At 36.5% G+C, this 576,716-nt stretch overlaps 5 protein-coding genes and 3 pseudogenes across 13 annotated transcripts in view; 6 read left to right on the top strand and 2 right to left on the bottom strand.

The window, feature by feature from the left end:
• SOBP (sine oculis binding protein homolog) overlaps positions 1–8,304 on the bottom strand; it is a 232,902-nt gene extending 224,598 nt beyond the window's left edge. For all 3 annotated transcript variants that reach the window (XR_012468508.1, XM_074187282.1, XM_074187283.1), the window contains exon 1: positions 7,882–8,304. Coding sequence is in view for 2 of the 3 variants with exons in the window: in XM_074187282.1 (XP_074043383.1) it covers positions 7,882–7,977 (96 nt within the window). In the remaining variant the exon portion in view is untranslated. The remainder of the gene's footprint in view (positions 1–7,881) is intronic.
• Positions 8,305–50,635: 42,331 nt separating this feature from the next.
• On the top strand, positions 50,636–51,092 carry LOC141489834 (H/ACA ribonucleoprotein complex subunit 2 pseudogene; annotated as a pseudogene).
• A 40,081-nt stretch (positions 51,093–91,173) lies between these two features.
• PDSS2 (decaprenyl diphosphate synthase subunit 2) lies at positions 91,174–378,365 on the top strand. The gene is made up of 8 exons (XM_074187281.1): positions 91,174–91,559; positions 206,485–206,619; positions 273,707–273,905; positions 303,133–303,207; positions 325,895–326,068; positions 327,488–327,619; positions 343,381–343,413; positions 370,124–378,365. Exons 1-8 carry the CDS (start codon positions 91,297–91,299, stop codon positions 370,280–370,282), a joined length of 1,170 nt encoding a protein of 389 aa, XP_074043382.1. The 5' UTR covers positions 91,174–91,296; the 3' UTR covers positions 370,283–378,365.
• Positions 378,366–420,141: 41,776 nt separating this feature from the next.
• On the top strand, positions 420,142–495,630 carry BEND3 (BEN domain containing 3). Of its 3 annotated transcripts, none has more exons than XM_074187276.1 (4): positions 420,142–420,244; positions 440,490–440,537; positions 441,850–442,061; positions 481,101–495,630. In XM_074187276.1, exons 2-4 carry the CDS (start codon positions 440,501–440,503, stop codon positions 483,357–483,359), a joined length of 2,508 nt encoding a protein of 835 aa, XP_074043377.1. In that variant the 5' UTR covers positions 420,142–420,244; positions 440,490–440,500; the 3' UTR covers positions 483,360–495,630. The 3 variants fall into 3 exon arrangements, with proteins under 3 accessions (XP_074043377.1, XP_074043376.1, XP_074043378.1); XM_074187275.1 differs by lacking the exon at positions 420,142–420,244 and adding an exon at positions 420,555–420,679; XM_074187277.1 differs by lacking the exon at positions 420,142–420,244 and adding an exon at positions 420,736–421,159.
• On the top strand, positions 443,626–444,689 carry LOC141487833 (coiled-coil domain-containing protein 138-like; annotated as a pseudogene).
• Positions 444,679–461,659, top strand: LOC141487758 (coiled-coil domain-containing protein 138-like; annotated as a pseudogene).
• A 1,065-nt stretch (positions 495,631–496,695) lies between the features above and the next one.
• MTRES1 (mitochondrial transcription rescue factor 1) lies at positions 496,696–507,225 on the bottom strand. 5 transcript variants are annotated; one of them, XR_012468506.1, is made up of 6 exons: positions 507,051–507,225; positions 503,404–503,873; positions 501,620–501,692; positions 500,735–500,851; positions 500,487–500,589; positions 497,188–497,269 (listed from the first exon to the last, which is right to left on the bottom strand). XR_012468506.1 is itself a non-coding variant. In XM_074187279.1 (5 exons), the coding sequence occupies exons 3-5, from the start codon at positions 503,868–503,870 to the stop codon at positions 497,090–497,092; spliced, it is 720 nt and encodes a 239-aa protein (XP_074043380.1). In that variant the 5' UTR covers positions 503,871–503,873; positions 505,155–505,286; positions 507,051–507,220; the 3' UTR covers positions 496,696–497,089. The 5 variants fall into 5 exon arrangements, 3 of the variants coding, with proteins under 3 accessions (XP_074043380.1, XP_074043379.1, XP_074043381.1); XM_074187279.1 differs by lacking the exons at positions 500,487–500,589; positions 500,735–500,851 and adding an exon at positions 505,155–505,286 and having other exon boundaries at positions 496,696–497,269; positions 507,051–507,220; XR_012468507.1 differs by lacking the exon at positions 500,487–500,589 and having other exon boundaries at positions 497,189–497,269.
• A 59,635-nt stretch (positions 507,226–566,860) lies between these two features.
• On the top strand, positions 566,861–573,344 carry CD24 (CD24 molecule). Its single transcript, XM_074190030.1, has 3 exons — positions 566,861–566,935; positions 567,135–567,323; positions 571,518–573,344. The coding sequence occupies exons 1-3, from the start codon at positions 566,861–566,863 to the stop codon at positions 571,701–571,703; spliced, it is 450 nt and encodes a 149-aa protein (XP_074046131.1). The 3' UTR covers positions 571,704–573,344.
• The last annotated feature ends 3,372 nt before the right edge of the window (positions 573,345–576,716 follow it).

Raw genomic sequence — 576,716 nt, 5'->3', positions numbered from 1 at the left:
ATCTGTCTCTTAGTGACTCCATTTGGGGTTTTCTTGGCAAAGTTAGGAGTGGTTCACCACTTCCTTCTACAACTCATTTTACAGATAAGGATGCTGAGACAAATGGGGTTAAGTGACTTGCCCAGGGTATTTGGTACCATGAATCTTCCTGTTTCCATGCCAGGTGTACTATCTGCTGTTCCACCTATATTAGTACTCCTTTTTAAAAGATTCAAAGAAATTGAAAGTTTGTGCTACATCCATTATCACACAGCTAGCTGACTTAAAAATTAAGCTGGTAAGTGTCTAAAAGGTGTTTCAAATCCAGAACTCTACTATCCATTATAAAGTCTCATTTGAAAATCATATGTCTCCTCTTCAGCCTCTATTTCTAAGGACTGACACTGATGACAGTTTTCTGTCAGGTACTATTTGACCTACTATTAGAGGTGAAGTAACTGAATATGCAAAAGGGATTAAAAAGCTTGACTAAAGTTTCAGAGTGAATTAGTAATTGAACTAGATTAGAATAGTTTCTGACTGTGTACTCAGGGATAGGCCTGGTCTCCAGCCTATATTAACCCTCTCAAATCTGGCTCAGGGTTCTACTCATTTATATTTGATAATGCTGCTGTCCAAGATGAGAATGTGTCATTAGAAACTTTTAAACAGTGAAAAATAAATCAGTTGGGGTTTCATTTTGCTTCATGTTTCAGTGTTCCTTTACTAGATAGACAGTGAAATTTCTAACAAAACTGACCAGAGCCTGTTCTGAGGAAAAATAAGTCAAGAAAGGGATAGTTTCTCCATAGAAATGCTAACTTGAAACAATGCCCTTGTTGCTTTTGCCTTGAATGTAACTTTTCAATGAGAAGTCCTTTGAGAGGGCAGCAAAATGGTACAGTGGATTGAACATCAATTCTGAAGTAAGGAGGACCTAAATTCAAATCCAATCTCAGATACTTACTTACTGTGTGACCTTGGGCAAGTCAATTAACCTCGATTATCTCCCAAAAGAGAGAGAGAGAGAGAGAGAGAGAGAGAGAGAGAGAAGTCCTTTGAGTGCCAGAAACTTTCCTAATATGATCATTGATATCTTATTTATCTTTATTGGAATGATTGTTATAACAAATATGACAATGATAAAAATGGAACTAGGTTGATATTGAAAATGTACATACATTGTCATGCTAATAAAAAACAACTAGGGTCTGAACTGAGCTCGTTCTTGCTCTCTCTAGTATATGGTTTGAAGGAGTTTGATATTAGAAATCTGAAATCTTAATCATGCTTACCGAGAATAAGGTCTCCTTTATCCAAGGTCTTAAATTAATAGGTAAAAGGTAAAAATGGATCTTTTAACACCAAGGTCATTCTGTACAACACCCTCACTTTACAGATAAGAAAGCTAACCAAGATGAAATAATTTGCCCAAAGATTCAATAAACACTAGATGCTTAATAAATGTCAATTGAATAAAGAATGAATGAATGAAAGATTTACTACATCTCCAAATATTTTGTTGTGACACGTAGCAGGCAATTATCTCTCTCCTAAGCTTTGACCTGCTCTCTGTGCATCCAAGTGTCCTGAAAGGGTCAAATATATTCTATGAAACTGAAAGCAGGGCCTCTTGGTAATTCTGTAACCGGAATGGCAGGTGTGCAGCTGTGTACAGCTGTGAGTTCTATCACACACAGCTGCTGGACTGTACTCAAAATCACAAAGATTTGCTACATTATTCTCCTGTCCTTGCCAGAAACCCTTGGACTTAAAGCGGTGCAGAATTCCACAGACCAAAGGGTTATGTAAGAGACATTAATACCCATCCATCTTCAGAGCCTAAAATATATGTTCAGGATATCTTTCTGACCTCCTTTGGGTCCCCTTCTCATTTATTTCTATTTTCCTAGATATTGCTTATTTAGCATTTCAAATTAGTACAATTATTTTTCCTCATATTACCTTAAATATCTCATTTCATTCAGCAAATGAACTTCAATACTCATTAGATTGAAATTGCTGTGTAACTAGTTTGTCATTCTGCAGTGGAAAGGTTTAAACTTTGTATTTTTATAATCTACTTTTGTGTATTAATACTACTGCTGATATTAGGCAGCTGAAGAAAAATATTTCCATCAAATGACAAAGGCTCTCCAGTAAAGGATACATTTCATTAGACCACAGGAAAAGTCTGACCTTTCTAATAAGATAGGATTTTCCTCTGTGCCCCCTTCCATTTAAACACTCTCTGGTACTCACTGACTTGTATGTCTTTTTTCAGGGTTTCTCTCTCTCTCCTCTCTCTCTCTCTCTCTCTCTCTCTCTCTCTCTCTCTCTCTCTCTCTCTCTCTCTCTCTCTCTCTCTCCCTCCCTCCCTCCCTCTTTTTTTTGCAGAAGGAAAAAAATCTATGCTACCTCCTCTTTTCTATGAGCCTTTCACACAAGGGGAGCAGGACTTGGCTCCTCAGAGCAATGCTTGGCAAACTCCAAGGCAGGAAACGCAGAAAGGAACGAGTCTGTCAGACTCATTTTCTTTTAGTTCAAATGTTTATTTCAGATTCTGGAGGAAGTAAAGTGGTTCCTTTCCATTTCCTTGTCTCTAGGACCCATGAGTTGGATGAAGCTTAGACATCCACACCACACCTCAGAATGTGCCCTTCATTACACTTAGACAGGAGCGGAAACTTGTCTGAGGATCCCCAATATGAATGGAGCCAAATACATACATACATATATATATATATGTATATATATACATATATATATATATATATATATATGCTTCACTATATGCTTCCAACTAAAATTATGCATTTTCCCAGTTTTGCCACCTTTGGCTGATACATATCTGGTAGAATTTAAGCACCTTTTTTGTCTTTGAACACCTCCCCATCTCTCACATCCTAGAAGCACAATATCTAGTTCACAGTAGGTACTAGATAAATGCTTGTTGAATGAGATTGGAAGTGAACTGAATTGAGCCCTCATGTGATATGATTGTGATTTATCAAAAGCATAATGGGGATTTATAAATGATTTTATTGCATTGTACTAAAACCCAGACTTGAGGCCTAGGAGATAACTTCACTTTGGCTTCTTCTATGTATCATATGATTATATACTCATGGCTACTGCTCTTTTGAAGGAAGATGGATAAAAGGTGTCTGCCACTTTTGAAATTTTGGATTAAGCCATCTCAGAATTCATTTAACTTCTCAAGCACTAACCAACTGAGTCTGATACCAGGATGGCAATACTTTTAATATGTTCCTTTATTTTTATTAGTAATAGGCTTTTAAACTTATAGTCACTAATTTTGCCACTCTCCCTTTTTTCCTTTTAAAAGACACAAATCAACCAAAGGCACTCTGCGGCCAAGCCATGGTGTCTTTATCAAGGCTTTTACATCCTGACACTGCTCCGTCTTACAATACCAAATTCAAAATGTTAGAATCCAAACTGGAGAACCTTCTGATAAATTTACAACTAAACCCTAACAGATGGACCTGTCTTAAGCTGTAGGCATCAGGAATGAAGCCCAATTTTAGATACAAATTACTTACTAAGAATATTTATAGACAGCAAACTCTTTGGGCACAAGAGTCTGTCCTCTGAAATTTTCATGCAGATTAATCTGTAGTTTTACAATTGATAAAGAAGTCAAACATTGCAAATGTATTAATTAATTCTGAGTAGGAGAGTTTACAGGGCAAAGTGTTTCATCTGTTCATTTTTAGCTTTTTTTTCCCCCAGGATGAAAATCTGACCCAATCAACCTAATCATCTGTTGATTAGTTTGAGTCATATCGGTTTTTAACAATCATGGTTCACAGATATATGGGTGTATGTACACACACACACATACATCTACATGTGTATACATGCATATGTATAAATAAATGTACATATGCACTGACATTTTTTGAAGAAGGTAGTTTCACTATATATATATACATATATACTGTACAGAATAAGCTACTAAAATCTAATCAGTCTTTAAATGTCAGAAATCACTACAAATAAATATCCCAAATTTTACAATATATAAGATCATTTATAATATGCTAATAAGAAGCAATGTTTGATGTGATCCTATTGTTTAGGAACAAGAAGAAGTAGCCAAGGGTGAGGTAGCAAAAGGTAGCATGAACTCAGTGGAAGAGCATCAGATTTGGATTAGGAAAATTCTGGGTAAATTGGCATCCCTGCTTTTCCATGGCCACTTCTCTGAGTCTCAGTTTCTCCATTTGGAAAAGTGCTTGACAAACTTATTCTACAAGTGAATATGAGGTAAAATGCCCAAATTGTCCTTTTTTTTAAAAAAAAAATTTCCTCTCTTCTTGGAAACATTTAAATAATGTATACCAGTAATAGGCTATAAGAAAGTAATCTGGATTCATTTTTTAAAATAATGAGCATAAAAATTTAAGAAGTAGGATGAAAGGAAGAAGACTCCAATCCTAAGATAAAGAATGAAACATTGTAACAGTCACAGTGAAATAAACATTTCTGTTTGAATACATTTCTATCCAAGTACAGTCGAAACTGCAGTCATGGGCTTTTTGTGTGCAAAATTGTATTGTATCAAATTTAAATTTGTTACAACTGTCATGTACATTAGTCTAGTGATAAGGAAAATGTAACTTAATATCTGATATAATGAAACAGCGACCACCATTAGCTTCCAGCTATATTAAAACCAGGCTGTTAGTGTCATTGCTGGTGTCATGTGAAAACCTCAGATTCTGTTTGTCTTCTCTAGCCATCCTCAAGCAAATATATGATTATATCAAACAGAAGATCTTGAAGGAAGTCTCTGTGATGAGGTAATTTCGTTGCTCATTCACAGCGCCTTGCATTTGCTGTACTTAAAATAGACACTTGTACCAATAGTCTTTTTATTACCCGAAGGGGGGAAAAAAATCACATACACACCAGTCCTTTTTCTTTCTGCCCGCAAAGGGAAGGAACTCGATCCAGCAAGGGTTGAAACCTGAGTAGGTCACTGTACACCACGATAAAATTCCCTAATCCCTGAGCCAAATTTCCCTAAGGGGGCCCTCCTCCTGATCCTTCACTTTCCAAGCTGACTTTTCCATTCCCTCTCTCGTCTTTCCCTCTTTCATTTCCCCTACCTTAAAGCCTTGATATCTGATCCACTGTGGGTACTCGGGTTACAGTTTTTACAGCTTAGGCTGTCTACTGCTGTATACATTCCTTTCTTTCTGCTCTGCCGTGATTACTTACCAGAGCTTATTTTACACTGGTCCAGATGAAAGCAGTTCAGATGAAGGGAAACACAGTCAGGCAGCTTGAGTATTACAGATATGCAACTCCACAAGGGCACATTGTGTTCTCCGTGACATTTTGTTGCACATATTTATACAGTATAACCAATTTGTTATGTTACTCCAGTCTTCTTTAGGTTTATGGGGGGGGGCTCTAAAAAAAAGCCTCCCTGTGGGTTTTTATTAAAAAGCAGTATTATATTAGAGAGGACAAATAACACTTCTACCCTCTGTAAGGTTAACTTGTTATATTGGAGGGGTAAGTATTAAACAATCGTGTTAGAAATGAGATTTCATGGCTAACTGATATTACTGACACAAAGGGAGTATACAAACTTCACCCAGAGCTCATCTATATTATTCCAAATCAAAGAGAAAAATACAGATCTCAAAGGCAATCAAATTATTATAACCAATGACTTTCTATCAATTTACTTCTCTAGATTGAAATCTTGAGGTTTGTAACTTCAGCTAGCAATGATTTTTTAAAAAAGGAAATTCTGTGTACCAAGGTTAATTCCAATGCTTAGTCCTAAAGCATTAGCTAAAAATTGTGTAATTTTCCCCCTTCACACAATGTTGTTTTTGTTTCTTCCTCACTAGTTCAGACAAACATCTGTTATACTGTAGAAGAACAACTATCTCCCAAACCGCTGAGTGTGCCTGTAGCCAAAGTAAACAAAACAAATCCAGAGGATCCAGCACAGTCAGCCTTTATATCCAGCCAGGATAACATTTCACATGTTTTGATTAAAATTAGCTAATTTGTAATTCTAGAACCTATGAAACTTAAAAGCTGCAATCTATATAGATCACATTGAAAAATGTTTTAAAGGGGCAGGGCATAGTGTGATCTATGTCTGCAGAGCTCTTCATCTCTCACTCTATCCCCAATATAATATGAAATGGAAAAAGAAATCTGGAAATTAGGGTGAGAGGAGATATGGAAGGAATTAGAATGGCAGTCTTATTTATTATGGGGTATCTGGCTTCTGAAAGCTCCATCAAAAAAAAAAGCACAAACTTCTGGTCTTTCAAAGAAACAATTGTCCATTCTTAACATCATTGCTGATTTCCATAAAAAGCTATCAATTTTTTCCAACGCTGTTCCCCCTTATGATGTCAGAACCACAGCCTTATTCATCCATCCATCATACATCCATTTCTCACCTTTTTAGACACTACATCCTTCATCCACAGATGAAGAAAATCCTAGTATCAACATCCAGATATGCACTGACATTATAGATAGGAAAGAAAAGGGAGAAAGACATCATGCAAACAATAAGCACATGTGTATGTAATATTTATTATATACATACATACAACCAGGTGCTCACTTCTGCTTGAGCAGCAAGGAAAATGTGATAAAATGTAGGGTTTTTTTCTGGATTAAGAAAAAATAAAATACTCAAAGTCTTGTCATAATGGACAAGTTGAGTTGGGTCTTTCAAATGTATACTTAAACGTCTAGTTCAATAAGGTGAATTAAAGGATTTTTTTTAAGTGACCAAATGGGCCATTTTAAGGTATTCTATGTCAGCAATGTCCTAACAGATTAAAAAGACTGGAAACTAAGTTCTCTAATACTTATTACCTGCTTGTGATTCAGAAGGAAAAAAAAATCGACCAAGGGGGTGGGGGGGGGGGGGAGCAACACCAGAACAGCCGTGTAAAGTCAACACAGAAAAAAAAGTCATCTAGCCAAAAGCTGCAACCTCATGGAAAAAAAAATGTCCTGAGCTGTGTTCTTGTGCAACCGCTAGAATCTGAACATCTGGAGTGCCAACCTCCTGCACAACCTCTGGAACACAGCTGTACTGGCAGGTCTTTATATCAGATAAGACACCGGGGCTACCCCCCTCTGAACAATAAATACACTGCTGTCAAAAACAGCCCCTTCAGACAGCTTTCTTTCAACAGGACTTACTCGGGTTTGATTAACTGTGAAGTGAAGCATGGATGGGGGGGGAGCAAAAAAAAAAAAAGGAGGTGGGGGTAGAAAGGGAGTGAAAGAAAAGGGGGAGATGGGGGTAGAGAGAAAGAGCAGGGAAAGGGGGGGAAGCACAAAAATTATGTGCAGTTCAGTCCATAACATTTCACTTAGACAATTTAATTATACCGTTGCAGCCGGCTATTTTAAAAAGGGGGTGGGGGAGAAAAGGAGGAAAAGAAGGCAGGCGCTTTTCCGGAGGTGCCTGCCCCATCGAGGCAGCTCCCTAACTTTGGAGGGCTTACAGGGTTTGTATCAGAGGGAACTGCACAAACCATTAGTCGAGCTTTCTTTATGCCCCACCCGTCCCTACTCCCCTCCTCCTTTCCAGGATGCCTCGGTAACTCCCGGCTTTTATGAGACTAAGTAGGGTGCGCGGGGGTTCCCTGTGCCCTCTCCCCTTCCCCTCTCCGTCCGTCGGGCAGCGGGTCCGCAGGGCTGGAGCGGGGGCTCGGCCCCGGACCCCCGGGAGGCGGGGCTGGGGCGTTCAGCGCATCCCACACAAATTGACAAGCGAGCCCGAAAAAAAAAAAAAATCCATGCCGCTGCACGGGGGGGCGGGGGAGGGGAGAGAGCGGAGGAAAAAGCGAGCTTCCCCAGCCAGGGGCTCGTCCGTACCTTCATCTCCTCATTGATCTCCCTTTTCACAGGGTGAGCCGGCTTCCTGCTCCTTTTATTTTCGGGAGGTCTCCCTTCTTTCTCCATTTCTGCCATGTTTTTGTGTCTGGTTTCTGGGGTGATGAAATGGCTGCTCCCGCCGCCGCCGCCTGCCTGGGTGCCTCGGCCGCGGCGGCCGCCGGGGCTGCCGGTGGCGATGAGGGAAGAGGAGGAGGAGGAGGAGGAGGAGAGGAGGAGGAGGAGGAGGAGGAGGAGGAGGAGGCAGAGGTGTCGGAGGCAGGGAAGGGGATCTCGAGCCGGGGAGCGGGAACTCTTCTAGCGGCCACAGCCGTCAGTGACTGTCAGCGGGAGAGGGAGCTCTGGGAGTCGGAGGGATGCCGAAGATGCAGCCGCCGCCGCCGCCGGTGCCGCCGCCGCCGCCGCCGCCGGTGCCGCCGCCGCCGCCGCCGCCGCCGCCGCCGCTGCCCCTGCCGCCGCCGCCGCCACCGCCGCCGCCGCCGCCGCCGCCGCCGCCCGGCCGCATCCTCGAAGCGCCGTGCACCCGTCAGCCATGTTCCGTGTCTCCGTCCGTCTGCATGGGAGAAGGGGGAACGGAGGCCGGGCAGGGAGACCGGGAGCGCCGGAGCCAGCCGCTGTGTGTGCGTGGATGTGGGGATGCGCGGGTGCGCGCGCCCGTGCGCGCCCGCGTGAGTGTGCGCCCGCGGGGGCCGCGCCGGCCCGAGCCCCGCGCCTCCGGGGGGCGGGGGGCGGGGGCAGCGGAGGGAGGGAGCGGAGGTGGGGGCGCTAGGCCGGCCCCCCGGCGGAGCGGCGGAGCGGCGGAGCGGCGGGCGGGGCTTCCGCCGCCGCGGCGGCCGCCGAGGCCGCCCCGCCCCCGCCGCGGCGTCCCAGGGAGCCGGGGCAGCTGTGCTGGGGGGCCGGAGCCCCCGGACCCCGCCGGCGGGGGCGAGGCCGCGGGCGGGGCGGAGCGAGGGGGCCCCCGCCCGCTGCCGGGCCGGAGAGAGGGGGCCCCCCGCCCGCTGCCGGGCCGGAGAGAGGGGGCCCCCCGCCCGCTGCCGGGCCGGAGAGAGGGGGCCCCCCGCCCGCTGCCGGGCCGGAGAGAGGGGGCCCCCCGCCCGCTGCCGGGCCGGAGAGAGGGGGCCCCCCCGCCCGCTGCCGGGCCGGAGAGAGGGGGCCCCCCGCCCGCTGCCGGGCCGGAGAGAGGGGGCCCCCCCGCCCGCTGCCGGGCCGGAGAGAGGGGGCCCCCCGCCCGCTGCCGGGCCGGAGAGAGGGGGCCCCCCGCCCGCTGCCGGGCCGGAGAGAGGGGGCCCCCAGCCCGCTGCCGGGCCGGAGAGAGGGGGCCCCCCGCCCGCTGCCGGGCCGGGAGGGCTGAGCCGCGGAGAAGGGCCGGGGCCGGGGCCGGGGCCGCGGGGCGCCCCTCGCCTTACCCCGCCGCAGACGCCTCCCGGCGCTCGGCCCTCCGCTGGCCTTTCTGGGTCGCGGCCCCCCCGGCCGCCCCCCTGAGGAAGCGGAGGCCCCCGCCCGCGCCCCTTCCTCTCCTTTTAAAGGGCGACCATGACTCCATCACCTCGGCCCCCACGAGAAGTTCCCCCGCCGCGCCTCGAGGCCCCGCTCCCCCCGCTCCCCCTCCGCGGCTCCCGGGTTGCCCAGGTTCCGTGCCAACTCGTTTGGACCCGCGCCTTCTCGGAGCCCAGGCCACGGGGAGACGCCTAGGGCAAGGGAGAGGGCCAGAAGCCGGCTCCGGCAACGCCGGGGCGGCCGCGCCCGGGCCACGCCCGCCCGGCCCGCCCCGCCCCGCCCGGCCCGCCCGGCCCGCCCGCACCCCTGGCTCCGCTCCTCAGGACTTCAAAACTCTTCTCCCTCCAAGAACCAGTCTCTCTCCATCTCTCTCTCTCTCTCTCTTGCTCTCTCCATCTCTCTCTCCATCCCTCTCTCTTCTCTCTCTCTCTCCATCCCTCTCTTCTCTCTCTCTTTCTCCATCTCTCTATCTCTCCATCCCTCTCTCCTCTCTCTCTCTCTCTCTCTCTCTCTCTCTCTCTCTCTCTCTCTCCCTCTCTCCCTCCCTCTCTCCTCTCTCTCTCTCTCCATCTCTCTCTCTCTCCCTCCCTCCCTCCATCCATCCCTCCCTCCATCCCTCTCTCCTCTCTCTCTCTCTCTCTCCATCTCTCTCTCTCTTGCTCTCTCCATCTATCTCTCCATCCCTCTCTCCTCTCTCTCTCTATCTCTCCATCTCTCACTATCTATCTCTACATCCCTCTCTCCTCTCTCTCTATCTCTCCATCTCTCACTATTTATCTCTCCATCCCTCTCTCCTCTCTCTCTCTCTCCATCTCTCTCCATCCCTCTCTCCCCTCTCTCTATCTCTCCATCCCTCTCTCCTCTCTCTCTTTCTCTCTCCATCTCTCTATCTATCTCTCCATCTCTCTCTCTCTCTCTCTCTCTCTTATTTCTCTCTCTCTCCTCCCTCTCCCTTCCTATCTCTGTCTCTTCCCTTCTCCCTCTCCCTATCTCTCTTTCTGTCTGTCTCTGCCTCTCCCTCCGACCCTCCTTCTCCACCTTCTCTTTCTCATTCTGCCTCTCCACTGAGTTACGAGGATGAATGGTTCCATAGCAGTTAGTACTAAATTACGATGCTATGCACACTGACTAAAGGGATCCATGTATTATTCCTGGGCCCCGAACTTTCACATTCCGTGGCAGTTCATAATTACCTGATACAATACAATATGGGGGTGTCCATTGTTCCATTAGTCAAAATTGTAATTGTGAAGCATTTTTCATTATGACTGGTAGAGCTTTAAATTACACTTTCTTTTTATACTTGAAAGATAAAATGTATTTTGTGTGGATATGAGTAGGCTCTCAATAAAAAATGTCTGTTTAGTCTGTCAAAGCTAAGTTCATTCTGCACTTTGCAATGTGCATGTTATAATATATATATATATATTATATATATTTATATATATAATATTGTTTTCTGAGGCTAAAAATCACCAGTATATAGGGGTACAACCTGGGATGACTGAATGGGCCAATCTTTTGTCACTCCTTTCTTTTATCCTTCCTAAGCTCTGACTGGAATAGTAGGAGAGCCAAAAGGGAGAGGAAAACCTCTCAGAGCCTGGCAGATCTCTCCAAGTTGCCCCCCAATCACTTCAAAAATCAAATTGTAAAAAAGAGACATAGAAACTCTGGAACGATGCTTAATATCCATTGAAATGGGTCAATAGTAAACTTTTGCCCTGCTGAAAAGTTGGAGAGCAATCAGGGGCTCGGTCTGTTCAGCAAAAGAAAAACAAAAATCAAAAAACAAAGGGAAAAGGGAAGATTTCCTGCTCCAAGTTCTCTCTCCAAGTCTCTCTCTCATGTGTGAGTTAGGAGATCCAGATTCAATAAAAAATTTTATTAGAGCTTTTTATAACTGAGTTCTCCAAACTTTCTGTGTAATTGCTGGGTAGGGGGTCACTAGATCTATATAAAGTATTACCTCCTTTTCATTGAAGGCTCAACTTCTTAGCCACCGAAGCAAGAGCTCACTCCCATAACTTAATAGCGAATGAAATGTGCATTTCTGCACAACCTTTAGTACAATCCTATTGGGAGTGAAGGAGATGTTAATATTTTGCTGAAGCAACAAAAGACATTCACTTAAAATTGTTTTTAAAATCTGAATTACAACCAAGACATCTGACAAATAATATGTTGGTTGAAGTTTCACCTTTTGAGCTGTTGATGTGATCTTGTATGTGCATATGGGAATTGGGGGTGGGATGAGTGAATCTTTTGTGGCTGCCACTGACTTGGAGAAGTGGAAACCAGTTTCTTAAAGTACTTTTCAATATTCTAAACCATTGTAAACTGTCCCCAAATGTAGTTTTTCTCTCCTGGAAATATGATTAAGGCTTCTCTGTTTTCTTTGGTGCCAGAACCATTAAAATTGATTCACTGTTTTTTCAGTGCATATCTATTATATAACAAGCTATATACATATATATATATATAGTACAAATTTTCAGATACAGTTTCACAACTTATGAATAATAAACAAAAATGTGAAATATAGTCCAAAGTTATGTTTGAATATAAATGATAAAACTTTTTTAAATGAGTCCGCATTAAATAATAATAATATTCATATTCATAAATAATAATAATACCCATACATTACATGTTCCTTTACAGGAAAAATAGGAAGGAGAAGAGGGGGAAGACATGTTAGAAATCAGGTTTCAATGCTTTTGGTGCTGACTCTTAACTCTTAGTGAAATGTATTCAAAGACTCCTCATTGTGAAGGATAAATTTAAGCACCAAGAACTGAAGAATCTTGTTAGTGAATACAAAATAAAATCCAGTGGGAGTCAAAAAGGAAGACTTTCTATCTGCATATCTAAAAAATGTCAGTAAAAATATCCCTTCTAGTATGCCCCAGAAAACAATAATAGATTATCTAGATCAGAAATTCTTAACCTTTCTTGGTGTCCTGGTCTCACTGCCAGTCTGGTGAAGTCCATGAACCTTTTCTCAGAATAAGTTCTTAAGTGCATGAAACAACTCTATACAATTAAAAAGAAAGAAAATTATGTTGAAGCACATTTATTAAAATTCCTTTCATTTAATTCATTGATCTCAGTAGATCCTGATTAGAAAATAGGAACCTGGGCTTGCATTTAAGAGGATCTTTAGGTACTTGCCAGCCATTTAACTCTAAGCAAGTTGCTCAACCTTTTGTACTGTAGTTTCCTCATATGTAAAATAATGATGTTTTATTCAATGACATTTAAGGACCTTTCAGCTTTTATCTGTGCTCCTACATTGCCTGCTCCTTCTCTGAATCTGTGGATACAACAAATAAAACTGATGATTCTGGGTTGTTACCTGCTTTCTTCCATACCTCCTAACCCTATCTTTCTCAAACAGTTGAAGGAACTAAGAAGTCATCCAGGGATGCAACTAGTGAGGAAAAATGCATGCATGACCTTAAAAAAAAAAACTGAGGTTTATTCATGCAGTCAAAATCCTTTCCCCTTATTATAAATGTTATGTGATTTTTAAGTCTATTCTGCTTTCTACATTCTTGCCCATCCAGTTTATTTTATATCTCCTTTAACTTAATTTCACTAATATAAAGTGTTGGTTTATTGAGATCACACAGTGTATGAAGTATTAAACTCCCAGAGATACCCTTGGGCTCCAAAAAACCCTAGGGATTATACTGATTCACTGTACCTTATAGTGAATTACACAAAGATATAAAGTAATTGTTTAATTAATTACTTTTTCAGTTAACCATATGCACTGATTTTTAGTGTCTCTATTAGATGAGCTGTCAATAATTAAGATATAAAGTCTGTGAGAAAGAGGTTAGTTGTATAATGCTTAAATTTTATGACCTGATAGTCTCTCAAGGAGCATGAAAATATTCAGAGGGGTGTGTGTATATGTGTGTGTGTGTGTGTGTGTGTATGTCAAAGATGACTCCAAGATTGCAAACAACTTTGCCTAAGAGAATGGTAGTATTATAATAATAATAATAATAATGATGATGATGATGATGGATTCCAACCACCAAAAATAAAATTTCAGAACTCATTCTACCAAGTGACCTATAACAAGATTACTGTTGTACAACTATGACATTGAAGTTATAGATCAAACCAAAACATTGGCATGACTTGCTTTTGAAAAGTATGCTATGCTAAAAAATCTAAACTTCTAAGATGAATAAATTAGGAGATTATTATTAGAACCACAAAAAAAGATCTTTTCATATAAAAAAAGATCTCATAACAGGGCTCTTTTAAATAAGTTCCTATTAAGGGGATTCCCATCAATTGGAGAATGGCTGATCAAATTGTGATATATATGTATGTAATGGAACACTATTGTTCTATAAGAAATCATAAGGGATGGGATTTCAGAAAAGCCTGGAAAGACTTGCAAGAATTGATGCTGAGTAAAATGAGCAGAACCAGAAAAACATTAACCACACTAACAACAACAAGGGGTAATGATCACTTGTGATGGACTTGTTCATTTCATCAGTACAATAATCAAAGACAATTTTAAAAGAATTGTTTGGGAAAATACTAACCATATCCAGAGAAGGAACTGTGGAATTTATGAAGGCCAAACTTATCTTCAATTTTTAAAAATTGTTTTATGTATTATATCATTTTTTCTTGCTAATATTTTCTTTCCTCTGTTTGGATCTAATTCTTCTCTCAAAACATGATCAATATAGATCTATGTTTAGCATGTTATAAATGTAGAGTCAATATCATATTGCTTTGTATCAGGAGGAGGGAAGAGGGAAGGAAGGGAGGGAGGGAGAAAAATGTAAAACTCAAAACCTTGCAAAAAAAAGATTGGTAAAAACTATTGCTGCATGTAGTTAGAAAAACAAATAAATAAAGCATTTAAATAATGAGTTCCTGTACTACAGGTAAGATAAGGTTAAATTTATTTCTGGAACATCAGATTTTTCTGTAAGTTCAATAATAGTCCTTTACAAATATAACTCAGATCTTATACATCCAGGGCAAGTATTCTTAATCTATTTTGTGTTTTAGACTTCTTTGGAATTGTGATGAAAATTATAGATCCTTTTCTCAGAATATTTTAAATCAATAAAATATTTGAATTAATTATTAACTAATTATATTGAAATTGTTGGCAAAATGTTTTTTTTTTTAATTTTGTGAATCCCAGGTTAAGAATCATTATGGGAAGAGGTCAATTCCAATATTCAGTCAAAACATACATATCAGCTCTAAGCTAAATAGGAAAAATCTGATCTAGAGTCTCCTAGTTCCTAAGACTGGATTTATGGAAGAGGTCAGTGACTAGGGTATCATTTAGGATAGATACTAAATGGTACCCCAATGCCCAATACCTAAAAGAGAGAAGGTCACTTCCAAATATTCAACCTTGGATCTTAATTTATAAATGGCAAGAAATTAACACTGGAGAAAACTAAGTTTATTAAATAGATAAAAAAATGTAGGAATAGTCAGAACAATTAAATGATGTATTCTCTCTCTCTCCCCCACTTCTGTCCTCTTCTCCCTCCTCTCCCCCCTCTCCCCTTTCTTCTTCCCCTCCCTCCTTCTCTCTCTTCCTCTCCTCTTCTTTTTTCTTTCTTCTTTCTCTTCTCTCTCACACATGTTCATGTTTCGTTTTTTGTTATATTCCCAATAGAATTTTAATAATATGAAACCATTTTAAATAGTTTACTTATTTGTGGTTGATAGAGATAGCCAAACCAGGTAATTCAAGCAAAAAAAAATTATCTCAAAGTCTGATTTGTCTTCTTTCATTGTTGCTTTTGATCAAGTTACACTTCATTTGGTACTATGTAGATGTCTTAGTCTTAGTCTTAGTACTTTAGATGTTACTAGCCAAGTGACTTAGAAATTATTAAATCTATGACAACTCAATTCTCTTAGACCTGGGGAAATAAAATGACACATTACTTCTTTTTTAAAAAAATGCATTGAAGCATTTTGTTTTGACATAACAAACACTTGCCAGCAAAACTCCAAACAAATATATCTTCAAAGCACAGTCCCCCAAAACAGTCAAGAAAAAAAACACTCAGATAATATGCATCACCTTCCATTCTTATTATTTTAGATTATTAACGAAAAGGAAGGATGTGTCCTTTGATTTGTTACTGTTAGTCACTTACTCTCCATTTTATTTGATCTGTGTCTTTGTGACTCTCGGCAGCATATTTCTTCTAGAGGATTTTGATACAAAGAGACATTAGAAAGGTTAAAACTTAATTATTCCTCCTCTTTCTTCATCTTCATTCATCTTCTTCCTTTTCCTCCCCTCCTTCCTCTTCTTTACACCACATCCAGACAATGTAAAAATACCAGTCACAAACACCAATATCTTTAAATGCAACATTCCACATTTTCATTCCCCCAAACTATGCACAGTATTCAATAAATAATTACATGAAATTGATATCTATGTTTTGACCCACCTCCTCTGAGAAACATTAAGCACTATGAGACATTTTTCAATCACAGAAAATTTGTCTTCAATACGCTGTTGGGGCATAAGTTGTCTCTTTATTATGTCCCAGAGGGAGGACATTGAGTGGAAAAGATTCTGCAGTTTAACTATGGAAAGACATTATACATTTCAGCCAAAGAATAAAAGCTATGTACATAAATTAAGGTTTCCATAATAGATGTTCGGACAAATTGTGTGCCTTTGTGCTGGTTTAAAAAAAAATCCCACTGAAACTATTAAATCTGTGGTCCAGATGCCTGAGAGGATATCCTGAATGAACAAAAGTCATTCATTTTAATGTGTAAAGTCAATGGGATTTTTGTTTACTATGGACTTTTCATTAGTATGAATGTTCTGCTTTAGGGAATGTTGATATATCATATAGTGATTTTATTCTGATCTGACTTCAGAATTTGAACAATCATTTATATAACATGTCATATTTGGAGAGTAGCTATAAGTATAGTAGAATTATTTCAAAAGATCAGGAAATTTTGATTCGTACAGGTATTAAAAAATCATGCAGTTAAAATCCATATTGACCATAAATTAATACTGATGGACTTAGCTGTAGCATCCAAATAGATATATGTACACACACACACACACACACACATACACACACACACGCACATGTACCTTTATAAGCAATTTAAATGATTATCCAGAATGTTTCAAGAATAGAGACTCAGAATTCCCTAAGAACAATTTTTTAAATCTCCATAATATTTCAACCTTTATTAAAAATAATTTTAGAATGTAATGCTACCCTCATGCTAGGAGAATGTCTACCAGTTCCAAAAGCCCACTTTGCATTCTAGGATAGCATTTCGTAACAACTAGTCAATGATAAGCACTGTCTATATCAAATTTCACTTAAGATACAAAATACTAAGATACCAAAGATCTTTCCTACTAATAACCAATAAAGATATTTTCATTCTTTTTCTATTGAGTCCAGCTTCTCCTACTGCTGATCACAACTTCCTTTCTTGCTAGTTCCAGGTCCCTACTCCTTGAACCACTAGAGCAGGTAAAATGAGGCTGCAGAAGTGAGAATAATCTTTGTATAGAGTACTTAGTACTTTCTCTGATCCATAGTATAGTTTGAGTTGGCAAACACTGTTCTTGGGATTTATCTCACTCCTATTGACTTAAGCCCCCATATAGAAAATCAGGAATATCTCTGCACTGGTCAGAGAACAGAGTTTCTAACAGTTTCATACTTAGCCCACAGGTCACAATATATTCATCTCAAAAAAGAATTAAATATATGTATAGATATATATGTATATAAATATGAAAAATGAAAGAAATTGTTTATGATAACACCACACTCTAAAATGAATATTTCTCAGGCTCATTTATACTTGTATCATGAACTCAGGAACTCCTTAATACCTCCTAGTGTGTAAGATGATGGCACAAATAAAGCTTGAGCCTCCAGCCAGGACATTATCTACCAATGGATGGGGAAGAAATTCTATATTATATTCCTCCTCTGGCTAGTAAATCCTCTGAGGCCAGGGACTGATTCACTTTTAACTTCAGATCTTCAAAATTTGGCACAGGGTCTGGTACTTGGTAGGTGTTTAATAAATACTGATTGATTGATTACTTGGAACAGAATAGCCAAATAAATAGTAGGAAAAAATCAAACAATAGCATCACACTTAGCAGATATCTTATACAAAAATAGACTTTCACAGATTTCTCACACAGGTTGAGGAGAAGAGATCACTTGCACTGTGAAGTACTTAAGTATCTTTCCTCCTACAAACAGCTGCTCTGCACTGATCTCTCAGCATGATTCTGTAGTCCCTTTTATTGATACCATTCCATTCTACTTCAGCAGTCATCATTATCCACTATAGTACTGTCTTAACATTTTTCTCCTCTTCCCCAACTGCTTTTTTGTTGTTTCACTGTCAAATTCCTGCCATCTTTACAATTGTCATCATCTCTTTTATGTTTTATTCTTCCAAGAGGAAGTATTATTATCTCTCTATGGTGAAACTAGGTTGGGCCAACATGTTAGGGACCAATCAACATATTTTCCATTCATCGATTGATTACTACACCTGTTAGTTATACAAAAAATGACACTGACAGCCACTGACAGCTATTAAAACCTTTTTTTTAAATCTCATCTCTATATTACCTCCCCTTTCCCTAAACAGAAAGTCTGTCTAACATCATTCACATTAGACTTAGAACACGCAAATTCCTTGGCAATTCCTAATATAACTAGTGGCTAGAACACAAGTGATGAAAATTTCCTTAAAGCTATGATGACCCTCAATTTAGAAACAATTGGGGTGGAAGGAGTGAAGAGAAGAGGCAGAGCTGGAAACATTTACCTTGCATTCTACCACTATGATAAAAGTACCTGTCTCCTTTATACATACAAAAATAAATAATAATATAAGGTGGCACAGTCCTATTATGAAATCTTCTCATACTAGGAACCAAAGAAAATTTCTATTAAGTGTAGCACCTAAGGTAATATTGTCTCCATAGTTACCTCTAATGCAGCTGCCCACCAAGAAGATGGGAGGGACTATACTATCCCTATGCTCTTTCCATCTGTAGTCTACAGGCGTTTTATTTGCTTGATCAATCAAGATAAATTTCCATTACTCTGATGTAGCTCTCTATTTCTTTGATCTTCCCTGACTTCAGTGGCTAGGTGAATGCTTAGATTTTGACTGTAATTTTGTTTCCACTTCCTCTGGATCAAGTTTGATATTTATATTAATAAGTAAAGCCGGGACATGAATTCAGACTTCTGACTCAAAAAATGATTTTTCTCTCTATTCCTCAACATTTCTATATTAGAATTACACATACAGAGAATAACTTAATCTTTAATAATTTACTATCTTGAAGAGTGTCACAGTCATCCTCTTGCACTAAAATTGTATTGTGATTGTATGTGTATTGAGGGTTAGATTAGACCAAATTCCATGAAGAATGCTTTGGGATGGATCTAAAAGACCCACTATAAAAAAAATTGAAAATGAGGGGAAGCCTATAACAGAAATGACTGCTGAATAGGTTGAGGTATTTGAATGTAACAGAATATTATTGTGCAATAAGAAATGATGAGGAGATTTCAGAAAAACTTGGAAAGACTTATATGGACTAATGCAAGGTAAAATGAACAGAACCAGTAAAACATTGTTCACAGCAACTTGATCAGCTATGAACAACTTATCGCTTCTTCACATTACAAGGATCCAAGACAATTTCAAAGAACCCGTGATGGGAAATGCTATTCATATCCAGTTAAAGAACTGCAAATCAAAGGAGACTATTTTCACTTTATTTTTTTCAAGTTTTTTTCTTTTTGTCAGTTTCTTCTTTCACAACTGTGGCTAATGTGGAAATATGTTTTACATGATTGCACATGTACAACCTCTATCAAACTGTTTATCATTTTAGGAAAAGAGAAGGGAGGAAGGGAGAGAGAAAAATTCAGATTTCAAAAGCTTGTAAAAATAAATGCTAAAAATTACCTTTATGGATAATTGAAAAAATAAAATACTATTTTAAAAATAAAGGGGCCACACACAGCGAGAATAAAGGGACCACATACAGCAAACTGCGTGGCCAAGGCAGTCCAGATCCAGGAAACAGAAGCAGGTGGAGCTGGTAAGCAGGAGCCCCCAGGGCATGAGCCCATTAAACCTAGGGAGGGGAGTGAAGAGAAACTGCCAAGCTCTGTCCTCTGCCCCTGGAACAGGACACTGGGGTTCTGACCACATTCAGATCCTGATCACAGTCTAGGCCCCCCCCAATAGAACAACAGGGCCCCCGACCTCAGCCCCATGGCAGAGGGGGGCACTTATGGTCATTCACAGACCAGGAGGGAGGATAGAGCCTCACACACTGAGATCCTTGTGGGAGTGTCCCAAAAGCTCAGGAAGCACCCCAAATCAGGCTCAGGCTGGGAAAATGAGCAAACAGAGGGAAAAAAAAGAAATTGAGAAATATTTTGCCTGTGAACCCAAGAAGGATCAAAACACTCAGTCTGGAGATGAGGAAGCACAAGCTCCTGCATCTAAAGACTCCAAGAAAAACATAAATTGGGCTCAAGCTATGACAGAGCTCAAAAAAGACTTTGAAAATCAAATGAGGGAGTTAGAAGAAAAATTGGAAAAAGAAATGAGAGAGAGGCAGGAAAAACATGAAAATGAAGTCAGCAGCTTAGTCAAGGAAATCCAAAAAAATTCTGAAGAAAATGACATGTTAAAAACCAGCATAGGTCAAATGGATAAAACAGTTCTAAAAGTTATTGAGGAGAAGAATGCTTTAAAAAGCAAAATTGGCCAGATGGAAAAAGAGATAAGCAAGCTCTCTGAGGAAAACAAATCCTTCAGACAAAGAATAGAACTGAGGGAGATTGATGAATTTACGAGAAATCAGGACTCAATACTTCAAAACCAAAAGAATGAAAAATTAGAAGAAAATGTGAAACATCTCATTGAAAAAACAGCTGATATGGAAAACAGATTTAGGAAAGATAATTTAAAAATTAGTGGAAAAACTGAAAGTCATGATCAGGAAAAGAGCCTTGACATCATTTTCAAAGAATTACTACAGGAAAATTACCCCGATATCCTAGAAACAGATGGAAAAATAGAAATGGAGAGAATTCACCTATCCCCCCGAGAAAGAGAGCCCAAAAAACCAACCCCCAGGAATATTATAGCCAAGTTCCAGAACTCCCAAGTCAAAGAGAAAATATTACAAGCAGCCCGAAGGACACAATTCAAATACCATGGAGCTGCAATCAGGATCTCACAGGACTTAGCAGAAACTACATTAAAAGCGCGTAGGGCTTGGAATATAATATACCGCAAGGCAAAAGAGCTTAGAATGCAACCAAGAATCAACTACCCAGCAAAACTGAATGTCCTCTTCCAGAGAAAAAGATGAACTTTCAATGAACCAGGGAAATTTCAAATGTTCCTGTTGGCATGGCCAGAGCTGAACAGAAGGTTTGATCTTCAAATACAGGACTCAGGTGAAGCATAGAGATTGCAGGAGAAGGGGAAAATATGAGGTACTTGATGATGATGAACTGCATGTATTCCTGTATAGAAAAATGACACTGATAATACTCATATGAACCTTCTCAATAAACAGAGCAGGTAGAAGGAGATTCTATAGATGCAGCACAAGAGAAAGCTGAATTTGAAGATAAAATATGGTATAAAAATGGAGTCAATAGAGAAAGGGGAAATGTAATGGGAGAAAGAAAAAGGAGAGGGGGGAATAGGCCAAGATATTTCATATAATAACATTTTTCTTTATTACAATGAGCTATTGAAATGATATGGAAGGGGGGGGAAGGCAAGGGGAAATGAGGGAATCTTCACTCTCATCAGAGGTGGCTAGGAGAGGAAACAGAATATATATACTCAATAGGGTATAGATATCTGGAGTAAGAAGGAGAGGGGAGGGACAGGGGGAAGGGGTGGGGATGTGAATGATGAAGGAGAGGATGGACCATGGAGGGAGAGTGGTCAGATATTAACACATTTTCTTTTTTACTTCTTGCAGGGGGCTGGGATTGGATGGCCTGTCCAGGACCATAGGGCCATGTGGATGCTGGGTCTAAGGGATGGTATGGGGGCTCAGGGCTTCTTGACCCCAGGGCAGGGATCTGTCTACTGCACCACTCAGGTACCCTACAGCAGAGTCAGAGTGAAAGGAGAGAGAAAATATAGTACATGATAGTGGAGAAATACGAAAGAAGGGAGGTGCGATCAGCAATGGCAAAGGTGGAAAAATATGGAAGTAACTTTTGTGATGGACTTATCACAAAGAATGTGATCCACCCACGACAGAGTTGTTGGTGTTGAAACAAAGACTGAAGCACATTTTTTATTTTTATTATTTTGGGGTGGGTGCAGGGTAAATGAGGCTGGGTGGCCTGCCTGGGGCCGCATAGCAGGGTGATTGTTGGGTATTTGAGGCCAGATTTGGACTCAGGTGCTCCTGGCTCAAGGGCCAGTGCTCTGTCTGCCAACCAGCCACCCCTACTATTATTACTATTTTATTTTATTTAGTTTTTTTTTCTTTTTTTTGGTTTTTGCTGGGCAGTGGGGTTGGGGTGGCTTGAATGTCACACAGCTGGGTGATTGTTGGGTGTCCAAGGCTGGATATGGGCTTGGGTGCTCCTGGCTCCAGGGCTGGTGCTACGTCCACTGTGCCACCTGGCCATACCTACAATTATTACTATTATTTTTTTAATTTTAATTTTTTTCTCTCCCCTTTACTTTATCGCTCAAGTGAGTCTATTTTTGAGGGGAGGGGTATTTGGGGTTTACTCCTAAACAAGAATATTTTATTAATGTATAAAAACCATTATTAAATTAAAAAACTGAAAAAAAATAAAGGGGCCACAACAAGAAGTATCCATCGAGCTAATTTGACTTAGCCCTGAAAGCTCTGAATTTTGGGATAATGGATCAATGCCCTTCTTTAGCCCTGGATCCAGGGAATGTGTTGGGGGGGGGGGGGCAGGGGGGAAGGATGTGAATTGATTATGAGCCTCTTAGAATAGCCTGTTCAGTAACCTTAAAAAGTGTGCCTCTACCTTCCTGTTTTCTGTCTCTTCCTGGGTTCCTCATTCAGAGCTGATTGGCAGGAGCGTCTTTTACAACTTCACTTCTTAGAAAAGATAATCACCAATCAGAAGAAGAGCCCATGTCATGCACCTGTCAGAAGATTTGGATTTTGAAGTTGTTTAGAAATCCAGAGCCAAGATGCGACTGAAACAACTATTTTGTAATCTTACTAAAAAAAATTCTTGTTTTTAGTATCAGCCTACTAGCAAAGTGTAATAGGAGTTAAAGGTTACCATGCAATTTTAAGTCATTATAAGTGCATACTTATATTATAAATTACATCTTTTATATTTTAAGTGTGGCATCCCCTTTAGCCTCATTCTCCTATCTCCTATTTGCATTAGTGAGTCAGTTACCTATAGAAGAGTAAACTACTTCTCTCTCAGGGTTCTATTTTTGAATAATTCAAAGGATGGGGGGGTTCCTAAAACTATTATTGATAGTTCTCATCTGGTATAACTACTCCAAAATTGACTAGTTGACATCATTTCACTTTTATAAGAAAGAATTTACGGAGGTATAACATGAATATTAATTACAAAACAACCTTCCATCTCCTCCATCTCACCCTGACTGCCAGACTGAGTAGCTTTCATTCTCTTTGCACTCATGCACAAGGACTCTGGAAAGAGTGGGTTTAAACTGAAAGAATCATGTTAGTAGGTATATGTAGAGAACATGGGTAATGGAGGAATACTCTGTGACTTCTGGTATGGGAATTCTTTTGTCCCTTCTAGGAAGCAACATCAAGTTCTCTTCAGAGAATGGCATCATTGATGGAAAAGGTACTCCATTAATCTGAGTTGGCTGCTCCTTCCAAGAAATGATCTTAGTTGATGAGTCAATTCATGACTGGATTAGGTCTAGCAGGTCATTGAACTGCTGTGCTGGCCCTTCACCAAAACTTAGCATCTGCTAACATTTGCTTCAAGACTCTGACTGTCAATGAGACCTTGTATAGTTTTGATGTATCTCCTTAATCTCCCTGCTTGCTTGTATTCTTTCCTCTCCAGATACTCATTCACCTAAGAATGAAGTGGGGGGATGGGGAAATAAACACACAAAAAAATAAATAGGACCAATGTGCTCAGGATCAAATGGCGACTGGCTAGAGATCAAGGTAGCTGTTGCTTCTCCTAACCAGAGAATCACAGCAGTCCTCACTGAAAAGCCAAAAGCCACTGAGGAAGATGTACAGTAGGGCCAAGGGATGGGTATCGATCCTTTTGTTTGTAAATGACTCCAACTCCTTGGCCAGTTAGAAGACTATTCTTCAACACATAATGTAAATGTCACATTAATAATGGATGACAGGGAGGAGAGGTTATCCATGCCATTTCTGAAGTACAAAAAGCAGACTTACCTGAAGCTTCCAAACACTTGACAGGAACCCTGGAATAATAACTGAGTATGCTTGGGAATAAGGTGGAGGGTGAAAAAAATAATCATTTTCTGTGTGAGTGGAAAAAATGAATATTTTATCTATCATCTCCTTTAGGGATTAGCTTGAGCCTAGTGGGACAGCTAGGTGATTCAATGCCCTGGGTCTGGAGTCAGGAACATCCCAGTTTAAATATATCTCAGACATTTATTAACTGCGTGACCCTGGTCAAGTCACTTAACTTCTTTTTGCCTTAATCCACTATAAAAAGAGATGGCAAACCACTTCAGTGTCTTTTACAAGAAAAGCCTATGGACAGTATGATCCACAGGATCATGAAGTGTTGAGTACAACTGAACAAGATTTCAGTCAAAACTCAGCCTGGAGTGATTGTTTACCTCTGGAGAAGAGACATAAAGAACTAGCAATGAGAAAGGGTCTGATCCTTTTCTTCAGAGTCCAAAGTTTGCCCAGAATTTAAGCTGGTCAGTGGAAGCCCAGTGTTGGATCCTCCTGTGGAGAGGCCACAGGATCCAGTGGTTCTATTGTTAGACATAATGCCATGGATACAGAAGCAGAGAGTATAAGAGATGATACAAAATGTGTGTGGATCATACACTATACTGACATGAGTTTATCTCCTTTTCATTTTATAATTTTCTCATAATAATGAAAAAAAGAATACTCATTTCTGTTAATGGGCATCCCCTCATTTTCAATTTTTTTTTATAATGGCTCTTTTAGATCCATCCCAAAATAGAGCAGGAAGGTAGAGTCACACTTTTTAAGGTTACTGAATAGGTTATTCTAAGAAGCTCATGATCAATTCTCATCCTCCCCCCCCACCCCCACCCCCAACATATTCCCTGGATCCAGGGCTAAAGAAGGGCATTGATCCATTATCCCAAAATTCAGTGAAACCTCTTAAATTTTAATCATAATGTTGTTTATCCTAGAGCGTATTATTATTTATTTTAAACCACATATCTTTGCACAAGCAAAAAATATGACAAAGTATGTAAAAAGATTTGTAATCAAAGGACTTGTTTTGAAGTTCTGACATTGTGTGGCCATAAATACATCATTTAGTTTCTCTGCACCTCAGTTTTCTCACATATAAAATGGGATGATGCCTACTCAACCTACCTCAAAGGTTTGCAAGGAAAACACCTTGTGCATTGTAGAGTACTGCAGAAATTGAACTATGATTACTCATCAAATAATAATGGAATAATAATTCATCAATAAATAACAGAAACAGAAAAGAAAGTAAAAAGTTGGATCTAATAATATTCATTAATAAACTCAACACTACTACTTCTAGGGTTTTTTTTCATGATTCATTTATCACTAGTGACTAGTCTTTGGGTAGAAATGTAACCTTGCTATGATTCAACATTGCCACCTGAAAAATTAAGTGGTTATATACTGTGTAATCTTAAAGACATTTGGAAGATGAATAAGGCAAAGACTATAAATATCTATAACTTCCTCCACTAGAGAAACTTCAGAAACATCAATGTAATTTTATGTTTTAAAGCATATGAGAAAGTAGGAAAAGAAACAAGAAAAACACTCAATGGATTTTGCTTCTTATTCTCTGAAAACCAACTATGGGATATAAAAAGGCTTTCATGAAAAGTTATGTACCTAGAAATCAAATTCTTATTCCAAGATGTACTTACAAATACTATAAATTATATACTATGCTAGAGGAAATGGAAAAGCATAGAAGCACAATAAAAATGCTTACTATCTGCCCAACATTGTGTAAGTATTGGGATAAAAACTGAAAATTAAGACATTTTTGTTTAAACTTCATTCTTAACTATGAATGACAACCTATAGAGGAGGACTCAAGTTCAATTTATCTCATGCCAAATGGGAAAGCCAGGTAGTGGGTAGGAGGGGTGATTAGTAAAATAGATGTAAAAATGCAGATTTTATGTAGTGCACAACACCCCCCTTAAAAGAATAGCATATTCAAGGATTAGAATGGAGTGGGATTCTAGGATATATTGAGGAGGAATCTGAAGGTTGGCATCTAGCAAAGGATTATTGTTATTATATTTTAAGTATCATTATTATTATACATTCAAAGATCCAAAATTTGGCTCACTTGGAAATTTCTTTGAAATGCAGTCACCAAGTTTTGATTTGGAGGACTGATACCAAAACATACTTTCCTCCTCTTAGGCAAGATGTGGTATAGTATGGCTATAGAATATTGAATATCCTATCAGAGGTAGTTTTTATGTTGGTTTTACTTAACAATTTTTCTTTGTGCTCTACCCTAGAGAGCTCTCCATTTTTCTACAGTATTTTGGTGCCTTGTATTCTCTCTACTATGTGATAGTCTTTGTATTATTCCATGTCTCAGAAGGTGCTGGACTTTGCGTTCCAGAATGCTATTCATTGGTTTAACAATACACAAGTTTTGAAAAGGAAAAACTGCAAAAAAAATCTCCAGAAAAACTTTGATGAAAAGCAGGAAAATCAGAGCATGGGAAAAATGGAAAACTGGGAGCAAGAAAAACATGGATGAAGAACTGCGAGGCTGCTGCATAGCTGCGCATATCTCCTGACAATCTTTTAACAGACTGATGTAACAATGCTTTGGAAACATGAGGCTTTACTACTCTAGCATAAGGAAAACAATAGTTTTTAGACCATGAGACTTCAGGAATGTAAACTATGGTGCTAGGCATTGCATCATCAACATTCATCTACACATAGTCTGGGGAGAGAAAAGGGGTCAGATCCTTCCAGTGCAACAAGTGTTATTTTGGAAAATGGGTGATAAATCAAGCTTTCTTCTTGATGTAACCATTTGTTGTTGTTTTTTGCATCTATCTTAACTAAAGATCCTTCTGCCTTAATATAGCCTTATGTGACTATATTACAATCAGTTACAAGAAAAGTCAGAGGAAAATGGGGGTTCATGAATAGTAGTTTAATAGAAGATATATATACAGATTCTAAGAATCTGAATGAGACTAGTGACATTTTAGATGTGGGACTTCATCCAGGATCTGTTTTATTTTTTGCTTTTTCTCTTAGTCCTAATTCTACTACCAGTTGACATAGGTACTTTGACCTTCTTTGTTTCCTACATAAACTGGTTCTCCTCCTTAGCTAGCCTGGTGGCCAGCCTCACTCCCCAATCCCACATGTTCATCATATTGGAGCCAGTCTTAGTGTGGATATTCAATTACCTTTAGCCCCACTGCAGCTCAGAACTCCCAAACTTAAGAGTTCCATCAGTCTAAGCATCCTTGGTAGCAGGGTTTTCACCATATATTATGATTTGAGGTTTTTTTTTAGGTTTTTGCAAGGCAATGGGGGTTAAGTGGCTTGCCTAAGGCCACACAGCCAGGTAATTATTAAGTGCCTGAGGTCAGATTTGAACTCAGGTACTCCTGACTCCAGGGCCCGTGCTCTATCCACTGTGCCACCTAGCTGCCCCAGCAATGTTATTTTCAATATTGGGTCAACCTGAAATAATATAAGGATTTTCAGATATTCTCTTTTTTCCCCCTTGGGCCATAATCAACACTCAAAGGTTTAGTTTTTTTTTTTAAATCCCTACTGAAACACTTACTGATTAGATCAAAGGTTTTATTATAACTATTATACTGTTGTGTGCCAATATGCTATTGAAATTTTTAGTATAATTGAAGTGGCAATACTGACCTAACATTGGAAGATTAGTGCTCCTTCTTGGGACTTGACCTGCACCAAAGGACTATTGGTTTGGGGAACACCTACTGACTGTGATAATGATGTTATTTTATAGACATTATGCAATACCAAGGACACTTTGCAGAGATGCAAAGCATAGGCCAATAGATAAAGAAGAAATACTAGTTGTATTATATAAATGAAACAGTAGAATTCAGCATTCCCAAAAAGATTCCTGTTAATGAGATTATAGTATTTGAGGTATATTTAGTGAACTCACTACAGTTGACTGGGATATTAAATATGTTTGGGGCCTTCCTGATAGGAGAAAAGGGAAAGGGAAGGAAATGAGCATTTATTAAGTGATGACATTCGTCCTTTATTCTCAAATAACACTATGACATCAGGGAGGTGATGCTATGACAAGTAACTGAACTGGATCGAAGTGAAGGGATGCTGTGCTAAGTAATTAGCCTCACTTTCTCCTGCCATCTGAGTCATTTGGGTCCAGTGGTCAGATATGAATCAGGACGACTGGAAATGGCTTGTGACTTGCCTTGTCCAAGGTCAAGTGTCTGAATAAGTGCCAAGTGTCTACAGCTGTATTTGAACTCAAGTCCTCCTGCCTCCAGGGATAGTGCTTTATCCACTGCACTACCTAGGAGTTTTGGTGGTGGGACATGACCACTGAAGGGACTGGGCAGTGGCCTCTGTGGCCCTCTCCAGTAAGCCCATGTGTTTCTTCTTCCTCATCCCACTTGCTTTCTGCTTTTTTGTGATCAATTCAATTATTAACTATCTGTTAAGTGTCAGTCACTACATTAAGAAAACTAATAGGAAGAATGTCACTTGCAGCATCTTTTTGTTCATGATACAATGCTGACATCTTTGGTATTGAGGATGTAGTTGTGATAATTAGGAATGAGTACAGAGAGTTAGTTGTGAATTCAAATGAAAGGACTCAGGGTGGCTAGGTAGAACAATGGATAGGGCCCTGGAATCAAGAGTACCTAAGTTCAAATCTGGCCTCAGACAATAATTACCTAGCTGTGTGGCCTTGGGCAAGCCACTTAACCCCATTTGCCTTGCAAAAGCCTAAAAAAAAATAAAGAAAGGACTCAAAAGTGCTTCTTGGGAGGTGGGGGAGGAGAGGAAATAATCTTAGCCACCAAATGAAGAACCTTTGAGTTCTGGCTAGGATATATATTCAAGAAGAGGCTAGCAGATAGGAATAAAAGTCAGCAAAACACAAGACTGTCTTCAGGACTCCTTAAATATGAGCCACCTGAGTATGAAGGAGACACTATTTCAGATCAACTTGGTTCCATTGCAGAAGTTCAGTCTACTAGGAGATGGCACAAATGGCAGAATAACTCCTCCTGGAGGAACAAAAGAGCTTAGAACTAAGAATCAAAGAAGTTCAATTCAGAAATGGTGCCAAGAGAATGTTCCAAAGAGGCAGATTGGTACTGTTAAATCTGTGGTTTAGATGAATAGGTTTATAAATGTGAGTGCATTCAAGTACACAAGAAAGGATGCAGAATCAATTAGACAGAAGCTTAATGGGTATAAGAAAGGGAGATGGGGACAGCTAGATGGCATAGGTGAATACAGCACCAGTCCTATAGTCAGGAGGACCTGAGTTCAAATACAGTCTCAGACACTTAGTAATTATCTAGCTGTGTGACCTTGGGTAAGTCACTCAAGCCCTGTTGCCTTGCAAAAATGAAAAGAAAAAGAAAGGGAGATGGAATGAGGGACAGAGTGTCTTTAGTTTCCAAGAACCTTATCCTTGACTCTAACATTTTCAGGGTCCATTGTAACCCAAAGAAATTGGTTTTGTAAGATCCCAATAGCCTTATACTAAACCCACCAACATTTTTTTAGGGCTCATTCTAAATGGAATCATTAAATCCTGGGCAGCAGTGACAGGTTTGAAGATGAAGACTGACAAATATAGATAATAAAGTAAGAAGAAGCAGGAAATTTCCAGCACTCTCCCACAACCACCCCATCAAAGATTGCATAAGAGTTCTAGACCATGCAGTGATCAGAAAGCCAAGGAAAACTTACAAAGGAGAATTTTTCCAGCCTGGGTCAGCACAGAAAGAATCTGAAAAACTATCAAATTTCACCCTAAAATATATTATTTAAGACCTGAAAGCCATGAGCAAAAAAAAAAAAAAAAATTAAGAAAACTGTCCAGACTTCATAGAACCTGAGAGTAAAGTGAAAATAGGAAAAAATCTATGGGTCACCTACTCAAACAACAAAATAAAAATTCCCAAAATTCATAGACAAAAGCCCTTCAAGGATCAAGAAAGAATGATTTGGTGGGGGACTTCCAGCCAAGATGGCAGAGAGAAGTGAAGCCCTGTGCTAAGATCTCCTGATCTTCCCTCATAAACAATATGGAACAAACCTCTTAATGGAAGTCCTATGAACAAACCCAGAAAGAGAAGCTAGAAAAACAACTCATACCTCAAGGTCTGTCTTAGGGGGATCAGGGGTGTGGTGAGTGCAGAGTGCCAACAGCCAGTGGGGGAGGAGTGAGAGCCAGACCAAGCTAAGATGAGCCCCGGGAGCTTTTGCTGTGGGAAACAACCAGAGAGTGGAGGTGTGGCAGAGGGACTGACAGTCTGGGACTTATCAGAAGGGTGGCACGGTAGGTTCCAGCCTCTATCATACCCTACTGGCTGGGAGGAGATATTATATACAGTGAGAAAAGCCTCCAACACACCCTACTGGCCAGCTGGAGATACTACACTCAGTGAATAAAGCCTCTAGGGATCTCAACACCAAACCTCTGTGAACCAGCCCCTCCCCAGCTCAAGAACTTAGGAAAATGAAGAAAGGTCAGTGGAAAAGAGAGTCCATAGAAAAATTCCTAGAAGAAAAAGACCCTAATTCAGAGAGATGTAGAACCCCTAAGGAGTATATGATTTGGTCTCCATTCCTTGAAGAAATCAAGAAGAAGTTTAAAAATCAATTGGAAAATTTGAGAAAAGAAACCCAAGAGAAAATTAACACCTTGCAACAAGAAAACAAATCATTGGAAAATACAATTGGACAAATGCAAAAAGAAAATTATTTTCTCAAAACCTCAAATGACCAAAGGGAAAATTCTTTTTTTTTTCAAAGGGAAAATTCTTACAAAAATAGAATTGACCAATTGGAAAAGGAGTTGAAAAAGGTAAACAAAGAAAATTCTTCCCTAAACAAAAAGAATGGAGTCTATGGAAACCAATGACTTCATGAGACAACAAGAATTTGTTAAACAAAACCAAAAAATTAAAAAAAAAATAGAAGAAAAACCACTGACCTCAAGAATAGATCAAGAAAAGACAACCTAAAATTATTGGTTCTCCAGAAAACATTGAAGAGAATAAAAGCCTTGACTCAAGATTACAGGATTTAGTGATGGGAAAACTGTCCTGATATCATGGAACCAGGGGGCAAAATAGTTATTGAAAAAATCCATCAATCCCCTCTGGAAAGGGATCTCAAAATTAAAACACCAAGGAATATTGTAACCAAATTCCAGAACTATCAGATAAAAGAGAAAATCCTGCAAGCAGCTAGAAAAAAAAACAATTTAAATACCAAGGAACCACAGAAAAGATTACACAGGACCTGGCAGCATTAACATTAAGGGATCGAAGGACCTGGAATGCAATATTCCAAAAAGCACGGGAGCTTGGAATGCAGCCAAGAATCCATTATCCAGCAAAGCTGAGCCTTCTTTTTCAGGGCAAAAGATGGACATTTAATAAAATAGAAGACTTCCAACTTCTCCTGATGAAAAGACCAGAGCTTAATAGAAAATTTGGACTTCAAGCAGGAGACTAAAGAGACACATGAAAAAGGTAAAATTAAAAATAAAAAAAGAGATGGAGGGGGGGGGAATCTGTTATCAAATAAGATGAAACTGACAATATCCCTACCAGGAAGAAAAACTTTAACAACTCTTGAGAATTGTAACTCTATTAGAGAGAATTTAGCTATCAAGAAGAGATGAATACTGTTATCCAATAAGATGAAACTGGAAATATTCTTACCTGGGTGAAACACTCTAATAACTCTCAATAATTATAATTCTAGTAGAGATAATAGCCAGAAGTGATGGACACTCATGACCTTTTTGTGACTCAGATAGAATGATTTAAAAAACAATACCTCCTTAAAAATGAGGACAGTAAAGCAATGGGAGGATGGAGGAGACTGAATGGGGTAAATCTCATTACATTAAGAAGTACAAAGGACTTATTGCAATAGAGGGGAAGAAGGGAGGACGTGAGAACCACCTGAATCTTCTCTCATCAGATTGGCTTAAAGTTAACATACACACACACAGTTAAGTTAAGAAACTTATCTTTAAAGTGTTGAAAGGGGCAAAGGGGAGGGGGGAGGAAAGGGGCAATCAATAGAAGGAAGGGAAGGAAGACGGGGCAAAGGGAAAGGGGAAAAATGGGGAGGGGTTGGATATAGGAGGGCAAACAAACTGAAGGTGGTGGTATTCGGAAACAAAACACTGGGGAATATGAATAAAGGGGAAAAGGGGGGAAAATACACACAGAGGGAAGATAACATGGAAGGCAATAAAGAGTTAGTAATTATAACTTTGAATGTGAATGGGATGAACTCTCCCTTAAAATGTAAGCAAATAGCACAGTGGATTAAAAAACAGAATCCTACAATATACTGCTTACCAGAAACTCATTTGAAGCAGAGAGATACATATAGAGTAAAGGTAAAAGGTTGGAAAAAAATATATTCTGCTTCAGCTGAAGGGAAAAAAAAGTAGGGGTAGCAATCCTTATCTTGGACAAAGCAGCTACAAAAATAGATAGCATTAAAAGAGATAAGGAAGGAAACTGTAACCTTATAAAAGGTACTATAGACAATAAAGTAATTTCAATACTAAGCATGTATGCACCCAATGGTATAGCATCCAAATTCCTAGAGGAGAAGTTGAAGGAGTTACAGGAAGACATAGACAGCAAAACTCTACTAATGGGAGACCTCAACCTCCTGCTCTCAGATTTAGATAAATCTAACTATAAAATAAACAAGAAGGAAATCAAGGAGGTAAATAGATTGTTAGAAAATCTAGACATGATAGACTTATGGAGGAAATTGAATGGGGATAGAAAGGAATATGCTTTCTTTTCTGCAGTACATGGCACTTTCACAAAAATTGACAATGTACTAGGGCATAAAAAAACCTAATAATCAATTGCAGAAAGGAAGAAATAGTGAATACATCTTTCTCAGATCATAATGCAGTAAAAATCATATGCAATATTGGACCAGGGAGATATAGACCCAGAACTAATTGGAAACTAAAAACAATCTCATTTTAAAGAATGAGGGGATCAAACAACAAATTATAGAAAGGATGAATTATTTTATCCTAGATAATGACAATAATGAAACAACATACCAAAACCTATGGGATACACTCAAAGCGGCTGTCCAGGGATATATTATAGCTTTAAATGCTTATATGAATAAATTAGAGAAAGAGGAAATCAATGAACCAAATATGCAACTAAAAAAATTAGAGGAAAGAACAAATTTTAAAACCCCAGTAAAATACCAAATTAGAAATTCTAAAAGTTAAAGGAGAAATTAATAAAATCGAAAGCAAGAAAACTACTGAACTAATAAATAAAACCAAGAGTTGGCTTTATGAAAAAATCAATAAAATTGATCAACCTCTCATTAATTTGATTAATAAAAAGAAAGAAGAAAAAATTGCTAGTATCATAAATGAAAAAAGGTGAACTCACCATCAATGAGGAGGAAATTAAAGTAATAATTCAGAATTATTTTGCCCAACTCTATGCCAATAAATTTGATAATTTAAATGAAATGGATGAATATTTACAAAAATATAAGTTGCTCAGGTTAAATGAAGAGAAAATTAAATACCTAAATAACCCTATCTCAGAAAAAAGAAATTCAACAAACCATTATTGAACTCCCTAAGAAAAAAACCTCCAGGGCCAGATGGATTCACAAGTGAATTCTATCAAACATTTAAGGAACAACTGGTTCCAATTGTATATAAACTCTTCCAGAAAATAGATGAAGATGGAACTCTTCCTAACTCTTTCTATGACACCAATATAGGGCTGATACCTAAACCAAGAAGAGTTAAAACCCATCTCCCTGATGAATATATATGCTAAAATCTTAAATAAAAACTACAACAAACTATCACTAGGATAATACCTTATGAACAAGTAGAATTTATCCCAGGAATGCAGGGTTGGTTCAATATTAGGAAAACTGTCAGTATAATTAATTATATCAATAACAAACCTATCAGAAATAATATAATTATATCAATAGATGCTGAAAAAAGCTTTAACAAAATATAGCACACATTCCTACTAAAAACACTAGAGAGCATAGGAATAAATGGAATGTTCCTTAGAATAAGAAGCAGTCTCTATCTGAAACCATCAACAAGCATTATATGCAATGGGGATAGGCTAGAGGCATTCCCAATAAGATCAGGGGTGAAACAAGGATGCCCACTATCACTACTACTATTCAATATCGTTTTAGAAATGTTAGCTTCAGCAATAAGAGAAGAAAAAGAAATGGAAGGAATTAGAATAGGGAAGAAGAGACAAAACTCTTACTCTTTGCAGATGACATGAGAATCCCAAAGGTCTCAGGAGGAAGATAAACTCTCATAAATCTTCAACATTTCTATATATGACTAGAAAGATGCAGCAGAAAGAGCTAGAAAGAGAAATCTCATTAAAGTAACTTCAGACAATATAAAATATCTAGGAGTCTACCTGTCAATGCAGACTCAGAAATTTTGAAAACAATTACAAAACACTTCTCACATGAATAAAATGAAACTTAAATAACTGTGCAAATTTCAACTGCTCATGGATAGGCCAAGCAAATATAATAAAAAGGACAATTCTACCAAAATTAAACTACTTGTTTAGTGTCCTACCAATCAAAATTCCAAAAAATTAATTAATGAGTTAGAAAAAATTGTAAGTAAATTCATATACAGAAATAAAAAGTGGAGAATCTCCAGGTATTTAATGAAAAAAAAGTGCAAAAGAAGATGGCTTAGCCCTACCAGATCTAAAATTGTATTATAAAGCATCAGTCATCAAAACTGTCTGGTACTGACTAAGAAATAGAGTGGTGGAGGGGCAGCTAGGTGGCACAGTGGATAGAGCACCAGCCCTGGAGTCAAGAGTACCTAAGTTCATATCCAGCCTCAAACATTTAATAATTACCTTGCTGTGTGGACTTCAGCAAGCCACTTAATCCCATTGCCTTGCAAAAACTAAAAAAAAAAAAAATAGTGGTAGAATAGACTAGGTGCCATAGCAGGAAATGATTATAGTAATCTACTGTTTGATAAACCCAAAGAGTCCAGCTATTGGGATAAAAACTCTCTCTTCAATAAAAACTTTGGGAAAATTGAAAGTTAGTATGGCAGAAATTTGGATTAGACCAACACCTCACACCCTATACCAAGATAAGATCAAAATGGATATAGGATCTAGACATATAAAACAATATTATAACCAAGCTAGAAGATCAAGGAATAGTTTACCTGTCAGATCTATGAAAAGGGAAGCAATTTATGACCAAGGAAGAGATGAAGAACTTCAGTAAAAACAAACTAGATAATTTTGATTACATTAAATTAAAAAGCTATTGCACAGACAAAACTAGTGTAAATGTAGTAAATTGGGGAGCAATTTTTACAGCTGGTGTTTCTGACAAAGGACTCATCTCTAAAATGTAAGCTGAGTCAAAATTTTTTAAAAAGACAAGTCATTCCCCAATAGAAAAAATGGTCAAAGGATATGCAAAGGCAATTTGCAGATCAAGAAATCAAAGCAATCCACAATCATATGAAAATTTTCTCTAAATCACTAATCATTAGAGAATTTAAAACATCTCTGAGGTACCACCTCACACCTCTCAAACTGTCCAATATGACCAGGAAAGGACAATGATCAATGTTGGAAGCTGGTGGAGCTGTGAACGCATCCAACCTTTCTGGAGAGCAATTTAGAATTACGCTCAAAAGGCAATAAAAATGTGTATACCCTTTGATCCAGCAATACTACTACTGGGTCTATACCCTGAAGAGATTATGAAAAAGGGTAAAAACGTCACCTGTACAAAAATGTTCATAGCAGCTCTGTTTGCGGTGGTGAAGAAATGGAAACTGAGGAAATGTCCATCAATTGGGGAATAACTTAACAAACTATAGTATATGTATGTGATGGAACACTATTGTTCTATTAGAACCCAGGAGGGATTGGAATTCAGGGAAATCTGGAAGGATTTGCATGAACTGATGCTGAATGAGATGAGCAGAACCAGAACATTGTATACCCTTATAGCAACATGGGAGTGATGATCAACCTTAATGGATTTGCTCATACCAACAGGACATCAATCAGGCACAATTTTGAGGTATCTGTGACAGAGAATGCCATCTGTATCTTGAGAAAAAAAATTGTGGATTTTGAACAAAGATCAAGGACTATTACCTTTAATTTTAAAAAATGTTGTCTTATTATGTAATTCGGCTATATCTCATACTATATGTTTCTTCCTTAAGAATATGATTTCTCTCTCATCACATTCAACTTAAATCAGTGCATACTTTGGGAATGATGTCAAGACTAGCAAACTGCTTTCTGTGGGTGGGGTGGGGGAGGGAAGCAAGACGGGGGTGGGGGAAATTTGTAAAACTCAAAATAAAACCTTTCTAAAATTAAAAAAACGAATGATTTTTAGGGACCCACAAAGAGGATCACACAAGATGTGGTTGCTATCATCTTAAAAAAAAGAGGAAATTGGAACATTGTACTCCAAAAGGCAAAAGCTAAAGATTTATATCTAATGATAAATTATTCAACCAAACTGAATATAATCCAGTAGGGGAAACCATGATCCTTTAATCAAAGGATTTCTAAGTATTCCTGTTGAAAAGATCAGAATTGGATAAAAACTGAAATGTCAATACAAGAGTCAAGAGAATTAAAGAGGGGGCAGCTAGGTGGTGCAGTGGATAGAGCACCAGCCCTTAGAGTCAGGAGTACCCGAGTTCAAATCTGACCTCAGACACTTAATAATTACCTAGCTGTGTGGCCTTGGGTAAGTCACTTAACCCCATTGCCTAAAATTTTAAAAAAAGTTAAAAAAATTTTAAAAAGAGAGAAATAAAGCAAGGTCCCTTTTCCCACTCAACTCTCTATTCCTTAAAAAACAGAGAAAAGAAAAAACAACCCTTTTAAAGAAATGCATAACACATAAAGAAGTATGTTCCTTCAGAACATAAAGAAGTATATGCATAGCATGGTTCACCATTGATACTCTGGAATCCTGTTTGCTCAGTAAATTGGTCAGAGTTCTTAAGTCTTTCAAAGTTATGTTGCTGTTGTATAAATTATTTTATTTATATTAATTTATTTTCCAAGGTACTTTAAAGCATAATGTGTTTTTACCTGTTTGTCTCTTTTAATGAAAATTGGTTTTGCTTTTGCCTTGATTGCTATCCTTAGTTTTCTAAGTTAAGCTGAAGCATAATATATTTTGTTCTAGTCCCTTATTTTAGGGATAGGGTCTCCCTTTGTTAAAAAAAAAAAAAAAAAACAATAAGAAAAGAACAGAAGGAAAACCAGAAGGAATCACAGACAAGCAGGACAACTTTGATAGTTAGATGCTGAATTTATTATATAATCTAAAAATAAAAGCAAGTTCTGCATAATAGATTCCCAGTTTAAACTACCATTCCCTTCTGTTCTATAATGTATATAGAAATGCTCATTTTAGTTGATGGTTGTTAAATTCAGAATTTTTTTAAATTAAAGGATTGAAAATTCCAAGTGTCCCACAATGCTAAAGGGAAGATTCAAACAATTTTATTCTAGTCATTTTAGAGAAGATATTCACAACATAAACTGCTACAGCCTGCACAAGGTAAAACTAGGCCTTTGTGAACTGAGTGAGAAGGACTAGAAAACTGAACTTGAAGGTAAGAAAACCTAAATTCAAATTCTGAAACAGATTTTTTTCAGCATTGTGGTCACAGGAAAGTTGCTCAATCTCTCTCAGCTTCAATTTCTGCATTTGTAAGAGGCAAACAATAATAGAATTTATCATAACTGGTTGTAAATTTCAAATGAGATAATACTAAAATGCTTTGTAAATCCTAAAATACTTTTTTAAATGCTATTTACTGTTATTACTGCAGCCTATTTAAAGTATTCTATGGCATAATATTTAGTGAGTTGACCTGAAGTCATGAAAACCTAGTTTCAAGGCCTGCATCTAAAATATGCTGTCTATATGGCAACTTTCTAAGAGTATAAGTTGCAGATAAAGTGCTGATCTGCACTAGTGGTAATAATAATAAAAATGACAACAATAATAATTTGGAACTATAAAGTGCTTGATAGATGTAAGTGGTTGATATAATGCTTTCCTCATCTGAGAATTCTTTACATCAGTGAAATCACAGGTCTAGTCTCTATCCCTATTCAAAGTACTGGCAGACCATTGCAGATAGAAGATTGGGTCTGAATATCTCAACAATCTAAAAATCCATTTCTCCCATGGGAAAGTGTATATAAAAAAAGATAGAGGCTATTGATAGCAAAAAAAAGCATGAAAGGTATACTGTACCCACCACTTTCTGTGGGAGGAATTTAACCTCAATGACTGTCCACTGTCTGATGAATGAAGGATCATTTGAGAAAGAAACTGTTCAAAAATGACTATGTGGGATCTGAGATAGGCTCAAGAAATCTCAACAACTGAACTTTTCTTGATTGGTCTTCAAAAAAATTCCCCTCTTTGAGAAGGAAAACCAATGAGATTTACATTAGTCAACAGTAATTAGTATGAAGCCCCAAAATCTATATCCCTCACTAATAGTAGTAGTAGTATAGAAGAAGACTGGAAAGATTCCTGTGTGTATGAGTTATTGAAATTAAATAAGGGAACTAAACAGATTAGTAAAATTAATCAACAAGCATTTATAAATAAAATCAATGGACTAGACACACACTAAACACTAAGAATACAAAATCAAAAGTAAAAGAGTATCTGATCTTAAGGAGTTTGCATTCCATTAAGGGAGATAATACACGTATACATACAATACTTATGTGCATAGTATACCAAGTCATGAGTTTGAGTTACCCTGATCTAGCTGCTGAGAGCAGCAATTTTTAATGTTAGGCTTAATCTTATATGGATACTCTTATATGGCAGAAGACATGGAGAAAAGAGGGTTCCTCTAATCAATTATTTTTCCAGTTTAAGTGCAAGTCCTAAGGGATTTCTGGGAACCCATCACTTTGCAATGGTTCACAGAGAAGGTGGCTATTGATATAAATTACTTTGAGACAGTTCCTTTCTCAAATGATCCTTTCATTCTTTAGACAGTTGAATAGGCAATAAGGTTTTGAACTCTTCCCACAGCAAGTGATGGATGATGCTTTTGATGGGTTTTTTTGACATCAGTAGCCTCTTTTTTTATATACACTTCCCTTTGAGAGGCATGGATTTTAGACTGTTGAGATATTCAAACCCAATTTGCTATCTGTAATAGTCTGCCAGTATTTTGAATAGAGATAGAAATTGAATTTGTGATTTCACTGATGTAAGGAATTCTACATGAGATACTACCACTACCAAGAAGAATATAATTACAAATTATTATTGTTGTAGTTATTGTTATTTTATTACTTTATTACTTTAAAAGATTTCCTGGAACCAATCACTTTCCAATGGTTCACAAAGAAAATGGCTATTGATATGAATCATTTTGAGCCCCAACACTGACTGGGTCTACTAGAAATTTATATTACATAATATAATGAATAATATAATATAATGAATAATATAATATAATGAATAAAAGGTGGTTGGGGAAGGGGTATCCGAGCAGCTGGGTTGGGGAAGAACAAGAAAAGATACCATGAGGAAAGACATGTACTGAATCTTGAAAGAAACTGGGAATTCTAAGAGGTCTAAGTGAGGAGGAAGTATATTCCAGGGATGAAGGACAACCAATAAAAAGATGGAAAGACATCATATGTGTATATCATATGTGAAGAAAAGCAAGTGTTCTAGTATAGTTGGAATATAGTATACAAGGAAAGAAAAAAAGACTGGCAAGGTAAGAAGGGGACAGATTGAGAAGCACTTCAATTACAAATCGAGGAATTTTTTTTATCCCTATGCTAAAGTTTGTTGAGTGACATGGACAGGTCTAAGCTTTAGGAAAAGTACTATGATGATTGAGATGGATTGGAATGGGAAGAGATTTGAGTTGGGGAAAATCAATTAGAAGTCTTGAAATAAAAGACTGCAGTTCAAGATGAAAGTTGATAAGGACTTAACTAAGGTGGCTGTTATTAGTGGAGGAACAGTATGAATGGAGGAAAAAAATGACAAAATTTGACAACTGATAGGATATGTGGAGTAAACAAGAAAAATAAAGGATTACACCAAGATTGCAATCTTACCTGACTGGAAGGATACCCCAACAGGTATCTATGTATATGTGTACAAATATATAGATAGATATTTCATATATATGTATATGTATGCAAATAAGTATATATGTGTATATTATATATATATGTATTATATGAATCTATAAATTTGTCTATATGAATATATACATCTGTGTGCAAGCAAATACATATATAGGGGAATTTGAGGAGAAAAATTATGAGCTCTGTTTTGTATATGTTGAGTTTGAGAGGTTTCAGGTATAACCAATTTGAAATATTCAATAAGAATCAGGTAATAGAAGCATGAAGCTCAGATGAGAGACTAGAGTGGATATATATAGATCTGGGGAACATTTTGATCATTGAACCCATAGAAACTGACAAGGTCATTGAGAGGTAGTTTATAAAGGGAAAAAAAAGAAGACCCATGATAGTCTTCATCTGTGATCATGACAATGATGGTAAGTCATAAGATTTCAGTATGAAGAGTCATTTGACAAGCACCAATTCTGAGTATTTTCTGCCAACTACTTGAACCACATAACATCTAAATAAAAAGTGGTTCTGACCTTGAGAGGAAAGAAGCACTCCTTGACTGACAAGTCCAAAGAAATTTTAAAATCATAAAAAAGGGTTCTAGGATTTGATGGATACTATCAAAAATTGATGGAGAAGGGTGGCTAGGTAGATAGAGCACTGGCCCTGGAGTCAGGAGTATCTGAGTTCAAATTAGGCCTCAGACACTTAATAATTACCTAGCTGTGTGGCCTTGGGCAAGTCACTTAACTCCACTGCCTTGGAAAAAAAAATTGATGGAGAAATTTATCTTCTTTACTAAACCACTCAGTTATATCTCTGGGGGTATATGTTTGAAAAAAAAAACAGAAATAGATGAGCACCAAGTGACACTCTGGCCTGAACTCTTTCATACAATTTAGTGATTGTTAGGATGAGAAATTTGAGCAGTCCTTCAAGAACTTGGTAAAGTGCCTCTCGCCCAACCAGTTATTGGCTTATGCAGATTCACTCAAGCTCTTTGTGTAGCATATGGATGACAGAAAGAGTTTTTACAGCAGGACAGCAATGACCACTGGAAATCTATTGTATCTACAAGTAAAGAACTCCACTACAAGGAGATTATTATCCCCCTGCACAAATTGGAGTTTGGGACTTTGAAGTGTGCTGTCATATATGGAAGTTAATTTTAAGTATGGAAAGATTACAACCCATTCATATATTTTAGTTAACACTAAGTTGTATGATATTTGTCATAGAAGAGTCAAAGCACTAGCAAACTTTGAATTCAACAGGGTAGGTTTAATCAACAAACATGAAAATCTCTCATCACCCATATGTCCTAAGTCATGGTAAAAACCCATAGAAGTAATTTATATGAAGATTTTTTTTATATCTAGAAGGAAATAGAAAAAATATGAATTATATCCTAGTGATAACAGAACATTTCACCATTTATTTGTATCAGAAAACTTCTATAAGTTCCAAAGTATCATGGGAGCAGTATCTCTATGTATGATTGATTGTCTGTCAGGATCCACTCTTACCAAAATTGAGACTTTGAGAAGAAGCTATTTAAGGAGATGCTGGCAGAAACCAAGAAATCTAGAAATGCACCATGCCATGGTTAAGAAGAGCTAGAGTCCAACATTTTAACTGCACATTACTGAGAATGCTAAGAACTATGAAACCTGAAAAGAAGTTCAACTGACTCAGTGAAATCAATATAAGATTTGATTAGTAAATGTAACAATGTAGTCTTTGAAAGTCATCCTCCCAACCCCACTCACAATAGCGGGTCAAGTCCCCAGAGCTTGGTTAAAGTTACATTCTCCCCTCCTTCAAGTTTCAACGAGTAGTAATGGGGGCTTAAGGATAGATATCATTCTAGTACTATAACTCATGAACTCTCACCAGTAGACTGGTATATTCCCCCTTATAATTATTGGTGGATATTCAAAAGTCAGTTTGACTGTATTGGCTTTTAGTTAGTATTATTTACTAGTGGCAATCAGAAAAGCATGCTGGTCAGTCATGAAGTGAGAAAATGATACAGCTAATGGGCAGACTAGAATAACTAAAGGAAGCTATCCAATATGCAGGATAGAATCTCTATGAAATTCAGGGTCTGCCAAAGGTCTTAGCATAGCTAGTTTTAAGCTACTAAAGCTTAGAATGGAGTGTAACTCTTAACTCACAAAATCATCACCTTAATTGGTCCCTAAAAACAACTACATTTGTTTGATTCAACCTATATTTACAGATTAACCCATGAAAGCTTAAAACTTCATGAAGACTTCTGGACACTTTTTCTTTGGGGGGGGAGAAAAATGTGACTAAGACTTACAAAAGATGTCAAGGATTGGATGGGGTTGAGTATCATAGTTCTAAGCACATGATGCACATGATTCAATAAATATTTGTTGATTTGACTTTATACTCAGAATCATTTATCCATTTATAAAACATACTGACATTAAAATTATTTTATTTAGTGACAGTATCTTTTGTAAATTCTCATTTTATTTTATTTTCTAACAAGAGCCTTGGAACTAATTATCTTGTTCCTCCCACCACCCCCTAAAACCTCCCCTTCTCTAGAAAATTCCCTATTTTTCTTCCACCATCCCCCTAATTGTTCAGATTCATAACCTCAAAGACATATCTACTTCTACATTCTCAGTCTTTACACACAGTTGTAAAATCTTAGTAATCATAACTCAAAAACATCTCTCCCTTCATTCTCTTATCTCCACACACATATGACCATTAATCCAGTTCAGGTCCTCATCATCTCTCTCCAGGATTCCTGTAATTGTGTACATTTTGATCTACTTGATTCCAGTCTCTCTTATTTCCAATGTGACTTTCAGACAACTGCCAAAATAATCTTCCTAAAGTCATTACAGCCCTGGGAAAATGGTATAAAATAATCCACTATGGCAGCTAAATGCAAAGAATACTTGGGGGATAGCAAATAAGACACTGTGTAGAGCTGTGTAGAGATTTCCTGTATTAGAGTAGTTGTGAATCAGAAAAATAGGTTGGTATCAAAATATGCAGGTTGTTAAATCTCAGGCTAAAGAGATTGGAATTTGTTCAAGACAATAGGGACATGTTAAGGCTTCTGAACAGGAGAGGGACACAATTTTTTTTAAAAGGGATATGTTGTAGCAGTGGGGGAAAAAAAGTGAAATGGAAGAGATAAGGCCAAATTAGGCTATTTTAGTCCATCAATAATTATCTAGAAAAAACCTACTGTGTGCTTGGAACTATTCTAAGCCACAGGCACTTTTCAATGCATGAAGTAACAGGGACCTCAACACTTGGAAATTACACTAAATCTCCTCTGACATTTCAATCAAATTTTTTTCATGCTTATATCTTCCAGAATGATGCACATTCCTTTACTCAGTTAATAACAACAGCATTAGTCACACAAAGTACTGTCTACAAATGACCTAACTTTCTGTGAAGAGCCAATCACAACAAATTTCTTGGGCATTTGTACCTGAAAACAGTATTAAAATGCAGTCTTCACAAGTCAGATCACAGATGGCATTTAAAGAAAAAAAGGTAGAAGCAGTGAAGCTTTTAAGATAGAAAATAGATTGTGGTGTTGAGAGGCAAGCAGGGTGGAAGATTAGAACTATTTATGCTAATCAGTGAAGTTAATTTTCTCATTATCTACCTCAGTTCCAGTGTTGTTAAGAAGGGACTACTATTGCATAAATTCATATCAGGTTATGATCTTGGTGGGGTTTTTTTAATCCAAGGATAGAGTTAACACTCAGATGTATGTAACACACAAATATGTCCATGTTTGAACTATTTAAATACTATGGATGAAGTATCTTTGTTTATTAGGCATTATAAGTTTTCCTATCTTGAAAAGCAAAAAGCATTTATTCTGACAAATATTAATGTCAGCTTAATTTTACAAAGTGTCTCTCTGTTAAGGCTCCTGGGAAATCGTACAGGCATTCATAACCATCTTAAAAATACCATAATAACCCAATAAAAACACAACAGTAAAGCCATATGGGAGATAAAAGCAGCCCTGGGGAGAAAAAAGAAATTGAGGCTAGGTCCTAAAACATGAGAATGAGAGCCCAAGTGTTAAAAACAATCCCTCTGAAAATAAATTTTATGTGTCTTTTAAGGAAGGAAGAAAAGATAAATTGAGAAAGATGAGATTCAGAAGGGAGTTCTGTACCTAGGGGACTCCCAAAGATTGAAATGTTGACTAGATTCACTGTAGCTTCCGTGCCTGCTGATATGCTATTTTTGAACTCCCCATGCTTCCTACCCCACAAGTACATTAGAGGGATTGTTTTTCTTGTTTCTGCAGCAGCAGAAGTATGCAGTGTCATAAAAAAGGCTATGCTACATAAGACCTCTAGGTCACTGCACACCGATCCATATAAAACAAAATCGGCCCTGGAAGACTCTCTCTCTCTCTCTCTCTCTCTCTCTCTCTCTCTCTCTCTCTCTCTCTCTCTCTCTCTCTCTCCCCATCTCTCTCTCTCTTTTCTCTCTCTGTCTCTTCTCTTTCATCGCTCTGTCTCTCTGTCTCTTTCTTCTTTGTCATGTTATAATTATGATTTAACTTAAGAATTTTCTTTAAGGATTAAGGACAGGATAGTCAATGTGCTCAAAAATTGTGGAAAACTAAAATGCGACAATTAAAACTATGTGACATTGAGGTGTTGGAAAGGACACTCGACAATCCAGAAGTGCTGGATTTGAAGACTGTCCAGGACTACTTATGTGATCTGGGGCAAGTCATCATTAATTTGGGCTTTCTCATTTATAAAAAGAGGGGTACAGGGGGAGTGGACTAGAAAACTAGGAAGATATCTTCCTGCTCTAAAAGTAGAAGCTATAATAAATGTGTATTTTTTTTGTTGTTAGCGTTCATACAACTGTTAACAATTGTATGGAGTTACTCTTCATAACTCTGTGCTCCATAGTATGGAAGTCTCTTTTATCCTCCACTATCTCCTGAAATCTATCCAAGTTCATGTTCCTTGTTTCCATGAAACTATCTATCCATCTCATTCTTTGTCATCCCCACTCCTCCTTTTGACTTCAATCTCTCCAGGCATCAGGGTCTTTTCCAATGAGTCCTGTCATCTCATTATGTAGCCAAAGTAAGCTTCAGCTTCAGTATTTGTTCTTCCAGTGAAAAGCTTGAATGAATTCCTCTAAATATTGAATTGATCTCTATGCTGTCCAAGGGACTCTCAGAAGTCTTCTTGAGCATTACAATTTGAAATCATCATTTCTGCATTCAGCTTTCCCTACAGTCCAACTCTCACAGGCAAGCATTGTATACCTTTAATACATGTGAATTTATATATTTTGTATATTAAATATGTAATGTGTTGTGTGCTATATATACTATAATACTTAACATTTGTTTATATGTCTATATATGTATGATAATATATATTATAGAAAATAGGAAATATATTATATACATTTGTGTATATACTAAAACACACATATAATATAACATGCATATTGTCTGTACATTTGTGTGTATACATATGTATTACATATACTCATAAATATAATTTACATGTGTATATTTGTAAACATATACACAAGCAGCTATAATTTCATTTATGTAGAGAACTCCCCATGTGGACATTTCCTGAATCAATTTTGCTAATTCATCTGTAACTTAGAGTCTTAGTATCAAAATCCCTGAGAGGTTCTGTGACTATCCCATGATTCCACAGTTAGTAAGTATTAGATGCAAGATACCTGCATCATAGTGGTACTATCAGAGAAGCCTAATTGGAAAGCTTTCTTATACTATGCCCTGGAGATTAGTAGACTTAATCTAAGATGAAATTCTAAATTTTAAGATACAGAACCAGAGAGACCCCTTAGGCAATCTTATCATAATACTCATAGGAGACATTTCAACTCTGTCTTGTATGAGAAAGTGAACATGTATGTCTTTAAATGAGCATGCTGCATGAATAAATTGGAATATTTATCCTAGAAATTAAAAAAAATGACATTCCTAAGAGAGTAGAAAGCAAAAGCGTGTGTCTTTTTTAGTGTAAAACTTCTTTGATTCAGACCTGATTTGGGGGATTCTCCCAATGAGGAAACACCCTCAATTAGTTCAGACCTGCAGGAAACTGAGAAACTGAGTGGTCAAGTGACCCATGCATCTATCAAGAAGATACTGGGAAACTTGAATCCAGGTCTTCCTGACTCTGAGGCTGGCGTGCTTTCCGCCATATGCCATGCTATTTCTCACTTCTCTAAAACTTTGAAAATAAAACACATGTCATTTGCATTGATATAAGCATATTGCTTTTTACTTGTCACATATTTAAAACATATTACCCTTTGCTCCTTCAAACTGCTCTCTATCTTGTTCACACATTTTTATTGATTTTCAACTTGTGATCAAAAAAAATTTAAGTCAAAACATCAATATGATATATACTGATTGATTTAAACCAGAAATTGAGACTCCAGTTTTGACATGGCAGGAGTTGACAATGACACATCTCTTGTGTAGAAGCCAGCTTCTTATTGGAAGTGGTTTACATGATAAACCCTGATCACCTGATCTTCTCAGATCATCTTTCAGAAATTCTTCACAGCCCAGCATGTTGACATCACTGTTTCTCTATCACCAAAGTTAAGAATCTTTTTTGGAAAGCCTTTTATTATCCCTCAGTTTAGTCCCGCTTCTGGGGATATTTAATTTGAATGAGAAAGAAGAATACTGATTATATCTTCAAGTTGGGTAAAGAAGAAGAATTTTCTTTGCAAATGTGGAAGGAAATACAATTATTTTAGGGATATCTTTCAATTTATAAAAATAACAACTAGAATTTCGATAGATTTACAAAAAAAGGTTGCAAAACATTATACATGTTATCTCATTTGATCCTCACAACCACCCAGGCAGTAGGTACTATTATTATGCCCATATTACAAATGAAAAAATTGAGGCAGACAAAAGTTAACTGATTTGCCTGGGTCACACAGTTAATAAAAATCTAAAAATTTAAGTGTTTCTGATGCTAGGTCTAGGTTTCTATTTACTATACCATGTAAATGTCTCATATTAGGAGTAATTGTTTTCATATTTCTTATGATTTTAAATGATTTTTAAAAATATTGTTGTTCAATCATGTCCAATTCTTTGTGACAATATTTGGCAAAGATATTGGAGTTATTTGCCATTTCCTTCTCCAGCCCATTTTTCAGATAGGAAAACTGAGGCAGAGTTAGGTGACTTGCCCAGGGCTATACAGCTAGTAAGTAAATTTCTGAGGCCATTCATGAACTTAGGAAGATGGGTCTTCCTGACTTCAGGTCTGGTTCTCTATTCACTGTACCACCTAGTTGCCCAAGATAAAAATTAGATGTGGGTTACTCAAAAGATTGTTTAGAACTAAACATTCAATATAATAAAAATAACTGAATTTCACTGAATTAATTAGAAGTTTCATTAATTTAACTGAACAGACCAGTTTTAGTCTCAAATAGAGATAGCCTTCAGCCGATAGTCTTTCTAATTTTAGAAGAAAACATCAGGTTGAAGCAAGATGGTTATTCATATAATTTATGCTCATTCCAAAGGGATGAACTACTTTGAAAAATACATCAACGGTCCAATATATCTGTGATCTCAACAATGTGGGTATTTTCAACATTGGAGAAGATCACAACCCATTCATTATTCATGTCTTATAAATCTATGATGGAGGGTATACTCAACATATTGGGGATCCTTCCTTCAGGGCTTTAACATTATATGCTTCATACAATGTAACAATCAAGTTATGCTGTCCTTGTCACTATTTGACTATCTTAACTCCTTTTCCAGGCATACATCTTTTAGTATCTTTTCTATTATTTTGTGTGTAAGCAATCATTAATATTCTGCACATTTATACTCATCATACATCTCATTTTGCTGTAAGAGTAACCTGTAATTTTTATTCCTCAGAGATTTTAGTATTCTATGATTCATTGAAATAGAGCCTTACCAAAAGACTATTAATGTTCAAAAGATGTGTCTTTAGTATGTCAATAAAAATGATTGGGTTTATAAGACTCCAAAATAATAAACAAAGTAACACAGTATTTGATAAAAACCAATGATTCCAACTACTTGAGTAATACTTCTATTCAACAAAAAAAGTTGTTGGGCAGAAATTAGGATTAGATCAGTATCTCATACTATATACACAATAATCTCTAAATAGGTATAAAACCTACATATAAAAAAGCCATATCATAAATACATTAGAGTAGTAGGGAAGGAGGTTTTTTCCAGAACTGTGGACCTAGGAAGAGTTCTTGATCAAACAAGAGATAGAGAAGATCAAAAGAGGAAAAAAATATACAATTTTGATTCTATAAAATTGAAGTATTTCTGAATAAACAGAATAAAAGCAGCTAAAATTAAAAGGTACACAATTAGCTAGGAAAATATTTACAACAGGAGCAGCTAGGTGGCACAGTGGATAAAGCACTGGCCCTGGAGTCAGGAATACCTGGGTTCAATCCCAGTCTCAGACACTTATAATCACCTAGCTGCGTGGCCTTGGGCAAGCCACTTAACCCCTTGCAAAAACCTAAAAAAAAAAAAAAATGTTTACAGCAGATTTCTCTGATGAAGATCTGATATCCAACAAGATACATAAGGAATTGATTCAAATACATAAGAAGAGTCATTCCCTAAATGGTTAAAGGATATGTAAGAACAGCAAATTTTCTATAAGAAATCCTGGCTCTGCCACTTCTTTTTTTTTTTTTTTTTTTTTTTAGGTTTTTGCAAGGTAAATGGGGTTAAGTGGCTTGCCCAAGGCTACGCAGCTAGGTGGTTATTAAGTGTCTAAGATAAGATTTGAACCCAGGTCCTCCTGACTCCAGGGCAGGTGCTTTATCCACTGCGCCACCTAGCCACCCCTCAGCAGCTTCTAGTGCTGAGCATATGCCCCCAGAAGTATCAAGAGAAAAGTCAGTTCCAAACATACTCCAGGGATAAGCTCTATCTTCAAATGGAAGCACATTTTTGCTTTTGTTTTTGTTTCCCTAGAAATATTGGGAATCCTACTTCTACAATCTAGAACCATTTCCAGACTTTTCCCTTTAGAAAAGTGGGAAGAACTAAGGCCATCCTCTGAAATGGAGTAAGGATAATCAATTTATCTCATGTGTAGATAAAGTGATTGCCTCCTGAGCACCTGGATTGGTGAGTTTTAGGACCCCCACCTATGTACTGCAGCTGTCCTCTTGAAATTCAAGGTTAAGCTATTGATAAAAGAAAGAAGTTCTTTTCAATCTTTAAAGGGAATTAGAATGCTGACTTCAAACTGTCTTTTCATATTTGGTATTTTCCTTGGTCAAGATTCCTATAAATCTTACTTAAAATCTTTGTGGGGCAAAGTCAAGTTGGAAATCATGGAGGACTAACTATGTTAATTTGGATCTCCTCTTTCCAACCTTGATACATATACATATGTGTGTGTGTGTGTGTATATATATATATATATGTATATAATTATTTCTGGCCTAAAGCACAGGGTAAAGTATTAATTTTAATTCCTTTTCTTAGACACCCATTATATACAAATTGAACCCTCGCATGTTAAATCAGGAGGGGAGAACCTTTTTTCTGTAAGAGCAGTTTGGATATTTATGACATTATTTGTGAGTTATATTTGGTCAAACATTTAATCAATTCACCTCTTAAAAAGCTCCTAGATTTATTGAATTTCAAGGTGTGCCTATGATTGCCTTGGCAACTACAGATCAATATTGCTAAATATCTGTTCCCCACCTTGTGTTAAATAAATAATAGGGTCCAAGGATAATGGAGTTTCTATGTAGCATTTATTGGAAGTGGGGTTGAATGGAAAAGCAGAATGCTTGCTGGAAGAATACTTAGTTTGTGATTAGCCATGATAAACATAAGCAAACTGACACATGCTAAAATGGCAGCAGAAACCCCCAACCACCTGAGCAAAGCTAAGAAACAGCTTCCCACTGTAGTAACTCCAATACTAAAAGAATTTCCCAGGGCTTAACCTGAAAACTCTGAGCTAAGTATCCTTAGCCTAGGGGATATAATCATGACTTATGTTTATATATTCTTCTACATGTGGGAATAAAATAAGCTATCTCCCAACTCTTCCTCCTATGACTACCTTCCCCTTCCTCCCACCCAGGCATAAAAATGAAAATGTGTCCTGTTTCTTTCAAAGATCTAGAGTTGGAAGGAAACTTAGAGAATGTCTAGACTGACACTTATATTTTATAGCTGAGGTGGACCCAGAGAAATTAGTTGGTTTGTAATGTAATATAGGAGGATAAGTTCCAGATATGACTATTCTGGGTCTGATTATAGACTTCTCTACTTAAAAATTTTGTGGGTGCCTCGCTCATGCTTTGGTAAGATCAGAAACCTACAGACTTGGTAACTGTCAGGGCTATTGATATGACCAAAGTTAAAAGGGAAGTGGAGGATTCTGAGGCAGCACCAGAGAGTTCTGGGGCTCCTGAGTGCACTTTCGGAGAGATGTCGTCGAACCCATTGCTCAGCCTCTGGCCTCCCGTGGCCTAGCTAGGAAGCTGTAAAAGTGCATCAAGAATGCCGTGAAGCAGAAGCAGATCCAGCCAGGCATGAAGGAAGTTCAGAAATTCCTTAACAAAGGAGAAAAGGGGATTATGGTTTTGGCTGGAGACACACTACCCATTGAGGTATACTGCCATCTCCCTATTATGTGGGAGGATCTGAGTGTGCCTTATGTTTATGTTCCCTCAAAAACGGATCTGGGAGCAGCTGCTAGCTCTAAGAGATCAACTTGTGTGATCATGATTAAGCCACATGAGGACTACCAAGCTACATATACAACTGCCTAGAGGAAGCAGAGTCTCTTCTGGTACCCTTGTAAAGAAAAGTGGTGTGATGTTCACGATTATTTAGGAGACCTTTCTTCAACTGCAAAAAGACAGTGGTACAAGCAAACACTTCACTGTGCCTCCAAGAGGCAGGTGGCCCTCCATCATCTTCCCCCCGAGTTTGTTTTTTAATGTTAACTCAAACAGTAATTTCCCAAAACTATAGCCAATAATATCATAGTTGCTACTAAGCAGTGAAATAAAGTTTTAAAAAATAAAAAAAATTACAAAAAGCTTTGTGACATTAAGGAAGTCACTTAACTAATCTGGGACTTCATCATGGGAGAAATAATGTTTCTATTATTAACTTCAGATTTTTTTATGCTTTTTAAATCTTTTTTTTTAGTAGATAAATATGTGGAATTATTTCTATTTCCCCAAGATAACATAGCTAGTTAATGGCTAAGCCAGGACTAGAACCCATGTCTCTTTGACTTCTAGTCCATTGTCTTTTAAAATCTTCTTTGTTGAAAAATTCACTTCCCCACTTTCAAAGACTCCTGGACAGAACCAGGAAATACTTAGCTATCAGAAAATAAAAGGTCTAGGCTCTTTTCTGGCGAGCTAACCCTAGTGTGGAGTTAACCATCATCCCCACCTAGTCAATTTCACACAATTGCACTATGGGGAAAGAAAAGGTAGAAAAAGGTTCACCGTGTCTTGGACCGTTTCCTCCCTAGCTACAGGTGCTCTCTTCTCATGCAGATCAAGAACAATAACTGTGAGGAATGAGATCTAGGGAGTGGATGGGGGGTAGAATAGAAGAATGCACTAGCAGCAGTTAGGAACCACATGAGGTTAAATTATAAACACCCTTCCTAATTTTATAGACTTTTATCATACCTCCATCTTCAGGCTTCAAAGGCTAAAACTTGATAATTTTTCTATTCTTTCCTCTTATAGCAAGAACTCTGTTCCCTTCATTTTCTTTAAATGCTGAACCTTCTTCACTTTCTTGTCTTTCCTGATGCAGAACAAGCAGAACCCTAAGTACAGACAGATCTGCAATTGTTACTTTATATAAGGGTTGTGTTATATTTTATATTTTATTTTAGTGTTCCAATTTCAGTTAGTCATTGATATTATTCCCATTTTAAAACAATTTCAGTTGCAAAAACATTATTTGGTCAATAATGACTGGTTGAGGGGCAGATAGGTGGCACAGTGGATAGAGCACCGGCCCTGGAGTCAGGAGTTACCTGAGTTCAAATCCAGCCTCAGACACTTAATAATTACCTAGCTGTGTGACATTGGGCAAGCCACTTAACCCCATTGCCTTGCAAAAACCTTAAAAAAAATAATGACTGATTGACTAAAAATTTATGCTACTTAATCTCACCTGGGCTCTTACTACAAGACAATTCTTTTATAATTCTTTAATTGGTCCACTAGTCCATTCATCACAATGGTTTTTTTCTAAACCATATCATCTCTTAAGACTCCTGACTTCCTTCTACATCCCCCATCAGCTGAGAACCTTGCCTTATATTTCACTTTTTAAAAAAATTAAGGTCACTTTCTGAGAGCTCCCACCTCTCCCCTCCTTCTCATCTCACATCACATCACATCTCACATCACAGACATCTTCCCCCACCATCATCACTCTTGCTCCTAACTCTGATGAGATGAAGGCCCATCTCCTCTCCAAGGCAAACCCCTAAACATGCACCCTTGATACTATTCCCTCCAACATATTGCCTTTTCTATCATCCCCACTCTCTAATCATCATTCTTTCCCTATCTACTAATTCCTTATATGAAATCTACAAACATGCCTATGCTCTCTGAATTTTAAAAAACCTTCCTTGATCTAACTATCCTCACTAGTTAGCATACTATATCTCTCTTCCACTTCTCAACTAAACTCTTTGACAAATTCAGGTGATAACTATCTACCTACATTAGGTAGAATAACTTTTTGTTCTTGTTCAGTCATTTCAGTTGAGTCAGATCCTTTGTGACTCCATTTTGGGGCTTCTCTTGGTAAAGATAATAGAGTGGTTCATCATTTCCTTCTACAGCTTATTTTACAGATGAGGAAACTAAGGCAAACAGTGTCTTAACTTACACACAGGGTCAAACAGTTAGCAAATGCCTGAAACCAGATTTGAAATCAAGAACATAACTTCTTGACTTCAGGTCCAACACTTTATCCACTGCATCATCTAACTGCCTTCATTTTCCCTTACTGACTTCTAAAACTGCAACCTGCCTTCCAATCTCAACACTCAAATACACTCTTCAAAATTATCAATGAGATATTAATTGCTAAATCTAATGATCTTTTATTAATTTAATCCTTCTTGACCCATCTCTAGCCTTTTATACAATCATGCTCACTTCCTAGATTCTCACAGGTTTTTGTGACCCTGCCACCCTCTGGTTCTCCATATAACTATTCTTTCTATAAATGTCCTTTTTAGATCATAATCCAATTCAAATCCACATACTAGGGATGTCCCCCAAGACTAGTCCTGGACCTTTTTTTCTTCTCCCCATTTGATTATTTCATCAGTTGCCATGTGCTCAATTATCTCTAAACAAATGATTCTAATTTATGTATCCAGTCCTAAACTCTCTCCTGAACTCTAATCCCACTTCCCCAACTGCCTACTGTGCATCTTAAATCAGATGTCTCATAGACATCTTAAACTCAATATGTCCAAAACAGAATTCATTTTTCCCCAAATCCTCCCCCTTCTCAACTTTTCTATTATAAGTCAACCAATCTCTCCACGTCAACAGATTCACAGTTTCTGTTATCCTTGACTCCTCTTACCCATACATACCCCACATATCCAATGTGTTGTAAAGACTTGTTATTTTCACACTTATACTATTTCTTCTATATTTCCTCTTTTCTCCATTCATCATGTTACACCCAGATTATTGCAAAAGTTTTTTGGTTGGTGTCTCTTTTAAAAATCTCTACCTTCTTTAAATCTATCTTCAATTCAACTGCAAAAGTAAACTTCCTAAAATGACCATCTGTCCATGTCACTCCCTCAACTCTCCTATGGCTCCCCATTACCTTTAGGATTATATATACAATATTCAGTTTGACATTTAAAGCCTTTTACCAATTAACCCCTTGCTACCTTTCCATTCTTCTGGCCTTTTATCTGTTCTACATACTCCACAATCCAGTGATAACATTTGAAAACTCCATTTTCGAAGTCCATACCTTTTCATTGGATGTCCCCTATATCTGGAATGTTGACTTCCTCCTCCAGGATTTTCTAGCCTTATTCAAGATTCAATTTAAACTCTATGTTCTGTTAAAAAGCCTTTCCCCACACCATTTCCCTATGCTTCCACCTTACCCCATATTCCCCTTCCTGAATACATTCTCTTTAATATTATCTTCCATTTATCTTGTATATATGTTGTATGTACATAATTATTTACTAGTTGTTCCCCCCCCCCCAGAAGATTAGCTTCTTGGGACAGCTAGGTGGTGCAGTGGATAGAGCATGGGCCCTGGAGAGTCAGGAGTACCTGAGTTCAAATTTGGCCTCAGACACTTAATAATTACCTAGCTGTGTGGCCTTGGGCAAGCCACTTAACTCCATTGTCTTGCAAAAACTGAAAAAAATAACAAAAGATGAGCTTAGAGCAGGGATCAGCAGTATCCAGGTAAAAAATTTAACTGACTTCTCAGGGGGAAAAAAATTACGTGTACACATTTTTAAGTTTAATCTGCATTATTTAAGATTTTCTTCATTATTTTCTTAAATATAGACAATTTTAAAAATAAATAAATCATGCCCTTATTTAAAGCATCTGTGGATTTCTACAGTGTAAAAGTTTAATAATTGCCCCTGTGAATGGCTGAACAAATTCTACGTTATGGAAAACTACTGTTATATTAAAAACCAGGAAGGATAGGAATTCAGAGAAGCCTGGAAAGATTTGAATGAACTGATGCTGAGCAAGATGAGCAGAATCAGAAGAACACTGTATACTATAACAGTAACATGAGGTTGATGATCAACCTTAATAGACTTGCTATTTCATAAGCGCATAATCAGGGACAGTTTTAGGGTATCTGTGATTATCTGTGACGGAGAATACACCTGTATCCAAAGAAAGAATTGCGAGGTTTAAACAAAGACCAAAGACTATTAACTTTAATTTTTAAAAAATTATCTTATATATTATGTAATTTTGCTATCTCATTTTATTTTCTCAAGAATATGATTTTTCTCTCAACTCATTCAATTTTGATCAATGTATAACATGGAAACAATGTAAAGACTGACTTCTGTAGGAGGCAGGGGGGTGGGAAGCAAAGTTGGGGGTAAAAATTGTAAAATTCAAAAAAGTAAAAAAAGAATTAGCCCCTGCAAATCAATTAAAACTTTCTATAGCGCACCCTTGACTGGGACAATTTTTCCAGGGTTTTTCCAGGGTAAGAAGGTCACAGGGATAGTTGGATGCTCCTAAAAGAGAAAACTCTTGTTACCGAGCATAACATAGCAGTTAAGGAAGGGTTTTGAAGTCCAGAAAGATTAGGAGCAGAGCCAGGAGAGTAATGAATGTCTCTCCATAAAAGGAAAGCCCAGGGAAGAACTCATTAATGGGTAAAAGGGGATCCCTGGCAAAGCCATATCAGAGTCAGAGGACCACAGAAGTGATTGAATGTTCCAGGGCAAGGAGGTTCCAGAAGTTTAGGGAAGCTCCAAAATAAGATAGCAGTTGAGGCCTGGTTTTGAAGTCAAGAATAGAGCTAGGTGGGAAATCAGAGGTTCTGGAAAGCCATGCTAGTCCCCTAAAGAGTCACTGATAACTCCAAGATAGTGTCACCCCTTATACTTTATGAGATTAATTTTTGTAACAATAATTATTATTTAGAAGATTAAAGAGTAAGTACAATGTTATCCCTCTTCTAAAACTAATCATTGCAAGGTAAAATACAGGTTAAACTCAACATTTTAATTTTAAGTATAGAGGAAAGTGCTGATTATCCAAGGTAAATGGGACCAGGAGTCCCATGAATAATCAAAAACTTGGTTAATAGGGTATGACCAGAGTATAATGCTTTTGGCTTCCGTGGAGAGATTAAGGTACATGCTGTGAATTGGTATTAAGGAAATTGCACAAAAAGTTAGTCTTAAGGTACCATGATTCTGAAGAATCAGCCTCAGGTGCATAATATATCACATTCAGCTTTTTCTCTTGTCTTTTTCCATGACTTTTTTCACCTTGGAGAACAAAGAAGTTCACCTAAACTTTGGAACTTCTTAAATCTGTGAGATAATTTTCTATTTATAATATTTTAGATTGACTTGAATATTTTTTACTTTCAAGAAATTGATATATGTTGTGGTAATCATTTTCAAATTTTGGCCGACATAAATAAACTTGTATTATAAGTTCTTTGAAAGCAGGGTATGTTTCTATGAAAGCAAAGTTTCTTAATCTTTTATGTCATAGATCCCCTAGAATTTCTGGTAAAGTCTTTGGACATTTTTCAATAACTTTTTTTAAAAATTCATTATTGTAGGAAATGATAAATTTCAATTAAGGGTTAGTAAAAATAAAAATGATTTTTTTCCCATCCCAAGTTTATTGGTCCCTGAAATCTATCTCTTCTTGGGAGCAATGGACACCAGATTAAAAACCCACTTTCAAATATTCCTCATTCCATGTAATAACTAGGACACAGAAATTGTGGTTAAATCAAATGTGCATAAATGCAATTATATTGTAAATCTGAAAAGGAATTTGCTATTTTTGACTCTTATAACTAATTTTTTCATGAAGCAAAATATTCTTTTAGAAAATATATAATCACTCCTTACTTTGTTTCTGAAATCTAGATTTTTCATATACTGTATGAAATACTTCTCAAAATAACAGGGATTACATGAGAGACTGGTATAAATCTAGAAATCTTTTAAATCTTTAAATCTTTTAAATCTAGTTTAAAATCCAACTAGAGACTAATTGTGTGTTTGTTGTTAGCAAGCATTGTTAATATTTTCTCTGCAAGATGGTAAGATGAGCAAGATTGTAACCAAACTTGAACAGGAGTTGAAGTTACTGGATATTAGCCACCTTACCACCTTTCTGTCAAATCTGAAGAGAGAAGATGGTTATTTAATGGCTCAAAGAAAAATAGAATTTAATTCTAAGCAATTAATCAATCACTACAGACCTGGCGTCGAAATGAAGAACAAATGCTTTGCAGAAGAAATTGAAACCAAGTGTCACATAGAAAATAAATGACAGAAAGAGGATTTGGACTTAGGTCCTTTGAAATCATATCCAGGACTTTCCCCTGTCCCATATAATTTTCAACTTCACAAATTCAGGGCTAAGTCACATTTCTGGCAAGTAGCACTAAGCAATCACAATCTTTGATAAGGAGAAGCTACCTCAAAGATCATCTAGTCCAATGGTTTCAAACATTTTTTTGTGCATCTATATCAATATGACATTTTAGTATGTGCCTCTAGTGTATGTGTGTGTGTATAATAATAATTATGCATATATTAAAATATATGGAAAAATAAATTTTAAAGAATTAGATAAAGATGACACTTGTTATTCTAGAGTCAAGTACTAGAGATTATGAGAAGATTGATATAGCCAGATGTGTACTTTAGGAAAAATCACTTTGGCAACTGTATGAAGATTGTACTGAAGAGGAGAAAGACTTGAGTCAAGGGGGTTTTTGCAATAATCCACAGTAGAGATGATGACTGACCCAGAATGGTGGTTATGCAAGGGGAGAAGGGAATAGATTTGAAAAGTATTAGGAAGGTATAATGGCAATAATAATGGATAAAAGCAAAATTACAAACCTGAGTAACAGAATGAATGATAATTCTGAGAGAAATTGTTATTTCTCTCTTATATTGATAATCAATTATTGAATTAGGATCAGGATTTTTTTTCAGAAGCCTGTAGCTTGTTCTTTCACTGAAGGGTATTGTTGATGGATGAGATTATCCAAATCCTAGGGATGTATATACCTTCCAATCCTGAATGGGACCTTACAAAGAATTTAATCTAATTGGGTTGAAATTTGGCCCATTGTGTTCTATTCAGATTAGTCTAAATGATCAGTCACATCCCTCAGTCCCTCATTAAAATAGATCCTCTTTTCATTATGATATTCATTCTTTTCTTACTTGTTAACCAATCAGAGTCAATTGTCACCCTCAGGAACACCCACTTTTCCAAAGGCATATAACTGTCAAGTGAGTTCCAAAAGGGGTCTTTGATGTTCAAGAGTGTCACTATCCTTTCTATTAATTATTGCTAGCATGATTATTAAAATGATTAATTACCTAGAAACTGTCTCTTGAATTTTTTACACATCACGCAACCCTCCACAGAAATATGAAGTTTAAAAGAGGAGTGGGTATGAAAGAGAAAAATAATATAACTCATGAATACCTGCTCATCCCATGCTATTCACACTTACCCACTGGGGAAAAAAAAGAGGTGGGAAGTAGGGTTTACTTACTGGACACTGTCCAGGAGTTTAGAATCTTTGATTAAAGATTGCCTGTTGCTGAAGATTGCCAGTTATAATATACAAAGTGATGGTAGAGGAGATATCTCACTGGTGGTGGAGTGCTCAGGAGAATTCAGTAGAATTTTTTTTACATTTTAGTCTTCCTTTTAGTCCCTGTTACTTGATTCTTAGATTTTAATCATGGTTTTTTTTATCATAAATACTAGTTTTGATTAGTGTTTTCCAACGAAAAACATTAGGGCCAGACCTGTGCTTTAGGAAAATCACTTTAGCAGCTATATGAAAACTGGACTGAGGAGGAGAGATTTGAGTCAAGGAAACCAATTGGAAGGTTGATGCAATAGTCCACAAAAGAGAAGATAACTGACCTAGAATGGTGGTTATGTGAATGGAGAAGAGAATAGATCTGAGAGGTATTAGGAAGGTATAATGACAAGAGAAAAGGATAACAGCAAAGTTAAAAACCTAGGTAATAAAATGAATGATGGTTCTGTGAGAAATTATTATTTCTCTCTTAGATTGATAATCAATTATTGAATTAGGACTAGGAATTTTTCAGAAGACTATAGGTTGTTCTTTCTCTGAATAGCATTGCTGATGAATGAGACTGTGAATTTCTAGTAATTTTTTTACTAGAATGGAAGGCTAGAAATGGGAAGGGGACAGAATAGGGTAGTGTTTAAGGGAAGGAGTGATGAATTTGTGTTACAGAAAGCCCATGAAGCTGTGGTTCCCTTGGGTTTTCCTCTCAATCTTGTAAAAACTTCTCTGAAACAGAAATCTTTTTGCCAATATCCTTAATAAGTGGTCATTTAGGTTGGAAACTAGAAAGTGAACTTACTCCTTCGTGGGACAGCTGATTATTATGATTGGTTGGTTGGTTCTTGTCCTTTGTCATTGAAGAAGACTAAAACAACATCACTATGTTTGAGACCAAATTATAGTGTGTCTGACTGTGGCTGATTAGACCAATATAAGCTCAGAATGCTCCACCACAGGTCTAGCACAAATAGTCCATGTGAACACCTGGAGTGGGTACTCTAAATTTATGGATGTCACATTTCCTTTGAGCTGCTTCAATTCTGCCTTCCTGAGAGAGCACAGCACCCTCACTTATGAGGGCATGCCATGCTGGGAAGTCCTGTACCAAGGTCTCCCATGCTGTATAATCAATTCTAAAGTTCATCAATGAGACCTTCAGGATGTCATTGTATTACTTCTCCTGACCCCTTTGTGAGTGCTTGCCTTGTGTGGGTTCTCCATAAAATAGGTTTTTTTGGCAAGCATACATCTGGCATTCTAATGTGATGAGCCCATTGTAGTTGCACTCTCTTTAGTAATGTTGAAATGCTAGTAGTTTGGCTCAAGAAAGGACCTCAGTATGGCTTCTTGTCCTGCCAGGTGATCTTCAGAATCTTCCTGAGACAATTTAAATGGAAGCAATTCAGTTTCCTGAAATGGTGCTGGTCGACTGTCCAAGTCGACTGTCCAGGCATATAGCAATGAGGTCAGCACAACAGCTCTGTAGACTTTCAGTTTGGTAGCCAACTACTACCTCTTCTCTCCCACACTTTTTTCAGTTTCCCCAACACTGAGCTAGCTCTGGCAAAGTGGGTGGCAGCCTCATTATCAATGTGTACTTCCTTGGAAAGGACACTGCCAAGGTAAGTGAACTTGTCCACAGTACTCAAAATTTCTCCATTTGCTGTAATTGATGGTTCTATATATGGATGGTGTGGTTCTGGCTGATGGAGTATCTGTGTTTTCTTGTGTTGTTAGACCAAAGTGATCACAAGCAGCAAAGAATCAATCCATAATTTGTTGCATCTCAGCTTCAGAGGCTGCATTGAGTGCACAGTCATCTGCAAAAAGAAGATCATGCATCAACACTCCCTCCACTTTGGTCTTGGCTTGTAACCTGTTCAAGTTGAATTTCCCATCAGTGCAGTAGCTGATCTTGAGACCATGTTCATCCTCAGTGAAGGTATTTGATAACATGACTGAAAACATCATGCTAAAAAGTATGGGACCAAGGACACATCCTTGTTTCACTCCATTGGTGACTGGGAAATCTTGAGAGCATCATCCACTATCCAGGGCATGCAAACCATTATGAAACAGATGTACAATACTGATGAACTTTTCTGTACAACCAAATTTGACATAATTTTTCATAAGCCTTAATGACCGCTAGTATCAAAGGCCATTGTCAGATCTACAAATATTGTATACAGACCTCTATTCTGTTCCTGGCATTCTTCCTGGAGCTGTCAGACAGGAAACACCATGTTGGCTGGTCTTCTGCCCTTTCTGAAACCACACTAGCTCTCGGGGAGGTGACCATCTTCCAGGTGAAGGATCAACCTATTGAGAAGGACTCTGGCAAGAATCTTACCAGTAATAACTATCAGAGGAAAATCAATTTTCTTTACCTCTATAAAGATGGACAATGGGGGCATCCTTGAATTCTTGGGGGGGAGGGGTAACCTCTTCATGCCATATAACCTGGAAAATTTCAGTCATCTTTTTATAGCATTTAAAGTTTTAAAAATCCTAATCTTATGAATTAATCCATCAAGAAGTATGTGCTAGGGGGCAGAGCCAAGATGGCGACAAGAGAGAATTGTCTCTTAGGCGCTCTCTCATAAAACTTACAAGCTAAGGACTCTAACTAAATTTTCGAGAGACAGAACCCACAGAGGAACCCAGTAAGGCAGTTCTCCTACTCAAGGTAACCTGGAAAAGAGCAGAAAGGCTCTGCTCCCCAGGGTTGGAAGGGCAACCTGCCAGAGGGTGGCCCACCAGAGTGAAAGAACTTCAGCCTCGGGGAGGCAGCCCCAGGGTACTGGAAGCCCTGGCTCACAGCAGCAGGGGAGTTTCTTGATCTATGCCCAGGGAGCACCAGGCACAACTTGGGGGAACAGTGGGGGACCTTTGACAGAGTGAGCACATGAAGCCCAGCCCTCAGGGCACACAAAGAGCAAAGTGGTCAGGGCAGTCCAGATCCAAGACAGAAATCAGGCTGAGCAGGTAAGCAGGAGCCCCCAGGGCATGAGCCATTGAACCTAGGGAGGGGAGAGAAGAGAGACTGTCAAGTACTGTCCTCTGTCCCTGGAACAAGACAATGGGGTTCTGACCACATTCAGATCCTGACTGCAGTCTAGGCCCCCCCATAGAACAGCAGGCCCCCCCGACCTGAGCTCCATGGCAGAGGGGGGGGGGCACATATGGTCATTCACATACCAGGAGGGAAGACAGAGCCTCACACACTGAGATCCTTGTGGGAGTATCCCAAAAGCTCAGGAAGCACCTGAAAAATAGGCTTAGGCTGGGAAAATGAGCAAGCAGAGAAACAAGAGGAGCACCACTGAGAAATATTTTGCCTGTGAGCCCTAGAAGGATCAAAACTCTCAGTCTGAAGATGAGGAAGCACAAGCTCCTGCATCTAAAGACTCCAAGAAAAATAGAAATTGGGCTCAGGCTATGACAGAGCTCAAAAAAGACTTTGAAAATCAAATGAGGGAGTTAGAAGAAAAACTGGGAAAAGAAAGGAGAGAGATCCAGGAAAAACAAGAAAATGAAGTCAGCAGCTTAGTCAAGGAAATCCAAAAAAATGCTGAAGAAAATAGCATGCTAAAAACCAGCTTAGGTCAAATGGATAAAACAGTTCAAAAAGTTATTGAGGAGAAGAATGCTTTAAAAAGCAGAATTAGCCAGATGGAAAAAGAGATAAGAAAACTCTCTGAGGAAAACAAATCTTTCAGACAAAGAATAGAACTGAGGGAGATTGATGAATTTATGAGAAATCAGGACTCAATACTTCAAAACCAAAAGAATGAAAAATTAGAAGAAAATGTGAAACGTCTCATTGAAAAAACAGCTAATATGGAAAACAGATTTAGGAAAGATAATTTAAAAATTAGTGGAAAAACTGAAAGTCATGATCAGGAAAAGAGCCTTGACATCGTTTTCAAAGAATTACTGCAGGAAAATTGCCCTGATATCCTAGAAGCAGATGGCAAAATAGAAATGGAGAGAATCCACCGATCCCCCCAAGAAAGAGAGCCCAAAAAACCAACCCCCAGGAATATTATAGCCAAGTTCCAGAACTCCCAAGTCAAAGAGAAAATATTACAAGCAGCCCGGACACAATTCAAATACCGTGAAGCTGCAATCAGGATCTCACAGGACTTAGCAGAAACTACATTAAAAGCTCATAGGGCTTGGAATATAATATACCGCAAGGCAAAAGAGCTTAGAATGCAACCAAGAATCAACTACCCAGCAAAACTGAATGTCCTCTTCCAGAGAAAAAGATGAACTTTCAGTAAACCAGGGAAATTTCAAATGTTCCTGTTGGCATGGCCAGAGCTGAACAGAAGGTTTGATCTTCAAATACAGGACTCAGGTGAAGCATAGAGATTGCAGGAGAAGGGGAAAATAGGAGGGACTTGATGATGATGAACTGCATGTATTCCTGTATAGAAAAATGACACTGATAATACTCATGTGAACCTTCTCAATTAATAGAGCAGGTAGAAGGAGATTCTATAGATGAAGCACAGGAGAAAGCTGAATTTGAAGATAAAATATAGTGTAAAAATGGAGTCAATAGAAAAAAGGGAAATGTAATGGGAGAAAGAAAAAGGAGAGGGAGAATAGGCCAAGATATTTCATATAATAAGATTTTTCTTTATTACAATGAGCTATTTCAATGATATGGAAGGGGGAAGGCAAGGGGGAATGAGGGAATCTTTGCTCTCATCAGAGGTGGCTAGGAGAGGAAACAGTATTTATATACTCAATGGGGTATAGACATCTGGAATAAGAAAGGGCGGGGATAGGGAAGAGATGGGGTTGTAAATGAAGGAGGAGAGGTTGGACCATGGGGGGAGAGTGGTCAGATATAACACATTTTCTTTTTTTACTTCTTGCAAGGGGCTGGGATTGGATGGCCTGTCCAGGACCATAGGGCCAGGTGGGTGCTGGGTCTAAGGGGTGGTATGGGGGCTTGGGACCTCTTGGCCCCAGGGCCAGGGATCTGTCTGCTGTGCCACTCAGCTACCCTACAGCAGAGTCAGAGTAAAAGGAGAGAGAAAATATAGTATATGGTAGTGGAGAAATACAAGATGAGGGAGTTGCGATCAGCAATGGCAACAGTGGAAAAATATGGAAGTAACTTTTGTGATGGACTTATCATAAAGAATGTGATCCATCTGCGACAGAGTTGGTGGTGTTGAAACACAGACTGAAGCACATTTATTATTATTATTATTATTATTATTATTATTATTATTAGGGGAGAGTGCAGGGCAAATGGGGCTGGGTGGCCTGCCTGGGGCTGCATAGCAGGGTGACTGTTGGGTTTCTGAGGCCGGATTTGGATCCGGGTGCTCCTGGCTCAAGAGCTGGTGCTCTGTCCGCCACCCAGCCGCCCCTACTATTATTACTATTTTATTTTATTTTGGGTCGTTGTTTTTCTCTTTTTTGATTTTTGCAGGACAGTGGGGTTGGGTGGCTTGCATGTCACACAGCTGGGTGATTGTTTGGTATATGGGGCTGAATATGGGCTCAGGTGCTCCTGGCTCCAGGGCTGGTGCTCCATCTACTGTGCCAACTGGCCATACCTATAATTATTACTATTTTTTTAATTTTAATTATAATTTTTTTCTCTCCCCTTTACTTTATCACTCAAGCGAGTCTATATTGTTTGAGGGGTGGGGGTATTTTGTTTACTCTTAAATATTTTATTAATGTATAAATATTTTATTAATGTATAAAAAACATTATTTGTACAAAATGAAAATAAATATTAAATTAACATAAAAAAATAAGTATGTGCTAAATGTTGACCAAATGCAAGATATGTTGGGAATTACAAGAGAAATATAAATCATGATCCATGCTCCGAGGAGCCTATCCTAGTTGAGGAATTGTTGGACCTAAGACGGAAGTAAAAAATAAAATTCTGGTAATCTGATTTCTAGTCAACTATGGATTTATCTCCCATAATTGTGCTTTTGTATAGCTGTTTCCTAAGCTTGAAATATTCCTCATCTTCATATCTATTTCTTGAAATGACTTGTGTCATTCATGAATTAGCTTGCAGGAAGGAAGGAGGGAAGGAAGGAAGGAAGGAAGGAAGGAAGGAAGGAAGGAAGGAAGGAAGGAAGGAAGGAAGGAAGGAAGAAAGAAAGAAAGAAAGAAAGAAAGAAAGAAAGAAAGAAAGAAAGAAAGAAAGAAAGAAAGAAAGAAAGAAAGGAAGAAAGGAAGGAAGAAAGTAAGAAAGCATTAGTTTGTGTTATCTTTCCTGGACTTCCTAGCCCCTTTGTATTCCCATCCAAGATTACCATATATCTGCCTTCCCATTAGAACACTCCTGAAGATTCAGCAGACTCTGGGAGGTAGGTGCTATTATGATCCACATTTTTAACTGGGGTATGGGGGCCCTAAACATGGTTCTAAGGCACAAAACAGTGCTTGTGATCACTCACAGACCAGAGCACGAGTCAAGAGAGCTGGTCATAACACCTCTCCTTGGATAATGCTACCTTGGAAGAATTGAGGGCTTTCAGATCTCCCCCCAGAACTAGCTCTGAAAAGCATCAGTATGGAAAGTCTTTGAAGGCAAGTTTTTGTTTGTTTTTGCCTTTGCATTTCTAGCATTTAAGATTTTGTTTGGTATATAGTAAGTATTTAAGAAATGCTTGCTAAAATTTGTAATTATGCCCAAAGGGCAATAAAAATGTGCCTACTCTTTGATCCAGGATTACCACTATTCGGTCTATACCCTGAAGAGATCATGAAAAAGGGTAAAAACATCACTTGCACAAAAATATTTATAGCAGCTCTGTTTGTGGTAGCAAAGAATTGGAAGTCAAGTGAATGTCCATTAATTGGGGAATGACTGAACAAATTGTGGTATATGTATGTGATGGAACACTTTTGTTCTATTAGAAACCAGGAGGGTTGAGATTTCAGAGAAACCTGGGAAGATTTGCAGGAACTGATGTTGAGTGAGCTGATTGTACACCATAACAGCAATGTACACTGTAACAGTGATGATCAACCTTAAAGGACTTGCTCACTCCATGAGTACAATAATCAGAGACAATTTTAGGGTATCTGCAATGGAGAATGCCATCTGTATCCAGAGAAAGAACTGTGAAATTTAAACAAAGACCAAAGACTATCACCTTCAATTTAAAAAAAGTTGTCTTATGTACTACATAATTTTACTCTAATATTTTATTTTTTCCTCAAGGATATGATTTTTCTCTCAACACATTCAATTTTTTTTTGCAAGGCAATGGAGTTAAGTGGCTTGCCCAAGGCTACCCAACTAGGTAATTATTAAGTGTCTGAGGCTGAATTTGAACTCAGGTACTCCTGACTCCAGGGCCGGTGCTCTATCCACTGCACCACCTAGCCGCCCCAACACATTCAATTTTGATCAATGTATAGCATGGAAACAATGTAGAGATTATCAGACTGCCTTCTGGTGGGGGTGAGGGGGAGAGAAGGGAGGTTGGGAGAAAAAAAATAAAAAAAATTTAAAAAGAAATATTTACTGATCTTGTCTCTAAGGAAGTAGAGAGAGAAAGAGAGAGAGAGAGAGAGAGAGAGAGAGAGAGAGAGAGAGAATTTCTTACCCCACTTCTCTGCAGATTGGGGTGGTGATAAGTGAGGATTTGGTGGTTCCACAGATGTGGAACATAGCATAAAATATTTGTATTTTCAATATATTGATCAGTTTTTGCAGTGGATAGAGCACCAGCACTGGAGTCAGGAGGACATGAGTTCAAATCCGACCTCAGACACTTAATAATTGCCTAGATGTGTTAGCTTGGGCAAGTTACTCTTAACCCCATTGTCTTGAATAAATGAAATTTTAAAAAAATATATATTGATCAGTTTTGCTATGTTTCTTCTCATTCCTTCATTTATTTTAGTGCTTAGTATAATGCCTGATAATAGTAGGCACTTAATAAATGTTTATCAATTGATTGATTTTATTTGTTTTCTAAAAATATTCTGTCACACAAATAGCATATTTACACAGGTAAATCTATTTGTTGTGTCAATAAAGTTTATTAAAATAAACACTAACTTTTCTGATCCTGTCACCAGCAAGATATCCTGTCATCTTGTCAACAAAATATATCATCAGCTAGATATTTTCTTTGATCTTACCAACGCTCTTAAACTTCTTCAAAATAGAAATTATACACCAAAAATAAGGCAACTTTAACTATCTTCATTATCTAAAATATTTAGAATCTAAAGGTTAAAATTTTTTTAAAAATTTAAAAACCATTAGCTGATATCTACCCTGCTACTCCCACTACTAGTTTATAAGCAACGAGACTCCACTAATAGACCCAAGGACCTAACTCATGGGCTTACAACAAAACCCAACCCTACACCTTTGTTCTCCCCTCCACTTGTCTTATAGAATTTTGCTGAGGCCTCAGTGGCCGGTGCTACTGGCCTATAAAGGATCTCTGCAGGAGAGCAAAGGAACAGAGGGAAGCAGCAAGACACCTGTCTGGACTTGCAATAGAGTCCAATCCCAAACCTAACACCCCTCCTCCCAGAGTCTCAGAGACTCAAATCTCCAAATGACAGAAATCACCCCAGCTACAGTGGGGTCATCACCCTACACACTACAACACTAGTGTGGCAGTGCTCTGAATTGCCAGGCCAGGGAACAAAGTACCTGGAGGAATGGGACAGGATATCATTGAAGGAGGAGAGGAAGAGGCAAGGTTAGTATTTTGGAAAGATTTACCTAGGATCTCCAGATCTCCTAGGGTTCCACAGACCAGAATTTGAGAACTGTTACTCTAGAACAGAGTCAATTTTTATAAAGGTACCATACACAGATGAAGATAGATAGATAGATAGATAGATAGATAGATAGATAGATAGATAGATAGGTAGATAGATAGATACACACACACTCCTTTCTGTTCCCATTCAGCAATCATTAGCAACTCATCGTGTCTAACTTAAAAAATTGTATTGAAGTTATTAAGCTTTGTCTAGGTCTGAGAAGAGTACATCAAGATCTCAAACTATTATAGTTTTTACTATCTATTTCTTATAAACAAATTACTTTTGGCTTTTAGTATATAGATATTATATCATTTGATGATTATAGATACATATAAGATTTTGATATTAATTCATTGTTTATAGTTTCTTTAAGTATAATGTAGTTTCTCTGTCTGTAGCTTTTAAAATAAAATGTATTAGTTCTATTTCCTTGCCTGAGATCAGGATTGATACCTAGTTTGTTAGTTTGTTGTTGCAGTTGTTATTGTTCACCTGAAGTATAATTGATTTTATTTCTACCACTTATTCTAATTTTGTGTGAATATTTCTACTGTGTGTTTCTTATAAACACAGTTTGAATTTTGATGTTAGATTCTGTTTTCTCATGTATCGTTATCCTCCTCCGTTCTGTGGGCAAATTGTTTATATATTTCCCTCCCCTAAAATATTCCTTTGTTTGACCTCCTTAGTATCCTTTATAGAGGAAAAAAAAGATTGATAAAATAGGAGTGTACTCAACATTAGCAATTTATACTTAATGCAATCTTTTCCCATTCCACTGTTCCTCTTCTTCTTGTCTAGTCCCAGATTATAAAATCTTTCCTTTTCTTTCATTTACTCCTTAATGAGCCACCCTCCAAAGTTTGAGTTTGTTTTGATTATGATAAATCCTTTCTTGAATGAACCCTACCACTTTATAGTCACCTTTCTTCTCCCTGTTCCTGAATAATTCTCTATTGAGTTTATCATATTTTTAAACCAAACTCTGTGTATATTCAAAAATTAATTTCCTGTATAATCTGATCCCCCCTTCCATGTTTATATAATCTTCTTCCCATATTCCCTTTGAGTCTCAACCCTGCCACTCTGCCATCTGTCAATGCCCCACCATTATATTTCCTGCTTGTAATAGCAAGCAGCCTGGTACAGCACATCAACATGTCCTATTTTGAACCCCAGTTCCAAGAACTAGCTTAACCACAATATTCTGGGTTCATTAGACAAATATGTATGATTTAAGATTTGCCCCAGAGCCCTAGAAATTGCTCTGTTAACAATCAGCACTAGTCAATCTATTCTTCTTGATCACCTCAAACCCAATATAAGCACTGCTCACTCCCCAAATAGAGTGACACTACATGAAGAGAACTATTTTATCTAGTTACCTGGTTATTCCTATCATCAACACCCACAATTTTGTGAGATCACTAAATTCCATCCCTTTCCTCTTCCTTTCTTCCCTAATTTGATCATTTGTTCTTTCCTTTTCTTTTTTATCTTAAGAAAATTAAAATATAGCAAAACTACTTCCAGGGTTTTCCATCTTTTTTATTCCCACTTTGATGAAAAATTAAGGTTTGGGGTGGCTAGGTGGCACACTGGATAGAACACGGGGCCCTAGAGTCAGGAGTACCTGAGTTCAAATCTGACCTCAGACACTTAATAATTACTTAGTTGTATGGCCCTGGCCAAGCCACTTAACCCCATTGCCTTGCAAAAGTCTAAAAAAAAAATAAATTAAGGTTCTGAGAAGACACTTGTTTCTTCTCCCCTTATTATTAGAATATAAATACTTCATTCCCTCTTCATTGCTCAAATATATATATTTCCTTTTTAATGTTTTTTTTATCTGTGCTTGCATTTCAAAGTATCTACTTAGCTTTGTCCTTTTCATTAGGAATACTTAAAAATTCTCATTTTTTCCTAAGGCTTATTTTTCCCCCCTAAGTAAGATTATCCTTGGTTTTGGGAGGTAATTTTTTTTCCTTGGAAGTAAGTCTTTTGCCTTCTGGAAAATATATTCCAAACTTTACATGAACATGATTTTGACTTCATGGTACCCGAACTTTTTCTTTGTGAGTGCAGTATTTTTTCTTTAATCTGGATGCTCTTGCCTTAATCAGGTTTAAATAAGACCTAGTTGCCATCATCATAAAGGAGGAAAGAGCTTGGGATATGTTATTTCAAAAGGCAAAAGATGTGACATTCCTGGAAGTTTTCATTTTGGGGTTTCCTTCAGGCAGTGGATAGTAGATTTTTTCCCTGTGCTCCAGGATTCCAACAGATCTGGAAAATTTTCCTTCATTGTTTCTTAAGATATTTTACCTAGGCTTTTTATGATTGACTTTTTCAGGCAGTCTGTAGATTGTGAGTCAGATTTTCCCTCCTTTATCTGTTTTTGAGAGTAGACTGGTTGTTGTTGTTTTTTTAGTTTAATTTATTTAAGGTAATGGGATTAAGTGCCTTGCCCAAGGTCAAACAGGCAATTATTAAGTATCTGAGGAAGCATTTGAACTCAGGTCCTCCTGACCCCAGGGCCGATGATCTATCCACTGCACCACCTCGCTACCCCCCCATGTATTTTTTAAATAGGAAATATCTTAAATTTGTTTTCTTTTTTTCAGGTTTTCAATTTTTTTCCTAATATTATTTGTATTACAGAGTGATTGATTTCTGTCTGGTCTAATTTAATTTTAAGGAATTTGTTACTTGACTTGGTAATGTTTCTTCTTCCAATCTGTTCCTCTACAGCTTTCATTTAATATATGTGATCGTTTTTTAAAAATTCACTTTTTTATTGTAGGAATTCTAGCATATCATGTGGAAAATCTGTGATTTTTCTTTGAAGCTCTTCTAGTAGCTGATAAGGAGTTCACTTATTCTAAATTTGTGACTTAGGCATCCCTGACTCCATATTTTTTACTGCTGATGCCTTCTTCTATTTAATGATTTTTTTCAGCTTTTCTTACTAAGTTGGGGTCAGGTTCTATATACTTCTGGAAGGAATGGTGAAGCTTTGTTTGGTACCGACATGCATTATATGGACAATGAGTTCTTCAAAGACTTCAAGAGTACCTGACTGAGGTAGCTGTTATCTAGACTTAAGGGCCTACTACCTGGGCACAGGATGGGAGTTGGGACTGTGGAATCCCAATTTATATCCTGATTAGATTCTAAACTGTAGTGGAAAAATTATCAATTAGACAGCTAGGGCCTTGACTTGCTGACTGGTTAAGCCATGCAAACAAATCTATTGATTGGAGAAAGAGGAGTTTGTGGTAAATTGAATCTATCAAGTTGCTGCCCAAAGATAAATGCCAATAGGTAAGTAGTAAAAGACATCAGAATGTTGACATGTCCCCTTCACAAACCTGGAAAATAGGAGGGTTTTTCATGTTTCTGATAATGAGGAAGTAAAAATCTTGATAGAAGAAAAAGTCAGTTATGTCAATAACAAGAATTGTGATTCAAGAAAAAAAAATCACTAACAAGGTGTGGAACCCCAAATTCTTATTATAAAAGAAAAGGGGGAACTTGTTGGGTATTTGGGTTCTGCAAGAATGTGAAGGGAGGTTTGTTAGTTTACATTACAAAGACTGGGCTCTGCCTATATTGTTGCCTTATGTACAGGTGGCCTCAATATGATCAAAAACTGATGAGATTGCCATACATATTTTTAAATTAACCTAGTCCTTTGCACATACTCAAGAAGATCTAGCTGTTCTTGGTCACTAATATAATAAGCAGGACAGAACAAATGTATGGGAGCCAATGAATCACTTAGACTGTGACTCCAGCTTAGAGTTGGCATGAGAGGGTAGGAACAAAACCTTTCAAAATGCATAAAAGACCTTGTATTTGGGGATTTTCTCACCTCTCTCCCACCATGAGAGGTGTGCCATTTTGTTAGGATATCTTAATTAAAAAAAAATTTAATAAAATTTTAAGAATTTAATCACTCCAGAAAAAAAAAAAGAGCGCCTAACTGGAGGTAGTATGGATGTACTCTGGTTTGTTTAGGGTTTATGATCTTCCTCTCCCAATTCCAGCAGCTATTGAGGCCTGGTTCTGGATCAGAGTGACATATCTGCAGGATCTAGGAGTCTCTGCAGACCCTATTTCTCTCCCACCATCCCCCAAGACTACAACTTCAGGTTCCAGGTTTTACCTTGATTCTTGCTGAAAAGCTTCAATGAACTGTGCTCCCAGGAAAGGCTTCTCTATCTAGACCTTTCTTCTTTTGCACCCCCAAATTTATAACTATCTCTTGTTTGGACTGGGCTTACAAAATGCATTAATGCATTTTCTGTAGTTTCTTCTTAGATTTCTTCATCATCAATCAGTTTGGTTCTTTTATCTATGATAGAGTAGTTATGAGAGAACTGGGCTATTCTGCTTCAGTTCCCTCTTCCATCTTGAGAAGAGTTGTCAGGGCAACTAAGTGACACAGTGGACAGAGCAACAGCCCTAGAGTCAGCAGTACCTGAGTTCAAATCAGGCCTCAGACACTTAATAATTACCTAGCTGTGTGGCCTTGGGCAAGCCAGTTAACCCTGTTTGGCCTTGGGCAAGCCAGTTAACCCTGTTTGCCTTGCAAAAACCGAGAGAGAGAGAGAGAGAGAGAAGTTGTCACCACATTTTATCACACAGTAGAACAATTGCACTTGGAATTGTAACATTGCTGTCATGAATAGAATTAAAGATGAGAGAGAAATGACATTGAAGAGAACAAAGACAGGAAAAGTAGCTGGATTAGACCAAGTATATGCATTATAGAGAAATGAGTTAATCAACACAATTGTGAGGGCATTGAGTGAGTGATTCACAGGATATCTGAAGGAAAAGGAAATACAAACGTTGGGGTGGGGGGTAATTTTCAGACCTTCTATTTGAAAGTAAGCAACCTAGAAACTTTAACAACTACCAACCTATATGCCTATTTTTCTATCTATATAAAAACCTTTATGAGAATGTTAAGCATCTCTTGAGATCATTCTTAATAAGGGTATTAATAGCAAATAGACAGTGATAGCCTATGGTAAACCACATGCAACTACAGGGAAATGAGTAGAGAGGCTAAGAGTCAGAGTATATGTAGTGATGGGGGTCTGGAGGTCAGTATTGTAGGAAGTTTTGGGGATTTGGCTCCACATGACATCTGATCTTGCTGGATCTTCCAGTGACTAGATGGGATCAAGTCAATTAAGAATGTCTATTGTCCAGATTATCATATTCAGTTAGACAGAAAAGCTAAAGCAAGGGTTAGCACACTACAGTACAAAGGAAAAATCCAGCCTGCCCTTCTCTTTGTATAAGCCTGTGAGCTAAGAATTTCTTAATATATTTTTAAGTACAACAAAATTTTATTTAAAAATGTAAAAGTAATTCTTAGTTCACTGGTACAAAAACAGGTGAAAGGCTGGCCACTTTAGCTATAGCTTGCCAACCTCTAATCGAGAGAGCTTGTTCATCAATGTATATATGTACATATGTGTGTATGTATACATGCATACATATATGTATATTGTTCAACTGAATGGTGCAAATGAAAAGTGCATTGGATGATTTAAATAAGAGGCTAGAAGGAGTTAGGTTGCTTTTGGGAAACTGCAATGCACTTTTAAAAACCTGAATTTTTTTAAAACAGGTTAATTTAAAAAAATATTTCCTGACATTATATATGCCTGTAACACATAGCTATAGTCCCCAAATTATTAAAAAAATAACTTGTATCACTCAAAGAACCAATGGGAAGGCACATACTCTGAGTGTTAACATATAACAAATAAGGAACTATAAAGAACTATTGTAAAATATATAAAGTGAAAGATAATAAATAGCAGTATTTTTATTGGAAATGCTTTGGAAAACTTGTGGGAGGAATGTGATCAAGAGTCATAGGAAGGGGCAGCTGGGTGGTGCAGTGGATAGAGCACTGGTCCTGGAGTCAAGAGGACCTGAGTTCAAATACAGCCTCAGACATGTAATAATTACCTAGCTGTGTCACCTTGGTCACTTAACCCCACTGCCTTGCAAAACAAAACAAAACAAAACAAAACAAAAAAAAGAGTTATAGGAAATAAGAAGACATTAGTGGGGGCGGCTAGGTGGAGTAGTGGATAAAGCACCGGCCCTGGAGTCAGGAGTTACCTGGGTTCAAATCCAGTCTCACACTGTGGCCTTGGGCAAGCCACTTAACCCCGTTTGCCTTGCAAAAAAAAAAAAAAACCTAAGAAGACATTAGTGGATCATGATCTGCATCGGGGCAGGGGGTGCAGCAAGTATACACATCAATGAGATCACAGATCCATATAAACCTAATTTGCTTTTTCTGGTTTGAACCCCCACCTAGTTCCCTAGGAACTTCTCATGGTTATCTAAATTTAGCTTGCACCTTACTAACAGGCCAAGCCAGTATCATATATTGAAACAATAAAATATTTCATGAGTAAAGAATTATAATGCAAAGCAATAGAAAGAAATATCTCAACAACTATTTTCAGATCCATGTAGCCTTAAAACTGATGTCTCCCTGAACAGCCTATATTATAGTTAACTTATACTTCTAAAATAGGGAAAACATGTCACAGACTATGATGAATCTGCATGGAAAGTTAGCCACACTTAGATTGTTAGCTGATCTTGGCAACAGTTCAAATGATTTGGCCATGGATGTTGGAGAGAACTTGGATTCAACTTTTGGCTCTTCTATTTGCTACCTATGTAATCTTGGGCAAGTCATTTAAACTCTCTGATCCTCAGTTTGATTTTCAGTCTATCACCCCTGTTCTGACTTCACTTTACTGTCTTCAAAATACTGACTTTCTCTATCCCTAAACTGCCAAAGGCTTCAAGAGGAAGGCACACAACCATGTCAATGGAATCCATTACTCATTCATGAATATCTAATGTTAACTAAGTCCTTGAAGCTACAGGGCAAGCCTTTTACTCTTCCCTGATGGATTGTCAAATCCCCACAATTCTGAAGCAAGCTTTCTCTTTCTCGATGCTATGGATGGATAAAATATAGGTAAGTGTAGAACTGGGATACAAGGGCTGACTTTATTGCTTCAACTGCCTTCATGTCTTTTAGAACAAATTTTTCACATCTACCTATTCTGCCAGAAGTCTCCATATGCCTTTAACTGACTGATAGATTTGAGGTTTGTTAGTTATCCTCAACCTGGTTTAGCTCTTCTGTCATAATGGTTTACTGGGGTGTAGCCATGCCCATGTTACAGTTTCTTGGAGTCACAGATAAGAACTGAGTGAAAGGTGGACACCAAAGGTGGAGGATGAGCCCAGAGATGCTAGTCTTTCTGGAACATCCCATATATTCACTTTTTTGGTAGTAACCATATTGGAAACAAAGTTCATTTTGGGAGGAATGATCAAAAAATTGTGATAGTGCTATGTTTTAAGAAATGTCAAATGGAATATAACAAATACCTAGAAGGATGGACACATCTATCTGGGCTGATTCAGAGTGCAGTAGACAGAACCAAGAAAACACTATACTGGAAACCCTACAACAAAATAAATTAAAAGAACAACAAAACAAAATGAAAAGCAAATGTTGCAAAATTATAAAGAATAAGCACTGAAAAGAAGTGAGAATATAATCCTACCACATTTCTTTGCAGAAGCAGGTCTAAGAATATTGCACAATGCAGTTATTTTCAGACTTTTTCTGCACTGATCAGTTATACAGATTTTTCCTTTTTTTTCAGTTCTCAGGGTGTTGAAATCTCAAGGTTGCTTTGATCTGTATTTCTCTTATTATTGATATGGAAAATTCAGGTGGTCAATAGTTTGCAATTCTTTTTAAGAAGTGTTATATCCTTTGACTACTTATTTAATATAAAGGAGTTTCTCTTGTCTATTAATTGTATATATATATATATAAACATATAAATATTATATTATATATAGGATGTCTTTTATCAAACTTTTCTTAAAACATTTGATTCAAAGATTTTTTTTCCCATTCAACACTTCTTTTCATATTCTAGTACATTACTTTTGTTTATGCAGGAGACTTTCATTTTCATATAATCAAAATTATTTTATCTTGTGCAAATGCCTCTATCCCTGTTTGATAAAGAATACATCTCTTGGGGCAGTTAGGTGGCATAGTGGATAGAGCACTGGTCAGGAGGACCTGAGTTCAATCTGGCCTCAGACACTTATTAATTACCTAGCTGTGTGGCCTTGGGTAAGTCACTTAACCCCATTGCCTTAAAAAATAAAAAAATACTAAAAAAAGGTTAATCTCTAAAATAAATATATGCCATACAAAACCTTTAAAAATACATCTCTTCTTTAACCCCACTGCCTTGCAAAAACTAAAAAAAAAAAATAAATCTCTTCTCCCATAGCTGTGAAAGATATATGAGAGCTACTTCTTTTCTGATTTTTGAATATGATCTTTAATATTAAAAATCACATATGCAATCAAAATGTATGATGAAATGAAGGAAAGGAAGAAAATAAGGACTTATTTAATGCCTGTTATGGGCTAGACACTATAGTGTTTTTAAAATATTACTTTATGACTTTTGACCAAGATGATGGAGAAAAACCAGGCCCTGTGCTAAGGTCTCCTGATCTTCACTCATTTACAATATGAAACAAACCTCTTAAAAAACCTATAATCGACAAAACCCAGGAAGAGAAGCTAGGAGAAGATCACTTGCCTCAAGGTCTAACTTCAGGGATCATGGGTGAGCAAGACACAGAGAGCAGACAGCCAGTGGAGGAGGGGTGAGAGCCAGACTAACCTAAGATCAGCTGGGGAGGCTTTTGCTGTGGGAACCACTGCACTCCGAGAAACAACTAGAAAGTGGAGACATTGGCAGTGGGACTGATGGTCGGGGGCTAGGTTAAATGCCCAGGTTAAATGAAGAGGAAATTAAATACTTAAATAACCCTATCTCAGAAAAAAGAAATTCAACAAGCAATTATTGAACTACCTAAGTAAAAATCTCCAGGGCTAGATAGATTCACAAATGAATTCTATCAAACATTTAAGGGACAACTGGTTCCAATTCTATATAAACTCTTTGGGGAAAAAAGAAATAGAAAATTTGCACTTCAAATGGACTCAAAAGACACATTAAAAAAGGAAAGGGAAGGGGAAAAAAAACTGTTATCAAATAAGATGAAAGTGGCAATATCCCTACCAGGAAGAAAGACTTTAACAACTCTCAAGAATTGTAACTCTATTAGAGAGAATTTAACTGACCATAAGAGACAGATATGCATGACTTATTTGAAAAACTGTTATCTGATAAGATGAAACTAGAAATATCCTTACCTGGAAGAATTCTGCCTAACTCTTTCTATGACACTAACATGCTGCTGATACTTAACCAGGAAGAGTTAAAACAGAGAAAGAAAATTATAAACCCATCTCCCTGATGAATATAGATACAAAAATCTTAAATAAAATCTTAGCAAAACAACTACAACAAGGATTTATCCCAGGAATGCAGGGTTGGTTCAATATTAGGAAAACTGTCAGTATAATTAGTTATATCAATAACAAGCCTATCAGAAATCATGTGATTATATCAATAGATGCTGAAAAAGCTTTTAACAAAATACAGCACCCAATCCTACTAAAAACACTAGAGAGCAAAGGAATAAATGGAATGTTCCTTAGAATAATAAGCAGTCCCTATCTGAAACCATCAACAAGCATTATATGCAATGGGGATAGTCTAGAGGCATTTCCAGTAAGATTAAGGATGAAACAAGGATGCCTGTTATCACCACTACTAGTCAATATCATATTAGAAATGTTAACTTCAACAATAAGAGAAGAAAAAGAAATGGAAGGAATTAAAATAGGGAAGGAAGAGACAAAACTCTCACTCTTTGCAGATGACATGATGATATACCTAGAAAATTCCAAAAAAAAAATCATCTAAAAAATATTAGAAATAATTAGCAACTTTAGCAAGGTCACAGGATATAAAATAAATTGTCATAAATCCTCAACATTTCTATATATGACTAGCAAGATACAGCAGAAAGAAAGAGAAATCCCATTCAAAGTAATTTCAGACAATATAAAATACCTGGGAGTCTCAGAAACTTTTTGAAAACAATTACAAAACACTTCTCACACAAATAAAATCAGATTTAAATAACTGGGCAAATATCAACTGCTCATGGATAGGTCGAGCAAATATAATAAAAATGACAGTTCTACCAAAATTAAACTACTTGTTTAGTGCCCTACCAATTAAAATTCCAAAAAATTATTTTAATGAGTTAGAAAAAATTCTAACTAAATTCATATGGAGAAATAAAAAGTTGAGAATCTCCAGGGATTTAATGAAAAAAGTGCAAAAAGAAGGTGGCTTAGCACTACCAGATCTAAAATTATATTATAAAGCATCAATCATCAAAAACTGTCTGGTATTGGCCAAGTGGTGGATCAGTGAAATAGGCTAGGTGCAAAAGCAGGAATTGATTATTGTAATCTGCTGTTTGATAACCCAAAGAGTCCAAGTATTGGGCTAAACTCTCTCTTTGATAAAAACTGTGGGGAAAATTGGAAGTTAGTATGGCAGAAACTTGGATTAGACCACCTCACACCCTATACCAATATAAGATCAAAATGGATATAGGATCTAGACATAAAAACAATATTATAAGCAAACTATGAGATCAAGAATTAGTTTACCTGTCAGATCTATGGAAAGGGAAGCAGTTTATGACCAAGGAAGAAATAGAGAACATCATTAAAAACAAACTAGACAATTTTTATTACATTTAATTAAAAGACTTTTGCACAGACAAAACCACTGTAACCAAGATCAAAAGAAATGAAGTAAATTGGGAAACAATTTTTATGACTAGTATTTCTGAAAAAGGACTCATTTTAAAATATACAGAGAACTGAGTCAAATTCTTTAAAAAGGACAAGCCATTCCCCAATTGACAAATGGTCAAAGGATATGCAAAGGCAATTTACAGATGAGGAAATCAAAGTGATCCACAGTCAGATGAAAAATTGCTCTAAATCACTAATTATTAGAGAAATGCAAATTAAAACATCTCTGAGGTACCACCTCACACCTCTCAAACTGGCCAATATGACCAGAAAGGACAATGATCAATGTTGGAAGAGATGTGGGAAATCTGGGACATTGTTGGTGGAGCTGTGAACTTATCCAACCTTTCTGAAGAGCAATTTGGAACTATGTCCCAAAGGCAACAAAAATGTGCATACCCTTTGATCTAGTAATACCACTATTGGGGCTACACCTTGATAAGATTATGAAAAAGAGTAAAAACATCACTTGCGCAAAAATATTTATAGCAGCTCTGTTTGTTGTGGCAAAGAAATGGAATTTGAGTGAATGTCTATCAACTGGGGAATGGCTTAATAAACTGTGGTATATGTATGTGATGGAACACTATTATTCTATTAGAAACCAGGAGGGATGGGAATTCAGGGAAGCCTGGAAGGATTTGCATGAACTGATGCTGAGATGCCCAGAACCAGAAGAACAATGCACACCCTAACAGCAACATGGGAGTGATGCTCAATCTTTATGGACTTGCTCGTTCCAACAGGGCAACAGTCAGACACAATTTTTGAGGTATCTGCGACAGAAAATGTCATCTGTATCCTGAGAGTTTGACAAAGACCAAGGACTATTGCCTTTAATTTTTTTTTAAAAAAAGTTATCTCATTATAGAATTTTGCTATATCTCATACTTTGTTTCTTCCTTAAGGATATGATTTCTCACTCATCACATTCAACTTAGATCAATGCATACCATTGAAATAATGTAAAGACTAACAGACTGCCTTCTGTGGGGGGGGGGGGGGGGAGGAAAGCAAGATTAGGGGGGAAATTGTAAAATTCAAAATAAATATTTCTAAAACTTCAAAAGAAATTAGTTCATTTGATATTCACAACAATCCTGGGAGGTAAGTGATATTACATTTTACAGTTGAGGAAATTGAGGCAGGCAGCAATTAAGTGACATGCCCAGGGTCACATAACTGGTAAATGTCTAAAGTTGAATCTGAACTCAAGTCTTCCTGACTCTAGACCTATTCTACACTGTGCCACCTAGCTGCCTTGATAATGGCACATTCTTCCAGAATATGCATTAATGTATTAGTTTAAGCCTAATTTCTACTGCACTTCTTTCCAGCTTTCCCAGAAGTTTTTATCAAAGTAATTTTATAAGTAATTTGTGTTTTCTAGTTCATTTAATGCTGAGTTGACTAACTTTCATTGTTTCTGATTATCCTTTGTGAAGTTTCTTTTACTGGTTCCTTTATTTTTTAATGATATTGCTTTAAAATATAGTTTAAGATCTAGGGAATAGTCTTTTCATGATTTCCCTTCATTTACTAGATACTTAATTTTTCCAGATGAATTTTGTTACCCTCTATAAGGTATCCTTTTGATAATTTGATTGGTATAGCTTTAAAAGCATAAACTAACTTTGGTAGTATAGCTATTTTATTTTGACATAGTCCAGTCATGAACACTGAATATTTTTTCAGTTAAGTTATTTTTTCTTTCTTTTTTTTTTTTTGCAAGGCAAATGGGGTTAAGTGGCTTGCCCAAGGCCATATAGCTAGGTAATTACTAAGTGTCTGAGGTAGGATTTGAACTCAGGTACTCCTAACTCCAAGGCCAATGCTCTATCCACTGTGCCACCTAGCTGCCCCTCTTTATTTCTTTTAGGAATATGTTGTCATTAAATTTATTTGAGTCTTTTTGGTGCTTTGGTAGATATTTTATATATTTTATATTTATTGGAATGAGAATTCCATTTTTATTATTTCCTCTTATTTTCTATTAAGGAATGCAGTGGGTGTTTGAGGCTTTATTTTAAAGCCTGCAACTTTGCTTAAGTTATTAATTGTATTGATTAGTTTTTCTAACCCCCAAGATTTTCTAAGTAATTAATCAAAATAATCAGCATAAGTTTTATTTCATCTTTATCTATCTTTATGCCTTTAATTTCTTTCTCTAGTGTCATTGTTATTGCTCTTATTTCCAGAAATATAGCAAATAACAGTTGAGAGAGAAGATATCCTTGCCTTTTTGTTCCTTCGTCACTTCAATAACATTCCACTTTTCATGATCCCATTTTGGGGTTCTCTTGGCAAAGAAACTGAAGTGATTTTCCACTTCCTTCTCCAGATTTTCTTTAAAGATAAGGAAATAAGGTAAACAAGGTTAAATGACTTGTCCAGGGCCACATAGCTAGTTAAGTATTTGAGGTTGGATTTGAAGTCCAAGATGAAGCTTCCTGATTTCAAGCCCAGTGCTTCCACCTAGTTACTTTACTTCCATATTTAATGGAAAAGATTTTAGTGTATCTCTTTTGCATTATGATGCCTGGTTTTGGTTTTAGGTAAATGCATTTTATGACATTAAAAAGGTCCCCCCATGACTATATTCTATTAGGTTTTTGAATATAAATTAGCATTATACATTGTGATAGCCTTTTCTTCCTCTTATTGGGATAATCATGTAGTTTGTTTTTGTTTTTAAGATGAATAATTATGTTGGTTATTTTCCAATGTTGAACTATCCTAGCAAGTCTGGTATACATCTAAATAACAAATTATTTCTTGAATTAATCACTATAGTCCGACAGGATTTTATTTTAAAATATTAAATTGATATTTATTAATGTCCTTGGTCTATAATTTTCCATCTGTACTTTTCTGGTTGAGGTATTAAGACCAAATTTGCCTCATAAAATGAATCTGGAAGGGTGCTTTCTTTTTCAATTTTTGAGACAAATTTGTGTAGTATTAGTATTACTTATTTAAAAGGTTGACAGAATTCTGCCCTCAATCTATCAGGTTCAGGGATATTTTTTCTTTGGTAGTTCCTTTCTATCTAGTATAGTTAACTTGTGAGTTTGCATATTTTATATTTTTTTAAATCATTCCTCTGTTTCTTTTGTGTTCTCAGTTTTTCTAGCATATACACGCTAGCATGTATAATACTTTCTGATTATTCTTTTTCTTTCAGTTTTGTTGTGATTTTACTTGCTTATTTGCTATTGTGTTGATTTGATTTTTAGGTCCTTTTAAAATAGAGTGGCAAAAAGGTTAACAGTTATATTAGCCTTTTCAAATATCAGCTTTTAGTGTTATTTTTATAGGTTTTAGTGTTATTTTTATAGGTTTTTTAAGTTTCCAGTTAGTCTCTTTTGGTTTTGCTTTTAAATATCTCCTCTTTTGTACTTAGTTCAGTTTTTTTGCTGGCTTATTTTTAAAAATGCATATTCATATTTCCTCTTATTTTCTATTAAGGAATGCAGTGGGTGTTTGAGGCTTTATTTTAAAGCCTGCAACTTTGCTTAAGTTATTAATTGCATTGATTAGTTTTTCTAACCCCCAAGATTTTCTAAGTAATTAATCAAAATAATCAGCATAAGTTTTATTTCATCTTTATCTATCTTTATGCCTTTAATTTCTTTCTCTAGTCTCATTGTTATTGCTCTTATTTCCAGAAATATAGCAAATAACAGTTGAGAGAGAAGATATCCTTGCCTTTTTGTTCCTTCGTCACTTCAATCACATTCCACTTTTCATGATCCCATTTTGGGGTTTTCTTGGCAAAGAAAACTTTTTCCCCCTGTTTTGTTGATGAATGAATGTAGGGTTATGATTTTCTCCCCAAAGAATACTTTACCTGAATACTAGAAATTTTGGTATGTTGTTCCATCATTATCCTTTTCTTTCACATAATTATTTCTATGATTTGTCCTTTGACTCACTTTTTATTTAGAATTTCATTGTTGTCTTTACTGAGTCTGTGTCTTTTATTTTTGGTGTCTCAATTGAATACTATTTTTACTAATTATGGCCTATAAAGGGTATATTTCTTATTTCTGCCTTTTTACATTTGTTTGTGATATCTCTGTGCTGATGTATGATCAATTTTTATTTAAAGTTTCAAAATCTTCTGAGAAATATATATATATATATCCTTTGCCAGCCCCATTTAGACAATGCCACAAGGTTTTTAGCCCTAGAGCTTGAAGAATCTGTTCAGTTCTATATTTTGCCTTATGTGTTTCTTTCTTAAATTTATCCAGCACTGAGGGACATTGAAATCTCCTGCCTCTATTGTGTTATTCTACATCTTCTTCTGGTTAAATTAATGTGTCCTTTGTGATTTTAGATGTTAAGGCATTTGGAGAATATTAGTTTCATACTGATGTTGGTTTGTTGTGAATTCAGCATAATGCAATTTCCTCATTTATTCCTTTTTATGTTTTGAATGTTTTTGCTTTGTCTGATGGAATAATTGTAGTTCTTGTTTTTTTGGACTAATCTAATACATTACTAATTTTTTCAACAGCTTCTCATTTTTATTCTTTTTATATCTTTGGGGTTTTTTGGTTTTATTTGTTTCTTATAAGCAACAGGTTCTAGAATTTTGAGTTCTGAACCAATCTGTATTTCATTTTATTGGATTATTTAATCCATTCACATTTAAAATTATGTTATATTTGTCTTTCTCCATTTGTTTCAAATATTTTTTGTTCCTAAATTAGGATTCCCCTCTCCTCTTTTTCTCTAAATGCACATTATGTCTATTTAGTTATTTTACATTTATCTATTTAAGCTAATCCTATTCCTACCAGCTCACTTTTTGTTGTTTCCCCGGTTTGGGTTGTTTGCTTATTAGTTTATTTTGTCTAGTATTTTAATTCTTTCCCTTTTTTTCTCTTTCAGTTAGATAATCAAGCAAAACTTTTCTTCCTCTCTTTTCCCTTCAACTTTGTTGGTTTCAGCTTCTCTTTATTGTGCCTTTTTCTAAAAAAAAAAACCAAAAACTATTCTTTCCTTCAATCTCTTCATTATGTATCTTCCCTTTCTCTATTACAGACTTTCATGCTTTTATTCATGACCTGTATACATTTTTTGTCCTTTTTTTCAGTCTCTGTATTCTTTATAGAATTAAAATTTCTAAGATAACTATTATTCTGAGTACCTTCTAAGCAGTTTCTACATAATTACCTTGAGATCTTGTCCTTCAGCCCCCTCACACTTGTTTTCTGTTTTGACTCCAGGAAACATTGTTACATGCGATAAAGATATTGCTGCATGGTAGGATTTTTTCCTATATTCCTGATTGTTCAGTTTATTATTGATTTTTTTCTCTCTCCATTGTCATTATCCCCCCCCCCCCCCACTTGTTTTGAAATCTTCCTAGGTTCATGCCTTCTCACTCATAGATTTCAGTTGCCTCCAGGTGCTCTGATTCCCTTTCTCTTGTAGCAGAATGAATGGTTTAAATACCCAATCCCTACAAATTGTTAAAGCCACTGTAAGCTACTGATTTCCCTTTATAGATTTTATTTCCATTTCTCATGTTAGCATTCACCAATGGTACCCCACACCCCACTATTTCTTTCCTCCTGTTTCAATTCTATCCTTAACATCTTTGCCCACTCTCCTATAGGATCTTTCTCCTGAGAGATTAAAAGTTATTTTCGCTAGTCTTTGACTTAATTAGGGTATGTGACATATTTATTCTCTCTTTTTTTTCTCCCTCCTTTTATGTGCCCTCCCATTCTGTAATTTAGTTGTGCAAAAATCAATAACTGACTTGTACATAGGAAGGAGGGGATGATAAGAGGTGGGGACAGTTAGATTTAGTCCATGATGTATCAATTTTCTTTTTTTCTCCACTATAATTTCTATATGACTTTGACTTTCATTCTTATTGCTTTGTGTGTATTTAAAAAGAAATTTCTCCAGTATTTCTGTTTTTATTTTGTTAATTTGTCCTTGGTTGCAGTATTTCTTGTATTTCTGTTGTTTGGAGTACTTAAAAAACAAATAGTTTATTCAGGCTTGATTTTCTATCTAGGAATGTTTCAAATGCCTCATTTTATTTAACATCCATGATTCCTCCTTAATGGTTAGGCTCAGATTTGTAGGATAGGTCACCTTGGGTTGCATGTTGAACTTCTTTACCCTTTAGGATAAGTTATTCTACATCTTACGTTTCTGGTGAGTGTTACATAGTATTGTGTTCATTCCATTTCCTTTTCCTTTATATTTGAGGATCTTTGCTCTGATTACTAGTAGAATTTCTTGTCATTGGAATTGTTCAATCTAACCATTATGTGTGTACCTACATCTAGTGCAGTATCCACTAGACTACAGGGGTGGTAATTTATATTCATGATAGTTCCATCTACTCACACCTTTGAGGATGGAGCATAATAGATACACAAGACTCAAAAGCAACTGAATATGGCGGCACAGGGTTCAATAACCAACTGCTGGAATAAGGTTTCACTCACTATTCCACACAAACATCTGGGAAAACTGAAAAAAAAAAGTCTGGTAGAAATTAGGTTTGGACCAACAGTTCACAGCATATATATATATATATATACATATATATATATGTATATATATATATGTATATGTATGTATATATATACATATATATGTATATAGATGTATATACATATATATATATATATATTCCAAATGAATATTTGAGCTATATAAAGGGTCATACCATTAAACAAATTATAGGAGCAGAAAAAGAGATACTTTTCAAACTAAAGATAGAAGAGTTCATGAACAGTAACAGGCTATACATAATAGATTATACATATATATATATATATACATAATACATATACATAATAGACAAATAATGTTCTTTTCTTCTTTTCCCATGAAAATGTTCAGATATTGATATTTATGAAGTTTTTAGTAATATACAATTTAATTTAAAAAGAGAAAGGGTCAAAACGATAGCAATGTTAGGACAATGAGAAGGGGTAAGTGTTCATTTGAATAGGAAGACACTGACAATTTATGTTTTCAACTGCCAAGTCAATCTCCTAGTTCAACTCTCTTCCAGAAAGAGAAGTCTACCAGATGGAGATAGGAGTTAACTGGCAATTGAGGGGAAACCATTCCTCAGACTGTTTTATACTCTTACCATGTACCAGTCCATGGTGGGAGAAAGATGGCGCTTAGATTCTGATTCCCACTGCCTACAATTTGAGAGTTCATTGGTTCTCAAAGAGGCAGGAAAACCTCACCAAGAGATCACGAACCTGTCTTCCTCCTATCTTGGTTCCTGACTTCCTTCTCCCAAAAGCCTCTAAAAACACTTCTAGAAGTCCATCTTCCAGATATGTTACCTAATGGTAAACCCTAAGATAATATCAATTGAGTCTTTTGTCTCCCCAGCAAAGACTCCATGCATTTTTTTTTTTTGCCTTTAAGTCTTTATGAATGGTAAGCTTGTGAAACTAGGGTTACATTTACATGACATCAAACTGATATCTAGTATTGATGCAGAGAAACATGGGAGTGATGAGATCAGTTGAAGACAAACTTTGTATATCTTTTGTTTACATTGTTTTTTTATTTTTATTTTTTTAGATTTTTGCAAGGCAAACGGGGTTAAGTGGCTTGCCCAAGACCACACAGCTAGGTAATTATTAAGTGTCTGGGATCAGATTTGAACCCAGGTACTCCTGACTCCAGGGCCGGTGCTTTATCCACTATGCCACCTAGCCACCCCTTATTTGCATTGTTAAAGGAATCTTCCTCCTTCCTTTATCATCTAATTTAGGCCACACCTGAGGGCCTTATTTTCAACCTGATTTAGATTCCATGGTCTGCTGGGGCAGCCAGGGAGTACAGGCCCTGGAAACACCCAAGACTGCTACTCAAAAGGCAAAATCTCCAATGTAGGACTTGGGTCACTCCCAGGTCACCACTCCTCCCATGGACTGGGGGGCTGGGGAGAATTTAAGGAGATTGAGGAAGGGGCTTGCTCCTTTTACTTTCCAGCCTCCTGCTGAACCCTGGTTAACTGGCCTGGCCAATTCAATCAGCAATGCACATGGTCTTCTCTTTAAACTCTTTTTTACTTTTCTATTAATTTCTTAATATGTTGTAACTTTTTTAAAATAAATCTCTATCTTCTTTCCAAAACCTATATTCCCGAGTCTGAGTTGTGAGAACCAAACCCAAGAAACAAGTCACCAACAACAGTATGGTTAGACCAAATCATAACTCAATCAGCATTATTTAGTGACTTTTGTCTTTTCATAGTTGAACCTTTGACTATTTTCATTTTTTTAAAAAAATCTATTTGGGCAGCCAGGTGGCACAGGAGGTAGAGTTATTGGGCCTGTGGTCAGGAAGACCCATCCTCCTGAATTCAAATCTAGCCTCAGATACCTTTTTAGCAGCAGGGGCCTGGGTAAGTCACTAAACCTGTTTGCCTCAGTTTCCTCATCTATAAAATGAGCTGGAGAAGGAAATGGCAAACCATTCCATATCTTTGCCAAGAAAACCTGAAATGAGGTTATGAAGAGTCAGGCACAACTGAAATAACTGAACAAGAACAAATGTCAATTTGCTGGATATGGTAGCATCAAAAGGCTTGCTCAGCAATAGTGTACTCAGTACATTCAAAACAGAATTCATAATTACCTAGCTGTGTGGCCTTGGGCAAGCCACTTAACCCCATTGCCTTGCAAAAAAAAGAAAAGAAAGAAAAAAAAAAGAAAACAATTCATTTTTCTATTCCCCTAAATTTAACCCCTATCTGAACTTCCTTACTATAGTTAAGGACATCACAATCTTTCCAATCCTCCTCAGGCATTCTCTACTCCACACTCTCTTTTATCCCATTCATATATCTTGACATCTTGTAATATCTTGCCATTTTTACCCCTACATTCTTGATTTGAACTACTTGGGCTAATATGGATTCTCTGAACCCCACCTGTGGTGATGCCTTCCCAAGCTGTATTGATCTAATCAGTCACATTTTGATTCTCTTCAAGAAAGGACAACGTGGGGCAGGCGGGCAGCTAGGTGGCATAGTGGATAAAGCACTGGCCTTGGAGTCAGGAGTGCTCGAGTTCAAATCCAGTCTCAGACACTTAATAATTACCTAGCTGTGTGGCCTTGGGCAAGCCACTTAACTCCACTTGCCTTGCAAAAAACCTTTAAAAAAAAAAAAGGAGAAAGAAAGGACAACTACCACCACTTAGGTTCCATTCTCTCCACCCACATAGGCACCACCCTAGTTCAAGCCTCATCACTCCTCTACTGAACTACTGAAAAAGACTTTTAACTCATCTCCCTACCTTAGGTCTCTCCCAACTCCAATCTATCCTCTACAAATATGTCAAAGGGATTTTTCTTAAGTGCATATTTGAACAGGTTGAACCTTATTCAACAAACATCAGGAGTTCCCTATGTCTTTTAGGAATAAATATAAACTTCTCTCTGATATGTACAGTCCTTTACAACTTAGTCATAACCTACCTTTCTTTCATGCCTTATTACATATCACTTCTTCAAACAGTGCATAGTTCAGTCAATCTGACTTTTTTATTGTATCTCAGGCATGGTATTCAATTGTCTACTTCCATGCCTTTTCTCAAGATCATTTCTTTAAAAGTTCCTTCAAGACTCATCTCCAAAGCCACCTTCAGGACAGTTTTCTAATGCAACCACATCCTAGTGTCCTTTCACTCAAATCACCTTGAAGCTATTTCAAAACTATTTTTAATTTACATTGATATAGGTACATGTAGTTTCCTTGGAAAGAACGTAAGTTCCTTGAGGGCAAGAATTTCACCTTTGTCTTTGAAACAAAGCACCTGACATTTGGCACAAATAAATGTTCAGTGATTGATTTTTATGCTCACTCCTGGTCACACAGATCTATTATTTTCCTCAACATGCATTCACTCTCTGTCTACTTATCTTTAATACAAAAGTTTCTCCTTCCACATAAATCCTTGAGTACCTTTACTAATCAGAGACAAATAAAAAAGAATGCTTCACCTTCAAGGTCAATCAATTGACAAATAGTTATTGAATGAAAAATATTTCATTAAGCCTTCACTATAAGCAAAAAACTCAATTTCAAGGACTTTATATTCTAATAAGGAGAGACACCCCATATAGAAGGTTTCAGCTATAAGTTTGTTGGAAAGGCCCAATATTTAAGGTGCAACAGTTTCTTTAATGTAATTTTCGATGAAAAAAAATTCCATTTCTCATGCTGAACCATCTACCATGGTCAAAGATTTTCTTTTTTCCAGATCTTTAGTAGCTCTCTTTGCTATGGAGGGAAGGGATGCTGTGCCTTGTCAGCAGCCAGGTCACAAATCTAAAACAGGGCTGCTTCCCTGAAAGATGGCTGCAGGAGTCTGTCTGGAAATAGGGCCAGCGCTATTCTTGGGGCTCTTGGGCATACCTTTTAATTAGTTTCAACAACAATCAGGAGTTCCCTATGTCTTTTAGGATTAAATATAAACTTCTCTCTGATGGGTGAAAGGGCACTAAGAGGTGATTGCATTAGGAAAAGTCATGAAGGTGGCTTTGGAGATGAGAATTCAAGGAAATTTCTAAGAAATGATCTTGAGAAAGACTATGTTCTAAAGGCACGAAAGCAAGACACTGGGATACCATGCCTGAGATACAATAAAAAGGTCAGATTGAACAAACTATGCAGTATTTGAAGAAGTGATATGTAATAAGGCAGCTGCCAGTAGCAGACTGTAATTTCCCCAAGAGTTGCTGCCTTCTGATATGATTGGAGCTGGAAGTAGATGGTGGTGTATGAGGTGCTGCTATGGGACTCAAAACCTGTTATCTCCACAGATGTTGGGGGGGGGTTGGTACAAACTGCCTGGTTATACCAGCTCCTGTCTTACCCTCAGTATTCCTTACTGCTTAGAGTCTATTATTTTCTAGACATTTAGCTAGGTACAAGGAATATCAACATAAAATTAGAAAGCTCTGGACAACTACTAGAGGGATTCAAGTTACATCGTGGTGGCCAAGGGAGTTTTGGTTTAGGTTGAGGCGGTCGGATCATCACCCACATTGTCTCCTGCAGCTTCCACTGATTATCACTAAACCATGACTAAAGAGTTCTGGTGATACCATTATTCCATGCCTGGACCCATAAGCAGTGTTGACACAGTTGAAAGAGGAGCAAGGTATGCTGACTACATTTAAGGGCTTTTTAGGTGGACTCCGTGTGTGAAACAAGTTGCATATATTAACATCTTCTGTTTCCCTTTCCAAGTTCTTTCTGAGGTTACTCCATGAATATCAGTCTTTGTCTCCTTTCTTCCCTCCCTTTTGGACCTGATCCAGATTTAATTTCATGATTTCACCGAGGCTTCTGGCCTGATTCCCTTGGCTCTGATGTCCCGGCATTGTTTGTTCTTCTGAATTGCTTCTTATTACAATCTTGTTCTTCTTCTCCATATTATCTCCCTTTAAGATTACAAGTTACTCCTAATAACTAGAATGGGGGCAGCTAGGTGATACGTGGATAGAGTGCCAGGCCAGGAGTCAAGAAGACTAGGGTTCCGCTCCAGTCACAGACACCTACTGTGTGATCCTGTGTATATTCTTTAACCTCTGTCTGCCTCAATTTCCTCATCTGTAAAATGGGCATAATAATGGCACTCCCCGGGTGGTTGTGAAATTTCAATAAGATAAAAATTTTAAAGTCCTGTTCTACTCATTATGACCCCTTTGGGGGTTTTCTTGGCAAAGATACTGGAGAGGTTTGTCATTTCCTTCTTCAGTTCATAAATGAGCAAACTAAGGCAAAGAGGGTTGAACAATTTGCCCAGGGTCACAGTGTCCAAGGTCATATTTGAACTTGGGTCTTCTGATTCTATGCTGCCTAGCTGCCCTTTGTAAACATAAAGCTATAATAATAATTATATATTTTATATATAAATATTATGTAAAAATATATGCATATTAAATAAAATAAGTATTTATTATTTTACTTAATATACAAAGTATTCTATAAAATCTATGTATATATTTTATTTAATATACATAGATTTTATATGTAATTAATGATTATTATTATTAATAGCACCTAACCTGGTTTGCTGTGAAAACTGGATCAGATAACTGCAAAGTGTTTGGTACATGGTAAGTGCTATATAAATATTAGCTATTATTGTTATTATTATTAGTGTGATCCTGGACAAGTCACTTTAGCTCTGTTTGCCTAGGGATATTGTGAGGCTTCAATAAGATGATAATTGGAAAGCTTAGTACTATATAATTGTAATTTAATTGTAATTATTGTAAATTGTTGTTGGATAATTTAAAATTATTGTTATTATTATTATTGAACTGTGATTCTTACTTTTTTTTAGTTTTAGTTTTTGCGTGGCAAACGGGGTTAAGTGGCTTGCCCAAGGCCACACAGCTGGGTCATTACGAAGTGTCTAAGGCTGGTGCTCTATCCACTGCTCCACCTAGCCACCCCTGGTGATTCAACGTCCTCACACGTAAAAAACACGAGGGGTGAGTTCTAGCTCTCAGAATCTGCAATCTAGAAGGATCTGAGACACTGTTCTTGGAAATCTATTATTTGGACTTACAGTATTGGGGGTAAAAATGCTGTTTTTCCTACTTACCATTTGTGTGACCCTGGACAAGTCGCTTAACTAACCTCTCTGGGTCTTAATTTTTTAAAAAAAAATTTTAAAAAAAATTTTAAATTTTTTTTAAAAAAAAGTTGATTTTAATAACAAACCGAAGCGCCCTGCCTCCTTCCCGGGGCCTCCAGCAGGCCCCGGCCCCCCCCCCCCCCCCCCCCCCGCCCCGCAGGCTGCGGAGGGCGGGGAGGCGGGGCCCGGGCCGGCTCCGCCCCCTTTTACGACAGGCCGGACGGCGGCGCCCAACATGGCAGCGCCCAGGGCGCCGGCGGCTGTCCCCGCCGATCCTGCCCCGGCGCGGAGGCGGAGGCGCTGAGCCGCCCGCCCGAGCCCCCTCCTCCCTGCCTGCCCTCGGCCCTGCCGGCGCCGGAGCCATGAGCCTTCGGGAGCTGCTGCGCCTGCCCCGCCGCCCCGGGGCCCCGAGCGCCCTGTGGAGGACGCTGGAGCGGCCCCGCCGCGGCCTCTTCTCGGGATCCGCGGCCCACTGGAGCCAGGTGGTGTCGGAGGCGGAGAAGATCGTGGGCTACCCGACCTCCTTCCTGAGCCTCCGCTGCCTGCTGAGCGACGAGCTCAGCAACGTGGCCATGCAGGTGCGCAAGCTGGTCGGGACGCGGCATCCGCTGCTCAGCACGGCCAGGTGAGCCCGCGCCTCCTCCCCGCCCCCGGCCGCGCGCGCCCGCGCCTCCTCCCCGCCCCCCCCGGCCGCGCGCTCCCGGGCCGCCCCTCCCCCACGGGCTCCTCCAGAGCGGGGGCCGCGCTTTGCCGCCCTCCTTGCGCCGGGGCTGCGCTCCGTCGGCGGCTCCTTCTCCAGCCCATTTTACAGATGGGGAAACCGAGGCAAGCAGGGTTAAGGGACGTGCCCAGGGCACCCAGCTAGCGCCCGGGGTCGGATTGCAACTTGTCTTGGGGACGTCACCTGAGTCACCTGCCTTCAGGGACCCTCCCAGCCACCCCAACACCTGCAGGAACGCTTCCTCCCGAGCCCTCTCTGCTTCCTCGTGTCCTACTCGTCTGTGCATTTTATACCTTCCAGCCCGGGCTGTCTGGGAAGAAGGGTGGTCCGAAAGCTTGGGAAGGGAGCTGGCTCTAGTTGGCATATGGGCTAGAATCCACTTAGTTACTGCTGCTACTACTACCCATTTATTTACTACTACTACTACCCATTTATTTACTACTATTACTACTAGTACCCATTTGTTTACTACTACTACTACTACTGCCCATTTATTTACTACTGTTACTACTAGTACCCATTTATTTACTACTATTACTACTAGTACCCATTTATTTACTACTAGTACCCATTTATTTATTACTGTTACTACTAGTACCTATTTATTTACTACTACTACCCATTTATTTACTACTATTACTACTACCCATTTGTTTACTACTATTACTACTAGTACCCATTTATTTACTACTACTACTACCCATTTATTTACTACTATTACTACTAGTACCCATTTGTTTACTACTACTACTACTACTGCCCATTTATTTACTACTGTTACTACTAGTACCCATTTATTTACTACTATTACTACTAGTACCCATTTATTTACTACTAGTACCCATTTATTTATTACTGTTACTACTAGTACCTATTTATTTACTACTACTACCCATTTATTTACTACTATTACTACTACCCATTTGTTTACTACTATTACTACTAGTACCCATTTATTTACTACTACTACTACCCATTTATTTACTACTATTACTACTAGTACCCATTTGTTTACTACTACTACTGCCCATTTATTTACTGCTATTACTACTAGTACCCATTTGTTTACTACTACTACTGCCCATTTATTTACTACTATTACTACTAGTACCCATTTATTTACTACTACTACTGCCCATTTATTTACTACTATTACTACTAGTACCCATTTGTTTACTACTACTACTGCCCATTTATTTACTGCTATTACTACTAGTACCCATTTGTTTACTACTACTACTGCCCATTTATTTACTACTGTTACTACTAGTACCCATTTATTTACTACTATTACTACTAGTACCCATTTATTTACTACTACTAGTACCCATTTATTTATTACTGTTACTACTAGTACCTATTTATTTACTACTACTACCCATTTATTTACTACTATTACTACTACCCATTTGTTTACTACTATTACTACTAGTACCCATTTATTTACTACTACTACTACCCATTTATTTACTACTACTACTACCCATTTATTTACTACTACTACTACTACTACCCATTTATTTACTACTATTACTACTAGTACCCATTTGTTTACTACTACTACTGCCCATTTATTTACTACTATTACTACTAGTACCCATTTGTTTACTACTACTACTGCCCATTTATTTACTATTATTACTACTAGTACCCATTTATTTACTACTATTACTACTAGTACCCATTTGTTTACTACTACTACTGCCCATTTATTTACTATTATTACTACTAGTACCCATTTATTTACTACTATTACTACTAGTACCCATTTGTTTACTACTACTACTGCCCATTTATTTACTACTATTACTACTAGTACCCATTTGTTTACTACTACTACTGCCCATTTATTTACTACTATTACTACTAGTACCCATTTGTTTACTACTACTACTACTGCCCATTTATTTACTACTGTTACTACTAGTACCCATTTATTTACTACTATTACTACTAGTACCCATTTATTTACTACTACTAGTACCCATTTATTTATTACTGTTACTACTAGTACCTATTTATTTACTACTACTACCCATTTATTTACTACTATTACTACTACCCATTTGTTTACTACTATTACTACTAGTACCCATTTATTTACTACTACTACTACTACCCATTTATTTACTACTACTACTACTACTACCCATTTATTTACTACTATTACTACTAGTACCCATTTGTTTACTACTACTACTGCCCATTTATTTACTACTATTACTACTAGTACCCATTTGTTTACTACTACTACTGCCCATTTATTTACTATTATTACTACTAGTACCCATTTATTTACTACTATTACTACTAGTACCCATTTGTTTACTACTACTGCCCATTTATTTACTACTATTACTACTAGTACCCATTTGTTTACTACTACTACTACTACTGCCCATTTATTTACTACTGTTACTACTAGTACCCATTTATTTACTACTATTACTACTAGTACCCATTTATTTACTACTACTAGTACCCATTTATTTATTACTGTTACTACTAGTACCTATTTATTTACTACTACTACCCATTTATTTACTACTATTACTACTACCCATTTGTTTACTACTATTACTACTAGTACCCATTTATTTACTACTACTACTACCCATTTATTTACTACTACTACTACCCATTTATTTACTACTACTACTACTACTACTACTACCCATTTATTTACTACTATTACTACTAGTACCCATTTGTTTACTACTACTACTGCCCATTTATTTACTACTATTACTACTAGTACCCATTTGTTTACTACTACTACTGCCCGTTTATTTACTATTATTACTACTAGTACCCATTTGTTTACTACTATTACTACTAGTACCCATTTGTTTACTACTACTACTGCCCATTTATTTACTACTATTACTACTAGTACCCATTTGTTTACTACTACTACTACTACTGCCCATTTATTTACTACTGTTACTACTAGTACCCATTTATTTACTATTACTACTAGTACCCATTTATTTACTACTACTAGTACCCATTTATTTATTACTGTTACTACTAGTACCTATTTATTTACTACTACTACCCATTTATTTACTACTATTACTACTACCCATTTGTTTACTACTATTACTACTAGTACCCATTTATTTACTACTACTACTACCCATTTGTTTACTACTATTACTACTAGTACCCATTTATTTACTACTACTACTGCTCATTTATTTACTACTGTTACTACTAGTACCTATTTATTTACTACTACTACCCATTTATTTACTACTATTACTACTACCCATTTATTTACTACTACTAGTACCCATTTATTTACTACTATTACTACTAGTACCCATTTATTTACTACTTTTACTACTACTACCCACTTATTTACTACTACTACCCATTTATTTACTACTTTTACTACTACTACCCATTTATTTACTACTACCCATTTATTTACTACTATTACTACTAGTACCCATTTATTTACTACTATTACTACTAGTACCCATTTATTTACTACTACTACTGCCCATTTATTTACTACTGTTACTACTAGTACCTATTTATTTACTACTAGTACCCATTTATTTACTACTATTACTACTACCCATTTATTTACTACTACTACTACCCATTTATTTACTACTATTACTACTAGTACCCATTTGTTTACTACTACTACTGCCCATTTATTTACTACTATTACTACTAGTACCCATTTGTTTACTACTACTACTGCCCGTTTATTTACTATTATTACTACTAGTACCCATTTATTTACTACTATTACTACTAGTACCCATTTGTTTACTACTACTACTGCCCATTTATTTACTACTATTACTACTAGTACCCATTTGTTTACTACTACTACTACTACTGCCCATTTATTTACTACTGTTACTACTAGTACCCATTTATTTACTATTACTACTAGTACCCATTTATTTACTACTACTAGTACCCATTTATTTATTACTGTTACTACTAGTACCTATTTATTTACTACTACTACCCATTTATTTACTACTATTACTACTACCCATTTGTTTACTACTATTACTACTAGTACCCATTTATTTACTACTACTACTACCCATTTGTTTACTACTATTACTACTAGTACCCATTTATTTACTACTACTACTGCTCATTTATTTACTACTGTTACTACTAGTACCTATTTATTTACTACTACTACCCATTTATTTACTACTATTACTACTACCCATTTATTTACTACTACTAGTACCCATTTATTTACTACTATTACTACTAGTACCCATTTATTTACTACTTTTACTACTACTACCCACTTATTTACTACTACTACCCATTTATTTACTACTTTTACTACTACTACCCATTTATTTACTACTACCCATTTATTTACTACTATTACTACTAGTACCCATTTATTTACTACTATTACTACTAGTACCCATTTATTTACTACTACTACTGCCCATTTATTTACTACTGTTACTACTAGTACCTATTTATTTACTACTAGTACCCATTTATTTACTACTATTACTACTACCCATTTATTTACTACTACTAGTACCCATTTATTTACTACTAGTACCCATTTATTTACTACTACTACTACTACCCATTTATTTACTACTTTTACTACTACTACCCATTTATTACTACTACCCATTTATTTACTACTTTTACTACTACTACCCATTTATTTACTACTATTACTACTAGTACCCATTTATTTACTACTACTACCCATTTATTTACTACTATTACTACTAGTACCCATTTATTTACTACTACTACTACCCATTTATTTACTACTATTACTACTAGTACCCATTTATTTACTACTACTACTACTGCTGCTGCTGCTGCTATTACTACTACTATTACTACTACTATTACTACTACTACTACTACTACTATAACATTTACAAAGCACTTTGCTTTTGTTGTCTCTCAATCCTCACTACAACCCAAGTGCCATTATTATCATTTTCATTTTCTTGATGAGGAAACTGAGGCACAGTGAGTTTACCTGACTTGTTTCAAGTCTGAGGTTGAATTTGAACTTAACTCCCTTTTTGTCTTTTATTAAAGATTTTGAGGGGTGGCTAGGTGACACAGTGGATAAAGCACCGGCCCTAGAGTCAGGAGTACCTGGGTTCAAATCCGGTCTCAGACACTTACCTAGCTGTGTGGCCTTGGGCAAGCCACTTAACCCCGTTTGCCTTGCAGAAAAAAAAAGATTTTGAGTTTTACAATTTTTCCCCTAATCTTACTTTCCCTCCCCCCACCCCCCCTACAGAAAGCAATTTGTCAGTATACATTTATCCAAATTGAGTGTCTTGAGAGAGAAATCATATCCTTAAGGAAGAAACATAAAGTATAAGAGATCAGACAATGTATCAGGTTTTTTTTTTCTAAATTAAAGGGAATAGTCTTTGAACTTGGTTCAAACTCCACGGCTCTTTATCTGGATAAAGTTGGTATTCTCTATTGCAGACAGCCCAAAATTGTCCCTGGTTGTTGCACCGATGGAATGAGCAAGTCCAACTTAACTCTTCTTGATACAAAGCTCTATGTATTATCATCACCACCTAGCTCCCTAGGTGCCTATGACATCAAGAGGCCTTGAAGTAAAAATATATGTTAAAGGGAGTAAGGTACATCAGAAATAGATGTAGGGTTTGTATAGGGTTGAGGTTTGCTCAATCGGCTTGCTGGAAGAGGTTCTCTTTTTTATCCTGGGCCTTTTTGAAACATCTTCTCTGGATCTAACTTGGGTTGAGGGGAAAGTTTTGTTCAAGGCCCGACAGGGTGAATTCTTCAAGCTTGAAGAAGAGGACTAGCAGTAGTCTTTCTGATCTGTTTTCCTGGATGTTTCTTGTTCATTTGAAACCAGACAGTCAGATTGTGTGTCAAACCCTTAGGTTTTATGCCCATCTTCATTTAAAAAAGGTCTGTAATTTGATTTAAATAATTATTGAAGAGATCTCTCATAATTTGATTTTCTTTATTGTTTTTGTTTTTAAATCAATCATTTCAGGCACTTTTTAATTTTTTTGTTTCTAAATCAGTCATTTCAGTCACAACTTTTTATTTTATTTTTTTGGTTCTGTTTTTAAGTCAATAATTTGATTTTCTTGTCAGTCCCAATATTATAAGTTCTTTGAAGATAGCAGGCAGAATAAGAGTAACAATTCTATTACTACAACTGTTAGTTTTGCCCATTAATTTATCATTTTACAGTTAGTAATTCACATACAAATGGGTATGGATCCTTTAATCAAATGCTTTTAGCTCAGAGTTCTACCTCAGCCACTTTTGTTGAAGGTGGGACAATTTTAATCTCCACATTGATTTACTTATGTTTTAGAACAGAAAATCCTGGAAAGGTAGCTAGGATAGTATTATTATTATTGTTCTTCAAAAGAGAAAATGAAGGCTCAGGAAAATTCCCCGTGTTATTTTCATCCTGTCTTGTATGGTTAATGTGTGCCACGACAAGAACTCAGTTCTCCCCCTGCTCTTTTCTCCATGCCAATCTGTTTCTCTCATTTTTGTACTTCTCTGTGTTTCCAGCACAATATAGACATTTAATAGTGCTAGAGGCAGTGCAGTGTAATAGAGAACTGTACTAGAAGCTAGTAAGACTTGGAGTCATGGCCCACTACTGACAAAGCTGTGACCCTTTACAGCTCATTTAATCTCCCAATGCTCATGACAACTCTCTAAGACTATAATAAGTTGCATAGAAGGTGCCAACCTGTACTCATAGGGGGAGTTTGTTCTTCTGGGAGTTCTCTCCTCCAATGAAATCATTTAAAAAGTTGCATTCCCTATCATTTATAAATATCACAGATTAAAAATTAGAAGGAAATTTAGCGATCACTGAGCCAATACTGTCATGGGAAAACAGGTCATGGAGGGTAGATGCTTAGTAAGAACATACAGGTTTAATAAGATATAGCCCATGTTCAGACTCAGGCCAAACCTTGACTCCACATATTGAAGTTTGTAGTTAACTCCAAAGCTAGCACTCTTTTTGTTTTACCATGCAGTTTCTTGCATATCAAGATCACTTTTAGGAATATTATCTTAATAGTGAAAAGGTCTATAATTTCACTTGTTCTCATATCTCTTTCTTTTTTTTAAAGGTTTTTACAAGGCAAATGGGGTTAAGTGGCTTGCTCAAGGCCACACAGCTAGGTAATTATTAAGTGTCTTTGAACCCAGGTACTCCTGACTCCAGGACGGGTGCTTTATCCACTGCGCCACCTAGCCTCCCCTTCATATCTCTTTTAACAGTGGAAATGAAAACCGAGTTGCTATGGTCCAGAAAGTTATCATTGGGTTTTCTATCAAGCTTCTTAGTGTTGAGCCTCCTTGACCATTGAAGACCACTGGTCTTTGGACTTATACTCTGTGGCTGACTTGTATTTAAAACCTCTCCAGCTTGGTGTAGGATCTGTCTGCCACAGTGTATTCTTCACTGGCATTGTCTTTTTTCTTTTCTTTTTTTTTTTTTTTGACATAGTCTTTAAGAAAGTTGCTGTAATGCCATGGTAAAGCATCCAAATAGAACTTTGTGGAGAAATCTCCCTTTGATTCTCTGGAGTCAATAATTTTACTCATTGATGAGAAAGTTGATTTAATGAGTGAGGACCTTTACTCAAATTCTAATTAGTATCAATCAATCTGACATGATTCTAAGCTCTGTATATTGGATCCCAAAACTATGAACTGCATGCAGATGGTAAGATTACTTGTACAATCACAGGAGGCCTTCCACCCTTGTTTTGTCTTGATGCTCACACCCCAAGAAACCAAGCAGAGGTGATTCAACTACATGGAAAATCTCAATTTACTTTTGTCTTTCTGGATCAAGCAAGTCACTATTTTATGACCACCTGTCTCCTCTTGCCAAACCTAAGACATAGCCTATCCATCTTATGACTATCTTATGACCACTTAGTGGAGTTACCTAATGCTTTACCCCATCTATGATCCTCCTGCTACCATGTCATTTTTGGCTCCTAAGAGCAAAAGTCTAGCAACTAATGAGTTTTGTATTTTACCATGATTCTTTTGCATATTTGGGTATCAAACCATATAAAAATAAAGCCCTATAAGAAGGGGGCATCTTGGATTGTGAGGAAGATCTGAGGTTCACTTCATTAGAGGGGATCATGAACTCTTTAATCATTAAGTTCTTTTAGCTCAGAGCTCTGCCTCAGTCTCTTGTTGAAGGTGGGACAATTTTAATCCCCATATTGATTTACTTACCATTGAGAATTAGATTCTTGAGAAAGTGTCAAGATGAAAGACAAGAGAAACTTAACCAAGAAGTTATTTTAAATTAATTTTTTTAACTAACAAGTTTATTTTCTTTCTCACTCATTCCCCACTCCTTTGGATATGTGGGGGAACATTCCCTGTAGGAGAAAAGTATACCAAGCAAAACAAATTACCTCATTGCCATGTTCAATATATATATATATATATATATATATATATATATATATATATATATATATATATATATATCCTGTCTTACACTCTGAATCTGTTAGGTTCTGCCAGGAGGTGAGCATAATTCTTCATCACTGGTGCCCTAGAATCACTGATGGTCACTATTCAGCTCAGAGTTCTTAGAGCTTTTAAAATTACTGCCTTTTTACAGTGTTATTGGTTGCATATAAAATATTCTGGCTCTACTCATTTCATTCTTTATCATTTTCTACAAGTCTTCAAAATTGTCTATTTTCATAATTTATGTATAAATTCTTCTGATTCTGCTAGCTTTAGTTCATACAAGTCTAATCAAGGAGTTAAATGGTTCAAATATGATTTGTATAGTTATCACTTCCATATCACACCTCTCTCCATTGTTGTTTCAATATTTCATTTTGGCATAAGAAATTAAATAGGAATTTTGGAGGGAGTTTTGTGGAAACTACAGACAACAGAAAAGTTTTAGAAACTCAGAAATGCATAAAATATATGGTAGTGTTACAAAATATCAACATATTTTATCTTTTAATACCATAATAATTCAGACTTCTCTGGTGTAAAGGAAAGGCCAAAAAATTTCACATGGATTTTCAAGATCACCTGGGGTGAAGGGGTGGTGGGATTGGGGGTGGGGAGAATAGAAACTTTAACCCATGTGACATGGAAGGGATAACTGTGACTAGGCTTTTTATGCTTTGGCTAATAAGAATCTTTCTTGAACACCTAATAGGAAATCAAAAATGTTTTACCATTTTTGAGTTTTATATTTAGAGAGTAGGAAAATCTGCCGTTGGGTCAACTTAGAAACACTGTCCTTAGGGACTGAGGAGGTGATAGGGGTAGTGGTGAAATGATGAATGAAGTAAGCAGGAGAGAAGTGGAGCTATAGTGGAAGGGGTAGACCCTTTCATGTCAGTTCCCTGCTATGGGCATGTCCTATACTCATCTCTTCCTCCTGGGTTCTGCCAGTTTTTCCATTGGAAAGTGGTAGTAGTGAGATAGTGAAATTTGCATTAGCTTGAGTGGTTTCCTTTGTGTGACTTTCCCACAGAACTAGTCAGAAGTGGGTTTTGCCAACTAGAGAAAAGAAATAGAGCAGCTCAAAATTGATAATTTTAACATTAATATTTAGAATGGCATAAAAATTAGGGCAAATTGTTTTGAGAACAGTCAGCTTGGTTTTTTTGGGGATTTTTTTTTTTTAGGTTTTTTGCAAGGCAAATGGGGTAAAGTGGTTTGCCCAAGGCCACAGAGCTAGGTAATTATTAAGTGTCTGAGACCGGATTTGAACCCAGATACTCCTGACTCCAGGGCTGGTGCTCTATCTACTAAGCCACCTAGCCGCCCCCAGCTTTTTTTTTTTTTTTTTTGCAAGGCAATGGGGTTAAGTGGCTTGCCCAAGGCCACACAGCTAGGTAATTATTAAGTGTCTGAGGCCGTATTTGAACTCAGGTATTCCTCGTACCTGAGGTACACCAGGGCTCCCAGCTTGTTTTTTAAAAACATAAATAGTGGTTTGTTTAGTAGAAAACACATTAGATGAGGAATCAGCAGGCCTTGATTCTAGTCCTGGCTCCGATACTGTTTTATTGAGTGATTTTTGGCAAGTCTCTTTTACCTCTGAGTGCATTAGTTTCTTTATCTGAGAAATCAAGTGAATCAAATGAAGGTTAGTCTAGCTTATCTCTCACTTTATTCCATTGGTAAACTTTCATCTTCATGTATTATTATCTACCCTCCAGACCCAAAGGGAAATTCTTTCATAATATCTGAAACAACCTCATATCAAGTTTCATTAGACTATTTTCTGTAGTATTTAAAGACAGTTATACCATGAAGCATGAATACCAGAATGTTTCAGCTTTAGCACAGGTTCACTTTCATCAGAAGGATTTTATGATTTGCAGCTCTTTCCATATATGAAAGTGTAATAGAATAACTCATAATCAGGTCAGAAAGACACTAATAATTGTTGAACAAGAGATGATGTATAGTTCAGAGTAAAACATTACTGTCATGTTAAAAATTACTCAAGTCACATACTCTCATAGAATAGGGACCATCAGAGAAAATCCTGTGAGACAAGATCAGCATATCATGAAATTAGACTAGTGTGTGTATTTTAGATTAGAAAGCAATGTATATGGGGCGGCTAGGTGGCGCAGTGGATAGAGCAACGGCCCTGGAGTCAGGAGTACCAGGGTTCAAATCCGGTCTCAGACACTTAATAATTACCTAGCTGTGTGGCCTTGGGCAAGCCACTTAACCCTGTTTGACTTGCAAAAACCTAAAAAAAAAAAAAAAGAAAGCAATTTATTCCTCTAAATTTTCATCAGTGCTATCTTTAGTGCTAGGACTTTCCTAGTATAGATCAGTATCTCATCTAGATGTATTTAGACAAGGTTGACAGGATGAAAATCTCATACTCATCAAATTTAGATAACACAGAAGATCGTTTTAATTATTTTTAAAGAGAAGTTTGGGGAACTCAGGAAAAACAACATTTATTAAACTAAACTAGTGTTTTTTACTGAAATCAATTAAGCATTATAGTAGAAATAAGGTTTAACTTTCAAATGATTATACTAAGCAATAAGTCTATAATGTAACTGGAAAAAATCGTGTTGGCAAATCTAACTGTAAGAATCAAATAGAGGCAGAAGTTTCATTTTAAGTACTCTAGTTTTTAATAATTGCCAGTAATTTAATTTAGCTAACATTTTACCATTTTGTTCTTGTAAAACATCACAGGCTTTTTCTTTATTTAGTACAGCTTTGCAGTGTGACTTTAAAAAATCTTTTTAAGGCATTTTCAAAATGAACAGATTTATTCTTTAATTGTTACCTTGTAAATGCCTACTATTAAAAATAATAGTAGATTCCTGAAGGTCTATATATTATATTATAGTTAACATTTTACTGATTTTGCTATAGGATACTATCCATAAATTTTGAAACATTTATATTTACTCCATTTCTGAAATGAATAAAATTGTATTGATTCCATCCCTATAAATTAACCAAATTATAAACATTTAAATAATTTAATCATGCCATACTAAATTCATAATTCTTTGTAGTATTGTTTTTTAAATTTTTCAAATTTGTATAATAATATTTGGAAATGCTTTTCAATCTCTTAACACAGTTTACTCTGAAATTTTGCTGCCCAGTATGCATGAAGAACTTGGTTACATTATGAATGCTTCTGATTTTCACAATCAGAAATCAGACCTATATTTTGTGGGAGGGAAAATCTATATATCAGATAGTCACATGTAAACTGATTCTGTAAAATTGCAAAATCATGAAGATAAATCTGTTTTGTAAGAATACTGGATTTTTTGATCACCAGTGTCAATTCTTCTACTGACATCTTGGCAAGCTTAATCGAGGGAAGAAACACCTCCAGGAAAGCCACTGCTTACCTCTTGCTTTATTCTACCTACTTGTCTATTCAGGAAACTTTTTTCTCATCCACCAAAGCCTTTCTATGAAGAAAAGGAAAAACGACACATATTTCAGTTGGTAACAATTCCCAGATCTTTCTTGGTTGGATGATAATTATGCCATTTTTAACAATGTGTAGTAATTAACTGATTGTTTTCCCTTGTTCTTTTAGGTGTTAATCAATCACATGTTTGAATCCTTGATATAACAAAGTACTTTTCAATTCAGGAGGTGGTATATCCCTAGTTAGGGAATCAGCAAAGGTGTCCTGGAGGAGGTCTGGGCGTCAGTCTATACAAAGAGAAGAGATGGAAATTCAGTGACAGAAATGGAGAGCAGCAAGCAGACTATGTAGCTGCAATCTAGAGTGACTGACTGAGAGGGAACATGTATAAATAGCCTGGAAAAATAGGACTTTGAACTACCAAACCAAGAAGTCTATATATTATCCTAGAGATGCTAGGGAGCCATTGAAGTCTCTTGAGCCAGGAGTGATGTAGGCAAATTTGTTTTATGGAATCTTGTTTTCTTTTTTGGCTGTGTGAAGTATGGATTGGAGAGAGCAGACACTAGAGGGCAGAAAAAAAACTAGAGGGCAGAAAATCCAATTAAGAAATTGTCATAGTGGTCCAGGTGACAGGTGATAAGGGCCTGAACTGGAGGGAATGTCAGAAGAGTATGAATTTGAGAGTTGTAATGTTAATAAACAGTCAATAAATATTAAGTGCCTTCTATGTCTCAGACATTAGACTGTTTTGGGGATACAAAAAAGAGGCAAAAGACAGCCCTTGACCTTAAGGAACTTTTAGTCTACTGGGGGAAACATGAAAACAAATATATACAAAAAAAGTTATTATTCAGAATAAATAGGAAATAATTAATGGAGGAAAGGCACTAGAATATGAATTTAGGAAGGTAGGATTTTAGTTGATATTTAAGGGGATCCAGGGAGGTCAGTAATTGAATCGGAGGGCGGAGAGAATTCCAGGCACAGGAACAATCAGAGCAGAGTTATACAGTGTCTTGTTTGAGGATCAGGAGACCAGGGTTACTGGATTGTAAGAACACTGGAGAGGTAGAAAGGAGCTAGCTAGGTTATAAAGGATTTTGAATGCCAAATAGTGAGTTTTGTATTTAATCTTGGAGGCAAAAGGGAGTGACTGGAGTTTATTGAGTTGGGGGGGGGGGGGCTGACATGATTGGATCTTTATTTAGGAATATCACTTTGGTGGATAAGTGGAGAATGGATAGGAGTAGGGGAGAGACTTGTGGCAGGTCAACCCCATCAGGCTATTGCGGTAGCTCAGGTGATGTGTTGAGAGCCTGCAGTATCAGAGGAGAGAAAGGAGCATATTTGCAGATACTGCAAAGGTGAAATCTGCAAGTCTTGGGAGCAAATTGGTCATGGGGCAGAAGGGATAGTGAGAAGGTCACTATAACTCCTACCTAGATGGTGAGCCTAAGTAGACATGAAGATGATGTTGTGCTCCATGGCAATAAGGAATGTAGGAGAGAAGGAGAGTTTAGGGGGAAAGGTAATCAGTTCTGTTTTAGACATAATGAGTTTAAAGATATCTACAAGCCATCCAGTTCAAGATGTCTGAAAGACAGATGGAGATACAAGTTTGGAGATCAGCAGAGAGTCAAGGGCATGTTAGGTAAATTTGACAATCATCAGTTAATTAAATATATAGGAGCTCATGAAATCAAGTATATTTGTTTAGAGGAAGAATAGAAGAGGGCCCAGGACAGAACCCTTAGGGCATCTATGGTTAAAGGGCCATCTTTCCAGATCCATCAAATAAGAGAGAAAAGGAGTGATCTGACAGGTAGCAGAGAACCAAGAGAGAGTGGGGTCCCAAAAACCTAAAGAGCAGAGAATTTCAGGAAGGAGAGTGATCAGCAGTATCAGAGGAAATCATGGAGATGAAAACTGAGAAAAGGCCATTCGATTTGGTAACTAAAAAATCATTAGTAACTTTGGAGAGAATAGTTTCAGTGTAATGACAAAGTCAGAAAATTCTATTTACAAAAAAGAAAATAAGTGAAATAATTAATAAAACTTGGTGATTACTTGGGATTAATAAAGGTAGTAAGAAGGGCAGCTAGGTGGTATAGTGGATAGAGGACCTGCCCTGGAGTCAGGAGTACCTGAGTTCAAATCCGGCCTCAGACACTTAATAATTACCTAGCCGTGTGACCTTGGGCAAGTCACTTAACCCCATTGACTAGCAAAAACCTAAAAAAAATAAATAAAGGTAGTAAGAGTAGAAGATGGGGAAATCTCTGTATTTGGGTGAGACTTTAGGTATGATTTAAAAGATAATAGTAATTAGATAGGAAGAAAAGGAACAATATTCTGAAAAGTGGGAATGGCATTAACAAAGGTGTATCTATATGGGTCAATAAGTAGATCAGAATGGATAAAATATACTAGATTTGTAAAGGGGAATATTGTAAAAGAAAGAAGCCAAATTGTGTAGAATTTTAAATGCCACATTCTTACCCTTTTGAGGTTGGCTTTATCTTGTAAGCACAGAGGAACCTTTGAAGCATTTTGAGCAAAGGAGTGATGTATTGAAAAAGATAAAAAAAAACAAACCAGAGGTTGGAGCCTCATATATAATTAGTTGAAGATCTCTTATATATTCAAGTAATACATGTTGCCAAATTTGTTCCAAAAAACCACAGGAGATCTTTATTTACTAATAGAGAGGGTGCAGCGGATATAGAGCCAAGCCTAGAGTCAGAAGACTTCATCTTCCTGAGTTCCTCTGGTCCCAGACGCTTAACCAGCTAGGTGACTGTGGGCAAATTACTTAACTCTGTCTCAGTTCCTCATTTGTAAAATGATCAGGAAAAGGAAGTGGCAGACCACTCCATTATCTTTGCCAAGACAATCCAAATGGGGTCACAAAGGTACTACAAAAAAATGATTAAACAACAACTTCCAAAAATTCAGGTAAAATTTGAATTTTTGCCACCATGGTAGTATTTTTTCTGAATAAATTTATCACCTTAAATTAGTAATAGCAAAATAATAAAACCTTTGTGGAATTACATTAAGAGTCCATGGAAATGATTTTGTTTGAACTAGGCCTCGAAGAAGGGATAGGATTCCAAATGGTGGCTCTAGAAAAACAGTATATAGGAAATATTGTAAAGGGCTCAGAGGAAATGAGGTATAAGATGGGTTTAGAAAATGTCTAGTATACATACCTCATCTAGGTCATTAGATTCAGTTTATCCTTTAGGTAATTATGATCCATTGGAAGGTTGTTGGGTTTGTTTGTATTTTTAAATAGAGGAGTGAATTTTGAATATAAAACAAATTACAATTTATACATATATATTTATATATAATGATATATAATTTTTATATTTTTATATGTATAATTTTAAGTAATAACCAGTTATTAAAAGTTGTAAGTAGCCAACCTTAAAAATGTAACTATCAACCTCCCACTTGAGTGAGTTGGGTTTAGGAATCCTAAGCCAAAGTGATCCAGTGATTTGTAGCCAATGACCCAGAAAATAGAGAAACAGAAACAACTGAGATTATGGATACCAGGTGATTGAAGGTCAACGAAGGTTTGCAGGTTGCTCGGCAGTAGGGTGGAGGAAGGTAAGGAAGCTGCTCTGAGATCTCCCTGACCATTATTTACTTATTAAAAGAGAGGATTAGGTGATATTGGAGTTACTTAAAAATGTCAAGTCTGGATTTTGAATAACCCAGGATTGCATTCCATTCCCTTTTTTAACTGTCAGTTAATAGTTCCCCTTGCTTCAAAATATCATCTGATTGCTTGAAGTTCACTAGTTAACTACTCAATCTGAAAGGCTACCATTTAGGGATCAGTTGGTGTTTAATAAACTACTTTTAAAAATGCAGAGATCCTTTGGAAAGTTAATATATCCTTTGGAGATTTGATTCTCATTTTTTTTGTGAATTTCTTTGAGAATCTAAATACCTAAGAGAATTGTTGATATCTTAGAGAAGCTAAGTGGTAATGTTGATAGAATGCCAGCCCTGGAGTCAGGAAGACTCATCTTTCTGAATTCAAGTCTGGCCTTAGATTCTAGTGGATAAGCAGAGGACCCAAGGTACCAGAGAAGGAGACAAAAAAGACAGGGCAGTGAAAGAGCATCCAGAACAAACTTCACCTCCTTTAAGATTCTATTCAATTTTAGTCCTCTTCTTCCTCCCAGAGACAAGGTGGTAAATAGAGCCTTTCCCTGGAAAAAGAAACCAAGGAAGAAAAGAGAGTCAGGGTCTGTACTGGGGATAGGGGCAGAACCAGGCAAAGAGATTCTCAGCAATTTTCTAGTAATGAGTCCTAAGAGGAGAAGAGAGTTCTTCCTTTCTCTCCCTAGCCTTTCCCCAAGAAGTACTTTAATACCTTCTGATGGTGGAGAACTGGCTCCAGCAAGCAGACGGGAGTCTGGGGAGCCGATTCTCATAAGAAAGTGGTCCATTGTTAGCTTTATATGAAAAAAGAGAAGTGGAGTTCATTTGAAATAATATGATTCAATTGTAGATATTGCTGGAAGTCTTGTACCTTGCAAATTCTATAAATGGATGCCCTTAGGTTTTACAGGCATGTAACTCAGTGGCCTGATGGCTCAGTGACCCAGAGTGCCAGACCTGGGGTCAGGAAGACTTCTCTTCCTGAGTTCTAATTTGGCCTCACTAGCTGTATGATCCTGGAGTCAGGAAGATTTATTTTCCAGAATTCAAATTTTGCTAGCTGTATGATCCTGGGCAAATCACTTAAACCCTGTCCACTTCAGTTTCTTCATCAGTAAAATGAGTTGGAGAAGGAAGTGGCAAACTTCTCCAGTGTCTTTGCTGGAGTCTCAAAGAGTTAGGCATGACTGAAACAACTGAACAAAATGCCATCAGGTTTAATTTGTCAATTTTTTACATCTGAAATGCTGTAAAGCAGGTATACTTATAGTGAGGCATACCTGAGAGGCAGCATGCTAGTATATAGATGGAAGAGTTGTGACTTGGGTTTGGGTTCTCTTTTTACCATTTAGGAGCAGAATAATGTTTCTAAATATCCCCACATCTGGATGTGTTCTTTCCCTTCTGAGAACTGTCATGGTATTTTGTTTAGATTCTACCTTGTGTATAAATACTCCACTTTGTATTATAGTTACTTGTAAATTCATCTTATTTCGTTACTAAATTCAACAATTCAGCAAGCTTTATGAAGTGCCTTCTAGATGTAAGGCACTTTTAGACTCTGGTAATATAGAGAAAAATAAAAAATGATGCATTCTTTGTCATCAGAGAATTTATAATCTAAAAGAACAATAAGTTGTTTATACAAATGCTGTTACAAGGTAGAATGTGATTGGGGTAAAAGAAAGATAGCCATGTATTGTAAAAAAAAATTGAGGAGGTGCCATTCAGCAGAGAGATGGTAGCAAGAGGTACAAAATGAGTCATGCATTTTCAGACATGGCTAATGTGTTTGCTTAACTGTACTTATTACCTTGGAGGGCTTCTTGAAGGGATGGAAGCCCATTGGGAAGTGGCAGTGATATAAACCCCGGATTATTCCCACCATCTACTTTCTTGCTGTTGGACAGAGCTAAGGGAGATCACTGGACCATGCTGATTGGGTTCCCTACAAATATACCTTTTCTAAGCTCAACTGGGATTTCACTACAGCAAGACAATCCCTCTCCTCCTTCCCTATTAATTCTTGTCCTACTCTCCGGCACCTGTTTCAAACCTTCTCATCTCCCTCATGCCTGAAATACATTCACTCCTCTCTACCTCCTCAGTCTTCCCTGGCTTCCTTCAAGGCTTATTGCAATTCTGTGTTTTTCAGTCCCCCCTAGCTTTTAGTGTCTTCCCCTGAGATTACTTTCCATCCTCTCATACATACATATATAGTGCATGTACCTTACTTTTTTACATGTTGACTCTTCCATTAGAATGTCAACTTATTGAGGGCAGGGAGCGTTTTTGTCTTTTTTTTTATATACTGCCAACAATAATCATAGCTGGCTTTTAATAAAAGCCTTGACTGAATAAAAGAATAGCAATAAAAGTTTTCTTTTTTAAGAAAATTTGAGAAGTTGATGCCTTGAACTTAGAATGATCAGGAAAGACTTCTTGGAGGAGCTAGCACCTTAGTTAAATTTAAAAGGAAGAGAAGGATCTCAGGAGATAGATGAGAAGGGATGGGGGAGCAACCTCTACAAAAGTTCAGTCGGGAAATGCAGAAGAAGGTGAATTTAATGTAATAAAATATGTGAAAAAGGAGCAGGGATAACTAAGATGGGAAGGATAGGTGAAGATCAGGAGGGCATTAAATGCCAGTTTAAGGAGTTTATATTTTGTCTCATTGGGAACCACTGAAGGTTTTTGAATAGAGGTCAAACCTGTGTATTTTGGTAGTTTTGAGAAGGATGAATTGAAGAAGGGGTAAATTGGATGTAGGAAAATCAATTAGGAGGTTATTACAATTGTCCAAACAAGAGGTGATGAGGTTCTAAATATAGGGATAAATTTGTGAATGGTAAAGGAGGGCTTAATCCAAGAAATAGTAAATAGGCTTGTTCCTTTGTTAGTCAGCTATAACACATTTATTATGTGCCCACAATGTGTCAAGTGCTTTTCTAAGAGAAGAGAATATCAATAAAGGTAAAGGATGGTACCTACTTACTTTGAAGGAACTTAGTCTAATTGGGGGAGACAACACACAAGCAACTTCATACCAACCAGAAAATCCAAATATCTCTAAGAGGAAAGTATTTAGGAGATAAGGAAATGCTTTCCATAGAAGGTGGGATTTGAGCTGGGACTTGAAGGAAGTGGGGGATGCCAGGAGGTGAAGATGCAGAGGGAGAGCATTCCATGATGGGGGACAACCAGAGAAAATGTCTGGAATCAAGAAATGCTGTCTTGTTCAAAGAACAGAAAAGAATTGAAAACTAATTGGATTTTGCAGGAGGGTGTTTGGGGGAGAAAAGAAATAAAGGTGACTGAGATTTTGAGTTTAGGTGAGTGCTCCTCAAAAAATAGAGAATTTGGAAGGAGGAATAAATGAATGGAAAAAAAGGCTTCATTAAGTATTATTCTGTACAAAGCACTGTTAATTGCTGGGGATAGAAAATGAAAAGTAAGACTGTCTTGCAGGAACTCCTATTCTAATTGGAATGACAACACATATGGAAGTTTTCAATTACAAGTCAGATGGAAAGGTCCCCTGGTCTTTATGGTACAGCCGTAAAGCAGATGGTAATGCTTTTTCTTTAGTGTCATTTTCACTGATAAAATTATATTAGCTTCTTATGTTAAAACATTTGAAAATGCCAAGGACTTTGGTGCCAAAAATTTCCTATTCTGGATCTTTTGGAGTTGTGGCTATGTAGCACCTGCAGGTACAGTTGTCAGGCTGCTTCTCCACAGAGCTTGCTTCTAGGATGATGGCTGAGATCCTGGGCTCTGAGATTGAGAGTCTTGGACTGTCTGCATTAGGGTCAGATGGAAGATAGTGGTGATGGTTTTACTTGCTTGATACATGCTATCTCTCTCTTAGGATATGGGATTTGGGGTCCTTTAAGGAGGAAGGGAGATCACAAATTCAGTTTTGAATGTTAAATTAGACATGTCAGTGGAGATGTAGGTTACCTAGTAAGCTGATGGAGATGTGAGGTTGGATTTTAGTATGGGATATTGGGCCTGGAACTGTCTGTGTATATCTATCTATCTATCTATCTGTCACACACTTATATATATATTTGAGAGTTATCCATGTAAGAGGAGCAGCACAGTATAATGGAAAGAGTGATAATTATAGAATTAGAGGACTGGCTCTGTCACTACATTTGAGGCTTTGGGCAAATCACCTAATTTTGACCTCACTTTCCTTATCTGTAAAATGAAGTTAGATGTCATTCAGCCTTATCTGAGATCTTTGAATTTGCTTTTAAAATATTTTCTTAGATCTTTTTTTAATTAAATTGTTTTGAGTTTTACAATTTTACCCCTAATCTTACTTCCTTCCCCTCACCCCCCACAGAAGTCAATTTGTCAGTCTTTACATTGTTTCCATGGAATACATTGATCCAAATTGAGTGTGATGAGAGAGAAATCATATCCTTAAGAAAGAAACATAAAGTATAAGAGATAGCAAGATCAGACAATAAGATAACAGTTTTTTTTTTCCTAAATTTAAGGTAATAGTCCTTGATCTTTGTTCAAACTCCATAGTTGTTTCTCTGGATACAGATGGTATTCTCCATTGCAGAGAGCCCCAAATTGTCCCTGATTGTTGCACTGATAGAATAGTGAGTCCATCAAGGTCGATCATCACCCCCATGTTGCTGTTAGGGTGTGAATGTTTTTCTGGTTCTGCTCATCTCAGCATCAGTTCATGCAAATCCGTGCTTCCCTGAATTCCCATCCCTCCTGGTTTCTAATAGAACAAGTGTTCCATGACATCCATATACCACAGTTTTGCTAAGCCATTCCCCAATTGAAGGACATTTACTTAATTTCCAATTCTTTGCCACCACAAACAGGGCTGCTATGAATATTTTTGCACAAGTGTTTTTACCCTTTTTCATCGTCATCTCCTCAGGGTATAGACCCAGTAGTGGTATTGCTGGATCAAAGGGGTATGCACATCTTTGTTGCCATTTGGGCAGCAAGTTCCAAATTTCTCTCCAGAAAGGTTGGATGAGTTCACAGCTCCACCAAGAATGTAATAGTCTCCCAGATTTCCCACAACCCTTCCATTTTGTTAGATCTTTAAACAAAATTGATGTTCTTTATAATCCTACATTTTATTTTATACATTTTAAAACATTCTGAGAAGGGTTACTTAGACTTCACTAGCCTAATTCATGACACCAAAAAAAAAAAAGGTTAAGAATCTCTGGACATATCTGATATTTCAAATTTCTATCAGTTTTAAATATATAACTTTATGGAAGAAGATAAGATTACTAAAGGAGAGAAAGAGAACCCAGGATAGAATATTGGGAAATGTACATAATGGTGAAGATAAACCAGTAAATGTGGCTAAGAAGTTTTTTTTTCATTGTTCAATTGTTTTAGTCTTGTTTGAACCTTTTGTGACCCCATTTGAGATTTTCTTGGCAAAGATACTGAAGTCATTTGCCATTTCCTTCTCCAGCTCATTTTACAGATGAAGAAGGGAGGGTACATAGCTGGCCCAGGCTTATGCAACTAGTAGGTGTCTGAGGAAGAGGAGTCTTCCTGATCCCTATCCTGATCACTATCTACTGTGCTGCCTAAGTCTGGACTAAGAAGTGGCCAACAGGAATGAAGACAATTGTGTAAACATAATAAATTTAGCACTAAATAAATATGGACCATATTGGACCAGGAAAGAGATGTGTCATGGAAACCAAGGGAAAAGAGGTTGTCAAGAAAGAATAGTGAATGATGTCATATGGTATAGGAAATTCAAGAATTGTAAGAATAGATCTGTTTTGTCTTCATATTTTGTTCAGTGCTGTACATGTGGTAGATACCTAATAATTATCAGTTGCATTGTTGACTTGAGACAAATCATTTTTACCTCCTTAGATTTCTTTCCTCATTAACAAATTAAGGAATTAAATTCAGTTTTCTTTAATATTCTTTCCTTATATAATTATGTGTTAACTACTTCTGACTTGTGGGTAAGAATGATTTATATTTGTTGAACATCTACTTTTTCTTTTTTGGTTTTTGCAAGGCAATGTGTTTTAAGTGACTTTCCCATGGTCACACAGCTAAGTAAGTATCAAATGTCTGAGGTAGTATTTGAACTCAGGTCCTCTTGACTCCAGGGCTGGTGCTCTACCCACTGTACCAACTAACAGCTTCTACTTTTATGCTGGACACTGGTCTGTACCCTTTAGGTATTCAAAGAAATTTGAGTTGTAGAGACCTGGGAGAAATTCGTCTGGGTTGGACAGGTTTTTAAAGCTTTCTCTAACCATCACAGCCGTTACTTTTTGCATAGATTAAAGGGAAGTTGGGATGGGGCTAGGGGAGATTAAAACCATTTACTCACCACAGTATTCCTCAGCTCCTTTTCTAGTTGAGTTAGTTGACTTTTGAGTATTTCTGTAACTAGGGAATATGATAATAACTTGGGTATTTGTCCATAAAGTGGACAGCATTTGGTCTGAGAGCTTCAGGAAAATGTTCAAAGAAGGAATAAATTGTCAAAAAGAAAACAGAAGATTTCTTAGAATTAGAATAATTCAAAGAGCAGATGTGATCTTAGCCTAGATCTTTGTTCCCTTCTAATATAACCTGGCTAAGTGGAATATCAGTCTTAGTAATGAGAGGAAGATGGGAGGAAGGAAGATAATAAGGTAAGAAGTCCTAGAAGTCTTGCCTTAGCCAAGAACTATAAAATCAGTAAGAGCCTGAAAAAGCTCTAGCTGCCCCTGAAGAGAACTATTAAGTTATGAATTCCCCAGTGCTAGTGGAAATGACTGAGAGACCCAAAGATCTGGAATGTCGCACAGGGTTCTGGTGACTGAAATAAGCTGCATAGTTGAAAACTAGCTGATACAGAGATGTGAGGCTGGAGAGAGCAAATGAAATATCTGCCAGTTGGCCTGATGATATTTCTTCTTCATTCTCAAAGAAATTCATGACATCAGAGAGGTGATACTTTGACAAGCATCAAGGTGAATTGGATTTGAGGGGAGGGGTTGCTGTGCTAAGTTCCCTAGCTTTGCTTTCTCCTCCAGAACCATCTAGGTCCAGTGATCAGATATGAACCAGGACGATTGGAGATGGCCCTGAATGTGAGGTAATCAGGGTGAAGTCACTTTCCCACAGTCACACAACTACTAAGTGTCAAGCATCTAAGGCTAGATTTGAACTCTCATCCTCCTGACTCCAAGGCCAGTGCCTTTATCTACTGTGCCTCCTAACTACCTGATTGCATCTTGAAGGCAGTAACTGGATGATATGACAAAAAAAAATACCTAAGAATTTGGACTAGCTAATGAGAAGAGACCAGGCGCTATATTGGGGGGCTTCTCTGGGATTTTAACAGAATTTTCAGGTATAAGGATATGAGACTTAGCCTCAAAGAGGGTAGCACTGATTGTTTATCCCTCTACCCCCCCCCAAAAAAAACAAAAGCCCTAAATCAGAATTTTTAAGGAAGGGGGGAAAAAAAGCTGAAAAAATTCCCTTTCATGTTCACCCAACAGCATTATGTGTGTCTACATAGTCATTAGGGAGAAAGGAATAGTGGAAAAATCAATGAATTTGGAGTCAGAGGACCTAAATTAAAAGCCTATCTTTTCTGCTTATTACATGTCATTTCACCTCTGTGTTTTGGCTCTCAGATGTAAAGTAGGAAGACTAATTTAGATTACTACTCCTTTCCAACTTTGAGGCAAGCCATTTGGCTCAGGTTGGAATATGAATTTTCCTTAATCACAGTGATCCAGATAAGGCCCAAATTTGGAGATTCACTTGGTGAGGACTGTATAATCAAGGCCGGACAAATAGTCCTTTTTTAGTCCTGGAAGTGGTTACTATTATGTAAGTTGTTTTTACTTGATAATACTTATGTAGGTCTCAGATTTGGCATGATAAAGGCCCCTATAAATGTCCAGGCTAGAGGGCTGACCATGAGGACAGTTAGCTTGTAGCATGGAGAGGGCAATGGCGGATATGGGGAATGGATTGGGCAAGGGGAAGAAATGGACTAGGAACTTAGGGAACTGATAAGCAAACTTGGGCAATGCAGGTAGATTTATATGACCCAGCAGCCTCTCGCCACCAAGGCTATACAATAAAATGGTATAAATCTCTCCAAGCTCCTCAGCATTCCTTTGGTCTCTCTGAATAAAGAATCTGAAGCAATGAGGATGGATTTGTTTGAAACATCCTGCTCCCCTTGACTAGATAAGAATTTAAAATTGACTCTACTTGACAAGCTAAGTCATCTCAGACTAGGAGAGGAGCTCCTGACTTAGAATTTGCCTTACATTATAAGGATCTGCCCTACAATCTTCTGTTTGTATTGTATAGCATTTTACATACCAGATAGACACTTCACTTGAACTTTATAGGAGTCCCATAAGAGTAGGTTTGGTAGGTTTCATTAGTCCTATTTTACAGATAAGGAAAATGTATGAGACAAGTTGGTGCCAGAACTTTAAGCTAAATTTTAGGATCATGAATTTGGAGTGAGAAGGGGAAACATTAACGGTGATAGTCCAACCATCACATTCTAATGATGAAGAATCTTATATGGGGGTTAGATGATTTGTCCAGGTTCATGAAGCTGGTATCAGGGAAATGATTCAACTTAGGATCTTTGATGCAAAGAAACCTTATATTGACTAGATTTTTTTGTCCAACTATACTCAAAGCTCCTTTACACCAGCATTTCTTTCTTGAAGTCTTCAGAAAAAGCTGAATGATCATTTACCTGTTATGTTGCAGAGTGAATCTCTTTGCACCTAAGGACTGGACTATTGGATCAATGAATTCCCTCCAAATCATTGATTCTCTCAAAGCCAAAGAAAGGCTGACTTGCTCTCCAGGATAATGCAGAGACTATTTCTGTGAAAGTCTAGGTTGGATTGAATGACTTCATAGGTTCCTTCCATTTCTGAAATTCTGTAATTCTGAGGTATTTGAATGATGCAGAAGACATTAAAAGATACTGTTCTAAGTTCTTGATCAAGGAAGTTAGCTTTCTTATGCTTGCATTATGGAAAGATTAGCCCAACCCTGATGATTGGAGGAAGAAGAAACTGGAGGTAAGGATGCTGTTGAAAATCTCAAGGGCAATCCTTCCCAGTTCTCAAAAAAAAAATCTGTCTTCTATAGAGATTACATCCAACTAAATGCAAAACAACAGTCCTGTTGTTTTCATTTAACATAATATTAAATTCTTTTTTATTAAATAGTAAATTCATCTTATTATAGCATCTTGAATATTTCTGTTTAGAACAGAAGAGCCAAATTTTTTAGTAGAGGACCACATGATCAAAAATCCATATGTGTGTGGGCTACATGAATTTAATCATATAATTAATTGCATTCAACTTCAATTATAATTACTAATTGCTCCAAGCCTGCTAGCAAGACACCTGGCAGCAGTCAGTTACACAACAGCAGTTGGCAGGTGATTAGGTCCTTCTAGTTCCTGTGTGCTAGCTAATTAGGTAAAAAAAATTTTATTGCTTACAATCTCAGGTGGGTTTCGTCCTTCTCCAACTCGGGTGGGCAGCTTTTGGCCTGAGGCCACATGTTGATCATCAGTGGAAAGAGGTGATCACTGTTTAGACTTTTTTAAATCCTTTCTTAAATGATTCATACAGATTCAACCAACTATCCAACTTAAGTGGTAAAGTGCTTAAGTACTTCTGACAATGGTAATTCCATTTGTCATTTTTATCAGTATGGAATTATTTTTGTTTTGTTTTAAACTTGAGCAACCTCAATTTATTTTGATACATCACTGGTATCTTAGCATAGTTAACTCTTGGGATTAATATTTGTCTAAATATTCTGAATCTTGTCTTTGTTTTCAACACTTTGATCTTTTTCAACACTTAGTTCTTTTTTTACATTTAGAAAGATAGAGTGACTTCCTGTTATTAGAAGCTGACATTTTTATTTTTTAGTTTCTTCAAGGGTATTGGTTACTTTTGACAAAGACTTGTTCCTAAGTTCCCATTCAATAATTTTTACATACTTAAAAAATGTCCTGTCTAGAGGTCTTTCATTTTGATGTTGGATCATCTTTAATATCAGTATATTTCTTTAATTTTTTTTAAAGAAAGAATCTGGGTTTCTATTTTAGAAATTTCTGACTGAAAAACTATGTTTTTGGTAAGGACCATATTCTCAAATATTAAGATTAAAAGTGTGAAAAGTTGTAGACTTCTGAAGTAATCTTAAAATGCCAAGTCTCTTTCTTGAAAAAGTTTTTTAATGCCTTTTGGTTTTGTATTACAGACATTTTAGGATTTCAAAACTTTCCCTCTTCCAAAATAAAAAATTGAAACTTTCCTTTTAACAAAGAAAAAACTGAGCAAAAAATTCAGTTCTTTTAGGTTAGTGAGAGGAAGGCAGAATGTTTCTTTATCTGTTCTATAGGATCAAAATTGGTTATTACAATTACTGAGAAGTTAGCTTCTTTTTAGTGTTCTTCCCAAAATATCATTGCAGTCATATATATCATTTCTCTGATTCTGCTTACTTAACCCTCAGTTGTTCAAGTAAAGCTATATACAGACATGGGGGGGGGGCAGGAATGGGTGTCCCTTAAACTTCATTATTTTCCTGAAGTAATCAGAAGAAATCAGAACACTTCTTCCTGCCACATACATGCACACAGACAAACAAAGAAGTTGGTGTAGAAAGTCATTTAATTTAAATGGGCTGCATTATAGGTATAAGAAGTTGGGAAGAGGGATTTGTCATAAGCAAAAACCCTTAACCTTGGAACGGAGATAATGAAAACATTACATAAGGTAAAAGAAAGGATAACTTTTTTTTTCAAGGCAGTGGGGTTAAATGAATTGCCCAAGGCCACACAGCTAGGTAATTATTAAGTGTCTGAAGTCACATTTGAACTCAGGTACTCCTGACTCCAGGGCCAGTGCTAACCACTGTGCCACTTAGCTGCCCCAGGAAAGGATAACTTGAAATAAGCAGGAAGAAATGAATATAGAGATATAGAATGAATATAGAGAATATAGAGAAGAAAAAGTAAGTAAATTGTAAAGTAAAAGTAAATTGAGTAAAATGGACAGAAATGAACAATTAGCTATCATAACTGTGAATGAGATGAACTCACCCATAAAATGGAAAGTATTTGTAGAATGAATTAGAAATCAAAATCTAACTAGATACTGTTTACAGCAAACCCACTTTAAACATTAAAACAGTTAAATTAAGGGATTGGAGCAATAGCATGCCTAATATGAATATTAAAAAGCAGGGGCAAGTCAGACAAAATACCAACAAAACCAGATTTGTTTAAAAGAGAGGGAAACTATTTTGTTGAAAGATAACATAGACAATGAATTTTTTTTCAGTACTTGTATTTACTCAGTGGGATAGCCTATAAATACTTAAAGGAAAAGCTAAATGAGTTTTAAGGAGAAATAAATAATAAAAACTATAATTAATGGATAATCTCAATTTGTTCTTATCATCTACAGATAAATTTAACCAAAAGGTAAAAAAAGAAAGATGTTAATAGTCTTGAATAGAATTTTATAAAAAATTAATATGATAAACCTGTTACTGAATTGAAATAGCAAAGAATATACATATTTCTCAACTGACTTATAACTTTACAAAAATTTTCATGTCTAACAAATTCAGAAAATTGCTGATCTCAGTGAAATAAAATTATATTAAAACCCCATTGGAAAAAGTATTTTAAGAAACGAGAGACTAAATATTATATCTTAAAGAATTCTTAGTCAAAGAACAAATTATAACAAAGATAGGTAATCTCACTAAACTTAATGACAACAAATGAGACATTTCAAAATTTGGAGGGAGTGTAAATTTTGTATCTCTAAACTTTTGTTAATAAAAAAGAGAAAACAGATCAATGAACTGAAAGTATAATTAAAAATAATAGAAAGCCATCAGTAAGTAATTAAATTTTAAAAATTAATAATTCTTAAAGTGAAAGAAGTAAACAAAATTCAAAACATTGAATTACTAAATAAAACTGGGCTTTTTTGAGCACTAAACACTAAAAAATAATAAATCATTAGCTAATTTGATCAGAAGGAAGAAAAACAACTTAATTATCAAAAAATGAAAAAAGGAAAATTCACAACAAATGAAGACATAAAGGACTTTAGTAGAGATCATTTTTTTCTGAACTATGTGTCAAGAACTTAAATGAAATAAAACAATTTTTAGAAAAATATAAAATACACAAATTAACAGAATAGGGAATCTAAACAACCCAATTTCAGAGGACGAAATTGAACAAGCCACACAAAAATTAATTTCCTAAAGGATGAAAAAAAGTCCAGGATCAGAGAGATTCACAGGTGAATTTTCTCAGATATTTAAAGAATAATCAATTTCAGTGTTGTATAGATTGTAAAAATAGTAAAATAGAGGGGAGGGGCCTGCAAATTTTTTATATGACTATCTTAATCTAAAGAAAATTAAAATAGAAGAAAACTATAAAACAATCTCCCTAATGAACATAGTTGTAAAAAAATTTTAAATAAATATAAGTCAAAAAACTAAAATAGTACCATGAAATTTATATATTATGACCAGATTTGATTTATAGCAGAAATTCAGGGTTTAATAGTGGAAAACTAAAAACTTAATCATATTAATGACAAAAATCTCCAAAATATGTATTATATTAAAAGATGCAGAAAACTTTTGACAGTTATAAACATCTATTTCTGTTAAAAACATTAGAAAACACAGAAACAAATGAACCTTTTCTTAAATGATAAATGGCATTTATGTAAAATAAAATCATAATTGTAAAAGAGATAAAACTAAAATCCTTTTCAGTAAATTTAGAGGTAAAACAAGAAAATCTTTTTTCACCACTTCTCAATGACTTCACAATAGCCTATAAAAAGATAATCAGCAAAGATAAAGCATTCGTTGAATTGCTCAGTTTTCTTTACATCCACAGTGATCTTAGTTTGCAGTATATTCTTACAATTTTCCTTCAAGATCCAAATCCTGTCTCTTACCAAATATAAGTTTCATTCATTCAATTCATTCAGTTCTAGAAGCTTTTCCTTCTCCCTTCCTACCCTCCCTGGTTGTTAAGGCACTTATCCTCCCACCACCGAAATTTTTATATTTACAGAGTACATGTTTTGTTTTTATCTTCATATCCCCAGTGCTATTACATGGTGTATACTTATAACATGCTTTTTGAAAGAGTGAATGATTTCATCTGAGCCTTATACAAATGACTCTGAGGAAGATACCATAGCCATTATTATCCCATTTTACAGAGAAGGAAACTTAGATTCAGAGGCCAAATGACCTAACCATGATCACAGATAATATCTGTCAATATATTATTTGAAGTTAAAAACTTGAGATAAATTCCTGTTTCCACATTTTGCTAGTTGTGACTTCACGGTCACCCTAAAATTTTTAAGCTGCAGATTCTTCAATAGGATTAATGTTACTTGCACCACTAACTTCACAACATTGCTGCAATGACCAAATCAGATAATTCATATCAGACACTTTGTAATTACTTTATAAATGTCAGCTCAAGTTCTTATATAAAGAACCTAAATGTTAAACTTCAGGTAGAACTGATGTTTTAAATATTCAGGAAATACATTTCATGTACTGAGATAATTTTTACTTAATATAATACAAGGATCATAGATCCAGAGCTGGGAAGAAACTTAGAGGTCAGTTAATTCAACCCATATCTTTCAGATGAGAAAACTGAAGCCCCACCTCAGGTCCTGTGATTCCAAGTTCAGTGCTTTTCCCCACTGTGATCCCTTAGGTATTATCTTTTTTTTAGGAACCTGCAATTATTTCTGTGTTAGTAAATAAAATAATTAAGAATATTTTTATTACTCCTTATGTGTAGTACCTAAGGAGCATTTAATCTTTAGAATATTCCTATGTTGTAGGGCAAATTTGTCTTACAATGAAGGAAATTGTGATCTTTAATTTTAAGAGAACTCTCACAATTTTATAAGAAAGGCAGGGGAAGACCAATTTGTAAAGATAATCATAGACTAGAGTAATGTTCATCTATGATATTTCAATGGCCAGGACAAAAGGAGTATATAGAGAACATTCCAGTCTTGGTGGTAGTCCCAAAAGGTTGAGAGGTCATCTGGTCCATCCCTCTGCCTACTACCACCTCTCATGGTATTTTCAGTGGAATACACATATATTTTAATCAACTTAATTCTGTCAATAGTAAAGTATTCTAGAAAAGCAGTATTCAAGAGATAAGTATTCTAACTCTGAGAGTGTGGACAAGTTATTTATAGGTCCCTGTGTCTCAATATCTTTGAAGCATTATTGTGAAAGGCAGCTGAATAATGTAGATGAGTATGTTTTGAACTGCATAAGGCACTATCAGGGACAATAATCATTTCATCATAATAAAAGCATCAGAAATTCCATAATAAAAGCATCAGAAACTATTGGTGAAGAGAGTTAAAAATTTATGATAATTTTTATTAAGACTTAGATTATGCTTATTCTGTTTATTGGTTAAAAAAGAAATAGATAAGTATTTCTCAGTGGATATGGTAAAAGAACAGGAATAAAAAGTTCTTGAATAACAATTGCAAACTGTTAATAACAGAAAAACTATTTCATATCATTAATACTAAGAGAACTACAAATAAAGACAATGCTGTGTTTTTCTATGCACCAGTAAATCAGCAAAAATGACAAAAGATGAGAATAGTCAATGTTGGAGGGACTGAAAAGCCAGAGTCACTAATACCAAGCACTCTCTGATAGAATTGGTCTGTTTTGGAAAGCAATTTGAAATTATGTAAGAAAATTATTAAAGTGTCAATATTTTCATCCAACTTTAAATAAGATAATATGCAACTTTTCTATTTTTCCCCAGAAGACAAAAGAGAAAATGTGCTAAACTTTCAGTAAGAGAAATGGATTCAGGTTAGATATAGGGATGATCTCCCCAACTTTAATTTTTAAGAATAGCATTTCTTTATATAGGAGTGTCCATCCTGTTGGAGAGTTCAATTTGTAAACAATGATTTTTTTTTTCTTGAGAGTAGAGATAAATCACATGATTTCTGAAGTCCCTTACAATTTCTTACAAGAATTTAGACCACCAGTATATAGTAGAAATTTGTTGCAGATGGTTATGATTGTGTCTAATAATATTAAACATGACAAATATTTAAACTAGCTTTAGGACTGTGCAGCTTTAGACAGCATTTAAGAATGAATCCAAATCAGCAGGTGTTTAACTTCCACAAAAATATGGCTTGTTTTTTTTTTGAAAGAATTTGTCATTCCATAATTTGCTCCTCTATCAGAAACAGCTGTATCTAAATATTGCTTCATATTGTTGGCAAATTCACTTCAAACGCAGGAAGAAACTCGTGATTCATGTTTTTGATTTGTCTAAATAGTTGAGATGTTCAAACTATCCACAAACCATTTTCACTGTCTTACTATCTAAATATTATCATTTAAATTTTTCTTTGAATTTAATTTTACAGAAAAATACATGTGACATTTTAAAGTTTTGCACTACCTCTTTTCTCTCTGCTCTCCTTTCCCTCCCTGGAAAAAATTTCCAGAAAGGACTCAGGAAGATTTTGTTCAGGTCCTGGATCTTCCACTAACTTGTTACGTAATAAAAGGCAATTCACTTAACTGTTTAGGGCTCAGTTTCCACATCTATAAAATTAAGAGTTGAACTAGATGATTTCCGAGGTCTCTTTCAGCTCTTTGTTTTCTTACAGCATGTTTTAAGTGAATCTTTGCCAGAGGGGAGAAGGAACTGAATTGAGGAACATGCACTTTTCTGGATCTCTATCAATTTCTTTTCTATTAAGTGTAGGATGTGGGGGTGGTAAGCAAGAGATAGTAGTATTGAATTTGACCATTGCTGGAAAATATTAGAGTCACTTGCTTAAGGAATCCTCTACTCAAGTCCAGTTCTGTTGCCTCATTATGATATGGAAATTACTCTAAATTTTTGAAGACCATGCTAGTGGAGTGCATATTGTCTGGCACTACAGACCAAAATTAGATGACTCAAGGAAGGATGTCTTTTGCCCAAGGATAACTTAACTAAATTCAGAGATGTTCAGTTCATCACCTGAAAAAATTTTCTGTCGTAACATTAGCTACTCCATTTATATAGAGATAACTGATTTTGTAGTATTTACACTTATAAAATCATAGATCTTTAAAATAATAAGCACCAAAATATTCTTAAGTAATAACTTTGAAAGGCTTTAATGATGAAAATATTTAGTATTTTGTGAGGTCAAATTTCTATGATAAATAGCTACTGTGGTTGATACAAAAATTAAAGACATGAACCCTACCCTCTAAAGAAATTTCAGCTTTGTTGGAAAAACAATGTAGTATCAAGGAGTATTAGAGCTATAGAACTATAAATATCTAGTTTTGACCTTGCTCTATAGATGAAAAAAGTATAAGACCCAGAGAGATGCCTAGGTTGGGCAATGGATCTGGGGTAGGGAGACCTGAGCTCCTTTCCTTCCTTAGACATTTAACTCCTACTTGTCTTAGTTTCCTCAACTGTAAAATGGGAATAATAGCATCCATCACCCACATTTTTTGTGGGAATCAAATGAAATCATATTTGTAAAGTGCTAAACTATGTCTGACATGTAGAAAGTACTGTATAAATATTTAGTCTACTCTTTCCTCTTCATTGACTTGGTTAAGGTCAGCAATTCCATTCAACATTTAGTGAGCCTTATTTCACACTCTTGTAGGCTGGAAAGTGACACAGACAAATAAGACAGTGCCCATCCTTTCAGAGAGAGAGAGAGAGAGAGCGCCAAGTCGAGTTAGAAGACAACTTCCAGAATTCAAATCTTACTTCCTAGCTTTGTGACCCTGGACAAGTCATTTAACCTGGTTTGCCTCAGTTTCCTCATCTAATAAATTAGCTAGAGAAGGAAATGGCAAGCTACTCCAATGTCTTTGCTAAGAAAACCTGAAATAGAATCACAAAAAGTCTAACATGACTGAAACGACTAAACAATCATCTTTTCAAGGGTTTGAACTGGTACATGTTAACCAATAATATAAAAAAGAATTGTGAGAGTGATGCAAGAAAGCAAGTTCAAGGGATGATGGGACCTAAATTTTTAGTGAAATGAGAGTGATGCAAGAAAGAAAATAAGTTCAAGGGATGGTGGGACCTGAATTTTTAGTGAAGATAATCGGGGAAGTTATTTGGGAAGTTAAATCTTTTTTTTTTTTTTTTTTTTTTTTTTTTAGGTTTTTGCAAGGCAAATGGGATTAAGTGGCTTGCCCAAGGCACACAGCTAGGTAATTATTAAGTGTCTGAGACCGGATTTGAACCCAGGTACCCCTGACTCCAGGGCTGGTGCTTTATTCATTGCACCACTCAGCCGCCCTGCAAGTTAGATCTTAGAGCACAAATTGGAATGTAGTTTTTTGCAGCATTGTCAGCTTCCTAATGGGTGGTATCATTTAAGCAGCTGAATTAAAAAAGTGAGGTTGATTTGACCAAACTTAAGTTAGTAATTGGAAATAACAAATACAAGAACTAAAGGATAGTATTATAATATGTAATTAATTCACAAAGTAAAAGTTTAGACAAACGTAACAAAACTTAGGAATGGGAATCAAAACATCTGGGAAGACTTCATGGAAGAGGGAGGAATTTGAACTAGGTCTAGAAATGGGTAGGATTTAGACAGATGGAAATCAGATGTGTAGGGGAGGGATTGCCCCCTAAAATGGGTGTAATGAGCAAAAATGTAGAGAAAGCAAAGGACTAAATTTTAAATCAAGACACTCTTACAAGACTAATACAGTTCATTTGGCTACAGTTATGACTATGAATATTGTGCAGGTATAACATAAAAGAAGTGAAAACTTCCTGGTATTTCTCATATATTATAAGTGCTTTTTTCTCTCCTCCCTGAAACTCTCCAATTTCTGGGCTTCATCTTAGCATGGAGGTGACTGTGTACTGTTGATGACTATGTCAGCCAAGTACAAGGCTATGGCATGTTCTACAAGAGGAAGAGTATTTCAAGTAAAAGATCTAGCCACCAGCTTATTTGTCTATTGTCCGAGGACCAGACGGTTCAAATTTAGAAGGTTTTATCACCAGGTATCCACAGTGTTATTAATTTTTGTTTTATTATAGAATAAATTCAAAGATTAGAATGAACTTGACATGATGGAGAAGTGAATAGATTAAAACTGGAATAGAATTTATTAGTAGGCTCATATACAGGAAATTAATATAGAAAAAAGTAAATTCTAAAAGCAGTTAAAGAAAGGACTTTGAACAAACTTGGAATAAGAAAACATGAATTCCTTAGAAACCTCAAGTTAAATGTAACTGTTTTAGAAATCACCAGAAGGCTGAACTATTAAAACTGAAACATGACATATAAAATATCCTGGAATTGCTGTGAACAGAAAGAGTAGATACATATGAGATATTTTATGGAGGTAGTATAGTCAAACTGATTGGATTGGAAACTATACTCATGTATAGTACTGTGTATTGAGATGACCTAAATGTCTTAAGAAAAGATGTTTCTTATTATTTTTGAGTGCGCAATAAAGCCACTTCCACTTATTCATCTTTGCCAGGCTGAAACTGTGTGACCTATTCTACCAGTTAACTGTAACTTCCTTTTATCTTTTGGTATTTATTTTTTGCAAGAATGCTAGTATTGGTGTTAGTTCTTCCAAAAGTAAATTAAATTCATTGAAACCAACAGTTAACATCTATAGATTGTCTAAAAATTTTTTATGATTTTTTTCACTCTCTATCTACTTCACCAATCTACCATTCTCCTAGTAGAATCAAAGAAGTCTGACTGCATAGAACTTTTTCTCTTTTCTCTGCTTCATGGATTGCCATGGCTGGAGAATTTCTTACCCAAACCAATTTCATGGTGCTGAGTCTCAGACCTATTAAGGCAACAGTACTTAACAGTCTTGATCCTCAAACAATTGATGATCTATCTCCAGGACCAGAATCTGCCAGAGTTCATCTTCTGCTGGCATAATTATTGATAACCCAGTCTCTGTACTGTCAAGAAGTTTTCTAAAAGAATGATAGAAACTTATATTTATATAGCATTTTATAGTTGCAAAGTACTTTCCTCACAAAAACCTTGTGAGGTATAGTGCAAATTATGATCATTCCCATTGAGGCCAAAGAACTTATTCAAATTCTTGACTCCAGAATGCAAAATTAGAAGAGATGGAAGTTTTAGACAAATTTAGGCTTAAAAGTCAAAAAAAGCTTCCCAATATTGCTCAAAAGTGGGCTGGATTGTTCCTTCACTGGGGAATCTTTAACCAAGGCTGGATGATCATTTATTGTGTTTTAGAGTGAATTCTTGTTCTTATGAAGGTGGAATTATGTCTCTGAAGTCCTTTCTAATGCTGAGATCTTTGATTCCATGACTTGTCCGTGATCTTAGTTTCCCAAAGTGTATTCATTCAGCCCTCTGCCCACTGTATCACATCACTTTTCATGTATCACATTCACTTTTCAGTAGCTATTTCATATTTTTAAATTTTATTTTAAAATGCATTTTCCCAATTATGTGTTAAAAAAACAGTTTTTAACATTTGGGTTTATTTGATTTTTATTGTTTTTTAAGTGAGGTTCATTGGTTTAGAAGACCAAGATTTGAAGACCAGAACTGGGCTGGTTAACAGGGAGAAGTCTAGGAAAACCACAGATGTCATAGAACTTGAGAGCTGGAAGGGACCTCAGAGAGTATAGTCCCTTCATTTTACAGTTGAGAATATTAAAACCTTTTGAGTTTAAATAACTTACCTAAGATCACTCCACTAATTGTAATAAAGTTCTAACTACAGCCCTTGTCTGCTTTACCCCAGTAAAATGCATTTGCTGCTACCTCAGTTGTCTTTTTTTTTTCTAATCCCATCTCTTAGTTCTTACCTTGTCCGATTATGAGATGAGGGATAGGCATTCTCCAACTCCAATAATTTACATGGCCTGTGATCTCTTGAGTGTTACCATTTATGCCTTCTTATTTTGTTGATCTTGTCCAAGTCATTACATAAATCTTCTGTAAAAGATCAATTAAGGGTCAGCTAGTTGACACAGTGAATAATAAAGCACCTGCCCTAGAGTCAGAAGGACCTGAGTTCAAATACAGCCTCAGATACATAATACTTACTTGGCAGTGTGACCTTGGACAAGTCACTTAACCTCACTGACTTGCAAAAACAAAGAGAAAGAGAGAGAGATCAATTAATCAACAAGTGTTTCTTGAGCACTTGCTGTAGGCCAAGTTGTTCCATATTTCCTAAAATATAGGCTTAATATGTGAAGGATGAAGAGAAAAGAAATTTGTGGCAGGGAGATCAACTAAACTCTACTCAATATGCTTGGAGACCTTCCTCTGAGTCTTTTAATATTTCAGCAATATCAGTGCAGCCTTCCAGGGGTCCATCTGTTATCACTCACTCTAAATACATATGTGACTCTCATTCTTCAAGTACAACAATGACATCCCAACTTCATCACAGCCATAAAGACTAAAAAGACTCCCAAATTCCACCCCATTCCCTAGATAGAAATCATGAATGGGGCTTGGACCTATGACTTAATTGATCTAAGGAACTTCTAGAAAGAACTTTTTCTACCAATGTAGGTAGTCATTTTTTCTACAATCTATAGACTGAGAATAGTCAAAAGTCAAAATGTTAAGTGTTTTGCCAGGGTTTACACAGCCACTATATGTCAGAGTTAGGACTTGAACCCAGACCTTCCTGGGTTCCAGGAAGACCTCAGAAACATTCTCTATCCCCTAAACCGTATTGCTTCTCTAGAAGAAAATGATTTTTTTTTAATTTAAGGACAGAAATTAAGATTCTTTCCCTCTCATCTCTGAGAAGACAGTAGTAAAAAGATTACTGGTCCCAGAATCAGGTGAAACCTGGATTGAAATCCTACTTTAGGTACATATTAGATGTGTTGCCATGTGGTTACTTAATCTTTTGGAGCCTCAGTTTCTCCATCTATAAAATAGGTATTAATTTTGTAATTTTTGTATAGTGCTTTGCAACCTTAATTGACTTTGGCAAGGCCTCCCCACTAGGTCCTGGTAAAGACCTGCCTTTTTGAACAATTTGGCTGTCCTTTGCCTAAGGAAAGACTTTGATTAAAGAAAATTGTATTGTTTGTGGTCAATAATTGATCCCTATTACTGCTAAGAATAGAATGGCATGAATAATAAGTTTTAATTCTGAATGGGAAGATTTTTAGTTTTACTTTTAGTAGGTAGTTTGAAAAATCTTCAAAATGAGGAGTTATGTGATAATACTTGTAAAATAAACTTATACAAAGGAAATTAGGTGTATAATGATGAATCTTTGCTTGGAAAGAGGGGAATGAACTAGATAATACTTCAAAGAATCTTCTCTCCTAGGACTGCTATTGGTGTTTTCATTATACCTGCTGTAATCAAGGGAATTGAGTTTGTGTTTCTACAGCAACTATAGCATAGATCACATAATACCAAATAATATGTGTGCATGTGGTGTTCACGCTGATGCTATGTGTGTGGCAGTTACAGTTGCTATGGAGACGTAAATCTATGGACACGTTTTGGTTGATAATGATGTCTTTTTAAATGTGACTTTTGTTGCTGTGGAATCTGAGGTGATATTTAGGCTTGATCAAAATAATGAAATCAGTAATTTATTTTAAAAGTTGTGGTATTTCTAAATACAAAATCAACAACAAAAAACCAACTTTTCAGTGGCAGACAATTTTTGTAATAATATATGAAGTTTTTTAAAAATCAGGATTAATTTGAAAATGAGAAGGAAAAAAGTTTCCTTTGTTAGACTCTTCTTCATAAGAGGTTTACTTAATTTCTAATATAGTCTATTTAAAAGGTCAGAAATTACACATCTCTTGTAATTTTGCCACTCTTAAAATAGAATTAATTTTCAGCAGCAATGATTTAAAGAAATTGCCATTTATGAATCGAGATCCTCAGAGGTGAGAGTTAATAAGAACATCCCCATGGAGCAAAAATTTGCATTTTTGAAAGCTTGGAAACTTTAAGAAATGTGTTAAGTTTGCATTGCCTCTGAAATGTCAGAGGTTAAGATATGTTTTAATTTGAAGCCTAAATTTATAGCAGAGAACAATTTTGGAACACTTACGTGAAGGTACATTTGTTTCCCTTCCCTCAGTGAAATCACCACCTTATATAGTTTTAATCTTTTAGGTCAATAAGATTCCTCTCAGGTTTGGGTTTAGGATCACTTTCTTGGTATGGATTGTAACACAAGAGTATATTAAGTCTAGGTTCAGAAAGCTTTATCGAGATGAAATTAAAACCTTTGGGATTTTGTGAGTCCAGATCTGCATGTATAAAGAATGAATGCATAATGAACCAAAGCCAAGTGTCAGTCAACTGTGACTAGAAACTGCACGAGTGACAGCCACTGTCTCTTTTAGTTTCACCTGGTCTAGTTGTTTTGAAACAAATTGAAGGCCTTTGTGGGTAAGAATAGATTTGAAAGCTCATCCCAGTAGTTTGTTTTGTTCAAATTAGAAATGAGCTGGGAAAAAAAGGCGAGATAGGAAGATTAAAGAATAAATTTAACAAGTCTCATTATATTCTAAGATGTTATTTTTTTAGAGAAGTATATCAAACTTAAAATAAGGAAGACCTGGATTCAGATCTTGTTTCTGATATAGAAACAAAAGATAACAATGCATTTTTTAAAAATGTCATCTATTTCCTAATATACCCACCCTTCTTTCTTCCAGCCAGCCTCCTTGGTAATAAATATTTAAAATAAAAACAAAAGCAGTACCAGCTTAACAAATCATCCCCCAAAATATATTTGTGAAAAAATACTTTCATTTATTTTCCTTCAGTTCACCACTGTACAGACTGAATTTTCCTCCTTTACTCATTTTGACCCCCTCTCAGAGTTAGAGTTTTCTTGTCTGTAAAATGAGTTTTTATGAGGCTCAGATGAGAGGATGGATGTAAAACACTTTTACACTTTACCACCCTTAAAATGCTTTGAAAATAATGATTGTTGTGTGAACATGTAGAAAATTTGAATTATGGTAAACTATAGATTCTAAGGTTAAATTCTGTAATTTTTACTCTAATTTATTTTATAATAAAAGTACCTCTATAGCAAATCATCAGTAATTTGTTGAATAGCTTTTATACTTAAATAAATATTTGGTTTGATGTCAGTGAAAAACATGAATGGTGCACTTTCAAGCACTTTTATTACTCAGAATGTCTTTGTGAATGTGATCTTGCTATTTCTTAACTCCACGTTCCTTGCACCCATATTCTGAATTCTATGAGTTTATTATATGTTGTACTTTAAAATTCCTTTATTGAAAATGAGCCCTTGATATAGCTCTTGATATAGTCTTCCTTTTGTAACTGAGGACAGGATAAAACTGCTTCCAAAAAATCAAACCATTATATGTTAAATTAGCACGAGTCTAATCTTTTCTAGTTCTTATAAATGACTTTCATCACAAGGGTACCTGCTAGACTCTGTAACATCCTCTATAACATCTCACTTGTTCTATGAGATAGATCTTTGAAAATGAAATTGTAATAAGAGTCAGCACCTGTTCTTTTGCTTGAGAATATCTTCTCTAAGCTAATACAGAGTAGTAGAATTTTCTAAAGTGAATTCAATTCTCTGATGTTCTGTCTGGCCTTTTCTCGTACCTATTTTCTGCTTCTTAGTGTTGAGTAGAATATACAGTGTTTGGCATGTGTCATTGAATCCTTGTGAAAATGATTGTTGGTAACCTGCCTATTAAATTGACAATATTTATTGAGCCATTTACTGTGCATTACACTGTGGTAGGCACTATGGGGAATTATACAAAGAAATAGAAAACAGTTGAGTTACAATTTCAGTGAGGAATTGTCATTGATCAATAGTCCCAATTTTTTTTTTTTGCTCTGTGAAACCTTTTCAACAAGAACAACAAAAACTATTGTGAATCTCCAGGTAATTTAATATAGTACCTATAATGTCTTTTATTATATTCATTAAGTGCTTAAAATAACTGTAATAACTTTTGCCCCCAAAGTTCCAGATTAAATTTATATTATATCATAATTATAAAACATAAAATTTTATTATAGTTATAATTTTTAAAATTAAATTTAAAATCAGTAAATTCTAATTACAAAAATTACAAATACTTTATATGGAACATTTTATAAGAATTAAAATTAGTAATTCAATGTTGACCTCTTAGTTTCTTGTAAAAATTCATATTCGGTTTCTTTTTTTATAAATTCCTTTTAATATAAGTAGCATTAATTAAATAAGTTAAGCTTGGGAGGTATTCCATATAATATAGTAGTTGTGTATCATCACATTATTATATATTATTTACCTACTTTCTTAACTATAGATCAAGATTACATGATAATCATGAGGCAGCCAGGTAGTGCTGTTGGTAGAGTACTGGACTTGGGATCAGGAAGGCCTGAGTTTAAATTCTATCTCAAATATTTAGTATCTCTGAGACCTTGGATAAGTTACATAACTTCTATCTGCCTCAGTCTCCTCAATTGTAAAATGAGGATAATTATAATCCCAATGCCCCAGGTTTGTTGTGAGGATCCAGTGAGATTATATTTGTAAATTACTTACTACTGTGCCAAGTATATTTTAGGAGCTTAAGAAATGGCTTGTTCCCTTCCCTCCCCTTCCTTTCATATAGTAATTTAATTTCAATGTTGGACTTTTTTTATTTGAACAAAGGTTTGTTTTTGGCTCAACACCAGACAAACACAGTTTTAAATCAGGTTCCACATTCAGTTTATTTTGGTATTTGATTTAAAATGAGAATAAAGTGAAAATATTTCCTCACATAAATATCTAGTGGAAAAGGGTAAGAAAATGTTGTAGGCTCTCTTGCTTGTTATGGTATAAAATATTAACTTTTGATGTGATATAAAGTATATTTCATTAGGACATACATAAAATATTTACTTTTCTACTAGCTAGTGACAAACACTGAATTAAATGATGCATACCTAAAGTTCAGTTGCATGTATTGTTTTATTTTAAACAGTCTTTATGTATAAGCTAACCTTTGTAAGGAAAGACTCTTTTTCAGGTGTGATTTTCTTCTCTCTGGCACACTGGCTGAACTCTCATGGGATTCTGCTGAATCACTGACCCAGGGTTACTAATTAGTGTGTTTGAAAATCCACCAGGTAAAAGGAGAGTAACATAAAAGGAAAACAGCCTCAATATTTGCCACAAGAGGCCATGTAAGGTTTGTTTTTGCAGAACATTTGTGACCATCCCTAATGATTTTAAGATGATTTGTAATGCATATGCTGTATGGTCATAGTTTTCAGACACCCTGACATTTGTGCTGCAAGGACACATATGTTCATAACTTCTTGATCATGTGGTTTTGCAGCTGACGAGGGTAACAAAAGGGAATGAGGGAGCCACTCTGGTGCAGTGTCAGGTTGTCTGGAAAAATTCTAGAATTCAGACATATTGCTTTCTAGTTCAGTAGTTTTTAGGTAGTTGTTTTTAGAGGTGAGAATGGAAATGGAAAATGGACTTCCATTTTTGTTTTTTAATTAACAGGACAAACATAAGCATACAAATGATACTTACAGAAAAAAAAAAAGGTTCAACCCAGACTTTGTTTTCTCACTTTTTGGTGATACTTCTTTATGCCTGTGAATCCTCCAATATGGGGAAAGAGACCCAGTACATGTCTTAAGGATCTTGCAGGTACTGGACTATTGATTTGAGGATGTAGTTCCACTGTAGGATGGGCCCATTTCAGTTCAGTTTTTGTGTTAGACTAGCAAACTTCTTCAAACTTTGGGTTTATATCTGCTTTTAGCTGGCTCCCACTTTTGTGGAGAAGGGCAACACAGGTTGGGTGAAGCTATGATGAAGATGATATTTGACCTAAGCATCTTTTCTCACTTTCTGTACCACTTTCCTCCAAGGTCCTCTTAAAATATACATATGTGTGTGTGTGTGTGTGTGTGTGTGTGTGTGTGTGTGTGTGTGTATACATATACATATACATATACATATACATATACATATACACATACATATACACATACATATACTTTGCTGCACATGTTATACTGGGCTCTGATCAGGTACCTGCCTAATCTTATCCTCCCTTAAAAAACACCTATATTCCATATTTACTTCCATAGTTACTTTGTACCTTTCTCAGACTCCCAAGGCTTTCAATTGTCTTCCTTGATGAATATTAATTAAGATGATAAACTAATTCTTGCAAATCACAAAGTAGAGGTAGAGTATCACAGTGGGAATATTGCTGAGAGTCAGAGAACTTGTGTTTAAATTGTCTTTGTGAATCTCTAAACCTCAGTTGGTACATATATAAAGCTAGGAGGCTGTGTTGGATAGTCTCTAAGGACCTTTCCAACTTTAATGAGCTCTAAATCCATGGTCCAATGACCCACCCCCTCTAGAATTTTCCCTCTCCTTTCAGGTATTATGAATTTTCACAGTGGTCTTTAAAAGGCAGTGCTTTGCCTTTTGGGATCTTTTAGGAATTTTAAGCCCAATAGAAGAGAATGACACTGGTAGGCTAATAGAAGAGAAATTTTTGGATAAATGAAACTTTGTGGTGTTTCTCACTTCATACTTATACAGACAACTCAGTATGGATCAGGCCTGTGACTGTATAGACTGGCCAAGAATTGAATTAGTTTAAAAGGGCATCATAACCTTAAAAGAACAGCTGTGGCCATCTGTTTATGTTTGACTACTTTTCTTGTTTCTAGTTCTTATTTACTTTAATCTAGTTAGTAATTTAGGGAATTATATTGGAACATTATTTCATGGTTCCCTTTCATGTACCCCCCCCCATAACTTTTTCTGGGGTATATTTAGATCCTGTTTTGCAGAGCAAACTTAAATAATAGATATAGTTCAGTACTTTACTTACAGACTTGAAGTTATTTCTCAGTGTTGGTACTATTCTTCCTGTAAATAGAATCGACCTTTCACCCTAGAGAAAATTGCTCTTTTGGCAAAATCATCTCTCTCTTCTCCCATATTAAATTGTAAACTCCTTGAGGCTAGAGACTTAAAGGTAGATTGGATTTCATGACATCAGACCACAAAGGTCATGGAATCCAATCCCCTCAGTTGAGAAATGAGGCACTGATACCCAAAGGAGTTGAGTGATTTGCCCAAAGCCATACAGCAATAGGACCCCAAAAGAATTTCGATGAGGTCTTACAATTCCTGATTACTAACTCAATCCACTACATCTTGCCCAATTCTGTGTACAATTTTTTATCTTTCACAGTGGCTGGCACAGTAGGGTGACTCACTAAATATTTGTTGAATGAATGAATGAATATTTAAGTTTCTAAAATTATGGTCATGATTGCTTATGATTGATTAGAGATTTTTGAACCAAGCTTGGAAAGGGTGATTGCTGAGACTAAAGGGGAAATATTTATTGTAGATAAAAGATAAACTCCATAGGCTAAACTTTATGTAGGAACTTCAGTTCTCTGTGAACAGAGGAAAAGTTGGACTATATTCCATTAGTAGAATATCTGAGGAGAAGAAGAAAATAAGACATAAGTCCATTCCATATTTTTCCACTGTTGCCATAGCTGATTGCAACTCCCTCCATTCATACCTCTCCACTACCATATACTATATTTTCTCTCTCCTCTCACTCTGTCCCTTTTCTAAAATGTACTGTAGGGTAGCTGAGTGATGGAGTGGACCAATCACTAGCCCTGGGGCCAAGAGGCTCTATACCACTCCTAAGGCCCAGCAACCACCTGACCCTGTTGTCCTGGACAGGCCACCCGATCCCAGTCCCTTGCAAGAAGTAAAAAAAAAAAATGTGTTATATCTGACCACTCCCCCATGATCCACCCTCTCCTCCATCACTCACATCCCCACCCTTCCCTGTCTCCCTTTTCTCCATTTTACTCTAGATGTTTATACCCCATTGAGTGTATATGCTGTTTCCTCTCTTGAGTCACCTCTGATGAGAGTGAAGGTTCCCTCATTCCCCCTCACCTTCCCCCCTTCTATATCATTGCAATAGCTCACTGCAATAAAAAAATCTTATTGTATGAACTATCTTAGCCTATTCCACCTCTCCTTTCTCTTACTCCCATTACATTTCCCTTTTGGCCATTGACTCCATTTTTACAATATATTATTTCAAATTCAGCTCTCTCCTGTGCTTTGTCTGTAAAAGCTCCTTCTACCTGCTCTATTAAATGAGAAGTTTTATATGCATGTTATCAGCATCATATTTTCTATGCAGGAATACATGCAGTTCATCATCATTAAGTCTCTAATATTTTACCTTTCTCCTCCACTCTCTATGCTTCACCTTAGTCCTGTATTTGAAGGTCAAACTTTCTGTTCAGCTCTGGTTGCTTCAACTGGAACAATTGAAATTCCCCTGGTTCGCTGAAAGTCCATCTTTTCTCCTGGAAGAGGATGTTCCGTTTTTCTGGGTAGTTGAATTCTCAGTTGCATGCCAACCTCTTTTGCCTTGTGGAATATTATATTCCAAGCCCTATGAGTCCTTAATGTAGTTGCTGCTAAGTCCTGTGTGATCCTGACTGCAGCTCCATGATATTTGAATTGTGTCCTTCTGGCTGCTTGTAATATTTTCTCTTTGACTTGGGAGTTCTGGAACTTGGCTATAATATTCCTGGGGGTTGTTTTTTAGATCTCTTTCCAGGGGAGATCAGTAGATTCTCTCAATTTCTATTTTGCCCTCTGCTTCTAGGATATCAGGGCAGTTTTCATGTAGGACTTCCTTAAAAATGATATTAAGGCTCTTTTCCTGATCATGACTTTCAGGTATCCCAATAATTTTTAAATTATCTTTCCTGATTCTGTTTTCCAGATCAGTTGTTTTTTTCAATGAGATGTTTCATATTTTCTTTTAATTTTTCATTCTTTTGGTGTTGAAGTATTGTCTTGACTTCTTGTAAAGTTATCAGCTTCCTTTAGCTCCATTCTACATCTGAAGGATTTTTTTTTCCCTCAGAGACCTTTCTTATCTCTTTTTCCATCTGGCCAATTCTGATTTTTAAAGCATTCTTCTCCTCAGTTAACTTTTTAAACTGTTTTATCTATTTGACCTATGCTGGTTTTTGGCATGTTATTTTCTTCAGCATTTTTTTTTTTTTGGATCTCCTTGACTAAGCTGCTGACTTAATTTTCATGTTTTTCCTGCATCTCTCTCATTTCTTTTCCCAATTTTCCATCTATCTCCTTTACTTGATTTTCAAAAATCTTTTTTTTAACTCTATCATAGCCAGAACCCAATATCCATTTTTTTCTTGGAGTCTTTAGATGCAGGAGGTTGTACTTTTTCATCTTCAGATTGAGTGTTTTGATCCTTCTTGGGATCATAGACAATGTATTTCTCAATGGTGTTCCTCTTTTCTCTGTTTACTCATTTCTCCAGACTGTACCTGGTTTTGGGGTGCTTCCTGAGCTTTTGAGTATTATTGGGACACCCCCCCCCCCAAGGATCTATCTCAGTGTGTGAAGCTCTGACTTCCCTCCTGGTCTGTGAGGGAGGGGTGAAGTACCTGAGGTGAGGGGTGGGGGTACTGTTCTATGGGGGGGCCTAGACTGTGATTAGGATCTGAATGTGATCAGAGCCCCAGAGTTCTATTCCTGGTACAGAGGACAGACCTCAGAAGTCTCTCTCCACTCCCCTACCTTTGGTGGGCTGAGCACTCAAGCCACCGTTGCCTGGGGGCACCTGCTTACCGACTCTGCTCCTGTTTACTGGCTCCATGCCTCTCCTTAATTTTTTCATCAAATAGTAGGCAACTTTTAAATAGATTTTTCAGTTGGAAAGTTGGAAATGAATACATTCAATAACCAAAATGTATTTGTGATAACAGCTAAGGTTGTAAAAATCAGACTTACTCTATAATTATGTGATCTAGAATGATGACGGAGAACAAAATGTATCATGACAACAGGAGTAGAGGTGGTGGTGAATTGTTGGTGTTATTTCCTCTATCATGTGATTTGTGTTAGTGTAGTTGTAGAGCTGATGTCACATTAGTCTGCTCTTATTCTTCACACCAGTTGCAAAGTCAGTTATTTTAATGCATATTTTGTGCTAGATTTTTCCTTTTTAAACACTCTTCAAGTAAGTATTAAAGAAATTATGTCTTTATTCTGAAATGAAGTGTTGACTATAGCTTTTATAGAATAGGGAAGATTATTATTTTTAGGACTTCTTCAATCCAGTGTCAATTATATACAAGTGAATAAAGAAGAGTTTAAAAGTAGTTTTCGGGGCAGCTAGGTGGTGCAGTGGTTAATGCACCAACCCTGGAATCAAGAGGACCTGAGTTCAAATGCTATTTCAGACACTTAATAATTATCTTGCTGTGTGACCTTGGGCTAGTCACTTAACCCCATTGCCTTGCAAAAAACCAAAAACAACAAAAGAAGTAGTTTTCTTTATAGGTAACATATTGAAGGTAGGAAAGGCTTAAAGTTTGTTGTCTGCTCAAATGATTGAGCTTAACTGCTGTGTAGTATTCAATTTTTCTAGATTCTTCAGTTTCTAAAGCATCTAAACTGTCTTGGAGTGGCTAATAGATGAAATGATCATATCTTGCAATCCTTGGTCTGTTCCTTTGCTGCCACTGACAATAAATGTGATGGGATTTAATGTCGACATCTGCTCTAGAAATGGAATTGACATCACTATTTCATCTTAATATAGTTCACTAAATAAGATTCAGATAAAGATGATTGTTGTATTCACAGAAGTGATTGTTCATACATGTTCTCATTTCCGGATTTGTCTGCATGTCAGTCAGTCTGTATACATTTATTAAGCTCCTATTAGGCACCATACACTTGAGATACAAAGAAAAGCAAAGGATCATCCCTATCTTCAAGGAGCTCATAGTCTCATGGGATAGACAGCATGCAAACTGCTGTGTAACAGACTATATGCAAGATAAATAGGAAGTAATCAGTGATGGAAGGTATTGGAATTAAGAGGGATTTGAAGGTAGAATTTTCACTAGGACAAGAAGGAAGCTAGGGAAGACCATAGGCAGAGATGAAGAGAGAGAGTTCCGGTCAGGAAGGTCAGTCACAGGTGAAGCAAAGAGAGGGTTGACAGGAAAGGCAAATTATGAGGTATTTAATGATGTTGAACTGCTTGTATTCTTGCATGGGAAGGTGATACTAACAACTCATATGAATCTTTTCATTTATTAGAGCATTTAGAAGTAGCATATATAGGAGCAGCTAGGTGGCACAGTGGATAGAGCACCAGCCCTGGAATCAGGAGTACCTGAGTTCAAATCCGGCCTCAGGCACTTAATAATTACTAAGTTGGGCAAGCCACTTAACCCCATTGCCTTGCAAAAACCTAAAAAATAAAAAGTTGCATATATAGACAAAGCACAGTAGGGAACTGAATATAAAGGTATAATATATTATAAAGATGGAGTTAATAGGTGAGAAAGGGAAAGAAGAGATAGGATGAGCTAAGATTTCTTTAAAAGAGGTAAGAAAAAACTTTTGTAATGGAGTGGAAGGGGAGAACATGAGGAGGAATGAGTAAGCCTTCATTCCCATCAGAAATGGCTCAGAAAGGAAATAATATACACACTCAATGGGGTATAAAAATTTACCTTACACTGGAAGAAAAATGAGGAAGGGGACAGAGGAGGGGAGTGGGGATGTAGGTGATAGGAAAGAGGGAAGATGTGGGAGAGGGTAGTTAGATACAACACACTATTGAAGAGGGAGAAAGAAGAGAGAGTAGAATAAATGGGGGTGGAGAGGAATAGAATGGAGGGAAATACAATAGCAACTGTAGAAAAAAAAATATTGAAGCAACTTCTCTAATGGACTCATGTTAAAGAATGTGTTCCATCCCAGAGACTGAGCTGATGGTATATGAACACAAACTGAAGTACACTTTCCCCCTTCTCAATTTAAAAAATAAATAAATGTTTGTTGAACTGAACAGAAAAATTTTAAAAAATGCTTGGAGTCTGAAAATGGAGTATCTTCTGAATGCAGAACAGCAAAGAAATCAGTTTCACTGGACGGAAGAAAATGGAGTGAAGGACTGGGGATGAGGAGGGGTAGGTGAAGATGGCTGGAAAATAGCGGGGCAAGTTTTGAAGGGCTCTGAATGTCAGAGGATTTTTTTTTCTTAAATTCTGGAAGTAATAGGGAACCATTGGAGTATATTGTATAGGAGGAGGTGATATGGTTAGACCTGGGCTTTAGGAATACCTCCATGTGTGTGCATACACATACATATTAACATACATACCTTGTGTGGAAATGTCCACATCTATCATTCAGTCATGCATTCTCACCTGCCAGTATGGATGAGTTGGGATTTGTTTATTACATGTTATTACATCAACCTTTTTCTCAGCCCAGTTCATTGTTACAATAAGATAGAAAGGTCATGTTTATATTCTTAATTACTAGCTAGAGCTAGCCTGATACATCTGCCTTTTGATTCTTATTATCACACTATCTTCATGGGACCATGAAGATTATCTTGAGATCATTTCAGGTTCTGCACAGAATTGAAGGAAGTGAATAACCTGATTAGTTTCTAGTTGGATAATGAGATATGGGTATAGCTTTAGACATTTAAAAAAGGAAGAGGAAAGACATCTAATCATGTCTTCCTGAGCTGTTCAGTTGAATAACTTGTTAAACATTTTAGAAATAATGGTATTTATTAAAAGTTCTTTTTTAATTGTTTATAAACAGTGAAAAAAGTCACAGATTCTTATTCTTTCCTTCTGGAAGATAAAATAGAAACCAGCAGTTGCTTTTTCTGCTTTTCATATAGGCTTTTGAAAATGTTATAAATGCACATCTTTGAGGGGGGAGGAGACATTTTAACCCAGGCTTCTATATTTTTGTAAAATTAGAGATTCATAAGTTTAAACCTATTGTACATTTTCCTAAATTTAAAAAATGTGCATAGAATGAAATTGGGCTAAAGACTATAGTTCTTTTGTCATTTTTTTAAAAGAAAAAAGGTCAACACTGATTTAATTATAATATTGTCAAACAGATTGAACTATTCTTTAGTTTCCCTGGGTGAAGTTAACACTTAATTTTGCTGTTAAAGTTGACAGTGTAAACATTGTTTTTATGATCTGGAGATCAACTGTGAAATTTATAGCTCAGATTCTAGAAGAATCAAGTATATTTTTGATAAATACTATACTGTGTATTCTGTTTGTATTTGTAGATGATGTAGATAAATACATATAACATTTCTCAGTGAAAAGTTTACTATCTTTTTTGAAAAAAGAAATCTTATTCCTTTTAGCTTTTGTTTAACCCATATCTTTTTGGTTAGAGGAGGAATATCAAGAGAGAGAAGTAGACAGAACCAAAGGGAGGCATGACTTACTAGGAATTTATAAATATCTTAAAGAACCAGACAGGAATTTATTTAAGTGAGAATATAATGTGCCCTTTCAGGATTGAGGATGTCTTGGTGATTTCTGCAGCACAAATTTCTAATGATAAGCCTTGGCTCGCCTGAGGCTAATGGTCTGAATACTTTCAGTACTGATTTCTTCGTGCTGATCAAAGCCTTGGAAGGGGAGGTGTGTCATCCTACAATTATAATTATTAATAACAAATATTTTTAAATTGTCTATTATTATTACATGATCTCTATAACTTTATTTAACAAATGTTATATGTAGAAAAATTACTTTTTAGCATATAAAGAGAATAACTTGAGAAAATATTTAATTCTTATGTGACATTCACTTATTAGTGATACCCAGATGTCACATTTTTGGCTTGAAAATTGTAGTTATCCATAAACCCAAACTTTTCTTTTGTTACCTTTAGAAATCTGGAAGTCAGACTAAGTGATAAGAAAGGAAAATCTTGTTAGAACATAAGTTCAAATTTGTGAGAGGCATTTTTTTTCTTTAAAGATATTTAAGGGGCAGCTAGGTGGTGCAGTGGAGAGAACACTAACCCTGAGTCAGGAGGACCTGAGTTCAAATCCAACCTCAGACATTTAATAATTACCTAGTTATGTGTTCTTAGTCAAGTCACTTAAATCCCTTTGTCTTGCAAAAAAACCAAAACAAAACAAAAAGGAAAGGAAAAAAGATATTTAATGAATTTTTTGGGAAAGAATAGGGGAGATAGCCAGTCAGTGCCTTTTTCTTTTTTCAAAGCTGGGTTGCAAACTTAAGTCTTATAGTAAGCCTTTCATAAACAATTCTGAATTCTACGGCTACTTCACAATGCATGTGTAATATTAAATCATTTTCTTGCACTTAGTAGATATTGCATTTTTTAATTAATTGAAGATTTGTGACAACCCTGTATCAAGCAAGTCTTATTGGAACCATTTTTTCAATAGCATATCCTCTCATCATGGCTTTGTCACATATTAGCAATTCTCCCAACATTTCAAATTTTTCATTTTTATTATTATATGTTATGGTGATCCATGATCATTTGTTTTTTTTAATTTGTTTTAGTTTTGCAAGGCAGTGGGGTTAAGTGACTTGCCCAAAGTCACACAGCCAGGTAATTATTAAATGTCTGTTGTCAATTTTGAACTCAGGTCCTCCTGATTGCAGGGCTGGTGTTCTATCCACTGCACCACCTAGCTGCCCCATTATCATTTATTTTTAATGTTATTACAATTGTTTTGTAGCTCTAAAATCTGCTCACATAAGACAACATCCTTAATTGATTAATGTTGAGTATGTTTTGACTGCACCACTGACCAGCCGTTCTTGGCTCTCCTCTCCTTGGGCCTCCCCATTCCCTGAGACACAACAATACTGAAATTAGATCAGTTAATAACCCTACAATGGCCTCTAAGTGTTTTAGAAAAAGGAAGAATCAAGGGATACTGCAAAATTTATTGTTAAATTATTTTAAGAAATTGCCACAACCACCCCAACTTTCAGCTACCAAAACCCCTAATCAGTCATTAGCCAACAGTGTTAAGGCATGACCTTCCACCAGTAAAAAAAGATTGATTTGCTGAAGGCTCAAGTGACGGTTATCATTTTTGAGCAATAAAGGATTTCTTAATTAAGGTATGTATATTTTTTAGACATAATACTGTTGTATCCTTATTAGAATGCAATATGCTATAAACATAACTTTTATATGCAATGGAAAACCAAACATTCTGTGTGACTCACTTTATTGTAATAATCACTTTATTGCTGTTATCTGGAACCAGGCTCATAATATTTCTGAAGTGTGTCTGTGTTTTCATTTGTGTTTCTTGCTACTTCAATTAAATTGCAAGATGCTTAAAGGTAGAGATCAAGATTTATTTTTTGGTATCTCCCCTTTAGCATGCAATGTAATTTTTCCAACTCTCCTTCAAACCTTTCCACCTTCATTCCTTTCCAGTGAGTGGTTTTTTAAAAAGAGTGATTAATTGTCAGGCTTGTTCTAGATGGATTTCATAATTCATGTCGAGGTTAGAGTATATAATCAGATCTGTGACAACTCTGAGAGCCTGTACTTTTGTAATATAGCCTTCAGGGTCTATAGAGAGCTCTATGCAGGTCTACATGGTGTAAAATCATTCATTACAGAATCTGGTATGTACCTTAATTATTTGATTAGTTGATGGAGAAATGATATTTTGGGAGTTACATTTTTTCTAAACATATGATATTGTAAATGGAAGAAATGGTACTTTAGGGTTGCATTTTTCTAATATATATAGTGTTGTAAATGGGTATTTAAATATAATTTCAGTGGCATGTTGTAAATTTATGGTCATCTCTCTGGTTATAATATGTTAATGACACTGTTGTAATATTGATTGCTGCAATCTTAGGTGGGTTATCTCTCAGCAAATTGACTACTATGCTTTTTAGTATTTTTGTTTTCTTACAAGATTTTGGCAGAGTTCTCCCTTAATGTTTGCTCTCATTTCTGACTTTTATCAATAATGTACTCTCAACCCTTTCCTATTTGCTACTTTTACTTTACTATGGGTACAGAAATCAGACAGCTCAACTTATTATAATTTTGCTTGTATAATAGGTTCTGAGTGAAGAGCTGAGAGGTTCTATAAGAAAATGAGTTTAATAATACTTGTACTGTTTTCTTTATGGGGTGATCATGTGCTTCAAAAGGAAAGTACTATATTAATGGTAATTATGATTATTATATTACCTCAACATTGTGGCCCCTTTAATTAGATATAGATCATAGGATTTAGAGCCCAAGGTGGTCTTAGACATTAAGCTTGTCCACCATAAGTTAAGGATAATTTTCCTTTAGTTCTTTGTTTTCATTTAGAAGAAAGTATTAAACTAGTGCATCAGAAGAGCTAGTTTTATGTGCTTGTGGTCATTGGAGCACTGAGGAAGTAAGAAGTCTCTTACCTAGTCAGCCATATTAACTTAATCAGTCTTTTCGTCTTCCTTTCTGACTTTCTTCAGCCTTCTCTTAAGGTTTTCTCCATTGCTTAAGGTCTCTGGACCAAGGCCTTCCTCCTTGGTGCCCATCTTCACAGCCCCAATATGACACCTCCAGGCAGGTCTCTTTTACATGTCATCTGCTTCTGCCTGTTGTAAGGTAGGCTCTTGGGGTCTGAGAGAATGCTTCTCACAAGGGAGGACCTTGAATGGTCTAATCATGTGCCTTTTTCCACAGACCTTTATACCAATCATTGGGGCAGGAGTGTGAATCCAGCCTCAGACACTTGACAACTAACTGTATGACCTTGGACAAATAACTTTTTTTTTATTATAAAGATTTTATTTATTTTGAGTTTTACAATTTTCCCCTCTAATCTTACTTAATCCTGATTGCCTTGTCTCCAGGATGGTTCTGGATGAGAAGTGAGGCTGGTTACCTAGCGTAGTCCCCACCCCTCACTCAAATCCAGTTCACATGCTTGTCATGGCATCACTTTCTTTCATGGTCCTCCTCAAGAGTGAAAGACAAGCCAATCATTGATACTGCCTATAATCATTTCTCAGTGAATGTCATATTCCCTATATCCTCAGTTGTTCACTTAGTTACTTCCATCCAACTCAGTCCTACCTTCCCTCCCTCCCAGCTCTGTGTCCTATAGGACTTCTGATCCATAATTACCCAATTTCATTTCATAGTAAACATCATAATTACCATAATTACCAAACTTCATTTCATCTTAAACTTACTTAGTCCTTCTGTATGCTGTATTCTGGTTCTCACTGAGACATAGCGCTCAACAATATTTCTTCTCTTTTTAGTACTGGCTAAACTTTTTGTTATATACTGATCACACTGTTCAAATTTATCACTCAAATTAGATACTATGTCTGCTATTGAGACCAATTATGAAAATACAGGAAAATCTCTTATGTTTTGTAATGAACAGATGATAAATGAATTATGGGAAACTTGTGAATGAGAAGGGGAGGAGATTGAAAACCTAGATAAGAAAGGGTAAATAAGCAAAAATATTGGGACAGAGAACTATCTAATACTTATGAATCTGTGATCTGATTCACTTGGATATTCCTAACTAATAATGTTACTTTTGCCTTTTTGCCCCCAAGTAATTCATTTGATATGCTACTGGATTCTTCTCTAGTTTCTCTGACATTTTGTAAGATAATGCTGACAGCCTGAATGTTGTCTATTTGTTATGCCAATAGTAATGATAATGTGCCAATAGTAAGGATAGAAACAAAAAAAACCCAAAAATCTGACTTGTTGAACTCTGATAAATTGTAATGAACAGTCAGTCATGGTGAACTGATAATTCTTTTTTTTTTGTATTATAAAGATTTTATTTATTTTTAAAGTTTTACAATTTTCCCCCTAATCTTACTTCCCTCCCCCAACCCCCCCAGAAGGCAATTTGTCAGTCTTTACATTGTTTCCATGGTATACATTGATCCAAATTGAATATGATGAGAGAGAAGTCATATCCTTAAGGAAGAAACATAAAAGTATAAGAGATAGCAAGATTAGACAATAAGATATCAGTTTTTTTTCCCCTAAACTAAAGGTAATAGTCCTTGGTCTTTGTTCGGACTCCACAGTTGTTTCTCTGGATACAGATAGTATTCTCCGTTGCAGAGAGCCCCAAATTGTCCGTGATTGTTGCACTGATGGAATGAGCTAGTCCTTCAAGGTTGATCATCACCCCCATGTTGCTGTTAGGGTGTGAATGTTTTTCTGGTTCTGCTCATTTCACTCAGCATCAGTTCATGCAAATCCCTCCAGCCTTCCCTGAATTCCCATCCCTCCTGGTTTCTAATAGAACAGTAGTGTTCCATGACATACATATACCACAGTTTGCTAAGCCATTCTCCAATTGAAGGACATTACTTGATTTCCAGTTCTTTGCCACCACAAACAGGGCTGCCATGAATACCCTTGTGCAAGTGAGGTTTTTACCCTTTTTATCATCTCTTCAGGGTATAGACCCAGTAGTGGTATCTCTGGATCACATTTTTGTTGTCCTTTGGGCACAAGAACTGATAATTCTTAATGGATTGGTGCTAACTATTGATGCCAAATGCAGTAGACACTATCAGACTTAGTTGTGTTTATTGCTTGCATTAAATGTTTTCTTTGTTAAAAATGTTTCAGTGGAGGAGGGTAAGGACAACTTATAAAAATAGAAGGCAAGGGGTGGCTAGGTGGTGCAGTGGATAAAGCATCAGCCCTGGAGTCAGGAGAACCTGGGTTCAAATCCGGTCTCAGACACTTAATAATTACCTAGCTGTGTGGCCTTGGGCAAGCCACTTAACCCCATTTGCCTTGCAAAAACCTAAAAAAAAAAAAAATAGAAAGCAAGAATAAAATTGAAATTATGAATAACATACTTTAAAATCATGGTAATTGGTTGATTTTTGATTAATTTATTATATGGGGAAAGAAATTATATCAAGACAGGAAAGAGTAAATGGAGGAATGGTTAATTCACTTGGAAGAGATCAAAGAAGTTAATGTATGGAAAAGCACTTGCAAACTTTAGACCTATAAACTAAATCAATATTGTTATTGTTATTAATGGCAAGTATGCTGATAAGGATCTTGACACTCAGCATAAATTTATTATTATTTGTCTTTTTATGTATATATTTGCTTTCTGGTTTCCTTAGAGTGTATATTATCCTTGAGGAATAGGGTTTGACTTAAACTTAGCTCTTATCCTTGTGTGTTACCGATAGTTAGTAAATAATGATGATGATATCCAAAAAGATCTAAATCCAGTTCTAATTAGATAACATTGACTTATTTCCTTCTCCCCTAGCCTGCCATTGAGGAAAAACTTGGTGACAGACCCAAATAACCAAAATCAATTGAGGACATGTAAAGTTAAAACTAATAGGTGAAAAATTAAAAAAATAAAAAAGCTCAGTCAATATTTTTATACAAGCTCATTTTTTCATCAGGGGTAAAAATGCCTCTGTATTTGAATACTGAATCATCATCCCTGATGTATTGCTGGTCATTAAGAGGTCAGAAGCACCTATGAAGTGCCTGTTATGTGTAAGGCTATAAAGAAAGGCAAAAGACAGTCCCTCACTGTCTAGTGGAGCTCACAATATAATGAAGAAGAGAGCAAAGACATACACATATATATACCTACACACATATACACATACACACACATATACATATACATATACATATACATACACACAGACAAGTTTATGTTAATGGCATACCTAGGAGATAATGCAGATTTGGTTCCTCAATAAAGTGAATATGGCAATAAAGCAAATCACATGAGTTTTCGGGATTCCCAGTGCATATAAAAATTATATTTATGCTATAATGTGGTTTATTAAGTATACAGTATTAAGTCTCTTAAAAATATACATACCTTAATTAAAAATACTTTATTGCTTTAAAAAAATTCCTAACAATCATCTGAGCCTTCAGCAAGTCATAATTTTTTTGTTGATGGAAGATCTTGCCTCAGATCTGATGGCTGCTGCCTGATCCAGAGTAGTGAAGTGCTGAAGGTTGGAGTGGCTGTGGCAATTTCTTAGTAAGACAATAATGAAGTTTGCAGCATCAGTTGATTTCCTTTCAGTTGAACTCTTAGAAACTATTGTAGGGTTATTAACTGAACTAATTTCAATATTGTTTCCCAGTAGGGGAGGGTCAGTATAAAAATGCAGTATCTGCTAAGTGCAATAAAACAAAGTATTCCTGTATTGTATAAAGAGAAAATAATTGATATAGAGAAGGAATTAGAATGAAGAGGGATTGAAAACAGCTTCATGTAAAAGGTGAGATTTTAATTGATATTTAAAGGAAACCAGGAAAGTCAGAAGGCATTCCAAATTCTGGGGTCAGTCAGAAAATGCTGGGAGGAAAGAGATGAACTATCTTGTTCTTTGAACAGCCAGGAAGCTAGTGTTGCTAGATTGAAGAGTATGTGGGAGGTGTAAGGTGTAAAAAGACTTGTACTGCATATAGAAAGTAGAAATAGCATTAAAAAACAAAAATGGAAAAAGCAACAGGATTAAACCAAGTAAATGTAAAGCAGGTTCATACTAGAGACAACTTAATTTAAAGGGATTAAGAAATAAATTCTCAAGAAGAGAATATCAAATATGGGAGTTTGGGGGTGGAATCATCAATCTTTTTGTTATCCCTCTCTATAAAAGGTGATTAAAAATATAAATAATGATTCATATTCTACTTGCTCAACTCTACAAAATGTTAATTCGAATAATCCAAATATGCATCCAGGAATAAAGCTCTGAGAAGAGTAAAAAGAAGCCTCTATCTTTATAGTCACACAGTTGATCAAAAGATACACTATTTTGGTTCCATTGGGGATTCCAGTCTCCAACACATCCCTTACAAAATTATTTTATGCTTATTTTTTAAAAAATTGGATTCAGGAGAATTTCCTCACCTGTCAAATGAGGGTGTAGTTGATCATTAAGGTCCCTTCTAGATCTAAATCTGGATCATGTAGCACAAAATACAAGATATCTCCCATTTATGTGGAAAAAAACACACAAAACTTCTTGATAGAAGAAGTTATATCTTTTAAGGACTGATCTGATTTTGGCTGCTGGTGAGACAACTGAATCTACTAAATACAATTTTTTTTCAGGGCAGTCTCCCATTCAGTTAAACAAGCATTTGTTAAGCACCTGATGCAAGTAGAATGGACTCTGTGTCAGATGTTGAAACATAAAGATGAAAAAAAAACACAAGGAGTTTTCAGTCTATTTCTTTATACTGTACCTCTGTAGTGGCAAAGAATACTGAACCTAGGAGGCACCCATTAAATAAGCTAGGTGACGCCAGAGCGGCTAGAGGGCTTGACTTGGGGTCAGACTCCTCTTCCTGAGTTCCTGATGTCAGACACTTAGCACCTGTGTGACCCTGGACAAGTCACTTCCCTCTCAGTCTCCTCATCTGTAAAATGGGCTGGAGAAGGAAATGGTAAACTACTCTAGTGTCTTTGCCAAGAAAATCCCAAATGGGGTCACCCAGAGTCAAACATGACTGAGAAATAACTCAGTGTCAGTACAAGTCATCTGGAATATCTCAAGACTAAAAGAATTTGTGGATGTGATGGATGAGTAGCTGTCAGTAATTTTTGAAAAATTCTGGAGAATGAACAAGGAACCATGGGATTGGATGTGGACAAATGAGATTCTGATTTTCCAAAAAGGAAACATGATAGATTTTTTTCAAATTGTCAGTGTTCTTGTCTCCAATTTCTGACAAACTTTTATAATGGATTGCAGTATTAAAAGAATGATTTATGAAAAATGAGAAGAAACAATGATCAAAGGCTAGCATTAAGGCCATGGGATTATAGATTTAGAGCTAGACTCCTTCCTTTTACAAATGAGGAAACTGAAGCAGTGGGAAATTAAATAACTTGTCTAAGTTCATACATACACAGATAGCAGAGGTGAGATTTGAATCCTGGTTCTCTGTTTCCAGGGCCTTCCCTCTTATCCCAGTACTTTTCTGTGTTAAGTAGAAATGAGAAAAATGAGAATCCCTCTGTGTTCTGCCCTGCTCAAGCCACCTTTATAAAATTATATTCAGGTTGGGATACATTTTGGGGAAAATACTGACAAACTTGAATGGATCCAGAGGTAAATTACCTGATAGGTGAAAAGGCTTGAAATTTTCTATGCAAAAATTGAGAATGCCCATCTCTACAATGTATTAATTAGAATAATCTATACATGCATCACGGGCAACCTTGATAAAGCTCTGAAAAGAGTAATGAGAAACCTCTTGTCTTTATGGTCTCACAGCTGATCTAAAAGGCAGACAGGCTGGGGGGGGAATAGAAATTGGAAATGTTTTGTTTGGATAAGAGAAAATTTAAGGGCAAAGACTTTTTTCCTATAAGTAATTATATTAGTAATTATATAATTTATTGTATTTGTTCTGATTGATCTACAGGGCAGGACAAAGAATGATCAGATAGGGCAGATAGATAGATAGAGGCCGTTTTTGGCTTAATATAAGGAAATCTTCCTAGTAATTAGAAAACTGCCCCATAAGCTACCCTGGAAGGTAATAAGTCCCATTCAAGAGGACAGTGTTGATCCTACATGAGAATATTGCTGAGAGAAGGGGATCCTTCTTCTGGTAGAGAATTATTAAAGTTAGCTGTCAATTTATGACCCAAACTGATTTTTTTGTTGTGACTTGGGCATCCTTATATAGAAGATGCCTGTACTGGTTGTTTTGAAGTTGAGTTTGAATGTCTGTTGCTATTCTGTGTCTTACATTGTTAAATTTTTGTTTAGATTTCTTTGTGATCCTTAGGTCTTTAAATTCTTTGTTGTCATATACAGTAACTAATCCCCCTTCCCCCAAAGCTGATTTGTTTGAATTCCTATAAAGCTGTTTAGCACAATCACTAAGTATTAGGTTAATACTTTTTTTTAAAAAAAAAATGTAATATGTGTTGGTTTGAGTTCACCAACTAAATTGCTAGGTCCTTAAAGGCAAGCATGGGTACTATAGGCATACCCCATCCCTCCCTTGTAATTATATGTACAATGACAAAGCTCAATATATGCTTTATTAATTTTGGAAGTTTTTGCCCTTTGCATTTCTGAACCAGGGTTGCTGAGAGAGCCTGGAGATATTGTAATTTTTTACTGTCAAAACTATGTCAATGGGTCATGTTTCATTTACTTTAAAATAATATTTGGTGAAAAAAATACCTGAACAAGATAACTTCCCTTTTGGAATTATTATGAATATGACATAGACTTAAAGGAATTCAGAAAGATGACACTTCAAGTTTGGAGCTTTCTTAAAAGAGGGAAGGTGATTTTTCAGTAGGCAGAGTAGTGGAGGTTTTGAAAAATAATTTTTGTCTTCTGCTGCTGTAGGCATTTTCAAATAGAGTTTTTTTTTTGCTAAGGGCTGAGTAGATATTGTCAGTAAGTTTGATGAAGTCTCTGGCATGGTGCAGACAAAGCTATTGTGTATTTATGAGTAACTTCATTCCTTATAAATTAGAACTTTGCATTGCCAAAATGTGGGCTTGTATCCCTCTATAAAAGTTGGTACTCTTTTAGTTTGGATTCATGTCCCTTTATACTATTTCACTTGGTGATCTCATCATCTCCTGTGGATTTAATTGTCATCTCTATAATAACGATTGTTAGATCAGCATATCGAGCCCTAACCTTTCTGTTGATCTCTATCTTCAACTACCTATTGGATGATCTTCCCACAGACATCTTGAAATCTATGTGTCAAAAACAGAACTCATCTTTCCTCCCAATCCTTCCTCTCCTCCTAACTTCTTTATTATTGTTTGAAGGCATTGCCATTTTTCCAGTTCTCCAGTCTCACAACCAAGGGGTCATCTTCAACTCCTGTTGCCATGGCCCATTAGTTTTTACTATCATAACATCTCTCATATAAACCCCATTTTTCCTCTGATACTACCACCACTTGAGTGTAGTCCTTATCACCTCATACTTATACTATTGCAATACCCTCATGTGTAATTTCCCTACCCTCGAGTCTTTCCTTGTGCCCTTTCATCCTCCACTCAGCTAACAGAGTGATCCTAAAGTATAGATCTTCCTAAAGATCTTGATCAGTCATCCCCCCATACCCAGTAAATTTCAGTGGCCCTCTCTTATCTCCAGGATCAAATATAAAACTCTATATTTGACATTCAAATTCTTTCATATCCTAACTACTCCCATCATACCATTTTGTTTTTTAGGTTTTTGCAAGGCAAATGGGGTTAAGTGGCTTGCCCAAGGCCACACAGCTAGGTAATTATTAAGTGTCTGAGACCAGATTTGAACCCAGGTACTCCTGACTCCAGGGCCGGTGCTTTATCCACTGTGCCACCTAGCTGCCACCCACCATAGCATTTCTTACAGCTTATATCCTCCACAAATACCCCTCTTCCTTTCTATTCCTAATAATCTATTCCATCTCTCAACCCTTGGCTTTTTCACTGACTTTTCCCATGCCTGAAATGTTCTCCCTCCTCATCTTAGCCTCCTTCAAGTTCCAGCTAATAACCGACCTTCTACAAGTAGCCTTTTTTCATTCCCCTCTCAGTTCTGTTGCCCTCCCTCTATTGATTATTTCCAGCTTTTCACCCATGCACACATATATGCATACATGCATGCACTAGTATAAACATGGTTGTTTGCCTATTGTCTCCATTTTTACTGTTAAGTTTTGAGGTACTGGTCTTCCTTTGTATCTTTAGTGTTTAGCATAATGCCTGACAGACTCAGCAGGTGTTTAATAAATTTTTATTAACTGAATATGAAAATGGTGGCAAAAACTAATTTGTTGAAGTGAAATGATTGGTTTGGGTTCATATGTTCTGCAGTCATTAAAGACTGTGGTGTTCACACTAACTTTTTTAATTTTTGGACTTCAGCAATAACTTTTTAACTTTTTTATAGCTTTTCATAGCAAGAATTTTCCCCCTCTTGCAAAGTGGCCAAAAAGTTTTATCTATGTTATCTAAAGTTTATTTTATTTATTATTTATTTTATCTAATTTATTGTAAGTGGGAGTTATACAGTTATTAAAAAATAAACTTCTACAGTAGAAGAGATTAGGGTTGTGGTCTTCCAATGTTATCTTAAGCTTTGGTCATTCATAAGATTCATAAATGGATTTGATTGGAAAGTCCTTCTGGCAGTTACTTTGGAGTCATTGCTTCCAAAAGTTTAAAATACTTTTTTTTTGGCATGCATTCTTCCTGTATTTTCTCAGGGCATTTTTTTGGGGGGGGGGGGAGGTTGCAAGGCAGTGGGATTAAGTGTCTAAGGCCGGATTTGAACTCGAGTCCTCCTGACTCCAGGGCTGGTGCTCTATCCATTGTGCCACCTAGCCGCCTCTTCAGTGCACATTTTGAACAGAATATCAATAAAATATTTGCCCCAAATAATTTCTCCATTCTCTTTCTCTCCCCCATCCCTTTTCTATTTTGAAGCTGCCAAGGCATAAGAATCCTTTAACTTGAAAATGTTCTTTCAGACCAGACAAAGGGTTCAGTGAAAGGAGCAGCCAAGGTGATGGTTAGAGTAGTTTAAACCCTTCTGTTAGTGCCTTCTTTTAGAGATTACTTCACATTTATGCTGTGTATGGGTTTTAAGTACATAGTTATATATATATATTGTCTTTCCAAGAGAATGTGATACCCTTAAGGGCAAGAATTTTTTTTTAAGCTTTCTTTGTATCCAACATTTAATAAACATGATTATTTACTAGTTATCCAACAACCATTTTACCATCCTTTACCTATTCTCTGTCCGTTTCTCTATTTCTCTGTCTGTCTATATGGCTCTCTTAACTGTTTCTCCTTGAGAGAGGTTCAGGACTTGGAACTACCTCTAGGCCACTGAAGGGATGGATAGATTTTTCTAGTAGGGAGGTCATTCTTTTCTTTTTTTCCTTGTACCAAACTACTCAAGATCCAAATCCAGAACCAGTAAAGTAATCTTTATACATTATATTAACTTTTATTGGTAAAATTTATCCCCTTTTCCTCTTTTTCACATGTTTTTTTCTATTTAGTTCAATAAGACTGATAAAAGTAAATCTTTTACTTTTTTAAAGTCAAGAATTAGCAAAGGAGTAGAGATTTTTAGAAGAGTTAGACTGTTGCCATTAATTTTGCTACTTGACTACTTCATAACTCTTATGTATGAACCACTTTGCTGTTTTTAAGAAGTAATATGACATAGTAGCGAGAACCAGACTTCTAAGTTTCAGGAGACCTAGGTTTGAATACTTACCTCTGATATATATCCAGCTCATTTTATAGATGTCAAAGTTGAGGCAAATGAAATTAAATAATTTGCCCAGGGTGACATAGGTTGAGTAAATGTCTAAGGTCAAATTTGAATTCAGGAAGATGATGACTGATACTCTAGCCACTGTGCCACCTAACTATCCCAAATATTTGTTAGTTTTGTCACGACTTTTCTGAAGCCACTTCTTCTGTATATGGGAATAATCAGTCATGTTACCTTTCCCATAACTTTGTGAGAGAAAAAAAAAAGAGCCCAGATGAACACAGAGCTAATTTGGTAATCTTGTCATTGTTTGCCATTCCCTAGGCTTTTCAGTTGGACATAGTTCTTGTTCTTAAAGATTTATATTGTAGCAATGGGGATTTTGGACTGGAAGGGACTTCAGAAAATCTACCCCACCCCTATTCTAGAGATGAATAAACTGAGACCAAGAAATGTGAAATGACTCATCTAAGGTCACACAATAGCAGAGCAAGGATTTGAGTCCAGTTTCCATTGGGATCCAATTTTCTTCTTCCATACATTGCTCCTATCATTTGAAGGAGTCAGAAGAGGGCAGCAGAGTCCTGGCTGAGCCAACGAAGCATCACCTTGAACCCCCGCCCCCACCCCCATATCCCTCTATCCCCATAGCTGAACCGGTGGTAACTGGGGTAAAAAGTTCGCAGGAAACATTTCTTTCCTTGGGGGATGGAGTCTCAGGGAAGGTAGATGGTGATCCTCAAAAACTGAAAGCTCCAAAGTTGTGATCATGAAGTAGGCTGTGAATGAAGCCAGGCAAATTGTCTCTAGGTAGACATGCAAGAAAGTGGTTAGAGAATCCATAGAAAACTACCAGCAGTAACCACATCTCTTTTGGTACTTTAAAGAGGCTGTGGTGCCTTGCCTTCTTTGAGGTCAACAGTAACTTTGTACATTTTTATCACCACTTTGGTTCTCAAGCTACATAGTTTTTGTTTTTTATAAGAATTACATCAGATGGAAGAAAGGAGGTTCCTTTAGTCTTGGGTATTATTAAGCCGTGGGGTAAAAAGTCTCTCAGGAAATCTTTCAGGACTAGAAAGAAATCTCACATTTTCCTTTTCTGACTCACTTTTAGTCTATCCCATTCTAAATACCAAATAAGAAAAATTAGTAATATTTATTTGCATTACTAGTAATTATAAGAGTAATGTCAAATAAGCTTAGTTGCATTAGGTACTGACTGCTTCTTTATGTACATTTATGCCTTCTTATTTGTTACCCTAACCATCTCTTTATTCTTTGATGTCTAAGATTAATATCTTCCAGTTGTGTCTTGGCTATTCAACAATAGCCTGGGAGTAAATGCTCCTTCTGCCTTATCTTGAGCTTAAGCCAGTGGAGCAGAAATCTTTTTTAAAATAGATATTTGCTTTCCTTTGATGCCCCCCCGCTTTTTTCTTACAAGAAGGATATCAGCAAAAAAGAGTTCAAGAAAAAGTTTTTGAGCAAGCCATCCCTTCCCTTTTGGTCCCTCAGAAGACTCTCTGGAGAAAATTTATTTAAATGAGAGTTACAAATGTTTGTGGAAGCTCAAACTGCTACTTCAGTCAATCATGCAGGTGGAAAGTCATTTCTCAGGTCAGAGGCCACAAGTACATCTCCATGCCTGTCTCTGCTGAGACTGACCAACTAACCTTCATAGACTTTTTGGCTAAAGATGGGAATGCTGAAGAAAAGAACCAGCTTCCAGATGTCACAGGTCAGGTAGGTCAAACCAGAACCTCTACTGGGAACTCAACACAAAAGAGTAGTCACCCAGAAAGCAAGTATAGTTTTTGGCAGAAAATTGAGATTCTCTGGCAAGATTATTTGAGGGCATTTGCTGATTAAATTTACTCTTGCATATATATGAGTTTCCTTTTCTTAAATCTAAGCTCAGCTACAAAATAATATTGAACTTATTGCTAGAGAAAATAGATTTGGAGGATTCTAAATAAACTTTCCTATTTTATTTTTTGTTGTTATGATAGATATTGGGGGACCACAAATTTTAATATGTTTGGACTTTTTACCCTCCCAAAGGTGCTTAGCTATAGATTCTTCTGTAGTCTCCCTCACACAGAAACTTACCCGATGATGGAGCCAGAGATCTTTGATCCTTTCATTAAGAGAGATTTCCTTCTGGTTAAAAAATGACTCACATAAATCAGTTCTGAAATGTAACTGGTATGATTTCTACATGAAATGGGTCCCTAATACTGTTGAATAGCCTAATTTAGTGCTTTGGAATGACACTCCATATTTACCATGTGGTATCCCTTCCATATCATGGAAGTTAGGGACATGGCACTTCTGCCATCTGGAAAATCCATGCAAGAATTTTTGGCCCTTACTCCAGAGAAGAAGTCTGAATTACATTGATGTTAAAAGATAAAAATATGTTGATATTACATTTGTTTTATTCATTTCTGAATTTCATTTTGATGTCATCTGTTGGCCTTTGAGTATCATCTATGGCTTCTACAAAACTCCTAAAAAATTCTCTTTTAATTTCCCCTCCCCCATTCTGTATTTTTTTCCAATTACATGTAAAAATAGTTTTCAACATTTTTTATATGATTTTTGAGTTCCACAGTTTCCTCTATATTCCCTTCTTTTCCTTTCCCTCCACAAGATCACTATAATCTGATAAAGGTTATACATGTACACTTATGTTAGACATATTTCCATATTAGTCAGGTTGTAAAAGAAGAATTAGAACAGAAGGAAAAAGTAATGAGAAAGAAAAAACAACAAATATTTAGAAGTGAAAATAGAATGTGTTGGGCTACATTCAGACTCCATAGTACTTTCTCTGGATGTGAATAATGTTTTCCTTCAAAAATCTTTTGGATTTGTCTTTGGTCACTCTATTGCTGAGAAGAGCTAAGTCCATCATAGTTGATCATCACACAGTGTTGCTGTTATTGTGTACAGTATTCTCCTGATCCTGCTCACTTTACTCAGTATCAATTCATGCAAGTCTTTTCAGGCTATTCTGAAGTCCCATCCCTCATGATTTCTTATAGAACAATAGTGTTCCATCATATTCATATTCCACAACTTGTTCAGTCATCCCCCAATTGATGAACATTCCCCTCAGGTTCCAGTTCTTTGCCACCATAAAAAGAGCTGTTATAAGTATTTTTATATACATGTAAGTCATTTAATTTCCCAGGTTTATCTGAAATATATCAAAACTGCAATGAGGAAAACCTGATGTGGAAGGGCTAATTATAGAGCAAAACATAAGGTCGTGCTTGGTACAAACCTTAAGGGAGTATGAGAGCCAATGCTAGAGAGGATAGCTAGGGATGGCACAATATCCTTAGGGGAGAGCCAGTTAAGAGCTAAGAGATGGAGAGTGAAAGAAAAAACTCCAGGAGGAAGGGGAATTTGTTTATTATGGAAAGGAAATTGCAGAGAATACAGTAGAAAAGGAATTGGGGTGGATAAATGGGTAGGGTCAGAATGAAAGGGAATGGGAATGAGAATAAGGATGGGACAAAGAACAGTTTTTTCCTTTAGCCTTATTGACCAATTATTACAGGGAAAGGGAGAGAAACAACAGAAGGCATTAAGGGTAATTGGGGGTAGCAGATAGAGAGGGAAGATCACAGTGTCCAAGGGGTGTTGTGGAGAGTTAAGACTAGATCTGGTTCTGTTCTTTCACTTGATTGGCCGATAGAGAGAAGGGAAACATGGGAGTGGGGAGTGGAGAGTGGTTTCCCGGCTAGTGAGAGTTCTAAGTACTGGCTTGTTGTCCCTGGATCTGACCTGGTTTAGGCAGGTGGCTCTTCTGGGAATGGACATGAGGAGGTGGAAGTGGTGGCCCTGCCTTTAAGGTGCTAACAGTTTACTGGAAGGGAAGACCTTGGTGTTCTTTATATATATTAGAAAAAGAGAATAAATGTTTAGGACTTTGGGGATTCTTTGCTGAGTCCAGTGTTGGATTTCCCTAAGGAGAAAAGATCTGACTGCTAAAATGAAAAGGATCATAATCCCCATTGGATCATGACCTTTCATCAAACCTAATTTGATATTGCAAGGAACAATTGAAAGACTTAGTTACAATTCCTTGGGCAAAATTCAGTATATGTTAACAGTCTTATTAGCCAAATGAATGATCTATCCTGGTACTGGGAAATATATGATAGATAATTTGACCTTTTTTGCATTAATGGATTTAGCCAGCATTCAAAATATCAATGTTTTAGTTTTCCTTATAGTACTAGGAAATATGTAGCTTAAGGAAAATTGATGTCATTCAAAATGTTCTAAGCAAGAGATAGAACTAGGAATTCATGCCCCCTTAAACTTTTAGGACTTTGTTATTATTATCAAAATGCACATGTCAAGTACCTTGATATACACAAGATGGTGTTAGGCATCATACTACAAAGAAAACTAAAAAAACCTGAGAATGATATACACAAGATGGTGTTAGGCATAATACTACAAAGAAAACTAAAAAAACATCTTGAGAACAATAAAAATAGGAGAAATGACATAATTAAATTTGAGGATACAAATGAATAAAAATGTTTTATAGATATGACATAGGATAACTATGGAACTTGCTAAAATTCATATTCACATATTGATTGAACAACATGATAGCTGTTTTCTCCTTTTAACTTTTATACCATAAAATCTCTGAGTTGAAGGAACTTTAAATGTCATTTTATCCAACCTCCCATCTTCTCCAGAAATTTCCTAGACATCTCTGACAGATATGAATCATCTTCCTCTTCCTTAATCACTTCCAGGGATTGGTGCTCAGTATTTTTTGAAGGAGACAGGTTCATTATTTAAAGATTGTACCTTATTTAGAGCCAAAATCTGACCCTTAAAACTTCTCTCAAGGATTATCCTTGGCTCCAGAAATTAACTGGATTATTGATTTGAGGGGGAGCAGGATAGGGGGCACTTCTGGTGAGTTTTCCTTCATTGGAGTTTTTTAGGTAGAGACTAGGTGACTATACTTAGAGATTTAATTCAGCAAACATTTAATTTAATGTCTACCATCTGCAAAGACCTGGGCTTGTTGCTGGGGTCCCAAAAAATGTTCCTCAAGGAACTTTTATTCTTTGGGTGATATGACCGAATCTATTTTCTGCAAACTAACTTGCACAGTTCAGAAAGGCTTTTGTCTGAAGGTGGGTCATCAAGGGATTTTTTTTAAAAGGGGCGGGGGGAGTACCATAGAAACTCATGAAACTGATTCAGACATGAGAGACTTGTGATCAAGGTAGTTGAAATCAATGAACCAATGATCTTTTTAAAATGTTTTGAAGTCTGTTGATTTGAGAAGCAATGTGGTATAATAGAAAGATTGCTGGACTTGAAGCAAGGAAAGCATGTTTCAAATCCTGCCTCAGCTACTTGGCTATTGTCTAACCATTTAATCATTTTTAAATTTAAGTTTTCTCTTATCTGTCAAATGGGGATAATTACACCTGTAGTAATACCCACCTTAATGGGCTATTTTGAGGATTACATGAGATCATGTATATAAAGTACCTGCAAACTTATCTAAATGCCAATAATTATTATTTTTATTTCTTCAACAACCTTGTCAGTGTCTTAAGGAAACAGGTTCTATCTTCATCTTTTTATATGCCTGATTTCTAGGATAGCACATTTCATGAAGTGGATGCTAAGCAAATGTTTGAATGAAGGAATTAATATTGTATTTATTCTGTAGAAGCAATGAAAGCACAACTGTTATGAAGGAAGAAATAAAGCATTCCTAAGCTCAGGAATCCTGTCAAAGAAAGGGTAATCATGTTAAATAGAATGTTAAATATTAAACTACTTTCACATTTTGAAAGGCATTCTAATATTAGAAATATCAAAATGCTATGAATATGTGAAAATGGAAGAACATGCTTTATTTAATGTTAACCTAGCATCATATAACATTATCTTATTGGTTACTGGGCAAGTAAATCAATTTTGCTGTTTCTCAAGACTTCCATTTTTCAGTATTTTTCACTCTCTTACATGAGTAAAAGGAGTGCTAAATTGCAATCATTGCTAATGTAATAATAATAGCTCTTTAATGTTTCATATAGTTAAAAATCAAAGGGAAAAATTACAACTTAAGGTAGATGATAAAGATTATTTATACTTTCCATTGTACACTTATGCAAACTTAAAATTTATCATTTTAGAAATAGTACTGTGTAGAAATTTGACACTAAAATAGAAATCATGTAATTTAACTGTAATGAATTGTTTTTAAATCCATAGACAGAAAAAAATTTAAAGTAGTGAATTTTAAGTCCTAAAATGAAATCAAAACATTTAACTCAAAAAGTCATTTTATTGTAAAAGCATTATGGTGACATTAAATTAAATACCTGGTAGCATATAAGCAAAGTAGACTAAGTGTGGTCCCTAAAGTCTCAACTATCCAAAAAAAAATAATTATACATTTCACCAATATTGCCTGATTTCTTTGCATTGCACCTAATAAATTTAGTTACAGTATCCTGGGATGTGAAAAAGTAAGTAAATAAAACCAACTTCACAAGAAAGCGCAACAGTTCCTTGAAGTAAAACAACAAAAACAAACAATAAAAAGTCAGGGATATGAAAGGTGAAAATATTGACTTTTGTTACAACTGAGTATTTAAAAATACTCAGGTTGCTATTTTTGCCTTTCTTTGTATCCCTAGAGTTTAGCCAAGTGTCCATGTGTAGTAAGCACTTAATAAACTTGTTGATGGACTATAGCAGGAGGAAGGAAAATGGAACCTGACAATTTGGACCCCATTTAGACTACTTTAAAACCACCTCAAGTTGAGTACTCAGCCACTAAGGGGCTATACTCATGGAAACTTGAAAGAAGTAGCATCATGATCTCTTGTTAGAATGGACCTTAGTAGTCAGTGGAGTCCACTGTAGAACCCTAGTAGGAGTCCCCATTTGTGAAAAGTGGTCATCTAGCAACCATTTGAAGAACTCCCTAATTGAGGAAGTCACTGTCTCAAAGAAGTCAATTCCAGTTTTGGAAAGCTCTTGTTGCTAGGAAATTTCTTCTCTCATTCTACTAAAATCTTCCTTGTTGTTATTTTTTTAAACTCATTGTACCCAGTTATACTCTTTGGCCCAGGGAAAAGTCTGATCCTCCTGGAACATGACATTATCTTCCAAATATTTGAAAACAGCTAGCATACTCTGTTGACCTCTATATGGTACAATGGACAGGGTGCTGGACCAGGAGACAGTAAGGCTCATCTGTATCTAATATGACCTCAGGCATTTAATAGCCTGGTGATCCTGGTCAAATCACTTAATCCTGTCAGACAAGACTGAAAACAACTGAAAAACAGCGTGTAACCTCCATTAGCTCTTCTTCAGACTTAAATGCCCCCTCCCCATTTCCTTCAACAGAATCTCATGAAGTATGGTTTAAAATCTCATAGCCATCTTTAAAATGATGCTCCTCTTAATACCCTCTGCTTGTTAATATCCTTTCTGAAATATAGTTCTAAGTACTGACATGATACTCCTATTACTTTATCAAAGTAGAGGATAGAACATCTCCCTCTTTCTACTCCTGCTTCTATTAATACAGCCCAAGATTAGGTTAACTTTTTTGACTATTCTTATCGTCCACCAAAACTCTGATTCATGGAAATTGTTTTTCAGTTAAGACTGTATCATCCTATACTTGTACTGAGGAAGTTTTGAGCCTATTTAATTTCAATTTGTGATAGCCCATCATTTCAACTTATTGAGATCTTCTTGGTTTAATTCAACATTTATTAAGAATTGTAAGTGCTAAGTTCTGGAGATAAAGATGTTGGAAGTGACATAGTCCCTTTTTTTTTACCCAAAGGTCTGTAGTCTACTAGAGGAAAAATAATGACTTCTGTAATTGTAATTCAGATTTTAAAATGAGAAAATATATAAGGGAGGTCACAGTGAGTGACCTGAAAGAGTTAGAAGGGGACATTGATTCTGTCCATAGTGATCACCGAGTGTCTTGTGGAAGATGTAGCAATTGAATTTGGTTGCAGGGAGAAGGTATTAATAAATAAGACCATAAATGGAGAGCATTGAAATAACTAAGAAATCTGCAGTTCACTAGGCAATTGTGACAAATTTCTGGTGACTTTGAACCAGGGAATGATGTGACCAAACTAGTCCCTTAAAAAGATTAGTTTGGAAGCAAGGTAAAGACTAGATTGTAGTAGAGAAAGACTTCTAATTCTCTTGTCAAACATATCAGTATTGAACTTTGTCATTAAAAAAAACTTGGTAAGCATGCCACCTTTATTTTCAAAGTAGTGACATAAATATAATACTATGCCCCCCCCCCAAAAAAAAAACCATGCTTCATTACTTTTCACCTCTGCCTCTCAGAGTCCCTAGCTTCCTTCAGGCTTTATATGGGGAGCTCCTATTATGTGAACCTTTTCTGTAACCCTTTGGTTCTTTATATTCTTGATCTCTCCTCAAATTACCACTTTTACTTATCATTGTTACATATTGTAACCCTCCCATATTGTAACCCTCCAGGTGAATGCTATGTCTTCCCTGAGGGTATGGATCGTTTCATTTTGCTTTCTGAACATTAAATTAAAGTAGTTTATGTTTTACTGGATTAGAGGCAACTACACAATTCATCCTTCATTTAGCCAGACAGCTCAATAGATAGATAGATAGGGTGTTGTGCTTGAAGTTCTAATGTTTGTCTGTATCCAGCCCCACCCACTACTTAGACCCTAGGCAAATCATTTAACCATCTCAATCTTTTTTTTTTTCCTCACCTTTGTAAAATGGAGATAACAGTAGGATCTACCTTTCAGAGTTGTTAGCTCATTTTATGTTCAGGACATGAAAATGCTTTTGCAAATCTTTAAGAGCTATATAAATGCTAGCTGAATCATCATCATCAGTTATCATCATCATCATCATTTGTGATCATTGTTATTATTTTATAGAATTAAAGATTAGTTTTTGCTTTTTTTTTGTAGCTAAAAAGTATCCTTAAGTAAAGCTATCATTTTACTGCTCAGGAAGTTGACCAGTAAGAGGGTAAATTGGTTTGCTTCTAGTCATGTTGCTAATTTGTGGCAGTGGCCTCAATGGAACTTAGCTGTACTTGATAGATACTTGAATTTCCTTCCATCCAAATGATCACCTTTGTGAAAACTGACTCATCCCTTTGATTAAGTAAGACTATGATTTACTAGAGGTTGTACTGTATACAACTCACATTCTAGTCTTTTTTGCTTTCTACTCTGAACTAAACTTTAAAAGGTTAGTCCCATTTTTATAAGATTACTTTATACCTTGAACAGGTGGCTAACTAGATTCCTACAGATGCTTGACTTTATTTGCTTAAAAAAATCCTTTGGTATATTTTGCCCTTAAAAAGAATATGATGCATTACATTTTAGAAACAGTCTATAAAGATGGTTCAAAGACAAATGAGTATCAGTTCATATAAATTTTGCTGTGCTTTCCTATTTTTTCCATCTCATTATTTCTTGTAGCTTAGTACTCTTCAATTACATTATAGTACCATAATTTAGCCATTCCCTATTCTATGAATATAGACTGTTTTAGTTTGTTTCTGCTGCAAAAATGCTACTATAAATGTTTTGAGTATATTTTGGAGAAGCAATAATCTTTTCAAAATTAAAATGAAGTTGAAGAGAGAACTTAAATATTAATTATTTCCACCTTTTTTGTAGGTAGTCTAAGTAACTGGTTATTATAAAATATTTTAGAAATATTTAAATAGCAACAACTGAGAGGCAGCTTGGGATGTGGTATTATAAGAACTACATTGGAACTGAAGGTTTATTATTTCTTGCCTCTGCTCCTAACTAGTTTGTAACCTTGGACCTCATATGTATATGATCTCCAAGCCTCTCTGGTATAAAGGCTTGCTGAACCCTTTTCAGGGCTTACCTTTGGTTTCAAGAAGCTAAGCATGAATGACAGCCACACCCCAGTAAAACTACCTCAGCAGACAGCCTAATACCAGGTAAAGAGTAATCAACAGACCTCAAGCCTATTAGTAAATTAGGGAGATACTTACCCTAAGCACGTGAAGATTTTCCCTGGTAGAATAGGCAGTTGAGAACAATTTGTTCCAACAGTCATGAAAGGGAAGTTTGGTCAAACATTAAGGACACCCAGGTCATTCACTATATCCTGGGCCATCACCATTACTCCTGTCTTTTGTCCTGCCAGTAGACTTTGATGCCTGGAAGAGATTGCAGATTGAGGTTGATGATTTTGCCAACTCTTATCTAACCTAAATCCAATGAAATTTAAGTCAAGGCATGACTCATGATATCAAAGTGTCTCTGATCCTCTTTGAAAATAAAGAACTAGGGGGCGACTAGGTGGCACAGTGGATAAAGCACCGGCCCTGGAGTCAGGAGTACTTGGGTTCAAATCTGGTCTCAGACACTTAACAATTACCTAGCTGTGTGGCCTTGGGCAAGCCACTTAACCCCGTTTGCCTTGCAAAAAAAAACAAACCTAAAAAAAAATAAAGAACAAGCAACAACAATAATTATTATTTGCAAAGCATTGTGTTGGGCATCTGGAAATAGGTGCATTGAATAAATAAATGGTAGCCCTATACTTTATATCCTACTATTTCTTTAGGGAAGGTTTTTGCTATTTATTATTTTTTACATTAGGGCTCTTCTTTTGGAGTCTGGGTATCACCATTTTTCCTCATGAACTGTGAACATCCTTATATCATTTCTAAAATTTTGTAGCCCTGGACTTCAGGTAAAATATGTAGATACAAATTTTTTTAAAATAATTTTTAATGCTACTTTAAAAATACCATAAAATATGAAATAATGTGACTGGTACAAATTTGATTATGAATCTAATTAACTTTTCCTCCTTATTATGTTGTCTTTTTGAAGTCTCACCCCTGGAGAAACTGGAAAAATTGGCATAATTATGTGCTTGGATGGATGTGAAGGTGTAAGGCATTCAGAACATGGATGAAAGTATCTTCCTCGAAGGAGAAATTTTTTTGAATTTAGCATGACATCTAGTTGACAATCTGTGTAATAATTTTTTGAATAGTTTTGTCACTCAAAATACTTTGTTATAAAGGTCTGAATTTAACTCATTAATTATAACTGTCCAAGAGCTTTTTTTAAATTAAAAATGTATACCTATGAAAGACTAAGAGTTATGGTTAAGACAGATTACTGGTATTTAATGAAATATTTACTTAGTCTTTCACTTCCCCCATTGATTGAAGAACATTGCCCTCTCTTACAAAATAAATCTGGAAGGTAGCATGATTCAACCTATAAGTTACTTTTTCTTAACGTTTTCTGAATTTACATTCCTGAATGAGAGAAGAATAAACACTCTGATCAAGTATAATCATTATTCTTAGTCTCTTTGACAAAAGTTCCTGTTAGGGAAGCCTGGAAAGATTTGCATGAACTGATGCTGACTAAGATGAGCAGAACCAAAAGAACTTTGTCCAACCTAACTGCATCATGAGGATGATGATCAACCTTAATGGACTTACTCATTCTATCAGTGCAACAATCAGGCACAATTTGGGGATATCTGCAATGGAGAATACCATCTATATCCAGAGAAAGAATTGTGGAGTTTCAACAAAGACCAAAGACAGTTACCTTTAATTTAAAAAAAAAATTATCTTATTATGTAATTTTGCTATCTCTTAAACTTTATTTTTCTTCCTTAAGGGTATGATTTCTCTCTCATCACATTCAACTTAGATCAATATATACCATGGAAACAATGTAAAGACTAACAGACTGCCTTCTGTGGGGGGGGTGGGATGGGGGAGGGAAGCGAGATTGGGGGGAAATTGTAAAATTCAAAATAAACAAATGAATTTAAAAGTTCCTTAGTACTTTGTATGCCTTTCAAATGTAGTTAAAATATATATTACTTTTGGCATCTTGGTTCTTTGGTTCAAATATTGGTTTTCTTAAGAATGACATTAAGACAAATCATTCCATTTTTCAGGACTGTAAAATGTAGAGGATGGATACGATAACTTTAGATCCCCTCAGTTAAGATCCTTTGACCTTTGTAATACTGGTATTCTTGCTTAGAGAACCTTAGGCTCCAGAGAATTTTTATAGCCTCTCCAGAAACTCCTAGATTTCACTCCTCTGAGTGAATGTGGATTAACAAATTTGTTATCTGAGAATGTGCCAAGAATCAGAAATATCCTGATCTGATATTTTAAACCTAGTTTTAAGTAGATCCAGGAACCGGAAAAAGTGAAGTTTGTCGAAATGTTTTGGTAAATTTAAAGTATTTGGCACAGGAACCGTGAGTCTGGGATTAAAGTTAGGATCAGATATATTTTAGGTAGTTTCTTTGGCATGGAATCTTGCTATGATCAGTTGACATCTTGACTTTGTGGGGGGGGGGACTTGTATTTACTTTATGGAATTCAAAAAAAATGTTTATACCTGGATTATTTGAACCTTTGAAACCTTTTATGAGAAGAGAAAATGCCTGATCAAAGCTTTTTGTTTTTTATTTGAATTGTATAGCTGTTACACCATAAATAGTCCTTTTTAAATAGCATTTTACAGGAAAAACTGAAAATATATATTTACTTTTTTCTCACTCTTTTTTTGCCTCTTGGTCTCTGGTATTTCATCAGATACTTAATTGCCTCTGTTTAAAAGGAAAAGAAGTGTTGTGATTGATCTGGGGAAGAGAAGAGAGGACTAGACTAGTCAGTGAAATAGGAACTTAACAGCAAAATTTCTTGACTCCATTAAAATATCTTCCATCATTTGAAAGGAAAAAAATTAATCATTCTAGATTGGTATCTGAAGGTATAGAATTGATGTTTACTAAATGGGGAAGGAACAGATTTGGTTCTTGAATCTTTTGCATTGTAACTGGAGGGGGACAAATAAAAATTTCATTACTAGTACTTGACTATCAGACTTAAGATTCAGTGTTACAAAATTGAGCATTTAAAAGTTTTGTTTAATAACAGTAATAGCTCAGAATTCTTTAGTGCACAAAGGTTTGCAAAACACTTGCCTCATAGCAACTCTTTAAAGTAGGTAGTACAAGTATTATTAATATTATTCCCATTTTCCAGGTGATGAAAAGGGATAAGAGAAGTTAAATGGCTTGACCTTAGTCACTCAGCTATTACTGGAATTGTGATTCAATTATCAACCTCTTGTAATTCCAAATGCAGTATTTTTAAATACTTTTTATATTCTTGGATCTTAATGGTAGAGAAGAGAAAGTCTATTTGATTGTTAAAAATTCTTCATGGAAAAAAATGATTTAGCATCCTTAGTGGTTTTCCTCCCTGTCCTCTTCCCTCCCCCACCCCTCTTTCAAATTGGGTTTGCCCTTGAAAGTGGCAGCAAATTATTCTATTCTTGTACAAACTGATGCTATGGGAAGAGAAACTGATAACTTATAGGGGACACTGAAGTATGTCCCATCAGTGAGTGGACTTTATATTCTAAATCAAAATGTTTTATGTGATTAAAAATAATCTGAATAGGTATGGGTTAATGATTTTTAAAGCTTATCAAGTCTTCCCACACACTCCTGAGATATAATCTAAAACTAAACTGGAACTCTTGAATGCAAAGTAATATTCCAAAAGGTCCCTCTCTCCTCTCTCCTTATCTTTAGTGGTGCTACCTCTCAGAAGTTTGTTGCAGCAGTTTATTTTTCAGTGTTGCATCAGTTTTGTATTCTCTAAGCACTTTTTAGTTCTCTTTTATATAGTTTGAAAATTCCTTAATAACAACACCAAATTTTGTGTAGCAACACACAAATTATGTGGTTTTTAGTTTTTGTTGTGTTCTTATAATATACTCTCTTTTTTTTTGGTCATTAGTCCAGATTTTTAAAATGCTTGACTTCAGAAATGTTGGTCAACTCTAACATGATTAAATGCTAAATTAAAAGCAGAGATTACAGTTATCATCACTGATAATCTTCTCCTAACTCATATTTTTAAGTAAAATCGTGAAAAAATGGAGAAATAGCAGGGTATTTTAACAAAAGGCAGTAATGTTATGGAATCCACATCCTTTCATTTGAAAGACAGTAGTAAATGACAGCTTGAGCATGAAGCTGTTATCATCAAAGGTCTGAAGGTGAACATAAAGCATGAACTGGAAGATATTTGATTTTTTTCTTATTATAATGAGAGTGCTTTGCAGTCAGAGAATAATTGCTTGCTTTCTCAAAACTACACTCTCTCTTTCTTCCTTATTAGTATCCTCACTCATATAACAGATGCTTGGGTGAGTACATTTAATAACTTAATGAGTATTTCTCAGCCTTTGCAGAATGATTTACCATACATCCTTTATTGTGAAAAGATCACTGAAATGGCAATTAGGAGGTGAGTTCTAGATTGTTCTATCACCCAGTATCTTTGTACAAATCATTTATTTGTTCCTTCTGGACCTTACTTTCCCTCATTTATAAAATAAGGGAATTAGATTAGATGAAGGGTTTTCAGCTTTCAAAATCAATTCCATATTTGTGATCTTGAGAAAAGCATTGTTCATAGAACCATGAAAAGGCAAAATAAGAAAGAAGCTGGAAAAAGTAGGAAGGACTGTAGGATAAGTGATCAGAAGAGAAATGACCTACCTCTGTAGATAAAAAAGAATTCATCAAAAAACCTATAATAAAAGGAAAAAATCCTGATTTTTCTTAGTTTTTGTTTCTGTAATATTTCTCAAAATAGTCATGACACCAGTAATACTGATTATTCTTCTGATTTTACAGAGAAACTGAACTGTAATAATAAAATTATATGGTAAGTTAATAGTATAATTAAAGAAATTAGGATTCAGAATTCCTGAAAACTGAGTTTTGAGGCAAAGGAAAAGGAATTCTGAAGAATGCATTGAGTTGGGGATGAATCATGGGGAGTGGGGAAGTAGGGGGCATTAGGAGCTATCCTGTAACATAAAACTAAAACTGCTTCCTCAGTAAAGTTCAAAGATACAAACAAGCAATTCTCTAAAGATTTGAAAGCTAGTAACAACTATGTGAAAGAATGCTCCAATCACTTACAATAAGAGAAATGAAGATCAAAACCTTAAGTTTTCATCTTAGACTGTGAAAATTGTCATGTATTATAATCCCACAGAAAGAGACTGTGGGAACAGAATCACACTAATGCATCATTGGTGAAATTGAATCTACAACCAATTTGGAGAATAATTTGGAATTATATATATGAAATGTCTGTAATATTTGACTTAGAGATTATGCTTATGTCCCAAGGTCTTCAGATAAACCAAAATATTTATAGCTATATTTTTGTGAGATAGCAAAGAATTAGAAATAAAGTAGATACCTATTGTTTGGGAAATGGCTAAGCAATGTAATAGGATATCACTGTCCTATGAGAAATGATGAATAGAATAAATACAGAGAACATGGAAGGATTTTATAAAAAGAAGCAAAATGAAAGAAACAGAGCCAAGAAAACAATATATAAAATGGCTGCAGTGATGCAAATGGGAAAAAAATCCCAGAAAACAAAACAAAAATGCATGTTGCAAAATTATAAAATACAAGCATGGCTCCAAAGAAGAGATAGGAAATGATGTCCTTAGTCCACTCCTTTTCAGGACTGGGAAGACCACTAATGTTTTACTTTCACATATTGTTAGAATTTTGAATGTTTTGATCAGTTTTTCTGTTTTTTTTTAATTTTTCTTTCTTTAAAGTATTATTTGCTATATGTGGTGACTGTTAGAGGGACAAGGAAGAAGAATTTTGAGGAAATTCCTGGTGATGTAAAAAAAAATCAATAAAATTTATTATTTATTTGGTATTTTGTATTTTGTTCCCCCCCCCCCCAAAAAAAGATATACTTAACTGTCTATTCATGAGAAAATCCAGATATAAAAGAGGGAGGAAGGGAATAAACATGATAATTTAGGTAAAGATCAGTGCAGATAGGAACAGAAGCAGTATTTTTTTATGAACATGTATGCTAAATTCTACTTGAACAGTAAGAGGAAATAAGATTAGTTCAGGAAGCAGGGTTATTTGTCCTGGAGAAGAGCAGTCTTTGGGCACAGGAATAAGGAAAGAAAATGGCAATGGAATATATAGTTATCTTTCAATATTTGGAGGACAATAAAACCTGCTGTCTTAGGAGGTAATGGAAGCCTTTCCTGGAGTCTTCAGACATTTATCATGTGGATATTTCTCAGCAGTCTTTTTTAGTTATAGGCTGGACCAGCTTCTTAGATGTCTTCTTTGACCACTAGATGAAGCAAGCAGTGAATAAAGAGTGTCAGGTCTTTAGTCAGGAAGACCCGAGTTCAGTTGCTTCTAGGGCAAACCACTTAGCCTCTGTCTGCCTCAGTTTCTTCAACTGTAAATAGCACCTATCTTACAAGGATGTTGTGAGGATCAAATAATATTAATATTGTAATAATGGTAATAATAATAATAATATTAGGAAAGAATTTAGCAGTGCTCGGCATGAAATAGGCACTCCTTGCCTTACTCTTTTCTTCCCCCTTCCCCCTTCCCTCCCTCCCCAACATCCCCAGATTCTGTGACTTTCTCGACTGTGTTCACCTTCTTGACCATTCTAATAAAATGAGACTGTTTTAGTTTTGCTTTTTATTTCTTACCTCTTAAAGAATGAATTCAGGTCTTTTTTTGAATGAAAATGATTTTGATTCTATATTTCATGGTAATGTTATTTATAAAGTATCTCTGATTGGCTAAAATGTATTCTTTTGGCTTCATTACCCCTGCATATAAATAAGATGATTTACTGTCCGAATGAAGCATGGCTTTCAACATTTAAAGGGGCAAAGAAGAAAATATGTCATCTCTTAAATTCTAATTGAAATCCAAAATGGGTTAGAAAGCTTTAGTTAGCTCAAAAGCTATCCTCAGGAGTCGATGACAGCAAGCTGCTTATTTTTATTTAAAAATACCTTTTATTGGATTAATTCTACACCTGTATATAATCCCCAAAACTCACTTAAAAGTCAGAGAGTGAACTTCATTTTTATGGAACTTAGTATTTCTAAGAATATATATTGCTTTGTGTATGGTGCTTTTCATTTAGAATTATTTCAAGGAACATGAAATTAGTTTATGGAGTTTTTGGAAGTGGATTTAATATCTTATGTTAGTTTAGTATGTGAATGTGTTCATTTTAAATGAGATCATTCATTGAAATTTGGAGAAGCATTTTGTAAGAATTTCTCATTTGTCTGCAGTGAAGGTTTTCTGGATAATGTAGTTTGGCTCTTTATCATAAATTATGAAGCTTGTAATTTATGTTAATGATAACAGTAAATACAGTGTAGTTGGGTATTATAGTCCCTTTAACTAAAAATAGTTTATATTCTATGTAGACCAGATTTTTCTGTATTTCAACATCTGAAATTGCCTTTTCATATGCTGTAAGGAATATTCTATTCTGATTAGTTTCCAAGACAAAGAAATACTTTTGTTTTGGGGGTAAATTCAAACTTAACCATATAGTCTGTCCAGCCTATTAATGTTGGAGTAATTGCTGCACAACCAAAACAAAAGATTTGTTTTGTGAAAGCAAGTGGATCTTCCAGGGTGACCAGGTTAAGTCTGTATGCTGAGATTATTCCATGAAGGCAGACACAGACCCTTGACTCCTCTTACTGCTTCCTGATTAGATTCTTCTGCCCCTCATGGCCCCTCACAGTGCCTTTTCCTCCACGAAGCTTTTCCTGATTCTCTAAGCTGGCAGTGCCCTCCATGCATCACTCTGACATACACCTAGATTCTGCTTCCTAGGATGGCTCTGATTACTCCTCTTTTCTTCTCTCCTCAGTTTTCACTCCTCCATTGCAGTAGGGGATCCCCGTGTCTGTCTCCCACAATGCTTTGCAACCAATAGGTGCCTAAGAAGAGCTGAAATTGAGTAAGCTGAAAAACCTCAAGGGGAGAAAAAACTTGTGAGGATCCCCTCCCCCCCCATAAACTTGCCTTATGCTCAAGATTTGCCTAAATTCTCTGTCCATCCAAACAGCATACTGCATGTGGAGAAAACTAATCCTGCTCTCATCTTCAGCCAGAGGTAGAAGTGTATTGCCAAAGGGAGTTTTGACTTTTTGTGCAGAGCCTGGAGATGCCTGCAAGCAGAGAGGGCACTAATGGCAGGCCTGTCTCCTGGACTTTGCCTCCAGTGTGCTTAACAACTTACACACTTGATCCTGAGAGCACTTATTTTTGTGTAAGGGATTCTTAAAGTTTTTCTCTTGTGACCCCTGTTCATCTTCCATTTCCAGACAAGACTCCCTGTCTGTACCCTGTGTTTCACTTAGCTGCAGCCATCATTAGACAGTTAATCAACTTCTCACAGCTAAGGTCTGTTGCCTGGAAGAAGTACAGAAAAGATACAGAAATGAAGTCATCTCAAACCATTCCTCTAGACCAAACTTTGCTGTTGCCATTATCTTGCACATCTACTTCTTCCACTTTTTAAAAACTCTTTAGAATTTCTTTGGGGTTTCTTTCCTACAGTTTGGGAAACAATGATGTGATAAGGATACCTGAAGTACAGTTAGTTAGGCAAGAAGTTATTATCTAATTTACTTGGAATTTACTCCTTGATGCTTGTATCAGAGGTTCCCTGCTTCCAAGGTCATTTTCACAGTTTGGTATATGGTTTGTGATTTTAATTTTTAAGAACCCCACTTTTAACTATAATTCTTGATATCAAGTTGTTGATTACACCTTTTGGAGAGAATTATAGCTTCCAATTTGCTGTTTCGTTAAGTGGGGATGTGCCTGGATATATTACATATATTGTTATTGCTGTTTAACCATTTTTCAGTCCTATCCAACATTTTGTGACCCCTTTTGGGTTTTCTTAGCAAAGATACTGGAGTGTTTTGCTATTTCCTTCTCCAGCTTATTTTATAGATGAGGAAACTGAGGTAAAGAGGTTTAAGTGACTTGCCCATGGTCAAACAGTAAGTATCCGAGACCAGATTTAGACTAAGGTCTTCCTGACTCCAAGTCCTGATATCCCATCTTCTGTGCTGCCCAACTGCCCTTTTTTTTGTATTTTATATTTTATTTTAGTAGACTGAATTGACTCAAAAGCAAGCAGGACTTCTTGAGTTCTGCCTTTAAAATAATTTTTTGGTGAATTCTATTTGATTCTCAAGCTATCAAAATTAGGTACTATATCAATTCTGGAATATTATTATAATTATTGAATTATAAGCTCCTTGAAGGAAAGTATTTTCTTCATAAACTTGGCATCCATTTTAACATTAAACACTATCTTTTAGAAAATAGTGCTTCCATGAACGAGTGAATGATATCAACTCTGAAATGTTTACAGCCAGGAAAAAAAAGCCCAGGAATAGAAAACTCAAGATAAAATCTAATGACTTCAAAAAGCTAACAGATTAGATAGGCATATAATCTTTATGGGGAAGGTACTTATTTTTTTATTTAAAAATAAACAACCCTTGATTTCTGTTTCCTGATTCATATTCAAAAGTTGGAGAAAGATGAGCTGATAAAGATAACATTAACCACAGCAACCTCAGGCTTTTCAGAAGAAGCAGTATAAAGCTACGTATCTGAAGGCAATAGGAAAAATGTACTAATTGGGTTCAAGTGTATCCAATGCCTAGCACATGCTTCACCTCAATAAGCACTTAATAAGTGCTATTGATTGAGTTATAAGCTTACAAAAACTTTTTATCAATCATTTTTAATGTTTAATAAACTGCAAAGGTGTGCAGGAATTCTTTCCAAATACATTTTGGCATTACCAAAACCACAACAGTCCATTGATGAAATTTACTTAAATCCTTGTTAATTGTACTCAAATTTGATTTTAATGTATTTTTTCCTACAACCTGTGAAATATTTGTATATAAAGTTGCAGCGTCCTCTTATAATTATATACATTCAAAATTCATTTGTTTTCATTTAGCCTCCAGAGACCCAAGCCTTTCCTTCACCTGGAATTGTTGGAATTTTAAATTGTATTTATTTTTAATCAGTTGCCTGGTACTAAAAAAAAAATGAATTTGGATACTGGCAGCTCATAATAGTTAATAGCCAGTATAAATGTGTCCCTAGGCACCTGTTCCTTTATTGTTAAAGAAACTCTGTTTGATGTGTTCGAAATCTAGAGTTCCTGTTGTTTCTCCATTCTAGCACATCTCTCTGTCTCCTCTGTGCATATTTAAATAACATTAAGCCCTGTTATTTCCTCTTGTTTTCTATTGTCTCTAGATTTCTGCCAGACACACTTACTGTCTTTAATAGGTTGCTTCTTCCAAAATGCATTAGGGTGATGTTTTTTCCTGTTTTATGTGTTTTGTATCTTTTTTTGTATTGAACCTCAATCATGTTAATGGTGAAGATTTGATGTAAAATTATGATGATTTAATAGCATCAGACACACAAATAGCCAAACAAAGTTTCTCAGGAAAAGAGTTGATGACTTTGGGAAATTTTTGGTGGACTGCAGAAATGCAAGAGGGGGAAAAATCAAATTTAGAAATCATATGCCAAGTTCTGTAATGTGTAATTCTTATATGTGGCATATTGCTGTAGATTTACTTTTTGCCCCTACTTATCCTCAGCACATTTCTAATGTGTCTGATTAGTTTTATTTCTGTTTTCCAGTTCACCTAAAGTAACAACTTTTTAGTTTTGAGCTAAAAACAAAAAAGCACCTACAGTCAGACCTCTTACAGGTCTTTGACAGGCTTTCATATGTTTTTTGCTTTATAGTATTTGTTGTAATGAGTATATTACCAGAAATAATATTCCTGATACAGCATATATTTCCCCATGTAGTTTATAACTTGTCCGATTTTGCAGAACTGTTCCTTTTTTAATTGTTATAAAAGCCAGTGTGCTACTATAAGGGAAGAAAGGAAAGTTATATTACTAAATGAATGTGATATAAAAACAAACACTGTTACCATAGAATGGATTTTTTTTAAAGACCCTAAAAAAGAATTCTTCTTCCTCAGAGCCAACCAGGAAGATATATGAGAAGACATCTAGTTCAATTCCCTTATTTCTATAGATAGAAAAACAGGCTTAAAAAGGTGAAATGCATTGCCCAAGGTCACACAGCTGTTAAATGGCTGAGACTTAAATCTGGATCCTCCTCCTCTGATCCCTTTACTCTTTTCACTATATGGAGTTTTCTATCTTGATCTACAAAGCTGATTTGCAGGCTCCTACAGGAGATAGATAAGAATTCATGAACATACAGAAAATTGAGCATATGAGGAGAAAAAAAAGGTAGAAGGTGTTACTCATATACTTTGACTCACACTTTTTTCTTGTCAAGCTTTTGGCTCTTGCATGAATGTGTTGTTTGGATGAATATTTGTGAGAGTGGTAAAGGAAGTAGGAAGTTGAAAGGTATTGAAAGGTTCAGCCCCTTTTTTCTCTAATTTGAGTTGAAACTTCTGCAATGGAATAGGAAGTGAGAATTGTTCTGCAAACCATAGATAATTTGATATTTTTATTCATAACAGCATTAAGTTAAATGTACTGGGACTAGAGAAAACATTTGTTTTACAGAATCACTGATGTTTGAAGGATTCATTTTTTCCAGATCCACAAAAAACACTTTTTATATATACCATCCCAAAGGAACTTGAAAATAATAAATTCACTATTCACAACTATTAATCTTAATAGTATTGATTCTAATAGGTAAATTATTATTAGAGCAATTTTAAGACAAGGATAGTTGAAAGGCTAGGGAGTATTTCTTTTTTTTTTTTTTAACTTTTTGTGAGACAGTGGGATTAAGTGACTTGCCCAAGAAGTGTCAGGTGTCTAAGGCTAGATTTGAACTCAGGTCCTGCTGACTCCTGGACTGTTGCTCTATCCGTGCCACCTAGGGAGAATATTTCAATTAGATTATCAAGCAGAAGAAACTTTAGCTGTGATTACACTAATTTTGCTGATGAAGAGAGTGGATTCTCAAAGGAGTGTAGTGACTTGAACAAGGCCACAGTACTTATTAATTGATAGACCTAGGATTGCAGTGTCTCATTCTAGTTACAAATCAGTGAATTCTAATGGAATCCCACACAACAGATATCAATTCTGGTCATAGTCCTGGGAAACCAAAACTGTACTCATTATCTTTTCCCCATAAATTCTGTCCTCCTCTCAACTTCTCTATTATTTGTGAACACCATCATGCTACCAATCACTCAGGTTCCCAATATAGCTATCATTCATGACTCCTCACTCCCTTTCATCCCCCTTATCCAATTTGCTCTCTTTCTTCCTTTGACACTGCCATCACCCTGGTGAAGGCTCTCATCACCTCATGCCTAGACTATTGCTATAGATTTCTGAAGGGTTTGCTTGCCTCAAGTCTCTCGCTCTGTAGTCTAGCCTTCACTCAGCTGTCAAAATTATCTTACTAAAATGCAGGTCTGACCATGATGTTTCCCTATTCAGTAAATACTAATAGCTCCCTATTGCTTCCTGGATCAAATATGAAATCTTTGTTGACTTAAAACCCTGCCTACTTCTACCTTTCCAATATTTTTATACCTTAGTCCCTTCTGCTTACTCATCAATCCATTCAGTGGTCTTCTTTCTGCTCCCTCACATAGGACAACTGATTTCCTGATTCTGTGCATTTTTAAAAATTATATATTTTTATCATTCATCAAAAATCCACCTTCCCCTACCAGATTCTCAATTGAAAATAACAAAAAAGCAAAATCCCATTACAAATACGTATTATCCCACAAAACAAATTCACACATTGACCTTGCCCAGAAAAATGTTTCTTTCTATACTTTCTCTCAGGAGGTAAGCTCCTACCAATTGATGGACTCCCCCCCCCCCAGGATTTTTTGCCAGATCTTTGGGTTTTTTTGTTTGTTTTGTTTTGTTTTGTTTTGTTTTGTTTTTAGGTTTTGCAAGTCAGATGGGGTTAAGTGGTTTGCCCAAGGCCACACAGCTAGGTAATTATTAAGTGTCTGAGGCCGGATTTGAACTCAGGTAGTCCTGACTCCAGGGCTGGTGCCCTATCTACTGTGCCACCTAGCCACCCCCAGATCACTGTTGACAGCATATGCAAGAATTAACTATTCAAACCTGCCAAACTAAATACAGTAATATTTTCTTGATTCTTTTCATTTTCTTAATGTGTCATTATCAGTCCTCTTAAAGTATCATTACACTTATCAGAGTTCCTAATTGTTTCAAAAGTTGTTTATCATGTTGCCAATATAACTTCATCCCCAGTACTATTTACTCTGTATCAGTTCATACTGTTTTAGCAAGTTTCTCTCAAACCATCTCCCTCATCACTTATTATAGCATAATAGTATTGCATCACATTTGTGTACTAGAATTTGTTCACCCCCATGTTTTTCCATTGGCCCCATGGCTGACATTCTCTCCTTTCTCAATTTTGCTTCCTGGCTTCCCTGGAATCCTCCTTAATTCAAACCCTACCCTCAGCAAGAATGCTTTCTCTGTCCTCCTTGATGCTAATGCCTTTCCTTTCAAATTATCTCCAATTTATCTTGCATATAGCTTTGCTTGTTTGTATGTAGTAATTTGCATATTATCTCCTCCATTAGACTGAAATTCTTGAGAACTAGGACTGTGTTTGCCTTCCTTGGTAGCCCCAAGAGCTTAGCATAGGGTCTGGCTCATTATAGGGGTTTCATAAGTACTTGCTGACTTGACTAACCTTGGAGTCCATATAATGAAAAAAAAATCTAATACTTAGAGAAGGAATTCAGGTACATTAGGTGTTCTGGAAACTTTACCTACTCCATCTTGTTTCATGGAGAAACAAGATTCTCCCAATCTGTTCTTTTTTGAGACAGTAAAGCTTACTAATGTATTTGCCAGTTGCCAAGATAATGTTTCATGATTTGCAACCCTCCCCCAAAAAAATCACAAAAAGATGTAGCTTTGAAACACTTTATATGGGTAAATGGAATCATTTTCTTTCAATAGGTAAAGAACTTTTCTACCCTTACAGCTATTTTAGTGAACAAAAGTAGAACAGGTCCATTTATCACAGGGTTATCATAAACCAGATTTTCCTAGTTTTCTTTATTGCCATTGATATTCACATTTTTTTTTAGTTTGCCTATAGATTTTCCTGGTATATATTTTTAACTTTAAACACATTTTAGAAATTGATGCTTTCCACTTTGAGCTGAAGATAAAAATATAATTTTTCTTATCTAGGGTCAAACCTAATAGTCCATATTATGTGTTCAAATGACTGAAAACAGTAAACATCAAAATCCTGTGCTTTTCAGTAAAATCATGATATCATATGTATTTTGTTGCATTCATTTGTCTTGCTTAGCCTTTACCTTTCTTGATTTGTTTGTCTTGTTTCAGTTTTTCTTTTTTGGATTGCGTTGTTCCAGTACCATACTTCCAATCTTAGCCTCTTTTTCTCCAGTCAAGAGAATTGAGAATGAGAATGAAAAGTTAAAGGAGAAACAGTCCTGATAAATCAGGGAATTCTGAGATAAAGAGAATACTTGATAGGAGATCAGTTTCTTAGGATAAAATGGTATTATACAGCACAATTTGATTTTGTAGCCCCCAAAAGACCTCTTGTATCAAAAATAGAAAATACAATATTTATATTAATAATAGTATTAACTGACATTTACATAAGGCTTTTTTAAAAATAGAATTTAGGATTTTCAAAAAAAAGAGCTTTCTTTTCATATATTTGTAGCTGTAGAGTTGAAGGGACCCTAGAGGGCATTTGTTGAGTCCAAAGCCTTCATTTTATTGATGAAACCAGGTTCCACAGAGGTGAAGATATTTGCCTGAGGTCCCACAATCAGTGGTGGAAGTAGGATTTGAACCCATGTTTTTTGACTTCAAATCCAAGACTCTTTCCACTGCACTATGCTTGTTTTTATTGGAGCCTTGGAATACCATCATAAGGAAGGTAAGGTACTCTAGATAACAATCTTCCCATTTCAGCAATGTTAAATGATGTGCCTATGGGATGAGAAGCAAACTCAAATCTTATGGATTCCAAGTCCAGTACTCTAACCATTTTTGACTGCCTTTCATGACAGTCACTGACTTCATATATATCTCCTTAAAGTTTACATAGCATCTTATGTGCATGGTTTCCTTTGACCCTTCACAACAGCCTCAGTAGGTTCAGAATAACGGTAAATCAAGTTCCCATGGTGATCTGAATGGGCTGTTAGTGAGTCTAATGGAGGTTTGCTATGCTGATCATTGTGTTGTACAAGTCAGCCCTCCTATTACTAATTTAAGGTTCCCTAAATTAATTCCAGGCATTCATACTCTTCAAAAAGCAGTTAGGGAGGGAGATCCAGAACTCTATTGAGCCCCTACTGATTGATGGACTCCTCCCATGCTGGGTTTTTTTTTTTTTTTTGCCACATCACTGTTGACAGCTAGCATATGCAGGAATTGACCATTCAAATTGTGCCAAACGAATCACATTAATATTTTCTTGGCTCTTTTAGTTTTCTTAACAAATAGTACATTGCCAGTTAACCACAACTCAGACCAACCCAACTCAGAGCACCTGTGTGTATCAAAGCCACTACTATATGCATGGAATAGTATCTGATTTAAAAAAATCTTTACCATTTTTAACATATAAATTTTAGCAAAGATAATTTTTGTGTTTTCTAACTTCTGATTTTCATTTTAAGAGGAGATGGTGAAGAAAGTATAATTTCAGAAGTTTAAAATATACAGATGAGGTTGTACTTTAATTATTTTAATTCATTATTTTCTCCTCGTCAGATCCATATTTGTGGTTATATGCCCTGCATGGCAAGTGCTGAGAAAACATTTGTAGAATGTCTTGCCAAGGACGACTGTTGACTATATGGAGTACAGTGACTTTACTGTTCAAAATTTTCATGTGTTTATGAAAAAAAACCTCAGATACTGGTTAATTATATTTGCCTGTCAGATTTACTAGCTTTTTTTTTACTACTATACTCAATTTATTAAATATAACTCAAATGTATTAGATACAGTAGTACAGCAGTTTTATTGATATGCTGGCAAAGAAACAAACATGACCACTCTTTACCATCTGTTTATAATGCTATATAAAGAAGACCATGTTGGTTGCCTTGGAAACCAACATTTCCAAAACCACGAGTGTTTGCTTAAATTCTCCAACCTTTTAAAGTCTTGAGATTTTTTTTTCCTGAGGAGAATAGAAAAAAAATACATATAAAAATTTCCAGTGTTTTTCCAGCATTCCTCTGTAAAATTTATTTAGTATTTCAACAGATATATTTTGCTTCAGGGCTGCAAAATTAAACTATGTGTAGATTATAAGCTGATAAGTCTTCTGACATTTCCAAATGTTTGGAGATGCTAATGCTGTCTTGTTGAGTACTTACCTTTTATCAGTAGATTGACTTTAAAAAGAAAAAAATTCTGGGTTAGGATTGTACTTCACAGCATGATGTGTGTTTGTGTGTGTGTATGTATGTGTGTATGTTTATATGCGTGTAAAGATAGCAGAAATATAACCTGGTACGTTAGTGGTAAAAAAAAATTTTAAGTGGATAGAATTTAATTATGGAAGATAATCCTTTGTATCTCTCTGAAAAAGACAATCTTAGCTGTTAGTCAATCAAAGAGAAATTATAATGGAACAAAGCTTAACTTTAGAGCCAATATGTTTGCAAGAATTAGAGATATTGAAAAAATAAAATTGAGAGGGGGAAGAAACTTTGCCAGTTAATTGTGAAATTATTTGTTCTAGGAACTATTCATATTCCCCGAGGTCAAGAACAAAGAAATATATATGTGCTTTTTTAAAAATTGAAGCTAATGTGAGTGGAACCTTTTAATTCTGCTTATTCAAGATTGTATTTGGATTTTCTATGTATGTTTTCTTCAGACCAACATTGAAAGGGAAAATATCTTATTCCAGCCTTCATGTAGTCCTTATTTAAAGGTTGCTCTTAGTATTTGCTATAGGGTGGGATGAGGTTGGAATGCCATCCCCCTTTTCTGGAAGGTCAGAAATGATCAAAATATCATGTAGTGATTAGGCTCAAACTAAATAAACTACTCCCTTATTTCTTTGGATGAATGGATACAAAACCATTTTACTTTCTCTTTTCCCCCCTTCTCTTTAATACTGATTGCTGTAAAATTATTTCCCTTTTGGTTTTTGGATATTAAGCTATCTATACTCTTATCACCATAGGAGGTTCAAGATTTTTAAAAGAATATTATAGGGGCAGCTAGGTGGCGTAGTGGATAAAGCACTGGCCCTAGAGTCAGGAGTACCTGGGTTCAAATGCAGTCTCAGACACTTAAAAATTACCTAGCTGTGTGGCCTTGGGCAAGCCACTTAACCCCATTTGCCTTGCAAAAAAAAAACAACTAAAAAAAATAATGAGAGTGGAATAAATAATTTAGGCATTATCAAAACTATGGAGGCATAATGGGAGTCTTTTGATGATGGGATTTTTAGAATCAGTGATTTATCTCAGTATAATGAAAATATGGGGAAAGCATGCCATTTCATGTACTAGCTAGAGATACTAAACTTAGCCTCCTGGTTTGGGTTTGTGTGGGAATGTGTGGAGGGTTGGGGAAGTACATGGTGGTGGTGGTGGGGTGCACCTAGGATACCTTTTTTATTTGAAAAGTATTACTTATATTGAAGCCTATGTGGGACAGTATTTTACATATAGCAATAATAAATATTTCTTGAATGAATGACTTTTTGACACTAATTAGAATTTTTTAAAAAAAATTTGTTGCGAATGGCTGGGTAGCTAGATGGCGCAGTGGATAAGGAGTATCCTTATCCATGGTGGCGCTGGAGTAAGGAGTACCTGAGTTCAAGTGCGGCCTGAGACACTTAATAATTACCTAGCTGTGTGGCCTTGGGCAAGCCACTTAACTCCATTGCCTTGCAAAAACCTAAAAAAAAATTTTTAAATAAAAAAAAAGATTTGATTCTACATTTATGTCAGCACCTATCTTGCCACTTATCTTGCTTGACACTTCGTTATTTCCAAAAGATAGAAGAAATCTTGGTCAATCAGCCAAGTGCTAAAGCTAAAAATCCCTTAATTTTATGTTCCATAAAGCCTGGCCTCTGATCATAATAATCAACTATAAAACCATAGAGTTAGAGCTGTAAGGGACTTGAGAGACCATCAAGTCTTATGACTTAATTTTGCAGACTTAGAAACTCAGAGGAGTGATCTGACCAAAATGTTTCAGCTGTTAATGTCTGAGATGAGATTTGAACTCAACCTTTTCTAACTATAAGATCATTGTCTTATCCACTATACTCTGAGATATTAAGCACCTACTTTGTGTTAGGTACCAGACCCAAAAACAGCAGAATGAGACAAATCCAAGCCTTAAGGAACTAAGAATCTAGCTAGGAAACAAATATGAGTATATACAAAATAGTTTCAAGGTAATTTGGGGGAAAGGGCACTGACAACTGGAAAATTGAAAAGAGTTCATGGAAAAGGTGCCATTTGAGCTCAACTTTAGAGGAAACCCGGGACTTTGAAACAAAGGAAAGAAAAGGAGGGAGGTATAAAAAAATAGCCAATTCAAAAGATGGAGATGAGAGATAGAGAGCCATGTATGTCCTATTAGGTTTGACTACAGTATATATGAAAATTGGAAACAGATTGTGTAAGAAAATGTCGGAACAAAGGAGTTTTTATATCCAATTCATGAAGTAATAGGGTACCACTTGAATGCTATGGTCAGACTCATGCTTTAGGCAAATCATGGTAGCAGCTTGCATACAGGATGAATCAGGTTGGGAAGAGACATGAAGCAAGGAAACCAATTAGGAAGCTATTGTAGAAATTAAGGCAAGAAATGATGAAAGCCTAAATTAGTAGCTATGGGAGTGGAAAGAAGAGACAAGATTCAGGACATGTAGAGTTAGAAATAGGTAGGATTTGGCAACTCATTGGTTATATGAAGTGAAGGAGAATGAAGATTGACATCATGCCAAGGATTTGAACTGGGGGAATTGGAAGAATGGTGTTGCCTTCTAACACTAATAAGAAATGTCAAGAGTTGTGCATTTGGGAGGACAGATAAGTTCTATTTTAGAATGAACTGCCTGGGGGACATTTAATCCACAATGTCCAATAGACAGTTATCAGGGACTAGAATTCAGAAGAAATGGGGACTTAAAATATAGATTTGAAAGTCATCAAAAGAGATGATAAGTGAACCAATGGGAGCCAATGAAGTTACTCATTAGGGAGAGAAAAAAACCCAGAACAAAGTCTTAGGTTTTTACTCAATTAAGGGATAATGATGGTACAGCAAAGGAAACTTTGGAGTGATCAAACTAGTAGAATCAAGAGAGCAGTGCCATGAAAGCCTGAAGAGAGAAGAGAATCCTGGAGAGGTAGTTGATCAGTAGTGTTAAATGCTGTAGGGAGATTAAGAAGGATGAATATTGAAGAGAGGCTATTGGATTTGACAGTTAAGAAAGAACTAGAGAGAGCAGTTTCAGTTTGAGTAATAAGGTTGGAAGCTGGATTGCAAATGGTTGAGAAATGGAAGTAGGAGTCAAATCAATAAGGTTAAAAAAAACTTGGAGGAAAGAGGAAGGATTAGAAGGGATGACATCAAGGATTTATGATATATCTGGAAAAAGGAGAAAAGGAAGGAATGGGTTCTATGTACTTTTGCATAAGTCATCTAATTTGATTTCTTTGTAAAAAGAGAACATTGGCTTTGATGTGTTTTCAGGCTTCTTTTAACCTTCAGTCTTTGATCTAATGTCCTGTAATTTGACTATCATTGTAGAATTTTTTTTAAGGTTTTTGCAAGGCAAATGGGGTTAGGTGACTTGCCCAAGGCCACACAGCTAGGTAATTAATTATTAAGTGTCTGAGGCTGAATTTGAACTCAAGTACTCCTGAGTCCAGGGCCTGTGCTCTATCCACTGCGCCACCTAGCCACCCCGAATTTCTTCTTTTTAAAAAAGATTTTTATTTTGAAAAACAGAAATATTGATATTCTTTTCCCAAGATTTCCCTCTGAATTATTCACTCTCCCTCCCAGACAGACTTATCTTATGACAGAGAAATTTTTTAAAGAGAAGGGAGGGGTGAATCAGCAAAACTTAAAAATACATTGAAAAAAATAAATTTTGTGCAGTGATTTATACCTGACACCTCCACAAAGGAGTAGGGAGAGATGTTTATCCTATTTATTCTTTGGGGCTATTTCTGCAACTTCATTCATTGTTTTACAGTAATTGTTCTTCCCTTTTACATTATTGTGTTCTTTGCGTATGCTGTTTCTAGAACCCTGCTTATTTCGTTTTCCATGCTTCTCTTTATTCATCATGTCCATCTTCTAATATTTCCTTATACTTATGTACCACAATTTCTTTAGGCTTTCTCCATTTAATGGGCATCTACTTTGTTTCCAGTTCTGTACTGCCATGCACAAAAAAAAATGCTGCTAAAATTTTGTTAAATTGTTTTTCAGTCGGGGCTGCCAGGTGGTACAGTGGATAGAGCACCGGCCCTGGAGTCAGAAGGACCCGAGTCCAGATTCAGCCTCAGACACTTAATAATAATTACCTAGTTGTGTGACCATGGGCAAGTCACTTTAACCCCCATTGCCTTACCAAAAAAAAAAAATCATCTTCTGCCCATAGCTTTGAAAGATATATGATTGACTTCTCTAATTTTTTTAATGGTATAATCTTTAGCACATAGATCTCTTTATCTATTAGGCCTGAGCTTAACTTTTTTTTTGTTTGTTTTATGTTAAAATAATAACTTTGTTACCATGAAAACAAAATCAGCAGTATAGAGTGAACATCTCCTTAAAATACAGGCATGATTGACACCTTTCAAGTTTTTTTTTTGGCATATTTCATAGTTGAATTCAGGATCTCTATCCCATGAAGCTCTTCTAGTTGAGTAACATACCTTTGTTCAGCTGTGCACAGTTTTCCCAGAGTGAGCTTAATTTTTGCCAGCCTGCTTTCCAATTTTTGCATTTCTTAAAAATTGGTGATTCTTTTGCTATGTAAATTAAATTTGCTATATTGAGTACTTGGTTTTGCTATTTCCAGTTGCCATTATCCAACATGTTCCACTGGTCTACTTTTCCATTTTTAATCAATATCAAATAGTTTTGATGATTGCAGCTTTCTTTTTACAATTTGTCCCCTAAACTTACTTCCCTCCCCCCACCCCCCACAGAAGGCAATTTGCCAGTCTTTACATTATTTCCATGGTATACATTGATCCAAATTGAATGTGATGAGAGAGAAGTCATATCCTTAAGGAAGAAGCATAAAGTATAAGAGATAGCAGGATCAGACAATAAGATATCAATTTTTTTTCCCCCTAAATTAAAGGTAATAGTCCTTGGTCTTTGTTTAAACTCCACAGTTCTTTCTCTGGATACAGATGGTATTCTCCATTGCAGACAGCCCCAAATTGTCCCTAATTGTTGCACTGATGGCATGAGCGAGTCCATCAAGGTTGACCATTGCCCCCATATTGCTGTTAGGGTGTACAGTGTTTTTCTGTTCTGCTCATCTCACTCAGCATCAGTTCATGATTGCTACTTCTGATACAGTTTAATGTCTGTATGTAGTTTATTCCTTTATCATTACTTATTCAAATTTTTATTACAAGCCACCCTACTTTTCTTTTTATACCAAACAAAATGAATAAAATTTAAATACTTTGAAATGTTTTAAAGAAAATCAATTTGTTTCTGATTTGTCTTTAATATACTAACTGATATGGGTGATTTAATTGGCCTATACAAAGATAAACAATTAAAATGATAAAGATTGGAAAAGATGATAGTAACTGAAATCAAACACCTATAACCACCTGTGTAACAGTCTATGTAACAATAAATACAAATAAACAATAATGTGCTATAGTCCCTTAAGTCATTTTTAATTCTTTATATTTTAGATCATTTGTTCCTCCAGATAAATTTAATTTTATCTATCTCTTTGAAGTTTCCAATTGGTAATTTGATTGATAGAATATACATTTGTCATTTAATTTTGGTAGTTAATTTTTTTTTACATTAGTACAACCCAGCCATGTGCACTGAATATCCTTCTAGTTATTCAAGTTGTTCTTTGTTATTTTTAGGGGCTTTCTGTGGTTTGATATTGAATGTAGTCTGTTATATTGATTCCCAATTATTTTATGCATTTGTCGTTATTTTGAATGAGCTTTCCCTTTCTGTTAGTGAGTCCTCGATTTTGTTATCGTATAGAAATGATATTGATTTTTGTGGGCCTTGTAGAACTTTTATAGGAGAGTTTGCTATAATGAAAAATACGTTTTTCTGACAGGCTTTGTAATTGCAGTATTAATCAAAAGATTATCTATAGGTATATGAATTCATTAGCTTAGAGTTGTCATTTCTGTCATTTATCAAGTATTGTTTCCTAAAATAAGCTAAACCCCACATGCATTCAGACACACATAGATTGAGAATAAAACCCTCACGAAATTCTCTTTGAATTTCAGAATATTCTTTTCTTTCTTTTGCAAGCATGTTTTGAAAGATTTGTATTAATGCATGGATAGACCCATTAGTATCTGATAGATGGGTACCAGATTACCCATTATGTTTAAATAAAGAAAATAGCCTTCTACCTATTTAAGTACAGTACTTGTAGATGCAAAGGGTGCCAGACTTGTTAATTATCCTAAAGTTATCACATTGAAGCATTGCTTTTTTTTTTTTAAACATAGGCCGCTATCTGCTTTTCATTCATATTGTATTCTGGGGTCAGGTAGAAAAATGACAAGAGAAGGACAGTAGAGATTGGTAGTTGCTTGAACTTCTTTGTTCTAACATCTTTAGAATTTGTCTAATAAGCAACAGTTAGGAGTCATTTTGCTGAAGGGGAGAGTGATATAAAATAGATTAACTCAAGGAATAGATTACAATCAGATTCTTTCTGTTTCATGCTTTAATTTCAAAATGTTTAGTACTTTAGAATTTCTGTCATTTATACTATGACAGAGTTAGTTAAATGATGTATTTCTTTACCTTTGCATGAATAGCAGCAGGAAAAATTCTCCTAAAAAATTAGTCACAAGATCCTCCACACCTTTAATTTTCAGTTTTGTTTTAAACCAATTTTCTTGTGCTTGTTCTTAAATTGCCACTATTTCATGAATAAACTTTTATTATAAGGTGACACATGTAATCTGTAGCTTCATAATAGAAATAATCACTTCATCTCATTTATTTGAAATGTCTATTTACATAAATGCTATTAGGCTTTTTAACAGTTGTGTTCAGAATCAAAGATTTTCCCACTATCCTTAAATTCTGAGTATTTGGTGCTATCTTGGAAGTACAGAAGGTCATTTATTGCTGTTTTGTCATTGCTCTAATTAAGTCAGAGGTTTTTTTTACACATACAGTAAAAAGGCATTTCTTTACCTTTACTCAAGAAAATGTGTATGCTTTTTTCCCATATTATCACTTCCCCTTTTGTTCTGTTACAGGCCATATTTTGTATCAATTGCAAAAACCAGCACTTAAAAAATATATTTATTGCCTTGTTATAATTCTTGCTAAATTTGGGGTTTTGCAGGAAAGCAGTGTTGCCCATAAATAAGGTTTTGATGGAATTCTTTTTTTTTTTGAGTTTTAGGAGGATTTTATTTGAATTTCACAATTTTTCCCCTAATCTTGTTTCCCTCCCCTACTCCCCCCACAGAATGCAGTGTTAGTCTTTACATTGTTTCCATGGTATACATTGATCTAAGTTGAATGTAAAGAGAGGGAACTCATATCCTGAAGAAGAAAAATAAAGTATAAGAGATAGCAAAATTGCATAATAAGATAACGGGTTTTTTTCCTATTTTAAAAATAATAGTCTAGTCTTTGTTCAAACTCCACAGTTCTTTCTCTGGATACAGATGGTATTTTCTCCATTGCAGACAGCCCCAAATTGTCCCTGATTATTGCACTGATGAAATGAGCAAGTCCATTAAGACTGATTATCAACCCCGTGTTGCTCTTAGGGTGTACAATGTTCTTCTGGTTCTGCTCATCTCGCACAGTATCAGTTCATGCAAATCCTTCCAGGCTCCTGATGGAATTCTTTTTTAATTATTTACTTTTACAGTTAAATTGGTAGTTAAATTCTACATTTAATTAATTAATTAAATTACTTATGTAAGATACTGAAATGTTTTAACTAAGGATGATCCTCTTCCCCTTTAAATTAAAAATGTATGTCCCTTGGTTAAGTCAGTAGCACCATCTTTCTTTTTTATTATTTTTTATTTTTCTACAAGTGTTTTTTTTACATTACTAAAATATTCTTGTTTAACAGTAAACATAATACCCCCTCCCCCCAAAAAATATAGACCCTCATGAGAAATAAAGTAAAAGAAAGAGATAAAAAATGTGCTTCAGTCTGTGTTCTGACACCAACCAGCTCTGTCTCATGTGGATCACATTCTTTATAAGTCCATCTAAAAGTTACTTCCATATTTTTCCACCGTTGCTGTTGCTGATAACTCCCTCCCTCGATATCTCCCACTACCGTATACTATATTTTCTCTCTCCTTTTACTCTGTCCCTCTTCTAAAATGTGCTGTAGTGGTGCAGTGACCTGATCACTGGTCCTGGGGCCAAGAAGCCCAAGCCCACATACCACCCCTGAGACCCAGCAACCACCCAGCCCCGTGGTCCCAGATAGGCCACCCAATCCCAGCCCCTTGCAAGAAGTAAAAAAAAGAAAATAACACCATCTTTCTTTAAAGAGATAAACTGACCATAGGAATAAATAAAATTCTCAAGATTACTGGTCAACTCTTTGGTAAAGTTTTTGCCAGTTTCCTGAAACCCAACTGTTTTTACAGTGTGCACCCATAAACACACACACACACACACACACACACACACACACACACACACACACAATAACTTTATATTTTTATTTTCATTCAGAATAGAGCTGTCAAAATTGTCCTCTCAAGAAATCAGGGTTCGTTGTTTAGAATTTTGGATTATTAGAGAGCAGTTTGTTTTTATGTTTTGTCCTCTGTAAAGGCTGACTTTGGGAAGGATTTTTAGAAATTTGGTTTATAAATAATGAAGTATTTAAAATCTACATACTGTTATTTTTAAAAGAAAAAAGGTTTTAAGTCTAAATGTTATAATTCTTGAACTTTAAATATTGAACAGCAAATACATATTTTGAGAAGTATCTTAAAAAATCTCTTTTACATTATGGTTTTGCATTTTATGTGACTGTTTAAAGCAGAATTGTTGCTGAATTAGTTTTTTTTTTAAAGCACTGGACAGTGTAGAAAACCCTTCTTGTTTAAAAAAAAAAGTCCCTGGGCCAATATATTTTCCTTGGCCCTTTCCATAATCACTAGTGCCATGCCCACAATTTCCTGCTATTCTCAATATTTCCCAGCTCCCAGATTGTGGTTCTATAGCAAATATTAGTACTGAATAGGTATAAAAAATAGCTTTACCTAAAAATCCAAGTAAGGAAAAGGTAATTATGCACCTATTGGAAAATCAACCTTCTGTTATGCACAAAGCTTGTGCTAATTTGCATAGCTGCTTTTGTCAGAGTTTTCTCATTACTTGATAAAATACAGGATATCATTTTTCAGACTGTACTCATTGACTTTTCTAGAGAAGAAAAAACCATGGATGAGAAACTGCATCTAAATAAGGTGAAACTCAGTAATGGCAAGAGATATTTGCATCAGTTGTGTGTCTTCTGTTTGTATTACAGATCTATTGAACCACCTTTTCCCCACTTTAAAATAAAATTATTGCAGCATGGTAATAAGACAAAAAGCAGTTATTAAAAAGCAGAAGAGTAGTGGAGGGGAAGTAGTCTACATTATATGCATTAGTTTTTTTTTTAACATTCTTGCAAAATTTAGAATATATTTTAAATGTCTCATTTGAGGAAAAAAAACCTTCCACTGACTATTTCTGTAGAGGGAACAAAATTCTTTAGCAGTCCACAAGTAAGGACATTAAGGTTTGAAGTGTCTTTTAGCGAAAAGATGAAAGGAAAAAATGTTTGCTTCCTTCCCTGGAAGGTATAATCTTGTGTTCCATTTTGGTACCACAGGCCACCAAAAGGCACAAAACCTTATTCGATGAGATATAGTTTTGTAATTCCCAATTTAAAATTGAGACTTCATGGGCAATAGAGTAGACACACTGGCAGCCACTGCTGTCTGGCTTTTTTTCAGTTGTGGTTTATAGAGAGGACAGCATTTTTACTGTAGTGTAGTTGTTTCTTAGTTATTTCTTCTATTGAACACCTTCTATGTGAATGGGGGTCATTCAAGGCTTTTCTCTGGCCTAACTCTTTACCTCCTGTGTAATAGGCAATACATTTTCTGGTTCTAAAATATTGGGTAATCTATTAGCTTCCTAATCACTGGCCCTCAAAACCTTGGAACTCTTTTCTATTCTTCACCTCTGATATCCATTCACTTTCCATGTCCTTTTAACTCTACATCTGAAGGAAATATCACTTACATACCATCCCCTCTTTCTGTTCTCACAACAGTTACACCAATTCTGACTTTATTATCTCACAATGTTAACTGCCTCCTCGTCTTGTCTCAAGTCTGTCTAAGCCCAAGTAAGTTTCTTAGTGCACCACTGATCAAAATCTCCAGTGATTTTTCCCATTACTTTCAAATGAAGCATAAAGTTCTTAATGTGGTTGAATTCCTTCCCAAGTATAACTGATCTTCCAGCTCTTGTCATCTCATTCCATTTTCATATATTCTATATTCCAGTTTTGTCTCTATTACTGCAGATATTTTTATCCTGGCTCCTCTGTCTGTGCCTAGAATGGATCACTTTTATTTCCTCATCTCAGCCTTTAGTCCCAAGTCTGGAACCACCTTCTCCACAAAACTTTTTCTGAGTGATCTATCTGGATATGATATTTTAGATGATCTTAGATTTAAAGTTGGAAGAGAAACTAAGAGCCAGAGGTGTAAAGAATTATCTATTGTCATGTACTGGTCCATGGCTGTAGGGAGGCCATCTTTAAGTAGTCCAAGTAATACTATGGAGGAAGCAGGTTTAGGCATTATTTAATGTTTTAGTTTGTCTCAGGTGTCTTCATGTTTGTGGTAGCAACATGCTGGCCCCATCCCTTCCTTGCTCAAGTCTGTCTGCACCACATAGAGCTCAGGTAGGCTATTTCTTATTTTATCTTTGTGTCACCTGCACCCACTTAGCAATTAACAGGTTACCTTCCAGAATTGTTCTCATTTTAAGTAAGTGAACTTTGTTTGACAAAGGCTTTATTGAAATAGTTTATTTTATTGCTGTTATGTTCTACCTTTGAGTATGTCATTTTAACACTTCTGAGTCTTAGACTCTATTTCTCCTTTACTTTGAAAGCTATACCTGATGACTAATGCATTCCCTTGTGAATTGCCCTAGTATTGGCCGATGGGTGGCATTTTTCTCTAAGGCTTAGGTTGAAAATTCTGCAGATATACTCCAGAATATTCCTTCATTTAGTCAAGCATTTATGAAATGTCTACTGTTTACTAGACACTATGGTAAGTAAATGATGGGGATAAAAATAAGAAAAAGTAAAACAGGGAACTTATATTAGATGGGGGAATACAAGAGGCTGAAAAAAGGAGAGGAGAAAAGGGCTAGCTAGAGAAGGTAGAAAAATCAGCAAAGTTCCAAATTAGTACAGTTAGATAAGACGATGTTCTGAGCTACCTCCTTAAATGGTGGTTTTGGAATTCATAGCTCCACTCTCCAACAGAGAGAGAGAGAGAGAGAGAGAGAGAGAGAGAGAGAGAGAGAGAGAGAGAGAGAGAATGATGATGTGAATTCCCAAGGCTGATAGGATTTTTCAGAATGATGAAGCTTTTCCCAATAATGAGCTTCCTGGGGCATGATGGAAAGGTCAGAGAAGTTCCAAAGAAGTGCAGCCAGATTCAGTAGGTCTCGGAGTCCTGTGAAATAGTAGGAAAATTAAATTCTAAGTGGTGTTTTAGAGAGCTTTATTATCACTGTCATAATAGTCTTTCCCTTTTACCCCACCTATTTATTTATCTTTTATTTATTTTTATTATCTGACCATATTTAAGGTTTTTTTTGTCTTTTTGCAAGGCAAATGGGGTTAAGTGGCTTGCCCAAGGCCACACAGCTAGGTAATTATCAAGTGTCCAGAGGTCAGATTTGAACTCAGGTAGGTACTCCTGACTTAAGGGTCAGTGCTCTATCCACTGTACTACCTAGCCGCCCCTACATTTACGTTTTTAAGAGCTAATTTAAGTTTTTGAGGGTTGGGGCAGCCAGGTGGCTTAATGGATAGAGCACCTGCCCTGGAGTCAGGAGGACCTGAGTTCAAATTCGGCCACAGACACTTGATAATTGCCTAGCTGACCTTGGGCATGTCACTTAACCCCATTACCTTAAATAAATAAAATATTTTTGAGGGTTGATAATCTTGTGTTTTATATCATAAAAATTCTGTCCAAAGAAAATAAATTGCATAATTTTTAAAATTACCCCAAAGTTTTTTGGGGGGGAAGGGAAGTAATATATATTTGTAGATAATATATTTTGTCTTTATAATTTTCTTTTTCATGGTTAGTCAAAAATTCATTCCTTACCCAGTTTTTAGAGATAGAGCTTTTTTATTTTCCTCTAACTTTTTAATAATGTCACATTTTATATTTAGTTTCTTTATCCTTTGAAAATTTGTTGCAGCATGTGATATAAGATACTGGTCTAAACCTTCTTTCCACCAGACCTGCTTTCCATTTATCACTCCCAAAAGTAATCATAACTGCAGCCTGACTTTTTTCATAAAATCAGAGTTTCCTGTGTTAAGATATCATCAGCAATTTGCACTAGCATTTTGAGTATAGTTTTTCAGGAACTGTGGTATATGGAGAACAAAGTTATTTACCTGGACCACATGCATTTTAATTCTGACACTTGATGGCCAATTTATGCTGTTAAGCTATAAGTGATTCCTGATTGTTACTTTAAACACATTTTCCAACTCAATTTCATCCTTTTCTTTATTTTGCTTTTTTCTCCTTTACCCAAAAGACTTTATATAGTTCTTAGTAAAACATTTCTTCCTTTCCTCCCCTCTGATTTATTTAATTTTACTAGCTTCCATCTGCTATTATATCTTTTATATTTAACTTTGACCTCAATAATTAGCTATATGCATGGGGAAAAGCATTATTTTGAGCAACACCCTATTGTCTATAACAATTTGTATTGAGGCAAATTTTCTAAATTCAGCACAATTGAACAAATCATTAGCTAATAGGACAGATACTCTGAAAACTAAATATTCCTTACTTGCACTGAGGTTTGGTGTTTTGTGTTCTTTTTTTGTTTGTTTGTTTAATAACAGGTGACTGTTTATCAATTGAATAAAAACCACAGAAAATTACAGGAGAATAATTTCAAAGCATTATTCTTATATTTGAATAGTGGGATCTATTGAAATGGGGGCTACAAGTTGAAAAAAGAAGAAAGCACAGAGCATTAAGGGAACAGTCATTCATGTTTGCTTGATTTATTTCCTGCAGCAGAAGGACTGTGGTAGTAGGAGGTGTAATTCACAGTACATTAACTTATTAGCCAGTGTTACTGACTGAGTTCTGGTGAGAATCTCTTATGTCTGTTTAGTGTTATGATGAGCATGTTCCAGAATTTGATTTGCACCTATTCTCCAAAACTACATTGGGTATTTTAAATAATATTATTTTTAAAAAGTTATATATAAATTCATTCTACCTTATGATTTGATATTTATTGGTTTTATAATTATGTTAAGTGATCCTTTTAATAATGTCTTAGTATTTTTAAAACTTTTGGATTAGCAAAGTATACCATTTTCTTACTGTTCTCTTCATTCTAAGGTGTCCAGTCTTCAGTTTGCCAAAAACCTGAGCAATCTAGGATTCCCTTATTTTTTAATTGTCTATCTTGACTTCACTGTAGCATTTCTTTATTCCACTTTTGATTAATGCTATTTAGGTTTTTAAATGTTTCTAGTATAATTTTTGTCCAGTGCTTCTTTCACTTCCCATCCTCATCCTGCTTTTTTATATGCATATATGTGTATATGTATGTGTGTGTGTGTGTGTGTGTGTGTGTGTGTGTGTGTGTATGAAGAGAGAGACAGAGAGAGAGACATTTTGTCTTATACCATGAATTCATCAAATCTAATTACAACTTCTGGAAGACTTATGTAACAGTTAATTTGGTTGGGCTATCTCTGGGATTTTATGCAGGTGCTATGTGAATATGGTCTGGGAGCCATGTCAGATGGCCTGCTCTAGTTCCTAGATTCTAAAGGCTGGTCACCTTAGACCTTAAATTTATTTCAACTCTAGAATGGTTTGAGCTCAGCACATATCAGTAATAAAACAGCTTTCAATGAAAATTGACTTCTAATTCTATTGCTAATTTTGCATAAAATTCTATAGGACTCAAAATATTTTCAGTCTGCCTCAAGTTATATAATGATATACTGTTGCAAATGTTTTAAATGTTTATATGGGTCTTTGTTAGATTTTTTTATAGTGAAGTATCAGTTCTTCTCTGGCACATATTGAATCTTGGTCCTGAATCTAAATCTTGAAGTAATTAATGGTTTTGTATACATATATGCAAATGAAAAGGTAATGCTTAAAAACATGGATACAAAAGAAATCTAACCTTTTAAAAATTCTGTTTAATCTTCCTAGAAAAAAATAGCTTATACTTCTCAACAGCAATATATTTGTTAGCATTTATAGATAGATTTTTTTTCAAAAAAGTTGTGATAAATAGATCTCTTCCTATTTTATTTTGTTATTTTTTTTTTCCTCTTGTTTCTGTTTGTTGTTGAGTCATTTCAGGCATGTTCAACTCTCAGTGACCCCATTTTGGTTTTTCTTGGCAAAAATACTGGAGTGGTTTGCCATTTCCTTCTCTAGCTCATTTTACAGATGAAGAACCTGAAGCAAAAAAAGGGTTAATTGGGGGGGCAGCTAGGTGGCACAGTGGATAGAGCACTGGCCCTGGAGTCAGGAGTATCTGAGTTCAGATTCAGCCTTAGACACTTAATAATTGCCTAGCTGTGTGATCTTAGGCAAGTCACTTAACCCCATTGCTTTAAATCAATTTAAATAAAATAAAAAATAAAATAATTTTTTAAAGGGTTAATTGACTTGCCTAGGGTCAAAAAGCTTGAAAATGTCTGAATCTGGATTTGAACTCAGAAAGATGAGTCTTCCTGACTCCAGGCCCATCACTCTATCGACCGTACCATCTACTTTCTATTACCCTAATAGACCCCATATATATCATATACTTCTTTATGGGTGGATTGGCTAGCATGTAGTACATTATGCCAGAAAAGAGCACAGGACTCAGCATGAAAAGACACACACACACACACACACACACACACACACACACACAGGTTTGCCATGGGTTTGTTGTTGCTCTGGGGTTGACTGTCTCTTTAATAGGCACACTAGGGATCCAGTACTTTAGTTAGTTACATTTCCATTTCAGATTAATAAGGAGCACTTCTATGGGGGGGGCTGGGAGATTCTAAAGGGATGGGAGTTAAAAGGGTACTTATAATACAACTTAAATTCATCATGAAACAGGAAAGGGACTGCTTAAGTAGGAAAGATTGATAAAATTATTACATTCAGGTTAGAGGCTAGTGTTCAATCAGCTGGCTCATTTGAACAGTACTACTCATTAACTGTTTTTACATTTCACCTCCATGGAGTACAGCTCAATCAGTGCCAAGTGGCCTTGTTTTCCCTTGTATTCTCTGTGGATAAACTGTTTCCTTCTCAATCACTCTGCTACTGTCATTGTTTCTGTCACAATTGCTGCAGTAGCCAGTGCCCTGATGCTTGGAAGGGGATGATTTTGAGATTTCATAAAGCCCATTCCCAGATCATGAGCAAGTCACTTTACTTCCCACAATGTAACATCTCACATCCCTCATCAAGGACTTGCAGGCATCTGCTCACTTTCTGAACTGCCTTTCTTTCTCCAGCCTGTCTACACGTTGGAAAGTTTAGGTTACCAGAGAATGGCCACCACCAAGAAGTTATACTCCCACTGTGTCCAAAAAGTAACCCTATTATGGGAGACTACACTGCTAATCACTTTAGCTCCTAAGCTCCCATTAAGTATCCCATTGTGGATACTCAAAGTATGTATCTAACCATTTATTTTATAATAATGCAAAAAGAAATAGCCCAACCACATAAGTATTTGTATATTAAATGTGGACATAATGAATATATCACAAACAGAGATAAACTCCTTCCAAAGATTTGGAGAAATTGGACACACACACCCCAAAACCTGCCAAGAAATAGATTGAGTGAGGAAAACCTGTGTGTTCAGGGTGACTTACAATTCCAGAAATGTAAAGTTTGGTGTTGTCTGTTTTAGTACCTGTCTATAAAAATTCCTTGATGAAACTAAACTTCTGTGATGAACAGATGCTTCCACACTAAGCTGACTTGATTCTTGCTATGATTGAATAATACCTCACTGAGCACTACATCTCAGCAAACCAATCTCCTAAGTGACCTCTGATTCCTTATTTCAAGCTGTTCCCCAGATCAGAACCTACTACTTAAGAGGAGTGTAGTACTGGTCACTCCAGCTTTAAGCTTAACTAATGCAGTTCTGAAATCTTTCCTTTCTCATCTCTCCTTTTATCTTTCTAGATTTATTCTAGACTCTCTTTGAATGACCCTGTTGCGGTCCACCCTGGGCAGCCGGGTCTCAGTTTAATTCACACAACTCTTCGGGGAGCTCCACCGGACATGTCCCGCATGTTCAATAATAAAAGTCAGCCAGTGAGAGATAAGCAAGGAGTTGATTGCAGGTATATGCTACATCTCTGACTCACATAGTTGAAATAAGGATATGTATAAGCCTAGTCCCCTTGTATCAGCATCCCTCATCTCCAGGCCTGTGGAAGTATAACGGGTATGCCACAAAAGGTCTGTATCCTGGAAAAATGTGGAATCTTCAACAAGATAAAGATGAAAGGTAGAGAGATAAGGACCAGAACTCCTTCCTGGGACACTTGAACAAGATGAGGATGAAAGGCCGTGGGATAAGGACAAAAGGTCCTTCCTGAGAATATTCAACAAGATAAGGATGAAAGGCAGGAGAACAAAGAGAGAAAAGGGCCAGAGCTCCTTCCTGAGTTCAGAGCACTCTGGTATGGACATTCCTGTTGTCCCAGGTCTCAATGACTCTCAGGATGAACTCCTCATGGCCACATACTCTGTCTATTATCCCCTTACATGACCCCAGCTTAGCTTATTGGTTAGTAACAAAATTCTCATCATACCTGTCATAATAAAATAAATGACATTTGTCCCATATTCATAAAACAGTTCTGGTGCCCATCCAGCATACTGTAGCTTGTCACATTGTAACAATTACAGCAATTGTTCCCCTAAGCTCTCTTATGTCCTAGATAAGTGAACTAACAATACTTCCTAACTCAGCAACAAACTGTCCCATAGGCAAGTCCAGTAGCTTAAAGAGATAGTACCTTACAAAGCCATTTCAATGAAAGTAAAAAGATCTCAGATTAATATTAATAGAATCTCATTTTAGTGATTGTTATCAAAATGTCAGTTCTTGGTTAAAGGCTGTCTCTAGGTACAGGCCTACAGCAGAAACTAAAATTGCTTGACTCATATGACTATAATAAATTTCATTGAAACCCATTGTAAATTGATTAGTTCCTTCACAAGGAGTTTCCACAGGGTAATTAAATAAACATTAGATTGACTACCTGAATTTGATTCCTTGCTCCATTGTTTATTGTCTTTGTGACCCTTGGCAAGTTACTTAACCTCTCTGGGATGTTTCCTTTCTGTAAATTAGGGGAACTTAGATAGATCCATCCCTCAGCTAAATCTAAACAAGTGTGTTCAAGAAACCCACTAGTAAACTAGTCAAGAGAATAATTTTCTCTTGAATAATTGTTATATAGCGAGATATAATTGTTATATAGCGAGATATAATTGTTAAATAACAAGAAATATGGGGAAAACTGAAAAGAAACTTGATAAAAAATAAGTATGTATCACTTTCCAACATATACCACAATAAGTTCCAGTGGATATGAAACCCAAATATAATAGATTTCATCATAAAAAGAGTTGGAAGAAAAAAAATTTAAAAAAAGAGTTGGAAGAAAATGATGTGGTTCTATCACCATTATGGCACAGGAAGAATTCTTAATAATATATCAGATAGAAGAGATGACAAAAGATAAAATGGGCCCTTGGTGTGACATTGAATTGAAAAGCTTTTGCCTGAAGAAATAGCACAACTTGATTAAGAATATAATTGCTAATTGGGAAAAGAAAAGAATTTTATATCAAATATCTCCTTTGATAAAGATCTTATATCTAAAATATAAGGAAATTATCTTAAGTATGAAACCAAGGACTATCCTCTAATGATTAAATGGTCAAAAGATATGGATAGTTATCAAAAAACATTACAAAACCATTAAAATCATGAAATTTTCCTCAAATCACTGATAAGAGAAATATAAATCAAAAGTCATAAAGGTTCACAATCTCATTCAGCAAAATGACAAAGATGCTAGAGGGACTAAAGGAAGCTAGAGATACTAATGCAATGTTAGTAGGACTCTGAACTTAGTCATTTTGAAAAAGAATTTGGAATTATGCTAAAAACAAGTAACTAAAATGGCTATGCTTTTTGAACTAGAGATTTCACTGATGAGTCTATCCCATAACAAGATAAGAAGGAAGGATTTCATCCACTGAAATATTCATTGTACCACTTTTTTTTTAGGTTTTTACAAGGCAAACGGGGTTAAGTGGCTTGCCCAAGGTCACATAGCTAGGTAATTGTTAAGTGTCTGAGACCAGATTTGAACCCAGGTACTCCTCCTGACTCCAGGGCCGGTGCTTTATCCACTACACCACCTAGCCACCCCCATTGTAGCACTTTTTTTGTGGTGGCAAAGAATTAGAAACAAAATGGGTGCTCTACAATTACAGGATGACTAAGCAAATAGTGGTACATGAAAGTAATTGAGTAGTAGTACCTTAAGAATCAATGAATATCGGGAGACCAGAGAAAAATAAGAAAACTTAGAAAACTTAACTGAAAAAAATTGTAAAGTTAGCTGAACCAGTAAACCAATCTTAATAAAAACTACAGTAATGTAAGTGGAAAAGAACAGAAATGTACAACTGAACGCCATCTAGTTATAGTGACTAAGATTGGTCCTAATAAAGCTTTCTCCCTAATATGGGGAGATGGCAGGCTATGATTGTGGAATGTTGGATATGTTGTCAAATGTATTTAATATGCTGGTTGCTTTTACTTTAAAAAAAATCTTTGTTAAAAGAAAAGATCTGTTAGGTAGGAGAGAAGGAAAGAATTTATCAAAAGGAATATAATGAAAAATCATTACAAATATAATGGAAAAATCAAAGGAGATCGATAATTTTTTTTTAAAGAACAAATAAATGTTTCTGGTCATAATGATCCTCAGGAAAACCATTTTATAATCACATCACCCCTCCTTTACCTTCTTTGTTATACATATAGATTAGTTGCCATAAATTATCAATCACAGTTGAAGTTTGCCTGTCTTTTCATCTCTCTTCTCATTTAATGAATTATCAAAATCAGGAAAGTGGAATACTTGCAATTCTACTTTTACAAGGTTAAACTGGAAATTATTGTTAAAAAAAGATTAAGTAGGTTTTCATTTAAAAAGTAAATTCACTACTCTGGGGGCAGATTAACAGCTTGAATAAATTAAATAACTGTTTCCAAAACAGTGTATCCTTAAATTCAGTTCTTTAATACCCTTTTTGAAACTAGTCTTGATGAGATAAACCAGTAACACCCACAGCTCAAAAATTAGCTCACTGCTAAAAAAAGAAAAAGAAATTTTACTCCAGACACCAGAAGTCTACAGGTTTTCAAGTATCTAAAGCAGTTGTTGGACAAAATTTTTCCAGTGCTAAGTAGACATGAAGAAATAGTACCGTGCCATATTAAATTTGTAGTTTCTGATCTGTATCACAAATGTTTCCTGAAATTATTTTCCTTTGAGCTGATACTAAGAAATTAGGGCTAATGAGGGATTAAAACAGCACTCCCAACTGAAAATGAACTGTTAGATACTCAATACGTATGAGTTTTAAACAGGTCATATACTTTCAAAAGGCTGATTTGTAATCAGGACTATTTATTTAACAATGTAGACCTGCACATGCATGCGTGTGTGTGTGTGTGTGTGTGTGTGTGTGTGTGCGCGCGCGCGTGTGCGCACACACACACACACACACACACACACACACTGTTATACACATTCTTTCCAAAAGTCTTAGTCTGGATTTTAAGGTTTAAAAACTTTAGAATTATATATGTTGCAAACTTATATAAAGCATTATTTGAAAATTTGTTTAAATTTCTTTTACATCTGATATTATAAATTTTGAATAATAAATTTTTAATTTTAACCAGAGTACCTTATCATATATTATATGTGCAGCTATTTTAGATGACACTTTCTCAGACTTGTGGATTGATAGAGGAGGTCCTCTTGCTTAACCAGATTGGCATCTGATCTAGTGACTTGTGCTTGTACAGTCACATCAAAATTGTCATGGCTGCATCAAAACCTAATTCTCTGGATGAGTTTAAGACTAGGATAACAAATTGTACTCCTTTTGGTCACTGAACAGCAGCTGTTGAAAGTTTTTACAAATTTCAAAACTTAATTAGAATGATATATTTGCACAAGATAGTGTTTATGTTGAATTTTCATAAGAAACATCAATATTGGACATTTAAATAATAAAACTTTCAAATTTTTTTAAGTTTGCAATGTTGCAAATTGACTGTGACAGAAGTTTGTTTTGAATTTATCAGAGAAACATCAGCATTTTTAAAAGTTGTGTCTATTTAATTTTTATAAATTGATTTTTGTGTCTATCTCCTTTTGCCTCCTCCCCCCAAAATCAATGCTCTTACAAACTAAAATCTAGATGTACCCACAAAAAGCATCTGTTTCATAATTCTGTCACTCCTCTGGAACTTCATAACATCCTGGTATAGCTTAGTCCTGACCCCATTCTTCCAAACTCTGTAATTATAACCTTGTTCACAACCATTTCTATACCACAACACTTTTTTAAAGAAAGATTTTATTTATTTTCAGTTCCCCCATTCTTGCTTCCCTCCACTCCCCACCCCCAGAAGGCATTCTGTTAGTCTTTACATTGTTTCCATGGTATACATTGATCTTAGTTTAATGTGATGAGAGAGAAATCATATCCTTAAGGAAGTTTAAGAGATAGCAAAATTACATAAGATAATGGGTTTTTTTAATTACAGGTAACTGCCTTTGGTCTTTGTTCAAACTCTGTAATTCTTTCTCTAGATACAGATGTATTCTCCATTGCAGATAGCCCAGAATTGTCACTGATTGTTGCACTGATGGAATGAGCAAGTTCATCAAGGTTCATCATCACCCCCATGTTGCTGTTAGGGTGTACAGTGTTTTTCTGGTTCTGCTCATCTCACTCAACATCAGTTCATGCAAATCCTTCCAGACTCCCCTGAATTCCAATCCCTTCTAGTTTCTAATGGAACAATAGTGTTCCATCATATACATATGCCACATTTTGTTAATCCATTCCCCAATTGAAGGACATTCACTTAATTTCCAATTCTTTGACACCACAAACAGGACTTCTATGAATATTTTTGTATGAGTGATGTTTTTATCCTTTTTTCATCATCTCTTCAGAGTATAGACCCAGTAATAGTATTGCTGGATCAAAGGGTATGCACATTTTGTTGCCCTTTGGGCATAATTCCAAATTTTTCTCCAGAAAGGTTGTATGAGTTCACAGCTCCACCAACAATGTATTGGTGTCCCAGATTTCCCACATCCCTTCCAACATTGATTATTGTCCTTTCTGGTCATAGTGGTCAATCTGAGAGGTGTGAGGTGGTATCTCACAGATGCTTTAATTTGCATTTCTCTAATAAGTAATGATTTAGAACAATTTTTCATATGACTATGGATTGCTTTGATTTCCTCAACTGTAAATTGCCTTTGCATATCCTTTGACCACTAGTCAATTGGGGACCACCACACTTCTTCACTGTTGTTTTTATCTTCTTTATCCCCAAATCACTATAAATGCTTTAATTCAGGATTCTTCTTTACCTCTCTTCTACACGTCTAACATTTTTCCTTCCAAACAGAGGATCATAGTATTTAAAACTGAAAGGAACCTTAAATGAGAATTCAGTCTAACATCATTTTTACAAATGAGGAAACTGATTCATTGCTTTTCCCCACAATACCTTCCTGCCTCCTACTCTTCATCTGCTAAGCTCCTACCTATACTGTAAATTCTAACTCAAATGTTACCTCCTTCTTCCTCTACCACCCCAAAGACCTTGTCTTTTAAGCCTCCTCTAGTAACCGCTTTGTTCTAAAGTCCAAACTCTAATGCAATTGTCAAGTGACGTAGTATATTAGAGATTGCTGAGCCTTATCCTTCTGTTAATATTTATTTAGTGTTGACTTTCATTGATTAAGAAAGACAGTCTTTGTCCTTCAGGAACCTCTGTTTTATGAGGAACAACATATTTATGGAAGAATATACAAAATAAATTCATTGACATAAGATAAGGAATCTGGAAAGACTTCATGTAGAAAGTGGTACTTGAGATGAACTTTAAAGGAAGAGGCAGAGAGCTAAGTGGTAGAACTAAAGAGAAAGGGGAACAGAACAGCTAGTGCGATGGCAGGAAGGCTAGAGAAGGAGTGTGAGTAACAGCATATTGACTAGGATTGTGGACTTTAGAGTTAATGGAGGGGAATACTGTGTTAAGAAACTGAAAGGGGGCCAGGTTGTGGAGAGCTTTATATACCAATTCCCCCATCAGAGTAAATCTTAATGTTTCCTTAGATTTTACCTTATCACTTAGTTCTTAGGTATTTTCATCCTATGCTGCATCAACCTATGCATCAATCTTTAAGCAAAAATTAGAAAAATTAAAGTTAGTTGATGTTTTACTCATGTCTGACTCTTTATGATCACTTTGTAGTTTTCGCCCCCTATAAGAGTCATATTGTGGAAAAAAGATGAAAATAAAAACTTAAAAAAAATAATTTTCAAAAAAGTATGCTTCAGTTTATATTCTGACACCGTTAGTTCTTTGGGGATGGATAGCATTTTTCATCATAAATCCTTCACAGCTTTGGATCATTGTACTGCTGAGATTAGCAAAATTTTTCACAAGTTGATCATTCTATAATATTGCTGTTATATTATACACAATACCTTTTATTGTGTATCAGATGCTCGTGTAAGTCTTTCCAGGCTTTTATGAGAGCATCCTGTTTATCATTTCCCATATTGAGCAAACAATCATATACCATAATTCCCCAATTGATGGACATCTTTGGGGGATTTTCTTGGCAATGATACTAGAGTAACTTGCTGTTTCCTTTGCTGACTCATTTTACAGATGAGGAAACTAAGTTTTCAAAGCCAAATTTGAACTCAGGAAGAGGAGTCTTCCCAATTCTTAACCTAGTATTCTATCCATTATGTCTCCCAAGCCATCTTGATCCTAAGGATAATTAGAAACAACTGGAGTGAATTGATAGGAAGAGATGGCATAACCATACTCACATTTCAGATATATCACTTTGGCCACTATGTAGAAGATGGCTGGAGTGTTGGGAAATTTGAGACAGGAATATAGATTAGGAAAAGGGTTATTGAAACAGTTAAGGAGAGAGGTTATAAGGAACTGAACCAAGGAAGTGTATAAAGGTAAAGAAGATCAAATCATTCTTGTAATTACTATTTCATAATATGATTTGAAGTCTAGAGGTACTAGTCCCCTTTCACTCTTAAGCAGTTGGCATAGTTTCTGGAACATAGTTTTATTTTTTTATTATAAATTTTGATTTCCTTTCTTTTTACCTACAATACAAACCTGGAATAGAGATTTTAGAAACTAGAACTTCTTTTTAACATTTATTTTTTGGGAAAAAAGCAGCTCTCAAATAAAACATGGTGGCATCAAGTTAAATTCAGATTTTCCAAATATCCATGTAAACTTTTACAAAGGGCCCTCCTGTCTTTTGCAAAGTAAAACTATATTCCCTGCCAGTTCATATGGGCAAGAATTAACTAAAATAGGTATTGTATAAGAACATAGAGCTATGGAAGTTTGGAATAACTTTATATAGTTAATGTGTTTAGTAGCTTTCGTTCTATGTTTCCCCAAAACAATTTTTCCCCAAACCTAGTAAAAATCAATTAGATTTTAAATGATTTATATATTAAAATGATGCTCTTCAAAATATTTAATAATTTGTTTTTTAAAGTTTGTATTGATTTTCCACAAAATAACAGTAATGCTTTATTTTAATATCCCCTCCAATTTGTTTTCTTCTATTTTAAAAAATATAATTGTAGTTGCTGTTGTAATATTTTTATTTCTGCTTTTTCTCATTTTACTTTCTTTACTCCACATCACTTTTTATATGTTTTATCATATTTCTTTGTAGTTCTCATATATTTCTTTTAGCACATTTATTATTTGTGTACTATAGTTTGTTCAATAATTCATTCCCCACAACTGTTAGGCATATGTGTTTTTTTTTTAACTTCTTTGCTTTTATGAATGAAAGTGCTAATTCACTGACATTATTCCCTAGAAACTTTTTAAAAACCTCATCTTAAATAGCTAGACCTCCTAACTGACCAAGGATCCCTTCTCAGTTAAAGAAGATGAAAGAAATTTTATTTAGAATATCCAATATTGCAGGAGGGGTCATAGATCTGATCATAGTAACACTTAAAGCAGGGTTCCTCTTTGACATTTTTCTCTGAGTCTTAACAGTTCTATAGTTGACCCATTTATATATTGGACTAATTCATTTATTCTGAAATTACCTTAGCTTAAATTGGTTCCTTCCTCATAGCATACCTATGAGGACATTAATATTCAACAATTTCAGGGCATAGTCATTGAGAAATATTTCAATTTATTTCATTCTTATTGCTTATTTCACTACATTTATGACTTCTGTATAAAAAATATGTGAATCATTTGTATAGTAACCATTCAGTTTAATTTTGCATTATGCTGTGAAATTATATAAAATACCAGTGAGCCTGCTGTGAGCATGACACTTCTTGGTATTATAAAGTTATTTTTAGATAGCATAAAATATTGTCCTTCATTTTTAAAGATGAAACTGTTTATTTCTAATAGAATTACGTTTGTAACATTCTAACCTCAAAACATTCCTGATGACTGCATTGGAAATACTGGAAATTTACTATGCAGAGCAAAAGGAAATTAATATTCCAGATTGAAACTAGACCTGTCTAGAATGATAGTATTTTGCATAAATAACCAATGGAAAATAACATGATGTTGCTGATAATTTGTTTCCTTTTGCTTATGAGAGTGAATCCAAGTGTTTGCTTAGGTTTAAACCAATTCCTTGACTTTTAGACATTTCTAGCCTAAGCAGCAAGAATTCTGAGGATTTGTCTGACTTATATAACAACTTTCACCAAAAATTAGGGGGGGGGAGCCCATTATTTTTATTTCTCATTCTGTTGTTACTACTAAAATTCAATTCATAGTTTTGTTCTTCACTTTTCTGTCAAAGGACATCTTTTTCCTATCTCAGGTTGATATATTGGATTTAGAATTCAGAATGAGAAATAATCCTGACCTTTTTCTTCTTGCAGCTTCAATTTATCAGTTTTAACTTCAAATAGGGATTGAGTTTAGTTTTTTCCCCAGGACCTCCTTAAAAATTTTCCTAAAAATTCTGTTCCTTCTGCTTTACTCTCCTGACTCCGCTTTGACTTTCCTAGCTTTGCCACCATGTTTCAGCTTCTGACTTTCCCAGCCTGCCACTATATTTCATGCCATTACTTGCCTCTGACTTGGAACCTCTTCACCCTGTAATATCCTTGTAAGAGAAGTAACTTCTTACCCCTAAACAGCCCTCTATCATACCCTGGCTCATCTCATATTGATGAGTTCCTCCTGGAGTATTTGGGGTACTGTCCTAGAACACCTCTCCCCCCACCAGCTCTTGTTTCTGATTTTCCAGAATTTTAAAGAACATGTTCCTGTATCTTTTCTCTTCCCATTCATTCCCATTTTAACCTCCCTTTCTTGTTTAGTCCCCTTTAGAATGTAAGCTCTTTGAGTCAGGGATTGTCATTTTGTATGTACTCATATCTCCAATGTTTATTAGCACAGTATTTGACAACAAAATTAGCACCTAATAAATGCTTTTTTTGCTTTGCCTTCCCTTATTCCATACACTCCTTCATAATCCTTATATGCTTTCAGAAATCCTGAGTTTTATAAATACTTGTATACTAACTAACCTTTATATGGTGGTTTAAAGTTTGTGCAACATTTACTTATCATCTCTTAATATTTCCAAATCCTGTGAGTATAGTAATACAATCTCCCTTTTACAGATAAACTGATTCTCAGAAAGAGTAAATGGTTTGCTTATGGTCTCACAGGACTGTCTGACTGCATCCAGAATATTTTGTACTACATATATTTTCTATTTTGATTTTGTGTCAACTATTGAAATGAATAATGGAAGGTTTTATTCATCTTTTACTTTTTATTTTTTTAGGAGGCTTGTACATGATAGTCGGAATAATCTTCAGATGCGTGGCCTAGTGGTATTACTTATTTCCAAAGCTGCTGGACCCAGTAATACTGCAGCATTGTCTCATAAACATGACATGGTCAGTGGAATTTATCCCAGGTAAGAAGAAATTGACCTTAAGAAAGTTTGGGTTTTTTTTTTTAAGTTAATAGACATTGGTTGGGCAGACTTTAACTATAGCCATTGACTAGTTATGTGACCCATTTTTTTTTTTAAAGCTCTGTCATTCTGAGGCAATGAGAGCCAATAACTTCTTAAGGCAACGAGAAATATTAAAATCATGTCCAAAGGCCACAAAAATAGAAAGAAAGTTAAAAGTTACCCCCTAGTTTTCACTATTACCATCTCAAGCCAAATCTTCCTGGTGATGATAATGGAGGAGACTCAAGTACTTTGATGTAATAATTTCCCTATAACAATCCATGTGGCCAGTGAGGACAGATATCTGGTAGCTCACACCAAACTTTGAGGAGCTAAATATAGTTGTTGCAAAAAGTGCTGTGATAGTTCCTTACCTCATCATTGTAGCTCAAGGCCCTGGGTGTATGGTATAGAGTTATTGATCTCCTCATTGCATGTGTCTGAAACTAATTGGTACTTTGCTTTTACCTAGGGAGGAGTATAGTGTATTTTTTCTTTCCTTCCTTCAAGGCTGCTTCATTTGTCTCTTTTAGATAGGCCTACATCTGAAAGAGGCTCCATTTCCTGAGGACTTTGATGTCCACCATTGCATTAATGACATTTTGATGACCATACCAGATAAAGCAGTGGTGGTAGTGACCTTAGATGGAATGGTGGCCTGTAAAAAGAATAAGAAGTAGGTAGTTGATTAAAAAAAAAAATCCAGGGATTAGATAGGAGCTTTGAGATAATCAACAAGAGGAGGATGCTGTTCTTTTCAGACGCAAAAAAAGGTCCAGACCAGGCATTAAAAGAGGGGGGGGGCAGCTAGGTGGCGTAGTGGATAAAGCAACGGCCCTGGAATCAGTAGTACCTGGGTTCAAATCCGGTCTCAGACACTTAATAATTACCTAGCTGTGTGGCCTTGGGCAAGTCACTTAACCCCATTTGCCTTACAAAAAAAACCCCTAAAAAAAAAAGATCCAGATCAAGATGAAAACATTGGTTCTATGTGGGACCTTACACTTTTTTCTATTTTTATAGCTTTTTGATTCTGTTATTAATATTTCTTATTGCCTAATGGAGTCATTGCCTTCTATTTGGTCCATTCAAATTTTCAGAGTTTTTTTGCTTGGACAAGATTTTGTACTCAAGCTGTTAATTTCCTCTCCAATTTTTTCTTTTATAGCTCTCATTTCATTTCTAGTTTTTTCCTTAAATGCTCTCATCCCATTTTTGAAAATATCTTAATTTTTTTTCCTTTTTTAAATTCATTTTTTTATTCTCATTTTGTACAAATGTTTTTACATTAATAAAATATTCTTGTTTACAAGTAAACAAAATACCCCTCCTCCCCCATGAATATAGATAGACTTGCTTGGGCGAAGAAAGTAAAGGGGAGAGAAAAAAATTAAAATAAAAAAAATAGTAATAATTGTAGGTATGGCCAGGTGGCGCAATGGACAAAGCACCAGCCCTGGAGCCATGAGCATCTGAGCCCATATCCAGCCTCGTAAACCCAACCATCACCCAGCCGTGTGACATGCAAGCCACCCGATCCCCACTGCCCTGCAAAAACCAAAAAGAAGAAAAAAAAAGACCCAAAATAAAATAAAATAGTAATGATATTAGGGGTGGCTGGGTGGCAGACAGAGCATTGGCCCTTGAGCCAGGAGCACCTGGGTCCAAATCCAGCCCCAGACACCCAAAGATCACCCTGCTATGTGGCCCCAGGCAGGCCATCCAGCCCCACTTGCCCTGCGCCCTCCCCCCTCCCTCAAATAATAATAAAAAAAATGTGATTGAGTCTTTGTTCCAACACCAACAACTCTGTCATGGGTGGATCTCATTCTTTATGATAAGTCCATCACAGAAGTTACTTCCATATTTTTCCACTGTTGCCATTGCTGATTGCAACTCCCTCCTTTCTTATTTCTCCACTACCATGTACTCTTTTTTCATGACTCTGCTGTATGGTCGTTGACTGGCTCAGCAGACAGATCCCTGGTCCTGGGGCCAAGAAGCCCTGAGCCCCCATACCACCCCTTAGGCCCAGAATCCACCTGGCCCTATGGTCCTGGGCAGACCATCCAATCCCAGCCTCTTGCATGAAGTAAGAAAGAAAATGTGTTGTATCTGGCCACTCTCCCCCCATGGTCTATCCTCTCCTCCTTTATTCACATCCCCACCCCTTCCCCCTGCTCCCCCCTCCTTCTTACTCCAGATGTCTATACCCCATTGAATATATTTGCTGTTTCCTCTCCTAGCCATCTCTGATGAGAGCAAAGGTTCCCTCATTCCCCCTTGCCTCCCCCCTTCCATATCATTGCAATAGCTCATTGTAATAAAAAAAAAGTCTTATGTGAAATATCTTGGACTATTCCCCCTCTCCTTTTTCTTTCTCCCATTCCATTTCCCTTTTCTATTCTATTGACTACATTTTTACACCATATTTTATCTTTGAATTCAGCTTTCTCCTGTGCTTCAACTATAAAAGCTCTCTCTACCTGCTCTATTAACTGAGAAGGTTCATATGAGTATTATCAGTGTCATTTTTCTATGCAGGAATACATGCAGTTCATCCTCACTAAGTCCTTCATATTCCCCCCCCTCTCCTTCAATCTCCATGCTTCACCTTAGTCCTGTATCTGAAGATCAAACCTTCTGTTCAGCTCTGGCCATTCCAAAAGGAACATTTGAAATTCCCCTGGTTCATTGAAAGTCTTTTTTCCTGGAAGAGGACATTCAGCCTTGTTGGGTAGTTCATTCTTGGCTGCATTCTAAGCTCTTTTGCTTTCCGGTATATTGTATTCCAAGCCCTATGAGCTTCCAATGTAGTTGCTGCTAAGTCCTGTGGGATCCTGACTGCAGCTCCACGATATTTGAACTGTGTCCTTCTGGCTGCTTGTAATATTTTCTCTTTGACTTGGGAGTTCTGCAACTTGTCTATAATATTCCTAGGGGTTGGTTTTTTGGGATCTCTTTCTCTGGGGGATTGGTGGATTCTCTCCATTTCTATTTTGCCTTCTGCTTCTAGGATATCAGGGCAATTTTTCTGTAGTAATTCTTTGAAAATGATGTCAAGGCTCTTTTCCTGATCATGACTTTCAGGTATTCCAATAATTTTTAAATTATCTTTCCTAAGTCTATTTTCCATATCAGTTGTTTTTTCAATGAGATATTTCACATTTTCTTCTAATTTTTCATTTTTTTGGTTTTGAAGTATTGATTCCTGATTTCTGGTAAATTCATCAATCTCCCTGAATTCTATTCTTTGAAGGATTTGTTCTCCTCAGAGAGTTTTCTTCTCTCTTTTTCCATCTGGCCAATTTTGCTTTTTTAAAGCATTCTTCTCCTCAATAACTTTTTGAATTGTTTTATCCATTTGACCTAAGCTGGTTTTTAGCATGCTATTTTTTTTCAGCATTATTTTGAATTTCCTTGACTAAGCTGCTGACTTCATTTTCATGTTTTTCCTGCATCTCTCTCCTTTCTTTTCCCAGTTTTTCTTCCAACTCCCTCATTTGATTTTCAAAGTCTTTTTTGAGCTCTGTCATATCCTGAGCCCAATTTCTGTTTTTCTTGGAGTCTTTAGATGCAGGAGCTTGTGCTTCCTCGTCTTCAGACTGAGTATTTTGATCCTTCTTGGGCTCATTTGCAAAATATTTCTCAATAGTCTTCCTTTTGTTTCTCTGCTTGCTCATTTTCCCAGCCTGTGCCTGGTTTGGGGATGCTTCCTGAGCTTTTGGGATACTCCCACAAAGGTCTCAGTGTGTGAGGCTCTGTCCTCCCTCCTGGTCTGTGAATGACCATAAGCACCCCCTTCTGCCACGGGGCTGAGGTGGGGGGGGGGGTGCCTAGACTGTGATCAGGATCTGAATGTGGTTAGAGCCCCAGAGTCCTGTTCCAGGGGCAGAGGACAGAGCTGGGCAGTCTTTCTTCACTCCCCTCCCTCAGCTCAATGGGCTCATGCCCTGGGGGCTCCTGCTTACCGTCTCCGCCTGCTTCTTTTTCAGGCTCTGGGCTGCAGAAAGATCAAGCTGCTTGCTGGTGCCCTGAGGGCTGGGCTCCAGGTGCTCACTCTGGCAAAGGTCCCCCCCGTTCCCCCACTTTGTGCCCGGTGCTCCTCAAGGTGCAGCTCAGGAGACTCCCCCGCTGCTGTGAGCTGAGACTCCCAGTGCCCTGGGGCTGCCTCCGGGAGGCTGAAGTTCTTTGGCTCTGGCGGGCCACCCCTCCGGCCTGGGGAGCAGAGCCTTTCTGCTCTTTTCCAGGTTACCTTGAGTAGGAGAACTGCCTCACTGGTTCCCTTTGTGGATTCTGTCTCTCGAAAGTTTAGTTAGAGTCCTTAGCTGATGAGTTTTATCAGAGAGCGCCTAAGACTCGATCCTTTATTGTCCCCATCTTGGCTCCGCCCCCAACATCTTAATTTTTAAATCTTAAATTTTAAGTTCTTGTTTTATCTCTTCCAAGAATTTTAATTAATTTGTGTCCAAACTGTGTTTTTCTGAGGCATTTCTTGTAGATGTTCTGGAATTATTATTTTCTTTTGTGCCTTAAGTGTCCCTCCCAACTATAATAGCTCATTATGATGGGGTTCTTTCTTTGTGTACATTTTTCCAGAATGACTTAGGACATGATTAAGAACCTCAGTGTAAGGGGCGGCTAGGTGGCGCAGTGGATAGAGCAGTGGCCCTGGAGTCAGGAGAACCTGGGTTCAAATTCGGCCCCAGACACTTAATAATTACCTAGTTGTGTGGCCTTGGGCAAGCCACTTAACCCCATTGCCTTGCAAAACTAAAAAAAAAAAGAAAAAAGAACAAAAGAACCTCAGTATATGACTAAGTGGAGGATTTGGGTGAATGCTTGGACAAGTCACACATTTTTGTAATCACAGATCCATCAAAATTTCAAAGGTATAATTAAAATACAATAATGTCTATCCTGTTGATCTTTTATAAAACATGTTATGTTCTTCTGTTAAGATTTGTAATCTGAATGATTGTATAACACAAAATCTGAAGCATAAGAAACTTTATTTAAGTAATTTCTAGATAAATTTTATAGGCCTCATTTCCAGTTCTAGAGCAAGACCATTATTTGGAGTTTATATTTTGATTTAGACTCTTCTCAACATTCCTGAATCATTTAATGATGCTTTGGTGGCACAATTTTTCATAATTGTTAAAGTAAAAAAGTGATTTGTGATAATTTTGTAATGGTTCCATAGTTGACTTTTCTATTCCCAAAGTCATTCATTTGGTTAGTTCTTTCTAATTTTAATATTAAAATGTTAATTTGCTTTAGTCTTATGTTTGTCTGTAATGCCAAAGTGAGTTATTTAATACTGGAAAAATATCAATTATCATTTTGTTTTATCTCTAGTCTATTTGGATTAACATTTTGGGCACTTTATTCCCATAGAATTTTTTTTGAATCTCTTTAGGTAGTTGAGTCTGAGAAGTTACCCTAAAAGGGGGGGTAGGGGTGATGGTGTACCAAAGTAACCACTTTTGACCTGCGGTTATTGAGGAAATAATAAGGCATAGTTATATAACACCTTATACATATTAACTATTTGGTAACTGGTAGCTCTAACTATGTTGGATAAATGGTTCTTATATCAAGTGATTGGATTAGAATCTAAGGTAAAATGTGCCTTTGAGTTTTGAAAATCAATCCTAATTAAGGCAAATTAGTAATCCAGCCTACTATAAACAAAGTAGTTACTTGTTATAATGAAAAGAAGTTTACATTTGACATCAAAAGACCTGGCTCTGATACTTCTTAACAATGTGGCCATAAGAAGGTCATAGAAAAGACTCTTTTATCTGTAAAGCAGAGTTAGTATTTGCAATATCTGCACAATACTTATTGTGAGAAAAGTACTTTATAAAATGCAAGGTGTTACAGAAGTATCAATTGTTGATTGTTGTTATAATTGTGACTGGCAAGCATCATTGGTAAGAACACCATGCTATTAATAAAACCAAACTTGATGATCAAAGGGATAGAGCAAGAGGACACACAAAGTTTATTGAATCCCTGTCATGAGTAAAACTAATATCTTCTGCTCCCCCCCCCCCCCAGCATGCAACTCCCTCTTGAAACTCAACTCTAATTCTCTCCTCTCCCAGTGCCCCTTGGTGTCCTGCTCCTAGCTCCTCTTTCTTTGACTAAATACTCCAGGACTAGTGGACATTTGGCATTTGTCCCTGTACTCTGCCATTGGTTCCAAAGGTTACACTGTTCTCAGTGGGCTTTACCAGTATTGTGCATCTTGTTTTTTCTCAGGTTTTTTCTCTGGTTCTTAAATTATATGTAGAAGCCATTGTTAAGCAGATATTAACAACACATTCTCTCCACTTATACAGGCAGAGCCTGGCATATAATGCAGTATAATCTCTAGCTGAAGACATGAACAATAATGATAATGAAAAATATCTTTTTGGAATCTGAATTTTTGTAATGTAGTCCACTTAAGTAAAATTATTAAAAATGACTTAAACAGGGCATTTATAAGTGGATCTGCTTCCCTTTCCAAAAAATAGTACAGTATCTAGTTTGGGTTTTTGCAAGGCACTAGGGTTAAGTGACATGCCCAAGTGACAAATTAGGTGATTTTTTTTAATTGTCTGAGGTAGAATTTGAACTCAAGTACTCCTGACTCCAGCACCAGTTGCTCTAACCACTGCACCACCTAGCAGCCCCAAAGATTACCTAATTTTAATAGTGTGAAGCCCTCTCCCCCACCAATCAGTCAACAAACAATTTTATTATATCTCTTCTGTGTATCAGGCATTCATGGAGCAGTTTATATATTGGTAAATGTAGGAGATATAAAGGCAAAATGTGCAAAACAATTCTATTCACTAAATATATAAGGAACACAAAGGAGATAAGGGGGATATGTGTAAACAAAACAAAAGTTTATAAAAATAAAATTTTAAAGAGACAGGTGAGATCATTGATTTTTTTAGTGGTATAGTTAAATCCCATTGAGGAAGAATTTTCTATCAATACAGATCAAAATCTGCTTTTGCAACTTGTAGTCTTAGACAGTTGCTAGTGACAGGAGGTAAAGTGATTTGCTCAGTGTCACACAATCAGTATGTTTCAGAGGTTAGACCTGAACTCAACACTTCCTGGCTATTTATCTACTAGCCCATGCTGCCTTTCCTTTAACAACAAGCAACCAAGTTTTTAATTTCTCAAGGATGATCTATTTTACAAAACTTTGTTTCAACATGGAACCTTGGTTGAATTTCCTTTTTTGATCCCTCAGTCACTATTCGCCCCCCCCCCATAGCTCCCATTTATTCTTGTCTCTATTTGACCTAATAGTTTTACCTATAGTTTTCAAACACCCCTAGGTTTGTGTTACTCTCAGGTTTGTTTGCTGTACCCAGTGTAGAAAAGAGAATGAACTGATGTAGTAGGACCTCTGCAGTTGCCATCAAGATTGCAGCAAAATGAACATGATGGCTTTTGTTGTGAATTTACTGGACACTCTTGCCAAGTCTGGGCTCCACTAACAGAATTTAATGAAGATCCATAGTATTTTTAATGTAGAGCCACAGTGTTTAATGAAGATCCACAGTGTAGAATGATCATTATCTTTCCCTATGATCATATTGCTTCATATTCTACCTGTTGGCCACAAAGAGAAATGTCAGTGTGAGAAAGAATTAAATGAATCAGAAATATGGTAGTTATGGTCATATCAGCCTCATAAATAGCCACTTGTCTAAGGGGGTTCATGGGCAGTTGCCAAATGTAAAGAGTACAAATTGTATTTCCTCTAACAAGAATCCTATTAGCTGCATAGCTACCTAGATGGAGTAAGATCAGATCAATAAAAATAGAATTTGTATTTTTTAAAAATGTGGATAGAGGGCATTCTGTCAGCTCTTGATGGTATGCTTGTTATCCATGTTTCAGATTATTCTGATTACTCTGTACTTTGCAGATTATCTATCTTGGGAGCTATGCTCTTTTGCTAAAAGGGTATGGCACACCATTGATAGGAGAAAATGTCATATTTGTGATTTACTCTACCTAAAACTCTTAAATAGAGTACAAGGAGATCAAAATTATAGCTATATAGTTTTCTTTTTTAAGCTGTTATTATCTACTGTGGACAGAGTACTGTTGGGTGTAGCAATCCTTCTGAAACTGATATTTATACCGCCATGGTGAGGTCCATCATTATTACCTCACACCTAGATTATTTTTTTTTTGATGTAAAATTACCTTTTTTATTTATTTTTTCAACTGTTTTCCCAATTGCATTTTTTATTTATTTTTATTAAAGATATTATTTGAGTTTTACAATTTCCCCCATCTTACTCCCTCCCCACTGAAAGCAATCTGTCAGTCTTTACTTTGTTTCCATGTTGTACATTGATCCAAATTGAGTGTGATGAGAGAGAAATCATATCCTTAAGGAAGTGACAAAAAGTCTTAAGAAAAAACAAGATCCAACAAAAAGATATCTGGTTTTTTCTAAATTAAAGGGAATAGTCCTTAAACTTTGTTCAAACTCCACGGCTCTTTATCTGGATACAGATGGCACTCTCCTTTGCAGACAGCCCAAAATTGTTCCAAATTGTTGCACTGATGGAACGAGTGAGTTCTTCAAGGTTGAAAATCACCCCCATGTTGCTGTTAGGGTGTACAGTGTTTTTCTGGTTCTGCTCATCTCACTCAGCATCAGTTCATGCAGATCCCTCCAGGCTTCCCTGAATTCCCATCCCTCCCAGTTTCTAACAGAACAATAGTGTTCCATGACATACATATACCACAGCTTGCTAAGCCATTCCCCAATTGAAGGACATTTACTTGATTTTCCAATTCTTTTCCACCACAGACAGGGCCGCTATAAATATTTTTGTACAAGTGATGTTTTTACCCTTTTTCATGATCTCTTCAGGGTATAGACCCAGTAGTACACCTAGACTATTAATTGCAGTAGTTTGCTTGGTTGTTTTTGCTGTCTCAGGTCTTTCCCCACTCCAGTTCATCCTCCACTCAATTATAAAATTAATCCAGACATGTACAGATTTTACCATTATTCAGTCATCTCCAGTGACTCCCTATCATATACAGGATCAAATGCAAAATCTTGTATTTAAAATCTTTAAGTCCATCATAACCTGACTTCTTCCTACATTTCTAGTCTTCTGATGTCTCATTCCCTTTAGTCCAGTGAACTCATTGCCTTACTATTCCTCCCACGAGACACACTATCTCTAGAAGCCAGGCATTTTCACTAGCCACCCATGTATGGAACTCCCTCCTTCCTCATATCTGTTTACCAGCTTCCCTTCATGTCTCAGCTAAAGATACACCTTCTGCAAAAAAACAGTCCCGTTTCTCATGTACTCTTCTCCCCTTCCAATGTGTGTCTTGAGATCACAGGCTACCTTTTGCTTTTCTTTTTATCTCAAGTGCTTGCAACAATGTCTGCCTGGCATAAAGTAGACACTTAAGTGTGTGAAGCAAATAAAGAATGTGTTTTTTCAGTATCACTAGGATTCTTTGAGTAAAAATATGAAATTTACCTTTCATATAATACTATAGAATCATTAAATCTAAAATGCTTTATTTTTTGATATATTCAGTTGCTCATTAAAGTTTAAAAAAAGATGATATAGCCAAAATAACTATTCTACATCAAGATTTAATATGTATAGAATTGTAAATATAAAAACTTAGCTGTTCAGCATTTTACTTGGAAAGTGTTTTATCCAATTTCAAATGAGATTCCATAGTGTTCCTCTCATTTTCTCCCCCAAATGCAATGGAAATCAAGATGAGAAACGATAACCATATGTGACTAATTAGTTCAAGAAAAAAAAAACAAAAAAATTATAAATTTGAAAATTACTATCGCTCTTTCCATATACCTCTGAATCTAAATGATCATAGCCTAAAGACTGTTCTTGGTCTCAGCTGAAGATATTACAGTGGTTTATTTTATTAATGTGGTGTTAATTGTTGTCTGGTGACTTCTAATTATAGTAACAATAGGCTCTAACAATCAATCCTTACCTCCACTGTGAACATTAGAAGTCTGTTCATCATTTAAACAAACAACCTTTCCCACTACATTACCCTGTCCCCAGCTTGTTTGGGATTGACCCATTTCAATTCATATTTTGGGATTTTTTTTAAAGGGTTATGTTTATAAAAATTCCTAAAAATTTTTTTTTGTTTTAGGCTTAACTATCTTAAGGATAAATTAATAATGTTAAAAGCATTTAATTAAGCCAGTATTGTCTGGCTCTGATTGTTTGTAAACAGATTTGTTATGCTTTTTTCATACATGAAAGGTAGTATGTCATGATGGATAGAGGGTGGTTTGAATCCAGGAAGAAGTGGCGAAAGTCTCACCTCTTTAATATATATTGTCTTAATGACTCTAGACAATCACCTTAATTCGTTGATGCACTTGACAGTTCTTATAGTCTATAGGTTAAAAGACACCAATAGTCATTAATAGAGAGAATTTTCTCCACCAGTGAGTACATAGCCTTTTTTTTGTTTACTCTTACCTGTGAAATATTGAAAGTTCATGTTCTAGGCAGAAACAGTGAATACATCTTTCTCAGATCACTATGCAATACTGGGCCAAGGAGATATAGACCCAGAGCAAATTGGAAACTGAATAACCTCATCTTAAAAAAATGAGTGGACCAAAAAACAAATTATAGAAAGAATTAACCATTTTATCCTAGATAATGATAATAATGAAACAACATACCAAAACCTATGGGATTCATTCAAAGCAACTCTCAGGGGACATATTATAGCTCTAAATGCTTATATGAATAAATTGGAGAAAGAGGAAATCAATGAACTAAACATGCAACTAAAAAAGTTAGAGAAAGAACAAATCAAAAATCCCCAATCAAATACCAAATTAGAAATTTTAACAATCAAAGGAGAAATTAATAAAATTGAAAGCAAAAAAACTATTGAATTAATAAATAAAACCAAAAGTTGGTATTATGAAAAAACCAATAAAATTGATAAACCTCTGGTCAATTTGATTTAAAAAAAAGAAGAAAACCAAATTGCTAGTATTATAAATGAAAAAGGGGAACTCACCACCAATGAGGAGGAAATTAAAGTAATAATTCAAAATTATTTTGCCCAACTCTATGCCAATAAATTTGATAATCTAAGTGAAATGGATGAATATTTACAAAAATATAAGTTGCCCAGGTTAAATGAAGAAGAGATTAAATACCTGAACAACCTTATCTCAGAAAAAGAAATTCAACAAGCCATTAGTGAACTCCCTAAAAAAAAAATCTCCAGGGCCTGATGGATTCACAAGTGAATTCTACCAAACATTTAAGGAACAATTGGTTCCAATCCTATATAAATTCTTTGGAAAAATAGTGAAAGGTGGAACTCTGCCTAACTCTTTCTATGAAACCAATATGGTACTGTTACCTAAACCAGGAAGAGTTAAAACAGAGAAAGAAAATTATAGACCTATTTCCCTGATGAATATAGATGCAAAAATCCTAAATAAAATCTTAGCAAAACGGCTACAACAAGTCATCACTAGGATAATACATTATGATCAAGTAGGATTTATTCCAGTAATGCAGGGTTGGTTCAATATTAGGAAAACTGTTAGTATACTCAATTATATCAATAACAAACCTATCAGAAACCATATGATCATATCAATAGATGCTGAAAAAGCTTTTGACAAAATACAGCATCCATTCCTATTAAAAACACTAGAGAGTGTAGGAATGAATGGACTGTTCCTTAAAATAATTAGCAGTATCTATCTGAAACCATCAACAAGCATTATACTCGATGGGGAGAGGCTAGAGGCATTCCCAATAAGATCAGGGGTGAAACAAGGGTGCCCATTATCACCACTACTATTCAATATTGTATTAGAAATGTTAGCATCAGCAATTAGAGAAGAAAAAGAAATTAAAGGAGTGAGAATTGGGAAGGAAGAGACAAAACTCTCACTATTCGCAGATGACATGATGGTCTACCTAGAGAATCCCAAGAAATCATCTAAAAAACTACTGGAAACAATTAACAATTTTAGCAAAGTTGCAGGTTATAAAATAAACCCCCATAAATCCTCAACTTTCCTATATATGACTAGCAAGAAACAGCAGGAAGAGCTAGAAAGAGAAATTCCATTCAAAGTAACCTCAGACAGTGTAAAATACTTGGGAGTCTATTTGCCAAGACAGACTCAGAATCTTTTTGAAAACAATTATACAACACTTCTCACACAAATTAAATCAGATTTAAATAACTGGGCAAATATCAACTGCTCATGGATAGGTAGAGCTAATATAATAAAAATGACAATTCTACCAAAACTAAACTATCTGTTTAGTGCCCTACCAATCAAAATTCCAAAAAATTACTTTCTAGCTCATTAGCTAGAAAAAATTGTAAGTAAATTCATATGGAGAAATAAAAAGTCAAGAATTGCCAGGAGCTTAATGAAAAAAAAATGCAAACGAAGGTGGCTTAGCACTACCCGATCTAAAATTATATTATAAAGCATCAGTCATCAAAACTGTTTGGTATTGGCTAAGAAATAGAGTGGTGGACCAGTGGAATAGACTAGGTGTAAAAGCAGGAGAGAATTATAGTAATCTGCTGTTTGATAAACCCAAAGAGTCAGGCCACCGGGATAAAAACTCCCTCTTTGATAAAAACTGCTGGGATAATTGGAAGTTAGTATGGAAGAAACTTAGATTAGACCAACACCTCACACCCTTTACCAAGATAAGATCCAAATGGTTACAGGGTTTAGACATAAAAAACAATACTATAAGCAAATTAGAAGATCAAGGACTAGTCTACCTGTCAGATCTATGGAAAGGGGAACATTTTATGACTAAGGAAGAGTTGGAGAACATTACTAAAAACCAATTAGATGATTTCGATTACATTAAATTAAAAAGTTTTTGCACAGGTAAAACCAATGTAGTCAAAATCAAAAGAAAAGTAGTAAATTGGGAAACAATCTTTACAACTAATGATTCTGACAAAGGACTCATTTCTAAAATATACAGAGAACTGAGTCATATTTTTAAAACAAAAAGCCATTCCCCAATTGGCAAATGGTCAAAGGATATGTAAAGGAAATTTGCAGATGAGGAGATCAAAGCATTCCATAGCCATATGAAAAAATGCTCTAAATCATTAATTATTAGAGAAATGCAAATTAAAGCTTCTCTGAGGTACCACCTCACACCTCTCAGATTGGCCAGTATGACCAGGAAGGATAATGATCATTGTTGGAAGGGATGTGGGAAATCTGGGACACTATTACACTGTTGGTGGAACTGTGAACTCATCCAACCCTTCTGGAGAGCTATTTGGAACTATGCCCAAAGGGCAACAAAAATGTGCATACCCTTTGACCCAGCAATACCATTACTAGGTCTATACCCTGAAGAGATGAGGAAAAAGGGTAAAAACATTACTTGTACAAAAATATTTATAGCAGCCCTGTTTGTAGTGGCAAAAAATTGGAAATCCAGTAAATGTCCTTCAATTGGGGAATGGTTTAGCAAACTGTGGTATATGTATGTCATGGAATACTATTGTTCTATTAGAAACCAGGAGAGACGGGATTTCAGGGAAACCTGGAGGAATTTGCATGAACTGATGCTGAGTGAGATGAGCAGAACCAGAAAAACACTGTACACCCTAACAGCAACATGGGAGTGATGTTCAACCTTGAAGGACTTGCTCATTCCATCAGCACAACAATTGGGAACAATTTTTGGCTGTCTGCAAAGGAGAGTACTATCTGTATCCAGATAAGGAGCTGTGGAGTTTGAACAAAGTACAAGGACTATTCCCTTTAATTTGGAAAAAAAAAAACCCCAGATGTCTTATGGTTTGATCTGGTTACCTCTGAGAATTCTGTTCTCTTTAAGGATATGATTTCTCTCTCATCACACCCAATTTGGATCGAGGTACAACATGGAAACAAAGTGAAGACTGATGGAGTGCTATCTGTGGGGTGGGGGTGGGGGGAGGGACGCAAGATGGGGGAAAACTGTAAAACTCCAATAATATCTTTAATAAAAAATTAAAAAAAAAAAGAAAGTTCATGTTCTAGTGAAGGAATGCAATATGACTTTTCTCCTAGGAAACCTTAAATGTGAGGAATGCTTGTGATACTATTAAATGATTACTCTGAATTATTTAATTTGATTTGTTCTTTCTAAGATAAATTTGAGACACCTAATGTCTCTTGAGAGAAATCTCAGGAAATAAATGTCTGTGCAGTTTGATTACATATTCCTATTGATTATATCCTACCCACAGCAATAAGAGTAAACTCCAGATGCAAATCTAACAATATTACTAATTCATTACAACCAGCACTTATTTTCTTCATTAACTTTTTATTGTTATTTTCAACATACACAGCATGCACAAATACAGCAATTATATGTTGAGCAGGAAAGGGGAAGGCCCTTTTATGTTCAATGTACAGTACATCAGAAGTCATTGCTTTATCAGAACTGTTGAGAAAACAAAATAAAGATCAGCCTCTTACAAAACAAGTATAATTAACAACAAAAAGTAGGTGGGCAAACTTACCAATCTCCTTAGAGCTGAGAGTTTGTTATCGTATATAAATAACATAGTATAGATCAACCTCACTAAGGAAATAGTAGTTTGGAGGCAGGGAGAGACCTAGCCTGCATAAATTATTTTTTTAATAACTGAAAAGCTTTGACTTTCTAAAAGAAACATTACCTATTTGTCTTTAAGTTATTAGGTAAGTCCTCTTGAATCTTCAGTCTTTCCCTCCTCTTCTCTATACAAATATACTTGTGTCCTATATACTCCTGTCCTTAAGTAAAAGCCTTCTTTTGAAGCCTTTTCATTCCTTTCCAGAAGTCATCATTCTGGTGCTCTGGTCAGTGTATGTACTGTGTGGAATTCTGGGCACCACACCTTAGAAAGGTCATGAGTATTCTCAAGGGTGACCAGAAGATGACAGCCAGGATGGTGAAGGACCTTTTATGGTTTCCACTTAGGAATACTTGAAAAATAACTGGGAACATTTAGCTTGGTAAAGGAGAGATTGTTTGTTCTCTGGGTACTTAGAGGATGTTAGTTACACCTCCTCAAATATTTGATGGATGTCATCTGAAAGAAAGATTATAGACTATTTCAACTTGACTCCATCAGGCAGTCTCAGAGCCATGAATGCTAGTTGTAAAGAGGCAAATTGAAGCTTAGTAAAAAGGAATACCACCTAATACTAAGAAACTCATATCATGGGGGTTAGATATGCAGAGTCCCTGCAATCTGGATAATCCACTTAAAAGTTTTTGGCCTTCCCTTTGTGCCAGAGAGGGAATCTGAATTTTTTAGTTTTGTTTTGTGGGGTATTTACAGTACCTTATGATAAAATTTGGGTTGATATTATACGTATATTTTGGCATTTCTGAGTTTCTAAACTTTTTCTGAGTCATCTGTTGGCTTTTGCGTGTTGTCTATAGCTTCCACAAAACTCCCCTCCAAATTCCCATTTAATTTCTTTTTTTTTTTTAAGATTTTTTTTTAGGGTTTTTTTTTGCAAGGCAAATAGGGTTAAGTGGCTTGCCCAAGGCCACACAGCTAGGTAATTATTAAGTGTCTGAGGCCAGATTTGAACTCAGGTACTCCTGACTCCAGGGCTGGTGTTCTATCCACTGCATCACCTAGCCGCCTTCCAGAATTTCTTTAAACAAAGATTTGATGATTGCTTCTCCAGTTTGTTGAAGAGATTCTTGTCCAAAGACAATTCATTGACCCCTGAGAATGCTTTCAGTTCTGTCTTTTGATGAACCTTGATGTCCTGTTTCCTCAACACCTACTCCTTGACCTCTGGTCCCTACTGTTTTTTCGAATTCTTCCTAATCATCAACTAACAGTGAATCATTCCTGTTCTTTTCTGCATTGAACACTGTACACATTGCTGGTAGAATGTGCAAATGCACAGAGGAAGGTGACACAACAAGGTAAAAACTTTGATCTATTATGTAATATTTGTGGAGAGGGTGGGGTATGGGATGGGTATGGGGGTGGGGTGGGGGGACTGTCACATAAAATAATACTAGAAAGCAACTTAGAGCTTAATTATAGAAAACCTAAAGACCAGCAAAAAATTTTTTTATTTTAATCCTTTAGGCAGCAGGGACTCATTGAAAGTGACAAACTCAACCTCATACAGGTTGTTTTGGCAGTGTGTGAAAGACAGATTCAGTCAGGAAGGAGGCAAGCAGATTACTACCATTGTTTGAGCAAGAGATGATAAAGTGTATTAACTAGGGTAGTGGCAGTGGAAAAGAAGGGATACTAGTAAGAGGCATTTCAGAGATAATAAGATTAGATATAGGAAGTAAGGAAGGGGGAGGAGTCAAAGATGCCCCCCCCCCCATGTAAAGCCTGAGTGATTGGAAGAATACATAGAAATAGGAAGGCTAAGAAGATCAGGGATAAGAGAAAGTTTATCTTTGTACTTCTTAGGGTAATGGGGAAATATCTCAGGTAGAGATGTCTGGAAGACAACTAGAAATATGAAACTGGATAAAAGCTTTGGAAATCTTCAGCAAAGAAATTATTGGAAGAAAAAGCAAGAGAGGACAACAATAGACTCTTGGGAATGCCTGTTTGGGGAGTAAGAAGAAGAGGAAGAAGTAAAGACATCAAAAAAGAATGTTAGTAAAGGGAGGAAAACCAGGAAAAGTGCCATGGAAGCCAAGAGAGGAAAGGAAAATCTCTGCACTCTTGGCAACTGCTATATTATCTATTCCTTGTTTCTTTTCAATCCAGCTTACCAATTCTTTAAGCGCAGATGTTATTCTTCTCTTTCCCAAGTAAAGGATTCTAGAGAAGCATTAATTCACACTTTATTGGAACTTATAATGATTTGACCTGGTAGTTGTACTAAAGGTTAAAGAGAGAGTGTCAAGATTTCTGGAATTTTGTAATGTAAAGGAATAGACTATTAAGGATTATAGAATTATATCCAAATTAATTTTTTTTATTGTTATGGTTGACTGTTAGGGTATATTTGACTAGTTGACTAGTCAGATACCGATATGAGAAGTTTATTTAAGTTACTATATGTATTTTTTAAAATAATAAAAATGTTGCAATACAGGCTTACTACAAATCCCTCTCATTGTCTTAGGGAACCCCACAATGGTTGGGGATAATCTTTCCTTAATGCTGTTAGTTTGAGCCACTATTCCGATGTGTAGTTTCCACTGTTAACCACCAGGGATCTGTCCTAGTTCCATTTAGCAAATAAACATAATTTAGCTTTTTCAAAAAGATATTTACTCAAATGATGGTCCCATTTTTCCCACAAAAGCTAGGGGTACACTCTCTCCTTTACCACAATGGTCCTTAGGGATAATGTAGTCAAACTTAAAACAGTTTCTTTATAGCATTGATCCCCCAAATTTAATCTTCAAAACTAGCATAACCTCAGCATGAGTTCATTTATCAGCTACCTTGGGCAGAGTCCCTTAGGTCACTTATCAAGACTTTGTTGCTGGCCTAGTTGCCTTGAGAACTTATAGACTCCAGCTCTTAGATATCTCAAATAGCTTGCCATTTGAAGTTCACAGGAGCATAACTCTCTCTAATATTTGTCCAAGTAAAAGCAGGGAGATGATACAAAACAGAGACTGAAGCAACCAGAGGGCCATAGCCTTATAACTTTATTGAATGGCCTTAAGGCTTTTCCCTACTCAGAGGCTCACAGGAAAGAGCTACCCTCAGAGGCTTGAATTGAATGTATCCCTGTTCTGGCTTATACCATAATCACTTATAGAATGACTATGTGCCGAACTAGGTAGCCCTTCCATTTTATGTGGGTATGTATGTATGTGCACATACATGTATGTGTATACACTGGTGCACACTCATCTCCTTCCATACAATAATAACTAACATTTATAGTGCTTTAACACTTGCAGTGTATTTTACATATATTATTTCATTTGGCTCTTACAATAATCTTCTCAGTTAGACTCTGTTATTCCCCATTTTTACATAGGGAGAAGCTGAAGCACAGGGGAATTAGGTTAGCTAGAAATATCTAAAATAGATCTCTTGATAATCTCTCAGCCTCAGTTTCTTTACTGAAAAGGAGTTAGAGGCCTCTTAAGGTCTCTTCTAGCTCAAAATTTTTGTTCTGGTGATTCAGAGTACAGTGATTAAGTTCCTGTTTACTTAATAATCTGATAAATGAGACTTTTCCAAATTCATGCTGATCTTCTGTTGGTTTGAATTTATATGCTCATAGTGAATGTCTTTCACCCCTCCATTCTTATCTTTCCCTTTCTTCTACACATAAATCCAGTTTAAAAAAAACATTAAAGCAAGAGGTGTTGTTCAGTCATTTTCTGCCATGTCCAACTCTTCATGACCTTATTTGAGATTTTTCTTGACAAAGATACTGAAATTGTTTGCTATTTCCCTCTTCAGTTCATTTCCCAGATGAGTAAACTGAGGCAAACAGGATTAAATGACTTGCCCAGGGTCCTGTCTGAGGCCAGAGTTAAATTTAGGGATATTAATCTTCCTAGCTCCAGATCCAGCTAAGTTCTACTTCTGGCTCTAATTTAATTGGTACAGAGACCCTTTCATCTCTAAAATTCTTAGATACTGTGAATTCACTCAAACTTTAGTGGTATTGGGGCACTTTGTTTTCTAAAACAAATCCTGGTTTCTAATCTAAAAAATAAAAGATTTGCTATCCATTAGCCCTACTTGTTCAAAAATTGACAAAACTAGGAAATAGATATAATAACTGAGTAGCCAAAATAAAAAAGTCCAAGGACTAAAATTCATTCACTTTATTCATGGGTGAGCCTCTGAGACCCTCTTTCAGAGTCTGTTTATTCATACATTAATCACAGTTCTCTCAAGCATGATATAGGTTTTGAGCTACAGGAAATTAAAGGTGATGTAGGTAAACACACTGACCTCGGTGAGAAGTGATGACTGCCAGTAAGGGAGCAGGCATGAAAAATATAAAAAATAGATATAAGACTTCAAAAAATATAGCCATCTACGGCCATTTAAATAGACCTACATACTCCAATAGATCCTGAAAGCAGTGAATATTATTTTTATTATAATACTCTCCTTACTCTAAGTTGTTAGGGAAAATCAAGGTTGCCTAAATAAAATGGATGCAAGACTTCAGTGAGGGGAAAAAAGGAATGTGAGGTGGAGAAGGAAAAGTTTGACCTTTATTAGGATTTGGAGAGTGAAAAAGTATTGTACAGAAGAGAAAAAAGAACAATAAACATTTTAGAGCTTAAAAAAGATTTAAGATTCTTCCTGAAACAATAGCTGTTATACTGAAGAGAAAATTTGTAATACTGCTTGTACTGTTTTGCTCAGATATACTTTAGACAACTATTTCTCAAACTGTGAACAACAATAAAGATGTCTACTATCTTCTGGGTTTGCTCCCTTTAGGGACAGCTCCCCTTGGTTGACTGTGCTGGGTTAACCACTCAGCAGTGCTTCCGGTCTCTTTCACTTTTAAGTCCACAGCAGTGTTTTTAATTTACTTTGAAGAACCAGGATTTATGAAACTGCTTCCTCTCTTGAGTGACTATCTCTCTGAATCTGGGTATATCTCCACTCCCAGGTAGATATATTTTCTACTATTTACATAGTAACTCCAGTTACAGGATCAATATAGGGAGAAAGGAAAATTCCCTCCCTTCTTTGTTGCCCCTTGGTATAGGCAAAAGGATCTTTTTCTTCTTTCCCAAATGGTGACTACTACAGAAACAATTACTTGTTTCTTTTGTAAAGGTCCCTGGGGGAAGACTGATTCTCTCAGCTAATCACAAGATGTTTCCTGTATAGTATTAGCTGGCTTCATCTAGAGCTAAGGTCCTGTAATCATCTCAGATTGATTAGTTACTTTATTTTCACATTGTTGTGTGGTTGCAGGAAAATTCCTTGACATTTACTTTACTTATTATAATTATATTCTGTACACTTTCTGACCACATACATTGAGGTAAGGAAGGGAAATTCCCTTCCTTATATTGAACCATGGATTGATATAGGGATAACAGACTCCTAACCAAGAATGGAGTACTTCTGACAAAGACTGTTACAAATGTATTTGCCAAGTGTTTTGGAAAACTAATTAAAGGGATTTTAAAACTAAAAAGAATAGGGTGGGACTGCCTGCCTGTATTCCTCCCCCCTTCCCCATCCCAAGGTAGATGCCATGGAAAGTAGCTTCAAAAAAGGGGAAATAATAGCCACACACCAGGAAGTTGCAAATCTTCTAGACTGGCTAATAGAAATAGAGGAAGAAATAAGATAAAATCATAATTGTTTTGTCTGGGGTTGAAAAAAAAGCATACAGATTTTAATGATGGAGTTTTATAAATTGCTTTTTTATAAATTGTCTAGACATTCCCAGGATTACTTCGGGTTGTACATCTGAAAAATCACTCTGAACAAACTTCATTCAGTTTATAGAGGGGAAAAAAAGATGTCAAAATATATTCATTGCTTGAATTTTTCATTTTTAACTTTTTTACTCTCCTGAACCAATCTCCTGTGAACAAGGACCTTCTCAGTACTTTACAAAGAGGAATGTATCATTTCAGTGAGGTGGGTTTTGCATGCAAATGCCTGGGGCTATATTAATATTTTAAAAATTTTATTAATTTTTCTGGTTTATTATAAGTTCCAAACTGTCTCCTTCCCTTTTTCTCTACCCCACACTAGAGAAGATCACCATTTGACAGACACATAAATACATATAAATATAAACATAAATATATGTATAAAATAAAAAAATTATACTATGCATACTTCTATTTATCAGTTCTTTCTCTCTAAGTGGATAGCATCTTCTTTCATAGATCCTTTGTGGTTGATTTAAGTATTTATAATTCTCAGAATAACTTAGTGGTTCACAGTTGCTCTTTGAACAATATTGCTATTACTGTACACAACATTTTCTTGGTTCTGCTTATTTCATTCTTCAATATATAAGCCCAATCTTTCCATATTTTTCTAAAATCTACCACTTCATTTCTTAAAACACAGTAGTATTCATTCCATCATGATCATAACTAAAACTTGTTTAACCTTTCCCCAACTGACAGGCATCCCTTCAATTTCCAACTCTTATTTACCACAAAGAGAATTGACTTATTTTAAAATATATAGGTTTATTTTCTTTTTCCCTGATCACCTTATCCCATGTTGGACGCAACTCCAAAATGCTTATATCAGTTCACATTTCTACAAACAGTATATTAGTGTCCTAATTTTTCCATATTCTCTCCAATATTTGTTGCTTTCCCCCTCATTTTGGCCAATATAATGGGTATAAAATAATATCTCAAGACTTTTAATTTGCGTTTCTCTAATCAGTAGCATTTTAGATATTTTTTCATATGACTATAAATTACTTTGATTTCTTCATTGGAGAACTGTTCATGTCCTTTTACCATTAATCAATTGGGGAATGATTCACCATCTTATGAATCTGACAAAGTTTTTTATATATTTTGAGATATGAGATCTTTATCTGCTATAAAATGTTCCCCAAATTTCTGCTTTTCTTCTGATTTTGCCCACATTTGTCTTATTTATATAAAACCTTTTTAACATAATCAAAATTACTACTAGTAATAGTAGCAAAGAAAACCATAGCAACAAACCAAATGATTGAAGGCATGAGTTGCACGATTATGTTTATTATAGTGAGGTTATGTTGTACAAAGCACACGTTTTACTTGCCTTTACTGACATCATTCCACCCAAGGACCTGATTTATAAGAAACAGGATTATTGGAGATGGTCTGACTGTTATGGGGAGTCTCTTGACCTTAAATGGGATTTGATTCCTCATCATTGCTGAGTGAGCACTAGTCTTTGCTTTCTGGTGACATAATGTGACTCCCAACTATATCCTACCCTCTAGATGGGTCAGTTTAGTCTTTCCTCTAAAAACTACTCTTCAGTATGATACAACTGCTCTATAGTTTTTGTTTATTCATAAATTGTTGGCGTATTCATAAGTCTGATAGGTAATATGTGCCATGTTGTTCAAATTTTCTTCTAATATCTCGATGTCTAAATGATTTTGACCTGATCTGGGTAAATGGTTTAAGATATTGGTCTATGCTCAATTTCTTCCAGATTGTTTTTCAGCTTTCCCAATATAGTTTTTTGGCTGAGGCATTCAGGTTTAAGTGACTTGCCCAGAGTCATATGTTTGTAAATGTCAGGTGTCTGAGGGTAGATTTGAACTCATGTCCTCTAACTCCAGGACTGGTGCTCTGTCCACTGTGCTACCTAGCTGCCCTTTTTCCAATAATTTTTTTACCAAATGAATTCTTATGCCCCCAAATTTAAGTCTTACACTTGTCAAACACATAGTCATTTGCTGTATATCTACTCTTTTCCATTGGTTTACCTTTTTTTTGTTATAGCTAGAACCAGATTGTTTTGATAATCACTGCCATATATAATATCTGGTACTTCAGGGAGGCTAGGTGGCACAATAGATACAGCACTGCCCTTGGATTCAGGAGGACGGAAATTTGAATCTGGCCTCAGACACTTGCCAAATACTAGCAATGTGACCTTGTCTCTGATCTAGGGCCATCTCCAGCCATTCTGATTCATATCTGGCCACTGAACCTAGATGACTCTGGAGGAGAAAGTGAGGCTAGTGAATTAGCATAGCCCCCTCACTCACATGCAGTTCATGTGCTTGTCATGGTATCATTTCCCTGATGTCATGGTCTTCTTCAAAAATGAAGGACAAACATTTTTATTACTATTTAGAGTTAATTTAAATGGAGAATCTCTTACTATCTCTTCTTAGAAGGTTTGCTTTTATGTATAGGAATGCTAATGATTTATGTGGATTTACTGTATATCCTGCTTTTTTCTCAAATTATGAATTGTTTCAACTAACTTTTTAGTTGAATCTTTGAGATTTTCCAAATTTATCATCATATCATCCTCAAAAACAAATAATTTTATTACTCCATTTCCTAGAAAATTTTTTTGTGAGTTTGAAAGGACCTCAGAAATCATAGAGTCCATATGTTTAATATGGAAAAAAAAGTCTTGAAGTAATGGACACTCAACTAGCTTCAATAACTTTGTCATTCAAAATGGCATCTTTTCTAGTATCCCTCTTTAGATGACAGGGAATGACAGAAAAGAAGCCAAGTAAAATATCTTCTCAAAATGAATATACCTCAGAGCACTCAGGCCACAGAAGGTAAGGGGATGGGGGAGACTGTCAAGTTCTCTCCTGTGTCCCTAGTACAGAACCCTTGTGTTTGTCCATATTCAGACCCTTGTTGCAGTCTGGGGTCCTCCCATTGCCGTAGAGCAAAGAACCTCCTCACAGTTCCAGGGCAGAGGGATATGCTTGTGGTTATCCACAGACCAGAGCACAGGCAGGAGAGCAGTCAGAGCCTTTCATAAGACCTTGAAGGAACTGAGGTCCTTACAGGGGTGTCCCAATAATACTCAAAAGCTCGAGAAGCACCCCATATCCAGAGCACAGGCTGGAGAAATGAGTAAACAAAAAAGGAACCTGACTATAGATAATTATTTGTGTCCCATGGAGGATCAAAACACACACTCAGAAGATGAGAAAGCCCAAGCTTCTGTATCCAAAGCATCCGAGAAAAATAGGAGTTAGGCTCATTCTATGGTAAGAGCTCAAAAAAGACTTTGAAAATCCAGTAAGGGGGGTAGTGGAAAAATTGGGATGAGAAATGAGAGAGATACAGGGAAAACATGACAACCCAAGTCAGTACCTTAGCCAAGGAGATCCCCAAAATTCTGAAGAAAACAACATATTAAAAACCAATTTAGGTCAAATGGAAAAAACAATCCAAAAAATTAATGAGGAGAGTACCACCTTAAAAAAGCAGAATTGGCCAGATGGAAAAGGAGATAAGAAAGCTCTCTGAAGAAAACAACTCCTTTAAATGTAGAATGGAGCTAAAGGAGGCATATATGACTTTCTGAGGAATCAAGAAACAATAAAACAATACCAAAAGAATGAAAAACTAGAAGAAAATATGAAATATCTCATCGAATGAACAACTGATCTGGAAAAAACAGATCCAGGTGAGAAAATTTAAAAATTATTGGGCTACCTGAAAGTCATGATCAGGAAAAGAGCCTTGACTTCATTTTTAAAGAATTTCTACAGGAAAATTGCCCTGATATCCTAAAATCAGAGGGCAAAATAGAAATAGAGAGAATCCATCAGTCTCCTCCAGAAAGAGATCCAAAAAAAAAACACCAAACCTCAGTAATATTATAGCCAAGTTCCATAACTCCCAAGTCAAATAGAAATTATTACAAGCTGCCAGAAGGAAACAATTGGAGCTACAAGGCTTAGCATCCACATTAAGGGCTCTTAGGGCTTGGAATATAAAATTCCAGAAGGCAAAAGAGCTTGGAATGCAATTGAGAATCAACTACCCAGCAAAACTGAACATCCTTTTCCAGGGGAAAAGATGGACTTTCAATGAAACAGGAGTATTTCAGATTTTCCTGTTGAAATAGCTAGAGCTAAACAGAAAGTTTGATCTTCAAATATAGGACTCAGGTGAAACTCAAATTATGAGAGACTTAATGATGTTGAACTGCATGCATTCCTGCATAGAAGGAAGATATTGATAATTTTCATATGAACCTTCTCATTTAATAGAGCAGTTAGAAGGAGCATATATAGACAAGGCACAGGAGGGAACTGAATTTGAAGATATAATATATTGTAAAAATGGAGTAAACAATGGAAATGTACTGGGAGAAAGGGAAAGGAGGAGGCAAATAGGCTAAGCTATTACATGTAAAAGAGTTAAGAAATAGCTTTCGCAATGGTATGGAAGGGGGGGAAGGTGAGGGGGAATGAGGGAGCCTTCATTCTCATTGGAAATGTCTCAGAGAGGATACGACATATAAACTTAATAGGGTATAGAAATCTAGAAGAAAAAGGAGAGAAAGAAGATGGAAACAGAGCGAGGGGAAGGGGGATATAGGTGATAGAGGAGAGGGTAGATCATGGGAGAGATAGTAAGGTATAATACATTTTCTTTTTTACTTTTAGCAAGGTGGTAGAATTGGGTGGCCTGTCTGGGACCCCACGGCTGGGTAATTGCTGGGTCTCTGGGGCAGGATGTGGGCTTGGGACCTCCTGGCCCCAGGGACAGTGCTCTGTCCACTGTGCCACTAGGCTGCCCCACAGCACATTTTTGAAGAGGGACAGAGTGAAAGGATAGAAGAAAATATAATAAATGGTAGTGGGCAGGAATGGATGGATGAAATTCTAATCAGCAACAGCAACTATGGAAAAATATGGAAGTAACTTCTCTGATGAACTTACAATAAAGAATGCAATCCACCCCTGAGATAGAGCTGATGGTATCTGAACAGAGTGAAACAATTTTTTTTCTTCTTTTTTTCACTTTCTTTCACATGAGGTTTTTTATTTTTGGGGGGGGATTATGTTTGCTTTTACAACAATATTATTTTAGTAATGTGTAAATAAATAAAAATGTTAATTAAAAATGAATATACCTTCCATTTGATCAACAAGTAATTATTAAATGCTTATTCTGTGGTTGACACTATTCTAAGCTCTGAAGCTTCAAAGTTAGACAAAAATAATCCCTGCCCTTAAGTAGTTTACAGTCAAATGGGAAAAATTATATGCATTCAGATTAAATGGAAGGGAAGGGAAGGCATTTGACCAGCTGAGTGAACTGGGAAAGGTTCTACAGGAAGAGAGATTAGAGCTGAGACTTAAAAGAAGTCAGGGAAACTAAAAGGTAACAGTGAGGCAGAACATTCTTATGCTTAATTTTGTTGTGGTTTATCATATTTTTTTTTTAACCAAAGAGGGCTAATGAAATCACAGGGCAATGACTTGCCTCCTGTGTGAATTAGATTTAGGTGATGCAGAGTCGTCACCCTCAACCTAGTTAAGCCTGTCTGCTAAGATGGTTTTCCCAGGATGTGACTACTGTGCGTGCTACAGCTTCTTGGAACCACAATGAGAATTGAGTGCTAGCTCAATACCAAAGGTGTATGAGTAACTCTAAAAAGGGCTCTGCAAACCCATCTACCAGAAGTGCTAATCCTCCTGAACACCTCATACACTCCATGGAGTACAGCAATTGTGAAGGCATATAAATGGGACATGGAAGGAGATTTGTGAAGAGTAGCAGGTTGGCTGGTGTTGCTGAATCTTAGAGTATCTGGAGGGATATAAGCAAAAGAAGCCTGAAAAGAAGTTAGGCACCCAATTACAAGAAGTGTGTCAAGCAGAACACTATTTTATCCTGATGGTTCATCCTTCATTTTCAAAGAGAACCAGAAACATCCCAGGGTGATGTCTTAATTTGCATGTGAATTGGATTTAAGTGAGACAGAGTTGTATACTGTCATAATAGGGTGACATTGGAATTTATTGAAGAAGGCCCTGGATGACAATGGTCAGATTTGAGGCTTCAGAAAAATCATTTTTGCATCTACATAGAACATGGATTGAAATAAGGAGCTATTTAAAACAGAACAAATTATGAGGCCATTGCAGTAATTAAAAGAGAGGTGATGAGGGCCTGAATGAGAGCAGTGACTGTGTAAGTGGAAAGAAGATGAAAGCAAGCAATGTGTAAAGGTAGAACTGACAAGATTTGGCAATGATTTGTTGCATTATGGGAGAGTTATAGGAGAGTAAAAGATTGAGGATAAAACTGAGATTGCAAGTTTGGGTGACTAGGAAGATGGTGGGGTCCTCAACAAGAATAGTAAAGTTAGGGGAGGGAAAGATAATTGAGTTCTGTTTTAGACATTAGTATGAGATGTCTGTGACATTAATTTTGAAGTATCCAAAAAGCAACTAGTGATGCATGATTATAGTTCAGTAAAGAGTAAGGTTAGATATATAAAGATAGGAATCGTCTATCTCCATAATGATTATAACAAAATCTGTGGGAGCTAATGGGATCACTAATTGAAATATTAAGCAGGGTTCTTAAACTGGGCTAATGAGCTTTTTAATATTTTGATAGCTATTTCTATATTATTGTTTTCTTTTAAAGACTAGTATATTGTTTTATGCATTGTAAAATATTCTGAAAAGGGATATACCTAGCTACTTCAATTTTTAGCTTTCCCAGAAAGGAAGAACATTCTAGAATATTTAAATGTAATGCTATACTTAATGTTCAGTTATATAGACAGGGCTTAGGTTTTTTTTGTTGTGCTAATGAGTTGATTTTGCCAGGTGATCGGGAAAGTGTTGAGTTTTAGTTTTGTTTTGCAAAAGACAACCTTAATACAATAATCAAGTTTCACAAACTAAGTCCAAATCCCCAAATATTCATTTGTCATATGCTTTCTTACTTTTCTAAGTTATTGCACAAAGTATGTGTTTATTGCATAATTATTACATAAATATAATAAATTACATTTGTTACATAAATAGTACATGTGGGCATTACACAGTTATAGTGGGTATGTGCATGGGAGAATAAGGAAAGACTTACCTTTCCATTAATGATCATTTGCTAAATGTATAGGCATCTTTTCACCAACATTGTTAGTAGCAACCAACACTCATAGTTAGCATGATCAGCAAAGAATACTGAAGAGAGAATAGACCAGAGAAAAACCAGGACAAATAGTGTTATGAAAACTCAGGAAGTGATTGACAATGTCTCATGTTGCAGAGAGGTCAATGATGAAGACTAAGAAAAATCCATTAAATTTTGGCAATTAAGAGATCATTGATAACTTTGGAAAGGATACTTTCAATTGAATGATGGGGTCACTAGCCAGACTGTAGAGAATTTAAAAGAAAATGGTAGTAGAAGAAGTGGAGTCACCAAGACTAGATATCTTTCTCAAACTGTTCAGCTGAGAAGAGGTAGAGAGGTATATAGTAATGACTGGTAGGGATAGTTGGATCTAATGAGAGGGTTTGGTTTTTTGTTTTTGTTTTTTAAGAATAAAGGAGACATGTTTTTAGGCAGTAGGGAAGGAAATAGGGAGAGAATAAAGATAGAAGAAGTAGGGGTGGCTAGGTGGTGTAGTGGATAAAGCACCAGTCCTGGAGTCGGGAGTACCTGGGTTCAAATCTGGTCTCAGACACTTAATAATTACCTAGCCGTGTGCCCTTGGGCCAGCCACTTAACCCCGTTTGCCTTGCAAAAAACAAAAGAAGAAGAGAAAGAAGGAAGAAGAAGGAAGAAGAAGAAGACGACGACATAATGGCTTTAGTCCACTAAAGAAAATGGGAGGGAATGTGATTAAAAAAACTTACTTTAGTAAAATGTGCCACCTCTTCATTCTAGCACAAAATGAAGGAGGTCATGGTAGGGAAAGATGTCTTAGAGATATGAGAAGAAGGGGACATAAAAGGGGAGCTCACAGCAAGTGGTCTAATTTTTTTTTCAGTAAAATATCAGGCAATCCAGGTCCTCAGCTGAGAGGTTAGTGAAAGGGAATGTCATGGAAGACTTCAGGCAGGAGCACGGCAAAATCAGAATAATTTCTTGGAAGAGCAGGAATGAATTAGGGAGGAGTAGAAAAATAAGATAAGCTGGTGATGGGTCAGAAAGGAAAGATAACTAAAGGACTTGCTGTATGTTCTATCGGTATCCCAATTGAGCACATTGGGTGGATTTGGATGGACCTTTGTGGCAAAGTTATAGGAGATAATAAGCAAGTGGCATCTGCCTTGCAGAAGGGACAAGCATGGATGGTTGTGTTGATATCAAGTCATGCTTTGCATAAGTGCTTCTTAAGCAGATTAATAATAAAAATGTAGGTAGATGTCTGTCCGTCCGTCCCCCCCCCATGTTTTGAGAAACCATGGTTTTGGAGTATTAAAGCAACCCAGATACCTGTTAAAATCTCGGATTTGCTTTAATAATAAAATTACTAAGCCTGTAATTCCCCTGCTGTCTGAATGACTGATTTTGTAACCTGAGCACTGCATTTTAGTTCTTTTTTAAAATTACATTTGTTTTGTGCTATTTTGTAGTATTTTTCTTTTAAGATGAGATTTGTAAAATGGGTTTTTGCTTTGAGAAAGAGACCATCTTCTCTTGTATATTGGCATTTTAAAAAGGTAACTTGGATTACTGCTAGTGCCATCATTACCAAGTTGATAAAAGAAACCTGATCACATTATATTGAATACAGAGACAGTTGCTACTAAACTGTCAATTATGTATCCATTTGGATATTAGTATGGATTACTTCAACTTTTAGTGTTCCCAGAAAGAGAGAGCATTCTGGAATGTTTAAATGGAATACTGTATCTTAATGTTCAGTTATATAGGCTGGGCTTAGGTTTTTTGTTGTGCTAAGGGGTTGAATTTGCCAGGTGATAAAGAAAATGTTGAATTCTATTTTTGTTTTGCCAGAGACAAACTTAATACAGTAATTAAGTTTCACAAACTAAATTCAAATCTCCAAATATTCATTTGTCCTATGCTTTTATTCAGGCAGGTAACACAGTTGCTCAATAAATACTTGAATGGATGAGATAACAAAGTACATCTGAAAGAGGTACTTCTTTCTCACTTTTCTGTCTAAGGTATTAAACAAAGAAAGGTATGCATTTATTGCATAATTATTACACAAATTAATAAATTACATTTGTTACATAAATATTACATGAGGGTATTACATAGTGGGTATGTGCATGGGAGGATAAGGGAAGGACTCACCTTTCTATTAATGATATGTATAGGCATCTTTTTCACCAACATTCTTAGACCATATTACCAATTTAATCTGTTTATCTGCAGTTTAATTCACCTTTTTCTCATGCCTGATGATGACACATTTTTCCCTCTTGTTCTTCTAACTCCTAAGATTTAGAATAATATTTAAATGGGGGAAAAAAAATCCCTTTTTTCCCTCCCATCATTCTCAATACTGTAATATCTGCCCCCTATCCTTTGCTGTCTTTTCCTTCCACTGTGCCTCTTCTATCTTCTAGCAATATTTGAAACAACTTTTTCCTGAAATCATCTACCTCCATTTTCAATTCTGGCTGTTTTCCTCTTGTCTAGCATTCTCCCTCCACCTTTCTCCACACCTATAAGGACAAGGAGTCAGCATATTCTATGACTCTCTGTAACTTTCAGATCCTTCTTCTGCCAACATCACTTGATACCTTGTCTTATTTTGATTTTGGTTTCTGGTCACTATCCCCAATTGAAAGGGGAGATTTACATGCCACCAATATAACCAGAGTTAGGAATATTTGAAATTCTTTTTTTAAACAATTTATCACTTTGACTCCACTTTGTCTTCTATCTGAGGAATGTCAAAACAGTTTCCCCTTAATACCAATTATTCCCTGAGTCAGATTTTGGTCCAATAAAGTTAATATTAACTAAAGGTAAGCTTTTAGTTCACCAAAGTTGCAAAAGGAATGGTCCTGAGCCCTGGTAATAAAAATAAATAAAAGGAAATAAAAAATTCTAACAACATTGATATTAAAGGAGTTAGGTCATTTAAGTGATTCTATAATGAGTAGAATTGTAGAAGCATTTTAAAATAAAAGCCTCTTTCAGAGTGTCTTTGCTTCCTTCCAATCAAATATAGTCTCTTTGAAAGTAAATTATGCCTTTATACCTACCCACATGTAGCACATTCCTCAACATATAGTAAGGGCAAAATAAATAATTGATTGAGACTGATTTGCATACAAAAACATTTTCTAATCCAATGCTATGATTTGAAGAATTTATTGATATGTGGAATTAGGGGCAGCAGATGGGGAAAAATTCTTTCTATTACATAGACATTTTTAACAGTAGTATTCCCATTATCAAGTATTTAATAGTTTTTGCTTTATACGGTGGAAAGTATTTCTCATTAGTCCTTTCCTTAGTGTGGGGCAGCTAGGTAGCACAGTAGATAGAGCACCAGCCCTGGAATCAGAGGGACCTGAGTTAAAATTCAACCTCAGACACTTGAAACTTTCTAGCTGTGTGACCTTGGGTGAGTCACTTAACCCTGATTGCCTCACATCCAGGGCCATCTCTAGTCATCCTGATTCATATATGGCCACTAGACCCAGATGGCACTGGAGGAAGAAGCGAGGCTGGTGATTTGGCATAGCACTCCCTCACTCTAATCCAGTTCACTCGCTTGTCATGACATCACCGCCTTTTTTCCCAGAACAAAGAATAAATAAACGTCATCAGCAGTATGAACCTCTTGGGGTTAGAAGTTATTATATCATAATTTCTGCATGTATTTACAGTTAGTATGTGTTCACTTTAAAAAGCAGAGACAGTGGGGCAGCTAGGTGGTGCAGTGGATAATGCACCAGCCCTGGAGTCAGGTGTGTTCAAATCCGGTCTCAAACACTTAATAATTACCTAGCTGTGGTGGCCTTGGGCAAGCCACTTAACCCCATTGCCTTGCAAAAACCTAAAAAAAAAAAAAAAGGCAGAGAGACATCATCTTGCTGACAAAGTCCTCTTTAGTCAAAAGTTGTGGTTTCTCCAGTAACAGTGTATAAGGACTTATAAAGACAGTATTAAATTGTAGTGCTTGAGAAGACTTTTGAGAGTCTCTTGAACAGTCAAGAGATCAAATCAATTAATTCTTAAATTAATTCAAATTATTCACTGGAAGGTCAAATGCTCAATTGAAATTTAAATACTTTGGCCACATAATGAGTAAACAGAACTCACTGGAAAAACCATGATATTGGGAAAGATTGGGGGGGTAAAAAGAAAAGAGGGTGCCAGAGGATGAGATGAATAGATGGTGTTATGGAAACAATGAACATGAACTTGGAATAGATTTCAGGAACTGGCATGCTATGGTCCATAGGGTCATGAAGAGTTAAACATGATTGAACAACTGAACAACAACTAAGTTGTGTGGAATGCCTCAGCAGTAACACTCATTGAAGATACTATGGGGTGGGGTGGGGGGGAACTATGAGGCTAGTTATGCCCACATCAGAAGAATTGTTATTGTAGGTAGATCCTGGGTGTTTTCCCTGGGCCATCTATTACTCCAGTGAAGTTACTTGCATATTAAATACAGATGTAACAGAGTTTCAGAAACCTTGGGTTTTTAAAACAGCCACCAAACTGAGATGCAAATCAAGATTCCACCCCTTCTTTCCAAGACCATAGATAATCACTTGAATACTATCCAGTATAACAGAAAACTGGCAGAATTGTCTTTGCAGTTGGCTATGTAAAACTGTTGTTTATAATTTAAGGCTTATTATATATCATGCAATGTGACTATGTTCCCACTGAAAAAGAGAGTGAGAAAAATATGCCATGAAATTACTCGGTTTTTCCCTTTGTTAGCTATCTTTCTGGCAATAGGTAAATGAAACATGGCACTTAAAATGCATTGTATTTCAGTATTTTATTTAAAATTGTATTGATTTGACTTCTCTTAAATTAAGAATTTGCTTCTCCCAGATCTTTGACTGTAGGTGGACCAGAACAACATTGTTTAATCCAACCATTAAGCTGCAAAATTAGAAATTATCAGTGAATTGAACTGGAATGGTGAAAAATAATAGAATGAAGTAATTCAGTTTATGGTTTCTCTGATATAAAAATCTGTATTTTATTCTATACTTTGCTAGTAAAAATAACAAAATACCTGTTAGGTGTTTTAAGTCACATTATTACTAATAATTCTATGATGCATGATGACCCCACAGCACTTCAATAGGTTGGTTATATGGCAGATAAAAAACACTTACATCTACCTGTAATTTGTTACATATATCTTGGGGGGGGGGGGGTTGGCTTTTTGCAAGGCAATGGAGTCAAAGTGACTTGCCCAAGATCACACAGTAATTACTAAATGTCTGAGGCTGGATTTGTACCCAGGTCCTCCCCAACTCCAGGGCCAGTGCTCTGTACATATATCTTTTAAAGGTACTTTATTAGTATTTTCTCTCTTCATTTGTTTTTACTTTTTCCTCACCATTAAATTATAGGGATTCTGAAAGTCAAGGATATTTTGCATTTCTAAGTCTTCCCCAAAAGGCCTTCCTAAGTGCAGTTCACAATTCCTAGGAAATGTTATTCACCCTCATCCTTGCTATCTCTAGCTTCTGGTCTGCTACAGAGAGAGAGACAGACAGACAGACATTCCCAGATTCCCAGGTATGACTTTTTAGAATGGAGTCTTCAAGAAAGTGGTTTTGAATTAGACAGGTAAAACAAGCTCGACATAGGATCCTAAGAGTCTACCAATTCCTAAACTTTAAATGAGATGGAGAATATCAAGAGAAGTGTGAAATGACAGAGGAAAGGAGAGACAATAGGGAATGAGCTCATACTTTATTATGTTCTCTACATCTGCAGTGTGGAAAATGGCTGATAGACAAGTTGTATAGTGAAAGAACATGCTGTGTACTAATGCCTATGCCATATAGGCAAGTATATACTCTCAATCTGTAGGAGTAAGAGAACCAATTTCCTCTAAACTGAGATGCTAATGAGGAAACCATCCTGTAGATCTTGATTGCTGATACTGCTTCCTATAAACCAAGTTCCTTGAGCTCTTTTAAAACATTTAGGGGAAATACAGATTTCCCCTATTCATAAATAAATCAGAATTGCCTTCCTTTTTTTTAATAAGGACAGAACATTTGTCTAAATACTCCATAATATTTTATAAAAGTCAATTAAAGAGTTTTATTACCAGTTTATATTACTAGTAATATAGCAGATGTACAGAAAAGTAATTTGCATATGAAAAACACTATAACAAAAGAGTTTAATTCACATGGTATATAAAGCAATTAAGAGAGATTGTATATAGTACTCTGTTTTATTTGCCTGATACTATTTGTATCTCATAATGTTTGATTTTGGTCATTCGACAACATTTTACTAGAGAAGTTGGGAAATTTTTAATACATGTACCTGATAAAACACCTTTAGATTTAGAAGTAATTTTGAACTGGAAAATTTTAATCAGTTTTTTAAAATCTTTTCATTTATTCAAAAGTGTTTCAGCTTGTGAACTCTTAAAAACAAGACAAAAAGCCCACAGTCATCAAATGTAATGTAGATGATTATGTACTCGAAGCATATAAGGTTTTATGTAGGTTATTGTTCTTGAGGAAATATTTGTCAGAGCACTTCGAGAAGAATAAAGTATGTACTCTTCTTTAGGTAACTCTTTTCCCTTAAAAGTTAATCAGTCATATTTGGGGAAACACCCTAATAATATTTTCTTACTTGCAAACTTATTTCAACCTGAATGGAAGAAGAAATTGAACTAAAATAAATAATTTTTGAGATATCATTATAACTTTCCTCAGTTCCATTATCTGTGTAAAAAGAAACTAAAAAGCTTGGCTTATGGGGGGTGAGGGGAATATTGTGGTGTTGGGGGTTGGGATGGGAGTGTCGAGTACTGCTCTCTAGTGACCTCCTCTGGCAAATTTTTGGATCTAATTTTGAAGAACTAATTGCGCCCTTCTAAGACACCTGTGTTGCATACTGGAGAAGAGATAAAAGGGAATGAACCAATTGAGATTGTGTGGATGATTTGTCTCTAGAGTGCTTATCATACTATTGGTTTGTAATAGTGTGCCTTTAAAAAAAACTTTTGCCTAAGAAATAAAGATCTTTCCTAATTTAATGTGGTTGTGGTTGCAAATTATGAATTCAATGAGATTTAACCTATTTTGGGTTAGGGAATTTAAATAGTAGAGAAATAACATTAACTCTCCATAATGTCGTAATATTACCTAACATTATTTGCTAGAGCAAACAGGAACCTTTACCTGTATTTTTTTTTAAGTTTTTGCAAGGCAATGGGGTTAAGTGGCTTGCCCAAGGCCACACAGCTAGGTAATTATTAAGTATCTGAAGCCTGATTTGAACTCAGGTACTCCTGACTCCAGGGCCGGTGCTTTATCCACTGCGCCACCTAGCCTCCCCTGTGTATTTTTTTTTCTGAATACTTTGACTAACCTTAAAAAGTGTATATTCCTGTCTACAAAGTCAAATTTTGAGGCAATGTTTCCTGTTATTAATGTTAAATAGCCAACTCATACCAGAAAAGAGGCCTTTCCTTTTCCTGGATATCATTTAAATCTGTGATTCTGATTATTAGCTATTCATTCCCTATCTTCTCAAATTTCAGATCTACTTACCTCTTGCTATACCTTGTCATTTGCTTCCCAACGGTTTATGGAGTGCTTTATCTGTTATGGTCAGTGAACATTGGTTATTGGGAGGAGGTATATTTCAGTCAGTCAAGCACTATGCTTTAGGCTAGGGATACAAATAAGGGGGGGGAAAAAAGACAGTCCCTGTCCTCCAGGAATTTTCAAGCTAATGAGGGAAGAAGTGATGCAAAAGAAAACTTAAAGGGAGAGTGTAGGTACCCAAAGTGGGGGAGTGGCAAAGCTCATGGAGACTGATCCAAGAAGTGTAGCCATTGGGGAATAAAGATTTGGCTTTGGGAGAAGTTTTTCCCCTCCCTCCAGCCTCCAATCAAAGGGACAGGGATATTGAGGGATATTGGGATATTGAGTATCAAAGCTGATGCAATCATCCAGGAGAATGAGTTTTCTGATGATGAGGTTTCCTGAGTATGTGATCATAAGAATCCAGTCCAAAGAATGCATCTGGAGAGAAGCAGATGCTTCACAGTAGAGCACTCTTGTTCTTTTAATAATATTGTCATATAGGAATGAATTTAATAAGTAGACATAGTATTTATCTATCTTCCTAGAGGCCTGTAGAATAGCAATTCACATTTATATGATACTTAAAGTTTTACAAAGTGCTTAACTTTTGACATAGATACAGCAATGTGCAAATGGCATGCAATGAATTTATACTACTTTCTACCTGTGTGACCTTGGACAAGTAATTTTTTTCTGGTCAGTTTTGACCCCATAAAAAAAGTGTTGAATTAGATAATAGATGACTAATATAACCAAGGTTTACACAACATTTTGCACATATATCATCTTACTTTATTCTGATTATAATACTGTGAGATGATTTTTTAAAAACTGGACTTGTGAGTATGGTACAGTAGGAAGTGTGTTGAATTTGGAGTCTGAGAACTCACATTCTATTTCTTTGTTGGTCCCTGTGATATTGGCAATATCATTATCCCTTACACATTGGAGGAGTTTAGGGGCCTAGGGCTCCTCTGATCTGAAAGATCCATGTAAAATTTTTTGGCCCTCCCTTTCATACCAGGAAAGAAGTCTGAATTATTATAGCATTAAAAGATAAACTATATTGATATTCTACAATGTTTTACATACATTTTATGCATTTCTGAGCTTCTAAACATTTTCTGTATCATCTGCTGACCTTTGCATGTCATCTGTAGTTCCTGCAAAAACTCTCCCCCAAATTTCCATTTGATATTTTATGCTGATCTGTGATATATTGAAATAAAATTGTGATGTGGAAGTTGATTTTAACTTAAACAAGGGAAATTGTTTTAGTATGTATCTAGAAGGGAATTTCTTAGAAATCAGAGATTCTAGAAAGTCTCTCATCTATGTGGCCATACACAAATAGAGTAACCAAACTGAAAGGAAAAGAGATTTTTATTAGTGTTTTAAGGAAGATTGCCTGTTGGTAGCATCAGCTTCCTCAGGAAATAGTTTTTCGATATGTAGTAATACAACAGGGACAGAATTAAGTTACACAACCAATAAGCAGCACTCAGTGCCTTTTCAATGGACAAATAGGATGTTATTCTGCCATATAAGGAAAACTTATTATTAGCTTTGACTTAGATTTCTTTAATGGAAGGCTCAACAATTTGTTTCTATCTCTTGATTGCTCACTTGGAGGAGAAGGGCTATTGGGTTGTGTCTTCACTTATGGTTTTTGCAGATGGTTAACTGGAAAGCTCCATCCAGAGGAAAGAACTAGGTTGTCATTTAATTGTGAGATATATTTCTAAAATGGTATGTTTTTTCTCCCCTTTATATGATTTATAGACAAGAATTTAAACTGGCCTTACTACTATATACAAATCTATACTTTAGGAAGAGAATACAAGTTAGGAAAAAAAGCCAAAAATCCAACCATGTCTTACTTCCCTGTTTTAGGGATCCAAGTTTCCTATTTGTATAGAAACAATTTTTGCTAAATGATGAAGCAAGTGTTGTAATGTACTCAAAGCTTTTGTTGCCTAAATATTTATTTATAATCAAAAAAAGCTAAATCTTACTTAGTACCAATAATTTGTGACCATGATAGTTGGTAATATTTTTGTACTATTTTAACTATAGCAGAATAGCAAAGGTCTCAATTTCAATAGCTAAAAATATTTAAGAAGTGATTATACTACTCAGGAACATTCTATCTCTAAAGCTTTGTCATAAATTTGTTTGACATTGGGAAAAAGTCATTTAATCTCTCTAGGCCTCAGTATCCCTAAATAAAAAAGTAAAGAAATTATATTAGACAACTTTTGTGGTCCCATCGAGATAAATCTATGATCCTAGGAATTTCATTCTATATAGGGAATTTCTTGTATAGAAATTTCTTCTACCTGTGCCAAGGTTCTTAACTTGAAGTTCGTGAGCTAGCTTTTAAAATAATTTGATTTAATTGCATTTCAATAAAATTTGTTTCTTTTTTTTTTTATTTCATTCATTTAAAAACATGATTCTGAAAAAGTCCATAGGCTTCACCAGACTGCCCAAGGTCTCTATGATACAAAATATGTTAAGAACCTCTGACATGTAAATCAGCATTTCACCTGTTACATCTTAGAGACTGACTTAGAACATTGAGAAGTAATGACTTGATAGGGCCCACAACTTCTGTTTCAGAGAAGCGAGTCTTAAATCCAGTTCTTTCTAAATAATGGACCAATTGTCTATCTACTTTGTCTCTTACAGGTCTCATAACCCCATAGGACAGAAACTACCTTTTTAAAAAGGGGAAATAACTTCCTCAAAGTTACATGATTAGCAAATGTTGTTGCTGGATTTGAACATAGTCTTCTTAATCCAAGACCATTACTCTTTTCTACTTTACTGCTGTCTAAAGATAATACACTAGGTCAGGTTTTTCCCTCCTGTTTTTGTTTGGTTTTAACTTCTTGTCCTATGCTGATCTTGCCACAATTACCCAATTACCTTTGTGACCTTTTGTATAGAAACTCTCTAGTTAAAACTGGTCTTGAGGAAGAAAATCCATCTACTTAGAATTTCAAATAGAAGAACCTCAGAATTCATTTACATTAAGTAAATCTAACCCGATTTGAAAGGAAAAATATAATCAGTAGCTGTCTGTTCCATATTACCTGTCCCCTAGAAGAGGGAAAAAGGAGAAATCTTGTGGCCAGCATTTGAAAGCTATTGAAATGAGATGTTGATGAAGAAGCAACAAAGAATAACTAGAAAGAGAAGAAGAGTACATGTTAAAAGAGGCAGATGGTATTAGAGAAAAGGCTGGCATCATTTCAGGACTCCTGGGTTCAAATCCTGGTCTTTATACTTATGATTCCCCACAAATTGCTTCTTTGCCTGTCCTCAATTTCTTTATCTGTAAAATATAAATAATAGTACTTTTCCTGCCTACTTCAAAGTAAGGGAGGTGTTGGGGGGGGGGTTGTGAGGAAAAATGTTCCAAATATAAATCTATAGAGTATTATTCATATTATATATTAGTATCATTGAGGCAGTACAGTGGTACCCTCAGGCCTAAAATCAAGAATATCTGAGTTCAAATCCAGCCACAGACATTTGCTACTGCATGATCCCAAGCAAGTCACTTTTTCCCTGTTTACCTCAGTTCCTCATCTGTAAAACAGGGACATCCTGGAAAATGAAATGGCAAACTACTCCTGTATTTTTGCCAAGAAATATATTGAGTCAGACATACCTGAATAATAATTACATTGTAATATTAGTATTATAGTGTGTATATACAACATGTGTGTATGTGCATATGTATACATATTATTTTACATATATTATTATAGAGGTATATGTTCACACATGTGTGTGTATATATATATATATTATAGAGATTAAGTATAAATGCCTTCATACTTTTAAAAGTGTGATTTATTAGTAGATAAATGGACAACACCTCCATAGTGGGCAGTTTTTTATGATGCTCTCTCTTAAATTATGCTTACTTTTTTGCACAGACTTTTCTTTAGAAGTCTTTAGTAGTACTGAATATTTAAGGAGGATTATTTTTGAAAATATATGTAAAATACTTATGCTTGTAATTTGCAAATCATGGGAATTTGAACAATAATATTTGACTGAATAAATTATTTCTCATTAAATATAAATAAATGTGAACTTGAAGCAGAGGCAGTGATGAGGACCCAATATTGCCTTTTTTCTTTTGAGAAAATATAAATGTTTGTAACCATTGGTGAATTTATAACCTTTAATGAATTTTTAAAAGGTATACACAAAGGCAAAGTAAAATGAAAACTATTTAAAAATAAATTGATGTAAATGAGGCATTTCAAAGTATAGGTTAACACTTTATCATTAACTCTAATTTTGTAACTTTTGTCAGTTGGTGTCACAACCTTAATGTTATTTTTTAAATAGTTTTTTTGTATTTAATTAAGTAATATGCTGTTTGCTTATTTAAAACTGCCTCTCTTTGTTCATGTCAAAGCTCTTCTGGCAGTGCTTTTCTTTTCTCTCTTTTTAAAATATTCGATGTTAGATAATGGTTTAGGAAATAATAGATTCCAAGAACCTTTGATCCACCATTACTATAAAATAAAATGCAGCTTAATTTTTTTTCCAGGCATAATGGTTTTAACCTTGTGTACTAATTTGACTGTGCTTGTGGGGGCAGAGCCTTAAATGAGACACAAATGAAGGAAAAATTGCTAATGCTGCCACTGTATATCTAATGAGCACTGTGTAATAAACCATAACCTCTTCGACATTTCTGTGGAAAATGGCGTGATTATTTTGGATGGCTGGCCCTTTGTGTATGGCTCATTACCATCTGGCATAATGTGTATTGATATAGCCTGTAATTGTCAACTCCTATTTGACATGCTGCCTTTAATAAATGTGACTTGCATGGTTAGAATCCACTAATGGTTATATGGGAAACTGTAATTAAAGAAAATATATATAGTTAGATAAAATATACACACATGCATGTACACAATATCTTTGTAGATGATGGACTTTCTGTTTCTTTTTAAAGAAAAAAGCTTCTAGTCTTTGAAGGAGAATAGGAATACATTTTCATTCTAGCTTAATACTGGTTTGCCAGTTTAGGAACCAACATGTCAGAAGACCAGTATGGAATATTTTCTGAATTTTCTTTATTGAGTAATGTGATTTCATTGAAACCTAGGAGGCAATATAAAAAAGAATCTCTTATCCTTATAATTGTATTGTGTGGATATAGATTATATATTTTTATTTCCTATGTTTATGAAGTTAATGATGAAGCTTTATCATTCATTATCAATTTGATTTAAAAATATTTACTGGGGGTCTGCTTTGTACATGGCGCACAAAAATGAAATATGTGAAATCCTGACCTCAAGGAATCTATAATTTTATGGGGGGGATAAGACATGTATGCAAATAAAATAACTAAAAATAAATAAAATTTAATAAAAATAAAATAAAAATCAGATTGTGATGAGTGCAGAAGAGAAAAATTCTGAAAGTATGTTAAAAGAACTTTGTAAGACTTGAGAATTCTGATCAATGCAATTGCAAACCAGAGGAATGAAAATGAAACATGCTACATATCTCATGACAGAGACGGACTCAAAATGCAGAGTTGAGACATATGTTGTTGGACATGAACAATAAGGAAATCTTCACTTAATTATGCATATTTGTTACAAAGATTTGTTTTGTTGTTCAGTGTGTGTAGGAGGAAAGATTTAAGGCAGGGAGAAAATTAATAAATGTTAAAAAAAAATCTGAGAAATTTGAGGCAGAAGACATCACTTTGGTTTGGGGAACCAAGGAAAGCCTTCTTGGAGAAAAAAAAATAGCATTTGTAATGAATCAGGAAGGAGAAGGGAGAGAATTTATTGAACATTTAAGAGGTGCCAAGATCTGTGCTCCATATACAAGTATTAAGATCAAGACAGTTTTTGCCTTCAAGAAACTTGCGTTCTTATAAAGAGAAACAACACTGATAAGAGAATGGTGGCCAAGAACATGTATTCTTGTTCAAGAAAGCCACAAGGATGATGAATGAAGCCATGGGACAATTGAATGAATTTTTTTTTCCTTCTAGAAATAATAATGAAGTGTAGAATTAATTTCATTAACTGTTCCCTGAGCTAGAGGTTTAGGGTTGGAGGTTGCAAGGGGACATGGTGAAGTGGAAGAGAGGATTGCCACAGATGATGACTAGGAAGCACCAGTGTGCCTGGTGGGGGAGGGTCTGCTTGTGATCACCCCTACCAGAAGCCTAAGCTTCAAGGCAGAACCTAGGGTTAGAGTGCCTAGTTGGAGGTGAAGACTAGAGCAAGAGCATGATGGGATGATGGCTTGAGAGGGATTTCAAATAGTGATATGGGACTTGGTGGAAGTAGGATTTCTCTGGTTTTTCTCCTCCTAACATTTCTTAGATAATAATCTCATTTTAAACACTTTTTTCTAAAACTAACATAGCACTTATAACTCACATTTATATGATACCTAAAGGTCTTTTAACCTAGCAGTCCCATAAGGTGGGTGGGGGTATGAGTATTACTATTTCCATTTTATGTTTAATATGAGAAAAAGGTTCAGCATTATCTCAGACTTTCCCTTGGTTCCCAGGCTAGCAAATTTGGAACCAGGGCTTCTTCCTCAGAAATCTGTTCCACTGTTTGTTTTCACTATTTCTACTACTTAAGCCATTCCTCCATGTTAGAATTGCTATTAACAATGACAATTCCCTCTCCCTCTACTCTCATAACCATATAGGCTATGAGCTTTTAAGAATTAAACCTTCACAATGTTTCTCATCTGTTCTCAATATTCCCCCTGCTAGCACCTAGCCCTTATTTCCACATGTCTGGTACATTACAATATTTTTCTTTAAATCAAATATTTCTTGCCCTATATTCTCTTTCTCCAGGTCATCCTTCATACCATTTTCAGGTTAATCTTTCTTATACATAATGCTGGATATGTCTTTCTTGCCTATCTTAATTTTCTTCAGCCTGTTCCTTAAGCCATGTTCTTCCTTTCTCTTTGAATATTGCATGCTTACCCATCATATCAAACCTCCTCTCCTTGTCTCTGTATAGGTAATAATTCTTCCACCTCCCAGGTCTCTCATAGTACTTTGTATCTAACAAATTTAACAATTAAAAAAAAATTATACTTCTTTGTAGATAGTTTATGTCCTACTAAATACTAAATGTCATTCAAGTAGATATCATGTCTTACCTAAATTTTCTATCTTCTCCCCAGGGACTTAACAGAGAAGGATATTTTAAGCACATAATAAGTGCTTAAAAATGTTTGCTTGTATTGAATTTTGCAGTGCTTTTCCCAAGAGGAAAAAGAACCAAAACTAATCCCAAACATGAATCATAAATACTCTTTGTGAGCCTGCACATTTCAGAAGCAGTGTTTAAGTTCCTGAAGTACACATTAAAAATTAGATATGGTCTACCCTCATGTTTCTACACTAGCTAATATCTCAATTACTATATTCAAGAGTTTAGAACTGAGATACAGGGGAAATAACATTTCCACTAAAGAAACACAATGATCTAAAATTTTATATATTTCAATAAGAAAATAGATTTTCAATTTATAATCTAGCACCAGGTAATTTGTGAAATATTATCCTTACCCAAGTTGTGCATTTATAATGTGAGCATACTTTGTTCTCTCTAAAGGAAGACTGGAAGACCATACAAGTATATAAGCAATAGGCATACTTCTTAATAGTTCTAGAAATTAAGGAATCTAGATCAGAAGTTGCAAATTCAATACCCACCTGCATGCAGGGTAGCAAAACTCCTATATCATAATTCCCAAGTCACTCATTCATTAGTGCCCAGAACTCAGATCTGCTCATTCCTAGGCTTAAAATCTTTCTTTTATACTCTTACATAAAATTATTATTTGTTTGAAGAATTGTGCCATCCTTATGCCCTAGTGTTGCTACCTGGGAAGGAAGGGAAATTATAAACACAGAGGGAGGAAATAATACTTGCGCATGGGAGGCTGATTCCAAGATTCTCCACAGAGACAGTCCAGTCACTAAATATTTTCTCTTCTGAGGGGGACAGAGTAATTTTTGCTATAGAGTTTCTTTATGATGAAGACCTGTATATACAAATAGTTTGTTTAAGTTGGAATCAGTTTCAATTCATTTTTGTTATGGGAGGTTTCTGTCCAGAATAGGTGGTTTCAAAACTGGTTAACTAACCATATCCAAAACATGTCAGTGGATGACTTGATGTCACAATATCAGTCAGCCAGGAGGGCAGTCTCTCTTGGAGATCCTTAAGAGATCTTGGCACTTGGCACTTGGCACATCCATATCTGATGTTCTTTTCAGTCTTTTATGAATACAGTATGCATATCAAATCAAAAGATGTTAAGTACCTTGGAGGAAATCACTAACATGGGAAGACAGGATTAGGATACATGATAGAATGGTGGGCTACAGTTATTGAGATATAATTTAAAATTCTGTACTCAGTTTCAAAGAAATCAGCAATAAAATACAGCATTAGAACAGTATAGAATATAAAAAAGTTCATGTAACAAAAGACATGGAGTTTTCATTTTCTTGATATGAGACAGGAATGTGATATAGTAATCGAAATAACTTTGGTGATCTTCTTTTCAATTTACTTTGATCATAATGATGAATGGTACTTTGATTGCAGTCTGTCCACATCTTTTTCTGTGTAATTTTTCTCCCATTTTTTTCTGTAAATTTTTTCAGTGTATACTCAAATCTATGCAGGCCTTTAAAAAAATAAGAAAAATATCCTTTTTCTATTTTGTGAATTCAAGTGCAGATCTTGAATGGTCCCATCTTTTAACTTTCATTACTACTATAGATCAGTCCTATCTCCTTTACTGTTATAAATGCCTTTGATGATGTCCTTTATCAAGAGTAAGTCATTACTGGTACTGTGGTTACCAGGCATTTTTCCATTATCATTTAGGTAATCTTCAATTCTGATTATTCTAAGAATGTGGCATTCCATCATTTATGGCCATATGACTGGGAGAATACTGGTAGTAAAAATGAACTTTTGGGTCAGGAAATAACTTAAGATCTTTGAAAGCATTGCACAAATTCCTAAACACATTCCAGCTCACCTTCATTCCCCTGTTTGTTTCTGGGCCCAGGTTTATTATCCCATCTGCAGTGCCTACACAGGATGTATATTCTATAAGCTAACTCCATGTTGTCCATTTAGCTGTACATCAAAATTTATCCACTTGGTTTTTTTATGTGGTACACTACAATATCTCTTGAATGTATATGGAACTCATTGAGGAGTTCCTATGGTCTTCCAGGGCTTAATGCATTCAGCACAATGTCATCTAAAACCAAAAGCTTCTTCACAAATCTTACTCCAGTATGACCTTATTATATGAAAATGACTCTTGATTCTTAAAAACTATGCCACAGCCTCTGACAGGTTCTCCTTGAGTTAAAAGACTACAAATGTGGTTCTGTAGATACCTTTCCTTAGGCTACTGTATGAGAACAAGCCAATCTATTATAGAGAGGCTCATCACCAGAAGTTTGACCACTAAGCAATGAATTTTTTATTTCCAGCAACAATAAATACACACACACACACACACACACACACACACACATTTTCTTTGCAGTGCACTTCTGTTTCTATAAGGACAGAGATAGAAAAGAAAACCCACAATGCTAAAAATCACTGTCTTTAGACCATCAAACATTTCGAGAATCATTGGTATTTCTTTTTTTTTCTTTCTTAGGTTTTTGCAAGGCAAATGGGGTTAAGTGGCTTGTCCAAGGCCACACAGCTAGGTAATTATTAAGTGTCTGAGGCCGGATCTGAACCCAGGTACTCCTGACTCCAGGGCCGGTGCTTTATCTACTGCGGCACCTAGCTGCCCCAATCATTGGTATTTCTAAGAATTTAACAACATCCATATTCTTTCTATTAATGAAAAGAATAAAATGCAGAAGTCACTTTTAAATGGAAGGATTGATCACAGATTCTCCCTTAAGAGCCTAATAGGGGAGTTATCAGTGTTGGTTTCATTGTAAGTCTGAAGCACAAAAAGTATCATTTTGGGTTGGCTAGGTGGCGTAGTGGATAAAGCACCGGCCCTGGAGTCAGGAGTACCTGGGTTCAGATCCGGCCTCAGACACTTAATAATTACCTAGCTGTGTGGCCTTGGGCAAGCCACTTAACCCCATTTGCCCTGCAAAAAAAAACAAACTAAAAATAAATATCATTTTAATAGGATGATACTTCTCTTTTTCCTTATAGCATTTGTGATAAGCTGTTAAGAAATAGACCTCCAGGGGGGCGGCTAGGTGGCACAGTAGATAGAGCATTGTCCCTAGAGTCAGGAATACCTGAGTTCAGATCCGGCCTCAGACACTTAATAAATACCTAGCTGTGTGACCTTGGGCAAACCACTTAATTCAATTTGCCTTGCAAAAAAAGCAAACAAGCAAACAAAAAAAACAAAACAAGAAATAGACCTCCAGAACTATAATATGCTACATCTGTTACAGAAAATTTTTTTAAAAACTTGGCAAATTCCTTCAATCCAAATGGACTTATACTTTGGCATTTGCTGACTTCATTGTGAAGATGCACAGAGGAAATGAAAAATATGTTAGCAGTTAGGATTGAAGATTTTTAAATGACAGTAACAAAGACTCATAGTTCTAGAATCTCACATTTATGTATTATTATTTGGATTCATCTAAGTATTATTGGAACTCTTAAGAAGAGAGTTCTAAACATGGTGAACATTAAACATAAAATACTAAATTGACCATATCTTAACAGTAAAGAAGTGACTAGTGACTAGTGACCAGTGTACTGTTCATTTGAGAATCTATTGTCTTTGTGCAGTTGGATCACTTAGTAAAGATCAAAAAAAATCAATGTCAAATGATGATGATGAGAAGAAACTGTAATTTTAATATCCCCGGCCTAACCTACAAGCTGTTCAGAAATGGGAGTTGGATAACAATAAAGATGTTAACTCTGATTGTCTTTCTTAAAGAATTTTAACAAATGTTTTTTTTAAAAACCTGCCATCATGAGGAGATGAAAAGACCCTCAAATTTTGATTCTTCGGAGAAAGCAATTGCCCTGCTTTAATTTTCCCTAGCTAGGACACATCTGCTGTATGGTCTCTGATTTTGGTTATTCTTATAGAAGGACTTTGGTAAGTATGTCAAGGGAGGGTTCACAGGCTAATAAGGGGGGCCCACAATTATATTTTTTGGGAAAACTACATATTTTATTCAAGAAGTTTCACTTTTGAGGTCTGTGAAGGAATTGAGTATACATAGCTCAGAAATAAAAGATAACATAAGCAACATATTATAGTAAAAATAATCACTAGATTTGGAGTAAATAGACCCAGAGACTTGCTCTGCTCCTTAATTGTTTTTGTAACCAAGTCACTTAGAACCTCTGGGTTTCAGTTTCTTTATCTTTAAAATGAAGGGGATAGAACTATTTGAATTCCTTTCCAATTTTTGGCTTTATGTTTTATCCTGCTAACTTTCAGAGAATAGCTTAAGAACCAAAGATGAAGAATTTATAAGAAAACCTATTTCTGCTTAATGTAAAGATGAATTTCCTAACAATTCTCTATCACTAGAAGACTTCAGTTAAAGGCTGGATGACCACTTGTCAGGGATGTTCTGGAGAGAATTTGTGTAGAGATTAGCTGACCTTTAGAAGTCCCCTCTAACACTAAGATTTTATTCTATAATTTGGCATTTGTATGTTGATCTAATATTAACTCTTTTAATTTGAATTTTTCTATGCTTACATTTAATTTTAATTAGAGACATTAATTGCTGGACTCTAAATTATTTATCCTTTGACTCCAAATCTGAATATATTAGGTTAAAAATGCAACTAAGAAAAAAATTATGGATTCACAAAACTGAACATAAAATAAATTATATACTATAGTATGAACTAAAATAATAGTGGCATGATTTTTTGATAACTACATTACAATATGGATGCTTAGTATCCAATTTCATCAGGGAACTGGGATGGCTTTTATGCAGTCCCTTCCCCTTACTTTCATGATTTATGATTCATCCTGTTTCCCTCAGAGTGGAAAGGGCAATTTTGGGAAGTATTTTGCAGTTAGAGAGCAGGCACCATGTAAATTGCTAACAGCCTTTATAGTGAAAAATCTCTAAGGAAGATTTTTTTTCTTAAAGTTCATTTTAGAGAAGCCTGGAAAAACATGCATGAACTGATGTTGATCAAGATGAGCAGAACCAGAAAAACATTCTACACCCTAACAGCAACATGGAGGTGATGATCAACCTTAATGGACTTGCCTCCATCAGTGCAGTAATCAGGAACAATTTTAGGGTATCTGTGATGGAGAATACTATCTGTATCCAGAGAAAGAACTATTGGAGTTTAAACCAAGACCAAAGATTATTACCTTAAATTTTTTAAAAAAGTTCTTCTGTACTATATAATTTTCCTACCTCTAATATTTCTTCCTCAAGGATGTTTTTTTTTTCCCTCAGCACATTCAATTTTGATCAATGCATATAGCATGGAAACAAAAAATAGTGCATTTTAGCTCTGCTCTCTGATGCTTTATTTATATGTTTTTGCCCTTTGTTGTAAAAATTGATGATAAGAAGTGAGTTAACTCTATTTGTGTCTCTCCTCCTAGTGACTTCATCCAGTTAGGTTGTTCTGATGTATATAATTAAGTTAGTGTGGTTTACATTACTGGCAGATAGGGAGAGGAACCAGTTGTGTCAAAATGAAAAACATGGAAATGAGAAATATGTAGTACATATTATGACACTCCTAATTTTTAATCAGTACAGAATATTTTATCATTTTCTACATATCAAAGACCAAAATGTTTGCCCATGTGTCATCTGCCGGATTAGTTAATTTAATTTACCATGCAAAGTATATGTTAAGCACAGAATAGTTTTCTTTAGATTTTATGGAATAAGTATTTTACATGGAGTAGAATTCTCTTTATCTGGGTCCTAATTGCCCTGTCCACTGGGGTACCTAGGCCATATTGAGCAGGACCCTGAAGATGATTTATTCCCTGGGCTGACTCTATGCCCTGTTTGTGCTTCCTTTGGTCTTAGAGTCCTATTCTTCTTCTATAAACTTTTTTTCTCAGACTGTTCTCCCCATTTTGTCATCTGTTTATCTTCCCACTGCTTGCTATCCATTTAATAGATATAGTCAATTAAATCCAATAAGTTTAGTAGATGCTAGTAAAATAGCATTGTTTCACAAACTCCCAAATCAAGAAAGCAGCTAGCAAGTTGGTAACAAGTAACTGCTTTTAGCCAACCACTGTATTAGTTATTTGGGTACAAGTACCATGAAAAAACTATCCCTCCTCCTGAGGAGCTAAATGGTTCTTGGAAGGCATAAGAGAGTGGTAGTAAATTTCAGCAGGACCAGTGAATGGGACCAAGTATATCTCAAATTCCACCTCTTTCATGAAACTTTCTTTCACTACCTTACCCCCTATTGTTCTTATCATATATATATCTGTGATTATTTTCTTTTTTTACTCACTTGAATTTATCATACTTTGCCTTCTGTTATTTTTTCAGTATATATGTCCTATTTCTTTAACTGAATCAAAAGTCCTTCCAATGTGCCTCTTTAGCATAGTAACTTACACTAAGGATCTCAGTTTATGTTTGATGAGGATAGTGAAGAGGAAGAGCCTCAGTCTGTGTCTGTAGACTCTTGATTTAACACCACTCAGATCCTTCTTGAGTCCAAATGATCCAAGTAGCACAGTGACTCTAATGTTATTGCTAGATAGTTTTAAGTGTGCGCTACTTTTAATTCAAATATATTTTTGCTTAATAACAACAACCTTTGCTGATTAAACATATGTTAAGCTTATTTTTACTGCCACTTGTAAATTGTTTGTTATTTCAAATCTTTAATCACCTGCCTCTTCTACCTTACAGATTATACCACTTTGCCCCTTCTAAGTATTCTGCGAACCAATGACACTTACCTCCTTGCTGTTCCTTGAAACAAGACATCCCATCTCCAGACCCTGGACATTTTTACTGGCAGTCCCCATGCTTGAAATGCACTCATTCCTCATCATACCTCCAGGCTTCATTCCAGCCCCAGCTAAAATCCCACCTTCTGTAGGAAACTTTTTCTGATCTCCTTAATTCTAGTACTTTCTCTCTATTATCAACAAATTTATCTTAGTTGTAACTTGTTTGTTGCTTGTCTGTTGATCTGTGAACACTTTTAGACTGAGGACTTCCTACCTTTCTTTGTATCTGTAGCTCTTAAGACAGTGCCTGCCACTAATATTTATTAAATCTCTTACATGTGCTTAATATATGTTTATCAACTGACTGGTCTGATTGGCCATGGATTCTTGAACTCCTATCCACTTGGAAACAACTATCTTGCTCTCTACCACTGCATATATTCTTGAATCATACACTGTGACATTCCACCAATTTCTTTGTTTCATGTAGGTACCTGCTATATTTGAGGTGTGGGTCAATAACTTTATTAATTTCGTTCATCTGATGACATAACAAGTAAGCATGAAAACAAGCAAAATATAAAGCCACAGATTAACTGAGGCCTGAGAAAGAAAAGAAAAATTGGTCAGTATTATTGAGAGCAAAAACATAAAGAGGAATGTCAGGAGTTTAATGCCAAAGAAGCAGTTCACCACTATTTATGCTTCTAAGGATCATTTTCATAGTTTAGAATAAGTCAAGCCTTCCCAACATTAGTCTTCATTTAGTCCTACATTTGCTGTAGCATTTTGATACTCAAGATTCTGCTCTGACATTCCTCTTTCACCTGGCAGAAACACCCTAGAGAATGGGTCTTATATGTGATTTTCTCTTATCCAATAAAAACCTGACTCCCCTCACTAGCGTTTATCTATGACAGACTCCAAATTTGCCACTATACAATGTCCGGTTGACTAAAACAGAACTTTAGAGAGTTGGGAAAAGCAGTAGGAAAGCCAATAAAGTAAAAATGAAGCCAGGTCCTTTGAAGAAACATAAATAACCATCACAAATTTGGGAGGGGAGTTTTGTTTCAGTTTTCACCTACTAAAAATTAAGAGACACTGAACATGCTGTATAGAATTTTAAATTTGTTGCTTAGCCTTTTCAAATCCCTAAGCATGTGCATAAATGTCAATGATTGGTTTGTAGCAACAATAGGTAAATGTGCTTTTTTTGCTAAATAATTATGTTAGAAACTTATGTGTTCCTACATCCCCATATTTGGACACAAGACAACGAGTACCTATTTCCTTAGCATTCTCAAATCATAAAGAATAAGTGTGGATCAGTAAGGACAAAACTAGACATTATAGAAATGTCCAGATTCTATAGAGGATACAGTGAGCTAGATTGGAAGCAGAGAGTCAGAAGTAATGTAGGCTTAGAGGATCAGGAGCTATATGAATATTGGGTATGCTTGAATAACACCCAGAGACTTAATGCCAAAGGAAGCAAATATGAAGTCTCATTTTTAGGGAAGCCATTCAAATACTTGAGTACAATTATCATCTCTCTAATTCTTCTCATTTCCCTTGCTAAACATCCATACCAAATTTTTTGGTCTTGACCAATCTTTTTTTTTTTCTTTTTTAAACTTTACTCCAGACTTTCATGATTGTTCTCTGGACAGGTTCCATTTTGTCAAAGTTTAAATAAGACATAAACCTCACCCTCCAGGAGTTTAAATTCTTATAGCAGAATATCAACATTAGACAATTAGTAAATAAAGTATTATATAAGCACATTAGATCAATCAATTACAAAATAAAATGCTGAGCAAATCAAAGGGCATTATCTTTATTGATCAAAGGGATTGTAGGAAATAGCCAAGATGTGCTTAAAAAGTTTGAATTCAACAGGTGAGAGATGAGAGAAGGGCATTCTGGGCATAAGGAATCCTGTAAGTAAGGGCTCTGATATATGAGTGCAGTGTATGTTGAAGACAGATTAATCTAAGTGGTCTGGAAAGGAGTAATGTCCAAACAAATAAGGCAGCATCAGATTAGGGAAGGCCATGAATGATAGTGGTTAGAGAAGTTTAAACTCTACTTCAAAAATTATAATTGTACTTTGTGACTATCCTTTTTTCCTGTGAATTTCCCTCCCTGTCACCTGTGTTGAGTTTTGTTTTAAATTGAGGACCAAAAGAACACTGAACAGAGCTCTCCTCCACTGTGTCATTTATAAGCATGTCTCTCTCTCTCTCTCTCTCTCTCTCTCTCTCTCTCTCTCTCTCTCTCTCTCTCTCTCTCTCCATATATATATATATATATATATATATATATATATACACATATATGTATATATATAAATGATTAAATATTAAATAGCGTTATACGTACAATAGAACTCTCTAGCAACATTAGAGATTTTTTTCCCCCAGTTGACATCAATCCATTAATTGATGCTTTTTTTGGTTATGGATGTCAAACTGGCAATAATTCCATTTAAATATGTTATCCCAGCACATTCCTCTATTTTCCCAAACTATATATGTATGTTCAAGTACATATATACTCTGTATATATTCCTTTGCACTCATTATTTGCTTACTGTGTATCCTTCTTGCTATTCTCTGAATTGTCTTATTAAAATTTTACAATTCCCTATATGATTATATCAGTTTCTTTAAATGATTCTTTCCTTTTTTCTTATTGAAACCACTTGTGATTGTTTTTAGAATTTCATTTTTAAATGGTTTCCATTCCTTCTAAGTCATTTTCATTGAAGCCATGTAGTTTTGTTATCTCTTTGCACTTTTAGATGTATGTCCTAAAAGTCCAGGTTTTGTGTGTATACATAACCTTCCCTTGCTTAGATATCAATGACTTTCTTCAATTACACCATCTAGTTCTTTCTTATTGGCTAGCATTAAGTCCAGGGTAAGAACACCCAATACCTCATTAAAAAAAAGATTATTTGATACTATTAAGATATTAAAAAGAAATAAGCTGCAAATGCTTAAGGCAGTTCCCAAAAATAAGTTTTAGGTTCTGAGCAGTTAGGATAAGCATATAAACACTATTTAGAAGGGCAAGCAATACTAATTTCAGAGTTTTCACATAATTACTTTTAGAAATAAATCACAATTACTTTATCCCTTACATATATACAATTTTCATTTATTTTGTGTTTAATTTATTGCATTATATTAAAAGAATATAGTATATTGCTGGGCAGCTGAGTTGCCCAGTAGAGAGCACCAGCCCTGAAATCAGGAGGACCTGAGCTCAAATCCAACCTCAGATGCTTAATACTTATTAGCTGTGTGATTTTGGGCAAGTCACTTAATTAAGCATTTTTAAAAATGCTTTAAAAAAACAAAAAAGTATATTAAATAATACATTGAATATAAAGTATATATTTTGTATTAAATATTTGAGAGTAATTTGTCATACTCATAAATTTCACTAAAAAACATTCCTGTACTTTTATTAAATTTCATCACTGTGCTTTTGTGATGAATATAATTAAAAATTAGAATCATAATTCATATAAAAATAATTCCTGTTGATTTAATACTAATTTATTAAAATAGCTATCTTTATACCTCATTGATTTACTGGCTAATTTATATATTCAATAGAAAGCCTTTATTGTAATGGTCCATCTGCTTTAAAGTGATTATTTGTTCTTTCATCTTTCTTCTGGAATTGCACTCCTTGTCTAGTTAGCTTTTCTTTTCCTAGAAAAAATTTATATATTACACTTAGCTGTGATAAAGCCAGTGAATGGCATCTTTTGCTTCAATATTTATCCTTTGACCAAGGAAAGCAGTAATTAGTCCATTCTGTCTCATTATTGCACTTGACAAGGATCACTTTAAGAAGATAAAAGTGAGAGCCACCTTGCTGCATATCTTTGCAACTTTGCTACTTTTAATAATGTTAATCTTTGCTGGATGCAAAGTGTCAGACACCTGTGCTATTTGAAAAGCCTCCTGTGACTTTGTTGAAATGTTATTTGGTGATATTGCCTCTTGGTGAGTTTTCTTTTGAATTGAATTTGTTACTTCAAAAGACTCCTGAATTGTCTTCAGATTTTACTTGATTCTGACTGACTTACCTGCAGCAGTACTAATGTTTTTGACATTGTTTACTCTGATGAAAATCTGATTTGGCTATTTACTACCTCTTGGATTGAGAGAATAGCTTAGGGTTTTTAGACTCTTTGACCAATATTTTGACAGTTGTGGAAATGTTTTTAAAAATATTCTTTGCCTCTACTCTCACCCTCCTACCACATCCTCACTAAAGAAGCTTTTTTAAAAAAAATTTACTATTGTATAGCAAGTGATTGTAATAACCTGTCACCCCTCCAGAGCACAATGCAGTTCTATTTTGAATTCTTTTTCTTCCCCATATAACTGAATAGCCCAACTTTTCTTCTCTCATTTTTGACTTGGAACTTTAATTCAGCATGATAATTGGATTTGAGATTTTATTTTTCATCCTTTTATTTCTAAGAAAAAAATTCCTTTAATAATGAAACGTGCATTTACCTGAAAAATGTCATGGCTGTTATGGTCTATTGTGTCACCATGCAAGGGAAATATGTGTGAAAAGTCTCAATTTAAATATTGCTTTATAGAATTGTTCTCGTGGCTTTTCAGTTATCTGATTTGATTGGATCCAGTTTAATTTAATGTGATGTTTCACATTTTACTCTGAGCTCTGGTACCCTTCTCTTCTAAGGAAAAGTTCTCTGCCCTTTAGTTTTTCACCTTGCCTTTTTCCTCGTAGCTGCAAATGAAGCCTGCTAGGCTTCCCATTTTAGTCCATCAGTGCTTCCTGTGATTTAGGCAGAGAGGTCACTGTGGAGTGACATCTCCCTCCTTCAGTGGAGCCTCTGCTCTATTTAACATGCAGCTTCCACATCACTCTCAGCCCCCATCTGTTTGAGAAATAAGAAAAAAAATCCAACCTTAGCTACTCTCACGAGGTGATACAGAGCCCTGGCACTAGGTAGCCAGGCCCACACAAAACCTCTGCAGCTATCCAAATTCCCCTTCTTCCCAGACTTCTAACATGATTAAATAAAAAATAGCTTCCTCATTCTTCTTTTTTGTCTGCACATTCTGCCAAAAGAAACAAAACAAAACAAAGCAACCCCCCCCCCCGAACTATCCTGAATCAAACTTGCAAAGATTTACAGATCTCATATTCAGATTTAAATAAGAACAATTCTGTGGTTTCACATCTTATATTCAACTATTACATCTCCCAGGAAGTTTATGCATAAAACAGTTTTCATAGCAAAATTATGAACCCCCAAAGAAAGGGCCTGTAATGAAAATGGCAAGACCGCTGTGTTCTTTGTAATCAGTTCTTTAATACTCCACCTGTGTGTACCATGGAGACATCCTGTAATTACTGGAGCAGAGAGTTGAACCTACCGAGGCAGCCCTGAAAGAATGAGCACTATGGGATGTTGGATGACAGAAGCTAATATATAATGGGGGGAAGGGAAGGACAGATATTTTGGAAAAGTATGACACGATCTGATGTATTTGTGTAACCTTTTCGTGTAGAGCTAGGCTGAAGTCAAAAGGGAGATTTTTGGTTTCCTTCATTAAAAGCTTATTAAATAAAGAAATAGGACAGTCGTTTTGCCTCAGTAGATGAGGGTCAGAGAGGCGGGTCTGATCTCCTCAGGATATTAATGTCTGCCTTCAGCTGGGGGAAATGAGCCGTCACTTGAGTTAGCGGCAGCTTTATGTGCTCATCACTAGGGATTCCCATATGTCCTGGGATCTGCAGCAGTAAAAAATGGCAAAGCTCAGTTGTAGAGAGCAGAGGGCTCTCATTGGTATTCATGTCAGGTAACTCAGCTCAATCTGCCCAGAGCAAGTCTGTTTAATGTTGATCAGCTGTCCATCTGATAAACTGAATTGATACGGGCATTCCCTCCAAGGGCTGCCCTGACAATGACAGCCAGAGCATCTCGATGTCTTGTTAGTCTTTTTTTGTAGACGAAAGTATTTTTAACCCTTTTTTGAGGCTACAAAACACAAAAGTAATCTTAGTGACATGGTTATGGCTGCCTAGATGAGCTATCCTTCTCTGGCAGAAAATTTCCAATCTCAAATCTTGCTCCCCAAAATGCCAGGCACATAGCTTGTTGCTTAACCACCCTCCCCCCATCACAAGCGCCCCTTCTGTAAGGTACTAATTTATATTGAAGTTAAAAAGCAATTCCAAATAGTATTTGTCTGAATGTTGTATTTTAAATACACTCGATACCTCTCATGGTAGAGACATTTAAAGAAGTCCTCTGGATGTCTTTTTTCCCAGGCAAGAAGGGACAGAATAATGCAAGAATATTTTTTGGTCAGCTAATTTTTATAGTAAAAAGAAGTGATGTTTTGGTCCCCTTCTCCTGTTGTCTGCTTTTTGAGGCATTGATGCCTTTGCACAAGGTTTGTAGATCAGTGCAAGGATGTCAGTCATTCATTTACAAGATGGATCAATGCTGAATCCTCCTCTTTAGAAATAAGCATATAGAACTTAATCTGTGAAGCTGTATTTTGAATTTATCATCTATATATTAAAATTCCAGCAGCTCTAAATTATTCCATTATAGGGTTGTGTGTGTGTGTGTGTGTGTGTGTGTGAGAGAGAGAGAGAAAGAGAGAGATTTTCCTTTTTAAAAAAAATTTTTTTTTCTTTATTATGTACTTCAGCCTAGGAGGTTAGGTGTTGTTATTGTTATTTGTCCTTCATTTAGAAGATTGTGATATCAGGAAGGTGATAGCATAACTTGCAAGTGAATTGGATTTGACCTCTCTCCTATGGAGCCATCTGGGTTCAGTGGCATGACATATATATAGAGAGGGGGGGGGGGGGGGAAGAGATCTTGACCTTTTTAAACTAAGGTTTTTCCCCAGGTCTCAGTTTTTTTGAAGCAATGCCCATCTAGTGATTAAGGCTAGGTAAGAAATGAGGCAAAGAAAGGCCTCATTCACCCAGTCAAAAAAAAAAAATCAATCTGATCAGGGTTTCTGGCTGAAACAGAAGCATTAGCTATTAATACTCACTGAGCCATCAAAATCCAAACAATGACCGTTTGAGGCTTGGGCTGGGATCTATTGTTGGCCAGAGTGATTTGGGATTAAGGCTGTCTTTGAAAAAGAAAACTAGCCTTTAAACACTAAGATATCTTGTAAAATTTCAGTGTGATCACCAAAAGAGTTTTAGAGACCACAACTGTTCATTGATTGCCTAGTAAGTATTGTTAGAGCTAGAAATGATATGTGTTTTTTGGTTTGTTTTTAAGATCAATTTGATTTGGTTTTAAGATCAATTATTTTTGCTTTGGAACATTGTGACCTGGGCACAATTTAGAAATGAATATTTCTCCCAACTACAGATTTTCCATTTTTGTTTTCCTTGGTTGAGATTTTTCTTCATTTTGGTCAGATACATATAATAAAATATAAGAGTAGAATGAATAAGAAGAATGATTTGGGAAGCTGCTGTCATTTTACACCTAAATTTGAAAGTGTAATTTTAATGGAGACAAGATGTCAACATGAATAAATGGCAAAATTAAGGAAGCTTTTTATGGTTTTATGCTCTTTTTATGGAGGTCTTAAATTGACTAGAATCTCCTGAGACCTCATCCTATGGTATACTTATGAAAATAAAATTTTGATATATTTGAATACAAAATTGATACTATGAAGAAAGGTCTTCTTAGCTGGCATGACTTACGACAACTAAATGTTTAATTAAAATATTTTAAATTTATGTTAAATACATTTCCCTTATCTTTTAACAGAGAATACTTGGGGTTAAATGAAAGTGGCAGTTAGAATACTTTAATAAAGCAAATTTAGCCTTCTTTTATTTGTTCCTTTGTACCATGCCATCCAGTCCACCATTTAATTAAGAATTTGTAAATAAATTTTGTTTTAAATAATCAGTTTACAAAACCACATTATAGTTACTTATTACATGTTTATCACCTCTCCAAGGGTTCTTTTCAAGGTTTATTAGTTTATTAATGTTTTCTCCCCTTCTGATAATCCACATGAAAGTAGTCAAAAAAGTACCATAAAATATTTTTTAAAACCCTTTATATACATTCTACCAAATATATGTTAATTTATGTCAAACAGCTTTTCTTTTGGAATGCAAATAGCTGAGATAAAACTTATTAGCCTTTTACACCCTAGTATAGTTATTTTAATCAAATTTGTCTCTAATTGATAGTCTTAGTAAAATGGATTTTTATAATTGGAAGAGAAAAAATGTATTTCTTTAGTTTTGAAACACTGTGTAACAAATATATTGCAAAAATGAAGACCTGTTGAAAAGTTTAAAAAAATGGATTTTTATGGGATGAAGGGAGAGAATAGACAGAGGGACACAGTGGTGGCAGAGATGCTATAAAGGTCAGATTCTAATGAATTCTGAGGAACCCTTTGTGGAGGTCATAATGCTTAAATGTTTTGATGAGATAGATATGTGAGGGAGGTGGTCATCAAGAGGATGAGTTTGAGTTTCTACTAGGTTTCAAGTCAGTAAGTATCTGTTAAGCCCTTGATTATATCAGTCTCAGAATTGAGATATATGGCTATTCCTGGCCCATGCTAGAAATTTGTACATAGTCCTTCAAAAGTATGTTGTTATATAACTATTTTGTTGACAATTTTTGGGGAAGAATTCTCATATTAAATGTATTAAGTTGACCACTTTACAAAAGTTATTTTATGAAAGTTAAGTGTCTGAACCTCTGTAACCAAGATCAAAAGAAATGTAGTAAATTGGGAAACAATTTTTACAACTAGTATTTCTGACAAAGGACTCATTTCTAAAATATACAGAAAACTGAATCAAATTTAAAAAAAAACCAAATTTGACAAATGGTCAAAGGATATGCAAAGACAATTTACAGATGAGGAAATCAAAGTGACCCATAGTCATGAAAAACCGCTCTAAATCACTACTTATTAGAGAAATGCCAATTAAAGCATCTCTGAGGCACACCTGACACCTCTCAGGCTGGCCAACATCACCAGAAAGGACAGTTATCAATGTGGGAAATCTGGGACACCAAAACATTGTTGGTGGAACTGTGAACTCATCTAAACTTTCTAGAGAGCAATTTGGAATTAAGCCCAAAGGGCAACAAAAATGTGTATACCATACCACTACTGGGTCTATTCCCTGAAGAGATTTTGAAAAGGGGTAAAAACATCACTGCTTCATAGCAGCCCTATTTGTGGTGGCAAGGAATTGGAAATCAAGTGCATGTCCATCAATTGGGGAATGGCTTAGCAAACTGTGGTATATGTATGTCATGGAACACTATTGTTCTGTTAGAAACCAGGAGGGAAGGTAATTCAGGGAAGCCTGGAAGGATTTGCATGATTTGATGCTGAGGGAGATGAGGAAAACCAGAGGAACACTGTATACCCTAACAGCAACATGGGGTTGATGATCAGTCTTAATGGACTTGCTCATTTCATCAGTTAGGGACAATTTGGGGTTATCTGTGATGGAGAATACCATCTATATCCAGAGAAAGAATTGTGAAGTTTGAACAAAGACCAAAGACTATTACCTTTAATTAAAAAAAAAACTATTATATAATTTTGCTATCTCTTATACTTTTTTTTCCTTATGGATATAATTTCTCTCTCATCACATTCAGCTTAGCTCAGTGTATACCATGGAAACAATGTGAAGACTAACAGACTGCCTTCTGTGAGGAGTGGGTGAAGGAAGCAAGATGCGGGGGGGAATTGTAAAACTCTAAACATATATATATATATATGAAAGTTAATTGTCTAGATTTTTTTTATTGTAACATTTTGTCTTCCAATTATATACAATAGTAATATGTACCCATTTTTTTTTTGCAAGGTTCTGAATTCTACAATTTCCCCCCCCCCTTCCCTCTCACTCCCCACAGAGGGCTGTGTGACAGTCTCTACATTGTTTCCATGCCATACATTGATGTAAATTGAATGTTGTAAGAGTAAACATAAGAATAAACATAAACACCCCCCCAAAAAAATGATAAACTCAAGAAGAGAGAGAGTCAGAGAGAGAAATTGTACTTCAGTCTGTGTTCAGATTCCAATGGCTCTGTCTCTGGATGAGTTGCTTTCTTTATCATAAGTCCACCAGAGAAGTTGCTTAAATAATTTTCCCTCAGTTGCTATTACTAGCTGTACCTCCAACCCTATTTCTCCCCACTCTCATTTATTCTATTTTCTCTCTCCTTTCATCTTGGCCCTGACCAAAAGTGTGTTGAATCTGAATACCCTCTCTCTCGATCTTCCTCTCTTTTAGCACTTGTTTCCCCCTTCTGTCCCCCCATTTCCCCTCATCCTGTCCCTTTCCTCCCATTCTTCTCTAGGGCAAGACAGATTTCCTCACCCTATTAAGTGTGTATGCCATTTCCTCCTGAGCCATTTCTGATGAGAATGAAGGCTCACTCATTCCCCCTTACCTCCCCGCCTTAACTCCATTAAAAAAACCTTTTTCTTGACTCTTATGTGAAGTCTCTCAGTTTCTTCTTGATCTCCTTTTCCCTTCCTCCCAGTATTTTCCCCCATCACCCATTGACTCCATCCCTTTACCACATCATACCATTATATTCCTCTCCTTCCTATGTCCTTTTTGTATATGCTCCTTCTAACAGCTCTTATAAATGAGAAAGTTCATATGAGCTATCAATATTTTCTTCCCATGCAGGAATACAAACAGTTCAACATCAGGTTCCTGATAGTTAGTCCCTCTCTTCCACTCCCTCTGTGGTTCACCAGAGTCCTGTACTTGGTGATCAAACTTTCTGTTCAGCTCTGGTCGTCTCAATAGGAAAGTTTGATTGAAAGTCCATCTTTTCCCCTGAAAGAGGATGTTCAGTTTTGCTGGGTAGTTGATTCTCAGTTGTAAACCAAGATCTTTTGCCTTCCGGAATATCATATTCCAATTCCTATGAGCCCTTATTGTAGATGCTACCAGATCCTGTGTAATCCTGACTATGGAGCCTCAGTAGTTGAATTGTTTGTTTCTGGCAGCTTTTAGAATTTTCTCTTTGATTTGGGAGTTTTGGAATTTACCTATAATATTCCTGGAAGTTTTTATTTTGGGATCTCTTTCAGGGAGTGACCAGTGAATTCTCTCAATTTCTATTTTACCCTCAGCTTCTAGGATCTCAGGGAAATTTTTGCTGTATTATTTCTTGAAAAATGAAGTCTAGGCTCTTTTCCTGATCATGGTTTTTAGATAGCCCAATAATTTTAAAATTATTTCTTCTGGATCTGTTTTCAAGGTCAGTTGTTTTTCTAATGAGATATTTCACATTTTCTTCTAATTTTTGACTTATTTTGGCAGAGTTTTATTTCTTCCTGATTTCTTGCAAAGTCATCAGCTTCCTTTAGTTCCATTTTGCATTTGAAGGAGTTGTTTTCTTCAGAGAGCTCTTTTATCTCCTTTTCCAGCTGGCCAGTTCTGCTTTTTAAGGCATTCTCCTCATTTACCTTTTGCTTTGCTTTTTCCATTGGGTCTAAACTGGTTTTTAACATATTATTTTCTTCAATATTTTTTTGTATATCTTTCACCAAGCTTTTGATTTGGTTTTCATGATTTTTCTTCATTGCTCTCATTTCTCTTCCCAATTTTTCCTCCACCTCCCTTAATTGCTTTTCAAAGTCCTTTTTGAGTTCATCCATAGCCTGAGCCCATTTTCTATTTCTCTTGGAGGTTTTGGATATGGAAGCTTCAATTTTGTCATTATCTGAGTATGTGTTTTGATCTTCCATGGGACTAAAGTAATTCTCTATGGTCAAATTCTTCTTTTTTTTGTTGTTTACTCATTTCCTCAGTGCAAGACTAATTTACAGTACTTCAAGGCTTTGGGGTTGTTTCTTTTGGGGGGGGAGACACCCCACTGGGACCTTTATTCCACCAATGTCTTATATGCTCTCTAGCCTGTGCTTTGATATGTAGATGACCATAGCACTGCCCTCTGCCCTGGAGCTATAAGGCAGGATTCAGCTATCTTCCTATGGAAACCCAAACTGCATTATCTGAGTGTAGGCAAACAGCAGAGTCCTACCCCTGGGAGAGCAGAGAAATCTCTGAAGACTTCCCTTACCATCTCTGGGGGTGCAGGCTGCTTTCTCCCTATTCTCACTGCAGTTTTTGTGGGTGCTTCCTCACTCCACACTCACCCAGGTGCAGCAGAGTTCTCTCACTGCCCCTTCAAGTTGTTGCTGGTGATCTCTGGGCTGGGCTGGGCTGGGCTGGGCTGGGCTGGGCTGGGCTGGGCTGTGCAGTGCAGGCTATTTTTCCAACCCCCAGTCCTGGTGAAACACACCTTTCCCACAGAACTTCTAAGTTATCTTGGACTGGGAAAATGTATCACTCAGTCTTTCTGGGCATTTCTTCCTCTAAAATTTGGCTAGAGCCATCCTTTGTTTGTTTTGGGGGGGGTTGGGGGGGTTGGGGGTCGGAGTTCTCAGTTCTCAGGAAATGCTGCCTTCACACTGCCATCTTGGCTCTGCCCAGTTGTCTGGATTTTTCAGTGAATGTTTCACACTACATTACATTATGAAAAGAATGCTGATAAGTTTTCATGATCCCCCTCAAATTTGAATATTTAAATAAATACCACTGGCTTTGTAGTCAGAAGAAAGCTGGGTTCAAAATTTTATTAACTGATGCTGCTTAATAATTGTGGGACCATGGATAATTCGTTTGATCTTTCCAATCTGCAGTTTTCTTATCAATAAAATAGGAGTGATAATACCTGTAGGACCTACTTCTCAAGCTTATAGAGATGATTAAAAGACATGATATGTATAAAGCATTTTATAGTATGTAAATGCTAGCTATTATTAATCCTTTGTGAGGTTACATTATCTTTATTACTACCCTCTTTCCCGTAACCCTAATAAATTTCATTAAGATAATTTCCAAATAGAAATCCACAATATCCTGTTACCTTGGGCTACCTGATAGTTTTATGAATTTTTAAAGAAATTTGAAGGAAAATTATTTACTACTTAGATGTAATATGTTTTTATTATATTCCTGAAGTATAGGCCTATGATAAATATTAAAAAAAAGAATGGAACAATTCATAGGAAATAGAGAGATCAAATATATCATGTGAAATTGCTAAAAATTGCATTATTAATTAGAGGAAGTGATTAAGGTCTTTAAGTGCACCTATGGAAAATTTTTTTGGCAGGGAATGGTTAAATTCAAGTTTTTATTATTAAACATGCTGAAATTTTCTTCTAACTACTTTACCAAAATAATATTAAATTTATTCCAGTACAAAAATTATGTTATATCTAATGAGAAATTCCTATGAATATAAAAATGACAAAGTAAAACATAAACTAAACCTAAAGCATCAACAAAGGTGATCTGTTGCTCTGGGTGACAGATCTTTAAAGATAGGCTAATGAAGGATATATATATTTATATATATATATATATATATATATATATATATATATATATATATATATATATATCCTGTTCTAATCATGTGAGTTTAAAGTTCAGAACTGTACACAGTGATGACAAGTCAATGTAGTCTTAAAGATGACCATCTACCACGTTCTTTCCCCTGTTGAAAAGTAATTGCCAGAACCAGGAGAACCACATACAAAACAACTACATAATGTTTAAATGAAAACAGCAGTAAAAGATAGGGAATTCAGAGTATATACAATGTCAGATCTTGGTGCCAGAGATCTGAAAATGAAATAAAATTCTCTGTTCTCAGTAGAGTGGGATAAACTTTCGGTGTGAATTGATGTTTATCTGTGTTCTCAGGCCTTTTTTGCTCATGGAATTCTTGCCTTGGGAAATCAAGGCATTTCTAACATTTAATTTGACAACAAAAAATTATTTCCAGGCAAGTGGGGATCATCAATCATTATTGATTATGAAATTCCACTTCTCCTTTCTTAGCTGTCTTCTTTTCTTATTCCCCTAGGACTCACAATGGAGGAAGTAGCAAAAAAGAAGCAAAGATAAGAAGGGAAAAACCTGAAGCTGGGGAAAGGGAAATTTGAAAGTTGGAGGAACCAATCCAACCCATACAGAAAAGAATCCTTATTCTGACATAACCATTTTAATTAAAAATCTATTTCAGCTTGAAGACCTCCAAGGAGGTAGAAGCCACCACTTCTTGAGTCTGCTTATTCCAATTTGGGGCCACTCTCATTGTTAGGAGGTTTTCTGCTGACATCAAGCCCATTGGCCTCTTTGAAATTTCTCCTTGTTCCTGGTTCTGCCTTAGCCAAATAGAACAAGTCCAACCACTCAACCATATGATAGCCATTCAGAGACTTGAAATAAGCTATCATGTTCCCTGAGCCTTTTTTTCTCCAAACTGACTATATTCAGTTCCCTTAATTCATTCTCATATGTCTTAGATTTAATGCCTTTTGATGTCCTTGTTGCCCTCATCTGGATACTATCAACCCATTCTATTTCCTTCTTTAAATTTTAATACCTGCAACTGAACACAATGCTTCAGATGAAGTCTCACATTCAGTGCTCTCTATTTCTGAGTTATGTCCTTCTTAATACTGCTCAAGATCACATTGGCTTTTTTTTAAATCCATCACATCATACAGCTGATTCATATTAAGCATAGAGACTGTTGTCCATCCATTTCTCCCTCATCTTATACTCATAAAGTTGTACCAAGTGTAAGTCTTTATATTTATTCTTATTCATTTTTTTTTTTACTTTATTAGGTTTAGCCCAGTAACCTAGTCTATTGAAAAAAACCTTATAGAGGGGCGGCTAGGTGGCGCAGTGGATAAAGCACCGGCCTTGGAGTCAGGAGTACCTGGGTTCAAATCCAGTCTCAGACACTTAATAATTACCTAGCTGTGTGGCCTTGGGCAAGCCACTTAACCCCATTTGCCTTGCAAAAAACCTAAAAACAAACAAACCAAAAAAACCTTACAGATCCTGACTCTGCTAAGTAATGTGTTAACTACCTCCCCAAATTCTTTCATGTCTAAATTTGATGAGCCTTTGAGCTATAAATAAAAATGTTAAATAGTAAAGAGTCAACTACTCATCCAGGGTACTCCTCTAGAGACCCCCTGTAGTTTTGATCTTGATCATAATACATTGTATTCTGCCACCCAACTAGTACTAAATCCCTCCGGTTGTATTATATCTAATAGATATCTAACAGTATAGATAGTTTTATCTGAAGCTTTACTGAAATCTAGGTAAGCTACATCTATAGCACTTACTTCCCTCTTCTATGAGTTTAGTAGTTCTTTCCAATAAAGGTAATGAGGTTAGACTGATTAACTGTTTCTTGATGAATTAATGCTAGTTCTTTGTAATCATTATTTCCTTTTCTATATATTTACCAATGATCTGTTTGAGAGCTTCATTAAGGAGTTAAAATCAAACTTACTGGCTTATAGTTTGCATGAAATGTTATTTATAGGCCCATACCACAATTCACATTCATTTTCTATTACTTGGTCTTGCTTCCATTTAGGGCATGTTTCTTTTTTAAAATCCAAGTTGATAAGTTCCCTTTGAATCTACATGTCTCTTCGTACAAATCCCATTTCTCCTCCTCAACAGACTTCTTTTCTTGTATGTCTTAAGAATTTCATTCTTAAACAACTAAATCATCCCACCTAGACTAATTTCTCTTGAAACATTAATCCCTAGCATACATACTCTCTTTGCTTCACTGAACTCTTAGAAGTTTGCTTTCCTGAAATCAAGAGTATGACAAGCTATACCTAGATTTCTTCTCTCTCTTATGTGGCATGGTCACATCCCCCCAGGGTTCCATGATTGTCACTCCAGCAAACAGTTCTTCCCTATTAGTGAAAATCAGATTCAGAATAGAATTTTCCTTTGTTGGTTCCTCTACCTTTTGAAGGATTAAATTATTACTTAGGCAAGACAAGAAGTTATTAACTGTTTTTCTTTAGACAGAAAGTCCCTATAGATGTGTGGATAATTGAAATCCTCTATCGCTACTTTATCTTGCCTTGTGCCAGACTACTCTTCTTTGTTTCTTTCTAGGTGGTGTGTAGTATACTTTATAAAGTCATTTTGATTTTTGCTTCCTAAATCCAGATCAAGTATTTTTTCCTTCATCTTGTTGAGAGCGTATATTACAGGCAGGAAGAAAACATTTATATGGTAGTGGCTAGCAGTTCAGGAAAGGCTTGTTGGCCACTTTGATTAAAATATAAGAGGAAACGCATAATAAGATAGAAAGGAAGATTAAAGCCACTGAGGGTTTTTGAGGAAAAGAGTTACAAAGTCACATCTATCCATGCCTTCAGAAGATTATTTTGACAAAAATGTGGAATACAGACTGAAAAAGATTAAGCTGTTTGATAGATATTTTCAGTTAGTCCCAGTATACTCATATCCTGATAATCCCACTTTACTCTGCTAGAATGTAAGCTCCTTGAGTTTGATTTTTTTCCCTTTGTATCTCCAGTCTTAACAGAAAGCTGAACACTCAGAAAGTGCTCAATAAATACTTGATGAATTGAATTGAAAGAAGTTCTCTGATTCTCCTGTTTACTCAAGACAACAGTCCACACCAGGCCTCTTCCCTTTCCCTGACTTAGTTCAGGATCTCATTATTATCTTTTTTTTTAAAATCAAGCTTAATGCCCTACCATCTACTCAGGAAAGATTAAAAAAAGTTTTCCCATAGTAGACTTAAATGAGGATTTGTTCTATCTCATGGAAGGTCTCATGGAAAAACCCTTTAGGAGACTATGTAAGGTAACTCTTTTCCTCTCTCCTGTATGTTAACAATGAGTCGTATTTAAAATGCATCTGAAGTATTTTGAAAGAGTAAATGAATTGGAAATATAGCTTTTCTCTTTAAAAGTAAAGTTTTGAAATATATTATTCTGTTAATTATTAAGTATTTCTATATTCTTTCTATGGTATGTTTTTTTTTAATAATGAAGAGCCACCTTTTCTTTCTCTTCCTTACTTACCATTTCTAAAACCACCACCTTAGTTCCCCTGTGAGACTGTAATTTTCTTGAGAGTAAGAATTATATTTTATTTATCTCTGGAACAAAATGTTTAATACAGTGCCTTGCACATAAAAGCAGCTTGATAAACAATGTAATCAAAAGTATTAGACATTTAGTCAGGAGACATCCATTTGAATACAGTCTCTGCCACCTCTTAGTAATTTTAGGCAATGCACTGATCAGAACCTCAGTTTCTCTTTCTGTAAAATGGGACTACTAACATTTGTTCCACTTAGTTAAAAATGGGAGCAAAAGCACTTTGGAAATTAATCTGGTATATTTGTGTGTGACTTATTTATATAGTGTTAGTTAACAGAACAAAGATGACAATGATAATCATTTATTTAATGAACAAATGAATTTGAAGTCTTGAGACTTTCAGAGAATAATGGGCTAGTAAAAAAATATACTTAAGCATTGCCATTGTCATTTTGTATTCTCCACATTGGGAGTTTTAGTAAATGATGGAGGAATGAGGTGGTATGAGGAAGGGAATAGGGGCTTCTGGTTTAAAGGACCATCCAGTAGAACTTTAGACTCTATTAGTAGATCATGATCTGCTGGTTGGAGACTTTTGCTTAAAAGCTACAAGAAAAACGAATAATCAAAAGTATCTTTTATTGTTAACTTCAGTCTGATTTTCATGGTAGAATTATACTGTTTTCTTCTATATCAAACTTCTAAAGCAAGTCTTACTTTTATGTTTTAGTCAAAGAAGTCTGGCAGAGATCACAGAACTCATCCACACAGCTTTCCTTGTGCATCGTGGGATTGTAAATTTAAGTGAATTGAATTCTTCTGATGGTCCACTGAAAGACATGCAGTTCGGAAATAAAATAGCCATCCTGAGTGGAGACTTCCTTCTAGCAAATGCCTGCACCGGACTAGCCCAGTTGCAGAATACAAAGGTAAAGAAGAAAAACATACATGTGCTGCACCCATGTGCATGTGCAAACATACATACATACCCCCGTATGTAGAAATGTGTGGTTTTCATTTTGTACATACATAACTATTGTCTAATCTCAGAATGGGAGTTGGCTATTTGCCTGGCTATCTGCACATTGACTAGTACAGTAGCTTAACAGTAAGTAAATGCTGACTGTTAGTTTTTTTGTTTTTTGGGGGTTTTTTTAGGATTTTGCAAGGCAAATGGGGTTAAGTGGCTTGCCCAAGGCCACATGACTAGGTAATTATTAAGTGTCTGAGACCGGATTTGAACCCAGGTACTCCTGACTCCAGGGCCGGTGCTTTATCCACTGCATCACCTAGCCGCCCCTGACTCCGTTAGTTTTTGATGGTGCTCCAGGTTGTTAATCAAAAATCACTATTGATCAAGGCTGTCACAGTTTCAGAAGGGATCAAGTCATTGATTATGGAAAGAGAAACTGTATAATGCCTCTGACATTTAGTTTGCATTTATATAAAAAAGAAATAGTAAAAAGAAATGCTTCCCCCCCCAACCTAATCCCAAACTCAGTAATGATTAATTCCCTCTATTGAATGCCTCCTCCATATTGTCTATTTGTGGATTTTCATTGCAGTGAAGTCTCTTGAGTTTTACATGAGAGTTCCATGTTCTGATTCCTATTCTTGCTCTTAAGACAGTTCTTCCTATCTTCTACTGCATGAACTGTTTTGTTTAGAATTCACAGGGATTCTTGTGTTCTTTGAATCCTACATCCTCAGACTTGTGGAGATGTGCCTAGGTTTGGGAGCATAGGAAATTTTCTATGCTATTCTTTCAGAGTAACTGATCAAATAAGTATTTACATGAGACCTCTTTCCCCCTAAAATCAAAGATTTAGCTGATTATTTTTAGTAGTTTCTTTTCCTTATGCAGTCATCAGTTTAATTTATTTTGATCTTTTCTTAGGAAAAGAGCTATGTAAGTTTAAGGTATTGTTGTTGATGTTAAATAAGATATAATACTGTAGTATAAGGTGGAAGTTAGTGATTTATTTTAAATCCATTGAAACATTTTTAAGATAATATCTGATGTATTCTAGTCATTCAGCACTTATTATTCATTTATATTCTTCCCTCTTAAATTTTGTTACTGTTTAAATTTGTGAGAATTAAATATTTCTTTAAAATCAAAATGCACTTGGTACTTTACATTCAAAACCATTGTCATACATGTTCCCAGAGTAAAAGACCTCCACCATCTGCTCCGTTAGACATTGGTTTTCGATATCCCTTTTTGATTTAAAAAAAAAGTACTAATCTTTAACATTTCAAATCATTCTCAACAATTCTCTTTTCCTTATCCTAAACATGGATTTTTGATTTTTAGAATTTCTACCTTTGTTCTCTAATGGAGCATTGAAATTTCTACAAGGTCAGTTTCAAAAGGAGCTTCATTGACTCATTTTGTTTAAAATACCTGTAGTAACTGTGTTCTGTGGTTGAGCCTCTGTAAATCTCAGTTTTTGATGTATCACTGTTTTAACCACAGTAGATGACTTCTAAATGATGTGGATCGTCTTTGAAAGTGAAAGGATTATAGGTTGATACTAGTGTGCTTAGCATCCAGAGAAATGTATTTGAAGAATGCCTTCCATGTGCAGAAAAGATTCCTTTCATTCAAGGACTTAAAAGTTCTCAACAGAATAGCTTCTATACAAATCGAAATTATGTTTCAGAAATAGAATAATTTATTAATCTCTCAGATATCTGGCCAGCAAAAAAACTAAACTAAACTAAACTTAAAATAAGGAGGTTTCCTCTTAAGAGGTTTATAAATTTTTAAGTTGCTATCATTTTTTACATCACTTCATTTCTCTATATATCCCTTCTACTGCCTCACTCAGAGATACAATTCTTCTAACAAAGAAGAGAAAAGAGAAAAAAAGGCAATTCAGTTAAAAATGTCAACTAAATTGGACATTATTATATTCAGTGTTGCACAAATATAGTCTCCTCCCTTCCCACATATATATATATATATATATATATATATATATATATATATATATATATATATATATATATATATCTTCAAAGACAGGAAGATTATTCTTATCAAGTTTGATCATTATAAATACATAGCCTTCAGTTTAGACTCATTAATCATTATTTTCCTGCTTCTGCTTACTTCACTTCTCATCAACTGATAAGTCTACCCATGCTTCCCTGTATTCTTTGTAGTTTTTCTTTCTTACAACATAATACTTCATTGAAATAATTCATGTACCACAGTTTGTTTAGTCATACCCCAGCCAACAGACATTTACTTTTTTATAATTTTTACTACTACAAAAAGAATTTCCAAAAGTATTTTGTGATATGTAAGAGTATTTTTTTAATCTTTCACCTTCTTGAGATGTGTGCCTAATAATGAGACAGGTAGGTCAAAAGGTAGTTCATTTTAATTGCTTTACATAATTTCAAATTGCTTTTCAAAATAGTTGGATGAATTCATAGATCTAGCAACAGTGTATTAGTTTGTGTGTCTTAACTAACACATTCTTCATACTTTTTTGTCACCTGTCAATTTGCTGCTTGTTAAGTGAAAGCTTAGAGTTGTTTAGATTTCTTTGCTCTTAACACTGATTTGCTTTTTCCTTTCATATTAATGCAATTTTTCTTTTGAGAACTGTTGGTGATCTTTGACCATTATCTGCTAGATATTGGTTCTTGATCTTTTATAGCTGTTATACTTACATATATAACTTGGAGGAAATCCTACACTTAAGAGGGAAATAGTTAATGCAAAGATTTGTTTTTCTCATTTGACCACTTCCTTTCTTATTATAGTTGTCTTGATTTTGTACATGTAAATGCTTTACTACTTTACACAATAAAAAATACAATTTTAATCTTTGGGTTTACCATTGGTTTAGTTAAGAATTCTCTTCCAATCATAGAAATTACCTGATCAGATATCAGATACTATGATTTTTTTTTGGAGTCACCCTTAATATTCAGGTTACACAATTATATTTTGAGGTGTTTTGGGCTAAATGGTATAACATAGTTGTTTAACACTAATTTCTTCCAAATTGTCTTCCTGTTTTCCAACTAGTTTTTGTCAAATATAGATATCTTCAAGTCATTTATTATCTAAAATTATTGAGCACTTGGTTGAGTTTAATTTATTCCTAATTCTTCTTTATCTTGTCTATTCCACTATTTTTCCACTATTACTCTACTAAAGCTATTGTTTATATATATTTATTTACTGTTTTCTAGATGTTTTTTCAAGACTTAATAGGTGATTTTGATGGTATGTTTTATTTTGACAATACTGAATCTTATCTAAATATCTACATTATATTATCTTCAATTTTTAAACAGTGATTTTGAACTTCTTTGTTTATAAACTAAGTTCTCAGGTATTAAGAATGTAAATATAGAGGGTTTTTGTTTTCATAGTGTTAAAAAGAACCTTTCATATAATAGGTGCTTGGTAAATGAATAAATAGATGGTCTTGGATAAGTTTCAGTAATTTAATAATAGTCAAAGGATAATATCTTTTTATTTGTAATGTAATTGTAGCATAATATAAGTAGAATTTTTCTTTGTAGATATAGATTTGGCATAGTAAAGTAAAAACAACATAACTAGTAGCTAGAGAGTCAACCCTGAAGACTAGAGGATTTGGATACAAATTCAGTTTGAATCTGGGCAAGTCATATCTATGAGAAGTTATCTTCAAGTAAGAGAAGTTATGTAAGGAGTACATCTGTTGCCACTGGTTTTATATAAATTTTATAAATAAATTGCCTAATAAAACAGTACTCAGTACTCACAGTAGAGTTCTAGGCTATCAGGGACAAAAGCCCTGAATCAATCATATAACAAAATTTCATTTCCCCAGGAAAAATAACAGGTCAGGAGGACAAAAACAAATTGTTTTATTTAAAGTAGCTAAACGTGATTTTTTAAACAAATCTGTTCTAGCAAACTAATTTTATTGTCTGAGGTTCTGTATGGTTTATTTATCTCTGTACTTCTCTTGGGGCAGACAATTAGATGAAGGATTCTGTAGTCATAATGAAATGCAGAGCTATTTTATAATTGCCATGGGTAAAATTAGCAAAGTCAATTATTTTCCCTTAGGCCTTTCCCTAAAGATATTAGAGGTCTGCAAGGTAATTGCCTTAGGTAACACTTAGATTTTTTAAATAACACTAAGTATAGAAACTGTTATATTAATCCTCTGGTAATTTTCTTCTTGCTACAGCTACATATTGTTTCAGTGGTGACATGAGCACAAATGAGATTTATGATTCATGAGGAAAAAACTCACAAATGATTTAAAAATATTAATGCTGAGGTTCATTCATGTTTTCAGTTTGATAGATTTGAGGGTAATTTTTTTAGTTCTATGAAGATCTTCAAATAAAGATATCTCAGGATATCAGTTCTGAAGCCATAAATTACCTGACCCCCATTGAGGTTAGTTGCTGTGTTGTATTCATGTAAAAGCATCGCTGTCTATTATAATGACAGGTTAAGGCAACCTAAAATCTAAGTACTTGAACATCAACCTATCAAAGAGACATGCAGAATAATTGGGGAAAATATTACGAAATGGAAAGGGCAATCTAAAAACCAATTCACTGTTGTAAGTTCTTTTAAAATTCTGTTTATTTGTAGACTAGATATGTATTATTAGGCTACAATGCTCGTTAGACTCCTTAGACTACTGTCTGATATGTTGTTCAGTTTTTCACTTCTATCTGATTTCTTCATGACTGCATTTGGAGTTTTCTTGGCAAAGATTTTGGAGTAGTTTGCCATTTCCTTTTCCAGCTTATTTGTTAAATGATGAAATTGAGTTAAATAGGGTTAAGTAACTTGCCCAGGGTTATAGAACTAGTAAGTGGCAGAGGCCAGATTCGAACTCAGGAAGATGAGTCTGTCTGACTCTAAACCAGGCACTCTATCCACTCATTGTGCCACCTAACTGCCCTATTTGACATACCCTTTTAAAAAAAAAATTTACAATTGGTGATATAGGCTGATATGTTTAAATATCTGAATCCTACCATATTACTTTTATGAATTTGAATGTCCCCTTTTTATGAAGTAGGCTAATTTCTATATGTTAAACTAGGGAGATGAAATTTTGTAATGTGATTGATTTAGGGTTTTTGTCCCCGATAACCTAGAACACCACTATTAGATCACACCTGAGTACTGTTTTATTAAGCATTAGTGATTTACATTTATAAATAACCAGTGGAAACAGATGTACTACTTACATAACTGATGTATTTCCTTATGTTAACTTTGTTTTCCTAAAGGCATAAATATGTTGTTTACAAGTAAGACTTTTGTTTGTATAAACATTCCCAATTTTTGCATGTAAATCTACTTCTCTTACACCAAATCTAACATACATTTTATTAAAGAACCCTCTATTGCTGATTTGCTGTTTGCCTTGTCTGTGATATTATAGTTTTTTGAATTGATATTAAAGTACAGTAATCTTAAAAAAGAACTATATTAAAATAAAATATGCTTTTATATGGCAGGGTATTTTTGTAATATCAAATCTTTAAGATATAGTTTTATTTACAGAAATTATTGACTTAATAGCTCATTAGCATCTGTAACAAACCTAGTGTGACTTAAGATCCAATGTTCTTTTTACATGATTAACTGCTCTAATATAGAAGGATGTGTGTTTTCAAAAAGTAGGATTACTTTCAGTGTGATCATAAGGGAAGATGTTACATTTACTCTTAATCTTCACAAAAATATTTAGCATATATACATTTATATATCGATTGATGAAACCATTGAAACATATTGAGTTTGTTTTAAGAACCTCATTTTTACCCTGACCTATATTTCTGATGCTTTATATTTTTATATAAATCTTTATCAGAAGCTCTTAGCATAGTGCCTTGCTATGTGCTCATTGATCGATTCAGAAAAAAAATCTAGTACTTTTCAAAGTTGTTATGTGAACTTTATTTACTAAATTTATATTTGGAGTTAAAGTGGATAGTACATAAGGTATGTACCAGTTAGTAAACAAACACTCATTTAGTACCCTCTTTGATAGAGATGTAAAAATAAAAATGTTCCATATAAAGCTCTATTACATGAAGGAGAGACAAATCACTTTCAGCTGGTGGGAAGAGAATACTAAGTGAAGTTTTCAAGTGTGGTATGATATTGAATAGAGCCTTAAAAATGGCCAAGATGGCAGTGTAAGAAGTATAAGATGCTTCAGATAATAGGGAGCATTGTTAATAGAGCTGTGGTAGATAATGCATGTGTGGTCAGATAAAAAAGCTCTTTTGAATGTTCTCCCAGATTACCATGTATTTAACAATATGTATACATAACTAACTATATAACTATATGTGCTAAAAGTAGCATATATAATAAGTCCATAAAACTTATGTGTATTATATTAACTTATTATATACACTACTATTTGTATTTGTTGAGTAGGATTATTTTATTCTTTGTACTTTTCATCCTCTACAATATCTGGACTCTTAGACATTTCATAGTTGATTAATTGAAAAAATGTGGGACATTTCAAAGGATGTTGACCAATAACTCAACTCAGGTTGGTGAACAACCCAAATTGTCTCCTTAAGGCCACCTACTTTAAATCTTGTGATATGATAGTAATTAGATGGATTTAGAACTTGCCAGAAACTGAACTCAAAGAGTGTTAATCTTGGAAAGATATCTTTAGTGAAGTGTCCCCATGAGATCCTTGACCCTAACCCACTAAGTAGGAGAAAAGTGTAGTTGTACTGCTTATCAGATTCATTGGTGGCACACTACCTAAAAAAATTTGACAGTCTAAATTTGGTCAAATCTAATAAGTTGAAATTTAATGAGATAAAATGTAAAATTGTGTAGGGTTTGTAATGCATTGAAATATTCATCTCATATTTTTAAGTTAATTTTTACATGCTTATTCTCATTATATATAACATGCAAGGTAACAATAAGATGACACAGGATCCAAAAAAGATCTTGAACAATTAGATAGATTATGCTAAGAATATTAAAGTTTATTGAATATTAAATTTTATTAAGATAAATGTATGGTCTTACAATTGAACTCAAAAAATAAGCATTGGAAGTACAATATGGCAAAGATATATCTGAAAAGTAGATCATTTAAAACTATGTGAAATTTTTAGTAGACTATAAATTCAAAGTGAATCAACCCTGTCAGCCAAAACAGCAAATATGATAACAAGTTCCATTGAGGGGATAAGTCTAGTGTACAGAACACAAAAAGGTAATTAGTACCACTGTCCTAGAATATTTTGTTCTGTTCTGGGCAACACATTTTAGGATTGGGATTAAGAAACTAGAGAGGAAGAAAGAGACAGAATGCTGGGGAGCCTGGAGACTATGCCATATGAGGAAATGGGTGTTTAGAAGAAAGATGTATTTTTATGTCATAAAGCTCAGTAGATAGAATCCTAGTTCAAAACTCACCATTAACACTAGTTGGCTAAATCATTCAATCTTTTTGAGTCTCAGTTTCCTTATCTCAGAAATGGGGATAATATTTGTCCATATCTGTTTCATGAGGTTGTTAAGATCAAATGATATGTTCGTAAAGGGATTTACAAACTTAAAAGCACTATGTAAATACTAGTTATTACTATTGTGACAGCTGTCTTCAAGTATTTGAAAAGATGTCTTATGGAAAAGACATTAGATTTATTCTACTTAGTCACAAGGACTAGAAATTATAAAAATTCCAGCTTAGACCCAATGTAAAAAAAAAAGCAAACTTGAACAATTAAATATCTTTAAAAGAGAAATGAACCACCTCAGATTCTGCCTCCCTAAAGCTCTTCCACTGAAGGTGAGGTGACCCTTCCAAGGATAGTTCCATGAAAACTGATAGCTTTTGAGACACCAATTGAGCCCCTAGATAAGCTGTTCTTTTGAATGAAAGATTTAACTTTGATTATTTCTTCTTAGTTCAATTACTCAGTGATTTATTGAACTGAGAGAGAAAATGTAGTAATTATTATTATAACTGACTGCTAGTACATTAACTTTGTCACTCCAGATTTTTTTTATTAGTCTCCTTGCTTGTTCTCCTATTACCTGTTCCCCAACACACACACACACACACACACTCACTCACTCACTCTCATACATACTCCAGGAATCAAACAAGTTAAATCATGATTTGCATTCTACATTCACTAATATAATTTTTTTAAGTCATTAAGTCATTGAATCTTAGAGTTAAAAGGGATCTCAGAGATGATCTAGTTTAACCCTTACCTGAAGCATTAATTCCTCCCTGTAGCTACATCCTTGGATTGGTGGTCATCTTGCCTTTGTTTGAAAAATTCACAGTAATAGGAAATTCAAAATTTCATGAAGCAACTCTATTTGAAATAGTTCTAGTTTTTAATAAGTTTTCCCTCCAATAAGTTGAAATCTGCCTCCCTATAATTTAAACTCCCTGGCAAATGCTTTTTCTTTGGTGGAAGGGAGAGAAATCTTATCCTTCTTTTGTATATCAGTTGAATATTTGAAGAAAGCAGTCCTGCTCTATTCCCCACCTTCATCTTTTCTTCTCCTATGTATTCATCCCTTTTCTTTTTGTCTTCTGTTCTCTTTGTGAACCAATCCTAATCATGGTAAATAAGGGGGGGAAATCAGCTATTTCCATTATAAGAAAAATTCTTAATGTGGAAGTAAAATTAAGCATCAGAAAATATCACCAATCTGCAAAGGATTTAGAAGTACTCAGATTTGCCCTTCATAATCTCCATTAATCTTTATCTTCCTGTTTTACTTTTTAAAAAATTACTTTTCAAATGCTAGCATTCAAAATAAAGTTTTAAATGGTTCTTACTCAATTTTGTGTGACAATTACTAATGTTGCAGTAAACTATTGCTTTCCCCTATTTTTCATTTTGAAATACAGTGTGTCAACAACATTATGAACATCAGTTTTAGAAGGCAGCTGTGACAGATGAGCAGAGTAGGAGGAGAATAGTCACACTAGCCATATGACCTTGGGCAAGTAACTGAAACCTTTTTACCTTAAATTTTCCTTCTGTAAAATGTAGCTAATAATACATGGCTAACTCACAAATGTTCTGAAGATCCAGTGAGATGTATACAACCTCCTTTCACAAAATATGTTCTAAGTATTAGGCTAACAAGGCAAAAGTGAGTTAATTTGGGGGTTTTTTTAATAGAATGAGTTTATATACTATTATAAGACTAAGACCTAATTGGAATAACCACAAACAAAAAGCACTTTGCTACCTCTGGGGAAAAAAAAAAGCCTTGTGTACACATTTCATTAGTAGTGATACATAGCCCAGTTGGGTTCATCTAGTTAGGGCTTTGGCATTTCCATCATTTTCTTCAATCCTCAGAGTTGTAAACACTCAACTAAAAAATTCACCCCAGGCCAAAGTTGGCTTATAAGGTCTTAGCCCGGGAGCAAATTTTATTTATTTAGCAATAGTGATTGGAAGGATGCCCTTTCCTGGCAGCTAATGACCAACTGGAGGACTTGTGTGCCCTAGGCAAAGCTAAAGGCCATTAGCCCAACAGGTCATTAACTGACAAATGCCTGACCCGGAGGTCATTTCTGATATTATAAACTATGAAAACATCGAAGTGTATATGTGAGGAAAGAGGGCTGGCCTAGGAAAAAGTTCCTCTTTTCAAAAAAAATTAAAAATTACATGAATCTGTTTATGTTGCAATTCATATGGATTAATTTTGTTAATTCTTGGTTCAATCTTGTAGGCTAAAAGCAAATCAGCCAGAAGCACTCAAATGACTTTGCAGTTATTTTATCTTAGGAGTGATCTTCTTGAATGCTACTATTTACCTTCTTGACTACCTTGTTACAAAGGTTTTATAATTTCATTCATACAGCATTGAGTATAATTGGTGATAACTTTTTAACTTTTTTTAGAATATTTTTATTCTAATCAAGTCTTTCCATTTTCAGAACCAAACACAAAAAGAGGATTTTATATGAAATCATGAATCTCCATTTTATAATGACTTGTTTAAATATATATTAAATTCTACTTGTTACTTTCAAAATTGGTCCTTCAAAATTTCCTTCTGTTCTCTTCTATGGGTCTCAATGACTTTTTTTTTGTATCATTATTGCTAATTGCTTTATCCTAATTAATTGAGAAAAAGAAGCCTTTTAACAAATAATCAGGACCAAACAAAGTCAATCTATAAAATGTCATGCTCAGAATTGCATGTGCCCATCATCTCTCTGTCAAGAGTTGAATAACATGCCTCATCACAGGTTCTCTGGAGACATGGTTGGTCACTGTTTACATAACTTTTCTTCACAGTACTAGTATACATTGTTCAACTTTTCTTTCACTCTGCATCAGTTAATGCTCCCTCAGAATCTTTGAAATTGATTCTTTTGTAATTTTTTATGTCAATAATATTACATTATAGTCACAAACAATTTGTTAAGCCAGTTCTTAATTGTCAAAAAGGGAATCCAAGGGACCCCCTTACTTTTCTTTTCCTTCCTTTTAATCCCCCAATTAGCATCAGAAGGTTTGCTTTGCTTATGACTGTTCCCTCCCCAGTATCATTTTCCCTCTTAACAATCCTTCCCCATCTCTAGTTGTTTCTTTGTGGAATTTGTTGTATTTTTACAACAAGCTCAGTGTGAGTACAGTCCTTTGTTTCAGATAAAAATGAAGTTCCCTGATTTCCTACTTAGCCCCCTCCCTCCATATTTGTATATTCTAACACACTCCAGTTATAAGAAATAACAAATTCTACTTCCTTTTTCCTGCTTTCTATCCTAGAATATCCTTGCTTTTTCCCCTCTTTTCTTTTCCCTCTTAAAACCCTCAGAAAGGAACCAATCCCATCTCCATTCCTTACAACATTCCTTTTGTTGTATTTTTTTTAAAATTTGATTCTGAATGGATACTGAACTGTTCTCCCCCATTTAGAATGTTAGCCCTACATCATTATGCAGCTCCCTTCCATTTACTTAAAATCTGCCTTTCTAGGTTTGTCTGGACTCTTGTACTTGTGTTTCAGGTTCCTATTAGGCTCTTGTTTTCATCAGAAATACTTAAAGGACTCCCATTCCATTAAAGGTCTTCCTCCTTCCATCCCTGCATTAGGATTATACTCAGCTTTGCAAGGTAAATTATTCTTGGTTGTAAGCCTATTTTTGCCTTTTTGAAAAATCGTATTCCAAGATCTTCTATTATAGGGCATATGTGATTCTTACTATCATTTCTTAGTTCTTGAATTGTTTCTTTCCGGATACATACAGTATTTTTTCCTTTAACATAAAAGCTCTGGGTTTTGCTGCTTCATAAACAGAAATCCTAAAGCAGCAACTCATCCATCTTAAGAGAAGCAGTGTAGTGTCTTGGAAAGAAGGCTGAATTTAGAGTCAAGTGGATCTGCTTTCATATCTCTCCTTTGACAATAACTAGCTGTCTGATCTTGGGATAGTCTCTTCATCTAAACCTCAGTTTCATCGGACATGGTTGTTATTCTGTAAAACTTAAAGCACTGTGTAAATATGAACTTTTATTCATATCCTACATATTCCAATCAAATACTGTTATTATTTATTGCACTCATTTCTAATCTTTCTCCTTCCTTTCTATAGAATATTATCTAATCCTTCTTCCTGTTCTGGAAATAGCTTCCTCCTCTCTCCCTCCCTGCTACAGTTTAGGTGCCATCAGTTTAGGTGCCATCTCTTTGGTGAAGTCTTCCCTGACCCACCAAGGTGAAAATGATTCCCTCCCTCTTTAAATGCTTTCTACTTCTTTGCCTAAACCAATCCTCTGTGTTTGTCTCTCTCCCTTGTGTCATAGTTATTCGTATCATTACCCCCTCCCCCAATTTGATTGTGAGCTCCATGATAGAAAAGTCCTATATGTCTTTGTATCTCCAGAACCTTGTTGCCAATCAATACTTGCTAATGTTTGCTAAATGAATTTTGTGCATTACCAAAGGCAGATAAGGCAGGAAAACACAGTACTTATGGGAGACACAGTACAGGAGAGTGAAGAGAGATATGAAACAACAACTTCAAAAGTAATAGGAATGACAGAATTTAGTTAGAGCTTTAAGATTTTACAAATTTTACAAATATCTCATTTGATCCTCACAACAATCTTATAAGGCGGGGGACTATTTTATAATAGGTAGATAAAAGGAAAGAGAAGGTAGGGAGATTGGTGAGCAGGTATATATACATAAATGGAGCATATGTAAAGAGCTTCCTATGTTCCAGGCATTGTGATGAGTACTGGAAATGCAAATAAGCCCCCCAAAAAGACTGTCCCTCAGCATTTTATGGAAAGGTTAAATGATTGTCCCAGGACTACACCATAAGTGTCGAAGCAGGATTTGAACTCCAGTTCATCCTTGGTCTCCCATGCCAGTTACCTGTGGAGAATCAGGCAGGAGATTTTGATGTTGACATGCTAGGCTGGAGGGGATTGCTGGAAGTTTCTGAACAGAGGAATGATAGACATAATCTAGTTTTCTACATATGGAATAGAGAAGGGAAAGATGATGGAGATGAAAATGCCCATGAGGAGGCTATTGCAGTTATAAGAACCAGTGCAATTGGAGCAGCAGTAGAGATAGAGGAGGGAATTGTCAGAATTTTGAGGGACCAATTTGTTATGAGAATGAAGAACCAAAGATGATTTCCAGGTTTTGAAGTCAAGAGAAGAGAGAAAATGACTTTGAAAGATAGCTATTAAGATTATTTCCAAATGTATATTAAGAAATCCACAATATATGTATGTCATGGAACACTATTGTTCTATTAGAAACCAGGAGGGACGGGATTTCAGGGAAGCCTGGAGGGATTTGCTTGAACTGATGCTGAGTGAGATGAGCAGAACCAGAAAAACACTGTACACCCTAACAACAACATGGGGGCAATGGTCAACCTTGATATATTTGCTCATTCCTTCAGTGCAACAATCAGGGACAATTTGGGGCTCTCTGCAATGGAGAATACTATCTGTATCCAGGGAAAGAACTGTGGAGTTTGAACAAAGACCAAGGACTATTAACTTTAATTTAGGGGAAAAAACCTGATATCTTATTGTCTGATCTTGCTATCTCTTATACTTTATGTTTCTTCCTTAAGGATATGATTTCTCTCTTATCACATTCAATTTGGATCAATGTATACCATGGAAACAATGTAAAGACTGACAAATTGCCTTCTGTGGGGGTGGGGGGAGGGAAGTAAGATTAGGGGAAAAATTGTAAAACTCAAAGTAAATAAAATCTTTAAATAATAATAATAATAATAATAATAAAAGAAATCCACAAATATTTTGTTAAGGGTTACTACTGTGCCAAGTATTGTGTTGGATAATGAAGACTTTTAGGCCTGAGTTCTAGACCTGCATCTCCAAATGCTTTTATGACATTTCCACCAGAATGTTAAACCAGCATCTCAAACTCAACAACTAAATTCATTTCAGAAACACAAAAGTGGTGATCATATTTAATTAAAAAAAATTAGTGATAGTCACAGTTTACTATTAGGTGCTTTAGTGTACATTGAGTAATTGGAAAAACTACAGTTTATCCACATTTTGCTAGTTTGCATGAGATGTGATGATAAAGTAATGAGAGTTTTCGCACAATAGTTTTTATTATTATTATTATTATTATTATTATTATATAGGCATTCCATGTGTGCTGATTTCTAAACTTGAAGTTGTTTGCTTCATAGTGTTTTATCTCAGGGTGGCTAGGTGGTGTAGTGGATAAAGCACCGGCCCTGGAGTCAGGAGTACCTGGGTTCAAATCCGGTCTTAGACACTTAATAATTACCTAGCTGTGTGGCCTTGGGCAAGCCACTTAACCCCATTTGCCTTGCAAAAACCTAAAAAAAAAAAAAAAGACCATAGTGTTTTATCTCTTGAGTTCTATGAATTTCTTCAACTTTAATTGAAAAAGGTGCCTCTTCTTTGTAGCTATACTTTATAAATCAATGTATCAGCTGTTCTGAATTAAAAATTAAAGCTATCAATTTGCCTGCTTTTTACTGCACCTGTACTAATAGTCTTGCCATTTCTCTCTTCCCTTCTACCTTTCGCCAAAAGGAATTTCCAGCCCAGTGAAACAGATTGTCATCCCTCCCACAAATAAGCAAGGCCCTAGACTTGGCAGCATTGGGAAAGGCTTCCTCCAGAAACTCCAAAGTTTGTAAATCCCTCCAGAACTCCTAAGAGTCAAGAATAAACTTGTTGCAAAATTTGTAAGCATTATTTTCATTTTTCTTGGTCCTTGACTGTTGGACAGAGATCTAGAAAATGTAGGTCTTTTATAGACAGTGACAGTGTTCTATTGAAGCAATTAATTTATATTAGTACTGGCATATAGTTTAGGACTCATCTGGGTTTTTCTGGTCCCAGGTGGTGAGTGAGTTGGTTTCTTTATGGTTTTGGCCAGTACTGTTGGTAGTGATTTTCTTCAAGGGCTGCTGCTGCCCTGAAATTGCCAGTACTAAAGTTTGATCCACTGGAAATACATGAAGACAGAAGATAAGAGGAACATTTCCTGAAATATATTTCCTATGTATCTTCTCTCCCTTGCTCTTAAATCCATATGGCAAATATCAACCCTGGATCATGTGAACCTTAAAAAGTTATATTAGCTGAACTGATTTAATCTATAACAAAATATAATTCATTTTAAAAGTAATATTTTGAGATGATATCATCATGCCTAATTTTTATAATTTAATTTTCCCCTATCTTTCTACTATTCTGCTAAGTGAGGAACGTAATTTGGAATTACAGAACCTGAATTCCAAATTGAGATCTGCCACATACCTCTGTGACTTTAAAAAAGTCACTCATTTCCTCTGGGCCTGAGTTTCTGTCCCCATAAAATTAGTGAACTAGATGACTTCTATGGTCTCTTTAACCCTGACTCTATGAGCCTGGAAGGGCTTGTTGAAAGGATAAACCTCTTCTAAGATATGCATTAAGACTAAATCTCCCCTCTGGGTATTTTACATCTATTTCTGCTTCGTAGCTCTTCTGTTCCTTCCCTCCTCCCCACTCCACCCATACTGGAAAGTGAAAAAACACAATAAATTTGCGTGTAATTAATGCCATTAATTTTGCAGATGTATATACACACAGTCATGGTCTGCAAACAATGACTTAGGAAAGAGGATTTGTTGTTCACTTGCCTTCTAAATACTTTTGTCTTCTTACATTGTAGTAAGAATGATCTTAAAAATAATGACAAGTATTTGAAAGAAGATTATAAATCTTGAATGTTCTCCAGGTTTTGACATGTTGAGCAAAACTAATTATGTTGTGACCTTTCTGTGAATTAAAACTATTCTACTTTTGCTATCACTGTTATTTTACAGGTTAGCCAAAAGTTTGATAAAGTCATTTTAGTTCATATTTAACATTTGTATTTTAAAATTCACCATATTTTATTTTCCCTTAGGAATCTGAGCACTTTAAGTTATGATACAGTGAGGTGAGCTGATGATTTGCTAGTTTAACAAATATCTGCATCTCTGTTAAATTGATTCCATCTGCTGTCGATTGCTAAATGATAATACTCCTGAATTACATTATTGACAAAAGCACAAATTGTCTACACAGAATATTTAACACTACTTACAGATAGTGTCTGTGTCAATTCAAGCGTTCCTAATCTTGACTGATTTATTCCACAAATCAATTTGTGGACATAGCCTAGCTTGATTCTTGTCTGTGCTTAAATATATGTAAATAAGGTGGTTTGCGGGTTTTTGTTTTGTTTGGTCCCTTCTCACATTCTTTGCTTTTCTTTTTTCTGTTGGTGAGTTTGCTATAACTACATTATCATTTAGCCAGGCATTGTAATTAACCATGTTATTTATGAGAAAATTCAATTTATTTGATCAAGTGCCTATTATAAACAAGGTACTAGAGCAGCAAAGACAAAAATGAAAAATAAAAAGGCCTACGTCTGAGAAAATTCTTTTGTATTGGGAAAATTCAGTATGCACACAGATAAGTGCAAGATATTTTGAGAAGGGAGAAAGATCTTGGAGAATCAAGAAAGGCTTCCCACAATTCCCAAGTAGCTAGTTGTCAAAGGCTTAGACAAATCATTCTCAAAAGGATATTGATAACCATGTGGAACAATATTCTGTAATATCAATAATAAGAGAAATTAATATTAAAAACAATTCTGGGGCTTTATGTATACCCAGAAAATTGTCAAAGATGACAAAAGATGAAAATAGTCAATGATGGAAGGGTTGAAGAACACCAAAACTAATGGGATTTCAGACTAATTCAACCATTCTGTAAAGATTTTGGAATTTTGCTAAGAAATAATCTTCCCCATTGATCAGAGAATAACTAAAGAAGTAGTATTTGAATTTAATGGAATATTACTTTTTGTTTTGTTTTAAAAAATGATGAATATAGAGAAAATGAGAAAAGTAATATGAACTGATTCATGAATTAAGCATAACTAGGAAATACATTATACACAGTGTTTACAACAGTTTAAGGAGAAATAGGAAAAATGAAACAAAGCTAAATTCTGTGTCATTATAATGACCTCCTAGTCCCTAAGAAGAGATATGAAAAGATATTCCCTATCACCATCTCTCATTTTTGCAGAGTTGGAGGATTATGAATAAACAAGTGAATGAATGAATGAATGAATGAAAGGCAAATCACTTATTAAGCACTTAATATATGCAAAGTACTGGCCTACATGAAATAGGTCAATATAGTTAGTTCCTAACTATATTTCAAAGAGTTTGAACGTTCTAATAGGGGAAGCAGCACAAGTCAAAGGATGCAAAAAGCTTGCACTTTGTGAAAGATGGCTTAGTCTGCATTCTCTTGGTAACCATGTTCTTCTGCAGTCTTCCTTGTCTGAAATGTTCTTCCTGCTTAACTCTGCCTACTAATTTCCCTAGTTTGCTTTTAAGTCCCAAATAAAACCCCATCTTATATAGGAAATCTTATCCAACCCTTGTAATTCTAGTGCCTTCCTTCTGTCAGTTACTTTCTATTCTGCATATCACTCATTTGTATCTGTCTGTTTGAATGTTGTCTCCCCATTAGATTGTGAGGTTATTGAGGGCAGAGATTAACTTTTGCCTCTTTTTCCTCCTATATCCTCAGCTCTTAGCATAAGCCTTGCATATAGTTGACTTATAGTAAATTTCTGTTAATTACTAGCTTGACTGATTAATCCAGGCCAGCTTGATAGGCAGTCAGAGAGGTCTGAGACTGCGGAGCATTAATCTTAATGCCATATTTTTTCAGTGTCCTGGTTAGTTTTGTAGATAGTTACATTGAGAAATGTAGGTAATACAAATACAAAGTTATCATGAAAATGTGATTGTTTTATAAGAAAACCTTATCATAATACATGATGCCCCTGCTGAGCCTTGTAGTAAACTCAGGATTCTAAGAGGTAAAGGTAAGCATGTATAATTAAATTCATATGAGTTAAGCTATATAAAGGTACAGAGATGGAGGTGCAATGTCAATTGTCCATAGCAAGTAGACTTGTTGACTGCACAGAAGCATATTTAGACAGAAATAAGGTAAAATGGGTTTAGAAAGGTAGGCTGGTTCAGCAATTAGAGAAGAAAAAGAAATTGAAGGAATTTGAATTGGGAAGGAAGAGACAAAACTTTCATGCTTTGCAGGTGACATGATGGTCTACCTAGAGAATCTCAAGAAATCATCCAAAACACTACTGGAAACAATTAGCAATTTTAGCAAAGTTGCAGGTTATAAAATAAACCCTCATAAATCCTCAACTTTTCTATATATGTCTAGCAAGATACAGCAGGAAGAGCTAGAAAGAGAAATCCCATTCAAAGTAACCTCAGACAGTATAAAATACCTGGGAGTCTGTTTGCCAAGACAGACTCAGAATCTTTTTGAAAAAAATTATAAAACACTTCTCACACAAATTAAATCAGATTTAAATAACTAGGCAAACATCAACTGCTCATGGATAGGGAGAGCTAATATAATAAAAATGACAATTCTACCAAAACTAAACTACCTGTTTAGTGCCCTACCAATCAAAATTCCAAAAGATTACTTTAATGAGTTAGAAAAAGTTGTAAGTAAATTCATATGGAGAAATAAAAAGTCAAGAATTTCCAGAAGCTTAATGAAAAAAAGTGCAAAAGGAGGGGGCTTAGCCCTACCTGATCTAAAATTATAAAGCATCAGTCATCAAAACTGTTTGGTATTGGCTAAGAAATAGAGTGGTAGACCAGTGGAACAGACCAGGTGCAAAAGCAGGAAACAATTATAGTAATCTGTTGTTTGATAAACCCAAAGAGTCCAGCTATTGGGATAAAAACTCCCTCTTCAATAAAAACTGCTGGGAAAATTTAGAAGTTAGTATGAAAGAAACTTAGATTAGACCAACACCTCACACCCTTTACCAAGATAAGATCCAAATGGTTACAGGACTTAGACATAAAAAACAATACTATAAGCAAATTAGAAGATCAAGGACTAGTCTACCTGTCAGATCTGTGGAAAGGGGAGCAGTTTATGACTAAGGAAGAGTTGGAGAACATCACCAAAAACCAACTAGATGATTTCAATTACATTAAATTAAAAAGCTTTTGCAGAGATAAAACCACTGTAACCAAGATCAAAAGAAATGTAGTAAATTGGGAAACAATCTTTACAACTAATGATTCTGACAAAGGACTCATTTCTTAAAATATACAGAGAACTGAGTCATATTTTTAAAACAAAAAGCCATTCCCCAATTGACAAATGGTCAAAGGATATGCAAAGACAATTTACAGATGAGGAGATCAAAGCAATCCATAGCCATATGAAAAATTGCTCTAAATCATTACTTATTAGAGAAATGCAAATTAAAGCTTCTCTGAGGTACCACCTCACACCTCTCAGATTGGCCAGTATGACCAGGAAGGATAATGATCATTGTTGGAAGGGATGTGGGAAATCTGGGACACTATTACACTGTTGGTGGAACTGTGAACTCATCCAACCCTTCTGGAGAGCTATTTGGAACTATGCCCAAAGGGCAACAAAAATGAGCATACCCTTTGATCCAGCAATACCACTACTGGCTCTATACCCTGAAGAGATGATAAAAAAAAAAGGTAAAAACATCACTTGTACAAAAATATTCATAGCAGCCCTGTTTGTGGTGGCAAAGAATTGGAAATCAAGTAAAAGTCCTTCAATTGGGGAATGGCTTAGCAAACTGTATGTCATAATAGAACAATAGTGTTCTATTAGAAACCAGGAGGGAGGGGATTTCAGGGAAGCCTGGAGGGATTTGCATGAACTGATGCGGAGTGAGATGAGCAGAACCAGAAAAACAATGTACACCCTAACAGCAACATGGGGGTGATGATCAACCTTGAAGGACTCGCTCATTCCATCAGTGCAACAATCGGGAATAATTTTAGGTTGTCTGCAAGGGAGAGAGTGCCATCTGTATCCAGATAAAGAGCTGTGGAGTTTGAATAAATTTCAAAGACTATTCCCTTTAATTTAGAAAAAAAAGATATCTTATTGTCTGATCTTGTTATCTCTTAGACTTATTGTCCCTTCCTTAAGGATATGATTTCTCTCATCACTCAATTTGCATCAATGTACAACATGGAAACAAAGTAAAGACTGACAGATTGCTTTCCGTGGGGGGGGTAAGATTGGGGGGGAAATTGTAAAACTCAAATAATATCTTTAAAAAAAAAATAAAGAAAGATAGGCTGGATTTGCCAGATAATAAACTTAGCTAAATACTTTATACCACATCATATGATAAATTTGAAATGGCCATCATGCCATAAAAATAAAATAAAAGAAAAATGGATTGCATACCTTTCACAGTAAAAGGTAGGATATATACTCTTAACCAACAAAGGAATAGAGTCAGTTACAAAAATAGGTCATTTTGATTAAATGAAATTAAAAAACTTCTGCTCAAACAAAATTGATGCATCTAGGATAAGGAGGGAAATGGGAAAGAATACATATCAGATTTCTCTAATAAAGACAGGTGTCCAAGATGTACAACTAACAAATATATGACAAAAAACCATTCTCTTAATAGGTAAGTGGTCAAAGTTGTGACAAAAGAATAGTCAAAAACTATAAACAAAGACCAAACAGAATTCTTAAAATCTAATAGTAAGATAACTGCAAATTTAAAAAAAAAACTGATTTCATCACCTACCTAGCAAATTATTAAAGATGACAAAAAAGATATTTTTATATTTTATTTATTTATTTATATATTTTGAAGTTTGCAATTTCCCCCCCCTAATCTCACTTCCCCCCACCACAGAAGGCAATCTGTTAGTAAAAGATTTTAATTATACAAAGATAAGTACACTAATTCATTATTGGTCGAACTGTGAATTTAGTATAACTATTTTGGAAAACAATTTGGAATTTTACAAATATAATGACTAAAAGATCCAAACCCTTTGACCTATATAAGGGATAAAAATCTACCAAGAAAATTTTCAGAGATTTGTCTGAGCAAAAGAAAGTTTATTTATTTGCTTTTCTCTAGAAAAGGGCAAACCCCAAATCTCTCACAAAAATGGCAAGGATCCAGGAACAATCAAGCAAGATTATATAGGTCCTAACACAGGTCCCCCTTCCCTAACCACCTTCTCCTTGGCTGAGAGACACAACCTTATTTGTGGAAAATCTACCCCAGCAACAGACACAGAGAAAAGAATGAAATGTTTTCATAATATTTTTCCCACCAGATGGTGAGATAACTTCATCACCATCTTAATGAAGTAATGTCTATGGTTTGACTGTCCTCCCAGTTTGCAAAAATAGTCTTATCATAAAGCAGGTAGCTCTGTGCCTCCTTTGGAATAAAGGTTTTTCCTTTACAAAAACTATTTTTAACCCTGAAAGGACTTCACCAGGAACTTTCCCATATTCCTAGATATTCCACTACTAAGCATATACCTTAAGGAGGTCTTTGACCAAAAGAAAGGTCCCATATACCAAAAATATTTATAGCAGTACTTTTTATGTATCAAAGAATTGGAATCAAAATAAATGCCCATCATTGAGGAAAGGCTAAACAAATTGTGGTACATGATTGTAATGAGATGTGATTGTGCTGTAAAAACTACAAATATAATGAAAAGAAAGAAGCATAAAAATTTTTACAAAGGGTTGGCTCGGTGGTGCAGTGGATAGAGCACTAGCCCTGGAGTCAGGAGTACCTGAGTTCAAATCCGGCCTCAGACACTTAATAATTACCTAGCTGTGTGGCCTTGAACAAGCCACTTAACCCCATTGCCTTGCAAAATAAAAAAAAAACCCTAAAAAAAATTTTTTGCTTAAAGTGAAACAATGTGAAGTAAGCAGAACCAAAAAATCATATAAAGTGACTACAACTAAGTAAGTAAATGGAAAGAACAACCACCACAAAACAATCAATGAATTTGTCAAATTACAAACCACAAACATGACCTCAGAGAGAAAAAAATAACTTGTCCCATTGAAGATCCTCAGGTGTAAAACATATGTTGTCATATTTTTTCAATATATTTATTCATTTTTTCTTCTTTTTCCTTTAAAAAAAATTCTTGTTATAGGAGTGGCTCTCTGGAGAAGAGAAGGAACCACAGGAAAATTTATACAAGATAAAAACAAAAGTCATAATTCCCTGTCCCCTCCAGAGTAGGTCAGAGTTAAATTGCAAAATGCCAAATCAAGAAAGTTGTAGCAGTATAATGAAAAGTTGACTGTATTTCAAATTAAAGGAACTAGTTTAAATTCTAGGTCTGCCACTTTTTACCCATGTGTAAAATGAAGTGGACAGGTTGACTTGTAAAGTCCCTTGTAGCTCTCAATTGGTGATCCTGGGGAAAATGCTGTCCTAACAGCAAGAAGAAACCACTGGAGTTTCTTGAGCACATGATCTGTACTTTTAAGATTATTTTGGCAGCAGTGGAGTAACCAGATTGATTCCTTCAACAAAAATAGGAAAAAAGAGGTGAAGGTTTAGGGGGAAAATAGTTCAATCTTAGGTATGTTGAATTTGAGAAGTTTGTGGGATATCCAAGTAGAGGTATCTAGAAGGCAGATGGTGTAAGCCTTGAACTCAGGAGATTTAGGAGTCATCTGTATAGATAATTGAATCCATGATGGCTGATAAGAACCTCAAAGCAGAAGCTGTGGAGAAAGAAGGAAAAGAGCTTAGGCCAGACATGAGAGAAATCCATATTTGGAAATAGGACATTCATGAATATCCAGTAAATAACCTTTAAAATATAGAGTAATGATTTATTGCCTTGCCAGAAGAGACGGACTAAAGCAATTTCATTTTCTTCCCTGATTTCTATATATTTAAACATCATTAATGATAGAATAGAAACCTTTTCAAGGTTATGCTGTAGCAGATCTATAGTAGTATTAAAGTGGGGGGGGCAAGAATTTTGACATGGAAAATGCAAAGGGAAGTTTGTGGGCAGGGGACACAAATGGCAAAACAGATAAATGTTGACTTTTGAATATTGAATTTCTGACTAGATATAACATGACCAGAAAACCATTTTCAATAATGGTTGGCATTAGGGAAAGCAAATAGCCTATCTAAATAAGAGATTTGATGTTTTTGTCATTTTTAGGCACTGTTTTAAAAAATAAGTTCTTCCTTTGACATGGGACTATAAAGTGAACAATGGATTGAAAATTTATTGATACCATTGCTGATCACTGCAGAAAGCACTTTTGAAATATGAAATAAACAACATTTGTAAATTGTATGCATTGTTAGTAAATATTCTATTCTCATAGATACTGGAAAGAAAAAAATAGAGATAAATGCCTCATAAGATAAAAAAGGACAGATCACATTTTTCTCATTCCCAGAAGTGAAGATTGCTAAAGTCTCTTGACCTTAGTTTTGTTTTTTTTTTTTAAATATGCCAAACTGATGACAGAAAATCAGTTTTCTTCAAGGTATCCTCATTACCATTATCTTCCTCATTTAAGATGTGCACAGGGAAAGTGGTAATTTGATCTAATCATACACAGCTTTTTGGTGGATGTTTGCTGACCATTAAATGATTCAGTGTCACTTTAGAGGAACAGATAAATGACATCACTTTCTCCAGAGTAGAAGATAGTTTTGAAATCTGAGGCTGGTTGATAGACCTATGAATTGATTACCCGGGACTGCTTAAGACCTCACTTCAAATCCTGCTTCTCTGGGTCAGCTTGGTGGCAGAGTGGATGAGAGCACCAGCTCTAGAGTCAGGAGACCCTTAGTTCAAATCCAGCCTCAAGATACTTACTAGCTGTGTGACCCTGGGCAATTCACTTAACCCCAATTGCCCCCCCCAAAAAAAATCCTGCTTTTGATGTCTTCTAGCCAAGTAACCAGACAAGTCACTTAAACTTTATAAATCCATTTCTTCATCTCTTATCTGTAGCACTTAGCCTCCTGGAGTATATACAGAAGTATATTCTATCATCTGATAACCTAATCTATGTCAAATATTGCTGTTATGTTATTCTTCTATATTGTGATAGCTATAGCCCAGGATAATAAAGGAGACTGTTGAATAGACTTCTCAGGGACTAATAGCTTCAAAATACCCAACTTGTAGGTTTTAAGAAAATGAATTCCCTAGTGTCACCTTCTGTAGCAATTAGAGAGATAGCTTGCTGCAGAATCAAAGTATTAGATCCAGCTTCATGAAGGAGCTAAATTTGAAATTCTGCTCCATTATTTACTGGTTGTGTGACCACAAGAAAAGTACTCGATGAGGGTCACTTTCCCCCTCTGTTAAAAGGGGTATATGGAGTCTAGGAAGAGAGACACTTGGATTCAAAAATTTTCTTATGTCTGTTTAAGTCTAGTTTTCTGTGATTCTGTATTCTCACTTAAAGCCTAACCCAAATTCTATCTTATCACCTTGTAAAACTTAAAAGTTCTATCTAAGTATTAGTAATTATTACTATCTACAATTACATCTTCACTTCTCTCTCAGACTTAATATGTATTTTGTTGGAAGAAGTAAAGGATAGTGAAGGGAGTACTGGGGTCTGAGGTCAGAAGACCTGGGATCTCATCCTGATTCTGCTGTTTTTTTCCCTTTATGACCCAAGACACTCACTTTATCTCTCAGGGCTTCAAAATGAGGGCAATTGAATCAGCTAAATGCTAAGGTTTTTCCCAGCTCTAAATTGATGACCCTATGATAAAAGATTAATAATTAGTGATTGAGGCAGGATTTGAACTCTGTTCTTCCTTACTCCAGATGCCTCAGTGGAACTTAGAGAATAATACACACGATTTTAATAATGTAAATTAAATTATTTGTTTTTTATATATATATATATATATATATATATATATATATATTATTATAGCAAATAAATTCATTGACTACTTTTTGGTCCTAAAGAACAGATGATAGAATATACTTCTTTATTCAGAAGGGAAGTGAGGGGAGGGGGTCCAGAGGTATATGTAAATCTCTTGGTAAAGGGAATTGTTTCATTTTTGTTTGTTGTTGTATATTTAGTGCCCAGCATGTAGTAGTCATCTAATGTTTATTGATTATGTACAATCGCTACTACTATCAAATATAATATGGTGATTGATTTTTTTGCTTAACCCTTTTTCTTTCCATAAAGGAGTACCTTAAGGAATATTTTAAAGTATCAATGAAAATTTTAGAAATAGAGGCAGTGATCATAGAGTTCAGGCAAGAGATAGGAAGGCTGACCTAGGCCAGTGGCAGTGTAACCAGAAAAGAAGGCGCGGATGTAATAAATCGATACAGAAGTGACTTTAATAAAACTTAGCAACTGAATGGATGGAAGGGAGAGAACAGAGTTAAGAATGACTTAAAGGCTTTGAGCCTAAGTATCTGTTGATACTTTCAACAAAACTGAGAAAATGAGGAGAGGCAGATTTTAGAGGGAAAAGTAGCAAATTCCATTTTGGATTGTTCCCCCCCCCCCAGGTGTTTGCAGAACACCAAGGTAGAGATTTGAAATTCAGCAGACTTGTTGAAATTTAGAACTAGAACTGCTTCTCTACTCTTTGCCTTAACTTTTTTTGTTTGTTTTTTTTTGTTTTTGTTTTTGCAAGGGTTGTCTTGCCTAAGGTCACACAGCTAGGTAATTATTAAGTGTCTGAGGACGGATTTGAATTCAGGCCCTCCTGACTCCTGGGCTGGTGTTGTATCCACTGCACCACCTAGCACTGCTCCCCTTAACTCTTTTTTTTTAGAAAGATTTTATCTCTTTTGAATTTTGCAATCCCCCCCCATCTTGCTTCCCTCCCCCCCCACCCCCAAAGAAGACATTTTGTTAGTCTTTGCATTGTTTTCTTAGTGTGTATTAACCTAAGTTGAATGTGATGAGAGAGAAAGGAAGAAACATAAAGTATGAGATACAGCAGAATTACATAAGATAACTTTTTTAAAAAATTTAAAGTAATGTTCTTTGGTCTTTGTTCAAATTCCACAATTCTTTCTCAGGATACAGATGATATTCTCCATCACAGATGTCCCAAAATTGTGCCTGATTGTTGCCCTTTTGACATGAGCAAGTCCATTAAGGTTGACTATCATGCATGTTGCTGTTAGGGTGTACAATGTTCATCTGGTTCTGCTCTTCTCGCTCAGCATCAGTTCATGCAAGTCCTTACAGGCTGCCTTAACTCTTAATGAAAGTATATGTTTATGCTGAGTTTATCTCTACTCCTACCAATATGAGGAGCAGTTTTTGGCTGCCCAGTCAAAACTGTTGTCTCTAGTGGTTCTGAATCGACCAGAGGTTCAAGTAGAAAAGAGCCTCAGCAACTTGGCAGCATTAAGGTTCCCTGACCTCACTCATCCACATATGTGGCTTCCAAACCAGGACCATCTTAAGGGATGTTGACATAGCAGCCAATTTCATTGCTGCTTAGGGTTACCATTGTGGGAGTGGCTGTCTTTGGGGTTAGGATCAGGACTTATTTGGAAACTATATCATTGATTATGCCAGGAATCTTTCTTCTACGCCTGTTTGCACTTTCTTATCTGAAGCTATGGGGTTCTTTTGCATCTGAGTGGACTTCCTCATCCTCTTTTGCCTTATAAAGGAGTCAATTTTATTCCCCACTGTTCCTCCTGTTAGTGTAATATAGAGAAAGAGGGTTGAGGTTAAAAGCCTTGGGAGGGAACAACATATCCTTAGAGGTCAAGAGAATCTAATGACAAAAAAGGAAGGCAGTGTTGCATAGTGGAAAGAGCACTGAATTTTCTGGGTCTTAGTTTCCTCATCTGTGAGATGAGGGGATTGAATTAGATCAGTGATGTCAAACTCAAATAGAAATAACCGACACTAAACTATCCATAGGATCCCTGTGGCCCACATATTGACTTTGAAAACTATATAGTAATATTTTCTTGCATTTTTATTAATTTTGTTAAATAATTCCCAGTTATATTTTCATCTTGTTCAGACAATACATAGGAGTCTCATGGGACCAGTGAGCCACATAAGTATAGGAAATAACCTTAGGCCATGCCTAATTTAGAAATATTCTAAAGTTTACTTGTAAGGAATTTGGAGCTTATTTTATAATAGGAATTATATTTTAAGTGGTTGTGAAATTACTGGGCTTAGCCCACAAAAGCCTCTTTTAATCCATATTGTAGGTAGAATACAGTATTCAGTTGAGTGGCATAACCTGGAAAACAGAGGGCCTTGTAGTCTGAGAAGGTTGAGGAGATGTAGAATTTTCTTCCCTTTTCCTTATATAGGACTGGCCGTAAGCAGAATTTCATAATAGGTGAATTGTATTTGACATGTTTTTTCTATTTCTTTTTCCACATCTTTCTTCTACCTTCCTGGACTCCTGGTATTTTGTCCTGGCCTTCCCTTCCAAGTCTTTCCATGCTTCAAAATTAAAACCTAACTTTCCTGGCTTATCTCCTTTTCTTCACCTCAATCAAAACTCTTATTCCTACCATATATTCTCGATAGTAATCTAATTTAAGTAATTTACAAAAGAATATGAATGGTAGCCTTTGAAATTTTTTAAAGAGGATACTTATTAGTCCAAATAATACACTAAATGACAAAAATTTTCAACAGATATCAAAGTAAAGCAAAAATTATCAGACACCTTGGTCTGATCTCCCCTTGGAGAAATGTATTTTTGAGCAGAGGGACCAACATTGGCAGGGCAGGTATTCCTGTCTTCATGGGCTAATCTCCCTAAATTTTTTTCTTCTACTTCTTATCTTTTTACCCCTTTGGAACTACCCATCATCTAAACACATTAGGTTTTTTCCAAATCTGATGGGCTTTTGTGGGCAGCAATGATAGGACCTACAGGCCTGGAAGAGATGGATAGCATTACAAGCATGGCATCAGTTTGGGGTCATTTGTAAGTCAGGTATATAACTCAGAGTCATCCTGTACTTGCTAATTGAATAAAAGGTGGGAGGGAACACCCAAGAATATTTTGTTGCTACTACTTTGTCTAGAGTTTCAGGAGAATAAGGGAAAGATCTAGTGATCCTTAGACAGATGCAAAGTGAAATGTATATAGTATTTTGACATTTAGAGTGGTACTTTGTCTTTATAAATTCTTCTTCATATTACCAGTGTTAGTCTCAGAACTTGGGCTGTTTCACAAACATAACATTTTTTAATGAGTGATTGATCTGTATTACGTGTCCCAGCCATCAAGAGAATCTTGGGATGGTGCTTGTATTAATGGTAATTTAATCTAAAGCTTTGCATTTAGTTACAGTCCTTCATAGACCCATTGATGATACTCAATCCTTCTGAATTTGAGAATGAAGCTTATCTGATACCTTTGGGGGGGGGATCCCTTCATTTTCTCTGTTCCCCACTTAAATAACTCAGCACATCTTGGTAATACTGTAGGATCATTGTCCTTTTAGTTCCTATGAAGCTCATATTGCTATAATATTTCTTCAGTATTTTGTTACCTAAAGGACAACATGATTTTTAAAAAACACTGTTTTTATAAGTATTACAAATTAACCCTATCTATATTGCTAAGAAAAAAAAATGTGCCTTTATCAACAGAATTTCTAGTCATCTGTGCCAGTAGGTTATGCTGTATGTCAGTAAATACAAATATAGAGATAAAAGGTTGGGTACTGAGTTCCTGAGGCAAATGATTTGGCCAAAAATATTTATCAGGTATAATTTCTGAAGCTCAATTTTTTTCCTTTGGGTCTGTATTCTTCAGTTTAATGTCTTCAATTACAACAATAACTGAAACAAAACCTTTTAAATCAGTCGTAACTAAAGTAAAAGCAAAGAAGAGGGATCACAAAAAAATTGCATGTAGAAAGGTAAAACTTGCAAGCTTTCATAGACTTGCCTTATAGAACCTTTATTTGAAAAAGTTGCATTGAATTTTATAACAAACGCCATCATTTTATTCTCTTGAATTAAGATAGTTTGTAACAAACAACTCTAAATTATACAGTAATTACAAAGAGATTGTTGATTGCTTGTTTTATGTTTGGATTAAGTACATTTTTTAGTTTTGCTTGAATTTCTTTTAAAATAGTCTGAATCCTCAAGGCAATACAGATTGATAAATATGATTTAAACATTACTGGATTGCAGACATTTGCAGTATATGTGCCATGCACTAAATAGATACCCATCACATTTCAAGAATAGCAGAATGCCAAATGATCATATTTGAAAGGTTAGCTCTGCTTTCAATTCTGTCTTCCCTTTCTGTATAAAGAATGAAGATTAGAATTGTAAGTTTCCTGAATGAAGTATTAAAAAAAAATTACCAGCCAGACAGAAAGAAATTAGAATGTAAAAATTAGAGTGATTTAAAATTTCATTGATTAGCTGAAATTTAAATAGATGTTTCAAATGACTTTTGCCTAGATTTTCATGTATATTAATGACATACTAAGATTGTAAGACAATAGATTTGAAGGATTTGGATCATGGTTTTAGTTTTCAGATGGACAGGGTTATTTGCCAGGATCTTTGCTGGTAACCCTACTCATTCTGTCAAGCCACATAATCCTACCCAGTACATTGAACCCTGTGTTCTGTTCTGAGGCAAAATGAGGACTTTTTCAAATTGCTTCCTTTCACTTTTTCCCTTTTTTTTTTCAGGTTGTGGAACTTGTATCAAGTGCTCTAATTGACTTAGTACAAGGGATATACTGTGAAAACTCTACTTCAGCAGAGGTAAGTATTTTGAAGCCCCTAGAAAGGAATGAATTTAAAACACTCAAGAAAAATATGAATACCATTTTGTTTTTTTGTCTAAATCATACATAACTTTCTTTTTTTAGATAAGTGTTTTAGCTAAAAACTAGTGTCCATATGTTTGGTACATAACAGATTTAGCCAATTAATATAACCTCTTCTTCTCTGGCTAGACTCACAGTCTGCTCAATCTGTAGGACCACTCCTAGCCAATTGGGAGGAACTCTTCTCATCTAAAGGTAACTTTGATATAAGGTAGAGCTTAAAGAGAAGCTTTTGCTGAGATAGCTGTGCCTAGACTTTCCTCAAAGGAATTGGTATCTCACAGAAGAGTTGACTATGGTCTAAGAAAGATGACTCAATACTGAAGTTTGGATTTCTGCATGGTAATAATCATGATGGCTATGTAATAGAATGATTTGAATTAACTTTATAGAATTAAGATTTTTTTTTACTCATTTAACAGGACTTAAAGAAAAATTTTGTCATACTTCCTAAAATAGTTATTTCATTTCAGCAGTGCATCAGATATCAAGAATTCCTTCATTTGCCACTATCATCATTTAACATTTTATGTCTGTAAAAGGGAATTTCTCTCTTGAAGCCTTCATTATTTTAACTTGTGCATCTTGCCTAGTAATATAACTTAACTAACTAGGAATTGGCGGTTAATTTATTAGGTTAGTCATCACCCAAGCAGTCTCTGCAGGGAATGAGGGCAATAGGCAGGAGCATCTTGAAAGGAAAGAAATGAACTTCCAGGCTGTTAGAACTAAAATATTGTAGGAGGAAATGGACTGTGTTTTGCAAAAGGATATCATTGTTTATTAATTTACCATCTGTGAGATAGGTGGCTAATCTAGTTCTTTCCTAAGATTTACTTCACAAGTAACTTTGTTGACAGCATTCATCAGCTCATGTGAACTTGAGTGCCTAATTTGTGGACTGAGAACTTCAATCTCTAGGACTATCCATCTTAGGTAATGATCTTTACAAGGATTTCCTTAGGAACTACATCAGTTAGATTAAAAAAAAATTACATATTATATATAAGTGCCACTCTAGGATGTGTAATGAAATCTCAGGCAGTTTTTTAATTAAAACGTTACTTGTGGGGCAGCTAAGTGGTATAGTGGGTAGAGCACTGACCCTGGAGTCAGGAAGAACTGAGTTTGAATCTGCCCTCTGATACATATTAGTCACTTAACCCCTCTTGCCCCCCCCAAAAGTGTTATTAACTTTTTTTAACCTTGTTATTGTTTTTTTAAAAAACAAACAAACATTCGCCCTTTGTGGATTCTTTGCCTCTATCAGAGATTGGAAGGAAAGAATGGTCAAAGGGAAGAGAAGTTGTCGACATCAAGAACTTTTCAATATCAGAGCCACAGCTTAGAAAACACTTATCTGACAACTTTTATTAGAGCTAAACTCACATTTTAAGAAGCCATAGCATCACACTGACCAAAATATACCCCTTTCTCCAGTTTTCTTCAGAACCCAAGAAATGCCTCTTTTCAGGCCAACTGAATTTCTGAATAGAGCCAAACCATTTAGGCAGAATGTAGGGAAGGAGAGGAAAGAAAACTCTAGTTCAATTGCTGCAGTGGGAGTGCTTCTTAGTACCTCCATTTGTGCCCCAGGCCCAATTAAGGTTAACCACATTTCCTTCCCTACCAAGAAAACTCTGACTCTCTCTGAGTATATTTGTCATTGCAACAGCTCTTCAGAATTTGGTTTCTTTTGACTTGGCAGGATGATCCTCTGAGAAGCTGAGAGGGAGGAGCAGTGCCCCCACATCAGAGTGGCTTCAAGGTTTTCTGGCATGATTGTAAAGCAAACCCACAGGTGGAGGTGGCTCCTTGTGAGTGATTGCACCACCTCCTTAGCCTTGGGCCAATTTAATATAAAAAAGAATTTCTTTGTGATTTAAAATAAGCTACAAACCTTTCTATCTCTCTAGGAGTTAAGTGGCTACCATGGTGTTTTGTTCCTCTCTGGTAACATGATGCAATAATGAAGAAGCTTGAGCTATACAAAAATAACTTTCCAAAGAATGATATCTAAAAGACTAAAGTTTGATAAACTAGAGAAAAGTGTTGTTACTGGATACAAACCAAAATCATATTCTATTACAAAAAAAATAAGTATGTTGGGCTGTGATAGATTTACCCACTTTTCCATGAAAATCTGGTTTCATCACTTCTGAGTATGGGACTTATATTAGTAAGAATTAATCTCACTACAGAGTATAACTAAATTCTGTTCTCATTAAATGGACAGAACAATTTAGGGATTTCATTGCCCTTTATTTTTATACATATTTAAAGGCTGCTCCACGCACTGTCCCCCCCCACCCAGCTTCCATCAGTTGCTAGTTTGTGAGTTTATTTCCCATTAGGAATAATAATAAGCCATTATGTTTTCCTTGGTATACCCTGGAAAATATTTCCCCCCATTTATGACTATACAGATATATTTGCTACATATGTTTATTAAACAGGGAAATTATATTTTATAATAATGGCACCTGTTCATGAGACCAACTGTGCACTGTTTTCCTCAATTTCCAATAATATCAGTAATACAGTCATTTCCATTCTCATGAATTTAGCATCATTTTCACTCCAACAGCATTTTTCCCACCTGCAATCATTTAAATACTAACTCTTGATTTTTATTTTTAATTTCTTTAAATATCTTATTGTAAGTATATGCAGTATCTTCAGATATTCAGGTTTTTCCATACTTTTACAGGTTGTAAAACAGCCACCTGATATATTATATTACCAAACTAAAGCTAGAAAAAGGAGTTAATTCTGCACCCCCCCCCCCCCTTGAGCAGCTTTGGATTGTTGTTTTTTTTTTCATTTCATTTCTCAACTTGAAGATATAAAAATCTAACTGATTTAACAGCTGGACCAATTAATGACCCAATCAGACCTGGGTAGTATCTATTAAGCACTGTTGATTCCCACCATAATACTCTATACCCAACTGTCTAATCTTATAGTTAATCATCTCAAAATCTGAAAGTTTACTAGGAACTTGTGTTTTAAAGGTCAGGCTCTATTTCCTCTTCTATGATATTATCCTTGGAAGATTTACTTGAAATGTTTTTAAATCTTTTTCTAAGGATTTGTTCATGTGTCCCCTAAAATGTTAGAACAACTTGATCTTCTAAGCCAATTTCTCATTTTTAAGTTGAGAAAACTATCTAAATGGACTGAAATGAGAAGTTAAGGTAAATTCTCAGAAATTATGGAAAAGGGTCCTCTTCCTGCTTTAAAAAAGGAACTGACTTTATTCATTTCTATTAGGACCAATCAAGAAACATTTATTTAAGCATCTAATGCACATCAGGTAGAATCCTGGTTCTGCCTCAATGGTTGCTGCCTAATTCAAATTCTCATCCATAAAGAAAACAGGATCACTCATAGAAGGACTTACTCTTGCTTCATTTGGACCTACTCCTGTAATTAGCCATCTTTGGCTCTATATTCAGTGTTGCTTTTCTTTTTTTTTTTTAATTTATTTTTTATTCTCATTTTGTACAAATGTATTTTTACATTAATAAAATATTCTTGTTTACAAGTAAACAAAATACCCCTCCTCCCCCATGAATATAGATAGACTTCCTTGGGTGAAAAAAAAGTAAAGGGGAGAGAAAAAAATTAAAATAAAAAAAATAATAGTAATAATTGTAGGTATGACCAGGTGGTGCAATGGACGAAGCACCAGCCCTGGAGCCACGAGCACCCAAGTCCATATCCAGCCTCATAAACCCAACAATCACCCAGCCGTGTGGCATGCAAGCCCACCCAATCCCCACTGCCCTGCAAAAACCAAAATAAAGAAAGGAAAAAAAGAACCAAAATAAAATAGTAATAATAGTAGGGGTGGCTGGGTGCAGACAGAGCATTGGCCCTTGAGCCAGGAGCACCTGGGTCCAAATCCAGCCCCAGACACCCAAAGATCACCCCGCTATGTGGCCCCAGGCAGGCCAGCCAGCCCCACTTGCCCTGCACCCTCCCCCAAATAATAATAACAAAAAATGTGCTTGAGTCTTTGTTCCAATACCAACAACTCTGTCATGGGTGGATCTCATTCTTTATGATAAGTCTATCACAAAAGTTATTTCCATATTTTTCCACCATTGCCATTGCTGATCGCAATTCCCTCCTTTCTTATTTCTCCACTACCATGTACTGTATTTTCTCTCTCCTTTCACTCTGACTCTGCTGTAGGGTCGCTGAGTGGTGCAGCAGACAGATCCCTGGTCCTGGGGCCAAGAAGCCCTGAGCCCCCATACCACCCCTTAGGCCCAGAATCCACCTGGCCCTGGGCAGGCCTTCCAATCCCAGCCCCTTGCAAGAAGAAAGAAAGAAAATGTGTTATATCTGGCCACTCTCCCCACATGGTCCATCCTCTCCTCCTTTATTCACATCCCCACCCCTTCCCCCTGCTCCCCGCTCCTTCTTACTCCAGATGCCTATACCCCATTGAGTATATGTGCTGTTTCCTCTCCTAGCCATCTCTGATGAGAGCAAAGGTTCCCTCATTCCCCCTTGCCTCCCCCCTTCCATATCATTGCAATAGCTCATTGTAATAAAAAAAAATCTTATGTGAAATATCTTGGACTATTCCCCCTCTCCTTTTTCTTTCTCCTATTCCATTTCCCTTTTTTTCTATTGAATCCATTTTTATACCATATTTTATCTTCGAATTCAGCTTTCTCCTGTGCTTCAACTATAAAAGCTCCCTCTACCTGCTCTATTAACTGAGAAGGTTCATATGAGTATTATCAGTGTCATTTTTCTATGCAGGAATACATGCAGTTCATCCTCATTAAGTCCCTCATATTTCCCCCCCTCTTCCAATCTCCATGCTTCACCTGAGTCCTCTATCTGAAGATCAAACCTTCTGTTCAGCTCTGGCCATTCCAAAAGGAACATTTGAAATTCCCCCTGGTTCATTGAAAGTCCATCTTTTTCCCTGGAAGAGGACATTCAGCCTTGCTGGGTAGTCCATTCTTGGCTGCATTCTAAGCTCTTTTGCTTTCCGGTATATTGTATTCCAAGCCCTACGAGCTTCCAATGTAGCTGCTGCTAAGTCCTGTTTGATCCTGACTGCAGCTCCACGATATTTGAACTGTGTCCTTCTGGCTGCTTGTAATATTTTCTCTTTGACTTGGGAGTTCTGGAACTTGGCTATAATATTCCTAGGGGTTGGTTTTTTGGGATCTCTTTCTCTGGGGGATCGGTGGATTCTCTCCATTTCTGTTTTGCCCTCTGCTTCTAGAATATCAGGGCAATTTTTCTGTAGTAATTCTTTGAAAATGATGTCAAGGCTCTTTTCCTGATCATGACTTTCAGGTATTCCAATAATTTTTAAATTATCTTTCCTAAGTCTGTTTTCCATATCAGTTGTTTTTTCAATGAGATATTTCACATTTTCTTCTAATTTTTCATTTTTTTTTTGGTTTTGAAGTATTGATTCCTGATTTCTGGTAAATTCATCAATCTCCCTGAATTCTATTCTTTGTCTGAAGGATTTGTTCTCCTCAGAGAGTTTTCTTATCTCTTTTTCCATCTGGCCAATTTTGCTTTTTTAAAGCATTCTTCTCCTCAATAACTTTTTGAACTGTTTTATCCATTTGACCTAAGCTGGTTTTTAGCATGCTATTTTCTTCAGCATTTTTTTGGATTTCCTTGACTAAGCTGCTGACTTCATTTTCATGTTTTTCCTGCATCTCTCTCCTTTCTTTTCCCAGTTTTTCTTCCAACTCCCTCATTTGATTTTCAAAGTGTTTTTTGAGCTCTGTCATAGCCTGATCCCAATTTCTGTTTTTCTTGGAGTCTTTAGATGCAGGAGCTTGTGCTTCCTCATCTTCAGACTGAGTATTTTGATCCTTCTTGGGCTCATTTGCAAAATATTTCTCAATAGTCTTCCTTTTGTTTCTTTGCTTGCTCATTTTCCCGGCCTGGGACTGGTTTGGGGGTACTTCCTGAGCTTTTGGGACACTCCCACAAGGGTCTCAGTGTGTGAGGCTCTGTCTCCCTCCTGGTCTGTGAATGACCATAAGCGCCCCCCTCTGCCAAGGGGCTGAGGTGGGGGGGGGGGGCTGCTGTTCTATGGGGGGGCCTAGACTGCGATCAGGATCTGAATGTGGTCAGAGCCCCAGAGTCCTGTTCCAGGGGCAGAGGACAGAGCTCTGCAGTCTCTCTCTCTTCACTGCCCTCCCTCAGCTCAATGGGCTCAGGCCCTGGGTGCTCCTGCTTACCAGCTCCACCTGCTTCTGTTTCCTGGATCAGGGCTGGGGAAAGACCAAGCTGCTTGCTGTGTGCCCTGAGGGCTGGGCTCCACGTGCTGGCTCTGGCAGAGGTCCCCCGCTGTTCCCCCACTTTGTGCCCGTTGCTCCTCGGGGTGCAACTCAGGAGACTTCCTGCTGCTGTGAGCCATGACTCCCAGCACCCTGGGGCTGCCTCCGGGAGGCTGAAGTTCTTTGGCTCTGGCCTCTCCGACCCCGGGGAGCAGAGCCTTTCTGCCCTTTTCCAGGTTACCTTGAGTAGGAGAACTGCCTCTCTGGGTCCCTCTGTGGGTTCTGTCTCTTGAAAGTTTAGTTAGAGTCCTTAGCTGATGAGTTTTATCAGAGATCTCCTAAGACTCGACCCCTTCTTGTCGCCATCTTGGCTCCCCCCCAGTGTTGCTTTTCTATCAGTAGGTTTGGGTGGGAAAATCTTCTTCCCTTAACCTCTCTTTTACATCATACCTTAGGGAAGGCTTCATTCCATTATTTGAACCATATCCATTTTTCAGTCTCTGGATCTGGCACCATATATTCCTTGGATTAATTAGTTTCCTTGGCATCCATGTTGGTCTTATTAGACAAATTCTTCTTTTCCTTTTCATCAGAATTGTTTCTCTTTGTGAATGCAGAATTTCATTTCTTTTAATACAGAATACAAAGATGAAAGATTATATAGTTTTTGCTGCAAGGAATTTATAATCAAATAGGATATAGAATCGTTAAGCAAATATAATACAATTTAACAAGATAGTCTGTGATAGGAAAAAATTAAGAAATTCCAAAGCTCTAGGAAAAATTAAGGAAAGTGATTACTCTTAATGAAATACTATCATGCCTAAGAGCCAAAGATCATTAAAATAATGTTATCTGGGCATATAGACTTAGAATATAGAAGTCAGAGCAAGGAAGATCAGACAGAAGTGGAAGCCAACCATGAAATATATGTAACCTGTAGCAACATGGAAGTTCTGCAATTCCTTCTTGTGAATTCCCTTTTTGTTGTTATAAATTAGTTTAAGAGATTGAAATAGGTTTGACTCTCTTTGGGAAAAGAGAGAAGGAGTGACTATTACCTTTGTAAGAAAAAACCCACTTGTATCCTTATAATACTTAAAATAAACACACATAATGTTACAAATGGATTTTGGTAGCCTTGACAGCTGACTGGTAGACTGGCTAAAGTACCCCAGAAGAGATTGAAAAATAAGCCATATTTAGAAGTTCCCAGACTGAGACAAATCATCCTTTACCCCAGTCCCTGATGGAGATCAAAAGATTGAGGTTGGGCAGCTAGGTGGTGTAGTGGATAAAGCACCGGCCTTGGAGTCAGGAGTACCTGGGTTCAAATCCGGTCTCAGACACTTAATAATTACCTAGCTGTGTGGCCTTGGGCAAGCCACTTAACCCCATTTGCCTTGCAAAAACCTGTTAAAAAAAAATTGAGGTTGTATAAAAGCACATGTTTTGCAGATGACATGATGGTATACCTAGAGAATCCCAAGAAATCATCCAAAAAACTACTGGAAACAATTAGCAATTTTAGCAAAGTTGCAGGATATAAAATAAACCCTCATAAATCCTCAGCTTTTCTATATATGACTAGCATGATACAGCAGGAAGAGCTAGAAAGAGAAATTCCATTCAAAGTAACCTCAGACAATATAAAATACCTGGGAGTCTATTTGCCAAGGCAAACTCAGAAACTTTTTGAATACAATTATAAAACACTTCTCAAACAAATCAGATTTAAATAACTAGGCAAACATCAACTGCCCATGGATAGGTAGAGATAATATAATAAAAATAACAATTCCACCAAAACTAAACTACCTGTTTAGTGCCTTACCAAGCAAAATGCCAAAAAATTACTTTAATGAGTTTGAAAAAGTTGTAAGTAAATTAATATGCAGAAATAAAAAGTCAAGAATTTCCAGGGATTTAATGAAAAAAGTGCAAAAGAAGGTAGCTTAGCCATATCTGATCTAAAATTATATTATAAAGCATCTGTCATCAAAACTGTCTGGTAGTGGCTAAGAAATAGAGTGGTGGACCAGTGGAATAGACTAGGTGCAATAGCTGGAAATGATTATAGTAATCTGCTATTTGATAAACCCAAAGAGTCCAACTGTTAGGATAAAAACTCTCTCTTTGATAAAAACTGCTGGGAAAATTGGAAGTTAGTATGGAAGAAACTTAGATTAGACCAACACCTCACACCCTATACCAAGATAAGATCTAAGTGGATACAGGATTTAGACATAAAAAACAATATTATAAGCAAACTAGAAAATCAAAGGGTAATTTACCTGTCATATCTATTGAAAGGGAAGCAGTTTATGACTAAGGAAGTGATGTAATTTACCTGTCATATCTATTGAAAGGGAAGCAGTTTATGACTAAGGAAGTGATAGAGAACAGCACTAAAAACAAACTAGATTATTTTGGTTACATTAAACTAAAAAGCTTCTGTACAGACAAAACCACTGTAACCAAGATCAAGAGAAATGTAGTAAACTGGGAAACAATTTTTACAACTGTTTCTGACAAAGGACTCATTTCTAAAATATACAGAGAACTGAGTGAAATTTAAAAAAAAAAATTCCCCAATTGACAAATGGTCAAAGGATATGCAAAGGCAATTTACAGATGAGGAGATCAAAGCAATCCATAGTCATATGAAAAATTGCTCTAAATCATTAATTATTAGAGAAATGCACATTAAAGCTTCTTTGAAGTACCATCTCACACGTCTCAGACTGGCCAATATGACCAGAAAGGATAATGATTGTTGTGGGAAATCTGGGACACTATTACATTGTTGGTAGAGCTGTGAACTCATCCAAACTTTCTGGAGAGAAATTTGGAACTATGCCCAAAGAGCAACAAAAATGTGCATACCCTTTAATCCAGCAATACCACTACTGGGTCTATACCCTGAAGAGATGATGAAAAGGGTAAGGTAAAAACATCACTTGTACAAAAATATTCTTAGCAGCCCTGTTTGTAGTGGCAAAGAATTGGAAATCGAGTGAATATCCATCAGTTGGGGAATGGCTTAATAAACTGTAGTACATATATGTGATAGAACACTATTGTTCTATTAGAAACCAGGAGGAATGGGAATTCAGGGAAGCCTGGAAGGATTTGCACGGACTGATGCTGAGTGAGATGAGCAGAACCAGAAAAACACTGTACACCCTAACAGCAACATGGGGGCGATGATCAACCTTGATGGACTTGCTCATTCCATCAGGGCAACAACCAGGGACAATATGGGACTGTCTGCAATGGAGAATACCATCTGTATCCAGAGAAAGAGCTGTGGGGTTTGAACAAAGACCAAGGACTATTAACTTTAATTTAGAAAAAACCAGATATCTTGTTGTCTAATCTTGCTAGCTCTTATACTTCATGTTTCTTCCTTAAGGATATGATTTCTCTCTCATCATGTTCAATTTGGATCAATGTATACCATGGAAACAATGTAAAGACTGGCCAATTACCTTCTATGGAGGGTAGGGGGAGGGAAGTAAGATTAGGGGGAAAATTGTAAAACTCAAAATAAATAAAATCTTTTTAAAAAAGCACATGTTGATTATGTTGGTTACCTAATATTGAATATGATCTTCATAAATTCAAAGTTTTGCAGTGGACTAGGTAGACTCTGAGATCCCTTCAATTAATGAAAATCACTGGTGACTTAGCTTCCCTTCATTCCAGAGCTCATTGACAGATTTTGTACTTTGGAATATTTGTAAAGGTCTGAACATACTTCCTGGTATATAGTAAGTATTTAATAAATGCTTGTCCCCTGCTTCTGGGACTGTTTAGAGTTGTGTTTATGTGAGAGAGAATGTGTGTGTGTGTGTTTATCTCCCCTCTATTATCTTCCCTTGTTTTCATCTATAATGTTTTGAAAAAGCTATTAGATTGATTAGTTTCCTTATCATCCATGTTGTCCTTATGGCCTTATTAGACAAATTCTTCTTTTTCTCCTCATCAGAATTATTTCTCTTTGTGAATGTAGAGTTTCATTTTTTATTTTTATTATATATATATATAATATATATATATATATGTCTAAAAGATCCACTTTATTTTTTGTGTTCATGCACTTTTTTTTCAAGTGTGCTTAGATTTTTATTTTTATTTTTTTATTAAAGATTTTATTTATTTTGAGTTTTACAATTTTCCCCTAATCTTACTTCCCTTCCCCACCCCACCACCCCCACAGAAGGCAGTTTGTCACTCTTTACATTGCTTCCATGGTAAACATTGATCCAAATTGAGGGTGATGAGAGAGAAATGATATCCTTAAGGAAGAAACATAAAGTATAAGAGATAGCAAGATCAGACAATAAGATATCACGGTTTATTTTTCTAAATTTAAGGTAATAGTCCTTGGTCTTTGTTCAAACTCTGCAGTTCTTTCTCTGGATACAGAGGGTATTCTCCATTGCAGACAGTCCCATATTGTCCCTGGTTGTTGCACTGATGGAATGAGCAAGTCCATCAAGGTTGATCATCACCCCCCATGTTCAATTATTAAGTGTCTGAGGCCGGATTTAAACTCAGGTACTTCTGACTCCAGGGCCAGTGGGTGCTCTATCCACTGCGCCACCTAGCCGCCCCCCCCCCCAATATTCTACTTTAATGTTCTTGCTCTCTCCTTTAGTTTTCAAGATTTATATTTTAGTGTTTAATTGGGAATTTTTAATTTGTTCTTTTTTAATTGTATGCCCAATTTTTTTATTTGATCTTTCTCTCTTTTATTATTGTAAGTGTTTAGAGATATAAATTATCCCGTAAGTGCTGCTTTGGTTGCAACATACAAATTTAGGTATGTTGTGTCATTGTTATTATTTTTAATGAAATTGTTTATTGTTTCTATGATTTGTTCTTTAGGTTAAATTTCCACTTAGCTTTGAACATATACCTCCAAGATCCTTTATTAAATATAATCTTAGTTGCATTACAGACCAAAAATGGTGAAAAACTTTCTATTCTCCAGAGCTCTATCACATCTAAATTTTAAAAAGTTCTGTTTATCTCCTTAACTCCTTTCTTATTTATTTTATAGTTAGATTTATCTTGTTCTATACTACTATAGTTTTACTGTCTATTTCTTCTATACCTCATTTAACTTTTCCTTTAAGAATTTAGATGCTGGGGGCAGCTAGATAGCACAGTGAGTAGAGTACCAACCCTGGATTCAGGAGTACCTGAATTCATATCCAACCTCAAGCACTTAATACTTACTATAGCTTTGTGACTTTGGGCAAGACACTTGGGCAATGTATCACATAAACAAAAAACAAAAAAAGGAATGCTGTGCCATTTGGTGTGTATTTGTTAGTATTGCTATTACTTTATTATTGGTTGTTCCTTTTAGCAAAATGTGGTTTCTCTGATTATCTCTTTAATTAGGCATATTAACGGTCACATTAGAAATTTGTAATTTATATTATGTATCTAATATATAACATGTTGCATATGTCATATATCTGCATATATAGTGACATGCAAATGACTGACATAAATTAACTTATTAAATAATTTTAGCTATCATGGCACTAAGTCAAAATAATTCAGATTCAATGAACCTTTGTCAAAAACTTGATATGTTCAGAATAGCCTTATGCTGAGGTCCTGAACAATGTAATGAAAATTTTTTCGTAAGATTGTTGTGGTTGTTATTTATATGATAGCTTGAGAACAAAAGATGGAAACAGGAAGACTAATTAAGATGATTTTGAAGGAATTCCGGTGTGAAGTATCATAGACTTAGACAAATGTGTTGGCAGTAGGAGTGAACATTAAATAAGACTATAAAATGAATTCAGCAACTCTTCCTGACTCCCACCTGCACAAGTATTTTGTGATGTACATTTCTGATTTTAATATTTGTAACTGTTTTCATTCACTCAGCTCTATCATGTTCAGTCTTTTTTGACCTGTTCTTTGCATCTCTAATTTGATAATTCCCTTATAGTTCTCCCTAAACAGTACTTTCTCTTTCAAAAAAAAAACTGGCATGTAATTGGAAAAAAAAATGATTAAAGTACGGAAAAGTACAAAAGAAAAAAAAACTCTTTCTCCCACATTTCCTCTCTCCATTTCTATCCTTCTGCCTTTCCTCTCATTTTGCCCTTCTCTGCTTCTCTTCTGCTTTTCTTTACATTTCTTCTTTTTTTCTAGACATATACACATACATCTCCTCGACAATACAATAAATTCTAACAAATTCACTCAAATCTGTTTTACTGAGAAAGCATAGCTTCCATAAGCACTATATTTCTACCTTTGAGGAGCAGCCCTGTGAGCTTCATGATTGGGGCAAGTATAGTTTGTAGGAGCCCAGGGAACCGTTGTGTGTGGGAGCATTGTGAATTATCTTCACCTGGTGTCTTTGAACACCAGAGTCTTATCTTACTAAGTGCCATGGGGGTGAGAGTGGATTAGAGACTAGAAAGGTATTTAGGCACTAGTGTTTTGGTGAATAAATGGAGCACTTGGAGATCTTGATGGAGTACTTGTCTCCTTTGTCATCCTTGTCTCCCGCCCCTCCAATGTTGGCCTGGGGAGATTGAGGGAGTCCAGAAGTGGGACTCAATATAGGAGTCCAGAAAAGGAACTCTACAGGAAACCAGCCTAGGGAACTGGGGGGTCTAAGCCCTGGCCAGAATAGCATGTCATATAAGGATTTGGATGCTGGGGAGGTAAGCTGAACTTTGGAGCTTGGTCTTCAAGACTCTTTACGGAGTGTAAAAAACTACTCTCTCTGTGTGCATCCTATAATCTCCATTGCTTGGCAAAATATAGCAATTAAAAAAACATAGAAGGGAGTACTAGTAGAATGGAAGAGGAGGTCTAAGAATGCATGATTTAATTAACTTTATGAATCACAAGATAATTAAAATTTAAAGTTTTCACAAATAGTTTGGAAATAGAAGAAATATATTTTGCATTCTTTGAAGTAAAAAATTCAGAATAGATATGTTTTAAAAATGAAAAATGGATTTCAAGAGATTTAAAAACATTGAGTGCTCTATAAAAGCATTAAAATACTCCAGGGTATATTTTATTGGTTCATTTACTCACAACCTTGTCCCTCACATTGTACCCACAGCATATATTAATGAGCTAATAAAACATGCCATGTCATGTTTTACTGCTTGTTGGGCATCTGTTAGCACTAACATCAGTCACAAATCCAAGACTTTGGTGGCAGTGGTGATAATGATAAATACCTATAATTTTACTGACATCTTTTTTTCTTTGGAGTAGACAATCTCTCTTAAATCATCCATCAAATATGAAAATGTTGAAATTGATTGAGAATTAAAGCCTATTGTGTGACTGTCTTCAGGAATGATTTAGATTCAAAGGACAATAGAAACAAGCAAACTTAGTGTGAAGTAAAAGCATCTGGGGTAAAATGGAGGAAGTTTGCATAAGAATATGTCATGATGCAAAAAGTGCTGTAAATAAAGATTGAAAAGTAATGGTTGCTCATTTGATTAGTTAGGCCATCGGTTTCAGAATTGGTTTGATGTAAAGTTTTGTTTTGTTAGTGCAGAAGGGATAATATTAAATCTAAATTGGTGCAGAATCTGGGTGTAAGCTATACAACTTATTAGTACCATACGACAAGCTTGAAAGTTAGTATTAATAATAAATCATTCTATAATTGGTGTTAATAATAAATCATATTCCTATAATACTTTGAGTTTTACAAACTACTTTAAAAAAGTCAATTTGTTTGCTTATTTAAATAGTTTAAAAGACCACAAATAGAGACAGATAGGTGGCACAGTGAAAAGAACAGTGGACTTGGAATTAGGAGGATCAAAATTCAAAACTGGTCTTAGAAACTTACTAGCTATATGACCCTGGACAAGTCAATTAATCCAGATTGCCTCAAAAAAAAAAAACAGGTCTGTGACTTTAAAAAAAAAAAGGTAAAAAACTAGGACTAGGGGCTGTATATTTGTTTTCATTGGTTTTTCAGAACTCTTTAAAGAGAAAATTCTCTAGCAATATTGGCATTTTCCTTGAAATTTTAAGTCTTAGAGTAGCCTAAGAGGTTAAGTAACTAATCTAGGGTGAGACAGACAGTGTGGGTCAGAGGCAGATCTATCTGACTCCCAAGTCCAAACCTCTTTTTACTGTGTCTCTATTTAAAAAATAACTATCCTTTATTAGAATAATAGGTGGTTCAGTGGATGTGCCCAACCTGAAGATAGGAAAACTCCTATCTTGAGTTCAAATGTGGCCTCAGACACTCACTAGCTGTGTGACCCTGGGCCAGTCACTTAACCGTGTCTGCCTCAGTGTCCTCATTGTGAAAATGAGCCTAAAGAAAGAAATGTCAAATTTTCGTATCTTTGGACATAACTGAAAACAACTTCACAGTAAATTCTGAATATTTCAGAGACCTGTGTTTTCATCAGTTTTGTTGTTACTTCTATTGATGCAGGTAGCAATCTTCCTATAACTTAAGGAACATTCTTCAGGATTTATTTTGATCAAGATATTCTTAACTTTGCAGCTAATTAGGCTAGGCCTCAGGTCTATGTGGATAGTGCCTGGTTACCAAGAAACTTTTATCATGATGCTTCTTGACTGAACTAGTGATTTGTCAACTGATTAACTAGTTATAACTGAAGTCTTTTCAGGTTGGTAGGTAGGTTCTTCTGAGTCTTGTGTGCCACTGACCATCTCCACATCATATTCTTGAAGAGACCAACAAAGAAATTGGTGAAGTTGGTTTCCTCATGTGCCTAAAGGTAACAAAAAAACATGGAAACTTGATCATCTCATTTAGTATTGTGATGAGCAGAACCAAAAAAATTACTATGAAGATAATTGTAGTTTATATACTAGTAACCATTCCAGAGGTTGAAAATTTCTGTCCTAGAACTCTCCAAGTCATTATGTACTTCAGTTTAAGTCCATAAATGGGCATAGAAGAGAAGGGCATAAGGTTTGTTGGAAAGAGTGTCTCATGTTTGAGAACTGAAAAAAGTCAAAGTTATGTTAGATTATTAGGTAACTCAATACTATACAGTATATCATAAATACTTTCTTCTAAAAGAAAGGATAGGGGCAGCTAAATGGTGCAGTGGATCGAGCACCAACCCAGGAATCGGGAGGACTTGAATTCAAATTCGGCCTCAGATGGTTTATAATTACCTAGCTGTGAGACCTTGGGCAAGTCATTTAACCCCATTGTCTTGCCAAAAAAAACCCCAAAAATAAATTTAAAAAAAATAAAAGAAAGGCTAAGGAAGCTAGGTGGCAGAATTCTAGATCAGGATTCAGAAAAAAACATGAATTCAAATTCTACTCCAGATGTTAGTTATGTGACCTTAGCCAAGTCACTTAACTTCTGCTTCAGTTTTTCTTATCAGTAAAGTGGGGATTATAGCCCCTTCCTCCCAACATGGTTATGTTGATAAAATGAGATAATAATTGTAAAATGTTTTTCAAACCTTAAAATGGTACATAAATATTAGCTATTATTATTATTATTATTACTGGATTTTTTAGTTATTTTGTAAGAGACTCAGAAGATGCAGGACATGGTAAGCATCAAGCAATATTGCAGAATATAAATTTACTTAATAGGCAGAAGGACTGATGAAGAAAGGAAGGTAAAAAGCATTATTAAGAATTTGCAATGTGCTAAGTGCTGGAGAAACAATCAATTTTCTCAAAAAATTCACATTCCAATTCAGGAAAATCCACATACAAGAGTTTTCAGCTAGAAGTTAAATAGAAAGGACCACTGTTCTTTAGGTACATTAATAAAGCAGATGATAATACCTTTTCAACAATGTTATTTCCATTACTAAAAACCCTATCTATTTCTGTTTTTGGTTTTTTTTTTTAGGTTTTTGCAAGGCAATGGGGTTAAGTGGCTTGCCCAAGGCCACATGGCTAGGTAATTATTAAGTGTCTGAGACTGGATTTGAACCCAGGTACTCCTGACTTCAGGGCCGGTGCTTTATCCACTGCGCCACCTAGCCACCCCCTATTTCTGTTATTGAACCATTTTACAGTGTGAAGGACTGGTGGTGACTAGTCATGAAGGCACATATATATTTCTGTCTTATATGTATATATATAGTAATGTTGTTGATACCTGTCAAATTAATGAAATCTTTCTTGGCAACTCAAATGAGTTTCTTAGGACCTTGACACAGGATATTTGAAAAAATAAAGAATATACAATTATTCAACAAGCTGACTTCTTTTAAGAAATATAAATAGGGGTGGCTAGGTGGCGCAGTGGATAAAGCACCGGCCCTGTAGTCAGGAGTACCTGGGTTCAAATTCCCATCTCAGACACTTAATAATTACCTAGCCTTGTGGCCTTGGGCAAGCCACTTAACCCCATTTGCCTTGCAAAAAAACCCTAAATATATATATATAACAACAACCATTATCTTCAAATATAGATGAATAATAAAAATGATAACATAAATATTAATTGATATGTATTTTGTTACTTTCATTTTATTCTTTTCAATAAAGGCAATTTACTTCATGCATAACTATGATTAAATGTTTATACTTTTACTGTTATATAGATAAATTTACATAAATTCATAACTAAATTCTTAATTTTGCCGTCTTCCCTAATTTCGGGTCTAAAGATAACTAAAAAAATAAATTGTCATTTCAGAGATTCTTCCAGATCATGGGTCCATAGATTTAGATTTGGAAGCGACTTTAGAGGTCATTAAATCCAAAACCCTCATTTTGTAGATAGGGAAATCAAGGTAGAAAGAGGTTAAAGGACTTGGCCCAGCACCTTACAGTAAGTGTCTGAAGCAAGATTTGAACTCATCTTCCTAATGACAGATCCACCTTACACTACCGAATCCTCTGTAGGAACTTTGTTGACTTTCTCATTTCAGTAACTTAAAAGGAAAAGCTTAAAATCTAATCCAGCCTATTCACAGATTTCTCTCAAAGATTATTCAAAATGGAGCCAGTATGAGTATGGAAGGTGTCTTATTTAATTTAAATTTATTTTGAAATGAAATTGTTAAGTATATTATATATATATATACTTTTATATATATATATATATATATATATATACGATTTTTGTAAAGATATGTACAGCATTTTAACAAAGTGTGTATGTAATTAGTAACTTAGAAACTTTTTTGTAAAAAAAAAAGTAGAGCAATATTAGGTTTAAGGAAGAAAAGGTTCAAAATGGGTCTGTTTGATGCTTGTTTTAAATTCATGTTTCCAATATCTTTTCACCTAAATTCTAGTTTCCATTCCCATCATAAAATCTACTTTTCTTTCTTCTCATGCCTCAGACATTATTCTGGCATTCTGAATTTCTGTTCTTTTATCTGTTTTGCAACTGTGTGTGCATGAGATCAGTGACTTGTTAAAAAGTTATTAAGTGATTCAGTGGTAGAGACCTTAAATCTTCCTTAATCCATTTCCCTGTTTGCTGTATCATTGTATGCCTCTCATGTTTTGCTTGACTCCAATGTGTAATGAACATACATGAACAAGAAAACAATCCAGTGATTTCCATGGCTGGAATTTTCTTGCTACCTAAATTGTTCAATGATATAAACTTCATTTTGAACCCCACCCCAGTTGTGTTTTAGAAACCATAATCTTAGCTAATGTGTATTTTTGTTCTTCTTGAACTAGTTTAAAGAGAAAAAGAAGGTAGGAAAAAGAGAAAATAGATTTTTGTTCATTGAAATAATTGAATTTAGTTTGGAGCAAAAAATAAATGTAGGTATATACATAACTGAAAATAAGAAATTTCACTGGATATAAATGCTATTAATGATCTTTTCCTATATTCTGTAAAGCAAGTTTAGAATAAATATTAGTAAAATGGCATAGAAATCTAAGAGATTATTACAAGGTAAGTATAAAACCCAGATTATATTTGCTCCTATAACCTTCCTGCCTACAATGTATAATGGAGCATCAGTAAACAATGAATTTCAATGTAATGGTCATTTTCTTTGCATTTTAGAATTCTGATATTTTTTCCATTAGTCACATATCCTCTCTTGCCCTATAGCCTAGCACCCTTTAGCACACATGATGGATTAGAGAGTAATAGAGGGATTAAATTTCATTTGTTACCAATTTCTTTACAAATAATAAATAGCTTTAGAAAGTAATATGCCATAATTCTTCATTAAACCAGTTAATGTTAAGGATTCTAGTTGTTTCAATTTCAAACCAAATGAGGAGTGTTAGAAAATATTTTTTTAAACCCTTTAAGTTTTTCAAGTGTAATAATCTGATTTGGTAAATTCTAGTTCTCTGTATATTTGAAAGATGAGTCCTTTGTCAGAAACACTAGTCGTAAAAATGGTTTCCCATTTTACTGCATTTCTTTTGATCTTGGTTGCAATGGTTTTGTCTGTACAAAAGCTTTTTAATTTTTTTAACTTTATTTTGAGTTTTACAATTTTTCCCTTAATCTTACTTCCCTCCCCCCACCCCCCACAGAAAGCAATTTGCCAGTGTTTACATTGTTTCCATGGTGTATACATTGATCCAAATTGAATGTGATAAGAGAGAAATCATATCCCTCCTTAAGGAAGAAACATAAAGTATAAGAGATAGCAAGATCAGACGATAAGATATCAGTTTTTTTTTTCTAAATTAAAGTTAATAGTCCTTGGTCTTTGTTCAAACTCCACAGTTCTTTCTCTGGATACAGATGGTATTCTCCATTGCAGAGAGCCCCAAATTGTCCCTGATTGTTGCACTGATGGAATGAGTGAGTCCGTCAAGGTTTATCCCCATGATGGTATTAGGATGTACAGTGTTTTTCTGGTTCTGTTCATCTCACTCGCCATCAGTTCATGCAAATCCCTCCAGGCTTCCCTGAATTCCCACCCCCTCTTGATTTCTAATAGAACAATAGTGTTCCATGACATACATATACCACAGTTTGCTAAGCCATTCTCCAATTGAAGGACATTTACTTGATTTCCAATTCTTTGCCACCAGAAACAGGGCTGCTATCAACATTTTTGTACAAGTAATATTTTTGCCCTTTTCCTCATCTCTTCAGGGTATATAGACAGTATTGCTGGATCAAAGGGTATGCACATTTTTGTTGCCCTTTGGGCATAGTTCCAAATTTCTCTCCAGAAAGGTTGGATGAGTTCACAGCTCCACCAGCAATGTAATAATGTCCCAAATTTCCCATAACCCTTCCAACAATGATTATTATCCTTCCTGGTCATATTGACCAGTCTGAGAGGTGTGAGGTGGTACCTCAGAGAAAAAGCTCTTTAATGTGATCAAAATTATCTAGTTTATTTTTAGTGGTGTTCTCTCTCTCTTCCTTGGTCATAAATTGCTTCCCTTTCCATAGATTTGACAGGTAAACTATTCCTTGATCTTCTAGTTTGCTTATATCTAGATCCTGTATCCATTTTGATCTTATCTTAGTCTAATCTAAGTTTCTTCCATTCTACCTTCCAATTTTCCCAACAGTTTTATCAAAGAGAGAGTTTTTATCCCAGTAGCTGGACTCTTTGGATTTATCAAAAAGCAGATTACTATAATCATTTCCTGCTATTGCACCTATTCTATTTCACTGATCCACCACTCTATTTCTTAGCCAATAACAGACAGTTTTGATGACAGATGCTTTATAATATAATTTTAGATCTGGTAGAACTAAGCCACTTTCTTTTGCACTTTTTTTCATTAAATCTCTGGATATTCTCAACTTTTTCTTTCTCCATGTGAATTTACTTATAATTTGTGTCAAACATGTGACTTTAATAATTTAAAATATTAGGGAACCTGAGGCTCCCTGTTCTGAACATGAATTCAAATTATACTTTATTTTCATTTTAGAAGATGTTAAGTCTTGGGGAATCCTTTTTATCTATTGAAAGCCAGGTGACCCTCAGAAAAACGAAATAAGGCAAAAGCCATTGAGTAGAAGTTTTTAAGCAAAATAGACAATCGTCTACTTAGCCACTTTTAAGAGAAAACAGAAAACTCTTGATAAAGAAAGGATACTAATTTTCATATAGATTTCAATTCTCTGTAATTGTCAAAAAGGAAGGAAATGAAAAGGGAAAAGATTAAAGAGAGAAAAGTGAGAAACAGACTGCTAAAATAAAGACAACAAAATAAAGGGAACAGTAAACAGGACTAACTATTTTTTACTCTTGTTGAGTTTTTTTTTAAACTTATATAGTAACTCCTATGAAGTTTTTATTAAAAAATGTCTGGAACCATAATTCTCTCTCTCGGGGTGGGGGGGCTAGGTGGCGTAATGGATAGAGCATGAGCCCTGGAGTCAGTAGTACCTGAGGTCAAATCCAGCCTCAGACACTTGATGATTACCTAGCTGTGTGGCCTTGGGCAAGCCACTTAACCCCGTTGCCTTGCAAAAACCTTAAAAAAAAAAAAAGAAATTCTCTCTCTCCCATTCATGTTCAATGGAGGAATGTGCTAACCTTCTGCTCTGAGCAATGGAAAGTATTTCATCTCATTTTACAAAGGAAAAGACTGACATTTATAGAACAACATCCCTCTTGTACAACTTTGAGTAGTTATGAAAAAACAAGATTTAAAACCAGAATTTCATATTTGAGTTCTACCTCTGCCATTGATAAGTCAGTTTATCTGTGCAAGGCTCAATTTCCTCATTTGAGGAATATTTATACTATCTACCTCTCAGGGATTATAGGTGGAAAGCTCTTGTTAGATGCTGAAACATTCTATCAATATAAATTAGTAGTATAGTCCACCAGAAAAGAATACTTCTGATGAAACTTTGTTATTTTTGGCATAGGAAAGATTCATTGAATTTAGTAGCAGATCTCAACCCTAAATGAAACATTCTCCACCCTTTGTAACATATTGAATTGAATTATATGCTAAGGCCCAGAATATAAAATCATAGCCTCAGAATGCCAGAGCTACAAATGACCTTAGGCATTATCTCATCTAATTGGTATATTTTATAAATGAGGAAACTAAGACTCACAAACATTAAATGTAATTAAGTGTGGTAAGGATGAGCACTTTAATCTAGACCTTTATGACTCTTAAGTCCAATAATTTTATCTATTCCTCCCAAAAAGAACTTTTTTCTTTTTCTTTTAAATTCAAGATTTTATTTATTTTGAGTTGTACAATTTTTTCCCCAATCTTACTTCCCTCCCCCCACCCCCTCACAGAAAGCAATTTGTCAGTCTTTACATTGTTTCTATGTTGTACATTGATCCAAATTGAGTGTGATGAGAGAGAAATCATATCCTTAAAGAAGAAACATAAAAGTATAAGCGATAGTAAGATCAGACAAAAAGACATCAGTTCTTTTTTTTTTCCTAAATTAAAGGGAATAGTCATTGGTCTTTGTTCAAACTCCTTGTTTTTCTGGATACAGATGGTATTCTCCATTGCAGACAGCCCCACATTGTCCCTGATTGTTGTACTGATGGAATGAGCGAGTCCATCAAGGTTGGATCATCACCTCCATGTTGCTGTTAGAGTGTACAGTGTTTTTCTGGTTCTGCTCGTCTCACTCAGCATCAGAAGAACTTTTTTTTTCAAGGGGAGAGGTTGTTGCTTTCTGAACTCTGGAATAAACTTATTTTTCTTATTTTCCCCTTCTCTTCAAAGTAGAAATGAGTATTTTTTTTAAAAATTAATAATTATTGACAATTCTGGTTGGTCAGGGTTTTAAAGTTATTTTGTGATAGAGGATCAAATGTCAAATAATAGTTCATTTTCAGTTTGTTTTATGTTGAATTTTGTGGTTTTTATAGTTTAAAGAAGAAATCAGGTTTTCTGGAAGCAAACTAGAAGCAAATAAAAACATCTTTGCCATGTCTTATGGCAACTGGCATTGATGTATTTGTATGAAATAATCCATGTCTCAGATACTTTGGGACCAGAGAATTTATTTTCATGATTCCCTTGTCCTTTTCATTCTCATTGGTAGTTAGAGTTTTATACAAGGTTTCATAGATGAGGGAATACAACGGAATTCTATCTTCAAGGAGGTTGCTTCTGAGCCCTGTGATGCTTAATTTCATCTCCATTTATTCTGGGTTATCCATTTAAAGGTAATAGTTCCCTGGCTCTGAAATTGATATTTGCCGCAACATTTCCTTTAGTGTCAACTTCTCCATTGTTTTAAGAAATGACTGGTTCACTTGGGGTCATGTCTTGGCATTTTTATCACCTACAAGTTAGAAATAGTTTGCATTGTTTGTTCCCTGGTCCTATCATTCTTCAAGAACTGAAACAGTTGAGCCGCTTTAAAAAAAACATTTTTTTAAAGCTTTTTCATCTTGGCTTTTGTTAAATTTTCAGGAAAACTGTATCACAGATGATGTCGGAATATCAACTTGGAAGGAGCAGATTTTTCTCTCCCATAGTGCCTTGCTAGCAAAAAGCTGCCAAGCTGCAATGGAATTAGCAAAGCATGATACTGAGGTCCAGGATATGGCATTTCAGTATGGAAAGCACATGTCTATGAGTCATAAGGTATTGGCACACCCTTTCTCTGTATCCAGTGTTTAAATAACTAAAATGACATATGGGAAAACTTTTAGGACCTAATGACCCTTAAAGTCTCAGAAATGTTTAGCATGTACTTAAGACTCCTCAATCATTTAGTTTTTATCTATTATGTAATATAGAAAAGCATATTTTTCATAAAAAGACACCATTTATTTACACTGTATTTGAAATGTCTTTCTTTTACTGCCTTAAGTGGATCCTGACAGAACTACTGGAAATTATTTAATAATGAGTAATGCTTCCATTCACAAAATTGGAAGGACATTCACAAGAGAATGGAAATTTTTCTTATTCCTTTATGTCTGCTTAAAAATTAGAAATTCAGGAAAGTTAATGAAAGCTTAGAGGTATATCGAAAAAAATGAAAATACTTTAGTTCCAATCATTGCTTTTTTTTTGTAGGGTTTTTTTTTTTGCAAGGCAGTGGGGTTAAGTGACTTGCCCAAGGCCACACAGCTAGGTAATTATTAAGTTTCTGAGGCTGGATTTGAACTCAGGTACTCCTGACTCCATGGCCACCTAGCTGCCCCGCAATCATTGCTTTTTAAAAAAAAAATTTTATTTATTGAAGGAAATGGGTTTAAGTGACTTGTCCATGGCCACACAGCTAGGCAATTAAGTGTTTGATTTCAGATTTGAACTCAGGTCCTCCTGACTGTGACTCAGTTCCCTGTTCTATCCAATGCGCCACCTAGCTGCCCCCTAATCTTTATTTTTCAATATGCAAAATAAAGCAAAGACCCTGATATTATCAACAACAGGGTTCATTTTTTTGTATATCCATAATTTCCAATTATATTTAGAATTTATGCTACTCAAACATTTCACTGGAATAAAAGAATTTTTCTTAGTAGGTGGGAGTGATACTTTTTCTCTTATAATAAAACCAAACAGATTTGAGGAGAATATTTATTAAAAATATGTAGAATTATACCAATAAAATATGCTTACCAAATCCTTGCTTCTAATTTTAATAATAAAAAAGGGGGGTAGCAACTAGGTGGCGCAGTGGATAGAGCATCGGCCCAGTAGTCAGGAGTACCTGAGTTCACATCCAGCCTCAGACACTTAATAATTACCTAGCTGTGTGGCCTTGGGCAAGCCACTTAACCCCATTTGCCTTACAAAAACATAAAAATAATAATAATAACAATAATAATAATAAAAGTTCGAAGGGAGCTATAAAGGGAAAAAATAGCTTCAAATAAATTTGAAAATTAATATATTTCAAAACATTCATCTCTAAAATATTTTTATTTAAAAAGTCCTTTCTTTAGTCTTTTTCAATTACAGTAATGTCTCTTCTCATATCTAAAATATACTAGTTATAACTGTTTATGGTTATATTGTTCTACCATAACTCTTTTTATCTTTTCTCTCCAGATAAATTCTGACCTCCAGCCTTTTATTAGAGAGAAGTGTGGTGACTCCATAGCATTTAATTTAAATTCAGCTCCTGTAGTTTTACATCAAGAATTTCTTGGAAGAGAAATGTGGATTAAACAGATCAGAGAGGTAAACTAAAATTAATTCTATATAGAGTGATGCTTGTAGTGTTTGACTTATTTCAATATATGTTTCATGATGGCTTAAAACACTGTCATTCTATTGTATGAGAGCATTGTCAAGGAGCAGGTACAATTTCTTCTTCATAGAAACCTAGATTTTTAATGAATCGAAACATTGTCATTTAAAAGTCAGAAAATTATAATTCTGCGTTCTCTTATTATCTAAGTCCTAGAGTACTGCAACACAAGGCTAGTGCCTGTGGTGAATGCTAATTAATTCAGGTTTTTTTTTTTCCAAAGGCTTTCAAAAATTGTGCTATGGTAATAGCACCACCCTTTAACTGACTGCAATTTCCCATCTGTAGACTCTAGCACAGGCTGCAGAATTCCAGGAGCTCCGTCTGTCAACTCATTGAGTTATTTTAAAACAAACTAGGACCCTGAGTGAGCTCTGAGGCATTCTGAGAGGGGAAAAAAAAGGAGGTGAAAGGGGAGGATAAAGAATCGTATTTTGAAACTGGAAAGGTTCTTAAATATCATCCCCTAATGCTCTCACTTAACTACCTTGTTGTCCCAATAAATGAGGTATACAAAATCTTTCCCTCTTATCTAAGACATCATTAGATTCTATGGCTTCAGATTGTTGCAGTATTCTTTCTGGCAGCTGGAAGGAAAAAAAATCCAACTATCCAGAAATGTATAATGTTGCTTGCTCTAATTGTATTATAATAATATTACAGGCTAATATTTTCAAATTTTATATTTTGTTTGGAAAGTAGAACAAGAACTGACAATATATTTCTAAATTAAAGTAAACTCACTATGAATAGATATAGATGTAAAATTCTAATATTTCAATTCTTCCACAACACATGATTTTATTACTACGAATATTCCTTGCATATATTGTCTTGCTTTAGGAGGTGATCTTTATAGAATTACAGATTTAGATATGGAAGTCACCTTTAAAATCATCTGATCCAACTCACTCATTTTACAGAAATGGAAACTGAGGGCCATTTGAGTTAAGTAACATGTTCTTGGACACATGAGTAAACTAGCAGAAAGGAGATTTGAACCCAGGGCCTCTGACTCCATATCTTCTGAACCTTGTTGTGGTAAACTGATACTTGAATGACAGTCTGTTTTCAACGTTGGTAGAACCTACCAAGGCTTTCACTAGGTTGTCAAAATCTTTATCATTTTATAAAATGAAGGGTTTTTACAGAGAGATATTTTCACCAGGGTTGTTCAGTAGTTTCATGAAATAGGTTCTACACAAAGACCCAACAAAAGACAGTTTTTCTATGGATGGTAAGGTGGTCCAAATTTTCTTGTTCTCAGATGACATTACACTGCATACATTAAGTCTCAAGACTTCTTGCAGAAACTTATAGTAAAGCAGCAGATCTGTCAAGCTATATTTATTTTTTTTAAAATGGATGAAAAATATAGATTATAATATGCATCTGGACAATTATTTCATTAAGGTAGATAACTAATGAAATGGTAGGTAGTCATTTCCAGTGCCTGGAGTTATAGGAGAAATAGAGAAAGTTAGGTAGAAATAAAAATTAAACCTGTGAGCCCCTTGGTGAAAGGATACAGGTAAAGTAACTCCCTAAGCCCAAAACATATTGGTGCTTTCTCTACAATTTAAAGTCTTAGAAAGTTGAGTTCAGTTACTAAAAATTTAAGTTCCTTTTGATTTGACCTGTTGATGCTCATTTGTTTCAGTAATATTTTACTCTTCATGACTCTTTTGGGGGTTTTCTTAACAAAGTTACTCCAGTTCATTTTGTTTGTTTGTTTTAATAGATGAGGAAACTGAAACAAACAGGATTGAGTGACTTGCCCAGCGTCACAGAGAAGCCAGATTTGAACCCAGGAATCCAACCCTGGGGTCAAGAGGACCTTACTTCAAATCTGGCCTCAGACATTTGACATTTACTAGCTATGTGACCGTGGCAAGTTATTTAACCCTGATTCCCTCACATTCAGGACCATTTCCTAGCCCTAATTCATATCTAGCCATTGGACTCGGATAATTCTAGAGAAGAAAGTGAGATTGGTGACTTAGTACAACATCTCGTCCCTCAAATCTAGTTCACATGCTTGTCATGGCATTACCTCCTTACACTCAATATTCCATCTTCCTACTACATATATGTGTTTCCCTCTCTCCTCACCTTCTCCTCCTGATCCTTACTAATCAGATCAAACCCCTTCTTCTGTAAGAGGTCTTTCAAGCCCTACCCCTCAGATCCCTAGCTAATGCCTTCTCTCTCAGATTACATATACTCTATGTAAATCTTCTGTGTGTAAAGTTCGTTATTTAGATTTGGACGCCACCGTTATATTGTGTTTCTTGAGTTTAGGGGCTATGTTTTTTTTTGCCTTTGTATCATTTGTGCTTAGCACTGTTACCACATGCTTCTAGATGGTTGACTTAAACAAATTCTTGCTGGTTGATTGTTGTAAAAGAAAGAATAGAAAACTTTAGCTTACATTGACCATGCTTGTGTAGATTTCAGCCAATCCAATATTTTTGGTTACCTCCTACAAAAATTTGTTCTTGGATCTCATTATTCTTGATCCGTTGTCTTTTTCCATTACCCATGTTCACGCTATAGAAGGAGAAAAGTTAGTAACTTAGTTATATCAATAAGGAAGAAATCATGTTTTCATGGTATCCTACTTTGTCATCTGAGAAGTCATAAAATAATTTTTGTCCCCTGGTACTTTTGTATTGAGCATGTCTGCTTTCCACACTACCTCAAACAATAACAAATACAAAACGGTACTCTTTTTACTTAGCACTCTTGAGAAGTGGATATTGGAAAATGATCAGATATCAGATTAGCCTTGAAGTTGTTTATATGTATTTGTTTCTTATTAACACTGTTATTTCTGTAATAGTGAGTATAGGACTAAATAACTTATTTTTAAATGGCAATCTGTAGCCAAGGAAGGAAAATTACATATTTGTAGCCATTCAGATAGAAAATAAGTAATTCACTCTTAGGGAGGTGAAGTCATTAGCTACTTATCTTTTTGCTTTCCACTAAAAGAAAGTGAGCATCTTCAGAGAACCACAGAACTCTGTCTCTCCCAGGGGGTACAGATGCTCCTTACTGCAGGTCAGCATCCTGGATTTTTAATAATCTCTCTAATTTGCTCCTTCCACTGTAAACTAGTGCAGAAATAAAAATGGATTATGTTGTCTTAGCCAATCCTAAAAGTACTGAAACGTCATATGAGTTTGTGACATTCTAACTCTATTATAACTATAACTAAGACTGTTATCTCTTACAAATTCTTACATACAACTTGTTAACCAGATGTTCCACTGTTACTTCTCATTGAAAAATCTATAATAAACTATTCTTGATTGTGCTTGTAAGTTGGAGAATAATTTGAATGCACAAAAAATAACAATTCCATTCTTTTAAACATACAAATAGAAAACAAGTCACTTATTGAGTGAGTCTTCACACATGCTATTCTAAAGATCAGTGCTTCAGATGATAACTCCCTTCCTTCAGATTATAATGAATGTTGATAGTATAAGCACTTAAATTGTAGACTTGTTGAATTAGAAGGTACCTCAATAGTCATCTAGTCCAACCCATTCCTGAAGCATGAATACCTTTTATAGAATCCACCTCCAAATACTACAATTTTTAAAGAGGCTTGTTTTGATTTGGTTTTTATATTAACACAGTTCTTCCTATGATTTCTTCCTACTACTTTCTACCCCTGAGGAAAACAAATCTAACCCCTTTTGTACATTATGGCACTTGAAATATTTCAGGATGCTTTTAAAATCATGTGCCCAAGATTTACATCTCTAGGACATTCAACTAATTTTCTTATGTCATGGTTTCAGGACTTTCCACTACACTCCTTATTTAGTTGTCCTCCCTGCCTGAAATTCTTGTCTCCTCCAGGATTCCCTGGCTTATCCTTCAGGCCTCAACTAAAGTCTCACCTTCAGCAACGTGCCTTTCATAGCTCCCCTTTAATGCTGGGGCTTTCCTGAAGTTACCTTCTATTTATATACTCTATATCTTAATTTTAATTAATTGTTTCCATATTGTCTTCCCCCATTAAATTGTAAACTTCTGAAGGGCAGGAGCTGCTTTTGCCTTTATTTGTATTTTTCTGTTGATCATTCGTTTATGTTCATTATTCTTTAGCCATCTCATCCTTAGATATCTCCTTTTCTTTTTGCCTTCATTCTTTCCCAACATCGAGTTCTTTTCCAGTGAATCACATCTTTTCATTTTGTGGCTCAGTTTCAGTAGTTGACTATCCAGTGAAAAGCCTAAATTAATTTCTTTCAGTATTGACTGATTTGATTGCCTTGCTATCCAAGGGATGCTCAGAAATCTTTGCCAGCACCACAATTCAAAAGCACTAATTCTGTAGCACTCAGCTTTCCTTATAATCCAACTCAATAACTGCTTATTGACTATCCTGGTTTGTTGATATCTTCAGTAAACTGTGGCTCCCCAAACTTAGCATATGACCTGACCTTTGCATGATTTAATTCAATTCAGTAAGCATTTATTAAGCACCTTCTAGATATCAAGGCCTCTACTAGCTCTGGGTCTACAAAGACAAAATTGAAACAGTTCTATCCTCAAGGAACTTATATTCTATTAGAGGGACTCAACATGTACACAGAAAAATGAATACAAATTAATTTGGAGGGAGAGTCAAGTTAGGAAAGGCTGTTGTTTGTAGGCAGTCACAGTTAAACAGACCCTTGCAGGAGAACTAGGGAGACTCAAAATTGGGGGTGGGGATAGCATCCTGTAACAAGATGAGGAGGCTAAGATGGAAAGGTGGGCACAAGGAACCAGGAGACCAGTATGGCTGAACTGATGCCTGCCTGAAAGGAGGAGTCTGGATAGATTGGCTATAGACAGATTGAGAAGGAATTAAAATGCCAAAACAGAGAAATTTATATTTTTCCTGGAAAAAGTAAGAAGTCACTGAAGGTTTGTGAATAGGTGAGTTAAGACTAGTTCTGAACTTTAGGATATCAACTTGTCAGCCTTTTGGAGTCTGGCTTAGAGTTTTGAGGCAGGTAAACCAATTAGGGTAGTACAACTGCACAGGTGAGAGATGACAAGGGGAATTTTTCGAAGGATGTTGTGGAGCTAGAATCAATAAGACATCTCTAATTATACATGGAGTGTGAGGGAGACTAAAAAATCAAGAATCAATCAATAAACATTTTTAAGTACTGTCTGTACCTAGGCATTATGCCAGTAGATAAGAGACAAAAATGAAATCTTGCCCGCCCTCCAGCCTGCTTCTAGCAAATAAAACAACATGTATGTCATTAGTGTAGATGCAGCAAAGGGGATCAGGAAAAGTCTCATGTTGGAAGTAGAAGTTTGAAGGAAACTAGGGATTCTAACAGGAAGAGGTTAGAAAGGAATGCATGCCAGGCACAGAAATAGGAGATGGAACATCTTGTGTAAAAATAGCAAGAATTCTTAGTTTGGCTGCACTATAGAGTAATGGATATAGCAGAATAATGTAGAATAAGCCTAGAAATATAAGTTGGAAGCAAATTGTGAAGGACTTTAAATACCAAAACAATGACCTTGAATCTGGTCCCAGGAGTAATAAGGGGCCATTGATATTTATTGATCAAGGAAAGTGACATCACCAGACCTTTGCTTGAGGAATACCACTTTGACACTTACGTGGTAAATGGAAGGGAGGACTTTTGTTAGGAAGACCAATTAGGAGGCTATAACATTTATATACTTACAGCTACCTTGTAATGCATATCCCTTTCAGAAGTGGACATTCAGATAGTATGGGGCATCAGGGTAATCTAGCATCAGATATGTATGACTGCTTCTCCATGAACCAGTGCTGGTTCTTAGTAAATGCTGCTTCCTTTTCCAAATGTTCATGAACCATTTCTTTAATACTGAGTTCTAGAATTTTGCCAGGAAATTCACATTTCCAGCTTCATAATGGGAAGATCCACCTTCTTCCCCGTTCTGAAAACCGGCAACCTTGTTCATCTCTAGTGCATTAGTACCTCTTTCATTCTCCATAGTTCTTCCAAGGTCACTGCCAATCATTCAGAAATGGCAGTAGAAGTTACCTTGAGTTGGATTTGATGCAGATCAGGTGAAATCATTAAGGGTAGGTAGATGCTCTCATAGCCATCTCCTCACTTTATCCTTTGTTTCAAGTTCCTGCTAATCAAGAATGTGTTCTACCCTATACAGTTTGCATATTATTCTTTCTGTTTAAAAAAGGAAAGAAACAAATAGGAAATAGAGTTGTTTTTCCTTCTTCCTACCATCACTTTTGCTAACATTTCAATTTTCTTTGTTCTAACTTGAAAAACATTGCTTTCACACACAAACATATAAAATGCAAAATAATTGAACTCTTTACTGAGAGTATAGTGATAGCAAACATAAGTTCTTGAAAAAAATCAATTTAAGGGTAGTTATCTTTATCAATTGCTTGAGTTTGCAGTTTGCATATAGCATGCCCTGCTTAAGAAGATTCAGCAGCTCCCTGATGCCTAAAAGATAAAAAAAATCAACCTCCTGGCATTTAAAGCATTTTACAAAAGAAAAATTGAGATTTATCAAACTATTACCCTTTTATGTTTTATTTAGTGAAATTGGCTCAGTTGTCCCTCAAACAGGGCTTCCTGCTTTATCTCCATGCTTTACATAAGCTTTCTGCCCAAGTTTGGGATTAGAATCCCTGCCTCCTTCAAAGTTTAGTTTAAGGTCTATTTTCTACATGATCCCTTTTTGATTCTTCCAGCAGCTAGGTCCTCTCCCCAAAATTTCCTTCATTTTATTTTATATAGATCTTAATAATAATAATAGCTACCATTTACATAATGTTTCAAGGCTTACAAAGCACTTTTCAGACATTTCACTTTATTCTCATAATCCTAGAAGATAGAAATATCATTATCCCCTTTTTATAGATAAGTTTACTGAGACTGAGGGAGGTTGTGACTTGCCCAGAATCACATAGCTAGAAGGTGTCTAAGACCACCTCATTAGTTCTATATATAAAGAGATAATATTCAACTTTCACAGGGTGAAATATTCCTAGAAATTGGTACAAATCAAAAACATGAATGTTGATATATTGAACCTTTGGGAAATCAACCAAGTCTCAATAATCACCAAAAACTGTAAACTTTCACTTGAGAATGCTAAAAATATATTTTACTGCCTAAGAAAGTATTAATTCTGATAATATTTGCTTTTTCTAGCACAATTACCATGGAAAAAACCCTTAAATGTAGTATACAAAATAAAATTTGTAATATGTAAAACATTTTTTTCACAAGTAATTTCCTAAAATTGTGTGACTTTTGTGCTATCTCAATTTTTAAAAAATTTATTTCAGACACTCTTCATAATGCATGAAATCTAGAGGAACATAAATACTGTATAACAGATAAAATTCTTAAAACAAAAACAATCATTCCACAAGCTTGTGCTTCTTATTTTTTTTCTGTACTGCTCATGACCACAAATATGCACAGTTGCCCATGCAGAAGTGAAGTTACTAACAAAATCATACAAATGCTTGAAATCTTGAGCCCAGGTTGAAAATAGACTTGGGCTTAGTTTCCCTAATAAAGCTTAAGCTCCCAGAGGACAGTACATAATAAATGCTTATTAATTAATTAAATCCTCTTTTCCTCCAGACAACAATCCTGACTTTTCTTTATATTTCTTCTCCCAGGTACATAGCTTTAAGAGAGAGAGAGAGAGAGAGAGAGAGAGAGAGAGAGAGAGAGCGAGCGAGCCCAACTCTTTCTGCTAACCTTTTCTCTGGGATTTGGCATTTTTGATGCTCTTCTGTCACTTAGCATTGCCTTATAATCACTCTCAGCTAAAAGTCTTTATTTATAGAGTAGATAGAGTCTTACAACAGATTAAGAGCTAGAAGAGACATGAGAGTTCATCATGTCCAATGCCATCATTTGATAGAAGAGGAAACTGAGGCCCAAAGGATTAAATGATTTATCCAGGGTCATGAAGCTAGTAATTGTCTGATTCCAAGTCCAGTACTCTCTCAATTATACAACATTGCTTCTCTGTTACCTTCTTTTAAAAATGTTTGCTTCATCTAAGAGTTCCCTGTGCAGCTAGCTACATGAGTCCCTTTGAAGATAATCCATCTTTTATTTTTTGGCAGAATAATTTGCCACCCTGATACATCTCTTCTTTATGTGAGCAATAATATATTCATCAGCTTTCAGGGAGCTCACAGTATAATGGGGGAGACAATATGCATGTACAGACAGATTGTATGCAAGATAAATTGAAGATAATAACCAGAGGGGAGATACTAGAATTAAGAAGGAGCAGGGGGATTTCGGCAGGAGCTTGAAGGGTAGTAGGGGAAACCTAGAGACAGAGATGGGGGGGGGGGTGAGAGAGAGAGAGAGAGACAGAGAGAGAGAGAGACAGAGACGAGTGAGAGAGAGACAGACAGACACCGAATACATTCTAGGCATGGGAGATTTCCAGGGAAGATACAGAAGATGGAGTGTCTTGTTTGAGGAGAAATCAAGGAGGTCAATGTCACTGGATTGAAGATTATCAGAAGGAGTATAAGGTGTAAGAAGACTGGAAAAGGGAAAGATGGGAGGTTGTAAAAAGAGCCGATCACCAAACACCGGATTTTATATTTAGAGGTGATAGGGAGCCACTGAAGTTTGTTGAGCAGAATAATGTTATGATCAGACCCATGCTTTGACAATGGAGTAGAGGATGAACTGGAGTGGAGAGAGACTTGTGGCAGGCACAACAAACTCCCCCCCCCCCCCCCCCCCCCCCCCGAGATATTGAAATAGCATGAGGTAGTGAGAGCCTCCATTTGAGTGGTTGAAATGTCAGAGGAGATAAGGAGGCACATATGCAAGAGATGTTTTAAAGGCAAATTTGGCAAGTCTTAGATAAAAATTGAATATGAGACTTGGGGATGGGAGTGAATGAGGAGATAAGAATGATAACTACTTTATGAGCCTAGGTGACTAGGAGGATGGTGTCCCAAGTTTTGAGTCTACACTCTGCCCTTTGCTACCTCGATGATCTTGGCTAAATCCCTTGTGCTCCTTTAGCAAGAGTTTTGACTTGATTCTGCTGCCAGTCTGACTTTCTGTTCTAGAACTTTTGGAGACCTGGGTAGATTCTATCCTTGCTATAGCTTTGTTTTTTTGTTTGTTTGTTTTACTTCCATTCTCTAGATTCTAGAATTATAGTAGCAGGAAAGATGGACTCAAAAAATGTAAAAGAAAAGCTTTGGTTAGGAAGAGACTTGCTGTGTGTATACTAGAACACCTTGCTTTACTTTTGGACTCAGAAATCTCTTCTATCTCTTCCTTCCTCCTCCTTAAAGTGAATACTGAAAAGTTAACCATAAGGCAGTGAGCCAATTTTGCAATTTCAAAAAATTGATTAGCTTCCCTTGGGGAAGGATATGTTAAAAACCATTTAACCAACCTTACAATAGTTCATTCCTCTTTCAGTCTTGGGCTCTTTGGCCCTGGCTCTCTTACGGTTATCAGAAGTGGAAGAGGAGGGGCAGTTAGGTAGTGCAGTGAATAGAGCATGGGCCCTGGAGTCAGGAGGACCTGAGTTCAAATCTGGCCTCAGACACTTAATATTGCCTAGCTGTGTGACCTTGGGCAAATCACTTAATCCCATTCCCTTAAATAAATTTGAAAAAAAATTTAAAAAGAAAGAAGTGGAAGAGGAAACTTAAAAGTCCTCTAGCAGAGGAGCATTCCTTTATAGTCTGGTAATCTCTGTACTAGACATCTGATCACATCAGCAGTGGCTAAGGACATAATCTTCCAAACCAAAACACAGCTGGCTGCTCTAATTTTAGTTCTCCCAGGCTTAGCTTTGCCTTAATAAGACTTTGACCTAAGAATTTTACCCCATATAGAAGTTCTACAGGAAAGCCTTTCCTGGATGCATTTGATACTTCCTTTTCTTTTAGACACCTCCATGGAATCTCTTGTATTGAAATTCTTCCTTTTAAAAAAAAATCTTTCCAACACCATTGTTCATTATAGTTAAGATTTTATTTTGCTTAAAATAAAATTTTGCCAATGTGTAGGAAAAAAGAAACCCTTAGAAAAATTATTATATGAGAAGGCTCAGAAATGAAGATCTTCTAGGAGAAAAAAGAAATATATATATATATATATATATATATATATATATATTATATATACATATATATATATCACTTTTATTCAGGAATCTGGCTATCAGATTGTCTAGAAGGTTAATGTAGCTACAGATGATCAGTTTCTCAGCTCTCTCTATATTATGGAATATTGCTTTCCTGCTTGTAGAAAAAAGCCTTCACCTGCATAGATAACAACATTTGGAAATTGGAGACGGTTCATTTATGTTACCCAATTCCTCTTTGTTAACAGACATAAAAAAGCATTTGTTTTTTAAGGTAAAAGACCACATTGTATGTCCATTACTTACCAAAATGAGATCTCCTTTTGGTCTATAGAGACTAGTATATAAACCTTTGGAATTACTCCCTTTATACATCCTCTTAGTCAAAAGCACCAGTTTTTTAAGTCTGTTTGTAAAGAATATTATTTTACAGTGCTGACTGCAGTTATTTGAGAGCAGTCTGCAGAGTTATGAACACTAGTACACTATCTTGTCGACTTTCACATTTTTCAAGATAATGCAAGGTTCCAACCACACATTCTCTGTGAACCACTACAGATTGATAAAAAAAAAAAATTACTTGTGTTTCCCATGACCTCAGTTGGCAAGAAGCATTTCAACAAGTGTCCAAAAGATGACTGAGTCCCTTTAAGAGACCCCTGTAAAGAAGCCTCTAGGGAGTCTCTGTGTGGAATAAAGTTTAAAGTTGCTTCTGTAGATGCACCATGAAGCAGCTTATGCCTGCAGTCTGTTTAAATGCCCTCCTATTTTGCATTTATTTAATATTGTCCTATTTTGAGCCCCAGTGAAAAAGTTATTTTAATATTATCTTCTTTTTCTAGAAATACGTAATGTCTGGAAGATGTCATAAAAAGGAGGAAAAATAGAGTATTTTATCCTCTTTAAAGCTTAGAGAGGGGGTGGCTAGGTGGCACAGTGGATAAAGCACCGGCCCTGGAGTCAGGAGTACCTGGGTTCAAATCCAGTCTCAGACCCTTAATAATTACCTAGCCGTGTGTCCTTGGGCAAGCCACTTTAACCCCGTTTGCCTGCAAAAATCTAAAAAAAAAAAAAAAGAAAGAAAAATTAGAGAGCTTATTTAGTTATTTTCCTTTAGTCATGAAAATAACCCTGGTCCACATAGAATTCTAGAGCTTAAAGAATAGAGAGAATTTAAATGAACCCCTTACTTTTACAAGTGGGGCAACTGTGGCCCAACAAAAAAAAAATAGAAAATAGCTTTCTTTTGTTTAAAAAAAAGTTTCAATTATTAAGTATTTTTTTCTAACCATCCCTCAGAGGAAAAAAAATACAAAACCACTGTAACAAATAAGCAGCATTGAGCAAAACAAATTGACACATTGGCAAGGTTCAAAAGGGTTTGTCTTATTCTATATATTAATTTATCACCTCTGTGCCATGAGGTGGGCAGCATTATTCATTATTAGTCTGGTCTCCTGATTGACCATTACTTTGATCAGAATTTTTATGTCTTAGAGTTTTCATTTTTAAGGTGCGGCTAGGTGGCGCAGTGGATAAAGCACTGGCCCTGGAGTCAGTAGTACCTGGGTTCAAATCTTGCCTCAGACACTTAATACATACTTAGCTGTGTGACCTTGGGCAAGCCACTTAACCCCATTTGCCTTGCAAAAACCTTTTAAAAAAAGAATTTTCATTTTTATAATATTAATATCATAGTATGATTATTCTCCTGGTTCTACTCACGATTCTGACTGTTCATACAAGTCTTCCTAGGTGAAGCAACTTTCCCAAAATCACAGATTAAAAATGGCAGAGGCAGATGGAAAGTCAGGCTTCCTAGAGTTCTGGTTTAGAACTCTTGCTATTTTGTTATACTGCTTTCTCTTACTCAAGGACTAAAATTAATAGTAACAATCAATATGTATAATAATATATAATAATGTATAATAAGCACTTAATATTTATGAATAAGACATTGGTAATACAGATACAAAGAGTACAACAATCCTTACACACACACACACACATCTAAACAAAGTAGTTTATGGAAAGGAGAATACTAGCAGCAAGTGGGGAGATCAGATTGACACAAAAGGAGAGAGGGACTCTAGAAAACAGAAATGAGGAGAAGGTGAAGGATGAGGGAGGAGACAGTCACTGCATAAGCAGAAAGATGGAAGAGGTGGAGCCTAGTTGGTGGAGTGATAGGTGAACTCTCTTCCAAACAGATCCAGAAAATACACTAGACTAAGTCCTGATGGAGGAATGCTGCCAACCCAACTTAGCATAGGGAGACAGACAAAGGTCTACAAATACTGGGGACAGGACTGAGCCAAGAGTATACTGCACCCCTTGGAGCATTCCAGCTCCCAGGAAGAGGTGAGCACCAGGGCAAGAGTGGATCATAGACCCATACCCCTGTACAGGGGCGTGGTATAGTCCACAGGTAGGTAGGTAGGCCCTAGGAGGTATAGCTACCAAAAAAAAAAAGTTCAAAAGTGAGTGGAAGAAGTGGTATGGCTCAGAACCCAGGGGCAGAATAGAATCTCAGTCCCAATATCTAGGCCAACTTCCAGAGGGATAATGACAGGAATCTCAAACCAAAGAGGAGCCCACAATTCTGCCATTGAGCCAATATGAACCTTCTAGCTGTAACTCATAGGGATAGAGTCCAGTAGCAATCTATTCATGCACAGACCCAAACCCATGTCAGAAATTTGCAGAGTTCAGGTCAGGGGGTAGCAATCAGACTTTGCCCTAAGTCATACCACTTAGGGAGCACTGAACACTTATAAATCCCCAGGATAGCCTTAAGATTTGTAACAACACAGTACTCAACATTCCAAGAAAGCAGTAACAGATTTTCCTTCCAGAAATATGGCAGAGGCCAGCCTTAGTTGCAAGTCTGAAATCAGGAAGTTTGATGAGGAAATATTCCAACATAATAAACTATTAGTGTTAATGATGCTGAAAAAACAGATGCAAAAGAAGACAATGGTTCTAAAACATCAGCATGCCACACTTTAGTGAACAATAGCTTATACACAAAGTCAAATAGAATTCCTTGAAGAGATGAAGCAAGAGTTTGAAAAAGGAACTTTTAAATGTGTGTATAAATGCAAAGAAACCACTTAAGGAAAAAATTTAAAAAGAAATGAGAGCTATGGAAAAAAGAATTGAAAAGGAAATTAATATCTCCCATGAGATATAAAATTTTGTCCAAGCAGCAAACTCCCTTAAAATTAGAATGGATCAAATAAAGGCCAATGATCCTATGAGCATCAAGATATAATAAATAAAAAAAGGGTAGGAATAAAAATAAAAGAAAATATAAGATGTCTCAGAGCAACAGCAACTGACCTAGAAAACAAGATAGAAGGGGGGGGGGGATCAAGAATCATTGAATTATCTGAATTCTATGACCAAGAACCTGAACATCTTATTTCAAGAACTCTTAAACTGAAGTAGTTTAACCATTGTCTTCCCTCTTTGTTCTGTTTTTTTTTAGTTCTTACTCCATTTGTATATAGTATATTAGAAAATATAGTATGTTAGAAAACAAAAAAGGGGGGGAATGAGTTTCTAACCCATAGATGTATTTAGAAGTATGTGAAGTCCATATAAAAAAACAAAAAACATGCAAAAGATCCTTTCCCATTTGCCCAACAATAAAAAAAAAAAACAACTACCTCTTTTAAAGAGTTTTCCTTTGTGACCTTTTCAGAGTATAGGAGAAACTCTGAGTTCTTAAAGATGATGCCAATGAAGTGCAGAATCTTTTCAAAATGGAAAGTGTATAGAATGATGCTTGTGTGAGGACTAGCCCTTACTACGTTTGGAGAGAAGTATCATTAGATTGGCCAGGAGTTAGTGAATTTTTCAGTTACAAGAATTCTCAAACTATAGTAGTAGAAGGAATACCCTGACAATGATAGAAGATCCTTATTATGTCCAAATTAGTTTAAGTGAAGAAATGATGTCACTTTTCAGGGTTATCTGTCTATTCTTGAATCAGTATTTCAATTTACTTTCTGCCCATCAGTTGTAAAAACTTGCTGTGAAAACAATTTTCATATCAGATATTCCATTGTCAAGTGGCAGATATCAACTGGCACCAGTTTTTATGCTACTAAAATTTGTGCTGCTAAAATCTTGAAAAGCATTTAGATTAATTATATTCTTTCATACTTTTTCCCCCAAGTTGTGATAAAATTAGCAATTTAGGTTTCAAGTTTTACTAATGTTTTTCACTGTTTTCTTCACAAAAACTGCAGATTGATTTTGTATCTATGATTTTATGACTCACAAAACTTTTTAATAGCCCTCTGGGGTAAATGTTTATCCAGAATCAAAATCTTAATTGTAGTAAGGAAATTGAAGTGAGATTGAGCCAAGAGTAAAAGACAAGTTTAGACTCAATTCAAGTTAAGATGTTGACTATCATGCCCAAATGTTTACTTAATTCTCTGCTTTCAGAACTTTCCAAAGGGAATTGGGAGTTGATGAAATTTATTGTCATTAGTTATTTTTGTAGTGGTATTTCATTGGGGGTAACTAGGGGACTCAGTGGTTAAAGCACTGATCTGGCCTCAAACATTTGATTCCTAACTGCATGATCTTGGGCAAGTCCCTTAACCTGACTGCCTCACAACCAGGACCATCTCCAGTCATTCTGATTCATATCTAGCCACTGGGAACCAGATGATCCAGAGGAGAAAGAGAGGCTGTTGTCTTTGCACAGCACTCCCTCACCCAAATTCACATGATTGTCATTCTTTCACCTCCATGATGTCATGGTCTTCTTCAAGAATGAAGGAAAAACAACAATTTCATAAAATAGAGTATTAGCCATGTTGGAGAGAATGAATGTGGAAGAAGATAGCAGAGAAGGTATCTTAGAATGTAAATGCTTTGAAGTTTCCAAATTACTTATGGATAACTAAACCTCAACACTACAGACTTCATAGTTGAACTCCACAAATATTCAAGTACCAGCTAAGTATGTATATTCATATTCTTAACACAAAAGAGAAAGGGGGCAAAACTGAGTGATGCTCTTGTTCCCCGTGCGCTTAGTTCCTGCAACGTTGGAGAAAAAGCTCAGTCTACACAATGTCAAAACCCGTTTCAAAACGTGCCTTTGAAGCTTGAGTTGTACCCATGTTGTTGCACCCATGTTGTTGTGGCCTGAATTACAGGTGCCACATGGATATAACTACAGGTTTTAATAAACACAGAAGTGGATATTTCAGGTTTTCTGTGAGGCTTTTGATGTGTATTATATGCTAGAAAAATGCTTAAGTTATCTAAACTGTATCTGTTGTCTCCTGTAGTGATCCTATAGTCTAATGCTCTAAAGTTCATAGACCCAGAAGCATTTAACCCAGATACTGTTTGGTTCTAAATCCTGAAGAAAATATTTAGATTCTTAAAATAATCCATTTTAACAACTTTTTAAATGAGTGATTGAGCTTTGTTCCTTGGAAAGCAAAGATTGCCGCATAATTTTTGATGATCTAATATTCAAAATTTTAATTTATATGTTTTTTTTTTATTTAAGGCTCAAGAAAAAGGAAGCCTAAACTATTCAAAGGTAAGTGAATTTTATATTTAGGTATTTGTCTACATATATATTTATCTGCATATATGTAAACATATAAATCTATAGAGAGATTTAATTATTGATTATACTTAATTTTGAAATGTGGGAAAATAATCATGATCAAAGATTAAGAAATTTTCTGTTTAGTTCTTGGTACATAAGCAAACATTTAAAAAGGTTTTTTTCATTGTTTTATTCATATGTGAGCATGTTAATTTACATAAGACCACTGAATATATCTTTTCTTTTTATTCTATTATTTTAATAATAATAAATAATAATAATACTTTACATTTACATAGGAACAATTTGTTGAAGTAGGCAGGTTAGTTGGTATTAATCACATTTTGAAAAAGCTGAGATTCAGAGGTTAAGGTGACTTACATTACATATCTGGCAAGTTGTTAAGCTAGATGACTATCACACCAGTCTTCAGTTTCAGTGTTCTCTTTCTGCAGATAGAGGTACATTACATACAATGTTGCCCTTTTTGTCATCACCATCAGATAGTGTACATAGGTGACATTATAAAGGATGGTTTAAATCACAGAATCTCTATCTTCAAAGTGTTTATAGATGAAAACAGACCACAGCCTGTGAGGAATCATGATGAACTAAGGAGATGCAGAATCAAACATATTTTCAAACACAACCAGTGTGTGGATTTGTTTTGCTTGACTGTTCTTATTTATTAAAAGAGGGCTTTTTTTTCCCCATTGGGGAGGAGTTGTAAAGGGTGAAGAAGTATAGGGATGCCAAAAATAGGAAAAAAGGACTACCAATGAAATATTATAAAAAGGTTAAGTTCAGAAGAAACAGATCAGCAGGGCAGTGTTGGGATTACCTTGTAAAATTTAACATAATATAAAATCCAATTGTACGTAGAGATTCATGGTTTGCAATAGATTCCTTTTTTTCTTCATACAAGAAAATATTTATGTTTATTAAATTCATAACTAAAAAAGTTTTTGAATAAAAGATTTTACTGGAATAAGAATATGAACATAAATATAAGATTCCAGTTATGGAGCACTGCCATGCACCATTGACTGTTGTACAAGATTTTAAGTTCCATGAAGACAGGGACTGTATTATTTTCTTTGTGTTTCCCCAAACACAATGCTTTACACAGAGCAGGTACTTAAAATGGTTATTCAGTGAATGCCCCAAGGAATGAATGAAAAAAATAAGTGATTCCGAGACAGAAGTTATAGGAACGTGATTTATGCATCAATCTAGAGCACCCTAGCTCTGTATCATTAGGGAGACATGAAAAGTCTAAACTTCATAACAGCTCCAAGTGTTTCACCCAGGGACACACAGAAAGTGAATAGGAAATCTTGTACCAACAACAATAAAGACATACATGACTACATACATTGTATTTGAAATTTCAAGTTATTTCTTTTGTGCTGAGGCAACAAAATCAGGAACAAATTATTCCCACTCTTTAATTAAGAAAGACTTCATGGTAGTATGACTCCAAAAACCATTAAGAGAGATGAGAACGTAATTGACTTGGTTTTTTTAAGGAGTGTGAAATGGTATATGTAAGGATGTAAAAAGCTGTGAGTACAAAGAAACAGGAAAACTAGTGAGAAAGAGGAAAAGTGAAAAAAAATAAAGGAGAGGGAAATAATATGAGAGATCCAAAGTAACTTGGAATAGAAAAGAAGGGGAAGAAATAGAGGAAAAAAGAGGGGCCTTATGGTATATTCTCAAAATTCTTTTCTTCATTTGGAAAGCAGTGGTAACCATTGTTGAATATTTGAACAATGATGTATCCTGGGCTGGAAGAAGAAATAATTTGAAATAAGTTGAAAAACATAGGGTTAATTTAGGAATTAGCATATAGTAGAGTGGTAAAAGGAATGTTATAATAATTTGATCTAGGGATGATCAGATAGAAATGGAGAAAAAGTGAGAGTCATCAATGATACTATTTTTAAAAAGTCATGATTTGGTTTTGGATTATTAATGAATGAAGGACGTTAAGATGCAAGCATTTCTCTCAACCCTTTTGGGGAACGTGTTGTATATAAGAGAGGATTGGAAAGAAGAGTGGTGTCATTTGGATAGTCTGTTTGATTATCAATTCATTTCTCTGATACAGTTCCCTCCCTGGTTAAATAAGAGGAATGGATTAGGTGATTTCTAAGATTCCTTCAGCTGTAATATTCTATGATTAAATGATAATCAGTCATTCTTTGAGAAATAAAATGCTAAATGTCATATAAGACACTTGGAAAGCAATGTCCCACACTGAATAATCTCTGTACTAGAAGACGGTATATTTTCTTCTTATAGGGCCAATTCAAGGGCTGAAACTTGAAAGAGCGTTTTGTGTGTGTGTGTGTGTGTGTGTGTGTGTGTGTGTGTGTGTGTATTCTGAAAGGCAGAAATGATCCCAAAAAAGCCATTGAACTTGTATCTTTTGACTCACCAATACCACCAGTAAGCCTTAAAGTCATCAGATAAAGAGGAAAAGGATCTTTATATACAAAAAATATTATTATAACTTTTTTGTGGTGGAAGAGAATTAAAAACTAAGGGGGCATCCATCAATAAGGAAATTGCCAAACTGTGGTATATCCATAATGGAATACTATTCCCCTGTAAGAATGATAGCAGGGACAGTTTAAGAGAAATTAAGACTTGTATGAAATTATGCTGAGTGAAGTCAGCAGAGTCAGGAGAATAATTTATACTATCATAATAACAACATTTTTTTTAGGTTTTTTTTTTTGTAAGGCAAACGGGGTTAAGTGGCTTGCCCAAGGCCACACAGCTAGGTAATTATTAAGTGTCTGAGACCGGATTTGGACCCAGGTACTCCAGACTCCAGGGCCGGTGCTTTATCCACTATGCCTGCCACCTAGCTGCCCCAGCAACAACATTTTTTAAATGAACATTTTTAAGGACTTGAGAACTCTAAGCAATCTACTTATCAACCATAATTCCAGAGGACTCCTGACAGAGTGATATTGAACATGCAATAAGACCTTTTTGGATATGACCAATAAAGAAATTTATTTTTATTTTGAAAATTTAGTAAAGATTTTGTTTTTCTTCTTCAGGGAATGGGAAGGTTAAAGTGAGATAAAGTGACTGTTAACTGAATTTTTTTTTTAATTAAAAGAAAACAGGAAAGATTAAACAGTGCATTTCCCAGGTGTGGGGGATGGTTTATGCAATTGAATGAATAGCAGAAGTGGTTTATTGAGTTGAGTGCACAGGAGATTGATATGTTACAATAGTATCACAGAAAGTTGGAAAGATAACTTTTGAATGTGTGTGTGTGTTAACAGATAGTGGGGAACCATTGAAATTTTTTAAGCATAGGAATGACTTCAGACCTGTGCCTCAAAAAGGATATTTTGTATGCTCTGAAAAGGATGAATTGGAAAAGAGAGAGATGAGAAACAAGGAGACCAATCAAGAAGCTATTCTAGGGGTGGCTAGGTGGCATAGTGGATAAAGCACCGGCCCTGGAGTCAGGAGTACCTGGGTTCAAATCCGGTCTCAGACACTTAATAATTACCTAGCTGTGTGGCCTTGGGCAAGCCACTTAACCCCGTTTGCCTTGCAAAAACAAGCTATTCTAGAGAAGAAGAGATTGGGGCATCAAATCAAATGTTGACTATGTGAATAGTGAGAGGGGGACAGCTGGAAGAAGAGATATGAAGACAATATAATATCTCAACTAATTTGGATGGTTAAGATAGAGGGAAAAAAAGATGTCATTGATGATTCCAAAATTGTCAACCAGGGTGAGTGAAAGAAGAATAGTGTCCTCAACAGAAATAGAGAGTTAAGAATGGATCAGTTGATCAGCAAAGATGGTCAGTTTTATTTTAAAGAGCATGTCTTTTCTCTGCTTTCTTTACAAAAAATAGGAAAGCTCTCAATCAGTGCTTTTTAACCTACTTTTCTAGCTTTATAACTCACTAATCCTGATATTTGTTGAATTTTTTAAAAGCATCATTTTAATGTATATACGGCATATTTCCCTAACCAATATTAATGCCTAATATTTTTATATAGTACTTTAAAGTTTATAGTATTGTAAAGTGTCTCATTAGCTCATTTGATCCTCACAACAACCCTGTGAGGTACTATTCTTTCAGCATTTTATAGCTGGGAAAAACAAGACAAAGAGAGGTTAAGTGGTTTGCCTAGAGTCAAAATGATGACTGACTCCCAAGTCCAATACCCTGTTCTTCTGAACCACATAGATTTCTTCTTTCAGAGGTTCATATCTCTTTGCATTCTCAGAAACTTGTCACAAAATTCTGTATGCTAAATGTACTAAATAAATGTTTATGATGAGAAAAGAAATTATATCTAAAATTGAATTTGATCGGTTCTATAGCATTTGCTATCTATTCAATTGAATAAATATTGTTTCTCCCTTGTATAGGATATTGTATTAAATGCTAGGAGAATGGAATCAATTAGAAAACTGTTGCAACACCCCCAGGTGAGAGGTAACAGGCAAAAACTAGGATAATGATATGAGTAGACAGACAGAGATGAAGGTGAAAGATGTTGTGGAGGTCAAATCAACAAGACTTGGCAGCTGCCAAGGGGATGAGAAAGATGAGAGTCAGAAAAATGACCTCCTGAGAAAGGCAATGAACTCAAGATGCTGAAGAATAGGGGAATTTGTTTTGTTAGACCGTGCATACTGGTTACAAGGATTTTCTTTTTCTTTTTTCCTGGATAGAAAGCTGAAAAGGAAAATAATAAGAATGAGGAGCCACAACAAAAGAAACTGAAGGGGGATTATCTCAGAGGAAAGAAACTAGGATTGAAGAGGACTAGAAAAGACTTCTCACAGAACAAAGCCTTTTGCTGAGACCTGAAGAAAATCAGAGAGGTCAGGGAATGGAGATGAGGAGAGAAAGTATTCCAAGCATAGGGAGCAGCCAGTGAAAATTCAAGAAGTCCACAAATGAAGTCTTATTCAAGGGTAGTAGGGAAACTAGTGTCATTGAATTGCAGAATATGTAAAGGGGAATAAGGTACAGAGGCTTTATATTGGATGCTGTAGATAATGGAAAGCTAAGCTACTGGAGTTTATTGACTAGGGAGGTAGCATGATCAAACTTGGGCTTTAGAAAAATACTTGAGACAGTTGAGTGGACTGAAATAGGAGAGATTTGAGGAAGGGAGACCATGCAGTAGATTATTTCAGTAGTTCAGGTTTGAAGTAATAGGGGACCTCCACCAGGGTGGCAGCTATGTGAGTGGAGAGCTGATATGACAATAAAAATGACAAGACTTGACAACCAAATTGATGGGGGGAGGGGGATGAGGCATTGAAGATGAAACCCAAGTTATAAGGCTTTGTAACTAGGAAGATGCTGATATCTTTAGCAGTAATAAGGAATTTGGGAAGAGGGAAGGTTTGAAGGAAAAGAAATTAAATCCATTTTGGACAAGTTGAGTTTAAGATGTCTATATACATCCGGTTAGAGATGCAAGAATAGAGGTCAGCAGGGGTGGCTAGGTGACGTAGTGGATAAAGCACCGGCCCTGGAGTCAGGAGTACCTGGGTTCAAATCCAGTCTCAGACACTTAATAATTACCTAGCTGTGTGGCCTTGGGCAAGCCACTTAACCCCACTTGCCTTGCAAAAACCTAAAAAAAAAAAAAAGAATAGAGGTCAGCAGAGAACTTAGGCTTAAACAATAGATCAGTGAATTACATGCCTAAAAATGATAGTCAAATCAATCGATTCCAATAAGATCACCAAGAAAGAGAAGGGCCCAGAACAGTCTTGGGAACAACTAGGGCTAACAGGCATGATATGAATGAAGACCAAACAAAAGGAAACTGAGAAAAGGTCAGACAAGTAGGAAAATAACCAACAGTGAACAGTTTCACAAAAAAACAAGAGCAGATAGTATCAAGGATAAAGAGGGCAATAAGTAATGTCAAAAGCTGCAAAGAATGAGGATTAGAAAAAGCCATTGAATTTGACTTTTTCTCTTGATAATGTTAGAGAAAGCAGTTTCAGATAAGAGCAGAAGCTGCATCATCCTCTAACTTTTAGTCTGAAGAAGCATCTTAGGGAAGTAAGAGGTAATGGTATACAGCTAATATGTGAAAAAAGCAGAACTTACTAGGTCTTCCCTCTCTTCACTATATCGTACTGTCTCTCTCCATTGATGATGATGTTAAATATCATGGAATATTGGCCTATATTTGACCTATGTCAGACCTACACAGTAAGATTGAACATTTCACATAGATTCATGATGTTCCAAAGGTTGAAGAGCATCTTCTTACCTATAAGAAAATACACATGATTACTACATGAATTGAAGCAAAGTATTTTAGTTTTATTTCGGTGAATGATGTATGTTTGCAGATACTATATTTTTAAACAAAAGGCCATTTGATCTTAAGAAATCAATTCAGTAAGTTTAGTGAACCATTGAAAATACTTTTTCTCCTTGTTATGATACATACCTATATGTACTTAAGTATACATGCACATGTGTGTGTGTGTGTGTGGGTGTGTGATTCTCCCTGTCTCAGAAGCAGGCTGGGTGATCATTTCAAAATGAATCTCAGCTGGATCTTAGAAACGTCTATCACATTCACCAAACAGTAGTCTTTACTCAGACACTCAGAGAAGAAATTGAATTACTTTTTAATTGAGTTCATGTTGAGAGAGAGCCTGGATATGAATGATTTGCACTTTCATAGTGCCTTTCATCCTAGGATATCAAAGCACTTGACAACTATTAATTCATTAAGGCTCTCAACACTTCTGCAAGGTAGATGAAGCAAGCATCCCTCTATCCACTTCTGAAATGCAGCCACCTCTGGGAGTGAGGAACGGCAGCTGTCTAATTGTGTACGACAATGCTACCCAGGAGTTTTTAAAGGCAAAGCAAAGAGTGTCTTACCCAGTTTAAACTACAGGGGAAGTTTTATTAGTCACCGCATAATTACTGGAATTGAATTTGACCAAAAACCTACTGCTAACATTTCTACTCTTACAGAAAGGACTATGGGAATCTTAATTATCAATAACTGGCCTGAGACCTGGATTTTCTCTCTTCTCTTGAACACACTTGCTCTCTATTACCTTCTAGCCCTGGTGGAGTAGTACCGATTTATGCCTGTCCTAGAGGGAAGAGCGCCACCTATTGAATCCTGAGCAATTCTTCGGACTAAGAAAAACCATGGAAGACCAAATTCATGCTTGGTTTTCGGTGGGCATATATATGTGTGTATGTGTACATGCATATATATACATTTACATGTATACACACATACATATATATATATTTTTCTAAAAGAAAATGAATATGTTCAGTACTCTTGCATTGAAAAACATCTACAAACGTCTGTGTATTTTCACCAGCTGGAGACTAGCGTATGCCTGTAGTTTAGCCTACTGTTACTTGAAATAAGCATACTGCTAAAAGACTGAGGCAGATGGTATTTTTACCACTGCAGGCAAAACATGGCACCTATGGTTCGACTTTCTAGATCTTTTCATTTTTTTAACAGATTCAAAATGGCTTGTTGAAATATACATCTCCCAGAGACACATTCTCCCCTTTCTCATTTCTTCTTCATAGCTGTGTAGCTCCATTTCTTCAGCAATGGCAAAGTGTTGTCAAGCCAAAAACACATAGATTGTCGGCCTTGGTGCCTTCCTACAAAGAGCCTAGGGTTGTACTATGAACAGCCTTGCTAAATTTGACCCAGAGTAATACAAATTGGGTCTAATGGCCTCCTTTTAAAATCCCAATTTTGCATGAATGTTCTATTCTCCCCCTACTCTCCCCCCAAAAAACTTCAGTGAAAATAAAAGTTATAAAGAAGTGCTTTGTTTTGGAATTCTTTTCATATGGAGGTTTAGTTCAGTATATTCTTTCTTGAGGCAGTATGGCATAAAAAAAAATTTTTTGACTAGGGAATTAAGGGAGACATAAGTGTGAATTCTCCTACGCTTACTGGACTTTTCTTCATCTGCAAAGTAGGGATAATATTAGTATCTTCCTATAGCACTCCCTCATAGAATTGTTATGAGGGTCAGATTAGATATTTTATGTAAAGAGCTTTCTAAATCTTTTTTTAATCATTACATGTTTTATTATATAAAATATTGATATGGTATATTTATTTAAAATTATTTTTCTACTATCAAAGAAGTCTGAGAGGTATCATGAGTTGGTCATGGAGAGTCAGGAAGTTCTTGGTTCAGGTCCCACCTAGACTACTGACTATGTCTATAAGAGTAGAAATGTTAGCAGTAGTAGAAAGGCACTTATTCTCTCATTGTACCAAGCAGTTCTCCAAGAACAGACCTTACAGAATAATTGCAGATTTGCTTTGGTAGCAGGAATTTACTCAAAGAGCTTTGTTGTTCACCAGTGGAATTTCAGGAAAGTTTAATTGATATGTCCATTCCTTTTCATTTTTTTGAGGGGGAGGTTAAATGACTTACCCAAGGTCACACGGCTTATATCTGTATCAAGTATCTGAGGCTAGATTTGAACTCAGGTCCTCCTGACTAAAGGGCCTGTTATCCATCCAATATCTGTCCCAGTATCCATTCCTTTTCAACATGAACTCAGGCATCCATTTTTTTCTTATTTACCTCTTCCTCAGTTTCTCATGACTAACTAAAAATTTTCTTCTAACCAGTTCTTCTCCTATTTCCGTGTCAGTTTTTATGCCCCAAAACATGAATTTTTGTTCCTCTTTATTCTTCTTTCTTTTTAACAAAGCTATACAAACTCTCTCTTTGGAATTATAACTTATCTAGTCTTCTCATAATGGTGGCCAACTCTAGAGAAAAATCTTTCATAATGACAACTTAAGAAATCAATCAATAGGTATTTTTCAGTGTCCACTGTGAGTCAGACACTGCTAGATTCTGGTGATAGAAAGATAAAAATGAAACAGACTCTGGCTGAGGAGTTTATATTCCATCATTCTGACAGAATGAAATGTATTAATTTAGGCTTAAGATGACAACCAACTAAGCCCTGACAAAAGCCAGTGACAAAAACCAGTTCTACTGCAATACCTGGAAGCAATATATACACATATTGGTAGCTAGAAAAGTAAATATGAGGTAGTTTCTAGGGGATTTGGACAGGTGCAAGGAGGATCAGGAAAGGTGTTGAGGATGACTTGAGCCTTGAGGGAAGCTAGGAATTCTAATCAGTGAAGATGACAAAGAAACAACTCTCAGAGAATGAAAAGTTGGAATATCATGTGAGAAATCAAAAAGGCCAGCTTAGCGAGATTATGGAGTTCATGAAGGGAATTAATGTGTAATTGTCCTAGAAGGGGAGGTGAGAGTAAGGTTTTGAAAGGTCACTCAAACAAGAGAGTTAGTATTTAATCCTAGAAGAGGCATTAGGAACCACCAGAGCTCCCTATTGATCATGGCAGTATCATGGTCTGACCCAAATATCACTTTAACAACAATGTAAAGAACAGATTGAAAAGGGGAGAAACTGAAATTAGGGAGACATATCCATTAGGAGGCTATTTCAATATAGTCTGGAAATTTGATATTGCTATATGTTCTTTTCCCCAATGATTGAGGTTATCTGAATGGATATTGGGAAGTAGGAAGCACTTCTTTATAACTTCTGTTTTCACTGAAGTTTTTTTTGGGGGGGGAGTAGGGGGGGGAGAATAGAACACTCATGCAAAGTTGGGATTTTAAAAGGAGGCCATTAGATCCAATTTGTATTACTCTGGGTCAAGTCCTTTACTTTATAAGGAAATGTTAGATTAGCTTGCCTAACAGATTTCCATGTAAAATAGTCTATATAAGATCTATTCTCTTTAAACATCCTTTTAATGTTTCTCCTCTAATCCAAGAACATCTAGTTTTTAATGACTTCATACTGTCTCTCTCTGATTAGGAAAGAAGCATGTGGTAGATGATGAGGTGAGGCCCTGATAATTTCAGTTGTCAGAAGCACATAACTACCAGGATAAATCCAACAGGTTACTTTGCAAAGCAGAATTCAGAAAACTATCACTTTTTTAAGTCTCAAATTTTAAAATAATTAGACCAACTTTTACCATTGAGTTTTCCTCTTCAGCATTTAAATGCTAAAGATTTTTACATGGAGGGCTAAAAAGGTAGAAAATTGAACAACATGGACAGAACAAGCAACCCAAGAATAAAGTAACAATTTTAAAAAGCACTCATATTTTTTATTATTGAATAATTCTTTCTGAACCATTTTGAAGTTTTAAATTTTTAATTGAGGCAAAAAGAAAAAGATTCTTACTATCCTGGTTAGCTCCTAGAATACTAATTTAAGTCCAAAAGGCCTGATTTCAAATCCTACTTCATATATTTACTAGCTATATGACCTTAGGCAAGTTTCTGTTGTCTCAGTTTTCTCATTTGTAAAGAGGATGTTGTATTCACTGACCTATGAGAACCCTCCCAGAACTAAATCTGTGCGATTCTTTGATCAGATGATCACAGATTCAAAGAACATTTCCTTGTTTTAGTATATTGGACTAGGTTTTACACAACCTTGAGCAAATCACTTCATGTCTATCTCAGTTTCCTTGTGTATAAAATGAGGTTATTGGACTAAAATATCTTTAAAAATCCTGTCTGATTTTAAGATTCTTTGATATTCCATTGAAGCTGTTTTTTTCCATTAGATTCTTTTGAAAATTATTTGGGAAGGGGAAGGTACAATACTGTTCTGTATTCAAATTTACTTAAATTATATTAATGATGATGATAGAAAAATAATCATTGACTAACTTATTTCAGAGCCTGGAACATGAGAGGTTCTGCACCATGCATACTTTTTTAAATCAAAAATACATTCTACAGAACTACTGATAAATACTGAATTTTTATGTTGAAACTCTCAACTATTATGAACCTCCAGGTCTTTTTCTCTTTATGAATCTGTATGGTTTCATTTGAACCTATTGAACATCATCTTATTTTAATAGTTCCTTTCTCTATTTTTTAAGGAGAGGCAGCATAATGACTAGAGAGCTTTCCAAACTACCAGGAAGACATGGGTTTAAGTCTCACCCATAACACTGGCTCTGACACCCTCTCTCAGTGTCTCTCTGTGGGACTAAATTGTAGAGAAAATACTAAATCAGATTGGTAGAGGAAACTTATTACCCAAGAATTCCTCTTACTCTAGTACTTTATCCCTTTTCTCATCTGTTACATCTATTTTAAATAGCCTCTCATTCTCTAAGGTATTAAATTTACCTAACATTAATCAATAAATAACTGCATTCTCAAATTCCTCCAACCAAGTCATAAATTAAAATATTAAATAATACCAACTCCAGGACTAGTATTATTGTAATTTCCATCTACTGTGTGATTTCTATTTCCCAATATCCATTCAGATAACCTCAGTCATTAATACTACTTATATCTAATTGTGCAAACAGAATCATCAGAAACCATACTAGTGATTTTTAAAGGCATAATATTGATCATAGCTTCATAGATATTAAATATGATATTATCTGATCATAGTAATAACATTAGAATAAAATCCGTTATCCTTTTACCTTCCCTTTCAAATCATACATGACTCCTCCCTGACTCATACTCTTATCCCCCCCCCCCCCACTTAAATAAATATCTGCAAAAGAGCTAAAAATGGTCAGCAGGTCAGTTGTGAGCTAGATTGTGGATTAAGATACTCTTTTATTCTGAACAAAGATTTGCTACATTCTGTGTTCACTGTGCCTGTGTAACCCAGTAACAAAATTTGTTTTCTCTTTGGTTTCTATTATATTCTCCCTAGCAACTAATTTTTTCCAGCCTTGATTGAAACAAAATTTCATTTGGATTGTCTTTTGAATCTTCCTCTGAAAAACTAACTCCTAGTGCCTCAAGGCTGGCTCTGTGGGTTAATGCTTTACACTGTAGGGTATCTGAATTCAATTATTAGTCCCAGTCTGTGGTGTCAGTAACCTACCGGGTAGCAAAGAGAGCCTAGATGCCCCCTAGTAGTAAGTGACCTGTGAATTTCTTTAAAAATAGTTTTGATTAGCTCTGAAGGGAATGCTGTTGAGCACTTGTTCAGAAAAAAAAAATGGAGTGGCATAAGACCTTACAATTAAAATTTTTGAAAAAAAAAGAGGAAAAAAGAAAAAAATATAGGAGATAGATGCTAAATAAAATAAAAGAGGTAAAAACATTCTTTGATAAATAACTAGGTTTAGATTCTCAAACTTAAATAGCAGTATTCAGTTATGGTCTAACTTTATCTGCTACTAAAAGTTTGTGATTGCAGGAAGCTTGGTCTTTTAGAAAGTTCATTTGTTAAGTCACTATATCAGAAGCCATTTCCTTACATGATTACTAAGAAGTGTCTGTAAGCTCCTTTCCATCTCCTCACCACATCCAGACAGGATATTGATTCTTGGTGATGTTTTCAAAGTCCTTTCCTGAAAAGACAAGGTGGTTGGGTAATTTCAACTTTAAAATGAAATCACTGAAGTCAGAAAGGAGACCAGAAGATTTCAACATAGGTTACTGGGGTTTGTGTGAGTTCACTTTATCTTTTTAACTTGTCTCTTTGTCACAGTAAAAGATCATAGTTACTCTCCGCCTTATGGTCAAAGTCAAAAAAGATGAAGAACAATTCACCACATTACAGAGTTTTTAAAAAAAAATTTAATTCAACTTTCCCAGTCTTGAACCTCTCAAGATTTGTTGATGTGTGGCTCAATAGTGCCCCCTGTGGAAGCTCTTGCTTCTGTAGAAATTGTATAAGATAATTTTTAATCTTAGAGATTTTATCCCTTTCATAGTTTGACAAGATTTAGATGATACTGCTCAAACATGGTTAAAGGTCTTTATTTTTTTGATCCAGATTTGACCAATTTAGGTACCATAACTTTGTTATATTCTTCTTTAGTACCATAGGAAAATTAATCTTTTGTCTTATTGTATATATAAATCAGTGATATGTTTCACTTATAAGGAAATAATCATAACTTGCTGAAGAAAAATGTACTTCAGTTTGTGTTTCTTAAACTGACCTTGATTTGTGATTTTTAAAAATACCAATAGTGCTAGTCTTTGACTTTGAATAATACTTTTCCTTTCAAGGCTGTTTAACAGATATATCCATTAGAAACCATTTTTTAACATTATTCTGCCTACTGACAGTCAAAAGGGCTAGATTTGGACCCGGGCTCAAATCCTAGCTCTATGAATTACTGCCTGTATGACCTTGGGCAAGTCACATAGCTTCTGGACCTTAGTTTCCTCATGTATAAAATGAAGGGGTTTCACTTAGATGGCACTGAGACCTATCCTTTCTCTAAGTCCAGGATACTTTGATCCCATAATCTAAACAAACAAGCCTTAAATCTACAACCTAAGAACATTTTCAGTTCTGCAACTAGGTAGATATCTGTGTCCAAAAATGGTTGTCCCTACAAGATTAAGGCAGTGGTACCTTCAGCACCTCATGCCTTTCTGTCCTTATACTGATGATTTACCTAATCAGAGGACACATGCAAAGAAATTACTTGAATACCAGTGTAATCTTCTTTCCTTTTTAAGGCATTATTGAGGCTTGCTTTTTCCCATTTGTATAATTGTCTTTCAGAAATATTCCCTTATTTCATGTTATTTACCATCTCTTTCTTGCTCCTGCTGCTTTGGTTTTTTTTTTAAGGTTTTTGCAAGACAAATGGGGTTAAGTGGCTCGCCCAAGGCCACATAGCTAGGTAATTATTAAGTGTCTGAGATCAGATTTGAACCCAGGTACTCCTGACTCCAAGGCCGGTGCTTTATCCACTATGCCACCTAGGCGCCCCATGCTTTATTTCTTAAGGAAAAGGATTATACCTAAGTATGTAATTTCAATTCACATAACATACCTGATCCTTTTTAAAAATTGTGTGTGTGTGTGTATGTATGTATTGTCCTAGATTTAATTCACAGGGTCTTGGATGTAGACCTGCACATAATCTTAGAAATCCTCTAGCAGGTCAGGCATGTGGGTGTATATCTGAAATCCCTGTTAATGAGGAAGCATGGGATGAATGAATTAGTTTGGGAGTACAGAGCTGGAATAGGGATAAATCTGATCAGATATATACATTCAGTCCAACACAGATATGGGTAGTGCCTGGGAGCAGAGTGTCACCAAGCTATATATTATGAATGGCAAACTTATTCATGCCAGGAAGACAAACATAGCAATCAGTATTGGGATCAGGCTCTGGAAGTACAGTGGCTACTATATTTCTAGCCTTGGCAAGATTGCTTTTATAAAAGAAAGAAAGGGAAAAAAGAGGAGGAGGAGGAGAGAGGAAAGGAAAGGACTTTAAAAAAGGAAAAGGAGTGGTTCTGACCCCTAGAACTGAGCAGAACAAGTTTTCTTCACTTATGAGAGCCCTTCAAATATTTGGAAACAGTTATTATGTCCCCCAGGTCTTCTCATCTCTGAACCAAACTTTTCCACATAGTTTTAACTTCCTCTGAACTTAACTCTATTTTGTCATTGTCTTTTTTGAAACAGTATTCTAGAAGTGATATCCCTATCTCTGTCTATCAAAGCTTCCCCTTCAAGGCTCAATTCCTAGTATATGTTGAATTTCATGAGCATCCTATAGGGTCAGTGAAAACCAACATTTCCAGTTCCTTGTACATATACTCTTCATGACCCCATGCACCATACTGTCCATGGAATTTTCTTGGCAAGGCTATTGAAATGGTTTTCCATTTCCTTCTGTGGATTAAGGCAAACAAAGGTTAAGTGACTTGCCCAGGGTCACATAGCTAGTATATGTCTAAGGTCTGATTTAACCTCAAGTCTTCTGGACTCCAGACCGAGTACTTTTTCCCACTGAGTCATATAGCTACCCCAACTACTACATGTGGGGTGTTAAATAAATGTTTGAATTGACTTTTGGAGAACTCTTTCTCCTATATAAAATAATAATTTGGTTCCAGGGTAGCTGTTCCTTAAACAAATAAATGGAATCTGTTTTAACAAATTAGTACCATGAATATTATATAAATTTAGAGAATGTTGTTATGATTTTCAGGAAAAATAATGAGATATCTACAAAAAAAAGAGGCATAAATAATATTTGAGTTCGGTAGCTTTCTATCTTTTGGTTCACTTTAAATATAGTGATCAAGTAATACCCTCAAATTTATACAATATACTGAAATTCAGTAATATGAGATGATCTTGTTTGAAATTTCAACTATAAGGAAAGGAGAGACAGATTACCAATTGAGAATTTTCATAAAAGTAAAATATTTTGTAAAATTCTGGTGGATGGGATCATATCTGAATCTTTTTTTAAAAAAACAATCTTTTTAATCACAGATTTTCATGGGCTTTTTTCTTTAGTAAAACATGTGGAGGGCAGCTAGGTGGTGCAGTAGATAAAGCACCGGCCCTGGAGTCAGGAGTACCTGGGTTCAAATCCAGTCTTAGACACTTAATAATTACCTAGCTGTGTGGCCTTGGGCAAGCCACTTAACTCAGTTTGCCTTGCAAAAACTTAAAAAAAAAATGTGGAAATATTCCACTGATTTCTTTTGACACTTATCCTAGAACCATGGCACCATCTCAAATTCATTGAAGAATCTAGATGGTAATTGTAATTAATCTAATGAGGACTTTAGACTTTTAGCACTTCTCCTTAAGCAAGGTTTTAGACAACATTTATAGTTTATTTAATTTGTCACTTAACCTTTCTGAGTCTCAGCTTCCTCATCCAGAAAATAGGAATGCTAATAGTACCTTGGGACTATCTCTGATGAGCAGCTTAAATGAGTTTACAAATTTACAGGACTTTGTAGACAGTAAAGAGATCTATAAATGTTATTTCTGTTTTCACAGCATCTCTCCTCTATTACCTCTACACTCTACTCATTTAATTCCCGTTTTATTTAACTCTCACCTAAGATTATTGAAATAAATTAATAGTCTCCTTGCCTCAGATCTCTTCCCACTTCAATCCATCCACCAGCCAAGTGCAATTCTGATTATCATGCCCCTACTCAGCAAACTCCAGTCTTCTTATTGGCCGGTTTACTGTTCCCTTCACACAGCATTTCTCAGTTAGGTTCCTTTGCACTGCCTTGTCCCTCACACCTAGCGTACTTTCTTTCCTCAGCTTCACCTCTTTTGGGTGTGTGTGCCTCAGTTTATCTTTATTTCTCATGGAACATGACCAAGAGGAGATGTCTGAGTTTTCTTAAACAAGATGAGTTTTCTAGAGACTATGCTCAAGGCCACTGAAATGTAATCAAATACTGTGGCCCAGACAATAAGCATCTTGTCCTCTGAGTGTTTTGAGATCAGATGTGTTTCCACAAAGAGCAAACCTGTACCCCCTAGCTGAGTCAGAAATGAAGCATTAGCTGGGAGGGAGTGATGGAGAGAGATCAGAAAAGTCTCCTGTAGAAAGTTATGCTTGATGATTAATATGGATTTTTGTCTAGCATGGATATACATGTAGAGCCTTTAGATTGCTTTTTCAAGGGGAGAGGGGAGGGAATGAGAAAAATGTAAAACTCAAAACCTTGCAAAAAATGATTGTTTGAAAGCTACCATTGCACGTAACAGGAAAAATAATTAAATAAATAGATGCATAAATAAATAAATGGGTTTTTTTGAGGGGGTGATTATGCTTCAACTGGGTCTTGAAGGAAACTAGGGGTTTCCAGAGGTGGAGATGAGGACTCCCTTGTTCCCTGTAGACAGGAAGGAGGACCACAGTCATTTGTATCACCTTCCTGATGTCATGGTCCTCTTTGAGAATAGAGGATGGACAAGATCCACCTGCCCCTCGTTCCCTCTCCTTTCTCTTCTCTCCCCTCCCATGCCCTATTTCTTCCATTGCTTTGTTTTAATTTGTAATCGTTTTGCAAAGCAATGGGTTTGAGTGACGTGTCAGGGTCACACAGCTAAGTAATTATTTAGTGTCTGAGGTCAAATTTGAACTCAGGTCCTCCTGACTCCAGAGCCGGTGCTCTATCCTCTGCACCACCTAGCTGCCCCTTATTTCCTCCTTTTCTTAACCTCCTCCACTACCCTACCTTGTCCTGCTCCCCTCCTGATTGATGCTTGCAGATCCTGCCTGTATAGAGGAGTGGAGTGTTGGGGAGCAGGGTCAAGGGAGGAAAAAAGTCAGCTCAACTGATCGATGTATTCAGAAAACATGCACATACAATGGTTTAACTGTTTGAAAAATAACTTTCAGGGCAGCTAGGTGGTGCAATGGATAGAGCACTGACCCTGGAGTCAGGAGTACCTGAGTTCAAATCCAGCCTCAGACACTTAATAATTACCTAGCTGTGTGGCCCTGGGCAAGCCACTTAACCCCATGCCTTGAAAAAAAAAATTAAAAAAATGATAGTTGAAAAATAATTTTCAACATGCATTCATATATATTTATAATTAACAATGTGCAATTTGCTCCATGGCCCCTTCTTTTGCTTTTGTCCATTTACCTCCATTTGTGTACTTACCTTTATATATTTGAATACTGTCTTAATTGCATTCTATTCTATTACATTTTCATACCATAATTTATTTAGCTATTATATCCAGGTGTCAGAAATTAAGGTTTCCATTTTTTCATAATTACATATAATTATGCTATTAATATTATTAAGCCAAGAACTCTTTTCTCTTTGATAATATTTTAGAGCATATTCTTATTTGTAGAATTTTGGGGTTAAAAGATATGATTTTTTTTATAACTCTTATAGTGTGCTGCTATATTAATATCAATAGATGCTACCAATCTTCAGTTCCATCAGCATTGTCTAAATTTCTCTAAAATGTCAAAAGCAGGGGCAGCTAGGTGGCACGGTGGATAGAGCACTGGCCCTGGAGTCAGGAGTACCTGAGTTCAAATCCAGCCTCAGACACTTAATAATTACCTAGCTGTGTGGCCTTGGGCAAGCCACTCAACCCCATTGCCTAGCAAAAACCTTAAAAAAAATAATAAATAAATAAAAGAAAGAATAAAATGTCCATATCTATTTCTAACTTATTCGTTAGGGCCTGATGTTTCTTTTGAATGTTTACATTAGTTCTTTACATTTTTAATGTCAAGTTTTGTGTTGTTTTGCCACACATAATTTTTCCCTGTTGCTTCTACCTTCATGATATTTTTTATAATGGTTTTTAAGAATCATAATAAGGGGTGGCTAGGTGGCACAGGAGCAGCTAGGTGGTCCAGGGGATAGAGCACCGGCCCTGGAGTCAGGAGCACCTCAGTCTGAATCTGGCCACAAACACTTAATAATTAACCTAGTTGTGTGACCTTGGGCAAGCCATTTAACCCCATTGTCTTGCAAAACCCTTTAAAAAAAAAGAATCATAATAAGCATTTACGTAAGATTTTAAGATTTGTGAAGCACTTTACATGTTATCTCATTTGATCCTTACAACAAACTTATGAAAGAAATACTATTAACCTCATTTTACAGATGAATAAACTGAGGCAGTCAAAAGCAAAATCGATTAACCTCTGGTCGCCTGGTCCCTTTAACTTTAATCTCACACAGGTAGTAACTGACTAAGGCAGTTCAGACCTGGTTCTTATTGTCTCCATATCCAGAATTCTATGTCACCTAAATTGTTAATACATTTGAGCCCATTTCTTTTAAAGAACAGAAAAAAAGTAAAGGAGATAAAAATTTATCTTTCTCCTCTCTATAATTGAGATGAATATTACTGAATTTTATTTTAATCTTCTTTACATACATTTCCTTTTTAAATGTCTGTGAATCGTGTGGAATTTATTTTTTTTATATGACCTGTATACTACTCCCTCAGTAATGTCACTTCACTTTTCTTTTCTCTTTATTCTCACCTGAATGCTGTTCATCATGCTTTTCCTTCAGTTTCAGATTTTTGTTTAGTCAGAGACCTTTCTGACATGCAGTGTTTTATTCTCCTTATCTTCTATTAGAAGAATCTCTTTGTACTATATACTGTGTATATCTTTCCATCACCTTGTATAAGCCATGAATACCATCTCTCCAAATTTATGAGACACCTGACATAATATTTACCTCCTTGTGATAGATTTTAAATTCATTTGATTCTTTTTTCCTATATTTTTATATAGGGTGGCTAGGTGGCGCAGTGGATAAAGCACCAGCCTTGGAATCAGGAGTGCCTGGGTTCAAATCCGGTCTCAGACACTTAATAATTACCTAGCTGTGTGGGCAAGCCACTTTAACCCCATTTGCCTTGCAAAAAAAAAAACTAAACTAAAAAAAATCCTTTATTATTATTATTATATAGACAACCATGTCTGGGTGTTCCTGATCCTCTTAAGCATTATAGAGAATGCCAGTTTCTGGCCTGGTTTTGATGCTTTCTTTAATACTTTCAGGTTGAATTCATTTTCCCCTTTGGATTTCTCATAGCATTGCTATTTGCACTACTTCTTTGCAAGTCAAAATGAACTATTTTGTCTTCTAATGTTTGTGTATATGACTTGTCTTATTCTAGGTCTTCACCTCCCTGAGGGCATCATTTGTCTTATTCATCTGTGCATCCCCAATTTAACATAGTTCCTTGCTTACACTTTAGAACTATTGGTTGCATTGCAATGACAAAAAATATAGTGTGTCTTCAAAAGACTGAGAAATGCAGAAAACTCAGAGGCCTGAAAAATCTACCTGTGACACATCTAGGTCCTAACATAGAGCCTCCTTAATTGCAGGGATATAAGATTTTCAATAGTTGCCCAGTGTTTCCAAATGCAGACACAGGGGGCACACAGCTGAATAAAGTAGTGATGGTGATGATGATGATATATATCATTAACATTTTAGATATCTTCTAGGAGTCAGGATCAATGCTGAGTGCTTTTCATTATTATCTGGTTTGATCTTCACAACAGCCCTGGAAGGTTTTGTTGTTGTTGCTGTTGAATCATTTTCAGTTGTATCTGACTTTTTGTGACTCCATTTGGGGTTTTCTTGGCATAGATACTGGAGTGGTTTGCCATCTTCTTCTCCAGTTCATTTTACAGATGAAGAAACTGAGGCAAACAGAATTAAGTGAATTGTCTAAGGTCACACAGCCATTAAATGTCTGAGGCCACATTTGAGCTCACCAAGAGAATCTTCCCAGGCATTCTAACCTCTGTGCCACTTAGGAGGTACTATTATTAACATCCCAATTTTACTGTTGTAGAAAGTAAGACAAAGATTAAGATGCTGAGATCCAATTTGAATTCAAGTTTTCCTAAATCTAGGAGTGGTGCTTTATCCAATGTGCTACCTCACTCTCCATAAGTAAGTCCAGTTTCCCTCCAAAAAGTAACAGTCTGTTTCTATCGTCTTTTTTATTAGACAGATAAGCTTTCCTTTGGCTTTCTTACTCACTTATTCCCATGGACAGAGATTAGACCTACAGATGAGAAGCAGGACCATGTCTATTCAGATAGGTGAGGAAAGAATAGTCATTGACAATAGAGGTTGGCAGTCAGTGGTAACTGTTTTCTCTTCTCTGGATCTCAATCTATTATGGAGACCCAGTCTCATGTTTTCCAAATCCAATGCTCTGTTTAATACACCATCCTACCCATCATTGAGAAGAAAGAGAGACATAGGGAGAAAATCTCTTTAAAAAATCAGAAATAAAAAGTGAAAGTTTTATTGGTATTGAATTCCTTCCATTTGTCCCTGGATTGTATAAGCCTACTTATATTTATATATATACATATATATGTATATATGTATATATATATCTTCTTCAGCCAAGACCTATCATTTATGTTAACAGAGGCACGTGTCACTCAGAAGGTTTTTAACGAACATTAAGTAATAATGTACTTCATATTAAATACTTTATGTGCTCTTTTCCCTTAGTTAATTCCCTTAATTCCCTTAATTGAATCCTTTGACAGGAGAATCAAATGTAATTTATTTCAGGTGATGCTACACTTACCCCCATTACTCAGTGGGTTAATTGGGTTTAACTTTAAAGTTTGTGCCCTAGGGTTTACATTGGAAAATAAAGCTCCAACTGGTCTTCCACTTGTGATACAAACAAGCATCAGGGTTAAAGCAACAAGCCATATGTGATATTTTGCGCTTTTAGCTAGCCATAACCTGATATGGAACTTTGAGCCCCCAAGATCAATTTGACCTTTTAGGAAGTCATGTTGTAGCTGAGGAGAGCTAACAGCAACATTGTTAGAAAGAGATTGGATGGAAGAGAAACCAATAATCAGGGTTTTCTGATGAAGCAAAAATTAGCTTCTCCCTTAGATTTCTCAGTTGGTAATTTAGAATATTGAATTTTTTTGTTTTTTTCCCAGTATGTGCCATTGACCAGTTAGCTCAGTTTGTTCCATCACTGAACTAATGAAACCAAAGTCAACAAGCTCCATCCCTCTTGGAGGCAGCTTGCTCCAAGGTCACAGACTGCCTCTTTGGCCACTGTTTGTCCTTTGTCATTACATGGGGAACAAGAAGAAAATATGAATAGAAAAATGCAAACCTGTAGCTACCATTGGAGAAGCTATTCAGAGTACATGCCTTCCTAATCAAGAGTGCCTTTTTGGGATATCACTTTTTTGTACTACAGATGGTGTTGTCTTTGTTAACAAGTATAAATTCATCACCTATTCTTGTTTTCAAGTTTTTACTTTTTTAACAAAAGGGTTTTCTTTGAGCCATCATCCATCTGATATTTAGTTGTCATTAGTACACATACATATATGAAAATATGCTGAAGAATGCTTTCCATAAAGAATTGGGTTGCTAGATAAATCAAAATATTAATTTTTTTGTAATTGAAAGTTATGCAAAGATGAAACAAAGAGAACCAAAATAGCATCACTATGTTGGGGTCAAGGTACAGTGTGTCCAGTTGTGGTTGTTCAGATCAGTATGAGCTCAGAAGTCTCCACCAGGGTCAATTTCAAATAGTCCATTTGAACATTTGGAGTGGAGATGGTGCTTTGGCCATCTAGTGAAGCCTACCGACCCTTCTTCAGAATAATAGAAAGTACATGGGGTTACAGAGGAAACTGATAATATTGAAGTGCTTATTGAAATATCAGAATTTTTTTTAATTTCACAAACACCAGATTATTCAGCTCTCATCTAATCCAACCTCCTCATTTTATAGTTGAAGAAACTCAGAACCAAAATGATAAAATAATCTGTCCAAATTCTCAAAATTCCAAAGTGATCCAGGTCATCTGACTCCAAATCCAGTGCTCTTTTCACAAATAATATTCAGATCCTGTAAATTGTAACCTAGATTATTGTATCAGCCTACTAGTTATTTTTCCTGCAAGCCTATCCCCATTTAAATGAATTCTTCATATTGCTAATACAATTGTCCCTTCCATGTCACAAATTTCCCTGTCACGTTTCAGTAAAGCAAAAGTGAGCATAAGAAATTAAATGGGGGGGAGCAGCTAGGTGGTGCAGCCCTGGAGTCAGGAGTACCTGAGTTCAAATCCAGCCTCAGACACTTAATAATTACCTAGCTATGTGGCCTTGAGCAAGCCACTTAACCCCATTGCCTTGCAAAAAAAAAAAACCAACTAAAAAAATTAAATGGGTATTTGGGGAGAGTTCTTTGGAAGCCACGGATGATGCAGAAGACCAGCAGATGAGGGAAAAGTTTAGAAACTCACAAATGCGTAAAATATATGTATAGTTTGATATAATAACAACATTTTATCCTTTAATACCATAATAATTCAGACTTTCTCTGATATGAAGGAAGGAACAAAAAGTTTTTATGTGGATTTTCCAGTGTTCCAGGGTACCATTACTCCTTTGTTGTGGAAAGGATAACAATACGTGTAATTTGCTTAATGCACCACTGATCATATTAAAAAATCTTGAATAACTCCTCCATTGCCTGCTGCAAATTCCACCTATGGGTAGGCAAATGAACCTGGAAATAGCATGGTACCCTAAAGGAGAGACCAGAAGGTGGCATGTGCCAGGCATATCAGACTACTACCACTATATCTACCACTGGCTCCCTGGACTCCAGTGGAGAAAGCCTGGGACCTGAGCCTAAAACAACAAGGTATGGCAGGTTCCTATAGACTGCTAGCCCTGCTTCTAGCTTGGGCCTCACAGCCAACACTGCAAGAATAATAATATTTGTCCTTCATTTTCGAAGAAGACCAAAACATCTGGGATGTGATGCCATGACAAGCACATGAATCAGATTTGAGTGGGGGGTGGGGTTTACTAAGTCATCAGCCTCACTTTCTCCTCTAGAGCCATCTGGTCCAGTGGTCAGATAAGAATCAGGATGACTGGAGATGGTCCCAGTTATGAAACAATCAGGGTTAAGTGATTTGCCCAAGGTCACAAGCCAGTAATAATCAAGTGTCTGAGGCTGGATTTGAACTTCTTTCCTCCAGACTTCAAGGCCAGTGCTCTATCCACTGTGCCATCTAGTTGCCCTACACTGGGAGAAACTATCACTATGAAGATACAGTGCTCCTTCTTCAACATCACACAACAGAATGCTACAAAAGCTCATGCAACAGGCAGATAAGCCCAAGAGCAGGGGAATGTCAACATCCTGCTCCTAGATCAGCTCCCATAGCCATTATCCTAGGAAGCAAACCCTATGCAGATGAAATATGGAATCTGCTTTTGTAAGTTCTATAATCAATATTCCTGAAGACCCAGAAAAGAAAGTTTTTACCCCCAAAGTCCTTGGCACTATCAAATGATTCTGATATGGTTTTATCTGTGGAAATGGTAAAGAAGAGGCATTCTTATCTGCTTTATGGCTGTACTCTAATGACCATGGGATGTTATCATCTAACATGGAGCTGAAACCTTCTAAATTCTAAAGTTGAAACCTCTCCCATTAGAATATGAGTCTGACTGAATTCGAATCTGGCTTCAGATACTTCATAGCTGTGTGGCCCTAGACAAGAACCTTAATCCTGTTTGCCTCAGTTTCCTCATCTGTAAAATGAGCTGGATAAGGAAATGATGAACCTCTCCAGAATCTCTACTAAGAAAACTTCACGTGGGGTCTTGAAGACTGAAAATGACTGAACAATAACAATATCCTCACTATATCTATTAAGTGCTTATTATGTGTCATCAGCACTATGCTTAGCACAATGCAAATATAGTAGAAGGATAAACAAACACATACTCTGTACTTAAGGAACTTACATTCTAATGGGGGTGGGGTGGGAAAACAACAGGTAAACAGGATTCAGCCTCATAAAAGCTCTCTCCCTCCTCAAATTTCTCATACCCTTTGTCTTTACCTTTGTCCTACACGTAACTCATCCTGCCTTATGGCATAATTATCTGTGTATCTTTCTCCCCAATTACATTGTAAATTTATTGAAGCAAAAATCTCTTCTAATTCTACCTTTGACTCCCCTCATCCAGCAAAGAGCTTTGTATATAGCAGGTGCTTAATATATGTTGAATTATTGACTAATGAAGCTGATCATCCTGTGAAGCTAGGGGATGTCATTAAATTATAGTTACTTGGGTCATATGAAGCATAAGCATAAAGGCTTCCTTTCCTCTTACTTCTCATCCCTCTCACTTTCTTATCACTTCTCTCGCTTTTTCATTCTAGCCTTATCACTCAATTGGAACTGCTCTCTTCAAAATTATCCTGACTTCTTAATTCCATAATCTAATAGTTATCTCCATCCTCATCTTTCTTGACTCCTCTATATCATTTAGTATTATTAGTTCCCTCTCTTCCTCCTGAGTTATTCTTTTCCATGGAATTTAATGACAGAGATCTCCTTGGATCACCAAGTGGGTCTTGTCCTAAAATTATGGGCCACTGTGCCACCTAGCCGCCCCCTCAACTATACTTTTCACAACATTTCTTACATATGACCACTTCTTTGATACTGATAACACCCTGGTATGGTCTTCATCATTTCATGTCTAAACTTTTGAAGCAACCTTAATACCTTAATAAGGTTGATCTCCCTACCAGTGTCTCTCCTCATTCCAGTCCATCCTCTACTCAGTCACCAAATTGATCTTCCTAAAGGTATAAGATTTTATGGTTGTCCTTCCACTCAGTAAACTCTGCTAAGTCCCTATCATATCCAAGATTAAATACAAAATTATCTGGCATTCGAAAACCTCCATAACCTAACCCTTTCTTACCTTTCTTCTCAATTTACCCCTTATACCTTGCAGTCCAGTGACATATTGACCTCCTTGCTGATCCTTTCCCAAGATACTCCATCTTATCCTTTGGACATTTTCTCTGCCTGTTCCCCCAGGCTGGGAATTTTCTTCCTTCTAATCTCTACCTCCTGACTTCCCTGTCTCCTCTTCTCTCTATTGATCATTTCCAATTTATCCTGTCTTGTTTATAGTTGTTTGTATTGTCTCTTTCATTAGACCAAGAACTTCTTGAGAGAGAACATTTTTTGCCTTTCTTTATATCTCCATCAACTTAACACTGTGTTGGAGAGATAATAAGCACCCCCCTATTTTTCTAGGCTTGTGGTACATTCATCAGTACTTCTTTGGCCAAACTGGTTTTGCTTTTTTTCCATTCATAGCATCCTGACTGCCATCTTGGTCTGTTTGTAATCTGCCTTCCTTATCAGTTCCCACCTTAATTCCACCTGATGGAATCCATAGCTTTCTTCAAGATTCATTGTAGTGGTACCTCCCCACTAGGCCTATCTGGATCCTTTCACTCCACTATATTGTTTTATATTTATTTCTTTATGTTCATGGTGTTCCCTCATCCCCCAGTAGAATATGAGCTCCTTGAATATAGAGAGACAGTTTCCTTTTTGTATTTGTTCCAGCCCCTAATATGGTTCCTGGAACTTAGATACTATTAAGTCTGATCATCAAGAATTACTTAAAATTGAAACCTTGGACATGTGCTTATTTATGCTTTGACATGGGGCAGTGTGGCCATTTCTTATAGTTTTCCCTAGGGTTTGAGGTGTATTTGTTTTGGGGTGGGTTACATACTGAACTATTGCTTTATAATGGTAGAAGTTGTCAAGTATTTATGCATTGTGAATCACTTTACATAATTATCTCATTTAATCCTCACAGCCCTCTGAAGTAGGTAATGCTAGATTTACCATTCCCATTTAATTGATCAGGACACTGAGACCCAAACAGGTTAGATGACTTACCCAAGGTCAGGTCTTCTGACTCTTTTCACAACTTACTCTGCTGCCTTATATCAGACAAAGTTAAGTCTTAGAGTGTTTGAGTTACAGCATTTGGAGGCAACACTCTGTATCTGTTTTAAAATTTCATTTGGACGAGTATATCAACATATGGTGTAAAAGAAAATAAGTGATTAACTACTATGTCAGTGAAGCATTCTGCCCATAAAAATACCAGGCTGCTGAATACAAAATGCCAGATATTTAAATGCCCTCCACCTGCATTACATTCATCCTCGAGAGTGGAACATTTCAAGTTATGGAGAGGTTGTGTAATTACTGTGATTGGGGCTTATTGTGCCATAGGCATGGGAGCACATGGGGCTCCACCAACCTTAAGGTCCTTAGTCCTTTGGACCATCTGCAAATGCTGCCTTCTTTACCTGAAAAGAAGGTAAGAGAACTATTGAATCCATAATCTATTTTCACCCTCTTAAGATGTATATAATTGTAGTGCTTACTGGTTGTCTTCAAAACTGATTTTTATTATGCTTATGTTCCCTAACAGTTGCAAGAAGCAATCCTGGCTGGCAAAGGTGTGACTTCAGCTATTGACCTATGTCGTTACCATGGAAACAAGGCCCTGGAAGCCCTGGAGTGCTTTCCTCCCTCTGAGGCCAGATCTGCTTTAGAAAACATTGTGTACGCTGTCACCAGGTTTCCTTGACACAGAATTTAAAAAGAGACTATTGTTCATCGGCTGAAAATAACAGGGAAGATGGGGGGAGAGGTCTCCACTGTGAACCATCTAAATGTGTCAGTGGTTTAATTTTTTTTTCATTTACCACATAACTGAATGAGCTTCATCTTCTTTCTGGAGCTTTCTACAAACAAAATTAGGAGAAGAAGAAGGGAAAAAAAAAAGGTCAAATAGTTTTCACTTGGCATGCCAGAAGCACACTTGAGGCAGCTCTAGCAGAAATAATTAATGAGCTTCGCTCCTGTGACCTCAGCAAATGGACAGGAAATAAGTTCGTATTGATTGGACTGAGCTAGGGATGGCGCCAGGGTGATGGCCTGTGGTTTCCCTGCACTAAAAAGGACAGAGGGGGGCAGGCAGGCAGCTGCAGGTGTCGTGAACAACCCTTTCTGAGCAGGCCAGAATAGAAGAGCATGTGAAGTCAAGAATTAATGTACCAATTTGTCATTGTGAAGGGAAGTCCAATGAATTAAGAAGGAAAATCCTTTCTCTGTCTTCCTGCAATTATGTCTCCTCTTAGTTTATGTATTCAAATAAGAAAATATTTTGTGCCTTATGTTTTTAATATTTGCTAAATGTACTGAGAAAATGTGTCAAGTGTCTTAGGAAATTTTTAAGTGCTATCTGATATTCATTTGGTTCTTACAAAAGAAGGAATCTCTCTCTCTCTCTCTCTCTCTCTCTCTCTCTCTCTCTCTCTCTCTCTCTCTCCTTCCTGAAAATTAAATTTTTAACCACCATTTCAGAGAACCAAATTTATTCTCTTTGATCAAAGTCATATTCTCTAACTGTGATACATTCTTTTTCCTAATTGGTAAAAGAATTGTCTTTCAAATGAGATGTATAAATTTGTAATACTTGGAATTGAGGAATACTCTTTTATTTGTACAAATTTTCTGTGGTTTAATCGCAGCACCAGGGAGTTTGTTGGGGGGATTTTGTTTAACCTCACTATGTTGAATTTGAAAGTCTTGAACCACAGACATCCAATTACAGAAAGAATATAAGGAATATCACAACCCAGCAACTTGACACTGTCTCTGTTTTGTTCATAGGAGATGATTTTTGTGGTTTGCATGCATGCAATATGAGAACATCGTTGACAAGAAGGCTGAGTTTACATAAATGATCTAGATTGAGACTCAGCTACCTTTCTTCCTTATGTGGTGTAATTACAGCCCAATCTGGAGACAGCTAACACAGCAAACAGATTTCATTACATCCTTCACTCCAATTCTGAGTGGAGTTATTTCTGTTAAATTCTTCATCCCGAAAAAAGTCATAGAGCTTCTTTATCAGGGACCAAATGGGTGGCATACATCCAAATTAAAGATAAAAAAAAAACTATATATGTTAAATCATTGTGTTGTTTAAAAAATATTTAAAATGTACTTGAAACATCATTGTGTAATTGTCTGGTTTTATGCAAGTATGGTTTGAATGTGTTTTAGGGATGTCGATTAGTAGACCATTTTATTTTTCTTTTTAAATTACTTTTCTCACTGATGTTGACTTAATTAGTAACTGTAGTTAAGATGTATTCCATCAGACTTTTTCTTTAATCATTAACTATCCTAATGCTTTGTCTTCTTCAGAAGAGGACCTAAATGTCCTTTAATTCCTATTAAGAAAAGGAATAGTGATGTTTACATTTTATAGAATAAAATTTCTTGTGTCCTAGTGCCTAAACAAAAAAAGTAAAATAAAATAAGAAATTTGAAAAGGAGATCCCTAGTCATCCAGGTAGACACTAACCACTGTGAATACCACATTGAATTTGGAATCAGAAGATCTAGGTTCAAATTCTGTCACTTATCTGTATATCTAACTATAGGCCAAATCATTTAATTTCTGTGGACCTCATCTGTAAAAAATGAAGGGATTGAAAGTTTCCTTCATAATTTAAATCTCTGATCCTACAAATTTCTTTACAAATTCCCATATCTCTTCTTCCACAGCCCAAGTCACAGGATTCTGTTGCTCACTCATACCCCCTGCCCTACCAATTCCAAATATCATAGGATAAAGGACTGAGTGTCCTTCAGACAGGATTCAGAGAATACTTTGAAAACAAAGGGTGTGAAGGGAACTTACACATACAGAAGTAGTATGGCAGAAAGGATAAGGGAACAAGTTGTAGACCAAGAGTCAGAAGAAATACAGATTTGCTGGCATAATACCTTTGAGTTATGCTAATGTTTGTCCACACAGGTCAGAATATACCAGGATCACATCTTTTATGTGCTGATTCTCCTTTTCTAGCATCATTCTTGCTATATCCTATTCTTTTTCTGCCAGCCTTCCTTTCTGAATCTTCTCCCTAATTCCCTTTCTTTGCCTCTTTCCTGGTTGTACCTCCTCCATTCTGATATCTTTTTTCCTTTGCCTTCCCCCAACCCTCAGGTACCAGGTGCCCTCATCCTGTCTTCTGTTTGCCTAGCACTTCTCTTATTACAGACTCATATAATCATGGCCTCTCTTTCAGTGTTTCTCAGATCCAGAAGTATATTTCTCTCTCCTGCTTTCACCCCTACCTTTAAGTTTCACCAATTTAGCTTGGTTCTAGGGAACCAAGTTGTTGAGAACTAATTTATGCCAAGCTATGAAAGAGAGATGGCTACTGGCCCTCCTCAGGGAATGATTTGTTGACCCAAATGAATCTCTAGTGGATTTTCAGACCAAAATGTAGGAAATTTAAATTAGAAATTCCTGTTTAACACCTAGGACTATAGTAAGAAAAGAAACTTATGACCTCTAAAAATTCCAAACCTTTTCAGGAAGGAGTTGGTTTCTTCTCTCATTTTCAGTCTTTTCACTAGCTTTCTGTCAATATCTGAAGTCTAACCTGCTTCTACTGATAATTACCTTTCAGTAAAGTGCTGGTTTCATAGACAGGGAGAAAGGGCTTTTCCAGAATCACAAGATTTGAGAGTTGAACTCTCAAGTGGACTTCTTGGACTACATAGGAGAAAGGATTGAGTGTCCTAGTTCATCTTCACTAGACCATCTAGTTGAACCCATACACAAAAGTAATATACCTGGCCAGGTGTGTTATACTTTTCAGTCCTCTCCTTGAAGACCTCAAGAGAGGAAGAACCCACTGTTTCTTAAGAGAGCTCACTTAGGAATAGTTCAATTTATTAGGAGATTTTTCCCAATAACAAGCCTAATTGACCCATTTGCAGTTTTCACCCATTGCTACTGTTCTATTCTTTGAGACCAAAAGCAACAAATCTTATCACTCTTCCACGTTATAACCTTTCAATCCTGTACTTTCTGAGCCTTCTCTAAGCATGCCAGTTTTTTCACCTGATTTTTATATGTTATAGTCTCATGTCATAGTTGCCCTAGACATTTTTGGTTGTTGCTCATCAATGCCCTTCTTAAACAATGGTACCATAATCAAACAGAATACTGTACATGAAATCTAAAGCAGCATAGTGGGGTTATATTACCTCCGTACTCCTAAAAAGTAGAGCAGCTAGATGGCATGGTAGATAGAGCTCTAAGCTTGGAATCAGAAAGACTCATATTCCTGAGTTCAAATCCAGCCTCAAGTAATTAATTGATGTGATTCTGAGCATTTCACTTAACCTTGTTTGCCTCAGTTCCTCATTTGTAAAATGAGCTGGAGAAGGAAATGACAAACTTCTTTAGGATCTCTGCCAAGAAAACCCAAAACAGGGTTACAGAGAGTCAGACACAACTCACAAATGACTGAATGACAACAAACTTCTGGACAGTAAACCTCTCTTAATGCAGAACATGATCACATTAACTTTTGTGGCTGCTCCATAACAAAGCTGATTCATTGAGCTTGCAGTCTACTTCCAAACTTACACACACACACACACACACACACATCCCCAGATCTTTTCCAGAACATCTTCTGGTCTGTCTTCTTTCTTCTTAGACTTATGAAATTGCCTTTTTTGTACCAAAGTGAAAAAATTTTTACATTTGTCATTTAATTTCATCTTATTAGATTTAACCAAAAGCTCTCACCTGATTCTGCTATCTAGTGTGTTGGTTATCCCTCCTAGTTTTGTGTCTTGTACAGGTCTGGTGGGCATGCCATCTATGGCTTCATCCAAGTATTAAGTAGCATAGGACCAAGAACAGATAAATCCCTGGGTTACTTCACTGGAGATCTGCCATATTGATATTAAACTTTTACTCTCTGGATCTAACCATCCATGTACCTGCCTTTACTGTCTTTGGCTTTTGGGGGATGGATGCAACACTCCTGGGATGTGCCATCACCTGTTGTAAAAGGAAAAGGTCTGAATCTTTCCTTATATAGAGACTTTTCAAAGGAACCTCAGGACAGAGTCCTGGCTCATCCTGATTTCCCCACTCCTATCCCTCAAGTTGACCCTAGAAATTCTTGTTGATTGTTTAAAACATAGTAATTAGTAAATGACTTATTAAGAGTCATTTGAGTAAATGGTTTACCATCTGTTCCTAATTATCATACAGTACAAAATTATGCTTTTCATTAAATGTGTCTGATTAACTTTGTTGTAAATGTTATTTGATTACAATACTGAACTCTATTAAAATACACTCAGTCTTCATAGCTTGTTGCTTATGTACCATGTCATTCACTTATCACTTTAAAACAAGTAGAAGGAACACAGGGCAGCTGAAGTGACACAGTAGATAGAATACTGGGCCTGGACTCAGGAGAACTAGAATTCAAATTCAGCCCCAGGCAATTACTAGGTGTGACCTGGGCAAGCCACTTTTTGCCTCAGTTGCTCATCTGTAAAATGAACTGGATAAGGAAATGGCAAATCACTCCAGTATCTTTGCCAAGAAAACTCCAAATGAGATAACAGAGTTGGACACAACTAAAAACCAACTGAACGACACCAAAAAGGAACACAATTTACTGATTCAATCTAAGTCCTTAATGTTTGGGATTTTGACCTCTCTGGTTTATACTCTTTCTAAGGTCCAAAGATGTTTGAGAGACAATGTGGAATAAAGGACAGAGCATTGTATTTAGAGCCAGTAAACCCTGAATTTAAATCCTGCCTCTGATATTTACAAAGTGTGAGTCAGCAATTCCTTCAATCCCATTAACCGTGAGGTTCCTCTTCAGTACAGTGGTGGGGAAGTATTAGCCGTCCAACCTATCCCATGAGGAGGTTGTTATATTTTTTTTTAGATTTTTTCAAGGCAATGGGGTTAAGTGGCTTGCCCAAGGCCACACAGCTAGGTAATTATTAAGTGTCTGAAGTTAGATTTGAATTCAGGTCCTCTTTACTTCAGGGCCAGTGTTCTATAGGATGTTATATTTAAGCAAAATAATGTGTGTAAAATTCTTCTCAAACTTTAAAGCATACTGCAAATGACAGTCATTATTTAATAAATTATTCCTGTGTATTACTTAGATGGAATCAAATTATTTAAGAAGACAATAACTACTGGTTCAAAATGCACTAAAAAGGATGGTTGGACATGTTCTCTGCAAAATCACATGTAGAACAATGAACTTAAACCCCCTCTCAAATCTGGCAGGGAAATGATGCACAGTTAGATCCTTTTAAATCCTAGCAGGTTCTTTAATACTAATAGGATATTGGAGACCTCCTTTTTAATATTCTCTTGGGTTCATATAGGATCATCATAGATTTAGAGCAGAGAGAAAACTTACATGTCATCTTTTATAGTTGAAGGAAACTGAAGCCCAGAAAGTTAAATCACAAGATAATAAGTAGGAGATTCCGGATTTGAACCCAGTCTTTTGACTGAGTGCAGCTTTCATTCTCTGCCATCACCTTCCCTTTCAGTATATAGTTCCCCTGCAAGTCCATCAGTGTGAAGAATCTCACTTCTCAACTTTCCTGGAATTCTTAATCGGAATTTCTGTGTCCTCTTCCTTTTCCTGCATCCATCTTAATTTATCCTCCCACTTTCGAGACCTACTGTTAACCTCACCTTCCTGCCCAGCAAAGGCTCTTTGCACCTTACATTTAGAGCCTATAATTAGTGTCTCTGGTGAAAGAATGACACACCCTCTGCTACCTGAGCAAAAGGTCATTAATGAACAGGGTTTTTTTTATCTAATTACTATGATTGAAGAGCTCTTAGAGCAAATCAATCTTATTTTTCTTAAGGAAAAAGCTTTCAGACTAAGAATTCTATTATCCCCACATCTCCTACTCTGTATTAAGGTTTCCTTTTCCAAAATAGAATAATTATTTGCTTTATTCCTGATCTTCTCATCCAAGATTCAGGCAAAATTAAGGTGGACTGACAGTGGAAAGGGCAGCTAAGGCTTGGAATTAAGGAGACTCCTTGTTTTTCACTTTGGAAGAGGCCCTGAGAAATCAGGAAGGAGTGCCTGAGTTCAAATCCGACCTCAGACACTTAATAATTACCTAGCTGTGTGGCCCTGGGCAAGCCACTTAACCCCATTTGCCTTGCAAAAACCTAAAAAAAAAAAAAAAAAAGGCTAGTGTCAAACTGTAGAGGACCTTAAATGCCAAGCTAAGTAAGATGCTTGGTCTTAATTCAGTAAATAATAGAGAGCTGATGAAATGTTTTGAACAGAGGAGTATGATGATCAGATTTATATATATAAAGAAGATTAATTTGGCAGGAATATTACAATTAGGGGACATACTGCTCGAGACAACAAAGGAATGAGGACTACAAAAGCCAAACTCAACAGTCACACGCCAAAATGGAAAGATTCAAAGGCACAAGGACAACAGACAAAAAAAGACTGAAAGGAGGCAGAACTAAGGGAGAGATCTGGGTGGGCCATCCATCAGTCCCTGCAGACTTCTTGGACCCAAACTGGTTCTCTCCTCTTTCCCTCACTTTTGTTCTCCATGCCTCCTCAATTCCAGACATTGTAAAATACTCTCATAGCTTCTTAGACATTTCCAACATCTTTGTTTTTCTCTAAAATAGAGGACAAAGGTTAGCTAGAAATAAAAAAATTATTTTTAACTAGACATGATGGGGGCAGCTAGGTGGTGGAGTGGATAGAGCACCAGCCTTGGAGTCAAGAAGACCTGAGTTCAAATATGACTACAGACACTTAATACTTAGCTGTGTGACTTTGGGAAAGTCACTTAACCCCATTACTTTTCAAAAAACCAACATGACAGACTAAATCCCCCAAGAGAAAGAAGGTAGGAAGCAGAGAAATCATACATTAAACCATATACTACATTGACACAAAGAAAGACCCAGGAGGATTCAGTTCAGTCCAGAAGAGTTGTTTAGTCAATTTATCATATCCAACTCTGTAATCTCATTTGGGGTTTTCTTGGCAAAGATAATGGAATAGTTTGTCATTTCCTTCTCCAGTTAATTTTACAGATGGGGAAACTCAGGCAAACAGGGTGAAGTGACTTGCCCAGGATCACACAGCTAGTAAATATCTAAGGCCAGATTTGGACTCAGTAAGTCCAGTCTTCCAGACTCCAGGTCCAGCATTCCATATACTATGCCACTTAGCTGAAAGGAGCAAAAAGGATTTGAGTATAGACTAGCTAACTCTACCCCCATCATTGGAGACTATATTGTGATGAGAGATCACTGGACTCTCAGAAAACTTGGTTTCAAATACCACCTTGGACACTACTTGGATATCACTAATATTGGGCAAGTCTCTTCTGTTCTCCATTTGCTCATTTGTAAAATGAAAGGGTCAGATTCAATGACCTAAAGTTCTCTCCCAGCTCAAAATATTATGATTCTCTGACTATATTAAGATGATGGTAGAATTATTGAAACAAGGAAGTGATTTGAGAAATTTCAGAAGTCAACTCAATACCATTTGAGAGTCATTTTGTTATGCCCTCTGAGGGAGGGAAAGGGAAAAAGACATAGGAGACAATAGCCACATCCCCAACATGATAGTTTGATAAATGCTGGTGCCATTAGGAAGTCAAAAGGCAGGGCAAATTTTGGGGAAAGGATGAGTTCTGTTTTGGACACAGAGTCAATAGTGAGGGCTATCTGAGCAGGGGGCTGCTAGGTGGTACAGTGGATAAAGCATCAGGGCTTACTTGGGAAAACATCTTCCTGAATTCAAATCTAGCCTTGAATATTTATTAGCTGTGTGACCCTGGGCAAGTCCCTTAGCCTTGTTTGCCTCAGTTTCCTCATCTGTAAAATGATCTAGAGAAGGAAATGGCAAACTACTCCAATATCTTTGCCAAGAAATGGAAATATAGAGTTGGACATGACTGAAAAAATACTGAGCAGCAACAATTGGACAGTTTGAGATGTGGGATTACAGAGAAAAGTCAGAGTAGATTCAGGTTTGAGAGTCATCCACATATGTGGCAACCATCTGCAGAAAAACATGATTGAGAAAAGCTGTTTATATGTGATTTCTTTGTTATAACAGAAGTGTTTCTTGTCTAACTCTTGGAAAAGATGAAGTAGTATGTAAGAAGAAGCACTGGATGAAAAAAACAGACAAGTTATCCATGACGATGAAGGCAAACTTTGTAGCTGAATACATGTAAAAGCTTACTCATGGAACTTTCTCATGGTACACTGGATAAAGCACAGCCCCGGAGTCAGGAGGAGCCAAGTTCAAGTCTGGCCTCAGACACTCGGCATGGACTCCATATGTGATCCTTGTCAAGTCACAATTTCCTCATCAAAAAAAAAATTAGTCACAACTGTTCTTAGCTAGTTTCTATCAATTCTTCCTTCTGCAGAGAAGGACTGGAAACCATAGAGGTGGAGAAGGAAGTGACTTTGCCTATGTGAATAATATAACCTCCATGAGCCTCAGTTGCTTGCCATATTCATTTTACAGGATACTTCAAAATTCCCCATAAATTTCAGTTTTTTATCTGAAATCTCGATGTAGTCTTTGTAGAGTCATTTATATCCATCTCCCTCTGCCCTTCAGCCCACCTCCATTTTTTCCTTAATGAGATATATATATATATATATATGCTAGAAAGCCTGTAGGGAGTGGTAGCAATGCCTTATGTCTGAAAAATTCTCTCTTTGGAGTTTGAAAGATTCTTTCTCAAAATAATTGCTACCCACTTTCTCAAGCTCTTTAGAATTTTTTTTAGATTTTTTTTTTCAAGACAGTGGGGTTAAGTGGCTTTCTCAGGGTCACACGGCTAGGTAATTATTAAGTGTCTGAGTCCGGATTTGAACTCAGGTACTCCTGACTCCAGGGCAGGTGCTCTATCCAATGCTCCACCTAGTGGCCCCTCTTTAGAATTTTTCTTAACTATTGTGAGGAAGAGAGAAGAGGATATAGGAATTCAGGTGCCATTTTTCCTAGGTAGACTCATAATTTTTTTTTCTGGCAGCTTTGAAGATCCTTTCAGAGAATATTCCCTGAAGAATCCTATTTTCCTTGTCTAAACATTCACTTTTTTAACAGTTTTACTAATTTCTTATTTTTGCATGGTTTCAGAAAAACTGTAGACAAGCATTGGTAAAAGGAGTTTCCTTGTCCAGGAATTCCCTTTATCAATGAAATCGCAGGCATAACCCCTATCCCCATCCTCATTTACCTGGTCTAACTTGGGCCATTTTGTTGATATCTTAGAATGGGCTTCATATTCTCCATGCTTCCCTTAGATTTTGAATTGTGGAAGTTAACCCTTCTGGGATTTGATCAATGTAGAATATAAATAGCTACCACACCCTTATTACCTGATCATTTTTGCAATTTTATGCATCTCAATAACATTCTCACCTTTTAAAAAGAATGTTTCAATGGCAGGTGTGTACATATCTCACAAATCTCTAGTTCTTGGGCATCTAACCTTTTAGCTCTTCTGGGCCACATTGCTCAACAAAAACTTGTCAAGGGCCACCTATAGAATTTAATATTTATGATTGCAATGTAACCATCCTACCAATGAGTATAATAATAAAATGTAATAATAACGCACGAATAAGTTTTGAAGGCTGCAGGCTGCTGGTTGGATACACACTTGCTCTTTAATCTTTTTTTTGACTGTACTTAATTATTCCTCTGTTTGCAAAGAAAGAAAGTTGAACCATTAGGCTGACATAGCCTTTGAGAACCCAAAGTAATCTCCAAGCCACCATGAGGCACTAAATTATTTGTTATTAAAATCATTAATTATTAATTTATTTAATATGACTTTGATATTAAATTTATAAATTATTTATTATTTTTAACAATACCGGATTGCAGGACTTCATTTCGTAGGCACCAAGCCAGCTAGATGGCTTCAATGGTTAGAGTGCTTTCAGGAAAGATTCATGTCCCTGACTTCAAATTTGGTCTAAGACAATTAGTAGCTGTGTGACCCTGGGCAAATCACTTAATCTCTGATTGTTATAATCCATTGGAGAAGAAAATGGCAAACCACTTAAGTATCTTTGCCAAGAAAATCTCATATAGGCTCATAAAAAGTCAGACGTAACTGAATAAAAATAAGCCATTTAACCATTACAATCCTTAGTATTTTACTTTCATAGCAGTAGTGTGGTTTTACTAGTTTATTGCTGGTCATGTGGCATATAATCAAAAGTCATAAAAAAAAGCAAAGAATTTTAAAAAATCATTTTCTTTATATATTCTTTTTTTTTTTTGCAAGGCAATGGGGTTAAGTGGCTTGCCCAAGGTCACACAGCTAGGTAATTAAGTGTCTGAGGTCAGATTTGAACTCAGGGACTCCTGACTCCAGGACCAGTGCTCTATACACTTCGCCACCTAGCTGCCCCCATATATATACATACATATATATATATATATATATATATATATATATATATATATATATATATATATTTAGGGTTTTTTGCAAGGCAAATGGGGTTAAGTGGCTTGCCCAAGGCCACACAGCTGGGTAATTATTAAGTGTCTGAGACCGGATTTGAACTCAGGTACTCCTGACTCCCGGTGCTTTATCCACTGCGCCACCTAGCTGCCCCATATATATTTTCTTTTGAGAGAATATTTGTAAAGCATTTATAACAGTGAATGACACATATGCTTAATATTTGTTACACACTTTCCATCCCCCTATCTTCTAGATTTATGACTTCTCCCTTCAAGATTATTTCATTTTCTGACTCCTACATTTCAAGGTGAGAACAATAAGAAAATACATTGTACTATATATAGGGCAGTGTAGTGTATAGGATTAATGACTTCATTCAAGTGTAACTCTGGAGGGAAGCTGAGGATAGATAGATAGATAGACAGACAGACAGACAGACAGACAGACAGATAGATAGAAACTTCTTCCAAATACCTAACAAAAAAAAAAACTACACCAAAAAAACCCTCAACTCAACCTCTATAATACCTACGTCTTCCACCACAAAAAATTTTAATTCGATATTTCTAAAGCTAGATTTCTAATAAAGCACTTTTCATTGTGTTTTTAAGATATTTTGCATTGGCTTAAGTCTATTTTAATAACATTTTTACAGCATAATAAGGTTTTTGAAGCATTTTACATATATTTCCTCATTGGAGCTTTATCTGTGGGATAGGAGATACAGGTATTAGTATCTCTATTTTATAGATGAGGAAATTGAGGCTGAAAAAAAAAGCCTAAGGGTCATAGGCTATTAAATGTCAAAGTTAGGTACCCAAGTTTTTCATCTTATCCCCTAGACTTCCCTACATTTCTTGGGATTCCTATTAGTCGTCAGTTCTAACACTTTTGCTTTAGATCTTGTTTGGTACTCTTTTTTGTTTGTTTGTTATTTATGGGCATAAGAAAGAAAGAAAAAATAGAGTAGGATATGTTAAAAAATGGAAAAGTATCTTTTTATTTTAACATTGTGGATCTATATTTCATATTCCCAGATATTGTCATTCTATTATCAAAAGCAGAGAAGATGAATTACCTTAATTTTTATCTATTTGTAGCCAAGCTATCAATCACCTTGATATCTAGTTTCTGAGATAAATATAGGACACTAAGCACAAAGACAGAGGAAGAAAAACATGTCCCTCACCTCCAGAACCAGATTTGATTGCACAGTCAACCATATTATAAATCCCCTCTCACAGATAACAATACCTTTATAAAAAAAATTAGTATTCCAAATGATCATTGAATTCCAGAGTTAAAAGAAAGCTATGGTCTCTAATTCTGTCCTTTCCTATGCTCCCTTTTAATTCCTTCTGCACAATACCAAAAAGGGATAGAGAAGGAAATCTATAGTTTTGAAATGGCAGCTAGGTGGTGAAATAGAGCACTGGTCTTGGAAATGAGAGAGACTCATTTTCCTGAGTTCAAATATGACCTTAGACTCTAACTGTGTGGCCCTAGTTAAGCTACTTAATTCCCTTTACTTGCATTTCTCATATAAAATACAAGAAGTTTTGAAATATTACAATTATATCTTATAAGATTAGAAGTAAGTCTAAAGATGTTTGTCTTTTACATTTGCAAAAAGGCCATCAAGGATACCTTTGCTTATATTTTGTAATTTGACGTCAGAGGACCTGAGTTCATATCTAGCTTTTCTACCCTTGGACAAATTATTTCTCTCTGAACTTCATTTTCATCATCTATAATATGTAGAGGATAGATATGTGGAGGTTCTAAACTATAAATCTGTAATCCTATAAGATATCTTCAGGTAACGCCCAAAGGGTAACAAAAATGTGCATACCTTTTGATTCAGCAATACCACTACTGGGCCTATACCCTGAAGAGATGATGAAAAAAAAAGGTAAAAATATCACTTGTACAAAAATATTCATAGCAGCCCTGTTTGTGGTGGCAAAGAATTGAAAATCAAGTAAATGTCCTTCAATCGAGGAATCACTTAGCAAACTGTGGTATATGTATGTCATGGAAACACTATTGTTCTATTAGAAACCAGGAGGGATGGGAATTCAGGGAAGCCTGGAGGGATTTGCTTGAACTGATGCTGAGTGAGATGAGCAGAACCAGAAAAACACTGTACACTCTAACAGCCACATGGGGGCAATGATCAACTTTGATGGACACTCATCCCATCAGTGCAACAATCAGGGACAATTTGGGGCTGGCTGCAATGGAGAATACCATCTGTATCCAGATAAAGAACCATGGAGGTTGAACAAAGTTCAAGGACTATTCCCTTTATTTTAGGGGGGGGGAAAGGTATCTTATTGTCTGATCTTGTTATCTCTTATGCTTTTTGTTTCTCCCTTAAGGATATGATTTCTCTCTCATTACACTCAATTTGGATCAATGTGCAATATGGAAAAAAATAAAGACTGACAAATTGCTTTCTGTGTGGGGGGAAGGGAAGTAAGATTGGGGGGAAAATTGTAAAACTCAAAATAAATAAAATCTTTAATAGGAAAAAATATCTTCAGTTAAATTGTTTAGATTGTCCTTTAAAATGTAAAACATGGGCAAAAGTACAATTCTATTAACATTTTTATATTCATACATTCGATGTAAGTCACTTTTTATGTATCTAAAGATAAAACTCTTCAGAATAATGATATTATGTAAATTATCAAATGGTGATAGTATAATTTTAATATGAAACTAAATAGTGTTCATCGTTCAGGGTTCTAATGATTCATGGCCATTGAATTCCTAGGAAATATTACATTTTCAACTTCCATTTATAATGGGTTTTATTTTCAACACAGCTTCTATACTCTAATGGATCCATACCCTCACTGGGGGGTGGATACTCCATTCAACTATGCAAATTACAGCCCTGTATATTCATCCACCCTTACCTACATTCTCCCAATATTCTTGGGTTCTAATATCATTAAGATATCAATGGAGCACTCAAGCTGATTAGAAATTATCCCCCCATTCTCACAATCTATCTAGCCTATAAGTAGAAGTTGAGGTTGTTGTTGTAGAAGAACAAGAACAAGAAGAAAATATGCATTTTTAAAATTAGAAACCCAGTATATAAACAAACTCAAAATAAGGACAAAAATATCTTTAAAAGTCAAAGAAAAATAAATTGTAAATGCAGAAAACTGTAGAAATGATCAAACTAAAAACTTTGTAAAAAATTATCAGACTTTGCTTTGCATAGTTACATGCCCCACAAATAAAATAAAATAAAATAAAACTGAGAACACAAAAAAGGGTTATGTTCCAAAATATTAAAAGCAAAACTAAAAGAACTCAATCCAACTCACAAGAAGAAATTAAATTACTTGTAAAGGAACTACCAAAATAAAATAAAACCCTCCTGGCCCTGATGAATTTACAGGAGAATTCTATCAAGCTTTTAAAGAAGGAAAACTATAGACTCGTTAATGAACAGGGATTTAAAAAAAATTAATGAAGTCCTATAAAATAGATTACATCCATTATCGAACACTATTGTTCTATTAGAAACCGGGAGGAATGGGAATTCAGAGAAGCCTGGAAAGATTTGCATGAAGTGATGCTGAGTGAGATGAGCAGAACCAGAAGAACACTGTACCTCATAACAGCAACATGGGGTTGTTGATCAATCTTTTTTTTAATTTTTTTTTGTAATTAAAGATTTTATTTAGGGGCAGCTAGGTGGCGCAGTGGATAGAGCACTGGCCCTGGAGTCAGGAGTACCTGAGTTCAAATCCAGTCTCAGACACTTAGTAATTACCTAGCTGTGTGGCCTTGGGCAAGCCACTTAACCCCATTGCCTTGAAAAAACTAATATATATATATGTATTTTATTTATTTCGAGTTTTACAATTTTCCCCTAATCTTACTTCCCTCCCCCCGCCCCCCACAGAAGGTAATTTGCCAGTCTTTACATTGTTTCCATGATATACATTGATCCAGATTGAATGTGATAAGAGAGGAAATCATATCCTTAAGGAAGAAACATAAAGAATAAGAGATGGCAAGATTAGACAATAAGACATTAATTTTTTTTTCTAAATTAAAGTTAATAGTCCTTGGTCTTTGTTCAAACTCCACAGTTCTTTCTCTGGATATAGATGGTATTCTCCATTGCAGACAGCTCCAAATTGCCCCTGATTGTTGCACTGATGGGATGAGTGTCCATCAAAGTTGATCATTGCCCCCATGTTGCTGTTAGGGTGTACAGTGTTTTTCTGGTTCTGCTCATCTCACTCAGCATCAGTTCATGCAAATCCCTCCAGGCTTCCCTGAATTCCCATCCCTCCTGGTTTCTAATAAACCAATAGTGTTCCATGACATACATATACCACAGTTTGCTAATCCACCCCTCAATTGAAGGACATTTACTTGATTTTCAATTCTTTGCCACCACAAACAGGGCTGCTATGAATATTTTTGTACAAGTGATGTTTTTACCCTTTTTCATCATCTCTTCAGGGTATAGGCCCAGTAGTGGTATTGCTGGATCAAAGGGTAAGCACATTTTTGTTGCCCTTTGGGCGTAGTTCCAAATTTCTCTCCAGAAAGGTTGGATGAGTTCACAGCCCCACCAAGTTGTTGATCAAACTTAACGGACGTGCTCCTTCCAACAATGCAACAATCAGGGACAATTTTGGGGGTATCTGCAATAGAGAAAGAATTGAGTTTGAACAAAGACCAAAGACTATTGCTTCTAATTTAAAAAACAAAAAACAAAAAAGTTATCTTATTATATAATTTTGTTATCTCTTATATTTTATTTTTTTCCTTAAGGATATGATTTCTCTCTCAACACAATCAATTTAGATCACTGTATACCATGGAAACAATGTAAAGACTATCAGACTGCCCTCTGTGGGGGATGGTAGTGGGAGGAGGGAAGTGAGTTTAGGGGAAAACAGTAAAATTCAAAAATTAATTAATTAAAAATAAATAAATAAAATAACAAAGATTACATGAATGTATCCAATTTATCCAAGAAATTGTTCATTATAACCAAGTTGGATTTATCCCAAAGATGCAAGAATAGTTGAACATTAAGATAACAATATAATTAATCTTATTAAAAACAAAAACATCCCAAAACCACATGATTATCATAATAAAAGAGAAAAAGCCTAACATTGTGCAACACCCACTTATACACAAAAAAGTCTACAAAATATTAGCATATAGTACTTTTTTTTAATACTATAAATAATATATAAAAGCAAAAACAAGTGTCCTATGCATTGGGGATGCACAAGAAGCTTTTTTTAAATAAATATAGGAATATGTCAAAGTTATAGTTCCAAAAATTTTAGCAAAGTCAAGTAAGATAATAAATTAAAAGCTTAAAAATAAGCAAATAGAAGACAAAACTATATTTGCCAAATGACATGGTTTCTTGGAAAATCCTAGACAATAAGCAAAGAAACTAATACAATAGCATTTGAACTACAAATTAATTTTGGTAATATTTTTGTTTTATTAAATTTTACTCCATTGGTAATATTTTCATTTTATTATATTTCATTCCTAGTTATAAACACTATTCCTCCAACTATTCAAATTGTTCTTTTTTCTTTATCAGCACCTGCCACAGTTTCATGCCACAAAAACATAAATCTATTAAAATCAAGAGCATTTTCATAAAATAACAAAATCCAAAAAGCAATAGTAGGGAAATGTCATCCAAAATAACTTTGAAATATGTAAAATGTTTGGAAGTCAGTCTCCCAAGCACACTCAGTGCTTATATAGATTCAAATATAAAATGTTCCTTGAAGAAATAAAGAACAATTTGAATTGACAAGGGGATATTCAGGGCTTATAACTGGGCAATAAAATATAATAAAAATGGCAGTACGTTCAAAATTAATTTATACTTAAAATGCTATACCATTCAAACTTCCAAAAAAAGACTTTTAAATAATAACAAAAACTTTTTGGAAAAGGAAAAGAGGTAGTAGATTATCAAGTAAAGTAATGAAAAAAAACCCAGCACCATGGGGATGATGATCAAGCTTAATGAATTTGCTCATTCCATCAGTGCAATAATCAAGGACAATTTTAGGGTATCTGTGATGGAGAATATCACTCAGAGAAAGAACTGTGAAGTTTAAACAAAGGCCAAAGACTATTACCTTCAACTTAAAAAAAACAAAACGTTATCTTTTGTACTACAAAATTTTGCTATCTCTAATATTTTATTTCTTCCTCAAGGATATGTTTTTTCTCTCAACACATTCAATTTTGATGGATGCATAGCATGGAAATAATGTAAAGATTATCAGATTGCCTTCTGTGGGGGGGAGGGGGAGGGAAGGGAGGATGGGAGGAAAGTTGTAAAATTCAAAAACTTACAAAAAAGATAGGTAGAAACTACAATTGTATATAATTGGAAACAAATAAAATATTTATATAATAAAAAAGAAAGAATGAAAAAATAGAAATAAATAGGAATAGAGCTTCCAGACTTTAAACTCTATTATGAAGCAGCTATCATCAAAGCTATCTTATTTTGTTTTTTAAAAAGAGAAAAGTAGATTAGTGGAATGGATTCGACAAGGGAGAACTGGAAAGAATACAATTCAATAATTTAGTATTCAATAAACCAGAAAAAGTGAAATCCCTAGGAAAGAACTCCCTATTTACTGACCTGACCCCCCCTCCAAAAATCTTTGAATTTGGTAGAGCAAAACTGTATCTTAAAGTCCTTTGAGAGCTTCCAAAAAAATTTTTAATGACCCCAAACTTATCCCTGAATAGAGATCTATCTTTTTTATTAATTTTTTATTAATATTTTTGTTTTTATATAACCTAAATTTTCCCCGTATTCTTCTTCCTCCCTCTCCACAGTGCCATCTGTATCATAAGAAATCATTTTAAAATGAAGAAGAGAAAAAGCAAAACTGAAGACTATATCAAAAAATATCTGAAATTATTTGCAATATCTTACTTTATATACCCCTCACTTCTGCAAAATGGGGTGTTTGGGGGAGATATCTTCTCATATTTCTTTGGGGATAAGTTTCTTCTTTTGTAGCATTCATTTTCATTTGTTTTGTGGTTGATGTTCTTTAAATTTCCATTTTGTCATTGTTTGCATTATTTTCTTTACTCTTCTTACTTTTAATTAATTCATGACAGTCTTTCTGTGGTTCCCAGTATTCTTCATTAGTTTCTTACAACATAGTAGTATTCCATTACATTCATGTACCACAATTTGTTTAGCTATTTCTCCATAAACAGGCATTATTTTCAAATCTTTTCTACCATTAAAAACTGCTGCTATAAAAATATTGTATTTGTAGGGCCCCTCTGTATGTAGGACCTTTACAAAAAAAAGTTTAATGACCTCCTTGGAATATATGCCTAGCAGTCAATCAAAAGAAAATGAACATTTTAGCTACTCTATGTTCAAAATGCCAAATTTTTTTTGGCATTGGTTGTATTAATGTGCAATTCTACTTATAATAACTAACTTTCCACAACCCCTCCAAAATTGAATATTCACATCTTTTGTCATCTTTATCTTTATTGTCATTTATTATCTTTACTTTTTAAGAATTCATTTCTTGGGGTGGCTAGGTGGCACAGTGGATAGAGCACCAACCCTGGAGTCAGGAGTACCTGAGTTCAAATGTGGCCTCAGACACTTAATAATTACCTAGCTGTGTGACCTTGGGCAGGTCACTTAACCCCATTGCCTTGCCAAAAAAAAAGAATTCATTTCTTGTGAAAGCATATGATCTGCTTCTCTCTCAGTGATTTATGGAATGATCTCTAGTATTCAAGTTGCATATTCATTTTGAACTTTTTATGGAATAAGGTGCTAGTCTAACCCTAATTTCTGCCAGCCCAATTTCCAATTTTCCCAGCAGTTCTTAGCAAATAAGTCCTTTCCTAGGTAATTCATGTTTCCTGGTTTATTGAACATGGGCTGTTGAATTCCATTATTTCTGATTCTCCTTTGGCTAATCCATTCCATTAATCTACTTTTCTCTTTTTTTAAACTTGTTTTGTTTTATTGTCAACTAACCCAGTGTAATCTTATATTCCCAAACTTTTCAATACATGTCCTAGGAGAAGTTACCTCTTCTTTAACCTCATTAAAGATGCCTTTGATGTATGTACAGGTTATTCTCATAAAACACTTATATTGATCAGAAAGTAGACAAATTGAGTTAGTAGTTATATCTTGTGAATTAATTGATCCTTCAACAACCTCAAAATTGTGCCACCTCTAGCACGAACCTCATCTTTATATAGAGTACAACTACTTTTCCCATCTTTATTTTCTTCAGTACAATCAATACCTACCTCCTCAAGAAGCATGCCTGTTAGAATTCAAAGGTGAAGGATCAAGCTTTTAATGATGAAAAGAGGTCCTTATAACAGTTTTTACAGTGATTTTCCATCTTTTATCTATGTTATCCTTTAACTTTCCTTCTTAAATGCCTTCAGAATGACTTTACATCAGCAAACTCTCATCAGATTTTATCTTTTCATAGCTTTCCCCTTTTTAAGAAGTGATTGACAATCTTCTAACATACTTCTCCATGAAATTTTTCAATCCTCTATTCTTTTTTTAAAAATTTTATTTTTTTTAAGACAATAGGTTTACACCTCAACATCTGACTCATTTGTTTAAAGACTCACATTTAGATTGATCCTGAGGTTTTGAACTCGATGCCAGTGTTGATGGTCACAGTAATGAGCCGTCCAATTTTCCTGTTTGGTAGAAAGTTCTGTCTCTGGACTTTCCCAGGTGTGACCAGGAGCAAGTCCCTTGGGCTCCCTCAGTTTGCTCATCTATGAAATGGGATCATGGTCCTAGCCCTAGTTTCATGTCACCAATAAGGAGTGGAGAGGCTTGGTGGCCACAAGCAGCCAGACCCAAAACAATGATTAGTCCACTCTGGGCTTCCAGCCTGGGCCACACTGGCTGAATGGTGACTGCAGTAACTGTTTTGTATTAAAAAAAAAAAAAGACAATAGGTTTAAATGACTTGCCTAAGGTCACACAGCTAGATAATTAAGTGTCTGGGGTCGGATTTGAACTCAGGTCCTCCTGACTCAGGGCCAGTGCTCAATCTTTTTTTCTAAACCAGGGTTTTCCTTAAACCTCTATCTACCTCTGCTTGGCAAGTTCATCAAATATTTGCTCTCTCAAGAGATTTTTAGACTGTTAGTTTTCTTGTTATAGTGATTGATTTATATTGAGTGAATTTCTATATAAAATTGTTATAATTTATATCAACATACTTCCTTAAATCCATTCCCCAAACTGGGAGATCAGTAATTTAAGTGGATCAAATTGAAGTTGTTTTTATTTGTGTCCTATATCTTTTATTTTTATTATTTCTTCTAGTTTTTTTCATTAAATTTCAGTTTTTGTTCAAAAAAATTTGTAGTCTGACATCTGATTAAGGAATGACTCAGTAATTTCTTATCTGTTAAAATATGACCAGGTTTACTTTTGTGTTATCCTTCAGATCTCTCCATGCCTAAGTGCCTTCCAGTTCTGTTCTCAAAAAGAAAAAGTCATATTATCTAAGTCTTCTGTGCAGTCTACAAACCCTTGGCTTTTTCACTCCTTAAATCTAAACTATAATTATTAACATCTTTTTTTCACTGTCCTTGTCTATGCCCACTCTTGCCTTAAAGTTACCAAGTATCAGAGTATATATTGATTTAATTTGGTGGTCTTATTGAGTTGTTTGTAAAATTTCTCTCCTATCATCTTCACTAGTGTATAATCTGCAATGGTAACTTTATAGGGGAAAATACTTTTCTTGAGCACTACCATGTAAGATCACCAAATGTTTGGTGAAATTACATTTCTTGTGTACAAAAGAACCAACTCCTTTATTTGCCTCCCCTTCAAGGAAAACTTGTAAGGAGAACCTTCCATTTGGGGACACTTTTCTTTGAACTTTGAGTTTCATTTAAAGAAAGAAAGTTGATTGATATGTTTCATTTCTTCCAGGGGTATGTTCATTCATTGACCATTGGATAAGGGTCTCACTCGAAACAACTAAGTTTATAGAAATTCTAAAAATAGGGCATAGTGGATAGAGCACCAGTCCTGAAGTCAAAAAGACTTGAGTTCAGATGTTAGGTGACTTACTAAATTGTGTGGCATATCAATTAACTCTCTATGGCTCAATTTCCTCATCTATAAAATGAGCTGGAGAAGGGAATGGTAGAACACTCCAGTATATTTTTGACAAGAAAACCCCAAAGAAATGTGTGATTCTTGGTGCCCCATTTTTTCCAAAATTATATTACATTACTAAAGAAATGATAAGGAGATGAACAAGACTGGAAGGACATTTTGTATTTTTCTTTTCTTTCTACCGGGCAGCTAGGTGGTACAACAGATAGAAAGCCAGGTCTAGAATCAGGAACACTCTTCCTGAATTCAAATCCACCTTCAGACATTTACTAACTGTGTGACCCTGGTCAAGTCACTTAACCCTATTGGCCTCAGTTTCCTCATCTGTAAAATGAGCTGCAAAAAGAAATGCAAACTACTCTGGTATTTTTGCCAAGAAAACCCCAAATGAAGTCATGAAGAGTCAGAAACAACTGAACAGCAACAGTCCAAAAAATACATCACCTAGTGGCTAACCTAGTGATCATGATCACATCTGAGTTTTAAATGATGATAGGTCAGCTTACATACAATTGGCCCAGAATTAAAAGTCACCACAATGAAGTACTGAAGTAGGACTTTGTATAGCAAAACTACTTACTCTGAAACTCCAACTTTCAGAAAATTACAAATGAAAAATGTGTTTTGGGGCAGCTAGGTGGCGCAGTGGATAAAGCACCGGCCCTGGAGTCAGGAGTACCTGGGTTCAAATCTGGTCTCAGACACTTAATAATTACCTAGCTGTGTGGCTTTGGGAAAGCCACTTAACCCCATTTGCCTTGCAAAAACAAAACAAAACAAAACAAAAAACCTAAAAAAAGAAAAAGAAAAATGTGTTTTCTGTTTGCCCCAGACCATTTTTAGATAAAGTGCCACCCTACCTACAGCCTATAATGATCCTTGAAGTCAAATGGAATTTCTTTACAAGTTTTCTTAGTATGTGTAACCCCAGTGTGCCCATGTTTAGTTAAACTTAGAGAGTTCTAAAACAATTCTAAGTGAAACATATCACTAAATTTACCCAAAGGAAGGAAAAGCATTTACCCAAATAATGGCATAGAGCTGTTTTTAGAAAGCCCTGCTCTGAGCCTCTTTATATGACTAACTTCTTAAAACCAAGAGCATGATTAGGAAATGAACCATTTTCCCCCTTGGCTAGTTTTGATGAAAGCCTTCCAACTTAAACATTGCATTTGAACATTTCTTCCATTCAGAGCATGTGCCCATCATAAACTGATTTCTGTTTGCAGTATTTCAGCTGTACTATTTATAACCTAGTTAAACAATGCCAACTAGAGGCAGTAAAAGGTGTGTATTTCATATGCAAATTCCTAGCGATAATTTCTACAATTACACTTAGTTGCTTACACTATTATGTTCGATACCAGAATTTAAAAAAAACTGGGTCTACGAAGAAAATTGTACTAAAAATCGCATTTCTCTATTCTTCAGAGATTTTTATTGCATTTATAAAAACATCTGTGACTTAAGTGATATAACCATAGCTTTTAAAAATAGATATATGCACATAATGTGGTTTTCATTACCTGGTACAGGACCTACTTAGTTGAAGAAACTGAGGGTGTATCCCACCTGAGCCTTCTTCTTCTAGTTTATTGTCATTCTAACGCTCTCTAAATTCTCTTTAATAGTTTTATATTTTATAGCACTTTAAGGTTTGCAAAGCACTGTACATATCTCATTTGATTTTCATAACAACCCTGGGAAATGGGTGCTATTTATCCCTATTTTACAGATGAATAAACTGAGTGCAGTTAAGACAGTTGCTTGGGGGTGTCATATAGTTGATAAGTGTTTGAAGCAAGATTTGAACTCATGCCTTCCCCATCCACAAAAGAAAACTAATTCTGTATTAGATAGAGAAGATGGAGTAGAGGACCTGGAGTTAGAAAGATCAGAGTTCACATATGGCCTCTGACATTAATAACATGACCCTGGGTAAGTCACTCAACCCTGTTTGCCTCAATTTTCTCATCTGTAAAATGAATTGTAGAAAAAATGGCAAATCACTACAATATCTTTGCCCAGTAAAAACCAAATCCACTCAGTTAAGATTGAATAAGAATATCAAAGTTTATTCCCTTCCTTCTCTCCTACTGTGCTACCTTGTCTTTGTTTCTTTTGCTATATAACATTAGGCTTTTAAAGGTTAAGAGAGACAGAGGCAGAGACAAAGAGAATTCTAGATAGATGAGTCTAAGTTAAATCGTATTGATCAAGATCAGTACCTGCTGAGGTTAAATCTCCCACCTCTAAAGCTCTGCTCCCCTTCCTAACACTCTTTAGTCCCACAACAGGTAAAGAATTTTCCCAGGTAGACATGATTTGATAGCATTTTCTGGGTTCAGACCTCTTCTAAGCACAAACCATATCTAATTTGTATTATAGTTTTTATGTGACTGCTTTGTCTTCCCAGTGCAATTGTGAACTTCCTTTGAGGGCTGGAGAACCTAGTTTATGAGGCTCTTAACTTGAAAATCTGCAAAATGGAAAGAAAAAGGATGTGATTTTCTAGGTGAGTTAAAGGAAAACTACAAGTTGCAGGAAGAAAGTGGCGAAAGCCATGTCAGAGTGGGAAGGGGTGAATTTCCCTTGAGGGAAAATTAAAAGGGTTAATGAGGAATGTAGTATATGCCTAGAGAATATTCACCTCAATTGTTGGTTGATTATCATAAATTAATATTTATTAAGTGCCCTCTGAATGTCTGGCACCTTAATAGACACTGTTTTTTGCCCCATAGATCTAGAGTACTGGTGATGTTTACTGATTTAAAAGCAATTATGAGTAAACACCCTTCATTAATGCAAAGTTAACTTTGCAACACACAAAGAGAATTTCAAAATTGAAGGATTTCATCTAAAGCATAAACAGCCATGTTGAACATATGTGTGGAATGGAATTTAAGTTAGCAGTTAGCTTCTTCATGAGAATATTGAAATATGGCAAGATTAGAAATACTTTTACATTAAAATAATTCATTCATCCATAATTCTTACATTGTCTTCCCTTCCCTAAATAAGTCATAAGCTTGCTAGTAGAATTTAGAGCAGAAAGCATATTTAGAGATCTGATCCACTGATGAGAAAATTGGGACCCAGAGAAATGAAAAGATGTAAGATTCAGTCTCATGACTGCTGTCCCCAAATTCAGATTTCTTTCCTCTTCTTCAGCCTTTCTTCCTCAGGTGTCTTATTCTATTAAATCCAATAATTCAACATGCATTATTAAGCTTTTACTTGAGCAGTATCTGGCATAGAAGGGGCTAGATAGGTGGCACAATGGAGAGAGTGCCAGACCTGGAACTGAGTTCAAATTTGAACCCAGATACTTATTAACTGTGTGACCCTGGGCAAGCCACTTAACCGTCTTTGCCCCCAGAGTTTTCCTCTATAAAATGAGCTGGAGGAGGAAATGATAAAGCATTTCTGTATCTTTGTCAAGAAAATCTCGAAGGAGGTCATAAAAAAATTGGACATGACTGAAAAGACTCAACTACAATATCAGAGTTGATAGAGTAACTAGAGGTTCTATATGGGATCTGTTCAAATGCTGTCTTTCTTTGATACATACTAAGACCTTGACCAACTTCTCAGTGTCCCTAAGTATCTCTCTAAGACTATAAGTTGCAAATCACATACTAACTTATATTAGTGATAGAACTTTAATGGGATCATAGATATAAAGCTGGAAGCCACTTTTCTTCTTCTCAGTTCTTTATACCAATTTAGGTCCATCCATCCAATCCAAAAGAAAATATGGTAAGTATTATATCAAGAGGTAGGATTACAAAGCCCCCCAAAAAATATGTGAAACAGTCTTATCCTAATTGAGAAGTAAACAATAGATATACAAAAAGGTAAATGATAATATTTAATAAATATCGATTAATATTTAATAAGCAATATTATTTTATTATAATTATTGTATAAATATATAATTGTATATTATATAATTGTATGTTATATATTTATATGTTTATATATGTGAATATATTATATATAATCAATATAAATTGTGTAATATGATGATTGTTATTATATTAATACTTTTATAATAATATTTAATAAAATAACATTTAAAATCCTCTTTGGGGGATTTGAAACCCTTAGTAATTTATACATTTCCTGCCCTTTTACCCTTTTTACCACCCCTGCCCTCCACATACTCTTCAGTCTAGTGACACTGACTTCTTTGCTATTTCTCCTGACTGGACATTTTCACAAGGTGCTCCTCCCAGCTACCCCCATGCCTATAAAGTCTTTCCTCCTCAACTCTGCCTCCTATTAGTCACAGTGAAAATCCTACCTTTCACAGAAAACCTTTTTTTTTATTTTCCCTTTATTCTAGTGCCTTCCTTCTTTGTTGATTATTTCCAGTTTATCTTGTATATAATATAAACAGCAATTTCTGCTAATATATACATATAGAAATGTGTATATATATATATACATATATACATACACACACACACACACACACACACACACACACATATACATATTTAGGAGATTGGCTTCATCTTTAATCAAGTCAATTTAGCAATTGAAAAGGGTGCTTAGAAAGAACTCCTTTAATTGCATACAAAATAAAGACTTGCCTTCTTAATCCCATCCAGAATCCTTATGGCTCCCTCCATTTGATTGAAAGTCATTTAGGATAAGGCACTCCTTTTATTGGAATGCCTGATATCAGTTCTCCTGGGGTCCCTCCCCTCGTCCTGAGTCCCACCCCCTTCCTGCCATGCCCCCTCCCCACCTGGGAAAAGCCATACTCTTCCTTTGATTGGACAAACCAGGTGACCTTTCAGATCACATTTTCTGATAGTCAAGGCTTTTTAAAGTCAATAGAAAGCCTCCATTTTGGAATCTGGCTCTCCAGCTAGTCCTCACCCCAAGTACACCTTCAAAATTCTTGATTTAGGGAACTATCATTCAATGTGCTTATAAACCCAATTCTCTTTTGCTCTTTCTTAAGAACAAAAGCTCTGGTGACATTTTTCCCTGGTAACATTTCAGGACAGACTCTAGGAAGGTAAACACATTTCCAACAGGCCAAAACTTTCACAATACTTTGTTTACATGTAGTTATTTGTGTTTTCTCTTCCTCATTAATCTGTGAGTTCCTCAAAAATAGGACGTTTTTGTCCTCAGCATTTAGTACAAAATACTTTATAAGTATTTAGTATTATAAATACTTTGTAAGTATTTATTATTGACAAATTATTTTGAAAATGGAGAAAACACCAACAAATGGAGGGGATCATGAAAGGTTTTATGGTGGGATTACAATACTTGACACTTGGACTAACTCTGAATGAGGTAGAGAGGAAAAAAAGTGATAGTAGTAGAAGTTAGAATAACAAAATAATAGCTACAGTTTCTATAGTGCCTAGGTGCTGAAACCCTGTGCAAGCACTTTCCAAATAACATCTTATTTTTTCCCTCATAACAAACCTTAAAGGTAGATGCAGTCAACCTCATTTTACTGTTGTAGAAACAAGTAGCAGAAGTTACCAGTGACACAGCTAGTAAATAACTGAGATCAAACTGGGTCTTCCTTAATCTGGATCCAGTTTTCTATTCACTATAGTACATTGTTGTTGAGTTATTTCTTCAATTGTTTCCCATTCTTTGGAATTTTCTTGGCTAAGACACTGGAGTGGTTTGCTATTTCCTTCTCTAACTCATTTTACAGATGAGGAAACTGAATGAAACAAGGTTAAAGTGACAGGTTGACACAGCTAGGAAGTATTTGAACTCGAGTTCTTCTCACTTCATCGATGGTGCTTTTTCCATTGTTCACCTACCTACTCCCATGCCACCTAGTCAATAAGATCTTAAATTCAAATGCAGTCTCTTATACATCTATCTTTGTAACCCTGGACAAGTTACTTAACTTTGTTTGCCTCAGTTTCCTTCTCCATAAAATGAGCTGGAGAAGGAAATAACAAATTGCTCCAGTATCTGCCAAGAAAACTCAAAATGAAATCAAGAAGAGCCTGGCAGGACAGAAACAGGATTGAACAACAAACTTCCTAACTCTAGGCCCAGCTCTATCCAATGCCTCACCAAACTTTCTCAGATGTGAAACATAAAATGCCTAATTGGCAGTCTCACAAATTCTAATATCCTAATGATGTTTGGGTATCATTTTCTTGGCAGATTAAAAGAGTAACAATAAGTTAAGGTATTTAATCCTGGTTTAAATTTTTCTTTGTCAGTCTTTTATGTTTAGTATTTCTTTTGTGTGTAGGAATAAATTGCCTTATTTTCATTATATATTTAGAATCTTTTCTACTCCTTTTTTGGGGAGCTAATAGTCATAACCTTCAGCTTAAGCTATTGATAAAATGTGGATTTTATGAGGTGTGTTTTAATAAATTGAAAAATAAAAGCAGAACATAACCTCTCTCAGAGACCAGGATCCTTTAGGACTGAATATAACCCAAACTTATAGTGGGGGAAGGGAAGGGGGAGGGGATGTGGGGGAGTAGAGAGGGGGTACAGAATAGGTAGGGACACAGTAACTGAAGTCCCTGTAGGCCCAGCAACAGTTCTTCAAGGTTAGAATAGTATGAATTTTAAACCATTAAATAGATTGAATTTATATTGCACTCTAGAGAGTCACTAGCTGTACCCTAAAGAAACATTCACATCAAGTCTACAGGCAGTAGGAATGAAATATTTGGTAGGGGATACTATAATGATTTGATTTCCATTTCTTTTGGAAGGACTTCATAACTGGCTTGTGCCTCTACCACCACTTAAGAGTAATATGGCTCTCTGAAATTTGTGTTAATAAAAAAATTTTTTTATAACACCCCATGCCATAATATGTATTATGCTTGCTTCTATAGATATGGTTACTTTCCTTAACAAACTTCTCTACTTTCCAATATAAAACATTTAGAGGAAAGAAGTTAAATGTGGGTTATTAGTTTCTTCAGGCTGTTTCCTTAGACTCACACCCCTAGGGTTTCCTAAGGGTGATTATTGCTTTTTATTCTATGATCATTACTCAGGTCAAGAGGGTAATAATGAGGTCAGCTACTTAAAGATTATAATTTTCTAAATGTCTAAAATGCTCTCTGCTTCTCTGGAGAGGGTCTTGAAGAGGATAACTAGAATTAGAAAAGACTTCCAATTCAAACCAAATTCAAATCCAAGACTTATATAAAAGTAAATGCCAACCCTATTTCAGATAACTCATGAGACCCTGGGATTATTGAAAATAGACCAAAATACAGTTTCTGCCCTCAAGAAGTTTACAATCCTCTAAGCCAAGGTTTGTATCATAAACCTTTCTGGCAGTTCGGTGAATAATCTGGAATTTTTCTCAAAAGAACATTTTTAAATGCATAAAACAAAACCTATAGGATCACTAAGAAAAACAATTATAAGGAAATGGATTTACCAAAATATTTTAATGACATATTATATGCCATGATCATAATTTCACTATCTCTAGGTTAAGAATCCCTGTCTAAGTGGGACACAACTATTTGAGAAGAGAGAAAGCAAATCAAAACAGCTAGAATAATCAATAAAGACTTCTAATACATGAAGGGCTAAGAAACTAAAGGGGCAGCTAGATGGTGAAGTAGATATATAGTGTTAGGCCTGGAGTCAAGAAGCCTTATCCTCTTGAATTCAAATCTGGCCTCAGACACTTACTGTGTGACCCTGAGCAAGTCACTTAATTCTGTTTGCCTCAGTTTCCTTATTTGTAAAATGTGTTGGAGAAGGAAATGGCAAACCATTCCAGTGTCTTTGCCAATAAAGTCCTGATGGGGTCACAAAGAATCAGGCACATCTGAACAACAATAAAATAAAATGAATTTTATTGTTTTTGTAGGTTTTTGCAAGGCAAATGGGATTAAGTGGCTTGCCCAAGACCACACAGCTAGGTAATTATTGTCTGAGACAGAATTTGAACCCAGGTACTCCTGACTCCAGGGCCTGTGCTTTATCCACTGCACCACCTAGCCGCCCCAATAAAATGAATTTTAAAAAGAATACTAGGAGATGCAATAGAGTCAGTAAGGCCTGAGTTCAAATCCTTCTTCAGATCATCTGTGTAAGAGTCTCTTGAACTCCTTTTAGCCTGTTTCCTTATCTGTAAAATACAGATAATAATATTTACCTTTTTTTTAAAATTATTTTTCATTTATTTAAGGAAGTGGGGTTAAGTGGCTTGCCCAAGGCCACACAGCTAGGTAATTATCAAGTGTCTGAGGCAAATTTGAACTCAGGTCTTCCTGACTCCAGGGTCAGTGCTATATCCACTGAGCCACCTAGCTGCCCCAAGAATTTACTTTCAAGATCAAATTAGATAATGTATAATGTATTGGAGTTTTTGCAAACCTTAAAACTATATAAATGTTAGGTGTTTTTATTATTATAAGCCAGGAACTGAAACAGTTGGCCATGAGGAGGGTGTATATTTCAGGTGGGGGGACAGCCTATACAGAAGTGTTTAATTGAAAGAGGGAGTTCAGAGATCAGGGGAAAGCATATAGGTAATACTTTTGGGCTAATGTAAAATAAATCTGGAAAAATGAACAAGATTATTTTATGAGGATCTTAAAAAATTAATTTTCATTTTGTCTTAGAGGTATAACCTCCCTGACACTGTGTGTCAGAGCTATCCTTGGTGAGGGAGAAGAAATGGGGCAAGAAGGAAACACTATCCTAGGTTGGGTTTGACAGAAGCAATGAGGAATAAATAAAAATTTTTGTTCAGGGAAGTGACATGGTCAGAGGAAGATACTTTCTGTAGCTGGATAGAGCAGCAGTTCTCAAGGTGTAGACTAGGTACCCCTGCAGGTCCTGAGATACTTTCAGGGAGTCCTCAAGGTCAAAACTATTTTTAAAATAATACTTAGATGATATTTGTCCATTAAAATACTCCACCTTTCCCTAACTACATTATCTATATTACCATTGTTCCAAAGCCCATTGTTTTGGGATTTTTTGCTTATTGGTAAAGATGAATGCCCTGCTCTGTATGAGGAGCTGAGTGGAGTTGGTGAGAGGATTTATGATTCTCATATTAATTGATATTATATGTGTAATGATTATACAAAATATCTAGTTTTTTAGAACTATCATTTCCCCAGGAGATTGTGGTTTGGGAGTCAGAGGCTCATAGCAGATTAAAGTGATCAATCCACTTTTGACACACTTTACATCCCTATGCTTGTATATATTAAATGAGGTGAATCAAAGACTATAAAACCAGATCTCTGTTTCTGTACTCCAGAGAGTAATCATGACCCCCCCCCCAAGACTTGAGACAATCAACTTAAGAACTATTCCCACAGGACCCAGGAAGACCCTGCATTAGCATGCACATGGTGCAGCACAGCTATGATTTTTAATGTATATATTGTGTGCATATGTCTATATAGACATGTATGCATACATATATGTATGTGGATATATGTGTGTATATCTATATATTTATGAACCCTACTTTTCCCCCAATAAGAGGGGACCTTTCCAAAAAGGAGGACTTCTTTTGCAAACCAGTCTTCCTTATTCTGAAATTAATTAATTAATTAATTGGTTCCTGGCATGTGTGGCTCAGGTGTGCTCTGTATGACTGTAGCCATTACCAGGTTAGAGACCAGTCCAGTTGGGACTACATTTAAAATTCTGTAGATAGTCTGGCCTCTGTTTCTCCTTTCTGGACTTTTCAAGACTAAAGTCCCTTTTTGGGACTATCAAACTTCAAATTCAGTAGATTTAGCTCCTTCTGTCTATCAGGAGTTGCATCTGATAGGCTAGATTTTCTTTGTACACATCAACCAAAACAAAATAGTACAATATATTGAATGTAGAAGTAGATATGAAAATTCTACTGTCATCTATTATATATTTATAAAAGATATTTTCAAAAATATGTAACACAATATTACTCTTCTCATTAATTTTTTTGGGGTTGATCTGGAAAATACTCAGTAGGTTTTTATTAATGCCTACTATGTTCCAGGTGTATACTAAGAACTGGGGAGATAAAGCCAGTCAAAAGACAGTTTTTGCCCTCCAGGAGCCCACAATATAATGAGGAGAAAACCATGCAAAAAATTTATACAAATTTTGTGCAGGATAAATAAGGAAATAATCAACAGACAAAAGGCAGGATTAAGAGGGATTGGGATAAAGAAAACAGTGCACAGCAGAGAATAGAAGAAAATTTACAAGGAAGCAAAGATGGACAATTTTTGAACACAAAATGTGTAGTATTTATTATATAGGCTTTCTTGAAGTGAAAATTTATTGCTGTATATTATGAATCCTCTCATGTTTTGCTGTGCACATGGTAATTTTTTTCTTATTTTGTATTTAAGTTAAATTTTTTTAATTTAAAAGAGGAATTGGGGAAGGAAGATAGCCTTTTACTCACTAAATGAAGAAAATCAGAGGGTAGAAAGGAAGGGAAGGCATTTCAGGCATGGGAATTGCCAGAAAAAAAATGCATGAAGTCTGAAGATGAAGCATCTTGTTCTAGAAACTGCAAGGAAACTGGTGTTAGTAGATAAAGGATTATTATCTACTGGAATGTAAGCAGAATAGAAATGTGGGTGGGGATAAGGAGTTGGTTATAAAAAAGTTTTCAATGTCAGACAGATAATTTTTGCATTTGATCCACTGGAGAGTCACTGGAGTTGGAGGTTAAATGGTTGAATTGGTGTTTTATGAAAATCACTTTGGTGACTGAAGTAGAGAATGGATTGGACTATGGAAAGACTGGTGGAAGGCATATTCAGATTACTGCAAATAGTCCACTTGTGAGGAGATAACAATCTGCAAGGTCTTGGCAGGATCTTAAGGAAAAGAGGCTATCCAGAAGAGATGAAAAGGTGAAATCAGCAGACAGTAGATGGTGGGAAGGATCCAAGGCTAAAGCTTGGCAGAATACAATCAGCCATATGATAAGAGGCCCAGAAATTCAAGAGAAGAAAACAGTGTAGATTTGATATAGATCATCAATGGGTCAAGATGAGGAAAAGAGAATTGAGAGGTTAAGCGATGAGAGAATTTTTTTCATAAAAAAAGTTATTTGTATTAACATATAATGAGTTTTTGGAAGGTGATATATTAGAAACTAGGCATAGACAACATCTCACACCCTGTACCAAAATAAGGTAAAATTGGGTACAGGATTTAAACATATTATCATAAGTCTATGAGGAGAACAAGGGACAGTTTATCTGTCAGATCTATGGAAAGGAGAGCAGTTTATGACCCAGGAAGAGATAAAGAACATTATAAAAGACAAAACAGATAATTTCAATTAGATTTAAATTAAAAAGTTTCTCTGCAAGATCAAAAGGAATGCAGTAAGATGAGAAACAATTTTTACAAGTAACGTTTCTGACAAAGGACTAATTTCTGACATATATAGAGACCTGAGACAAATTTATAATACAAGTCAGGGTGGCTAGGTGGCATAGTGGATAAAACACTGGCCTTGGAGTCAGGAGTATCTGGGTTCAAATCTGGTCTCAGACACTTAATAATTACCTAGGTGTGTGGCCTTGGGCAAGCCACTTAACCCCGTTTACCTTGCAAAAACCTAAAAAAAAAAATACAAGTCATTCCCCAATTGATAAATGGTCAAAGGATATGAAAAAGCAATTCTCTGATACAGAAATTAAAACTATCTAAAGTCATATGAAAAAATGCTCTAAATCATTATTGATAAGAGAAATGTAATTTAAAACAACTCTGAGGTATCACCTTGCACCTATCAGATTGGTCAAAATGACTAAAAAGGAAAATGATCCATGTTGGAGGGGATGTGGGAAAACTGGGACATTAATGCATTGGTTTTTTTTAATAAAAAATATTTCATTTATTTTGAATTTTACAATTTCCCCCTAATCTTGGTTCCCTCCCCCCCACCCCCCCCACAGAAGGCAGTCTCTTAGTCTTTACATTGTTTCCATGGTATACACTGATCTAAGTTGAATGTGATGAGAGAGAGAAATCATATCCTTAAGGAAGAAAAATAAAGTATAAGAGACAGCAAAATTATATAATAAGATAACAGGATTTTTTTTTAATTAAAGGTAATAGTCTTTGGTCTTTGTTCAAATTCCATAATTCTTTCTCTGGATACACATGGTATTCTCCATTGCAGACACCCCAAAATTGTGCCTGATTGTTTCACTGATGGAATGAGCGAGTGCATCAAGGTTAATCATCTCCCCCCCATGTTGCTGTTAGGGTGTACAGTGTTTTTCTGGTTCTGCTCATCTCACTCAGCATCAGTTCATGCAAATCCCTCCAGGCTTCCCTGAATTCCCATCCCTCCTGGTTTCTAATAGAACAATAGTGTTCCATGACATACATTACCACAGTTTATTAAGCCATTCCCCAATTGATGGACATTCACTCAGTTTCCAATTCTTTGCCACCACAAACAGGGCTGCTATGAATATTTTTGTACAAGTGATGTTTTTACCCATTTTCATAATCTCTTCAGGGTATAGACTCAGTAGTTGTATTGCTGGATCAAAGAATATGCACATTTTTGTTGCCCTTTGGGCCTAATTCCAAATTGCTCTCCAGAAAGGTTGGATGAGTTCACAGGTCCATCAACAATGTATTAGTGTCCCAGATTTCTCATATCCCTTCCAACATTAATCATTGTCCTTTCTGGTCATATTGACCAGTCTGAGAGGTGTGAGATGGTACCTCAGAGATGCTTTAATTTTCATTCCTCTAATAAGTAGTGATTTAGGGCAATTTTTCATATGACTATGGATCGCTTTGATTTCCTCATCTGTAAGTTGCCTTTGCATATCCTTTGACCATTTGTCAATTGCGGAATGGCTTGGTTTTTTTTTTTTAATTTGACTCATTTCTCTGTATATTATAGAAATGAGTCCTTTGTCAGAAATACTAGTTGTAAAAATTTACTCTTTTTGGAGAGGAATTTGGAATTGTGCCCAAAAAGCAACATAACTATGCCTACCCATTGATCCAGCAATACCACTAAGATCTGTATCCCAAAGAGATCATGAAAAAGCATAAAAACCTCACCTGTAAAAAAATATTTATAGCAGTTCTTTTTGTGATGACAAAGAATAGGATGTTGAAGGGATGACTATCAGTTGGGGAATGGATGAACAAATATGAATGTGATGGAACACTATTGTTCTATAAGACACAATGAGGGCTGGGACTTCAGAACCAATTGGAAAGACTTGCACTGATACTGAGTGAGATGAGCAGAACTAGAAGAACATTATACACACTAATAGCAACATGGGTTGATGATCTACTTTGATGGACTTGATCATTTCTGTAGTACAAGAATCAAAGACAATACTAAAAGACTTGTATAAGAGAATATTAACCATATTCAGAAAAGGAACTATGGAGTTTAAATACAGACCAAAGTTTGCTTTCTTCAATTTTTTTAAAAAAAAGCTATCTTATGAATTGTTTTCTTCTCTAATTTTTTTTTCATTTGAATGTGATTCTTCTTTCACAACAAGATTAATATGGATCTATGTTTAGTATGGTTATAGATATAGAGCCCATATTACATTCCTTTCTGTCGGAGGAGGGAAGAGGGAAGGGAGAGAGAAGGAAAAAAATGTTAAAAAAAATTGTTGAAAACTACCTTTATGTGTAGTTGGAAAATTAAATAAAGAATGAAATGGAACATATAATGGATTTATCATTTTTACTTTAAAATGAGTTGATTTTTTAAAAAAAATATCAGTTTTCATTTCTTTTGAATTTGTTTGCCTTTTTTACAAGTTATTTTTTAATTACGTTTAAAGATAGTTTTCTCAGTTTTCATTTTTAATATAACTCACATAAACTGCATAAACAAAAGCTCTTTGGGTGCTTCAGCCACCAAAGTGATTTTCGTAAAATACGGTTCAACCACGTAACTTAAAATGTTTGGTGGTTCTCTCACCTGAAAGATACTGGAAGCAAGGATTCAATTAAAACATTTGTGCAATAATCCAGGCATGAACAATTAAATTAGTGTTATTTGTAAGAGAGAAAAGGCACACGTGTAAAAAAAAATCTGTAGAGGTAGAATTAACAAGATTTGGAGGGTAAACTATGGGGTGCAGTAGGAGGATATAGCTCTGTTCTTAGACTCAAAAAGATCTGGTACTGAATTCTGCCTAAGAAACTTATTATAGTTGTTATTGATACATAGTCAAAAATGGAGTATCAATCTCCCTGGGTCTCAGTTGATAAAACAAGAGGATTGAAATCAATGTCTCCTAAGGTCTAAATTTATGATTCTATGAAGTAGAGATTGATTTGAAGAAGACCCTGACATTGTGTCTGCAAGAATGGTGATGCTCTCAGTGGAAATAGAGAAGTGAGGAAGAGGAGTGAAAAGTTATGAAGATCGTTTGAAGGAACTGGTAATATTTAGTCTAATATTTAGGAGAAACATGATAGGTATCTTTCTATATCTTAATGACTAACATTAGGATGAGGCATTAGATTTATTTTGTTTGACCTTAAGGTGTAGAAGTCAGAATCGTGGTTGGAAATCACAAAATGGAAGATTTGGGCTTGACCAAGGAGAAACTTAATAATTAGAACTAAACTTCAGTTAAATTGGCTTGCATGGGAAATAGTGCATTCTTTGAACAAAAGATCTTGTTGACCTTTTTGTTTCAAGAACTTCAAGACCTAGGTGTCTTCATGCAAAAAAGTGGATGACATCTTGTTGGGTATATTATTATACATACTAAAGATCATGGGAAATTTCCAATTGACTTGCATCTGTAATCTTCCATATACATTGTCTCCCTGGATGAATAGAATGTGAGCTCCTAGAGAGAAAGGATAGTGCCTTGCACAAAGTAAATTTTTAATATTGCTTCCCCTCCACCATTAATTCCTATTATGGAAGTTCTTTTTCAGATATAGATTAGACTAGATAATCCTGGAAGTCCCTTTTAATTAAAAAATTCTGTGATCTTAAGGTTCATTGAACTTTTCTCAGCCTTCCTTCATCTCTCCATAGATTTTTGAGGCTGTGAACCACCACCCCTTCTCCTGAATCTTTTTCTCATTCCTCTGGTTTCCTAATTCTGCTCCTCCATGTCTGACCACACCTCATCAAAAAATATCCATATCTCCATGCCTCAGATGTCTATCTTGAGACTTTTCAGACTCTTTGTAGGTTATCTCTCCTCAAACTTCCCGTGCTTCCTTCTCCCCTACCCTCTCAGCTGAAACCCTGCCTCATTGAAAAAATTGAAGCCATTTGCCATTCATGAAATGCTGAAAAGATGAAGTCAATAAGTTTTGACTGAAGATTGCATAAAAGTGAGTGAGGAGTTGAGGATGAATTCCAGGTTGCTAGCCTAGGAGGATAGTGGTTCCCTCAACAGTAATAGGGAAATTGGAAGGGAGAAATGTTGAGTGGAGGGGTAGGGGAGGAAATCATGGCTTCAGTTTGTAACATTGAGTTTAAGATGTCTACAATTCATCCAATTCAACATGGTCAATAGGTATTTGGGGGATGAGTCTGGAGATCCACAGATTGGAATCAGTGACAGAATGTCTGAACACACTCCTGAGTCCACACTGAGATTGGATCATAAGGTCTGGGCTAAACCAGTTTCCTTTCTAACAGCTGTAAAAAGTATTTGATCTGGGTTCTGGTCCAGATTTTACCATTAACTGCTAGTTGTGTGACCTTGGACAAAATGGACTTCACTTTTCAGGCCTTAGTTTTCTTATCTGCAAAATGAAGATAATGTAATAATCAATATGGTCCTTTCCATTGCTAACATTTTGTGACTCTGAATACTGTTGAGATTTAGATAGAGCTCACTTATTTTTTTGTTCCATGCATTTCTTCTCCAGAATTTTTTGGACCTATATATTTGGAGAAAGTTTATGGATAATTAAGTTAACTGATCCACTTGATGAGATCAAGGAAGGAATGGGGGAGCCTTTGTTAGGGGATGCAAGAGATATTTATTACATGTCTTTTCTGATTCTCTGGATTATTAGTGTTCCCTCACCCAAAAATTAGATACTCTGTGTCACATGAGTGCTTAATAAATAATATTTTTATTTCCTTAGAGTTTAACTTGGGCAGCTAGGTGTCAAAACATGTGCTGAACTTGGGGTCAGGAAGACTCATCTTCCTGAGTTTAAATCTGGCTTCAGATACTTACTTACTAGCTGGACAAGTCACTTGATCCTGTTTGCCTCAGTTTCCTCATCTGTCAAATGAGCATGAGAAGGAAATGGCAAACCACTCCAGTATCTTACCAAGAAAACCTAAAATGAGGTAATAAAGAACAAATACTTAACAACCATTAACTCGCACATTTTTTTTCCAACCTGGGGCCAGTGATTTCATCAGTTTATAGAAATCACAGTGTGAAAACTCCTTCCATCTACCTAGATTGTCAACTTTTTGACACTATCAAGGAGTTTCCTGGGAACACTGAGAGGTCAAGTGACTTACTTCTGGTCAACAGAGCTAATCATATGTCATCTACAGTACTTCCCGATTCCAAGATAAGGTCTAACCTCAATCCACCACACCCTCCTGATGCTTAATAAATATTTATGTATGAGCTGGGGGGTGGGTGTGGGTAGGGTGAATTGTTGAAACTAAAAAAATGCAGTTTTGTTGCTCCCCACCACACTGTCTTCTCTTGTATACAAATTAACTGCTCTAATCAGAATCTTGATTCAATTTTGGTTTCTTCAAGGCTTGGGGGAAAATATTTGTCTTCACTGATAGGTTGCAGAACAGAGTTTGTTTCATTTTTGGTTTTGTGTCCCCATTTGCCCATGCCAGTGTAGGTATATAGCCTTTACTAAATAGATGTTTGGTTTTTTTGAATGATGGATAGGTTATGAGGGGGAGGGATTTAGGGGCAAAAAAGAGGAAACCTAAACAAGACCATTGAAAATAAAAAAATAAAATAAAATAAAATAATTGCTTTTAAAAAGTCTTTTGATCTATATAGCTCAAAAACACTTATAAAATTGATTACTTCCAAGGGCAGCCAAAAGTCCCATTATGTTCCCCTCTCTCCACCCCCCTCCCCCCACAATGAGAACTTGCACTGCCTAGAGACAGCTTCCTCCAGACTTTGGGGACAGTGGGATGGTGTCCTTGAATGCCTGCCTGCAAGCCCTTCAGGTCCCCTTCTGGGCTTGGGAGCCCCAAGTGGCTGCAGAGCCTCAGGCCTGCATTCTAGAGTCCAATGAGGGCAGCCCACATTGGCAACTGCTTTCTCAAGGGCTTTCTTTCTACTCTTTGCTTTTTTTTTCAGAATCCTAGAATGACTGAGCTGGAAAACTTTTAGAACTTATCTGGTTCAAACACTGCCTCCCCCCCCATCCTCATCTTATTCCAAAGGAGGAAACTGTGAGGGTCAGAAAATTTAACTGGCCAAAAGTCATATGCCCAGGTCTCAAAGCTGGGTTTCCTGATTTTTTGTGAAATTCTCTGTCATCCTATTGTCCAAATCAGACATTCAACTAAATTAGCCTATGGTGCCTCTGATAGGTGTTTGAAATCTTGAATTACCATGTTATGCATTATCAATGGGGCAACTGAACTCCAGGAAGACCCTAGTTCAGATGCAGCCTCTGACACTTACTGGCTGTGTGACCCTAGGGACATCGATTAACCCTTATTTACCCCAGTTCCTCATCTGTAAAATGGGAGCACCTTGGAGAAGGAAATGGCAAACCACTCCAGTACGCTTGCCAAAAAATCTCCATGGGGGTCTTGTAGAGTCCTTCACAATGAAATGACCAAAAAAACCCAACAATGTGTTTTTAATAGGTGAGCTCTATCCAGCTACAACATCACATAAGGAGTTCATTTTGATTCATTTGGATGAGCACTTATCCAATGCAGGTGTGTCCGGGTACATCAAAGCCTATTCATGCACTGCCAGTGTGGGGACATCACACTCCTACATAACCCTCAACTAACATAGCTCTACTTTTTCACATAAGGAGTTCTCACAGACTGTGGCTGGAGTTTTGTTTTCTTACAAAAAATATGCAATATAGAAATTGGGAGCTTCATTTTAAATTATTGTAACAGGCAACATTATTGTATGTAGCATTAATTGCTATTTTGTCACAGGATTTTAGAAAACAACAATTGCATTTCAGAATATCTGCTACTTCATTCTCAGTTGACATCAACATGTTGTCTGCAAACCTGCAAATCAAATATATAGAGTTGCAATCAGATACCCAATTTAAAGAAAAATGTCTTTATTGGACTTTTTTTTTTAGTGTTTTTTTCTTTTTTGCAAGGCAATGGGATTAAGTGGCTTGCCCAAGGCCACACAGCTAGGTAGTTATTAAGTGTCTGAGGTCAAATTTGAAATCAGGTACTCCTGACTCTAGGGCCAGTGCTCTATCTACTTCACCACCTAGCCGCCCCATTGGACTTTTTTAAGTTGCACCTGTCTAAAGAAAAACATCTGACATTTCACAAACATGCCCTGATCATGATATATCTCTTTTGAGGAGTACATAAACTTATGAGCAACTTTTTTCCCATATGAAGCCTATAAAAATTAGATATAGAACAAAAATTTCAGATAAGCATCTTGAAAATATTGTTTGCATATCTACAATCTCTAGCAAACCATTTATAAATGTAGTGGTACAGAAAAAGCATGATAGGTGTTCATCCTATTTTTGTTTAAAAAGTAAATGTTTTTATTATCCTCATTTTTATTATTATGCTTTATTACATTATTACATTTTATTATTATACTCATTGGTAATGTTATATTGTAGTCATAAATATTAAATTTAATACACGGCCATTGAAATGGTTTTGTTTAGGCCCAGAAGAGTTAAAAGATTGGACCCCCATAATGTGGTGTTTCTAGAATCTCCCAAATTGTGCTAGAGTTCTTGGAATACTAAAACTTAAAAGAAAACAACCTCTGCCCTCGGGATGCTTACTTTCAACTTGGGGAAAACTACAGGTGTACAGATAAGTATTAAATAGATAGTAAATACAAGGCTAATTTAGTGGGAAACACTATTGGGGGAGGGTGGTAGGAGGGGGTTTTTGTAGGTGGCAGCATTTTAGCTGAGCTGTGAAGGAAGTTTAACATTCCAATGGGTTAGGATAAAGAAGATATATGCAAGCACCCTGACCATGAAGCACTGTCTAGATAAAGGTTTAGAGGTATGAGATTCAATATTCAGTAAGGAGAATAAACAAGTAGTCTAATTATCTATAGGGTTTTTTAATTTATAATCTTATTTTTGTCTCATTGAGTCTGGATGATTTATTCTTGTTCTGGGGCAGGTTGGATTAGTGGGCCTCCAGAGTACCTTCCAATTCCAGAAGTCCATAGTTTTCTTCAAATTTCACAAGAAGAAGGTTAATTAAAAGGTTTAGGTATTCAAAGGTTTACCCCATCCCAAGCTACCAATCTTCAGTTTAGGATCATAGTTCAAGAGCTGGAAGGAATCTCTGAGTCCATCTCGTCCAACTTCTTCATTATAGAGATAGGGTTTGTTGGAGAAGAGTAGTACCTTCTTTTATTAAGTCCTATTTAATAAAGTTAAAGTGCTTTTTTTCCCCTTTTAATCTTCCTTTTCTGTTGTTAAGAAAACTGGATTAGCCAGCTACTTCTGTTTGAAATTGAAGACTTGGCAAATGAATACATACAGCAGGCAAAAAATATAGTAGAATTTCTCACTAATAGCCAGAGAAATCTGTAGCATTGTTTTACCTTGACTATTTAAAAAAACCCTAAATATTATCTTGGTTACTGTAAATATAACAAAGCTTTAAAAAAAGTACCAAATCTTAATATGTTTTCCAAAACTTTATATTATAGTCTTATGATTGTAACATTTTGTTATACATTTCATATCTATAAATGCAAAGCATGTAAGACATGATTTGCCCTATGCAGAGTGGCTTGGTTGTTGTTTCTTGAAACTATTTTCTGAGGTGAATTTAAAAACAGTTGAATAAATGATCTTAGTTGAAGGTCTAATTTGAAGTGTTGGAAAATGCCATTTCAATTAAGTTTATTTTATTTTTTTAGTTTTTAACTGACATTTTATTTTTCCAAATACATGTTATGAAAGTTTTTCAACATTCATCTATATGCATATGAATATTTTTAAGTTACAAAATTTCCTTCCAACCCTCCCTTCTCCTCAGCAAGGAACAATCAGGTTAATATTGTACACAACACATTTGTGTTAAACACATTTATAGATTAGTCATTTTTGGTATGAGGAATTAGGATTAAGGGAAAGAAGTACATAAAAGAATTTTTTTTTTCGTAAGAGAAATTTTTTAAAAAGTACATGTAGTGGTCATCAGATACTGAAGGGTTTTGTTTTGTTTGTTTTTCATCCTCTGGATGGGGATATAGTCAATCTAATAGGGTTGTCCGGGATCTCTGAACTGTTGAGAGGAGCTGCTTTTATCAAGGCTGATCAACTCATAGTGTTGTTATTGTGTAGAATGTTCTCTTGACTCTGCTCCCTTCGTTCAGCATCAGATCCTGTAATTCTTTCCATGCTTTTCTAGAGTCTGACAATTTCTGGTTTCTTATAGAGCAATAGTACTCCATAATATTCATATACCATAACTTGTTCAGCCATTCCCCAATTGATGGGCATCCCCTCAATTTCCAATTCTTTGCCACTACAAAAAAGAGCTGCTACGAATATTTTGGAACATGTAGGACTTTTCCCATTTTTTGTTTTCTTCTGGATATCGGCCTAGAATTGGAATTGCTGGGTCAAAGGGTATGATCAGTTTTATTACTCTTTGGGCATAGTTCCATATTGCTCTTCAGAGTGGTTGGATTAGTTCACAACTTCACCAGCAATGCATCAATGTCCCAATCCTCCCACAACCTCTCCAGCATTGATTGTTTTCCCTTTTTGTCATCTTAGCTAATCTGATAGGTGTGAGGTGATACCTCATTGTTGTTTTAACTTGCATTTCTCTAATCCATAATGATTTGGAGCATTTTTCATATGATTATATATATAGATTTAATAATATTTTATTTTTTATCAATTGGATTATTACCATATATGTAGATCTTACAAATGTTGTTTGCGCTTGTTTTCACAGAGGACCAATGATGCCATGGGATGTTGTATTTAAGTGAGGCGGAGTTTCAAAAGTCACCAGCCTCATTCTTTCTTTCAGAATCTTACATGGCCAGTGGCAGGACAAAAGCCAAGATGACTGGCAATAGCCCTGGATGCAATGGAATATCTTGGCCTCTTTAATGTCTAACCAAGCTCTAAGTTTTTCACAGCTCCTGTTTTGGTGGTCTTCAAGGCTGTTGGAACAAATTGTTCTTCTCCATTCATTCAACCAAGAAATGTCTTCACATGCTTTGGGTAAACATTCCCTTAATTTACAGACAGGTTTGAGACCCATCAGTTGCCCTCAACCTGGTTTAACCCAGAGGTTTTACTGATGTGCTTTTGGAACCATAGCTAAGAGTTAGGTGAAAGTGGACGCCAAAAGTGGATGAGCCACACTAAAAAAAGGCTCAGCAGGAGTGAGATGAACAGAAGCAGAAGAACACTGTACACCCTAACAGCAACATGGGGGTGAGGATCAACCTTGATGGACTTGCTCATTCCATCAGTGCAACAATCAGGGACAATTTTAGGATATCTGCAATGGAGAATACCATCTGTATCCAGAGAAAGAATTGTGGAGTTTAAAAAAAGACCAAAGACTACTACCTTTAAATTTTTTTTAAAAAAGGTATTTTTTTATGTAATTTTGCTATCTCTTGTATTTTATTTTTTCCTTAAGAATATTATTTCTCTCTTAACACATTCAATTTTGATCAATGTATAGCATGGAAACAATGTAAAGACTACCTTCTGTGGGGTAGTGGGAGGGAAGCGAGATTGGGGGGGGGGATTATAAAATTCAAAAAACAATAAAGAGTGAGAGGAAAGGAAAAAAAAAAGGGTCAGCAGGCCCTCACACCAGAGGTGCTAGTGCTCCCTATATGCTAATCTCCCTTATAAACTTGCTATATTTAATACCTTGGCCAAAATTACTGATAGTCACATTTTTCTTTTTAAAAAATTTATAACATGCAAAAACAATTTTTAACATTTATTTTTAATAGTATTTTATTTTTTCCAATTATATGTAAGAACAATTTTTAACAATCATGTTTTTATCAGATTTTGAGTTCTGAATTTTTCTCTCTCTCTTTCGCTTTCTTCCTCCCAAAGACAGTTAAGCAACTTGATATAGGTTGTGAAATCATTAGCATTCCTTTTTTTTTAAATTTTGAGTTCAAAATTCCCTCTCTTCCTCCTTCCTCTCCCCCTTCTTTGGAAAGGCAAGCAATTTGCTATAAATTATACAAGTGCAGGCATGCAAAACATCAATTAGTAATTTTCAATAAAAAAATTCCCCATCAAAATCCAACCTTGAGTTCTTTAATTTTTCATTCATTTTATAAATATTATAAATATATATATAATATATTATAAATATAAATAAATATATATTTTTTATAAATGTACTAATTAACCATTAGCAGTTATCTTCCCAGTTGTTTTATAGTTGTAATACTACAAGCAAGTCTCCTTATTTTTAATTATAATATAAATATTACTTATACATAGTTTGTTATAATGTATGTCAAATCTTTGTAAACTTTAGAGTCTAGAGTATATAAATTCCAGTTATTTATCATAGCAGCTGCGAACTCACCCTTTCTTGTTGAAACTCTTTTTCTGAGATAGTTTAGGTTTATTCCTCTCCATTTAACCTGGGCAATTTATATTTTTTGTAAATATTCATTCATTTCACTTAGATTATCAAATTTATTGGCATATAGTTGGACAAAATAATTCCAAATTATTACTTTAATTTCCTCCTCATTGGTGGTGAGTTTGCCTTTTTCATTTATGATTCAACAGTTTGGCTTTCTTCCTTTTTTTTTTAAATCAAATTAACCAAAGGTTTATCAATTTTACTCATTTTTTCATAAAACCAACTCTTGGTTTTATGTATTAGTCAATTAGTTCTTGCTTACGATTTTATTAATTTTTCCTTTAATTTTTAGAATTTCTAATTTGGTATTTAATTGGGGGGGTTTAATTTGTTCTTTCTCTAATTTTTTTTAGTTGCATGCTTAGTTCATTGATTTCTTCTTTATTTTATTCATGTAAGCATTTAAAGATAAAATATATCCCCTAATAACTGCCTTGGTTGTATCCCATAAGTTTTGCTATATTGTCTCATTATTGTCATTATCTAGAATGAAATCATTAATTCTATCTGTAATTTGTTATTTGATCCACTTATTCTTTAAAATAAGGTTATTTAGTTTCCAATTAGCTTTAGATCTATCTCTCCATGGCCAATTATTGCACTTGATTTTTATTGCATTATGATCTGAAAAGGAAGTATTTACTATTTCTGCCTTTCTGTATTTAATTATAAGGTTTTATGCCCTAGTACATGGTCAATTTTTGTGTGCCATGTACTATAGGAAAAAAAAGCATGTTTCTTTCTATCCCGGTTCAACTTTCTCCAAAGGTCTATTATGTCTAGGTTTTCTAACAATCTATATACCTCCTTAACTTTCTTCTTGTTTATTTTATGGTGAGATTTATCTAAATCTGAGAGAGGGAGGTTGAGGTCTCCCACCAGTAGAGTTTTGCTGTCTATGTCTGAACCCACCCTTTCCTTAATACTTTGCCAACCTTAAAACATTAAATATTCATGTTTAATATTACTATTTCCCATAAAGTTTTTTTATCATAAACAAGTATTTTAAGAAATAATATCAGGAGTTAAATGTATGGGGCAGCTAGATGGTACAGTGGATAGAGGACCAGTCCTGGAGTCAGGAGAACCTGGGTTCAAATTTGGTCTCAGACACTTAGCTGTGTGACCCTGGGCAAGTCACTTAACCCACTGCCTTAAATAAATAAAAAAAAATTTTTTTAAAGTAGTTAATAATTACCTAGCCGTGTGGCCTTGGGCAAGCCACTTAACCCCATTGCCTTGAAAAAAAAAGTAGTTAAATGTGACTACCCATTAACATTTGAAATGGAGGTTTTCCTAAAATGGCACTATGCTAAGTACCAAGGATGCCAAAAGAGAGAAAAAATAGCTTACTATCTAATGAGAAAAACACATTATATACTAATCAAACTGAATACAAGATAAACAGGAAATAATTAACAGAGGGAAGGCACTGGAATCTAAGAAGGGTTGGGAAAGACTTTTTGCAGACAGTAGAATTTTAGCTAGAACTTGAAGGAAACTAGGGAAATCAGTATTTGGAGCAAAGGGGGGGAAGAGTGTTTCTGGCTTTGGAGACAAGTAGAGAAAATGCTCATAACCAAGAAATGGGGTGTCTTGTTCCTAGAACAACCAGGAGGTCGCTGTTATTGGATTAAAGAGTAAACCTGGGGAAATAAGGTGTATGAAGGGTGGAAAGGTAGGAGGGAACTGAGTTTTGAAGAGCTTTGAATGCTAAACAGTATTTTATATTTGGGTTTTTAGGGGTTTTTTTTTGCAAGGCAAATGGGGTTAAGTGGCTTGCCCAAGGCCACACAGCTAAGTGTCTGGAGACCAGATTTGAACCCAGGTACTCCTGACTCCCACCGGTGCTTTATCCACTGCACCACCTAGCCGCCCCCCAGTATTTTATATTTGATTCTTGAGGAAATGGGATCTGTAGAGTGGGAGTGTTGGGGTGGTCAGATCTTCATTTTAGGAAAATCACTTCAGTGGCTGAATTGAGAATAGATTGGATTAGGGGAAGACCTGAAGCAGGCCTATGTACCAGAAGACTACTGTAATAGTCCAGGTGTGGGGGGATGAGGAGGGCCTAGTCACAGATTGAATATGGAAGGGTGAGAGATAGTGAGGAGACCAGGAAAACTTGGGGTTGTGAGCCTGGGGAATTAGGAGGATTTTGCTCCCTATAATAATAGGGAAAGTAAGGAAGAGGCAGAGTTTAGGGGGAAAGATAATCTTAGACACATTAAAATATTTACTGGACATTTAGTTCAAGATGTCTGAAAAATAGTTGGATATGTGAGATTGGAAGTCAGCCTAGAGTTTAGAACAGGATAGATAAAATTTGAGAATTGTCAGCACAGAGATGGTAATTAAATAGGAAGCTGATGAGCTCACCAAATAATATAGTATGGAGGAAGAAATGCTGTCCAGGAGAGAATCCTGAGGGACACTTCTGGTTAAAGGAATTATCTGAAGGAGGATCCATCAAAGGAGACATAGGATAGTCTTCTGGGTAGGAGAACAAGGAGAAAATGGTGTCCTAAAAACATAGGGAGAAGAGAGTACCAAGGAAGGGAATGATTGATCACTGTTGATATTTGACATTACTGAAAGTCAAAAATTGCAGAAAAGTTAAGAATGAGGGTTGAGAAAAGACCACTGGAGTTGGCCACTAAGATCATTAGCAACTTTGGAAAGAGCAGTTTTGAGATTGAGAGGAATGCGGAGGCATCTATTACAGATGGCCTTTTGGCAGAGTTTAGCTACAAATGGCAGAAGAGATATAGGATGATAATAGGGATGGAAGGATCTAGTAAGGATTTTTGCAGAATGGGGGAGATTGGGCCATATTTGTATGCAGTGGGAAATGAGCCAGTAGAGGGAGACATGGAAAATAAGTGAAAGAATAGGGATGATAGAAAAGGCAATCTGTCAGAGGAGATGGCATAGAATAAGATCTCATGAACAACTTGGTAAGGAGTAGAGTCACTTCATGTGAAACAGGTAAATGTGAAAATAGTGCCAGAGCATCTCAGTGACAGACAATGAGGAAGAGGAAAGAACAGGGATTTCATATAAATTACCTCCATTGATTTCTGTAAAATGTGAAACAAGGTTCTCAACTGAGAAACTAGGGGGAGAGGGAAGCCATGGAAAGTTTGAGGACTGAAAAGTTTTGGAAGAGCCACTATGAAAGATGAACTGATAAGGGACGTTTAATAGGATTCTCTACTAGCAGGGAGAACTGAGTTAAGCATGTAAAAGATAAATTTGAAGTGGACCTAGTCAGAACCACTTGGGTGGTTTTTCTCCACTTTTGTTCAGCAGAGTATGTCCATAATCAAAAATATGATAAAGGAGCTAGGGATTCAAGAGAAAAAAACAGTGTAGAACTGAATTGGACAATATTGTAATCAACACCTCCAAACTGCCCTCAACAGTGCTTTATAATTAAATTTTAATTTATTTTTGTTACATTTTAAGTTCCAAACTGAGTTCCTCCATCCCACCCTACACTAGAGGCCATCATTTAACATATGTATACATATATGCATATGGATATATCTGTATTCATGTATTTGTATATATTTACATATCCATGTAAAAGCAATTGTGCAGTTATTCTTCAAACAATATTGCTATTACTGTATACAATGTTTTTTGATTCTGCTCATTCCACTTGATATAAAACTTGCCATTCTTCTACATATCAAATAAGTCATCTACTTATGTATTATCTTCCCCTTTTTAGGAAAAAATCAAAGTAAAAAAGTATCTTGATTTCTTATCTAATTTAATTGAGGAAATTAAACCCAGAGAGGGGATATCACTTGTATCACTTGTCTAAGATCAGAGAGAGAGAGAGAGAGAGAGAGAGAGTAAAGGATTGGGCAGAGGAAAGTGCCAGTGCTCTTTTCCACCTAGTGCCATTCACTGAACACCTTAGTTGGAACTATTTCAAATCTCACACATACATTTCAAATCTTAATGCAGCTTTGACTTTTATCTATTAATAATTTCTTAGAATCAACCATGCCTTAAGAAGCGAGGTTTAGTAGCATTGCCTAGCAAGAAAAGTACTTTAAAGAAACTACTTGTCAGCTTGTCATGCTTTTCATGTCATTTGCTTAAAATAATGAGCAACCTGGTTCACTTAAAATAATCGGGGCAGAAATTAAACTGCTGTCTAGAGAATGTTGTTAAGTCATTAAATAAGATTAGGTAGGAAAACTTTGTTTTAGCACTGAGTGGATGGAAAAAAAAGACTTAATTTCTATCTTTTTCTTTTAATTTCCTCATTTACAATATAAGCTCCTTCAGAGCAGGAAGTGTCTCACTTGTTCTTTGAGTATCTCCATTGCCTAGCCTAGAGCTCTTAGATGGATTCTTCCTGGAAATTTTCTTTTATCCAGGCTAACAACTGGCTAATCAGGTGGTCAAAGGGCAGTTGGGTGGCCCGGTGGATCTCTATTACTTAACCATGCTTGCCTCAGTTTCCACATCTGTAAAAATGAACTGGAAAAGGAAAGGATAAAGCGTTTCAGCATGTTTGCCAATTTGCCATCTGCCCAAATGGAGTCACAAAGGAAGGACTGAACAAAATCAGGCGTGGCTTTCAGAGTTCTATACCACCCAGACACCCTTTGCTAAAATCTGTAGTAACAAATTCTCCTTCCCTAAATTCCGACTGCAAAAGGGCTTTCAGCTATTTTAATCCCTTATTCTTGGAAGTAACTCAAGTAGCACCTTCCAGAATGCCAAAATAATGTAATTTGTGTGTTTTTTTTTAAAATAGAATTTAGATAGCTGTAAGTAAATAACCATAGAAAGGTTTAGAATAGTTATAGAGTTTGATCGAGGTAACTTTAGAGGAAGAAACATAAAATACTTTACGAAACTAATGTAATTTGTGTTTTTTGATGGAACTTAGATAGCTATAAATAAATAACCACAGATAGATTTAGAATAGTCATAGAGAGCTTGGTAGACAGGGAACTCTAGAGGAGAAAACTCAAAATACTAAGCATTAAAGTATTAGAGATGAAATGTGCTAAGATAGGGATGGATAGACAGTCTTAAAAATTCAAGCTGTTGGAGAAACTAACGATTGGAGTTCTTAACTAAATAAAACCTTGATACGGAATAATTTTTGTCTTTGTTATTTTGTACACTTAGCCTAGAAATCTGAGACACGGCGGTTGGAGGGTAAAAAACTCAACCCTAGTCTTCAGAGGAGCTATTGTCTTCCCGGATTATTTAACCTCCACGCCTCCCACTTCCATTTTAAATGCAGATAGGGCAGAAAGTTATTTTGAATTTGAAGGATCCAGTCTGGCCTTTGGGGGCTCCCTCTTTTATCTTTGGTTTTGAATGGTAACCCACCCCACCCAGAGCTCTTTCAGCCAACCTTCGGAGGGGCTTCCCGGCCCCCTTCTAGGTGTTTTTCTGCTTCGTTTTATTTTTTTTTTTTGTTTGATTGGGTTTAAAAAAAAAAGAAAGAATTTTGTTGTGGATGAGTTTATCCTCGGCCAAAAAAAAAGGTGGCGCCCTTCATCTTTAAAACCCGGAGTCACGGATCGCAAACTTTTAAAGATGCTTTTGATTAGTGACTGGGGGGGGGGGGCGGGGAAGATTCGAGAACACGGCAATTCCTCGTTTTTGTCCAAGGCCTCTGAGAATCTCGGATGGCCGTAAGCCGTGGAACCTTGGGTGGGGGTGGGGCGGGAGGCCGGAATGGAGGGAAAACTGCGAAACTCAAAATGCAAGGAATCGTTACAGAAATGCTGCGGGCCGTGTCGGTTTCCGCGAGTGCTGTGGGGCGCTTCCGGACTCGCTCCCGGCCGGGCGCGCGCGCGCTCCGGAGGCCCACGGCGGGCGGCCCCGCGGGCCCCACGTGGGGAGGCGCCCGCCGCTCGTCCCGCGTGTGCCCCGCTGCGCCCGGGAGGGGGAGGGGCGGGAGGAGGCGGGGGGGAGCCGCCGGTTCCACCGCGGCGGGGGCTCCCTGTGTCCTTGTGCGGAAATGACACACGGAGTCCCGTCACGTCACGCGAGAGCGCAGCGCACGGACACACACACAAAGAGAGGGGGGAAACCGCGGCGCCCGCCGCCCGCAACCCCCACGCGCAGAGCCCGCGCCGGGCCGCGCCCGCCCCTGCAGAGCAGCCAGCGCGCCCCAGGTGAGTGCGGGGGGCGGCGGGGCGGCAACGGCCGGGGCGGGCGCGGGGCGGGCGCGGGCGGGAGCGGGCACCCGGGCCCGCCGGGGGGGGGGGGCAGCCGGCTCACGGCGCCCCAGGAGCGCGCGCCGGCGGGGGAGGGGCGCGGGCCCGCACACGTGCGTGTGAGGGTGAGTGTGAGCGGGTGTGGAAGCGCGTGTGAGGGGCGGAGCTCGGGGCCGCCCCGCCGCCAGGGGGCGCCGCCCGCGCCCGCGCCCCACGCACGAGGCCGCCCCGCCGCCGGCACACAAAGCCGCGAGCGGGCGCTGCTGCCGGGGCCATGAGGGCCGAGCGGGCGCACCCGGGCCCGGAGCCCCAGCCCGCGCTTCTCCCGGAGGCGCCCCGGGCCCCGCAGCCGCGTGATGGGTCACCAGAAGCGGGAAAAGCCGGCGGAAACAGGTTCTGGGGCTGAGGAGGGGGCGAGCCTTGCGGGCGAGGGCGGGGAGAGGTGGCAGCGGGGGCGACGCAACGTCACCCGCCTGCCCCTGGAAGCACCCGGCCTGCTCGCTCCAGGGGAGGACCTGAGTTCCAGTGCGGCTGCCCGGACCTTGGAGCCCGGCCACGGAACCCCACTGACTTGCAAAAACTCAAAAAAAGCTCGTCCTTTTCCGTGCCACACGTCTACATTAGGGACCTTGGCTGACAGAAATCTCCAAATGAAGCAGATTTGCTGTCCAAAGGAGAGCGGAAGCAAGAAGCAGCTTTTCCCACATGACTCATTTCAAGGAAAGTGTATTTAACAAATTTTTAGTGGATTTTTTTATTTCTTACATCACTATAGTATCTATCGACAAATAGTATTTATTTATTATATTTTTGGTTTTTTTAGGTTTTTGCAACACAGTGGGTTAAGTGGCTTGCCCCGGGCCACACAGCTAGGTAATTATTAAGTGTCCGAGGCCAGAATCGAACTCAGGTCCTCCTGACTCCAGAGCCTGTGCTCTATCCACTGCATTATTTATTTACTTATTTTTTTAAAGAAAATTTTATTTTGAGTTTTACAATTTTCCCCCATTCTTGTTTCCCTCCCCCCCACCCGCTACAGAAGGCAGTCTGCTAGTCTTTACAATAGTATTTATTTATTAGAGACAGAAAAATAGTCACCACCGATTGATGCATTGAGAAAGTCCAAAAAACATGAAATGTGTTACACCTATGGAGCTCCTATTTTCACAACTTGAGGGTATCTTTACACGCCTCTTCACCAATCCCCAGAAAGTGTAATTTATAAACAAGACTCTGCAAAAGGAATATCCTTTTATAAAACCTCATGTTCTTATGTAGGGAGAAATATCACCTTAATGGTTATTGGACTGTTTGTTCAATTGTGGGATGAGGGAGGAGACTTCACCAATCCCCAGAAAGTGTAATTTATAAACAAGACTTTGCAAAAGGAATATCCTTTTATAAAACCTCATGTTCTTATTTAGGGAGAAATATCACCTTAATGGTTATTGGACTGTTTGTTCAATTGTGGGATGAAGGAGGAGACTTGGCTGGTACTGGTAGTAGAAATTTTGAAAGTAAGACCTGGTAAAAATGTTCTGAGATGGATACAATCCATCAAGGGTATGGTTAACCTGTCATCCTGCTATTCTGAACTCTGTGGGTGACTCTTGAAGTAATCAGGACATTATTCATAGTATAGATGCTGTGATTAAAAGTAGTCTTCTTCCCTTTGAAAAGCCCAAAATTATCTCAAAATGAGAGTTCTAACAAGCAATAATTCCATATTGAAAATCAGTTTATGTACGAGGCAAGGGGAAGAGGATTGAGAAATAATATATTACTTTGGTCAGTGATCCTGGTATTTTTTGACAATACTGTTGCTTAAGTTAATTCTTTTTCTTCATTTATAAAGTGAAGGTAGGCAGAGATTATCCCTAAATCTTTGTTAATGTGTAAGATGAACCAATCTTGATCTATTGTCTAAAATGGGGAAATTATTTGTTTCATTAATTCATTTTCTGCTTTTCTCTCATTATCACCAGTAAGAGAAGGGTAGCTGTAGAGTTCATTATCTTAAAAGTTCCTTATCAATCTTTAATAGTATCGAGTTAAATGGTAGGTATTTCCAGCCCAATTTAATTCAGACCATTTCTGTAAACATTTTTTAAGCACTTATAATATCAGTGGGTGTGCTAAGTGATGATCAGTAAGATCTGAGTTCAAATCCAGCCTCAGGCACTTAATAGGTGTGTGACCCTGAGCAAGTCACTTAATCTCTGTCTTAAATTGCAAATCACTCCTGTATCTTTACCTAGAAAACCCCATGGATGGTTTGGCCCACAGGATTGCCAAGAGGCAGACATGACTGAACAACAACAAAAAGTGACCATATTCTCTATTACTTTAATGGCTTCCTTTTCCTTTTTCAGATGTTGAATTCCTTCTATCTTTTGAAAGTTCTACTCAAAAGTTACTTCTCCCTGAAACCTTCCTCAATTAATCTATCACTCTCTCTTTCCCTCCTCTAATACATGGCAATTTGCTTGTTTCCTTGGGCAAGTTCACTTCACCTCTCTCTGGGCCTCAGTTCCCTAATATGTAAAATAAGGTGTTTAGACCAATGATCTGCTATATTTGTTTGGTTCTGTCTTTAGTACCTCAGCACTATACATCATATACTAAAAATTTGTGTTGAATGTTGAAGATTATTTCTAAGACCATTTACAGTTCTCCACCTGTGATCTTTTCATTAACTCATTTGGAGCAGAGATAGAGCACTTTGTTTAAAATCAGGTCTATGTGAGTTCAGATGCTAGCTCTATCACTAAAGTCTAGTCCAGCCTGGGGAAATCACTTAACCTCTCCAGGTCTCATTTTCCTCATCAATAAAAGGAGAGGTTTGAATAGGTGAGATATAAGATTATCTGCCAGCTGTAGATCCTGTAAATCTGATCCTGCATATGCAGTTTTTCTCATTTTGAAATTAGTGTCTTAACTATGCACCCTGAGCATAATCTGCTCTTACTTTGCCTATCTCTTTCCTCTCCAGATCTGACAGTGCTGCTCTTTCCTCTGATCCTCCAGCATCTTTTACAACTTCATTATTTCAATCCATAACTTTTGTGGTTTCTGGAATTGGCTGCTACATTGGGACCAGTGCATGCCAAGCTAAAATAAAAGACTTTCACATTAGTGTCAGCTTTGAGTGCTTTTCATGAAAGTGCTGTCTAAGAGGTGATCTTGTTTTTGGGAAGTCTTGGGGTTTGTTGTTTTTTTTTTTAACAAAACAAGAATATTTGAGTCACAGTTTTTGAATATTTTTACTTTATCCCTGATTATTTAAAAACTAAAATATTTAATTTGCTGTTAGAGGTGACTATGGAGCTCTCAGAATGTAGACTGTACATATACTACCTCCACTGTTGCTGGAAAATAAATATAAACATTGTGTTTTCTCTGTCCTTAGCATTTTTGGAAAATAATAAAGCTTCTTTACATGTAAAATATGGAAGCTTTCAGTCAAATATTTCCCTGCTCTCTCTTGAATCTCACAGTCAGGTGAAAAGACTCAGGGTACAGTGAATTATAGTTGGAAAAAGTATGGATGGTTTGCTTATTTGTTTAGATACTTGTGCTAGTGAGGCACAATGGGTTCTGGTTTCAGTCCTGCTGTGAACCAGTTAGTTTTCTTTTTATTACATAGTCATTACATGTGACTATGTAATAATCACAGACTCTACCCCTTACTTACAACCTGTAGTCACAGGATCTAGATTTATAGCTGTAAGGAATTTTAGAAGTTTTCTAAGTCCAACCCCTGCTTCCCTTGGGTAAAATAACTTTTCCAAAGGTGTAGCAAATAGCTGGAGTATCTGGCTTGAAGTCAGAAAGATTCGTTTTCCTGAGTTCCAATCTGGCCTCATATACTTACCGTGTGACCCTGGACAAGTCACTTAACCCCATGTGCCTCAGTTTTCTCATTTGTGAAATGATTTGGAGAAGGAAATAACAAACTACAGTATCTTTGCCAAGAAAATCCCAAATGGGGTCACCTAGAATCAGATGTGACTGAAATGATTCAACAACAACAAACTGGTAACTCCAGAAATGATACCCTTTCCACTGTACCACAAACAGCATCCCCATCTTATAACTTGAAACTTGTAGAATTTTGAAAGTGCTAAAGTCATTTCTTGAGACAGGGTAAGAGAGAGAATAGATCAATGGAAACAATTTCCTTTCTTGGAAAAATAAATCCAAGTTTATTTCCTGTTGACTGTGAGTTAGTTGTAATGGAAAAGGACTGATAAGGAGTGTGATAGAGTAGTTAAAACAGGTACCCCTCCAATCACTGGACTTGAGCGATTTTAATCCTAAATTTTTTTTTGGGGGGGGGATCATTTAGCATCTCTAGGCCTCAGTTTCCTCATCTATAAAATGAAGGAATTTGACTAAATAACCTCTGAAGTCCCATTTTTTGCTTTTTTTAAATAATAAGCTTCTTTGTTTCCACTGTTAAAATGAGATGTCTCCCCTCTCTTTTTAATGTAATGAATTTCCTGGAATGCCACTATTTAAATTATGGACATATTTTTTGTTTGTTTGTTTCCTTCTCTTTTCTGACTTCTCAGACTGGAGAGTTAAGAACAAAGTCAATAGGATTTGAGGCCTAAGCTGAGGAAGACTGGCTTGTTAATGTAGAAAAAATATAAAACCACAAGTGCCTAAATGATAAGATGCTAAATTACAGGTAGTCAGGATTGAAGAGCTGAAAATAAACACAAATATAGTTCTGCATTGAGCATGGGAAGATGAGTTTGCCATTTGACAGCTCATGAGGACAAGCAATGACAATTACAGCTTTAGGAAAAAAAAAAAACCTTGTGGGAAAAATTGCCCTGGTTGAGAGAGGACCCGTATTTTTCAAACTGCATTAGCAGATGTAACTAAAAATAAAAACAAATTGAGAACATGCCCTGTAAGTCCCATGGGCAGAATGCCACTGTGAGACAGGCTTCTGAACAGCCTTGAGGCTCCCAATCTTCCATGTAAAAGCAAATGAGACACTAGATTACACAAGTGTAAAAAGTATGGGAACATTCTTTTTTCGTCCATAGGGATAACATTTTATTTGGTTTAACACCCAGATTTTTTTTAAAGAGAAGTTTGATAAAGTTTTAAATGCCAAAGAGAACTTTATATTTGATCCTGAAGATAATTTGGAGCTATTAGCATTTCATTGAATAGGGAGAATCACTTTGGCAGCTATAGGATTGGAAGGATGATGGTGCCCTCCACCAGAGAGAAATTCAGAAGAGAGTGGGGGAAGGGACAAGGAATTCTGTTTTGGTAATATTGGATTTGAGATGTCTTCAGGACATCTAGTTTGAAATGACCTATAAGGGCAAATGGTGATGCTGTACTGGGGTTGGGAAAGAAGCAAGATTTGGCAAGTTGCCCATAGGAATTTATGAGATTATCAAGAGAGTGTAGAGGAAAAAGGTAGCTCAGGACAAAGCTTTAGGGTACATCTCCAGATAAGGGGAAGGATGTGATGGGGAGACAGGGAGGAAGGATCAACAAGAGTGGTATGATGGAAACTCAACAGAAGACAGATTATCTGGGAGAGCAGTGATTAACAGTGTGAAATGCTGCAGGAGAAGTCAAGAAGAATGAAGATAAAGAAAAGGCTATAGATTTGTCAGTGTCTACTGGGGACTCTTATCAGCCATCCCTAGGAAGCCTGAATGAGGCAAATATAATAATGCTTGTTTCTTTAGTCTGTTCCTTTTTGCCCTAAATTTGTTAGACTCACAGTTTCTTACTGATCCTCAGGAAAAACTTCATTTTGTTGGGAAAGATATGGAGTGTCACAGGACACTTAGGGTTCAATAACATGCAGGTTTTATGCCTTTCATAAAAATCAAGCTATTTTTGAACTTTATGCAAGATTCCCAAGTTTCTCTAGTTATTTCAAGGGAGGCCAGCAACATTTATTTTAATTCACTTTAATTTAAAGCATAATATCTTCTGTATAGCATTTTTCGGAGGGAAAGGAAGTATCATGACATAAAACGATAAGTTATGGCAGTTCTAGGAAAAGGATAGACATTTCTGATTTCAGTGCTGTCTGGTTTAATTTCTTTTCTAAGCCTTATTTATTATTTTGTTCTTCAGTCATTTCTGACTTCATGACCCCATTTGGGGTTTTCTTGGCAAAAATACTGGAGTAATTTGTCATTTCCTTCTCCGGCTTGCTTAACAAATGAGGAATGAGGCAAATAGAGTTAAATGACTTGCTCAGAGTCACATAGCTAGTAAACCAGTTTTGAACTGAGGAAGATGAGTCTTCCTGATTTCAGGTCTGGCACTCTATCCACTGTACCATATAGCTGCCCATTCATTATTATTAATGACAGCTTAAAAAGTAATAGAAATGGAAGAAAATTTAGCACACGTTTAATATTGGTGAAATAATCAAATAGGAAGCTTCCCCATGCCACTGTGTGATCCTAAAAAGGTCCCATTAGCTCCCTTTGTTTGTAAAAGGAGTTATTTGAAGGCAGTGCTAAGGTTTTCATATATTCTATGGTAAGTCAGTCCTGTTTTGAGACAAATCTCAAGTGAATACACATGATTTAACAAGGACAAAAGTTAAGATGTGAACATTTTTATACTCTTGACTCAGGGACTGTTCTATGAAATCTTTGCCTGCTCATGCAGGGATCCTAAGGGGTTCATGAGTGAGATTGTGTATAGGTACAATATTTATATTCAGGAGATAAGAATTTTTAAAACAAGAATTACTAGAGAAAGACAGACAACCAACCACCTTTCTCCCATTCACTGTAGAACACAGATTAGTAGGAATAACTTAGATTGGAAAACCTAAGTCACCCTCTATAATATGGGCTATTCTTGAAGATGAATCAAAAAATGCTTTCCAGGTAGATAGCAAACATTCTTAGAATCATATCTCATCTTACTCTGGTTGGACTTAAACAGATTCCATTCTATTCCTAATGGCTTTGAATTGGGGGTGGGGATCATTTCCTTTTTAAAGGTGGGTGAATCCCAAATCATCCAGTTTTAGCTAATGACCTTAACATCCTCTTTGTCATTAGATGACCTTTTTAGGGTTACGCAGCTAGTATGTGTCAGAGACAGCCTTGAACTAACCTTCTCTTTCTTTTTTAAAAATGTCAGAAAAGGGAGGGCTTGGAGGTATTATTCCAAAACATCTTCCTAATTGATCTGGGAAAGAAAAACATAGCATAAAGGTCTTTTCTGTTTTTTTCCATTATTCAGACTTTAATAAAACAGAAACTTAGGTGTTCACATCCTATTAAAATGCCTTCAGCCCATTAGCTTTCCCAGCCAACCATAAAAGCCCTTATAAATGACCTCCTGCTCAGCTCTTTTGAGAATCCTAGAATTAGGGAGACTTTAGTATGATTTTTTTTTCTGAGATACTATTTCACCTTAAAAAATAATTTTAAATGCTAATAAATAATATAGGTACATTTTTGTGAAGCATTTATAAGGAAATAATGGTGTTTCCTAGCATAATTTGCAAAGTACATTTTTATTCTCTTATTTATGCATGCCTGAACATTTCAAGATTTTTTTGCCTGGTCTAAAATACTTAAAAGCTTTGTTCCACTGTCAGTGACCAACAATTCTGTAAACATGGTAGATTGAAAAAATTCTTAACCATTATATTTATACTTGTAATCACATTTTTTTTGCTTTATTTCTAAAGTTTGGTATGTTGTTGTCAGTGGCATGAATATTTTAAATGCTCTGAGATGGAATGAATTGATTTGACAGAAATAACTATCTTGTCTCTACTTGTGAGTGTAATTTAGAGCATAACTAACTGTTTTCTACCAGAGATTGTTTCTGCCTTTCATTTCCCCAGTGAACTTTTTAAGTGTGTTATAATTTATGATTACTAAGTAAAGTAATTGGATTTTAACATGACATGTCCATTTACTTAGGAGTTAAGAAGGCAAGAGCATAGAATCTTTATCAATCATTGCTGGGGCCCTGGCTCATCCAATTTTGTGTTCTACTCCATCAGCTTGGGTGTCTTTGTCAAATTGACCTAGAAGGCATTATGCTCCTCCTCCTTGTACCACCTCAATCTCTGGGTAGGGATTAGGTCCACTGCTTTTTAGCTCAGTTCCTTCAGAGTATACAGGTCCAGGGGACAGCTAGGTGGCGCAGTGGATAGAGCACAGGCCCTGGAGTCAGGAGTACCTGAGTTCAAATCCGGTCTCAGACACTTAATAATTACCTAGCTGTGTGGCCTTGGGCAAGCCACTTTACCCCATCTGCCTTGCAAAAACTTAAAAAGAAAAAAGAGTATATACAAGTCCAGTCCCCATTGGGCTTGAGTCCCAGAACTCTGGCATCTCTGGGCTTCCTTTCTAGGTGGACTGACTATGGGAACACACTTTGTCCTATTGTTTTTTAAAAATTCCTATCTTTGGGAAGAAAGCAGTCTTAGACACTTTCTATTTGACTGACTCATCCTCTAATGACAGAATGTATTCAAAGCACTATTTCCCTGAGAGAACCTATTGACAAGTGTATTCTTGCTTTTGATTCTAATTTTGAAACTCTTTTAAATATCTGGAAACCTCAGGGGTAAGTTCTTGCTGAGCTTGACTTTTTCATCTATCTGTTTCTCATATCCTGTACCCCCCTAAGAAGAGACTTTAGCTCTGGGGAGCATTTGTCCTGGAACATCCTAGATAGTCTAGAGCAGGATGATCTGAGAGTTGATCTTGGATCAGAGCCTTCTAACACTGTTGAATTCAAATAAAGCTGGTAGTATGTTTAGTGTAAACCATAGATCTTAATTTAATGGAGATTTCTGATCAGTTTGTTTTGACATATGATAATAAAATTTCAGCAAATACTTATTAGTCATGTAGAGTATACCAGATCCTCCAGAAACAAAGTTAGAAAAACAGTAATATTCTCTGTCCTCAAGGGGCATACGAATTCAGTTGGAGGAAATAATACAGGGTCAAAAATAATAATATAAAAAAGACAAAAGAAAACAGAGAAAGGATTAAACAAGGGTGCTTAACTTTTTTATGTCTTAGACCTCTTTGGCAGTCTGGTGTAATTTTTTTTTTTTATTTTTGCAAGGCAAATGGGGTTAAGTGATTTGCCCAAGGCCACACAGCTAGGTAATTATTAAGTGTCTGAGACCGGATTTGAACCCAGGTACTCCTGACTCCAAGGCCTGTGCTTTATCCACTACACCATCTAGCTGCCCCCCGGAGTAATTTTTTTTAAACTTTATTTTCCATTTAATAGTATTTTTCTAATTATTTATAAAGATACTTTTCAGCATTTCCTTTTATAAGATTTCAGATTTTTCTCCCTCCCACTTTGCAAAGATAGCAAGCAATCTGATATGGGTTATACATATACAATCATATTAATGATATTTTCACATATGAAAGAAGAATCAGAACAAAAGGGGAAATCCATGAGAAAGAAAACAAAAACTAAAAAAGTGAAAAATAGCATGCTTCAATATATATTCAGACTCCCTAGTTCTTTCTCCAGATATAAATTACATTTTCTGTCGCTAGTCTTTTGGAACTGTCCTGGATCATTGTATTGCTAAGAGTTAGTAGTTGATCATTTCATAGTTGGAGTGTACAGTGTTCTCCTGATTGTGCTCACTTCACTCAGCATCAATTCATTTAAGTTTAGGTTTTTCTGAAATCTGCCTGTTCATCATTTCTTTTTAAACAATAGTATTCTATTATAGTCACAGACCACAACTTGTTCAGCCATTCCCCAAATGAAGGACATCCCCTCTATTTCCAGCTCTTTGCCATAACAAAAAGCTGCTATAAATATTTTTGTATATGTGGGTTTTTTTCCCCTTTCTCCTGATCTCCTTGGAATACAGACCTAGTGGTGGTACTGCTGGATCAAAGGGTATGCCCAGTTTTTATTACTCTTTGGACACAGTTCCAAATTGCTCTCCAGAAGGGTTGGATCAGTTCACAACTCTACCTGCAGGGCATTAGTGTCCCAATTTTTCACATTCCCTCCAACATTTATCATTTTTCTTTTTTTTCCCCCCTCATTTTAGTCAGTCTGATAAGTGCTAAGTGGTACCTCAGAGCTGTTTTAATTCATATCAATACAGATAGTCCAGTTCTAGATCTTTATAAGTCAGAGCAGATATTTATTGTAAGCCTAGTATGTGCTATGTTCACTGTGCTGAATGATACAGTAACTAGGATAAGATGGTGAAGGAATGGGAGAGATAGGTATACCCCCGAATTCTAGTCAGATGAATGATGGAAAATCATCATCCAATGAATCCTTCAGCTCAACGTTAGAAAGCTTTGGAAATCATTTTACTTAATGATGAGGTACTATGATGATAAGAATGATTTTGATTAGACCTTGATTTCACCTGTTAGGGAACTCTTCCCAAATAGATCAGCAACATAGTTGTAATAAGTTATCTTTTAGAATAGCCCTGAGAGGTTAAGTGACAGTCATCTTATTTTACAGATGAGAATACTGACCCAGACCCAGATTGGTTAAGTGACTTGCCAAGTGTTAGGGATAATATATGAACTCAGGCTCTGTGACTCCAGAGCAATTGTTTTCTCCATCATAATCCCTTGGAGAACCTCGGAATTTGCATGTTGTCTGCATTTATAATTTAAACACCAGGAAATAAGTTTTCTTAGAAAAATGCTAATTTGTGGGGTGGCTGGGTGGTACAGTGGATAAAGCACCAGCCCTGGAGTCAGGAGTACCTGGGTTCAAATCAGGCCTTAGACACTTAATAATTACCTAGCTGTGTGGCCTTGGGCAAGCCACTTAACCCCATTTGCCTTGCAAAAACTAAAAAAAAAAATGCTAATTTGCGTGTTAAAGTGGTATAGGTCAACACTGTGTTGATTGGAATAATGGAGTACAAACTTGGCTCACTAAAAGGAGGGTTCTAGTGTGGTTGGCACAGCTGTTATATTAGCTTTGCCATTTGTTGTCTGTGTAACTTTAGTCAAGTCACTTTCCTCCACTGCACTTACATTCCTCATCTATAAAGTGAGAGGATTGGACTAGATATGGTTTTTAATTTGAGGTCTATGACCTTAAAAATATTCTGGGGGTGTCTAGATAGCATAGTGGATAGAGCACCAGCCCTGGAGTCAGGAAGACATGCCTCAGACACTTAATAATTACCTAGCTGTGTGACCTTGGGCAAATCACTTAATCCCATTGCCTTGCAAAAAACAGAAACATTCTGGGGGGGGTCTATAGTATTCATCAGATTGTCAGAGGAGATTTTTGCATTTCAAGAAAAAAAGGTCAAGAATTCCTGGACTCTCTAAGATTTCTTGTAGCCCTAAATCTTTGATTCTATGATCCTTGGTTTTCCTCATTTCTCACTCATGGGTCATGCTTCTCACTTCTCCATTGCTTCTCGAGCATAGAAAAATACAATCAACTTTTTTTTAATTTTTGTTTTTTTGTGAAGAATCTATATCTATCTATCTATCTATCTATCTATCTATCTATCTATAAAATCAAAGTCAAATCAGAGACATGAAGAACTACCTAGAAAATGAAAATTTCCTTAGGGACAATATTCAAATGATCTCTTTGGAAGTCTTACAGGGAAGCAGAGCTTAGAAGAAAAGGCTCTTTCATGAGCATTGTAAGGTTTTTTTTTGTGTCCTATGTTTGAACTAATTCTGCATTTCTCAAAAGAGATGCTGAAAAGTTATTAATTCATTAAAAGTTCCACTATCACCAATTATTATCCTCTTTTTTTTTTTGACTCTTAAAGTATTATGCTTACCTTTCTGGACAAATTACCTTTAGGAGCAAACTTATTTCCTTTGTAGCAGATCATACATATCCTTGTGTTTCTTTAATTCTTTTTTTAAAATTTCTCATTATTGACAACTATTCCTGAGTAATCTGAACTGGAACTTCTTTGTATATGAACCGTCTCCTACTTTAAAAATGTTCTCTTTGACTTAGGACTCCTGGAGCCTGGGAACTAAATTTATGGGTGAATTAAATCCATGGTTTCTCTCTAATGGTATCCTTTGGAATCTGTCTAGCTGTGCTATGCCCTCTGGGTCTTCTACTTCAGCACAAATTTCTATTATGAAATAAATTTTTTTTGTTTCATCATTCACTTTCAGATATTTTCCGGCAGATTACCCTTCCATGCAACCGTTATTGAGCTTTCCCTTGTACTATAGGATATTAGCACAAATAATAACATAATAACCATATCACATGTATATGTAATATATATACTCTATACTTGATAGTTCTTCATGTCTCTGCTGAGAGAATTATTTCTTTTCTAGGATGAAAATTAATCATTAAAGCAACTCAAGAATGTACCTTGTAGTTATTGTGTGTATTGTTCTTTTGCTTCTACTGACTCTATATTACTTCATGTAAGTTCCCATATTTCTTAGAATTCCTCATATTCATTATTTCTGACTGCCCTAAAGTAGCATTTAGTTACATTCATCAGTCAAACAATCAGCAAGCCTTTATTACCTGCCTACTATGTTCCAGATAATGTTCAGCCATTTCCCAGAAAATGAACACCCACTTTAATTCCAGTTCTTTGCTACCACAAAAGTGCTGCTATGAATATTTTGATATATGTGGACTTTTTATTTTTGACCTCCTTGGGGCATATGCCTCCTTAGTGAGATCTTGGAGTCAAAAGAGATATGGAAAGTTTAAGAACTTTTCTCATTTAATTCCAAATTGTTTTACATAACAATTGGGCCAAATCATAGCATTACCAAGGATATATTTAATGTGCCTGTTTTCCCATAGCCTCTCCAACATTTCCATTTTTGTCATCTAACAATTTGCTGAATATGAACTAAAACTCAAAACTCTATTTTAAAAGAAGAACAAATTACCATTTTAGAGAATGGATTTGGAACTATGCCCCAAGGACTATAAAACTCTTCATACTCTTTGCCCCGGCAATACCGCTACTAAATCTGTATCTCAAAGAGATCAAAGCAAAAGAAAAAGACCATATTTATACAAAAAATTTTTCTAGCAACTTTTTTTTTGGAGTGGCAAAGAATTGGAAATTGAGGGGGATACCCATCAACTGGGGAGTGACTGAACAAAGTTGTGGCTTATGATTGTAATTGAATATTATTGTGCCACAAGAAATGATGGACAAGATTCTTTCAGAATAAATCTGGAAATACTTATATGAACTGATGCAATAGGATACTGGGCCTGCAGTCTTCCTAGGCTGGCTTCTGACACTTAATTATATAATCCTGGGCAAGTCACTTAACTCTGCTTGCCTCAGTTTCCTCATCTGTAAAATGAGTTATAATTCTTCATAACATTTACATACCACAGTTTGGTGAAACCATTCCTAAATGATGGTTACCTCATCATTCTATTCTTTATGAATCTTCTCTTTTTCCCATTCCTTCCAGTCTGTTAGCATGGCCCTGATATGCTATACTCCAATGAATTTTATCTTTCTATACATAAGCACTAGTAAAATGAGGCAATCACCAGAAAGGGCTGTTTTTCACATCTGTATTGTCAGTTGAAACAAAATAATCTTTTTTTGCTATTGGCTTTAATAGATCTAATAACTGACCTTTTGAATGGTGGAGTTTTCCTCTCTTTCTAACTTTGTATTATACACTGAAACTTTTATTTGATCCGACTCTCTTTTTTTCCTCTCTGCTTTGCTTAGAAAAATAAGCAATCTAAGCAGAAGTCAGAGAGGAGTTGAATTTTTAGTTGTTTTTTAAAAAATTTTATTTTAAACAACTCAGCAAGATTTGAGCTTATAACTTTCTGTACTAAAGTCAGCAGCCTTGCCTCAAGCTACACAGAATCTTTGGTCAAAAAATAACGAGCATTTTTACTAGTTAAATTAACCACCAGAGAGTGATACTTTAAAAAAAAATATGATCCACCCATAAGCAGTTCATCCACTTAGAAACTGTGGACGTTTAATTCAAAGCAGTGAGCCATCCTCATCTTATTTTGGACTCATTAATTTATCTGATTCTTCCCTTCCCTGTAAGAAGCAGAGACAGTTTGAGGGGCTTCAGGGATTTGTGTCTCAAACAAATAGCTGTTTCCCAGGACAGAAAGGAGTCAAAGTAAAACAGTAGGTTTACTGTACTTGGAAGGAGGAATAGATTTTTGTCATATGGATAGCAGGGAAAGATGATGGAGATAGAAACTTACTCCTTTGATGCCTCCTGCCCCCAGCCCTAATCTAGTACCCAGCTATGAAATGAAAATCACACTATCTTCCCAGTAGCTTGATGTTTTTGCAGTTCTCTCTTCAGTCGGATAACCCATAGTTTTGAAAGGGAACAGCATTTCTGTGACTTGTTAATATTTGGGTATTTAATTTAGTATTCACAATGAAATCCCAATATATATAACTAATCTAGGATGACAATGATCACCTAGGCAGAAGGTCTTGCTAGAAAAATGTGGAGAGGTGATATTCAGTTCCCTCTCTTATCTCATTGTGACTATAGTGAATGTGTTGTCTGGGAGTTAAATCAGTGGAATTGTGTGTGGTGTATATTGCTGGCGCTGTTTAAAATGCTTGTCTTGATAAATAAATGAATCTCACACATGCACACAGAGTTGTACACACATAAATATTAAGACTTGTGACTTCTCTATGAGATGACATGTGGACAGAATTTACTTAAAAACAAAGAAAACCGGATTCTGCTCTGCTACCAGATGGAGAGGAAACTGATGGTCCTCATTCCAGCTGTAGGGCAGGTGGAGCCAAGCCTAAAGATGATACTTGCTTTCCCAATAAAAGAATCCTAAAGACTGAGAGGTTTTTTTTTTTCTGCTTAGTTTGATTCCTAGGTTCTTAATCTCCTTTTCAACTCAATTTAAATGAATCTTGACTGGAGAAATGACTATGAAAAACCATATCTCCCTTTTCCTAGGAGAGAAGTAGGAGAGGCATATATTATCAGATATAGCTAGTGGGTTGGTTTGTTTTGCTTCTATGTGGGGAAGGGAGACGAGGGTTATTGGGAAGTGACAGCAATATTTTTTTAAATCAGTACCCCAAAGAAATCAAAGAAAGAAATGACTTATAGGTACAAAATGATTTATAGCCACTCTCCTCATGGTAACCAAAAATTGAAATTCTTATAAGGGAATGGCTAAACAAATTGTGATAGATGAAGATAATGAGATATCATTATGCCATAGGAAATAATGACATGGACAGTTTTAGAGGAAACTGGATGCAGGGAGAAGTAAGCAGAACTAGGAGAAAAATTTATATAGTGATAACATTATGGAGAAAATTTAAATTTGAAAGACCATTAGATTGTGAGCTCTTTGGGGAGGGGAGGAATTTTTTCCCCCCCTTTGTATTCACAGTATTCAGCACAGTAGTGTCTGGTAGGTACATCATAGTAAATACAATATCTGACAGTATCATATAAATGAATGTGGAACTGTTTTCCAAAATAGCTAAAATCTGGAAGCTTTTTAATACCATAGGAAACATAGCAGCCTCCCTCTTTTTCTTTTTAAGCCTTTTCTGGTCCTCTTCCTCTAATTTTTTTTTCCTTTACAGGGTGACTCAGTTATTTGTTCTCCTCATTATTTTCTGACACTTGAATCACTGGGGGATGGGGGTTCCAAATTCAAGTGCTAAATTTAAAATGCCTGCTACAGTAGCTTTACAGAAATGATGTCTCCTGTTTGTTCACTAAGTCATATTCCCTACTGAGCCATGGAGCAGTATTGACTCCAATCCCAGTGCTTCAATCACAATTTACCTCCCTAGCCTCACATTGTGTTGGTTGGTCATTTCAGACAATTCTTTCTGTTCTTGGCAAAGAACCTGGAGCAGTTTCTCATTTCCTTCTCCAGCTCATTTTTCTGATGAGGAAACTAAAGCAAACAGGGTTAAATGATTAGCCCAGAATCACATAGCTAGTGATGTCTGAAACCAGATTTGAACTCAGGAAGATGAATCTTTCTGACTCCAGGCTTAGCACTGCAGTTACCTGTGCCACCTTCCTGTCCTCTGTTTTACAATGTGTCCAACAGAGAAATATCACAGAGGAATCACAAATAAAATCGACTTGCTTATTAGCATTTTGTAGTGGTATCCACTCTCTTTTTTAATCATGGTCTTCTTCAAGAACAAGGACAAACATTTAATCATAACCTAGTTTTTTCATTCTTCTATTTTTCCCTTTCCCCTTTTGTTTATTTTATGCACAAACTCTTTTCTTTGTTCATCCAAAATTTTTATTCTGTACCAGGCTTCTTCCATCATTACTATCTTTTGTATTTCGATTTTTGTGTACACATTGTCATTCATTTGGTGTAAAAATCCTTTCTTCTTATCCTCTGGTGAAATTTCTTTTATTCCGTTTTTCAGTCTTAACTGCCAGTCTTTTCTATACTTTCTTCCCACATATCATTGGACTTGATTTGGATCATCACTGTAATGATCACAGACTTATATTTGGAAGGCAACCATAGTGGTTACTATGTCCCCTCCCTCTCCCATTTTAAAAACAAGAAAACTCAGGTTTTCTCTTTCATAAAGTCAGAGTTACTTCCTCAAAATTGAAAGCTAGGATTCAGACTCCAGGTCTTTGAATCCTAAATCCAACAATCTTTCCACAGTGCTGGGACATTTTTGTGGGAGGTTAGCTAGTTGAGTCAGGACAGTTACCTATAGAGTTTTGCATTAGGGAAGCTGCTGAGTCAGGGGTTCTTAACCTCTTTTTGCGTAATAGACCCCTTTGGCATCTGGTAAAGCCCGTGAACTTCTCAAAGTAACATTATTAAATTCATTAAAAGATAGATTAGATTAAAAAGGAAACCATTTATATATGTTTTTAAAGTCCATGAACTGCATGTTAAAAATCCATATTCTAAATGAACTTCCTTTAAGAGCCCACCAGGCTAACATCATTAGATGGGGAATCCAGAGACCTGGATTTCTTCTGTGTTTGAGGGTGACTTCACCTGCACAGCAAATGATGTAATCTTTCTGCATTTGTCTCCTCTAGAATGAGAATATTAATACCTGTCAACTTGCTGCCTGATACTGAGAGAATTACCTTGTAACTATCTGTACTATACTTTGAGCTGTTCAGTTGAAGGGTGCTAATGGTTATTCATCTTGCCTTAAAATACAATAGTGAATTCCTACTGATTGATGGGAGAGGAAGTACTAAATTCTACTGTCAATCCTGGTAAAATTTTGATTGTGTGGGATATATCTTGGACTCTTGAAAGTTAATTTGTTGTTTAGTTTATTGTTTGCACTATATGTAATTTCATGTATTTAATGTTAGAGCAATTATTTTTATACTATCAAACATGATAAGGAATCCACTGAAAAGTACATATTATAGAATTCTTATGGCACCTTCTTGGCTGACCAGGATAGAGGTTTAGATTGGTGCCACATTGGAGATGCAGCTAAAGTTGTCTGAGAAGTACCTCATTGGCAAAATAAATGTGAATGCTACAAGGCCAAATTTTGCCCAGTGTGGGTGGGGGGGTTACAAATCTTAAGGAAGTGTGTTCTATTCCTGCCCCTCAGACTGGTGATTTATTAGCTGTTTGATTCTCAGCAAGATACAGCCATTTTAAACCTGTTTCCTCATCTATAACATAAGGATGATAAGACCAACCATCTTTCAGAATTGCTGTGAAAATTAAATATGATAAAGTACATAAAGCCCTTTGCAAAACAAACTATACTATGTTAGCTGTTAATATTACAGTCACAGCGCAAAAGATACCTGGGAAGAGGGAAGATTCTTTTGGCTACCTTCCCAAGAGTAGGCATAGCAGGTCAGACAGACACACATCCATATAAGGGTGGGTTCACAAGAATCTCCACTGTGCCAACTGATTTCCATAACTCCAGAGTCTCAGTTGCTCTATAATAGCCAATGAAACAGCTACAGAGGTGGCTATTGCTATTACTATTAGCAATAAATTCTGCTTTTTTCTTTTTTCTTAATTTTCCTGTTATATATTCCTATATATAAATCATTAATGATAATTCATTTCAGTTCAACTACAAGTCATTCAATACTCTACCCCCTCACTCAGTTCTCTCTTTCCCCAAGCCTTCTTTCTCTTCCCCCCAAACTCCCAGTCTCCTGTTTCACTCTCTGGTTTTCTCTGTCTCTTCTGTTTCTGTGTGTGTGTGTGTGTGTGTGTGTGTGTGTGTATGTTTGTGTATGTATATGTGTATATATATGACTAATACAACTGTTCTTAGGATATACTTAAATAATACCCATTCTGGCTGCTGTGATATGTTAGATATAGATATAGATATCCAATGTGGTACATATTCATAAACATTGTAAATCATACTTATATCACTAATTGTTTTTAAGAGAATTAGAATACAATTAATCTTGGACTATACTTAACATAAAGTCCATTTTGACTGTACTGATGTCTATATCTACCTACTCATCATAAATAAATATATAGAGATCAGAACAGCCAGAATGGACTTTTGTTAAGTATACTGTAAGACTAATCACATTCTAATTTTCTTAAAAACAATTGGTAATACAGGTATGTTTTACATGTATGTGAATACATACCATAATTAGAATATTTGATCAACCAGAATATTCCTTTCCCCCTCATATAAACTAGTTAAGAATTTACTGTTCATGCTGCAAATAGGGGTTAGCCAAAGACTTGCTCTCCTCTGCTTTCTAGAAAAAAATGGGAGCTTTGTGTTTGTTCTCTCTCTCTCTCTCTCTCTGTCTCTAAGATTTTTTCAGGGAAAATAGGGTTAAGTGGCTTGTCCAAGGCCAAACAGCTAGATAATTAAGTATCTGAGGTCGGATTTGAACTGAGGTACTCCTGATTCCAGGACCAGTGTTCTATCCACTGTGCCACCTAGCTGCCCCCTGTGTTTGTTCTCTTTTGAAGTTTTGTTCACTCTTAACACCTTCCTGATTAGACATGAAAGTGAAAGATAGATTAAATGGTAGACTTTAATTAGGAGACTACATTCCCTTCCCTAGCTGAATAGTAGCCCAACTTGAACCTGAGGGCAAAAGATAACCCCAAAGCAGATAATTTATGAGAAATGTCAGTTGGAATTTTTGTGTTGTTTAGGATTTAGAAAACTTTATCTTTTTTGAGTAGTTTAGAAAATGCCAAACCCCTGAAGGGGATTCCTAAGGTGTGTTTTTTTAATTTGCCTAGGCCTTTTTTCTAATGCTTCTGGCTCTGGAGTTTCTGATTAAGATTTGAGCTGAGGAATTCTTGAGGCTAGGAAAAGTAATTGGGGGGTAGGGAGTGGGTGGGCAGATGTCTAGAGAAGGAAGAAATGAGATCATTGAGCTTTAATGCTAACCTCTTGCTGGGAAGGCCAGCTTGACCAGAGGGAAGAGGCAGAATTCAGCAGGATCTTAAGACAGATGGTCAAAATTCAGCCCTTTCCCCTTCCTCTTTGATGTCAATTTATTATAATAAATTAATCTAAGCCACATACATTTATCCTTATTTGTTGATGTATCATGTTTATATTGTAATATTACTCTTAAGATCTCTCAGGATATAATATTTTTAAACTCGATCATCACTTATTGAAATTTGAGAGTTATGTATGGCCATCTCTTAGAATGACCTTATAACCTTTTTAATCTTACTTTGTCCTAATATACCAAATTTGGAGGCAGAATCTGGGTTGGAGGCCTTCTGCTGTTTACTTTCTAGATGTCCTTAAATAAGCTGCTTTATTTCTCTGGATCTCATCTCTAAAATGAGGGAATGAGACTAGATACACTTGGAGACCCTGCCAACTCTAAATTCTTTGCTTCCAACATTTAATAAGGTATATTCCTTAGAGCCCGAAATGAGATCACCCAAACTAGGGACTTTTGTAATTCTTGATTTAATAGTGAAATTTCCACACAACCAAGTAATACTTTCTATGTTTAGTTGTGATAAATCTTTGAAAAGGACTCCCTTTAGTATGTGTGCAAGGACTGGTTCCCAATGAAAACAGAAATCTGAGAAAGATGAATTGTCTTTTCCTTATTATAGAACAGTTTTTTGTATGGCTTGAGCTAATAAAGCAGTAACAACAACAACTACGACTCACCATCATAAAAATTAACTTCTGATTCTATGTGTCCTGCAAACTTAGGTTCTGATGGTTTTTTTTTTAATTTAGTGGCATAGAAGATGAACTCAGCTGAATTCAGTGATGATGAAGAAGAAGGTAAAATACTCTGGATTTTAAAATATTTTTATTCTGTTATCTTCACTACCACAACCACCATCTCTACCCTCTAAAAAACTCCCTATTTTTATGGGGCAGCTAGGTGCCACAATGGATAGATCATTGACCCTGGAGTCAGGAGGATCTGAGTTCAAGTCAGGCCTCAGACACTTAATAATTGCCTAAATGTGTGATCTTGGGCAAGTCATTTAGCCCTATTGCCTTAAATAAATGAAAGTTTTAAAAATTTTTTTAAACAAGCATTTCTTTGGGCAAGCACTTTATTGTACCCACTCAAAGTCCACATTCTTATCGCCCTTCATGACTTGCTAAAAGGCTATGTAAGTCCTATAAGACTAGAAAAAAAAGAATAACAGTTAACATTTCTGTAGTGCTTACTTTATGCAAAGCACTTTGTAATTATTGTCTCATTTGATCCTCATGACACCCCTGGGAGGTAGTTGCTATTATTATCAGCTCCATTTTATAATTGAAGAAACTGAGGCAAACAGCATTTAAGTGACTTGCACAGGGGTCATACAGTTATTAAGTGTCTGCGATCAGATTTGAATTCAGGTGTTCCTGACTCCAGATATACCACTTAGCTCCCTAACATAGAAAGCATTAAATATGGTCTTAGTGATAGAATATATGACTGCCAGCTGAGGACTAGAATAGCTAAGACATTAAGGTGGCTTAGTACATATAGTGCTGAATTTAGAATAAGGAAAATCTGAAGTTAAATCCTGGCTCTGTGACCCTGGCAGATCGCTCTGCCTTAGTTGCCTTATTATGAAACAAGAATAATAGTGGCATCTATTTCATAAGGTTATATTGAGGATTTAATAAGTTAACAGCTATAAAATGATTTGCAGACTAAATGTTAGCTATTATTATTAAATGAAGAGATCCTTGGCTACCAGATTTTGTTTGTTTATTTTAACTTTTAATTAATTTTATTTTGAGGACTTCAGAATTTCATGAAGACTGCCCACTTAGAGGGAAATGTTTATCTATAGTTATGATTTATGTTGATCAAAATAAAATCACAGACTTTTTGAGATTTTGAAGTAGGAATTCTATTTAGTATTGCAAAGTGTTTACAAACTGTTAAAAAATCGGTGAAAAGTAGCTTTGTATTAAACTTGCTTTTACTGTGCTTAGAAATTCTCTGCAAGATAAAATCAAAGGGCAAGACCACTTGGGAGAGAATGTCTAAACTTTAAGTGGGGTGCTAGGTGGGTAGAAACACATAGCAGCCTTGGTTTTACCACCCTGACTATGTCTTCCTCACTTCCCTCTGCTGTGGCAGTTATAAAAAGTAATCCTGTGAAAGTGGAGACAGAAGCTGGGGATGCTGTGCTGGATTGTTCTGTGACATCTAGGACTGCTGAGAAACCCCCATCGGATGGCTCATTTACTTCTCTTCAGGACTCCAGCAAGCGGAAGCTGACTGGAAGTGATGGTCTTGGAGGCCAGCAGGACGTTTTACCTAGTGTGAAAAAGAGACGTCTGATACCTGAGGTTGGTCCTCTTTTTATGTCACTTTTCACATGGTGTGCTCAGGTTTCTTCTAACATCATATTAACATGTTAACATGTTAACATCATATAGTGTGTTGTTTGTGATGCTGTCATATTCTCATTATGGGGATAGGGAATGGACAGTGAGTTCATTGGTATAGGGAACTTCCAGTGAGGATGGATATTCTACCAATGTCGACAGATGTACCTTCTTTGTGATTTATTAATCATTCTTATTATTGGTGTTGTTATAATTATCATCATTAGTATCTTTAATAGTAGTAGTTATAGCTATTTAATACTCACTGTAGAGTATGTTACAGATATTATCTTATTCTATTTTTATAACAATCCTGGGAAGTAGGTGTCATCATCATCATCATTATTTCTATTTTGTACATGAGGAAATCCTAGACAATTTGTGTGACTTGCTCAGGGTCATGCAGCTAGTAAGTGTGCAAGGCCACATTTGACCTCAAGTCTTCCTGACTCTAGACCTAGCACTCTAGTCATGGTGCCACCTAGCTGTCTCTAGTCTTGTTGGGAGACTGAGATAGTAAGTGACTTGTTCAAGATTACATGGCCAATTATATTACATTGTGGTTGTATTTGGATATGTTTTATCCTCATTAGACTAAGTGTCATGGTAGCAGGAACCATCTCTTAACTTTCCTGGTTTTTTTTTTAAAGATTTATTTATTTTGAGTTTTACAATTTTTCCCCCAACATCTCTTATCCTTTCAAAAAAATTATTATATTATTTTTATTAATGCCCCTTTGTTCTTTACATTACCCTCTATTTCTGAATATATCCTCCCTCTACCCAATGAGCCATCCCTCTTAAGGTCTAAGATTAAAAGGAATGGTGGAGAAAAACCATTCAAACAAACTAACCAAGATAAGCCATGTCTGATTGTAGATGAGCTATTATTTACTTTTGCTTTGTCTAAGACATGATTAGAGCTCCTGCCTTTTTCCTTCAGCTCGAGCATAATAACCCTTTAGTTTAATTTTGTATGTGTCTTTCTGTTTCAAGTGTGTCTCTTATGAAGAAGGGGGAATATATTTCAGATAAGGGGAACAACATGAGGAAAGGCTTGTAGTAGGGATCACATGACCTGGCTTAGGGAGTTAGGGAAGGGCTCCAAAGATGTTAAGCATGGGGCTTTTTTGGTGTTTGTTTTGCCTAAGAACTCAACCTGATGCTTAAGACTTTGCCCAGATATACACATAATATAAAGAAATACAAACACAGATTCCAAGCAAGTAATAGCCTTCTAAAAGCCCCATGTTTGCCACAAAGAAGGCTTAACTAATGCTATGGCTCTTCTTCTTTTCAACATAGACTACATTACAACCATAGAAACTCATGATCAGTGCCTGTTGAGTTATATAAATTGTAAATGCTTCAGGAGTTCATGAAATATGAAGGGGGGAAAGAATTTTTAAAATCTGCTTTAGGCTCCCAGTGTGGCCGGCCCCGCCCCTTTGGCTCCTGGTTTGAATGTGGTCTCCCCGGCAGATAAGGGTGGGTGGGGGGGACCACCGAGAAGCCCGGAGGAGCCATGGAGCCCAGAGTAGTCAAGCCTCTGGGCCAGGACAAGACCCTGGAACGTCTCAAGGATCATTATGGGATCTGTAGCAATGTCCAGGCTGAGTTTGTTGGTTTGGATAATCAAGTCAGATGTAAAAGCAGAAGATCTCTTACCTATACAGATGTATTGGATAACCCTTGATCAGATCCAGTTATGCTTCTGCCAAGTGATTCAGTGGCAACATTTCCTCATAATACAGGAATAAATTCCACAAAATCCCTTTGTGAGTTGTTCAAGAAGAAGATGAATTGATGATGACTTGGATTATTTTTTTGATTTGAGTCCACTGGAGATGGAAGAAGAGTTAATTGAAAGTGATCTTAAGTGTCAGTATTGAACAGGCAATTAAACCATTCACAAAAGAAACACCCTCATTTAAATGATGTAAGTGAACAAAACAAGAAAATGGAAGTTCAGGCTAAAAAAGTTCAAGGTCGTTTAGAGAATTTACAGGCTAATGGACTTGTCTATGAGATTTTAATCGTTTTGATGGAATGGATCTCAGACTATCATTTAAGCAAACTGAAACCAGGAGATGGTGAAGGACATCTTCAAAATCAGTCATGCCAATCTTCCACTCATAAAAACTATATTCAAGAGAAATGTGTACAGCTTTTACCTGTGATTGCAGAGCAACTACAGTGGATGCCATTTGTTAACCTGAAACTATATTTGCCTGTGATAAAATTTATTGGTCTATAAGGCAGCTAGATCATGGAACACAACATTCAACAATGACAGCAACAATGAGAAGACTAGGTGAAGAAATCTTCAAAGGAGTAACTAAGGAAACTCATGGTACTTCTTCGGAAGTTTTTGTGGCAAATAAGCCAAAGACAGCAATTTTCTTTTTTTCTTTTTTTTCTTTTTTTGCAAGGCAAACAGGGTTAAGTGGCTTGCCCAAGGCCACATGGCTAGGTAATTATTAAGTGTCTGAGACTGGATTTGAACCCAGGTACTCCTGACTCCAGGGCTGGTGCTTTATCCACTACGCCACCTAGCCGCCCCAGCAATTTTCTTTAGAGCTCAAATATATCTTTAAGATTTCTATCAACTTTGATTGTACTCAAAACAGTAACTCAAGTTGATTACCTGACTCAGGCATTTGATTCTCTTTGCTTGGACCTGAAGATAGATGAAGGAAAAGCCTTGTTTTTGGAGTATCAAGCTGTGCCAGTTATACTAAGTCATCTAAAAATAACCAATAAAGGACTGCTCCAATGTCATGGATAGCTTACTTCAAATGACAGTGGAATCTCGATTCTTGCAGCCTTTCTTAGAAGCCTGTAGCAATGTAGTATTTTTCTGTACTTGTTCTGTTGCTGCTCCGACGTCCTAAACTTGATCTTCAGATATTGGAAAAACTCAGCATTATACTACAGAAGCTCTCCAAAATCAAGAGTAATAAGAAGTTGTTTGAACTCTTTACACTTCACCAGATGCTTCAAGAAATCCAGAGGACAGCAAATCCAGAGCATATTTTTCTTTGTATCAATCTTAATTCAACTCTCTTCAATTTGGGTTTAAGTAAATGCAGCTCTCTTGTCACTGCTGCAAATTGTTAGACAAATTATTTTTTTATTTTCTATGCATGTTACTTATTTGTGAACATTGAAAGATTAACCAAAGTGACTAAAATTTTGTTTAGTAAAGTTATAAGATGTTGTAGCATAGTATTGTTTATAATGTAAGGCAAATAGACAGCGTTTTCAATATTTTTATTTTTTAATTAAATAGATATTGTGGAACTATTGGAATCCTCCTTTTCAATATAATAGACTGAACTTTCAGAGTTCATGGCACTTGAAAAGGTTACTTTTGTACAAGTCTTTTCAGGAAAATTATTTTAAAATTATGTAATTCTGAATAAAGTTCTTGTTAATTTGCAAAAAAAATAAAATCTGCTTTAAATATTTTTAAAATTTTAAATCATGGAATGAAATGAATAGTTTAGGACCACCATTCTAGTGGAATAGAGAGAATTTGGGACTGAAAATAAAATAAAATGAATTTTCAATGAATTGGTAAAAAGAAAGTTCAAGGAACCAAGGCTAAAATACCCTGGTCTAAGTAGTGTTCCATTGGATGTTTTTGAGTGAGTGAGGGAGTGATGAGATGAATGCAGGCTTTTAAGGTATTTAGTGTAGTCCCGATGTGGTTCTCTGGTTCTAATTGGACTGGGTCACTTTAGATGTGGTCATGATTGAAAGTAAGTGGTTGAGTTCTTTAACTGTATTATGGCTCCATGATTACATGTTAGAGTCACCTCACCTGGGATTAAAAGCTGAAGGGTATAAAATTTGCAGAAATGTTTTGCTTGAGCTTTCCAGACTAGTTTTGCAGATTCAAGCTGTTCTGGTAATCGAGATAAGCATCTTAGTTCAACTTCTGGGGACCTTTCCAGGCCAGTGTTCTAAATATTTGAAGGATCATCTATCACTAGCTGGAACATTGTGAGATTTCAACCCCTAGACCTCTGTTTTGCTATTCTTTTTTTTTTTTTTTGTACTTAGAGTTGCTGAGTCCAAATAAATGAGGGAACTTAAGGATTTTATAGAAACTATTAAGCTTTAATGAATGAAAATCATCTTTTCCTTTAGTTAGAAAAAGTAATAATAGCTAACATCTAATTCTTTAAGGTTTGCAAAGATTTCACAAATAATTTGATATTTGATTCTTACAACAAATTTGGAATGTATAGATGGGAATGTATAGGTGGCAGACAGAGGTTAAGTGATTTGCCCAAGGTAAGCTGGTAAATAGCTGAGGCAGGATTCAAACTCAGGTTTCCTGACACCCAAGCTCCGTACTCTATCTAGTATAACCCTGAACATTTGCATAGAACTTAAAATAATAATAATAATAATAAATATAGAAATTTTTTAAAAATTAAGAGAGATTATAAAATCACAAACTTTTCACCATTTAAAATTTAACAAAAATATGTAAATTATTTTTAGCGAGTAATATCAAATTTATCCTATTTGTTTTTAGGTTTGCATTTAATAGCAGGGTACTCCATATGGTGCAGAGTCCTAGAGTATCATGCTGATGAAGTTAAAGTACCAAAATGATGGGTATTATTTAAACTACATTGGTTCAGTTGCCTTGCCATACTGGTTTAACCTAGGCAACATGAGACAACAATCTTCAGAGAAGTTAACCTCCTTCATTTATATGTGGCTTCCAAATCTAGTAGCTTCCTATCCCCTATTGTTATGGTTTCTTTCTGTGCAGAGGTCAGTGTAGAAGAGAAATACTGTTATGGCACTAGGAAGTGTGGTATGACCTATGAAGGTTTGGCCTCATTAGATACATGGATTTCAATGACTTGTGTTTGAAGATTCAGGTAGATCACACTAAAAATCTAAGTGAACTAGTCCATAAGCTCATTAAATCATTGTAGACTCATTAAATGCCTTCCCTAAGCCATGTCCACTAGAGAGCTTTGTTGAGGGTTTGAGTGCACCAATGAGAATTTCTGTCAGCATAGGAAAGCTGGGTATGAAAGATAGTACTATACCATGGAAAAGAAGAAATATTTTGGTTCTTTCTTGTAAAAAACAAAATTATCTGTTATTTTCACATCATTGTAATTTCCCAATATACTCTTCCCCTCTCTGCCCAGAGAGCCAGTCTTCATAAAAAATATTTTTTAAAAAAAGGAAAAACAAAAGCAATTTAATCAAAACTAATCAAGTCCAACAGCACATTAAGTGTTGTACACCCATGGTCCCCAACCTTGGGGAAAAAAGTCTGTAGTTCTTTCATTGACGTAAGAGCATGTCCCTGATATACAACCACTGCCCTTCATTCATCCAGGTGGATTACTCATTGGCCTGTTAATGTGCTTTAGAATATTGAACTTCTTGAACTGACTTTTTTGCCATTTTAGAAAATGAGTAGTATTGACTCTCTGGAGGAAAGCCTAGATCATTTCTGAACTCTGGGCAGTATCCTAGGAATAGATGATATCATCAAGATAAGAACCTTCCCCATCCCATCAAGTTCCAACATACTGAATTCATGAACCTCTAGAGAACTAGAGGGACAAAGTACCACCCATACTCTAACATTCATAAAGACCATACTATTTTTTTTTTTGCAGGGCAATAGGGTTAAGTACTTGCCCATAGTCACACAGCTAAGTAATTATTAAGTGTCTGAGTCTTGGGGCAGCTAGGTGGTGTAGTGGATAGAGCACCTGCCCTGGAATCAGGAAGACCTGAGTTCAGATCTTGCCTTAGACATTTAATAATTACCTAGCTATGTGACTTTGGGCAGTCACTTAACTCCATTGCCTTGCAAAAACCAAAAGAATTGTCTGAGGCTTGATTTGAACTCAGGTACTCCTGTCTCCAGGTCCAGTGCTCTATCATCCACTGTACCACCCAGCTACCCCAGACCATACTGGTTTTAGAAGGCTGTCTCTTATTTGTCCCCTTCCTGTAATTGGATCAAATAATGTGTAACTTTCCTAAACCCAGAGGTCCAATTTGGTAAATACTACTACCATTTCTGCTAACTATTCTAAAAGTTCAGTTTGTCAGTAGCATTGTCCAAGGATTAGTGGTGATAACATTCAAGACTATATTAATTAGTTGTTATTGTTCAGTCATTTCCAACTCTTGGTTGACCCCATTTGGGATTTTCTTGGTAAAGATACTGGAATGATTTGCCATTTCCTCCTCTAGCTTATTTTACAGAAGAGGAAGCTGAGGCAAATAGGGTTAAGTCTTCTGACTCCAGACCCACCTCGTTATCCACTGAACCACCTAACTTCCCCCTATAATACCATAGTTATAGTTCCTTCTCTTTCCTCCACCCCTACCCCTTACTTGAAAAAGTAGATAGATCAGCCTTTTTGTTCTGTCCTCATAAATTCATACAGAGTTATAGGCTGTGCCCTAGAGAGTGAGTAAATTGGTTAGTATTATTGCTTCCAAGTTAAACTCAACCTAATATTAAAGATCAGCTCGTTTAAAAAAAAATGAGAAGAGAACCATAATTGCCCCTCCCCAAACTTTGTCATTTATACATTTGTACAACCTGTGTGGAGATCCCTTCTCTGCCTTGACAGTGATGGCAGTGTTCCTGAAGTCTCAGTACTAGAGAGGAAATTCTGACTCAGCTCCTGGCAGAAGACCACAGTTAGTTTGAGTGGACTGTGACCTTTTCTAAGTCTCTTGAAATGTTGAATGATGATGCAGCCATTGCATCATCTACTGGAACCAAACACCACTGAGAAGGGGATTCCTTGCAGCCTGGATATATTGCTATGTTTGCCCACAAGGGCCTGCTGGGCCTTAGCTTCCTCATTGACTGGTTATAGGTAGAAATAGGTCAGGCCACAAATACTGGGAAGATAGGCCTCTTAGGAAGGAAGGGTTGAACAGGGAATTTACGCTATGAGTTCACCAAAGTTAGTTTGTATAATTCCTGCTGATTTGGAAGTTTTCTTTTGAGGATTATGAACAAATAATTAGGAAAGAAGTTAAGGGCAGCTTCATGGTATGGTAGATAGAGCACTGGTCCTGGAATAAGTAGAACCCAGTTTAAATTCTGTCTCAGAGACCACTAGATGTATGACCTTGGGCAAGTCATGCAACCCAATTTGCCCCCCCCAGGCAATTAATTGCCTGAAGACAGGGTGGGAGGTAGTGCTCCTTTATTCAAGCCCCTTTATCCTGGAGCCTGTTGGTAAATGTTTAACAATTGGTTCTTTCTCAAACAGGATACACTTTTAAATTTAATCTGTATCTTTATGTTTTCTCCTTCACTTTAGGCTAGATAATCCACCAAACAATAAATTGATCTTCCATTTGTTGTGTTTTCTAATTTTCTAATTTCAGCTCACCCTGGGAGCTCTCTTCAGCTTGTCCCTGCCTTTACCTCTAGTGATGAGTGGGCTAGCCTATGGGTGGCTCTGGGCTTGTATAATATTTTAGTTTTCGACAGGTTAGACCTGTCTTCCTTGGGATGGTAGAGTGAGACAGTCAAAAGGTTCAGACAATGCTGAAGAGACCACCAATCCAAGGAAGGACTAAAATGTGAGGTTGAACAAGCTGGTCAGTGATATCTCAGTTTGGTTTAATTTGTTGTAGAAATTTCAATATAGCTAAAATTTCCAAATATTAAGCAACCAGGGCAGGACTATTTAGAGACAAGTCCTGACTTAAAATATGGAAGAAGCAAGCATAGAACCTTGCCCTTAACTGATTTGGCAAATGCAGTTCAATCCAGACAAGGGGCTGTAGGTAGCAAGAAGGTTAACAATTCAAGTGAAAAAGGGATAGGCCAGGGATCTGCCAAACTTCCCTTAGAATTCCTCTCAAGATGATCTTTGAGTTGAGATGGGCTCCTGGTTCATGTGAGGTAGGGGATGGGTTCGGTGGTCAGTCAGCCTCACCAGGTGGAATATGACAAAGGCCACCTTTGCAAAATCTATAGGGCCATTTACAGCATGACCTCAAAATAGAAAATTCTTCAGACCAAAAATTCTCCTTCTACCCTACCTGAGAAATAATCTAGGGGCTTCCCTGGGCTGGAATCAAGACTGGGGATTTAAGGCTAAAAGGAATCAGAAATCTCTGTATTTTACAGATGAGGAACCAGCAGCCCAAAGGTTAAGTAACTTGACCAAGGGTCATTTAGGTAGTGAATGAGTGGCTGGACTGTTTACTCCACCTACTCCAGATTAACTCATAGGGGCCTGAACCAGTTCTTCAGAATTCTGGTTCAGCTGGAGGACTGACTGGTATTTTTTTACCTGTTGTCTGAGTTGAGAATAAGTGATTTGGGATTTGCTTTGAGACTAAAGTAATTCCTATCCTTACAGGTACCTAGATGGTAACAGTGTATAAAGCACTGGGCCTGGAGTCAGGAAGACCTGATTTCAAATCCAACAACAGACACTTATTAGTTGGGTATCCCTGTGAAAGTGACTTTAACTTCATTTGCCTCAATTTCCTTAATTATAAAATGAACAGGAGAAAGATGTGGCAAACTACTCCAGTATCTTTGCCATGGAAATCCCAAATGAATTCATGAAGAGTCAGACAGTGGAAGACTCAGGGGAGATGATAGGGGCAGAATTAACTGGACAAAGCTTAGGCATGGACTGGGCTTCCCAGTTTCTCAGGTAACCAAATTCAGACTGTGTTGGAGGCCAGAAGAATTCATAACTAGAGGTTAAAAGCCTTAGGAATCCACCAGAAGTCAATCCTGGAGAACATTCTTCAAAAAAGTATAGGCAGTGTGGTTTGTCACAAGTAGCTTCTTTACTCAAAACAACTTTTTTTCTCTCTTTTTCTGCTAGTCAGCTACCCCCATCTTTCTCTTGCTCTGTATCTGTGTCAATAGCATAGGCCTGACCAGGGACTGATTAAAACAACTACCTAATATGCTTTTGTGTCTACATCAGTATTTCAGAAGATAGGATTTCTTTGGTGTGGTGAATACTCCATGCCCTGAAGTAGATCCCTTTCATACCAAGGTGGATCATAGATTTAAAGCTGATAGGAACTCTTGAGGCCTGGATTCTACTTCCATCCCTTGTCAGATGAGGAAATGGAGATCCATGGAGATTAAATGATTTATCTAAGATCTGGGTGGGGGAGGATGACAATGAGAGAGGTGGATAAAGAGGGAGGTGGGAGCAAGGTTGAGGTTGAAACCAAAGCCCTCTGATGCTTGGGGCCTGGGCAGCCAGGCTTTTTACTCTGAAATTTACTCAGAAATGAAGTTCTGAATACCAAAGACCAGTACAAGGAAACATGGAGCTTTTTATTAGACAGTAAAAGAAGCCAGGTAGGTCACTCAGTAGATAGAACACCAGACCTGTGGTCAGAAAGACCTAGGTTCAGAACTGACCTCAAACCCTTAATTATTTGTGGTTCCCTAGGCAGGTAACTTTTAACCCTGTTTGCCTAGTTTCCTCATCTGCAGAATGAACTGGAGGAAATGACAAACCACTCCAATAACCATGCCAAGAAAACTCCAAATGGATTCCTGAAGAGTCAGACATAAAACTAATGACTGAACAATAACAAAAATATTGAAGTTAAATCCTGGGTGGAATTAGGAAACAGTAGTAATAGAATACCCTTTCCTAATAATTTCCTGCTTTTTAATAGGGGTTTATCTGAATCTAGTAGGACCAGACTTTGAGGGAAGAGAGCTGGAACTTGGACTTGGGAATTGATACAAGTTTGTGCAAGCAGTGGGATGGAAGATTCTAGGGGAATTGGCCTCTAGTTGGGATCTGGGACCTTTACTAAGACTGGTGTTGTTACTCTGACCCTGTCTGGGTTTTTGAACTTCCTTGATGAACAGTTTAACTAGCTGAGGAGATGTATTTTTCCCCCTACATTAACAGTAAATTTTAAAGAACAATTCTTTGGGTTGGCCATTGTTTATTAATCATTAACATAAACTTGCAGTTCAAATTCTCATCTATTATTAAATATTTGAGGGTTTGTTAAGTAGTTCATTTCCTAAACATTTGATTTATTTTAATGTAAGTCTCTTCATACACAGAGTTGCCACCCAGACTTGAGATTTGTTAAAGACCCTAGCTTAAAAAAGTCAAAGTCTTCCACTACATCCAGGGCCATCCCCAGTCATTCTGCTCCATTTCTGACCACTGGACCCAAGATGACTTTGGAAGAGAAAGTGAGGTTGTTGACTTTGCACAGACCTCCCTTGCTTACATTCAATTCAATTGCATGTTCATGGCATCACCTCACTGATATCTTGGTCTTCTTTGAAAACAAGCAGGTATTGTCTCCTTTCCTTGAACCTCTCCTTCATCCAGCCTCCCAAGCACTCTGATTATATCACCCCCTCCCTTTTTTCTCAGTAAACTCCAGTGACTCCCTATTTCTTCTGGATCAGATTTCAAATCTTCAGTTTAGCATTTCAAGTCCTTCACAATTTTTTAACTTTCGAAGCTCTTAGGACCCCCCCCCCCCTTCAAATTCTCCACAATGCATCTACAGCAGTGTCCTTGATATTCTTCAACTTCTTGTTCCTTGTACACCACAGTCTGCAGTCTGCCTCCTGACTTGATGCCTTTTTGGCCAATGGTTGACCCTCAGGAATGTTCTAACTCCTTTCTTTTTCTTAAGTCCCTGGGCATTCTTGTTGTCTCAGCTCAAACACTTCCTTTTGTAGGAAGCCTTTCCCAGTAATTCCTCCCTTCCCCTAACCCCCTCCTGGTGTCTTCTGAGATTCCCTCCAGTTTACCCTGGATACATCTTTTTTTTTTTTTTTAGGTTTTTTGTTTTGTTTTGTTTTGTTTTTGAAAGGCTATGGGGTTAAGTGGCTTGCCCAGGGCTGCACTGCTAGGTAATTATTAAGTGTCTGAGGCCTCTGGTGCTGTATTCACTGCACCACCTAGTTGCCCCTTATCTTTTTTTTTTAATGGAAAGATTTTACTTATTTTTGAGTTTTACAATTTTTTTCCCTATTCTTGCTTCCCTCTCCCCACCTCCCACAGAAGGCAATCTGTTAGTCTTTACATTTGTTTCCATGGTATACGTTGATTTAAGTTGAATGTGATGAGAGAGAACTCATATCCTTAAGGAAAAAAAATAAAGTATAAGAGATAGCAAAATTATATAATAAGACAAGTTATTTTTTTTTAAATTAAAGGTAATAGTCTTTGGTCTTTGTTCAGACTCCACAATTCTTTCTGTGTATATATCTAGATAGTATTCTCCATTTCAGATAGCTCAAAATTGTGCCTGATTGTTGCACTGATGAAATGAGTAAACCCATTAAGTTTGATCATCATCCCTATGTTGCTGTTAGGGTATACAATGTTTTTCTGGTTCTGCTCATTTCACTGGATACATCTTTTAAGTAGTGGTTTGCATATTCTCTCTCCCTGCACCCTCCTACTCCATTTAGACTGTGAGCTCCTTGAGGACTGGATATTAATTTTGTCCATATTTCTGCTTTGCTAGACTCTTCTTGCTTCACAAGTTTCCCTAAGAATCAGAACCCTAATTCTGCTCTTGTTTCTAGAATAAGGATTCTTCACTTTTTATTGTTTCATAGACCTCTTTGAAAGTCTGTTGAAGCCCATGTATCCCTTCTCAAAAATGTTTTTAGATGCATAAAATATACTTCACAGAATTAAAACATTTATATTGAAATACTTCTCTAGATGTATCTATATATACTTATGTGTTTCCAGTCAGTTGAAGTCCACTCCTCAAAATGTAGAGGTGCTAAAGCCGCGTTGAAAACCTGAAAGTTTTTTATTAGCAGGAAAATCAGACACTAGTACTGAACACCCCTCATGCCAGTTCTCCCACAGCCCAGGAGAGGCAGGGGAGATTTATGTTTGAAAACCACAAAGGGGAGGTTCAGGGAGGGATTGGGGCAAAGAATGGACAATCCTTCCCAAGAACAGTTGAATGCAAGGCTGGTTTGGGCCAATTTTTTTGGGGGGGGGCAACTCAGCAAGGTCAGCCAGCGAACACCAGCAAAGGTGTCTGGGAGTGAGCAAGACTTTGGCTCATTGCAGGCTTGTGATTGGCTCCCTTCTGCAAACAATTTTGCACTGTTCCCAGGCTGCCTGCCTGGTAAAGTAACTCATAGAAAACAGACATATTAATAATCTCAGGGGCACTTGCAGAGTGAGAGAGAGAGTGTGTGTGTGTGTGTGTGTGTGTGTGTGTGTGTGTACAAACACATGTATATATAATCATACTTATTACATATGAGATATGTATATGTCTTTCATTTTTTAAACCAAATTCCCACCCCCTGCCCCCAGATTTAGAATCCCTGTTCTTGAGAAATCCACTGTAGGTTCTTCACATCGTAGCTGTGAAAGTGCTCTCTGAGCTGACCACAAGTAGGGTGGTTTTCACTCAAGGGGGGGACAGTCTTCTGGTTCAGCTCATTCTCTCCCTTAAAAACCAGAGAATCAGAGAACCTGAGGGCTCTCTGGATTTCCAAGAGGGATAATTTAAATTAGCAAGGGAAGTGTGCTAAGGATGCTTCCCCCCCCCTCAGCTGTGCATTTTCCAAATCCTCTGGCATGAGTTCTCTCCTCCAGAGAAACCTTTCAAAAGAAGTGGGGGAAAGGTCCCTGTACTGGCTACAGAGATAAGGGGGGTGGGGGTGGAAATCCATTGATGCCTGTGAAATATTTGAGGAGAAAAGTGCCCCCATAAAATCAAAGCCGTATATTCCTTTAAAATGTGCTTTTCAGTGATAAAGGGTATAAGGTGGTGTCTCAGCAAAAACCATCTATCACTTGTATGCAATTATAGCAAATGTGTATTTTTAAGTGGTATTAAAGATTTCAAGTTCCAAGTCCAAATGAATATTCTCATATTGAATAAAGTTGCTTGATTCTCTCCTGATTTAGCTTTTAAAATATATATCTACAGTCATTGCAGTAAGTTAGAGAAAAACAACTTCATGCCCTATTAAACATTACATTATTCATTGCACTGAAAGGCTCAAAGAGCTTGAATAAATGAAACCAACCCAGAATCACCATGATAGCTCCTTCCCAGTCTCGGATGTTTGGGCAAAACTGCTCTAATAGGTTTCAAAAGAGGGGAAAATCCTCACCATTTGGATAGTATAATGACCAATAGAAAGAGAAACTTTGATAATCTCTAGTCTAAATAATTGGTCTCTGGGCTCCATTTTCATGAAGGTTTGATTGTAGGCCCCCTAAGAAGGTTCTCTATCCACTACCCTGCCAATAGAGTTTGATGTCCATTCCTTGAATTTAATGTTATTGTTTGCATTTCATTCTTTCATTCAGCAGATATTTTTGAGAGACTACTGTATATCAGGCCCTTATCCAATTTTTAAACTCACAGAAGTCCTAAATTAATATAAATTCTCTTACCTCTCTCTTAGAAGTCCTATGAATAAGGTAGAAGGAACACAACCTCATTAGAAACCATCATTCCAAGGCGCCTAGATTTAGAGCTAGAAGAGACCTTGGGGCCCATATGTTCTAATATTCTCATTTTATCCTTGGGGAAACCAAGGCAGAGGTCAGGTGATATACAAAGTTCAAGAGAGGAAGCAAGTAGCAGTTTGGGTTATAAGATAGAGCTAATATTTGAATAGAGGTTCTCTGACTCTAAATTTATTGTCCTTCCAGAACTGCAGAGGCATTTACCTTGTTTTGTTGCACTTTGCTTTATTGTGTTTTGCGGGGTCAACCAGACTGGTACCAACCCCTAACCTGTGGGTAGCTGGAGCTATACAGAGAAAGCTGGAGACTGGAGAATCAGGACACAAACAGAAGCTTAATTAATTTCAAAGTGAGGGAAAGGGTTTGCAAGGAAAGATACATGGGTTATTTAGTGTAGGCAGATCTCAGTACTTAATACCCATGCCTGAATGGTGAGCTGTAACTCTGACAGTGAGAGGTAACAGCAATAATTCGACAAGTTTGAGCTTCATGACCAGAACATGGTTTCAATAAGTGCTTGCCAAGCTCAGAAAATACCTGCTTCTGGACAAAGCAATACAATAATTGAATATAATAACACAGTAATAACTGAGATCATCTAGAGGGTGAGCACAAAGGATTGTTGTTATGCCAAACATTCTGGAAAACAGGTTGTCTCCTAATATCTTCACAACTGATATTGCATTTTTTACAATTTGAAGGTTTGTGGTAATTGTTTGGGTTTTTTGTTCGTGTTTTGCAAGACAGGCAATGGGGTTAAGTGACTTGACCAAGGTCACACAGCTAGATAATTATTAAGTGTCTGAGGCTGGATTTGAACTCAGGTATACTCCTGACTTCAGGGTTTGTGCTCTATCCATTGCGCCACCTAGCTGCCCTTGTGGCAACTCTGTTTTGATCTAGTCTGTGGATGCAGTTTTTCCAACAACATGTGATCACATGGTGTCTATCACATTTTGGCAATTCTTGCAATATTTAATACTTTTTCATTATTATTATTGTTATTATTATAACTATTATGTGATCAGTGATTTTTATTGTTAGCATTGTCATTGTTTTGGGGCACTATGAAACATGCATGTAAGAGAGTGAAAATCTATAAATGTTGCATGTATTCTGACTGCTCCACTGAACATTCCCCCACCCCATCCCCATCTCTCTTCCTCTCCTCTGGTCTTCCTGACATAACAATATTGAAGTTAGGCCAATTAAGAATCCTACAGTGGCTGAGACAAACTTCTTTATTGTCTTCTTTTAACAAATTACCATAGCTTTCCCAACCTTCAGCAACCACTAGCCATCAACATAGAGGCAAGACCCTGTACCAACAAAATGATTACCTACCTCTCTAAAGGCTCAAATGCTGGCTAGCATTTTACTTAATAGACTATAGTATAGTGTAAACATAACTTTTACATGGATTAGGAAACCAAAAAATTCATGTGACTCACTTTATTGCAATGGTCTGGAACCAAACCCACAATATCTTTGAGGTATGCCTGTACTCAGATTTCGAGGACCAGCTCTGACATGAACTAGCTCTGTGTATTTAGAGGCATATTTCTTTACTGGACCTAATTTACCTTATCTGTAAAATTAATTGAAGTAATTGGTTCTATTCAGTGCAAAGAACTATATCTTAAATGCAGATATATTCAGGATACTGCCTTTAGATTGGTGATGTCAAACTCTAACAGAAAAAAGGGGGAGGACACCAAACCATACAAAAGTATCTTTGCAATCACATATTGATTTAGAAAACACACACACACACACACACACACACACACATATATGTAATTATCTATGTTTTATCATATTTTTTTATTTATTTTGTTAAATATTTTCCAAATTTATTTTAATCTGGTGTAGGCTGTACCTAGGGAGTATTATAGGCCATATGCCCAAGTTTACCTCCTCTTAGAGGAAGCTAGATGGTGGGTACAGTGAATAAAAGCATTGGGCTTGATTCAGAAAGACCTGAATTGAAAGAAATATACTGTGTGGCCCTGAGTAAGTTACTTAATTTCTTTCTAACTCAATTTCCTCATCTGGAGAATGGGGGTGATAATCATACCTGTCAGGTTTGTTATGTGGGACCAAGGACATATTTGTAAAGTGCTTTGTATAATGCTTGGCCCATGATAAGAGTTTAATGATATATTGATCTATTTATGAGCTGTTGATAGAAGTGTAAAGGATACAGAAAGAGAAGAAAAAGGGATGCACCAAGAAGTAGAAGACTTGGATGATTTTAAGTTTGGAAATTAAGATTAACTGGCCTCTATGCAAATTTCTATGGTTTGGAAGAGTATTAAACTTGTCAACTTAAATCTTAAAAATAGAATTAAAATCAATTTAAAATTTTACAGTGATATATTTGTTCTCTCACAGTTTTGCCTAGGTTCAATCTTAATTAGCTTCATAAGAAACTATGTTCATTCAGAGATTTAAAAAAATATTCACAGTTTGATATTCATGATTTCTTCCTAAGTGACGACTTTTTGGTCTATTCCCTATTTCACCATTTTGCTGACTACCTCTCAGAGAGCAGTTAATCAGTTCTTTATAAGTGCCTATTATCTGATAGGGACTGTGTTTGATGCAAGGAATCCTCTCTTTGCTCATCTGTAAATATATGCCTAAATGTATGCATGTGTACATGCACATGCATATGCGCATGTGCATATGTTAGTCAAAAATCTAGAAGTGGAAGGTACCTCATAGACTTTTGGTTCCAAAGCCAACCTTCTATGGTATCCTACCATCTCTATAAGGGATGCAAAGAAATGCAAAGTAGGGGTGGCTAGGTGGCGCAGTGGATAGAGCACTGGCCTTGGAGTCAGGAGTACCTGGGTTCAAATCTGACCTCAGACACTTAATAATTACCTAGCCGTGTGGCCTTGGACAAGCCACTTAACCCCATTGCCTTGAAAAAAATCTTAAAAAAAAAAAGAAAGAAATGCTGTGCTCCTAGATATCACACAGTCTAGAAAGGGGAGACAGTTATATCAACAGGTGTCAGAAAGGACACATTAGAAAAACCTCAGAGGGAAGAGTAATCCTAATCAGGAGTCCCAGAAAAGGCTCCTTGCAAAAGGTAAGATTTTGGCTGAGACTTGAAAAAAGGTAGGAATGAGGAGGTAGACAGAAAAAAGGTAGGGATGAGGAGAGAGCATGCTGGCAGAGTGAAGTCATTGAAAATGTCCATGAGTCAAGATTTGTTCAAAAAACAGCACAAGAGACACCTGTCACTAGATTGTAGAGTATATGGTGGGGGAGTGAGACCGAAGAAGATAGAAAATAGGAAGGGGCCTGTCATGAAGAGCTTGAAAAAACAAGCAGAGAATTTTATATTTCATCCTGGAGGTAATAGGCAGCTCCTGGAGTTTATTGAAATGAAGCATGACTTGGTCAGACCTATATTTTAGGAAGATCAGTTTGATAGCTTAGTAAAGGAGAGATGAGATAGGGAATTCAACCAGGAAGTGATGAAGATCTGCAATAAGATGGTGGCAGTGCCAGAGGAGAGAAAGTTAGATGTATATGGGAAACAGTGCAGCTAGAAATGACAGGACTTAGCAGCTGGTTGGATATGGAGATGATGAGAAAGAATGATGGTTTGAGGATAATATATAGGTTGCCATCCTGTGTGGCTGAGCCCTTCATGGTAGTGCTTTGCTCAGATACATATCCAGAGTACAGATGTATTCAGTTCTGTGTGCCACAATTTAGGAACAACACTGAACAATTAATTTCTTTATCAGAGTCCTGCACCAGAGTCAGAAAAAACTAAGTCAAGCTTACTTCTGAGAAAAAATGTTAAGGATCCCTGATCTATGCTTAATTCTTCCCTCTTAAAAAAATTACTTTTTCTCTCAAAACCATCATCTTATTCTTTCCCTTCATTGCTGAACTCAAGAGAAGAGTGGTTCACATTTGTAGCTTCTATTTTTTACTATCCATTTACTCTTCAATCCCTTATAATTTGGCTTCTGATCCACCTCTCTAATGAAGAAAACTCTCAAAGTCATTAATGACTGCTTTAAAAAAAATTACTTTCAACTTCACATCAATAAACATGAATATTTTGATGTAAAAGGACAGAATAGATACATAATGAAATTGTGAACTCATTTTTAAGTGTATATTAAATTTAACACATTAGTGAAAAGGCTATCTTACTTGTCTATGACCTCTTTTGAAATGTCTCCTGGTCTTGTCTCTGTGTTTTTAATGTTTCATTGATATTCTTCTTTTTTCCTTCTTTTTGCTCAGAATTTACACTCTCTCCCAATAGAAGTCCCCTTTTTTTTTTAAAGAAATGAGAAACAACATACATTGCATTTATGTGAAAATTGTTCTGTTTCTCTTGCGAATTACATCTCTACCAAGGGTTGGGAGAAATTTCATCACAAATCTGAAATTATGAATAGTCGCTGCATTCAGAGTTCTGAATTCTTTCAGTTTCTTTCCTTTAAGTTATTATGAACATAAAAATTTTTCTCCTAATTCACTTGTCTTCATAAGTTCATGCAAATTTTCACAGATATCTAAATATCCACTCATTCTTTTTTAATTCAATAATTTTATTTTCAATTCCAAATTTTCTCCCTTCCACTCCTCCTTCTCCAGCCATTGTGAAGTTAAGATCACAAAACCCATTTTTATTTTTTTATTTTATTTTATTTTATTTTTTTAGGTTTTTGCAAGGCAAATGGGGTTAAGTGGCTTGCCCAAGGCCACACAGCTAGGTAATTAAGTGTCTGAGACCAGATTTGAATCCAGATACTCCTGACTCCAGGGCCAGTGCTTTATTCACTATGCCACCTAGCCACCCCAACACAAAACTCATTTTTAAAAATGTTTAGTCATACAAAAAGTTTTCCATTTTAGCCATAGTCATTAAAAACTATGTCTACTCTCAGTCTATCAGATCTCTATCTAATGGTATGTAGCATGTTTTATCAAGAGTTCATTGGGTTTGTGCTTGGTCATTACGTTGAGTTCCTAAGTCTTTTAAAATTGATTATCTTTACACTATTGTTGTAGCGGTGTATATTGTTCTCTGAGTTCTGCTCACTTCACTTTGCATGAATTCACACAGGTCTTCTCAGGTTTCTGTGGAACTATTTCCTTCATCATTTCTTTTTACACAATAGTATTCCAAAGCCCTTATGTACCAAAACTTGTTAAACCACTTCCCAATTGATGGGCATCTCTTCAGTTTCCAAATTCTTGCTGCCTTGGAAAACCTGCCATGAATATTTTTGTATATTTGGGTCCTTTTCCTTTTTTTTTAAATCTCTTTGGAGTAGAGACCTACTAGTGGTATTGATGGGCCAAAGCCTAGGCATAATTTAATAACTTTTTGAGCATACCAATGATACCTTAATTGTTAAATTTTATAGCCTTTTTCAAGCTCTCATCCTCATTCTCCCTCTACTTTCTTTGTCATTTGATTTTGTTGACCCCTCCTTCCTGAATCTTTCTCTAATCTTTCAACTGCCATTACAGAATTCTCTTCTGGATCTTCATCAGTTTCATTCATTGTTATTATTTCTGCTCACATTCCCTGATTACAATTGTCCCTCAAGGCTCAACATATCTAAAATAAACTTATCATCTTCCATCTCTCCACCACAAAATCTCTCTCACTAGTTCTCTTATTTCCTTCTATAGCAATGTCAGCCTCCCAGTTATCCAAGCTCAAAATCTTGGATTCTTCCTTGATTCTTCCCTATCTCATCTCTCCCCCCCAGCCCCCCAATCCAGTCACTTGCCAGATTCTGTCTCTTTTAACCTCTGTGGCATTTTTCACTCTTCCCTCATACTGCCACCATCCTAGTTCAGGCTCTGTCTCCTGGATTATTACTATAACATTTCTTCTAACCAATTCTGTTTCTACTGTCCAACTTTTCTAGTTCCTTCTACCAAAATGAGCTTCCTAATGTGTAGAAGTTGTTTGCTTTTTTCAAAAACCTTCAGTGACTCCCAATTCCCTATAAGATGAATATTCTTTGTCTTGTCATTTAATGCTTTCAAACTTTTGCCTCCAATTCCCCTGTTAGGCTTTATTTCAGTTACTATTTTTCATATATTTTGTGCAGTAAAATTGAACTAAAACCTAAAAAAAAGTGTGGGGGAGTGCTATTGCTCACCGGGTAGAGCACTGAACCTGGTGACAGGAAGACCTTAGTTCAAATTTGGCTTCAGGCACTTACTAGCTTTAAGATCTTGGACAAAGCACTTAGTCCTGCTTGCCTCAGTTTCTTCATCTGTAAAATGAGCTAGAAATGGTAATGGCATATCACTTCAGTATCTTTGCTGAGAAAATCCCATGGAGAGTGTGGTCTATGGGATCATGAAGAATCAGATATCACTACATAGTTCTCTCTCTTTGTCTTTTTAGGTACATAATTATTTATATGTTGTACCCTGCATTAGAATAAATTTCTTGAAGATAGGGACTATTTTTAAAAAAGTTCTCATTAAAAAAAAAAAAATTCTCACTATTTCCCCCACTGCTTCCACTTCTTCTTCACCTCTGCCTGTTGAAATCTTTCTCTCTTTCTCTGTCTATCTCTGTGTGTGTGTGTGTGTGTCTCTCTGTGTGTCTCTGTGTCTGTCTGTCTGTCTGTCTGTCTGTCTGTCTCTCTCTCTCTCTCTCTCTCTCTCTCTCTCTCTCTTTCTTCTCATTCTGCCCTCTCTTCCTTTCCCTCCCTCATCCTCCCTTTTGTTTGTTTGGGTTTTTTTTGTTGTTTTTTAGGTTTTTTGTAAGGCGAATGCGGTTAAGTGGCTTGCTCAAGACCACACAGCTAGATAATTATTTAGTGTCTGAGGTTAGATTTGAACTCAGGTACTCCTGACTCCAGGGCTGGTTCTCTATCCACTGCGCCACCTAGCTGCCCCTCATCCTCCCTTTTTCTACCTATCTCTTCTTCTTCTTCTTCTTCTTCTTCTTCTTCTTCTTCTCTCTCTCTCTCTCTCTCTCTCTCTCTCTCTCTCTCTCTCTCTCTCTCTCACTCTCTCCCTCCCTCCCTCCCTCCCTCCCTCTCTCTCCTGCTTTCCCTTCTGTGTGTGTGTGTGTGTGTGTGTGTGTGTGTGTGTGTGTACACACATTCTGTATAGGGACTCTAGCTATTTCATTTTTGTGTCCTTAGCACCTCCCACAACGGTTTAAACATGGTAGATACTTATCAAATTTTTGTTGAATAGACTTGTTCAAGGAGCTGTGAATCCAATTTTCAGAGGCAGTTTTGACTCCATATGATGGAAAAACATCCATCAGTCAGGATTGTCCAAAAGTCAATGAGCAACTTCAAGAGGTAATAAATTCCCTTTCAAGTGAAACATGGATGACACTAGTTAGAAAAGGTATAGAGGAGATTTTTGTTGCAGTACAGGTTAGACTAAGTGATCTTTGAGGTCTTTTTCAATCCTAAAATTCTGTGATTCGCCAGTTTAGTAGTCTTTCCCATTCTCCCCCCCCTTCAGAAAGAGAATTAAGGGGTCTTGGGGATGGTTTCTTTTAAAGCAAGGGCAACTTTCCTACATTCGCATTTATTCCATCCCAGAGTAGCATTAAGGAGAAAAAAAAAGCCATCCCCCCAAAAAATTCAAACAAAAGGCCATGTAGAGACTAGTTTGGCACTGCTGAAAGCTCTGCAGCCAGATAAAGCAGATGGTGAAGGTGAAGAGCCAAAGTTTTCATCGGTAGCAATGCCTATTTCTTTTTCTTCACAGAAGTGTGGGTGATATTCAAATGCTCTCTGCCAGGTAGAAGTTAGCATTTATTCTCTTATCTTTTCTCTACCCTGAAAGCACTATAATTCATTGTTTTGAAAGAATTTAAAAATATTCACATGATTTTTTTTTTCCTTTTTTTGAAACAGATGTGTTATTTCATTAAGACTTTAATAATATAAGGGGGAAAGGGACCTTTGCTAGGGAGGCAGAAATGCTGGATAGGGCTTTTCCTCTCCTTCACCCTTCCTCCTCTCCTCACCAAAGATTGTGAAGTGACTCCTTGAGACTTGCCAGACTTTCAAGGTAATTTCCATGACTTAAGTGCTAGTGGTCAGGGGCATGATGAGAACTGAAAAGAATTTACTTGTTCCAGAAGTACCATGGGGAAGGTTGAGTGAATTGTTAGTGTTTTTTGAGTTTTTACCATGCTAGATGGAGCAGTGGATAGAAACCTGGATCTGGAGTTCACCTTGTGAGTTCAAATCTGACCTCCAATATTTATTAGCAGTGTGACCCTGGGCAAGTCACTTAATCCTATTGGCCTCAGTTTTCTCATCTGTAAAAATGAGCTGGAGAAGAAAATGGCAAACTGCTCCAGAATCTTTGCTAAGGAAACCTCAGATGTTATCACAAAGACTTGGACAGAATAGAAAGGACCTCATCACAGTAATTGAATGCTAGAAATTAATACAAAGATAAAAAAAACTGCCTGCCTTTAAGGAATTGGTCTTAAAAGGATCTAGACAACTCCCTAAAGGGCTCTTCTTATCATAGCTTAGGTGACTGATTTACAAAAGAGCTGAAAATATATTCATGAGTGCTGAGACCAGGTGACTTTAGATTGTAAGCTCCTGGAGGGACTGACTATCTTCTGCTACTTCTTGTATCCTCAGAGCTTAGCACAGTGCCAGATATATACAGTAGGTGCTTAATAAGTGTTTGTTGAGGTCCAAGCCTTTGCTACACCCAGCCAACTCTAGCAGATTAGAGTAACAGAACAGCAACTTCAGAGGACTGCAGAATGACAACTAAGATACACTGTAGAAGGGCTAAGGAGACTTAGTTTCCTGGAGGGAAAGGTTAAGAATCTGGAACCTCTGCTAGGGAATCACTTATTTTTCCCCTGGAGAAAAGGAACTAGTTGACAACAGGGAAAACATCATGATTGAGCAGTAATGGTCCTGGACAAATAGAGGACTTCCTGAACCAGGCCTGGAGGGAAGAGGAAGAATTCACAGATAACACCAAGTTGGGTCAGAAATATTCAGAGCCCTTCAGAACCCAGTTCTCTCCTGCCTTCCCAGTCTTCCTACACATTACTCCCATCCACATACTTGTCAATCCAGGGACAATGGCCTTCTTGCTCCACTATCTCTCTGGGCATTTTCTTGGACTGTTCCCCAAGCCTGGACAGTCTCCCTCAACTCTCCCAACTGACTTCCTTGGCTTAATCCCAACTAAAATCCCATTTTCTATAAGAAACCTTTCCCAGTGCCTCTTTTCAAAAATTTTATTCATTTATTTATTTTATTTAAGGTAATGGGGTTAAGTGACTTGCCCAAGGTCACACAGCTAGGTAATTATTAAGGTCACACAGCTAGATTTGAACTCAGGTCCTCCTGACTCCTGGACCAGTGCTCTATCCACTTTGCCACCTAGTTGCCCCCCCCCCCCATGCCTCTTAATTCCATTGTCACATTGTCATCCTTCTCTTAATTATTTCCTATTTATCTTAAACATAGCTTGCTTTTGCTTGCTGGCTTCCTCATTAGATTGAAGTTCCTTGAGGGTTTTTTCTTCTTCTAGTGTCCCCAGTACATAAATGTTTATTGATTGAAGTTCTTGACCAAACAAGAATTACAAAATTAAGCAGGAAAATTATGACCAGAGCCGTAATGTCTGCAAATCTATCTGCACTTAACTGATGCTGTGAGCCATGATATTTGTATTGGTCAAGTAAAAGAGGTGGACTTAATAGTAACTTCAAATGGTTTCCCCTTTGGGAGATCCGAATCACAGGGTAGAACTATAAGGCTGACATATCTTACTTTAGCCCTCAGGGAAGGGAGAATTGTTTTGACTATTAATGAGCTCAGAAATGAGTGTTGTCCAATTTCTGTTTTTATTTTATTTTTTGGAAAGGGGTAAATTAAACATGTCCTATATTTGATATCTTGTTAGCTCTGAGCACTTGCATGAGAGTAAGTCATGAATCTTTTTATCCTTTTTTTTTTATCCTTGCTGATATTCTCATTAGATACAAACCAAATCCTGATATTCTAAAAGAAACCCTAGATGGGGACATGAACTAATGAGTGATATGTGAAAAGTCCTCAAACAGAACCTGGTTTGTAGAAATTCAGAACTGCAGTTATGAAAGGATTACAGGGCACGTTAACATGCTCTGAGACTTGAAGTAGTAGGTCAACGAATTTGTAATCACACAGCTTTGGATTTTAATTCAATCTCTGCCATTTTCTAGCTATGTAACATATGGACAATCTGCCTAGTGTTCCCAAGCCTCAGTTTCCTTATCTGTACTATCTGTTGTGAGGGAAGGTTTATACACAACTATAGGCATCTCTTTTTACTTGTTGGAAACCAGAAACTAATACTATTTTATCTATGGAAATGATAAGAAAAAAGAATTATTGGCACCTGCTTTACCTCTGTACCCTATAGCTAGGGACCCTTATCTCCAGCAAAAGCTTAGCACAGGACTTTGTACATAGTAGGGTTAATAAATGCTTCATTCAGTCATTTATTCATTTGTAGCAGAGTTAAGATATTATTTATTGTTATAATTTTTAATTCCATCTGTTGAATACCTGTTAATTGTAGTTGCCCAATTATTATTGACATAGACTTTAAGTTTGGTGATTTCAAATTCTACTGTCAACACTATCTAAATGACTCTATACAAGTCATTTAATCTCTCTGAGTCTCAGTTTCAAAGATTTATGGCAAGTATCATGTGATATGATGCATGTAAAATACTTTGTAAACCTTAAAACACTATATAAATATACTCTCTTATTATAATACTTAAGAAAATAAGTTATTTAGGTGTCCGTGTCCTGTTAGCATTTGACTTCTTATGTATTATTGTGTGTTAGAATGACTTTTGTAGTGTTGGATGTAAATCTGTTATTAAGGCAGTCATATTATTTACAATCCTGTCTTGCCATTTGATACTAACATAATTCTGGGGAAACAGTACTGCAGTAGAATGGCCTCTAACACCCTTTTAGTTCAGCTGCTGGGATAATATCATGCGTTTCCCCCACCCCCACCCCTAAGCAATTTAGCTTGACCTGGAGTGGGCTGCCTCATCACCTCAAGGTGAAGTTCATTTTTGAGACCTGCTGCTAAGTTTTTAGTATCACAGTTCCCTGGCTATCTGTGCATCATTTAACATGTTCCTATCCAGTGAGCAGAATCTAGTGACTGTCTTGTGGCTGGATTCCTAATGAAGGTCTTTGAATTCTTGGAGGGTCTCCACCCCAAACCAATATTTAGAGCACCACCCTCTCTGCCCCCCCCCCCAGGATTGTTTAGTAACAGTGTCTCCAGGTTCTGTCTCAACTTCTACCAGAAAAAATTGTTGTTGGGGGCAGTGGTGGTCAGAGAGACACTGCCTTAGAATTCACCAGGGCTAATTCAGCACCCAGACTTGACTTTGGAGTGAAAACCAGCATCCCCAAGTCTGAACAGCAGCTTAAAATGTTCCCATAAGGCTGGAGGACAAGTTTAGAGGATTGGGAACAATACGAGCCAGGAAACACTCTGCCAAGTAGCACAGATTTAAAGATTTCTTGATACTCCTGGACAGCTGAGCAGAGTGATTTTTATCATCGGCCAGCTGTAATGTGCAGCCAGCCCTGTTGTAGTCTTGGCAGTGTGAGCAGAATGAATCAGAATGCTGTGTTGACAGGACAGAGAATGTAGGGACAGTGAAGTTTCTCTGGGGTAAAACTGTTGTTTTGTTGTTTATTTAATGTTTCTTTGGATGAAGAATATTGCCCTCTACTGGGGTTTCCCAAATTTCTCTTTTTTTTTACACTTTTGAGACCAAAATGTTTAAATGAAGGGCAAGGATTTTTAGGGGTTTTAAAAATTGAAATATTTTTATTCATTGATCAATTATTTGTTACTCTCCTACTAGGTATGAGTCATTGTACTAGGCACTGGGTAGGGATACAAGACAAAGAATTAAACAGTTCCTAAAGTCTGAATTTTAATTAGTCCAAAAGGAAAGACAAGTATGCATATTAGTATGAACAGAATAAATATAAAATTAACAAATTCAAAGTAGTCTAAATGGGAAGGTTCCAGTAGTTGGGATCAAGAAAGACTTCATTTCAAGGATACCTAAGCTAAATCTTAAAGAAAGGAGGGACTTATGAAGCATCAGTAAGGAAGAGCTGCATTCCAAATATGGAAGAATACCATGTCCAAAAATATGGAACCTGAAAATTGTCTGTATTGGATGAGAAACAAGAAAAAGACCAGTATGGCTGAACTACAGTCAGATTAGAGGAAAAATGACTAGGGCAATTGAAAAAAATAGATTTAAAAATTAAAACAGAGTAGTTTACATTTTATCCTAGAGGCAATAAGGAAACCTCTATTGCCTAGAGGCAATAAGGAATGAGAATTGATTGAGTAGGGGAGTCTTTGGGTTAGATCTGCACTACTCAAAGGAAATTACTTTGGTAGCCAAATTTAGCATGAACTGGAAGGTGAGGGATTTGTGGCAGGGATGGGGTCAGTTATGGGATTGTGGCAATATAAAGGAGAGAGGTGATGAGTGTCTGAACTAAAATGGGTCTTTTATTTGTGAGTGTAGAGAAGAGGTTTGCAAGAGAAGCCATGGAGGTAGAAATAGATTTGACAGCTGACTAGATATGTGGGGTGAGGGAAAATGAGGGGGCCAGCAAGAATATCATGAATGATAGTATTTCATTTAGGGGACTATTGTTTAGTTATGTCTGACTCTTTATGACCCTATTTGTTTTCTTGGCAAAGATATTGTAGTGGTTTGCTATTTCCTTATCCATTTCATTTTACAGATGAGGAAAATGGAGGCAAGAGGGTTAAGTGACTTGCCCAGGGTCACATAGCTAATAAGTGTCTGAGGCCTGATTTGAATTCAGGAATATGTCTTACTCCAGGTACTGCTTAACTGCTGTAAGCCTGTTTTGGATTCTAATATTCTGTGATTCTGTGATACCTGTGTGAGTAGATAAAACACTTTCCAGGGGAAACCAAAAGTCTTTTATTGGATGCTAGTTTTCTTATAGTCACATTCAATAGAGAAAAAATTTTCAGCTTCAGTTTTCTTTGCTAAAAAGAATGACCTTTGAAAAGGAAAAGAGAATAAAAATAGCTAATAGGGAGTTGATACCCAAGCTAAGTAGGGCTGTGATAGTAAGAGAGTTCTCTACTCCTTGGCTCAATGAAATCAAGCCTTGAATATTAAAAGAACTGGTAGATACCATTGCTGAACTGCTGTCAGTGATATCTGAAATATTACGGAGAATAGAGAAATACCCTAAGACTGGTGGATAAGTGTACTGACTCTTTAAGAAACAGAGACTGACAAGAATCTTGAAACCATAGGCCAAGGAGCTTGACTTTTGAAAATGTTCTAGAATGTATTACTAAAGAAATGATTGGTGAACACCTAAAAAAGGAATTGGAAGCTACAAAAAAGCTAGAGCTTGGGTTCCCTAAGAACCAACTCTAGATTAATGTGATTTTCTTTTTGGATAGTTATATTTGATATCAGAAAAATGCTATCAAATTTTCTTCAATTTTAACAAAACATTTGTTAAAGAATCTCATGCTACTCTTGTGGAAAAGATAGATGGTTGCTAGCCTGTCATCTGATAGTACAATTCATTGGTTTTGCAATTAATTGAATGGCTGGACACTCAAATAGATTATGGTTTGATACTAACTTGGAAGCAGCATTCACAATTGGCCCTATATTGAATAACAGTTTTTCCATTGACCTGGTAAAAGAATAGATAAAATGCCTATCAAATTTCAGAGTCAGTAAGCATATAGTAAGCACTTACTTTGTGTGTGTGTGTGTGTGTGTGTGTGTGTGTGTGTGTGTGTGTGTGTGTGTGTGTGTGTGTGTTAGCACCATGGTAAGCATGAAGAAAAGCCTCCAAGAAGGTCACAATCTAATACAAAGAAGCAGAAAGGGATAAAAGGAGTTTTTACTTTCAGGGCATGATGAGGGAAATAATCTGAGGAGGTCAGGGTTTCAGAATGATTTCATCTTGTACAATTGATGAGTTTCTGGAGATCAAAAAGTTCAAGAAAGTATCCAGATTGTAAATTATGAGGGGAATTTTCTGGATACCCTCCTTAAATGGTGGAAGATCTGGGAGGGGCTGTTAAGTGAATTACTATAACTAACATTGAGTTATAGGATCTTAAGAGATTTCAGCAGGAAAGAAAATTAGAATCTAATCAGCTGAAATATGTAGCAATAAATATTATTAGTCATTTCAGTCACGTCTAAATCTGTGACTCCTTTTGAGATTTTCTTGGCAAAAGACACTGGAGTGGTTTGTCATTTTCTGTTTCATTTCATTTTATAGATGATGAACTGAGGTAAACACAGTAGAGTGATCTGTCCAAGGTTCTACATCTAGTAAGTGTCTGAGGATTGTTTTGAACTCAGGGCTTCCTGACTCTAGGAACAACACTCTATATGCTGTACCACCTACTTCACTATAAAGTCTTAGACTTAGGTTCAAAAAATAAACTTCATAAGTACAAGAAGAATAACATATGGTTAGGCAGCAGTTCACCTTATAATGATCTGTGGGAAAGTGGCAGTTAGTGAATTGAAAGCTCTATATAAGGCAACTATGTGATTTGATAGCCCCCCCCCCCCCAAAGCCTATATGATCTTGGGCTGCAGAAATATATAACATCTTGGAGTAAGATGACAGTCCTATTTTACTCTGCTCTGATTATATCTGGAGTAGGATATTAAGATCTGGGTACCACTTTTTAGAAAGGACATTCATAGGTTGAAAAGTATCCAGAGGACAACAAGAAGGAATGTTCTGTCATTTTTTCAGTCATGTCTGACTCTTTGTGCCCCCATTTGGGATTTTCTAGGCAAAGGTACTAAGAGTGGTTTATCATTTCCTTCTCCAGCTCATTTTACAGATGAAGAAACTGAGGCAAATAGGGTTAAGTGATTGCCCAGGTTCATATATCTAATAATGGAGTCTAGATTTGAATTCCTGACTCCAGGCTCAGCACTCTCTCTCCACTGTATCATCTGACTGCCCTGGAAATATAAGAGGGAATCTCATATGGAAGAAGAATTAGATTTATACTGTTTGGCCCAGAAGCAGAACTAGGAATAATGATAGAACTTGTGGAGAAGTTGGATTTAGGCTTCTTGCCAGGGAAAACTTTGCAGTCATTAGCACTTTTCCAATGGAAAGACTGCCTTAGAAGGTAGTTGAGTTCCCTTTCAATACAAGTCATCTGACCAAGGATGGGCCACTTATTGGCAGTGTTGTGGTGGTGACACTTTTTCTGCTATGGATTGAATTAAATAGATGACCATTGAAATATCTTCCAGGGGTGGCTAGGTGGCGCAGTGGATAGAGCACCAACCCTGGAGTCAGGAGTACCTGAGTTCAAATCCGACCTCAGACACTTAATAATTACCTAGCTGTGTGGCCTTGGGCAAGCCACCTAACCCCATTTCCCTTGCAAAAACCTTAAAAAAAAAAAAGAAAGAAAGAAATATCTTCCGTCTGTGAGATTCTGTGGTTCAATATGTAGATTTTTCCATATTGGGCAGTTTGTCTTCCATTTAGATTACTAATGCTACTGTGAATTTGCAGGTTTGACTAATATTGGACAACAGATGTGTTTCTGAAGATTTTTCTCAAAATCAAATTCTAATTTATGACAATGGGGCAATACCCTTCCCATTAAAAGATTCCTTCAATAACTTTTTTCAAAGTAATTTATAATGTGAGTGATCATGCCCTAATTTTTTCATTTTATAATATTTTTTGGTATATAACAATATCAAAGTCTGTGGGGACTTAAAATCCTTTTATAGTAGTAATCTTTTATTATGATTTAACATTGTGGGAAACCACATTCCCAATCTACAGGAAATTAAAAAAGGAAACTGCTTTGAACCTCTTGGGGAGTGGGTAAGAAGGAGAAATTAAGCCCATATATTTGTCTCTTCCCTTCTTCTTTCTCTGAGCTCCTGTGTGTACACATGCTTATGTAACCTGCAGGATTCCAGTCTAGTGGTATTTTCTTTGTTGAATGATTGGGGGTTTGGAGGGGATCTAGGTAGTTTTTCTAACTTGGTGATTACCTTAAGGCAGACCAAGAAAGTATTGAAGAGATCAGCTGTGGAGCTCAGATGTTCTCTCCCATCCCAAATAACAGTGTAAATATCACAGTCACTCATTTTCATTGTAGAACTGGATTGCCACTAGGTCAAGAACAATAGAAGGGTTTTCCATTTATTTGTTTATTTCTTGGTTAGGGATTATTTGTACCTTTGGGCTCTCCACTGTGATGTGGAAATAACCTACATAAAACTGGATATTATAGATGCTATTAAATAAACAATATTGCAACCTTACCACTTTTCATCTGTCTGTGCCTCTGGCAGACTCTAGGAGAGTCCATCAATCAGATCTGAAGAGAGAGCTGGATTAGTAAAGGGCTCTCTCCTTGGTCATTCATTAGGTAACACAGGCAGCACTAGGAAGTTGCTATTCACTAGGAAGCACTAGGAAGGCATTTGAACCACTCATCAGGTCATTAGAGCTTTAATTTGATTTTCTTTGACTTATAACTATTAGAGAAGTAAAGTGGCTATCTGTGATTTAATTTATGGGTGTATTTTTGTTTTAAGATACATCTATTGACTTTATGGGAGATGCCAGAGCAAATTTAATCCTTCTTTGACATGATGCAGATTAATTTGCTAAAGGGAAGATCCTTAACATCTCTGTAAGCCTGGGAAATGCTGAACAGCTATAGGGGGTATGTGACCATGCTAGGCAATCTCCATTTCTTAACCATCCATCAAATGATATCTTCTGGATCCTCTGTCATTTCCCAGATATTGGTATTTGTACGCCATCTGGGGTTTTCCTCTAGGGAGTCTGTCTGCATTTTGGGGAAAGCAGAAATTAAGTACTTTGGAGACTTAAATTTATTCTCCAAATACTTTTTTTTTTTTTAGAAAAGAGTCAATCATATCCAAAGCAGAAGTAGCACAGGTGATGTAGGCAAAATTCATCCCACACTATGCCCTTCAGATCATCTTGTGACTATAGCAGAAACCCCTCAGGTGAATTTGTGCGCCTTTGCTGACTCAGGGTTCCATGGCAATGTCTGAAGTTTGAATGAGGTGACCAAGAGACCACAACAACCACCACCTCCCCCATGAAGGCTCAGAGGACCATGGGAAAAGTGCTGCCCTCCAGATCACATGGTACCCACCATCATCAATCACTGTGGAGATGTGACCTTAACTTCAGCTTCATCCAATGGGCAAGCAAGCCAGTCAACCTGAAGCTGTAAGGTACCCCAAGAAGGAGAAAAGAGGCTCCATAAGAGTGCAGTGAAACCATCATTATGATCAACATCTCCCTTTGAACCCCCATAAAGTGACACACGATCCTTCATGAATAGCAGCTCCTCAAAATTCATCAGCTCTGCCTATTGCCCAATCTCCACCATCAATGAAGGGAGCCACTCCATCTCCTTAGCAAACCCCAATTACAGTAACCTACCAAAGCACCTGCCCATGCCAAATGGTTCAACTTCAGAAATAGTAATGATTTTATCAAGTGAAAATGACATTAAAGAAATTAAATATGTTGGCAAAGAACTGGAGATTGAGGGAATACCCATCAACTGGAGAATGGCTAAACAAGTTGTACTATAGGATTGTGATAGAACACTACTATGCTATAAGTAAGACATGATGAGTTGGTTTTAGAAAAACTTGGAAAACTTGCATGGAATAAGGAAGAGTGAAACAAGCAGCCGAAGACAGTAACAACAATATTTTTCAAAGAACAACTGCAAGTTGTTATCCTGTAAATTATCCTGATTATTATAAATACCTCAAGTAACTACAGAGGATTTATGAGGAAGAGGTCAGCTACCTCCAGAGACATAACAGATAAATAGAAGTATTCATAGTGTCGTTTTACATATACCTAGATCTATGCATGTTTATGAGTGTATTTTTGTTTTAAGATACATCTATTGACTTTGTGGGGAAAATACACTCACAAGCAAATACATACATACACATATGTTAAATGGTAGCCTTCTCTATTGTGGGGTAGGGAAGGACAGATAGTTTGGAACTTAAAAATATACAAAAAATCAATTTAATTTTTTTTTTTTAGTTTTTTTTTTGCAGGGCAAATGGGGTTAAGTGGCTTGTCCAAGGCAAAAGCCATTCACTCAATGAGCTTTTATTAAGTACCTACTATGTACAAGGGGATGCCAAGGAAGGCAAAATAAACATTGGGGATACCAGGGCAGGCAAAAATCAGTTCCAGCCCTCAGGGAAATAGCTCACAGTCTTTTGGAGAAGAGAAATAGCAAATAAATATATACAGAGGCAGCTAGGTGGAACAGTGGAAGGAGCACCAGCCCTGAAGTCAGAAGGACCTGAGTTCAAATTTGACCTCTGACATTTTACCAGCTGTGTGACCTTGGGCAAATCACTTAGCCCCAATTATCTCACACACACGCACAAAAGAGTACAAATGGGATAAATAGGAAATACTTAGCAGAAGGAAGGCATTAGAATTAAGAGGGATTAGGAAAGGCTTCCCTTTGAAGGTGGGATTTTAGTTGGGACTTGTAGGAAGCCAGCAGAGGGAGAGGTTTCTTTACAGACAAAAAAATGGCTGGCAGCAGAGATGTGGAATGTCTTGTAAGAGGAACAGAAAGTGGGTTATTAAGTATTACTGGTCAAGAAGTATGAAATAGGGAGTGAGGTGTAAGAAGACTGGAAAAGGTCTGTGTGTATGTGGGTGTGTGTGAGTGGGGAGTTGGGATTGGAATAGGAGTTATTATGTGGGACTTTAAAGGCCAAGCAGAAAATTTTGTATTTGATCCTGAAGATGATAGGAAGCCACAAGTTTTTTGAATATGAGAGTGACATGATCTGACTTGGAAATGAAACTAGACTATGTCTAAACAGTTAACAACTTCTCCCCTTCCAAGTGAGAACATGGAACCTAAAAATGCTCCTCATTTGAATGCTCATTTTCTAAGTGTAATAGATGATATCTGTCGCTACTGATTAATACTCTGCTTAAGTCCAGCCACATACCTCCCTGTGCATCCAAAAGTGCCCATTAATCAGCTTGCCCAGTCTCTGCCATGTCTGATTGTTTAATTAAGTCTTCAAAATATATTCAAATAAAACTCAACCTGAATAAAAGGCAAAAGGCATTCAGAGCACCAGCCATCTAATTCACTTAATTTGGGTGTCCTGTGTTGCATACAGATTTTGGAATTTCTCAATAAACTAGAGATTTCATGCAGGTTTTGTACTGCACAATGAAAATTAGCTATGCCAGCAACTTTGTCACTGATTCTGGGAAGAGCACCTGCTAGGGTTGGCTGGCTAGCTGGCAGGTACTCCTGCCATGGAATACCACAGATAAGTTAGGGGGAATCTAAAGGGGATTACCCTCATGGAGCCAGTGATCCAAGTAACCTGTGACCTAGGAAGTTGCAATTTCTCTTGGTTGGAGTCCTACCAGAGAGGTCAGTTATTATCTAGGGTCTAATACATTGAGGTCAAAATTGTCTTGGTGGTAACTACTCCTGGACCACTTTGATCCATTGGCTTTTTGTTCTGTGTGCTCCAGGAAGCAGAGGTAAGGAGAGGAAGAAGAAACTTTCAAGTAACTGGGACTGGCTGTCCCAGGGTGCAGGGAATAGATTCTAAGGCTCCATGACCTCTCCCTGGGTATTTAGGTTCCTTTATTGGACCATGTTTGTCTTTCTGCCTCTTCTGAGAGGACAGATGAGTCAGTCTATTGTTGGAACTTTAAAAGTGGAAGAAATGTATTTTTAAAAATATAATTTATTATTTAGAGTTTTATGGCACAATATTGTTGAATAAAACTCATCCCTCCACTCTGACCAGGAATTAAACTCTCAATTCTTTTTTTCCTTTGCTAAAATACAGTCATTTGATTTTTCATTTTCATCCAATTACTGCAAAAAGTTTTTAACATTCTTTTTTAAAAATTTTGAGTTTCAAATTCTCTCTCTCCCATTGAGAAGGTAAGCAATTTGCTATAGGCCATACATGTGCAATCATACAAAACATATTTCATATTGTAATAGAAAGCAACAAAAATTCCCAAGAAAAATAAAGCTTTTTTAAAACTATGTTTAGGTCTGCATTCAGACTTCATCACTTTTTTCGCTGGAGGTGTATAACTTTTTAAATTATGAGTCCTTTGCAATTAACTTGGATCATTGTATTGCTGAGAATAGCAGTCTTTCACTATTGATCTTTTTTTGGGGGGGTTTGCAGGGCAAATGGGTTTAAATGGCTTGCCCAAGGCCACATAGTTGGTAATTATTAAGTGTCTGAGGTTGGATTTGAACTCAAGTACTCCTGACTTCAGGGCCCGTGCTCTATCCACTGAGCCACCTAGCCACCTCTCACCATTGATCTTTATAAAAATATTGCAGTTTCTGTGTACAGTGTTGTGGTTCTCTTCACTTCACTTTGCATCAGTTCATATAAGTCTTTCCAGGTTTTTCCGAGAGCATCCAGCTTTATAGCTTGATAGCTTTATAGCACAATAGTATTCCATCACAATCACATACCACAACTTGTTCAGTCATTCCCCAATCGATGGGGATGCCCTCAATTTCCAGTTCTTTGTTACAACAAAAAGAGTTGCTATGAATATTTTTGTGTGTGTGTGTGTGTATATATATATATATATATATATATAGGTCCTTTGTATATAGGTCCTTTTCCTTTTTGTTTTTTATCGCTTTGGGAAGCAGATCCAGCAGTGGTATTGTAGGGTCAAAGAGTGTGTGTGCGGGCATGCAATTTTATAGCCCTTGGGCATTGTTCGAAATTTCTCTCCAGAATGGTCAGATCACTTAACTATTCCATCCACATGCATTAGGTCTCAGTGTTCCCATATCTCCAACTTTGTCATTTTCCTCTTCTGTCATATCAGTTAATCTGATAGATGTGGGGGATGCCTCAGAAAACATCACTTGTAAAGAAGAAAAACAATTAAGTAAAACAGTTGACACCTTGATCACATTTGACAGTGTATTCTGTGACAGCTCATTGTGCCCTCATTGTCTCCACCTGTCTACTGAGAGGAGGAAAGTATGTTTCGTTTTCTGTTCTCTGTTCTCTGGGACCATTGTTATTTAATTACAGTGTTATATTGTGTATCTTGTTCTTTTGGTTCTGCTTATTTAAATTCTATGTTAGTTCATACAATTTTTTCCCCATGTTTGAGACAGTATATTTAGACTATACAGCTGACACATCCTGCACTTAGCTAGAGGGTATTTTACCACCCCTCGGGGCTTCTAGTGACAGCTAGATAGGTAGAGCTCTGACCCTGGAATCAGGAAGGTTCATCTTCTTATGTTCAGATGTGGTCTCAGTCTCTTACTGTGTGACCCTAGGCAAGTCACTTAATAGGTTTCTTGATCTATAAAATAGAGAAAATTGTATCTACATTAAATGAGGTAATAATTGAAAAGTACTTGGCACAGTTCTATATAAATGCTTAGCCCTTTCCCCTTCCACAGTGATCATCAGGGTCACTCCTATATCTCTCCTGCTTTAATTCTGCAATTCTCTTATTCTTTATGAAGCTTGAATATCACTTTTTAGTGGTAAAGTCAAATTTTATATTTTCTTTTTTTAAGAAAGATTTTATTTATTTTGAATTTTACAATTTTTCCCCTAATCTTGCTTCCCCCCACCCCCCACAGAAGGTAGTCTGTTAGTCTTTACATTGTTTCCATGGCATACATTGATCTAAGTTGAGAGTGATGAGAGAGAAATTATATCTTTAAAGAAGAAAAATAAAGTATAAGAGATATCAAAATTACATAATAAGATAACTTAAAAAAAATTAAAGGTAATAGTCTTTGGTCTTTGTTCATCCACAATTCTTTCTCTGGATACAGAGAAACCCCAAAATTGTGCCTGATAGTTGCACTGTTGGAATGAGCAAGTCCATCAAGTTTGATCATCGCCCCCATGTTGCTGTTAGGGTGTACAATGTTCTTCTGGTTCTGCTCATCTCACTCAGAATCAGTTCATGCAAATCCTTCCAGGCTTCCCTGAATTCCCATCTCTCCTGGTTTCTAATAGCACAATAGTGTTCCATCACATACATATACCACAGTTTATTAAGCCATTCCCCAATTGAAGGACTTTCACTTAATTTCCGATTTTTTGCCATCACAAACAGAGTTTCTATGAACATTTTTGTAAAAGTGATGTTTTTACCCTTTGTCATCATCTCTTCAGGTATAGGCCCAGTAGTGGTATTACTGGATCAAAGGGTATGCACATTTTTGTTACCCTTTGAGCATACAAAATTTATATTTTCTTTAGGAAACACTGGAGAATATTTAAAGATGACCTCTTTGGTATAAATATAGATTTACATATATATTTGTGAATTAAAGTATTAGAATTTGATTTGATTTACTTTTTATTTATGCCTACAAGTCAAAATATGGTATTGTTTTTGAGGGTAAAAAGTGTTTACACTGCCCCACATTTTGTCTTGAGTCTCCAGAGAAGTGCAGATAAAATTGGGATCATGCTTTATAAATTTATGGTTGGAGTACACCCTGGTTTTTCTTCATTTTATAGTCAGCCAACTAGCCTGCCTTTCTTTCTTTCTTTCTTTCTTTCTTGCTTTCTTGCTTTCTTGCTTTCTTGCTTTCTTGCTTTCTTTTTTGCAAGGCAGTGGGGTTAAGTGGCTTGCCCAAGGCTACACAGCTAGGTGATTATTAAGTATCTGAGGCCGAATTTGAACTCAGGTACTCCTGACTCCAGGGATGGTGCTCTATCCACTGTGCCACCTAGCCAACCCCCCAACTAGCATTTCTTAATGAAAGAACCTCTTCCATCTGTGCTAAGTGCTGGGGATCCAAAGCGGCAGGAGACGCTCATAGGTGATTGTGGCTACCTTAAAATATGATACTGTTCTCGAAAGGGAAAAAAAATTCCTTGAACTCATATAGAACCTAAGGTTCCCTTACTTTCCTCCTTTATAGAAAAATTGAAATAAGTGACTTGTTTAGATTTTTGTGGCAAGCCTGTATTTAAGCAACATTGATTCCAGATTCCACTTGGACTTGCTGGTTCAGTGTGATTATTCTCATATTCTGACCCTCTTATAATTAATATTTTCATTCTTTCTTATTACCAATTGATCAGAAGAGCAAGCATTCCCATTTATTTTTAGACATCACAAGGCCACTACTTTAGATCACAAGGCTACCACTTAAGCCAAACAAACAACCAAAAAGCCTCTGTGCTCAACTTTACCTGTGAATCTGAGGAAATTTATGTGTGGTTTTTCAACTTCCAGTTATTTTCTCTTTACTTTCTTTACCCTGCCACTACCTGGCTCCATTTCTGTAGGTTTCTTCTTCCATTGGTGAGTTTTTCCTGGATCCTCCATTTTGAGAGAAGGGCCACCTGTCATTTTCCAGACCTCATCATCCCTAGACAATGACAACCTTCTTCTCCTTCTTCCTTTTTTATGTATTGTCTTCCCTATTACAGCTGGGATCCCTGAGACCAAGAGACTTTCTCAGTGTTTGTGCTTAGCACATAATAAGTAATTTAAAAATCTTTCTGACTGATTGTGGCTTAAAATTGATGTAAAATAAGATGCTTATCCCCAGAAGTAATGTTGAAAGTTTACTGAGAGATATGAATTACCAGCTTCCTTTCCATAGGAAATAAATGCCGACTTGTTGATATCTATCCTTCTGGTAAGACCCAATTAACCACTATGGAAAATCCTCTTGGCACATGAATTCATGTGGGTTCAATTTGAATAAAATGAGATGCTACCTTTTCAAGGCTCTTAATCCTGCATTTGGTTGAATGCATTTTTGCTCTTTAGACTCTCCAATGGAGGAGACACAGATTTGGGCTGCAGGGGCTCCCATTCTACTCTTTAGTATGTATTCATCATAGAAGCCATTGAATAGTCCATTTCTAGAAATTGGGGACCTCCTTGGCTAAGGAAGGAATAATTTTAGGGACTTTTCTTTAGATCCTAAGCTACTCTGGGGGGACTTCAAAGAGGGTCTGAAGCACTTAGATTTTTTTTTTTTAGAAATCCTTAGGAGGAAAGCTTAGAGAAGGGAATAAATAGGCTATGGAACCATCCAGGTTTTGCTGGAATCATCTATTAAGGGAAAAGATTCCCCTGGACTAACAGGAAAAACAGACTGGAGGAATAAGGAGTAGTAGGACCTATGGAAATTAAGCAAAGGCTGCCTAGTATAGTACGTAGCTTCTGCCTCAGCAAAGAAAATATTCCCTAGGGGATGAATCCCAGAGGTTGATCTTGTTCAAGGAGGAGTGAAATTGGTTTGATAACTAGGTAGGATGGTGTGATTAAACTGCTCTCCCTACAAGCATTTCAATTAGCTTCTGCTGCTAGGTCAGTTGGAAATTAGCTACCATTTATAAAAGCACTTTGAGGTTTGTTAAGTGCTCTACAAATATTTCATTAGATCCTAACAAACTTGGAAGGAAGGTGCAACTTTTGTCCCCATTTTATAGATGAGGAAACTGAGGCAGGAAGCAAGTAAGAGATTTGCTCAGGTCCACACAATGGCAAATTAGAATTCAGGTCTTTCTGATGTCAGACCCGATCTTTGGGCACTATGGCGCCATCTAATGGCCATGACTTTTTGCGTGTCATCTTTTTTTTTATTTTTCATTTTGATGCCCTTTTTTCCCCAAATTTTATCCTAGTCTACTTTCAGAAAATCCTGGGGAAGAGAGATAGTAGATTTCTATTGGCTCCATTTTACAGAAGGGGTGAAATGATTTGCCTGTCACATAATTAGATAGTAGCAGAGCCCAAACTAGAAGCTAAGATGGCAGGGCTGTAGTTTCAGTTCTGTCATCCTTTTTATTGTACGGAGCCATGTGTCCAGGGCCCGGTCAGTCTAGGCAGTGGAGTGATTCCAGGTCCTCATTTCTTTGTTGTCTCTTATGGCTGTGTCTGGATCAGTCTCATGAATTGGAAACCCATTCTCACCAGTAGCAATAATAAAAAAAAAATAATAATAATAATAAATGGCAATGATAATAATAACAAGAATAATAGTAATAATAGGTAACCCTTTAAGGTTTGCAGAGCACTCTACACATTGTTTCATTTTAAAATTAAACTGATTTAGAGCTCAGGGTTGAACAGCCCATGTTGAACTTTGGCTTATTGGGCTCCTCTGGAAGGATTAAGTTAAGGATTGGAAAAATTCTGCCTCTAGGTTAGCTTTTTCCAATGAACCCCACCTCACATCTCCCCCAGTCATTAGCATTTCTCAGTGTTTGTGCTGTGGATAAGGGGGAGGAGAGGATAGATAAATGGCAGAACCACTTAAATCACTATGGAAAACTTTTTTTCTCCCATAGGCACTTCTGGCTGGCATGAAGAACAGAGACACCAACTCACCCAATCAGGGAAATGGAGAGCAGGCCAGTAAAAGCAAGACTGCTGGCATTGGGTGGCTGTGTGAGGAGGAATCTTTGAATGATGTAACCACCCCCTCCTATAAAAAGCCTCTGTATGGCATCTCCCACAAGATCACTGAGAAGAAGAATCCTACCGGGGGAGACCAGTTCACCAACTATGAACTCTATGAGAAAGTCACCTCCAGCAATAGCCCATCGCCCCTGCGGCTCCTGAATGAGCAGAGGAAGCGGGACTCTAGTAACACTACTCCAGTGGCAGTGGTTACCGGGACCGACAATGACCCCAACATCTACTCCTTGATTCAGAAGATGTTCTATACTCTCAACACATTGAATTCCAACATGTCCCAGTTACACAGTAAAGTGGACCTGCTCTCCTTGGAAGTGAGTCGGATCAAGAAGCAGGTAAGCCCTACAGAGTCTGTAGCAGAATTCCAGCCACCACCAGAGTACCAGCTCACTGCAGCCGAGCTCAAGCAGATTGTGGACCAGAGCTCATCGGGGGGTGACCTGGCCTGCCGCCTGCTGGTACAGCTCTTCCCTGAACTGTTCAATGACAATGAGTTCAATCGCAGCTGTACCACCTGTGGCTTTGTGAACAAGAAGAAGCTTGAGTCTCTCCATCTCCAGCTCATCAGAAACTATGTAGAAGTCTGCTACCCCTCGGTGAAGAACACAACGGTGTGGCAAATGGAGTGCCTGCCTCAGGTCAATGACTTCTTCAATCGTTTCTGGGCCCAGCGTGAGATGGAGAGTGGTCAGCCGAGTGGTCAGCCATCTGGCTTTTATGAGACTGAACAGGTGGAAACCCCCCACTTCCTAGATGACAAAGAACAAGAAGAAGCTTTGTCCCTGGACCGCAGCAGTACCATTGCCTCTGACTATGTCCTTGATGCGCAGGATCTCAACGAGTTCCTAGATGAGGCCTCATCTCCTGGCGAGTTCTCTGTCTTCCTCCTGCACCGGCTGTTTCCTGAGCTCTTTGACCATCGTAAGCTGGCAGAACGGTACAGCTGCTATGGGGATGGTGGCAAGCAGGAGTTAGATCCCCAGCGCCTGCAGATTATCCGCCGCTACACTGAAATCTATTTCCCTGATGTTCAGGAGGAAGAGGCGTGGCAACAGCAGTGTGCCCAGAGGATCAATGATGAGCTGGAAGGTCTCTGCCTTGATGGCAGCGAGTGTGAGCAGTTGAGGGATGACTGCTACGATTCCTCTAGCCTTCCCGATGATGTGTCCATCATCAAAGTGGAAGACAGCTTTGAGTATGAGAGGCCTGGTCGAAGGTCCAAGAAAATCTGGTTGGTTCCTATTGACTTTGACAAACTGGACATCCCCCCTCCTGACTTTGAAGTGCCAATGTCTGACTATCTTCTCAACAAGGAACAAATTCGGAGCATCTATGAAAGCAGCCTGTCCATAGGGAACTTTGCCTCTCGGCTCCTGGTTCACTTGTTCCCTGAACTGTTCACCCATGAGAATCTGAGGAAGCAGTATAATTGCAGTGGTTCTCTAGGGAAGAAACAACTTGATCCATCCCGGATCAAGCTTATCCGGCACTATGTGCAGCTCTTATACCCCAGGGCCAAGAATGACCGGGTATGGACACTGGAGTTTGTTGGAAAGTTGGATGAGAGGTGCCGTCGGAGAGATACAGAACAGAGGCGCACCTATCAGCAGCAGCGAAAGGTCCTTGTGCCAGGCCTTGAGAGGAGGGACTTCATGAACTATGCAATCAACCCTGAGAGGTTCCGAGAAGAATTTGAAGGACCTCCGTTGCCTCCGGAAAGGAGCAGCAAGGACTTTTGTAAGATCCCCTTAGATGAATTGGTTGTCCCTTCCCCAGACTTCCCTGTGCCTTCTCTCTATCTGCTGTCTGACAAGGAGGTAAGGGAGATTGTACAACAGAGCCTCTCTGTGGGCAATTTTGCTGCCCGGCTCCTGGTCAGACTTTTCCCAGAACTCTTTACCCCAGAGAACCTCAGACTGCAATATAATCACTCTGGTGCTTGTAACAAGAAGCAACTTGACCCAACCCGTCTACGACTGATCCGCCATTATGTCGAAGCTGTTTACCCTGTGGAGAAGATGGAGGAGGTGTGGCATTATGAATGTATCCCCAGCATTGATGAGAGGTGCCGGCGACCCAATAGAAAAAAGTGTGACATCTTGAAAAAAGCCAAGAAAGTGAAGAAGTGATAAGGAACTGTTCAACCTCTGAACTTTGGGGTCACTAAGTTCTTAGTGAAGGGCATTCTTGGAGACTCAGATGGTTGTTTTTTAGTATTGGTATGGCATCCACAGGGTGCCCCCTTGCAACAGTGGGAAGTGGCTTACTACATTTGCACACTTTAGAAACCTACTAAAACACAAGCAACAAAAAGCTTTGAATTTTTTCTGACCTGGTCCGGAATATATATGCACCACGATCCCTTAGTACTCAGGCACCTATTGCTCTGAGCAATAATTTTCCCAACCTAGGATGGAAGGTTTTTTTTTTACTCCTTCCTTTTTATTGTTTAAATGACAAGTTATGCATCTGTATTGTTCCCTCCCCACTTTTGCATCTTCCATTTTTATCATTTTTTAAAAATTAAACAGAAAAATAACAAAAAAAAATCATTGAGCTCTTTGAGGGCAATTTTCATGGGAAAAAATATCTTTTACACAGTTGAGCTGAAGTACTGTAACCAGAGATTTTCAAACTTAGGAGTTTTTTAAAAAAGACATTTGAAAATTTTTGTAATTTTTGGAAGTGCCATGCTTCATGTTAGAGCTGATCTCAGCAACAGGCATGCTATACAAGCCATGGTTCCTGCTGTCCATGTCTCTAATACTTGGTTTTGGCATGGCCAAATAATCATATTGATGTCAGTAGGGTGAAACTGCCCTTGTTTTTATTTTCACTGTGATCAATACTAAGGTTTAGGCATGTTGTACATGTGTTATCTCTTGTGACCCCACACTCAATAGAACGTTAGGTTCACTTATCTATAGAAAAAAAAACACTGGATGATGATAAGAATGTAGACAGATATTGAAACTCACATTTAGAGCACCATCAGAGTTTTAGCTATCCCTTTTTTCTCCCCCTTACTATTGTATAGGGAAAGGAAAAACACGTTTCTTATGAAATTGCATTTTGCTGTTAGGTTCACTACTCTGCCTAAAAAGAGAAGGTACCACTTGCATTTCCTTGATAAATCTCTTCCCAAAGGCAGATTCTAGAAACAGCCTGGTGATTTCATCTCACAGAATATCAAGAATGTGAAGAGATTTCACCACACCTCAGTGGCTGCCTAGGTCCCAATACTTTAGGGCTAGCTTGTTGCCTGCTCCAGAGCCTCTGCAGTTTGGGACAGAAGCCACACTCTGTTTCAAACTGGACCATACTTACTCCTTCCAAGTATCTTCTTTGAAGTTTCCCTATGGACTCCTTAAAATTGATTTTCTCTTTCAGTGCCTGGTTTATTCCTTACTCCCACAGTTATGTCAGCAGAATACTGGCTTCTTTGTCTAGCTAATGAAGAAAGACCACTCTAGCCTAATGGCATGCTATTCAAGGAGTTACAATCCTCAAAGACCCAGAGAAATCTTTATGAAAAAAGATGCTGTCATCTCCCTCATATTTATGTGACCAAATACCTAAGAAGGGGACCTCCCATTGAAAACTGAACAGGCTAAAGATGAATTTAATAGGTTGAATCAATAGTCTTTATGAAATCCTTGTGAAGTTTTTGAAATTTAAAAAATTTTAAGTTTAATCTTATAGTTTGAGAGGCAGCATGGCCTTTGGCTTGCCTTGGGAGTCTGGAAGACTCTTGATTCAAGTCTTGCCTCTGATATATTACTGCTATTTGTCCCTCTTTTCTCTAGCCATCCCTGCCCCCCCATCCCCAAAATGTTAAAGGATTTATTTTTAAATATCTGGAATTATTTTTGAAATTCACAATTAATTCCTTCAGCAACTGAACACAGTTTACCTTTTTTGTCTGTGATATTTACCAGTTTGTCCCAGCATCAGAAATTGGAACATATTGATTGTGTAGGTGTCTTAAAACTTCAGAGGATATGTTGTTTCCTGCTACCCACAAACATTACAATGATACCTAAGTTAATGAAGTTTCAGTGTGTACAAAGACTGTCCAAATCGCCGAAGCACTCATTGACTTCAGGAATGTCCAAATAGCCAGGAGTTGCCCTGAGAGCCACCAGTGTCATATTTTTCTTTATTCAGGCCTTTCTGGTATGCCTTAGCCTTCCCTTGTTGACCTGCTCTAAGGATTGTGGATTGCATCTCCCTCCTCCTAGCATCATTTCTCAGTGAGAGGGCTCAGTCGAATTACTGAGGACTCTAATCTGTATCTGTCCTGGAACACAACTGGAGAAGGTCCCAAGGCCAGTGAAAATTGTCCTTGGTTTTAGAAGATGGAACACAGCCCAGTTCCTCCTCCAGAGGCAGAGTCATTTAATAATCCATTTAAAAAATACTCATCTGCTGTTGTTTTTTTTTTACATTTTTTTAAAAAAGAAATTAGCAGGGAACAGGAATCAAATAAGCATCTTTGTAACCTCTTGAGTTTTAGTCTTTTTTCCAAATCCATGGTGAATTCATTCTCCCTTATTGTTTTAATTGCCTAGGATTTTGCCTTCCAGAAGGAAATTGGAAGGAATAAATTCCAGTATAAAGTCATAGAATAACTTTGGAAAGTCATTTCTTATCTCTCCTCGCCAGTAAATGCCGCCTCATCCTTACTCAACCCTTCAATATGATCCCTTCTGTGCTGCCATCAGCCATCCCAGTCCACTTTTTATATTTAAGCAATAGGAGTAAAAAATACTTGATAATTCACAGGAATTTAGAAGCATTTTTGACCCCCTTTTGGTCTTCTCTTTTGCTTCTAAAACCTTTTTTTAATTTTTCCTTATACCTTGTGTTTCAAAGACCAGAAGAATTAACATAGTCATCTCCTAAAGTTGGTAGGATACACTCAGCAACCATCACCTACCTGTCTGTGGCATCTGAAAAGAATGTTCAAAGAGTCATGAATGTAATTTAAATTCTAGACTTTGTCTACATGATCACAATCCAAAAGAGGAAAAAAATTATGCCCCAGGTGCTCTAATGTCCAAATTGAGGGAGTAAATCCCACTTTGTTACTGTTTACCTTTTCACTATTATTTTCTTTTGTTCGGGAAAGGGTGGGAAAAGGGTGGAAGGGAGGGCAGAATTAATCATTAACCAAACAATTGGATCTACTTTGTAGGGAATTGAATTGGCAGTTAAAAGTGGTAAGAATATAAAAAAACAAACCAAAAAAAATTGTAAGAATAATTGAATTGGATTGGCCTTGTTTGGTTACTATGAACCTATATTCTGTGGCCTTTGTTTCTACCTTGGTCTCTGAATATTTTGTTTCATGTTTGATTATGGGTGGGGTGGGGGGGGTGAGTCTAGAGAAGAAAATCTTTTGATTGATTACTGCCAAGTGAGTTCTCACCTTGGGCATCTGGGCAGGCAAAAAACTAAAAAAAAAAAAAAAGAAAAGAAAAGAAACAAAATGCTTGCCTGGGTAGATCCAGCCTTAATACTCTGACATCTCAGATATAAGACCGTGCATAAAGGTGGTGCCAGAGTAAAACCTTCTGCAGAGAAATAAGAACAGTTTTACCAAAGATAATGAACTGCTATCACCTAATGGCTGCATCTTCCTTTTGATTCGAGTGCATCCTTAGAAACCTGAATGTAACACAAACCCAGGACTGTTTTTTTTGTAATTGTATGCTCTCTAGCAACTTTGTGTGAATTTTTATACAAGCACTGTTTTATGTGTTATATAAAATATCAAGAAAAAAGCAGAGTCTTGTAATCTAGTGTTTTAAGTCTGGAGAGTGGTTTTGGGGTTCCCCCTCCCCATCTTCAGACTGTGGGTCTGCAGATCTACTATCTCAGTTTATTTTTGTCTTTTCAATTTGGCCATTTGCTTAACTAAACCTTCTGTACCCAAGAATTTAGAAACTCCTCGTTCATTTCTACCAGTGGGTTGTTTTGGGATGTCATACCTGGTGCTGATTAACCATGGCTTCTTCTATTTTGGTCACAATTAGGCCTGACACTTCTCTGATAGAGGTCAGCTGGAGCTGTTCCTTCACAGAACACGTCCTGCAAGGCCAGTTAGAAGCCACCTTCCTAATGAGCTGCTGAAGGGAGGCCAATGACCTCTTGGTCACATGCCAGACCATTTCTAATACTTAAATTTGCATTGCCTTCCAAAATTCTACCCTTTATCATTCTGGATTAAATTGCATTTACTTCAACACTGGGCTCTCTTATTAGCTTATGGCAGGAAGGCATCATGTTCTTTCTCCTCATATCCTCCCAATTTGCTGTTTATAAATTCATTTCAGAGATGGACGTTAATGTTATATTGGGAGAGAGATTTTCCCCTCAGGGGCTATTGAGATAGGATCATGATTTTGGACTCCTGTCAGTAGATGTTCTCCATCTCTGCCTTGTTTTTCTTCCTTTGGATAGCAGTGGAATAGAATTGGGGAAATAGTTGTAGTTAGGGTACTCTGACCTAAGGCAGGACTGAAGTATATAATTGTTACTTCCAGACACAAAAGTGAAAAAATTAGACCCAGATCATTTGTGTGTTTAAATGAAGTTAGTTGGGAAAAAAGGTGAATTCTTTGAAATTCCTTTTATAATTAGGGACTTGTCTCTTGGGAAAAATAAAATGTATAGGTGATTTTTTTTTAATAAGCAGAGATTTCTATGCATAGCTTAATACATTATGATAAACAGTTTTGAAATATTTTTAAAATTTTACCATTCCTAGAAGTAGAGGCAGCATGGAATGGTGGAAGCAGTAACCTTAGTTGAAGCTTCAATTCTGGTGACCTCTGTTGGACAAATTATTTAACCTTTCTCAATCTCATTTTCCTGATGTTCTAATCAAATAAAGATGGCAATAATAGTGATTATAAATTGCTAACATTTATATAGCTCTTAATGTACCAACCACTGTGCCAATATCGGTTTTACAATTATTATCTCACTTGATCCTCAAAACAACCCTTCAAGTTTTGTGCTCTTGTACTGTTACAGATAAGGGAAACTGAGGCAAACAGATTAAGTGACTTGTTCACATTGACTCAGTGTATGAATTCAGGATTTTTTCAACTCCCTATGATCCCAAATGAGACTAATACTACTTGTACCATGGTGAGGAAAGCAAGAATCTTTTAAAAGAGATTACATATGGTAAAAGTGCTTTGAAACTATAAAGGACTATGCAAGTATGAGGCAAGTATTCTAGGCTTGGAGTCAGGAAGATCTGAATTCAAATTTTTGATACTTGGCTGGACAAGTCCCTTAATCTATTTCAGCCTGTTTCCTTGTTTGCAAAATGGGACTGATAATGGAACTTAAGTCACAGGATTGTGTGGGGATCAAAAGAGGCTATAAATATGAAGCACTTTGTTCTTGATTTAGTATGTCCCCAACTCTCCCTTTGTGACATTGCTACTGCCCTGGTGTAGACTCTCATAATCTCATAACTGAACTATTTTCTCTGACCATTTCAGTTTGTCCTTCACCCAGAGGTTAAATTGATCTTTCTAAAATGAAGATCTGACCATATGTCTCACACAAAATCATATGCAGTCACACACTAAAAATTCCATTGGCTACCTAAAATCCTGTTCGGCTTTTAAATCCTTCAGGCTTCCTCCTGCCCTCTTCCCTTCCTCTCACCACATATTTGGTAATCCAATGACACTGGCCTCCTCACTGACCTGGATGTTCCATGAGGAGAAGCTTCATCTCTTGGCTCTTGGTGTTTTCACTGGCTATTCCCCATGCCTGGAATATTATCCTTCCTGGATTCCTTTAAATCTCAACTAAAGTCTTTATCTTCTAAGAGAAACCTTTCTTAATTTCACAGTGCTTTTCCTCTATTGATTATCTCCAATTTATTCTTTTTTCTTATTTAACATTTTTTTTCAAATTTTGGATTACAGATTTTCTCCCTCTCCTCTCCCCTCTCATTGAGAAGGTAAGCAGTATGACATAAGCTATAATCTATATACAAATTTCCATATGAGTCATTCTGTGAAAGAAAAGACAAATCCCCAAGAAAAATAAAGAAAAAATGTCTTTGATCTGCATTCAGGCTCTACAATTTCTTTCTCTTGAAGAAATAATACTTTTCATCATAAGTCCTACAGAATTGTACTGGATTATTGTATTTCTGAGAATACCTAAATTATTCAAAGTAGATCGTCATACATTACTCCTTTTACTAGGTACAATGTTCTTTGCATCAGTTGATCAGTAAGTCTTTACAGATTTTTCTAAAAGCATTCTACTCATTGTTTCTTTTCTTTTTTGTCTTTTGTTTTTGCATGGCAGTGGAGTAAGTGACTAGCCCAAGGTCACATAGCTAGGTAATTATTAAGTAAGTGTCTGAGGTTGGATTTGAACTAAGGTCCTCCTGAGTCCAGGGTCAGTACTGTAGCAATTGATGAACATTCCCTCAATTCCCAATTCTTTGCCACCACAAAAGAGCTATTAGGTCCTTTTCCTTTTTTTTTTTCTTTTTCATCTCTGGCATAGATTTAGTAGTAGTATTGTTTGGTCAAAGGGTTTTATAGCCCTTTGGCCATAGTTTCAAATTGCTCTCTAGAATGGCTTGAATCAATGTACAACTTAGTGTATTAATTTTCCTACATCCCTTCCAACATTTGTCATTTTTCTGTCATATTAGCTAATCCAGCAGTTGTGAAGTAGTAGTTGAGAGTTGTCTTAATTTTAATTTCCTCTCATCAGTAGGGATTTAGAGCATTTTTTCATATGATTATAGATAGCTTTGATTACTTTGTAAACTGCCTATTGATATCCTTTGACCATTTATCAATTGAGGAGTGGCTCATTTCTATAAATTCGACTTAGTTTTCTATACATTTAAGAAATGAATCTTTATCAGAGAAACTCTTGGTAAATTTTTTTTGTTTCACAATAATGATTACCAATTTTGTATTTCTGTCCATCCTGTTTTCCCTGTTTGCCCTAGTCTTTCTCTTTTACCCTGTCCAGACTACCAAATTGCCTTACCCTTCTTTTATCCCCTTCCCTTCCTACTTTTCTGCATGGCAAGTTAGATTTCTGTACCCAACTGAATTGTGTATATTATTCCTTTGAGCTAGTTTTGATGAGAGTAAGGTTCATGTGCTCTCCACCCCATTTTTCTCTACATTGTAAAAATCTCTTTCAGGTCTTTTTTAATGTCAGATAATTTATCTTCTACCTCTTCCTTTTCTCTTTCCCCCCAATACATTCTTTTTTTCTTATCATTACTTAATTTTCTTTATATATATCATCATATTTAACTCACACCTGTGCAGCCTGTCTATATAGTCTTTTAACTGCCATTATAATGAAGTTTTTAGGAATTATAGATCTCACTTTTTCCATATCTGAATAAAAGGTATACCAAATACCTCATGATTTCTCTTTCCTGTTTACCATTTTAATTCTTCTTTTGCATTTTGTCAAATTTTCTATTCAACTCTGGTCATTTCATCAGGAATATTTAAATGTCTATTTCATTGATTCAATTTTTCCCCTTAAGAATTATACTCAGTTTTGCTGGGTAAGTGATTCTTGGTTGTAATCCAAACCCTTTTGCCCTCTGAAATATTTTATTCCAAACTCTCTGGTCTTTTAATGTAGAAGATACTAAATCTTGTGTTATCCTGACTATGGCTTACTATATTTGAATTGTTTCTTTTTGGCTGCCTTCAGTTTTTCCTCCTTGATCTGGGGAAAGTGAAATTTGACTATAATATTCCTAGTTTTTATTTTTTGGATCTCTTTCAGGAAGTGATTGGTGGGATTCTTTCAGTTTCTATTTTATCCTCTGGTTCTAGGTTCCAGATTATTAGGGCAGTTTTCCTTGATAATTTCTTAAAAGAGGAGGTCTAGTCTTTTTTTTTTTGATCATCAATTTTAGGTAGTCCAAAAATTCTTAAAATCTACCTTGTGGGTCTACTTTTCAAGTCAGTTGTTTTTCCAGTGATATATTTTTTAATTTTTCATTCTTTTGATTTGTTTTTTGATATCTCATAAAGTCCTTAGCTTCCAGTCGGCCCAATTTAAGAAATTATTTTCTTCTGTGAGCTTTTGTACTTCCTTTTTCATTTGGCAAATTCTGTGTTTCAAAGCATTCATTGGATTTTGCACTTCTTTTTCCATTTGGTCTAGTCTTATTTTTAAGGTGTTATTTTCTTCAGTATTTTTGTGCCTCTTTTACCAAAGCTGTTGACTCTTTTTTCTTGATGTTCTTGCTATCACTCTCATTTCTCTCCCCAGTGTTTTCTCTTCTTCCTCTTACTTGATTTTTAATATTCCTTTTGAGTTCTTCCATGGCCTGAGACCAATTCATATTTTTCTTTGTGGCTTTGGATACAGGAATTTTGACTATAGCCTTCTGGGTTTGTATTCTGATCTTCTTGTCAGCACAGTAACTTTCTGTGGTCAGATTTTTTTCTTTTGTTTGCTCATTTTCCAGCCAATTTTTGACTTTTAACTCTATGCTAAAGTGGGTCTCTGCTTCCCAGGTGAAGAGGCACTGTCCCAAGCTTCAAGGTTTTTTAAACACAGCTGTTTTCAGAGATAATTCTGGGGACCCAGGCCCTCTTTTTGACCCTGGAACTCTGATCTGGGTCCCTGCTCTCCTGCTGTCATGAGCTCTGTTGTGCTATTAGTTCTCCTCACATTGGAACTAAAACCCAGGACTGAGACCCAGAACCAAGTATGGGCAATGCAATAGTGTTCTGCTCTTGACACACAAAGGGACCCATATAAATCTCTTGACATATTTATTCCCCTTGCCGTCTGTGAGCTAAGAGGTCTGGAAACCACTAGTTGTCACTGATTTAGTTGCCCCAAGTCTTGTCTCTGGTTTCTTTGGAACTGGTTTGCACTGGTAGCTTGCACTGGACTTCACTCCTCTCATAAGCTGGCACATCAAACCTTTCCTACCAATATACCGAGTTGTTGTCTTGGGCTAGAAAATTCCTTTACTGTTTTTTTTTTGTAGGTTTTGCCATTCTCAGTGTTTAAAGGCATTTTATTTTAAGGTATTTTGAGGTTTAGGGAGAGCTTAAGTGAGTCTCTGTCTTTGCTCAGACATGTTGGCCCCACCTCTATTCTGTAAATCTTGAACTAAGTTTCCTGAGAGAACGGACATTTTTGTGACTTGGTTCATACCTCCAGTACTTAGCTCAGATATTAACAGAAATCTAGTGACCAACTTAGCAGTTGCTAAGTACAAGGAAAGCCTTGATCCTTGCCCACCAAGAGTTCTTAGATTTATTGTAAAAGCAGGACAGATAAACAGGGCTCTAGCTTTCTAGTTAATTCCATAACATTGTGTTTGCCATTTCAATTAGCTGGGTAGCTGTAAGGAATATTTCTTTGGTTTTTGACTACTACCCCTTTTAAAATATAAGGCTTAAATTAAAAAAAAAACTATCCAACCTTTAAGAAGTCTAAAGCTGCCATCTTGGCCTTAATTGGGGAATACAGGGAGTTGGTGAATGTTCTTGATGGCAGACCCATCAACATTATAAAGAAATTAGTCCATTGTCAGGAGCATCATTTTGATATAGAGTTCATTTAAAAATTTTTTTTTAAATCACCATGATATATTTCCATTTGGCTAAAAAAATGACTTTTTTCCAGAAGATAGTTTCTAGTGGTAACTAGCTCAAAAAAAATTACTTTTCCTCCCCTTGCCCTGAAACCAGTGTCTAAGAAACAACCAAATCCAGAATTTTGTTCCTCTGCTTGGTACAAATAGTTAGACAAGACCATTTCAAATAGGGTTGGATTGCTGTCCTGCCTTAGGCATGCCTACAGGGCTGCACTGTTTCTTGGCCCTCTTATTCCTCTAGAGATAGAAATACACAGTTGTTAAGTCTGAGGTGAATGCTATTAGCAGAGCTCAGCAGCCCTGCTTTGTGGTGGTGCATTGTCCTATTTAGGATGTTAAACCTTAGTCCCTACCCTTGTGACAAGCAAAAAATTGGATTTTTGAAACTTCTTATCCTTAACCTCATTTTGGCCTCAGCGTCTTCATTTTTCAAATGGGAGTAAATAATATTGCCCCAACTACATGCCATCATCAGATGGATCAGAAGGAGTTAGGGAAATTATTAACAAAGGGGATATTTAAATCGTGAGATGGCAACAAGTGACATTTAGATTGAGTGTGTCCTTTGAATCCTCTCTGGAAACCCCCAGTCACTATTAATTTAACTGTCACGGCATTGTTCTTGGGACAAATACATTAAGTTATTTTCAGGATGCTTTGATTAGAGATGTGAAAAATATTTCCAAAGATTCTACTAAAGACTGCTTTGGCCTACCTCAAGTTTGAAGAATTAGAACTCATTGTCTGATCACAAAATGAATACAAGTCTGCACCTAAAATGGGTATTCCCAATTCCTAACTGATGGCAAGAGGAGGTGACCTGTGGTCAAAAGCTTTGTCTTTGGGGCAACAGGAGTTTATGATTTCTTTCCAAGTGGTACAATCACCCAATTTCTGACTTCCAACCTCCCCCCAACCATATTGCCTCTAATGGGGTTATCTGTAACTGACAATTCTCTGACCAATAGAATAAAATAGCCTTTTTCTAAATGTAGGGTTTTATCTGAAAATAGTTCTGGGAAACCATCACCTACTCCTGTGTACCTTTAGGAGAGTTTATGGGCTACTTTTTCCATCAGACAAAATCAGTTTTCCTTTAGTTTCCTGAAAAGTGATAGCCTCTCTAATCCATTACTGCTCAAATAACCCAAAACTCAGGAGTTGCTTTTTCCGTGAAAAGGTAAAGAGAAAATGGAACTCTTGCCTAGTGATCCATACAGTTTTCCAGGAAACAGCAAGTGCCATTTATCAGGCAAATATAATTAGCATCGTGTTTCTTAAAAGAAAGTTTCTTTGAAAAGATGATAGTTACTGGGGAAAAAACCTGGAGCTCTCCCATCCCCCCTTCATTGTCAACTGCTAAGCTGACTTTTAGACCATGCCTTAAAAAGTATCAAACAGAAAAAGGGGGGGAATTTTCCATGTTTTCATAGAAAGCCCTGAATCCCTTTCTTTGACTAACAGTTACAATGATTGAGTCTCTTAAACTGTTTTTCTTCATTCTGTGCACATTTTCATTAATGGAACCTCACCATGATTAGTTTATGAGGCAGCTGTCACTAGTGTAGGGTAATGAATGAGTTTCAAGAGGCCTGTAAAGCATTTATGAATTGCTTTTATGCCACCGCTAATGTTTCCTAAATACATTACTAGTTCCTCATACCCATAGGGAATCTTGTAATACATGTCTTTTTTTTTGTAACCAAATAACTTTCTCCTTACTTTGACATTTAAGAAGATCAAGTCTGGCCTAGGTCAAATCCAGACAGGAATCAAGTTCATTTGTCAATCATTCTGTGAGCCCAAAAGAAAAAAAAATCACGATTTTTATAATAATTCTCCAAGTATTTTCATCGTTCTTTCATCTCTTCACATTAACCTGAATTGGGATATTATTCTCTTTTAATAGTATAGTGGATTGAGAGCTGGCCTCAAAGTCAGGAGAAGTTCAAGTCTTGCTCCTGACAAGCTGGCCACATCACCATGGGCAAACCACTCAACCCATTATTATGCATAGTAGTAGAAGACTCAAAAAAGAAGCTACAAAAAGGCAGTCTATATTGTAAGAGGAAATTTCCTCACTGGGAAATTCCCTATACCAATCAAATGTCAAATATGGTCCCTAACATTAGAAAAACAATTATGAAAAAGTACATGAATTTATGAGAAAGTAGCTAGGTGACACAGTGGATAGAGCACTGGGCTTGAAATCAGGAAGACTCAATTTCATGAATTCAAATCTGGCCTTAGTAAATATGAGTTTGGGCAAGTCACTTCACCCCATTTGCCTCAATTTCCTCATCTGTGAATTGGGCTGGAGAAGGAAATGGCAAACCACTTTATCTTTGCTAAGACAACCCTAAAAGCAGTAACAAAGAGTTGGATCTGACTGAAATGTTTCAACAACATGGGATCATAGACATAGAGTAGAAAAGACATAGAACCATCAAATCCATTCACCTCTTTAGAGACCAGGAAACTAAGACATTGCAACTTGCTCAGGGTGAGAAAAGTATTTTGAGGCTAAGATTTGAACTTGGGTCTTTTGCACCCCAACCCAGTATTTTATTTACTACATCACTTAGCTATTCCTAGTTAAAATAAGTGAATTGACTAAGTACATATAAATACTTAACGGCAAAGCTGGGAACAGAAGTCAGATTTCTTTACTTGCAAGCCCTATTCTTTCCATTGTAATAGGTTATCTTCCACCATCCTTTCTATCCATCCATATGCCTTTCTTTCTTAAGCTTTCTCATTAGGGAAGGGAAGGGTGGGGTGAGGTGAGAAAATCTGAGAATGAATCCAAATTCACAAGTATTTTTTTAAGTTTTTTAAATTTTTTTTGCAAGGCAATGGGGTTAAGTGGCTTGCCTAAGGCCACACAGCTAGGAAATTATTAACTGTCTGAGGCCGGATTTGAACTTAGGTACTCCTGACTCCAGGGCCGGTGCTCTATCCACTGCACCACCTAGCCGCCCTCAATATTTCTTAAATAACTCATGACTTAGTAAAAACTAAATTAACCAGTCATAAAATAAAATAAAAATTTACCTTGGCAATACTACAGAGGACATTTATCACGAGCATCTGAGTTTAACATTTTAATAAATTTTTTTTTTTCTATAACCTTTCTGTTACCTGTTTTTAAAAACTGGGTTGATAGAAGACTTAGGGTCACAGGTCCTAGCACCATTTGCTTTGATTTAGACTTAATACTTTTTATTACTAAGAATACCTTTTACTTGAAACTTACCAACTCTATTAGACTCAAACTTTAAGGACAAAAAAAAAAAGGATCCTGGGGGCGGCTAGGTGGTATAGTGGATAGAGCACCGGCCCTGGAGTCAGGAGTACCTGGGTTCAAATCCGGTCTCAGACACTTAAGCTGTGTGGCCTTGGGCAAGCCACTTAACCCCATTTGCCTTGCAAAAAAAAAAAAAGGATCCTAGAGGCTGAAATAGTCTTGTTGACATTATCTGTTCTTAACCAAACCAACAAAATCTTTCTGTTTGTAGTTTTGGTCATCTTCTAGGGAAAGTCTTCCAGTCACCTTCCAGAGGACTCCTAAAAACTTTGATTGGTAACATTTGCCCCTGCTGCCCAAGGGTATGGAAATAAAAAGAGTTGAAAGAAGGGAGGATGTGGATGTGGATAATCTGAGCCAGAACAACCCTTAGCAATACTTTTTTACAAAACTGAGTTATCTAGATGTAGAGCAGTCTTGCCTCCAACTAGTAGTCTAGCCCCCTTTGCTAGAAGAAACAGTCTCAGAGAGGCATTTAAGCTGATAGGTATAAAATTGAAATAAAAACATTAAGAAACAACAAGGCTGGTTTTATTTTACAACATAGTCATGAGGTAGTTAATTTGGGAAAACAGGCGAATCATTAAAAAAAGCTCTCTGGACTTTAATTCATTCACTGCACATCTTATGCTGGGTGAAATGACCTGGAAATCAAATTATTCATTCCCACGCCCAGGAAAAGTCAAACCAAGTGCAAACCTAGTCAACAAGAAAAACTTGCTGAAGCCTAGCACTAGGAAAGTATGGAGATGTGCTTATTCCCATTTTCACAAAATGGTCTATCAGATTCCATAACTGATTAGACTTTATTAATAAAAATGTCCTTTTTTCAGAAAGGCCCCCTTTGCCCCATTCCCCACAAAATGAAAACCATTAGAGTTCCTGGTGCCATAGGAATCTGGCTATTTAGAAACACTCTTCTTAGGCAGGTTGATTTTTTTCCACCGGCGTAAAAGCACTCGATACTTTTCAGACTCAGTTTTCTCTTCTGACACTTTTTTCAGGACAATTCGCATAGCTGTCTCTGTATCTGATTCTTTGTCCTCTCCAGTAATAAGATCCAATGTATCACCCACTTTCACCTGAAAATTTAAAGCGACTATTATGACATTTTGGAAAACAGAGATTGGCTTATAAAACACTTCATTTGGGTTTGATTTGTTTTTCATAAACTATTAAATTCAGTTGGAACTGACAATACAGTCCAGTGATCACCTTCCTACAATGCAGGGTGGGACTCTGAGGACACACTAGTCCTTAGTCTGCCATTAATCTAACTTCCGGGTCTTGTTTTCCTCAGTCACAAAATCAAGAGTTTTGGACTAGATGTCCTCAGAGGTCCCTCCCAACTTGGAATCTATGCTCTTATGAGTCACTGTGGAAGGAAGCTCAAGCTCAAATAACTTGTTTTGGGGATTACACTCTGTTAGCATGTTCCAAAGGGCTCACCTGTGAAGTAAGGACTCAAGTACAAGTTTGCACTAGGCCAGGGAAGCCCTCTGCAAGTCAACAAGATGCTATGATAAGCTACCTCTGTACCACAGTAACCACATTGCAAAAGAAAGTTGGTTTCAAATTAGGTCTGATGTTTCTTTGACTATCAAATAACCTTGGTGCCCACACTTGCAGCCTGGTGTGTAGAACCCCCAGTCATCCTATCAGATCATGAGTATTTCCTTGGAGAAATGTAAGGAAACAGCATGTTCTGGGTCATCCTAATAAGGAGTCAAGAGGTTTCATCTCAAGATATAAAACTATACAGAAACAAATCTTAAGAGATGCAGAGGGGTAGCTAGGTGGCACAGTGGATAGAGCACCAGCCCTGGAGTCAGGAGTACCTGGGTTCAAATCTGGTCTCAGACACTTAATAATTACCTAGCTGTGTGGCTTTGGGCAAGCCACTTAACCCCATTTGCCTTGCAAAAACCTTAAAAAACCAAACCAAACCAAAACAAAAGAGATGCAGGATAGGAAGGAATTCTGAGTTTAGAATTAGAGGATCTGAGTTCAAATCTTGACTCTTCTACTTAACTGTGATGTTGGTTAGGTCACTAGACCTTAGTTTCCTCTCATATAAGATGACTGGGAGATACAGATACTTAAAAGGCTAGTTAACTTTATTCTACCAGTCAGAAATAAGAAATAGGGTTCAAAGTATTTATTTTTAACCTCCTTTTCTTTAAATATATACAAATAGCTCTTAATATCCTCTAGAAGAGGAAAACCTGAGTTCAAATACTGCCTCAGAACCTTATCAGCTGAATGACTGTATGCAAATCACCTTACCTCTATGGGCTTATGTCCTCAGCTTTTAAAATGAGAGTGGACTGATGACCTCAAAGGTCCCACCCTTTTGCAAGAAGGCTTTTTCAGGCTTCCTTACCTTATTATGCTTTCTCTGAAACTATCACCCTTTTCACAGACAGACAGACAGACACAGACACAGTCTTCAAGACACTACTTGAGAGCTGGAACTATTTTTTGGCTTTCTTTGTATCCCCAGCCTTCAGTATGGTGTGTGACATACAGTAGGCACTTGACTCCAAGCTCTGACAGAATAAAAAGATGTCACACTGAGATTCACCCTTGACCACCGTGCTCAAATGCCATCTCCAATAAATGAAAAAATTGGCAAGCCAGGACAACTTAGTACAACTGTATTCCAATCAAGTAGCCAATGCATGCATGATACTCATGAAGTAGCAGCTATGAAAACCTCTAAGGGTCATTCCCATACGAAAAAGAAGCAAAAACTGCTTTCCAGGATGCTCATCCCCTCACTGAAAGGCCCAGGCCCTCACTAGAGCAAGGGTTGAATTAAGTGACTTGGACCAGTTTTAAGGAATTATAAAGCCTGGCCACAATTTTCCTGTAACGTGTTAGTGTTACCCAATGTCCAACTTTCTGGTAGAAAAGGAAAATAAAGGCGTGAAGGAAGGCAATGAGCCCTATTCTGTTCCATGAGGAAAGAAAAATACCCTTTACGTAGTACTTTGTGAAGTTTAAATAATGCTTTCCTCACAAGAACCCTAGCATTACTTATAATCTAGTCACCTCTAAGGTAGGCAATAGAAGTACAATACCCTTAATGACATCTAAGGAAAGTTTTAGGTTATAGGACTCATCACACAGCTAATATTCCTCAAAATTCAGACGTGACCAGTACTACCTTATACTACCATGCTCCCCAGGGTGGATTCCCTCTCAGTTTCCTTCAAGGGGAGGGAGGGCAATGTCTCTGTGCTTTTCTGCTATCCTGTATGTTCTCATAATAGGGAGCCTAGAGGAAACAGGTGCAGATGGAATTTGACAGAGCACTACTATACAAAGTTATCTTATATTCTGTACAAAGTTACTAGCTCCACAGAGCAACATTTGAAAAGACTTCATTTTCAGCACATAGAAAAGTTTTTGTGGCTCTGCTATGCTGGAGCAGGGCTATGATGGTGAAGAAGGGATTAACCAAGAATGGTACCCAGGCAGGGGCCACCTCCTCAGTCATCCAAATGACCATCCTCTGTTCCTTGTGGGGTCAAGGAGGAAAATCAGAATTGATATCTCTACAAAGCAGAGTTGGCTTGGATCAGTAGTTCCAATCATCTACATTTCAAATCTCCTCTTAGTTACACTGTTACTATGACTACCAGACTTCCTAGTAACGAGGCAGGCCAGCCTCTCAGGCAGCAGAATATTAATACTGCCCCCATCCTCCACTGAGCCCCACGAGAAATCTGGAAAGCAGTGAGAAAACATAAAAACTGAAGATGGGCTGGTGAAGCAGAAATTAGGCAGGAGTTAACAATATATCAGCTGGGAAAAAAGTCATTTTTAACTCTGGGAACACTATACGGAATAATATAACTATTATTAACAACTGAGGAACTCACTGGACTAAATTGAAGGATAAAAAGAAAAGATACAAAATGCTCAGTCCAAATTCTGGTTGAATGACTAATTTGCTAAATGTTTGCAATTCATATCTGCAGTGACTGATAAAAGGTTCCCCATATAAAACCATAAAAATCAAAAAATGGATGAGGATAAGGGCTATGAAACTAGGAGTGAGGGGGGGAAATGAGGTTTTCCTCCTATCCCATAGGATTAGTTGGGAGAGCTTCTATAATAACATCCCCCAAACAAGGGACATCCCCATGGAGATCCCCAGAATTACCAAGCTACTACTCTCAAAAGCCAATCTGCCATGAATCATTCTGAAATGAAAAGGGAGTTTACAATAAAAAAAAGTATTCCTTTGTGCTGTTTTCCCCAGAATTACTGGGATCCTTACTAAATTCTTACCTGGAAAAAAATGATTCTGGCTTTCAAAGGAAGCTTCTACAGAAACAGGTACCCTCTGAAATTCACATGCTTACAGCTTATGCAAAGTAGTTCCTTTAGGGCACTGAAAGCATTAGTTATACATATTTCACACCATAAGAAAAAACACGCAATTCTAAAATATCCATTAAACATATTTAACTTTTTAAAGTTTTTAATCCAGTATTACTAAGAAAAGTCCAAGGTCTCTTTTACTGTCCTTCACCTACCCCATACTCTATTTTCTTTCCTCTCTCTGTCTGAACCTGAGGTCCTTAATCATTTTGTGCCACGAACCCCTCAATCTGGTGAAGCCGACAGAGCCCTTCTTACAATAAAGTTTTCAACTGCATAAAATAAAATACATAGAATTATAAACGAAAACAATTACAATATAGTTACCCAAATTCAAGAGAACAACAAATTTTCAAATGCCAGGTTAAGAAACCTCCATCTAAACCATGTCACTGCTCCTCCAAGGTCTATCTCAAGTCTCATTTCCCCAAGAACCTTTAATGACTTTAGCCTATGGGGGAATCTCTCTTTTTCCCCTCTAAATTCTCAAAACTCCTACACCACTGCTTATCAGTCTCATCTTTGGTCAAACCCAGTTTTGTATTGTCTTGTGGTGTTCTAATGATTGCAAGGCTAATTTTGTGTTTTCTATAGGACCTAATACTGGACTAGTAGGAGACACTTGTTAAATTAATAATGAACCAGAACACTGATGTGAAGCCAAAGAAATCCTTGAACGAAGACCAGTCTCACTGCTCTTTGGGGTGTATTACTCAAGAGGAGTACAGTCAATGGATCAGGGGCTTAGTTAATGGATCTCCCTGGTTTCTAATTTTGACTTCTAACAGTTAAGAAAAAAGAGATGAACCATCAAAATGACAGCTGAAACTGTTGAAGGATAAAACTGTCTCTCATTCCCACCAAAATTTTCTAAGGGCCACTGGCTCAGACTTGGAATAGCTAAAATGTGATGTTTTAGCACTCATGTTCCTCCAGGGGAATGAATGGAGTTTGGATAAGGGAAAGAGAAGCATTAATTCAGGACTGGCAGTCTCTCTGACAAATGTATTTCATAATCAATTTAAGTTTAAACAACTCACCGTTCTGCTTTTCTTCCATAATTTTTCTCCATTCAGTCTGAGTTCACCTTTGTAGAATGCATCTTCTATTTTACTTTAGGGGAAAGAGAGAGAAAGTGATGCTCTAGAATGGTATTGTTTTTACAATGGTCAGCAGACTTGTTGGAAAATACATTCCACCAGCAATTTGAGAGGTTCATTACAATAGTGAACAAATGACTGGGGTCTAAACTGACTGTCCATATTGAAAATGATGGAGCATCAAGGATTATGTGATTTTAAAACAATGACACCAAAGGTCATTTCTGAATCAGTGAATTGATGCACAGACGTCACACTGCTTTTGTGTTGCCAACTAGTACTCTAAAAGAGCCCAATATGGACGTATATAAGTTACTATCTAGGGTTGGAACCTCTACAATATCTTGCTACCTGGGAACTTGTCTTCAAAGTTAATGTGCCCTTGATTATCAACCTTATTGATTAAGAACAGCTCAAATTGATGAGTTCCTCCTAAAAAGATTTATAGTATTCTTTGTCATCATTTTTTTTGCTCTAAGAGAAACTCAGAAACAATATGTACAGTTAGTGCCATCTATAAACTCCACAGCTGTACTGCAATTAAACAGCTGCTAAATGGGCATCTCCCATGTTTATCTCATCCTACTGAAATTTATGTCAGCAACTGGATTAAAAGATAGAAGAAAATTAGCTCATTTTCACCTTGGCTTTTAAAATTTTTTTTCTAATAGACTGTCAAACAACAAACAAGGATTGTTTCTTTTTTCTTTAGTTGTTATTATTTTTCCTGTTCTCTGATTTGGATTACAGAAACTCTCTCTTGTGATAGAGAGAAAAACAATCTTGCAAGGGCCATCAGATTTTAGAATGGATAATATAGAGATCATTCTGATTGACCAGAGGAGAATCAGGTCTCTATGTGCAAAGGGGAGTCACTGGTATTGACTACTGGAAGCTCCAACAGATTCTGTGTCCAGAGATGAGCAGAAGATGCAGCAAGGCACTAAAAAAAACTAAACAATCTTTTATTTACACACAGGATGTCTGGTAAATTGCACAGTTGAATAAAGAAGGGAATAAAGTGAGAGAGAAAAGTGATGCTTAATAAACTCAGTGCAGAAAGTGAAGTGTTTTAAAGTTATCAGCCTCAAAAGAATCTTTGCTCTTTTATAGCTAGTTTGACTGCCTAAAAATGGTTTAAAAAAATCAATTTGTGGGCAGCTAGGTGGCGTAGTGGATAAAGCACTGGCCCTGGAGTCAGGAGTACCTGGGTTCAAATCTGGTCTCAGACACTTAATAGTGACCTAGCTGTGTGGCCTTGGGCAAGCTACTTAACCCCATTTGCCTTGCAAAAAAAAAAAAAAACCCTAAAAAAATCAATTTGTGTGAGCATTACAATCCTAGGTCCCACCCTTGCCCATGGAGCCAAAAGTAGTGAAAAGTCAAAATTACCCTCCCCCCATTCTTAGTAACATACTCTGATAAAGTAAAAAGAGCTTTGTTCTGAAATGCAGGAAGACCTAAGTTCTATTTTTAGCTCTTCCAAAAACTGACTGTGAATGTTTCTAATGTTTCTAAACCTTAATTTCTCTACTTGTAAAATGAGGATATTGTATAAGATGACTTCTGGGAACTTACCAATTCTGAAATTCTGAGATTCTATTATTCTATGCTGTTAGTCACCCAGGGTGGGTACATGAATAGTTGTAAAGCTAGATAATATCAATCGATGCAAAAAACAAAGTAGCTAATGGTTAGTAGCATCATACACCTTCCAAACTTACTTTCTTGCAAGATCCAGCCCTGTTTTCAAGATGACATCATACCGAAAAGAGGGGACGACTTTCTCCAGATCTTTATAGTCTTTTACTACATTAGGGTCATCTTCAAATTCATCTTCCTGCTCACTCATCTCTCCCCGATCTTCATCAGAGTCATCATCATCTTCATCATCTGCCTTCTGCAAAGCCTTTTTACTGGTCTTTTTAGATCCTGTGTTGCTTTTGAGTCTTACAGAAAAGAGTGATATGCATTCTGGGGATATTAAAAACCCTGGGAGTTTCACGGAGGAAATGTTGTAGAAGAACAGTGTTCCATAGTTTGATGAGTTTAACTGATAACTAGAAGTATTGATGTATTGACTCCAAAAGGTACAGGGTTTATGTGCAGGAGATGTTCCCCAGAATCCAATCCAGGCATTTGGTTTTCTTAAAGTACGGATAGGCAATCTGAGACTAGCTATAGCATTCATCACCTGAAACAGACAGACATTAAATCAGATGCATTTTCCACATGTGCTATGACAAGCACATGAACTGGATTTGAGGGGGTGCTAAATCACAGCCTCACTGTCTCTTCCAGAACTATCTGAGTCCAGTGACCAGGTATGAATCAGGTTGACTGAAGATAGCCCTGGATGTAAGGCAATCAGGGTTAAAATGACTTGCCCATAATCACACACAGTTGGTGAGAGTCAAGTGTCATTCAAACTCCTGTCCTCCTGACTCCAAGGCCAGTGCTCGATCCACTGCACTGCCCATATGGCTAACACAACTGCAGACCACAGATTCTCAGTCACTTACTCATCCTGATGAAGGAAATTTTCCAGAAACTGCTTTTTACTCTATTCTGTCCCATTTGGCAGCAGATGGGCCATAACTATTCACAGAAGGAACACTCAGTTCAAAGTAGGTTACTAGAGAGGGCCATGGATCCAGAGAAGATATGGATCAATAACAGCGAAGAATAGTGGCAGGCCTTACACAGAGTTTTAAGGTTTACAAAGTCCTTTACATGGCATTTCATTTGATCCTCACACCAACTCCATCATCATCCCTACTTTAAAAGTGGGGACACTAAAGTTGGGAGAAAAGTATCATGGTGATTTAAGTATCTGAGGCAGAATTTGAACTCAGTCCTTCCTTCCATTAGTCTCCATTGTTTGCAATGAATCTACATGTGACAATAACAGAATGAATTTAAATTTATATAATAATTAAAGTTTTCAAGGTATCCAAAGACTAGCAACTGGAAAGGGTAGAATCTTTTCTTCTTATAGGATCCCTTTTTACCAATTTAAAATTTACCAATACAAATTGGAACTTTCTTTGTAGTCTTAAAGAATTGCCTAGGAAACTCAAGAGATTAGGTGACCTGGGCAAGTTGGGTAACTGGGGAACTTGGGAGGTTTGGTGACTTCCCCAGTCTCATAGATAATATGTCAATGGTAAGCCTTGAACCCAACGATTCCCAACTGAGAGACTAGCTCTCTATTCATTAAGCTATGCTGTTTAGTACTTCCAAAATCTACTTCTCCCTCCCCAAATCACCAAGTAACCAAGATTTGATTTCTGAACCTCTTCCTTTTCAGTAAAAGAATAAACTTTCCCTATCAACCTTTATACTTATACTTGTTTATAAGTTATAAACAGTAAAAGGAAGAACTATCTGCAACTCAGGAGTCAAGAAATATTGCTTGCCTTGGATGAGGGAAAAGGCAGTGACTCTGGAGTCAAATACTATCTCTGATATTTACCTCTGTGGTCTTGAGCAGGTGACTTAACCTCCCTGGGCCTGTTTTGTCATGAAAGGTTGGATCAGATGGACTCTGGAAGATCTCTTCCCTATGATGGTCTTCTATTGAAATGTTTCAGGTTCAAGGCTTCCACTGCCATCAGTAATAATAAAGTTAATAATAGCTAGTATTTATTTATGACTTCAAGGTCTACAAAGTTCTTTATAAGTATTTTCTCACTTAATCAGCACAACTTTGAGTGGTAGACACTATTATAATCCTCATTTTATAGAAGAGGAAACCGAGGCAGACAGAAGTGACTTGCCCACAGTCACACAATTATTTTCTGGCCTCAGACCTTGAAGATGGCAGCATCAGCTCAAAATTACATATTGCTGGGCATCAACTAGGTGCATTTGTGAGATGCCTACCCTCTGGGGAAAGATTGAGGCCCTGGATTTTTATCATTTTTGTTAATGTACTTCAGCAAATCATTTTTTGTTTTCTGGTATTCATATGAAAGGATTTTTAAGGCCCTGAATTTGGTACTTAGGACCAGCAAGAAGAGGTCTTAGATCAAATAGGCCAAACTCTTCATTTTACAGATTGTTAAACTGAGGGCCCCAGAAGTCTCAAATGAGTTACCAAGGTCACTCAGTAATGACAGAGTCATGATTAAAGACCAGGGACCCCCTTACCCCAAGTTCTGAGCTTTTCCCACTGCATAATTGTTCTAAAGGCAATCAGAAATGCAGGACTGGTGCTCAGGTTAGAGATTAAGGCTTGACCTATTAGATTTGGAGGTCAATTAAGCCATTATTTATGAAGTGACTACTCTATGGGGATAGACATGTATAATCTCGGATGGAAACCACTTGTCCTCTCTTGCTGGGTCTCATCCAGAAAAATTAGTGCATCAGAGGGTCTCAACAGCCCTTCTTAGCTCTAATATCTGGGATCCTGTGTCTAAGCCAACTGAACTCTCAGTGGCTTAAGATCTGAGGTCAAAAGACCCAAATTTAAACTGAATCTGTACATTTTGTTTGGGTCCCTCTATGATTTCCTAATTCTAGTTAGAAATAAGTAGAGACCCTAAGGACAAGGGCCACAGGGTACCGGGATGGTTGGGAAGGAGTAAGGGGCTCAAGCTTCCGCCTTCAGAGAGCAATCACTCAGTCCCATGCAAAGCTTTCCTTCTGCGTGCCCCCGTCCCGTCCCACCTGGGCCGGAGAGATCACAAGACCGTGGCGTCACTTCTGGCAGAGACGCCGGGGGTCACCTGGTCCAGCCCCCTCATTTTATTTTATTTTTTTTAGGTTTTTGTTAGGCAGTGGGTTAAGTGGCTTGCCCAAGGCCACGCGGCTAGGTCATTACTAAGTGCTGGGGCCGCCTTTGAACCCGGGTCCTCTCCAGGGCCCTGCGCCATGTAACGGGATCCCCTTTTGGTTGCTGCTGTAGCTGCTCGGAGGCGGCGGGCCCGCGGCCGGGCCACTGCTCCCGTGCATTGCTGCCCCGGACCCGAGACCCGGCACTGTCCCCGAGGAGGCGGGCGGCGGGGCCCGGCCCGGCGGGCATCTCCACATGTCGGGGCGCCAGCACTATCCCCCCTCTCTCACAGCGCGGGGCCGGGGGCCGCGTGGCGGGCCTGGGGAGCCGCCGCTTCCGGGCCCGGGCCCGCCCCTCCCCCTCCCCGCGCGGAGCCCGCGGGCGCCGCGGCCCCAAGGTCAAGGGCGCAGGGAAAGCCGAGGACGCGGCGCTCGCCTCCCCGCCTTCAAGGAGCCCCCCCCACGCACGTGCACAAGCCCCCACGCACGTGCACAAGCCCCCACGCACACGCGGGAATCGTCCGCGGGCCGGGCTGGGGGAAGGGGCCCGGCGGGCCGCGCGGGCCGGGGGCGTCCGGCGGGGGCGCGTTACCTCAGTGCGCGAAGGGGCGGGGACCCCCGACTGCGGCCCGGCCCGGCGACACGGCCCCGTCCCCTTCCAGCCCGGAGCCGGCGCGGAGCAGCGAGGACGGCGGAGCAGCGAGAGAGCGGCCCGGGGCCGGCGCGCAGCGGGCCGGAGGCAGAGACCCCTGCTGGAGGCCCGGCTCGGAGGACTGGCCCGGCCCGCCCGGCCCCGGGCCCGCCCCGCCCCGGACCCGCCCCGCCAGGCCCCGGCCCCGCCCCTCCCGGCCCCGCCCCGGGCCCCGCCCCGCCCGGCCCCGGGCCCGCCCCGCCAGGCCCCGGCCCCGGCCCCGCCCCGCCCCGCCCCACCCGGCCCACCCGGCCCCGGCCCCGGGCCCGCCCCGCCCCGCCCCGCCCCGCCCGGCCCCGGGCCCGCCCGCGCCCTGCTCCCGCCCCTCCACTCCCGACTTGCCTCTCGTTCTCACGTTCCCTCCCCTGCCTCCTCCCCTCCGCTCTCCCGGTCCTTCTCCCTTCTTCACGCAGCCGGTCCACGCACAGAAGCGCCCACGGGGCCCAGGAGGCGGCAGACCCTTGCCCCGAGCAGCTCCCGACCTGCAAAGACAGATACTAGACAGCAAGCCATGGATAGGACCAATAGGAAATTAAAAGAGAGCACGGCCTGGTCCATATGTATATCTATATGATAGATATGACTTGTCCATCTGCCTATATTCATGTATGTAGATCCATCTACATATATGTGTATATATAGATATAGATATATATGGAGAGAGAGAGAGGGAGAGAGAGAAACACCAGCAAGTTAAGGTTTACAAAGTTCCATATTCACACCAGGGGGGAGGAGGGAAGTTGAGGGAAAAAAAAAAGGATGGTAGCCACAGACAAAACTAGGCAATTATTAAATGTCTGAGCTCCTCCTGACTTCAGGGCCCGTGCTCTATCCACTGCGCCACCTAGTCGCATGGGATGGATTTTAGATGGACTTCTCATTTCCTCCCTCTCCCCTTCTTCCTCCTCTTTCTTTCCCTCTCTCTTCCCTACTTCCCTACTCCCCTCTCTTCATGTTTCCCCTCTGCTTTTCTTTCCCCTTCTCTTTCCTCCTTTTCACTTTATCTCCTTCCTGGCTCCTTCTCTACATATTCCCTTACCTTCTTCCAACATTGAAATGGTCGATTCTAACTTGGTAGATGATGATTTCCCCCTACTTGAATATCCTCAGGCAGAACCTGAACCATTTTTGGTTATGGCAGAGCACAACCATTTTTCCAGTATGTTTTTTAATGGAGATTCCTTTTGTTTATGGACCAGTGGTATCCATTCCATCTCTAAAACTCTTTGATGCATTCATTTACTGTGTCATTTAATTTGTCAAAGGACCAGAAAGAACATAAGGCAATACAGCTTATGAGATCTCACTAGCCACAGTTATTACTGATTATTGCTTTTGGTGCTTGTTTTTTGTTTTTGTTTTTGAAAGGATAATGGATCCTTTCCCTGGTCAGCAAAAGCAGCCCTCTCTAGGGCAGGCTATGACACTTGTGGGAGGAAAGAAAGGTCCAGCTGTTCTTATGTTGCTGTCATGTAGGATTTGATGAGCAAAGTTCAGCATTTTGTGAAAATAGGACATTAGATTATATATAAATTGTTGAAATCTTGCCTTTTAATCAGGAACTGGAGAAGGAAATTCAAGAAAAGTATCTGGCCCATAATGTTTTATTAATTTTCATGTGAATTGTCCTGTGGAAACATGCTAGGTTAAGTTCAGAAAACAGTATCATTCTCCTATGTTGGAGACTTGTTTCTTAGTTTTTTTTTAATATCTGCAGTTCTACCTTAAGGATTTGCATTGCCTTCATGCTCTCCTTTCTATATCCAGTAACAGCAACTTATAAAATTTGTAGCAGTAATTGTATACTGTATTTAAAGCTGGAAAATAATGCAAAAGATGTATATCATGTTTCTTCAAGTTAGCTAAAGTGTTTATCTATTGCATCATACATTAGTTTAAAAGAATGTGCCATATTGTGTTAAATGTGCTCTTGCCTTTTCTATTAAGGTCTTTAAAAAAAAGATTAATATTAAAATAGGACAATAAATTTAGAGACCGTGAGGTATAAAAAAATAGAGAACTGGATTAGAAGACAAAAAAGTCCTGCTTTCATGTCCTGCCTCTGACATACCAGTTCTATGACCCTGAGCAAGTCACTTCTTAGTATACCAGAAAGCTCTTTAAGACTAAATTGCAAAGTTGGTACCTGTTAAGGGCAGACATAACGGCAGCACCCTGTTAGCTCAGGTTTGATCTTAGGACAAAGTGAGACATTCGAAAGATTTACTTTGCCCTCCAACAGTAAGGATATGCAACAAGAATGTAGTGATTACCTTCTTTAAAATAAGGATCTCCATGCATCTGGTAATCAGGGAAGGGTCATTCATGTGGTCTTCATATGGCCACTAAGTCAGAGGAGCACTGAATTTGCATGAATGTGACTTTTTATGCCAATTGATGACCAAGAAATTTCAAGGAGTCAGGAACAACTCTGTATATTTTAGAGAAACCTAATCTCCATAGCAAGGGAATGAAGAAACCCTGGACCCAACACTGTGCCCATCTGCATCAAGCTATCAATCAGCTGTCATTTTTCCCAATGTTTATTATGTACTACTGTGCTAGGTTCTGTCCTTGCCTGAAGGAGGTTATGTTCTGTTGGGAAATTTCCAAAACCCTCTAAGATGCAAATGTTATTACTTCAATTTTACAGATGAGAAAATGGGGGGTGGCGGCGGCTAGGTGGTACAGTGCATAGAGCACCGGCCCTGGAGTCAGGAGTACCTGAGTTCAAATCCGGCCTCAGACACTTAATAATTACCTAGCTGTGTGGCCTTGGGCAAGCCACTTAACCCCATTTGCTTTGAAAAAAACCTAAAAAAATAATTGGAGAAAATGGGTTCAGAAAGAATAAATGATTTGACCAAAGTTAAATAACTAGTATCAAAATTAGAACTCAAAATCAGTCTCCTGATACCATGTCCAGTTCATTTTCCACCATATTATTTTGCCTCTCATATTCTATGTAATTATTGTGTGTGTGTATATAAATGTATGTAGAGTTCTACATGGTTTTTTTTTTTTGCAAGGCAAATGGGGTTAAGTGGCTTGCCCAAGGCCACACAGCTAGGTAATCATTAAGTGTCTGAGGTTGATTTTGAACTCAGGGACTCCTGACTCCAGGGCCGGTGCTCTATCCACTGCACCACCTAGCCACCCCTACATGTTTCTTTACAGTAAAGTTGTTTTGCCTTTTTTCAGATAGCTATTAATAATAACTCCAAGGGTATGAAATATCATGTATATGAATTAAAAGTTAAATTTAAAAAAGAAAAGACCAGTTATCACCAAAAGAAGAAAGAAACATGATATTTGGATGCTGTAATAAGATTAAAACACTGTGGAAATTATGTTCCATGTTATTTATTCTCTTTTCTCTAGATCAGGTGTTTTTATCCCAGAATCCTAATCTGAGATAGATTTCAGGAGGTTCATAAACTTGGATGGAGAAAATGAATTACATTTGTATTTTCAATAGCCCCTAAGTCAAATTTAGCATTTCCTACAATTATTTAAAAACTTGATTCTGCAAAGGGGTCCATAGGTTTCACCAAGCTTTCAAATGGGTCGTCTCTCTCTCACACACACACACACACACACACACACACACACACACACACACACACACACGAATTGTAGATGTCATATGGCTTTTCTTTCTCAGAGAAGTAGGGTAAGAAAAAGAAGAGAGGAGAGTGTGTGTATGTGGGGGGGGGGAGGAGATAGCACTGTAATTTGACCACCACAGACCTTCCAACCATCTAATGCTACTTTTATATATAGATAAGAAGGGTGAATAAAAAAACAAAACAAAACACTGGACCCAGATTTACAGAAATGATTCCTCCCACAGAATTACATAGAAAGAAAAACTAATCCTTAATTAGTGCTTTCACACTTCAGGGATTCATGAATTTGATGATGGCACTCCCTTCCACCAACACAGGTCACAACCCCTTCATAGTGTAGCAGATGGTCTTTGTGAAGGACTGTACTGGTGATGTGCAACTCAGATTTAATAAACCTAGTCCTCAGATGACTACCAAAACATTATTAGCACACACCTTTCCAGCCTTGGTAGGGCCTGCCAGAGCATGAGAAACCAGGCATACACCATCCATGATGAGACAAAGTAAAAGGAACTATTTAAAAAGATGTTAAAGTAGAAAGACCTAGGATAGTCAGACTTCTTTCTTCTGACTCTCCAGACTTTGCCACCTTCCCTAAGCTACCTTCTCATCCCAGAACATCCCTTGATTTCCAGCAATCCCCAATTGGCAAGTTTGTTTTGGAACCTTCCTTTTGAGGAACCACTCAGATTCCCATTCTCTAGACTTTCCATCATTGACTCCATATGAGTACCTTCTCCTTCAATCCCACTTTTTAGCTCCTTTTTATATGCTGTCTTCACCTATTGGAATGTAAACTCCTTCAGAGAAGGAACAAGCTGTCCTTCTTTGTTCCCCTATCCTTGTCTGACTTGTCCTTAGTATTGGCACATTGGCTAACTACTCTAGGGTAAATTCCCAATTTTGATAAAGGATTGTTGTGTCCCAAATTTCTAAGTAGTTGTTTGGATCCCAGAACTCAAAATTTTAGAAATGTAGATCAGAAATGTGGTAAGAATTTTTATTGTTAGCAGATATGCAAAATGAAGTCAGGAATTGAAATAGGCACGGAGAGTAGTGGTTTCATCTTCATTACATAGCCTTTTGCCTTGACTCCTTGCTTCATTTATATTAATCAAAGGGTTATATTAATCTTTGAAGTGAGCCTTAAGACTTGAGCCTCCATGCAGGTCATATGAAATTGAGGGGAGGCCAAGTCTCTGAAATGGATTTTTGGGACATAGGCTCAAAATCAGGGATTAAAGGAATTTTAACTTCAAGTAAGATACATGTCTAGGACTAAGGGCTATAAGCCTGTATCCAGGGATCTAGCTTGGGACAATTTGCTAGCATTTTTGACTGTCTGACTAGGTATGGTTAGTAGCACATAGCCTTTTCCATGTCCTGCTCTTGTCTGAGAGAGGTATTCTAGCCACCATAACTGGGTAGATGAGATCACAGAGAAACAGATGACCCATAAGAGTGAAAATTCCACATTGATTGATTGATTGCTGTTTGTTCTTTGAACTCGAAGACCAAATACCATATTTCTCCATGTGTAAGATACACCTTAACTTGGGGACCCAAAACTGGAAAAAATGTTTTACATAAAGTTATTGAACTCAAGTTTTATTCATCATGAAATTTAAGGACTTTTTGCTCATAGTTTTCAGGCATCTTTGGGCAAGTCTGGTGCGTGTATACACACACACTTAGTCCATTCCATTTCGTGAACCTGAAGCACCAATTGTGTCCTCCTTGGAAATCAGTCACTTCTTTTTCATTAGCAATTTTTCTTGCCTCATGCTGAACCATCTTTGTGGACACAGGAATTCCAATGGCCCTTTGATCTTCAATCCAACTCTTCTATTCCCTCTAAATCAGACCATTTGGCTGCTTCTCATGGCCTTCTTCTGCTATGACTTTTTCTTCTCCCTGGAGCCAGTCTCAAAATGTTTTCTCAGTTGGAGGAGGACCAAACTGACATTCAGCAGTATGATTTCCATTCACTTTTGTAAACTGGATCACTTTCAACTTGAATTCAGCACTATATGAAAATCTTTTCTGAGCCATTTCTGGGCAGAATGAGGCAAACATAACCTAATATACCAGTAACAAATGCAAAAGGATGAGCACAAAGACAAGTGTGAAAAAATCTGGAAATGCAAGTGAAAAATCTACAACCACCGTATAAGATGCTCCCAGTTTTTAGACCCCAAATTTTTCAAAAAAGGGTGCATACTATACGTGGGAAAATATGGGATATATATCTATATATCTATATATTTACTGTTCTCTCAATTTTCAGCAAACTGCAGGTGAGGACTGGCAAGATGTGACTGTAGGTCTTAGGTAGCATTAGACTGGGGTGAAACCCTGTTTCAGTGTCTTAAGATCTCCAGCAGCTGGTGTTAAAGACTCTCATAATCCATGGGAACAGAGATACACAAGAGAAAGTCATCCATATAACTGGGTTCTCTAGATTTTCACTGCTCAGTCTCTGCTCTTTTTTTTCCCCTGCAACTAAGTCTGCTCCTCTGAGAGATGGCAGCTCAGAAATTGAGGATATCCCTGTTTTTATAAGATGTCTATGGGTAGCCACAGAGGGGAAGAGAGACTGGTGCTCTCATTAGGATTATTGGCACAGCTGCTGTTCTCCAGTTCCACAAATCAATTGCCTGATTTTTCTGATTGTAGAAAGATAAGGTCTTCACTTGACAAGCCTCTTTGAGGAATCTATTAATGAGGAAAAATGACAAGGTTTCTTCCAGAGGCCAAAAAAAAGCTTATTTTATACCTGCTCAGCTCTCCCTTGCCTGCTCTACTTTCTCTGCATTTCAGTCACCACCCACCAATGATGGACTAAAATCCTGGCTCCATTTACCATGCTACATATCAGCAGAGAAAGACTTTAAGACCTGGGTCTTAAAAATAGCTTTAGAGGGAGACCTATGTCAACAATCCCTTCACCACACAATTCCCTAGCCTTGTCTGACTTGTCCTTAGTATTGGCACATTGGCTAACTACTCTAGGGTAAATTCCCAATTTTGATAAAGGATTGTTGTGTCCCAAATTTCTAAGTTAGTTGTTTGGATCCCAGAACTCAAAATCATGGACAAATAGGGAGAACAGAAATGTAGTAAGAATTTTTATTGTTGGCAGATATGCAAAATGAAGTCAGGAGTTGAACTAGGAATGGAGAGTAGTGGTTCCACCTTCATTACATAAAGTTATTGGACTCAAATTTTATTCATCATGAATTGAGGGGAAAGAAGCTGGAATTTGTAATATAAAATATGTGTTCTTTAAAAAATTAGGGCAGACAATTTGATACCCATTGTCTGCTTTGAAGAGTTTTGGGTTATAAAAAACTTCCTTCAACTTTCACCAAATATGACTTAGAATAGTATTTTAAAAATTACGAAGCTGCCTTGTTCCTTATATGTGAAAAAAGTTATTTAATTCAACAAACATTTATTAATGGTTCACTAGGTCATATGACCCGCAGGTCATAAATAATGTTAGGTGCTGGAAATACAAAGATAAAAATATAATCTTTAACCTCAGTGATTTAAACTCAAGGGGTTTATATTTTTCTAGATTCTAAAAGAAAATGTCAGTGTTGTCAATTAATAACTGCTTCTGGGTCCTGGAGGTTCTAGGACTAGGGCTGGCAATTCTGAAAACTCTTCTTCTCTACTAAGTGGTCCATAGGGTTTGGGTCCATGAATTCAGTGCATCCTAACCTCCTAAAGGAAGGGCCAGACTCCTTTTCCACACTTTTGAAATTCTTTATACCCTCAACCCTTCTCCCCAGGGAGAAAAATCTTTAAAGTTTAGGTTTAATTTAGTATCTCCCTAGAGTGGATGGCAACAATGTACACAATGTAAAATACAAGTTAGATATGGGGTAGGGATATTTCCTACACACAAAACTATGTTACATACAAAAGATTCTCATAAACACTCAATGTCAGAAAAAACTTACACTAAAGTAGTGGCATTAATAACCACTGTTGAGACTTAAAACCATCCAAGCATAGGCATTTCCTAAATGGGTGTTTTACATTTTTTACATTTCACCTACGTTTTGCACTGTTCCTCTCAAGGAAGATTTTTTTTTTTTGCAAAGCAAATCAAAGATTGTACCCTTTCTATGGTTGGTGAGTCATCTCTTAAAACAAAAATTAAAAAAAATTCAACAAAACTAGTCAGCACATCCTACATGTCTAATAGAATATGCAACATTCCACACCAATGTTTTCCCACTTCTGCAAAAAAAAAAAGGGAGGAAATCTCAATTTTATTTCATGTCTCAGTTTGGTCATCATACTTTCACTGTTTCATTAGAGTGATGTTTCTATTTATATTACTTATTTCCTTGATTCTATTTCTTTAATTCCTTCTCAGATCACATAAATCTTCTCATGCACCTCTGATTTCCTCATATTCATTATATCTTATGGCATAATAATATTCTATTACATTCTTATGCCACATTTTATTTAAGCATTCTTCAATTGATGAATGCCAACTTTTTCTCTCCATTATTTGCTATCATAAACAAACCAAATGCTGCTTTCAATATTTTTTGCTATATAGGGTTTTTTTCCTTTCTGTCTTTCACCTTCTTGGAAGACATCCCTAGTAGTGTGACTTCTGAATTAAAGATTTTTGGGCATTTTAATCACTTCCTTATAATTACAAATTGTTTTCCAGAATTATTGAACCAATTCACAATTACATCAATTGTATATTAGTGTACTTGTGTACCTGAGGTTTCTCTATTATTCATCTTTCCATCTTTTGTAGTCTTTGCCAATTTGCTAGGAATGAAATAAAATCTCAAGATTGTTTTTATCTTCATTTCTTTGATTATTAGTGAGTTAGAATAATTTTCTTAATGGTTTATAATTCTTTTTTTTTGGTGCTTGAAAACTGTTTTTTTATTGGGGAGTTAAAAATAAAGTATTTATTCAGTTCTTATTGTATGCCAGATGCTTACTAAGACCTGGGAATTAAATTTCAACCAAAAGGAAATATGATCTTTGCCCTCAAGGAGCTTATACTATGATGGGAAAAAACCCAAACAACCTCATAAAAGGGATTCATATTTCTACATGAATAGGGGGAAAGGGAAGAAAGAAAATAGAAATGAAGTCAAGAGTCAGGAGCTGAGTAATTTTAGAGCACTTCCCCAAATGGAGGTTCTGAGGAGGAAATCACTATTCAGAGGAAAAGCTTTAGGAGTCAGAGGTATCACCAGGGTGAGAAGAAACTGGGTTAGAGGTGGGAAAAGTAATACAGGGAGTACAAACCCCTTGGCAATGAGTTGGTGTACTCCTGGTTGTATTTTCATGTCTAGTACAACATATTACCTTTATCTTGAGGGTTCAGATGAATAATTTCCTTAAGAAAAACATAGTCTAAACCACAGGTCAAAGCAAATAAGAGTAGTCCACATGAAGGTAAAAACAGATTAAAGCCACTGTCAAGAAGATAAAAAAAAATCAAGGACATTCTCTCAGATTTTAAAAACCTCTCTGAAAAATTCCTAAAACTATCTCTATTTATTCCTAATCTAGGTACTAATGACTAGGTTCAAGACCATTCTATTTGGAGTCAAAGTGAATTTTACTCCATAAAGTTCTGACTCAAAACAATATTGGCTGAAAGTATAAAAGTATAAGGGTTAACTCAAGCTATACCAGTTCCATGGCTGTCCTTGTCCTCAAAAGTGTTGTCCCATAGAGAGAACCAGACCTGAAGGATAGGTCAGTGATTTACTGAGAATCATAGAGAAAACAGAATTTACTCATCATTTCCGCTCCAATGGGACATGTGTAAACTATCAGGGTGATTGGGGGATTCCCCATATCCAGAGTCAAAGACAGACAATTGTTATTATTGAGTTGGTGAAATAGAGCACTGGGTCTAGAACCAGAAAGGTCTGAGTTCAAAACCAGCCTCAGATACTTAACTAGCTATATGACCCTGGGCAAATTACTTGATCTCTGTTCGTCTCATTTTTCTCAACTATAAAAGAATAGAGAGAGAAAAAAAATGTACTTTAGTCTGTGTTCAGATTCCAATGGCTCTGTCTCTGGGGTGAGTTGCTTTCTTTATCATAAGTCCACCAGAGAAGTTGCTTCAATATTTTTTCCACAGTTACTATTACTAGCTGTACCTCCACTCTACTTCTCCCCACTCTCATTTATTCTATTCTCTCTCTCTCTCCTTTCATCCTGGCCCTGTCCAAAAGTGTGTTGAATCTAAGTACCCTCTCCCTCGATCTTCCCTCTCTTCTATCACCTATTCCCCCTTCCCTCCCCCCATTCCCCCTCATCCCATCACTTTCTTCTCATTTTTCCTCTAGGGTAAGATAGATTTCTATACCCTATTAAGTGTGTATGTTATTTCCTCTCTGAGCCATTTCTGATGAGAATGAAGGCTCACTCATTCCCCCTTGCCTTCCCCCTTTCCATTCCATTAAAAAAGCTTTTTCTTGACTCTTATGTGAAATTTCTTATCTTCTTCTTCATCTCCTTTTCCTTCCTCCCAGTACTTTCCTTTATCACCCATTGACTCCATCTTTTTACTATATTATACCATTATATTCTGCTCCTTCCTATGTCCTGTCTATATATATATATGGTCCTTCTAACAGCTCTTATAAATGAGAAAGTTCATATGAGTTATCAATATCTTCTTCCCACGCAGGAATACAAACAGTTCAATATCATTAAATTCCTCATAGTTAGTCCTTCTCTTCCACTCCCTCTATGGTTCATCAGACTCCTATACTTGGAGATCAAACTTTCTGTTCAATTCTGGTTGTTTCAATAGGAAAGTTTGAAAGTCTCCTGTTTCATTGAAAGTCCATCTTTTTCCCTGAAAGAGGATGTTCAGTTTTCCTGAGTAGTTGATTCTCAGTTGTAAACCAAGATCTTTTGCCTTCCAGAATATCATATTCAAATCCCTATGAGCCCTTAATGTAGATGCTGCCAGATCTTGTGTAATCCTGACTATGGAGCCTTGGTAGTTGAATTGTTTGTTTCTGGAAGCTTTTAGAATTTTCTCTTTGATTTGGGAGTTTTGGAATTTGGCTATAATATTCCTGGAAGTTTTTCTTTTGGGATCTCTTTCAGGAGGTGACCTTGTGAATTCCCTCAATTTCTATTTTACCCTCTGCTTCTAGGATCTCAGGGCAACTTTTCTGTATTATTTCTTGAAAAATGAAGTCTAGGCTGTTCTCCTGATCATGGCTTTCAGATAGCCCAATAATTTTTAAATTATTTCTTCTGGATCTGTTTTCGAGGTTTGTTGTTTTTCCAAGGAGATATTTCACATTTTCTGCTAATTTTTTTTGGAAGAGTTTTATTTCTTCCTGATTTCTTGCAAAGTCATAAGCTTCCTTTAGTTCCATTCTGCATTTGAAGGAGTTATTTTCTTCAGAGGGCTTTTTATCTACTTTTCTAGCTGTCCAATTCTGCTTTTTAAGGCATTCTTCTCCTCATTTGCCTTTTGTTTTGCTTTTTTCCATTAGGCCTAAACTGGTTTTTAACATATTATTTTCTTCAGTATTTTTTTTTGTGTATCTTTCACCAAGCTGTTGATTTGGTTTTCATGATTTTTCTGCATCACTCTCATTTCTCCTCCCAATTTTTCCTCCATTTCCCTTAATTGTTTTCAAAGTCTTTTTTGAGCTGAAACATAGTCTGAGGCCATTTTCTATTCCTCTTGGAGGTTTTGGATATGGAAGCTTTGATTTTGTCATCATTTGAGTATGTATTTTGATCTTCTATGGTACTAAAGTAATTCTCTATGGTCAGAGTCTTCTTTTTCTGTTGTTTACTCATTTCCTCAGCCCAAGACAGCACTTCCAAGGCTTTGGGTTTTTTGGTGGGGACACCCCACTGGGACCTTTATTCCTCCAAGGTCTTATGCTCTCTTGCCTGTGCCTTGATATGTAGATGCCCCCCCCATACTTCCCTCTGCCCTGGAGCTATAAGGAGGATCCTGCTATCTTGGTATGGAAGACCAAACTGCAACCTGGATCTGAGTGTAGGCAAACAGCAGAGTCTTATCCCAAGGGAGAGCAGAGAAATTTCTGCAGTCTTCCCTGACACCTTACGTCTCTAGGGGTGCAGGCTGCTTTCTCTAGATTCTTGCTTCAGGTTCTGTGGTCAGTGCTCCTCACTCCACACTCATTCTGGTGTAGCAGAGTTCTCTCACTGCCCCTTTAAGCCCTCTGGGCTGGGCTGGGCTGGGCTGCCCTGCAGCTGTCACTTTTTTCCCAACCCCCAGTCCTGGTGAAACACACCTTTCCTGCGGAACTTCTAAGTTATCTTGGACTGGGAAAAATGTATCACTTGGTCTTTCTGTGGGTTCTGTCCCTCTAAATTTTGACTAGAGTCATCATTTGTTGGTTTTTGGAGTTTATGGGGGAAGGAGTTCCTGGGAAATGCTGCCTTCACACCACCATCTTGGCTCCACCCCCAATAATTCTTAATTAAGAAAAAAGAAACAAATTATTAGTAATCAATTGAAAAAATCCCCAGTCTTACCAATAAGAAAAAATACACATTAAAACAACTTTGAAGTACCACTTTGTACCCATAAAATTAGGAAAAATAATCTAAAGCAATGTCACAATGCTTGTGAGCTTATAAAGACGTGGATATACATTCACTCCTAGCAGAATTGCAAACTTGGCAGGAAACAGCAAAATTTATGAAAAATAATCATACCCTTTAATTGATATGCCCATTATTGATGAATTATACCTTAAAGTTTTTTTGAAAAAAAACAAAAAATATTCAAAGATAGTAGAACTATGTATAATTGAATGAAAAAGAAAATGGATGCACTATAAATATATAGTGGAAAAAAAGTGCTGCATTTGGAGGCAGACGTTCTATTAGAGAATTCCAGCTCTTATTACATACTACACATGTGAACATGTTTCAGTCCCTTAATTTCTCTGGGACTTAGTTTCCTCAACCATAAAATAGGGAGATTGAAATAGATGACCTCAGACATACCTTCAAAACAGTATATTCAGCAACTAGGGATTGGTTCAATGAGTCCAGGTACATTGAGGTAATGAAATACTATAATGCAATTAAAAATAACAAACATGAGAAATAGGAAGAAAGTAAGAACTTTATGAAATAACGCAATGCAGGAAAAAAAAAACCAGAAGAGCACATACTAATTATAATCATTTAAAGGGAAAGACTGAGTGAGAATGAAAAAAATAGACATCCTGAGGAGAACTTAGAGGGAATGACTGAAAAATTATAATGGCACTTTATGAATTGAAATGAAGTAATTTCAGTGTAAATAATTATTTATCCCATTTAGTTGTGGGAATTTTCTCACTATTAAATTCACATAAGTCATGTGATGATGATGTTTGTTCTTCTTTCTTAAAGAAGACCATGACAAGCACATGACTTGAATTTGAGTGAGGTGGTACTATACTAAGTCACCAGCCTCACTTTCTCCCCCAGAGTCATCTGGGTCCAATGGTCAGACATGAATTAAGATAACTGGATGTGGTCCTAGATGTGAGGTAATCAGGGTTAAGTGACTTGCCCAAGGACACACAGAGTTAGTCAGTATCAAGTGTCTGATGCTGGATTTGAACTCCCATCCTTATGACTACAAGATCAATTCTCTATCCACTGTACTCCCTAGCTGCCATATAAGTCATAGCACCCTGGTCTAATGAAACTTTCTCAGTGCCTCAGACCACTCTATAAAACTATATGTTTTAGATCTGAATTGGTAGAGAAATTTAGACCAAAGAAATCACAGGTATGATTTTTAAAAAGTTCATAATAAAATGTTTTTGACTAATATGGAAATGTTTTACATAATTGTACATGTACAACCTATATCAAATTGATTACCATCACAAGGAGAGGGAGATAAAGGAGGGAGAAAGAATTTGGAACTCAAAATTTTAAAAAAGAATATTAAAATTGCTTTTGCATGTAATTAGGGTAAAACAAAGTATTATTAGAAAATAAAAAAAATATTTTGAAACTTCACATAGGCAAAAGTGGCTTTTACAATTGCCTGGAGGAGATTCCAGCTTTGCCTTTGGCTGGATCTCTGGGAGTATCAGCACACAGAAATCAAGATGGAGCTGCCAACTAAGGGAGAAAAATCTCACCTCCTAAAAAAATTCCATGTTCTTCCATGAACTGCTCTTAGGAAAATCTTGGAACCCTCATTAAAAACTATTCCAAGCTGAAATACTCCAAGAAATTTAAGAAAAAAACTGTCTTTTTAAAAACATTTTTCTTTCTTTTTTAAAAATTTATTTAAAATTTATGGAATAAAACAAGCATTTCCAAAACATAGTAAAAAAGATGATTATAAAGTAGATTGCATATCTATACTATGCACTGCTTGATATTCCTTTCAAATATATGACAATTATTTTGTGAACTTTTCTCTTCCCTCACTCCTCATTCCCCTTAGAGATGGTTGCACAAACTAGGTGTGTTTGTGAGAGAATATGTGTGTAGATATATGTATATATGTAAAATTATTCCATACAAACATCTATTTTTCTGTCCTTTCTCTGGAGGCAGCATCTTCATATGTCTTTTATCTTTAATTTGAATATTTATAATTGACAAAATGACTTATTTGCTCAAAGTCATTATTATTTTTTTTTTGCTTTTTGCTTTTTGCAGGACAATGGGGTTAAATGACTCGCCCAAGGTCACACAGCTAGGTAGTTATTAAGTTTCTGATGCTGGATTTGAACTCAGGTTCTCCTGACTCCAGGGCCAGTGCTCTATCCACTGTACCAACTAGCTTCCCCAATAACTATTTTTCTTTCTTCTTTTTGTTTAAGATTTTATTTATCTTGAGTTTTACAATTTCCCCTCCTAATCTTACTTCCCTCCCCCCACCCCCCACAGAAGGCAATTTGCTAGTCTTTACATTGTTTCCATGGTATACACTGATTCAAATTGAATGGGATGAGAGAGAAATCATATCCTTAAGTAAGAAATATAAAGTATAAGAGATAGCAAGATCAGACAATAAAATATCAGGTTTTTTTTCCTAAATTAAAGGTAATAGTCCTTGGTCTTTGTCCAAACTGCACAGTTCTTTCTCTGGATACAGATGGTATTCTCCATTGCAAACAGTCCCAAATTGTCCCCGATTGCCAATAACTATTTTTCAAAAGTAAAAAATTTAGTGAGGCATTTTTTTGCATATGTCTGAAAACCTCTTTAATGTCTGTTTTAATAAAAGACAATTGGATTCTTTTATCTATTTCTGTATTGTTGTAATATATTGTTTTTGATTAAAATAGATGAGAAAAATATTACCTCCCACAGATGGGTATTTTAAGAGGCAAATAGCATTTTAGTATTATTATGAAAATTATTTTTATTTTGAAGAATCCCTGAAAGAGCTTTAGGTGTCCTAAGGGTTCAATGGATCATACTTTTAGAACTGCTAAGTTTTTGTCTTTTTTTGTCCTTCATTTTCATAGAAGACCATGACACCATGGAGGACATTTATGTGAATTGCATTTGATCGAGAGGGTATTGTGCAAAGTCACCAACCTCAAGTTTTTTTCCCCAAAGTAATCTGGATCCAGTGGCCAGATATGAATCAGAACAACTGGAGATGGCCCTGAATGGGAGACAATCAGGGTTAAGTGACTTGCCCAAAGTCACACAGCTAGTAAATGTCTGAGACCAGATTTGAATTCCAGTCCTCTTGACTTTAGGACCAGTGAGTGCTCTATTCACTGTGCCACCTAGCTGCCCCTGCTATCTAAGAGAATTTAGAGTTGTTTACAATGCTGAGAGGGTAAATTACTTGAGCAGTCACACAGGCAGAGGCAGAACTTGAACACAGGACCTCTTGGTCTTGAAGCAGGCTCTTTATGTATTATATTTGTCTATTATCTATTATGCCACCCTGCATATCTAATGGAAATAGTAGAAAATATATAGAAATAAGTAGAACTAAAACCAATCGATACATGTGAAAACTGTGACAGATACATTTAACAAAAAGAAAACTTTTCTTTTGGAGTTTAGGGGAAATGAACCATTTGTGTTTCATGCAGTATTTGGGGAGAGTTTTTCTCCCCAATTATGTTTTTATAGTTATCCTCTTAGGTATGAAGGGTAAACTCAGAAGTACAACCTAACTAGTGAATTGAGAACAGAAAGATCTTTGTCTTAAAAATAACACATTTTATCTTTCTTTTTTCATGTGTTGTGTGATTTGGAATTGCTTGTAAGGCAGATTTTCATGGTTTCCTGTAATTATCCTCAATCTCTGAATCTCATAATTGTCAGATCCATCATTAGTTCTAATTAGCCATGAAAGGTTTTTTCCCTCGATAACTGAATTTGAGTGCAGGTATCCATGTCTTTTTGAGTTATTTTTGCTGGTAGTTTTATAAAAGAAAACCCAAGTTAGCTTCACATATTGTGTGTTCATGTACTTAGAGTCTTAAAAAGAAGAGTGTCCGATGGGAGAGCTTTAAACATGTGAATTCCCCTTCCCCCTTTCTTTTTGTTAAGGATAAATGTACAGGAAATTATGGATCTACTGTAATTAGTATAATTCAATCCAACCAAACAAACATTTATTAAGTGACTACAATTTTCAGTGGGATATTTAGAAGACTAACATCTCTGGTGTGAGGGCTTGCATGGAATTTACAATCTAATAGAAGAGATACAGTATAGACAGAGATAAGTATGATGTCAAAAAGGGATGTAATAAAGTCAAAAGAAAAAGGGAGTTAGGTAAAATGCTGATGAAAATTTGAGGAGGGAAAGACTATGAACTTTCAAATTCTGACCCTTTCAAATCCTTGACCATGGTCACTACTGTGATCTTACACAAATCAGTTAAACTTTCTGATTCTAAGTTTCTTCATCTATGAAATGAAGGGGTTGACATTCTTTAACCCTTTTGGATTTGTGGTCTAGATGATTCTGGTTTTCAGCTGGCAACATCACAGAAAGTTCCATGGAATAGTGGACTGCTGTTTTGGTGACTGCCTTTGGATCTTGGCACTGACGAAATTCTGGTTCTGATCCAGCTTGGCTTTTGGATTCTGATTTACAACCCACTTCCAAGATGAAAATTGTTCTCAGCCCTTGCTGTTGCCTCTGGGTCAGAGAGCAGGGTGAGATTAGGAAATAGTGAACTAAACAGTTTTGCTGAATTGTTAAGTCTATTACAATTCAAAACTGACTGCTGACAGAAAAAAGGGGAGGCATAGGATCATTGAGCTGGAAGGTCCTCTGAGACTCTACTCCAACCCTGTCATTTTATAATTGAAGAAATTGAGGACCAGGTAGTATGATGATGACCTATACAAATCTAAACTGGGAACAGAACTTTCAAATCCCTTCCATCTTTTGAATTCTCTGTGGGATAGAAATCAAGTCTATCCTGTACCTCATGCCATTTGTTACAATAATGTTTGTATGGTATCCAGGGACCCTATTACCCACATTTTTAGAGACCTGTTCACAGGCTATATTTAGTGATTATTCCTGGAGTAAACTCTGCAACAAGCCAAATGAGAGATTGATATTTTAGGTAAGTCCCTGTGATGGAACTCAGCCTCTGTGAGCCCCAGGGCTTAGGTGTTTCAGGACATTTGGTTACAGGAATAAATTGGTGTATAAATCAACACACTATTCCTAGCAATTTTATGTGGACTAGTACTATGAACTAAATAATTTTCTTTGCTCTGAAGCCGTCTTGATTCAGAAGTATGTGTGTGTGTGTGTGTGTGTGTGTGTGTGTGTGTGCACATGCTCATTTGTATATATGTGTGTGTGTTTTAATACTTTTTATAATATTAAGTCTCAGAGGTTTTGTGAGGGGTAACTTAGGACAGGGAGCTAGAAAGTGATACTTTTGGGAATGGGGAATTGCTGGGGGAACAGAAAGAATCATTATTACAAAGAAGTAAGTTTAATTCTCTTTTTTTTCACCATCAGCCATATTTTCATTATCATGTACAGAAAGCCAGAGGATGGTTGCCTGCACCCTCCAAGAATAAGGATAACACCAGATGTTTCAGAGTGTAACGTTGTAACGCTATTAAAGCCATCTGCCCCATATCCAGTAGCGGCTTGGTTGTTTATACCACAGCAGGCTCTGCCTTTGGCATCATATGGCTTTAGCATCTGGCTGCTCTGTGCATTCTTTTTATACATTTGTGCAATAACACACACATGCACTCACATTCTCTGGGATTACAGTTCTGGTTTTGCCTTAATTAGCAACTGCAGCTGCTTTCTCTGCTGGCATTTCCATAAGATTAAAACATTCCTTTCTCACCCTTGGAGCCTGCAGTTATGCATAGGACTGTTCTTGTGTATTAATCTGTGGTCCTTCCATCTCTGCAAAAATGCATCTTGTTAATGATAGGACTGGACTTTCATCAAGCTCTGATAATTTTTGTACTCTTAACTTCTCTATTCTATAATAACTGTAAAACTGCTTAAACATATGGACTTTTACTGTGGGAGAAAAATTAGCTAGTAGAGTTCATTCTCCTGGAAATAGTGGAGTATTCCCTATATAATACTAACAGCTAACACATATAGTGCTTCGAGGCTTGCAAAAAGCTTTACAAATATAACATTGCATCCTTACAACAACCTAGAAGGAAAGTGCTGTTATTATACTTGTTTTACATATGAAGAAACTGAGGCAGAGACTAAGTGACTTGCTGAAGGTCACTGTGTCTGAGGCTGGATTTTAATCCAGATCTTCCTTATTCCAAGACCAGCATTCTAACCACTACACCCCTTGGCTAAAACGGTTCTAATTCTGTGCAGGTCTGTCCTACTTGGATATATCTCTAAACCAGTAGACCTAGATCAACTCATTGATCTTCAAGTTCCATTGGTGAATTGATATTGCCCCTAGCACAGCATTCAGAGCTGTCCATTCCACCTTGGGGTTCTCATTATTTCCCATGGGAAGGAGGAAAAAGCATTCAATGCCAAGTATTGCTGACTCATGTTTACCCTGGGAAGTAAAAACCAATAAGCCTCTGATCTGTATCAACAACCTTTTGCAGTATCAGCAGAGCAGAGTCAATTTATATGTAGGCCCAGCCTGTTGGATAGTTAGGGGAGGCAGAGCAACTGAGCTCTGGGGCAGAGAGAGAGAGAGAGAGAGAGAGAGAGAGAGAGAGAGAGAGAGAGAGAGAGAGAAAATCCAGTTGAAAGCTCTAATGAAGTTATTGGTCTCTCTTATATATCAGAAGTTTTGCAGAAGTCTTGGTTTTACTGAACTGTCTTTTATTTTATGTTATCTTCTATTGTAAGAGATTAGCAGGCTAGGGAGGAGATGGACCAAGGGTATATTCATAAATAATGGTGATATATATTTAAAAGACCTAATGTCAGCTACCCCATCTCTCCATCTTCCAAGATATGAAAAGGCACTTCACCTTGCTTATTTGAAATAATGGTGAGATATTTGACTACATATACACACATATGTATAAACATAAATATCTTGGTTAGTTTTACCAAACTGCTTCTCTGCTTTCCCCTTTTTTTCTTCTTGTTTTGTATCTGGGAGGGGTAGGAATATATTGGCAAATGTGCTATTAAAACAAAAGATATCAATAAAATTGTTTTTAAATATTAAAAAATTAACTATAGATTTTCTCAATAGGTGTCTGGGAAAGGCAGCCTTTGTTTCGGGCAGAATAAGGAAAACACTACAGATTAAGAACCTCTGCTAGAAATGGGAGTCTCCTTTGCTCTATCATGAAGAGGGGGGCAGTTTTAGATGGAGTACTTAGCTATTAGGGGATACTTCAATTGCAAGTAAAATATAGATGGATTGCTAAAGCAATGCTGGGATTCCATTTAGGATCATGCTCAGTTAGCCTATAATAGCCACTTTTGCCCACTGCATGCCATTTTGAACTGAGAAGTTGTAACCATAGGAGTTTTCCTTTAAAATGTATTTTATTTTATTTTAGATTTGAAAACCAAATAAAATGTTCATTTTCATAAGTAAAGTAGAACAGAAGAATATTATATGCCAAACTAGAAATCTCTAATTAGGGTACTGCTTTCTTTCAAGAAAGCATATAATAAATTCAACATATTACTTTCAAAGCTTTCAAAGCAAAAATAGAGGTTTTCTTATGTACTTTATTCTGTTCTGTACATTAATTTTTTTTCCTTCTTCCTATGAGTAACCCTATTACTAGGCCCCCAAACATATTCACACCTTGTCCATGTTAAAAAAAATATGTATTCTTCAGTCTTCCATCTTAAATCCTCCACATTTCAGTCAAGGAATAATTAGCATGGTTTCATCATTGATCAGAGTTCTTATGTCTTTCAAAGTTGTTATAACGTAAATTGTTCCCTGGGTTTTGTTTACTTTACTCTGTATCAGTTTATACAAGAATCACTAATGGAACCATATCAAAGACTTAATCGTGGATTCAAAGGACCAATAAATCCATCAAAAAAAAAGACGCCTGTGAGTGGGTCTTTGGCTAGGAAACCATTGCCCTCACCTGGCAGGAAGGGCTGGGTAGTTCTAGGAGTTAGGAGTGGCAAAAAAGGACTCATCACAAGAGCTTCATGGGCTGTCCTGATTCAGGGAATCTGGTCTTAACCTTGACTGAAGTCTAAGCCAATGTACCTTCTTTCTGTATGGTTCATAGGGGCAAAGCTTCAATCAGTTCCAAGTTCCTCTGTAACCTCTGGACCCTTGAATCAAGGACAACCAGAGAAAAAGCCTTGTGGATATCATAAGCTTAGTGGATATTGCTTTTGAGGCTAAGGAGATGCTTCTAGTGGTTGACTTAAATTCATAGAATTTAAAGCTAGGAGGGACTTTAGAAATTATCCAGTTCAATTCCCTTACTTTTAAAATAGGAACTAAACCTATGCTTTTGTAATCCCATATTGAATGTCTTTCTCTTTACAAGAGCAACTCCTAACCAACCAGGCTATCTTCCCTCTGGACTCAGAGGTTTATTGAGCAGCTAAAGGTGACTTAGGACACAACACTCTGATGAGGACCCTAACTCTGATGAAAGATCCTGGCCATTGGCTGGTGCAACAGGAGTTTAAGGAGATGTGGGTGATGAGGTGAAAAATATTTAAAAAACCTCCAAACTTGATCTTTGCACACCTAAGGAAGCTGTTTACAATGGACAAACTTCTTGCTGAACTAATGGAGTAGATGAGCTGGAGAGAGGCCGAGTCCTGGACTTGACAGCCTTCTGGATTGTCTGGTTGGGCTTCTTCCAAAGGAAGGGAAAGATATTACTCAAGTACCTGGGAAACATTTGCAGTTCCTTATTGAATGATGTGAAAGTGTCTGACTATATCATACCATCATGTCCAATATGACATCCTACATGATCTAAAATCAAGTCATACCAGCCTGCTTCCTGTTCCTCACATATAACATTCCATCTCTTATCTATGTGTCTTTGCTCTGGCTGTTCTCCTTTTGGATTTTTATGTTCTTAGAGATCTTTTAAAATACAGATCCACTGCTGTCTCCTCTTGGTGGCCTTTCATAGTGTCCCTAACTTCTAGTGTCATACCCTTCAGCTGTGCCTCACTTAAATCCAATTCACTAGCAAGGCAAGACATCACCCTTCTACTGTCATTGGCTCTCTTTGAGAGTGAAGGATGAACACCACAAACTTCACCTTGCATATACTCTGGAAAAAGGAAGGAGACACAACTCAAGTATAAAAACTATAAAAGGTCAGATCATAAAAAAATTAGATGTAAGTCAAATTATCCTGGTCCCTACTGCTTGAAGAAGTTACATTTTGCTCTCAGGATTTTTGAGTATCCTTTTAGGAATTTGGGCTATCTAGATGCCCTGTAAATGACTCCAGCCCCCACTGATGGTGTTCCCCAAGTGTAGGAGACTAAATTCCCCTTTGCCTTCAATTACATTTGTTACTAACAGTCAGATTAGCTTTTAAACAGAAATATTTACTTCAAAAAGTATATAATCCTAAATATACATTTATTCCTCCACCATCTGGGAGACATACCACTCCAACCGCACCATGTACCACTTCAATTTTTGGGATGAGGAAAGGGATTCAGTTTATAATTTAGTTCTGTTCTTATAGAGCATGGTTACAATTTCAGTTTCAAAATCTGCCTTGGGCTTGAGTTGCAGGCACTCTGACTTCTCAGAGTTTCCATGCCAAGCTGGTTGGAAGTACCATTCCTTCCACAATCCTGACTCCAAAGTCCCCATGACTCAGCCTCTCAGTTCCCCTGGCACCTCCGACAACTGACACTGAAGAGGAAAAACAATACAGAATAGAAACAAATTCTCCCAGGCTTATTTCTGGAACAGGGAGGGTAAAACAATGAAAGAAGAGTCCTTCCCCTCTCACAAGTTCACTTCATGTCTCCCTTGCTGCCAGTGAACTGTCATCTTCAACTTTTGAATAAAACAGATAAGAGTGACCCAAAAGAGGACAGCAGAGAGAGAGAGAGAGAGAGAGGAATGGTTTGGTCTCTCCATTTTTTTAGGTTTTGCAAGGCAAATGGGGTTAAGTGGCTTGCCCAAGGCCACACAGTCAGGTAATCATTAAGTGTCTGAGACGGGATTTGAACTCAGGTACTCCTGATTCTAGGATTCACACTCTATCCACTGTGCCACCTAGCCGCCCTGGTCTCTCCATTTTTAAAGAAACAATAGTTAATGAAAGCAGGATACCTTTGCCCATGTAGTGGGGGGACATAGCAAGATCTATGTGGGGCAAATTCGACATGCTCATAAGCTTCCTCAAGGGCTTCTCCATATTAGAACTGGGCATACTCAAACATGACCTGGTTAGAGAGATAACAGAAAGACCAGCCTTCCACAATTTTGATTGCCAAGAGAAGGATTTTTAACTAAATGAGGATCACTTTACCACCAAGGTTACCACCATTTCTATCTCCAACAGCCCTGCAAATGAGAATCAGATTCAAATTAGAATCTCCTCTTGTTGGTTTCTCTATCTTTTGAAGGATGAAATTATCATTAAGGCAAATCAAGATGCTTTTGGATGAGAAAGAGTTCTCCTGAGAGCAACACAGACTAATTTACATTATTTTTTTAAAAAAATGTCTTTCTGATAAAGGCCTCATTTCTCAAATATATAGAGAACTGAGTCTTATTTACCAAAAATATAAGTCATTCCCTAATTGACAAATATTCAAAGGATTAGAACAGGCGTTTTTCAAACAAAGAAATCAAAGCTATATATAGTCATTTGAAAAAATGCTTCAAATCACTATCGATTAAAGAAATCCAAATTAAAACTACTCTGAGGTACAACCTCACACCTATCAGAGTGACTAATATGATAGAAAAGGAAAATGATGGCTGCTGGAAGGGATGTGGTAAAACTGGAATAATAATAATGCATGATTGATAGAACTGTGAACTAATCCAACCATTCTGGAGAACGATTTGGAACTATGCCCAGAGGGCAATAGATATCGAAAAAGGGGAAAGGACTTATTTGTGGTAGCTTAGAATTGGAATGGCTAAAATGGGGAATGGCTAAAAAACTGTGGTATATGATTATAATATAATATTATTGTGCTATAAAAATGATAAGCAAGATGATTTCAGAAAAACCTGGAAAGTTTACATGAACTAAAGCAAAATGAAGTGAACAGAATCAGGAGAATGTTGTACATGATGATCAGCTGTGAATGATTTAGCTATTCTCAGCAATCCAATGATCTCAATGATCCAAGAAAATCCAAATGATTAAGTATACTATCCTCTTTCAGAGCAAAAGATGTTATTGTTTGAATACATACTGAAGCATGCTATATTTTCACTTTCTTTATTTTTTTCCTTTTATCCAAATCTTCTTGTACAAAATTACTCATATGGAAATGTTTTACATGATTATACTGATTGTTTACAGTTTCAGGGAGGAAGGGAGAGATACAATTTGGAACATAACATTAAATTGTTTTAATGTAATTGGGAGAAAATTTTTTTAAAAAAATGTCTTTCATATCATTTATTTTTTTAAATAAAAGAAAGATTTTATTTATTTTGAATTTTACAATTTTTCCCCTAATCTTACTTCCCTCCCCTCACCCCCACAGAAGGAATTTGCCAGTCTTTACATTGTTTCCATGGTATACATTGATATAAGTTGAATGTGATGAGAGAGAAATCATATCCTTAAGGAAGAAAAATAAAGTATAAGAGATAGCAAAATTACTTAATAAGATAAAGTTGGTTTTTTAAAAAAAAATTAAATTCCTGACTCTAGGCCCAGCATTCTATACACTTGGTTGACTAGTTGCCTCTTCCCCAACATTATGAGTTGGTAAATATACTGAATCCACAATTCTTCATTTCCATTCCTTTGATGTTGTCCTCTTAATAATGATAGACACTACTCTGTGCAGTAAATTTGCCTATGATCCGCTTTCAGACTTCTATTTATATTCAGGATATATTTGATTTAGTTCAATGTGATCTTCCAGAAATCTTTCCTTTCTCCTGTTCTTAGCTCATCTTTCTTGGCTTCTTAGAAGTGAGCTTTCTCATTGGAATTTTGTTTTTGCTTTAAAGTCGATCTCAACTTGTTAGATATAACACTTTCTCTGTCCTTTACTTTTGGGAGAAGAACCCCTCTAGCAGCTGTATTAGTAAAATATTTTTGCCAGGTTTTCTGTTGATCCATCTAAAATCACTCCAAGGACAAAGGCTGGTTCTGGGTACAATTTGGGCACACATGGGAATACTCATGACCTCTCAGTCAAACTGTTCATTTTGAAGGGAAGGGAGAAACCATAGGCTAGCAAGTTGAAACTTAAAGTTTAATAGAGAAATGATACCTCCTCAGTGGGCAAACGGAAACATTTTAGGTGCTTAAATTAGAAAAAAAGATCTATAATTAGAGTCAGGATCTTCTGTGCAATGTAATTACATGAAATTAGGGCCAACTGGTCAGCAGGAATGCCCATCTAGTGGAAGGGTGGAGGATCACCCAGAAATCCATCACATAAGAGTCTCTCAGGGTAGCTAGGTGGTGCAGTGAATAGAGCACTGTATCTGAAGTTAGAAGGACCCGAGTTCAAATCCAGCCTCAGACACTTAATAATTAGCTAGCTGACCTTGGACAAGTCACTTAAACCCCAATGCCTTGCAAAAAAAAAAAAGAATTTCTCTGAGGTTCATTGCCCTCAAAGCTGAATTTAATTCTTAGACTGCCAGAATTGCTGAGAGGAAGGTGAATGGGTAAAGGAGTAGTTTTAGAGGAAATGAGTAGGTATTTGCCTATTTTTCTATTTGAGATGGCTCCCTCTTCAAAATTTTTTCTCTTTGTATGGCATTCAGCTCATTTTATAAAGAACTAAGAAAAACATTATATAAGTATAATATCATTCTTATTCATTATAATCACCTTATGAATCAAGTCCTCTAACCTTTGCACCCTGGTTCCAGCAGTCATTTTATGTCTTATTATCATTCAGTGAAGATTTAAAGAGACAATCATAATATTCCCCTATACAGTCAACAGGGAAGTCTTATTTAGAAGTTTCTTAATTCCACTTCAGAAGGGGCTGGTAGAAGATCAGATGGAGAAATGACCTTGAGCCTGAAGCAAATTTCTGTGATTTCTTTTTCAGAGTAGATAAGAATTCCCAGGTAAAGAAGGGTGAGATGATTTTTTTAAATTAATTTTTATTAAAGATATTATTTGAGTTTTACAATTTTCCCCAAAATCTTACTTCCCTCCCCCCCACTCCTACCCCCACAGAAAAGCACTCTGTCAGTCTTTACTTTGTTTCCATGTTGTACCTTGATCCAAATTGGGTGTGATGAGAGAAAAATCATATCCTTAGAGAAGAGACAAGAATTCTAAGATGTAACAAGATCAGACAATAAGATATCTGTTTTTTTCTAAATTAAAGAGAATAGTCCTTGAACTTTGTTTAAACTCCACATCTCCTTATCTGGATACAGATGGCACTCTCCTTTGCAGACAGCCCAAAATTGCTTTCGATTGTTGCACTGATGGAATGAGCAAGTCCTTTAAGGTTGAACATCACCCCCAAGTAGCTGTTATGGTATACAGTGTTTTTCTGGTTCTGCTCCTCTCACTCACCATCAGTTCATGCAAAACCCTCCAGGCTTCCCTGAAATTCCATCCCTCCTGGTTTCTAATAGAGCAATATTATTCCATGACATACATGTACCACAGTTTGCTAAGCCATTCCCTAATTGAAGGACATTTACTTGATTTCCAATTCTTTGCCACCACAAACAGGGCTGCTATAAATATTTTTGTACAAGTAATGTTTTTACCCTTTTTCATCATCTCTTCAGGATATATATCCAGTAGTGGTATTGCTGGGTCAAAGGGTATGCACATTTTTGTTGCCCTTTGGGTGTAGTTCCAAATAGTTCTCCAGAAGGGTTGGATGAGTTCACAGCTCCACCAACAGTGTAATAGTGTCCCAGATTTCCCACAACCCTTCCAACAAAGATCATTATCCTTCCTGGTCATATTGGCCAATCTGAGAGGTATGAGGTGGTACCTCAGTGAAGCTTTTATTTGCATTGCTCTAATAATTAATGATTTAGAGCATTTTTTCATATGGCTATGGATTGCTTTGATCTCCTCATCTGTAAATTGCCTTTGCATATCCTTTGACCATCTGTCAATTGGGGAATGGCCTTTTGTTTTAAAAATATGACTCAATTCTCTGTACATTTTAGAAATGAGTCCTTTGTCAGAATCATTAGTTGTAAAGATTGTTTCCCAATTTACTACATTTCTTTTGATCTTGGTTACAGTGGTTTTATCTGTGTAAAAGCTTTTTAATTTAATGTAATCGAAATCATCTAATTGGTTTTTGGTGATGGTCTCCAACTCTTCCTTAGTCATAAACTGTTCCCCTTTCCATAGATCTGACAGGTAGACTAGTCCTTGATTTTCTAATTTGCTTATAGTATTGTTTTTTATGTCTATGTCCTGTAACCATTTGGATCTTATCTTGGTAAAGGGTGTGAGGTGTTGGTCTAATCTAAGTTTCTTCCATACTAACTTCCAATTATCCCAGCAGTTTTTATCAAAGAGTTTTTATCCCAATGGCTGGACTCTTTGGGTTTTTCAAACAGCAGCTTACTATAATCATCTCCTGCTTTTACACCTAGTCTATTCCACTGGTCCACCACTCTATTTCTTAGCCAATATCAAACGGTTTTGATGACTGATGCTTTATAATATAATTTTAGATCAGGTATGGCTAAGCCACCTTCTTTTGCACTTTTTTTCATTAAGCTCCTGGCAATTCTTGGCTTTTTTATTTCTCCATATGAATTTACTTACAATTTTTTCTAACTCACTAAAGTAATTTTTTGGAATTTTGATTGGTAGGGCACTAAACAGATAGTTTAGTTTTGGTAGAATTGTCATTTTTATTATATTAGCTCTACCTATCCATGAGGGGTGAGATGATTCTTGCTAAAATAGTTTCTCCCAGAGTATAAGCCCTCACCTAGGGGAGAAGAGACAGTTTGGGGAGTCATTTAAACTCTCTTAGGGCATAAATAATATCATAAAAACCTGAAAGAACAATTTGCATTATCAGCTATTAAATTAGAAAGGCTAGTAGCCATCATCACATCAGAATTGAATAAAAATGAAATATTATATTAGCAGGGGACCATTAGAAGCAAACTAACCCTTATCTTGACCAACTCTTTGTGAGGCCATTTGGGGATTTCTTGGCAAAGATACAGGGATGATTTGCCATTTCCTTCTCCAGCTTATTTTATAGATGAGGAAACTGAGGTAAATATAGTTAAATGACTTGCCCAGCATCATAGAACTATTAAATATGTGAGGTCAGATTTGAAATCAGGAAAATTAGTTCCTGACTTCAGGTCTTCTATCCACTGTGCCACCCAACAGCCCTATCCTAGTCCATAGGTCCATGAAATTGAGATAATGGGAAGAAAGAAGGTTTTTTTTGAACTTCTCCTAGTTTAATATATATGTGAACTATATATGTGCATACGTGTATGTATAACATATATATATATATTTATTTTCTAAATGAACTGTATATGATAGATTAATATAACTAGATAGCATAGTGGATAGATCATTGAGCCTGAAATTGGGAAGACTTGAGTTCTCATCTGATCTCAGATATTAGCTGTGTGAACCTGAGCACACACAGTGTGAAGAGGTCATTTAATCTCTTTTTGCTTTAGTTCCCTCAACTGTAAAATATGTATAATGATAGCACCCATCCTTCAGGCTTGTAGTGTTGATCAAATACAGATAAATATCTGTAAAGTCCTTAGTATAGGACTGGCATGTAAAAGGAGCTTCCTTTCTTTCCTTCTTCATGTTTGCTAATTTTTTTAGTTTATAATGATAAAAATTTAAATTTAAAATGCATTTGAATATATAATAATATGAATATTATAAATATAACATTATGTAATAGAATATAAATAATATAAAAATGCATAAGAATGTATATGCTCAAAAATTCATTTATCCTTTATAGTAGGAATAAAAATGTTAATTTAAGATGAACAGTTCCATTTTATTTTATGCCTCCATTTGGAATAAGAGGTTATGTAAACAGTTTTTTTGTAATAAGATATGCATTTAGTATTATTTCAATCAGTAAAGATTTATTAAGAAGATCGTCTTAATTATTCTCATAGCCATCTCATTTGATTCTGAAAACAATCTAACTTACTAGCTGTGTGACCCTAGGCAAGTCACTTCACCTTGTTTGCTTCCATTTTCTCATTTGTAAATGAGCTGGAGAAGGAAATGGCAAATCGCTTTAGTATCTTTGCAAAGAATTCCCCAAATAGGTCACTAAGAATTGGACATTAATGAAATAACTGAACAATAACAATTATTATTATCTTCATCCCCATTTTACAGGAAAGAAAACTGAGGTTTTATGAGAAGTAATTTATTTGGATCTCTACTCTATTCCATTCAGTATTAATCAGTGTGTTCTGATTCCATAGGTGTGGTGATTATAAGTTCTGTATATATTAGACTCCAAAGCTGTGAGCTACAGATTGTAAGTTCAATTGCTTAATCATAGGAAGCTAACTGGAGGCCCTCAACTCTTGTTTTTCCCTTGTGAAGCCCAATATGGCAGATGTGATTCAGTTACATGGAAAGTTCCCCAACTTAATTTTGTATTTCTGGACCATACTCTCTTGTTCAACATGTGCAGGTGACCATCATAAAGCCATTTAGATAGTTGAGAAGCCTATGCTTCGCCAAACAGGAGATACTGCCCCTACTGACATACCATTTCTAACTGATAAGTAATTTTTTTTGCCTCAAAAAACAAGATCTATCAACCAATGGTATTCTGTACTTTGTAATACCTCTTTAAGATGTTTGAGTACCAAATCTGATATCAAATCTTATAAAAAGGTTTGCCCTTGGAAGAATGGTGCATCCCAGATCATGACGAAGATCTGAGGTCCACTTCATTAGAGGGGCCCATGAACTCTAGTAAAATGACATTCACTCAGATCTCTGCCTTAGTCTCTTTTACTGTTGGTTGGATAGTTTTAATCCACACAGTTTCAGAGAAATTTAGTCATTTGTCCATGGTTACATAATAAATAACAGAGATGTGATTCAAATCCAGTGTAAATTACAGGTATTTGGCATGATTTCTGTCCAAGTTTTTGTAAGTATTATTTTATTTTATTTTTTCCAATTAAATGCAAAGATATTTTCAACATTTATCTTTTGGTAAGCTTTTAAAAATTAAAAAAAATTTATTTATGGTAATGGGGTTAAGTGACTTGCTAAGCAATTATTGTCTGAGGCTGAATTTGAACTCAGGTCCTCCTGACATCAGGCCTGGTGCTCTATCCACTGCACCACCTAGCTGCCCCTTTTTGTAAGCTTTTGGTTCCATACTTTTCTCCCATCCTCCCTTCCCTCCTCCCTCCCCATGAAGCTAGTAATCTGTTATATGTTACATATATGTATAGTCATATTTAATATATTTCCATATTAGTCATATTGTGAAATAAGAATAAGAACTAGATATCCAAGTTCTTGAACACAAAGTTAGAAGGTAAGAGAGGGTAACTTATACCTATGAGGAAGAGGAAGCATTTTTGCCTTTAGCAGAAACTTGGGATGGAAGCCAGAGTCAAGGAGAGAAAATACATTTACTATTTTTAAATAATTTTCCAGAATGTAGATGCTTAAAAATACATTTGTACTTTATAGAAGGAATAAGAATGTTAATTTAAGATGAGCAATTCCTTTTTATTTTAAGCCTCCATTTGGAGTAAGAGGCTATATAAACAGTTTTTTTGGTAATAAGATATGCATTTAGTATTATTTCAATGGTAAAAATTTATTAAGTACCTACTTTGTGCCAGGCACTGTATTTAGGGATTACAAAAAGAGGCAAAAATCAATCCTTGCCCTTAAGGAGCTTGCACTCTAAAAAGTAATCCATTTGCAGGATAAATGGTAAACAAAAGAGGGGGGGAAAACTGGAATTAAGAGCTGTTAGGGAAGTATTCTGAAGAAGGTGAGATATTTATTGGGACTTAAAGGAAGTCAGGGAATAGAAGTAGTAGGGGGACACTCATTCAGAAAATGCCAGGAGCCAAGAGATAGAGTGTTTTGTTCATGGAATAGCCAGGCCAGTGTCACTGGATCTAAGATAAGGGTAAATGTGGGGTGTATAGAGCATAAGAAATAATTTTGGGGTTAGGTTATGAAGGACTTTGAATTTCAAATAGAGCACTTTGTTTTTGTCCATGGAGGCAATCTGAAGTCATTGGTAGTGTGGGTGAATGACATTATCAGAACTGCCTGCATTTTTGAATGGAAAAATAGATTGGAGTGGGCAAAGACATGAGGCAGGCCAACTCACCAGAAGGTTATTACAATAGTCAAGGTGTGAAGCAATGAGGGCCTGCCCCAGAGTGCTGGCAGTGTCAGAGGAGAGAAGGGGGCATGTTCAAGGTAAAATCAGTTGGCCTTGGCAATATCTTGGATAAGGAAGCTTAGAGATAGTAAGGAATGATGACTCTTAGGTTGTGAGCCTGAGGGCCTATTGCCCTCTTTAGTAATATGGATGGTAGATTCTGGGGGAAGGTTTAGGAGGAAAGATAATGAGTTCTATTTTGGACAAAATGAATTTAAGATATCTATTATTTGGCAATGTTATCTCCCAAGTTTGCTAAACAACTACTAATGATGGGCATATGTCCCAGATTTGGTAAATACCTGCTAATGATATGTTTGTTCTAAATCTAGTAAGCAAACTCATTAAATATTGCTAATGATATTAGTTTTGATTCAGTTTCCTTTCATCATCAATTTATGTGAATTTGTAAAAGACCCTTAGAAAGCATCATCAAAGCCCACCGGAAGGCCCAGTCATCATTCTGTTCTATGACTAGGACAGACTCTTGTGTCCCCCCACACTTGGAAATTCGAGTATCCCATTTTTATTATAGAGCAGCTAGTTGACCTTTGTTCTTGAAGTGGACCAAAATGACATCAATATGTAAGAGTCCAGTTACACTGTATCTGACTGTTCATACCAGTATGAACTCAGAATGCTCTACCACAGTCAGGCACAAATAGTCCATGCGAACATTTAGGGCGGATTCTCTAAATTTGCACAGCTTACATTTCTTTTGAACTACGTCAGTTCTGTTTTGCTCATAGAGTACCTTCTTTGATGAGAGAATCCCATGCTGGGCAATCCTGTGCAGTGTCTCCCATCTCTTATAATTAATTCCAAAGTTCTTTAGAGAGACCTTGAGAGTGTCCTTGTATCACTTCTTCTGACCACTACATGAATTCTTGTCTTGTGGGAGTTGTCCATAAAATAGCCATTTTGGCAAGCTGTTTGGCATTAAAACAAAAGGGCCAGTCCACTGGAGTTGCATTCTCTGCAGTAGAGTTTGAATGCTTGGCAGTTTAGTTCAAGAAAGGACCTCAGTGTTTGGTATCCCTTTCTGCCAGGTGATCTTCAGAATCTTCCCAAGATAATTTACATGGAATGGTGCTGATAGACTGACCAGATTTCACAGGCATACAGCAATGAGATCAGCACAATGTCTCTTTTGTTTGATAGTCAGTCTCTCACATTGGATAGTCTCTCTCACATTTTCCTTTGGAGCCTCCCAAACACTGAGCAAGCTCTAATGCCTGCATCAACATCTTAGACAATGTGTACATCCCTGGAAAGAATACTGCTAAGATAAGTGAACTTATCCACAGTATTCAAAACTTCTCCATAGGATAACTAATGATTCCATTATTTTTTTTTTACCACTTTAGAGAACAGTAAAGATGTTGTTTATTTGTTTGTTTTTAGGTTTTTGCAAAGCAAATGGGATTAAGTGACTTGTCCAAAGCCACACAGCCAGGTAATTATTAAGTGTCTGAGGCTGGATTTGAACTCAGGTACTCCTGACTTCAGGACCAGTGCTCTTTCCACTGCACCACCTAGCCGCCCTGAGAACAATACAGATGAATGAATATCACCTTGGAGGAACACATGGGGCCCTGACTGGGTAGAGAGGGAACCTTATCAAGGACACCAGGGTAAAACTTGCTACTGGGACTTTTAGGAATCAGGCTGGCAATTTATCCCTAGAAGAGTTGATGTTTGTATTGTTAAAACCAATAAATTTTGTTCTTGCTTTGATAAATGTATGTCCTATAAGTGTATCACTTGTAAAGTGATGTGTGTGACTCATGCCTCACATATCTGGATATCCCTGGTCTTTCATGTGATTCTGGTATAAGAAAAATTAGCAATAGCAGTATGTGTGGTAAAGGAAACAGTGCAGTTTCTTTGAAGATGATTGTTGATACCATAGTGCAGAAGAAATGACTGGGACTTCAAGGTCCCCTGAACTAACTTGTAACTTTTTTGGGAACATATTATACCTTATGGTGGTATCCAGGACCTCCTTCTCCCCCTCCCCCCCCCAGTATTATAGTTAATTATCTTATTTCCCTAACTTCCTTAGAAGTTCTTAGAGGTCAAGGACCTTTCATTTATCTTTGTATCTTCCTAGTGATTAGCAACAGTTCTCTGGCACATAAATGTTTGTTTTTATTTTCTTACCTCTTTTAAAAAAAATACTTAAACATTTGAGAAGATGGATACATTACTATTATATCATTTCTATGTTTATTGGAATAGCATGTATAAACAGAAGAAAGATAGTATTGGTTAATGAATAGAGGGCTGAACTTGGAATCCAGTAAATCTGGGTTCAAATTCTACCTTTGATGTGAATTAGCTTCAGGACCACGGACAGCTCACTCAAGCCCTTAGACCTTCAGTTTCTCTATAAGATGAGGCTAATTAACCAGTAGTACCTAATTCACAGATGAAAATTAAATGAGCTGATTATGTAAAGTGCATTGCAAGGTATTGTGCTGTGGGCCCCAGGAAAATCTGTTCACTTTTTTTTTAATTTGAAAAGAATTTCAAAAATATCAGTAAGAAACTCAAACTATATCATATTTTACTGGGGCAGGTAGGTATTGAATTGGATAGACCTCTATGTCTGGAGTCAAGGAAATCTAAATTCAAATATAGCCCCTACACTTAATAACTGTACATGACATTGGGAAAGTCACTTAACCTTGTTTGCCTCAGTTTTCTCATCAGTAAAATAAACTGGAGAAAGAAATGACAACCACTTCAATATCTCTTTCAGGAAAACCCCAAAGGGGGTCACAAAGAATTGAACACAACTCAAACATCTAAAAAAATTTCCTTGGGACTCACGAAATCAGAAGATGTTAGAGATAGATAATACCACATAAGGACATTTAGTCAATTCCACACTTTCAGTTTTTGTAATGAAGAGGCTAAACCATAGAAAGTTTAAACTGCTGAATGTCCCATATCTAGACAGTAGTAGAACAAGCAACTGACTTGCTCATGAATTGGATTTCAATGAGGAAGAGCTAATCAAAATTGCCTTACTCTACCTGAATCCAAAAAATGAACGGATTTATCTCTAGCTTCCATAGCTTCCATAGCTTCCATAACCCATTCTTCTTCTCTTGCCAGAGGAAATTTGACCCTAGTGAATAGTCAGGATAAGTTCTAGTCTGAAGTCTCAAGTCAGAAAAACAGATGTAGTCCCACAAAATTTTTTTCCCAAAATTCCCAAGTTTTTGAATGATTCTTCAATCTTCTTTGAGGGTCTAATAATTGTGTGTGTGTGTGTGTGTGATTAATTCTTTTGTGGCTAAATATGCCTATGAGATTTCTACTTCAGCCTTAGTAAGTGCCTCCTGAATTAAAAAGATCTTCATAAAATTATTCAGTTTTATTATTCAACATTGAAACAGGTAATAGCTTTAGGACGAAAAAGGGTCATCTAGCCTAGTCCCCCTCACCTTGCTTTAGGGAGCTTTATGCATTCTGAGTATCACCTGGCTCATTTACTTGACATACTATCTAATTGGGAAATGATTTGTTGCTCCTGGAAGAGTGATTCACCCTATTTTGAAAAATGGGTGAAACTGTTTTACAATTTCTGTTGAAAGTTGGTTTTATCTCTGCCTTTGGATGCTGCCCTCGGGGGGTTTATTTTGTTCAAATTAACAGCAGGTGGCAGATGCAATTAAAGGGAAAATGCAATTGCAAATTAAGCACTAGTTATTTTAAACTTCCTTATTAGCCAAGACAGCTATACATTCAGCGAATAAATGCTAATTCTTTTGAATTATTTGTTTATTCATTGTGTTGTGTGTGCTATTTCTGATTAATGTTGCAAAGCCTACACTACATCCTTTATTTCTAATTAATAGTCACTAATGGCATCGACATGTCTGCTAGAGACTAATACAATTAATCAGAAGGAAATTGGGATTTTTCCACATTTTGCTTGAATAGAATCTCACATTGCACTCTTTTTACTTTTTTTTATTAAAGATGTTATTTATTTTGAGTTTTACAATTTTTTCCCTTAATCTTACTTCCCTCACCCCCCCCCCCCCCCTAGAAGGCAATTTGTCAGTCTTTACTTTGTTTTCATGGTATACACTGATCCAGATTGAGTGTGATGAGAGAGGAATCATATCCTTAAGTAAGAAATATAAAGTATAAGAGATAGCAAGATCAGACAATAAGATATCAGTTTTTTTTTTTCCTAAATTAAAGGTAATAGTCCTCGGTCTTTGTTCAAACTCCACAGTTCTTTCTCTGGATACAGAGGGTATTCTCCATTGCAGACAGCCCCACAATGTCCCTGATTGTTGCACTGATGTAATGAGCGAGTCCATCAAGTCTGATCATTGGCCCCATGTTGCTGTTAGGGTGTACAGTGTTTTTCTGGTTCTGCTCATCTCTCTCTCAGCATCAGTTCATGCAAATCCCTCCAGGCTTCCCTGAATTCCCATCCCTCTTGGTTTCTAATAGACAATAGTGTTCCATGACATACATATACCACAATTTGCTAAGCCATTCCCCAGTTGAAGGACACTTATTAATTTCCAATTCTTTGCTACCACAAACAGGACTGCTATGAATATTTTTGTATAAGTGATATTTTTACCCTTTTTCATCATCTCTTCAGGGTATAGACCCAGTGATGGTATTGCTGTATCAAAGGGTATGCACATTTTTGTTGCCCTTTGGGCGTATGAACTCTTTTTTAAAAGCACAGTTTTAGAGAGGAAAAAATTAGAAAATTATATTCTAGGCTCTGTATTAACTAGAAGGTATGGGGTTAAATTATTAATGGGGGAATCAGAATTCCTTGTAACCTGGCATCTGACCTCATCCATTATCTGAAAATTCTTTCTCCAAGGTAACCAGTGATTTCTTAGCTGCCAAATCTTATGGTCTTTTTTTAGTCCTCATCCTTCTTGGTCTATCTTTTCCATTTCACTACTGAGGCCCTCTTTCCCCTTCTATATTCTTTTCCTTAGCTTTGTTATTGCTCTCTCCTGGTTCTCCTCCAGCCTTGCTGGTGATTTCTTTTCAATCTCCTTTGCTGGACTATCCTCCTTGTCCTGCTTCTCCTTGTGTGAATATCAGCTAAGATTCTGTTCTAGACCCCTTTCTCTTCTATCTCCAAATTTTCCTGGTTATCTCATCAACTTCCAACATATTTCCATGCAGATAATTCTCAGATTTCTATGTCCAGTCCCAGTTTCCCTCTTAAGTTTCAGTTTCATATCTCCAGTTGCCTAATGGATATTTTGAACTAGCTATTCTTTGACCTCTCAAACTCACCATGTCTAAAATAGTATTCTTGTACTTCATATATGTGGACAAATTATTTCATCTATGGATAAGTCTAATATAGATTGACTAACTTGCCTGTGGCAAGGATAGATGGATATCTGATTTGAGATCTGACCCACTCTATCTTCAGAGAGATTAGGACTTCTACCATCTTGGAGTGTTTCAGGATAATACTGCCAGTATCTAGAAGTGAGGGGCCAACAAGATCTAAGACAGTCATGGCTATAAATCTTATCTCCAAAAGGGGTCTTAAGCTAGAAATATATCTATCAAGTCTATTTCAAATACTTATAGAATAGGAATATAATGTTTTATATGGGTTCATAATAAAAGTCACTTTTTTAAAAAATCTCTCAGAAAGGGAAGTTTGTTTCTCTTGGCCAGCTTAACTTTCTCCCAACAAATGCTGGTCACATAAGAAATAATCATTAATAGTGTGCAACATATTTATTTAAGTAAATAGTAAATAGAAATCAGGGGAAAACATAGATTGGAAGACAATAGAATATAGAAGAGTAATATGCTCTTCAACTTGGAATCAAGAGAAAAATCAGCTTGATTGAGGAGAGCAAAATCTTTGGGAAAGTACACTTTGTTACCAGTCTTTGAGAATACAGGTGCTGGGAATCAAGGGACATGTTAGGGAACTAGCTTCTGTGTCTTTGGGTGCTCCTATCATCCAGTAAAAAGTTTATATCTTACTCCTCTAATTTTTCTCCCTTGAAAGCTACTTCTTTTCCATTTTCAATGTTTTTCCACATTTTTCAATGTCTCAGGGTCAACAGTCTCTTAACCAATCAGGAGTCAAGTCTCCCTCTACTTATGCAGTATGTGTCATCATAGTGCTATCCTTTGGGAAACTGCCCCATCCACCTGGAATTTGGGGGTGGGGAAGAGTTACATCGTTACCTTTCCCCTTAAATCTTCCTTCTTCACACTTCCCTATTTCTGCAGAGGATACTAGCCCAACTTCAGTCATCTTGAGCTCTTCATTGATCCTTCCTTCCCATAACTGAGGTGATTTCCAAATCTTATTGATCCTACCTTCAAAATGTCTTGAATTTATTCTCTTTTCTTCCCCAATATGCCCTCCACCACCCTCATCATTACTTATCTGGACTGTTGGAATTGCCTTTGAATTGATCTCTCTGCTACTAGTCTTTCCTCTCTTTAATATATCCTCCACAAAAGGCCATAATGATATTCCTAAAGTATAGATCTGACTATGTCATTCCTCTGCTTAATAAGCTCCTCTCACATACCCTTATACTTGACATTTAAAGGCCTTCCAAGTCTTTCAAGGCTTACTGTACATGAGTTTCCTTTCAAACACTCTATGGTCCAATCAAATTGACCAACCTGTTGTTTCTTGTATATACCATCCTCTCTCCCATCTCTGTACCATTGTATGCCTCATAGAGTATCTGATTTCTTTCATTTCCTACACAAGACCTATTCTAATTCTTCCTCTCAATTGCTGGTGCCATCTTTCTCTGAAATTATTTGTTTTCATTTTATATAAATTTTGCATTTACTTTTCTGTGCACGTTATAATAAGTTTCTTGAGGGTAAGGTGTATTTCATTTTTGTCTGATAGAGTGTTCAGTCCATTGGAGGTTCTGAATAACTGTTTGTAGAATGGATGAATAAATGAATGAATTCTTGTAAATATCCAGAGAAGATGATGATAAAGGCATTAAATACCTATGTGTTCTCATACAAGTCACTTCTATCTCTGGACTTCAGTTTCTTTACCTGTAAAATGAGGGGATTGAACTTGATAATTCCTAAATTCCTTGTCAATTTTCTTTTTTCTTTGTTTTTTTATTTTTCTTTTCTTTTTTCTTTTTTTTTAGGTTTTTGCAAGGCAAATGGGGTTAAGTGGCTTGCCCAAGGCCACACAGCTAGGTAATTATTAAGTGTATGAGACCAGATTTGAACCCAGGTACTCCTGACTCCAAGGTTGGTGCTTTATCCACTATGCCACCTAGCCGCCCCCTCTTTGTTTTTTTTATTAAAGATTTTATTTGAGTTTTACAATTTTCCCCCCAATCTTACTCCCCCCACTCCAGACCTTGTCAATTTTCTAAATCAAAATTTGCATGTGTGGTCAGTTGTATGTGACTAAAACACCTTTATATACACTTTCCCATTAAATAAAGACAATTTAATCCTGAGAAACATTCTTAGTGAATGTAGTGAACAAATGCTAGCAGGTGACCCAGTAAGGAAGGAATGCTGAACTTCTCAAGGAAGATCAGGAAGGAGATCTAGGGGTTGTTTGGAAATGTAGGGAGACTATGACTCAGTGGGGTAGCTATGTGGCACAGTGGATAGAGTGCTAGGCATGGAGCCAGGAAGACTCATCTTCCTGAGTTTAAATTTGATCTCAGACATTGACTAGCTATATGACCCTGCGAAAGTCACTTAACTCCATTCATCTCAGTTTCCACACCTATCAAATGGGCTTTAGAAGGAAATGATAAACTACTCTAATATATTTACCACAAAAATTCCAAATGGGGTCATGAAGAACCAGACATGATTGAAAAATGACCAAACAATGACAATATTTCTCAATGGCATTTTAGAGCTAGACAACAGTTAAATTTTCACTTTGAACATTTATACCTTGTTATTTCTCCTTTGTTCTCAAAAAAGACCATGACATCAGGGAGGTGATGCCATAACAAGCAAATGAGTTGGATTTAAATGAGGGGATTTGATAAGGGTTCCTTCAGAACCATCTAGGTTCAGTGATCAGATATGGATCAGGATGACTATGGATTGTCCTAGATGCAGTGGGAGACCTTGGCTTTTTAAAGCTAGGTCTTTCCCAGATCACAGTTTGACTGAGGCAATACCCATTCAGTCATTAAAGTTAGGTAAGAGAGAGATGAAGCAAAGAGGTCAACAATGACCATTTCCAAAAAACAATTTTAAAAAAGAACATTTAAGATATTTGATATCAAAACAAATGACCTAGAAAATATGGCAACTTGACAAGGAGTGATACTTTATTTATTTATTTATTTTTTAGATTTTTGCAAGGCTATGGGGTTAAGTGGCTTGCCCAAGGCCACACAGCTAGGTAATTATTAAATATCTGAGGTCATATTTGAACTCAGGTACTCCTGACTCCAGGGTTGGTGCTCTATCCACTGCACCACCTAGCCGCCTCTCTCATTGCATTTCTTGATCAATATTCAGTCTATTATGAATTTCAGAATTTTGCCAGAGAAAGTATGTGAGCTGGAGTCTACCTCTGCTCAGGCAGCCATCTTGACTAGAAGTTCAAGAAAAATGTACTTTCTTTTTTTTTTTAGATTTTTTTTTTAGGTTTTTGCAAGGCAAATGGGTTAAGTGGCTTGCCCAAGGCCACACAGCTAGGTAATTATTAAATGTCTGAGGCTGCATTTGAACCCAGGTACTCCTGACTCCAGGGCTAGTAGTTTATCCACCTAGCTGCCCCTTGAAAAATGTACTTTCACAGAGCCAGTTTGAATGCAAATTTTATTATCTAAAGTTTCAACAAACATCTAAGAATTTTAAGATAGTCAGATTCAACTGATACCCATGTGCCAGCTAATTAGGAAAATAGTTTTGTATATAAGCTCAAATCTAAGCACTATTTCTTGATATCAGTTACACATATATAATAAAGGAAAGAATTTGAAACAAGGGATTGAAGTGATTGAGGTGGAAGGTGAGGACTTAAAACAATTCTATTTAGAGGTTTTTGTTTCTTGACTTTCATTCTCCCATTAATTTGTGTGGGAGATCTAAAAGAATCTCCAATTTGTGAAAAATGGTGCATTGGTGATTTACTTAGAAAGGGTAACCCTTATAATGTTTCTGAATGGATGTAGAATGGGAATCAGACATTAAAATGAGTTAGAAGGACTTTTTAACCCTAAGTCAGATAAGGGCTTGGGGAAGAGATGGAAGCTATAAATATATGTTTAATTATTAGTTTGTTTATGTTGTCTGAAGATCTCCCTTGCTGAATGTCACTATATATTGCAAGAGCATGGCTTTGCGAAATTCCTCGGGAAACATAGTATCACATGTTGGATGATTGGCAAGAAATACCTCCTCATGATATCAGATTTCCATATCATCCCACTGTCAACCAAGGTCCCTAATATAGATATATGGTAGGCATGATGACCTAAGCACATAAAAGGAGAAGAACATTTTAAGAACTTAGTGAACTTGTTCTTGGTCTCAGGAGAAGAGAACATACCACCTCTAGGCAAAATTGAAAATGACTTTGAATCCCACCCATTTGCCTTTCTGAGACCTTTCTCTGACTTCTCTCTCTCTCTCTCTCTCTCTCTCTCTCTCTCTCTCTCTCTATCTCTCCCTCTCTCCCAAATCCTATTGCTCTTCTCTCTCTCTCTCTACAGCCTTAAGGTGTATAATGCATTTATAGTGCTCTCTGAATGTTTAAAATATCCCTTTCAGGCTTACTCTTTCTTAAAGTACCACATGTTTTCAAATGGACCATTGTTTCTTGTTCTTTATTCCCATCCAGTTGTAAAACCCAGACCAGGCAGATGATAAGTATTCTTTGATGAGGAGACAAAAGGGTCTCCAAAGACCCTCCCAAGACACTCTTTCCACCTTATGACTTGAGAGGTTAAAGCCAGAAGAAGGTGGCTCAATGATAGAAGTCTAAAGCATTTATTTGTAAATAAATACGTCTGATAAAATATGCCATTAAAAATCTCTGGGGTAGTGACACAAATTTATAGAAGCAAGATTCATTCTCAAAAGGCAACTTGTTAAAAAATTTATAAAATAAGAAACAAATTTTTATAAATTATAATCATATGAAATGCAAATTAAAATAATTATCATGCTACCTTATGGTCATTAAACTGATAAAATAGTTTAAAAATGAAAAAAATTAAATGTTGGCAGGGCTAAGGGAGAAATAATACATTGTTACTCTGTTGATGGAATTATGAATCTGTATAATCTTTTTGGAAAGCAATATGACCATATTGTAATATAAGTTTAAAAACTATGCATACTCTTTTTTTTTTTGCAAGGCAAAGGCATTAAGTGACTTGCCTAAGGTCACACAGCTAGGTAATTATTAAGTGTCTGAGATCATATTTGGATCCTCCTGACTCCAGGGCAGGTATTCTATCCACTGTACCACCTAGCTGCCCCCTCTGCCCCTCTTTAGATCAAATGAGTCCAACACCAAGTACTGTCAGGGAAAAAGACCCAGTGTTTATAAAATAAGGATGCTCTTGGGGAATGCTTTTATCTGGTGAACTGGGGCTATCATGGAACTAGAGATACAGATTTTAAGTGGAGGGCTTTAAGAAGAGAAACATATGCTCTGTGGATTAAGGAGTTTCCTAGAGCATCCCTTTGATGTGTATTATATCATTTATATTATTAATAATATCATATCTCAGGAAACAATGTATGTATCAGAAATAGGAAATAAACCATAGTACATGAACATATGACTATTATTTCACCATAAGGAGTTATAATTATAAAGATGACAAAGAAATAAGAGAAGACATAGCAAATGAGGCAAAGTGAAGAAAGCAGTCTCTGAATAACAATATACCCAATATGCACATTAGTACAGGTATGCATAAAAATAATACTGATTATAAAGTCTAGAAAAATACAAAGAATCAGTTTGGAAGGAGATATGGCAGAAAATAGGTCATTTTTCTTATTGTGTTGTTAAATTTCATATGCATATTTAAAAACATATTTATACAGTTTATATTTTTATAGAGAATCATTTTTTATCCTTGGGATTTGAATTTTGTCAATGAAAATATTGTAAGAATATATTTTAAAATTATTTTAGCAACTTAGGTAGTCATCTACATCTAGAGAAATCATTATATCTAGAACTAAGACTTTCCAAGGAGAATTTTTTCTTTATCTAGCAGTCTAACTAATCCAAAGCATTTGGCTTCATTTTAATAACTTGTATCCCAGAGCACTTTTTGCTTTGGTGAGAATAATATCATTCAAAAATGATCATGGAAAAGTTGGAAGGCTGCATCTGGTTGCCATATTTCTCAATGATGTCTTAGAACAAGTTAGTTAACAGATTTCGAAAGAATTCTGTAAAGTCTAAAAGGGCTTATAGGGAGACTCTATCCTATTTAGCGATTAGTATAACAGGTTATTAAATTAAAAGAATGCTTTTAATATTTTATTATATGCTGTTTTAACTTATAGAAACATTCAAACCAAGGCTCCTCCATTTTTTCTCCCACAGTACCCTAGTATGCAAAATATATCCACTGTCTTTCAACTCCTCTTAAAGAGAGATTTAGTAATAGAAGAACTTGGGATATCTGAGGATGCTGCTGGTATGAATGGAACTTAATGAACTAAATGGAACTAAACCCATGATTCTATATGAGTGTCAAATAGAAATGAGTGTACACACACACACACACACACACACACACACACACAAAATTGGGGGCCTGTATTTGAGTAGGCAAGTATTCCTGGAATACCAAATTTCCCAAAGTATTATGGCCTGGAGTATATGGATCCTAAAAGTAACTTCTGAGGGTCCTATGTATGAGCTACAAAACAAGCATTAGGCTCATAGAGATTGAAAATGGAAGAGAATGATTTAAACACAAAGGGTGATACCATAAACAAATTGGGGGGGGGGCATGGAATAGCTTACCTGTCAGATATGTGGATAAGGGAAGAATTTAGGACCAAACAAAAGATAGAGAACATTAGGAAAAATAAAATGGATACTTTTGATTATATTACATTTAAAATGTTTTTGCATAAACAAAACCAAAACAACTAAATTAAAAGGAAAACAGAAAACTGGGGGAAAATTTTTTATAGCAAGTATCTTTGATAAAGGTCTCATTTCTCAAATATATAGTGAACTGAATCAAATCTCCAAAAGATATGAACAAGCAGCTTTCAGATAAAGAAGAGAAAGCTATCTTTTCATATGAAAAAAATGTTCTAAATCATTATTAATCAATAATGAGAAATTAATCAATAAAAAGAAATGAAAATTACAGCAATTAGCAGATTGGCTAATATGACAGAAAGAAAAAAAATTGGGACACTAAAACATTGTTGATGCAGTTGTGAACTAATCTAAACATTGTAGAGAACACTTTAGAACTATGCCCCAAGGCTATAAAACTGAGTATACCCTTTGACCCTACTAATACACTACAAAACAAAGTCTGTATCCTAAAGAGATTTTTTAAAAAAAGTGTGTGTTGTGTGTTTGTGTGTGTGTGTGTGTGTGGTAGAAAGGCTCTATTTGTACAAGGGTATTTGTAGCACTTCTTTTTTATGGTGGCTAAGAATTGATCCCATTAATTGCGAAATAACTGAGCAAGTTGTGATATAAGATGATAGTGTAATATTATTGTGTAGGATGATTTCAGAAACCCTGGAAAGACTTATTTGAACTGACACAAAGTGAAATGAGCAGAACCAGAACAATGTACACAATAACAGCAATATTATACAATGAACAATTGTGAATGACTTAATTGTTCTCAGTAGAACAATGATCAAAGTGAATTCTACCTGATATGTTGAAAATGCTTCCAGAGAAAGGAATGATAGAATCTGAATGCAGGCTGAAACATAGTATGCTTCTCTCTCTCTCTCTCTGTTCTAGTTTTCTGTACAAGATGGTTAATATGGAAATGTTTTACATGATTGTATGTGTATAACCTATATCAGATTGTTTATTTTCTCAGGGAGAGAGAGAATTTGGAACTCAAAAGTTTTTTTAAAAGGTTTTTATATACAATTGGGAGAAAATATTTAAAAAAAGAGAAAGTAGAAGAAAGACAGTCACGGCAGCAGCAGAGAAAGTCTCTCCCTGTTCTTTAATCAATAAAACTTTGTCTAGATAGCAGCTTGTTATTCTAATTCAACTGCAATGTAATGTAGACTTTGCCATGAACTATATTTGTGAGTTGACAGGATGGACTATGTCCAGGAAGCATGGACCAGTGGAGAAGGCAATGATTTGGAGGCAAAGCTTATGATAATCAGCACATGCTACACTGACCAGCAACCCCAAAAGGGTCACATACCACAGTAAGTTCACATATGAGGATGATAGAAAAGAACCAGACCATTTCATTTCACAACTATGAAATGAAGGGAGAATTCTTAAGAAAACAAGGAAAATAGCCTGTCATGAAAGAGAAAATAAATAATTTCATTTACAGGAAATTGAAAAAACTATTCAGTAAGGAAATTGATACAGCTGGCTTAAGAAAGGAAAGTATCTATTGGGGGAAAAAAAATCTTTGCATCAAATACCTCTGATAAGTTTGATCAAGATATATACGGAAGTAACATAAAGAATTTAATAATATAACTAAAATTAATATAGTCTAAGAATTTAACAGTTCTGAAAAGAATTAAAAATTATTAATAGTCATTTGAAAATTATTCCAAATTACTAATTATAGAAACACAAAACAGAATAATACTGAGGCTTTCTGCAGGTCCACAAAATTGTCAAAGATGGCAAAAGATAAATGAAATCAAGGTTGGAGAGGTTGCAGAAGGCAATTGTTCAATTATTTTAGAAAGCTACTTAAAATTATACTTTTTAAAAAAATGACCCATCTTTGACCTAGGATTAAATATATGAAAAAAGGTCCCAAACATACCAAAATATTCATTTTGGGGGTAACAGAAAAACTAGAAACAAATTAGATGCCTTTCAGTCAGAGAATGGTTAAACAAATTGTGGGGCATGCTTGTAAGGGAAAATTACTGTGCTATAAGAAATGACCAATACCAAAATTTTAAGTGAAACATGAGAAAACATATAAATTTATGCAGTGAGATAAGCAGAACCAGGAAAGCAATATATACAATAATTACAACAATGTGAGTGGAAAAATAACAACAACAAAAATGAAAATGAACTCTGCAATTGTAATAACTGAAAAATTTGGTCCAGGAGGAGAGTTAAAATATATTTTCTTCCACTCTTTGCATAGTCATGGTACTATAACTATCAAATTTTGACTATTTGGTTTATTTTTGACTATTTGATGTGCTAGTTGAATTTCTTAACTACCTTTTTGCCTTTCTTTTTTATAAGAGATGGTTCACTGGGTAAGGAAGGGCTAGGGATATATTTAAAAAAAGAGTAAGATGTAAAAACACAAGATAACAATAAAAATAAAATTTTAAATGTAATTTTGAAAAAGTCTGTAAGAGACTGACAAAAATAGAGACCTAAAAACATTTATAGAACAAAAGGGGACTTCAAACTACAGCAACTCTGAGTTAACTGATAAGGACAGTTTTGATCTCTTCTTGTTTTATGTGAAGATGGGCATTCTATTGAGTAAATGAATTAACTTTAAAAATGAAATAAATCATCTCTTTGTCTTGCAGCTCAGGAAACTGAAGAAAGTATGTATGGAATCCAACATGAAGTGTGCTATTTGTCTTGGAGTTGAGCTAAAGAGTTTAGAATTTTACATTTTTATGATAGAGGATGATCTTATTGGCAGCAAGGTGGGTGCAATGGATAGAGCAGGGGACTTGGAATCAGGAAGACTCATCTTGAGTTCAAATTCAGCTTCAGATATTACTGACTATGTGATCTTGGGCAAGTCACTTAACCCTGTTTGCCCCAGTTTCTCATCTGTAAAATGAGCTGTAGAAGGAAATGACAAACCATTCCAGTATCTTTGCCAAGAAAACTGCTAAATGGGGGTAATGGAAAGTTGAACAAAATTGGCTAGTATAATGCTATTTTTTCTGCAGGTCCACAAAATTGTCAAAGATGGCAAAAGATAAATGAAATCAAGGTTGGAGAGGTTTTGCTATCCTTTCACTAATTTTACTTACCAGCTATGATCTTGAATTTTAAGCAGGGATATCCTAGACCTACTGTATATCAGTTCCTGAAAATAGATTGTGAATTTTTATTATGAGCATTTATATCTCATAAATTGGCAAAATAACATCAGGGCTTGATTTATTGTTTTCATTGATTGGCTAGACTTAAAAACGAATGGAGAAAATGTTGATAGTGTAGTTTAAACAAAAATGTGCATGTAGTTTTTTGGGTTTTTTGGAGAATCTGTTGCTAAACAAGCACACCCTTGAGTTTTGAGTGATTGAAACAGCCTACTGGATCTAAAAAAGAAACAGTCAGTGGATGGGATCTAAGCCTCTGAGCAACCCACCTTAATTAACAAAAGAACCGAGGACATAACAGTGACATGTGGAATGCTGGGTGATTTCTGATTACCTGCCCTATGGTCTTAACTGAAGACAGAGAACAACCTGTTATACATAAACTTTTCCATTAGTTTCATTCTGATTTCCAAAAGAAGTATTCTCTAAAGCCAATTTGCTATAGGATTTCAGGTAAAATTCAATGTTTTATTTTAGGACTCTCTTGTGCATTGTATTTTTTTCATTATGTTTTAAATCTTGGGTAATCCTTAAAGGACAGATATTATGTTTTATTTACTGTTTTGTCCTGCATGGAGCTCCACACAGAGCTAAGCACAAGCCCTCCTCAAGGTGCTCAAGTAAAATTTCCTACATGCTGGTTTTCTGGATTGTCCAAATTGTTAATTTTCTCTCGGGGTGGCTAGGTGGCGCAGTGGATACAGCACCTGCCCTGGAGTCAGGAGTACCTGGGTTCAAATCCGGTCTCAAACACTTAATAATGACCTAGCTGTGTGGCCTTGGGCAAGCCACTTAATCTCATTTGCCTTGGAAAAAACCTAAAATAAATATAAAGTTATTTTTCTCTCTATCTCTGTCTCTCTGTCCCTGTCTCTTTCTCACTCTGTCTTTCTTTGTTTCTCTCTCTTCTTTCATTACTTGTCTTTATTTATTCATGCAACCCCCCTTCCTTGCCCTTCACCAAGTGGAATTTTAGCATCTTTGGAATAAAGATTGTTTCCTTTTTGTCTTTATGTCCTTAGGGCCTGGTACATAGTAGGTCCCTAACTAGTGCCTATTGAATTAAATTTAGGTTCTACAAGGGAAGAAAGAGTCCTGGTTATATTTTAAGTGCAATTGGCATCTCCTTTTTCAAGTCCTTAACGTGAGCACTGGGGAATTAGGTAAGTAAATATATTTACTGTCACGGGGCCAGTGATTTTCTCCTTTTTTAATGAATTTTAATGAAATTATAAATTACTTATTAAGTCCTTGCTAAGTAGGCACTCTTCCCCCAGGATGGGGAAAGATGGAAGATTTCAAGTCCCTGAGGATTTGCTCTAGGAAAAAGATCAGGTGTGTGAGTTGGGATGAACCAGAGCCATCCAGCTTCCAGGAAGCTTCTCAGCCCAGTCTGTTACTCTATTGTATCTACTAAGTAGTTAGAGTGCCTTGAGATGTCCTTTTGTACTACATGAGTGCCTGGGAATGTAAAATCATCAATGAAACATAGGTAGATAAGTAGAGGCAGGAAAATCTGAATTAAACTCTGACCTCAGATACTGTCTGCTTCAGTTTTCCCGACTATAAAATGGGAATAATTCTACTTTCTAGAATTGTTATGAGGATAAAATGAGAAAATATTTGTAAATGTGCAAAGTAGACATCATATACATTTTTGTTATTGTTCAGTTGTTCAGAATCTTTGTGACTCTGTAGACTGTACTAGTCCATGGGGACTTGGCATTTTTTTTGCAATTATATAAATGCTTATTCCCATATACAAATGCTTTTCTTGGCAATTATATAAATGCTTATTCCCAATTTCCAAGGAAATAAAAGTTATTTGAGAAGGGAGAGACCACTAATCATTGAAGTTGGGATAGTCATGTAGGGCAGGGTCACTGGAGTTTTGCCCCAGGAAGAGAAACATACTCCCTTTGAGTTTTTGATTTGATGGAGATGTCTTCTCTTAGAAAAGTAATCCTCTTAGAGTGTGGGAATATAGGGAAGGGAGACTTTGGGTCTCATTTAGATCAGTCTTGAGAAAAGGAACAGGTGGGTAGGGGATACTCTGAAGTAATGTAGCTCCTCAGCCCACAATTTTCTCATATGAAGGGACCAATCCCAGGGACTCTGTCTCCAGAAATAGGGTCAAGGGAGTGCTTGCCTAGACTTAGCAGTTCTTAAGGCCTGGAATAATTTCTGGGGTCTCTCAACACATTCTTCCTGGAAAGAAGAGTCAGTCTGAAAGAGTAATGTGGCAATGTAAGGGCCATTTTACAGTTAGAAGAACTTGGATCAAAGAGATTAATGATTACTGTCATTGCCCCAATAGTCCTCCAATCTAACTTTCATGGTCAACTGATTATTCAGCATTCATTAAGCATGTGGCAGGTATTGTGCTGGGTGCTGGGAGATACAAAAAAAAATTAAAACGATCCTTTCCTTCAGAGAATTTATATTTTATCTAGAGACAATATATACATGTGTACACACCAAAAAAAAGAAAAAAGACAGCTGGGGGCACACTAGATAGAATACTAGGGAGAGAGGTTTTTTAGGGACTAGTATCTCTGGTATGAGGGCTGTTAAATCTTTTTGGGAGGGCTGCTTTCCATCTTTGGTGCTCACCTACCATATTTCCCCATGTATAAGATGCACCCTTGTAAGGGACTGTTGTGTGTGGGAGTACTGTAAATTTTCATCACCTAGTGTCCTGTAAGCACCAGAATGTTATTTACTGGTTGATTGAAGAGTACCACAGGAGTGGGAATGGACCAGGGACTGTGGAGGATATTTAAGCACTTGTATTTGGTTTAATAAATGGAGATCTTGGAGATCTTGAAGAACTTGGAGAACTTTCCATCATTTTCTCCTGCCTCTTCAACATTTGCCTGGGTAAGCCAGCCGGCAAGAACCTAACATTTCCTGAGCAGCTAATGTAGCAGGAACTTAATGCACCCTTTTTTAAAAAATTTGGGGTCTAAAAATTGGGACCATCTTATATACAGTGGTTGTAGATTTTTTTACTTGCATTTCCTGCTTTTTTTGTATTTGTTGTCTTTATGCTTATTTTTTGCATTTGTTACCAGTATATTAGGCTACATTTTGCTTCATTCTGCCTAGAAATGACTCAGAAAAGATTTTTGTACAATGCTGAATTCAAGTTCAAAGTGATCCAGTTTGCAAAAGTGAATGGAAATTGCATTGTTGAATATAGGTTTGGTCCTCCTACAAATGAGAAGACAACTGAGACTGGCTACAGGAAGAAGAAACCCTACTGAAAATGCCAGCAGAAGAAGGTCATGAGAGGCAAGTCAGCAAAATGGCCTGATTTAGAGAGGTAATTGGAGAGATGGATTGAAAAGCAAAGGGCCAATGGAATTCCTGTGTCCACAAAGATAGTTCAGTGGGAGGCAAGATGAATTGCTGATGAAAAATAAGTGACTGATTTCAAAGGAGGACACACTTGGTGCTTCAGGTTCATGAAACAGAATGGACTAAGTTATTTGTCTTTACATTAGACTTGTCCAAAAGATGCCTGAAAGCTATGAGCAGGTCCTTGAATTTCGTGATGAATAAATTCAATAATATTTGGGTTCAATAATACTACCTTTTTTTTCAAATTTCAGGCTCCAAAATTAAGGTGCCTCTTATACATGGGAAAGGCTTATACATGGAGAAATATGGTAATTCATTGAACTCTTACCTGAGGTTCCAAGAAGCTGAAACACTGAAGTGGTCACAGTCTAGGAAACCATTCCAGTAATCAGGGTAAACCAGTTGAGGGAGCTGAAGGGTCTGAAACCCTTCAGCTCTATCTCAAGTACCTCAAGATTTCCCCCTTAGTGAAATGGGTAACTGAGAACAGTTTGTTCTAGTGACCATGAAGGTAGCTGAAGGAGGTGTTGGGGAATGCTTAGAGATTTATTAGATACTAAAGATGTCCAAGGTTATCCATTGCATCCCAAGCCATCATTTTGACTTTTGTCTTGTTACTGGACTTTGATGACTCTGGAAGAGAGAGTGATACTGATGATGGAGCAACTCTGCCTCACTTAAATCCACTATACTCAAATCAAAAGACATCATCCATACCATTTTACCATGACATGATAAGCAAGTGTTCAAACAGCAGCTGTGGAACCACTGGGTATGTTTAGTCATTTTAGTCATGTCTGATTCTTTGTGACCCATCTGAGGTTTTCTTGGCAAAGATAATGGAATGTTTTATCATTTTCTTTTTCAGCTCATTTTAAAGATGAAGAAACAGAGGCAAAAAGGGACAAGTGACTTTCCCAGGGTCACACAGCTAGTAAAAGGTCAAATTTGAACACAGGAAGATGAGTCTTCATGACTCCAGGGCCAGTATTCTATTTACTATGCCTCCAATTGTCCTTTTTTTGTTACATGCACAAGTATATATTGTATCTCTTGATAAAATGTAAATTCTCTGAAGGAAGGAATCATTTAAATTCTTTTTGTATGTTCCAATACCCAGCGCAATGCCTGCCACATGCTTAATGAATTCTGAATAATCAGGTGACCATGAAAGTTGGATTAGAGGACTATTGGGACAATGACAGTGACCCTTAATCTCTTTGATCCCAATTTTTCCCTCTGTAAAATGATGCCTACATTCTCTATTTCACAGAATTTTTGTGAGATTAACGTTGACCAATTTAATGGAACAGGGAATTTTCCATAGTGGCAGAAATTCAGGGGAAGAGTATATAGATATAACCACCTCTCTCCCCTTCAGATTTGCTAAGTATCTCCTTGAAGCTTATGAGAGTAATTTCTGGGTAGTAACTTCAGCTAGTCTAGCTGAACATGATGCAAGATGAAAGGTGTTCTCTTGCCCTAACCTATCAGGTGATCACAGAATGATGGGGGGCAAAGAACCTTACAGGTCCCTGATATGTCTTTTGGTGTCTAACTGTAAGCCCCACTAATGAAAGAACTGAAGTTGTAATGCTTACCCTTCCTGTGTCTTGAGAAAGCTTCTCCTCCATCTTCAGAGCACTACCGCCCTTCCAGTCCAGCCTTGTCCTTGGAGTACCACCCCTATGTGAACAGACTGAGGTTTGAGAAGCTTCCTGGGAACTCTAAAACCTGCTGGTTTTCCCAGGACAAACCCCATGGGCACCTGTAGTCTTCCTTCCCATCCCTGGGGAGAAGATTCCTTAAAGAAGAAGTGACACACCCACCATCTCCCCACATGTCTCCCCCAGAGTAAAGCCCCAGGGGTCCTACAGGTGCAATGGCTTTGATTCCACCCACTCCTAGTTCCTAGATCTTTAGGCAGTCTTACCAAAAAAACAACCAAACAAAAAAAACCCCTTTGTAGAAAAAACATCGGATAACAAATCCAGCAGATGGCAGTAACAGCTCAGTAGACAAGCAGCAAATCCTAGCTTTGGAGAGGAAAGAGCAGCAGCAGGTGAAGTGTGATTGCGGAGAGGTGAAAAGAGTTGCAGCTATTATAACTAAGGAATGGGATTTGTCTCGGGAGAGTTCTCTTGCCCACCAGAGTAGGAATCTTTAGGGCATTAATACTGCTTGGTATATTAAAGGAAGAGGATGATTCCATTACTTGATTTCCCCTTGTTATTTACTTTGATAATTTTGTCCTATTTAAAAGCGTTATCATTTACTTTTTTGGTTTGTGCCTGGTCTGACTGGTTGAAAATATCCTGGATGGAGGCAATATTTGCATGACTTTGATTACTCCCACACTGGAGACAGTGAGGGATTTCTGAGTCATGTAGAACTCTCACTACCTTTAAATGAATGCAAGTGATACACATTGGATAAGAGGAAGAGAGCTCATTGTTTTCATTTATTTATTTAAGGTTTTTGTAAGGCAAATGGGGTTAAGTGATTTGCCCAAGGCCACACAGCTAGGTAATTATTAAGTGTCTGACTCCAGGGCCAGTGCTCTATCCACTGCACCACCTAGCTGCCCCATAGCTCATCTTTTTCATAGGAATATTCTCCCAGTGATATTTTACCTCCAAAAGAGTTTTATTATAATCCATTTTCATGGTGTAGAAATGATCTCAGGATTTTTAAAGCCTACGTTAGCAAAATACAAATTTTAGCAGGTTCTATCACGTTGGAAGGATTTTAAGTAAAGGCTCAGTGAGGGGATGTGTGTTTGTTGCTAGATCCCAAACACATCCTACTCACTCTACTTTTGGAGAGACTAGGCTTCAGATTGACTGCTAGGCAATGTGTTTCTCAGTCTAACTACTTTTAAAGATTTAATTCTTCAGTTATAGATGGTTTAACGCCACAATCACAGATACATCATAATTAAAAGTTAGCAGAGGGGGCAGCTAGGTGGTGCAGTGGATAAGAGTACCAACCCTGGAGTTAGGAGGACCTGAATTCAAATTTGACCTCAGACAATAATTGCCTAGCTGTGTGATCTTGGGCAAAACACTTTAACCCCATTGCCTTAAGTAAATAAAAAATTTAAAAAAGTTATCAGAACACAATACAAAGAGATAAAAAGGTTCTGGTGTATCACTAGGGGTTAATTTTTTTATGACAAAGCACATTAAAAAATAATGAGGGACATGCATGATCTCAAAATAGTAAGAATAAAAATCAGATAGCAAGAATAAAAAATATGAGATGATGATGATAACAAATTTATATAGTGTATTGTTTTGCAAATAATATCTCACAAAAATTTGTTGGTTGATGCTATTATTATCCTCATTTTACATATGAGAGGAAATAGAATTGAAATTAAGTGACTTGCCCTGGTCCATAGAAGCTTCTGAGGATGGATTTGAATTCAGGTCTTCCTGACTCCAGGTCAAGCACTTACATTGGTATAAAGAAATATTAAAAGAACCACAGAAAAGTTTCTAACATATTGATATATCATCTCTGTAAGTTTAATGGAGAAATAGAAGTAAATATTGTAAAGCTGAGGAAGGATGGTTGGGCTATGGCCTATGTGGGTCAGGGATAAAGAAGGCAACATGGACTCCTTATGCCAGTGACATATGAGAACCGTTCAAGGACTGAGATATTTTTAAGCATAAGCTTTACACAATAGAGGTAACATCTTGTCAATGTCACCTGGGCATCCTCATTCTGCATTCCCCCTATTCACACCTGTCATACTCAGTCATAACAAAACACAGAATGAGATTGGCACTGAAGCCAGCCAAGTGATTTTAAAAATAAATTTATATGTGTGAGTTTATAAGTGTACAGGTGTCTGGGTGGTGTTGGTTGCACTCCATTTTATTCTCTTTGTTTTTTTTAAATGATAATTTGCAATGGAAAGATTGTTGGATTTGGTTCAGAGATGTTGAGTTGCAATACTGCATAATTGTGAGGCCATAACTTAAACCTCTCTGGGATGCAGTTCCTCAATTATAAAATGAGTGATTAGATATGAGGTTCTTTTTTTTGGGGGGGGAGTGGGGGGTTTGCAAGGTAATGGAGTTAAGTGACTAGCCCAAGGTCACACAGCTAGGCAATTATTAAGTGTCTGAGGCTAGATTTAAATTAATGTCCTCCTGACTCCAGGGCCAGAGCTCTGTGCATTATACCACCTAGCTGCCCCTAGATCGGAGGTTCTTAATCTTCTTTGGACCATTAGGGGTCTTGACCTTACATGGATCACTTTGGCAATATGAAAAGACACAAGGACTTCTTCACAGAATCATGTTTTAAACTGCATAAAATTAAATACTTAGGATTACTAAGGAAATACTGTTGGCTGTTCTTCAAATCAGTCCATGGTCTGAGGCACTGGCTACCATGCTATCTGTAAGACAATGAATTTTTCAGCCATATCTACTCTTCATGCTCTGCCTGGTTCAGTAGTTTAATAGTAAGTCACCTTTATATAGAATTTGGCAGTTTACAAAGTGTTTTCCTTATGAGAACTTAATAATTCAATTCAACTAATACAGTATTTATTAAATGCCTTCTCTGGGTAAAGTCCTGGGTTAGGTTCTGAAATACAAAGCCCTTGCCCCTCCAAAAGAGCCATTCAGGGATTGAAATATTTTTCATCATAAGCTTCACCCAATAGGGTAACATGTTCTTGGGGTTAGGATGATCCCAGTTTAAATCCAGTTTCAGGTATTCACTAACTATATGACTCTGGGCAAGTCACTTTTTTTTTTTAAAGATTTTTCAAGGCAATGGGGTTAAGTAGCTTGCCCAAGGCCACAGGGCTAGGTAATTATTAAGTGTCTGAGTTCACATTTGAACTCAGGTCTTCCTTTCTCCAGTCAATGCTCCACTACTCCACTGCTCCACCAAGCTGCCAAGGGGAAAAGGAGATGAATTACATTCATGGAGATTAGCTTCTTCAAAGGAATGAAAATGGCATGTAGAATGTCCTATACAGAAAGTGAGCAAGTTGGAGTAGGTATGTAAGTACAAGTATCAGTTAATTCCATTCTGCAGGATTCTCAGAATTGAAGCGTGTCAGAGCTACGATTCAAATCCAGGTGTCCCCTTATCTACAAGTCCTGCCTTCATTTTTTAGTGTGACAATAGTCTTTTTGGTTATTAGGGGGAAAATGGACAAATTGATATCCTGAAAATCTAGCAGCTGAACCCATGTGAAACTCAGCTCTAATGACAGTCTGGGTGTTTGGGGACAAAATAAAAGACATTGCTATGTCTCAAAATACAAGGCAGGGGATATTTCTGCCCAGCACAGGTATAATTGGACTGCAGGCTTCCTTGCACAATTTTTCCAGGTAAAGTCTTCAAAGTAAACTTAGATAAGTTAGTCAGAGAAAGCAGTGAAGAGTTCCTTTCTTTTCTATTCTTATTCCTTAAAACATAAATTAAATTTGTGTTGCAAGAAAAAGGAAATTTGTATTTGAAGGACAGTAGTAATCTATTTTCAGTCTTCCATTTGTCAGTTTTCTTATTTGTAAGACATCAATAATATAAGTGATTATGCATTAATAAAAGTCCAAAAGTACAAAAATGAGTTAAAAAAACTAAGAAATTATTATTATTTTAACCAGCCATAAATCCCAGGATCCCCTTGTGTCTTCTAAGAGACAACAAAGGAGGTTGTTTCATTCTTCAGTCATTACTGAGTAGCTCAAACTGGCCACCAGATAGCAGCACCTCCTCATTGAGAGGGCAAGCAGGGGAAGGTGGGAGAGAGAGGAGGAAAAGGAGGAGGAAAAAAGAAAGAATAGAATGGGAGAGGGAAAGGGATAAGGGAAAAAAGAAGGGAGACACAGAGGAGATAGATAGAGACAGATTCCACACAGAGTCTCATTAGTAGAAATGAAAAATCAACTTATAAAAATCATCTATGCCATTCAATAATTTGAGTAAGCTAGAGTTCTTAGGGTTAGTTGTGGCTTTTAGCCAGAAGACAAAGAGAAAGAAATTCATTTTTTTAAATGTTAGCCAAGAATACTGCAGTACATTAAAGAAAAAAATGTTTTATGGACATAAATAAGAAAAGACCACATGGCAAAGGAAATGCATTTTTAAATATCATGTTTTACCTGGCAATGTGAACTGAGTTTTTGGTTATAATAATAGCTCCTTTAATGTAGTATTTTAATGTAGTATTTTTACAAAGAAAGCATTTTTTCAAAGTTATCCTGTGGGATAGGTAGTGTATTATCATTTTTGTTTTGCAGGTGAGGAAACTAAGGCTAGGAAAAGTTCAGAGAAATAACTAATGTCAATGATTCACAGAGCTGGTAAATGAAACTTTTCTGGCTCCAAAATCCAGTGCTCTTAACACTGCAAACCCTAGTGGAGCCAATTGTGTTAACAATGTCTTATAATAGTTGGCATCTAAATAATACTTTTCAGATTACCAAGGAACCAAAGAATTCCTTCCTAAAAGGTAGGTGGGATGGCTAGTATCCTGGTGGTTATCCTGATTTTAAAGTTGAGGAAATGATCAATTTTCCTGCTGTACAACATAGAAGCATTTATAGGCTCTTTGATATAATAGAGACAATTTCGTTCATGTTTATTTATTTTATTTTTAATTTATGGAATAAAACAAGCATTTCCATAAGATGGCATAATAAAAAAGATGACTGCACACAAAAACTGCAAATCTATTATATATATAACTTGCTATTCCATTTAAATATATATTAAAGTTAATTATGTAAGTTTCATTTTTCCTTTTTTTTTTAGAAGAGACTTTAGAAGCTATCTAATCCAGCCCTCCTCATTTGATGCTAAAATGAAGGCCCAGAGTGACTTACACACAGCTAGTTAATAAGGAGGAAAGTAGATGTTCCGAAGGCAGGTCATTGTTTTTATTTTGAATTATTTTATTTAATGTACCTGTTATGAAATATAAATATCCACTAAATAATTGATGTCCTTGAATCTTTCCCTCTGAAATGAGAACCATTATTTATTTCACTTTAATTTCCTTACTAATGGAATATTGTCTTTGAACAATAAAGGCACAATTCGTTTCCATTAAGTAGCTTCACCTTTTTTAGGCAGTATTTTCTTAACTATGAAAAACAGAACACAATAAAAAAAAAGCCTTGTAAAGTCTCCATACACAAACACAGTCTGTGTTCCCTTTTAAATTATGGCATTTGCATCAATTTTAAAGGTGGAATCATGTCAACTTTTGTGTCATTTGAACTTGACATGAAATAGTTGTTTAAATGTTTAAATATGCACAGTAAAGCAGAAAAAATCCTGAACTGCTGAGCAGGACACTTGGGGTTCTATTTAGCTCCAGCTCTGAACTGTCTGGTTATGGAAACTGAGGCTAGTTACTTAACCTCTTTGGTCCTAAATTTCTTTACCTACAAAAAGAAGATTGTTGTGAGAATCATATGTGCTGATACTAGCTATGTGACATAATTTTGAGGAAAGTGATGATGTTAAATAATTACATGATCTTTAAAAGTCAAGTTTTAATGGATTTTGACTTTTATAGGTATTGCTTATATATATATCATCACAATAATTATACTTGAGTTTTGTTAAATTATAACCCTTTCAAGCTTATTTATGTGGGGTTGCTTCTTCAGTTTTACCAGTGAGGAAATGGGCATCAGGAAGTTGAGTAACTTGTGCACGGTCATTCAGAGAAGTTAAAATCTCTAACTATATATGCAAACTCATATTGCATATGTAAACCAGTTAGAACAAGTTCAATTAACAAAGATAATTTATAATGACTTTATAAAACTGAAAACCGACAATTTATCCTAGTAGACTACAGGAGAATGGCCAAGAAACCTGAGTATTCTTAGATTTCCACAATGGAATGTTATTGGTCTAAGGAAGAAAAACAACTCCCTTCTACCCTCAAGCACTGGAGGAGAGAAAAGTGGGTGGAAAGTGAAAAGAGGATAGGCAGGGACAAGACACATCTGAAAAGAAAATGAGGCATGTTTATTGGACACTTGCCCTCATCTGGAGACAACAGAAAAACTTCCTTTTTGAAAATGTTTTGTGGTTCAATTCTTTCTCTTCCTCTCCTTTCCTCTCCTCCCTCCTCCTTCCCTCCCTTCCTCCCTCCCTTCCTTCCTCCCTCCCTTCCTTCCTCCCTCCCTTCCTCCCTTCCTCTACTCCTCTTTCTTCTCTCTCCATAATACTAGTTAAAGACCAAACTGTAAATTAAACTGACCTCTGAAGAGGGAACCTGGAGATAAACTGTAAAGGCAGCATCCTCTTCTACCTTAGTACCTAATCAAATGAAAACTAAGCTGGAGATAAGGAAATTCCTAAAGTCCTCCATTATGGTTCCCTGGAACTTGGGAAGTTTTGCTCTTTTTCTGGATGAAAAAGCTGGGAATCCACATTTTGCAACTTCTTTGGAGTTTGTAATTAGGGAACTGCAGTGATGGTTTCTTTACACTAAACTGTATAAAATAGTATATTTAGTTGATGAGTTTGTTAATTAGGAAATTTGACCCGGGAACAGTAGAAACATGTCTTTTTTTAAAAAGGTTTTTGCTAGGCAAATGGGGTTAAGTGGCTTGCCCAAGGCCACACAGCTAGGTAATTATAAAGTGTCTGAGATTTGAACCCAGGCACTCCTGACTCCAGGGCTGGTGCTCTATCCACTACACCACCTAGCCACCCCTGAAACATGTCTTTAAAGTACCTTTGAACCTGCAGAAAGTTATTGAGCTACTAAAAATTACTCAACCCTCCCACTACCAAATAAAAATTTGAAACTTTGAAATTATCTTAACTCTTATGAAAACAGCATTGTTGCTACTATAAATATTAGGTAGAAAATAAGATGTTGCTGAAATAAAATATTTAGAAGTTCAGATATGATTTTGAGAATCTTTTTTAGCTATCATTTTTTTTAAATGTTTGTTGTAGATATAGTGCTGCTGTAGAGTCACATCCACATTCGAATCTTGGCCCTGCTATTTTATTAAGTGTATGACCCTGAGTTACTTCATGAACCTATCTCTCAAGACCCATATCTGCAAAATGGGCTGTGGGAATGGGACTAGAACTATATATAACCTCTAAGGTCCATTTCAATTCTAAGTCTATAGTCTATATGAATTCCTTACTAAGTAACAGAATTTCTCAATGGGCGCAACTGTGGCCCTGAAAGTGATTTTTCTTTTCTATGAGCTATAACAGTTAGCTTCTCTACATTACTAGGTCTTTATCTCATTGATATAGATTTAGATTTGAAAGGACTTTGGATTTTATTTGGTTGAGGCTTCCCCTCCCCCCCCAGTCCCCAGTTTTCGGGTGCATTTCATCCAGCGATGAAATGACCTACCCAAAGTCACACAGCTATATAGAATGTGGCAGAGACATGATTTTAACCATATTCTGGCAAATGGTGTAAAAAGGACATTTAGTTTTGAATATAGAGGTAAATTAGGAAGATTTAGCAGCATAATTACTGAACAATTCTTACAAAGTTTAAAATTTTTTTTAGGTTTTTTTTTTTTTTGCAAGGCAATGGGGTTAAGTGGCTTGACCAAGGCCATACAGCTTATTAAGTGTCTGAGGTCACATTTGAACTCAGGTACTCCTCACTGCAAGGCCAGTGCTCTATCTACTGCACCACCTAGCTGCCCCCCAAAGTTTTAAAATTCTTAATGCCTTATATGGACTTTTTTGGGGGGGATCACATTTTGAAAGAGTTCTGAAGTTTAATTTCACTACGGCACTCACAAGGTTCCTTAAGAGATGCTATGCTGGAAGAAGGAAGGGCCTTTAAAATCTCATCTTTTAAACTGGGGCTGGGGCGGCAGAAACCCCTCTTCTTCCAGCCCACGCCTCGGAAGGGGCTGGTTACTGGTTTGGGATAGGCTAAGGACAAGGGAGAAAAGGAATTACATTAGATCCGGACCACGCCTCCCTCAGGGCACTAGAGCGTGCTCACGCCCTGGCAGCCGAGTTTGGGGAATCGTAAGGAATTCTGCTCCCTGCGTTGCGGAGCTGCTAGCTGGAAAGGGAACCCTTGGAGCATTTCTTTCACGCGGGAGCCCGGTTCCTCTCCCCTCCCCCTCCCTTCCAGTCCAGCCCAAACGTTCTGAAAGCCAGTGATGTTTCGGTGGAAACTGAGGCATTAGCTCTCTTCCAGTGTTTAAAGGAGCAGTAATTGGTGGATTAAAATGAAGGAAACTTTACGGGGGTGGGGGTAGGGGTGGGAAGGGCAGATTCGGGGGAACAAAGAAAAGTTGGTCCAAAGTCTCCAGCAGCGTGTGTGGCTTTTGTGTTTTCTCCCCGGGGGTGGGTAGGTGGGAGCGGGAGCTTGTGGGAGCCTGCCCCGAGCCTGCTGCCTTCCACGTAAACATCTGTGCCAGGCTCTGGCTGGAAGGCCGGGGCCGGAAGGCCGGGGCCGGGATGGAGGGCAGGTGGGGGGGCCCCGGGAGTCTGGGGGAGAGGAGAGGTAGTTTCGGGCCCGAGCCCGGGGAAGGGGTGAGAGAGAACTCCTAGACCTGGGAGCGGAGGAGGGCGGGCCCCGGGGCGCCCCCCCCCCCCCCAAGACCGCCCGAGGGAAAGGAAAAGGGAGGAGGGGGTGGGGAGGAGAGGCGGGACGTGGGGGAGAGGGGAGAGGGGAGGGGATGCGCGGGAGCGGCCACGTCACGGCTATTGTGTCTTCCCCCGGCATATAAAGCTCCCCAGCGCGCCCGGGTCCGGACCCGACGCCGCTCCTTGTCTGCGCCAGCGGGGCCGCTGCTGGACTGCTGCATCTCGCTTGGGGGCCCGGGCGGACGGACGGACGGACGGAGCGGCCATGCGGACGGTGATCGCGGCCAGACTGTGTCTGGGGCTCCTGCTCCTGGCGCTGCTGATCCCCGCGCAGGTGAGCTGGGGCCTCCGCACCTGGACCCCGACTCTGCCCCCGGCTCGGCGCCCTCCTCCTCTGCCCCCTCACCTCGGGCTGGGCAGGAGCGGAGCCAGCGCGCGGGGCAGGGCGAGGGGGGCTTGTTCTGTAGCCCAGGCTCGGTCCGGATGGAGCCGGGCTCGTCGGGTCCCTCCAGACAATGCCCGACTCTGGGAGCCCGCCCCGTCCTTCCCGAGACCCCCGACCCTCGCGAGGTGTCCTGGCCTCCCTTTCTCCTAGGCCGAGCAGGACCCGCACCGAGACCCTGCTCCTCCCGCCCCGCCCCACCCAGCCCACCCCGTCCTCCCCGGAGCCGCTGCTCCCTGGCTACCATATGGCAGCTGCCCCTCAGCTCCCGGAGAAAGAAAGAAACCTCGGCCGCCTGCCGCTGGGGTCCCGAAGACCCCTGGCCGCCACTCCGAGCCTGCCCCTTTCTCTTCCCGGGGAAAGAGCCTGTTCCCCGCCACCCACCCACGGGAATCCCCATTCTCCCCGCCCGAGCCAGTCCTCACACAAAGACCGGCTCCCCTGCCCCTGCCCCCCGCGCGCCCACGCACAAACCTGGGCAGAGAAAGCTTGCCTCTGCACAGTCTTCGGGAAAAAGCTCGCCCCTGGGACCTGGAACCTTCTTTCTCCCATCAAAATAACCTTTGAGAACAAGGACCCACAGGAATTTTGCCCCCTTCCCTCCCCACCCCCACCCCACCCCCATTTCCCCCGGGAAGCAAAGGGGATGAGTAAAGACTCTTTTAGTCCTGGTTCCTTCCTTGTCCTGCCACCTAGAAAAAACAATACTGAACCCAGCTTGACTCGATCCGTGAGAAGAGAGTGGAGTGGGTGGGCATTTTTGTGACTCAGTCCCCTCCGTCCCCATTTCCCCATTCCCCTCTCCTTTAGCCTTGAACTGCATCTAACCAGAATCTTCCTGTTCCTTCAGTCCACAGTGCCCTTCTCCTGCCCTTCTTTCTGCCTCACACCCGCCTGAAATCCTAACCCTAGGCTATTCTGGAGCCTTTTAAAAACTGACTTCCTACCTTCTAACCTAGTGGAACCCTTCTTACATTTTTCTCTGCCTGTCCTCTTTAAACCAAAGCGCGGAGGCAGCAGGTGACTAGCTCAAGCATGAAAGGTGTTTCAGCAAATGCTCCTTGCGCGGCCAGCGCAGGGCTAGGCACCGTTTTCTTCTAGAAGGACCAAGAATACCTGAGTGGGGATAAGGGTGTCGGCTCTCTTTTCTGCCCTCGAGTAGGCAGGGTTTAGGGAGAAGCCCTTACCGAGATACCTGAAGAGAGAAACGGGATGTAAATGACTAGGTTTTGTCTGCTGTGGCGGCTCCTTCGGGTGTCCTGGAGAAGTCTGAAGCTCCCCAAAGCCTCGCTATTGGACGAGAAGGGAGGGCCCTTAGTTGGGATGGCATCAAGTACTAGAGATACAAAGACCTTAAACATCGTCTCGTCTTAGTCTTTCATTTCCCAGCTGAGAGAGAAGTGTTAATGATGGCTCGGAAAATAGCGCAGCTGAGATTGAAGTCAAGATTTATGATTCTTTAAATAGTAAACCAGAAGTCTCCAGAGGTCTCCAGAAGGTCTAATGAAGTGGACGGTCCCCGGGGAGTCCGGATTGGGTGCCAGCAACTGCTCTGTAGGGACAGTAGATCCTCTGTCTTTCTTCCTTAGCCCTATTTTCCTCTAGGAGAGCTCCCCGGGAAGTCCTATCCCTTGAGAAGGTCGCCAGACTACCTGGTTGTGTCTGGGCTTCCCCCGTTCTTGCCCACTGCCCCCTTTATAGACTGGAAGGAGCCTTGATTTAGGAGGGTTTAGGGAGAATCTATGATTCAGGCCCCGGGACAGCCGAGAGAGCCGAGAATCGGAGGTTCCTGGGGTGTGGTGACCCAGTCTACCCTGAATTCTCTAGTCCACCTAAGTTTTTCTAAAACGGGGAAGTGGGGTAAGACACCTGCTTCTGTGCACCCCTGGGCCAGCGATCTTGAAAGCCTGCCTGTGTGAAGCCTTTTGAGCTCCCCCTTCTGAGGACTTGGGTAACTGTAACCTATTGTTATTTCTCCTGCGCTCTGGATTCTCTTGGCGGTTGTTTCTACCCTGGGAGCATTAGCATTTACTGTGGGGGAGGGGGGAAGGTTTCCAGAAATGTTCCTGCCTGCCTCCCCTTGCTCCCTTTTTATAACAAAAGAGATTTTAGTAAACCGGGAAATAGTAGTTTTTAGCCTCCAGTGAATTAATAGTACTTTGTACTAACATAAACATCACTATCCTAAGCCTTGGGAATGGAGAGAGCATTCAGGGCATTGTACTTGACTGTGTTCATTGCTTGTTGTAAATTCATCTCTGAAAAGAAATATTGCACATTAAAGAAATGAAATGGTATTATAAACAGCCACTTGGATGAGCCATAATAAATAACACATTTGTTTAGGGTATTGAAGTTTATAAATGAATTACCTGCTAAAGTAAAAAAGACAAGGCATTAGCATTAATAACTCAAACTATTCACTTTAGGGGTTCTAAAGAACAGTAATGCTTTATCACAACTCACAAATCTGAAGGTTCAGGAAAAGACTTCTTACCTGTCTCTTTGATATTTACTGTGAGACAAAACAGTGAACAAAAGATCCATAGAAGGGTTATCAACCTGGATGATGGACATAAAATCTTTTTAGATCAAGATAATTATTTTTGGTTGGGACTTGTATGCTGATGGAGTCAAATGTTTATTTAATGAGCTAATAGTTAAATAAGCATGTTCCTGATTGTGTGTAATGGAAAGCACCTGGGTCCTTTTCCCAGCTCTTCTGGACTTGGGCAAGTTACTTTTATTCTTGATCTTTCCTTTTTGTAAAATGAGGAATTGCACTGGACATTTAAGGTGTTCCCAGAAACCTACATTTTTTATCCTTAGATTAACAAATAATCAGAGTGTTCCCAGAGTTTACCAGATGACTTTGGAACAACATGGAGACATTGTTCTCTTCCTCCTGTAATTGGAAGCCTCCAGTGGCAGAGCACTGAATATCTCTATACTATCTCAGAAAGAACCAAGAATATGGCATTGTTCCCTGACAATGGAAAGATTTAATCACATGCCTCATTGGACTTCATTTAGTGACATTTAAAAAGGAGGCCAGTGACATACTATGATAATATGATCTTAGGTCTATTTCATTGACTCATGCCTTTCTAGTTTCACTGACTCAGGACTCATCATTCTTGAGCATTTATACTTCAATCATTTTGAATCCAGAAAAGTGGCCAATCAGGGGGAACTCAAGATACTGGTTTTGGTTTATTTTAAATGGAGGTTGCAATTTCATGATTTCAATAGGGCTTTGTCTTGTCATATTTAAGATAAAATCCTTACTCTTTGCTCATAGTGAAAGTCAGATGAGCAATGGATATAGTCGGGCTCATACCCTGGGCTTTCCTTCATACTTTTATTTGTCTTTCACTGTCAGTTAGTGAGTGTGTGTGTGTGTATACATACTATAGCAACAATTAATTTCCCTCAACTTTTCTGAGAGAAGTGAGAGTCTTAAGAAAAGACATTCAGTGAAGATGTGTATTGCCAAATCAGTTGATCAGCACACTAAGAATTAGAAAATAATTAATTCATCATTTGCTTTTTGTTTGCTATGCTACTCTTAGGTAATGTTAAAAAATAGTATCAGTATCATGAGTAATAACATATTTACATATTGATTTATTGTATACAAAGCACTATTTTGATATTTACAGCAGCCCAGTGAGGTGGGCAGGAAAGACAAATATTATTTACATTTCAGAGATGGGGGAAAACTGAAATTAAATGACTTGCCTCACTACTATTAAATGAAGGAGGTAAAAATCAAACCAAGGGTCTTCATAATCCTTAGGATTAGTCTTCATTCTATACTATATTGGTAGGGTTGATTATAAGCCCCCCTCATGTAGAAAATGAAACTCTTAGAGTCTAACTTCAGAGTGGATTTTCCTCCCAAATTCTATGACATAGGTAACTAAAAACTAAAATGAGTGAGAATCTAACTGGGTAATCCTCTTGTTAAAGGCTTATTCAGTAATTTCCTCATATGTGCCCAAACTTTTGCCTATTATGACTGAATTTCTTTTATTAATCTTTTATTAATCCATCTATCTTTCTCCCTCCCCAAATATATTTCAGGTTTATTCTCAAAATGGAACTGTCGCACCAAGCAGTAACAGCACTACAACGAGCACTACTGTTTCGGTAGTAACTAAACAGTCACATAACAAGACAGCCACTACTACTAAGGGAAGTGGAAATTCCCTGCAGGCAACTGCCAGCGTCTTCCTCCTCTCACTCTCCCTTCTACATCTCTACTATTAAGAGACTCAATCAAGCCAACAGCAATGCTTCCCTAACCCATCTTCCTGAACCATCTGAGATGGCTACATCTACTAGTCAGTGTGACACAGAAGGAAACAAAACCAACACTCAGTGTCTTGACCCCACCCACTCTAATTCCACATCTTTAAATTTATTGACACATTGGTTCCAGAGAAGGTCCCAGGCTAATTTTCCACCGGTTGAATAAATAATATGAGAAGGTTCTGTATGATTTCATGGGACTGATTGATGTTGGACTTTTTAGTTCAGTGTTTAAACCAGTTGGAACTTTCAAGAACAAGACTGAAGAGAGATGACATCCACTTACAAGATTTAAGATGCACTAAATATGATCAACAAGAACTCTACTTTGGGAATAAAGGGTAGATTTTTTTGTCTCGATCCAGAAAAGGAAAAAGGTTGTGGAAAAGAGACTTGGTTTTCACTTTGGTTCATTAGCCATAAAATGATTATATGGTATAAACAGCTTCCATGTTTCTATTTAAATGGATGGTGGAAGAAGCATCATCAGGCTTTGGGTAGTAAATCCTTCATGTGTTTCAGCAGTACTAATTTAATGCCTATATACTCTAGATAAGTTTTAAAACATTAAGGTATCACTATTCTCATAAGAGATAAATTATTTACTCTGGGGCTTTGGATTTGACATAGCATTTAAATTGCTGTATCACAAATGACATTTGCCAGTGCAATGATGGATTGGAATCTCCCCACAGTGAAAGTAAAATGAGTAAAATTGGCTTTCCTAATATTCTGTAGAAAACTAGACATTCCCATTATTTCCTCATCTAACAAAATGTTAGATTTCATTAGCTACTTTGATTTCCTTAATTCCAAAGACCTTTGAAATACACGACCTCTTGAATAACTTTCAAATGCTGTTTTTTATTTCTGCATATGTCAAATAACTAACAGTTTTGAAGATGATCTATTGTGAAGGTTGATTATTTCAAAATTAAGAGGCAAACGTGTAAAAGCCAAACAGCAAGGTAAATTGAGTATTTGGAATGTAAGGATAGGGAGCTTACTTGCATCATTATAAGTTCACAGGATCTTTTATACTATTTCTGTAAATACTTTTTTTAAAAAAAATCTTTGTGAATCAGAGTAGCTTACAAGACTTGTCATTCAATATTTTTAGATATAGAACCTGGTATTAAGCCTAAAGTTGGCCTCGTTCAGGGAAGCAAATAATTTTGCTTTCCTGCTTAAAAAGAAAACAAAACAAAAACTGCTGCGATGTTGAAACCTTTTAAAGAAATCCTTTTTTTTCTTTTGTTCACATGGTCACACACTGTTGCTTAGATTTGAGATATCCGATATGACTATAATATTCTGATTTCATAAAAAAAAGCAAAGAAAGTTTGCTATCCTTAGTAGCTAACACAGGAACTTCCTAATGCAAGAAGCATCACAAGCTACTGTGTGTGTGAATGAACACTCCTTTCTGCTCTATTTTGTATGCTGTACTTTGTTTGGGGTTCTTGTATATTGTGTTTGTGTCTTCATGCTTTGATTCATAGTAACTACTCTTGTTATGGAATTGATTTGCATTGAACACAAACTGTAAATAAAAAGTAATAAACCCAAATGGAAGCTTAAATGTATTTCATTTGTATTTTGCTGTCCATTTTATCTTTTTAATTGTTGAGTTGTTTTTCAGTCATGTCCAATTCTTTGTGATCACATTTGGGGTTTTCTTGGCAAAGATCCTAGAGTAGTTTGGTATTTCCTTCTGCAGCATATTTTACAGATGAAGAAACTGAGGCTAACAGGGTGAAGTGACTTGCCCAAGATCATACAGCTTGTGCTTGAGGCTGGATTTGAACTAAGGAAGATGAGTCTTCCTGACTCCAGGTCTGACACTCTATCCACTGGGCCACCTAGCTGCCCTCCATTTAATCTTGTCTGGGGCTTAAATTTCCCCTAGTAATGTAGAAACATAAAACTTGAAGTTCAGTTCTCTTCATAGGAAGCACAGGAATCTGATCAGTGTCTCCAAAGTCAGCTTATGAATTGGACTTTTGCTGGTGAGGTAAGGGGTTTTTGAATTGGATGTTTCCCTCTCTAACTCTGTAAGGGAAACTCTCAAACCAAATGTTTACAGGATGTTGGATGGAAACTCTTGAGGTTCCCTCCATTTCCCTTATTTTGCCATGTTTCCCTTTGCTATCGTTATGTTGTTATGGGCACCATTATTGGGTGTGTGCCAGTCAGTTTACAGGCCATTGCCTTCAGTTTTGCCTTACTGGCAAAGAAAAGAGATCTTAGACCTTTGAAGTTTCCCTGATGCAGTTCTTTTCCTCATCTATTAGAGCCATTAGATAAGGGGGAAAGAGAATAAGATCAGAATCCCTGGGAATCAGAATTTCAGACTTAAGAAGACACCTCAGGCTATCAGTTCATCTGTACCTCAAAAAGAAATCTTGATTATAATATCTACAAACATCATTTTGAATAGACTCCAGTGATGGAGACCTCCCTGCTGAGGGAGGCCATTCTGTTTTGGAATAGCTCTGGGTAGGAAATTTTTCCTCATGTGGAGCCAAAATCTTTTCTGTAGAAGTGTTTCGATCATGATCCCATTTGAAGTTTTCTTGGCAGAGATATTGGGGTGGTGTGCCATTTTATTCTTCAGATCATTTTACAAAGGAAGAAACAGAGGCAAAGAGGGTAAAGTGATTTGCCCAGGGTCACAAAGCTAGTGTCTGAGACTAGACTGGAACTCAGATGACTCTTCCTGACTTCAGGAAGGACTCCACTCTATCCACTGCACCACCTTTTTGAAATCTCTACGGTTAACATCCCTTGCTTTTGATCCTGGCCACTGAGCCCAAGTGCAATATAATCTCTTTGACATGACTGCCCTTCAAATACTTGAGGATTCATGGTATCCTTTGCTATATTCTTTTTTTTCCTCATGTAATGTACCCCCATACCTTTTGGGGAGTGGTTCTTTGGAAGGCTTGCTTTATATCTGCCTCTCCATCTCTGCACAATTCCTGGATTTGCTCCATCAAAATCCTTACTAAAATTAAGAAGTTTCTAGTCCTAGCTATTAAGGCTTTGGTCCAAATTGTACAAACATAACTTCAAACAAAACAAGTTGAATCTTTTAAAAAAGTTTAAAAAAATCAAAACTCCTTTGAAGATGGGAAATATAATTAATTTTGAAAGCTTGATTTTAAAAATTGTTATTAATTAAGCTAATGCTTAGGGCATAATGAAAAGTATGAAGCCTGGGATGATACTTCCTCGGTTCAGTCTCTGGCTTTGCCCCCTAATTCACCATGTGACTTGGGATGAATTGTTTTTCCATTATCTTATCAATCAATGAACAAACATTAAATGTCTTCCTTGTACCAAATAATGCTAGGAAATTAGAATGGCAAAATATTGACTGTATTATTCCCTAAGAGGTAGAAAGGGGGATTAGGTAGTTTTGGTATGTGGTGGCAGGAAGGATACCAAGATACATTCACTGATGACCTGAAGTCTTTGTGGCTGGATAGGATGAAGCACAGTCTGGGACCTGCTAGACAAGAGAGATCGAGGTAAAGGCATTAATATATTCTTTAATCCAAGGCCACATCAGAGACAATGAATTAACATCTCCCAATGGGGGGAATGTGAATACTGTAAATGAGAGGGTGGGACTAGATGATCCCTTTTCCAACCTGAAATAGTCCATGATGCCATAATGAAAATAAGAGTGAGCTTGGCAATATAAGACCCAAGTTTTCAATTTTGGTTTACCCTTTCTGGGTACGTGACTTTGAACAAATCACTTAAACCTTCCCCCAATCCTACCCCCAGCCTTTGTTTCTATAGACATGCCAGTTATTACTTTAAAGTAAAAAAGAAGAGATCCAAGAATCTTTCTGACTAGCTCACTTTTCATGTTTCTATTACATATTAAGATTTTGATTGTTTTACTTTCTTTTTTTTTTAAAGTTTTTGTGAGGCAAATGGGGTTAAGTGGCTTTCCCAAGGCCACACAGCTAGGTAATTATTAAGTGTCTGAGGTCAGATTTGAACCCAGGTACTCCTGATTCCAGGGCTCTATCCACTGCTCCACCTAGCCACCCCTGTTTTACTTTCAAAATCTCAAAATTTACAGATTTTAAAAGCAAACTACTTTTTTTGACTAATATGCATGCAATTATCACAGACTAGAAGTATGAGAATTGCTCTAGTCAAAAAAAATTTGGGTTTTGTCCTGGGGATATCAAGTGAAATGAAAGAAAGCTTCCAGCATGTTGGGTGGACTCTTGTGGAGAAGTGATGGGAAGACTTGGATGAGCTGGAGGGCATTCCCAGATCGATAAGATCATGGATCCCTTTGAATATTTTGAGAATTCTTAAAAAGTGAATAGAGTCTGCAAAGCTCTCTCAGATGGTATGGAGATTGACTAAACTCTAATGGTTAATTGTAGGAAAGGGAATAACAACATAGAGATAAACATATTTTTGAAGCTCTCATCAAGCTAAGACAAGAAATAACTACTTAAAATAAAGAAATATTGTAGGCTTCCACACCCAAAGCCACTGCTGTCCTTTAAATAGATCCCCAACATTTAGGTAAGGAAGAAGGATGTGTTTTTCACATTTCATAGTCTTCATTTGGGGTTTCTTTGGTAAATTTTGGATTGCTTCATCAGTGTAAAGATAACCTTGTTTAGGGTGGAGGGTACTCGAAATAAAAAAAAAGCAAAATCACCAATTTTTTTTCCTTTGAAAAGTATTCCTTAACTTTTTTTCAAAGGACTTCTAAAGTCCATATATTTCAAGAGCTTTTCAACATGAATTTTTTCAAGTCTTTCCATTAATGGCTTTGTACAGAAATCTCTAAATGATTCCCAGGAGGGATATGAAGGGCAAAGGAGATTGAAGTTAAAAAAAAAGTTCTGCAATGGTAGGTTAGGAAGTGAAAAAGTGGATAGTGCCTGGTCTGGAGTCATGAAGATTCATCTTCCTGATTTCAAATCTGGC

Source organism: Macrotis lagotis, chromosome 5 (assembly GCF_037893015.1).
Source record: "Macrotis lagotis isolate mMagLag1 chromosome 5, bilby.v1.9.chrom.fasta, whole genome shotgun sequence".
Lineage (NCBI taxonomy): Eukaryota > Metazoa > Chordata > Mammalia > Peramelemorphia > Peramelidae > Macrotis > Macrotis lagotis.
This window is presented reverse-complemented; position numbering and strand designations above follow the sequence as displayed.

Coding starts and splice junctions, on each gene's coding strand:
- PDSS2 (XM_074187281.1), top strand. CDS start 91,297: ATGAGCCTTCGGGAGCTGCTGCGCCTGCCCCGCCGCCCCGGGGCCCCG. Junction 327,620..343,380: donor GGATTAAACAGATCAGAGAG/GTAAACTAAAAT, acceptor TTTTTATTTAAG/GCTCAAGAAAAAGGAAGCCT. Junction 343,414..370,123: donor GAAGCCTAAACTATTCAAAG/GTAAGTGAATTT, acceptor GTTCCCTAACAG/TTGCAAGAAGCAATCCTGGC.
- BEND3 (XM_074187276.1), top strand. CDS start 440,501: ATGAACTCAGCTGAATTCAGTGATGATGAAGAAGAAG. Junction 440,538..441,849: donor CAGTGATGATGAAGAAGAAG/GTAAAATACTCT, acceptor CTGCTGTGGCAG/TTATAAAAAGTAATCCTGTG. Junction 442,062..481,100: donor AGAGACGTCTGATACCTGAG/GTTGGTCCTCTT, acceptor TTTCTCCCATAG/GCACTTCTGGCTGGCATGAA.
- MTRES1 (XM_074187279.1), bottom strand. CDS start 503,870: ATGAATGCTATAGCTAGTCTCAGATTGCCTATCCGTACTTTAAGAAAA. Junction 501,693..503,403: donor GGGCTGGATCTTGCAAGAAA/GTAAGTTTGGAA, acceptor TTTCCCCTAAAG/TAAAATAGAAGATGCATTCT. Junction 497,270..501,619: donor TATGGAAGAAAAGCAGAACG/GTGAGTTGTTTA, acceptor TTAAATTTTCAG/GTGAAAGTGGGTGATACATT.
- CD24 (XM_074190030.1), top strand. CDS start 566,861: ATGGAGGGCAGGTGGGGGGGCCCCGGGAGTCTGGGGGAGAGGAGAGGT. Junction 566,936..567,134: donor GGCCCGAGCCCGGGGAAGGG/GTGAGAGAGAAC, acceptor CGGCATATAAAG/CTCCCCAGCGCGCCCGGGTC. Junction 567,324..571,517: donor CGCTGCTGATCCCCGCGCAG/GTGAGCTGGGGC, acceptor AATATATTTCAG/GTTTATTCTCAAAATGGAAC.